The sequence below is a fragment of the Lemur catta genome, chromosome 15 (genome assembly GCF_020740605.2).
Source record: "Lemur catta isolate mLemCat1 chromosome 15, mLemCat1.pri, whole genome shotgun sequence".
NCBI classification, from domain to species: Eukaryota; Metazoa; Chordata; class Mammalia; order Primates; family Lemuridae; genus Lemur; species Lemur catta.
This window is the reverse complement of record NC_059142.1, coordinates 50276905-50776552: the sequence shown is the minus strand read 5'-3', so window position 1 is coordinate 50776552 and position 499648 is coordinate 50276905. Positions and strand designations below refer to the sequence as shown.

General features: G+C 48.3%; 7 protein-coding genes and 1 non-coding gene across 20 annotated transcripts; 5 read left to right on the top strand and 3 right to left on the bottom strand.

Moving 5' to 3' along the window:
• The first annotated feature begins 17434 nt into the window (after positions 1-17434).
• CDC42EP4 (CDC42 effector protein 4) lies at positions 17435-37613 on the top strand. 2 transcript variants are annotated; one of them, XM_045525208.1, is made up of 2 exons: positions 17435-17629; positions 34672-37613. In XM_045525208.1, exon 2 carries the CDS (start codon positions 34783-34785, stop codon positions 35836-35838), a length of 1056 nt encoding a protein of 351 aa, XP_045381164.1. In that variant the 5' UTR covers positions 17435-17629; positions 34672-34782; the 3' UTR covers positions 35839-37613. The 2 variants fall into 2 exon arrangements, with proteins under 2 accessions (XP_045381164.1, XP_045381165.1); XM_045525209.1 differs by lacking the exon at positions 17435-17629 and adding an exon at positions 18426-18650.
• Positions 37614-50538: 12925 nt separating this feature from the next.
• CPSF4L (cleavage and polyadenylation specific factor 4 like) lies at positions 50539-58758 on the top strand. 3 transcript variants are annotated; one of them, XM_045525218.1, is made up of 6 exons: positions 50539-50896; positions 51155-51205; positions 53756-53908; positions 56638-56733; positions 57598-57691; positions 58089-58758. In XM_045525218.1, the coding sequence occupies exons 1-6, from the start codon at positions 50794-50796 to the stop codon at positions 58249-58251; spliced, it is 660 nt and encodes a 219-aa protein (XP_045381174.1). In that variant the 5' UTR covers positions 50539-50793; the 3' UTR covers positions 58252-58758. The 3 variants fall into 3 exon arrangements, with proteins under 3 accessions (XP_045381174.1, XP_045381175.1, XP_045381176.1); XM_045525219.1 differs by lacking the exon at positions 58089-58758 and having other exon boundaries at positions 56638-56707; positions 57598-57672; XM_045525220.1 differs by lacking the exons at positions 56638-56733; positions 57598-57691; positions 58089-58758 and adding an exon at positions 54658-55047.
• A 2707-nt stretch (positions 58759-61465) lies between these two features.
• C15H17orf80 (chromosome 15 C17orf80 homolog) lies at positions 61466-73928 on the bottom strand. Of its 4 annotated transcripts, none has more exons than XM_045525205.1 (7): positions 73880-73928; positions 73008-73111; positions 70026-71545; positions 67390-67497; positions 66468-66575; positions 63992-64057; positions 61466-61909 (listed from the first exon to the last, which is right to left on the bottom strand). In XM_045525205.1, the coding sequence occupies exons 3-6, from the start codon at positions 71536-71538 to the stop codon at positions 64032-64034; spliced, it is 1755 nt and encodes a 584-aa protein (XP_045381161.1). In that variant the 5' UTR covers positions 71539-71545; positions 73008-73111; positions 73880-73928; the 3' UTR covers positions 61466-61909; positions 63992-64031. The 4 variants fall into 4 exon arrangements, with proteins under 4 accessions (XP_045381161.1, XP_045381162.1, XP_045381158.1 ...); XM_045525206.1 differs by lacking the exon at positions 73880-73928 and adding an exon at positions 73313-73720; XM_045525202.1 differs by lacking the exon at positions 73880-73928 and having other exon boundaries at positions 73008-73295.
• FAM104A (family with sequence similarity 104 member A) lies at positions 73354-88041 on the top strand. 3 transcript variants are annotated; one of them, XM_045525215.1, is made up of 5 exons: positions 73354-74291; positions 78484-78583; positions 78880-78927; positions 83699-83761; positions 85601-88041. In XM_045525215.1, the coding sequence occupies exons 1-5, from the start codon at positions 74071-74073 to the stop codon at positions 85832-85834; spliced, it is 666 nt and encodes a 221-aa protein (XP_045381171.1). In that variant the 5' UTR covers positions 73354-74070; the 3' UTR covers positions 85835-88041. The 3 variants fall into 3 exon arrangements, with proteins under 3 accessions (XP_045381171.1, XP_045381172.1, XP_045381173.1); XM_045525216.1 differs by lacking the exon at positions 78880-78927 and having other exon boundaries at positions 73382-74291; XM_045525217.1 differs by lacking the exons at positions 78880-78927; positions 83699-83761 and having other exon boundaries at positions 73403-74291.
• On the bottom strand, positions 86845-98391 carry COG1 (component of oligomeric golgi complex 1). 2 transcript variants are annotated; one of them, XM_045525200.1, is made up of 14 exons: positions 97998-98391; positions 96315-96559; positions 95987-96168; positions 95666-95836; positions 94213-94369; positions 93446-93656; positions 92332-93123; positions 91692-91838; positions 91025-91186; positions 89694-89821; positions 89121-89229; positions 88564-88673; positions 88138-88216; positions 86845-87036 (listed from the first exon to the last, which is right to left on the bottom strand). In XM_045525200.1, exons 1-14 carry the CDS (start codon positions 98310-98312, stop codon positions 86899-86901), a joined length of 2946 nt encoding a protein of 981 aa, XP_045381156.1. In that variant the 5' UTR covers positions 98313-98391; the 3' UTR covers positions 86845-86898. The 2 variants fall into 2 exon arrangements, with proteins under 2 accessions (XP_045381156.1, XP_045381157.1); XM_045525201.1 differs by having other exon boundaries at positions 86845-87662; positions 97998-98326.
• On the top strand, positions 97311-453470 carry SLC39A11 (solute carrier family 39 member 11). 4 transcript variants are annotated; one of them, XM_045525211.1, is made up of 10 exons: positions 97311-97365; positions 165156-165274; positions 167648-167686; positions 201119-201277; positions 251780-251903; positions 337039-337209; positions 399377-399446; positions 448597-448695; positions 450777-450962; positions 451749-453470. In XM_045525211.1, exons 2-10 carry the CDS (start codon positions 165167-165169, stop codon positions 451825-451827), a joined length of 1035 nt encoding a protein of 344 aa, XP_045381167.1. In that variant the 5' UTR covers positions 97311-97365; positions 165156-165166; the 3' UTR covers positions 451828-453470. The 4 variants fall into 4 exon arrangements, with proteins under 4 accessions (XP_045381167.1, XP_045381168.1, XP_045381166.1 ...); XM_045525212.1 differs by lacking the exon at positions 97311-97365 and adding an exon at positions 97654-97772; XM_045525210.1 differs by lacking the exon at positions 97311-97365 and adding an exon at positions 161770-161871.
• SSTR2 (somatostatin receptor 2) lies at positions 114514-120567 on the bottom strand. The gene is made up of 2 exons (XM_045525207.1): positions 120329-120567; positions 114514-116349 (listed from the first exon to the last, which is right to left on the bottom strand). The coding sequence occupies exon 2, from the start codon at positions 116255-116257 to the stop codon at positions 115148-115150; it is 1110 nt and encodes a 369-aa protein (XP_045381163.1). The 5' UTR covers positions 116258-116349; positions 120329-120567; the 3' UTR covers positions 114514-115147.
• LOC123621422 lies at positions 149482-149584 on the top strand. Its single transcript, XR_006729146.1, has one exon. It is a non-coding gene; the product is annotated as a small nucleolar RNA U13 (small nucleolar RNA).
• Positions 453471-499648: the final 46178 nt, after the last annotated feature.

The following is a 499648-nucleotide window of genomic DNA, read 5'->3' as shown; positions in this document are numbered from 1 at the left end:
CTCGGGTAGGGAGCGAGGTGGGGTGAGGAACCTCCATCTGGGCAGACGTCACTGTCCCCTGGATAGGTACCTTCCTGCCAGCGAGCGAGCGCACGCGCACACACACACACACATGCACACCCCTCCCATGCATTTGCAAGGGGAAGGGTCTGAGGATCGTCTCCAAAAGAATCCCCTCTGGGTCCTCCTAGGCACACAGCACACTCGCTTTCAGATCTGTGTCCCTCGCTCTGAACCCACAGCCTCCTAAGCACAGAGGCACAGGACCCGGGGGTGGCCCACGTCCCTGGTGCAGAGGCAGGAGCACCCAGAGTTTGCCCCGCCTGCCTAGTGCCTGGTTTACAAAGAGTCAAAAAATGCTCCAACCCCCAGGAACGTCTTCCAGGCTGTACTCAGCCTGGCCAGGGCTGCGGGCACAGAGGGGCTGGTCGGGAAGCCCAGTCCCAACTGGACACAGCATTCAAGATGCGCGGCCAGGCCGGCCAGCAGGGGAAGGTCAGATGGGACCAAGGGACAAGAATAGCTGACGGGAGGGAAAGCTTTTACACACACAATCAGCTCCAAGGAATGTTCTTTAAAAAGCCGCTTCTGGTGGCTTGGATCTTCCCATCCGCTTGGTACTTCTGGACACAGGGTTTGGGGAGGAGCCTTTCTGTCTGATCCCCTGGGCAGCCCTGGCCAGCCCTGGGAAGCTGCCCTGAGGCCCACCCCACCGCTGGGACGGGTGGGAGACGCACGGCTCCCTGGGGGGGCCCAGCACAGGCTCTCCTGGCCCCACAGAGAGGAGGTGACACCCTGTTTTGTGGGTGAGGAGAGTCAGGGGAGGCCTGAGTGGGAGATTTCAGAAGCAGACAAAGGGGAGAGCCTGTATCTACACACACACACACACACACACACACACACGCACACGCACACGCACATGCGCACGTGCACATGCACACACACACACACACACACGCGTGCACACACGCACACACACCCTGCCACCAGCCCCACATCGGTCGCTGTGCTCATGGTGATTGGGGAGGGATGTCAGGGTCTGGGCCCGAGGAAAGGGTGCACCCAGCCGTGGGCTTTTCCCAACACACTTGACCCCTGGGAAATGTGGATGGGGAGGTGTTGGAAGGCGGCTCTGCAGACAGGCTGACCCAGCCCCAGGGTCCAATCAATCGTTTCTCCACTCAGGGGGTCTTGGAAGGGACACGCTCTCCCCCAGTGGAGGACAAAGGGCCGAGGTCTTGCTCCTCCAGGAAATAGGGTGTTTAGGGCCCCCCAGACTTGTCAGCTGGACACCCCGCCCCCGCTCCTGCCAGCCCCCACCCCGCCCCTCTGCAGCATCTGGCGTCTCCACAGCAGCACATCTGCAGCTGCCCACCTGTGAGCACCCTGCTGCGCTTTCTTTTCTCTCCTCTCATCTTTTATTTTTTAACAACTTCAGCCTTTTCCCTATCTGCTGAGTGTTTAACCATTTAAGGAAGTTCGCAGTTTGCATTAGGGGATTATTTTATCCCAGCCCAGTGAGGGATTTTTTGGGGGAGGAAACAGGGGTGAGTAAAAACATTGTGTATGTGTGTATAAATTGCACATGAGGCCAATTTTCCTTTGCCTTTAATGAATCACCTGGTGCACTAAGATATTCCTTCTCCCTCTCCCCACACGCTCATTCGCACCCACGCCAGCGCACACGTGCACACACAGGGTGGTGCCTGTGCACACACAGACATGCACAGAACACACGTAGGTATGTGTGTTAGCAAAGAGGTTCTCGCAGCTCCCTCTGATGGTGCAAGCTGTGTCTCCCCGGGAGGCGCGGGTGGCCTGAGTCACTTGCACCTGGGGTGCGGCTGGGCTCTGTTGCCTGAGAGGGTGAGGACTCTGTGCGAAGTGTAACTCTTAGGCGAGCCCATGAGGTCAGGCCTGGCCCAAGGTGAAAGTCCCACCCTCAGTCAATGCCCACCCACCTGCCTCTGCCGCCCCCGCCACATCCCCACCCAGGTCTCCCGCTGTGGGACTCTAGAATTTTTAAGAAGACATCTCTTTGCCCTTGTTTACATATCTGTTGGGGCAGTGGAGGCTCCCAACCCTCCTCCCAGACACCTGGCCACATTAGAAAGGGGTGGTGGGCACTGCACATGGGTACCAGGGAGCCTTCCTGGCCTTTGGTTTCCTGAGCCAACGATGCCAGGGCCTCTGCTCGTGTGACTCCACCACAACTAGGTTCACACCAGGACACACCTGGCCGCCTTGGCATTGCCTCGCTGTGCCCTAAGGGAATCTCCCGGTGTTGCACCCAGGAGCCCAGACCGGGCACACCAGGGCTGCTCTCTCCCTCTCCTGGCTGTGCCTCCGGAGTTTGCATCAGCTGCCTACCCACACTGCCAAGACAAACCAAAAAGATGCCGTGGGCTCCAGAAGCACCTTGCTCCTAGGGCTGCAGGGAGTTCGCAGACCCAGGCTGCCTCCCCTCCTCTCCCCCACCAACTCCCACCCCAAACCTGACACTGCCGTGATTCAGAGGAAACAAGGACACAGCAGGGGCTGCCCCGCCCAGCGCATGCTGCCTTGAGGCCTTCTGTCACTGCCCACACCTCGCTGGGCAGTGCTTCTAAAGGTGCCAGAGCCTCGCCACAGTGTCACTCTGGCTGGGCAGGGGCTTCCCTCACCTTCCCAGAGTGCACGTCTGACGGTGCCTAGGCTGGGCAAGGGGCTCGTTTCATGGGCAGGAGGTGGAGGAGGAAGACTGAGAACTGCCGCCTGCTCCCAGTGCCTGTGGGGTCCCGTGTAGGGGTGCCCGCAGGCACACGCACACAGCACCCCTGGCCACCACCCTGGGCACAGGTGACACCTTGGGACCACCTCCCCTTCTCTTTGTTTCCATAAGAATAACCAAAAGCATTTAAATGTGTTACCTTTCTTCACCCACATAGACTCCAAAAACAAAAATCAACACAAATCTTTATTTTTGATTTAAAAGATGTAACAAAAAATTATGGGGAGAGTATTCATTATGGCAGGTGTCTATCTGTAAGAAAAAAATATATATCTATATGTCATATAGCTCGTTAGCAGGTTTATTTTTTAAATGGAAGGTAAGAAGGAAATTGATTTGAGATATATACCACGAGAAGTCCCATGTCCTGTCAAACTGTCAGTATTTTATAAATAAACTTTTTTTTTGGAGTTTTGAAGCAACATTCATTCTTTTTCTCCCTGGAGGGTGAAGGGGGACACCTGTCCCGCTGTCATAACCCAGCAATCCCTTCCCCACACAGCCGCTTTTAGCTGCACCGTGCGTTCGCAGACAAAGTCCAACCTGTTTGCTCTCTGAACTCACAGGTGAGTGGTCGTGCCTTCACATGAAACATACGATTCTATTTATTTTAAACTTTAGGATAAGAGTTTCTCAGATGCGTGATGCAAATGATAGTGAATAATAATGCTAATACTAATAATAGCAATAGCTAACACTTACGTGGCAGTCACTCTGTTCTAATCCCTTTACTTTTATTAACTTATGGAATCTTTGTGACGAACCCCTAGGAGGGAACCGGAGCAGAGAGAGTTTAAGTGACTTGCTCTCCGGAAGTGGTGGAGACAGGTTTTATGCTTAAGGAGTCTGGCTCTAGAGACAGTCGCTGCCTTTCTGATATTTCAAGGCCAGCTCCTTGACCACTCTTATGTTAATTTCTACAAAGCCAGCATCTTGATGCCACCAGAAACACTATGTTTTCTGGTGGCCCTAACCCCGTTAATCTACCCAATGTTAGAGTTAAGCCTTGGATTGCTGAATTTATAAATGCAGTGGTGTTGCGTTATGCCACCTTCATCTGACATAAATTAAGTCATATGGACTCAAATAACAGAGAGTGAAGGAGAAATAAGTTTAATAGTGCATGTAATGCCATTCAATAAATAAATTTATTCTACATAATCTACATTATTATATAATGCACATGAGACATTTATTCATACAAAGGGTACTCAACTGATCAAAACATAGTTAAAGCAGGGAATTTATATACTTTATATATACTTCAAATACTTTATTTTTACTTAAAACACACAAATGTAAATTGATTTGCCAATCTGACGTTGGGCCATTGCATTATTCTTTTTTTGAGAATGGGCTCAAAGTACGGAGTTCTTATTATTGTCTGTCTTGCATAAATCACACCCATAATGCAGCATCAGTGCTTTCCAGTTTCTGTTTGTTTATTTATTTATTGTATAGGGTCTCACTATATTGCCCAGGCTGGTCTCAAACTCCTGATTTCCAGCAATCCTCCTGCCTTGGCCTCCCAAAGTGCTAGGATTACAGGCGTGAGCCACCCTGGGCCTGGCCTGTCTCTTTAAAGTAAAGCAAGGACGTGTAGAAATTATGGATTGATATAACAGCAGAACCTTAGATATTATCTTTTCCTAATATTTTACAGTTCTTGTCCATGACTAATGCAACACACTCTTTCACTTTTTGCAATTTTCCTTTACCAAAGCATGCATTGTAATTTTCAGAGAAATAACTATTCTCCTTCTCCACTCTTATTTTATCCACTTACATCCTATTTCATTAAATTATATAATTACTACATATAAAAAGTACGACTGGCATAAACAAGTTTGGGAACAGTGATAACTGATTCTTCGTAAACATACAACTCAATTGAGTAGGAGCAGAAGTGTACAGGCCTGGTAGGAAGCAGCCTGCCAGCTTCAGTATTCAGGGTACCAGGGGCATTTGTGCTTTGCAGAAGGAGTACAGGGCATCCATCAGTGTGGCTGTTGTTTACATGGAGGTCCGATACGCACGCTTCTGGATACATCTCAGTGCAAACCATGTACACTATACTTTACGACCAGTTTTCAAGTCTGTAAAGGGATTTGCAGGGGTAATTCTGACTACACATAATTTTTATCTTGCACATAATTTGGAACCCCACCTTAGAAGTAACTGCACATCCACTACTCTGAGGATGTTTGGTTAAAGGATAATAACATGGAAGATATTCTGGGCCAGGAGTCAGAAGAGTGGGTTTTGATTCTAGAACAATCCCTTGCAAATGGTAAGGCTTAAATTGCCTTTTCTCCGGGGACATGAGTGATCCTGATCTACTGCCAATCTGATTGTTGTAGAGATCTGTTGTAAAAATAATGGGATTTGAAAGAAAGGGCTTTGACACCAAGAAGTGCGGCACACACAGAAAGCATTTTTATCCTAGACCTGCGAGAAGCCTCACGGTGTTCCTTCATTCCAAACTTCTTCCTCATTCAGTTCGAATCCTAGACTGGCCCCTCCCTAACCGTAGCCAGTGAGCGTGGACTTTGGCCACCTACAGCTCTAGGACCAAATACACTAGGGGGGAAAAAAAAGACAATGCCTACGCCAAAAAAAAAAAAAAAAAGGAAGGCAAATCTGCTAAAAAGAAGATGGTGGGGGAATGGTGCTTCCCAAAGCCCAGGAGACACGGTGCGATGCAACACGCTGGCTTGGATTGCACATAGCACTGCCGTCCCCTGAGGGTAGGGACCCTCACCGGGGAAAACTAAGGAAGGTCTCTCTGAGCTCAGCAGACTTCCTCTTTTTAATGCTCCTAGAGTTGCTAAATGGGAAAAAAGCACTTTTGGTTAGCTAAGCTCACAAAAAGAGCATGGGCTTGGGTTCCCACTAATTCTAGCTTCCACTTGAACTTGAGTTCAACCTCTGCTCGTCTCACTATGCCGTCGGTGGGATGGGTGCAACTTCTGCCTCCTCCAGCATCCAACTCATGGAGGAAAGCACAGGGATGTAACCTCTTAGACAACAAAGGTGACCTCCAGAGGGGCCCTCCCCCAGCCCCCCAGCCCAGTTTCCTTCCTGCACCTGGAAGCGCAAGCCCCAAACCACCAGAGCTGCTCATTTTGGTTCCCAGGCAGGTTGCTGGCCCAGCGTCAAGCCGCTCCGACAGGTAGGCTGTGGGACTGCCATGTTGAAGGTCTGGAGCACTACAGGAACAATGTCCTGGATACAAGCTGTGGGCACGGGCAGGAGAGGCACATGGAGCTGCAGCCACCTGCGGTGCTCACCTGTGATTTCTGATATCACTGTCCCCATGGGAAGTCCCCCTCTGACACCCAGGGCAGATAATATGCATTCCTCCTACACTCTTCTCTCAACATCCTTAAAGAGTGAAATTAGACCCAAAGAGGCTTTCTGGGAGCTTCCGCCACAACGGGTAGGATTTTCTGGTGTGTTGTAGAATTTAAGAGGGCTTTGATTTTCTGTCACCTGCAACCTTTTAAGCCAACTAGAGCCGCATGAACAACAGCTGACCCGGCTGAGCAGGCTCCACACTCCTAAACCGTGCCGAAGTCCTCACAGCAGCCCCATGATGTGGATTCCGTCTCCGCATTAACAGGTAAACACAGCCATGCTTCACCTGCCGTGGAGTTACCAGGGATGGGATTCGAACCCAGGCCTGCCTGGCGTCACTCTGCACCCCCCCCAACTTAACCAGTAAGCAGCCTTTGCCAGGGGTTCAGACACTGCGTGACCCAGAGGGGGAGACCTCCAACTCTGTGTGGGCCACAGACCAGGCAGGAAACTTTGTTTCGGAATAACGATGTCCTCAGGTCAGCAAATGTTTTCCCCACAGGGCGGGATAGTAAACACTTCAGCTCTGCGGGCCGCAGAGCCCCCGCCGGAGCGCAGAAGCAGCTGTAGACGGTACACAAGCGAATGTGCGTGGCTGTGTTCCAATCCAGTTTTATTTATGGACTCTGAGATTTGAATTGCATATAATTTTCACATGTAATATCATTTTGGTTTTTATTTTTTCTGAATCATTTAAAAATGTAACAACCAGCCTTGGCTCATGGGCCGTACAGAAACAGGGGTTCGCCCAACCCTAGTCTCAAGCGGCTTGCGGTGAAGTCCACACCTGCCGGAACCTCCGTGGGGTTCTGGAGTGACCCCCAGATAAGGTAGGCAAGGGTAGCACAGCAGGCTGTATAATGTCCCCCCAAAATCAACATCTACCTGGAACCTCAGAATGTGACCCTTATTTGGAAGTAGGGTCTTTGCAGATGTAATTAGTTAAGACGAGGTCGTATTAGATCGGGTGGGCCCTGCGTCCAGTGACTGGTGACCTTATAAGCAGAGGGGGGAACACATCGAGCCACACGCAGAAGAGGCCGTGTAAAGACAGGGGCAGAGGTTGGAGAGGTGCAGCGACACACTGAGAAATGCCCGGGATGGCCTGGAACCCTCTGGAGCAGGCAGCGACAAGGCAGGACCTTCCCCGGGAGCCGACAGAGGGAGAGAGGCCCTGCTCACACCCCAATTCTGGACTTGTAGCTCCCAGAACTGCCAGGGAATATGTCTTTGTTGGTTTAAGCCACTGGTTTGTGGTGATTTGTTACATCAGCCCTAGGGAAGGAGTAAGAAGCTCTCCTTGGAGCTGGAATGTGCATGTTTTATCTCTGGGAGTTTAGGTTCAATAAACTGGCAGAAGCTGGTGGGATCCCAGGACCAGGCACTGCCGGGAGCTTGGGCCTCCCTTCCGCTCCCTTCTTCTTCCTCTCCCTTCTTCTTCCTCTCCCCTCCCCCAGCAGTCTTAGATTTCGGTAGAAAAGCGACAGCCGGCCCTGAATTAAATTGGCAAGTATGGGATACTTGTTTTCCTGTTTCTTCCCAACCTCCCCCTCTTTTAAAATTGTTTCCACTCCTCACTAAGAGCCAAACAACAGTCATTCCCTGAGGTCAGGAAAACCTCTCACCGGCCTTCACCCTGCAAAATATTAATCACAGATGCTGGTGACCAGAACTCCGGGGCCCTGCCCCTTCTGCCTTGGCTCTGGGTAAAGGCAGGGGATCTTGGGAACACTGGGTGAGTTGGAGTTGGAGCACAGAGAGGGCACAGCCTTCCTGTTTGCAGATGGAGGCAGGACCCACCGCTTTCTGGGCCTGGCACGGAGCCTGGTTCAGGGGAGGCAGGGCAGGCTCCCGTGCTGGTGCCTGGGCCCACGCCACCCCGCTCCAGTCTGGGCATGCAGGGGAGAGGTTAGCTTCTACTAGAGCCCAACAGTACAACGCTGGATGGTGGAAACCCACACTTTTTCAGGGACACACGTAAATACTAACAACAGCTCACACTTAGACACTTTGCAAAGTACTTTGCATAAATTAACTCATTTAATCTTACAAAGGCAGGAGCAAGAGACACAGAGAAGCCAAGTTACGTGTGCAAGGTGACAGAGCTAGGGTCTTCAGGGACACCCCCAACGCCTGGGGTTTGTCCCAGCCAAAATGCGAGGTGTCCAAGCTTGAAGACGGCTCAGCTCCTCGGGGAGCCTCCACATTCCTGCAGGAGGCCCAGAACAGCAAGACCCATTCCCTGACCCCAGGCCCTGGGCTGCTTTCTGCTCGATGGACTCTTCTATGGAGAAAATTATTGCTCCGGTTCGATGCTCTTGGAATGACACAGAAATAGCGTTGGCAAACTTGGCATTGTTTACTTTCTCAGCATTTGTCGTAAAGGTGTTTGGCCAATAGCCGGGTAGATCTGGGAAAGTTCTAGAAGATACAAATGGATGGGCTTGGCAGGAGGTCAGGGAAGCCACCTCAGAAGTAGCCCCTGATGTCATTTCTTGGAAGGAGACCCGTGGGGGAGGGGCAGAAGGAGGCTGCTGGACCCTGCGAGGGCGGCTGTGATGACCACATCTGTTTGCAGTTTTCCAGGCGGCCTCCCTGCCCCTGCCCTGTCCTTCCCTCTGCAATCAGCCTGTGCTTGTCCAGCCTCGTCCTGCCTGGGCCAGTCCTGCAGATTCTGGGGCCCTGAATCAGAGGCAGGGCTCCTTTCCTTGCCTTCTGCCTGCTCCCAGGACAGAGGTGCGGGGCGGGGGTGGATTTGTCCAGGTCGTGACATGATTTCACCTGAGGGGAACTTCCTGGGGTTTAGCCCCAGGGAGCTTCCTCTGTGGGCACTTGTGTGGGGAGGCCACTTCAGGGCGGGTGCTTACCCAGGGACCCGCATGAGAGGAGCAGGCTGAGTGCAGGGAAAATGACAGTTCTGCACAGTGACTAGATGGCAACTGACAGTGGGCCCCGGGAGAGGGGCACGTGGGCAGTGGGGCGGCTGGAGGGCTTGCCCTCCTCCTGCGAGGGGCAGCTCTCCCTGGCTGCTGCCATGGGAAACGAGTGCCCAGCGTTGTCAGGTTCTTCTGATGTTTCAAGAACCAGAAATCAAGTTTTTTATGTAAATTCCCCGTATGCTCAAATACTAGCAACTAAAAATATATGTGTTTTAAACACTATCGTGGCAGATTGGATCCTCTAAAAATGGCTGCAACATCTCCCATCTCACACACCATGACACTCTTTCCATCAAGAGCCAGCGCGGACCCTCCCTCCCTCCCCTTCAACCTGGGGGGAGGGGCTGGTGACTACAGGCAGGAGCAAGGCTAGGTCATTGTCATGGGTTGAATTGTGTTCTCCCAAAAGATGTTGAACTCCTACCCCCAGCACCTGGGAATGTGACTTTATTTGGAAACAGGGGCTTGACACACGACCAAATTAAGATGAGGTCATGAGGGTGGGCTCTACTCCAATATAACTGGTGTCCTCATAAAAGGGGGAAATTTGGACACAGAAACAGACACGCACAGAGGCAAGACAATGTGAAGACAGGGAGAAAGCCACGTGAAGATGGAAGATTGGAATGATGCATCTATAATACAAGCCAAGGAACACCTGAGGCAACCAGGAGCTAGGTAAGAGGCATGGAACAGGTTCCTCTTCACAGTCCTCAGAGGGACCCGACATTGCCGACACCGCCGACACCTCAGTGTCAGACTTCTAGCCTCCAGAACTGTGAGACAATAAACTCTGCTGTTGAAGCCACCCAGTTTGTGGCACTTTATGATGACAGCTCTGGCAAACTAACACAGTCATAAAAGGTGATACAGTTTCCCGGTTCTCTCAGGACTCTGGAGCTTGGCACTTGGCCGCCATCTTGTGAGGAAGCCCAACTATCCCACATGGAGAGACCACACATAGGTTGGTGTGCTGGATGACAGCCCAGCTGAGATCCCCGCTGACAACCAGCATCTACCATCAGACATGCGAGTGAAGATGATCCAGACGACTGTAGCTCCTAGCCACTGACTCACCCCCATCTTCAAGTCTTCCCAGCTGAGAGCCCTTACGTCATGAGCAGAAACAAGCCATTCTTTCTGTGTGCTCTCCAAATTCCTGAGACCCATAGAGCCCAGAAGCATAATAAAAGGGTTGTTTTTGGAGGAGTTTGTTTTGCTGCAGTATAGTAATTGGAACAACTGTGTACGCCAAACAGCGTGTACCTTCAGGCTGCCTCAGACCCGCAGGCAACCTGTTTGCCTCCGGACAAGACTAGCAAGCCTGCCTGTGGGTTCCGCAGGCTAAAAAGCTGCCCCACCTGGAGCCACACCTTCTCTGCACCCTCTGGGAAAGGGGGAAGTAGTGGTGACATGAAAAAGGGGCAAAGGAGGGGGAGGAAATGAGGTAGGGTGCAGGTGGGGAGGGGTACGAACAAGGAGTCATCCTCAACGAGCAAAGATCTCCTTTCAAGAGCCCAGGTGCCAAGAGACACTCTTTGCCAGGACAGACACGCAGAGGCGGGAGCTCTGCAAAGCTTTTGGGTCCCGCAGCCCCTGCTGTGAAACTCTGAGCCGAGTGCCTGGCGTCTTACAGAAACCATACTGAGGGCTTACTCTTGTCCTGATTAGTGTTGTGATTTTTCAGTGTCCTGAAGCCTTTGGGTCTCCCAGAGGTACCCCAAGAATTTCACTGAAAGAGGCAGAGCAGGTGGGCTCTGGGACCCTCACCCCACTTCACACACAGCAGGACCACCGCAATCTGTTTTATAGCACACACAGTTTCATTTTCGGGGGATGGGGAGAGGAATGCCCTGCTTGCAAAAACAAAATATTTGAAAATCAGCCATGTAGTCGAGCAAGCACTGGCCTGGGGTTAGGAGAGCTCGTGTCTCATCCCAGATTCTGCCAGTAGTGGGCTGCGTGCCCTTGAACAAGTCACTTCACCTCTCTGGATTCTGTCTTCTGTTCTGAAAAGTGAGCGGTTTAGGTGATCTCTAACATTGTATCATTTTCCCTAAAGTAGCCAGACTATTTGCTCATCAAGAAGGAGAAACATTCTCTTCCGAAAACTTTTGTGTAATTAGTTTATCACAGACTCAATTACAAGGCCCCTAAGCCTTGTCACCCAACTTCTCTGTCCCTGTTGCCTCTTGGTGACCTCGGGTGAGCAAAATTCTGCTTAGCTGGAGGACTCCGGGGACATTACTCAGCCAGGATTGCACTTGCTACTCAGAAACACTGCCAGTCTGGCCTGGGCCTGGGGCAGTCTGCCCCCTCTCCTCATTGCTAGCTGACCTGACATGTCTTTTGCCTTGCAACACAACTATTTTCTGGAGAGCTACTGGCTTGTAGAGGTGACGGACGGCTTGGAGAGTGGAGAAAGCTAGTGTCCTGCAGCATCAAGCCACCAGACCAGGAAGTGTAAATTAGCCTTGACATCAGACTAGGATGAGTTATTGTTATGACTCAAAGGCTTCCCAAAACCAAAGGATGCATGCATACACACACACACACACACACACACACCCCAAGACTACACTCAGGAAACTAAAAACTCTGGAGAAGAGAAAACAAACTGCAGCCACAATGATGAGCGTTGACAATTATACCCAGCCCATAAATACCTTTTCCTGCGCCTTTCCCTCACTCTCCCAAGGGACACAGAGATGCCTTCTCACCCCTTCTTTGCAGCTACTGGCTCAAGTCACAATCTCATTTGCTTGAGTTCAGGAGCAGATGTGTCTAGACAGGAGGGTAACACACAGCTCACATGTCTCTTAAACCCCCTTTCCTTCCAGAGGGACCTCTCTGTCCCAGGGGGCCGGGAAAGTGCAGGGAGCCTCTAGAGTCAGACAAGAGTCCACAACCTTCAGAACTTCTTTTTTTTTTTTTTTTTTGTCTTTTTTTCTTTTTATTTTTTTCACCCCACCCCTAATGCTTCACAACTTTAATGAAAGTGTCTGAGACCTTGGGGGCTCAGTACAAAGAGACAGTAGAGGTGGGAGTACCCCAATAACTGGTGCCAGTACCAGGACCTCCTGATTCGGGGGGACTGCTCCTTTAAGCACTTGGAACATCTGGGCAGAGGTGTCACATCACATTGGGATGCAGAGGATGCTGAGTGATGCTGTCTGCTCCAGTAATCCTCACCCCTAGGCCATGTGCTGAGCTCCAGGAAGAGGTTTGACCTGGGCCTTTGGGGTGGATGTGGGCTGGGGGGTGGCACGGGGTGAGGGGAGCAGGTGGTGATTTGAGCCATTATGTGGCCTGCTAAAAAGTGCCTTGTGGCAGGGTGAGTCCGTTCTCCTCGGAACAACGTAGACCGCTCCCGGGCAGCCTGTCTGCTTGGTACAGATGAGGCACAGGCGCCCCGGCAACCTCCTCCTGCCCACCACGGCCCGGCACAGTAACAAGACTAGTCATGCGTCTGCTGGCGTCTTTCCTTCCTGCAGTTTTGTGGTTTTCTGGCAGGATCCTGACCATCTAGGTGTTTCTAATCCAGGTGTTTCTAATCCGGCCTTATTAGCCGTGTAATCTTGGGCAAGTTAGTCTTTGCTGTTTTTTATCTGGAAAAAAGGGAACAGCAATAACAACTACTTTGCAGGTTTGAGAGGCAGAAGTCCTGACACACAGTAAAGTGCTCAATGAATACAGCCCTCCTCGAGTGGCCCCGCCTTATCTCAGCGAGCCTTATTTAAGTCACATGTAGGCTGAGCTGGGCTCTCGGGAGAGCGCTACACACAAAAGCACTTTCCTTCCACCTACTCCCTTTTCTTTCCATCTCTCTGGAGGGGGTGGGGGGGGTTCTGGTTACCACAGGCTGTTCCCCAGCAGAGCCCAGTCCTCCCCCGAGACAAAGACATAAGGCCCGGCCCTCTAGGTGAGCCCCCAGAGCCTGACATGAGTGCTCTATCAGAAGTCCGGACTGCGCCTCGCAGATAATGCTGTTCATTTTCTCCGTTAGCTCAGTTCTGGGAAACGCTCACAGGGAGGGACCTGCCCCTGTGATGAGGATGGATGCTCGAGACCACGATGCTCCAGAAGGTCTACCTCGGGCCCTTGACCTTGGTGAACCCTCCATGTGGCTCTAGCTCGGTGCTGAGCTCGGACCTGCACCATCCACCAGCCTTATGCGGGCACCTGGAGGTGGGTGCCCACCTGCTTCCCATTGTACAGATGAGAAAACCGAGCCTGGGGGAGCTCAAGTGACTCCTCTCAGGTCACACAGCGGCAGTCGGGATTTGAACCCAGGACCGTCTGGGCCCTGGGGACGTGTTCCTATTCCAAACTTGCAGGCCCTGGGGCACCAAGAGGAAGCCTCTGCCTCAGAGCATGGCTGGGCTCTCCCGCCTTTCCCAGGGTCACTGGCAGTGAAGCTCTGGGCCTCAGAAATCTAGGGATCACATGCAACGTTCCTTCCTGGGGCCCTGCTTGCAGACTTACTGTCCCTGCCGTCCGTGGAAGTCTGCACTGACTTTCTCAGGAGCCCAGAGCTTTGGCTGCATCTTTCTTATCCACTCTTTATTGCCTCCTGGATAAACAAGAAATTTAATATCATCTTCTGCTTTCCTAGAAATGTCCCAGATCAGTGGCCAGAGCAGCCCGTTAATAACATGACAATGCACAGTGACAGACAGAACTGCCAAGTGGGGTGTGGGGAGGCCTGCGCTGCCTGGCCTTTCCTGGCAGAGGGATGGAAGAGCCACAGTACCCAGAAGCCTAAAGCTCAACTTAGCGGCAACAGTAACCGGGGTCTTCCGTTGGACTTGACAGCTCCTAAAGCAAGACCACAGCTGTGTCTCCTCCAGTCCCTCTGCTAACCTCCTGTGGTCTGAATTGCTACTGTGCCCTCCTTACAGACAAGACTCAAAGGGACCAAGTGACTCCCCCGACATCACACAACTAGTAAGTACAACCCAGGTATTCTGATCCCCACATCTGGACTCATGTCCAGTAAATTCCATGACATCTCTGGAATGGAATTTACTCTGCTCCCACCCCTTCACCCACCTCATCTCTCCTTTGGGCCCAGCTCAACCCTACTGTCACCTTCTACCCCCCGAGAGCCCCCAGCCTGGTGGCCAGCATCTCTCTGGGCCAGGGGTCCTCTGAGACGCAGCAGCCTCCCTCACCTCCTCAGCCCTTGGGAGGTGCCAGTCCAGGAGGATGTGTGACCCTGCAGAAGGCCAGCAACACTCCTCTCATGGAGGAAGTGGCCAGAGCTCAGCCCGAGCTGGGGTTGCAAGTGGAAGACGGGAAGGGCGTGGACTGTGCTTTCTGCTCATTCATTCTCCTAGCAAACACACGGTGTGGCAATCCACACGGGAGATTCCAGCGCGAATTGAACATCATCCTGTCCCCAAGGAGCCCACGGGGAAAACCTGTCGCCTTACTTTCCAGTGTATACCAGCTGTGCCAGAGCCCTGATGTGTGTGAGCTCCCTCAGAGGACTGGGGTTATGCACGTGAAACCTGGTGCCAAAGAGCCCCCAGACACAGGTACTTTTCCCCACGGTGGTGGGTTGGGTCTTGCCCTGAGCTCCAGGCACTCTGCTAGCACCTTGGTGGCCTCAGGGTTTTTCCAGCTGCTCAGCAGAGGTTGGCCTAGCCCCGTGAAAGGGCTCCCGGTGGTTCCCGAGAACAGGGAAGTAAGGAATGAAAGAGCCTCTGTCCAGTTTGCATGGGAGAGGACAGCCCAGGGCCAGGCCCCCAGCTGATGGCCCCTGACTTGGGTCACGAAGGCCCCCCCCCCAAACTGTGCTGACATCAAGCCCTTGTGACACCTTGAGGTGACCAGTCCAGGACTTGATGTCTCACCTCAGTAGAGGGAAGGGGAACTCAGGACAGTGATGGGAAGTCACAGAGTGTTCTCGTGGGAAGTGGTCTTGGAGCTCAGCTTATTTCAGAAAGGCAAATGACCTGCCCAGAGTCACACTGTATGGCAAAGACCAGACTAGAATAAGCAGGGCTGAGAACTTCTCTGCGAGAAAATAGGATTGACCGTCCTCTTAACCAGCCTCAAAGGGCTGGGACAAAATAATGTGAACTAAATGCCCAGAACCCAATGTTAACAAACTCAGGGAGATATGTGTGTATGTGTGGGGGGGTGCACAGTAGGGAGGGGCCAGCCCCGCAGAGCTGCAAGCATCATGCATGCCCTAGTCCCAGAGGCAGGCCCCAGCGGCCCCAGACAGGCAGAGACACACGCCTAGGCCTAAAGGCTTATGGGTCAAGTTACACCAAGGGTGCAGTTAAGACCTCAAATCCCTCCCTGAAGTCAGGGGCTTAGAGCTTGCCAGAAATTTCAAGGTAGGTATTCCAAGCCTCAAGTTTTTTATCTTGTTAATTTCTTCTCATTGCCCATAAACAGCTCTAGCCTAAAAGGTTGGAGCAAAACTTAGCTTCAGTGGGGGAAAGAAATTCACAGGTCTGGGATTCTAAACATCAAGGAAAATTAGCACTTTCTTTTAATCAAGTCTCCCCCAGAGTGCTAGGCTGCAGTCTAGAAGCATCTACTGAGCTCTTTCCCTGGGCAAGCTGTTGCTACTGTGGACGTCCTGAGGGCAGAGATAGGGCTTTACTATCTGTCCCCAAAGGCAAACCTCCAGTAACCTTAAATGTTTGTGGAAGGAGGCTACATTTGGATAAGGAGCAGAAGAATTACAAAGGGACCTAAAGACTTTGTCCTGGAGGCATCTGAACACTTGCAAAAAGGAAAACAAATTCTTAACAGCTAGCCCTAAGAAAACAAAATAATTTATTTGAAATGGAAAACGAGATGGGAAAGAGGGAGACGTCTCAGAGAAAACTGGGAAGGCTTTTCCTGGAACAGATAAGACTGAAGCTGTGATTTCAGGAGGAAAAGGTCCTGGAACGCCAGGAATGGGGAGGGCGTCCACCTGGGACCAATGGGGGGACTACGAGTGGGTAGGGACCCACTGGGGGCCACATGTGCCCAGTGAATGGCCAGGTGCCTTCTCTAGGTGATCTCATTTAACACTCACCCCAACTGGGGAAGGCGGGAACTGCTGTCGTTTTACAGGTGGGGAAGCTGGTGGATAACCTGTCAGCTCATACATGGCGCAGCTGGAATCCCAAGCCAGAGGTGCTTCCAAACCGCTTTCCAACCAGCCTTTCCCAGAGTCCTGTTGCAGCTCCTATTGCTTCTGAGGACACCTTTGCCCCCCAAATCACAACAAGCTACTCCACTGTAGCTGCTTTGTGGTCGCAGAGCCCTTTCACACCTGATATCTTTCCTCCCCACAACCTCCCCATGCAGCTGGCAGAGGGGACCCCACGCTTCTTGGACACACAAGGAGAGCCAGGCTCCCGAGGGTGGGGAGGTCGGGATGAGTGGCTTCCCCATGGCAACCCAGCCAGAGGCTGAACCCATGTGTCTGCTTCCCAAGTTACTCTGAACCCCAACTTTCTCATCCAGGTGTCTAGCTCTGGATTTGATTTCCATGGCAGGACAGAGTGGCTGCACTATTAGGTCTCAAGAGGTGGCTGCTCTCACTCGCAGAGGGAAACAGGGCCATGGAGTCCCGGGAAAGCACACTGTCCCAGGGGGCTGAGGGACCTCAGGGCCACTGGCACAAAAGAATCTGAAGCCTTCCCTCATCCACCCCCTTCAAACACGAGGGGGACGGAAAGGGAACTTTCACTTTGTGTCCACTTTCCTCTTGTTGGGTATCTCACTGCTAGCATTTACAACTGGAAACTATTCCTCTAAAAACAATAGAGCCCGAGGCCTGGGACTCAGGAGTTAATTCCCCTGGACGTTCGCTTGGAGCAAAATTTAGCCTCAGCGGATACTTTGGAGGCAAAAGCCACACAGACTTAGGGCCGCAGGGCGATCAAAGACAGGTCACCCTGCAGAGACTTTCCTCACACCCAGGCCCAGGCCCTCCCCGCCCCCTCTGTCTCCAGTAAGTGTGAGACGGAATCTGCGAATCTGGTGGCGACGGGCCTCCTGCTCCCATCTGGGTCGGCACTGGGGCCAGGAGGTGATTAGCAGGTCCGGGAAGGAACAGGAACGAGAACCGCCACCCAGGCTGGTTTCTTGTCGTTGCGCGGAATGGGGAAGAACCTTAAGAGAGCCTGAGCCAGGGCCCGGAGGGAGACGCGCCCTTGGCCCTGGGGACCCCAGAGAGGGTTCGCGGCCTGAGCGCGGGCTGGGGGAGGGGGACCCCAGAAGGCGGGCGAGCCCAGCCGCCGCACGAGGAGCTCGGAGAGTCCTTGGCTTTCAGATTTGAACGCGGGGGGCCGAGCGGCCGGGACGAGGCTCCCGCAGGCCATTGGCTGCGGCGGCGCGGTGACGCCGGCGCGGAGGGGTGCGGGGGGCGGGCGCGGGCGGAGCCTGGGAGGGGAGTGTCCCGGCGGCCGCCAGCCCCGCAAGCCCCAGCGCCAGCGCGAGACAAACGCCGGCGCTGACATGGGCCGCCAGCCCTGCCGCCGCGCGGAGCCCACCGAGGGGGTAGCGCAGCCGCGCCCGCCCAGCGCTCGGGTCTCTGGGGACAGAGGTAGGCGACGGACACCCGCTTCTGGCCGTGACAGCCGCCTGCGCCCTGCCAGGCCTGAGTGGGCTCAGCTGGGGGGCTCGAGTGCCACCACGGGGCGGAGAGGATAGAAAAAGCCGGGGATGCGGCGCCGCGGGGAGGGGAGGAGGGCGCAGGAACCCCTGCTCCTCGGCGTCCGCCCCGGGGTGGCAGGGCTGGGGCCAGGCGGCTGGGGTGGGGGCGGCTGGGGTGCCTGGGACCCGGCGCCACACACCCTGTGCCCCAGCAGAGCGGGTTTTGGGGAGGAGGGGTGGCCGAGAGCCGGGCTCAGGGTCGCCGGGACTCGATTTCCTCTCCCCAGACTGGGACTCGCGGGCCTGGCCAAGGGCGCTGCTGGGGCTGGGGCGGGTGGGGAGCGGGTGGTAGAGGGCCGCCCCCCGCCCAGGAATGGGGTGTGTGTCGGTGTGGGCAGGAGCACAACAATCGGCGGCGCGCGGCCCGCGGTCTCCCCGAGGGGGGCGTGTGTGCGCACAGAGTTCCCCGTGGATGAGAACCGAATGATTCGCCTGTAGTGGCGGAGGCGTGTACAAACCCTCTCGCTCTCGTACACACACTGCAGCGCACGCCGCCCAGTGTCACCAGGCCGGGGAGAAAGGAGGGAAGGAGCGGCCTGGACGAGAATGGGCGAAGAGACCAATTCTCCCCGCGAGAGCCCTTCCCTCCCCCGCCAGGCTCCCGCCCCGCCCGCCCCCTCGGAAGACCCGGAGGCCCAGGCGCCTCCCGGCGGGGTGGGGCCCGGCCGAGCCGGCCGCCTGTTTGGAGCCGGGAAGCCGGCCTCGCGCGGGGCCGCGCGCCCGGTGCGCCGAGAGCGGGGAGCGGTTGGTTAATGATTTAATTACCCCCCGGGGCGGTTGGACTCGGATCGGCCGTCGCTGGCTCCGCCCCCTCCCTGGAGCGTCCTCAGTCGGGGGTACAGAACTGCCCCCTGCCCCTCGTGCGTCCCCCGGGAGCTGTCCTGCCTGTCCCGGGAGCCGGGCGGCCGCCGGTGAGTGCCCCAGCCGGGAGGCTGGAGAGCCGGGAGGGAACCGGGAGCCTCAGCTGGAGGGCTGGGGCTGAGCCCGCTTCCTGGGAGAGGACAGGAGAGAGAGAGAGAGAGAGAGAGACCCAGAGAGGCGGGGGGAGGGGTGCTCGCTGCTAACTCAAACCAGGTTCCTTGTGTTTGCCCGATGACTGTGGCCTGGGCTTTGGAAGTTTTCCTTTTCTCCCTGGGAGAGTGGAGGGGAAACACAATGCTTTTTCTTTTCTTGTCTCTGGAACTTCTCCCCCTCCGCTGCCGCCACCTCTCGCAGTCTGACTGCCTGCCTAACGTCCCTTGCCGGGTCGGCAGCGCCCCGGGGAGCTGAGCAGTTGAATCAGCCCAGAGTCCTTGGGCCTCCCTTTGCTGTGAGGGTCCCTGGCCTCCCTGGAGGGGCTGGGTGCTGGAAGAAGAGTCACCCCCAGCGGCCATCTGGACCAGAGACAGCTCTGCTGGTCCAGGGGAGTGTGAACAATGAGGGCCCGTTACAGGGGCCCTGCGCTGCAACTTCTGTGCGCAGTCTGGGTTTCTAATAACTCCCCGCAGCCCCCGCCCCCTATCTGAGGCTGGGGTGGAGGAGGGACCACCAGTAGGATGGACTGAATTTTAAGAGAACAAAGAACGGGGCACAAAGGAAGGGAGCTGAGCTGCGGGTTCCTCCCAGAACTGGGGAGTTGGCTGGAACAGGGCCAGGCCCGCCAGGCTCAGCAGCCCCAGGGCTCTGGGGCAGTGATGGGGCACCCAGCAGGGCATTGTGAGGCCCCATCCCTGCTGGGCAGCTGGGACCCTGCTGTGTGGGAGTGCCGTGTGTGTGCCCTGCTCTCATCAGCTGCCTGTGTGCCCTGCTCTCATCAGCTGCCCGGTGTGAGCTATCCACGTGACTGAGTAGTGTGGCAGTTTGTCTCCTCTGAACTTGGACTTTGCCTCTCCTCTCCTTGAGGACAGCTGCTCCTTCCCACAAGGGGGGCTCAGTGAACCTTGGGAGATCCCAAGTGGGTTCTCCTTGTCTTACCAGCGGTCCTGGTGGTCCCTGCAGGGACTAGGAGGGGCCGGTGTGATAACGTGAGCCTGCCGTGGTGATCCTGGGGTGAGTCTCTGCCCCTCTGGTAGTTCACAGGGCCATGCGGACCAACTGCTCATGTTATACTCTGTAGCTCAGGCCTCCACTGTGAGCATTTCTTCCATTTTCTGGGGGTTCTGCCTTTTTCTCTCTCTTTTTAAACCCATCTTTCCCCGCTATTTATCTCTTGCATGTGCCCACCCACCAGTGCTTGTCCCCATCCTATGTGTGTCCCCAGCCTACTTCCATCCTGCTGCCTCTAGAACTGACAGCGCCTCAGGACTGGAGACCAGAGAGTCACAAGCAGAGGAGGGTCTCAGGTGTAAAGCGGGGTGGGGTGGGGTGGGCAAGTATTGAACTGGGAGCGGAAACTTAGACCCTTCCTGACAAGGCAGGAGCTCTTGAAGAAGGGCTTGAGGTTGGCTGTGGTTCAGAGATTCCAACCGCCTCCACCTTTTGAGGGGTTGATTGATTTCTGTGGCCAGGACAGGCTGTGCCCAGGTGTGGCAAGCAAGGTGTTTGATAGTGGCCTCTCCATTTCGCTCCCCACCCCCACCCCACATTTGGAGGTGTCAGAAGCCAGGATTGCTCTTGGGTAGCAACTCTAGACTTCTCTGGCTGGATGTTCTCGTTCCACAGACTCGGAAGAGCTTGTCCCTGCAAGGGTGGGGAGGGAGGGAGGAGGAGTCTGTCCCTTGGAGGAACAGGGAGCTGGGTTGATGCCAGAGATAAGGCTTGGGGGCGGAGGGAGAGGGGTTGAGCAATTCTGCCCTGGAAGCAGAGAGAGCTGACCTGTGCTTAGCTTAGGTCTTCTGACTTACACACTGGAGGCTTTTCCTTGACCTTGGAGAAAAGAACCAAATTCTGGAACCAGGGGACACTTTGAGGGGTCGTCCGGCAGAGTGTCCTAAAGGCCAAGTCCAGCCAGTACTTCTAGGGTACTCCTGGCAGGCTAAGCCCATGCCAGCCCTCTCTGGGCAGGAAACTGGACGGTAGTGCAGAGAGAGACTCACGAGGCCTGGACACAGCCCTCTTTGCTCGCATTGCGTGGGAAGGAAGTTCAGCCATTAGTTTCCCACATTCCCACTCACTGTGCCCCTGAAGCTCCAGCTTAAAACACACCTCCTTGAGGAGCTTTGGGCTTTCTTCCAGCTAACGTACATTGGAGTCTCCCCCAGGCACTGCCAGCTTGCAGCTCTGGGCTCCATGCCAAGGTGGCAATGCTGGCATCCAAAGCCTTCCTTTGCCGGGAACAGGGGAACTGGTGGTCTCCACTCAGCCTCCCAAGCTGAGGAAGGGTCTCCCTTTCTGGGGCTCCATTGAGGGCGGTTTGGGGTGTGTCCATGAATGAAGGCTTACTGTTCCTACCCATCCTGTAAGAAATGCTCTGCACACCTGGTGTTTCCCCCTCATTCCTGCATCCCAGGGCCTGAATGCATCTGAAAAGCAACAGTGCTAGGGCAAGAACGATCCCTGGGCATCTCTGTTCAGTCACAGCCCCTGTGGCCACCATCTTCTGCCTTGGCCACTAGGGTGGCAGAGGAGGTGAGCTGGGGCAGCCTCCAGCCTTCCTGGGTGAGTCTCTGGGTTCTCCTTTTGGCTGTGCCCATGAAGTTCTTGCAGTAAGTGAACTTGATCTGGAGACCTCAGCTTCAGATCTCCCCAAATGTGACAATGAGGCCAGGTTCCGTGTTCCAGCCTCTCTGCCCTGCAAGCTCCTACCTTCAAGTCCCCACTTGGGTCCCCTTCTGCTTTGCTTAGAATGTTGTCCCTGGCCCTGAAGCATCTGAAAGGGGCCTGCCCCTGCCGCTCCTGGGATGGGGTTTAAGGCTTGATCAAATGGTAGAGAGCCCAGGAGGAACCCACGTTGCCTTACAATGTGTGGACACTGCTAATGAGCATCTGCTTTGGTCCAAAGGAGCAAGTTAGATTTTACTGGGGGGTTATCATGTTCAAGTTTTTGTTTGTTTGTTTGTTTGTTTGTTTTGCATTATTTGTTGCTAGCAGCACCCAGGGTCCTGCAAATTCCAGAGTTATCTTTTCCCCTTATCCTGGGCGGGAATGGGGGAGGTTCTCTTTCCCCACCTCCCCCTCACCATCCTTATCAAACTGAAATCGGAAAGAGCTTGAGCCTTGTTGGAGAGAAACCAGGCTCCTCCATCTATGTCATTAAAGGTTAAAAGGTGAAGAAGGGAGGAGGGAAGTCAGATTGGGAAAGGAACCAAGTCTGAGGGCTGCCCAACCCCACTGCTGGTTGGGGCTGCAGAGGGAGGGCAGACTGTGCCTGGCTTCAGCAGCTCAGGGGACCCTTCCCCCTGCGACAGGTAGTCCTGGGGACCCCCAGGACTTTGAAGGGGTTCAGCCCATGCCCCACCCTGGAACCTTTTGTATTAGGTGGCCCCAGATATGTGTCATTTTTGAATTTAGGGAAGTAACAGTGGCCGGAGTGTCACTGGGTATGCTGGAACTCTCCCCCAGACCTCCCTAGACCTAGGGCACCTGCTGAGAGAGCACACGTAATAATGCTCACCCCTAGCATAGCCCTGTGCTGAGTGCTTTCCATATATTCGTTTATTTAATTCCCACAACAATGCCTGGCGGTGCATAATGTTCTCAATGGCTTTGGAAGCTAAGGAGGGAACGGAGGCACAAATGACATGCCCAGGGTGGCGAGCCAGCTAGTGACCTGGGGCCCCTGGCTCTTGGGAGACTTGCCTGCCTGCTCTGGAGTGAGTCCAGATCCACAGGTATCCCTCTAGAGACCCCCCAGAGTGTCCGTGAACTCCCCACTCCTCACTGAGCACTTGACTGTTAGGAGAAACAAAGTGAAACCAAACAAGGCCTGGCGGATCTGATTTCCAGCGCAGACACTTCCTTCCAAGATCTGCGCAGGAACTGTGGGGCCGCTCCCAGAGGAGGGAGATCTGCCCTTTATAGGGGCATCGGCCCCCCACCAGGCACCCTTCCTGCCTCCCCCAGGTCTTCCGCTGTGAGGTGGCTCCTGTCAGGTGGCAGGCGCTGGGGAGCACGCATTTCCAGGAGGGGCCTTGTAAACAAGCGAAGTTGCCGGATGTCCTTGAGTCACTGGCTCCTCATCGTCTTGACTCCGAGGTTGTCTGCTTCCGGTCACTGCCAGGCCTTGGCTCCTTTCTCCTCTTTTCCCTGAGCTGTTCTAATTCCCAGGTGGGAAGAGCCTTCTCTGTCACCCTCCTGCTGACTTCCTTCCCCTGGCCTGAAGCATCTGGTTCTGGGATGGGGAGGGAGGTGGAGCCCTGTGGTCTGTATTTCCCGGCGTTAATCTGCACTTTCCCTGGAGCGGTGGGGAATGAGGTGGCCAGACTGGGGGGACGTTAACCTGAAATTGTGTGCAAAACTGTGTGCGTCCTATGGGTGCTTGTGCATCCACGGCCTTCATCACGTCTCCCAGGCCTGAGCCGTAGCGATGCTGTGACCCTCCCCTGCCGTTCCTTATGGTGGAGAGGACAAAGCCCCGAGTTCAGAATCAGGCACATCTGGGCTCCTAGCTCTGTCCTTACCAACTGCGTGACTTGCGTGAATCACTTATCTCTGTGAGCCTCAGTTCTCTTATCTGCAAGATGGGGATGAGGATGATAACCTCCGTGGGATTGTTAGGAACAATACGTGAGATAAAGTCTTTCAAATGCCTAGGCCAGTGTATTACTGTCCATTTTCTTAAAAGCGGTTTAATCAAACTAAAGCATCTAGCACAATGCCTGGTGCTATAAATCTTAAATTCTTTCTCATACTTCCTATGTGACCTATGGCCCAGGAATAGTTACTGCACAGTCCAAGGAGGGCCTATCCCCTGAGGCTGGGCAGGGTCTGGGAGAGCATTTCCCAGAGTGGGTTCCTTAGCACACAGTCTTGCCATCTGTCTGGACCGACACTGGGAGACATTATTCCAGAATGTTCTTGATTACAAGTCACTGCTTAAACTAGACTAGATTCTCTCTTCTATGTTTTCCAGGAACTAAAGGGTAAAGTATCGAAGCCATAATGTGTTTTCCCATAACTCAGCCTGGCTGAGTTATTGGCATCATTTTCCTATAAACTGTAAGAATTATAAGTTCCTTAAGATGATGGAGAATATCTGAGTCTGTTTTTTTGAAACAGAGTCTTGCTCTGTCGCCTGGGCTAGGGTGCAATGGCGTCATCATAGCTCACTGCAACCTCAAACTTCTGGGCTCAAGCACATCTCCCACCTCGGCCTCCCAAAGTGCTAGGATTACAGGCATAAGCCACTGCTCCCGGCCCAAAATTATTATTGTAGATGATGGGCTTGTCTACTTGCAAAGCCCAAAAGATTCCATCATAAAGTTGATTAGAGTGTGCAAGGAAGTGTAAGTTTTAGTGGGGTGGCCATTAAATACATTAAGGGGAAGAAAAGGCAGCTTCCCCATATACCAGCTATAACCAGTCAGAAAATATAAGTATGTAAATGTAAATGTAAGTATGCAAAACCCCTTTGCAACAAGAGACCATAAAATAACCCAGAGTAAACATAACAAGAAATGGGTAAGACTTGTAGGAAGCAAACCCACAAAATTTAATAGAGAATGTGTAAAAGACTTGAATACATGGATATGAAGACTTTATATTGTGATAAAGTCAATTTTTGCCAGATTAATTTATTGTTTTCTTTCAATTCCAATAGAATCCATCAGGATTTCTTTTGAAACTTAATAAAATGTTTCTAAAGTCCATCTGGAAGACTAAGGAGATTAGAAAAGCCAAGAACATTTTAGAAAAAAATGTTAAAGTAGGGGTATTACCCTACCAAGTTTTCAAAACGTATCATACATAGTGGCGGCATAGAGCTGATTTAGAAATAAACAGAGACCAATGAACATACAAGGAAGTCTGGAAATAGGCCCATGGCTGGGTGGTTAATGAAAAATTTAATATATGACAAAGGTAGCATTTGACGCTTTGCTCATGTTTTAAAACAAAATTAATTTTATAAAGAATCAGTAATTAAAATTACTGTATTATTTTTTTCTATTTTAAGTGACCCACAATTTTATAAGGCACAGACATCTCTAGTTTGCTGTATTTCCTCCCCCACCACACACACAAACTTGGGGGTAGGGAAGGTCTTTGCTTCCTAATATTAAAGCCAGAAACCTTAAACAGATTAGACCATGTAAGAATGAACAACCACTCCATGGGAAAGACAGCAATAAAATCACTATAATGTAAACAAGCATCTGCTGAATTTGCAGAAATATTTGCAAAATATGACTGTCAGAGATTCAAGTAGCTTTAATATTTAAAGAAGTCACATGAATCTATTGGCAAAGGTAAAGCCCCCACCTCCCAGTAGGAAAATGGATAAAAGGGTTCAGTAAGCAACACACAAGACCCTCATTAGTAATCAAAAGGAATACAAGCGACAAGTTTACGGGGTTGGGGAAGTGGCTGTTGTTTTCAATTCAGTGAAAGAAAATATAACACCTGATATTGGACACCATCATCCAACATTGGTGAGACTAACTTGGCATAACCTCCAAAGAACAAGCTAACGATAAGAAATATAAGTAATTTTACTCATTTATAAGAATGTATCCTCCGGAAACAGCTAAGGACATGGGCGTATTTCACTGAAAGGTTAGTTATAGAGTTTCAGACAAAGACTGAAGCAATCTAGTGTTCATCAGTGGCGGACTGGATGTGAAAATTAGGTATTAGGACTAGATTTAAAGTAACGTAGCATAATTTGTCAACACGTAAGCATTTTGACCCAGATATGCACAATGGTTGGCTTTATTCATCCCTCTACAATGGAAAGTGCTTTAGTGAAATAAGGGGAGAATATTTACATCAGTGCTGAGAGTTCTCCTGCAAGTCCTATACATAATTTACATTTTTAATGGCTACATTTTAAAAAATTAAAGGAAATAGATGAATTGAGCATTTTATTTAACCCCCTATATTTAAAATATTATTTTAACATATCAATGTGAAATACGAAAATAGTAATGAGATTAATTAACCTCATTAATGTATTAAAAATACATTCTTTTTCATACTAAGTCTTTGAAATCCAGTGTGTATTTTACACTTGGGCACTTCTCCATTTGGACCGGCCACATTTCAAGTGCTCGATGGCCACGTGGGGCCAGTGGCTTCCTTACTGTACAGCGTAGGTGTCGCTTATTGAATAAGCCACAGAGAGGCATTGGGAAGTGGAAGTAGCTGGGAAGTTCTGGTGTGCACTGTCGCCGTCTTCCTCGTCCACTTGGTCCTGTGAGCCCTGCTCTGGTTGATTCACTGCCCTCCCCGACATGCTCCTGGCTCCCTGTGTCCCCACCCCTAGCAAGGATGCCTGGCGAATGTGTATCGGCTGGCAGCTGTGGGAAACAGGTAGTGGAACCTGGGGCCTTGCCTCTTTCTCTTCCTTCCGGGATGGGGCCACCAGAGCAGAGGGTGTTTCTCTCTAGGAAATGGGACCTGCCCCAGTGTGGCTGGGCATTGGCACCTTTGCGTTGACAAGGCTGGCCTGCACAGGCTGGTAGACAGCGAGGGTGGAACATGCTCAGGGCACCCAGCCCAGAGGTTTCAAGAACGGTGCTGGGTCAAGGTTCTGGTCTTCCCTGTTGGCAGCTGGAACGACCGAAGAAGGCAAGATGGAGGTTGGTGCAGAGCAGATGTGAAAACATCCGAAGCACAGCCTCGTGGGGTCCCACTCCCGACTATGGCGGAGGAGTCCTGGCTTCTGCTTTAGGGCGATGCGCCCACCTCTCACCTGCCAGGGAATCAGAACATGGGAGGATCCCGAGAGCAGGAAGTGGGAATAGGGCCCTGGGTAAGAAGAGTCTCCTTTGAGGAGGAGGGCTCAAATATAGCCATCCTGGGGGCAGATCTCTGATGTGGAGGCAATAACGTGAGTCTCAGTTCCAGGGGTCTTAGATAAACAGGCTCCCCAGCCCCTCCTAGCCTGTCTCTCCACGTGCAAGTCCTCCGCTGTGGACATTTGCACGGGCCAGGCAGCACTGTCTCATGGGGAAAACCGTGTGGTCCAGGGTCTGGCAGCAGTGGGCTCAAATCACTGTTTGGAAGCCATGAGAGTGTAAAAGAATTCACTGCTTCTGAGCCTCAGTTTCCCTTTCTTTAAAATGGGGGCTTATAGACAAGAAAGGCAGACAACAATAAAATAATAAAATGCGAGCAATCGTGGGACCTTCCTTGCCGGGTTGCTTTGAGGTTCAAAGACATGAGTTTATGTTGTCCCTAGCACAATGCCTGGCATACAGCAGACACCCAATAAATGGGAACTGTTGGCAGTAGTGGTAATTCTGTGCGCAGCTTGGGGGTTGGCCAGTGGCCGGGCGCTGGTTACCCTTGTGTGACCCCTGCCCTCCCTTGTTTTCTCTGCTCCCCTGCAGTGACCAGTCTGGCTGAGCTGGGGCTGTAGGTGGAGCAGAAGCAAAACCTCCACCTGCCCAGGATGTGTCTGAGAGACCCCACTGTTAGGTAGGGGGCTGGCGTCCAGCTCAAAGCTTCAGTGTCACTGGACATGGGCCAGCGTCCGGTTGGGTGGGGGTGACTGTGATCTCTCATCTCCTGCTCAGTGGAGGAGGCTCCGGCGTCAGGAAGCAGCTGCTGGGGAGTGAGTTCTTTTTTATTTTTATTTTTTGGAGAGGGGGTCCAAATCTCCCCATTTCCCTGACAGCAGGTTGTCATAGACGGCCCACTTCTCCCGGACAACCTAGAACAAAATGCGGCCCTAATAAACATGTCCGGCTTGGGGGCGACTGGGGAGGAGGAGGAGAACGAGAGCAGAGGTCGGGAGATTTTCAGACACGAGAGGGACGGAGCGTGGATGGAGCCCCGCTCAGCCCCCTGTGGGGGCCTTGTACTAGGCTTCAGCTGCCGAGCCGAGAACTAGACGATTTTGAAATTAATGGCTTTTTCTTAAACCTTTGATGCTTTGGGATTTTTTTTTTTAATTTTTATTAAAACTGCACTGCCACACTCAAGGAAACTTAAAGAAAAGCAGGCTGTTTTCCTCCCAAGGCTGACATCACTTTGTTTCTCTGTGTGCACTTTTCATCTTTGTTCACAAATGCATATTTGTGGAGAGTTGTGACCGCTGTGTGTGCACAAGCATGTGTTCTGCCTTTTTCTCCCCTTCCACTTACTGGTGAGCACTGTTCACGTCACCGCGTGGGCTGCTGTGCGACTGCAGAATGCTGTGCCCAGTTCATGGCTCCCGGCTTCCTTGGCCGCTCCTGTGTCATTGGACATTAGGTTGTTTCCAGGCTTTTGCTGTTATAAGTAAGGCTTCAACAAATACCCATGTGACTTTTTTCCTCCTTTGAAATAGTTCCATGGGGCTCGGTTTCTTGATGTGGAGGTTACCGAATCATACTAATTTTAAAGCCATTATTTGAAGAAACTTCACCTTAGTTGCAGGTGCCCCAAGACCACCCCATCCTGGGATCATTTTGACTCAGAGCAGCTCTTGGATCAGGGTTTTGTAACTTTCTCCCCACCTGGTGGCATCTACTGCCAGTTGTTCCCATCCTGAGCACTTTATTATTATTATTATTATTATTATTATTAATCATGGCTATTCAGGCTCAGAGTATTTTTTTTAAGCCATGAGCCTTGACCTCACACGTGTGCAAACGTCACACTTGCAGACGCGAGGGCTTCCTGGCAGGGCACGTGAAGGAGCTAAAAGAGTCCCCGTCATACCAAAGTCAGCTGGAATCTCAGCACAGGTCCTGTCCTCGTCCTCCTGGACTGAAGCAGCCACAGTTCTCTCCCATTCGCTTAGCTGCCCTCAGCCCTGCCCCACCGTTTGGGTAAAACAGTCTCCACCTTCGCTGGGCCTTCCTGTCTTTGCAGCGTAAGGCTGCTGAGTGTTCCAGAAAGCATCGATCTTTCTCTGGTGACAAAAGCCAGAGCCCCTCACCTCTGAGAGATTTGTGGCCCGTGTTCTGTTGAGTTCCCTGCACAGCCCCGTTTGGCACGCCGTCCCCGCTGACCGATGGTGTGTTCTGGCAGTCAGGTTCTGCCTGGGGGTGGAACGTAGGCCCCGCCCTGTGAGAAGGAGCCCTGGCCTGCCCGGTGAGACCCGTGGCTGGGAGCAGCCCCTGGGAGGCCTGGAGTCCCCTGTGATCCTACTTTTCTCCGTCCCTCATCTGGGCCCTCATCAGGCCCTGAGGCCTCTACCTCTGAGACGAGACGTGCCCTGAGTGTGTCCCCTGCTGTCCTCCTTGGCCACACCTGCATCCTGGCCTCCCTTCTCTTTGAGCTAAACTTCCACCACAGCCTCTTGACTGAATTCCTGCTTCCTGCCCTCGATCCTGCAACGCCGGCAGCTTCCGATGCACACGTTGGATCACTTGCCTGCTTATGAATGGCCATGGGTTTCCTTGTGCACCTGCAGTGACATCCAGACTCCTCACCTGGTCAGATGGGGCCTTGGCATGCTCTGGTCCCTGGCCTCACGGGTTTTCATTCTGTCCCTCAAACGCTCGTCCCTACCTCTGGGCCTTTGCACGTGCCACTCCCTCTGCTTGGACTGCTCTCAACACGGGTGGCTCCTTCTTGCCATTTGGTTCTCAGCTCATGCTGCCCCTTCCTCCGAGGGGCCTCTCCGAGACCCCCCCAACTCCCACCCCATTTCCTCGTTACGCTAAGGAATACCAGACACTGTTTTATTTAGCAGTTTACACCTCCCTCCCCACCCGAGCACGAGTGCACTGCATGTGCACCCTGGAAAAACAATGTGCCATTTTCACTGCTTTATCTCCAGGGCCCAGAAGAGTATGTGAATATTGGTGGGTCTGCAGGAGGTCATTGAATGAATGAATGAAACAAAGAATGATAAGCAAATGAACAAAAAGCCTCTTGTAGCCAATCCAAGTCATGACTGAAGTCACCATGTGCCAAAAGCCCTCTTCCACCCAGCCACGTTGCCTGGACCTGGTGTCACGTGGACGGTTAGAACAACTGGGCCAGTGGCGGTGGGCGTTGAGGCATGTGTGCTCCGTGTACCGGGGTGAGCCGGGGGGCAGCCGCAGAGAGGGAGGCCTGCCTGGCTGCCCCGGGAGAGCTCAGGTCTGGCTCCTGCCTCGGGCTGGACTGCCAGGGACAGGCCACTGCCTGGGCATTTGGAGCAGGAAGCGTTGGTCCAGCCTGCCCTTCCGTCTCCGGACTGCGAGGCTGGCTGGTCCGGGAGGGCTCTGCTCTCTGTGCATCCTGCCAGGGAGGCTGGGCGAGGGTCCCGGCAAGGGCTGTCTGCTATACCCAGGAGTGGGGCTGAGCTGAGGGTGTGGTTGCTATAAACCCAGCTAGAGGCCTGGCCTTCGCGGGAGGGCTTGCCACTCTGACTTAAGGGCAGGTTCTGTGGTCAGTGGGCTGAGGGCAGAGGAATCTGGTCCTCCGCAGGCTCCAGAGAGAGAGCAGTGAGCTGTTTTCCCGTGCCCTGCTAGGAAAGTGGGATGTGGCTTCCGGGGTGGGGCGTGGGTGTCCCATCCAGGGCAGGCTATGGGGAGTGGCCACCCGTTGTTGGGAATCCTGTTTTAGCCACTTCCGCAGAGCTGAGTCACGGTGCTTAGCAACACCTCTCCCGAAGCCACAGCTCCCTGTGGCACGATCCCCTCCTGGGGTGGGCACATAAGCCTCCCAAACTGCCACCACCCCGGGACCGGACCAGGCTCTGGCTGGAGCCAGGGCTGTCACCACCTGCTTGCTTTGAAATTCTGTGTTCCATCTCCTCACCCCCACGTCATTCTCTGTTAGAAGCTCAGGATGACTCGATGTCACTCGGGGCCAGTGAAACCAAGGACTTAAAGCAGCCTGTTGAGTGAGTCCTCGCTGGCCCTCACCCCTGCTGCTTGGCCTGTCTAATCTGAGTGCCAGGACCCCAGAGACTCAGACCTCCTCCAACCCTCGCTGGGGTGCTGGGACAGATGGGTGATGCCATCTGGGCCCCAGCTCTCTTGGGACCCTTCTCTGCTGGATATTGAAGATGGCTTTTCAGAAGCCACCCCCCAGGGAGCATGACCACAGGAAGCAGATGGCACTGGGCAGACCCATGCCTGCCCTTCGGGGACATGGGGCCGTGCCGGACCCTGGGGTTCCCGGGGCTGGCCTAGGATGGGTGTTCGTGAATGTGGCAGTGCCACACCTGGATTTTAACTGCTTCCCACTGTCCCCTCTGACCCACAAGGTGGGTAGGTAGCTAGTGGGATGACAGGGACCCCCCAGCATAGCCATAGTGGCCAGGATACGTGGTCCCTCTGGTGGCCACAGTGGTGTGCAGTGTCTCTGGTGAGTCCTGGGCAGCTGGGCCTGCGGTTTCCTTTCTTTTCTCTCTAATGAGCACTTAAGGTCGGGAAACCACAGAGTGCGGCGTTGCTCACTGGCCGGGCGTTCCTGCCGTTACTCTGAAACCCTTACGCAACTCTGGAGGTCCCCGTCACTGTTCCCTCCCATTCCAGCCCTCTACGCCTGCTCTCTGCCTCTCTTTTCCTACTGTTTACCTGGTGAGTGGCACCTGCTCTGTTCTCACCTGTGTGTTCTCAGTCTAGGTCAGTGGTTCTCGGCCTGGGATGGTTTTGCTCCCGGGGGGCACTGGGCAGTGTCTTGAGACAACTTTGGTTGTCACAACTGTGGGGTGGATGCTGCTGGCACCTGGTGGGTGGAGGCTAGGGACGCTGTTGACCATCCTGCGGTGCACAGGACAGCTCCCCCCCAACAAAAAAGTATCCAACTCAAAGTATCAACAGGGGCAGAGTCTGCTCTAGGATTATGCAAGAACTTTCTCCAGGGAGCAGCCAGAGCCCCCTTTTCTGGACTTCTCAGCCAGCAGGGGGTGGGAGTACCCGGTGGGGAATGGTAACTGACCAGCCATGTCACCACCAGGGAGCCGGAGAAGGGCCCGGAGTAGGATGGAAAGAACCAGACCAGGAGAGCTGGCGTCTCGCCCAGCTCTGTCCTTTGGGGTCTAAACCTGGGTAAGTCACTTTGCTTCAGGAGAACTGCTCCTCATCCATCAGACGGAGGAGCTGTGCTGGGCGGCCCCTCCGGCTCTGAGATTCCAGGATTCTGTGCATAGAGCCGGGGGCTGGACTGCAGGCAGGTTGAAGACAAGGCCCTCCTGTCCCCTCACTGCCACGCTGGTGGCAGCAGAAGCCGGAGGGATTTTCTAGGACCAGGAGTACATTTGAAACTGGTTTCATTTACTCTGATGCCCAACACGACTGAGGAGGCAGATTCTACCTCCCCTTTCCTCTGTTTAGCCCGGGAGAGCTGGCCCAGAGGGTCACAACGGTATTCAGGGGTCAGCAAACTGTGGCCCATGGGCCAAATCCAGCCTATCATTTGTTTTTGTAAATAAAGGGGGGGTTCTTTGGGGCTTATTTTGTTTTATTTACTTTGACAGGTTTATTACAAATGATGCAGCTCGGGAACAGCCAGGTGGAGGGCCGCGAGGGGCGAGGTGTAGGGTGGAGGCAGGGTGCACCCCTTCCCGGCACCTCTGTGTGCTCACCAACCCAGAAGCTCTCTATAAATAAAGTTTTATTGGCACACAGCACGCCCACTTGTTTACACACTGTCTGTGGCTACTTTCTTACTAAGAAGACTAAGTAGCTGTGACAGAGACCCTACAGCCACTCAGCTGAGAATATTTACTGTGGCCCTTGGCACAGTGTTTGTCCACCCTGGTCTAGCTGTTCGATGTCTAATTGTTTAGAGACTGAGGTAGCGGGGGGCGGGGCGGGCCAGGGCGATTCAGGTTAGGGTTAGGGGAAGGTGACTTTCCCAGGGGCTTGGTGGGGAAGAGGGAGAGCTGACTGGTGACCAACTGCACAGGGTCATCTCAAGGCCTTCCAGGAGTGTCCCCAAATGGTTCTGTGTGGCAGGTCGGCCCTGGTGCCTGGCTCCCCCGCCTGCCCCAGGGAGCTTTCTGTTTGCTGGAGTGACAAGCAGTGTGGCTGCCTGGGCATCGGGAGGGGGTCACTTGCTGGTGGGGGAGGCTGTCAGACTGGGTGGCAGCGGCTTGGCATGGAATGAGACCGTGTGGGGGACGGGTGAGAGGACACACAGCGGGCAGGCGGGGAGCCCTGGAGCTGAGCTGGGCTGTGGGCTGAAATGAAGGCAGAAGGGGAGAAGCTGGGGGGACGGGGGAGGGTGGGAGGGAGACAGGGGACCGTCACTGGGTGCTTGAAGACTGACTGTGGCACGCACTGCTGAACTGGATTCAGTGGTGAACAGACCTTTTGGAACCCTCTGGCAGCTCACTCGGCAGTGGGGACATTGCAGTGCCGCCCTCAGGGAGGGACTGATGTAACAGGTGCCTGCCGGGAAGGGGACATCCAGAGTGCTGTGGGGGGCAGGTGGCTGGGAGGACAGCCCCGGCTGAGGAAGGTTTCCTGGGAGCTGAGCCCTGAAGGACAGTGCGTGTGCCAGGTGGCGGAGTGTCACCGCAGTTCCCTGCGTGTGTCCCGCACAGAAGCTCGGGGGCTGGAGCAGAGCACGGAGGGAGGGGGCAGCAAGAGACAGTGTTGGGGAAGGAGGCAGGGGCTGGTCACTGGTCAAGGGGTCCGCACTGGGTGAGCGTCCCCTGTGGCTGGATCTTGCTCTAGCTAAGAGGTGAAGGGTGGACTGGAGAGAGACAAACGGGGAGGCAGGGAGACCCGCTGGGCTGATGGGATGGGGGCCAGGTGGGATGCGGTGGCCTCTCATGAGGCAGCAGGTTGGGGAGGAAGTGGCCCAAACCAGGCACCCACCATCCGGGCTTTGCAGCGGGAAAGGTGGGCCTGGACTGAGGGTGCCCCTGGGGACTGTGCCGGCAGGACTGGGAGGGAGGCACCTGGTGGTCTAGACCACCCTCACCCACCACACGTGGTTAAACCCCTGCACCCGTCTCCCCCGACCCTGCCCAGTGTAACATTTGGGTCAAGTCCCTCTGGGGAGACAGGCTGGTTTGGCCTCAACACCCAACGACACCCAACGTCAGCTTGGCCCTTGCCAAGAGCTGCGGGGGTGGTGCCCCCCGGCTCTCCTGGGCTCCTCCTCTGCTGTTCTTTGGATTTCTGGTTCATCACCGGGGGGTCTGCAGATTCCAGGGGGGCTAAGTCACACAGGGTCTAGCCGCTGCCTCCCTCTGCCCTAATGATTAAAGAAACTGGGATGGAGTTTCCCAGTCCTGATCAGTCTTGATCTCCCGAGAGGCCAGCAAAGAGCTTGGGGCCCTGTGGTGGAGATGTCACAGACGGGATCCTCATTTATGGGACATCAGCAAGGACGGGAAGGCCGGGGAGCTGGTTCTGTGGGTCCCAGCAGCCCCACCCCACTTCTGGTTCAGAGAGAGAACCGTGCCACCCACATACGCGGAGGAGCCAGGGAGCGTCTGTCTCCCTGGCCCCATCCTGTCCGTTCCCTTCTCTCTCTGAGGACTGTGACTCAGGCTGAGGTGTCCACTAACTCCATAGGGATGGAGGTTAGACAGCAGAAAGAACTTACTGCATGTCTCTGAGCTAGCTGCGCATAGGAGCCAACTCAGACTCAGTCTCTTCCCTAGAGCGCCACCTGGAATAGCTGTGTGTACCTCCCCGTCCTAGACGGAGTGGTGTTTGCTCGAGCAGCACCTGGTTTGCAGGGGTAGGGGAGGCACTGGCCTTTAGAAGAAAGATTAAAGCTCTTCCAGGTTTCGGGGAAAGTGTGTCTGTGCCTACGGGAACTCTAACCAGATTTGCAAAATCACTCCTCTGCTCTGAGAGCCTCCGGGTGAAGAAATGGGCAGGGTTATAGAATTGATTGCTGGCTTATTTCACGTTATTTCACTTTGGTAGGAGAGCTGGGGTTCAAGTGACAAGCCCTTGGCAGATGGGCTTTTGTGCTGGGCGTCCAGCCCGTGTTAACCCTTTGTCTCCTGTGCTCTGCCTGCAGCCCTATGATTTCCTCGCGACGCCCCCCTCAACCCGCTGGACTTGGACTTCAGATCTGAACCCCGACCCGCCTGCTTCCTGGGGAAGGGCCCGCTCCCCGCCGGCTGGCAAGATGCCGATCCTCAAGCAGCTGGTGTCCAGCTCGGTGCACTCCAAGCGCCGTTCCCGCGTGGACCTCACGGCCGAGATGATCAGCGCCCCGCTGGGCGACTTCCGCCACACCATGCACGTGGGCCGGGCCGGAGACGCCTTTGGGGACACGTCCTTCCTCAACAGCAAGGCTGGCGAGCCCGACGGCGAGTCCCTGGACGAACAGGCCTCCTCCTCGTCTTCCAAACGCAGCCTCCTGTCCCGGAAGTTCCGGGGCAGCAAGCGGTCGCAGTCGGTGACCAGAGGGGATCGGGAGCAGAGGGACATGCTGGGCTCCCTGAGGGACTCGGCCCTGTTCGTCAAGAACGCCATGTCCCTGCCCCAGCTCAACGAGAAGGAGGCCGCGGAGAAGGGCTCCAGCAAGCTGCCCAAGAGCCTGTCGTCCAGCCCCGTGAAGAAGGCCGGGGAGGGCGGCGATGAGGAGGCCAGCGTGGGGGAGGGGGTGCCCCGTCGGAACGGGGCCACGGGCCCCCACTCCCCCGACCCCCTCCTCGACGAGCAGGCCTTTGGGGACCTGACGGATCTGCCCGTCGTCCCCAAGGCCAGCTACGGGCTGAAGCACGCGGAGTCCATCATGTCCTTCCACATCGACCTGGGCCCGTCCATGCTGGGCGACGTCCTCAGCATCATGGACAGGGAGGAGTGGGACCCCTCAGAGGAGGATGGAGGTTACCACGGCGACGACGGCCCTGGCACTGTCCCCCAGGCGTCCCCTCCTGTCTTGGCGGCCCCTCCTGCAGCAAGGCAGGAAGGCAAGGCCGGCCCGGACCTGCCTCCCCATGCTCTGGAGGACGAGGGCTGGGCGGCGGCGGCCCCCAGCCCCGGCTCAGCCCGCAGCGTGGGCAGCCACACCACGCGGGACAGCAGCTCCCTCTCCAGCTGCACCTCGGGCATCCTGGAGGAGCGCAGCCCTGCCTTCCGGGGGCCGGACAGGGCCCGGGCCGCTCTCCCCAGGCAGCCAGACAAGGAGTTCTCCTTCATGGATGAGGAGGAAGAGGAGGAGGAGATCCACGTGTGAGGTGGGCAGCAGCAGGCAGCTCCAAGGCTTGGCTGCATCTTCGCCCTGCCCCCACCCCACTATGACCTTTGACCTTGCAGTGCAGGGGCAGCCAAGAGCCTTGTGTGTCAGGCCACAGACCCCGGACCTCATGGATGGGGGACATCGGCCTGGCCTGAGGGCCCTCGGGGGACCTAGGGAGCCGGCACGGTGCCAAGCTGGCTTCATTACGCCGCACCCTGCCGCCCCTGAGGCTGCATGAAGGGCTGTGTCCTCGAAGTAGGAATCAGTTTTCCTCTCTCGGCCTCCCTTCCCTGCACCCTGTCCTCAAATGGAGCCAGATGTCAACCTGAGTTCCTGCCACGTGCAGCTGCGGCAGGTCAGCCCAGAGGAGGCCTTGGCTCCGGGGCTCAGGACACCTGACTCTCCTTTTCCCTACTGGTGTTTCTGCTGTGACCAGTGGTGGTGGCTGGTGGTGTGTGTGCAGCAGAAGGAAGGGGGTGGTCACACTCCCTGGCCCTGGCTCCTGCACCAGCAGCCTGGAGCCCCTTGGAGCTGAGCTGGACCAGGGTGGGCGTGGGCGGTGGTCCCCAACGTGTACACTAAACGCAGCCCCTTCCAGGGGACAAGAACAGGACAAAAACTGAAGGCAAGCCCCAGGCTTCTTGGATTTTCAAGAAGGGACCCTTCCAGGATGACACTAGGAACAGGGGCTGGGGCACTCACTGCTCAGTCTCTAGGGGTTTGCTTGTTCTTTATTAATATGTTTAAATCCTAATAGAGCAATATCAGAACAGTGTCAGTAGGTCTGACCCCAGAGGGAGAGCTAATCCTTTTAGAAAACCTTGATGCTAAGTCTCCTCTTGGAAATTCACAGTGACTATTAGCGCACTTAAGTCTGGGGACGTCCTTTGGCAAAGAAACCAGCTCGACTTTAACTAGTGCTTCCAAACTTTATTTAGAATTATATGGGGGTGTCTGTGTGTGTTTGTTTCCCCACCCCATAGCTATTAACAGCTGAAGAAGGCCAGTGTAGAAAAGTTCTGGAGAATGGTTTTTTTAAAAGAATCTTTCATTCCTAGGGGGAAGCTGTTCTTGTTGGGGCGGTGCCTTCCCCTCCCCCTCCCGCACACCCTGGGCTCCGACTACTTCCCCTTCCTTTCCCAGGCCCCGCCCCCACTTCTGAAGCCAGGGCCCTGAGGGTAGGTTTGGCAGACAGAGCACAAAACAAAACAAAAGACCAGAATGCTGCCTTGAATTGGGATTTCAAGTAAACAAAAGATCATTTTTTTAGTATTAATATGCCCTATGCATTATTTGGAACACACTTATACAAAGAAATTATTTGTCATTTTCCTGAAATTCAGGTTTCACTCTGCGTCCTGTAACTCTACCCCAGGGGATGGAGCAGAAAGAAGCTTGGGGGTGAGCCCCAGGGCGGACTGTGCCTGCTTTTCTGTCCTGGGAACAGGCTGACCTGCCTGCCTGGTATCCACGTAGCCAGTGCAGGGAGAGGGAGGGACAGAACTGACTGCCACTGACTAGGGAGGAGCGGGGGCTCTGGCTTCCCATTTTTTTGCCAGCCCGGTGATTCTGAGACACTAACTTCACTCCTGATTCAGTGCCCTGTGGTGCTTCTGTTTGCAGTAGCTCAGCTCCCGTGGTGGGGGGTGGGCACGCTCAGCCCCTGCCAGCTGCCCTTGAAACCCAGCCAGGTCGGTTCCAGATTCTAAACCGTGTATTTTTTTCATGATATTGTTAAAACAGTGAGGAAACATTAAAAATGCCCTATAGCACGCCTGGCATCTGTGTCTGCTTGTGGGGACGGTTATTTCAGGATAGGGCTGGGTGGGGAGGTGGTTTCAGGATGGGGTCCTGGGGCTGCACGGGCTGGGGGAAAGGGGCAAGGGGGCTGAGGCAGCTTCTCTCCCTCTGTCCCTTGTGCCCCCTGCCTGGGCAGGCCCTTCGGGGCTCTGGGACTCAGGTGTAGCAACTGCCATCAGCGGGGGGGCCCTGGGCACATAGTCACCTGGCTGCCCTGGGCCGCGTTCTCTGTAAGATGGAATCCTGCCATTCTTACGGGGCGGGGTGCACACGGTGATGGGGGGGTGTTGTCCAGAGTGCAGGAGGCTGTGTCCTCCCCAGCCGCCAGGTATGGAGGTGTGTGGGAGCTGTCACCACCAGGACGCAGGACCAGGAAAGGGGCTGCCTTCCCCTCCCCTCTGCCCTAGTGCCTTCGGGCCTGGAGAATCAACTCGCAGGCGTAGGTCAGGCAGGTCATCGGTACAAACTCCGGGCTCAGGAAGGGAGGATCTCTGAATCCCTGTTTTCCAGATAAAGAAACATGCTCAGAGGGGCCAGAGGCCGCCTTCTCCACAGTCTAGTTAATCAGTGTCAGCGGGAACATCATTCATTCAAACCCCCAGCACTCCTGGGTGCCTCGGGAAACGGGGTCTGGGGCTGAGGACCCAGGGACTCCCCCCCCCAGCCCACCCCCACGGTCTCCTCTGCCTGGGCCCCTCTCAGAAGGGAGCACTGGCCCAGGCAGGGCCGAAGCCCTCGCTTGCTCTCCGGAACTCCGGGGAAATCTCGAGGATCCCAGCGTGGCTGAGTTCCTGGTGGAAACCTACCGCAGCTACAGAGAAATCTGGGCTCCCCACTCATTATCTCTCTGGGAGACAATTAGAGGCATAATTAAAATACCACCCTGGGCCTTGTGGTGGCCCCAAGGGAGGGAGAGGGAGAGGGAGCGGGGCTGGGGGTGTGGAGACAGGGTCCTTGGGGGCTACAGTCTAGCGGGGGCCGGCTGGGGAAAGAAAGGCACTGTCCAGGCGAGGCCCAGGCAGATGAGGGGGGCCGTCCCTCCCAGACATGGTGTCAGCCTCTCCAGAGGGAGACACTGCTGTCCTTGCACCACCTGCCCTCGGATTCGTGAGGGTCCAAGAGGAGCCACCCTAAGCCCCAAGGTCTGTTTCTCGACTGTGGATGGGAAAGCTCTGGCCATTCGAGAAGACCCAGGGGCCTGGCTTGATCCACAGCTTCGAGGGCTGTGCTGCTGGTTGGGGTTTCAAGGGACCCAGGAGACGAGGATGGGGTAGACAGGCGAGTGCACCTTGCCACAGAGCTCCCCTGAGACCTGCCGGTGGCCTTGGGGTTATTTTCCCACTCGTAGCGACTTCAGTTTCTCCATCTTTAACATAAGGTGCTAGCTCAGTTGTTTTCAACTGTTTCCCGGAAGCTTTGCTTGCAGGGAGGTCACACTTTGAACCTTTGGTTCAGCCTGAGCTGGGGCTTCCTTGAGTAGCGTCGGGGTTGGGGGGTCCTTCCTTGCTGTCTCCCCCTTGGTCTCTGTAGTTCGCTGAGAAACCTAGGGCCCCGACAGGGCACTTCTTGCCTTAAAGATTGTCTGTAGGGCCCCTTCTGCCTCCAAAAACTCGAAGCAGGGGCCAGGAACTAATTCTGGGTAATTATTTAGTAACTTTAATTCAGATCTGAGCCCACACTTCCCAAAACATGTTGGGACCCAGAGCCTCTGGCCCCACTGCCTGCCCCGGCCAGACCCAGCTGTCATTGAGGCATCTCCCTCCATATCCCCCACCCCTGTGACTGCCGCCTGTGGGCACCGTGCTTTGTACTGGCCTCGTTTAATTCCTGTAACAACTCTGTGAGGCTGACACCATTTATATCACCCTATTAAACGGAGGAGCTGGGGCCGGGACCCAGGCATGGGCGCCAAAGCCCTGATCCACGACCACAAGGCTCTCCGACCTGGTTATTTACACTGTGGGACCCAGAATGACCAGGTGGGGTCAGCGGCCTGGCTGGGCCAAGCCACGCAGGACAAAGGCCCAGCTGGCTGACTGGCTGGGCAGGGTGTGCCTGTCCCACATGCCCAGGGGACAGGGGTGCGCTGCTTGCTGTCGAGTGGGGCACCAGCAGCTCCAGGCCCCTTCAGTAGCAGCTGCTGACCCACTGAGTCCAAAGGGCTGGCCAGCCCCACCCAGCAGGCAATGCAAAGGCCCTGCCCTTCCCAGGGTCACTCTGGCTGGCCTCTGTCTCTGCCGGGCAGGACCAGGGCTCCAGGTTGGGCCCCTCACCCTCAAGCCCATAGCCTCAGCCTGTGCGCCTACTGGTCTCCCGACTGGGGCTGCCTGGCGTCCACCTCCAACCCCAGAGTCACACACTCAGCCGCCCCTCCCCTCCTCCACCAAGGCTGTAGCACGTTCCCAGAGGGAAGTTAGAAAAAAGGAGCAGAGCATGTGAGGACACATGAAGGCAGCAGGGGACTCTTCCCATCCTCAAAGGTTAGGGTCTGTTTCCCCCCTGACTCCTGACTCATTTTAGAGAGGGGAAGACTGAAGCTGGGAGGACAAGGGAGTGGCCGATGTCCCTTGAGTGGAGCAGAGCAGAGGTCGTGAAAGTCACTGGGCTGGCTTTGGCTCTGTGGCTGGCAGGTGAGGGACAGGTGGAGGGGTGAGCTGTGTGCAGCAGCACCTGCTTGCTGAGCTGGGAGTGTCGTGTTTGCAGAGGTGGCTGGAAGATGCCGGAATTCAGGGCCAGGTGGAGGGGGTGGCCTTTCCAGGTGTGTGCGGCACTCCCCAGCCCTCCCTGACTCAGCTCGACCCTCCCAAAGCGCCCGGCTCCCTGTACACCTGGGCAGCTGCCCTCCTGGCACGCCCCTTGCCTGTAGTGTTAACATGTACACAATTTTCCCGGGGCCCTGAAGGCCGTGATTTAAGATGCAGGAAAGGAAAATTAGGAACAAAAATGGGTGAGTTTATCTCTCTACTTCCCCTTTGCAATCTCTTGGCCCTGTGGCTTCCTGCCAACAGACAGATGGGAAACCGGGAAGAACATTTTGGGGGAGGGAGCGGTGTTTGCAGGCAGATGGATGTTGGCAGTTTTGCCTCTAAAACCTGTTGCTCTAACCTACTGAGCTGTTGTTCTCCAAGAGGGAGACTCCCAGGAGGCATGGGGGAGCCAAGGGTAGCTGCCTTCCCCGGCAGGAGTCCAATCCTAAAATGACACTTGGCATGTGAAAAAGTACTTGTCAAGGCCACAAGGCTCTGCTGAATTTTGTTTTCTCTTTACGCCCTGCTTGATTCCAAAAGGGATTGGAGGCAGCTTACAAAACTACATAAAACACAATAGGATAAAAATAGATCAGAGAGAAAACAGCACTGGAACAAATAGTGCAATGAACCAAGAGGGTAGTGCACAGAAAGGTTCTTTGGCTAGGCCTCCACAGTTCTCAAAGGTGGGCTGCAAACAGGACTCTGAGCTTCCTATCGGTCAGAGCAAAGAGGGAAACCTGCCTGTCTTGAGACTCACAGAGGCTAAAACCAGCCCAGGGCAGCTCAGCATTTTTGGACGCTGCGGTTTGAGAGGAATTCTTGCAGTACCTTTGAAGGGGTGAGGGGTGGTGTCCCACGTAACACCCTCAGTAACAGTCTTAGGACAGATTGCTGTGGTCTGAATGTTTGTGTCCCCTCAAAATTCTTATGTTGAAATCCTAACCCCCAAAGTGACAGTGTTAGTAGGTGGGGTGCTTGGGAGGTGATTAGGTCATAGGATCCCCCCAAAAGGATTACTTCCCTTATTAAAGAGACCCCAGCGAGTCGCCTTGTTCCCTGGGAGGACGCAGTGAGAAGGTGGCACCTATGAACCAGGAAGCAGCCCTCTCCAGACACCAAACCTTGACCTTGGCCTTCCCAGCCTCCAGAACTGTGGGAAATAAGTTTCTGTTGTTTATAAGCCACTCAGTTTATGATGTTTTGTTATAGTAGCCTGAACAGACTAAGACACAGACAGGGTCGCACGATCCCCTCAGGCTGCCGTCTGCAGAGACGCGCAGTATCAGCTGAGGGCTCCATGCCAAGGCCCCGCTCAGGAAACCCGAGTCCGTGGAGGGCCTGGCGCAGCCCAAGTCATTCATCCAACAGACGCGATTCAGATTCTCCTGGACGAGGGCTTCTCCACCTCAGCACTATTGACGTTTGGGGCTGGGCCGTCCTTTGTTACTGGGGACCAACGTGTGCATTGTAGGATGTTTAGCAGCGTCCCTGGCCTCTACCCGCTAGATGCCAGAGCCCTCAAGCTGTGACAGTAAAAAATGTCCCCAGACATTTCCAAAAATCCTGTCGGGGGCTGAACAACACTGCTCTTAGAGGTGGGGCGAGACAAAATTTTTTTAGATAAAGGACAATTTAAGACAAAAAATGTTTTGGGGCTTTTTATTCGAAGCAAAAAAAAAAAAGATTTATGGAGTCCCTTGGGAAAAATGTATATAGTTACCTTTTTTCATTTTTTTTAAGGGGTGGGGGTTGTGAGGAAGGGTGCTCAGTTGCCTTGTTTGTTTGTTTGTTTGCCCTAAATGTGTTCACAGGAGCCTTGTTTGTTTTTTTTGTTGAGACAGAGTCTCACTCTGTTGCCCAGGCTAGAGTGCCGTGGCGTCATTGTAGCTCACAGCAACCTCAGACTCCTGGGCTCAAGCCATCCGCCTGCCTCAGCCTCCTGGATAGTTGGGACTACAGCACACACGGCTGGGGTTTTTGTTTTTTGTTTTTTTCCTTTCTTTTTGGTAGCGACGGGGTCTCGCTCTGGCTCAGGCTGGTCTCCAACTCCTGAGCTCAAGCGATCCTCCTGCCTTGGCCTCCCAGAGTGCTAGGATTACAGGCGTGAGCCACCTCGCCCGGCCTGTACTTACCTTTTAAGTTACCTACTTGATTGAGAAAATTGACATTCTTTCTAGCCAGTAAAATGTTTCTCTGTGAGTACACTTGGGAAGTGGCCATCCAGAGGCAGCTTTCCAATATTTCATCCTGAAGTCAGAGTGGGAAATGTATTAAGAAGGTGGCCCGGGGCCAAAGGGCTGCTCTTTGAATACCTAGGGCGGCAAGAGGACCGTGTCATTTCCCGGCTGACTTGGAAGATGAAGCTGCGTCAATACCATTTCTTCCTCGCCTGACCCTAGCTAAGTCCGGGTTGACTACAGGGAGTTTGCGGTTATAGTCTCTAAAAGCAGAAGTCTATAGTGCAGATTCATTTATTCATCAGATATTTGTTGAGCACCTACTATGTGCCTAGCACCCTGGGAGGTGCTGGAAGATATAACAGTAGACAAGACAGACGTGGTCCCAGGACCCCTTCCTCCAAAAAAAATTGCTAAAATTATATTTATGACTCTGTTGCTATAAAGATGAATGTTCTCATTATATAGTAAAACCTTTTCTTTGACCTACAGATTCACCTATTTTCTCCTGATTTTAAAAGAAATTATAACACTTTTGTGGGCCCCTAAAGGCGCTGAGAGCCCGACACTGTGCCCACTGAACCTGGAGGAGAGGTCGCCTGCAGGGTCCTGGGTCGGAGGGGCGGGAAACAGACACTCCACGAGCAAGAGGCGAGTAGCAGCACCTCGGACCGTGCTAATGAGAAGGACACACACGGCTGGGTGCTGGGAGGGGGAAGGACCCAGGGGCTCACTGTAGGTGCGGTGACAGGGGCTCCCTGAGCAAGTGGCATTTAAGCCAGACCCGGTGGCTGAGGAGGAGCTGGGACGTGAAGGGCAGAGACGAGCGTGTCTGGGGAATGAAGGATTCGCCTAGCTGTCGGCTGGAGCCTCTGGGGGGCGGTGACATTCCTGAGACGGGAGCACTGAGGGGACACCAATTTGGGGAAAGGTAGAGTTTGGTCTCCGATGTGTGGAAGCCATTGCAAGTGGCAGTGGCAGGAAGACAGCTGTCGTGAAGTGAGTGCTATATGGACAGAACGTGTCCCCCAAACACTGCATGCAGCCCTGACTCCCATGTGATGGCGCCAGGAGTTGTAGGAGTCGTAGGAGTCATAGGAGGTGGGGTCTCTGGGAGGTAACTAGGTTTAGATGAGGTCCTGAGGGTGGGGACCCCATGATGGGATCAGTGTCCTTGTAAGGAAAGGAAGAGACCAGAGCACTGTGTGTGTGTCTCTCTCTCCCCTCCCTTGTGAGGACACAGCGAGGACTCCGCTGTCTGGAACCAGGAAGAAAACCCCACCAGCACCTAAATCTGCCAGCACCTTGATCTTGGACTTCCCAGAACAGAAAGAAATGTCTGTTGCTTAAACCCCTGTCTGTAGTATTTTGCTATAGCAGCCCGAGCTAAGCTAGTGGGCAACTGCCTACTGTCTGGAGAAAACACATGGAGACGTGGGCGTCGTCAGCAGAGCTGGAATTCAAAGCCTGGCCAAGGAGTGGGAGCAGGGACAGCTCTGACCTTGATGAACGCCCAACGGGAGGGCAGGTCAGGATGGGGGACTTGGTCCCCCATGATCTGCTGAGTCTCCCGTTAGCCCCGGTCTGGGGTTGGGTAGTTTATCCAGGCTGGAGGGAGGGGGCTGCCCTCTGCCTGCTGCTCCCCTGTGCCCACCCGCTGGGCTCTGTACACCAAGTGGGCACAATTGACTGCTTGTCGATAGCTGGGACCTGGGGGCTGTTTCCATCTGCACTTTGTCCGTCCGCCATGTGACCCAGGAATTATTTAGAGATAACAGACCCGAGGGCAATCTGTGGTGATGAAAATGGAGTTTTTCTTCCAGACCCAATTGACCCAAAGATGGATCAAACTTGTGACCTTGGACCAACAATCCATCAAAGTCATGGCCCCAGGCCACAGCTGGGAGAATGAATCCGTCCCTGTGTCCACAGTCAGCGTCCCTGTGTCCTTGTTCTATAGAAACCTCCCTCACCCTCGAGTGGGAGTGGTGGGCCACACGTGTGTCCTCGGGGAACACGAGACCCTCCAGGGGCTGTGGGGATAAATGTCAGAACTTTTAATAATTATGGTTTATCTTAACCTACAATTTTCTATTTTGGAAAGTACAGAATACATTAGGCTGGGGGAAGTTTGTCTCCCTTCCTGCGGCTGCTTTTCAGCAACTTCCAAATCCTGGGCTGCTGGACGCCTTCTCTGAAGAGTGGCCCGGGACGCTGCAGCCGGAGGGTTCCTTCTGAAGTGCTGCTCTGAGCCCACATGGTGAGGGGGGCTCCTTCCGTGACTCCCCAAGGCCTGAGGTTCGAGGTCCTTCCCAAGCCTGGACCTCCCAAACCCCGAGCCACTCTCAGTGAGCAGCTGCCAGGCCTGGCCCTGCAGAACATGGAGTGGTTTCCTGAATGCTCTGAGCTGCCACCACTGCTGCTGCTGGAACCACCGTCCCCCCACCGCCTCGACAGGACAGCTGTTTCACCTCCTGGAAGAGGCCTCCATACCCCAGCGAGAGCTCAGCAGTCTTGTATGGCAACAGCTCCGCCAGCGCCCTCTGTCTCCCAATCGCGGGACTTAGCTGCCCGCTTACGGGCTACGTTCCTGCCCATATTAGTTTCCTTATTGTTGCGATAGCAAATGACCACGAACGTGGTAGCTGAAACAACAGAGCGTTTCCTTACAGCTCTTGTCAGAAAGCCTGAGTGGCTTTCACCGAGCTGAACTGGAAGTGTCCGCAGGGCCGTGTTCCTTCTGCAAGTGCCAGGTGAGACCTGCTTCCTGCCTTTCCCGGCTGCTCGAGGCCTCCCGCATGCCTTGGCTCCTGGCCCCTTCCTCCGTCTTCAAAGCCAGCATGGAGCACCTTCAAATCTCTCTCCATTCCTCTCTCTCCTTCCTCTGACCCTCTCGCCCCTCTCTCACGAGGGGCCTGTGATCACCCTGGGCCCAGGGGATAATCCGGGACAATCTCCCCATCCCGAGGTCCGCAACACAATCCCGTCTGCAAAGTCCCTTTTGCTATGGGAGGGGCATATTCACACGTTCTGGAAATTAGGATGTGGGCACCTTGGGTAGCGGGTGCATTGTTCTGCCCACCACACTCTCCTGGGCAAGTGTCTTGTTCACTCTGTGTCTTCCAGAGTGGGTAGAAGTTAAGAAGTATTTTCGAGTGAGTGGGTGAATGAATAAATGCGTAGCTGCCCGGCGGCTGGGGTGGGGAGGCAGAAGCCAGACGAGGACAGTGGGTAAGCAAGAAGAGACCTGGGTGTGACCGGAGCCGGCCCCCTCTGAGCTGGCTACTTCTGCCAACTCTGCTCTGCCGACAGTCTGGGCCTCTGGCCCCCCTGAGCTGCAGGTGACGGGGCTCCTTCTCCACAGGGCACGGGGCAGTGGGTGGACCTGCAGCCTGTGCCCAAGGAGGCTCTGGGCACAGAACCAGAGGAGGGTGGAGGCTGGAGACCAGGGGAAGACCGTGGTGCCCGCAGGGCAGGGAAAGCTAAGGAACACCCCTGAGGGCCTGCGCTGATTCCCTGAAACCAAAATGACTGTGTCCTTGACTTTTGGACCAAAAGTACAATCCACATGCCCACTTATAGGAACAAACAAAGTCCCAATTGCTGTCTTGGCTTCGGAGGTCTTGGTTATCTTCCCAGCCCAGGGGGTTCCGGGGCCCTGTCCCACGCCGCAGCTTGGGAGGCTGAAGAAGCCTGCCTTTGGGGTCACGCAGACCTGAGCTGTGGTCTTTGAGAAGCTCATCTAAGACTTTGAACCTCAGGTTTTTTCGAGGGGACATAATAATAGCTCTCTTTGCAGAATTTTGTGGGAATTAGAGAGAATACAGTGTAAACAGTGAACCTAAACCAATTAAGACCTAATAACTGGTAGTGGAGGCTGGGCTTCTAGGCCCCGTTCTGACATATACCGCTGTGTGAGCTTAGACAGGCGGTTCACAGCTGGGCCTTGGGTTTTTAATCTGTAAAATGGGTAGAGCAACTAGGCAGGTTGCCATGAGGATTGAACGAGGCCTTGGATGAGAAGCGTGGGGTGGTTTATTAGTCCTGTCACTGTTCCCAAGCCCCAGGGGGAGACAGACAGCTTTCCCTGGGTGTAGGTTGTAGAACTGTCTGACTCCCAGACACCGAGCTCCCCGGCAATCACAGAGCAGGACCATCCAGGCTGCTGCACTGCCCCGCCCTGCACTTCAAGTGGCTAGTGTGAGGCTAGCAGCTGTCCCCTCCAAGTGGCATCTTTGGGGCACAGAGAGCGGTGGAAAGGATAGGACACACTGGCTCATTGTCCCTGAGGCTAAGCCCCGGGCAGCTGTGTGTGATGGGGGCCCCTCCTGACCTCCATCCACGCCCAACGCTGCAGCTTGGGAGGCTGGAAGCAGCCTGGCTTTGGGGTCCTGCAGACCTGAGCTGTGGTCTTTGGAAAGCTCACCCACGCCTTTGAGCGACTCAGCTGCCAGGCCAGCACTGCTGGGCCTCACAGCAGCACCCCAGCAGCACCTGCACAACCCTGGAGACCCTGCTCCCCACGGCACCTTTTATCGGGGGCGCTTAGGAATAAGGAACTGGAAGAAGGGGTGTCACCGTGGACCTAGGGGCAGGATGCCTGGGTCCTTGACCGTCCAGCCACACACATTCCCAGTGTTTTATCTGGAGCAGGTGTGTGTGTGTGTGCATGTGTGTGCATGCGTGTGTGTGTGTGTGTGTGTGTGTGTGTGTGTACCAGCAGACACATCCCTTATCTTGTGGAAGTCAGGCACCCACATGTACTTCTCTCCTACCCTCTGTCCCCCAGGGACGAGGTGTGCGCTGGTCCTGCTGATGCAGAATCTGGGGCTCAGAGAGGTGATTATAGGCTGGCGACTGACAAAGCCAGGATTTGTACCCCGGGCTGCCTGACACCACAGCACTCACCCTTTCCACAAACGCAGGGTGCCCGGGTCGGGGGTAAGGCGGATGCTCGAGATAAAATGGAGGCAGACATGGCCACACTCTGCCCAGCAAAGCGCTGGCTGCCATTGATCCAAGGCCAGGGGACGGATGCGATGACCTGGCCGGGCCCTGCAGCCAGAGAATTCCAACGCTCCCCCCACCCCCACCCCTGCTTTTCAGAGCAGTACATGTATACAGGGAAGGAGTGGGATGGTGATGATTCAGGAAATTTGCAGCCAGAGCTAAATGAGAGCCTCATAATGATGGTGATTAAAAATTAACGCCACTGTTTGTACAGCGATTTGGGTGTCCACTTTGCACAAATGAATTAATTAATAAATGAAAACACCAGTGCTTGGGATAATAAGCTCCAGGGCACAGAAGAGCAGACTGAGGTTCCAGAGGGGACATCCCAGGACCCGGGTGCCACCTTCTGCCTCTGGCTTTGTGCGTTGGCAGTTAGGGGGCTGGTCACCTTGAGAGCCATGAGGCTGGAGAGACGGGGCACCTCCCCCGGTCTCACAGAGACCCTGCAATCATCACTCCTCTGCTCTTCTGTTTGCTCATCTGCAGAATGGGTGAGGTCTTCTGAAACTAAATTTCCAAGCGAGAAGGTGTCCTAGTGTCCTCGGTCACCTCGGGCTGCTGAGACAAATGACCATAAACATGGTGGCTGAAGACAGCAGAAACTTATTCTGTCACATCCTGGAGGCTAGAAGCCCGAAGTCAAGGTGTCATTAGGGTTGGTTTCTTCGGGAGGCTGTGACGGGGTCTGTCCCATGTCTCTCTCCTGGTTTCTGGCGGTGGCTGGCAGTCCTTGGGGGTCCACGGTACCCGTGTGACTCGTCACCATCTCTGTCTTCACATGGCCTCTCTGTGTCCCTTCGGTGTCTGTGTGTCTCAAATACCTCTTTCCTTTCTCTTATAAGGACACCAGTTATGGGGTTTGGGACGCAGCCTAGTCCCAGGATGAGCTCATGTTGAGCTCCTTGACCGAATCACACCTGCAAAGAGCCTATTTCCAACAGTCACGTTCACAGGTGGGAGGGGTTAGGACTTGGCCTTTCTGGGGCAGCCAGGTCAATGCACTACAGAAGTCATGTCGAATAAGCACAAACCATGAACACAAGGTGCCGTCGTTCTCGTGCCAAACCGATGACGAACCACTGGGGGCAGGGACTCCACCTTCCGCTGTGCAGGCACCTAGAGGTGGGATGGGGAGCCCAGGAGGAGGGTGGGACCTTGACCAGGGGAGCAGCTGGGGGTCTCCTTCCTGCTTACCATGAGCTCTTGGAGGCCCCCAGAGTCCCAGAAAGCACCTCAGGCTGCATCCCCCGGGCTCTCATTTTTTTTTTTTTAACCAAGGCAGCGTCCTGCCCCGCCTTCCCCTCAGTCCTCTCCCAGGGGCTGTGTGCTGCTGTCCTCCTCCTCCTCCTCCTCCTCCTCCTCCTCCTCCTCCTCCCGCTCCGAGCCCTTTCCGGGGCTCGCCAGGGGTCCCCTCTCAGCTCTCCAGCCTGGCCACCCTCACTCTCCTCCTCTAGCCCTGATTCCGCCAAACCAAACCCCGACCGTCTCCCAACCTCCACGTTGCCCCCTGCCCTGTGCCTTCGCACTGCGGGCCCCTCCCCTGGGACACTCTCCCACATCAGCCCAGATGCCTCCCTTATTACTCTATTGTATCATTATGTGGTTAATGGCATCCCCCATTTGGCTGGTCCCTCCCCAAGGCAAGGACACGGTCCCCAGTACAGAGAGGCGTAGGGGATGCTCCGGGAAGGACACCGGTGGAGGCCTGGCTTTGACTTCCCCTCGTTATCACCCTCCGGCCTCACGCCCTGGGCCTCACTGGGCCTTGATTTGCTCATCAAGTCTGTCTGCCCTGCCAGGCTGGTGCAGCCTCAAACGAGCCTGTGTTGACAGACGGACTTATTCCCGGGACTACTAATCAACGCACGTGAACAAGGCCAAGGGGAGCGAGGCTCCTTCCCCAGGGACCCCTCGTCCCCACCCTCTCGCAGTCCTGGGGTTCTGCCTCCCCCACAGTGTAGTCAGAGGCCCAAGCTTCTGGAAACTCTTGGATCTCTCCCCTGCCCCTCCCAGCCCTGCCTCGGCTCCAGGTGTCTCTCTCTCCAGCTATTTTCTTTTCTGATCTGGAGTTCAAAAGAACAACAAACCCAGGAGCCACAGCCGCAGAGAGCAAAAGCCAGCAGGCTCGTTCACGCTGCCTCGGGCCTGCGGGCTGCCCACCGCTCCCTGCTGTGTCGGGCGCCCAGGAAGGAGGACGTTTGGGTTCTAGTTCCATGGACATCAAAGGCCAACGCAACTCTGAGAACAGCAGCTCCAGCTAGACGCAAGGCCAGTTTGGGGCCAGAGCAGGGGCAGTGGGGAGAGGGAGTGGGGGGAGCCCAGTCCAATTAGAGCCCTAAAAAAATGCTCCTTTGAAAGCACTTTCAGATGTCCACAGCCCTGCAGGCAGGGGTGGTGTAATCATAATAAAACAACATTTGCATAGAGATTTCGTTCACAAAGCACTTTCTCAGGGGTGGGAGGAGCTGGGGTGGCCCAGTGGAATCCTGGCGGGGAGGCCAACCCGGCCTTGGGTTGGTTCCACCCTCCAGCCAAGCTTGTGACTGTGGGAAGTAAACAAAGGGCTATTCATCCAGCCATTTCCGATTTCTCTGGACTTCATTCCTTTTCCCCTTCTCCCACGAAGAGCTCACTTGGGGCCCGTCACTCAGGCCAGAAAAGGGGTGTCAGGGGTCCCAGAGAAAGGGGTTGGCTGGGACCTTATGGGAAGAAGTGGGGAGGCTGAAGGAGCTCCCTGCCTCTGGACCCCTCCCCGCCCCCATCCCCGCCGGTCCCCAAGCTCTGGCAGAATCAGAACAGCCTTGCTGGGGTTGGCTTGTGCAAGTGTTTATTTGCTAAACCTGTGGCTGCGTACCAAGTACGAGCCCAGGTTTGGTAACGTCTGCGCACGGCTGTGCTCCCGTTTGGTAACATGCAGAGATAAGCAGTGTGTGGGCCTTTGCTAATCCCTCCCCACCCGAGTGGGACTTATGTACACAGTGCGGGGGTGAGGGGCCCGGGGCGTCTGCACCTGCATGGGGAGGGGGGTGAGGCAGCCGGGCCCACTCCTGTGCAGCCCTGGCTGGAGAGTCACCGCCAGTTACCTAGCCACTGGCATCCAGGGTGAAGGGGGACGAATCAGACCCTGGCCCCTTAAGGGCCTCCAGGGAGCTATATAGGGTCCACCTGCAGGGGCTCTAGCAGCTTCCAGCAGCCGCAGCAGGAGACGGAAGATGCAAGAGGTCATTGCAGGGCTGGAACGGTTCACCTTCGCCTTCGAGAAGGATGTCGAAATGCAAAGGGGCACTGGGTTCCTGCCTTTCCAGGGCATGGACAGTAAGTGGGGCAGGGTTGCCCCCTGTCCCCTACCCCACCCCGCCTCCAGCCTTTTCCGAAGGCCTCCCGAGTTCTTGAGCTCTTGAGCTGGCCTCGGACCCTCCCTCTCCTGTTTCAGAGCTGAGCTTTCAGTGCGGAGGTCTGGAGGCCTCCAGAGGGCCCACAGGCCCGAGCCTGGGGCAGGTTTAGGTGGGACTTGCGGTGGGGAGGTGCACAGGCTGTGGGGAAGCTGCCTTCTCCCCCTCCCTCCCCTTCCAGAGTCGGGCTCAGCTGTGTGCAACTTCTTCGCCAAAGGGCTCTGTGAGAAAGGTGAGTTAGCGGGCGGGGCGTGGGGTGCGTGGGAGCAGGGGCTCTGCCTGGCCTGGGTAGGGTGTCGAATCTGCACCTGGGGACGGGACAGAATTTTAGATTTACAGGTAGACAAAGGAGGCGTGGGTGGGTCCACCAATCAGCTCGTCTCCCTGTCTCAGCAGCATTTGTACATCGGTAACCAGGGCTGCGTGGGAGGGCACATTCCCTTCCAGCCGCCCTGCTGGGGACGGGGTGTCTAAGGGTTGGCCTGTGTGTTCCCAGGAGGCCCCAGACCTCTTTCTTCCCTCCTGTCTTCCTCCCAGCTAGGAGAGAGGCCTCTCTCTCCCCCCCAGTCTTCTCCTCTGAACCGTATGGAAACTGGGCAATTGTCCCGTCTATTCTTTGTGGCCTAAGGTAGCTCTGACCACAGTCTTTGAAATGCTACCAAAAAGCATCTTTCACTTCTCTCCTGCCCCAACTCTGGCAAGCAAGACCCTCTTCCTGAGCCCCTCTCCCCAGACACAGCCATTCTGGTGAGTCCCAACTCAAATACAGGATTGCTCAGCTTTTCTTTTGGTTCATGGGCCTCTTAAAGTCTCATCCATAGAAATACATAGTTGCTTCCAATTTTAGGGGTTCCCAGTCCCCCTGAAGCCTGCCTAGAGACGTAGGTTAAGAAATCCTGCTAGTGTGAATGAGTTTAGGACCTGTTCTTGGGATCCACATGATTCTGTCCCTGGACACCGGGAGGCTGGAGAAGCCCAGGCCGGGAGGACCTGGAGCCATGTCCGCCCGCCTTCCCGGTTTGTTTCGGGGCCAGCCCCGGATAACGGGGTGAGAAAGGCAGTGAGCTCATTGGCCGCCCAAGGCCCTGTGGAGCCAGGGCCCTCCAGGATTGACTGAACCGAGTGAGGTCTCCTCAGCTGGGCCCATCCGGTCTCTAGAGTAGTGGTTCACAGTGACACCCCCATGCAAAGAAATAAAACTGTTATTGTGGGAAGTCAGAATCAAGTCAAGGGCCAGGGGTGGAGGGCAGGGGTATTTAAGAGCACTTTTTCCACCCCTCAAATTCTTTTTTTTTTAAATTTATAAGTATTACGGGTACAAATAGTTTGGTTACATGAATCGCTTTCATAATGCTTGAGTCATGGTTGTAAGAGTACCTGTCACCCAGATATCGTCACCTAGATATCCATTGTACCAGTTAGGTAGGTTTTCACCCATCCCCTCCTTCCCCTCCCCCAGGTTGCTTTCTGCTGAGTTTTATCTCCCTCTGTGCACATGTGCGCTCACCTGTTCCAATTTAGTAGCGAGTACATGTGCTGCTTGTTTTTCCATTCTTTAGATACTTCACTTAGGATAATGGTCTCCAGTTCCATCCAAATTGCTGCAAAAGGCATTAATTAATCCTTTTTTACGGCTGAGTAGTATTCCATAGTATACATATATCACATTTTGTTAATCGACTCATGAATTGATGGGCACTTAGGTTGATTCCACGTCTTTGCAACTGTGAATTGTGCTGCAATAAACACTCAGGTGCAGGTGTCTTTTTGATAAAATGACTGCTTTTCCTTTGGGGCAAATACTCAGAGGTGGGATTGCTGGATCTGATGATAGGTCTATGTTTAGTTCTTTGAGGAATCTCAATACGATTTTCCAAGAGGTTGTACTAATTTACAGTCCCATCAGCAGTGTGTAAGTTCTTTTCTCTCTGCATCCAGGCCACCATCTGTTGTTTTGGGACTTTTTAAATAGAGGCCATTCTGACTGGAATAAGGTGATATCTCATTGTGGTGTTGATTTGCATTTTCCTGATGATTAGTGACATTGAGCATTTTTCATGTTTATTGGCCATTTGTCTATCTTCTTTCAAAAAGCTTCTGTTCATGTCTTTTGCCCACTTTTTAATGCGACCACCCTTCCAATTCTATGAGACTTGGCCATACATGAGGCTGGTCCTGCTTGGAAACTTAGGAACTGGGTGTCCTTCCTGCCGATGACAACGCAGACTTGAATAAAGATGATAAAATAGTTGAATATAACATTTCCACGGGAGATCCCTTGTAAAGCGTTACAAAGTTGGCTCTTTCGTCACTGCATTAGGTCTCTAGAGTCAGGAAGCATAACATTTTTTTTTAAAGACATGAATCCAACAGGCCTTGCTTACTACGTGCCGGGGGCTGGGCTGGGTGTGCTTTCAGGGCTGGAGAGCCCGGCCCTGCCCGCTGGTAGGAGGACAGGGGGGGTTGGCGCTGTGGGAGCACAAGAAGGCAGCTTTCCCAAGCCCGGGGCTTCCTGGAGTTTGCCCCCCGGAGAAGGGCACGGCAGGCAGAGGGGACAGTGGGCAAAGGTGTGTCCATGGGAACAGCTTCGTGTGAAGACAACAGCTTGCCCTTCAGGGTGCCCTGGATCCCAGTTCTAGCCCCCACTGGGGTCCAGGTGGAGGGACAAAGGGAGGGCCACTGAGGGCTGAGCCCCAGCACCCTTCTGGGGAGTTCCCTGGAGGGCTGCGCTGGGCCCAGCTGTGGCGAGGGCCCTCCCAGCGGAGTGCCCTGGTGTCCCCAGGGAAGCGCTGCCCATTCCGGCACGAGCAGGCGGGGAAGACGGTGGTGTGCAAGCACTGGCTCCGGGGGCTGTGCAAGAAGGGCGACCACTGCAAGTTCCTGCACCAGTACGATGTCACCAGGATGCCCCAGTGCTACTTCTACTCCAGGTTCGGTAAGGTCCCTTCCTGGCTCTGCCCCGTGCCCTGGAGGTGGCAGCGGGCCCTGAGGTGGGAGGGAGGTTTCAGGGGAGGGGGCACCCAAAGGAGGCCGGGCACGTCCCAGGAGGCCCACTAGGCCTGTCTGAGCCTCAGTGCCTGCTTCCCCAGACCGTAAGGAGGTGGACATGCACCCCAGCCTCCCTGCCCTTTCCCGCCTCCCAGGATCAAGGTCACACCTGTTACCTTCAAAAGGGAAGTGGGGGTTGTTGCCCTCCCCAGTCCTGGCTAATCACACACCCAGACTGACTGTTGGGAGATAAATCTCAAATGAGCCAGCTCTCGGGCCCGGGGGTGCCAGGTTAGCGCTTCCCAAACATCAGGTGTGGAGAGCCGCTTTCACGATGCCTGCTGTGCCCACCAAGCCCCAGTGCCGCCGTCTGCTCTTTCAATGTTCTTGCTGTCTTAACTCTTATTTTAGAAGAAAACTGCGTTGTCTCCATAAATGGAAAACTAGCATCACTTGTTAGAAAGAAAAGGTAACTGTAAACATAAAACCATGAGGTGCAGAAGTCCAGCCCCTGAAATTATCTTGTGGGGTCAGGTCTGGACCAGCATCGTCTTCCCTCCCTCTGGCCTCAAGTCCTCCTCCTGTCCTTTTAACCAGGGGGCCATGTAGGGAGAAGCTGCAGCCGCTCTCCCCTTGTTTAACATTGGAATCTGTGAATGTGCTTCAGGTCTCATCCTTCTCAATAAAATTCTACAGCTCAGCGCTTTCCGGAGCTGGAAGGAGCCTTAAGGATGATCTAATCCAGTGGTTTTCAAACTGTGTTCCAAAAAGAGTGACCTGCAAAGAGAGAGCCGGCAGGATCCCCAGGGACGCCCCTGGCTTAGGAGGCTCGGCTTCCAGATGAGGCTTGAGCCAGCTTCAGCCCCCAGCGCCCCAGGCAGCTGTCCTCACAGAGCCAGTGGGGGGGGGGGGGTCCTGGGCACGTGGGGAGGAAGCAGAGCATCCCCTAGGCCAGCAAAAGCCCCTCCCAGGCCAACATTCCATTTCCTGCCTGCTCCGGGGAGGTGACAGCATGGCAGTTCCTGAGGGCTGCCCCCTCGTCTTAAAGGGGGGACAAAAGGCATCAGGAGCCCCACTCCCCTTGGTCATTGCCCAAATAAAGCTTTCACTTAAAATGCCATTTACTTAGTTATTGCCTCGGTAACCCTTGGTTGGCTTTCCTTTGGGGATCAGATGCTGCAGGGAACAGACACAGGAACAGGGACAGGTCCCCTTCTGCCCTCAAATACCTCCGATTAGTGGGGGCAGACAGGTAAACCCATTATTACAATATGTAACCTGTGGTTCTGTTCTTACAGTAAATGAATGAATATCTTTGTAATATCATTATCCAGGTAATTATCATTCTTATTGGATGCAAACTGTTTCACGTTTTAAAGGCATTTTTGGAGAGGTGTGGGAGTGGGAAAGGGGGAAGGGGCTCCGATGTCCAGGGTCTTCAGCAGGCACCGGGCAGCTCGGAAGGGCAGGCTGAAGGCCGGGGCGCTGCTGCCACCTGCTGGCCAGGTCAGGGATGCAGCGACGTGCGCGGGGCTCGGGCAGAAAGGCAACACCAGTGTAGACGACTTCCCATGATTTGCACCGGCCCAATGGATCGAATGCTGACCAGCCCTAGGGGTGACATCACTTTGAATCCTTAGAAGGCTCAAGCCCAGAGTCAGAACTCTGCCCAGCACTGCACACTGATGATAAGCAAATAAACCCTGCACCAATGTGACGTGTGACCTTTCCCCTCTCTGAACATGGGCGTCCACGTGTGTGACATGAGAGGGCTGGGGAAGAGTGGCGGTTTTACTCCCTTGGGGATGAGGGGTGCTGTCCTTCAGGTGAAGCCTCGCTCTGCAGAAGCCCAACATATACATAGATCTCTTTGGAGCAGTTTGAAAACCAGTGGGGTAGACGCTGCGAAGGCCTTTGAGCTTGAAAAAGTACCGAGCTGCAGACTTTGAAGGAGGACGAAGCTGGAGACATCCACAGATTCTCAACTTGAACGAGGTGAAAGTGGGCTGGATCTTCCCCACGCCTCCTTCAGCCCTCCCTTCCTAAGAGAAATCTCAGAGGCTCTTAGAACGACTCTTGGGTAGCCTGTGCCCGCAGGGCTGCCTCCTTCCAGGAGACGAGCTGAACCCGAGACTTGGTCTAACCCACAGATTACAATGCTGGCTTAGTGCACTGCAGGTGTCCCTCTCTGGGGTGTTTACTTTTATCCCTGTGCCAACTTGAAGCGGGACTCTGCTTTTCTTGGCATTTCCACTCAAAGGAACTGCTCGCCGGAGCTCTGGAAGCAGTGTAGGATTTGCAGCAGAGAGGAACGGAGGACTTAGTCACAGCACACGCAGCTTCTCCATTTAATGTCATAAATGTCCTCAATCCTCCCTCCCTGGGAGCCTCCACGCGCCTGCAGTTCTGGTGCTTCCTCCTGGATCCGTGGTCCTGCCCGGCTCTTCCGGATGTGTTTGTCCACACCCACGCCCCGCTTAGCAAATGTTACTGGGATCCACCCTTCTTAGATTGCAGGAAGGATTAGACCTACCTGCTGTCTTCAAAAGCTGCTGGCGACTAGAAGAAAGGCCAGTAGCTTATATGTACATGAGGGGCAAGGTCAAACCAGTTTGGGGAGGCGGAAGTGACCATAACCAGGAGCCCACTTACGTACAAGAATGCTTGAATTTTCAGGTGACTGCAACAACAAGGAGTGTCCCTTCCTCCATGTGAAGCCAGCTTTCAAGTCCCGGGACTGTCCTTGGTATGACCAAGGTTTCTGCAAGGATGGTGAGGCCTTGACAGACAGGGAGTGTGGGGGCGTGAGGGTGATCAGGAAGGAGGCTCAGCAGGGGAGGGGGCATTTTCCTGATGAGGCTGTGCCACATTGAAGTCCCAGCAGAAGGCCTCTCTGCAGACACCACAGGCTTCCCGGGGCAGGCTTGCGCGGGTCCAGATCCTATCTTCAGTATGTATGACTACCTGACCTTGAACAGGTGACTTAACCCCGGGAAGCCCTTGGCACAGGGTTTGGCCACAGGACATGCTCAGCTCACGTGCGCTCTCTTCTCTGTTCCTTTTACCCACCTTTGGGGTCCTGAGTGTCACTTAAGCATGTCCTACCTTTTTGTCCCACCTTTAGCTGGTTTGCTGCCAGCCTGGAGGCAGGGTCCCCTGTCAGGGTCCCTGTGCCCTAAGCACCCGTGTTTGTCCTTCAGTTGTGCTGGTGTGAGTTCTTCGCACTGCTGGTTTTGGGCGCCTGGGGGGAGCGTGGCTGAAGGAGGATCATCAGTAGGATCGTGGGGTTAGCTTGCCTCAGCTGTACCTTCTATAGCTAAATAGATAAAAGGCAGCGAAGTCCAGTCCACATCCACATAAGTCCTCCAAGACACAGCATGTCAGTGACGCTTCCAACCCTCGCAATTTCAGGACTTGCCAGCTGACACCTGCCCCAACACATTCCAAGGTTCCCTTTCCGCATCTCAGTCTCATGGCTAGAAGCGGGGGCTTGGGGCACCATGGAAAGGACTGGGAGAGGGACACACCCCATTTAGTGGCACACCTGTGTGCACCCACACCCTGCCGGGAAGCTTTCTCATGTGTTCCCCTCTTGCTACAGCAGAGCCTTCTGGTCATTTTCTCTTTGCCCAGCAGGTCCCCTGTGTAAATACCGCCATGTCCCCAGAATAATGTGTCTCAACTATTTAGTTGGCTTCTGCCCTGAGGGACCCAAGTGTCAATTTGCTCAGTGAGTATGGTCCTTCAATCCCCAATGGCCGCCGAGTGCCGGCCTGGCCTTCTGGCTCTGGGTTCTCCCACGCCCTCCCTGGCCCGTGGTGGAGAACTGTCTGGCAGGCCCCTGCCCATGTCCCCTCACACTGCTGCCTGGCCCTGGCGACCTCCAACCCACCCTCCTAGTGTGTGCTCGTGCTGGGGTGGGTGTAGATCTTTTCACAAACTGTTCTAGAAATAAGATTTAACACCCGTTTGCCCCCAGTCCTCTGCGGCTCTCCCTCCCTCCCTGGCTGGGGAGGGCGCCTGCCCTGCGGGGTCTGAAATAAGAAGTCTGCGGTGGGCTGGAGCATGTTAACGAGCAGGGGGTGGGAGGCTGAGTCGGATGTAATTGTCTCTCTGCACTCACTCAGTCCCAAGATGAATCTTCCGTTCAACTCGAGTTACACCAAGGTGAGTGCGCGTGGGCAGGTGCCGATGGGCCTTGCCCTTTACTCGCCACTCCTCTCCGCTCCTAGGAGAGCTCACTCCCCAGCACTGCTCCCGTGGATGGGGGGGAGACCCTCATTCTCCTGAGAAGGCACCTGGCGTGGGGCACACGGCCACGGGGATGTGGTGGTTCCTCCCAGACTCCCTCCCGCGTCCACAATCCCTGCTCGGGTAGGACTGCTCAGCTGACCGGCCCTTAAGGCTGTCCTCCTGGGCACAGAGATATGCGTGGTGTTTGTGTTTCAACAAAACGGGGCCCAGCTCAGGACTTGCGGTCCAAAGCTGGTTTTCTGAGTCGGGGCCAGCCGGGCTTGAGAAATGTGCCCGCTCCCTGTGGAAACACGTGCTCCGTCCCTACGGAGAGGTACCGTCCCTGTGGACAGCAGGCGCTGATGACAGCCTACACCGGGAGTCAGCAGACCACAGCCTGCGGCCAAGTGTGGCCACTGCCTGTCTCTGTACAGCTGGCAAGAATGGTTTTTAATATGTTGGGGAGAACATTATGTGACATGTGAAAATGGTAATTCCAGTGTTCATAGCTTTATTTTTATTTACGTGTTGCCATGGCTATTCTGGAGATTACAATGGCACAACTGAGGGGTTGCAACAGAGACCTCATGGCTCACCTCACAGAGTTTAAATATTTACTATTTAGAATATATATATATATATATTTACTTTTTGGTCACCTATAGGGAAAGCTTGCTGACCCCTGGTCTAGATGACTGGATGTTGGGTGCCGACTTAAGTGTGACAGGCCAAGCAGGAGCATGTACGCGGGGGCAGCTACTGAGCTTGGGGCCACCCCACAGTGGAGCTGGGGGGACAGTGGCGGGGGAAGGTGGCTCCCGTGGGCTCCAAGGGGCCCCTTCTAGGGGTGGGAAGCTGTCTGATCTGCCCGACCGTGGGGAATTTACAACCCCCTTTCTAACTTTCATCGAGAGGTATGCTTTGGCAATTAAAACCATAACTAACGGCATTTCGAACATTAGTTTCATCCTGGACGCACGGCCGGGACCCGGGCCCTCAGTGTAAAGTCGCTGTCTGCAGGTGTTTCCCCACGACTTCGCTTTCTCTGCAGCTCGTCAACCAGCCCTGGGATTCGGCACCTCCTGCTTCTGCTGCGGAAGCTTGGGAGCCCCGTTCCTGGACAGAGCGCCTGCTCCTCCACCCTCGGGAAAGCGCCCAGGGGCACCTGTTCTCCTGCCGGGGGCCCAGGGCGCAAGAGCAGGTCTTGTGCTACAGGGTGAGCAAAGGAGCTGACAGGGCTGGGCCAGTGTCCACTGCGGGCTGGGAGGGGAGGGGGCTGACCAGAGAGCTAGAGAACGCGCTTCCTTTTCTGTAGCACACGAGCAAACTGCACTGGGGTTTTAAGAGAGAAGGGGCTGATTCTGGTGAACCAACGTTAGTGCGGAAAGTCTCAACAACCTAATCCTGTTTGCATCTTCAGTCAGATAAGACTGTTTCTTTACAAGAAACCGTTTTATTTCCTATTCTGTTGCCTACTGTGTTATGTATCCATAATGTCCTTAAGACTGCAGCAAGGGGACAGAGTTCTTGGTTAAGCGAAGAAATGTAGCACCTTGGATTTCTTTTTCTGCTATCTTGTTTTATCAGGAAGAAAAAAGCCAAGATGGTTTTATCGTACTTTCAAGATAGCTTCTAAATTGTTCAGAGCTTTGATTTCTCCATTCTGCAGATACCAAGGTGACAGGTTAAGAGGCAGAAACTGACTTTCTTGCACATTTGATTTTATGGGCCTTTGAAAGCCTAGAGCCTTGTTCTCCGATCACGGTGCTGGGCATGAGTACCAAGGTCTCTTTTAGGCCTGAAATAAGCTTCATTTGTGAGCAGAATCCATTCAATTCCTCAGAAAGCCAGCTATCTCCTGTGGTTCCCTCCACCACTCTGGATTTTTCTCTTGAGACTGGAATTTACAAAAGTCATGCCATTAACTTTTTCTCTTTTAGTGTCGAAAACCAGGCCATTATGCCAGTAAGTGCAGTAAGACTCAACTGGGAGGAGTTATCGAAAACTAACCCACGGTCTGGAAACTGGAAGATCTCCTGGTGAAGATGTTCAATGGCCCCACCACGGGACTCTCCGTTCCCAACGTTCCAGAGCCAGCCTGCCACACAGAAGGAGCCTGCAGTGTGTAGGTGTCTTTCCTTTTATCCTGTAAGTGAACCAGCAACTACAAATACAACGGGATTACAGGCAAATGACTGTCGCAGAATGAATTACCATAAAACGGAGGAGCACAATGTACGTAAAACCAAAAGCACGAGTATACGGGAAATCCATGATCATACTCTACCCAGCTCCTGTGCTCCTCCAGACGGTTCTGGGTGCTCGCAGCAGTTCCTGTGCATATGGCCTCAGCTGCGGCTATAAACTGGCAATTAAATCAAACGGTTTTCTTTAGCATGACAGCTGCTTCCCTGTATGGCTTATTTAAATTTAAGAATATATTCTGTGCCTTATGTGGAGTATTATGGGGCAGTAGATGGTACAACAGAGGCTTGTCCTGGGGAGGTGAGGTAGTGCCGTGGAACGTTAATGGTGCACTATCCACGCCATCATGCAGTCGGGCCCCAGTGCAACCTAACCCACTGGGAAAGGAGAGTGGTGGCCGAGCTGAGCCTTTTGTAGAAACAGAGAAGAGCATTACGAGGCAGGGGGGCGGGGATCAGCCTTCCACCTTTGGTACACGAAGAGGCAGGTGTCTGGCCTGCCTAGAGCTGGAGGGTCAGAGGTTAAAGCAATCTAAAAGAATGCAGCCCAGGAGTGAGCTCTGGGGATTTTAACACCAGTTTAAACCACTCTGGGCTGCTCACTGACGAACAGCACAGAGCTCTGTAGAAAAACTGACCTCCTCAAGCCTGTTTCAGAGTGAGTCAGACAGCATCACATCACAGGGCCGTTAGGATGAAATGAGGAAACGCATGTCAAGAACGTTGCCCAGCACTTGGCACGAAGCAAACACCCAAATGCTGGTGTGGACTGCAGTGGGACCTCTTCTTGGTTCACGTTTGGAATCCGTATGTAGTACGATGCCACAAGAGGTTTTAGAACAGCAGCTACCAATGGGTTCCTACTAGGTCAGACCCTGCTGGGACGAACAGACGTAAGTCTTCTAATCTCACCAAATCTCTGCAAAGTATATATAATTATCCCCAATTTACAGTCCAAAGGAAGCTGCAGTAAATTGGGTAACTTGCCCAGGAACACACTCACCCATTACACAGGAAAAACTGTAGAAGAGGCAAATGATCAGCTCAGAGAAATATTTGTTATTTTTTACAAATACCTTTATTATTAAGAGCGGTGGTAGCATTATGTGAGTACCCCATTAAGTGTAAAACAGCCTGCTGATAATACATGATTTTATTTTTAATAGCTAAATATTTTAATGTGTGTTAGAAAAAAATATACTTTCCCCAGTAAACTCATTATTTCAGATAATTATTATCAGGACTGAACTAAGTAGCCAGTGCCAGGGTTGATCTACCTGACAGAAACCAGGTGTGCGTTACAGCAGGGTGTTCAGGCAAGCCTGCGCTTCCAACCTTCAACAACAGGCCCTTCCACGGTGAGTCTTCCCAGGGACGGGGACAGCCTGCACGTCACCGTCGCTCTTCTGCAGGACTGGTGGGGAGGAGGATGTGGATTGCGTGTGTGGATTCTCATGCTGAATTTCTATGCGCGTTGCAGGATGACTTGTGTAGGAATTCAAGCTGCTGCCCTGGAAGCAAAATCTAAGTATTGCTGCTTACCTAGGGAGGCCCTCACCAGTGCCACAGAAGGGGGAAAGCACGATTTTAAGACACAAAATGAAGAAGGCCAATGAACATGGTAAATCATGTAATCATGTTAAAGGCATTCTTTTTGTTTTATGAAAAGATGAGTAGTTACCCCCGCCTTACACCTGAAGCATAATGGCTTCTGCAGGTAATGAAGTCTTGTCCGATATTGCAGGTTTGAAAAGAATCTATAGTCCCCCTGGATAAAGCTTTTAATCTGCTGATCATATACGTGACTGGGGCTGCCGTGCAAATGAACTTACAGGGACATTTGCACACGTGAACAAGAAATGTATCCTCACAAGGCAAGTTTACATCAGCATTGCTAGGAGGATATATTCCCTGATCATGCTGAGTTTGTGTAGATCTCAGTCTCAGGAAAGAATCATCAGCTATCAGCTTATCTCAACAACTCTCTTAAACTATTTTGATGGGATCATTAAAGGACTTGATAAAAGGTCCTCAATTATTTTCCCAACGCAGACGGCAGCAATGAGTCACTGAGGGAGGCTGGCCCCTTCGTTATCTTGCAGACACATACAAATGACTCCAGAATGTGGCAGTATTTCCAGTGGCTTCTTGGAAGTCACCCACATCACTTTAAGAATCGATTGTCAGTATCTAATTCAAAAGAGTCAGTTAAGATTTTTTTGTTCTTTCCTACTATATATGAGTTAGAATTCTTGGTACCAACCAATGTCAAACAAAAAGCCTTCTTCCTATTACTATAGGATCTCACCTCTGTCCTAAATTTGGCACTATGAGGCAGATATCCCTTTAGAACTAATGGATCATATTTTTTCTCATTAAGGAACTTACTTTCAGGGATGTAAAATGTTGTGATTAAGTTAAATGTCTTTCTGTTTTTAGTATTCTGATTGTGACAAACAATACTAGTTTATTCCAATTGTGACAAATGATACCAGTTTATTTATAGTAGTGATGTAAATGTTCTTGATAAAAAAAATCTTGGGGGTGACAAGCTACTCCTTTGTGCTCCCACTGTACTTATGGGTAGCTGGGGGGCAACACAGGGCACTGAGGTACTAGAGACATGTCAGGAAAGGCTTCCTCCACTTAAATGTGCCTCCTAATCCAAAAGTACTTTAGAGCAGCGGCCCCCAGCTGTCTGCACCACGCCCACACACAGAGGTGCCGCACTCCTCTAGGGCAAGGGTCGGTACAATGTTTCTGTAAAGGGCCAGATAGTAAATATTTTCAGCTTTTGGGGGCGTATGGTTTCTGCTGCAACTCTTCAGCTTTGCCGTAGCATGAAACAGCCACCGGCAGCACCTAACTGAGTAAGCGGGGCTGTGTCCCAATAAGACCGTATTTACAAAACAGGCAGGGACTGGATGTGGCCTGTGGGCCGTGGGCATCTGCTGACAGCTGCTCAAGGGGAACGGGAGAGAAGACACTGTTGAGAGGTCGCTCTTGTCTACCTTCTCACCCTGACAGTTCCTGATCTTGAGTAAGAACAAACGAGGAGGTGCAGAGAGAATCCCTGAGTGTCTCTCTTAAAAGGCATTACGGGGAATGGGCACAAAGCTCTTTCAAAAAGAGAGAGATTATTTTTGGGTCCCAATGAAGTTCTTAGTAATATCAAGCTAAAATAGCTAAATATAGAACTTTTCCCCTCAACCATGATTTTTTCCTTATGGAGAATTCCAGTAGACATGGGTATATTGCCAAATACCTTTCCTTAACCATGAGAATTTGTTGCAGAATTAAATCACTCCCCTGGGGATAATTAGAGAGGGGCAAGGGATTGGGAATAGGAAAGGGAGATAAAGCAGCAGATCCAGCATTCAAGTTTTGAGGGGAGAGAAGGAAACACCGTGTAAGTAAATACACACTGGCCTCCGCCTAGCACACCAGCTTTTCTGTAGTTTTGAAGGAGCTGGGACATAAGAGGGAATGACCTCATGTATCTTGGCATGAGGAGATCACAAGCAAAGCTGAGAAAGAAGCGTGTGTGATATAACCAACCCCCTGTGTTGGAAAGGGAGTTGGAGAACACTTACCCATCTACACTGCCTAGGTTACATCTCCTCAAAGCTTGTTCTATCTGGAAGTATCCATGTTACTCTCTAGGGGCCAAAAAGAATCACAGAGACACTGAATATTTTGATGGGGTGAAGAGACACAGAAAACCCACCAGCCCAAAACAATCCTAACTATTTCAGTAATTCACAGAAATTCCTGAGAAGGGACAGAGGTGGGATTCTGAAGTTTTCAGGAAGAGTTGATAAACAGAAACCATCTGTTCACTATTACACTCACTTAAGATGCATAAAAAGGTGATTTCATATTCTATTTAGTGTGCTATTTAATCGGCTTAAAAAATTCTCGTAAGGAGTATCTGCAGGGGTTTTCCATAGACTCCCCTGCAAATCGGGTGCCCACCCTTTGCTCTTGTGTTTCTCACACCTATACGATCTGCTCAAGGGCCCCAAAGAGCCTGAGCTTTCCCAAGGGGAAGGGCTGGATGCAGGCTCATTTTCTGCCAATTCAGATACTATCCTGAAGCAGTATATATGCAGTCTAGTATCTCTTACAGACGACTGGTAAAACATCAAGGTTTAGAGAACAATTTTAGGGAGAAAGATTTAAAATTGAGATACTGGTTTTTACTGAGAAATGAGAAATAGCTTCTTAACTTTAATGAACCCTGTCATCTTCACATCTCCTTGAATATCAACTTTATGATTAAACAAATCTGTTTTTTTCAATAACTCTCACTTTTGACAGCAAGCCAAAAGCATCCCGGACAGAACCAGATCTGTCCATATTAATAAAAAATTTACTTCCTATATAATTGTTTTTAGATTCCAATAATTTTATTCTTTTCACCCTCTCTCCCTATTACAATTCTAAGTTGTTAAATACGTATTGCAGTCGTCTCCACCGTACGTCTCTTGCAGTTTCTTAAGTGATGTCCAGGCCAACACTACTTGCGCCATCGTTGCAGCTCTTTGGACAAACGGAGATAAGGGTAAGGATCCAAGCAGCCACTTCTATTCACTGTTTCTACCTCTTGCCTCCACAGATCATTCCATTTTATTTTTGTTTGATCAATTCAGAAATAGTCTTAGGCACAAGCAGTTTCTGCTTCACTTTTTTCAGTCTCAATTTAGAGATGTGAAAAATATCACATCTAATAAATGTCTACCTACTAGTATCAGGTATCAACTAAATAATCCCCTTCAGACTGGTAAAGCTTTAAAGAAAGCCCTTCTTTTTCTGTGAGAATGACTCTTGGTTTTGGGCCTCTCCATCTATGCAGGATGATCGGCGAGGCATTCCCTCTCCTCAGCTCGGCAGCGAGGCCATCCCAGCCAGGATGCACGAGTGTGCTGCAGCCCCGGCCTGCTCTTCCGCCTGCCCTCCTACTGACCACACGCTGAGTATTCAAACAAATCCAGCTAGTGTCAAATCCTGATTGTTTCTTACAGAAGTCTTACTACCCAGTGTGTGAGTTATACTGGCATTTATTCATTTATTTAGAGATGGAGTCTCGCTCTGTCACCTGGGCCAGAATACTGTGGTGTCAGCCTACCTCACAGCTACCTCAAACTCCTGGGCTCAAGCGATCCTCCTGCCTCAGCCTCCCAAGTAGCTGGGACTACAGGCATGCGCCACCATGCCCGGCTAATTTTTTCTATTTTCAGTAGAGACGGGGTCTCGCTCTTGCTCAGGCTGGTCTCGAACTCCTGACCTCAAGTGACCCTCCCGCCTTGGCCTCCCAGAGTGCTAGGATTACAGGCGTAAGCCACCCCCACTCCCGGTCTATTGGCCTTTAGTGTTCAGTTTTCTTGTACTTTTACACTGAAAGTGGGCTTGTTTTTTTTGATTGTGGAAAAATACTGGACGTTTTGAATATTCTCCTATAATGTTTTTCTTTTTAACTATAAGGATATATATTTACAATACAAAACTTAAAAAAATGAACAAAGCTATCTTAAATTAAAAGAGAAATGAAATTCAGACATTTTCCTTCTGGTTAGGACTCGGTACAAGCCAGAACTCCTAACTAGAAGGGTGTGTGTTTTTACATGCTCCGAGTAGATTAACTAAGAAAGCTGTAAGTCTTAGACACATTGATGAGTGACAGCTGTGTTCTATTCTGCCTCCTCTCCTTTGCGGTATAAGGCTGTTTGGTTTCAATGCTAAAAAGGAGTTCTTAGGCACCAAGGAGAGCACCTTCCCTTCTAGCAGGAAAACAGCTTAATTAAGGGAGAGAAAAACAAGACCACCAGATCAGTGACAGCATTAAATGAAGGACAAGGGCAATTATGCAAATTCTAGTCAAATCTTATAAAGCCCATTATAATCAAAACCTCTAATAAAAAACCCCAAGAGCTCCCAGGCAATAGCTTATTCACTAGGGTATGTAAGATACTGCAAAACTATAATAGGAAAAGCAATTCAAAGAATCCCTTGGAGGTCCCTATAATGGGATGTGACTTGTAATGTGGCTAAAAATACAGAAAGGCTTACTCAGATGCCTGAAACTCCAGCTACAACACAGGATGAAGTACCCTGTGAAGAGCATGGTGATGCCGCCGACTCCACTCTTCCTTATGGTGGTGTTGCACCTAAGCCAGCCTGTGCAAAAGGAAAACAGGGCCAAACGTTACAGTGCACTGGAATTAGGGCTGGTATCCTGGTATCTGGGAGTTATTCAAGTTTTCCCAGTTAACCTGGGCCATGGGATTATAATTCAGAGAATTTACACATATACATATATTTTAAACAGATAAAAACGTTACATTCAAAGTAGTTACTCTTCTTTTGGGGAGTTTGGTTGAAGTCGTTAATGGGAGGAGACTAATGCAATTGGTTAACCTGAGGTATAACATCCTCCTGGCTACAGGAGGCACGATCAATGTGGGCAGGGGAAAGGCAGGCCACTGGGCTGGGCACAGTGGCTCAGGCTTGTAATCCCAGCACTGTGTGAGGCTGAGGTGGGAGGATCACTTGGAGCCAGGGGTTTGAGACCAGCCTGGGCAACACAGTGAGACCCTGTTTCTACAAAAATTTTAATAATTAGCTGGACATGGTGGTACGTGCCTGTAGTCCCAGCTGCTCAGGAGCCTGAGGATTGCGTGGGCCCAGGAGTTCGTGGCTGTAGTGAGCCACGACTGTGTCAATGCTCTCCAGCTGGGCAAGAGAGTAAGACACTGTCTCTTTAGGGGGGAAAAAAGCTGTTCAGTAAGTGGAAGCTGCTATTATATTAGCTTTGGTGCTTTCAATTACATCAAAATCCAAAATGAACATGGACAAATAGAAGACTATGAAGACAACAAACTTTTTTTTTTCTCTTTTCCTCAGCTTTGTTGTAATAGCCTAAAGAAAGAGAAACTTCTCCAAATGCCTGGAACCAGCAATAGAACCCAACAGTCAGTATCTCCAGCCTCACCTTTTTGTACAGCTTCCAAAAGCCTCATTAGAGAGAAGTTGGAGGTTGTAAGCCTGGTCGGGCGTTCCAAACTGCTTATATCAGTCGAACTTCTTTCCAACAAAGGAACTACGGTTCCAAACAGAAGTCACTGTGACAGTTCATCTAAACTCATCCCCTTCCCCAACACTCAGAGCCAAAGTTCCCCGGGCTAGGTCTCAGAAAGAGCATATTCTATATAGGTGCATTAGTGATCTCTGTATTGGATTGCAGCTAAGAGTTAAAAGTCAAACCTAGTCCAGGTCAAAAAAAGTTTTTTTAAAAGGCTTGAGGGGCTCCCGGCAATCAGGACCTATACTTATTTTTGGTCTGTGCCCAGATGATTCATATGCACATGCTTCACAAAATGAATCATTTACATCTTCTATCATCTGCTAAACATTTTAGAAAAAAGTACGACTTTCTACTATTATAAATAAACCACTGCAACTTGTCACTACTATCTTCAGTCAATGTGCCTGTTCTATCACTTAGTCCTATTATTGGCCAGCAAACACTTCCTATTTATGTTCAGTACACAAATAAGTAGAAACAGAAAAGAGGGCTTATGCTACTTAGTCACATTTTCCTTCCACCTGTTTTTCTCCATATTTAATGACAAGCAGGCAATCTCAACTATTGATAGTTCTGTGGTCTTGGTCTGGTCTGTCAGGATAAAGGATAAATTAAACAAAAATTGATGACAGGGTTAGCAGGTGTGGTAAAAGTTGCTGTGGATGTAAACGATCATTATAGAAAGTAACAGTGAAAGGAACTAGGTTGGCTTCCAAGAAATTACATAGATGATTATTTTCTTGCAAGGTGAGTCTCTTAAAAAACAAAGCATGACATAAAACCTGTTCATCTTGGAAAAAAAATAAGGAAAAAATGGGAAGAAACAACCTCCTGAAAACCGCAGTGTCAGGAACTACGTGGCTCCTTGACCTTGTCCGCCTTCTCCAGTCAGTTGAACCCACTGACTTCCAGCTATAGATTCAGCTAAACTTAACTGCATGACACCATTAGTGGAAAGGATTAAACTAGGCCTCAGGAAACTAGGTTCTACTTGCAACTCTACCATTTATTGGCAACATGACCTTGGACAAATCACTTATCTTCTCTATGCCTGTTTGTTTCATCATCTGCAAAATAAGAGATAAAATCACTCTGCCCACCTCTCAAGAGTTGTGTGGCCAAAATAAGAAAATACAGATGAAAGCACTTTGAAAAACACAAAGCAACAAAAATGCTAATATAATTAAGTCTGTATTTAGTATGGAGAAAGGGCTTGACCTTGAGACTTGATTTTGTACAAAAAAGGTCTAAATGATAGGACTGTTCATAGTAAAATTTGTACCTACGGAGGTAGCTGAAGAAAATGTGGCTTTGGCTAGCATTGTTCTTCATACGTGTCTATTTTGAAACTCGTAAGTAAAGGATAATTGCAATACAAAAAGAAATGTTTTTGGGACCACACAAATAGGGGTTTAGTGAATATGTGACCACTTGCAAAATATACCAGAGGGAAAAACTCTCCCTCCCTCTTTAGGAAGAGATGATGCCAGTTTTTCAGGTGCAAACTCATTCTGTTGTTAGAGGTCTGCTGTCAAAATAAACCTGGAATGACCATTACACAGGAGAGACAATATGCAACATCACACTAACTATGCCTCTAGAATATCTTAAAAAAAAAAAAAAATCCAAACCTTGCACAGAAAATATGTATTTTTAACTAGAGAGGTAGTTCAAAAACTAAAGATGAGATTCAGCAAAGAAAAGCAAGGACACCTGAAATGACTGTCAGGAACTTCCCGATTCTTATTTGGGTCCCGACCTACCCTCATTAACCTATTCTAGCAAGGAGCATCTAGGAAGCTTTTGAAGAGACTGATTCATAATATCAGTTTCACTGTCTACTCCTTTCCCTCTAGGTCCTTCTTACCTAATCTCCCATGTCTAGGGTTCAATCTCTAGTTCTATCCTTGGGTCCTAATCTCCAAGACTTACTTTTTCCAGTGCCTGGACTTCTGAACCTTTTTTGCCACATCCTCTATTCCTGGTCCTTGATCTGGTTCATCTCCTGAGCCTCCACTTCCATCTATCTGCCTTGCCTGCCCTTACCCGGCCAATTTTAACTGCATCCTACCACCAACTCCAAAAATAGCTTCTGCTTATACCTTCTTTGCTACTTTAAATTTCTAGATGTTGCATTTGACTATAAACCTGGAACCCATTTCCTGTACAACCTGGTAATGACTGAATTTTAAACACAGTATTCGTTCTATTTAGGTGAAGTCTGAAGTCTTTGTCAGCTTGAATACCCATCTAATTTCTACTGCCATGCTTCTTCCCTATGTAAAAACTCAACTGTTATCAATACTACCAGCCTGCCCTAGTGCCTTCCTGGTGGAGGGAAAGAGAGAGTGATAAACCACCACTATTGATGCCTGGAGCCAAGTAATGTTTTCAGAACAATTGTAAGTGCAGTGCAGTGCACTGGAATGCCTAGGTAAAATAAGCTAAATGAGTGAAAATATTATTATTTGAGCCCTTAAAAATTCAAAAGGTACAGAGCATTCTGGATGGGTCAGGTGGCTCTTGAAAATGAGCTTGTTTACCTTGTGAGAGTCGTCCCCCTTGGGGACTGATGAGCTCTGGTTTCTGGGCCACTTCATGCCAATACTGAGGCTTCCCTGGCAACACTCCCAGTCCAAGATAACCAGGATAGAGCTCTGGAAACCACTCCAGCCCCATGGAGCTGGGAAGGGTCTTTCTGTCAGCAGCTGCAACATGACTGATGAAGGGGCTCTTAGAAGTGTGATGCACGGCTGAATGTAGAGGTTGCTGGCATCCGGTGTGCAATGCTTGAAACTGACAGCCAGATTTGGGCTCCAGAGAAACCTGTCCATTACTTTCCAATAAGGCCTTTACGTTGGGGCCTCCATTATGACTGCAGGCTTCTGCTTTTTCTTCTTTGAGAAATTTTGTGGCCAGAGAGGTAAGACTTTGATTACTTGAGTGTGATACAGAAAAAAATTCACTGTCAGCTGTCTCCCTTGGAATGCACAAATTTAAATGTCCTTCATCTTGAGATTTCTTCTCTGTGGCTAAATCATCAGTTTTGAAGTTCTCAGAGCCATTGCTGATGGCAGTCCATTCCTGCATTCCTGTCGCAGACACACTTTTCTCTGTATTTCCTTTGCTCCCACATACCTCTACGCCAAGGCTAAGTCCTTTTTCTTGGTTCTCCATGACTTGGATTTTACCTGATGAGCTAATTTTAAGGCTTAAAATTAATGATTCTGTGTCTTTTTCCTGAGTCTCACTGTCTCTAACATCAGTAGAGGCTCCTGAGAGGTGATCCATGCCTTTGGAATTTCTCTCATCGCTCGACAATGATGTTCTTACTCTTTTAACTCCATCACTGAGGTTCTTTGGAGAACTATAACAGTCACCAGTAGGCACATCTAGTAATTTTACTAGAAGCTCCTGTCTTTGGGAATTAATTTTATCCAATTTCAGATTAGCAGAAGTGGTGTGTACATCATTAGGTATGGCTGAGGAATATTTTCTGTCTTGATTTGATAAAGAAGCTTCCATTGAGCCAACTGGTAAAGATACTTCAGTTTTTGAAGGATTACATCTACTTTCCACTGATTTAGGCAAATCTTTGGCAAGTTCTCTTTTAGGAGAGGTGTTCTCCGATGCATAAAACTGAGCCTTGGTTTCCCCTTGGAAAGCAGTCTTTGGTCCAGAATTTTTTAACGTTTTGCAGGAGAGCTGAATTTGATTCTTGATGTTTTTATCTGCCTCTGTAGTACTAGCTCTTTCCAAAGCAACAAGTGGTAGTGGAAAGGACTTAATTGTATGTTCTGGTTTGTCCATTATCAACTTAGTATTTCTTTCCTTACTCTCTGTCTGTAACTCTCTCCTTTTAGCTTTCATTAAATCTTTAATTGGTTCTTTCACTTTTTTAGCACGTGGGAGTGTACCTGGCTTGGACTGAGAAACCTTTCTATCAGCAGGTATGGTTGGTCCTATCATCTTACAGTACGGCAAGTGGGATTTTAATCGTTTAAATGGCTTCTTACAATAAGGACACAATTCCATTCCAGGTGGAATATCACTCATCTTCTTTCTGAAAAGGTAAATGTGAGATTATGAGGAGCATATAGTTTGCAGAGTAAAGACCAATATTTTATTGGTCATCTTTTAGATTAACTTGGAACAAGTTAGGTTAAAGGAAACTTTAAAAAATTTGTTTTCATCCATTCTTTTTCCTCCAGGAGTAGAAACTAAGAGATATAGTTTGGTTTTAAGATAAATATTTCTGGCTCTATTTATGCTTGGTAGTTAACATTTTTGAAAATCTTCTAGGAATCCATCAATACAGAAGACAATCAAAGAGATTTTGCAACATCCCTAACAAGGAGGTGAGCAAGGCCAAAAGACTCATGTCTAGAAAACAGTTAGCCAAAGGAAAAGATGCCCAAAATACCAGTCAGAATAAAATGTTTGCTATTTAAGGTTATAGCAAGTCAACTAGATATCACATGAGTATAAAGTAATTATTTAAAAACCCTTAAACACATCATTCAAGGAGAGCATAGCAAAGAAGAAAAAACTCAGGCCAGGATCCAAAGGTTACTCATTAGAACAGAGGTTTCCAAAATGTCATATGAAAAGATCCACTGGGGTGCAAGAAGAAAATTTTAGAACTCCCACAATCTAAGCACGAGAAATGAAGCTCTATTAACATTCAACAAGTCAGTAATATGCATATATATAAAATATACACATATAAAATGTATGTGTAATGCACAAATAAATAAAAGGAGGGGACATGGCACCAAGTTTCATGTATAGTTTGTCGTACAATGGATTATTGGCAAATTTGTTTGACATCTTTGTTAAATATATACCATATAGGAAAAACTGAAAACATTTATACCATGTTTCATTTGTATCTTTTTGTTATTCTCTAGATGAGGGAAAAGAAAATGTTTAATTCCAAAGCTCAGTTGGAAGTTGTTTCATTTTTTGCATTTCATATTCTTTCTATAAAGTTTCAGAAAACAGAGAACATATCTATCTTTGTACAGCTGTATTCTCAAAATCTAGCACTGAGCCTGGCATACAACATTTGTTGAACAAATTTTCTCCAGACATAAATGTGCAAATATTATTATTCAATATTATGACTGAGAATATCTTCTGATCACTAACAGGTCAAAAAGCAAACCACAAAACCATTTATAAAATAAGCAGATATAACCTTGGCCAATCCATTTATCAAGGCAACCAACCTACCTTGCCCTGCATGAAGTCATGCAAAACAAAACTGTTTTCTGCCAATAGACAGTATTTATTCTTACTTTGGAGTACGCATTGACAATACGATGAAAGCTACGGATCGTTTATTTACAAAAATACACAAATGAAGCCAGTGCATGGGCCTTCGGCCAATAACTTTAAAAAGGACTTGAGACCTCTGTTAGACATTTCTTCTTCTATAGTACTCGACCTCACACTTAATCCTACTGGGAAGATCTCTGTACATTTACATAGTAATGTCTCAGTGTGGGTGCCTGTTTTCTTACCCGAGCTCCTCCAGGAAAATATTAATTTTGCAGTTGTTTCTCCTGGATCTCCATGCTTCCCGATCACGGTTCCCGAGTTCGGCAGAATAAACTTCAGCGTCAGCCTGTGTAAGACACGAGCGGAGAGGTAACTCGACGGCACACTCGGGGAGTAAATGTGGCATAGTAGTGAACCAAATACAATAAGTAACTGGACTATCTGCTTGGCAGCTCCACTAGGATGTTCCGGAAAGCAGCGAGTTAAGACTTCACCAGCCTTCCCGGCACAGGCGGATCTCACGGTTTTTGTTCACCATCGCCCTCACCTCCGGCGCTCGCTCCGGCCGACTCTTGCTCCTCCCAGTGCGTTACCTGGCCTGCCCTCTCCCCTACACCCCTCCTCTTTGCCGAACGCTAGCTTGTCCGGCTGCGTCTAGCCAAGTAGGCGGGGACCGCCGGGCAGCTGCCGGGTGCGAGGCCAGCTTCCCCGCGGCCTCACGGAGGGCCAGGGGGTCGCCCCTGCGGCTCCGGGAAGCCCCTCCGCCTGGCCCCGGCACCCGGTCCGCTCCCCTCTCGCCTCACGACAGTCTCCTCCGGGCCCAGAACGGGAGCCGTGGGCAACACCCCCGCCCCCCGAGACTCGCCGCAGAGAAACCACTGCACCTCAGAAGACCCGAACGGCCGGGAAGCCCTAGTGACAAGTCCACCAGGTCGGCCCACGAGCGCCCACCCAACCCCCGGGCTCGAGACCCGCGGCAGGCCGTCTGCGCCACTGCCTGACGGCTCGCCCCTATTTTTTTAAATTATTAGCTCATAGGGCGTTAACTCAAATACTTGTATCATATTATTATGACTTAATTTAATCTATTTTAAATCCGACTTGATTTTTATACCGTGCCCGCCGGTTTGGCTGTGAACAGGCGAAATCTCGGGCCACCCTTAAGGAGGTCCTCTCTCCCAGAAGCTCCCAGTCGCTCCTCCCCCCTCCCAGCCCTCCTCTTCCCGTGGGCGGGGCTACCGGTCGGCGCGGCCGGGCTCGCGCCACTGCGCAGCCGCGAGAGGGCGGTACCACGGCGGCTGCGACATGGGGGGGCGCGGAGGGGACGCCGGAAGTAGCGGTGGTACGGGTCCGACCGAGGGGTACTCACCGCCGTCAGGGTCCACCCGAGCGGCGGCTAGAGCCAAGGCCCGAGGGGGTGGGCGTGGCGGCCGCCGGAACGCAGCCTCCTCTATTCCGTCTTCTCGCGGAGCGCCGCCGCGTCGCTCCCTTCCGCCAGCTGCCATGAGCGAGCGCCTCCGCCCCAGGTGAGAGAGAAGGGACCCCTTCGTTTCTAGCTCTTCGCCTGGGCGTCTGGGGCACGGAGCCGAGGGGGCGCGCGAAGCGGGGGTCGGAGCGAGCGTGGACCCTGCGGGGCTCCATCTGGGGTGCTTCGCGGTCCGGGGGAGGAGGGTGAGGGGTGCGCGAGTGATCGGTACCTGGTCCGTGTAGGTGGCTGGAGGGGTGACTCCAGGGTCCAGGTCTCCCGCCCCCCGCTCCTCCATGTTTTTGGGTTTTTTTTTTTTCTTTTCTCCGTTCATCTTTTTCTGTTTGGAATGAAGTGTGGTTGGTTCCGGAAGAGAGATGGTGGCCCTAAAGCTTCACTGTCCTAAATTTAGGAGGGCGGGGGGATGGGAGCAATGTCTGTTCTTGGGGAGGGAGCCCCCTAAGGCTTCTGTGAGGGCTCGGGGCGGGGAGTTGCCGCCTCCCCAAGGTCAGAAAGAAGGGTTGGGCTTAACCCCGCAGCAGGGAAGGATTAGGTTATACCGAGGAACTTGTGCCCTGGACGGTTGTGGACACAGAAGGCAGATGACCAAGGTGGGTTGTGGATCCTCTCTGGGCTGCAGCATTAAGAACAGGTAGGATTCTAAACTGTTTAGATGCGAAACCGTTTGACTCGGAAGGTGAGAGGTAGGATTATATCTCGATGCACTTGCTACCTTCCCAGTTGAACCTGGCCTCAGGACCTGGGTCCTAATTTAGGGGTTTTATGGTTGACATGTATTGAGTTGAGTCCTGACCAAGCTGGATTTCTTCCCGCCCCCCTCCCCGTAAGGAGGTGGAGAAGGGATAGTCAGGATGGGTTGCACCAGAAAGAAGAGGATGAACTTTATTTCAAATTAGAAAATACCTCATCATGGAGCTTGAAGTGAAAAATCTGTGGATCACCAGGCTTTCATTTTTCTGATGAGGAAACAGATTTACAGAGATCATTTGATTTACCTGGGTCTTAATTGGGTTCACTATTCTTTACTTTATTCCATAGTGGTCTCAGGCTTAACTGAATAAGATGTATCGTAGGATTACCTTGGTAGATTATGCTGAATCTTTCCAAGTTTTCACTGGCTCTGAATGTAACTGACAGTCTTTACCCATCTATGAAAAAGTTATTTCACGGGATTGAGGATCTCAAAAGCATTCTGTAGTTATTTGGTCCCATGGTGAAAACCTAGGACTCCCCAAACTGCTGCATTGGATTGATTTGGGTCATGTAGCAAGTGGGGCATAATGCCTCTACGTGTATAGAAAAGAAGAGTGGACTCAATTTGAACTTAGGGGCCCAATTACAGACATGCCGTTGGAATTAGGAACAAGCCTTTCCTGCCATTTTTTCCTTCCCAAACTCAGTTTATACTTCTGATATCCTCTTGGGTTGTCTCACATATCTGGAAAAGTCTAAATATTTTCTACAGAAAAAGTTCCTTTTATCTAATACTGTACACAAGTAATCTGAATGTTTTTATACTAGTATTAGATATCTTTTATCTAGTATACAGATAAGCTCAATATGTTTATACTGGTAGCTTCTTTAAAGGAAGTCATTTGATTTAGACAGTCTTTTCTTGCTTACTTTTCTCCTCAACCTGTGTTTCCTGGAGTATACTGGACCATCTCAGCCAGCTCCAGCTGTCTTACTGTCTCCAAGTCAGTTCACGTCTCTGGATCTGTTTTCTCAATTTTAAGGTGCAGGGTTGGTCTAAGATGGTGGTTTTTCAAACTGTTCCACAGTAGACCGGATGACCATACAGAGGTGGGTGTGTGGCGAGCGAGTCCCTACTTTAACAGATTATTTATCTTTTACATATTGAGGGTTTTTTCCTCTGGTAAGAAGAGTTCTGTTACCTTTTTAAAAAAGTTCGAAAACCACTACTCTCCATACTGTTAAGATTATTTCTATGCTCAGCCTCTAGGAGACAACAAGAAGTTTGGAGAGAAATGAAATGATGAAGGGTGATGGAATCAATCGTCCTTAGAAGTAACACATGCTAAACTATCATCTGTACCTAGGTGACTAGGGGAGAGTATTGTTAATTATAGAGTGCCTGCTAAAATTATAACCTGGTCTATGGCATTAACTCCAAAAGGTATAATCTGACTGATTGTACTGATAGAGATGAGCTTGAAGCAGTAATCTTGCCGGTTATTGCCAATATTGTTCAGAGAAGAATGTTTCAAGGATGGAATCTGCTAAGAGCTTAGGAAAAGGAGAATGAAGAATCCATATCATCCAAAGGCAAGAGCCAACAAAAAGCCAAAGAGATAATTGTGGTACCTTGAGACATCAACTAATTATGAAGCAAGGATATTTCACGTGACTTTCTCATCCTTGTTGTTACACTCTTTCTGCCTTGCAGCCCCGTTGACATTCATATTCATGTCACTGGAAAGATATATCCCTCATTACAAATGAGGAAACGGCAAATTTTGGTCAGGCTCCTAAGTTTGGTTAGAGTGAGTCAGCAGCCCAGAGCACGGTCAGCTGTTGGCACACTGATAAAAGGAGAGTTTGGGGACCAACACGCTGCTGATCAGAGTTTCTCTCTGGGTGTCAGCTGGCTCCCCACTTTGCCACTGCAGCACACTCCTACACAGATTATCATATTTGGTGAAAGTAGCAGTTTCTTGGTTCTCACATTTATTTTTTACTTTTATCCACCACTAAGAGTTGCACAGTCTTGGTTCGAATTTATGATAATAGCACATCCATTTAATGGTTATTAAAACCTGGTATCCATCTAGTTTTTAACCTCTAAGTTCTTCAGGTAAGATCTGATCTCCTGGGAGAAAGTTAGGTAGCAGAAATGATGACCTTACATTAAAAACAACTTAGTCTTAGAATGAGGTAAATTGTATAGCCCACTGCGGGTTGGTTAAAGTTTTATGAGAACCACATACTCACTATTTATGAGTATTTTCCAAACCCAGATGGAATTCATATTCATTAATAAAGTTTGATGTATTCAGAATGTTGCAAAGTACAGGAAATTGAGCTTGGGGTGATAATTTAAAGTTCCTTCAATATCCAGACTTCAACTCAAGAAGCCTTTAGGATTAAAGACCTGCTACAATAAGCCACCCTACTCACAAAGAAAAGTAATTGTAAAGAAGATACTATATTCTCCAGAGTGAAATACTTCCCCAAAACTGTTTGTTCCTCTCACTAGCCTTTTGTTTCTTAACTACAGAAATTTGAACCTTCAAGAATATTTGTTAAAATAGATGCTGCTGCCTGTACGTATGGACCTCTAGCCAGCGCTGTCCAAGAGAGCTTTCTGCAGTGATGGGAATGTCCTATATCTGTGCTGGTCAGTGCAGCAGCCACTAGCTACAGGTGGCCACTGAGCTCTGGAAATGGGGCTAGTATGACCTAGGAACTGGATTGTGAATTTTAGTTAATTTTAAAGTAACCACATGTGGTTAGTGGTTTCCATATTGGACAGTACAGTTCCAGGCAATTTGACTTAAAATTATACCTCTTTTAATTTATTTCTGTATTCTAACTGGGGTTTAGAAATCCCTTTGACAGCACATAATTCTTACATAGAGTGCATATGCATTTTGTCTGTCTTGCATATCTGAGAACACTTGCCTAAGAAAGATGTGCAATTTTTCTTTAAACTTGAAGTTTTAAGCAACTTGTGCTATACTCTCACAGTAACAACCTAGTGAAGTAACTGTTATATCATAATGCTAGCTAGTATAGCCAGAATAATCAGGTTAACATGACCAGGAGACACTTTTATAAGGATTTTCAGGGCAAATAGTGAAAGGCAGCCACTCTTATCTTAAATGTCATATGGAAGAGAGTAAAATTAGGTAGCTTGGAATTGTAATTTCAGGGAATGTAGAAAGAAGAAAACCTTAATTAGGTAGAGTTTGAAAACTCAGTCATTAACCTATTCCTGTTCTTATTTTATTCCCAACAGATTTTTAAAATTGTGAAACTTCTTTATGGAAATAAGTTTTACTAATTTAAGCTTGATCTTACTGCTGCTCTCTTATATTTTTGCTCTTGCCCAGTGATGCTGTACTTCCAGTTTTTAATCTATTGGGATATTATATGGTAAATTATGTTTTCTCAGGAAAAAGGGTAAATTTATATATTGTCACGGTTTGCAGTTTAAATGTCCGAAAGATCACTTGTTGGATTTTTTTTTCTTCCTTGTGATTTAATTTCAGGAAAAGGAGAAGGAATGGCAATGAAGAAGACAACCATCTTCCCCCGCAGACCAAAAGGAGTAGTAGAAACCCTGTCTTTCAGGATTCCTGGGACACAGAGGTAGGAAGTGTGGTCACATAGTCTCTGTTGTTTTCACTGCTTGAGCTAAATAACCCAGTTTTTGCCATGTAATTAAAAGAAATTTATTCAAGGAGTAAATGAAAGTGTTCTTACTTGATTGCAGTGGTTTCAACCTTTGTTTTTTTGAGTCATTGCCACTTTGAGAACGCTGTGTACCCTTCCCCCAGCAAAACAGTACCTGTCTGTACATACTTATATACACATACACACAATTTATATGTGTTAGAAGTTTCACGGACCAAGCCCATCTTTGAACTCCCGGTTTTATATTTCAGAAACCAACTTACTTTCTGATAATGTACAAACTATGGATTGTCCTTAAGGTAAACATGTTTTGGTTTTTCAATTTGAATGTCTTTTAAGAGAAATTTTAAGAATGCAGAATATATAATGCATGTGTATGCAAATTCTGACCCCCCCCCCCCGCCTTTTTTTTTTTTTTTTTTTTTTTTTTTTAAGAGACAGAGTCTCTCTGTGTCACCCAGGCTAGAGTGCCATGGTGTCAGTCTAGCTCACAGCAACCTCAAACTCATGGGCTCAACCGATCCAGCTGCCTCAGCCTACCAAGTGGCTGAGACTACAGGTGTGTGTCACCACAACCAGCTAATTTTTTCTACTTCTAGTTGCCCTTCTAATTTTTTTTCTGTTTTTTAGTAGAGATGGGAGTCTTACTCTTGCTCAGGCTGGTCTCAAACTCCTGAACTCAAAGGATCCTCCCGCCTTGGCATCCCAGAGTGCTAGGATAATAGGCGTGAGCCACCACGCCTGGCCTGGAAATCCCATTTTTAAGTGTTTTTACTTTTCATTATGTTCTAAAAAGAGTTCCTTCAATGGGTAGGGGGAGGGGAGTTGAGGAGAGGGAGCATTCTCGAAGTTTTTTATAATTTTTGGTTCCCTGAAAGTGCTTCAGTATGCACACTGAGGAGAAGCTTTCTGTGCAGTTGGAAGGCTGCTCTATGGTGGGAGAGAGAGCCAGCATTAAAGCAATGCTGCTGTTAAATTACGCACCTAAAGATGTTGACCCTTAACAGTTGCCACACTAACAGAAACACCTCGATGACAAAGATTCTTAAACCCCCTAGTGTATAAGTCACAGAAAAATTCTTACATACTAAAATAATTTGTACTTCAATTAGTTCCTGGTAATAGGATTTGACCTATATCCAGCCTTTCTTTACCAGCAATCCAAAGTACCACCCCACCCCAGGAAAAGTCAGGAACTCTCATGTAAGTAACAGGAATTCAGGAACAATTAAAGAACAAGTACAGATGTGAATCCTTCTGTGTGGAGACTTTAGTTTCTGTAACATTTTTTTCTCCCTTTAAAAATCTTCCTATTTGCTTCTTTACTTTTCTTTTTCTAATGATTAACAGAAAAGTAGTTGAGCTTTTGTTTAATGTGATAATTGGAGAATCTCAAGGATGAAAAAAATATCTAGTATTAGAGGCTATCGTGAATATCTAATCATAAAACTGTGTAACAGTAATTGGGTTTCCATTATTCTTGTGAATTATAAGACTGTTCATTGAGTTTGCAGAGATTACTTTCATGATACCGACATCAACACTTCTTTACTTGTGTCTGTTTAAATCCTGCTATAGAATGTTCACATTATTTCAAAGGTACAGTAGGTCTACCTCTTTGTATTAACCTTTTTTTGCTATTTCTACAGTTTTGATGCATGAGAACAGAAATAGAAATTGTCATCTTTATTTAAAAATTAGACATTTCTGATCTCTCATTTTAAGTATTAGTATTCTATTAGTTTTTTGTTTTGTTTTAGTTGTTGTTTGTAGAAAATGACCTTCACTCTTTTTCTAAAATCTACGCATCGGTATCAGGGAGGAAAACAATGTCTTGTTAGTTAGCCTCTGGGTCATGTATCTTGTTCTTACTTATCTAAAGAAGTTCAGTTGTTGAACCACTCTGTAATCATTAGTGTGAAGGATGGATTAGATTGTCTTTGTTATAATTTAAGGTCATTACAGGTAATTTCTTTCTGAACTGATTGGTCCAATATCACTTCATGGGGTATCTTAACCACTAGTTTCAGCCTTGCTTATTAGCGAACATTTCCAGAGTCTCTTCTTGTGCTGTGCTGTGTTTCCACAGTGGTGGTGTTAACAAGTAAGGAGGATGCCCGCAAGAGGGGGACAGCTGGAGAAGCAAAAGGCAGGGGGAAGCCTCTTAAAATGGAAAGTTCAGTTCTGAATAGTTAAATTTTCACTACTGAAATAGATCATTATGTTTGTAGCACAAAATATCAAGTTTAGGGGCATTTGGCTGCTTTTTGACAATTGTATATGAAAGGGAAAATAAAACAATTCATTATTAATGAGTTATGTTACTAATGATTTATACAATAAAATATTAATAACATTATTAATAAAAATGTTATCTTTTAATTCTAAGATAGGGCCAGTGAGGTCAGTTTCCTTGAAACTAATGCAGTTATGTAAGAGAAACCATTTCCTGTATCTTTCCTGAAGCACCTAAATAATCTTAGAATTCTTTTTCTTGTACTCTCATTTGTAAGGAGTTTGTTTAAATTCTAAGAGAGATTTTAAATTGTTGGTTGGGCATAGTGGCTCACGCCTGTAATCCTAGCACTTTAGGAGGCTGAGGTGGAAGGATTGCATGAGGCCAGGAGCTTGAAACCAGCTTGAGAAACAGTGAGACCCCATCTCTACAAAAATAGAAAAATTAGCTGGGCATGGTGGTATGCACCTGTCGTCCCAGCTACTCCGGAGGCTGAGGCAGGCGGATTGTTCGAACCCAAGAGTTTGAGGTTGCAGTGAGCTATGATGAGGCCACTACACTCTAGCCTAGGCAACAGAGTGAGACCCTGTCTCCAAAACAAAAAACAAACAAAAAGAAATTACTGAGTGATTAAGCAGCTCTATAGAAATGCCTCCTTGTACATAGTAGGCACACAACCATTGGTTTGCACAGTAGTTGGATTTGAGAACAACCTGTGCCCTACTGTTTGCTAAGGGCGGTCCTGAGGTGGGGCTCTGGCATGTACTCTTTTTTAAAAAGTCCATGGGTAATCCAGAATAGACATATCATGACAGTTCCACATGTCTGCAGTTACAAGGATATAATGGTAAATTTTACAATTGTGTAACCTAGAATCTTCTCTTTTCATACAGATCTTTAAAACAGGACTCTTACGAGTTGCCTTTTTATGTTGTTTAGAGAGATTCTTGGCCAGAATCTTCATAAATTTAATTTTATCTTGTGTTTGTGGATTTGCAAGGGGTTTTTATTTCACAGATCATGGCCTCATTCTCTTTTGGTTGGTAACACAACTTTGTCGTGAAAATAGCCTGGTCAGATGTCAACACTAAGCCTAAATGGGAAATTCAGAAAAAAGAAAATAAGCTTTGTAACTGTTGATTTAGATAAATTGTTTGACGATGAGTCTTTGTAAGGAATCAGGATTATGGGAATAGCATTCTTATTTGGTGGTCCTTCTCAGTCCCAAAGTCTTTTGACTCTTGTTTCTCTTTTGGTAAAAGAATCCGCTGTCTTTTCAAGAACAAATATAACAAGGTAAACATGTCTATACTAAGATAGCAGTTTCAGTTCTCAAACCCACACACCATGAAGTAGTGGTCCCCTCCACCCCAAGCTATCAGACATTAAAAAGCTTCACTAAGTGGGGGAAATTAAGATTTTTTTTTCCTATTTCACTTTTTTATTTTAGGAAACAAAAATTATTTTTCTTCTGTATACATTTTAAGGCACTGATAGAGACTTACACTTCAGTTTTCTGCCTTTATGGTTAAAAGTGAATACTGGTCTTTCCTTTATCCCATAAAACAGATCACTTTGATGGCCAACAGTGTTAAGATCGATTTTAGTAGCTTTCAAACTTTTTTGACCCTTTCCCATAGAAATGTTTTGTCTTTGTGACCTAGTATATACCAGATATATTTGTGAATAATTGACAAGAAGCTTCATAGAACAATTCTCCTTAACCATGTTGCACCGTTTTCGTATGCCCATTGCTACCCACCAATGGGTTTCACCATCAATTTGAAAAATCCTGGTCCATGTCACAGATTGTGACATACTCCCTAAGCCACCCTGATAAAAGACTGGTCTGAACTGGCAGAAAATATAGGAACCAGAGCATCTTTGAAACAGATATATTGGTCCTACCTTTGATGACAATAATAGTTATGGAACATTGTATTAAAATAACACATAAGGTGCATTCATCTAGATTCTATATGGCCCGTCTTTTGTTAGTTTAAAAGTATCATTGGCCTGCTTAGTGCAAGTGAGTATAACTGAAGCAGCTTTAGAAGTTCTTATGTAGTTAAGGGAGATGAAACTAAAATCTTCCAAAAATCTTATTGGCAATATCAATACTTTTTTTTTTTCAATTTCTGTCTTGAAGTTAGAAGTGAAGACTTTACTTTGTTTTGTAGTAGCATTCTTTAGTTTATTTATTTGTGATCCTTTTTTTTTCCTCAAAGATATTTTTTGTAGAAGCTTTAGAAAATAGTTATTAAAAATAAAATAGAAGATCTAAATTCTAAATGTTTTGCCATATATATCATTCTGGACTATTTTGGGTGTATGTATGCGTATACGTTAAAGAAAAACATTTTAAAAATTAGATGATACACTATGCATACTGTTCAGTGTGAACTGGAAAACGATGTAAAAAAGATTTTAAAGACTTTTCAGTATATGTACTTCTCTATCATTGTTAATAGCTTAATAGAATTTTATCATATGTATGTATACAACAGATATATTAAAATTTAACCAATTCCCTATTGTTAGATGTTTAGGTTGTTTCCAATTTTAGCTATTATAAACAAGGTTACACTAAATGTTTTTATACGTGTCTCTGTAAGATTTATTATAACATTTTAAAAATAAACTAGTAATTGTAAGTATATTTATCCTTTTTTAAAAAGTTACTGTACAGAAATCTTTCCTAACTTGTTTATTTTAAAGAACTTATACTTTTTATCAGAACAGTCACGCTTGCTATTATAGTGTAAAATAGATATCATTTGAGATGAAACCTTGACTTACTAGAAACTGATTCTAGTTCTTGCCTTAATTTTCAGACAGTACCTGTAATGAAAAACAATAAAGAAAACAGACTAAGAGGAAACAAAGCGTTCTGTGCGGTGGGTTTCTTATCTAGTGTAGTGACCTACTTGTTAAATATTCATGACCTCATGAGGTGTACACGGCTGTTCTAGGTTTTTATACTAGGTTAGGAGAGGCCTTTGTAGAAGACAACTTTTGTCTTTGAATTGGCTTTAACTTCTTAAGCCTTTGAGTAAATTTAATTGCTGCTGTAGCAAAACTTGCCATCTGACTTCATTCAGCCCATTATTATCCATTCATGAGATTTTTTTGTTTGTTTGTTTGTTTTTTTTAAAGCTGTAGAAAGATATGTTGTCTCTTACTCCATATGGGCAATGGGGTATGTGACCATAGCTCCAAATGACCTCTGGACCATGACAAGTTTTGGTTTCAGATTAATGATGGCTGCTTCATGAACATTGCTTTTTTCACTGCTTCAGACAAGTTATCTATCATGTATATTGTTAGATATAACTTTTGGTCAAAAAAAGGACAGAACTAGGATTTTAAAAATCACTTTAAAAGTATATATCTGGAAACAACATTTTATTTATACAATTATTTTTACAGTGAAAATACATAATAACCACTTTGCTAAAAAGTTATAGTAGAGCCAGGTGGTGTGGCATGTGCCTGTAATCCCAGCTACTGGGCAGGCTGAGGCGGGAGGAATCACTTGAGCCCAGGAGTGTTGGACCAGCCTTGGCAACAGAGCAAGACCCCACCTCTTAAAAAAAAAATATATAGTAAAGGGCAGAAAAAAATAAGCAACTATAATCCTTCCATTCTAATATAACTACTGTGGTCTGTTTCTTTCCAGTCTTTTTTTATTATGTGCAGACTTTACATAGTTGTATGCAGACATTTCAAAACCAGTGTTTTTGTGTAAGGGAACATAAATTTGGATGTATCAAAGAACTAAGTTAAAAAAAAATTACACACCAGATCATTTATTACTAGGATTTTAACTTTCTCATGTATTGATTTCTTCCAGTACAGTACTGTGTTGAGTTGTAAATAGAGAAAGGTACTGCTCATTGAGTAATCACGGTTGTCATTTATTAGAAATGCAGTATTAAGACTGCAAAATACCATAATTCTGAAATGAATCCTTAACATAGTCTTCCCTTTTGAGAATCCTAGTGTTGGAAGGCAGGAATTTCTGAAAGTGACTCTTATCAGGGATCTCTGAATAGCTTCTACAAGGTGACTTAAACTCCAAGTCATTGTAGTTACATTAGAGAAAAAATTGGGCATGCTCAGTGATACACATATGCACATTGAAATGCAAAAATGCCAACATAAGATAACTTATAAGAGGTATATTAAAGTCCTTTTAGGGTACATGTCCTGTCCTGCAGTTATAGAATGCCTTTTTGTGTCCATGATGAGATGATCACAAAATTGGGATAGGTTTTTAGTTTTTATCTTCACTTGTCCCTAGAGCCAACTTATTTGTTATGGGGACACCTTTATTATGCCCTGTACCAATGACTGATACTTTCCCTTGGAGGCTGAAAACTTCCTCCTTTGATTAGAAATTATTGACATGAATGGTAAAAGTAGGTACAGAAGATGTGTGAAGGAATTAAGATGTAGTTGAAAGGATTGAAGCTCTGTGCTTGAATCCGGGCCTGTCCACCTAGGGATATATAGTACGGATAGTAAATCCCACCCGACCTGACAGGGTAGCTGTGAGGATAGAATGAAGTGTCTTAGGTGAATATACTTTGTAAACTATAAAGCCCAGTAAATGTCTTCATCTTCAAGCTGAATTGGAAAAATTCACTTAAGGATATTGTATATTAAACCACAGTGAAGCTCTTAAGAAACAAAACAGCCTGATCATGACCTTGTTTTTTTCTTTTTCCTTCCAGTCTTCAGGCAGTGATAGTGGTGGCAGCAGCAGCAGCAGCAGCATCAACAGCCCAGACAGGGCTAGTGGGCCAGAAGGCAGCTTAAGCCAGACCATTGCCGGATCCAGTCCTAACACCCCTCAGCCCGTGCCCGAGCAGTCTGCACTGTGCCAAGGCCCTTACTTCCACATCAACCAGACCCTGAAGGAGGCCCACTTCCACAGCCTGCAGCACCGAGGACGGCCTCCGACATGATGTGCCGGCAGTTTCTTGCCTTCTGTGAAGGGACAGCGTTGTGCAGATTGGATATTTCAACTTGCGATTTGTTTTAAAAAAAATTGCACACACATACAAAAATGCCTGTTGGCTTTTTGGGTTATATTTGAAATAACCGGTTAACAGGCAATTGTTTACTTGTGGTTTTGCTGCACTATTGAAATTTCCAAGGGGCTTTGAAGCAATTTTTTATAGGATTCTTCTGAGGGAGGGTGTCAAATCCATGTCAAGGTAGTGGTATGAGGAAATCTCATCTGTGTGTTGAATCCATAGTATGTCCAATTCAGACTGATTTCCAAATCTGTCAATTAGAAATTCTACTTTATGTAAAAGGGCCTTTTAAAAATGCAGGATCTTCAATTTTTTTAACTCAATAAACCAGTAAAGAGTATCTAGTTTCCATGAAAAAACAAAAGTTTTTTTTTTTTCCCAAAATACAGAAATCTTGATTCAGCCTTGCACTGAAATGAACTGCCATACTACCTCTTAGTATGTAGATGTTCTGTTGAACAATCAGATCCAGTTTAGACTGTGTGAGAGAAGCACCCTCCCTAGTAACAGGCTCCACTCTTTGTTATATATTTGTATTTCCAGGGAGAATGTCTTTTAGACTCTTATAACTCAGATAACTTCTGTATTGATATTCCTCCAGAGTCTGGACCTAAGACTTTAGTAGGAAACACTGCACAGCTCTGAAAGTGAAGAAATATGGAATGACTTTTTGTCTTGCTCACAAACTTGTTAAATCAGCAGCTTACCTGATGTCTGATAATTCCATCTTGTAGTGTCAACAATTAAGGCATTGATGAATGCTGATAAAGTATAAGCTACCTGAACTGATGTCTAAAGCAACAAGTATTGTGAAACCATTGGACAAGGATTAACTTCATGCTTAAAGTAACCTCTAACAGTAAGTAACTAGGAGGCCACATTCCATCATTGGAATTGGGTAGATGGGTGTGGCTTTGAAACAAATGAGCAGAGGCACCTTTAGAAGAAAGAATGCAGTAGTATTTATTTAGAGAGAGGGATATGTTGCCATGTTACTTAGTCATACTAGAGAGCCAGCCAAGTTTGAATAATGAAGGTGCAGACGTGTCATCTTCCTCACTGACGAGCTGTCTGAACAAGGAGCCAGGAAGCATCGGGTCACCTGCTCTGGAGAGTGCCGGGGGGACAACCTGCCATTGGATGTAAAGGAAAGTGCCTTAGCGTCTCCCTGAGCCCTCCTGCCTGCTCACCCTCCACGCCACGCCACGCCACTCGGAGTCCACACGGCACACAAGCAGGTCTGAGAAGCATGGATAGCTCTAGTCAGATGACTTTGTTGTTTCTCAAGATTTGAAGAGGACATGAGGAACAGCATGAGATTTTATTATGTGACAGAACTAGAATTTGAAAATGACTGCCCTAGGAAAAGGGTAAACATGTACCTCCTTTCCATGTTCTGTCCCTCTGATCTGGGTAGTACTGGAAGGCCAGTCACTTGAAGTGGAAACAGTGTTCTCGGGGAAGTTACAGCGCAGGCCCATGCTTAGGGAGTGAGTGGTTTTTGCAAGAGCTTTTTCTTTGTTTTACTACCATCTCCCAAATTTTAAAAGAAGATATTTAATGAGGACTGTGGATCTTCATGAGTTTGGTATCAGGGAATATGGAAAGGATACACTGCTCATGTTTTGTCTAACAATAAGCAAACAGCAACTAAATGCTGTAAGAAGACAAGCTGTTTGAGCTCTCAAACACGTGTACACAGCACAATTCAGAAATACCCAGAAGGACTCCTGCAGGCTTAATGGATGGCATCCTACTGAAACGAAACATGTATTAACAAGAAAACATTAAACTTAGGGAAGCAAATTTTCTTTTATCTACCATCCACCCAACTAAAAGACATGGAAGGTGAAATTATCACCAGAACAAAATAAATTTTTTCCAAATAAGTACAATCATAGTGCCAGGTTGGCAGTTAACTTTTGCCCTACTAAATACCAGAGAGAATCTCCACCCTGTCCTGTATATTTTTACAGCCTGGGCAGCCTGAGCAGCCTGAGAAATGTTTCTATTACGAAGCTATTTGGTAGTGTCAGTGGACTACTTTTAACACTTCTATTAGCTTGAGCTAGTAAGACCTTGTACTTCTCCATTGCGCCGCCATTAAAAGCAGCATTAGTGCTTTTTGTCACTCAGTTCTTTACCAGTCATTTAAAAGGGAGCTGATCGGGTGGCTGGGTGGGAGATGGGGACAGGATCAAGAGGGTGGACCTTTTACTGTTGGCACTAACCTGCGCTTTTGTTTCGACACTTCTGCTGGTTGATTTCACCCTTCGAGTGCTTGTCATGCTCAGTGGGAGAAGTCCAAACCTCAAGACAAGGAGAAAGAATTTCAGTAGCACAAATAGGCAGCTTCAGGGCCCAGTGAAGGGCTCTTAGAATCATGTACCTCTGTGGTCCCCAAGCCCCAGTCCATGGCCTGTTAGGAACTGGGCCATGCATGTCCCCTCCTGCCCCTCTGTGGGAAAACCGTCTTCCATGAAGCTTAGGAACCTGGCTGCACAGTAGCAGGTGGTCGCACAGCAGGAGGTAAGCAGCCAGCTGCAGCCTTGTTCCCCATTGCTCACTGTCCCCCAACCCCCACCTTGATCGATGGAAAAACTGTCTTCCATGAAACCAGTCCCAGGTGCCAGAAAGGTTGGGGACCGCTGATTTACCTGATCTGACTCGATGCCAGTGGCAGTATGTTATGGGGTTCCTGGGAGTTGAATGTGCTGCTCCGGGGGCTGAACTGATTCTCCGTACCGGTAACCAATCCAAATAGAACCTGACAGACAAGAAATGGAGCACAATAAAATGCTGGGTTTCATTGTCCAGGTCAGGGAAAGTCACTTCTCTGTTAGTCATCAATCTCTATTTCTAACCATCATTTTGGGGAATGTTCTTTTGAGCGTATTAATGCTTCAAAATTACTTTTTATCATTGCCCCGCAGGTCAGAATCTCATAGTCACACAGTTCTTTTCTTTTTCTTTCTGAGGCCTGGATAAAACCTTAATAATCCTTATCTACAACTTAAGGGGTCAGATCGTGTTTGCCTCAGCATGTGAGATTTTATCTAATCCTCTTTCAGCCCCTATAACCACACATAGCTATTTGTGTCTTACCCCCCTCCCAAGGCTGCATCCTGGAGTGTTAAGTGCCAGAACAGGTTAATTTTGTAATTTGAGCCTGTGGCACTTGAGTCACACTGAGCATGTTTTAGACTCGACTCACAGAAGTTCGCTGCACCAGGCGATTGAGGTTGCTGTTGAGGTGTGGCGTGAAAACATCCAGGTCAAACGGATCAATGAGTGCTTCCAGGTGGTCAGTCACTTTCTCAATTCTGAGAAAAGGATTAGGATCATTATTCCCCACATTTTTTAAGGATCAAAAACAACCTTAAAGTATTATAATGCCACAGAAATCCTGGAATTGGATTTTATTCTACTTAGCTGCTGGCTTAGGACATTTGTCACTGATGATCGTGCGTAAGTAATCCTCAAAGAGTTTCAACCTGACGTGACATCTAAGTGAAGCCCATTTCTTTCCCATGTTCTGTTTTTAGGGAGAGCACTAAGGGCTCAAATGATCGTCAACAGCTGCTCGGCTGACTCAGAAGAGAGGAATGAGGGTCCACCTATTGCACTTGACCATGGAGTTTATCCAGCAGGTGGCCATTATTTAACTTGCTGGTAACATGAGCACTTACTATTTAAAACAAATACAAGGAATGTGCCGGTGGCTTCCCAGCAAAGGGGCTCTCTGCATTTGGAAGAGACTGACAGCACAGCGGAGAGGATACTACACCTGGAGTCCGCTTTGCTTCGGCTGCTCTTCCCCTCTTCAGCCTTGGTTGTCAGAACGATGCTGAGGTAACGCAGATCATAAAGCAGCTGCAGTGCCCGGTTCTGGGTTACTGGAAATGCACCTTCCTTCTGCAGGCGAATCCCGGTCCCCACCATGAAGAGAGATGACTTGTTACATGAGCAAAATAAAATGGCTTCATGTTTTGGTTGAGTTACAGCTTGCTATTTCAGAAGCAGATGCTTTTTATACTCACATGGCCAGCTTAAAGCTCACAACCACCACCAACAGGTTATGTTAGATACTTGGTCTTTATTTTTTTGTTTTTCTTTAGATAGGGTCTCGCTCTATCACCCAGGCTGGCATGCAGTGAGTGGTGTGATCATAGCTCACTGCAACCTCAAACTCCTGGGCTCCTGAGTACCTGGGACTAGAGGTGCATGCCACCACACCCAGCTAATTTTTTTATTTTTTTGTAGAGACAGGGTCTCACTATGTTGCCCAGGCTGGTTTCAAAGTCCTGGCCTTAAGTGATCCTCCCTTCTTGGCCTCCCAAAGTGCTGGGATTATAGGTGTGAGCCACTGCACCCAGCCTGACACTTAGTTTTAAATAAAACTAAACCTAACAGCAGGGAAGAGACCTAGCCCTTAAAAAAAAGGCCTCAGTTGCTATAAATATAAATGGTCATTTTAAAGGAAAAAAAAAAAGCTACCTGCATGAACCATAGGTATCTGGAGGAAGCTCATGAGAGAAGACTTAACTGAATTCTTTCTAAAGTCAGGATTGTTCCCTTCTTAAAAGTGTCATTAATGAAATGGGAATATACACCAAGGGCATATGCTTCACAGAAGGAGAGAGGAAGTGGAGGTGCCCTGAAATGAGCATCTCTGTGCACCACAGGCTGTGCTTTGCAACTGTTCTAACCCCTTACAAGCAGCCCTGAGCTGGGGGTGGGGGCTCTATTTTACAAGTGAGGAAACTGGCTGAGCAGTTCATGTGATCACATTTGATCCTGAGGAAACTGAGACGTTAATGACTTGCCCAAAGCCCACAGTGCGCAAGTGGCAGCAATGGCCTTTTGTTACTTTGAAGCTCTTATCCTTTCCACTTGTACTGAACGGCCTTCTTAGTGAAGACCTGCTTGAGCCCTGAGAATGGGAGTTATTAAATGTGCAGAGCTGGGAGCCACTCCTAATAGGAGAGCATTTTGATAGGACCTGATGCCTGGGCTGGGTGATCCTTAACAGTTTGAATCCTTGATTTGAACTGCCCAAACACAAGAAAAAGCTAAGGTTTTTATTTGTTTTTAATGGGAAAACATTCAAGCACCTACCTTAATCTGCTTTTCTTCTGAAAGTCTCTCATAGGCAGCTACTACTTGACCCATACAGCTTTTCAGCATCTCCTGCAGCGTCACCTTTGGCAAGGCCTGACCTCCAACCCGATTGATTTCCTGGCATAAGCTAAACAGGAAGGACTGCACATACCAGGACGGCTAAAAGAACAAGTGAAAGTTTTGTTGCCAACTTGGACCAATTAAATGCCATGCAGTAAAAGTGGATCCATTTACCGTCACAAGGGCAAGGCCTATAGGCCAGGACCTTGACCTCTCCAATTAAGCCTTCTTCCTGGCAGACCATTTAACAGATACAAAGCCCTTGTTAAATGCAATTTGCTATCAACCCCTCTGTGGTCTGACACTGACCTGGCAGATGGCACTGTGTTTTATGCTGCTGTTTTCACTTTAGAGTATGTGGTTCTAATTAACAGAGCCCATGCTACAAAAGGAAAGAACCACTGACTGACTTTTTCCTCAAATAGTCTGCTATTTACTCGGTCCTACATCCACTGTGCTCCCATAGTAGGAAGTTATAAGTATGATTTTCAGCTATTACTCAGAAGTTGTATGTTAAATGATTTTCTAAAATCTTTTACTTTTCCATAGAACAATTTTTTCCCTTTTTCAGCCCATGGTCCCTGCAACAGTGGGACTTACTCACCTGCATAGGGAGTCGGATCGTAGATGTGACACTGCTGCCAGACTCTGTTTCCTCCTGAATTTCTAGTTCATCCCAGCTGGTGGCTGTGGCCAGGACTGAGCCAGCATCATCTAAAAGTAATGACTGGGTGAATCCATGAGTCAAAACCTGGTAAGAAAAGGCAAATATTTTCCATATAAGCCATTTAGATCCTTTGTAGAGTATGTTTAAAACTATTAGCACAATACTGAGAACAGTTCGAGCTGCTCAGGTCACGTGTGCAGTGGCGTGGCAAACGTCACTTTTCTTGTGGCTAATTATCGATGCCAGCAATGGGGATTTTGTTGCTAACTACTCTTCCAACGCCAAGTGCCATCTTACGACATTTAGGCTGCAGAATGGGAAATGTAGACCCTTGTCACAGCAGAAAATCTTCCATTCCCATCTGACGGAAGGAAAAAATGCAGGTTTTCTGTTTCCAAAATCTAGGCTAAAAATGAATGTTAAAGTTTTTACATTTCAACTCTCTAGCAGAAACAAAGTAAAAGTGTATGAAATAAGAATTATTATTCCCTTATTATTGAAGGGCCTCATGGAGGTTGGTAAGACCGGAATATGCTAAAAATGAGATAAAACGGGTGTAAGAAGTTGTGTCACTCACTTTCACAACCGCTGAGCTCCAGACCCGGTAGCCCATGACACTCTGCTGGAGGAGTACTTCTTTAACTTCTTGCCACTTGGCCTGCGTCGGAATGATTTCCTGAGTTTTCCCTTTTCCCTGTTTCCTCAGAGCCCTAGACTCCTTTGCTGGTTTCTCAGAGCTGCCTGATTTTCCCAAGATACACTGCTTCAGGTGGGGGCACAGCTCTCCCAGGGACTGGCAGAGTCTGGCCATGAAAAGGACTGCGTGCAGCTTGACACTGTCAAGGATGTCCTGCTGCCCTTGCACAACTTCTTCAATGCTCCGCAGCTCCTCCCGGATGCAGTCTGTGATGTGCTGGATGCATGCCACCGAGTGAGTCCGCAGCATTTCCTGCACGGTCCCCGCATCTGCGTATCTGTCAAAGGCAGAACTCTTGGCCTGTGGGGGGGAAATGTCCTTGGGCAGTGACAAGTCATCAGAGGGAAGGTAAGCCAGGAGGTCATCCAGCTGAACCTTCAGTTTTGAATCCAGGGCAGAACAGAAGTTCTGGACACAAGGGCTGACAGCTTGAGCTTTCATGGAGAGGCCACTGCAGGCCAGCTGATGCCGGTTTGCCACGCTGACCCAGGCGGCATCGGAAGGCAGGTCATTAGGACTCTCGGACCAGAGGAAGAGAGACAAGTTATGCTCAAAGTGGATGTGCTTATTCGAGGTGGAGCTGCTGGTGCTGCTTTCAAGTTCCTGCAAAGCTGAAACCAGGAGTTCTTTGGAGCTATGGGAGATGGACTCAAAGCCTTCTTTTGTCAGGGTCTAAAAGAGAATGAGAGAGAGTTTTAATCACAGTTCCTTTAAGGAAATCTAAAAATTACCAAATGGCAATTTATCCGAGCATTCAGAATGTTCTCCACCACACTCAGAAAGATGACATGCTTTTGGCAAAGCACAAAGAAGCCATTACTAATGGACACGGGCATGTTCCCGACCAACTGACAGAGCCTGGCGTCTTTCAGCTCTAGATAGTGGATGTCTGTTAGTAAGCAGGGGAAGAAGTGACAGGAGTCTCTCAAGACAGTCAAAATACTACACTAGGATTGGCTGTGAAATAGGTGGACCATGTGACTTTCTACCTCACCTGTAACCGGTCAAGGAAGAGTTGCTGCATCATATCCTCCCAGAATAGAAGTGGCTTCTCCAGAAGGAGCCGACATATCACATCCCAGCTGTGATTGGTGGACTCGTTGGTAAGTAACTCCCACATGGCATCCCGGATCGCTGCGAGACCTTTCATGCTCTTCACATACATCAGCAGGTTGGTGATCCCATTTTTAATGTCTTCATTACACCTGCAACAAAATCATTTCCCTTGGGCTCCATTAGATGCATGACTTTCATATCTTTATTAAGAAAACAGCAGGATTCCATTTGAAAACCTTTGACCTGAGTCCCAATATATACGTGAGTGAGTGTGCGTGTGTGTGCGTGTGTGTGTATGTCTCAGAGTGTTTACAGAGCTCTATCAACACAGAGAGTTTCTGGCTGGGCTGGGGTCTGCAGTCTGTTGCCCTCTTACCAGGCCCACCCTTGCTTCCCTGAGGCTATGAAGAAATCTAGAGCCCCAGGGAATGGCTTCAAAAACTAATGCATTAAATAAAACCTTAGGAGTTGCAGAACTTTTATATAAAGAGAACTAAAAACCTTCCACATAATCTTTTGAAAAACAAATCCCTTCTTGGCTCTCCCACAGTGGGTGCTGAATGGCCACGAAGGTGACAATGAGCCTCAGAGAGAGTGGCGGACAGGCAGCACGTCATCTGGGAGATCAGCCTTCCCATTCATGCCTCACCGACCCTCATCCGGTGGTTACTGCCAGCCTTAGGGAAGCATTTTCTGGCTACTTACATGTGGATCCACTTCTGCAGCGTGTCTCGCAGGTACTCCTGGCTGATGGGGTGTGCGAGGGTGCGCAGCACTGGCTGGAACCCGACGACGGATGCCGGCAGGTGTTTGAACCAGCTGCAGAGTTTCATCTCCCCCTGCAGGACGCCAGTGCCCTTTCCTAAAGACAAGGCCAGTGAGAAGCAATCGAGGCCACACTTTCAACAGCACATTAAAACATGAACCTAGATGGAATTTACAAAAATCATCTAGTTTTTCTTTAGAAAGGTCAAACTGGACTCCTAGAATGGGGGGACAAGAAAGTACAGAATATATCCAGGGCCCCCCAATCAGGGAGTGGGGCAGCTTCACCATGACTGTGGTCATCCTACTGGTTGAGAAGAATGGCAATCAAAAGTCAAAAGGAAAAATGGGGGTCAGAGAGTAGAAAGAAGAAATGAGTGCTGTGTAGTCCCTGGGACTTTGAAAGTAGAACTTAGGTTGTCAAAAAAAGTACAAGTTAATGGTTTCCCTTTCCTCACCATCCTCCTACCTCCCCTGAAGATCTAAGGAAAGAATCAATGACCACTCATCCTGATTAGTGAGTCATTTGTAGCTCTTCAGAGGTGACCTGTCAAGAAGGGCACAGGCCTGTGCTCTGCAGCCCTGGGAGGCACCATCACGGCACCACAAAGCACCCTCTGGAGTGTGAAACACAGGGCCCCTCCAAGGTACTGTTGCAGTTTTACAATGCCATGACAAACTACCCAATGCCCAGCCTTCATGAGAGGGTAAAGTGTTAAATGTAAGCACCTGGAGAGAAACCAAAGCATAAGGAGGCGGTGCCTTAGTTGGAAGATAAAGTGAGCCAAGCGGCAGCTATGTAATGCCCGTCTCTTTCTGTAAATGACCACTTGGCTATCACCATACTCGACTTGTTTCCTTTCCATCTTCGGCTGCATTCTCCATAGTCGATTTTGCTGACACCCCCATTTGACCCTGGATTTCTGGAATTCCATAAGGCACAGTCTCTGGCATTTTCTTTTCTTACTGATGTCATCCATTCCCATGGCTTCAAATAACAGCCCCATGCAGATGAGCCACAGGTTATGTCCCCAACCAGACGTCCTGCTGCTCTGTTGTGGGTCACAGCCCCACTTCAAGGTCCCAGGAATCTCCCATGCAACAAGTTCAAAGTGAGCCCATCATCGGCACCTTCAAACCAGCTCCTTTTCTAGTTAATCTGGACACCTCCCTTCGCTCACCTTCTACAGCCAATACATCACCAGTCCTTCCCTCCTACACAGATGTCCAGGCTGTCCACTGACCTCCATCTCGACTGCTCCTGTCTAACCCAAGTCCCCAGCATCTGACACCTGGATCATGGTGGCAGCCTCCTAAGTGAGCTCTCAGCATCCATTCTAGCCCCACAAGGACCCATTGCCACGTAAAAAAAATAGGTTGTCTAAAAGCTCACCAGTAGGATGCTGGCCTGTGACGGTCTCCAGAGTAGAGAAGAGCAAGCCACACGGCAGAGATGGATCAGGCAGCACACCTTCTGGTAAAGTGTAGAAAAGGGCATGAGCTTGGTTCAGCGTGGCAGCCAGCAACTCCACCAATGAGCAAATCTGATCCTTGACACCAGCACCTATGAGAAGAAACCATCCTCTGTTTCTCCTTTACAATTTCCGTTCGTGCAGTTCAAGACAGAGGACGCTCTGCAGGCTGCAGTCTCCCTCAGCTCACCCTTCTCTATCCCATGCTTAAGGACCAAATGTTGGAGAGAAGCCACACCCACCATGGTGTGGCTGGTTGAGAAGTTTCTGAATAGTTGCCTTTCTGGCCAGCAGGAAGTCTGTGAGGGCTTGGCGAGGAGAACTCTCTTCTAAGAGTATTATAGAGCACAGGGCCTCGGCGACAGCTTGGTCAGACACGGCCTGGCATTTGAGCAACATCTTGCTCTCATGTAGAATAGCTGACCTAGAAAAATGATAACAGAGGACAACAGGGAATTTTTAACATCTGGGGTGAAGAGCCTTGGTATATCAGGAAAGAAGACAGACTCCATAAAACTGTAGTGGTGAAGCTTGACCATCACCAGAGAGCGTTATGCCGGATCCACTTACCGGAAGTGGCTGGCTGCTGCCACCTGCCGGATGAGTATAGGAAACCGGGAGAGGACAGGGCTATATCGGGAACTAGAAGAATCCAGCTGGAGCAGGCTGTGAAGGTGGCAGCAGAGCAGGTAGAGCTGTGTGGCGTGCAGATACTGAGAGGCTTCCATAGAGCTCCAGATCTTCTCGGGAATTTCTAATAGTAGCTTGATCTGGGCAGCCATGCTATAGAAATTCTGCTGGGATGGCTGCTGTGGCTGCAGGGAAGGGCACAGAACTAAGTCAGAAGAGCACACAAAAGCAAGGGCAGTTTTCTGCAGGCTTGGGGAAAAAATTGGGGGGTACTTTAGGATACGAAGCTTTCAGTAAGCTGGACTCAATGCCACTCATCAAGGCATCAAAGTCTCGTGTAGCATAGTTGCTGGAGTGCTGTAAGAGCCCGCGGCTTTTCCTACTTGTATTTCTTTGGGACTTGAACACAGAAGGCACTCAAGTTTTTGTGGGTTTGACTGAGAATAAATCAGATATAACTATTATGAAAATCAATAATTTCTAAAATCAGGTATAATACAAGTTGCCTTTTTAATAAACCTGGAAGTATGACTCAGTTACAGTTAAGGCTGGCCACCTAAGGTGGGGCATTTACTAAATGCTCAGCTTTGAAAGGGATGGGGTCACTCATTTCAAACATTTGTGACATATTTCCAACTTTCTATAGTTCTATTGTGTCAGCCCAGTCTGCTGACCTAGATTTTTCTAAAACCCAGGTAGCATGAAAAAGTTCCAAACTGGAGCTAGATTGTACTTGTGCAATTTCTTCTTCCATGTCCCAGTAAATTCTTCTCCCAGGTTGTAAAGAACAACTTCCCTGTTTACCTTTTCACCCTCATGCCACTTTATTTTGTTCCTCCCTGGGTCAACATTCTTTGGGAACACAAGATGCTGCTCCAATATTAGGATGCGTTTACTGCCCCACCCTTTCACTTCGGGTCTAATCAATAGCATTCGGGGGAAGAACCCAGGAGAACCTGAATTAGAAGAGCCGTAGTTCAACTACTAAAAGGTAAGGGCTTGAGGGCCGGTACTACCCTCCAACGACTCCCAAAGGGTGGAACAGCTGTTTGGGATTGTGGAAGTTATTCTTGGGGCGGGATGAGGCGGAAGGCTGGGATGAGGAATAAATGACTTGGGGGAAGGTGTTAATGTAAAGGAAAAATCTGTTCTAAGACAAACAATGTCGGGAAATTTTACATAGGGAAGAGTTGAACTGCCTAGACAGAGACCCCTGGCGTTTTCCGCTATAACTGAAAGGAGCCCAGGGAACCCAGAGTGAGGTGAGGGAACGGGACGCGGAAGTCGGGGAAGTCTCCTGAAGAAGCAGCTGAAAGACTTCTCCAGAACGGCTCAGCAGCCGGCACCGTCCCTGAGGAGGGCAGTCGGAAGGGAGAGGCACCGGCTCCTCCCGGGAAGGTGAGGATTCGCGGGTCGGAGACCGACTGCCTGGGACGGGCCCGTAGGGGTCGTAAAGTTGGCAGGCGGGGACCGCCAGCGGGTCCGCGCGGCCTGCGAGGACCTGGGGGGACAGGGACAGACCTGGCGGTCCCGCGGGGCCGGGGCGCGCACTGACCTGCGCGGTCGCAGGGACGCCCTAGGGGGGCCATATGGCCCTGCGAGGGATGGACCTGGGGGACTGACCTGCGGGTCCTGCGCCGGCTGGGGCGCGGCCGAGCCGGCGTGGCGCAGGCGGGCGCAGTACTGGTCGGTGGCCTTGACGGCGTCCACCAGCCCCTCCGCGCAGCGGCGCATCTGGCCGATGGTGTCGGCCGCCTCGATCAGGTCGCGGTACCGCTCGCCCACCATCTGCCGCAGCTCCTCCTTCTTGTGCTCGATCTCGGCCCGAACCTGGCGCTCCAGCCCGCGGATCTCCTCCGCTCCGTGGGTTTCGAAAAGCGCCGCGGGGTCGCGCAGGTCCAGCCGCTTCAGCGCGGAGGAGGCGGCCACGGCCGCCATGGTGCACCCGTCAGCCGTCCAGCGGCTACTTCCGCTCTGTCAGCCCCGCCTCTCCGCCATCTTGTTTGGGGGCGGAAGCGCTTCCGCCCCGCCCGGGCCATGTTTGTTTCCGGCTTCCTCTGCGCCGCCCGGGGGGCCGGGCAGGTGGCGGGCGGTGCGGGCCCTGCGCGGGGAGGGAACCCGGGCCGTTAGGTGAGGTCGCTAGGCCGACCGTGCCTCTGCCGAGCTGCCTGGATCACCGGGTGACCTGAAACCCCCCAGCGCCAGCGGAGCCTTCGCTGTTGGACGAGCTCCGCCGTGGAGTTCGCGGTGGGCATTAAGCCCTGCGGGCCGCAGGCGTGGCCCGAACCGCCGCCCTTCCCGCCCCGGCTGCGGCGGCGGGGGCGCGTTCGCGGCTGGCTGGCTGCGGCGATTGACCCAATGCGGTTTTAGAAAAAGAGAGTTTGAGTCCGTCTTCGTTCGTTGTAAAGGGTTGCTTCGCTGCCCCTGAAGGGGTACGTGAGCGCTTGTTTTGCTTGTTTCTCTTCAGTTGTTGATTTGTTCTTTGGGGTTTTCCATTTTGCTTCAGACCTGCATTTGGCCGCTACGGACGCTTCCCTGCCGTGGCCTTGCCTGGCGGCCCGCGGGGACCGTGCCCAAGGGGTGGGGGCTCCTGGGGTTGACCCAGCAATAATGCAATTTGGAGATTGTGGACTGTTTCTTCTAAGTAAGTCCAAGACCCTTCATTTAAGAAAAAAAAAATGTTTATGATGGAAGCTTTTACACCCAACACTAATATAGAAAAATGGCATGATGTGCCCACCGGCAGGTTCCACCCTTACTAACTCGTGCCCCACCTGCCACCTCCAGTATTTTGAGGCAAATCCCAGACATAAATAAGTTGAATCTGTAAATAAACGATTAATTTATGATATTCCAGTTGACCTCTCCATAGCCCCACGGTGTAGGGAGTATCATTCCCACTTTACAGATGGGTAAGTGGGGACCCGGAGAGGCAGATGGTTTTATTCAGTACAAATGTCCACGCGTGTCCTCAAAATTATCTCATTTGATATAAACATCAGCCCTGCAATTCCTAGTCTATGGATGACAAAAACCCAAAGTTTATTTGCGTGCCCAAATCACACAGCTAATAAGTAACCCCGTCAGATTTTTGAATTCCTGGCTCTCGCCCTTTTCTACTTTTTCACGTAATTTCCCGCAAATTCAGAGCGCCCCCTGATGGCAGGCCTACAATTTGCCGTCTCTGCAATCCCATTCTGCAGAGGACAAATATTGTTCAGCTGCTCAGCGTGTGCAGACTGTGTTTTCTATATTTGGAGAATTCATGTCAGCCTGGCAGGATCTTTTCCCCGGCACCCTTTGCAGCTACGATGCAAGCCTGTGGCCTGAGACTTTGAGTGTAGAGCTAGTGAAGAAGCAGGTGACAGTGAGATTTCATTTTGGTGCTGCAGCTCCTTGCTGGCAGTGGTGCTGGTGGCAGCTGTGGGCATCCACAGTGATGTCCTCACCAGAATCATCCTGTGGTGTGCTTTGACTGGGTTCTGAATGTTACGTTCCCTTCATTCCTTCCTGTCCCGTGAGCCTAGTTCCCCAGGTTTCCCAAAGAGTCTATGAGCTGTCCAATATCCTATTGATAAATTTTCTTTCTTGAAAAATCAATATCAGTTCTGTTGCTTGCCCTAGCTCTAACGGACACACACTCTGCTGAGCTTGCAGCTCCATGAGAATTTGGTTGAAGTCTTTCTAACAGGAAGGGGAGAAATGTCAACATGTTGGGTAGGGTCCAGGGGCCTGGAGCTTTGTATAAGATGATTTGCACTTGTGCACAGTACATGTAAGCTCCGGTGGAGAAAAGGCAAGCTGGCCAGCTGTCTCCACTGCGTCGAGTTTTGAAATCAGGGCATCCCCTGCATTTCCTCTGTATTTCCCTGGCTAAGTTCATCTTACTGGCCTGAAGATGCCACTGTTGCTCCTCTGCCTGCAGAACTGAGCACTGACAGAGGCTGTTACTAAACTTTCCTAGCCTAGAAACTGGAAAAGTTCCCAGGGCCCACAAGAAATGTGGCTTTGACACTTTACTCTCCACATTTCCTATCCTTGCCCCCTGCATCCTGGGAGCAGCGCTGTCCCTTTCTCCTTCTGCATATGAAAACCAGGGGAAAACTTCAGCAGCTGGACCAGGCAGAACAGGCACCATGCTGGGGACAGAGGGGACGGAGATGAGAACCTAGAGTCTTTTTTCTCAAGGTATTAGGAGGTACATGAATGAAAGAGACACCTTTTTGCTTTATTGACATAGTTTAGTTTTGGTTTAGGGATGATTATGTGTGTGTATTGTGTGATGACTCAATGTCAAGCTTTCTTCCTTTCACCTTAAATCCTGAGTTGTAGAATTTTAAACGTCAAATGTTTAAGCTCAAGAGATTATGTTCAGATCATCCTGGGGCCCTGAAAGCAAACCTAGGCATTCTGTCCGTAGTCATAGCACTGTATGCGAACTCCGAATGTATTACCTCTAGTTTTCACAGTAATTCTACGGCATAGATGGTATGGCACCCATTTTATAGACAAACCCAAGGCTCAGCAAGACCAAGCAACCTGCCTGAGATCACACAGCGAGTCAATGGCAGAGCCTGTCTTCAGATCCCCGTCAGTCCGATTCTAGCAGTCCTTGATCCTTCTACTTTGTCGCATTATTAGCTTCAAAGAACATTTCAATATGAAGAGACAGATGGTCCAAATGACTCTGAGAACCACTCAGACAGTACCCACACTGCTTCCTGCCCTCTGCCTAAGTGTGGGTCTCTGCAATTGTACAGTTTGGGGACCGAAGCTGGAGTGACATATGGGGTGGCCATGCCTGATAGCCAAGTGTTTGCATGCTGGAGGGCCATCTTTCAAAACCGGGGACATATTTTGACACTTTTATTTTCTCTAGCCGCATCAGTACTCTCTTATCTCATTGAGAACATCAAGGAGGCAGATTTCTCCTCACTTTTTAATAGAAATATAGAAAGCAAGCCAGAAAAATGCCTAAAATAGAAGGATTTTTGACAGATTTTTGCATATTTTTACAGATACCACAGGTTCTTCCTGTATGCAGTATGTGGTCTAGCATCTGAGAGCCCGGATCCGTTAGACCATGGCTCCCAGACCAAATGAGTCGATGAATATTTGGAAAATATGTCATGCATATATGTTACATAATCACAAAGTATCTTCAGAAAAGATGCATTGGAAAAGGCATAAGGGTCTTTTACCATCGATTGCCTAATAGCTGAAATAATAAAAGCAGTAAGACGGTTCTCACCCACATCACACCCACTCCCACCCTTGTTCCAATACCTCCTCTTTGATGTAAGTTGGGTGCATTTTTCGCGCATCAATATAGGAAAGGAAGAGTGAACCTGCTGAACCTTGTACCTGTACCCTGATGATGTGGGGAGGTGGGACATTCTCTGATAGAGTTAGGATGGATTGGGGGCTGGGCACAACCGGAGAAGAGATAATAAGTGGTTCCAAGACAAAATTACATAGGAAAATGAAAATAAGAAATTTATCTCTGGCTAAGCTAGGAGAGAAAGCAAGAAGGAAGAAAAAAGGAAAGGAGAGGAATCTGATCACAAATTAACAGAGGAGAAAAGAAAGGGAAATTTCATATAGTAAAGGACAGGCTGTGTCCATTAAAGTAATGTCAGGGCCGGGCAGGAGGTTGAATTCCACACTATCGCCTGGTGGGATCCGTGGGATCCAGACGTTTGGTGTTTACTCTTGGCTGGGATGCCAGCGGGGTCAAGAGAGCCCTGATGCAGTTGCCTTGACATCTTATCTTTATGGCAGTGTTTATCAGCTTGTGTCTACTGGAGGTGACATTTGTGGCAGAAGGGGTGGTTATTTGACTTAACTGTTTGCAGATACCTGAGACTCTGCCTTCAACAAACAGCCAGGCAGGCCTCACACCTGAGAGGGAGCCTGCCTGTCTGGGCTCCCACGCCCCCCACACCCTGACTCACAAGGGCAGTAGCCAAGTTCACACTCCAGACTTTACGTCCTTCACTGGTGTGTCTTTCGTACCTCCCGTTCCGTGCGGGATGCTATGGGGAATGCGAAAGGTATCTGATTGAAGGTGAGTGTTCTGTAACAAGCTCATACTTCTTTTCAGACTTCCCCACCGTTCCACCCCAGCAGATGAGTTTTTCTCATATGTGTTGGGAAAACAGATATCAGGCAGGAGCGTTTTCATATTCTCTCCATGAAATCTACCAACCTGCCTGACGATGCACTCACACCTCCTACCCTCTCTCCTGCTGCATGGGACAAGGGCTGCTCCTCCACGCTCTCCATTTGATCTCTGGTTCCTGCCTTTCCCGCCTCTCAAGGACCTGGCTTCCTTCCCTCCTGGATCTTTGTCATTATCTTAAAAATATTCTCTAGTGTGTCTCAGCTTATAAAAACACTCCGTCGTCTCTTGTCTACTCTGCTCACAGCACTGAAGCATCTTGGCCTTTGGTAATAGCTGCCTCCGCAAGTCACCTCCTGTTCTCTTCCCTACCTGCCACTAGTAGGCCCCCTGGCATCACCCTCCATCTGCTGAAAGGCCTCCTCTCAACCTTGCTGATCTCAGTTCTGGGCCTTTCTGCAAAGTTGGGCATAGCTGTTCTGCCCCTGTTGACTTTTTTTCTCTCTCTCTCCCTTTTGTGTGTTGTTTTTTGTTTGTTTGTTTGTTTTTTGAGACAGAGTCTCACTCTGTTGCCCGGGCTAGAGTGCCATGGCGGCAGCCCAGCTCACAGCAACCTCCAACTCCTGGGCTCAAGCAATCCTCCTGCCTCAGCCTCCCAAGTAACTGGGACTACAGGCACACACCACCACGCCCAGCTAATTTTTCTACCATTTAGCAGAGACGGGGTCTCACTCTTGCTCAGGCTGGTCGCGAACTCCTGAGCTCAAGCAATCCTCCCACCTTGGCCTCCCAGAGCGCTAGGATTACAGGCACATGGCCAATGCTCTTTTTCCTGTGGACATTTGTGATGTGCTTCAGTGGCTTTCTGCCACCTCCCTAGGCAGTTTTGTCACCCATTCTTGGTGACTTTTCTTCCCTCACGTGACCACTGGTGTTGGACAGCCCAGGCTCCAGCCCTAGCACCAGTCCCTTCTCGGTCCGCATCCCCTATCTAGGGGAGCTCATCCTCCTCGTGGCCATAAGGGTTAGAGGGTCACTACAGGGGCTCAGGTAGACATTGTGATGGCAGCAGAAATGAAGAGAAGGAACTGCTGTTTGCAGATGACTCCTACGTTGGTTCCTCCAGCCCTGAGCTCCTGCTGTGTACATCTAGCCACCTCCGGAGAATGTCCGCTTGGACATCTAAGAGACATCTCAAAATGGCAACTCTCTTCTCGGTACCCACTCCCAGGCTCCCCCTACTCCAAGTCATCCCTATCCCAGGAAATGGTGCCACCCAGTTATTGATGGCTAAAACTCAGGAATAATCCTCTGTCTCTTTCTCTCACCCCTCACACCCAATCCTTTTACGAGCCCTGGAGGCTCTTCCTCCAAAACAGAGATCGATGAACTTTTGCTGTCAAGAGCCAGATAGTAAAGGGACCACCCCTGTGTTCTTTGTCACAACTGTGCAGCAAGGCCATTCTAGCACAAGAGCAGCAATAGATAATACGTGAGCAGAGGGGTGTGGCCATGTACCGTGCGTGAGGCTTTACAGTCGTCCCTCGGTACCCATGGGGGATTGGTTCCTGGACCCCTGCATATACCCAAATCTGAAAATACCCAAGTCCCCCAGTCTGCCCTGCAGAACTGTGCGTTTGAAAAGTGGGCCCTTTGTATAGGTGAGTTTCACATCCCAAGAATACCGTAGTGTTGATCCACATTTGGTTGAAAAATATCTTTGTATAAGTGGACCCTTGCAGTTCAAACCCATGGTGCTCGAGGGGCAACTGTATTTGCAAAAACGGGCAAAGGGCCAGTGTGAGCTCAGGGGCCACGTTTGCTAATCACTGCTCTTTTTCCATCTTCACCATCCAAGCCACCAGTTTCTCCTCTGAGCCACTTGAGTTACCTTCTAATTCCCCCGTTTCTACTCCACTGCCTCTAGTTCACACTCCTCACCGCAAAAGCCGGCTGAATCTTTTCAAAGTGGAAACCAGGTCTTGTGTATCCTGTGCTTATAGCCTCCAATGGCTGCCCATCCCTCTGGGCCAGACACAAACTCCTATCAAAGACCTCCAGTCCCTGCATGGCCTGACCCGTCTCACCCCACCCTGCTCCTCCCTCGCTCTCCTCCCGCCCCCCTGGTCTCTCTGCTCCATAATCAAGGCTCTGCTCCCTCCTTTCTGAGTCTGTTGCTCTTGCTCTTTCTTCTGCCTGATCTTCGCGTGGTGGTCACCTCCTCTGAGGAGCCTGCCTGGACCACCCCAGTCTAAAGTAGCAAAAGCCAATATTAACAACAGCTTGCTACATGTCAGCCACTGGTATAAGCCTTGAATATGAACTACCTTATTCAATTCTCACAAAACCCCCCTCCTAGCTAGATCCTGTTCTTATCTCCACTTTACCAAGGAGGAAATTGGAGCCCAGGGAGGTTATGTAATTTCCAAATCATTAAGGAAGTAGCAGAGCTGAGACACACACCAGATGTCTGGCTCTCAGACCCATGCCTTTAGCCACTACTCTTTACTGTTTATGTATTTTCATCACAGCACTTGTCACTGCACTGAAATCACATCTTTGTCTATTTGTGTATTTGTTTACTGGGGGTCTCTCCCACAACAAGGAGCAGAGACCTGCTCTCTCTTTTGTCTCATTGACTTTCCAGCTTCCAGAAGAATCTCTAGCATGCAGCAGACACTCAATATTTGTCAAGGAATAATAGTTTAGCTTCGTAATAAAGTAATGTATTGATATGCTAACAAATCTATAACTATTCAAACTACACCTTACACTGTAATTTATAAATGAGAAAAAGAAAATGACCAGATTCATTTACGCTAATTTCAGAAATGTTGAATTCATTCATGTTCCTATATGACATCAGCCCTCCCCTCACCCCCAGCTTTCAAATGTTCCTTATGGATTAGAAAAGCCTCCTGTCAATTTTAACCCTCCTACTCTGTTATTCCTTTACTTAGTCTCTGGGCACCTCATCCATCTCTTGCTGGTTCTCTTGTACCTGCCCACACCTCTGTCTGTAGCTCCTTCATTGCATTCATTTCAGTTGAGGGCATACCCTTTTGAGTGTGCCCTCTGCTTCCAGCTGGACCCGTGATCGATGCAGATGGTGACAGGCCCAGGATGAAGGGCACACTCCTCTCTCTGGTGAGCAGCCTGGAGGAAGAAGGAAAAGAACTCAATGATTTGTAACATACCATGAACCGCTAATTTGCAGAATGTTTTGGCAAGATGAAGCTCTGTTCAGGGAGGTCAGAGATTATCCCTGATCCATGCTGATGGAGACCAAAGTATAGTCAGGCTCAGGAGAGGAGCAAAGTCCTTTAGCCAGAAAGGAGCACTCCTTGTGCAGACAGAAAGCGTGTGCCACCATATCCGGCAGTCACATACTTGCATTCTCTTTCCTGCACCCCAACTTGCTTTCATCTGCATCACATGACCTGCTTTGTTAGTGCCTGCCAAGCTTCCCACTAATGGCAGAATCAGAAGCTGTGGTTTAATATTAGCAATTGCGGAAGATGGTCAGCTATCTAACAACCAAAAAATTTATGGTCTTCTTTTGCTCTGATTAAAGGTAAGGGAAACCTAATATTTACTGGGCATCTCTATATGTCTGATAATGTGACAAATCCTTTGAAATATTTTCTTTCATCCAACGTTTACAAAATACAGTGAGGTGTGTGGTGTTATTCCTGTTTTGCAAATGAGGAAGTGTGGTCTCTGGAAGACCGGGCACTTGCTCAAGGTCACACCTTGCATGGGTGGCTGTGCTAGTTGGAGAAGTGGTTAGGAGCATGGGTTCTGGGCAAGTGATGCAAGTATGCCATGCCTCAGTTTGCTCATCTGAAGAACGGGTGTAGTTATAGCACCTACTTCAGGGGGCTCTTTTGGAAATTGAATGAGATGATACGTACAGTGCTTAAAACAGGGCTTGGTACCTAGTGGTGAACAGCTCATTTCTTTTCTGATTTTAGCAGTCTAACTCACTGTCTTTTAAGCAACTGGAAATTTGTTATGTTTTGGATTTAAGTGAAAGGAAACTGAGAAGATGATAAGTTGTTTTCTTTGATCTAATTTCTAAACTCTTGGCATTTCTCCGTAGGCAGTTTTGCTATCACCGAGACCTGGTGTGTTTTCTTGGCATTTTTAGAGTAGTCCTTTCATCACCTGCTTCACGCTGACTTCAATTGCCATTCTATTGCACCTTGGCTGTAAAATCTGGAAGAAATCGTATAGGCCGTTAAAAATCAGTCTGTGGACAAAATGGGACTCACCAGTAGTAGCCTATTGTCAAGCTTTTTCCTTTTTCTTTTTTCCTCTTTTGCTCCCAGATAAATTATTGCCAAGACCTTGGTAATATCTAGACAACTTTTATAGGCTTTTTGTTGGGCTTAAAGTTTTAAATCAAACTGTAAAAATTTTAAGTCCGTTTCTAGTACAGGATTTTAGGGAACTTGAAAAGCGTGGCTGTGTCACTTAGGACTCTGGCCCATTTTTCTGAGAATTTGGGCCCTTTTCAGAGGTAAGTGGGGACACAGGTGAGGTCACATAGCTGGTCTAATGAACAAATTCCAGTCTGAGTCACTTTTGATTGAGAATGATTTCATGGGAAGGTAGTTCATAAAACAGTACACTTGTACATTTCTAAAAAAGCAAGTCACTAAAAAGAAATGTTTGCCTCTTGTTTTCTAGTATTAGGATTATATAATCACTTTTCTCAGCAAATCTGGAGGTAAATGTATCTGACAGAGAAACACACACAATCACAAAGGTTCATTAAAATTAGCAAATGCAGTTTTAACTATTTCATCAGAATACTGGACATGCAGAGAAGACACATTAGCAAGAATAATCATCTTCAAAATACCATAAAAATAATAAAAATTCTAGCTGTGCACTGGCTGCACACTTGGTCTTAACATATTAAAGACATCAATTACTACCCATAATTGAAACTGTGTTTGCAGTCAGGGCTGCTGACAGCTTTTCCTGCATGTCTTAGGCTTCCTCGTATCCATAGAACGTGGAAGGAAGAAAATTCCATTTGGCCTTCAAAGACAAGGGTGGAAAGGAGCCCAAAGGCTTGGTTTCTTTGTCTCTACCTCCTTCATGAAAAGAAGGCAACAATGTCAGCGTCACTCAAAAGGACAGAGAGGGGAGGTACCGTGTGGGAGCCGTGTAGAAGGAGTATTCAGTCTCCTTGGATCATGACTGATCTACTGTTTATAAAAATCTGCTGTTGCTTGTTGGCGAGTGACAGCCAAAGAGTGATGGATACATTAACTAGGAAAGAAAGAGTAGGGAGACTTCAGGAAAAATGTGCTGTACATGTTGCTTTAGCTTGTGATGAGTTCTAAAAGTCATCCCCATGTACTCCACACACTGTTCTGTACTGATGAGGCGGCTCTCAGGATGTTGGAACCTTGAATGGAGACTTGTCCTGGGGAAAAGGATTTCTAGAGTATCCTGGGCAGTTGAATTGTCTGCTGTTACTTTCATTGGAATCACATAGAGTGAGCCTGGCAGCCGCTCCTGGGACCTCATGGGCTGGCTCCGTGCCCCTCCAAGTTGGAACAGATGGGAGACCAGTCATCCCTAGCTGTCCTTCTAACTGGGAACCTTTTTCTCCTGCTCAGCCCCGTGTTAAACCGCGTCCGTCGGAGGGCAGGCAGTGACCAAAAGGAGAGCGAGACGGAGAAAAAGAATGAGACCTGGCTCTGGGCCATCGACCCCCAGGATTAAATGCCTCTGCCGACTCTTTCCCTAGAAATGGGTTCCCAACTACATTTTCTGAAAAGGAAGTGTCCCTTTCTGGTTATTTAAAAAGGGCACTGTGGAATTCTCAAAAAGAGAAGGCATTTAAAAAATTTAAATATAAAATATTAAAGAACACTGTTTCGAAAGACAGGCAGCGGGTATAGTTAAAGGAAACAGACTCTGATGTGCTCAATTTTAAACACGTGAGACTCCCCGCTCAGCCGGTCTCCTGTTTGGACTTCACCTAGAGTGCCTGGGCCTCCACTGACCTTGACACTCAAAAGAGGAAGCTGACCCCTGAAAACAGACTTGCCTCATCAGTGCCTCGCTTTGGTCCTTCTCCAGCAATTAGGATTTACTTTATTTCTCCTGGAGGCAGTAAGGAAGCCCTCAAAAATCCCAAACCCTCTAAATGCCCATTTTCATGTCTGTGCGATAGCCCAGAGCCACACTGCTGGTAGCAAACCAGGTTTTGTGTCTGCTCAGCTGGACTAGAAATGTTCCGTTTAAAGCCAAGAACGGATGAGTCTCCCTGGCTGCAAAGACAGCCCCTCACAGAGGCCACATGGTGTGGCTGAGGATGCTTTTCTGCCACCTTTGAGCTGATAAGCCCTTGGATGTAGGAGAAAGCAAAATGTGGCCGCATGAAGGTGCCGAGGAGAAAAGTGGAGCAGCTCTGGTCTATTGCCTCCGGAGCCCGAACACCTGGGATTTGGGGAGAGAGAGCGTTAGGAGACTAATTTCATCTGCCAAAAAGCATTTAAGCTGAAGCCAAATAAAGTAAGTCTTCTTTCAGTCCAAGCCTTTGCTCCACGAGCATCTAGCACGCCAGGCTGGCAGTGCGGCTGAAGCGAGGCTAGCTTTAATTAATCTCCAGAATGAACCCCGGAGATCAGACTTCTGTTCATCAAAGAAGGATATGACAGTGCTCTCTCCCCATCACGTACTGGCAGGGCCTTAGAAAGCAAACAAGATGAGCTGATACCGATACCCCGCGCCATGGAAATGGATCACTGCAGGGCAGCGGACAAGGGGAGATGTCTTTCTGTTTACGAGACTCTTTTGTGGGGGTGTCCTCACAGGTAAGGACGAGAGCTGCAGTTCGTTTTCTCAGTGACTGAGTGTCACAGCTTCCCCAAAGTGTTCAGCCTTAGATTTGTATTAAGAAGTATGGAGGGGGCAGGCACGGTGGTGCGCACCTGTAGTCCAGAGGCCGAGGCAGGATGATCGCTTGAAGCCCAGGAGTTGGATTCCAGCCTGGGCAACATAGTAAGACCCCATCTCAAAAAACAAAACAAAACAAACAAGAAGCGTGGGGGTGAGGAGAAGAAGAAATGTCTGTTAAGATGCTGTCCTTGATGAGAATCAATTTAAAAATTATTTTCAGTGATTTTTTTCTTCAAAGAAATTGTGTTTCTTATGCAAAATTATTGCTGTTAGCAGTACATGTGCTTTAAGTTGGTTGACTGTGGGGATGATTTGTAGGAAGCCATTCACATCCTTTTGCCAACTGTATTTTTTTTTTAAATTGCGGCAGCCTGTTAGAGCAGGGACAGCTGGCTGGAGCCAGGCACGCAGTCTGTGATCTCACACAGAAGCCTCTGGGCAAAAAATTAGCTCATGCACAATGTCCCTCTCCCTGTTGTGACATTAGCCAAGAAAAAAATGACCGAATAGCCATGGACTTGAAATGAGTTCGTCAAATTGCAGTTATCTCCCTCCATTTAAAGCTGTTGGAGAATCTCTACGTTGGAAGTCCCGCCTAAGTTATATAGAATGTGTATTGTGTACACACGTGTCACACACATGCCTCTCACATGTGCGTGTGCATTACATGTGTGCCTCACGTGTGCACATACACACCACACACATGTGAGTGTCCTTCACATGCATGACACGTGTGCTCCATTGCGGCACCCATATGCATGTGCGCCACGTGTAGTGTGTGTGTGCATGTGTTTGGGAGCACAGACTGAAGTGCAAGTGCAAGTTGAGGACAGCCTGAGAGCCTCAGAGCATGGTCCACGTCTCCTGAGAAGTGCGATGCTGGTTAGTGTGAAGAAAACAGCTGAGCCTTGGCTGTGTTGTAGGAGAACCATTTGGGTTCCTTGTTAAAAAAGTCATCCGCATGAGAAAAACATCAGCTGTGAACACCTTCCTTTACCTGGGGACAGGAACCCTCCCAGAACTGGTACCCCAGCCACCTGGGGGCGCAGAGGAAGTGCTGCCCCTTTGCTGTACCTGGGGGGTTGACAGGTAGTCCCACAGGGGTGACTGTGGGCCTTCCTCTCTTGAGACTGGTAATTTTCCTTCAAGGTCCCTGTACTGGACTTTGTAATCTATTCTTTGTAAGGACGCAGGATAACTGTGTCTCCCTCTGTGCCCAGGGCTAAAACAGTCTTATCTGGTGGACTCCAGCAGCCCCTAGGGCTGGGTTCGCCCCTGGGCCCCCTTTCTCTCTTCAGTGACTCTCACTGCAAAGGGGCCTTCTCTATGCCTTAAGCACCTGGAGGCCCCTGTGGCTGAGTAATTGGAGTGGACGAGGCCGTGGGAGCCGCTTCTGACTCCTTTGTAGGCGGGCCTTGCATCACAATCCTTAGCAGGCTTCTCTGGAGGACAGGGCGATTTTATCTGCAGCTGGCACATTCCTTTCCTGCTTCCCACCCTAACAGGCTCAGAAACGGAAATGAGCCACCTCTCCCCACCGGACACTGGTATCCACACCAAGAGGTGTCCTTTCCTCCCGCTGGCCTGTCCCTTTGATAACGCCAGGAGAGACAGAGATGAAAAGTGAAACTCCCTCCCCACCCACCTGAAGCCCAGTCTGTGTCTTCAGCTCTGTGGTGCCTGAAAGCTTTGTCCAGCAGGAGGCGGGTGCTCCCTGAGCTGGGCGATCAAACCACAGCATTTCATTTTAATGATATCATGCTCACTTTTAATCTTAGGAGAATCAATACGGCTTTATAGTCTGCTTGGTTAAGTCTTGGTTAATATTTAGCTCTGTTTTTAAGCATAGTCCAAATACACACAACCTGGACAGCTAAAGGGGAAAACTAGATCATCCACCCGTGTTCAGTCACTGCTGAGTTGAGGGAAGGGGTGGGTCATCCTTGAGAGCGAGTTGGGGGGTGTGAGAGGTGTGAAATCTTGTCCCTGAGATGTCATTCTCAACCCTAACGTCCCCCCAAATAGGGTAGCAACGGCTATAAAAGCTTTGGAGCTATAAGTAGAATACAGTCCCCAGAGCCTGCTTTCTAGATGAGCTGCTGGAAAAAAATTAGAGAATCTGCCTATGGGAGTGTTGCCAGAAATTCAGATATTAGAAGCAAAACAAGCACTTAGGTAAAGATTTGCTCTGATAGAGCATTTGATGGGGAAATTCGGTGTTTTTGAATCTGGCAAAAAATGTAGATGAGACAAGTGATTGATTATAAGTCATTACTTACAAGCGCACCTGCTTGGCCTGGCAGCTCTTGTGATTCTTAGGATGGCACGTTCGGAAACACTAATCAGACCTTCCTGACCACCTAGGGAAACTTTCGATGATTCTCTTGCCACCTTTCTTTAGCCAGGCCAAAGTTCATGCCTGCCTTCGCCTGTACTCACTGTCTTCCTTGAATAGTCACATTTGGAGCTGATTAGGAACATGTATCTTGACAGCCCTTTACTCCCTCCTATCCTCGTGATCAGACTATACACTTTTCCAGCGTGATGCTCCTGATCTCGGGCAGCTGGGCCTGCAAGCTTCAGCAGGCAACACTTGCATCCTGTCACGGAGAGGTTACATTTGTGTAAGCAAATAGACTCCAGTTCACTACCAGCTCTGGAAGCCTTGTCCAGCAGCTCACGTTTTCCTTTCCACATGCCCTGTCACCGTCCAGTGTCCTTCTGTCTTCCAGACTGCTCCAAGGTATGACATGAACACCACCGAAATTTCATCTCCATGTCCCATGTTACCCGACCGTCTGTATTACTGAAACACAAGCCAACATCATTCAACACCGGCTACAACGTCATATCATTTTTCCCAAGACCATTCTCACGAAGTGCACTTAGGCTTAATCAGTTCTGAGCTACCCCTGCTAACTAAGGTCGGCAGTAGCTTGCATAACCCAAATGATCAGATGTCCTCAAATCAATGGGTGCCTTACTGTTTATTCCCTTCCAGCAGATTTATCTTCATCATGAAATGTTGAGTAGAGGCTAAGATTAAATTTTTGAATTAAAATTGCATTAACCTTTAAATTCAAATGTTCATTCCCTTTTTTTTAGATCAAAGAAAACAACCAGAGCGCATCATCCTTGAAATAGATATTTCAAAAAGTGGAGAATACCTTTCCATATGGTAGAAAGCTAACTGCTTATTTGGATGGAATTATAACATCAGTTTTAAAGGCCTGGTCTTTTAGGCTTAGAATGATTTTCCAGCCAATGAGTACCCACCCCCTGGGTATGCATTTTCTTCTGTGGTTGTAGATGGCTGCTTTGGAACCCAGCCCCTTTGGAGGCAGTTTCTCTGGTCACAGGGGCATGGGTACTATGGAATTAGTCTTACCTGCCTTGAAATTATTCCTACCAGTTCTTAGTCCCTTAGAATCATTTCCCTAAGTAAATATCAGCATTTACTCAAAGACTCTGGAATATCTCATATCAGAGTAATCGTAGTGTCTAAAGTATTTCCTTCTGAACCTTTCCTTGTTTTTATTTTATTTTATTTTTTTAAAAAGAGGCCATACTCCAATAGATGTGGCTGCGGGGAAGCCCCGAGCTGACCTCGTAGCTGACCTTGCCTTTAGTAGTGCTGTGGGGGTTTACTGCATGCATTTTTTTTGCAACAACTTTTCCTACAGTCTTGTTTTATAATTTGTACCTCTTTTTATTTTTGCATGGATTTGTTTATCCTATTCTAAATCTTTTTTTTAAGATATAAAAGTTAAAAAAGTTTATTTTAACCTTTAAAAGGACAGAGAGAATGTGTGAGTGTGTGAGGGAGGGAGAGAAAAAGAAGGGCTGGGAGTTAGCAGGGAGACCACCTGGCATCCCGAAGAAAGACAGGGGAGTATCTTACATCTTACTGAACATATTTTTCTAAGCCACAGTAAATACTTCTGAGAATGACGTGGTGTGAATTCTGTAGAATAAAGGCACCGCATTTACAATGATAGCCACAGGTGGAGCACTTAGTCATTCCGACTGTCACACGGCCCCTGCTTAGGGAGCCAGAAGAGGAAGCTTATTTTTAAATATGGTAAAATCTATATGTGAGACGCTAACAGTGATGCTTTCATATACAACCCAGAGACGATGGCATCCTTGCAAACACCCGAGTATATATGTCTTCATAATTCTGGAAACTGTGATCAATCAATGAAATGAACATTGTCTCTTTTCTTATTGCTTGTACATGACAGTTTTGAGGACAAAAAATGCTACTTTATGATGTAAGGTGCCTATCTACAGCAGTCCTTGAGGGATAGCCCTGAGTCTGTGGCGTTAAAGATATGACACTCAGTCTGTATACAGTCGGCGAGGATGGTGACACAGCAATCCCTGTGAAGGATGGCGCTCCCTCCAACACTCACACTGCACCCCTGCATGCCACACATTCACTGTCTCGTGCACGGGCTTATGTTTGTGAACACTGTGCTCGGGTCTTCAGGACACATGCTGATCTTCTTAATGTCCAGCTTTGTATAAAATCCTCAAAAAGCCCCTTTGAGGAATTGTTGAATTACATTTCCTCTTTCTTTCATTAGGAAGCTATGTCTGGCATTAAAAAAAAAACAAAACAGTAACAATTTCATGGTTTCTCATAAAGGTGTAATTTTGCTTCACACTTATTCATTTATTTTCATAGTGGGGAGAATAGCATTGTTTCCCCACAAGAATCATAATCCATTTTGGCCTTTCATGTTAGTGATTTCTCCCCTGTGAACCCCTAAGAAAAACTAAAGCAATTTGAGAAGGAAACAATGCAATTTTATAACAAAGCTGGCTTTCTCTTGATAAATACAGTGATCAATGACCAAAACCACTTAAGTCCTTTTGGGCAAATTGAATAATTCTTTGATTCTATCTGAGAAGTGGAAACACATGAATTTATGTTCTGGTTTTTCAAATAGCTTCTCCCTTTCCCTTCTTACTTTGACCTAAATTGCCTGAAATTAATGATGCAAATACCCAGGGGCAGACGCAAGTTTTGTGAGGCTAGAAGCTTCTACAGTTTTGGGGGCCCTCTTTAAGAAAAAGAATACAAACATGTCTTACTTTTACAATTTTTTACAAAAACATATGACCATGTGAACATACTGCCCAGGTTCCTCCTGGGCCTTGGAAAGGCTCATGCAAGAGAAATCCCTGGAGCTTAAACTTCATTGACTTCGTGGCCAGTCCATTTCTGTGGGTCCTATATTATGGTACACATCCACCTATACTATGCACATTTGAATTTGCTATGTGTGTACGTGAACACAGGAACGTAGGCAATGGCTATACAGAGACTAAATAGGAATATACAGGTATAAATATAAGAACACAAGATTACACATTGGGTTTTAAACACACAAACACACAGAAATATTTTTCCTATTTCTGTTGAGCATCAGCGTTTTTAAAGATCACACCCAGGCATGGCCTCCTCTTCTCCAGACTTGGAATTGTCTTCCTGCATTTAAATGTTCACTTTAAGGGGGTGGTAAACAGTTTAACACATTGTCACTCAATCAGGCAAGCCGCCTCAAACACAGTTCTCTGCATGGGACTCATGCTGAGCAATCCCTATTCTAGAAGCCAGGTGTGACAGGCGGGAGGAAGGAAGGGGGTGCCGTGGGGTCTGGAGGGGGAGCCGCGGCCAGTGCGCAGAACTTGGCTGGGCTCTTGTTTCTCCCCAGGCAGTTCAGATGCTGGTCTGGAGGTCTCCATTGAGGAGGGTCCTCTGGGTCTCCGTGGTCTCATTCAGCCGGGATTTGTCCTGCTTGCTGTCACTCCGTTCCCCATCCTCTGTGCCGCTCACCTTGACCAAGCAGAGGACATTCTGGAAGCTCTTCTTGAAGTTGTCAGACAAGAAGGCGTACAGGATAGGGTTGGCACAGCTGTTAGCATAGGTGAGGACCACCACAAAGTCAAACATGCCTTTGAGGGCTGGGGTGGGACTGATGGCCACGGAGACGGAGGACACGTTGAATATGTAGAAGGGGAGCCAGCAGAAAATGAAGACAGCCACCACGATGGACACCATTCGGGTGACCTTCTTCTCAGACTTTTTCCTCTTGGAGGAACCCACTCGGATTCCAGAGGACTTCACCTTGATGATGATGAACAGGTAGCAAAGACAGATGATGGTGAGGGGTACCAGGAACCCCAAGATGAAAGCATAGATAATGAACCCTGTGTACCATGCCCCAGATTCACCTGGCCAGTTGATGGTGCAGCTGCTTCTCCCCCACTGGTTGCTCCGAAGCCCGGCATATATCATGATGGGCAAGATGACTAGCAGAGAGACCCCCCACACAGCCACGTTGACCATCTTGGCTGTCCGGGGTCTCCTCCACTTGGCTGACTTGATGGGGTGAACCACTGCCAGGTACCGGTCGATGCTCATGACCGTCAAGCAGAAGATGCTGGTGAACTGATTGATGCCATCCACAGTCATGACCACCCGGCAGATGGCCTTGCCAAAGGGCCAGTGGACCAGAGCCACCTGCATAGCCAAGAAGGGCAGACCCAGCATAAAGAGCTCATCTGCAATGGCCAGGTTGAGGATGTAAATGTTGGTGATGGTCTTCATCTTGGCATAGCGGAGGATGACGTAAATGACAAGCGTGTTGCCACACAACCCAATGATGCAGACCACAAAATATATGAAGGTGAGGACCGCGTTGCTTGTCAGGTCATAGTACGGCTCTGTCTGGTTTGAACTGTTGGCTGCCACCACCGAGCCATTGAAGTCCAGTGGAGGGGACAGCCATGCGTGGCTCCCATTGAGTAGCTCATCGGCCATATCCATGGCTGCTTTTCAGTCTTAGGCTAGTTCCAGCCAGCCCAGAGATCTTACTCTCATTTTAATGGGCCCTGGAGGCCAAGGATCCACTGTGACATCTGGAAGGAAAAAAGGAAGATTGGCCCATCAGTCACAGGCTACCAAGGCTCTCACCACCTTTCCACATTTCTGTTTTACCCTCTCAGACATGCTCTTAAATTGAAAAATGGGTTACGTTTTCCACATCGACATTAAGCTCTAAAGATCCTTACCAGTGTGCAGACTTTTTGAGTTACTTTTCCAATAGTGAGGAAGGGTTTGGGGTTAAGACATCATCTTTGGTGATGCACATGAAGGGGATGACTGTGGCATCAAAGGAAAAAAAAAAAACATACTTTGACTTCTAAGAAGTGACTGATCCCAACTGTAAAAAAGGTAGAGCTTGGGGAAGTTCTGCCCTTGACCTGAGAGGGGTCTGACACTGGTATTCCTGGTCTCTTCCCTGTGAGAAAATCCGTGCTGACTTGCTGACCGCCTTGGAATCTTTCCATTCTGGAAACCCCATAGTGGAAAACCCCCAGACTTCAGAAGTAGAACAAACGCAGCCTCCACTGCTGAGCCCATGTGACCATGTGCCAGTCCTTAATGGCTCTGACCGTCATTTGTTAAAATGGAGGTGTCACTATGGTCTAATGATGGAAGGTATGCAGAAACACCTAGCATTGTGTTGGGCTCATAAGTGGAACCTCATAAGTATTATTTTGCCCCCATTTTTCCTCTATCATCTCATTATCTCCAATTTATTGAAATCTACCTACGTAGTGAACCGGTGTATAGTCTTCAATATTAAAAATAAAAGAATGGCTTGCTTTCATTTTCAAAATGTATGCTTTAGTGTGTTTTTGTTTCTTCCATTTTTGTTTTCCAATATCCAATGCTCAACCTTGTCACACCAAGGAGACCCCTTTCCCAGAGTCGCTGAATGGGATGCTGCTCCCTTGTGCTTCTAACACCTCAGAGAATATGCCTGCCATTCCCTAATTAAGGATAAAACCAGGAACCAGGTGTGAGAAACAAGTTCATTCATAGACGTGAACAGAGGGTTCCCAGCGCTGATAGAGTTCATTCACATCCACTCTTCCCTCCGGTCTTCTCAACCATCCTATGAGGTGGGGATGATGATCCCCATTTTAAAGATGTAGAAACTGAGGCTTGGAGAGTTCAAGGAACTCACTCCCGTTCCCTTGTGCACAACTGGTGTGGCGGGGATGTGAACGCAGGCTGCCTGGCCCTAAGTCTTCTGCCGCTAAGTGGCCTGGAAACCCAGCAGGTGATAACTGGGCTTTGGTTTGAAGCAACCAACTCCTGTGTTACCTCCACGCTGAGAAAATAATTTTAACACTATTGGCTTGGCTTAAGATCTGAAACAATAGCTCACTACATAATTAAGTGATTTCTCTACAGCCATTCAAAAAAAACATCACGGGGCAGGGAGGTTTCTTTGTGCTGGGCAGCAGGGATCCAGGAATGGACTGAGACAGGGCTGTGCCCTGTAGGAGGTAAGAATTTAGGAGGGAGACAGGCATGGAAGCCAACTCGTTTGTGGTGCAAACTGCACAGAGACATGAACAAAGGACTTAAGAATGGCCACCTTTCCTGGGGGGTTCAGGGGAGACTTCAAGGGAACAATTTTTAAGCTGGGTCTTGGGTATATGAAGAGTGAGGCAGGAGGACAGGAAAAGATGTCAGTCCAGAAAGAGGGGGGATGGCCAAGGGGTTGTGTGTTCAGCAGAGTGGGAATAATTCACTTGGCTGACACATTTCCCCTGAGCAGCGTCCTTTTCCTGGTTCCTGGGATGAAAGGTTACTCCTTAGTGCTTAGAGAGACTGCAGGTAAGTTACAGGAGACTTAGCCAGCAGCAAGCACTGGAGGATCCGTGCCCACGTTCCTCGCCCACGTTTGCCGCTCATGCACTCTGCCCTGCCGGGCACTTGGCTTTTCCTTTCTGCGCTAATGTCCCCACCACACAACTGCCTGTAAAGTGAGGTCCAGGCTGTGTGGCTGACCATTTCTTGAAGTATTTGGGGGGCCCGGAATTTCATGTCCACAAAGGATAAAAAAAGCGTAAACTGGCAGCTTATTAAAAACAGAAGCTGTAAAGAAACCATTTTTAGTCTATTCCTGGATTAACTTGGATTGTTTCCACTGTCATCTCTAACCATCTTGTCAGTTACTTTAATCCTACACATCCAGGATCCTATTCAAGCTGCCTGAATTGGAGTGGCCAGTAATCATTTCTGGGGATTGATTGATAGGGAAATCCCATGGATGGGATTTCTAGGCCCCATTCATGTAACGCGAATAGTCACACTCCCGTATCTGGGGAAGACTGAGGCGCCCTGGGCTGCAGAAGCCCTGTCTAGAGCTCTAGAGATGAGAATGGTGCAGGGGGCTGGGAAGGGTGACTGTTCTCTCCAGCCCTAACTCTGCCATTTCCGCTGGAGTCTCACTGGCCAGGATGGAACTGCTTGGGAGTCCACGGCAGGAGGCAGAGTCAGAGCCTTGGTAGGGCCGGGGAGGGAGGAGGTGGAGGGCTGGGAGCCAGTCCAGAGGGCGAAGGCTCCTCCAAGGAAGAAATGACCTTAAATCGTGGGGAGTTTTATTTAACCAAGAAGTCAGCTGCTTAAGGTCTCTAAGTGACTTCTGCTTCATTTTTGTCCCAGAGATAGCGGATTCCAATGCCAGGCAGTCAATACTTGTTCAATTGTGGTTAAATTAAATGTACAAGGAAGTTCTGATTTTCTGCATTCTTTATCTTTCCAGCCCAAGAATTGTTAGAGACTGGAAATGGCTGGTGGTTGATTTCCTCCCGGAGGAGTGCAGGCTCTGTTGGAGAGGAGGGCGAGAAGGGTCTCAGCACCCTCTCCCCTTCCCGGAGGGACTGTGGATTGCCGAGTTGGGATGGGGACGGGGCATCAGGGTTGGTCCTACAGCCTGCTCGGCTCCGGTTTCTCCCGTCTCCCCAGCATCTTTCCCCCATTCAGTTCCCACCCCTGCCTCCCTCGAGGCCTGCGGAACCGGGAACCCTGCTTAGTCTCCGGGCGGCTGGAGGTGAGCCCCCTCTGGCAGGGTGACAAAGGGCTCCTGTGGGCCACCCCAGCGCCGCCGGAGCGTCTGGGAGAAGCCCCGGTGGCGCCGGCCGAAGGGGATGGGGGGAGAGCGGGGACGAGTCTCAGGACCGCGGAGTCGATGCTCCCCGCTGGCGCAGAAAGAAAGTCTCCGCCAGCCAACTTGCCGGTCCTCAGAGCGAGGGTTTCCCAAAGGATTCCATGCCACGTCCAAGAGGAAGAGGGGAGAGTGAAGACGCAGCGCCAGCACGCTCAGTCTCTAAACGCAGAGCGGGGCTGAGGCGCCAGGGACAGCCAGGAACGGACGACAGTCACTTAGGGACTTGGCTGGCGGCTCCTGGGCACGGGCTATTCAGCGTTTGGGTCTCTCCAAACCTAGACAAACTGTCCTCTCTGCCCCGGGGCGGCGGGTTAGGGAGGAGGGCCCTCCAGCGCTCGAGGTCCGTCTGCCCGGCCCGGCGAGGAAGAACGCGAGAGAAGCCCCTCTTTCCTCCGCGCCTCCCCAGCCGCCTGCCCCTGGCAGGCTCGCGTCTCCGGGTGCGCTCCCGAAGGCGCCCGGAGGCACCTACCACATCCCCCCGCCGGCCTCGCTGTCCTCGCGCCGGGTCTCTTTTGCAGGCAGCTGGGAGAGAAGTTGTCCCCGTCGCAGCTACCACCTGGACACTCGGTTTAAAGGCACACGCCACGCACACGGCATGAGGCTGTGCGGACACGTCCGTTCCAGCACACGCTATCCACAGCCCCCCACTCATGCTGGGACATCAGCTGTCATCCATTCCTACTACCGTCACCCGCTAAAAGGCACAAGAGCTGGGCAGCGTGCGCCGGGAACGACACTGGGCACACCGGTGGGCGCACCACCATCGGCGCAGATGCACACAGGTGCCCAAGTGCGCTTCTCGCTCCCTCCATCTATCATCTCTGTCACTCTCGGTGACACACACACACACACACACACACACCCCTCACCTTAGCTTTTCCACTGCAATCTGCGAGCTCGGCTCCCCGGCACCCAGCGGCTGTCCCTGACCCAGCTGGGCACTCGGGCGCGCAGCAGCTTGGCCGTCGCCTGGCGCTCGGGGCTCCCGGCTTCTCAGCCCCCTTTTGCCGGCTCCTGCCAGCCCCTCGCCCGCAGAGCCCCGGCGCCGGCGCCGAGCGGCCAAACGGGGCTCTGGGCGCGGGTGGCCTTGCGAACGCGTGCGCGCGCAGGTGGCTGCGCCGCTTGGACTGGCCCAGCCGGCCCGGGCCCCTCGGCACATTTCCCCACGCCCCGCTCCCGTTACGTCACCTCAGCTTCGCTCCGCCCTCCGGGTCCTGTAGGAGGACCGGGGTGAGACCGGTAGAGAATCCTGCGGGTGGCTACCGGCGGAGCTCGCAGGCCCCCGTGGGAGGACAGTGGGGACCCGCATGCGGGGGCGTGAAAGTTTCAGCGATTTCGGTGGCCCCAATTCGCATGGCGAGGACACGCGCTGCTTTCCCTCGGATTTCACAGGACCGATTTCGTTTCACCCAGCATATTCCAGGCAGCTGGAGGGGCGGCTGGGGTGACCCAGACTTTCTCTGGGACCTCCGCGATTTTCTTAGCCTGAGAAGTTTGCAAAGCTGTGTTTACCCTGGGCCAGCCCCAGGCTCAGGGCCAGGGAAGGAAAGGGTCGGGGAGGAAAAGGGTTCGTGGGGACAGCACTTCTCCATGCAGTTGCCGACGCCTGCGTGGTGTGTGAGCCCGCACCTGGATTCCAAGATTCAGTTCAAAGAGCCATCAGAGGCTCAGCGGGGATCGACTGTTCCCGGTTGTCCCCAACTGTCCCAGCGTGCCACAGCTTGAAGGCGCAGCAGCCATACAGCCAGTCCCCTTGCTGTAAGCACATCAGTCAGCACCTGCCGGGCTGACCCGCACCGCCCTCCTCCTCCGTGCTGCGAGGGAGCAGGGAAGAAGTGGGAGTTATGTTGCATCCATTTGCAGCTATTTATTTTTTGACTGTGATGATTCAGCCTCTGTTCCAATAGTTTAATAAGTCATAATCAACCCTGCAGCCTCCCTTTCCTACCTGCCTCCAAGTATACACACAAACACACACACACAAACACGCACACTCCACCCTACAGTTTTAGAGGATGGGAAAGCAGAGAGCAAACCCCCAACTAGCTTTCCCTGTGGGCTGAGCTGCCTTGGTCTGTCCACCCTATTATCTGTTTCCAATTCACCAGTGAAAAGTCCAAGTGCAGAAGCTGTTTAGCAGGTGGGGTGGGCCCTAGAGATGGGTGGGTGACTTGGGAAAGGAACCGCCAGGTGCAGTAGCAGCGAGTTGCTGTCTTCTATCCGGGCCAAACTGCGTCGTGTGGTACCCACTGTTGGGATGGAAGTTAGGAGTTTCCATCTGTTTGGGAGAGCTTGGTCATGACAGAGCATGAATCCCACGTCCTGCAACTGAGGGGCGAGATGGAAATCGAGCTGCTGATTGATGGCATCAAGTCCCAGCAACCAGAGAGCTGACTTCCCTTTAGACTCATGCACGAAGAGTAGGGGTCGGGGGTGGGTAGCTCCCTAGAAGAGAGGGATGTCCCTGCTCACCATTGTTGGGCAGAGGGAGATGCAGAGAGATAGTAGTAGTACCAGGAGGGTGTCTGTCGTGGAATTGTGCTCAGGGGAACTCTGTGTCCTCTGGCCACCTACAGTTGCTACAATACCTGTTGCCACCTCTAGTTTAAAACCAATGACTCTACCAGTTTCCAGGAAAGGAGGGGGAAAGGTAAGAGTCAGGAGATGCCTACTCTGCCCTCAAATTCCTTTCCCTGGTACCATGTTATCCTTTAAAATTTCTCCAACTGTTGATGCCAAATTCGTGTATCATTTTAAAAAATAACCCATACAGAAAATGAGCCACTGGCTCTCAATGCCTCCGCTTCCCCATAGGTGACCCCACTGGAGTAGTGCACGGGTTTTTGGTTTGGGTTTTGGTTTCAGCATGAGTACTAGCGAAAACAGACTGTTCCTAGAGGACCAGCTGAATAACCGTCTCCCTTCCAGGCAACTTCAGTGATTAGTTGGTGCCTCTTTGGATGCTCTTCAACTTAGATGACCAAATACAGTGAACTCCCCGCCAGATGCATTTCCTTGTGAAGTCGTTCCCTCCCCATCGGATTGGGCAGGCCCAGCCTGGAAAAAGCACTGGCCCCATCCATGTTAGGCACACCTGTCTCTACTGCAGCTGGCTGAACGGGATCTGAACAACATTGACCTTGACAGCAGAAATGTGTAATCTAGAACAATTGTTGATTTTGCCCAGATAATGTATGCCTCCCCTCCTGCATCTTTGAAAGCCTCCAAAGAGCTGTCTGACTTTGCTGCCCCCTGCACGTGGTGGCCACCCTGAAGTTCCTATTCCCTGTTTTTGACTCTTTATGGCTACTCTTTTGACTTTCCCCTCCATGGGCTGAATGAAGGCTGAGCTGTGATCTCCTTCCTCTGAAGCTTGGTTAGTAACTAAGTAACAAAACCTTGAGCCAGAAAAATAGAGGGGTTGGGGAGGAGATAACCTCCCCACTGGCTTGTTTGGTATCTTTAAAGCAATTAAATAACACCCTTCCCTCTTTCAGCACTTATCAGACAGACAATAGATGGCAGGAAATTAAGAACAGGAGCAGGACAAAGGCCAGTGCTCAGCCCCTAACATGGAGGTGCTGCTCATTCACTCTGTGAGAAGTTCATGTGTAGGAGCTCTGCTGGGAAGACATTGAACTCCCAAGTAGGTTATTATGTCTCTTAGCAGCTTAATAAATTAAATGGGGAAAATTGTTACTCTGCAATCAATTTAGTGGAAGTAAGTATTGCAATTAAGCCTCAAGGAAAGCGAGAGAGCCCTGAGAGGAAGGTTGGACCTAGTTGGGAGTATTAGACGCCAATCCGAGCATCCAGTGTGGTTTTTACTGTCTCCGTGGGAATGCCAAGGATGAGGTTTGCCATTGCTACTGATGGGAAGGCGGCAGCACTCCTGTCGCGGAGAATGTCAGATGTACAGAGGGAGAGAAGGCACTCAGCGTGGTGATCATGCTACCCAGGACTTCCTGGGACACTCCTGTTACCAGCTGTTCCGTCCCTCGTCCCCTACAAACCATCTGCGTTTTTCCGGCATCGAAACATCAGCCTCCACATTCCATCTCCGAGACCGCATCTTGTACCTGATGGCACAAAAAAAGCCTTTCTGATGTCGTGAGTCCTGATGTTTAGTTTGGAAAATATGGAATATAGCCACCATATCTCTGTTTTTAAATTTGTCTATTTGGCATAGTGGGTTCAAATAGTCTCTTCAAATACACGAGGAATTAAAGTGAGGATCTTTCTTCCCTTCCCTCTCTCCTACCCCTAGATAGCTGCCAGTCTGGCTTGGCACATCACACTGTTCTCTGTTGGCATCCTTGGTCCACAGGGAGTACATTGCCTAAGTGGGTGGGCAGACATTAGCACCTCTTTGGAAACCACCCCCAAATAAGTCTAGGATCTAGAAGATACCATGTTCTAGATGATATTCCTTTTTCTCTTCCTTTCCCCTTTTTGGCAGAAATATACATAGATATAGAATCCTGAAACAAGAAGGGACCTTAGAAATTTTTGAATTTATAGCTCACATCCCATCATTATCCAAGTAAAGGGACTAGGCTCAGAGAGGCTGTGGCCACCCAGTCAGGGAGTGGCAAAGTCAAGAGTCAAATCAGCTCTTCTGAATCGCAGGCTCATGTCCCTTCCACAGGGACCCCGCCCACATGGAGTGTGACAGCTGGAGGAGAGGAGCTCCTGGCTCCCCATCTGTCCCAGCTCTTCTCTGGCACCAGTATGTTCTTCCTAATAGCACCAAATCCCTGCTGATCTCACCTGGCCCGACTGCCTCCACAACAGAGTTGGGAAACACAAGACCATCGCCTTCTGTGGCTCTTTGCAGAGTGTGCTTCCTGGAGCACTGTTTCCGCAAGGTGCTCTCTAGGGAAAGAGCACAGACAGCTCTGGGAAGTGCTGCACATCCACCCACCCACCGCCTTGCAGAGCCATGATGCTTATTAATAACACCTGGAGATAATGTTTATTGGGCATCTGTTGCGCACAGGGGGCACAGAGTGTTTCACTCAGCTATTATCTCATTTAATCCTCTCAACCTGTGTGGTCCATGGCCATTGTCGTTATTGATACTGTTATTGGAGAAGTCATGCAGTAGAGACACCTGTTGATCTTTAACACAGTGTTTTCCAATTTATTTAGCCATGGAAACCTTCCCCAGGAATCATTTTCAACACTTACCGTGTGTTTGCTGTGTGCCAGGCACTGTGCTAGATACTTTGTATTAACTCATTGAATCCTCACTGTACCCTGTGAAGCACTGACACCGTTGTTAGCCTCCTGTTTGTGAATGAAGCAACCAAGGCACAGAGAGGGTAAGTACCCTGCCCAAGCCTGCGCAGCTACCCTGTGACAAAGCTTAACTGCTCTGCCCTCCCAGGTATGAACGCCTGATGAGTTTCCTTCCTTCCTCAAACCACTCTTAGAAGCTGACTGCAGTGGGGGAGGGACTATTCCTTCCCTCTGTGAAGAGCCTCAGTTGCTTTGAGCTCTTTCTCTGCAGTTATTCTCCCAACCTTAGGATGTCTGTGTTGGTAAGTTCTGATCATTTCCAAGTTCTCGGAGGCCCTGACAACCATCTAGTCCTGCAAAGACCCTTTTTTCTCCCCCTTCCAGACTGACCTAGGTGACAAAAAGTGCCTGAAGCCCCCCAGCGGTGTGAGCCCCTGCTCTGCAGGCTGGCCTCCTCCGGGGGAAGGGGAGCTGCCCTAGGGATTTGTAGACCCACAGCGGCAGAACGGACTCTGCCCTTCGAGAGCACCTACCTCAGGGCTTTGCATCACCTGGGGGATTTTAAAAACTGGGGATGCCCTGGCTCCATCCTTGGTAATTCTGATTTAATTTAAGACCTGGGTTGAAGCCCAGATAATGTTTTGAGCTCCCCGGTTGACTTTAATGTGAGCTACAGCTGAGAACCACTGAGAGATAAACTTTCTCATTTTGGAGGTCATGGAATTTTGGATCAGGAAGGTGACAAGACTGTCCTGGGTCAGTCCACAAGTGGCTCAGGTTCTTTTCTCCTCCAGGGGTACTATGGACTCACACTGAGCTCCATCAGCCTGGGAATCCTGTCACCTGGGCAGCGGGAGCATTGAGCAGAGTTTGTGCAGCCGGTGTGGGCGGGGGCGGTGTTGGGAGCTCCTGCTGCATTAGCAGGTGGGACCATTTTCTGTCTCTCGTGAGGAAAAGCCCCTCAGAGTAGCAAACTCCCCTCGTCTCCTAGTGGGATCTCAGGGTGGGCAAATGCTGAGTGCACGTGCACTGTCTCTTACAGAATGGGTATTTCATAACTTGTGAGAGGGGCAGCAACTTTGCAGATGGACCAGGACCAGTAAGTGGGTCTCGGTGGTTTTGTCTGTCTTTAGAGCAATGAAGGTCGGAGCCAGATTTAATCGTGGTCAAAGTTATCAAACGACTGTATTGGCATATTCCCTCCTGGAGTCCGTGTTCCTGGGTGTCACCAGCAGCTGGGGACCTTGGCGAGAAGCCCCACCCTGTCCTCTCTCCGAAGATAGCTCCTCCTTGCTCTGAACAGTCCCCTTGTCCTTTCCTCCCTGTGCTGGTGGCCAAAATGATAGCTCTCTAATGGGACATAGGATATTTACATTTTCACAAGGTTTTGGGGAGGCACAGACCCACGGGAGAGGATCTCCAAGTGGAGATGTCAGCCGGAAGTTGGCAGGGGTGGGGCGACAGTCTGAGCAGCGTCTCATCTCTGATCACAGAGCCTGTAGCTCTCTCTCTCAGAGTCAGGAATTGCTGCTGCTGAAGGGCTTTTGTCCCCCAAGAAGCGGACACCAGGAGTTAATCCAGTAATTGCACTTGATGTATTTAAATCCTATTTCCAAAGAGGCTGCAGTTCCTTTGCCGGCCCCAGGGTGGGGTGAGCGCACAGAACTCACCACCCAGGTGGCTTGGAGAGCTCCGCACCAGGCCTTGCAGGTGGGGCCCCAAAGCCCATCCCACGGTCTTTCTTTTCTCGTCTTTCCTCCCCTCCCTAACCTCCCGCCAACCTGGGGATGCCATGCAGCCCTGATAGAATCAGAATGACGGCAGTGCCTTGGAACTCAGATTCTGATGTTTTTCTATTTCCCCTTCCCATAGTGGCTTTTCCTCCTCTGGCATCACTGACAAAGATAATCTCCCCGTCTGAGATCGAGCGGCCTTCTTGGCAGTGGGGCAGCTGCAGCTTCCTGCAACCGTGGGCGGGATGAGATTGCTGCAGGCCTAGGTGAGGAGGCATTGGGGGCAGATGCAAATTCTGCCAAGGGAGTTAGAGCCCATTGTTATCGCCAAGTAAATTTGGAAAGGGGTCTTGAAAAGCCGTCCCAGGGAGTTTAGTGCCTGTTCTTGGGCTACATGCTAAAGCTCAAATGAGGCTTTTACTGAGTGCTACAAAAGTTTCTGCAAGGCAGAAATGATGGACTGTCCTTCCTTGACGTAGGAGGTGACTCCACGGGGACCCGTGGGTATTGGCTCAGGTTTCAGTCTCAGGGCCAGGAGGGCTTTGTTGAGCCAGGTGAGGCCTTTGTGATGGGACCTGGCCACGTTCCAAAAGCAAGAGGACGTTCAGTGGTGGCTTCTTCCTTCTCCCTTGTTGCGGAGCCGGCCTGTTGGCTTTGTTTGCTGGTCCGGCTGCCGCCTGAGGCCCCAGAGCAGATGGCGGGACTGCGGAGGGGAGTGGGAGGCTCCTCCCCCCCCAAAGTCATTCATGTGTCTCCTCTTGCTCCCGCGGGCCCCAAAGGGCAGCTCCTCCTCCTCCCTCTCCTCCTCCTCCCTCTCCTCCTCCTCCCTCTCCTCCTTCTCCTCCTCCTCCCTGTCTCTCTCCCACCTCACTCTCCAGCAGCCAGATCTGACAGATTGTCCTTGTGGCTGCTGCCAAAAACTAATTTCTCTGTGCCATTTCAGACACTCAATCTTTCTCCCTGGCAAGACCCTTTTATTTGAGGTTATGAAGCATGACAATTCCTAGGCATTGTTTCTAGCCTGCTAGAACATTGAACTCTTCTGAATAATTGGATTCAAGGAGATGTCTTTGCTTTTAGTAGAGGTGGGTAAGAACATTGTAGGATCCTAACATGACCCGACAGAGCAGGTGACGGGGGAGATGAGGCTTGGCCTCACGGCGTGGCACCGCAGGAGGACTCACTTTAGTGCTCCTTCAATAATAAGTCCATTTAAACAGAACTGAAACAATTTTTTGTACCGCTGTTCTATGTATACACAGCATATAAAAATTTTAAACAACTCGCCAGAATATGACTTATTCTAAAAATCTTTCCCCTCCCCATTTGCCCAAAAATGAAGATTTGGCACCATTGAGTCTATTCTAAATGTTATGGTTTCAGCTCCAAAGTGAATGTTCAAAGATGAGGTCCAGAAATGATTTGGCAACGGCAATATTGAATGCATATTTAGTTTTCCAAGATGAGCACTTGTTAGAGCTGTTAGGCTGTTAGGTTATTTAGAAATAGCCAGTACTCACTTTGATGTGCATTTCTGATTGATATGAATAAATCAAAAGCATAAAACAGGCAGCTGACGATATGATCATGACTCTGAAGAGTGTATCTGTACATGATTCTCCTACAGAGGTGCGTACACCTTTGTCCATCCATCAATCCAATAAACAAAAAGAATGTATAGGAGAAAAAGGGAGAAAGATTGTTTTCTAAGCCCTGCAATCAAACTTCTGACTGTGTCCTCTCAGGGCAAGGGAACTCAGATGCCCCCGCCTCAGTGTTCCAAAAGCATGTAAGGACAAAACCGTATTGGATGTGCCCCTGCCCCTGTAGACCTTTCAGAAATCCGATGTGTTTTCATGGTCTCTTATATCCCATTCAGGAGAGAGGCTGTAAAGAGGGTTGTCATGTCTCAAACTGCTTTTATCCCTGTTTCTGGTATCTTGCCACAAAACTGGCAGTTCATCAAAAACCAATTAGTGGTGCATGACTTAATGAACATTTCATGCATTTCTTTAGTGGCGCGGGAAGGAGGGCAGCTCTGTAGTCCTGAGTAGATAGCCTCTGCCTCATGGGCTTGAATTACTCATCCTGGTTAATTTCTTCTAGAATTACATCATTCTCTATAATTTGAGGGCCAGTTAGTAAAATACACGCTGATCGCCAGTACAAGCTGGTAGAAGGATATGTTTGACCAATAAAATCTTTTTATTTTAAATCTAATTTTATTTTTATGAAGTTATGTATGTACATGGCTAAAAAATCAAATAGCAGGATTCGGGGTCTAATGAAAAACAGCAGAATCCTGCCCCATCCTTCTCCATCTCTGGCACACTCCCTAGGGACAAACACTTGCAATTCTTTTTGCTGTTTCTTCCGTTACTTAATTGACTGCTATGTTTCAAAAATGGCACACTCGCACTTCTACTTTTTGACTTTTCTGGTTTGGATTCCATTGACTTCCTACTAGGAAAGATTCCCAACTCACAACTCACGGGACGAGCTTCCCTGCTCCCTTGCCTGCCCATCCAGTTACCATCCTTCTTGTCAAATCTGTGGTCAGTGTTTGCATTATTATAACTGTGTAAATAGCATTTCAGGCTGAGCCAAGCACTGTTCTCTGCTGGCCTCTTTTTTCTTGCAGAGCCTTTTGTTTTCCCTAGAGTTAATGATTACCTCTTTTTAAAAAAATCCCCTTTTTGTTTGACTTGCTTTTCTATGTACTTATAAATGATTTGTCCCCAAATTCTGACAGAGTCAAAAATCTTCTCTAAATTTATTCAAGATGTTGGTTTCATTTGGCTTGAAGGCATCTTTCCTGGATCCCGTTATCCCTCTACTCAATCTGGGACCAGTTGTCCTTGAGCTCTGCTGCACAGCTCTTAGGACTTCTCTTTGTCACTGTCCCGAGGGTTTTCTCTCCTGCTTTCCAATGTTAGTCTCTTCCCCCCATCTCGCTCTGCGTCTGGCTCGGAGCAGGACACAGATGTGATGTTTTGGTGGAGCGTCACCTCTAGGAGCTTCGGGGAAAGGGTATGCGGTAGCCAGCCTCCAGGTGTATCTCCTGGCGTCCACACCCTGCATGGCCCCTCCCGTACTGCCAGGATTGGTCTGTGTGAGACATAGAATAGCAGGGGAGTGATGGCATGTCACTGCAGAGATGAGGGTATAAAAGACTCTGTGCCTTTTATCTTAGAGGCTCTCTCTGGCTTGCTCTCTCTTGTCTGTCTTCTCCTCTCCTCTCTTCAATCGCGCCTTCTGCGGGAAGCCAGTTGCCATGCTGTGAGCTGTCCTATGTGGTGAGAAGCTGGAGCCTCCAGCCATCTGCCCCACGAACGAGCTTGGAGGTGGATCCTCCAGCCTCAGTCAAGCCTGCAGCTTTGGCTGACCCCTTCGTTGCTCCCTCCTGAGAAATCCCCGGCCAGAACCCCCAGCTAAGCCACTGCCAGAGAAGCTACTCCCAAATTCCTCACTCATGGAAAATATGAGATAATAAATGTCCATTTTTTTAAGCCACCAAAATGTGGGGTGACTTGATTTGCAGGACTAGATATGACAGAGATAAACTTTTTTGACACTGTGCTTATATAAAAATGGCTTTATTATATCCTCACCTTTTCTTTTTTCTTTCTTTTTTTTTTTTTTTTTTAGAGACAGGGTCTCCCTCTGTCACCTAGGCTGGTGTGCAGTGGCATGATCATATAGCTCACTGCAGCCTCGAACTCCCAGCTTCAAGCTATCCTCATGCCCACCTTGACCTCCCAAAGTGCTGGAATTAGAGGTGTGAGCGACCACACCCAGCCTACCCTCACTTTTGACTGGTAATTTGTGTATAGAATTCTATTCTGCAGTTGGAAATCCTCTTCCCTCAGAATTCTGAAGGCATGTATCCGTTGTATCCCAGTTTCCGGTGTGGATGTGGGTGTGTCCGATGCCCTCCCTTTCCCCACAAACTTTGTGGATCTTCTCTCCATTGCAGGTGTTATGAAATTTCATGAGGCTTTGCATTCTTCCAGGTGGGTTTTAGAATCTCCAGCTTACAGTCCAGGAAACCAGGGCTCAGATGGGTGGTTATTGCTTTGCACAAAGTCACCTGGTTAGTAAATGGCAGAACCTGGTCTGTCTGTCCACAAAGCATTTGAGCTCAGCATCGACTCAGTTCTCAGCAAGCTGTTCCTGCCCCCCAAGACAAAAATTACCCTCTCTTTTGTATGATGAGCTCAGTTTGCTCATGGGTCCTGCACCATCACTGGTTTCTTTGTCTGTTGTTACCTCTCTGCTGGTCTTTAAACATTAGTGTGCATAAGAATGGCCTGGAAAATTGGCCCAGACGCCATACTTTCCAGTTCAGTGAGTGGGGAGGACCCAGGAATCTCCATTTAGACAAGACCCCCAGGCAGTTTTGCCAAGGTCAGTCCAATTTCTGGTATGCAGTAGGCAACAAGCACATTGAATGGATGAGCTGTGATTGTGTGAGCTCCTATTGGTAGGTGGGGTGCAGTCATCCTGTTCCATTCCTTTCTTCCACACTTTTGCCACCAGTCTTAGCTCAGGCTGCTGTGACAGAATACCATAAACTGGCTGCCTTAAACAACAAACATTTATTTCTCACAGTTCTCGAGGCTGGGAAGTCCTAGATCTGGTATCTGGTGAGATCTCACTTCCTGGTTTGCAGACAGATGCCTTTTTTGCTATATCCTCACGTGGTGGGAAGAGAGATCATCTCTCTTGTGTCTCTTCTTATAAGGGCACAGATCCCATCATAATGGCCCCACCCTCATGACCTAATCACCTCCCAAAGTCCCCACCTCCAAATACCATAACACTGGGCATCAGAGCTCCAACATATGGATTTGGGAAACAAGTTCAGTCCGTAGCATTGCCCCAGGAGGAGATTGAGGTTTGGGGCCATTTTTTCTGGGGGCATTGGCTGGAGTGCTGGGTCTTGCAGCTCATAGACATTTTCCAAAGAGATCTTGCTTGTCCTTCTCCTTCCCAGGCTCCACACCCACCCTTACCACTTCCCTGGTGACCATGCATTTAGGAACACATCTCTTTTTAAAAAAACAAAACAGAACGAATGAAATGTTTTTCTCATTACCAAAGAATTGCATGCTCAACAAAGATCACTGAAAAAACACAGAAAAAGCTCAGAGTGAAAAATGCACACTAAAACAAACACTGGGTGATCCTCTCACCCAAACTTAGCCTCTATAAAAATGCCACATATGGCCCTCCAGTCTTTCTTATGCATGCTTGTAGCTTCCTGCAAACACACCCTCTTCCTCCCCGTGCACCCAGCAATGTGGTTTCCCAGCCTCCCCCACTCTCCCTGTAGTGCCCTACTTGCTTCGAGGGATGGCAGAGCCATCTGTGTGGTCCTCCAGCTGGCCTGCTCCTTCCACAGGAGTCACCCTGTTTGGGGGACGCATTGCAAGCTGACAATGCCAGGTGCTTTGCTGACATCAGTTAATACTCCATCTTTCTCTTTCCTGTCTTCCTCCCTGCCTAGGACTAGGGCGTGGCAACTTCTGTATTAATATTTTAAAGTATTGGCACAGCAAGTGAAAAAGGTCAAAGGCCTAGATTCCCACTGCTAATTGAAAATTAAACAGCTGTCTGTGGGGTTATTCCCCTTTTCCCCTCCCCTCCTCCAGCAGAGATGTCCTCCAAAGCCAAAGGCAGGCAGTATCCAATCTCTCCCTCAAACCCAGAGCCTGACGCTCCTCCCTCCCCTCCCCCGTGCTGCCAATGTCACCCGATCTAATGACTGGGGAGAGTTATGGATTTATCTGAGGATAATAAACGCGAGCTGCTTCGGAAGCAAGAACAAATCCTGTTTCCATGCAAATGCAGTTTGCAATAAAAACCTGCCAGGACGGAAGTACAGGGGCTGCTCTTCCCAGCAAATTGCTCCCTTTGACAGAGCATTCTTCAAAGTTATCCCAGGAGTGATCAGAGCAACAGCAGCTGTTGAAAAGGTTCGCCTCCAAAGGATTTGGTTGTGTGGCTACTTCTGTTTAATTGGGAAGTGACAGGGCAGCAGGAAGCTGGGGCAGGGTGATTTAAATTATAAAATGTAAGGCAAAATAACAGACCTTTTTTGCTTCCTCAACATTGCAGGCAAAGCCATATATATATATATATATATATATATATATATATATATATATATACACACACATATATATACACACATATACATACTTTTTAGATACAGGGTCTCACTCTGTCACCGAGGCTGGACTGCTGAGGAGTGATCATAGCTCACTGTAGCCTGGAACTCCTGGGCTCAAGTGATCCTCCTGCCACAGCCTCCCGAGGAGCTGGGATTACAGGCGCAAGCTATGATGCCTGGCCCATATTTTAAAGTCACATTTAAAGTCACACCTTTAATACTCCTACCAGAGCTGGCAGAATGAGCTCTTAACAGATTCTCAACTCTGACGTGCGCAGAGATTGGGTGAAGCAGGGGGGGTCCATCGATTTGCTGTGTGCCTCCTCCGTGGCGAGCCTGACGACACTCTTGTCGCTGCAGAGACCCAGTTAGTCCCCACATGTGGCAGGGAGCTGTCTTTCCCGGAGAAATGATCTCCCCACCTCTAATCTGGAGAGGTCAGTAACTTCCTTAAGTTCTCACAGCAAATTAATGCATAATTAGAGTCACTTTGATGCCGAAACCCAAGTTCTTTATTTTTTTCTCCCAGTTTTGTTGAGGTATAATTAACAAATAGAACTTGTATGTATTGGAGGTGTGTAGTGTGCTGATTTGATAAACCTATACGTTGTGAGATGACCACCACAGTCAAGTTAATTAGCACAGCCATCACCTCACAGTTACCTCGTGTGTGTGTGTATGTGTGTGTGTGCGTGCGTGTCTGTCCGCGTGTTGTGTAGTGAGAACACTTAAGTCTGCTTTCTTTGAAACCCAAGCTCTTTCCCTCTTGCTCGCTTCCCCCAGTCACTGAAGGAGCCCAGGGAGAGAGAGCCACGGTTATGCCAGGAGAGGGAATGTTACTATCTCCAGGCTAGTGGAAGGGCCCCAGCACTCCCTGGAAACAGAACTGGGGTTCCAGGAAGCAGAGCTGAAACAGGGCGAGACCCCTCAGGGCTCCTCGTGGAGAAGAGCGTGGCCCAGGAAGAGGAGAACAGTGCTTTGTGGGGAGGCGGCAACCAGATGGTCCAGGCGTCATGTGACTTCACCCTCCTGACCAGCTGTCACTGGGAAAATGTGCCCTCGGCTGGAAAGGGAGCCAAAGAGAGGAGGGGAGAGAAATTCACACATCCAGAACTTCTTTATTTGTCCTTCTCCTCCTACCTCCATCCCCAGGTGACAGTGGTCTTCATGGGGCATGGCCAGCAAGTGAGAGCTTTCCAAGCCGGCCACGTGTGGGCCTGCTGGCTCTGGGGTCTGTGTCTCCCATTGGTCATTCCTTTGCTGCGCCCTGGCTCGAACCCACTGTCGGGTCATACCTTGTGGTTGGTCCATCTGTGCAGGTGCTGTTTGTTCCCAAATGCTAGCCCTGGGCTGTTATCTGGCCAGCAGGTGACTGCAGGACCCAAAGAGACTGCCCACCTGACAGCGGCATTGCTGGGCAACAGTGGATGAGCTTCCCACGGGTCCCACTTCCCTGGGTAAGGTCGTTGCAAAGCCCTGACTCTGTCCGGCGAGCCTTGGGTGCATTTCCTGTGCCAGATCAGAGATAGCAGGACTCTGCTCTTGGAGTGATCCCAGGAGAGATGGCCAAGAGCACTTTGGTTGAGACAACAATCATTTTCTCTAAGCACTGTGCGCCTGTGAGATACATGTGATGCACATTGGAATCGACGATTTTGGTGCGCCATGGACGGCGGGGGGAGGGGGGCGGCAAATTCACAATATTTTACAAAATTTTTCAAAAAGGATTTTTGTCTTTTAGAGATTTTTTTTAAAAAATTCCTCCCTATCTTAAAATTTCTGATAATTTTTTTTTCTTTTTTTTGCAAATTATTCCTGCTCTGCGCTGTTGGTAATCATTATATTTGGAGACCACCTTGATGTCCAATAATAGAAATCTGATGAAATGTACCATTTTTGTAAAGATAACTAGACCAACGCAAGGACAGGATCTGAAATAACAGCCAGTGTTCTGGAAGCTCACTGTGCACCAAGGGTAGGCCAAGGGCTCACAGGCCTGATTTCATTTAATCCGCACCTTACGCAGGAGGGACGTTGCCATCCCCTTTCTATAAATGGGCAAACTGAGGGTAGGGAGATCAAGGGAGTTGCCCAAGGTTTAACTCAGGCAGTTTAACCCCAGAGTCTGTGCTCAAAGCCACCATCCTAGAGTTAAGGCTGCTTGTTGCTGGGTGGTGAGATTATGGGCATTTTTATGTTCATCTTATTCTCTGTATTTTCTTACTTGTAACGTGCACACATTGCTTTTGCAATAGGAAGAAAACCCCACAAACTATATAAAAAGGGGGAGAAAATAAGATAAAAGAATCTAAATTTTGCAGGGGTAGGGAGAGTTTAAAAAATTTCCAACCCATTTTCATGCAATTATTCCTGCTTTATTGTTTTGCCAGTGCTTTATGAATTTTTAAAATTTGCAAACTCGTTACAATAACCAAGTATGTATCTATATCCTATGCTTGGTATACAAATTACTTTACAATCTACCCTAATTTTTTTTAATGAATTGGTAGACATTAAGGTTGTTTCTAACTTTTCCCTCTTCTGTATACAGAGCTGGAAATCATTTATTGGAAATAAATTAGAAGTGAAAACCACAAATTAGAAAAAAATTGACTTGTAGAAAAAATAAAGTGTTGTAAAGCCACTTCAGGGTGTTTGGGAATTATTAATACTTGAAGAAAAGACCTGGACAGTAGTTTGGATTACATTGTCATCCTGACAAAATTACAGTCAACCAATTGCATTGTAGTGGATGTTTGTCTTTTTTGGTTGCCCACCGTGATAATTTCTTATGGGGAAGTTTCCCGTTTATGAGCTAGAGCTCACTTCTGGAATCACCAAATATCGGATTTCCCTGCTTCCTTTGCAACTGGGCTGTGGCTGCCATGCGCTGGGAAATGCTAATCACATGCACCTGCACGTGGCCTTGGATGAGAAACTGGTGAGAGAAAGAAGCAGGGACCTTGCAGAATCCATCCTTGTGAGGGTGGCAGCAGAAGCAGTCATTGTGTCCAGACTCCAGAAGACACATGGCTCATGGTTCTGGAAACAGTGTCAGAGGTCCAGGTGCTGGTGATGCAGCACTGACCTCCTTGGGTTGCAGCCCTGCTGTCCTCACTGTTAGTTCTGTGGTGCAATTATCCGATTGCACCTGGTTATTTACCGCGATGCCTGGTCGTTCTCTCCCTCCCGAGGATTCTGCAAGCTACTCAGTCACCACTTAATAAACTTCATTTGCATTTCAATAAGTCAGAGTTGGTTTCTATTACATAGAAGTAAAAATTCTGAGGGATGCACTCATGCTACCATTTATTTCCACATATTTACCACGTATGCCTTTAATCTAATAGTATCTTTATATAAAATATAAAATGATAGTAGGATTAGGAAATGTGTTTAGGATTAAGAGGATTTTCAGAAGTTCAGGGCTTTAAAAATAATACAAGATATTTGCATAATATATTTGCATGAGTGATTTGAGCTTAAACTTTTATAAAAGTCATTGAAAAGTATTGTAGAGGGATCTTGTTTCTTTTAGCTAATAAATTGGGTCATATCTTGAAGTCTCCAAAGGCCACGAAGGTTGGAATGAAAACATTACATATAATGAATCTCATACCTCGTCATTTTCCCAAGTGGAGGCCATTTACATAATAGTAAGAGTTTCATGAGGAAGGATTTGGATTTTCCATGTTGCTGCGATGCTAGCCCATTTAGTCCAACAGTTATCATTAATAACTCTCCGGTCAGCCTTGCACCACTATCGAAAGCTCAGTGTCTCGTGGATACCCAAGAGAAAGAAATACTCTTTTTCCAGCTATCTTCCCCTTCCCCACAGAAACCTCAAACCACATAGATATTTTTAGGTCAAGAATTTTGTGAGTTTTCTGACCATGTATTTTTATGGAGGTTTTGCATGAGGTTAGTGAGAGGTGGGAGTTCTCAGGCCAGAATGTAGAATGCAGGACGTTGGTTATGCATGCAGTAAGTATCCTTTCAGCAAACTTTCCCTGAGTCTCTCTCAGGTAGCTCAGCACCCCCCTACTCTCGGTGCTGAGGCCATGCATAATGCACAGTCAGGTTCAATTCCAAGTCATAGAAAGCCCCAAATAACAGTGGCTTACATTAGTTAGGAAAAAAGTCTACGAGTGGTCCAGGACTGATATTGTGTCCTATAGTATCAATAACGCAGGCTCCTCCTGTTTTATTGCTCTGCTAGGGGTTGCTTTCACACCCCCAAGGTCCCTTGTGGTCCAAGAGGGCTGCTATAGCAACAGCCATCGCATCGTCTTCCAGCCGGCAGGAAAGAGGAAGCAGACAAGGAGGGCATGCTTTCTCCTTTTAGGACACTTCCTGGTTAGAGCTTAATCACATGACCTTGCTTAGCTGCAAGGGATACTGGGAAATATAGTCGCTTTATTCCAGGTAACCACCTGCTCAGCTAAGAACTAGAGTTTCTTTAATGGGATACAAAGAATAGAGTGGATTCCTAAAGACAACTAGCTGCCTCTCCCTTGAGCAGTTATATAGAATTGGATGAGTTTATTTTCTAAGAGAGGAAATCTACATGTACACTGTCAGCTCGCATGCAATGTATTCAATGTGTAATAGTGACGTATTCAAAGGGCTGCAGGAGTGGTAAGAAGAGAGAGGCAGCGCGGTGTAGAGATGAGACCCATCAAACCTGCTCTGAGTGTGACTACCCAGGCTTGGGTTTGCTTCTGGCATTTCCTCGCTGTGAGAGCTTAGGCAAGTTCAGAGCCTCTTTGAGCTGCAGTTCCTCACCCTGTCCCCTGCATCCTAGGCTTGGGATAAAATATAGGCCACCCAGTGTCCCAATATGCAAGACATGCTTATACTAAAATATTATTTTATATTAAATTTGAATTTAACAAAGTGTCTTATATTTTTATTTGCTAAATCTAGCAACTCTGCCCCTTTCTAAAACGGGGAGTTATTCAACCTAATGAAAGAGAGGCACCAAATAAAGAAATATTTATTTGCTGAAAGCTCGTTCTATGCTGGGCACTGTTCTAGGAATAGGGATAAAACTTACACTGTGGGGTTATTTGAGGATTAAACAAAAAAGCCCATGTAAATCATGGGGCCTGGTGGATGACCAGAGCTTCTCCCACCCTGTGGCCTGGGAAGCTCTGGTGGAGAAGAGGCTGAGGGATCCACGCAGAGCAACAGCTGACAGGGGACGCTTGGACCCTGTGACAGGGTGGATGGACACTGACCATCCTGAGTGGCCATGGGAGGTGTCCAGCTCACCCTGGGGTCCAGTCCACCTCTCTAGAAAGCTTTCTGGAGCCACTGACTGAGAGCCATTTCCCCTCCTCTGAATTCACAGTACGTGGTGATTTCTCTCTTTTGGCCATTAAGAAAAACAAATACTTATACCTTCTTTTGTTCCATAAAAGGTTTGCAGTTACTTAGTTGGCAATTTCTTGTTGACTGCTTTGGCACAGACCTTCTATTTACCCTCTTCCCCTCTCTCTCTCTTGATTAGCTCTTATAATATTCTTTGGTGTTCTGTGGTCTCCCCACCGTGTCTGCAAACTTCAAGAATCCCCAGGCCATGGCCCACAGTGCACAGGAAGCAGTCCTTCCAAGGTTCAGTCGCTGCAGGGAGCCTCGGTGTCTCCTGAGAGGTAGATCTATCCCACCCATCTTTGGAGTCTTTGGATGGAGAGTAACTTTGAACCCCTCCAACAGCCCTCTCTGGCACCACTGGGGGAGCCCGCAGGGTCCTGCCCTGGTCTGACCACTGACCACGGACCACTGTGCCATCAGCAGACTGCACAGCTCCGCCTGCAACAAGCCTGGGAGCTGCCGCGGTGGACAGGGGCAGGTGCAAGCATGAGAGGGCAGTCCTGCTTTAAGAGCCTTTAAATATTGGGCCTCTCTGTGAGATTGTCTTTGAAGAAAGGGTTTCTTGGCTGTATAAAAAGAAAAATGGGAACTTTTGTTCTTGATGAAGAATTAACAACCTGGTGAGCTTCGATGTGTTTGAAGTCACCGTGAACCCTCCTGAACTTATGTGCAAAATTGGGGTGTATATATACATTTGCATTTTTCTGGAAAGAACATCTGTAACTTTTGTCAGCTTTTCAAAGCTCCTTTGTAAACTGAAGAAGTTGAAGAGTGATCATTCTAGACACAGCTCCTGTTTCTTATTTGTATTTCAACCCTGGCTGGGCCCTGAGCCTCCTCGCAGGGTGACGCAGCCCCTTCCTTGGCGAGCAGCCCCCGTTGGGTCACTTCTGCGTTCACTGCATTCACCACTTTGCAGTCAGTGGGGGTGGGCTGCTCTGGGATGGCGGATGCATCTCGGCATCAGCCCAAGTCACGCATGATTAGGAAGGTAAATCTGCTGGGAGAAGTAGAGGGAGATGACGACTCTTATTAGCATCTAAAGCCAATTATAAATGTTTTGGCATTATCTGCAGCCGGGGATTTTCTGTGCCATTTCATACACAATTGGGAGTTGACTGCACTAGGATGTAGAAGAGCAGGAAAAACAAAAGGGAACGGGGGACTTATCAGCCATTGCATAAGGAGTGAAGCATGATGCCCTCCCCTGGAATAGGACACTGTTTTCTTTCTCTAGAGCAGGGGTTGGCAAACTTTTTCTGTAAATGGTCAGAGAGTAAATATTTTCAGCATTGAGGGCCATATAGTCTCTATTGCAACTACTCAACTCTTCTGTTGCAGCAAAAGTGTCCATAGACAATACGTCAGTGAATGACCGTGGCTGTGTTTTAATAAAACTTTATTTATAAAAAAAAAAATAGTGAGCAGACTTGGCCTGTGAGCTGTAGTAGGCCAATCCCTGCACTAAAGTTTACGAGGGCCCAGTTCACTCCTGCTTTCTTCCTTCCTTTGAAAGTTCCAAACAGGGCAGATGAGCATGTCCCCACCCCCCCACTTTGCCCCTATGGCTCCTGCTTAGTCCCTGGGGAGGCGGGGCAGGGGAGAGGCATTGCCTTCCAGGGGAGATCCACTTTGTAACTGACCTTGACGTTTTCTGTGCTGAGTTTTGTACAGCCTCATTCCTGGCAAAGAGCACTTTAGCTGACTTTTCTTGTTAATGACTCGTTTCATAAGCCTATTCGCATGGTCCCCTGCAACTCCATCTAGCAAATAACGCTTTTCCAATCTGTGCTGACGAGTGCCTGGAGACAGGAGATGGAGCCCAGCACTCCTCAAGGGCATTGCTGTCCAAAATGCAACCTGCTGGGACAGTCCCCACTCAAAACCAGGCATCAGAGCCCTCATGGGTTCAGCCGTTTGTGAAACACGCCTCTCACAGGCCTGTTAGTGAAAAAAAAATTAAAGATGTATAATTATACATTCATCTACACATGTGTCTATAGCGTAATAAAATTGTGGCAATATATAACATACCAGTTACCATCTTACCCATTTTTAAGTGTATGGTACAGTAGTGCTAACTATGTGCACAGTGTGTGCAGCAGATCTCAAGAACTTTTCATCTTGCAAAACTGAAACTCTACATCCATGGAACAGCCCCCCACCCCGCCCCCTTGGGCAACCACCATTCTCCTTTCTGTTTCTATGAATTTGACTACTGTGGATACCTCACATAGGTGGAATCACGCAGCGTTTGTTCTTCTGTGACTGGCTTATTTCATTTCATATAATGTCCTCAACGTTTATCCGTGTTGTAGCATATGACAAGATTTCCTTCCTTTTGAAGGCAAATACTCCACTGTATGCATGCACCAAATTGTCTTTCTCCATTCATCCATGGATGGACATTTAGGTTGCTTCTACCTCTTGGCTATTGTGAATAATACGGCATGAACAAGGGTGTGCAAATACCGCTTTAAGATCCTGTTTTCAGTTCTTTTGGAAAATATAACCGGAAGTGGATTTGCTGAGTCATACGGTAGTGCTCGTTTTAGTTTTTTGTGAAACCTCCATCCTGTTTTCCATAGCAGCTATATCATTTTATATTTCTACCAACATATTTATAGCTTTTTTTTAAAAAAAAGGAAAAAACATAAACAGGATAATCTAAATAGTTTTATTCACTTACTCATTAAAAAGTATTTATTGAGTGCCCACCCATGGCTAGGCAGTGGGGTGCTACATTGTACCAGACTCATCTTTGCCTTCTTAGAGTTACAGTGTGTTGGGGTAGACAGTCCACACACAAATAGACATATAATTCCACCAGAGAAATAAGAGAAGGGCTAACCTTAGCTATGTTAGTGGGGAGAAAGTGGAGTCAGGGATTCCAGGATGGGAATGGAGGGAGTAGCACCCCATAGAGCCTTTCCCAGGTCAGAAACCCACATTTGGAGCTTAACTCTTATAAGGCTACTCATTGGACTTTTTAAAAAATTGAGGTGAAATTTGCATAACACAAAATTAACCATTTTAAGTGAACAATTCAGTGACATTTAGTACATTCACAAGGTTGTGCGACCACTACCTCTAGTTCCAAAATGTTTTCATTACTCCAAAATAAAACCCCATACCCATTAAGGGTTGCTACCCATTCCCCCTCCTACAGCCCCTCGCAACCACCCTTCTGTTTTCCCTTTCTATGGAGCTACATACTCTGGCTGTTTCTTATAAATGGAGCCATGCAACATGTGGCCTTTTTCGTCTGGCTTCTTTCACTGAGCATAGTGTTCTTAAGTTTCCTCCACGTTGTAGCACGTATCAGTACTTCATTCCTTTTCTTGGGTGAGTAATATTCTGTTGTGTAGATCCACCCCATTGTGTTTATCCATTTATCAGTTGATGGACATTTGGGTTGCTTCTACCATTTGCCTGATGTGAATAGTGCTGCTATGAACATTTATGTGTAAGGATTAGTTCGAGCCTCTGTTTTCTATTTTCTTGGGTACTATGATCATAGATTTTTGCAGCTTAGAGATCGCTCAGGTTCCATCCCACTATAACAGACTTGCCACAGGGAGTTGGTGGCGCTTCAAACCTGAACCGGGGCTGGGACTTCCAGGCAGTGTTCCCACCACCACGTGTCCAGCCCTGCCAGGCCTGGATTCAGCAAGGACTGAGCCAGGTCCTATCTCACGTTCTGAATCGTAAACACTCCCCATCCTCCTCTCACAGCCCGTGGCTCCCAGAACCACCTTCACCTAAAGAGCACAACCACCCGCCAAGTCAGCCATGCTGTGTCCAGGAGCCCCTGCCTTCTTGGGGCTGCCTGGCTCCCCGCTGTGGCCTTCACGGGGCCTCTGGTGCTTGTCCCCTGAGGCTCTCCTCTCCTGTGCTGCTCCTGAGGGAGCTGGAGGTAGAGTCGGGCTGTCCCTGGGGGTGGGGGCTGGGCTCTGACATCACGGCTGCCCCACACAAAGCCTTTTGTGAGGTGGCCTTTGCTTTGGGAGCAGTGACAGATGTTACGGGCCAGGAGAGGTGACCAGGGCAGAAACTCCTTTTGCAGGAGGAAAGCACTCTCTGTCCCGCAGTGGGTCTCCCCTAGTGAATTCCCCCAGCAGGTCCCCTGGGGCCGGGAAGAGGTACTTGCCCTGGGACTGGGATCCGAGAGATTCCAGAACTCACTCACCAGGTGGTGGAAGAAGCCAAAGTCCTCGCTTCTGAGGTTCTGTTTTCAGATGCTTTTTACGTCAGGGTGAGTGATTTGCTAAACTCCAAGGATCACCGTTTGGTACCCAGGAGTGCCATCGTTGGTAGAATTAAATACCAATATAAGTGAGAAAGAGGAAAATGGGACAATACAAGGGAAAGAAGAATGGAGCCTACAGAGCAGAAGACACAGAAAGAAAAGAAACATTGCCCCAGGGGAGGGGGTCATGCCTCCCAAGGGCCCCCAGCTCAGTTATCTCCCTCTATCTTTGACCTTGAGGAGCTGGATTTTCTCCAGCATTTAAGCCTCTCTGGCACTTAGCAAAGAGCCCAGTGTGTGGTAGATGTACAGTAATGGGTCAATTAATGTAGATGAACGATGTCCTCCCTTGGAACGAGGCTAGAATGGGGCATGCAGGGCTCACCAAGCCCAGGCCTTGGGGACCTTCCCTCGCTGAGATGGTAAATCACTTGTTGAGCATCCAAGTAACGCAGTTACTGCTGGTCCAAACAGACTCAAAATGAAACACCAGCTGGTAGTTTGGATTCCACTCTAGAAATAATCATGTTTTCTGCCTGGGTCACCCTGGCTTCAAGTCCTCAATTGTCTGATTGACAGAGGTAGCGAGAACTCTGTATTCACTTATTAGTCTAATGGACAGACTAGCCCGTGGCGGCTTAGGCCGGAGCTGTTTTTATTTTCTGCTGTGTTCCTCCGGCATAACTTACCGCTGGGGAACATCTGCATTATCTAATTTATTCCTTTGAAGCATTTCATTTTGGCTGATTGCTGCTTAAAGGTCATTTCCAAATAAACATGGAATGAAAGGTCACTGTACCCAGCTGAAAAATTATCATAAAGTAGCTTCAGCCGTGCTCAATGCCAACGCTGACCTCCTCTGCTGGCCGGCAGAGCCTGTTCTTTTGGTGGCATGTGGCTAATTGTGTTGCCTTGTGCTTCTCAGCTCTGAACTTGGGGATGGGGGTTAGCAGGTGGATGGCAGCAGGTACAAACCTCATTGCAAATCTTTATTTATTGAGGTGCAGGCTAAGCTGTGGGGCCCAGGAGATGGGGATTAAGTCATTTTCAGAAATCACCGAGGAGTAATACATGTTCTGGCTGGTACTGCCGAACGAGGCTCTCCTGTCCCACATGAGTCAGAGGCTAGTAGAAGAAATCGTGGATGTGCTGAGCTGGATTTTGGAAGAACACACGAGGAGGGGAAATTATCGCAAAAGATCAGGGAAGTTTGCCTTTGTGTTTTCCAAATAGTAAAGAAGGAAAACAAACAAGGCTTGCTAATTTACCGCCAGACCTGAGGCGTGTTCCTGGAATAGAGTACACAGTGGATGGTTGTGTGCGCTGAGAGGAAAGACCAGGCTGCAGGGAGAACGCTGCGTTGGAGCTATCTGGTTTATTTTCTTCCTTGGCTTAGTCGGCAGGTAGACGTGGTGAGGGCTGTGGATGTGTCACGGTGGAGTTTAACAAGGCATTGGCCGTGATGCTTGGGCAAGCTGGGTGGGCTCGGGAGCTGCCCACAGGTGCAACACCCCAGTTATGTTGGCTCACGGCCCAAGGAGAGGAATCTGCACAGGAAGACAGGTTGCCATGGTGAGGAAAAAGAGTGTGGTCAGGAGGATCAAAGGATGAAGGAGGAAAATAAAAAGGCACTGCAGATAGGACAGGGAAGGGAAGAACAGGGGGGGAAGCAGAAGTGAAATTACTGGTTGGGAGAGTTGAGAGAGAGCGAGCACCAGGTGGCTTGCACAGAGGATGCAGAATTCCGAGGGCTGGCGTACATTCAGAGCGGGGCAGAGGTTCTGTGCTAAGTGCTTTAGGTATACCCTCCCGACATCACACAAGCTCTATGAGTTTGCCCATTTTACAGCTGGTGATGTGGAGACACCAGTTAATGAGAGGCAGAAGCACATTAGAATCCTGGCCGTCGGACACCAGGGCTCACATACTCACCTGCTGTCCCACCTGCCTCTCCAAGGATACAGCTGGTGTGTTAGCGTGTAGGAGCGCCTCAAATGCTGGGGGAAGGACCTCACACATAGCCTAACTCAGTTCACTTTCTGAGGTGGAAGCCATCCTCTTCCCAGCAGTGCACAGCTGTGGTCCAGATGTTCTTAGCCCTGCTGGGTCTCCCATACTTTATTTTAGACGTGCCATAACTGGAGAGGAGAGACTTCGGTTGGGGGCGAGGGGGTGCACAGTGGTGCTGGGAGCATCAGGAGATGGGCCTGATGCAGGGTTCAGAGTGAGAGCCTCGCAGAGGAAAATAAAGCTGAGAAAAGGCCAATTAATGATCTTTGAGCACGGAACACATTATTGCGTAGAAGGTCGTGACTAGCTGTGGTCTGGCCTTGCTGAAGAAAAGGTTTAAAGTGTATCACAGGAGATTCAGGTGAGGCCAAGCAAAGTTAGACAGCAGAATTCTGCATTTTATTGAACCTAAGACTCTGCCAACCTAAGAATGCTCTACTATTTTGTGAACCACCAAGAAAGAAAAAGAAAAACATAATAGTGCAAAACTATTACTTGCTTACACTTAGAAAATTTAATTTTCACTTAATAAAAGAATTCCTTTAGACTTAGTTTTATTATATACTATGCATACACATAAATAAACTATATATATGCATAAGTACAAATATATATACATGCACATAAAGGGTATATAATGAAATTAATTAGAAGAGGGAATCGCTTCCTGAAACTTCTTTATATTTGAGTCTGAAGCTTCTTAATCACTAATCACTTCTGAAGTCAGAGTACTCGAGGTAGTACGTTTTTTCATACAATATAGTTCTTTTCTAGAATATTGGTGATGTATCATTTCTTAAAAGATTCCCCAAAGAACTAAAAGCCATTGGTGCTAATCTCAACTTAAGCCATGTTTGTAGGTTTAAACCCAATATATGGAAAAGCACTTCTGAGCTAGAGCACACATCAGAATATTCTGGAGGGCTTGAATCACAGTCTTTGAACCCCACTCCCAGAGATTCTGTTCAATGGGTCTGAGGTGGGGCTTGAGCATTTGCACTCCGTGCAAGCTCCGGGGCAGGGTGGGGCGGGGAGCTGACACTGCTGGTCCAGGGACCACACTTTGAAAAGCCCTGATATGGGCTGGTCCACTCAGAGCATCAGGAATGTTACTGAAGACGGCCAATTCCCTATTTCACCTCAGTCTCCTACGGGCCAATCTCCTACTCCTCTGCTTCCCCTGGATTTTCTTCCAAATCTTAAAGACTGCACTGAGAGATTTTTGCTGGTGCTTTTGATACTGGAGCATGATCGGGCCACGATGGCTCATTCCCCCCTGCCACCTGGCTGATGGCCATCGCAATATTATTGCAAGATGAATCCAGATTTCCAAGATGCTAAACTAGGGGTGGGGGAGGGAGGAAAAAGTGCACCTTAAAATCGGCAGCATTCAGTAGTCAGCCTGCTCTACACGCCTGGAGGGAGGGTAAGGCCCAGGCCAGCCTGGAGGCAGAGGTGGGGGCTTCTTGGGGTCCGTGTGCCTTCTGGGGGCTCCTCAGACAGTAAACAACACCTGCTCGCAGCAGGGAACAGCACTGCAAGTGCCCTGTGTGGTGTGGCCTTGTGCCTTATGCTACGATGGCTGAGGATTGAGCCAGATGGTTTACTCTGGTGAGTCTAACATAACTACCCAGTCTTTTTTTTTTTTTTTTTAAACAATGCTATTAGAAAGCCTCCGATGTCATTAAGCATGGCACACTAATAAAAAGGCAAAAGGCCTTCCTTGCGCTCTGTGGGTTAAATAATAAAGAACAGCTGTAACTGGAGGGGCAGATGGCATGAGCTCCCGGCAGCTGGGGACTGCTTGTCTTCATTAGTGTCATTGACAGAGGAGGCATGGGGTGGGCCCTTGGGTCACCCAGCAGGTTCTCTGCAGGAGCCTTCAGGGATCAACTTGGCCTAGTTTTCAAGACTTTAACAAACTGCCTGGCAAGCAGAAGCTCCCCCGTGTCTCCTTTTCATCCCTGTTTCCCTCAGTGTGTCTTCTCTGTCTAAGCCAGTGGTTCCTGACTGGGGGGGCTGTTGTGCCCCTCGAGAGACACTGGGCAGCGTCTGGAGACATTCTCGGTTCTTGCCCCGGGGAGGAGGGTTTCTGCTGGTATCTGGTGGGTAGAGGCCAGGGATGCTGCTAAACATCCTACTGTGCACAGGACGACCCCCCACAAAGAATGTCAGCAGTGCTGTGGTTGAGAAATCCCGGTCACATAAGCAAAGCGACTCCTACATTCACAATGCTGTTCTGGTCTGTTGCCTTCTCTCTCTTGAAATCTGGAAAAGAGAAGGAAGAGAGGAAATGAAATGACTCTTTAGGCAGCATTCACCGCCGCTTTCTTGCAGTGTGATGTTACAAATGGTCATAAAAGCTGTAATTTACTTGGCACCGCTTTTGGATGGTTTCCCCTGACACTGAAACGATAAAAGAAATAGCACATGCACAGACTCACCCACTGCGTAAGGAACAGACTTCATCTAATAACCCTGTGCTCCCCACACTTGGCTGTGCACACGGATTTCCCGGGAATCTGGTTGGAATTTGGGTTCCGATTCATCAGGTCGGGGTGGGGGTCCCCGAGATTCTGCATCTTCGACAGGTTCCCAGGTGGTGCCGACGCACTAACCTGACCTTTGGCCTTCCTAAGCCCACGGAGGGACTGTGCTTGTGACACCCACTGTTCCTTTAAGTGTAGGTGATGGGGAAACCCTTTGCAAAGCTCTGTGCATTAGTGGCCAGCTTTCCTTCGCACGTGGGATGTGGTGTAGAGTGAACAGCTCATCCTGCTGTGCCCAGAACTGCTCCAATTAAAACCAAAAATCCCACATCTCAGGAAACCCCTCAGTCCTGCGTAAACCAGGACAGTGGTCACCCTATCAAGCCCGACAGTGTCCCCAGGGGCAAGGTAAGGTTGGACCTTTCCAGCTTCCTTTCATGAGGAAGGCTCTGAGCTCCAGAGCAGTGGGGACTCAAGACAGGTGCTTGATTTACTTAGTTATTTTGTTTCTTGCCTTCTCTATTCTGGGAACAGAATAAGGGATGATGTTAGGTTATTAGGTATGAAATGTCCGATTTCCTTAAGTGCTAAGTTTGACAGTTGATATCTCTGACATTTTACTTTGATACTTCTTGTTTTATTTTTATTGTGAAGGTACGTTCTCAGTCTTTCAAACACACATTTTGGCTTATGATTATCTTTCACATTTTTTAAGAGCAATTTTTGTGAAACCATGGATAAGTGAAAAATTCATGTTATTTTCAAATAAGTTCCATCATCCGACAATATTGGACCATTTGAAACACATGGGCAAGGTAAGGAAGCTGGATCGATGGGTCCCGCGTGAATTAAACGAGCATCAGGAGAGAAATCTTCTCGAAGCTTGCCTTTCTTTGCTGTCACCACATAAAGGTGAACCATTTCTACACTGTATTGTCATATGTGATGAAAAATGGATTATTTTTGACAATTGCAAGCATTTGGCACAATGGTTGGATAAAGACGAAGCGCTGAAACACAGTCTAAAACTGAATATTCATCCAAAAAGGCTAATAGCATCTGTTTGGTGGTCCAGAACTGGTATTATCCACTACAGCTTCATGAAACCTGATCAGTTGATTACAGCGGATATCTGCTACAACCAATTGGATGAAATCATGAGGAAGTTTGTGATTAAGCAGCCGAGATTGATCAATAGAAACAGGCCAATCCTCTTGCAAGACCACATGTTGTACAAACAACGCTGCTCAAACTATAAAAGCTGTACTTGGAAACTCTCTGACATCCACCGGATTCACCAGACCTTGCACCAACTGACCACCACTTCTTCCAGGCTTTGGACCACTTCTTTCTTGCAAGGAAAAATATTCCATTCTCAACAAGCTGTGGAAAACACCTTTCGAGATTTCATCACCATTCACTCTCCAGGCTTCTTCGCTGCTGGCATCAACAAGCTACCATTAAGATGGCAAAACTGTGTCGATAGCTTAGGCACATACTTTGATTAATTGTACTGCTTCTTGTTTGAGATATAATAGACTAAACTTTTGGTTCAAAATTGGACATTTCATATTTAATGACCTAAATACACACTCCACTTCCTAACATTGGAGCACATTTTGTGTCCCCAAAAGGATTGTATTTCTCTTGTTCCAACTGTAATTTGTGTTCTCCAACAACAGGTCCCTCGGCTCCTGTCTTTTCTCTTCCACATCCCCATTCCCCATGGCTTCCAGATTCTTCTCTAGCTCTTCCTTTGAGCAGGCCATGCCCCTGCTCCAAACCTTCCAGTATTTCCTGACCGATACAGTTCCCAAGGCTTTTGCCCTCAAGGGAGTAAGTTTTGTGGTGGGTAGAAAAAGTTTTGAGTAAGTTTTGTGGTGGGAGATGTTTCCAACTCTTAAATAGCTTATATTCTCAGTGGGTGAGAAATATACATAAATCATCTTTTAAAAAACAGTCCAAGGCCGGGCATGGTGGCGTGCGCCTGTAGTCCCAGCTACTCGGGAGGCTGAGGCAGGAGGATCGCTTGAGCCCAGGAGTTCAAGGCTGCAGTGAGCTATGATCATGCCACTGCTCTCCAGCCTGTCTCTAAATATAACAAAAACCAAAACCAAAAAGTTCCAAGATTTTATAAAATTAAGGGCTACAAGGCTAGATGGACTATAGGGTCTGTGTGGATGTGGATTTGCAGATGAGTTGGAGCAGAATCAGTAGCCCTGCTGTCTAAAACTCCTCTCTGCACTGGCTCGGCCAATTTCCATGCAGTTGGACAAATACTCCTGGTTAATTTCTGCCTCTGTGCCTTTGTTTAAACTGGTCTCCCCAAGAAGAATGCCCCGTCCTTTGCTCTCTGCCTACCTCCATCCTTCATGTCCTATAATTATCCTGTCCTCATCCTCCCACCGGCTTCACTCTTCTAGCCCTTAACGATCTCTGCTCTAGGACTTCTGGCATGTAATTGGCGTGGCCCTGGTTTCCAACTGAGTAGTAACCACAGTCTGGCCCGGCGAGGGCTCCAAGAAGGGGACCCCTTCCAGAGAGGAGAATGAATAGGCATGAAGGGGAGGGGATCACCTTGGGGTGCTCCCCCCAGGTCTCCTGCCTGCCTAATCACCTAAAGTCTCCCCAGCCTCCTGGAATAGCAGCTGCACTTGCTTCTTTGATTAATCTTGGGCATAGGTGTTGTTGAGATCACGTACTGTAAATCTTGCTTATGAGTGTACACTGTAAAAATTGATTGTCTTAGATCCTTTTGTAGTTCATCAGCATGATGATTGGGTTTGCACATGCATGTGTGAGAGGTGCCTCCCTCAATCTCGTTACTACATTGGCACATTACCTGTCTGATGTGAAAAAAAAATTTTTTTCTTAAAAATGTGGGTCACCAATCACTTATTTGACAAATGCTTAAGTGACTTCTCTATTCACCAGAGGGATAACATACCTTCATTGTAATTCCCTTTACAGCTGAAAAACCTAATTGGTGTATACATTAGAACAGCAGTGGACAAGGGTTGGGAGCTGCTTACATAGTTTACTGTTTTGAGAGGATATATTTACATTATTGTTTTCCTTGTTTCTCAAAGCTACAGACTGTATGTTTCATTTATTCTTTACCCCCTGCAGCAGCAATTTCCAATCTTGGGTTCCTGAGCTTGAAGGGGCTGCCTGGTGTCACATTTATCAGTTATGAATATTTCCAAAAGCCAAATGAGGCAAAGGCAAATTAAAATCTAATTTCTTTGCTTTTGGCTGGAGTGACAGCCTCTCAGTTCTGTAGCCCTGGTGTTTCATGCTGATCTGACGCTCTGATTGGTAGCTATATTGCTGTGTTTTTGATGAATAAAAAATGGAGAAAAGAATTGATTCTTAGCCAACACAGTTTGCTTGACAAAACTCTTTCAAACCATTTGGGGTGGTACTAACTGAATCTCTGTTGCTTGTAACAGAATCCCTGAAACTGGGAAAATTAGAAAGAAAAGGAACTTATTTCTTGCAGTTGTGGAGGCTGAGAAGTCCAAGGTCAAGGGGCTACATCTAGTGAGAGCCTTCTTGCTGGTGGGGACACTGCAGAGTCCTGAGGTGGTGCAGGGTGTCACGTGGAGAGGGGCTGAGCGTGCTCATGTGCTAGCTGAGGTCTCCCTTCCTTTTCTTATTAAGTCACCAGTTTCCCTCCTGTGATAAAAATGGATTAACCCATTAACCTATTAATTCACAAATCTATGAGTGGATCAATTCATTCGTGAGGGCAAAGCTCTCAAGATCTAAGCGCCTCTTAAAGGCTCCCCCTCCCTCAATGCTCACACTGGGAACCAAGTGTCAACATGAGTTTCAGAGGGGACATTAAACCATAGCAGTGGGGCTACAGAGATAATAACAAATGGCTTATAGTGAGCACAGAGCTGCTTACACGGTAGACAATCAATGCTTGTTACAATTAATACAAAGTGGATTTTGGTATTAACATGGACTACAGGTGCTTCCCCATTATGGCTGTAGAAGGTTCTGGAAGAACTCAGCATAGCCTTCTCAAGCTCAGAGCAGGCATCTTGGGAGACAACATTGTAAAGTCCAGCTTCTAGGTGGCTCCCCCATGGCTGCTTCCGATATGTGTCAGGGCCCTGTGTAAATCTCCACTTTGTGTATTTTTTTCTGGGGCTGGAGGGAGGAAAAAAGGAGCCTTAGGCTTAGACACTTTGTCCTGAACTTGTGGTTCCCTGGCAGCATCTGGGCAGCATGTGGGATGGCCAGAGAAACAGGGCCTCTGGTGGGCGGTGAGGGTCCCTGGGTCTGTAGGTGTCTGAGGGCTCAGATGTTCTGTCTGCACCAGGGCCCCACCAACCATCTGTCGGTGACACTGGTAGGAAAGAGACATGAACCTGCCATGGTGACAGGCAGGCCCCAGGGGCTCCAAGGAGGACTCAGTGCGTGTAGGCGAGAGGGAGGCCTGGAGGAAGAGACCTTCCTCGGGCCTTTGGTCCCTATCACATGTGACGACCTCATTCTGCAGCTGGCCTGCTAAAGGGCTAATGAGGTGAAGAAAATTCTTGGGAAATGATTGATTAAAACAAATTGTGGAAAATTTCAAGGGAAACCGGCTTTCCAGAGAGCTGGGTGTTCTAAACATCCAGGTGGCTTTGGATATGAGCCTGGAGAATCTATGTTATGGATCAAGAGTCTTGTGCTGAGAATCAGGAGTCTCAGTTTCTTGATTGGGTTTTGCTGCTGACTTTAGGACTTATTGTTCAAGCTCAATGAGCCTTATTTTCTGTATTCAACCTTTTATTATACCTTATTAAAATATATTTAAATGATAAAAGGAACATATTATAGCAAGGGCGGGGGAAACCTGTACTCTCATCATCCAAAGAAAGCCCCAACTACTTTAATTGGTATGAATTTCCTTCCAGTTTTCTGTTACTTGCATATTTTTTTTACCACTGCAGTAACAAATGGCATCTATTTTTGTATATTGCTTTTTTCACAAAACCCTACATCATAAAGATTTCCTATAGTGCTATGGTGTTTATCATTTTACTAACCACACAAAAGTCCATTGCATTTATGCTTTGTAATGTATTTAATTTCTTTTTGTTGAGCATTAAGGTGATCAATATCTTTTTCCCCTTATATTTTGACCAGTTTTGTTAAGCAAGTTCCTGGGAAACAAATGGTTGGGTCAACTCCATTAGGAAGAACAGCGGGCACAGGGCAATTTACAGGGCTCCGTCATTCCATTTAATTAGACAAATGATTTTTTCAGTGCCTTTTATACATAAGGCTTTCTGTCTATATTATTATCTGTTGCAAGCCACCACTGAGGTTTCCTGGATATGTAGCAAGACTGTAAAACCTTGATTTTAGGTAAAAGGCCAATGTGAATCTGTGTAAAGTCTCAATGACATATTATTTAAAAATAGTTGTAGGCTGGGCGTGGTGGCTCACGCCTGTTATCCTAGCACTTGGGGAGGCCGAGGTGAGAGGACTGCTTGAGGCCAAGAGTTTGAGACCAGCCAGAGCAAGAGCAAGACCCTGTCTCTGCAAAAAATAGAAAAATTACCCAGGTGTGGTGATTTTGCGCCTGTAGTCCCAGCTACTCGAGTGGGAGGCTGAAGCAGGAGGATCTCTTGAGCCCAGGAATTTGAGGTTGCAATGAGTTATGATGGCACCACTGTACTCTAGTGTGGGCAACAGACTCTGTCTCCAAGAAAAGAAAAAACAAAACAATACTCCAAGACCAAGGAGCCAACAGAAATGAAATAAAAATAAAAATAGTTATAGAAGTCTTAGCATGAAAATAATATAGTATCCACACCTCTCACTTTTAGGATGTGTTAAGACCTGGGCCGGGAATGTCAGCTGTTTGTTGGAGGGTGCGCCTGGGCAGTCCTTGGAACATTTTTATTAGCTTTGGTGTTCTGACCCATTTCCCTGTAGTCTTGCTTACAATAATCATTTTCATGGTTGAGCTGCAAAGCCGTGACTCTCATCCGACAGCCTGGGGCGATTAGGAGCTCACAGACATGTGGGACGTGGGAGAAATGGGGCCGATGACAGGTGTGGCGCCTGCCCGGGCCCTGGGACCTCATAACCAGCTCCACGGCCGGGGCTCATCGTCCCTCCGTCTGTGACTTGAGAGGCTCGGACCAGATGCCTTCCTCGCTTCTCCCCAGGACTAAATCCTACGGTGGAAGCTACGGGGACCTTCGGCATTGTGTTAGTTTGCTAGGGCTGCCTTAGCAAAGCGCCGTGGACTGGGTAACTTAACAGAAATTTATTGTCTCACAATTCTGAAGGCCAGAAGTCCAAACCCAAGGTGTGGTCAGGCTGGGTTCCTTCCGCGGGCCGTAAGGGAAAGATCTGTCCAGGCCTCTCTCCTTGCTGGTTGTAGACGGCTGTTTTCTTTCTAGGTCTCTTCATAGTGTCTTCCCTGTACGCACATCTGTGTCCAACTTTCCTCTTTTTATGAGGACACCAGTCATACTGGGTTAGGGCCCTAATGACCTCACCTTAAGTTGATTACCTCTGTAAAGACCCTCTCTCCAAGTAAGGTCACGGTCAGAAGTCCTGGGGGTTAGGATTTCACTATACGAATTTTGTGGGAGAGACACAGCTCAACCCAGAACAAGCCCAGTGTGAACTGGGCCACAGTCACCAGAATTAGGAGCCCTGCTGCCCCCCTGCTAGGTTGAGATAGTCCCGCATTAACCCAGAGAGGTGGTGTGTGTTTGTTTTTAAAATTAAGGACACAAAAGCCCTTAAATAGGATAAAGCCTTTGTTCCAGGTTCCCAGCCCAACTCTTTCGGTCTGTAACCCGGCACTGTTTTGCTGTAGCAATAAGTCAGAGAATCAGAGCATCCAGCCTAGAAAGGGACCTCAGCGCTCACCTGGCCTAACTCTGACATTCTGCAGGTCCACAGAGCAAAGGGGACTGACCCAAGGCCACCCAGGGAGTTATTGGCAAAACCAGGGCTCACGCTGCCGTGTCCTGGTTCCTTGTCCCATGCCCGTGTGCTTCTTCCTTTATTGCTTTCTGTCGCTGCCGCCACCCTGGGGAAGAAGATGGCAGGTCCTCAAGTCGGAGGGCATCCACGGCTTAAATGACAAATACCTCCCTTAATGCTCATGCGAGCCCTGTCATGCACAAACCCACAGACCCAAAGGAAGGTTGTCCTGAACAAGAACTCGGGATTCCAAGAGGGCTCTTTGGCCTAGGACATATTCTATTACTATTTTTTTAATTCACCCTCCACAGCAGTTTTTTGGGAGAAATTTAAAATGATACGTTTCTGGATGAGGTTTCCCTACAGTGATTTGCCAGGGCAGGGGGTGGAGGTGGGAGACGGAGGGGTGGGTGTGAAGGTGGCAGGCAGGAAGGCTGGCAGGGAAACAGCCAGTGACTCTTTCAGGGAGGTGGATGGAACACTCAGGAAAACGGAGCGCCCAGTCGGACACCAGATTTGAGCACCTGTCTACCTGCGCGGCCTTTCTGCTGTTGGGGGAGGGAGGGGGAGCTGTTGTTGAGTATTTTGCTCAGGGTAATTTCTGGTGCTTGGGGACTTCCCTGCCTTGCTTGTTTGTGGTAGACATGCAAGGCGTTAGGGTGTGTTCATTTCCTAGGGCTGCTGTAACAAAATACTACAAAACACCAGAAACGAGGGGGCTTAATGCTACAGAAATTTATTCTCTCTCAGTTCTGGTAGCCAGAACTCAATCAAGGTGTCATAGGGCCATGCTATCTCTGAAGGCTTCAGGGACAGATCCTTCCTGGCCTCTTCCTAATTCTGGTGGCTCCAAGTGTCCCTTGACTTGTGGCCACATGACACCAGTCTCTGCTTCTGTCTTCCCATGGCCTTCTCCCCTTCTCCTCTGTGTCCCTGTCTTCTCCTCTTCCATCTCTTATGAGTAAACATGTCATTGGATTTAGATTCACCTGGTTAACCCAGGATGATCTCATCTCGAGATCTTATTTAATTACATCTGCAAAGGTGACATTCACAGGCACCAGGGGTTGGGATTTGAGCATCTCTTTTTGCAGCCACTATTCAACCCACTGCACAGGGCCTCTCCGATGACCTCACACGACGGCCACACACATCCAGCCCCGGCCTTGTTTCTGCCCAGGTCTGTCTGACAGTGTCTGCAGGACCTTGGGGTCTGCTCCCCTCCCGACCGTGGACAGTTGGGGGGCCAGCTCCCCTTGTGATGTGAACCTCACTCCCTCCCCACCATCCCATCTTCCGCAGGCTCCTGGCTTGCTGGTCTCATCCCCTAGGAGTGATGGTGACACCAAGAGACCCCCCCCCTCCTCCCTGGGAAATTCGGGTACCCTTTCACCGTCCCTACCGTCAGCTCTTGAGCAGCCTCAGCTAATTCCCACGGGATGAGTTTTGTTTTTGCTCTCAGTCTGAGAGAGGAATAGAGTTTCTTGGAATTCTGGCTCCTTCCTCGTTCCGTGGAGTCTCTTAGGGTCTTTGCAGGCCCCTGAAGAACTCCTGCTTTTTCAGGACTCCCCCTACATTGCACCAAACACATAAAAGTGCTCCCACATTCCACACTAAGTACTTTTGTTCCCCATAAAGTAATCAGGAAGATTTTTATAATTTTGCTTTTGAAATTATTTGGCACTAAGCATATTTAATATATGATTGGCAGTGGTTTTTTGGCCACCATTGTGCATACTTAGGAATTCTCTTGAAGTGAGAAAAGCTAAGCCTCTGATTGTTTTTCGAATGTAATTAAATTTCCATGAATACCAAAGTCAACAATTAACAAGGTTTTATAGACATTTAGTTAAACATTTATTAATTTAGATTTCTGCAGGGTTTTTTTCCCCTTTTGAGCCAATATCTATTTTTTTTTTTTCTTTTCTTAATCATTCCCTACGCTCCTGCAGAGCTTGGAGACTGCAGAGACTAGCCCACTAGTTCCCAATTGCAGAGATGGTCTTGCCTTTTTCCTCATTGCCGCTAGGAATTGGAATTTCTCCTTCCGGAATCCCAGGGTTCCTGTGGCGGGGTGTCCAATCCCATTTCCAGGGCCCTGGGGTTTTCTGCTGCTGCCCTCCCTGGGCTCCTTAGATTAGGACTTTTGGCTCTGGCTGGTGGTCTTGCGTGTGCGTCCCCTGCATCCAGAGCCTTCTACTTCCAAAACTCTCTGTGGGCTTTTTTGCCGAATAACCAACCCTGGCTTAATTTTCCCATTTTGATATTGTGACCTTCTTTAGTCTGGTCCTGCCACCTCGGCCTAGGGACACGACCCAGCCCTGAGGCAACTGAGTTTGTTTAGTGTTCTGTTGTCACGCCTTGAGAGTCCTAATAACCTTCTCTTTGAACTTGTGTTTCGTAAGCAGAGTCTGGCAGGACAAGGGAGTCTGCACATTGGCAGAAGAAAGGAAAAGGCTTGGTATTCTAGTCGCTTTAACAGCACTTTTTTTTCCTGCCTTTTGAACAAGGGACTTCCTATTTGCAGCAGGCCCCACAAATTATGCAGTCAGTCCGTCCTGCCTAGTGATAACTGCAGACGAGGACCCTGCGTGGATCGTGGTGGCTCACCAGGCCACTGGAGAAGAGTGGCCATGAGGTTAGATACTTGCAGGCAAAAGGAAGTGTGTTAGTTTTCTATGGCTGCTGTGACAATTGACCCCAAACATTATGGCTTAACAAAATACAAATTTATTATCTTATAGTTCTGGAGGTCAGAAGTCCTAAAAATCAAGGTGTCTGCAAGGGTGTATTCCTTCTGGGGGCTCCAGGAAGTGTCCACGTCCTTGCCTTTTCCAGCTTCTAGAGGCCACCTGCATTCCTTAGCTGGCAGCTGCGTCACGGCAACCTCTGCTTTCGATGCAGTCATACCTCCTCCTCTTGGTCTGACCCTGCTGCCTGCTCTTTTTCCTTATAAAGACCCTTATGATTATATTGGCCCCACCCAGGTAATCCAGTATAATCTCCCCAGCTTGAGATCCTCAGTTTAATCACACCAGCAAAGACCTTTTTGCTATGTAAGGTGACGTTTTCACAGGTTTCAGGGATTAGGACGGGACGTCTTTGTGGCGGAGGGAGGATGCGTGACTGTGTCTAGCAGGGGAAGTTATTTGTTTTCCTGCTTAAATCTCTACATATTCACCCAGGGCACATCCAGGCTTTGTGGGTTCCTAAGCTGATATGATTTTGAGGGTTTTCTTTAAGAAAAAGAAATAAATTTAGGTATAAACATGAATATTACTTTAGAATGAGAAGGAAATCACAAGTTCCCAGACCTTAGATCCAGGTCCGTTTCTTCTAAAGTCTTTCCGACAATTTATCAGCAGCAGCGTTTACACTGATACGCAACCTGGCCCCTCCCCACCTAGAACACTCTCCACTCCAGCAACGCCCTTGCAGGTGAGGCCCTGGGCTTGGCTACACTGGCACTCACGGTCAAGTGCTCTCTCCCCACCAAAGGAAGGAGGTCGTCGCCTGTTGATATGTCCTTGCTAGCTCGAGTGACTCACTAGCTTCCGGCAGTGGAAGGCATGGATGTTTTATGAGGAATAACAAAAAGAGGCAGCTGAATAATGCAATAGCTTTAATAATAAACCTTAGTTTATAATGCACAATCAGTGCAATCCCAAAGCTTCTAGGCTGGAAGCATTGTGAGGCTGCAGGTTGTATTTGTCTCATTTACTGGTGTGTACCCGATGCCTCTCACCTGGAAGGTGGGCCAGTAAATGTTTGCTGAGTGACCGAATGAATGAACAGGTCATTCAAGTGATCCACACACCTGTGAAGGAATAGGCTCGGAGTAGAGCTTAATTTTTCAGCAGTTCCTCTTAGTAAGCCTGTGAAAATGGCATCCATGGAATGACTTATTATGGGATGTCAGATGAGTTGTTTGAAGCAACAAATGTAGAAAATGGGGAACACTGATTTATGCCAATCACCGTCTTGGAGACGGGGTTATTTCGAATTCTGTTGGTGGTGGTTTTTGTCTAATAACTGGATATCTTATTAAGCTGGCAATTGAGCAAGCTTGGGTTTGCATTTTAAATGCCTCTCACAGTATCGTAAACTTCTCTGCCAACAATAGATTTGTATGAAGTCAGCCTTCACTGTTATGCCCTCCCTTGAGCATACGTGGTGCAGATTCAGAATCAAACTTTTGAGGAAGGTGAGGAGGGACCTGAATCTTGACTCGGTTTCCCCCCCAAGCCCTCGAGGGCAGCGCTTCCCTGTGCTAGGCTTAGGAAAGTGGCATCCCGTGGCCGTCGGCTCCCCGGGGTGCTGCGTACTGTGCATCAGTCTCTCAGTCCCGGTGGGAAGCCAAGGGAGAGCCAGAGCGATTCCAGCTGTCAGGGAGTCACTGCCGAAGCCCTTCCGGGCACTTCCATTTAGGACGCTCTGTAATGTAATTGTGTCCTGATGACATCATCAGAACCTTAATTATCAGGAGCCAAAGAGTTAGAGGGAATTGGGCACATGGGATATTTTATTGTAGGTATATTTTTGCAGTGACTGTGGACAATGATTCTCTTCTTGGGTTTTATGGTGAATCAGATGCTAACTAGTGCCATGAGGCCAGATGCTCACGGTATAATAAAACATTTATTTTATGGGATTACACCAGGGTTTCTCAGCGTCACACATTTTGTTTCTCACCCTCTGACATTTTTGGCCAGATAGTTCTTTGTTGTGGGGCTGTCCTGGGTACTGCAGGATGTTTAGCAGCATCCCTGGCCTCTACTCACTAGATGCCAGGAGCACCCTCCCACTTGTTGAATGCCCCCTGAGGAGCAAAATTGCCCTTGTTTGAGAACCACTGGATGGTATCGTCAAGTGGAATATGATAATATCCATATATAATGAAAGTAGCTGGGACAATCTGATCAGTATACAAATATTATTTTTCTCATAACTCTCAGGAAGGTCTTTAATATGTAAAGTGTAGCCAACAGATAACACTTTTGTATCTGATTGACTTATTGATTCAATAAATATTGAACATCAACTACATACCATGCACTGGGGATACAGCAATGCAAAAGGCAGAGGCCAGGCTGTTTTCTCTTCCTGACACAGTGCAAAGCCACTTGCATTTGTGGGGACCAAAAAATAAGAATGCCAGACATCAAGAAGTGCCATGAAGAAAATAAAGAATGGCATGGAAGGCCTACACGAGACTGGATATTTAAGGAAGGCCTCTTTGAAGAGGTGACATTTGAGCTGAGATACAAATGACAAGAAGTATTCAGATGAGTGAAAATCTGGGAGACAGGTGCTTCAGGCAGAGGGCGCAGCAAGTGCAAAGGCCCTGAGGCAGGAGTAAGGGTGGTGTTCCAGGAGAGTGCAGACCAGCATGGGTGCCGCAGAGTGAGGAGGGGGTGGGGAGTGATTCCAGGTGCTCCTGAGGCTGAGGGAGAGGGCTTGGGTTTTATTCCAGGGCGGAGAGGAGCCCTTGGAGGGTTTGCAGTAGTAAGTTGACATGATTGGGGTTTTATCTTTAGAAGGTTACTTTGGCTGCTGTGCACAGCAGGGACTCTTGGGAAGGGGAATTAAGAAGCTCCATCAGGCAGTCAGGGCAGGATGATGGAGCAGGGTTGATTGGGAACAGGTGGCAGCAGTGGAGGTCGGGGTGAGGGGGAAGTGGATGAATTCTGGATAGATGGGTGGGGATAGTTTTAAAAATCCCCTAAACAAACAGCAACAAGAAACCCCTTACAGTTCTGTAGCACATCTGTAAACTGCCTATGACTTTCACTGGTACGATCCCATCAGCAAATCGGAGAGCCAGTTCCCACTGGGTTTATTATCCACACTCAGGCTCACAGGCATATCTCAGTCCTCGTGCTGTGTCCATGGTCAGACTTCAGTGAAAGAGATGACATGGCAGGCAGGAAAGTGTGGGCAAGGCAAAGCCACTTCTGTTTAGTTGGCCTCCCTATGTCAGGGTCCAGCAGAGTGCCTGACACAGAATAGATGCCGAAGGAATATGCCGGGTCAATGAAATGAATGAATAAATGAAGGACAGAGAGGGTTGATGGGGAATGACCATTCAGGGTGCCAGGATGGGTGCTGGGCAGAGTGTTGGGGGCATCACTCCAGGTCACAGTAACCTGGAGAGAGCGCTGTATTATTTCCAGAATCAGGGTGAGGAAACAGGCTGAGAGGCATTGGGGAACTGGTCCAAGGGAACTCACATGCCAATCTGGGATTTCTCCTGTGTGGTCAGATTCTGAAGCTGGCACTCAATTGCTATATTACCTCTGAAGAGAAACAAGATCTCAGAGAGAAAGAGAGAAGAGGGAGAGAGGGAAGGGAAGGGAAGGGAGGGAAGGGGAGGGGAGGGAAGGGAAGGGAAAAGGGCAAAGATTTGGGACTCATTGGACTGGACCACTTTGTACTGGTCTCCACCCTTTCCGTGAAGCTGCTGGCCACTATCTTCTTGCCCACACCACCCCAATCTTCCAGGGCCATCCAGATCAAGCAACAGTGATTCCTCTGGAAAGGGCCACCCACCATTCTGCTGCCCTATGGGTCCTTTGCTTTTGGCACAAGGAGGAGGACACTGGGAGACAAACCCAAGAAAGTGTTGTTGGAGCCATATCACAGGAAACCTTGAATTCCAGGCTGAGGAGTTTGAACTTTATGCCAAAGACACTGGGGAGCCATTGAAGGTTTTTGAGCAGGATAGTAACATGCTTTGCTTCAGGCAGGTTGATCTTGGCGGTGGTGCACAGAACAGGCTAGACAGGCTAGAGTGGAAGGAGGTGCTTGCCATGACCTAGGTGAGGGTTCAGGAGGGCGAATCCTCACAGCAGCGGTGAGAAGGGAGAGAAAGGATTGGGCCGGAGAGGCACTTTGTTGATTGTTTTAAAAACTTCTGTTCACTCTTCATTATGAAAAATTTAAACATGCACAAAAGCAGAAAAATTTATGAACCCCTGTGTGCCTATTCCCCGGTTCCAACAATGGTTAATTCATGGCCAATTTTGTTTAATCTCTACTCCACCCACTTACCTGTTCCATAGTATTTTGAAGCAAATCCAAGATTACCATTTCATCACTATCAGAGCGAGCAGGGAGAGCTGTGACATTTTGGAGGTCAAATTGACATGCTTGCCACTTGGGCCTTGCTTCTCTATGTGCCTGTCGTGGGCTGTTCGGTGGAAGGCCTTCTCCTGTTCCCAGCACAGTGCAAGGTGCATGGTGTGACCGTCCTTGTGGAGGACTGACTGCTGTGGGACAACAGAAGCCTGTTCTTATTGGACCCTTTGGTCTATGGCTACTGTGACCCCGGGCAGTTTTTCTGCCCAGGTTGCCCTCTGGTCTGGTAAAATGCAAGATACCCAGCTAAAGCTGAATTTCAAATCAACAGTGAATATGCTTTTAGCATGAGTATGTCCCCAAAGATTGTCTGGGATATACTTATACTAGAAAATAATTTGTTGTTTATCTGAAATTCAAATTTAACCAGGTATCCTGGTTTTTGCTTGGTTTTGGTTTTGGCTAAATCTAGCCATCCTACTCTCTGGTCTTCTCACGGAAGCCCTGGGGGGCACAGCCCTTGACCTAGGGCTTCTCAGAGGGTGGCCCCAGGACCTGCCAATCAGCAACTCCTAGTTCAAAACACAAAATCTCATCCCCACTCGGAACTGAATTCCAGAACCAGAACCCCTGGGGGTCCCCGCGCTCCTGTCTGACGTCCCTCCATGTGATTCTGATGGGAGCTGTGGCTCAAGGGCCATTGACCTAGACAATGAGGCTAATGGTGGTGTCACTGCCCCGCACCCCATAACATCCTGCTCTGCTGTTCACCCATGTCATGGCACTCGGCTGGTAAAGGTGTAGAAACGTAAGCAACATCAGAGACACGACAAAGCGCTCTTTCCTTGGGTGTCTGCGGCTTCCCCAGGACTGCCGAGGCGTGCGCTTGCAGACCGTTCCGCCCGCCCCGACCTGCTCCCGTGCCTGCAGGAGGCTGTGAACCAGGGAATTTATTCTGGGGGCGGGATTTGCCAGTTGGGGCCGGGCGGGCGGGGCCGGAGGCCGGAGGGACACGTGTGCGGGAGGGAAGCAGGAAGTGACTGCGGGAGCGGAGCCGGCGCGCGCGGGGCCGCGGGCTGATGGAAGTGCAGTGGGGGCTGGAGAGGGCACCCTAGTGAGTCGGCTTTTCTCTCCTTCAGCGCCTTTGGTTGGGCCCGAGGCCAGGGGTCGGGGGTCACCAGGACAGCTTGGAAGGGGGTGCCCCTGGAGAGAGGACGGGGTCGGAGGAGAAGTTGGAGGCTTTGGCAGGTGGCAGGGCGCGAGGAAGGTGCCGAGCCCCGCTCTGCCCCTCTCCAGGGTGGGCAGGAGGACAATGACATGCCTTCCTTTTGCAGTCCTGCCAAGATCTCTTCATTCATCGCTTCGTGGGGGGCGTGTGGGGGACCCAGGGCTCCTGGGAGCAGAGGTGGCTGCAATTCCTGCGATCAGAGGCCCCGCCCACTCACTGTGGGTGTTGGAAGCGCCTCTGGAACTTGGTGGGAGTCTGGGTAACCCGCAGCAGGTCTGGGCGGCCGAGATCCTGCGTTTCTAACCAGTTCCCAGATCAGCTGGTCTGGGACCACACTTGAGTACGGAGGGATCAGAGAACTTTCTCACTGTCGTATCTGCCCAGACCTGAATCCTCCTGCCGGATTCCCCCTCGTGGAGTCAGGGTGTGTGTGTGCAGTTCCACCAAGGCCCAGGCAGCCCTGGTGCTGCTGTTTCTACTTCTGCAACTTCACTGACACCATGAAGCTGACTCTTGGAAGCAGTGCAACAGGTTTAAAAGGGGGAGAAGAAAACAAATAAAACAATTCTCTATCAGTCAGCTGGGAACCCCATGGGCTGCTGTAGTGGAGTATGTACAAGTGGAGGGGTGTGGGCATCTTTAAAGTTGGAGTGAGCAGAGAATGAACCTCTCTCCTGCTAACTAATCAGGGTTGATGGTATTAACACCCGGCTCAGGGGGAAGTCTGCGTCCCCCTGTGTGAGCTACTTTGGAGATGTGCGTTCCTAAGGTGTTTCTGGTCTACCAGTTAGAGAAAACTTTCTGTCCTCTTGGAATCCTTTGTCAGCTTTGCCAATCCCCCGCAGGGCAGGAGAACTCACTTTCTAAGCTCTTGGTCTTGCAGAAGTTGTGCTAGTTTTAGACCAGTGCTTTCCACACATCAATGTGCATAAGAATCTCCCATGGAATTCCATAAAATGCAGATTCTGATTCAGCAGGTCTGGGGTGGGACCGAAGATTCTGCCTTTCTAACTAGCTCCCAGGGTAGGGGGAGGGGTGCAGGGCTGCTGGTTCTTGGACCAGCCTTTGAGCAGCGAGGAGGATTTAAGGCAGCAAATGAAGGAAACGTCCCTAAGGGGTGCTGGGTTTGCACGGCCCACGATCAATGATTGTGCTGCTCCTGTTGCGATGGAAAGGATGGTGGCCTGGGGAGAGGGGGTCTTCCCTCTGGGTCCCTTTTTGTTTTTTTCTCAGGGTGCTCAGGTATAAATGGGGACAGGCTTAGAAGAGTTTTCATGTCCCACTAGCAACCAGGAACGCCCATGAGCTCTTTTCTGTTCCCCAGCCCACAAAACCCACTTTAATTTTGGCCTGTTGGCGAATGTAAATTGTTTGCTTACTTCTGTAGTTGTCAAATGCATATTCAAATACAGGGAAAAAAAGATGTTTTTGTTATGACCCGTCTTGGATGATACGCACTAAGAGGATGATAGCTATGTGTCTTTCTTTGTAAATGCGGTTTGAAATTTTATCCACAAGCAGCTAGAAATAGATGATTGGTGCAATGATCCAGATGGCTTGGTTAAAAAAACAAACAAAAACCACTCTTGTTAGGTTACTTAACACGATAACGTATGTAAAGTGTGGATTTTAAAAAATGACTTTTTTTCTCTTTAATTGGTGCAGTCACCATCCTGAGCTCTGTTTAGACTATGGGGACCACAGTGTGAACCCAAAGGTGCTGTTTATCTTAGAGGTGTCCTAGCACAGGGGCTGAGCCTGGGCTCACCTGGCTTTGTCTGGGCCCGTAGCCTTTCCTAGGTTTGAACTGGGCTGTGTTGCTGAGCCCCTTGGCATACGGGCCCTGTCCACCCTGCCGTGGTTTCCTTCCAGGAACAATAGAGGCGGCGTGTTCAGCTCTTGCTCCGCAGGCCCAGGGCTGCCGGCTTCTCACAGAGCACCGGGGCCGGCAGGGCTGAGCCCAGCGGGGTCGTGTCCAGCCCTGTGGGTGCTGGAAGGCCGGTGGGGAGCTGAATGAGGCCTTTGAGATGAGGCCCTGGTGTTTGTGTACCGGCTTTTCAACAAATGGGTTTCCCTGCCCTGTAACTTTCCACAGGGAGAGGTCTGACTCTGTCATTTCAGATCTAGGATTTGAAACGTGTCAAGGTCTAGAGCAGGTTCTTTGGGCTGAAGCAGGGGGAATGGGTCTTCTCTTTCTTTTCTTAGCGGGCAGGGGTGTAAATTCGGCATCAGTAGCGGGGTGCTGAGCTGGCCAGGGACATTCCATTCATAGGTCTGTGTCCTTGTCCTTGCTGACTGGCCCATCCAGGTAAGATGGCCCTTTTCAACCCAGAGAATATTTTTCAGGGGCCACAAAGTCCTATGTTACAGGGGTGCCAAATGTGACAAAGCATCGAGCAGCTAAGGATATAAAAGATGGAGGAGGCAAAGCCACATAGAGAAAGATGTGCGCTAGGGAAGGGCTGGGGGGACCCGGAAAGCCTTTGTCCTGAAGCTGGCATCAGGCGGGCTACAGGGGATGCTCGGGTTCTCCTGGCTGGAGATGTGGAAGGCGGGTATTCCAGGAGGGAACTGTATGAACAGGACCATCTGGAGCTTGTCAAAGGTGCCACAAATAACTGGGTTGAGCTGGAGTGTGGGGCTCCCTGATGCAGGGCATGCAGAGTCGGTGAGGGATCGAAGGTCAGTTGGTGACATTTACCCTTCAGCAGGCAGGGGGGCTGTTGCAGGTGTGTGGGGAGTTAGCTGGAAGAGCTTTAAGAGCTGCTGAGCTTGTCACCTGTATATGAGGTGTCTGGGAACAGACAATGGACGGGAAGTGGATGAAGCAGCAGATTGTGGGGAAGGCTGCATCAGACCCTCCTGGGCCCCCTTCCTCCAGGCTAAATCACCCACACTCTCTGTGTTCTTCGTTTTGAAACCACTTCTCAATGTTGTAACCTCTTGTGGGCTCCCCTTGCACTTCTTGAGGTCCCCTTTCAGAGTTAGATGATTTCTGATAGCTGGGGGGCTGGGATGGAGACGCCTGACCCGCATGTGGGTGGCTGAGGAGTGCTGGGACGGTGTGACAGAAGGGTGCACCCCACCAACCCAGAGGGAAGCCAGCTCAGGCGCGGGATGTTAGGACACATTGGAACGTGCAGCTGACCCTGTCGCTCCTCTGCACACAGCCGTATCCAGCATGCTCCAAGGCCACAGCTCTGTGTCCCAGGCCTTGCTGGGAACCTTCTTCACCTGGGGGATGACGGCAGCTGGGGCGGCCCTCGTGTTCGTATTCTCTAGTAGACAGGTGAGTTGCCCTGCTTCGGTCCTGGAAGTTCGTGGGGACTCTCGTGGCAAGCTCTGAAACCATCCCTCTCTGTAGAGCAGGTTTGCAGACCCTTGGATTCCCCTGGCCACACCTCCAGGTGGGGGGTGGGGGGGTTTGTTCGCTGTCTTCTTATTTTCTCCGCCTCTCCCTGCCGGGCCTGGAGAACCGGTGTCTGCTCTGCAGACACGCTCATGCGTCTTCCTTTCCCCTCCTGACTCTTGACAGCCTGACTCGAGGGGAATGGGAAGTGAGAAGTCCAGCTCTGGAGTCTCCTTTAGCCCGCTGCCTGATTTCCGCCTTCCATCTAATTTCTTTCAGTCCTGGAGCAGGTGGTATATCCATGACTGAAGAACATTAGGTTTCAGATGTGACTGTCCTCCCCCGTGGCCTCGAGTTAGCTGGGAGGACGGGAGAGACCCTCGGGGGAGGAAGGCTTTCTGTGCCCTTTCTCCTTTCCTCGTCTCCGGACGTTTCATCCCCCTTGGGTTGAGTACAGACAGACCCGCCTCCCCGGCCCCCTGCAGATGCCATGTCCCCCCATCCTCCACGTGTCCTGCCCACACCCCCAGTGCCCTCACTCACTCTCATGCCCGCCATGGCCTAGACCTCCCACATCTCTCCCTCCACCATACTCCAAACCCCATCCCTACACCCCTCCTCTACACTGCACACACACTCCCACACCCGCACACACCCTCTCCCCACACCCCTGCACAGCCCACACCCACCTCCTATGCCTGAAATACACTTCTTCCCTCTGACCCTGACCCCCTCAGTCATGGCCCAGAGCTGTCCATGGCTGTCTTGATGAAAGCACAGTCTCTGCATTGTGCAGCTTGGCAGCCGTAGGAATTGCAGGAGAGCTGGAAAGGAAAACATGTCTAGGAAGTTGGCGAGTCGGGCGCTCTTGTGCTGGAGACCAGTACGGCAAGTCTTAGTCTCTGCAATAGGATCCCCCCTCCTGCACTGCCCTGCCCCTCCCCACCCCGGGGGAAGCTGGAGCCATGGATCAGAGACCTGGGACTCAGAACAATCTGGAATTACAGGTTACCTGGAATCTAGCTATACAGCCTAGAGAAGTCAGATACACAGAGACAGAATGTAGAATGGGGGTGGCCAGGGGCTGGGGGAGGGAGGATGAGTTGTGCGTGTGCAGTGGGTTTCGGTTTTGCAAGGGGAAAGGGTTCTGTGGACCGTGGCTTCTTTCACGTCACACGGCATCCTCGAGGCCCATCCGTGTTGTAGCATGTGCTGGGATTTCCTTCCTTTTTAAGACTGCAGACTATGCCATTGTGTGTATGTGCCACCTTTTTTTATCCATTCATCTGTCGATGGATACCAGAAAATCTTTGTATTGAAATGTAAAATGTATGTATTTAGAAAAGTATGCATTTTGTAAGTGGACAGCTTGATAATTTTTCACAAATGCCCATGAAACTAGTGCCTGGATCAAGACACAGGACGGTGCCAGCCCCCCACAGCCCCTCAGGCTGTCCCCAGTCACTACCCCCACCCTGACCCTCCACCCCTGTGGTAGTCCCCTCCCAATCTCTCACTGCGGGAGAGTGTGCCCTGTTTTTGTGCTTGATTTAGACAGAGTAATCACATAGCATGTACTGTTCTGCGTCTGGCTGATTTCACCCTATTAATTTTCCAGTATGTTTAATGCCCCTGCCTGTTCGTGAGATAATGTATGTACTTTGTGTGTGCCTGCGTGCGTGTGTTCTCATTGCCATGCAGTATTCTGTTGTGTGAATACGTCTTAGCTGACACATCCATTCTACTGTGGGGAGAATTTGGGTGCTTTCTAGCTTTCGGCACTCACACATTGTGCTGCTGAACATTTTTGCACGTTTGGTGACTCCGAGTATGTGTTTCTGTTCCGGAATCCCGCAGAAGTGGCACGCACAGCATCACAGCTCGCTGGTGCTGCCAGATCGTTTCCCAAAGTGGTGGTGCCAGCTTGCACCCCACTCCTGTGATGGTTTGGATTTTTCCACCTGCTCCTCACCTATGCTTGGTAATTTCCATCTTTTGGGCCATCTACTTACTAAAGATTTATTGTTGTAGTAATAATTCACAGGGAGAGCTGAGTATGAGATAGCACATGGGCTAATGCAAGCTGAGCACTACTCGAAAGAACACTTCTGATTGGCTGTAGGGTGGATGGAAAGTTTTAAAATGTCCCCCCCCGCCCCCCTGCCTCGCCCCCTATTCTTGGCCCATTGTATAAATTCAGGAGTTCACAAGCTCAGGAGTGGGCCAGTCTACATTTGAGTGGCTGTCTTGGGTCTGATGGTTTCTTCTTGTCCCGGGAAATGTCATCTTATTGTTCCTTGTTTTCATTTTCAGAGGCGGATCTTAGATGGAAGTCTTGGCTTTGCTGCAGGGGTAAGTAGCATGTAGAAGGAGAAATATAAATGGTGACACGTTTATTCTGACATTTCTCTGCCAAGGGCAATCTCCAGTCTGTCCCCTTGTGACCTAGACGCATCTCTGTGTTTCCCAGGTGCTAAAGGCTCTCTCTTATCACCTACCATATTTAATTCCCCGCTTATCAAATGCCTCTGCTTCTCCTTAGACAGGGAAGGAGGCTCGTTGGGCAGCTGCCTCAGGACTTGTAAAATAAGATAATATTTAGTAAGCATCTAGCATGGGCCTAGCCTAATACGTGGTTGGCACTAACTAAATACTCTCTTTCTCCTCCCATTCCCCGTTAAAAGACCTTTTATTATAGACATTTTTAAACATGTGAAAAAGTGGAGTGAATCCTCTGAGATGCATCCCAGGCACCTGTCACTCAACTTCAGTCATTGACATTTTGCTAATCTCATTTTATCTGTCTTCCCCCAGCTTTCTTGGGAGGTTAGAATATTTTGTAAAAGCAAATGCCAGACATCATGTAATTTCCCCTGTAAATTCAATGCATATCTCTAACTGAGTGACTTTTTTAAAAAAAACATGATCACCGTGCCGTTATCATACCTACCAAAATTAACAATAATTCCTTATTATAATCTAACACCCAATCCATATTCAGATTCCCTCCATCTTTTCAAAGATATCTTCTAAGATTGTTTTGATAGAATTAGGATCCAAACAAGATTTTTACATTGAATTTGTTTTTCATATCTTTTAAGTCTCTTTAACAAGTACATTTTTTTCCCACACTAGTAATTTGTTGGAGAAACTGGGTCATTTGTCTCTAGACTGTTCTATATTCTGAACTTGGCTGATTGTTTCCTTGCGTTGTATAACGTGTTCCTCAGTCTCCTGTATCTCCTGTAAGCTGGGAGTTAGACCTAGAGTCTTCATTCATTCAGATTCCATTTGTTTAGGCATGACTACATCCTAGTGCTGTGTATTCCAATTGCATCAGCCATATCAAAAGGCATATAATATGTCATTTTCCCTTTTAGTTGATCAGAGTTTCATTCCTTTCCCTTGTTTTTATAGTGCTGTGATCTGGAAAAACAGCCTCCCAGAGGCCGTGTAAGTCAGGAGCCGTCACTGGGGCCCATGTTCCTCAAAGAGCACATGGAGACTTTCATTTCCACAGGTGCACGGAGAGTGTTAACAAAGTCAGTTTCCAGCTTCTGTATCCTCCCCCCTAAAACTGCTCTGCCCGAGAATGCCCTGGTAGCCAGTTCTCTCCTTGCACAGTTTTCCTCTCCCACTTGACTCAAGAAAGACACACTCTTGCCTCATGACCTTGTCCCTGGGTAGCAGACTCTGCAGCCATTCACAGAGGGACTCTTGGAATGTTGGTGCTGATGTGGAGGAAGTGAAGGGTTCTCATCACTCATCACTGGGCAGAAATCCTTTAGCGGTTCAGACACTGTCCTGTTCTTTGAAGGTGGATCTGATTGAATTGCCAGCAGAGAGGGCCTTAAAAGTAATTTTCTGTGATGGACCACTCTGGGATTTTGGGCCTATAACTTGAAAAGAGTTCACAGAACAGAATGACAGTATTATAACCCATCTTCCCACGCATCTTCTCATTTACACGAACACATTTTCTCTTTGCTTATGTTAAAAAAAAAAAAGAAACCAAAGAAAAATAGAAATAAAATTGATGCTTAACTCTGTCTTATTCTAGCAATGACTGCTTAATAATTACCTACAGATGCATGAATGAATTGAAACAACAAGAATAAAGCCCCCATCCACTAATATATGCATTTCCAGGAATATTTTACTTTTTAATGTTTAATAAACATAAAACAGTGTGTTATATTTTGTTGTTACGAATTTCTTCCCTATCACTAATAGTTATCATTGCTGCATCCAGGAAATTGTTATTTAAGCACTTAGAGCCCTAGGGTCACAGGAAATTTTTAAAAATTACACTGAAATGCATATAGATATTTATATGGCAGGGGAGTATGATAAAGAAATCAATAATAGATTTTCTAGCATAAAATATAAGTTGCTTCAGGATGAAATTCTGTGGGGAAATGGAATTGAAATACAAATCAAAGAGAAAAAAGCAATGATGTAATTTTTTAGCTTTTGAAGAAGAGTTTGCTCATGGCGCATTTTTGTATGTGTAGAATATAACACGAGCAGAAAAGTGCATAAAACAAAGATACACAGGTTAGTTTTGCTCCTTAGATCCTACTGGATTTGCTTAAAATACTGATGAAACTGCTTTATTTTAATCTTTCTTTCTCTCTCTCTATATATATATCTCTTTATGTGCCAGAAATGACAGCTTCTGCAACTATTTATTTATTTTTAAAAAATAACTAAACTCTATTAATTAAAACATTGATATAGTCTACGTAAACTGGTATCAGTGCAATAACTTAAACATGAATCCTACACATTCTGCAACTATTTGGACTGAAGATGAACATTTTAAATGCCAACTTACAAATGAATGAGGGAGTACCTAGTTTTTTAAAATACATTTTTTTAATTTAAAAAATTTTTTTTTCTTTTTTTGGGTAAGTTTTTCAAAATTCTTACAGAGGTATACCAATACAAACTTTGAAGAACTATGTTCTATACTTTCTTACACCTTTTGACCGGGCATTTGGCTGTCTTGCTCTAGTTTCATCTTTCAGGACAAGAGTTGTTGCAAGATTCATGCAGCAAAAGACACAAATAAAAATAAAGCAAGAAAGGACAGAAATAAAATGAGATAGAGTGTAATAAGTCTTCAGGACATGTAACAATGAATTTTGGAACGTTAAAACATGAAGATTTAAGATGTAATTTCCTGAAGAAAACAAATCATAAGACCAGTGCATTATGTATGAAGACCTAAAATAAAATAGTTTCACTTCTGATTTTTAAAGTAGTCCATAGACAAAAAGAGATTCTAAAAGTTATGTATGTGTATTTATCAGAAAAGAATTATTTAGTCTTCTAGGGTTTCCCTTGAGTATCAGTTGCACAAAGGAACTTCTGCGGGTCCCCAGGTACAGGGAGAAAAGTAAGAACATGATGTGGGACACAGTGGGGACTCAAACTCAGGGAATTTCAATGGCACTGATGACTAGAAGTAGATTCTCATACACACTTCCCCAAACCAGGGAAAGGCAGTATAGTCCAGAAGCCTGAGGAGTAATAATTATTTGTACTTATCATGGAATAAATTGTACTTAATGTAGCCACCTTATTGGCTGGGGCAGTGGTTCTCAACCCAGAGCAGTTTTGCCCCACAGGAGATATGTGGCACGCTAGGTTGTCATAACGGGTCTCTAGTGGGCAGAGGCGGGGTGCTGTGACACATCTCTGATGCACAGGATGGAATGCATCACAACCACGAGGACTTCTCCAGCCACAGTGTCAGCAGTGCCAAGACTGTGAAACCCTGGTCTAGAGCATTTGGTCTGTCATCTCTACTTAGTAGAAAGTGAAAAAATTCAGATGTAAAGTTACCAAAAAGATAAAGAGAGACCTCTCCCCTTTGCCTCTCATAGGTCACTACTGTCAGCCTTGAGTGCATATCCTTGGAGAAATTTTATTATGCACATGCAGAGTGTCAGGTACACAGCACTTGTAACATGTTTTTGACAGTTGTGCATACATTTCTGTGCATGTTGTATGTCTCTATTATAATGCTGCATTGACATATTTATACTATATATACTTGCTCACCAAAACGGGTGTTTCTGTAAGACAGATTCCTGGGACCAAGGACTTGTGTATTTTAAATATGCTTAGCAATATATTTCACAGGTTGTTTTTTCTCATTAGCGGGGCCTTGGAAGGGTTAATCATTTATGCTTAAATGACTCCTCTTGGAATTTATTTGTCTGTTTTTCTCCTGACTCCTTAAATCACTCTCTAGTCATCATTGTCTTTCTCTCCTCTGTACCTGCTGGCCTTGATTTTTTTGCCTGAGGCATGAACTTAATAGGGAGAAGAACTGTTGCCATTAAAAATACAAAGGGTAGTCATTACTCTTATTTAGAATCCTAGAGTAATAACTTTAAAGCTAGGATAGATTTTAGGTGATTATAATACCTAATATTTATTGAGTTCTTACTACATTATATAAGGTGCTCTACCAAGCACTTTACCTAGATCGTCTAATTTAATTTTCATAATAACAACTCTATGAGGTATGTACCAGGTACTAATATTTACCCCCAGGTTATAGGCACAGTGAGTTTAAATAAATTGTTTGGCATCACATCGTGAGCAGAGCCGGGATTTAAACCCACAGTTTGACGGTGGAACTCCCACTCTTAAGCCATAATGCCTCCTAGCGGATGTCTGGTCAGTTGCCTACAGACAAGAAACAAGTCCAGGGACAACAAATGACTTATTCAGAATCGAAAATTGCCAGATAATGGTAGAGCTAGGACCAAACCCAGACGAGAAGTCAGGGGCTCCCAGTGTTTAGCTGTGTGACCTTGGGCAAGCTCCTAGGTCTTCCTGGACTTCAGCTGATTCTGCTGAGAAATGAGGCATGGTTAGTTCACTGAGAGCTGCCTGGCTCTGTGTATTTGAAGGGTTGAGTTGCAGCACAGTTAGCGTGTATCTTTTCGTCGTCTGACAGATGTGAAGTGTTTCAGTTAGATTTTGGCACACCTACTCAGGGATGTGGTTCAAGGGCAAAATTAAATATGTAATTGAATATCTTTTCATGGAGTGAGAAAGTATTCATGGTCCCAAAAGATGTCTGGATGAATTTGGAGTGACTGAAACATTGAGGATCACCATTTTCGTTTTCTTTGCATGGATCTGATGTGTCCCTTTGGTGAGGCTCGAACCACCTAGGAACCTCTACATCAGTGCACAGTCTCTGTCGAAGCAGAAGCACTATTGGCATAAATATGACCGTGAAACAGCAGAAGAGAAAGACAGCCTGCCAACTGGGAAGCTTACTCCTAGGCATGAAAAGGCAATTTAATATCTATTATTTTATCCCACAGAGGGTTGTTTTCTTACAAAAGACATGATTTTTTTTTTTTCAAGGCGATTTTGGCCAAGGCTGCTTTTGTGCAGCAAGTGGTGAATAATGTTTTTTTTTTCCAAATAACCAGCTCCCTGTTGGAAGTTAACGGTGCTCTCCAGTGATGGCCTCTGAGTCTGGAGGCATGTTGATGACCAGCTGTTCTCCATCTCCGTAGAGAACTGGATGGAAAGAAATGGACTTAAATTGTAGCGTGAAGCCAGGGAGGAGATTTCAGCCAGGGCCCCTGGAAAGGTTTATTCCAGAGTAAATATGAGAGAGGGAAAGTGCAAGGCAGGGCGCAGCCATTGAATTGGGTCTTTAGAAATCCCAGCTTCTACACTATTGGCTTGGCAGATCCTTGATTGAGAAATAATGATTGCTGCTACCTTTTTTCCTCTTACCGCCTGAGAGGTAGGGAGGCCTGATATGTCTCCATGGAGATTTTTCATACAATTGGAGTGTGAGGTCCACGGGCAGGGCCACAGCCGGAGTCCCGCACAGCCAGGTGGGAGGAGTGGGCTCCTGGGCTCTGCCGAGGCCCCCGCAAAGATCACTGTTGTCTGTCACTCTGAGCCGCGCTTTTCCTCTTTCTGAGGCTAAGAGAAACTGCCCTGGGATGACCTCCCAGGGGTGAGGGAGAGAGCTAGAGAATGCTCGGACCAGAGCAGATCACATCCCTGGCATCGCTCAGACTGGACAGATCGCCTCGAAGTTTTGGGACAGTTGTCCACTGTGGAGCATGTTAAGGATTTGGGGAGCTGGGGAGCCCCAAAGCCTCCTAGGTTCTACTCTTTGCAGGTTTTCTTGTTCTGCACTGGGATGCAATGACCAGGGAAGTGGCCTGTGGCTATCTTAGGGCTATGGCTGCCCTTTAGGGCACTCAGCAAAGAGGTGAGGTAGTGTGTCAGGGTTGGCCTGCTAGGGCTTTGAGCTGCCTACCCCAGGGGTCCCATGTGATAAGCCAGCGGTGGCACAGTATGTGCAGAAGGGCAGGGCGGGCAGGGCAGGGTGTCCTTCGCTAACCGTTATTCATAGCCTGGTTCCAGGGTCTGTGGCAGAGTTGTAATAGGGCACCTGTCCCTTCTGTCATGTTGCTTCCTGCGTAGCGATGCTGCAAGACACTGACACTTACTTCAAACTCTCATAATTGTGTGATGAGGCATTTGGCATTTTATTTTTAGAGATCCCTAATGGTCAGTTTCCAGTGGGAATACCACTGTGCTTCAGCTAAGGGGGAAGTTCTCAAACCATGCCTGGCTTGGACAGGAGACCCTGAACGTATTTTGGGAGACAAGCCTGACTTTTGGTCTGAGGCTCCCTGCCCCCAAACACGAGTTCTGGGCTTGTGGGCGCTGTGATGACAGTTCTGTCCCCTTATCCTTTGCAACATGTGCCAGCAAGGTGAGGACCTTCCTTCCCGGTGCTGCATGGCTCCTGATCCCATGCTGGGAGGAAGTAAGGTCTTGCTGCAAGAAGAGGGTGGCAAGGTGAGGAAGGAAGAAAGAAGAAAGGGAAGAAAACAGGAAGGAGACCGATTATTATTACTGTTAGTATTGTATTCTTTTCAATTTCATGCTTCAGACCTCCAATGTCATTATGAACTGTGGGGGAGGAAATGATACATATTACCTACCTTCTCTGTACAGTGGTGGGAAGTCGCAGCGTTTGTCTTGGGGGAAGAACCCACATGCAGGCCGCTGCCCTGTTGAGCATCCAGGGTGGTGTGACCCTGAGGCCTGCCCAGAGCCCCCGAACAGTCACCTGTCTTCCCTTCCTCTTCCTGTCTTCTCCCCGTTCCCTCCCCACGTTCATACTCAGGCTGCGTGAGTGCTTGGCCGCACCCCTGCCTCCTGTGCCTACCCTCTGCCTTTCCTTGCAGGCCCGGGCCACTGTGTAGATAGGACCAGAGCATTCTTTTTGGAGGCAGCTGCCTCTTTGTTTGGGGGCATCCTTCCCTGTTGCTGTGAAGGAGAAGATGGGAGTGTGTGGTGCGTGGTGAGCAGAAGGTTAAAAAGGGCCTAGAGATCCAGTTTAAATAGTCAGATGTGAGTGCTCCGAAGTCACAGTGACTCTTACACGTTTCCCTGCAGGAACAGGTGGATTTTTTTAATAAAGAAAAAATTGTTTTTTTAGAGACAGCGTCTCACTCTGTTGCCCAGGCTGGAGTACAGTGGCAAAATCACAGCTCACTGTGGCCTTGAACTCCTGGCTTCAAGTGATCCTCCCACCTCGGCCTCCCAAAGTGCTGGGATTATAGGTGTGAGCCACCAGGACTGGCCTGGGTAGATTTTTATTCCTTTAGGGCAGTTGGCTCATTTTTCATTCATTCATTCATTCATTCATTCATTATTTATTGAGAACCTGCTCTGTTCCAACCACTGTGCCAATTACTGAGGGTTTGGAGAAGTGATAGGAGATGGTCTGTGTCTGTAAGGAACTTGGGACCCAGTGGAGAGGTGGGCGAACTACACTGGGTCTAAATCCAGCCTGTTGCCTGTTTTTGTAAATAAAGATTTATTGCAACACAACCTTGCCGATTTGCTGACATATCGTGCACGGCCGCTTTTGCACTACAATGGCATAGCTGAGTAGCTGCAGTAGGATTACATGGCCTGCAAAGCCTAAAATACTTACTATCTGGCGCTTTATAGAAGAAGTCCGCCAGTCCGCCAGCCCCTGATGCAGCGTTTATGGCAAGGTTTTCTGAGGCCTAGTGGCATCGAACAGCCTGAGCAAGAACCATCGGGACCACAGCTCTATGCTGGAGGAATGCACTCTGAAATGTCTGGCGTTCCCAAGTAGGTGATTTCCTGGGGGACACCTGGCTTTGTGGAGGACTCTCCCAAAAAAGGGCCTGGCCTTTGCTCATGAAGCGATGCTACAGCTCCTGTTTTGCTGGACTGGGCCTTTGAAGAATCTTCAGGAGACGGCTTTGCAGCGAAGCAGGATGAATTATGTGGACGCTTTTGCTCCGTTTTCCTTGTCACATAAGACTCAGTGTTTCAAGACAGATGGCCAAGGGCAGAAGTGTGCAACTTGAGATTGTGAAAGAAAACTCAGTTTCCCAGCTCCAACCACACTCAAATTTGTAACTGCCATTAGCATCTGTGGTCTCGCAGAGTGAGCTAACTCGGGCCTAACGTCCTTAGCAGTTCAGTCCAGGCTCTCTGTGGCTTTGGGGAAGTTTTCTTCATTCTGTTGCTGTGGTTCTCCACCCTGCCTGCATGTTAGAATCACCTGGAGAGCTTAAAAAGAAAAACTCAGTGCCCTGGATACACCTGTGCTAACTACATCAGAATCTCTGGAAGAGTTGGCTAGAGGGGCGGGATGAGGCACCTGTAGTTTTTAGAGAGCCCTAGGTCAGAGGTCCCCAACCTTTTTGCCACCAGGGACCATTTTCATGGAAGACAATTTTTCCATAGACCAGGGATTGGGGGGATGGTTTCGGGATGATTCAAGCACATTACATTTATTGTGCATTTTATTTCTATCATTATTACATTGTAGTATACAGTGAAACAATTATGCAAGTCACCATAGGTTGGGGACCCCTGCCCTAGGTAATTGCAATGTGTAGCTGAAGCTGATCACCCCCATTCTAACGGGGGTCATGGTTTAATGAAGGATGAGCTGGTGTTTGGAAAAAGCAGACTCCCTTCACATGCATGTAGCTGTGAGGCTAAGAATCCGTCTGAGCCAATACTGAGGGTTGGGTGATGGTCAGAGGAGCACCGATTGCGGAGGATGGGGCCTTGGAACGTGGGTGGGGAAGCCCAGGAGGAGGCTGCTGCCTTTGGTCTCCGCCTGCAGCCCCGTGTGCAGCAGGCTCCCGTGCCAGTCCTCCACCGAGTCCTTGACAGTCATCCTGGCTCCCAAGACTGGTTGATCTTGATACCACCCTGGGGTGGGGGAAGTTGTCATACTTTCAGGGTCATTTTCCAGTTAGTTCCCAGCCATCAGCTGGGAACTCAGGCTTTTCCTTGGGGCTCCTTGGCTCTTGCAAAAGAAAGATGAAGGGCAGGGTTTTTATTGCCTGGAAAGCTTGAGTTTGAGTTTGAATTTTCACTGGATCCCGAGTCCTTGTTGGATCACATACTGTGTCTGGAAAAAAAATCTCAGGTCTGGCGGGGACTTGGGGGAGGCATCCCTAGCAGCCCTCTGCCACCAGACAGGACAGTGCTTCGCTGAATCCAGACAGATGGTAGGAGTATAGATTGTTCCCAGGGACTTTTTTGAAGCAAGACTTTATGCTTTTTTCTTGTCACCTAATTGAGTGTTTAGCTAGCTTGTTAGAAACTTATCTGATCTAAATGTCTTCTGCTGCAATTTAAATAATAGAGAGCAGCTGACATCATTTTTCTTCTGCCTCTTAGTATCCATCTCTGAAAAAGCATTTATGGAGTGTTAGTGCTTTTGAAAGATACTATTACTGAGTGCAAGGGATCAAGGTTAATACTGGTTAAGTTTTGTCCTTTAGCCTTCGCATGTCAAAACCAAATCTATACACGTTATTAATACAAGTGCTTTGTAGAAGGGCTGCTGTAGGATCGCATATTGCTTTTTAGCAGTGGCTTGCTCACAAGAGGGGAGAAGAACCAGTAATCAAAGCTTTATCAAGGGCCTGTGTAATTTTAGAGATGGCCCAAACGTGTTCTGTTTGCTGAGTAACCATTTGTTTTCTTCCTTGGAGAACAGCTGCTCAGAACTTGGGAGCAGGGAGAGAGAGAACTGTCCTCAGGCCAATTCACCCACCATTTACTGAGGGAAGACTTTGTGGGAAAGGATGCAGAGATGCAAGATATAATCCGTCTCTGCAAGGGGCTCAAAGTCTGCTGGGGAGAGAAGTCATGTTCACCTGTAATCATGAGCCAGGTCAGCGTGGGTGTTAAGAAGGTAATGAGCAAAAGGTGCCAGGAACCCAGAGACAGGGAGGTTACTTCTAGTTGGGGAATTAGGATGTGTTTGTGGATGAGCTCAGGTGGGACGGATAGGTTGAACTTCGAACAGGTGGGGATGGGGAGGGCGTAGGGGAAGGCGATGAGCTAAAAGGCAGAGGAAACAGCAAATTGGAAGCACGGGAGTGGAAACCACGAGGCTGTTGGAGGTGGGGCGATTGGTTTGCTTGGGCAGTGGTACCGGAGGGGTAAGTTGGGGCCTGGATGTGATCAACCTGGGGTCCTGTAGAAAGAATTCATGCTTTGTTCTCTAGATTGTTGGGGAGTCCCTGGAGGGTTTTGAGCAGGGGACAGAGGCAGAGCTACGCTTTCAGGAAATCCACTCTGTTGATAGCAGATAGCTCTGCCACAGCGAACAGGCAGGGGGAGGCTGGCAGTTGAGAGGTAGATTGGAGGCTCTTGCATTTAGGGGAAAGGTAATAATGAGGCTTTGACCTTGGGCAGAGGAGATAGGAAGCGAGAGAGCAAAGGACAGTCCTGCTGGAGACCCCAGAGGACTTGGGAGTCCTTTGTGAAAGTAGCTAAAGAGCTTCAAGCCTATGACGGGACCGTTGCACCTGGGCCCCTTTCCCCGGGCTGTTAGAGTTTGGCATCACTGCCTTGCCTTATGGACTGAGGGGGACTTTAGCAGAAGTTGGGGGAGGGGGAGGAGGGAGGGTCTCAGGCTTATATCAGGTCTTTCTCATTTGAGTGACTTTGTACTTTGGAATCTGCGTGTGCTGGGGTGGTCTCCATGGCAACCAGACACCTACAGCTAGTTGTCCTGATGGTAATGTTTCCTGCTGCTTTGCTTTTGGTGATCTGTATCCATTAGAGACCTGAAAAATAGTGGCTTTAACAAGAAAGATCCCTCTTCTATAGAAGAAATCCAGAGACCATGGCTAGGCAAGTAAGTCTATGGAGTCAGCAGGGATCTAGACTCCTCTTTTGCTGACTGCTTTGCCCAAGAGGGCAGCCTTTGATCTTTCTGTCCCAAGGTAGCTGCTAGAGCTCAAGTCATCACGTCTACCTTCCAGGCAGCAACATGGCAGAAGAGAGGTAGAGTCCCTGAAAGTCCTGCACAATAGGTCCACTTAAATTTCATGGGTTAGAACTTACTCATATGACCCCATCTATCTGCAAGGAATGCTAGGATACGTGGTCTTTTAGCTATGTAGCAATTTTCCCAGCTACAGGTTGGGATTCTGTTACCGAAAGAGAGGACAGAAGAGAAACTGCACTAGGCAGTTAGCACTCTTGGTCAGCCAGCTTAGTGCTGAGAAAACTTTGAGCCCTAGTGCTATTATTGATTTACTTTCTCAGTGTCTGTTTCATGTGTTGCTTTTTAAATGAATTGTGTTCTTTTTTAAACTAGTTTTTTTTTTTTTAAAGGAAGGAATAATGTATGAACTTGGTAAGACATTCAGTTAGTACAAAAGGTATGCTGTACAATAAAAATACTTCCTTAGTCTCTGTATCGGCCAGGGCTTTTGGGGTCATGAATGACAGAGAACCTAACTCAACCTGGCATAATAAAGAAAGGAAATGTATCGGTCCATGCAGTTAAAACATCCAGGGGCAGGACTGGCGTCAGGGTACTGCTAGACTCTGGATTAAAGGGCGTCACCAGTGCCTGGTTTTTCTCCGTCTCCCGGCCTTGCCTTTCCCTGGATGGCTCCATTTCCAGGAAGTCTATCCACATTCTCATGGCTCAAGTCCAGAGGATGGAGAAGTCTCCTGCACAGCTCAGTCTTGTAGTTCAGTTTCATGGGCCAGGGAGTAACCGGCCTGATGTGGGCTATGTGCTTATCTCCAAACACCAATCCCTATTGCCAGGGGGATTTAGTGTGTTAATTGGCCAGGCCTAGGCCAGGTGTCCTGTCCTCCCTCCTACCTCCATTAGAATAAAAAACAAGGACTAATTAATAATGGGAGAAAGGTGGTTCTTACAAAGCAAATTGAGGTGTTTTTGCCAAAGTAGGTGTAACAGATTCTGAGTAGCCAACATACAGCAAACATAGAGTATAGTTAGGAACCACCTCAAAACTTAGTGGCCTAAGTCAACAACAGTTGATTACTTTTTATGGTTCTGGGTTGGCTGGCTGAGCTCAGCTGGGTGGTTCTTATGCTGGTCTTTCCTGGGGTTGCTCATGAGGCTGCTGTCATCTGGTAGTTCCATCAGATTAGAGGGTATAAGAGGGCCACACTCCCAGGTGTGCGACCTTGATGCAGCCGGTTGACTGGGCCTCTCCACATGGTTGCTCACGGTTCAGTAGGGTAGCCCAGGCTTCCTTGCATGGCAGTGGAAGAGTTCCAAGAAGGTGAAGGTGGAAATTGCAAGGCGTCTGTAGACCCAGATTCTGCAACTTACACAAAGCCATTTCTTCCACATCTTATTGGCCAGAGCAAGTTGCAAAGCCCACTCAGGTTCAAGGGCAGGGAGGAAATAGGTGCTCTAGTTCTCAGTGGGTGGAGCCTGCAAAATATTGTGGCCATGCTTTTTGCCATCTGCCACCTTATAGAGGTGATGCCTGTTCACAGTCAATCCTGCCTGGATCAGTATTGCTTTTTTGGTGCCAGGAGCCTTCCCCGTGGCCATTCTCAGCAGCCACTTGACCCCTCACTGGGCCTCCACTCTGTCTTGTTTTATCTTGCCTCTCAGCCTGCCTCTGGGCAGCAGCTCCCACCCGGTGAGAGGAAATGCTGGCTGTGTAAGTCTCCACTCAGTTTACTAAGTTAAACACTCAAAGAAGTCTGAAGCCCCAGCTAAGTTAAATTTGTTTTCTGTTTGTAGCAGAGAAGCAAAACCTTATGGGCCCAGATCAGTCATAGGTTTTTCTGGATCTACTGAGAAGAAAAGGTTTGTGCTAAATGCTCAGTCCAAGGGCTGTGGTGATCTGCGAGCAAGAATTAGCTACTGGGTAAGGTGGGTTCTGTGGCCAACAGTAATTCAGTCTCCCCAGAATCCTCTTGCTTGTGGGGAGGATCCTGAGAACAAGTGTGTGCAGTCCGTGGAATTGGAAGAGGAAGGGGAGAGATACCATTTTTTACATTCTAAACCTTCGCATGACTTGATTTTGTTAACCTGTATTGAATTTTTTTTTTTTTTTTTTAAGGATCAAAAAATTTCCTTTCAGAATCAGGAATCAATCTTCTTCCCTGGCTGCAGGGGAGTCTCCCTCGTTTTATAAATCTAACTTATGGATATAAGGAGACCTTTGCTGAGGGCAGGAGGGATGGAGAGGAAGCCCGTCCTGTGGTTTCTCGGGCAGGGGTGTGGGCAGATCAGGGGGACAGTGCCAAAATATGTTTTTTATCCCTCTCATTACTGCCCATGAGCATGGGACAAACATGGAGACCAGAGGAGCTGAAGTTACGGGCTGAGAGTCCTTGCTCCCTGCCTTTTCCAGGCCTGGAGAGGCTTGTTGGCTTCAGGGTTGGATGCTGAATGGAGTGAGGGGTTTTCTTGGCTTCACTCCACTCTCCCTCCCTCCCTTGCGGCTCCCACCCAAGGAATGGGACCTCCAGAGTCCCCGTGAGTACCTTTGTAATACTGCCACTCTCCTTAGGAGGAGAGGAACTCCTCTCTGGGCAGCTGTGGCCAGGAGGCAGAACTCTGATCCTACACAGTAATGAAGAGAGTGTTTGGCCCAGAGGGGGAGTCGGAGCCCTGGGTGGTTCTTTCTAGCTGAGCTGCTCACAATCCCCATAATTGGCCCCAAGTCCTTTAACCTCCAGGCATCTCAAGGCTCCATCGAGACCAAAATCCTTCCCCTCCTGTCCTGTGTGAATGGTGGGAGGATAATAGCTGTGACTATTTAATGCTTCTGTGCCCTCTGGAGAAAAGAGAGAACAAAATACCAGGGAGACAAACGTTCTAATAGCTCCTTGGTGGAAGCTGGTCTTTGCTGTCAGGGTGCCCTGGCTTTTAATCCCACAGCTGACTTTGTCTTGGGGCCGTGAGTCACAGTGCTTGATTCTGCAGACCACCGAATAGTGAGCCAAATGGAACCATCGGCCTATGGTGGGAATTGTGCATCCGACATGCAGGTGAAGGGGGGCTACACGCCTACCTGTGCATAGGGTTTTTCTTTTTCTTTTCTGTTGTAGCATTTCTTTAGGAACGTTTCTGTTTTTGAAGCTCCGGTCTTGTGAAGAAATCAACCACAACAGCCTTGGAGCTAAGTGAGTTAGTTTTCCAGGAGAGTGGAAAAAATATATATATCTGTTAAATGCATAAACAAGGGGAAAACGGATTAGTATCTTATTTAGGATGGAGGAAGGGACACACAGTCATTGCCTGTGTGTAAACGTTAACCAGATTACAGATTTGAGTTTGTCAAACACTTTGTAATTATGCGTGAAGAGTTCTATGGGATGGGGGTCTCCATGGGCCGACAGCAGGGAACACTTGCATCTTATGGGCTCGTGAGCCCCAAATATTATTATGTGACATTGGTCTATTGCTTCATATTTTTCAAAGTAGTTTTCCGTTCATTATCTCATCTGACCATCACAATAATCTTGTAGCTGTAGGTCTTATTTGCATATAATAGATGTTGAGTGTGTTGCATCCCAGGCTAGACTTTCGTCTGATCTGTCTATGGGATGCTCAGGGCAGTGGGGATAAGAAGGGAGCCTCCAGCAGTCCTCTTGGGACCTGAGTATATGAGCATCTTAAGTGACTGTGGGCTTGGTAGTCCTCATCCAACAAACTTCTGAATCACTCATTCATTGCACAACTGTTTGTTGACAGCACCCATCCCCTGTTTTGTGCCAGGCAGTTTTAGGTACTAGGAATAAAGCTCTGAACAAACCACATAAAAATTCCTGCCCCTCCCAGGACTGAAGGATGCCTTTCCCCATAAAGAAAACACATTTTATAAAAACTTCTTAACCACTGTCACAGCACCAGCGTCCCTACACGGGCAAGCTTCTGTCCAACCAGCAAATGTGCAAACTCTCAAGAACAAACTGATAACCCACGGAGGGTGGCGATTGAACGAAATCCCCTGGTAAATGTTCACATGGCCCATCGTGTAGCAGAAATGTGCCACCTGAAGTTTTGATTACCTTCCCTGGATTAGGGTTTGACAAATGAAACACTGGTTACAAACCATCCTAGCAATTCTAGGACAGTCACCACAACAATATTTTTCATACTTTGTATCATTTTGTCTACTTTATGATGAGTTGTGGGGTGCAGAACTTTCAGTAATGGAAGCAGTAAGGACTCAGGAGAGACTCGGCAGTTGTCCAGGCCCTCCGTGAGTCCTGCTTACCATTGAGTTGACATCCCTTTAGGAACCAGTCTTGTTTCTCCAATTCAGGTACATACATCGTCCACTAAATAGGTCATCATAGGTGATTTGACTTGGCTAAAGCTTAGGGAGTTCATTCAATTTATATATCTCAACAATTTCACTACTGACTGACGTAGCATGGAAATCTGCCAATGCGTTTTCTTGGTATTTAATTCTTGTTCTGTTTGATGTTGGGTTTGCAGTTTTATGAACGAGTCAGTTTCTTCATAAGTGTTCTGAGGATCCTTACCCAGTCTAATGATACGATCTGAAAGTTATTAGAAACCTGTACTTGTCGGAGTCCTTTCCATGAGCCTCCTTGAATACAAAAGTTGGGTATAGTTACTCAGGAAATCACTAGAGTTCACAGTTAACCATATGTGACTGACAAGACTTAAAATGGACATAGTTAAAGGTCTGAGGGTTTAGTACAATAATGAACCACAATTGATGAGAAAATTTGGTTGTTTCTGTGGCATACAACAACTTAATAACCAAAATTGTGGTTGATAACATCAGATTTCTAAGAATTTTATACAGTTTCTGGAACACATACTAATATAACTGAAGGTTAAGCATTATTATTTGATAATGCTTCCTATACAGTTTAATATATAAAATATGCTTAGTTTAATAGCTCCCTTTATAAGGTGAGGGGCACAGCAGGAGGATCACTTGAGCCCAAGAGTTTGAGGTTGCTGTGAGCTAGGCTGACACCACTGCACTCCAGCCTGGGCAACAGAGCAAGTCTCTGTCTCAAAAAAGGGAAAAAAAGCCCTTCCTCTTTGAGGCTGTCTGGTCACAGCACTCTTGTTTTAGTCAGAGCAGACTAGCTACTCCTCTGCCTCGGCCTCCCCAGGAGCTGGGACTACAAGTATGCACCACCACACCTGGCTAATTTTTCGTAGAGATGGGGTCTTGCTCAGGCTGGTCTCAAACTTCTGGCCTCAAGTGATCCTCCCATTTGCCAAAGTGCTAGGATGACAGGCATGCGCCACTGTGCTCAGCCAGGACTTCCACTCTTGCCAGTGACTCATCAGCCACCGCAGATCCTAAAAGGTGGCATGCTATATCCCAGCACAAACCAACCCTGGATTCAAAAGCCTGAAAAGATCAGGGGCTCAGTACAAAAAAATCAGAGTCTGAGCCAAGGAGAACTTACAACACTTGGGGCTCCATGAGGAAGACAGGACATCACAAAGGGTCAGTGGTATCTTTTCTGTGTTCCTCAGGTTAATTGAAGAAATGAGGTTCATAATTTGGAAAGGAGAGCTTTGTTTCTCACAAAATAAATTCCATTCTGGCAGGCTGGAAAGCAGGGCCCTGGCCACAAGCCAGGAACTGGTGCTTTGAGGCAGGGACAATGGGAACAGGAATTTATGCTGAGCGGGGTGGCCAGATATACATAGTTAACAAACAAGAGGAGGAGGCATGAATATTTATGAAAGAAACATGCACCTGTGCAATGGGGCCTTTTGCCCTTTTATGGGGTCCATGTGCAGAAATGGCTGCACATGTCAAAGCTGGAACAAGGACACGAAAACCCTGTGTGCACATGCTCCGTAGACAGTTTAAAACACCTTCATGGTCGGTGGTCTCTTATCAGGAAAAAATGCTGGTCTGGCCCTTAGGGACAAAAGCCTGACAGCCGTTAGCAAGGGAGGGGATGAAATGATGTCTGCCTGAGCTCTTAGCCGTATTGGCTGGGAACTCAGTTTAAAGGTTTCTGGGGTCTCCTTGGCTGAGAATGGGGTCCATTCAGTCATTGGGGGGGGGGTGTTAGGATTTTATTTTTGTTCATACTCGAAGGGTCTTGGGAGTTGCCACCAATGTCCTTCAGGCCCCATGTTACTTGCCAAAACTGTCAAAAGGCAAAGTTACAGCAAATTTTGTTTAAAGATCTTAACTGGCTTTTATTTGCAATTCAAGAACCAGGCAGTCCTCAGAATCAGAATGGGCTCAAAGAACTGTGAGGCTACAATGTGGTCAGACACTTATGGACAGAAAACAGAGGTGACATACACACAGCTTAACTGGTCACCACCTGGTGTTTTGCCTTGTTGGGTTGAAGCTCAGCTACTGTGATTGCCTAAGACTCAGCCACTTGTTACAAGAGTATACTCCTAAGTTGGGCTTTCAGTTAGTCTATGTGCCAAGCCAGGTTGTGTTTTGCTACATAAGGACTCAAGTACAGGGGCATCCTCGGGCTTAAACTTAACAGGCCCTGCCTCCCCATGGACCTGGGCTTCCTTGAGAGCCTCGGTGTGCCTGAATATCTACATGAGCTCTCCGTCTCCCCAACCCCAGTGTCACGCTTGTATCAACCTGGAGCACCCCAAATGGCACCCCGCAAGAGAGGGAGCCCCTCCCTGCTGGAGAGAGCGGCATCCAGCTGGTTTGGGATGGGGATGTCCCTTGCATTGTGCAGGTTGGGTTGGGAGGTAAATTACTGATAGCTGGTGGAGACAGTTGCCTATTTTCTACTCCAGTTTGACCTTCTCATTATGGGCCTGCCTCCCAACGCCCTGGAGGTTCTCTTATTTTGTCCCCCTTCTGGTCCCTTCCAGATCCTTGTCCTTGAGTATTTGTATGTTAATCTCTCACCCCACTCCAGTGTGGGATTGATACGCAGCCAGCCACAGTGCTGTTCCCGAGATTCTGATTGCTTGTTTATGTCGTCTTCTATTCCCAAGCTAGAAGTACCTGGAGGGCAGAGGCTGTCTTTTTTGCTGGCGAGCCCTGGTCCCTAGTATGGGGACTGGTATATAGTCGGCACTCAAAAATACTTTCAACGTAAGTGTTGAACGAGCATGGTGTTTGCGTTAGAGGTTTCTTTGGGTTGGCTGCCTTTAGGCTCAGCTCGATGTCTCCACGTCCCCCACCCGCCGTGTGCCGATTTACATCACTGGCACATCAGAATGAAGTCTCAAAATAGGCAACGAGAAACCCTCCCGTTGAGTCTATAAGGAAATCGGTCTTTCTGATTCTCCCAATGAAGGAAGAAACTAATTGAATGTAAACTCATTACCTCTCTGAAGCTCTTTGAAAATTGCCCCACGATTTAATTATGATGAACATCTCAGGATGTAGTCATGCCAGGAAATGTCTCAAACCTTCGGCTGGGCTCCGTGGGGTGAGCTGAGGGTGAGGGGCAGTGGGCACCGTGGGGTGGGAGCCCCTCCCCCCCGCCTTTTTAAGCAGACATATACTCTGGTATTAGAATGAACTTGGGAGTTCCTTGCCTGGGTTTGATCCTTGTTTCTCTGATCATTAGTTGTGTGAGCTTGGGCTAGTGACCTAGACTTCGTAAGCCTCAGGTTCCTCATCTGTGAAACGGAGATGATGTGGGAGTGTTGTGCAGATGAAACGAGTAAACGCATCTGAAGCATCTAGCCCAGTGGCTGGCACGTAGCAAAAGCCCTCGCAGGTGCGTGTTGATTACTGTGATCTCATCAAGGGGTGGAAGATGCATAAGAAACTTGTGATGGAGGTTGGTGAACTTGGGTATCAGTTTTCCTCCAGCATGTGACCCTCAGTGTTACCAAACACCCTTTTATTCATCCCCAGTTGATTCACTTCTGATAAAGATCCTGCCAAACCTTTCTTTTCAGTAGCATGGGTCATCTATCCTTTTTCTGTTTATATACAATTTAAAAAAAATGGGATCATACCATATGGAATGTTTAAAAACATGTTCTTTCACTGAATTTATTCTGAACTTTTTCTTGTTATTTTGATGGTTGCACAAGACTCCATAACATGATATGAATTCACCATAATACTTGTTTTCACCTTTATTGAGGTGTAATTGAAGTACACTAAACTGCACACGTAACAGTGATATTTTTAACTAAGGGCTTGTTGGATGTTCACGGTGGTTCCTAGTTTTTGAATCATTGTTTATTTTTTGTCGAGGTAATAGATGCACACGTCTAAAAGGGCAAATGTTAATAAAAGGCTTATAAAGGAAAAACCAGCAGATCTCCCCCGCGTCCCGTGGTCTTGCCCTCCTTTCCACAAGTAACCACTTTTGTCTGTTTTTTGAGAAATTTTCTCCCACATTTGTAAATAAGTTTATTCTGTAATTTCTTGACTTGGAACCCCGTGTCCTCCAGTCCTGGTAAATGTTATTTTATATCCTTTAATAGTTCCCTCTGCTGGGCCTCTGCTCTCATTATTAGTCATTACTTGGCTGTTGGACTTCCTGGACTTCATCTTTTTCCTCTCTTTTCTCTTGTTATTTTATCATCTCTTTGCTGTTTTGTTCTGCATGGTGGGAAATTTCATTGACTGTATACAGAGAGCAAATGTTTCTTTTTTGATTGATATCGTAGTTTTAGTTTTTGGAAAATTTTTTTTTTTTTTTTGGAGACAGAGTCTTGCTCTGTCACCCAAGCTGGAGTGCCATGGCTTCAGCCTAGCTCACAGCAACCTCAGACTCCTGGGCTCAAGTGATCCTCCCACCTCGGCCTCCCAGAGTGCTAGGATTACAGGTGTGAGCCACTGTGCCCCGCCTGGAAATTCTCTTGTTCTCCCTGGTTTTTCCCCCTTGTCTGACATCCTGTCCTTTTTCATGGATTTATTCTGTGCATTCTTATCTTCTAATATTAATAGTAGATGTTTCTTTTGGTAAATATTTTCTCCCTGAATACTCTGGGTTCCCTCTGAGAGTTGCCTTTTTTCCTGTTTGGTTGTTGTGGTCTCCCTTGGCAACGTTGGGGGCTTGCATTTAAAACCATAAAAAATGGTGCCTTGTGTTATGAATAGCTGACATTTTGAGTGCCAGGTGCACAGATTGGTTCATTTAGTCCTCACACCAATTTGGAGCTGGGGGCTGTGATTCCAGTTTTATAGGTGACAAAACTAAGGCTCACGGAGGTGAAGTGATTTGCCGGGAGGTGTACTCACTGATCTGAAGTCTGTGCCCTAAGCTGAGTGCTACAGTTTTCCTTGACTCTTCTTTGATTACAGGTGAGGTTAAACATTTCATTGGTTCCTTGGTGCCCTCTGGCATTTCTTTTGTGATGAGTTGCCTGTTGACATCCCTTTCCCAGTTTATGGCTTTAAATGATTTTCAGCTGAGGCTTTTGAAGTCTGTTAAAGTCCTGATCTTCTCCTTCTCCCTTATCCCACCTCCAATCTGTTCCGATAGGTGACCGTCCTCTGTGGTCTTGAGTAGCTGTGCCCTCGTCCATGGCAGCAGCTTCCACCCTAGCTCAAGTCACTGGTTGCCACCGTAGCCCCTCGCTGGTGTCCCTGCCTACATCACCAGCCATCCCCTCCACTCCGGCTCTCCAGCTGGCTGTGTGATGGACAGCTCACCCCGGACAGGTTCGACACAGCTCTCGACGGCTCCACCTGCTGCCTCCCCCACCTGCCCTCCAGGCCTGCTCTTTCTCACGGGTTCTCCCCTCCGTCAGGGGTTCCACCTTCTACCAAGTGCTGCAGGCCCCAATCCTGCAAGTCGTCCTGATTCCTGTCTGTCCTGGGTTGGATAGAATCCGCACTCCCCCAAATTCTGAGAATTGTGCAGTGGCTCCTTCTCATCATTTGGTCTCAGCTCGAATGTCACCTCCTCAGAGAAGCCTTCCCTGACTACCCAGGTAAAATGGCCTGTCTGTCACTCTCCATCCCAGGATGTCGTTTTATTTTCTTCATATCATTCATCCTTCTGAGTTTCCTATCTACGTGCTTTCTTGTGTATCACCTGTCTGTTCTCACCAGGTGTGAGCTCCCCCTGGGTGGAGGATGTGCCGGTCGGGATAGTCCCAGTGCCTGGCAGAGAGTAGGCACTTGATAAATACTGCCCGAATTCATTAACGCTGCCCTCAGAATTACCTTCCTAAATCATATCTGAGACTCTTTAACACTCCCCCTCCCGAAGTTCTCCAAGTCTAAACATCTCGGCACAGCGTTCCTGGCTCTGCTTGGCATATTCCAGTCTCGTCTGTTACACGCGCATACGTACCTGTGCTTTGCCTTGAACCTGCCCTGCTGCTCCCGGGATGCCCCTCCTCCCATCTGCTCCCCTCCCAGCCGCACCCTGCTTCTTAACCTTTCATGCGTCCTTCCATACGCCCCCGTGCAAAGTCTTATCCTGCTCCCATTCCCCGTCGGGACACTCCCGGAGTGCTGTGGGGCATCTGCCCTCATGGTGTGTCTGCTGCCAGGTCCGACCCTCCCTGAGCCTCTGAGCTCCCGACAGGCTGGGATCCCAGCTCCTTGCTGACTGTCTGCCACAGTTGGGTGGCACAGTTCCTGTGTATGAATAGTAGCCCACTTATCCGTGTTACAGAATTGGGTTGAAATTTAGAGGGTCAGTAATCTGTTGGGAAGCTCAAGGGGACCCTTTAGGTGCTGGGATTGACTGCCCTATACGGACCCATCTGGTCACACCGCACATACGCTCTTACCTATTTACAGTCACATGTATGTGCCATGGGTAAATTGGGCTTATGTTCCGTAGGAACTTTAGCATTTAGATCATGAGGCTTTGCTTCAACCCCCTTTTTCAAGTCGTCGGCTATAATAATAAAAACAGATGTAATAAGTATGTGTAGTATCTAGTACTTATGGGCCAGTTTTTGTGCTGGGAGGTAGGATGGTGTTATGGTCATGATAGGAGGGACACAGGAGCCATACTGGCTGGGTTTGGATCTTGGCTCTGTCACTTATTAGCTGTGTGACCTCGTTCAATTAAGTAACCTCTCTGTGCCTCATGTGAGAAATAGGATATAACAATAGTATCTAACTCCTAATGTTAGCAGGATTAAGAAAGTTCTTTATGTAAATGTTAATATTATTAATTTCATTTTATTTATGGATGCTGCTATTATTTCTAATTTCCATTTTACATATGAAGAAAGAGTAGCCCCAGAGAGGTTAATCTCTTACCCAGTGTCCCCCAGCAGTTAAATGGTGGAGCTTGGATTCGAACCCAGGTGATCCGACTCCAGAATTATTCCTCTATCCACCATGTTGCATTACCTTTCATAGAGAGGGAGCAAGAAGTTGATGGGCATGCCCAGAATTACTGGTGGGGTAGGGTTGCCAAGTAAATCATAGGATACCCAGTGAAATTTAAATTTCAGATAAACAATTTTTTAGTGTAAGTACGTCTCATGCAATATTTAGGGCCATAATTATAATAAAATATTTATCTGAAATTCAGATTCAACTGGGTGTCCTTACTTTTATTTGCTACATCAGGTGACCCTTGGGGTGGGGGGCTTTTTCACGCTACATCCAGTCCCGTCTTGAGGATCTGCACTGTCACTCCTACCTCTTGCCCTTCCTGTCCCAGGACTCGCTGCCACCGCACCGTGGGAGTTTCTTGCATCCCTCAGGTCAGTTGGGACAGAGAACACCTTGAGAAACCTGTGTTTTCATGAGTGGTGCAATGAAATGTGATTTTGTTTGGAATAAGGGTGGAATCTTCCCTTGTCCTTGACCTTGAAGCTCTTGCCCCCGAGCCTCCTGGCTAGTTTGAGCCAGGGAGAGACATGCGGCCAACAGTTTGGTGGCATGTCACCTGTCTTGAGGGAAGTGAGTGAAGTGGGAGAGGCTCCTGATCCCTGTGTCTTTGGGTTTTTACTCAATAAAGCCGACTCTTTTCTCCTCCTTCAAATGTTGGCGGGGGCCCTTCCTCGGCAGCCAGATCTGGGACAGATTGGATCCGCGTGATGAGTGGTGTTGGGGTGGGGGGGCTTGACCAGCTGGTGCAGTTGTCCGTCGGCAGGCCCAAGTTGAGAGGGTGCTGATGGGTTGGTGGCTGGGTGCCACAGGGAGGCAGCTTGGGGCGACATGTTCACACTCTCTTGGTGACCAGCTGGTGAAAAGGTTTAATAAAGATGCACCCACACCCCCTGATTTTTTTTAGTCTGCATGGAGTTAGTAATTTTGGCAAGCCGAAGGATTCATCTAGCTAGCCTGGCTCTGCCTTGAAAGGATGGAAGTAATTAGTATACTTGCTCCTCTATTCAAAGGAATGGGTTTGTAGAAGAGGAACGTCAAACTCAAACAAGTCCAAGTATTATTAGACCTTGGAGCACAGCAGTCTTACTTTGGGTGTAGCTAAGATCATTGCCAGTGGGGGCTGCAGTCCAGGTGGGCAGCTCACTCGTGGTAGTTGCTTAGTAAATGCTTGTTGAGCTGAGTTGCACTTGGAAATGGGAGCTTAGATTTGGAGCAGGACTGGGCTTGGTGGCTAACTTTCTTCAGCTCTGTTTTCGTGGCATAGGAGTTAGAATTAGGTCGATGGTCAGTAAATTTGAAGCCCAGATATGTCTTGGCTAGTTGTCCTTGCTTGAAGGAACTTACTACAGTCTTAGGACTTCACCAGTAAGGACCTGTGACCATGGAGAATGGATGCTGGGAGATGCCTTTGGGTCTGATTGCCATGCTCGTCTAGCACTGCCGGTACCTAGTGTTGAAGGATGGCCTGTCTCTCAGCTCTGGGCCTGGGCCTTAGTGACTGTGTTAGATGGCCCAAGCCTGTCCCCAGAGGGACCATTTTAGGGTGGACCCTAGAACCTGGATAACCCAACATGCTATCCATAGAGCAAATGTGACTTATCAGCCTTTTTAAGACTTAAAAACTGGATATAATTCATATACAACAATATGCCCAGATCTTAAATGAGTTTTGACAACTGTCTACCCCTGTATAACCACCACTCAAAATGAGAATAGAGAACATTTCTGTCACCCCAGAAAGAGCTGCTGTTCCGTAAGTCAGTTCTGCTCCTCCTCCCAAGCAACCACTTTAGGATTTCTGTCACCAGGGACTAGTTTTGCATAGTCCTGTGCTTAAATGGAATCAAACAGTGTGTGTGTGTGTGTGTGTGTGTGTGTGTGTGTGTGTGTATGTATGTATATTTATATAGTGTTGTCTGCCTTCTTTCACTCAGTGTAATGATTTTGAGATCCATCCAATGTTGCCGGGGTAGTAGTTTGCTGCTTTTTATTGCTCAGGAGTATTCATTTTGTAAATGTGCTACAGTGTTTGTGTCGTCCTGTTGATGGACGTCTGGGTTGTTTCCAGTTCGGGGCTACCACGAATAAAGCAGCTGTGAACATTCTCGTGTGAGTCTGCGTGTAGATGTATGTTTTCATTTCTCTTGGGCAGCTATCTGGGAGAGGAATTACTGGGTCATATGGTAGATTTTCTTTCTTTTTAAAGCAAAAATGCTCTTCCCTGGTTTGGAGAGTGTAAGCCAAGCTCCTGCCCATCGCTGTCACTGGGTAGGTGTAGCTAAGAAGCGTCAGGTCATCCAAGCAGATCTACATCAGTTTAATAACTGTAGTTGAAGCTGAATGTAACTGATTATAATTTTGAGCTGTGAGGTTAGTTCTGTAAAATTACATGAAGCTGGTATGTTGTGAAGGCTTGTTGATGAGAGCAAATTAGGTATAGATAGAGCCCCGGTACGAATTGATTCATGCTTGAGTCATGATTCATAAATGACTTGCCAAATTTAAAAGGTGACTCAGTGCAGAATTCATGTGGCCATCCATCGTGGATTTCTGATCGAGCGAGTCCATGTTGAACAGGTGTGGGCGACGGCATTCTGCATGCAGGGTCACACGCAGATTCCTTCCTCCTTCTCTGTCCCTCTGTCTCCTCTCTGGTCCAGATTATATCCCTAGTTGCTTCCAGTCTGCCCCTTCAAATCCATTCTGCCTTCTGATGCCAGCTCTCCCTTCCGAAATGCCTCCTGTGTGCGGTGGCCGAAGACCCCTCAGTGGCTGCCTGGCCCTGACCTGCTCCGTGCTGGCTGAGCGGCTTTGGCATCGCAGGTGGGACTTCACAACACAGTGCTGTGCCCCCGCCCGGCCAGCCTGTCTCAGTAGGCTGTGGAGGGGCGCTGGCATCTGTATATGAAAACTCCAGTTGATTCTAGGGTGCAACCAGTCGGAAACAACCCACCCATTGTCTGAAGTCTAAACCATTCTGCCCCTTCCTTCTTTAGCCAGGCAGGTCACCTTGCAGACCCTATGACATGAGTGTGGCATACTTGCCCCTAGACCCCATCCACTCTGCTCTTCTCAGCTAGAAAGGTCCCACCCTAATTTTCCTTTCCAAACCATGTCCAACCTTCATGAGCCCCTCCCTGTTCTCCGATGTTCTGCCTTTTTTTTTTTTTTTAAACAATGTTGGTACCCCCTTTCTTGGCATGATTGCAGACTGTCTTCATTTATCCTTTCAGATGTCTTCTGTGGTCTCTCTCATTATGGTACGTGGCCAGCTCCTGGAAAGCAAGACCCAGATCTGCTTTGGATTTTCCTTTCCTTTGGCCCCCGGGGTCTAGCATAATGTTGGCCATGTTAACTGTCACCAACTAGGTCCTTGCTGATTGACTTCTAAAGATTAATTTTATCTCAGACTTGGAGACGGAATAGAGACAATCCTTGGCTTCTGTACTTTCAGAGTAATGACTGCCTGGACTTATGTGGATGCAAGTTTGTGCCTATTCCATAATTGTACAGTAACCTTCTTGAGATTCGAGTCCATGTTTTTCTGCTCCACAGACATTCAAAGAGGACTTGCTCTGCAGCAGGAGCTGACTCTGGGTGCTCCTCTCTCAAACTCTGTGTTCCTGCCTTCCGAGACTTCTGTGCACTTTCTTTAGGGAGGCAAATAATTGATACTGATAATTCAGTGCATTGTAAATGAGCTGTGTGCAATAATTTCCTTTTTCCTTTTTATTAAGAAGGAGATTTGTTTTGTGGCTTGGGTTATCTTTCAGGATTTAAACTGTCATTACTGTAATAAAAGAAATGCTCAACTGTACCCAGGATGCCAGAATATTCTGATGTATCCCTTCAGGGACTCTTTACAAATTTAGTTATATTTGCAGAGCTGACATTGTCCCAAAATGAGCCCTTCAGCGGGAGTGAAAAGGTTTGCCTGCTATGGGCTATGTGTTCAGCTGGCTGATACTGCTTATTCTGTGGTGCTACCTCTGATACCAAAGGGAAATTAGTAGTATTATAAAGCGTGGATCCCTGTAGCATTTTGCATGATATTTTGAGGAAAAGGGTCATATCATGCGCTTTTCTGGGTTTTGAGAACTACCGAACGGAACGTGGGAAGAGCTTGCCAGTATCTGCTGACTTTAAGTGTTCCCTGCAGTCCCGTTCAGCCTTCTGATGTCAAGGCTGTGATTTAAGAGCCTTCGACAGAAACACACAGTCCAGGTGGGGCTTATGTTATCATGCAGGGATGTTTCTGAAAATTGAGTTTTTGTACATAGGATCCTTTACCCCCATTGGATTTTCACTGTGAAATCAGGGCGGAGATTGGGGATGACCCTGGGTGCCCCTGTTCCAGCACATAGACTGTCACTTTTTCCTCCCGTTTCCAGCATGGTGCCCTAACCCTTAGCTGCACCGGGGGTCCTGGAGTGTCTGGTGGGATAGTTGCCTGGCCGCGTGGGGTGCGGGAGGAACCTGGGGTCTGCTTGCTTCCTGCCCAGGCTCCCGCCAGTCTTTGTAGGCCCGTCTGCACCCTGCTTTTGGAAGGCTCTGGGGCTGTTCTGGGGGTCTGAGGGGTGAGGTGCTTCTAGTCACTTTCCCCAGGCCAAGTGTCAGCTTTTCCGGGGCATCTGTCAGTGGTTTCCTGCACCCCTCTTGTAGCTTCCACAATACTGCAGCTGCCGCATCTCCTTCCTTTCCTTCTGTTTCTGGCCTTTGGATCGTCTTGTCCCTGTATATTTACTCCAGTGGGAATTTGGGAGCCAGCAGCTTGCATTCGACTGGCCATGTTTAACTAGAAGTCCTGCAGTTTACATTTGGTGACATTCCAAAATGGACTAGGAATTTCACGTTAGCATAGAAAACATTTGAAAATCATGTTTAGCGGGAAATTCTCTGATTAGATGCTGAGTAGGTGGCAGTGTGAATACTGTGTTTTTATTTTTAGAGAATTTCATACATCCGGGAGATGGAGCGCAGCTGCAGGGCTAGAGCGTGGCTCTGGAGTCAGGCCTGGGTTTCCCATCCCAGCCCCGTCACCTCTAGCTGGTGGTACTTGGGCGAGTTACTGGACCGCTCTGAGCCACAGAGAGGAGGCTGTTGGTCTCAACGAGGAAAAGCACGTCGTCCCCTCTGACTTAGCACATAGTGAAGCTCTGGACCTAGCATGCTGCTGACCCCCAAGACAAACTGTGGGTGCTCTTGGCTTCAGGTCTTTGCTCACGGTTGATGCTGCTTAGCTTGAAGGAGCTGCCTTGGTCTTCTCTCAGGCCTTGGTTATTATCATTAGCTTCTAATTAGCCCTTTATTTCGGGAGTATTTTAGATTTTTAGAAAAGCTACAAAAGTAGTACAGGGAGTTTCCCTATGCCGTTCACCCAGCTTCCCCTAACGTGGATGCTTACATAGACAACCATGGTACACTTGTCAGAACTGAGACATGAACACTGGTGTATTACTGTTCCCTAAACTGCAGACTTTGGATGTCACTGGTTTCCCCACCAGTGTCCTTTTTGTGTTCCAGGATCCCAGTGAGGGTACATATTGCATTTAGACGGTTCTTATTTTAAAGTGGAGTTTGCAGTAGAGAAAGGCGTGCCTTTTATTCAGATACCTAGACCGAAAGTAAAATATTTATATGTTTTGTTTTGAAATCCTCAGGTTTGGTTGTGCTGCTAGGAAGAGATTATGTTGTGAGTTACAACATTGCTTGTTTTTCTACCTACTTCTAAGGCAGTCAGGGGCTATTAATGGGTTTAAATTTGTAAGGTCTGATTTATCTTCCAGAGGCAGGTGTTTAACAGGATCATTAAAACTGTTTATTAATTGCCCACAATTTTCTTGAAGTAGTTTATATCACAGTATTAGGGAATGCCATGGGATCGATTATATTTGGTTATTGCTGAAGCTGATTGATCCCAGACTTTCATTTCAGGATTCTTTGCCTGATATTAGGGGAGTTGGTAACTTAAGCCTGGTCTTTAGTGTGTAGCTCTTGGAATTTTTTCAAAGACCCTGGGTCGTTATAGGGGTAAGTGATGGGACTAGTTGGATCTGGGGGTGGCGCTGTCAACTCTGGATGGCATTAGCTTGCTCCCAGGCTTTGGGAAAGCCACTGCATCTCTCTGGGTCTCAGTTTTTCCTCCTGTTAAATGACATTTTTGGACTCAGTAGTCTCCTACAGTCCCTTTCAACTCTGAATGAGTCTGATTCTATCAGTAGACTGTTCAGTAGATTATCCATGATGCTTTGAAAATTCTATGTTGACTTCCTTATACATCCATGAAAAACTCCATTATTTTAAACAATTACTCAGCCAGTGTTTGTCAAAGGATTGAAGGCATTTGAGTATGAGCCTGTATAGTACTTAATTTGGAAGGTGAAAATTACTGTAAAATTTACGTAATATACCAAAAAATGAGTGTTGAATCACCTCCTGATCATGAGTTCTGGTTTCTCCACCCCCGTTGCTCCCCTCAGTTAGCGGGGATGACAACTGCTCTGTCCAGGACTACTCTGATGGGGGTCCCAGGATGCAAAGATGTTCACGGCACAGCCCCAGTCCCGGGCATGTACGAGTCCTGGGGGAGTATGGACACAAATAATGAATCCAGGGTGGTGCCAAAGGGCCACCCTGGAAGTGGGGCACAGAGCAAGGTGGGAGAAGGGAGAGCACGTGTTTAGGAAAGGCAGGCTCAGGGAGAGGGAAGAATCCAAAACAGCACTGACTCACCACCTATTTCCTGCCAGGACTGGGTGACGTGGTACATGCGTTGCTTCGTAGGATTCTTATGACAACCCTGTAAACAGTGTCATTTTCAGGTGGCAAAACTGAGCTGCAGAGAGCTCAGGTTATTTGCCGAGGGGCTACCTAACCTGTAAGTGGCAGAGCCAAGGTTCAGACTCGGACCCAATTCTAAATCCTGCATTTTCCCATGGTAAACGTGGACTTGGGCCAGGGGTTGAGGATGCTTGCAGAAAGGGCGCATGAGGTGGGCCTTGGCGTTTGGCATTGTCACAGATGGAGGTGCTTGGGCCAACGCAAGGGCGCTGGAGAGTTCAGCACACCGTGGGGGGGCCACAGTACAGGCGGGATCCCTGGTGGTTGGTTAGGCCAACCTAAACTTTTTTTTTTTTTTTCCTGAATTGAGGTAAAATTCATGTAACGTAAAATAAACCATCTTAAAGTATACAGCTCGGTGGCATTCAGCATGTTGTGCAGCCATTACCTTGTCTCCTTCCAAATATTTTCATCACACCCGAAGGAGACCCATGCCCATTAGGCACTATTCCTTTTCACCTCTTCCGTCAGCCCTGCCAGCCACCCTTCCGCAATCTGTCTCTAGGACTCACCTGGTCTAGATATTTCATGTATATGGAACCAGACGATATGCGACCTTCGTGACTGGCTTCTTTCACTTAGTGTCATGTTTTTAAGGTTCATCTGTGTTGTAGCACGCATCGGTACCTCACTCCCTTTCATGGTTTCTTCATGGAATGTTTCTCCATCCACCTGTTGGTAGATATGTGGACTGTTTCATCTTTTGGCAATTGTGAACAAGATCAAGATCAACTTTTTAATCAACTGAAGTCATTCATTCATTCACTTGCCCGTGTAGAGATGGAAGTTGAAATCATGGTAGTGGCTGAGACTCAAGGAAGCATGTGGAGAAGAGAGCTAAGGCGAGATTCAACCTTGGCCGTGGGAAGAAGTGAAGAAATGATACCTTGATTCTCAAACATTGGCTTGCCTGAGAATCACTATGTTCAACATTCGGATTAGCCCCGTGGTAGGCCTACTAAACTAGCCAAAGGTTGAAGTTAGACATTCAATCCACTTTTCTGCTGTAGTTGTTGTTCCTTTCTTCCTTAGCTCTTTTGCGGGAGTTTTCTGTTGTTACTAAAATACTCCCTTGAGCTTCTTCTGTTATTTAGCAAAAACACAGGGGGCTGCTTAGGTCCCAGCAACATTTAGCTTGGAGGATGGTCCCTACAACAGGCTTTCCCCTGGACTCATGTGATAAATTGGGCCTTTCATTTTCATTTTGGGAATAAAGAGGCATAAAGGACTTTGGGGGTGCAGAGCGGCCCCTGCCATGTGTGTTGAAACCTGGTTATATGTTCCTTTCCTGGACAAAGGCAGGGAGAGGAAGGTACCGACCGTCAGCTCCTCATGCTTCCAGCTCCTCATGGTGTCTTCAGGGACGGCCCTGCAAGCCCAGGTGTCGGCCTTTACAAGCAGGGTTGCAGGTGCAGGAGGACCTTTGCTATCTACTGTCTGGGGTTACAAAGGGACTGGCTGGCAAGACCTGCCCTGGGAGCCCATTCCCTAAAGTCTGGGTCCCAGTGTTCTCTCTCCACCCAGACCCAGCTTCTTAGTGGTAGTTGAGGATTTATCAGATACTCTGCTTCCTGCTTCTCTATCAGCTGGTTAATGTGTCATAACACCCAGGTTTAAAATGCCTGACACTTATGGGAGCTTTGCTGGTGTTGAGAGTTTCATCTATGTTAGGATGTCTGTTACATGCTGCATTAGTTTCCATTTGCTGCTATAACAAACCACCACAAACGTCATGGCTTGAAACGACATGGACTTGCTATCTTACAGTGGTGGGGGTCAGACGCCCACAGTGGTTTTAACTGAGATCAGATCAAGGTGGCAGCAGGGCTGTGTTCTTTCTGCAGGTTTGCAGGAGAATCTGTTTCCTTGTCTTCTCAGCATCTAGGGCCACCTGCATTCCTTGGCTCCTGACATTTTCTCCATCTGCAAGCCAGCAGTGTGGCAACCTTCCAGTCTGTCTTTCTGACTACGATGTCTGTTTTTGTCATCACACCTTCTGTCCAACTCTGACCCTTCTCATTCGCTCGTAAGGACACTTGTGATTGCTTTGGCCCCACTCAGCTGATCCAGGATCACCCCCATCTCAAGGTCCTTAATTTAATCACATCTGCAGAGTCCCTTTGGCTATGGAAGGTGGAATATTCACAGGTTGTGAGCATTAGGACAGGGTCATCTTTCCTCCCACACATGCTCTGTAAATAACTTTCCTTTGGACTCTACCATCATTTTAGACAGGCAACCCAATTCCGTTTCCAGATTGTTCTTGGTCATTTTCTAGTTTAGGAGGCTGGGAGGCTGTCAAGGAGAGGAAATGAAAGAAATCCAACTGGGTCCTGGATTTGAGGGGAAGATTCAAGAACAGTGATTCTCAAGGAAGGGCCGACCTAAATCATCTGAGATGCTTTTGCCTTGCAAACACCCCGGATTCCAACGTGCCCTCCCTTGAGAGACACATCTCTTCTGCCCTGCCTTGAATATCTTGTCCATGCGAACACTGTGTGTTTCTCATGTGTACGGAATGGATCCCTGAGTGAAGCAGAGGGATGGAAGGGAATTTTGCCAGAAGAGGTTGGACATTGTGTTGGGAAGGAGATGAGAGCAGAGGTTGGGGAAGAACCTCAAGTCACGCTGACAATGGTGTGTGTTTCCCCATCACAGGATGGAGGGCAGGGAATGTTTAGATGGTGAGATGAGTGGGTTTACCTGGATCATGTGGTTTTTGAGTCACTGAAAGTGGGACTTCGTGGGAGACCCTGAAACATGCGAGGAGAGAGGTTGCTAGAGAAAGAGGAACAGGGACTTCTCCATCTCCGTGCCTCTGTGCAGGCCCTCCTCGGTGGGGAGTGCTCCGTGCATGACAGCTGCGTAGGCTGTTGAATTCTAAAGCTACTGAGACTAAGTCTGGGAAAGGGATGGGTGAGGCTGGGGCAGGGAGGACAAGCCCTCAGACTTGCTTTGATCTTTTTCGACAGCTGGGCTCATGGAGTTGAACTGGTCAACTTCAGCTCCCATCCTATTTAGTTAAGACATTTTTATTTTTACTGGGAGTTTCTGAAGCGGGTGCGATTTCACTGGGAGAATTTGGCCCAGAGCAAGTGACTGTATGTGGATGATGGAAGGCAATTCATGGATTTGGTCTTTATCGTTGCTGTTGTAATACCTGGTTCTGTCACTCTGAATGTTATTTTGGAGATGGGTGATGCAGATGATGTTTTTAAAGCAAGGCATAATTAAGTAATTTTTAGAAACCCATTCACCATTTCCCACGTTGGTGATGACTGTCATGTAGTTATGATGGTGGTGGGTGTACTCTAGCCAAAAGATGTCACGGCATCCATAAGAGTAAACAAGCCATGGATGAGTGTTTCATTTGGCCTGTGCTGGAGAATTTTTTATCAAATTGGCCTTGCTGAGATTTAAGACCGGCCTCATTTTTTCTCTTCTCCTTCATGTTTCTCCCCTCATCAAGTTAGTTGTGGCCTTGCTTGGTCAGTTCCCTGGATCTGCCACTTACTGCCTATGTGACCTTGAGATTCAAATTCTTTTTTTTTCCCCAGCTTATGAGGGTACAAAAGTTCAGGTTATATATATTGCCCATGTCCTGCCCATCCCCCCGGGTCAGAGCTTCAAGCATCTACAGATAACAATAGAAAAACAACCTCTGTCTCTTGGAGTTGTTGTGATGATAAAATGAGATATCAAATGTAAAGCTTAGTCCCTGGAAAATAGTAGATGATCAATAAATTTTCAAGATAAGAAATAGGTACAAATGGAAGGGAGACAGATTTCAGCTCAACATAAGGAAGGACTTTGTAATAATTAGAGCTTTGTTATGATGCAGTGGAGCTCATGAAATAGCAGTTTGTCTTAGAAGTAATCAATTAGAACAGGATTTTTCCATGTTAGTATTGACATTTAAGGCCAGATAATTCTTTGTTGTCAGGGCTGTGCTCTGCATTGCAGGATGTTTACTGACACCCTTGGCCTCTACTCACTAGATGCCAGTAGCAACCTCTCCCTACCCTGCTCCCGGTGTGACAACTAAAAACGTCTCCAGACGTTGCCAGATGTTCTGTGGGGGCAAAATCATCCCTGGTTGAGAACCACTGAATTACAGGCTAGATGACAGCATTCTACCAAAGTCGGCTCTATCCTACTCCAAACTGAGTTCTTACAACAGTACCAGGAATTCTGGGGGTAGCTTTTTGGTTTGGGATAACACTTACCACTGGAGATTAAAGGCCTAACTCCCATGAAATTGTAGGTTCTGTTTGAGCCATAGAGAGCAACTGAGGTCCAGCTTGGAAGGCCTTCTGTGGTTGGTTTAATGGTTTCTTGCTCATTGTGGTTTTTCTAGGTCATGTTAGCAGCTTCCTATTGGTCTCTCCTGGCCCCAGCGGTTGAGATGGCCACGTCCTCCGGGGGCTTTGGTGCCTTTGCCTTCTTCCCAGTGGCTGTTGGCTTCACCCTCGGAGCTGCTTTCGTCTACCTGGCTGACCTCCTGATGCCGCACTTGGTGAGTACCACTCTGCTTTGGGCTGTTGTGTTGGGATATGTCCAGCTCTGTGCCATAGACTCACTTCTGTTCAAACTTGATATACCCGTTAATATCTCTAAGTAGTCAATGGTATCTAAACAGATCACAAGGCATTAGAGGAATCGAATGGTGATTTCTTCCTTGAAGAAAATAACCTCTTGGGGATATGACTCATCACCCCCTTATTTACATTTTGGTAAGTTCAGATTGCAAATGTCAGATTTCATTAAAAATACAGAGTGCAGGTAATGCGCTGTGGTGACGCTGTGTGTAAGAGAGGACCTAGACACTCGGAGAAGCGAGTGAGCATGACCGTGGTCTTGTCTCTTACTGAGCTTTCGACGTCATCAGGGAGATGACAGCCCACCCAGCTGTAGCATCAGGCCTTGGCCAGGCATGGTGTCGGTGAGGGCTGGCAGGCAGGTGAGTCTGGGCAGCAGGCGTCGGGGTTCAAGTTCATGTCCGCTGTTCACTGGTTGTGTCCCTGAGCTCGTTTTCCTTCTGATAATTTGAGGATAACTCCCCCGAGGGACTGTTAAGTAAAAATTTAAAAATCTAAAAAAGCACCAGAATTTTAGGGGTCAACCAGAGATTTCAGGGTTTTTAGCTGACACAGGGCCGGTGAGTTGGGTGTGGGAATGAGCAGGGACTTGCTGTATGGCTGTGATCGCTGAGCAGAGAGCGCCAAGGCCAGGCCACGCGATGGGAACCACAAGCCGTTGGCTAAAGCCTGTTGTCCACATGCACTGTGTTCAGTAGAGGAAGGGGGTCCGTGCCAGTAACAACGTGGGGCAGACACAGCGGCCTTGCCAGACACCATGCCCCAGCAAGTCCTAGAGGTGGGCAGAAGCACCCCCAAGCTGGAGCTTGAATTCCATGCTCACCCAGAAAGGGAAGTGTGCAGGAAAAACTATTAATAGATGGGGAGAGGGGGTCAAAGTCCATTTCTTCTGTTGGCTCCTGGTGAGTTAGGATGAAGTCAGGCTCACTGTAGTTAACACACATGTACCCCGGGAGGTGGGTTGAAGTTCTCCCTGCCTTTCTGCCTTCTGTCTCGCCTTAAATTTCCCAGCTGGAGAAAGGGAAGGAAGAATTCCTAGGAACTTGGCCTCTGAGCCCTGGGGCTAGTGAGAAACTGATTCCCTGTGTTGCAGAAGGACTATCCTCAGACCAGATAACTGGATGTGATGTTGGATGGACAGTTGTGATATCGTTGTAAAGGAAAGACTGTTACTTTTTGTCATCAAAAGACTGAACGGCAGTATCTGTTTCTGACCCTGAGCATCTGGCTTCCTTGCTGTTGAATACACCTGTGCAACAGCAGCTTCGGAGGCCCTCGATGGGGGCTGCCATATTCTGTTCTCCTGTCCTCCGGTTACGTGTGAACTTGCTGTCGGAGTGTATTTTGCTCGCCTTGATGGGAAGATTTGGTAGCCAGCGGCCTTAACTCCTGAGCAGTAGGCAGAGGTCTGGCTGGGCGGCTCTGCCCAGTCCCTGCCAGGGCCCATTCTGTCCTTCCCACCTGGGCCCAGCTGGGCTTCTAAGACAGTCCCTTGTGGAGGGCTCTGTGCCATCATGTGGGTCATTACTACTGGTGCTGGGGGCAGGGTGGTGTCGGGTGTATTTGATCAGCTGTCTGAGTGCAGGGGCTTTCTCTGGGCAGTGTAAATAGTCACTGGCCAGTTTGTACTATGCAGCTCATGTTCTAATCATGTGCTTTGACTATGGAAAAGGTCCCAGAGGAAAGCTCTGGATATTCTCCACAGAAAATCAGCAATGGTTTGGGAGTGGGGAGTGGGTGGGTGAATGTCTGGGGAGGGGGACGGAAGGTGTCAGAAAGGGGCAGAATCACCAGTAATGCCCAGAACCTCATTAGCCGGCAGAAAGATCAGCCTGACAGTAAACGTTTGCTTCTAGGGCATTTTGAAAGAAATTAATTCTTGCTATTGATGTGAGAAGGGGAATTTGTCTTAGAAGGTCTTATTAATGAGAATTATTTATAATCACTACAGTCATTGCATACAAATGTTGAAAGAATTGTGCTTGGAAACGGTCTGTGGATCTTCACTCCAAGGCTGGCTAAAGGTTTCCTTTGGTTTCACTATTCGTTTACTTCCCAAACCCAAAAAGGGGGTGGCAGCTCAGACCCATGCAAGATGCTCTGTGGAGTCTGAGTTAACGGGTTTTGATCCTGAGCCCTCACAGTTATCCAGCTTGGACTGAGCACCCATGGGGAGTATAGTCTTCTAGTGGGGGGTGGTTTGAAGTTGTTTTCAGGGTGCTTGCTGCTCTTGGAATTGACAAACCAGTGGCTTTTGAGGCTGTGGGTAAATTCGGTTCCAGATTTTTATAGTTCCCAGGTCATTCCACTTTCTGGCAAAGCCCCACTGTTCAGCAGGAGGCCCAGGAGTAGGAAGAAGTAGGTGGAGCAAAAGGCTTTGGCCGCAGTTCTGACCGAGGGGCTCTGACCCTTGGGAACAGGCCCCAGGATGTACGGCAGGAAACTCCAGCATCTCCTCTCTGTCCCCTGGGGACTTCTCTGCTGGGAGTTCGTTAGGGCAAAAGGAAGTGCGTCAGCCTCTGTTATTTCACCTGGAAGTCCAGGGCGGCAGAAATGTGGTTTGAGGGATTCTGCAGCAATGCCCACGACCATTCAGGCGCAGGTCCCAATGCCCGGGAACATCAGAGCCACCGACCCTGGTTATTCAAGACATGAAGGACAGCAAAACTCCTGGGTTAGTGGGAAGGAAACGGTTAACAACCGACTATGTTCTTGAACTCCATTTCTGTTCGTTCAGCCTTTGAGATTTATTTGTCTCCCTGTTGGAGCCAAAGAAAAATATTGTTCATGGAAAGGGCTTTACTCATAACAGCCTGTCGGGTTGAAACCACTGTGGCTTCGTTAACTTCAGATGCATCAAGTTCCTCCCCGAACTGGGAATTTATTTTCTGTATTTATCTGGGAACAGAGGAGAGAAGGCTTGTGCAGTAACTGTTAATGGCAAATGTAACTGACAGGGATTCACAGAGGCTTTGCCAGGTGGTATCTTAATGAAAGGGGAGAGAGGATCAAGGGGTTAGGAAAGAAAGGTTCGCTCTGCTAGGCCTGGGAAGAGCCTGGGGAAGGGGTGGGATAATGGGAAATGCTCTTAGGGCCAGCCCGAGCCAACACCCCCCTTAGGATGGCCCTAGGGGGAAACAGGAAGGCCCTTGAACAGCTGTTTGGAGACACTGACATTGTACGATCTTTGCGGTTGTGTTTCTGTATGGAGTTAACAGGTGCGGTAGGTAGGACGCCTTTACCTTCAGTTTAAAGCAGTGATTTTTCTGGGGCAGGGTAGGGTGGGCGAGGAGGGTCCTGTGTGTGCCCCAAGGTCCTTTGTCTGTCTTATTGGTCAGAATAGTACCACATTAATACAAAAGTCTCGTTATGAAAAATTTTTGTAATAATTTTATGTGAAAATCCTTCCCTGTTCTCTTCTCCCCAGACCGACCAGTGAAGCATTGTCATGGGACTTGGGACTAGGCAGTGTCCACACGATGCAGTTTAGTGGGTATCATTCTAGTCTTCTCTCTTGTTTTTTTTTTTTTTAAGAAAACCAATTATGCCATGTGTTTTAAATATTGAAGTATAAACCCTTTCCCCTATTTGCTTGTGTTGTTTGAGCGGACTTCGCATCATCTTTATGGCAGTAGCAGCTCTGACTCCATGTGGGTCTTCCTTCTCTTGTGTATGTGCGTGTGCAGTTTTACCCGGTTGGATTCGATTTGCATTCTCTTTTGTGTTATTTTTAAATTTAAAATGATTTTATGATCATTTTAATACCCATATAGCATCTTACCATCTTAGCATAGTTTGCTCAAAGATCTCCCCATCTATGAGCAGTTAGCTTGCTCTGTGCTTTAACGTATGCTTATATGTGCCTCTGGAAATGTAATTTTGTTTTGTTTTCTGAAAAGCAAATGGCAACATATTGACTGTGTTGTCGCTACTTGCCTTTCTCGGCTTGTTTTGCATCTTGGCAGTCTTTTCCCGGGTAGATCTGTGGTACCCATTCGTCCTCCCTCCCCCCTTGGTGTTTGACGTCCTGAGGAGGCTGCCCGCGTAGGTACAGGTGCCTGGGACTCTGAGGCTCTCGTGTCTGAGAGGACATGGCCGGTAGTCCTGCCTGGACAGGCTCCTGGGGGGAGGAGGGGTTAGCAAGTAGGTACCACCTTCTTCTCAGCTCCTCCTTAATTTTTTTTTTCTTAATAGAGACAGGGTCTTGTCCTGCTTAGCCCAGGCTGGAGTGCAGTGGTACGATCATAGCTCACTATAGCCTTGAAATCCTGGGCTCAAGCAACCCTCCTGCCTCAGCCCCCCAAGTAGCTGGGACTACAGGCGTGCACCACCGTACCTGGCTACTTTTTTCTATTTTTTTTTTTTTTTTAGAGACAGGGTCTTGCTATGTTTCCCAGGCTGGTCTCGAACTCCTGTTCTCAAGCAATCTTTCCACCTTGGCCTCCCAAAGTGCTGGGATTATAGACGTTGAGCCACTGTGCCCGGCCTCCTTAATTTATCTGAGTCCACAACCATGTTCAGTTTCTGTTCTCATTGTGACGGCAAAGAAAGATGCCCTGGTGAACATTCAAACGAACAATATATGCACGTGCTTTTCATATGCACCCAGCTTTCGCTGGTGTCAGTATTTGGCCAGAGCTGCCATGAGAGAGCACATGTGACAACTGTCTGTAAGTGGCAGGTGATTCCCCATCCCCCACAGAGGGGTGTTCGTGTTTCTCTCCTTCATAGATTCTCTCCATCTTTAACTTTCTGATTCTAGTTCAGGAAAGAACATCTTAGGGAACAGAAGAGAAGAAATCGCAAAAAGAGTATCTTACAGAAAACGCAAAGGAGAAACTGCGGCAGCCCCCGCTTGAGAGTCCCTGGATAAGCCTGATATTGTCAGATGAGCCCGACTAGTTTTACAGTGACAGGGAAAATGGGTCCCCGGCCTCAGTTTTAGCACTGTGCACTTCCTTGTGCTTGGTTGAGGCTCGAGATAGGCAATTCTGCTTCCCGGTGTGAGGTGCTCCTGGGGCCGTTCTGGTGTTGAAATGTCGGCTGGGCAGAAGAGAGTGGCTGCAGCAACAGTGGGCTCTTACAACGTGGGGACGTGATTGCGCCATCTGAAGAGGCTGGTGTGTAGGGGTGGACTGGGCAGCTCCAAGCCGAAGCAGGTTACGGTTTTGCAACTTCTTGCAATGTTTACTTCATTCTCTCTGTGTCTGTATGTCTCGTTGGGGCTGCGGTAACAAAATCCCACAGATTGGGCAGTTTAAGTAACAGAAATGTATTTCCTCACAGTTCTGGAGGCTGGAAGGCCAGGATCGAGGTGGTGTTTTCTTCGGGGGCCTCTCTTCTTGTCTTGCAAACAGCTGCCTTCTCTCTCTGTCCTCACACTGTCTTGCTTCTGGGCATGTGTCCCTGGTATCTCCATGCGTCCCTATTTCCTCTTAGGAGGACACCAGTCAGATTGGACCAGGGCACCCAAACGGTACCATTTTAGTTTAACCACCTCTTCAAAGGCCGTATATCCAAGTACGGTCACATTCTGAGGTGGCGGGAGGAGGGTTAGAGCTTCAACCTATGGATTTTGGGGGACACAGTTCAGTCCATGACAACAACATCTTAGTTTTTTTGATACTTATTACACTAAGCTTGAGAGATGGCTGGGTGGAGAGAGCTCATGCTGTGGCTGTCACTTCGGCACTGGGCGTTCGGAACAAGAGGCGATTCCCCTGACACCTGAGCAGTGGGCTGACTGGCGTGCCCTGACAGGGCAGGGCATGCAGAGGAATATGCAATGCTAGTTAATACTTGGGTCTCTAAGGCAGGAAACTCGTGAGCTTGCAGTAATGGAAGCGATGGCTGATGAGTCTGGGCTGGGGAGCATTGAGAAAGTTTATTGTTGGGAAGGATTCGTTGGCAAGAGAGTTGTGAATATTTGGTGAAACAGGATATTTTATTGCATGGGGGAGGGGAGGGTTCTTGACACATCGAAGCCACAGGCCCTTCACAGCGTGATGTTTGGAGAGACCTGGCGTTCATGCCCTCCTGGGTACCAAGCACCTAGTCCCAGGTGCAAGTGGAAGCCATGTGCCTTTGGGGGAATTCCACAGCCTCCCGTGACTTTTAGGAAGATGCTCAGCTGTTTTGGGTCCTGTTGGCATGCAGAGGGGTCAAAGGAGGGGGTGGAGGCCATTCCCTGGTGTGGTGTGCTGGTTGATTCTTAGGGAAAACAGTGGGTTTGACGGTTCTGTGGATGCCTGCAAGTGCACATTTAGGCGATGGGAATGCATGCCACGGACTCCTTCTCCTCTCCATATGCTGTTTTTGTTTTCTAGGGCAGCCAGTGAACACTGCTCTGTGCATGTGTGTGCCTGCTTGCATTAGCTGTGCACACAGTCCTTGCTCATAGAGGCTGCAGGAAAAAATATCTGTAGCTTTGCAGTCAGTGGCCCAGAGCATTTTGAGAGTGCCTGCTCTCTGGCTTTGACCAGGGCTCAGAAACCCACCTGTGTGGGTGATGTTGATGTTTATTTCCAGAGGCCCTCAGTGGGTCTGGCATGAACGCACATGCACGCACACACACACACATTCTCTCTCTCTCTCTCTCTCTCTCTCTCTGCAGCACAGGCTGCCATGCTGAGGGGAACTCCTCAAACACTGAATGGTTCTTGTTGCTGTGATAAGAGTGATAGGTATTCTTAAATGCAAACAGGCATGGTTGGAACTCTCTAGGGCTTAGATTTCCTTCTTCATGCTTGGAACACCTTTTCGTATGTTAGCCATAAACTTGGGACTAGGCGGTGTCCACATGATGCAGAGGGGAGTCTGGGGACAGGTTTACAGAAGCTGCCTCTGTCAGAAGCTGGCTTTCAGCCTGGGATCAGTACATCCCTAAGGGCAGCTGGGATCTGGCCAGTGAATGGTTCCGGGCATGACACACGCAGCAATACTTTTGGGTTGAGGGATTGCGGCACACTTCAGACTAGCCTGATGGCCAGTGTTCCTAGAGAACAGTTTAGGCTTTCAGTGCCAGCAACAGTGTGAGCTGAAGCAGAAGTTCTCCCAGGTTCTTTTCAGATTTCACTTGATCTGCTTTAGAAATACTGCTCGCTGTAAAAGTCCAGGCAGATGCCCCCTAAGTGGGTTCCTGCTGTGCTAGTCGGCTTGGGCTGCCATAACAAAAATACCACGGTCTGGGTGGCTTAGAGAACAGAAAATATCAAGGTGTTAGCCAGTTTGGTTCCTGGTGAGGGTTCTCTTCCTGGCTTGTAGATGGCCACCTTCTCATTGTGTCCTCACATGGTGAAGACAAAGAGAGGGGGAGAGGGTGAGCTCTCTGGTGTCTCTTCTTATAAGGATACTAATCCTATCATGAGGGTCCCACCCTCATGACCTCATGTAACCCTAATTACCTCTGAAAGGTTCCCATCACACTGGGGGTTAGTGCTTCAACATATGAAATTTGGAGGGGGGCAACACAAATATTCATACACCTGCTATAAATAATTTGAGGACATTCTCTTCCACCATCTTCAGGACATAAAGGGCTCTGGATATGGTGAAAATTTCCCAAGCACAACTCTGGATGGACACCTCTCTAGGTAGCAAGAAAAGGAGTGTGTTTCCTCACTTTTGTTCTCAATAAAATTGAACTGCTGATGATATTCTTCGTCCTGAAGTCTGCTTTGTTCTGATGTTAATATAGCCAACTTCCTTTTGTTAGTGCTGGCATGGTACATTTTTTTTCCATTTCCATACTCTTAACATATCTGAGTCATAATATTTCATAAACAACACAGAATTGGGATTTACTGATGATCTCAGTCTCTTAATGTTTAGTCAGTTTACATTTAGTGTAATTATTTATGTGATTGGTTACATGCCTACCATCTTACAATTTATTTTCTACTTACCCATTTGGGTTTTGTTGTTGTTCTTGCTGTACCTCCTTGTATGCCTTCTTTTGGGATAATCAAATAGTTTTTAGTGTTCCATTTTATTTTCTCTACTGGACTTAAAAATATATCAGTGTTATTATGCTTTCAGTGGTTGCTATAGGGATTTACAATATCCTTAACTTATTGTAGTCTACCTTGAATTAACATTGTACCACTTCATTTGTAACATAAGAGCCATATACTAATAGGAGTATACTTCCATTTAACCCTCTTTGGTTCATTGTACCATTTTGGTCATATATTTCATTTTATCATATGTCATAAAATCTTTAAAACAGTGCTATTATTTTTGCTTTAAACAGTCAATTGTCTTTAAAAGAAATTTTAAAATGAGAAAAAGTCCTGATATTTACAATTTTTAGTGCTTTTCAGTGGCAGTCCTCAGTAGACTCAAATTTTCATCTGATGTCATTTTTTTTTTCTCACCTGGAGAACTTCTTTTAACATTTATTATAGCTTCGGTCTGCTGGTGACACATTCTCTTATCTTTTATTTATCTGAATATATCTTTATTTTGTCTTCATTATTTGAAGGATATTTTCACTGGATATGGAATTGTAGGCTAACAGTTTTTGCTTTTAGGCATTTAAAGATGGCATTCCAAGGACTTCTGGCTTATGTTGTTTCTGATGAGAAGTTTGCATTGTTGTGCTGTATGTAATGTTGACTTTTTCCCTGGTTGCTCTTAAGACTTTAATTTTCAGCATTTTTTACTATGATGTGCCTTTGTGTAGTTTTCTCTGTTTATCTTCCTTGACTGTTTTTTCTCCCACTTATGGATCACATTTGCCTGTTTCTTTTTCTTGTCTACTGATTTTTTATTGTATGCTGGACGTGGTGTTTTTTGTGTTGAGAATATGAATTTTGTTATCTTAAAGAGTTTGAGCATTATTATGGCAGGTAGGTAGCATGCTAGCGGTGCAGCTTTGAGGCTCTCCAGGGTTGGTCCTTGGCTTTGTTGGGATGGCTAGCCTTTACCCTAAGGCTCCAGTAGCCCTGTTCTTGTGAATAATCGTGCTTCTGTAGATTGATATTTTTAAATAAAATTTAGAAAAAATATTAGCCCAAATATAAGAAAAATTGTTTTCTACCTCATTCTCCCCCTTCTCTCTTTCTGGAACTCCAATTATGCATGCACTTTAGACTGGTTAATAATGTTCCTTAGGTCATTGAGACTTTACTTGAATTTTTAATCTTTTTCTTTCTGTGCTTTTATTTGAATATATTTATTGATTGGTCTTCAGGTTCACCGATAGGTTTGTTTGTAGTATCTAGTCTGTTATTAAGCCCATCCAAGGATTTTCTCTTTTTAGATAATAAATTTTTCAGTTCTAAAATTTCCATTTGGTTTCTTTTTATTTTTCAAAATAGTTTCATTTTTCTGCTGAGATCTTGTTATCTGCCCACTCATTGTGTTCCTATTTTCCTTTAAATGTTTGAACATATTTATGATAGCTGTTGTAAATTCCTTGTCTGCTAGTTCCATGACGTCTATGATCTCTGTGTCTACTCCTATAGACTTTCTATTTTTTAAATCCTCGTCATGGATCACGTTTTGGGGCTTCCTTCCATGTTTAGTTATTCTTGATTGTATGTTGGGCATTGTCAGTGTTGTATTATTGAGAGAATGTTTGTCATTTTCAAGAGTTCTGGATTTTATTCTGATAGTTAATTTATTGGTGACTCCACTTGATCCTGTAAAGGCTTGGTTTTAGGCTTTGTAGATGGGTATAGAGTAGTTTTTACTCTAGGACTAGAATAGCTCTACCCTTAAGGAGGATTTATAGGGTCTGAACTGAATGACCAGGGTATACAGTAAGATCTCTCTACTGAACAGTTGCAGCTCCAACATTTTCCAGTACCATATGACACTTCTGGAATCTCCATTCAGGTTGTAATCTCCTAGAAATGATTCTCTTCTAGGCCTCATTGCATTTCACTTTGCAGATGCATAGTTTAGTATTTAGCCAGCAAGTCAGGGATACCCTTTTGCCGATTTCTGAGATTCCTTCTTTGTGCAGCTTCCTTCTCTGTGGTATCCTGCCCTGCAAGTTCCAGTCTTTTTCTGTATATTGCTCCATTTCTTTACGTTACAGTTTGGAAAGTGTCCCCACAAAGTATATTTGGGTGCATGTGGAGCACCCTGGTATGTTTTCCTTCTAGCAAGGAACACAGCCCTACACAGTCTATTTGTCCAAGCCCTGAAAATAGTTGCTTTATATATTTTACCCAGTTTTATAGTAGTTCACTTATTATTCCAGCAAGACTAAAACAAGAAGTCACGTGGAATTGATGTGAAACATTTGCTGCAGATTCTTTGCAGGTGATCTTGCCCTCAACTTTTTTCCCTCTTTTCTCTCTCTCCTGCAATCTGTTTTGTGTTTTAAATGACGATTGTTTAACTGGTAAGGTCATTTTCAGAAGAAGCTACATGTGTTTTTGAGCAAAAGTTTCTGTTTTTCTCCTTGCAGTATTGATATCTGCTTTTGGAATTTTTGCTGCTTTCTGACCATAGACATTTCTTTTAATTAGCAGGCACTCAAGTGGGGAGCTGGCATCTCTTGATTCTTACAGTTAATGGAGTGTTGCCTCAGATGGTAGGAATCAGGATAATTGGATGACAACCCTACACACAGAGCCAGGATGCTGGATGGTTCAGAGAACCAGCTGAAGGCTGACACTCCTGGGAGGGGGACTGGATGTAGCTTTGGTTCATTGGTTCTGAAGTATTGCCACAGCTGCCTTGACTCTTCGCAACTTCAGGGAGACTGCTTACTTTAGGGAGATTTTAGAAAATCACATCTTTGCAACAATTCAATTAAGTGCTTCTTGAGAGATGTATTCTGAAGCTTTTGTGTGCATTGGAGTGCTTTTTAAAATGTAGCTTTCTGAAGCTCCACCACCCTCAGAGTCTCATTTGGGAGAACTGGAGTGGAACCCAGGAAACCTATTTTTATCAAATGTCTAGGAAGTTCTGATGTAGGTAATCCATAGACCTCACTTTGGAAAATGCTATACAGTGGCTTTTTACAACAGCTTTTATATTAACAGCTAGAGGCATTATTGTATCTAGTGCTGCATTCTTCCTTCAGGAAAGCCTATAGGTAGAATAGTGATTATTAACCCATGATGCAGATAGTAAAACTGAGACTCAGAGAAGGCATGTCCCTCCCAGGGGCTTGTGGTAGAGGTTGGACAAGGCCTAGTTGTCCAAGGTGGCTGTAGTCTTCTCTTTGAACTCTGACCTTAGTTGATGATGTCATGTTCTAAGATAGGAAAGTGCTGCCTTTTCTCACTCTTCTTAGGTCTCTGTAACCTTCCTGATGTGGAAGTGCTGCTCCATGTAGCATTTTGTTAAGGGCAGGTCATGGGAGAGAATAGGATGTCATGCATTTACTGTATACTAAAACACTTTATAAACTACATATGCCCATGTGAGGTGTTATTCCTTGAGCTTGGGATCAGAGAGAAGTTGAGGAGTTTCGCATAGATCGTGACATCATCCAGTAGTGTTTTTGTAGGTTAATGGGGCACCAGATAATAGAATAATTTGGGAGAGTGAGAAACAAAAGGCCCAGGGGACTAATTAGAAGATAAATGCAGTGTTCCACCCAGAGGCAGTGAGGGCCTGAGATTATGAGAGTAGAAACAAAGGCACATTTGAGAGACATTGAGGAGGAGGCGGCATGCCAGGGACCAGATGATTGGGTATATGGAGGAGATAAAACAATGGTACAGGCAATTCCAAGGTTTCAAACTTCATTGGCTTTGAGGCTATGCCAGAACAGGATGAAAGCTTAGCATTTGGAAGGGGGCGGGGAATGGATTTGGAGGGGAATACAGTGAATTTGAGAAACATGAATTCAGCAAGTGCTGCTTGCTAGATGGCACATGCGTTGTTTGTGTCGACGACAAGGTATGTGCGTTGAGACACCTCTCGGTGATTGGGAATGTGAGCCGGTGGCTTTGAGACAGGAGGAGGCTGGAGTTGTGTCTGTAGACTGGGGAGAGCCCTGAGAGGAAGGGGGGTTGACACACGAATATGTGAGACAGGAAATGGGTGCAGCTGGCCAAGGGCTGGTGTCCAGTCCAGAGGGTCAGGCGAAGCAGGGAATGAAGAGAACGAGGGCCTCCCAAGCTGGCTGGAGCCTCTGGGCCTGGCCCTGAGGCTGCTTGTATCTGCCCACCCACATGGCTGCCAGGGCATCTGGTTTTTGACAGTTACTCAGCTGACTTATGGCAGGACAGATCTGGTGGGCTCCCTGTGCTGGGAGAGGGAGAGAGGACTGAATGTTCCCGGCATCACGTTTCTCCTCAGATAGGGCCAGGTTGAGGTTAACTTGTCATCTCATGATAGGCTGAAAGGACGCTGGGTGAGGTGGCTCATGCCTGTAATCCCAGCACTTTGGGAGGCCGAGGAGGGAGGATCTCTTGAGGCCATGAATTTGAGACCAGCCTGGGCAACATAGCAAGACCCCATCTCTACAGAAAATAAGAAAAATTAGCTGGGTGTGGTGGCACCTGTAGTCCTACCTAGTGCGGAGGCTGAGGTGGGAGGATTGCTGGAGCCCAGGAGTTGGAGGCTGCAGTGAGCTGTGATCACACCACTGCACTCTTGCCTGGGCTGAACAGTACGAGACCCTGTCTCTTAAAAACAAAACAAAACAAAACAAAAAGAAAACCTGAAGGGGGTTCAGGAGGGGGTGGCCTGAGAATCTGTCTGTAGGCTGAGGCTCCTGGAGGCATGAGGGTGATTTAGATGCATTCTGTGGAGGGGTGGACTCTGTAGAGAAGGGATCCAGGCTGGTGTGGGCAAAGTAAGCAAACCGAAAAGTAGGCAGGCCTGAGGTGCACGCACGTATGACTGACTTACGATTTCCGAGGAACAGCAAGGGCGCTGCTAAGAGGATATGCCTTGCGGTGTGGGTGTGGCCATCCTAGGTCCGATCCCTGGCGCTCTCTGCATCTCAGGCTCACGATTTATGAGTCACGATGACAATACCTGCTCTTCCCATTTCCCGTGCCCTGCTGTCGCCTTTCATTATCCTCTAATCAGCTGCCAGCCCTGTTGATGTGATCCTTTACGAGGGTTGGCAAACGACAGCCTGAGGGCCAAATCGGCTGCACCGGTTCACTTACGAATCGTCCAGCTGTTTTCCACAGCTGCTTTTGCACCGCAGCAGCAGAATTGAGTAGTTGTGATAGAGACTAAAGTGGAAAATACCGTCTGGCTCTTTACAGAAGCAGTTTGCCGACCTCTGATTTAAACAGTTCTCCAGTTCCTCCTTTCTCGTCGTGCCCCTTCTCCTCTCTCCATTTGGGGAACCATTGTCTCCCTGCTACAGATCACTTTGCACCAGCCCAGAGCGCCCACAGCTCGCGAGTCTGATTGTGCTTCCGGTTTAAACCCTTCAAGGGCCCCTGTAGCCTCCGTTTGCAGTTCCGTTTCCATGGCGTGCTTGGCCAAGGCCTTCCGATCTGGCCCTCACTGCCCTCCACAGCCCGTCCCTCCCTGCTCCTCAGTCCTGCTCATCTCTCGCGGAAGCTTGGGGTTTCTTTCCTCCCTCCCCCAGTTCCTTCTGCGTGGAGCACTGTCTCTGCTCCTCCCTACCCTTCGGGATGGGGCATGTGCCTTCTTTTCCCCAAGGCTTCCCAGACCTGCCCCATGTTTTGGTTCTACCACATTCTTTCCCCGCCCTGGCCCTTCCCTTCCCTGGGCTGTCATCACCCGTGTGGCTGTGGACTGGATCACTTGTGACCTGAAGGTGGTGGGGCCAGGGGCACGGACAGGCCCACCCTGATCTCTGCAGTGTCCCACACACCAGCTCAGAGCCTGGCACACAGTAGGTCTTCAGGAGATACTGACATGTGAATAAATGAATGAATGGGGATGTTGAGAAGCTGAAAGGAGATGACCATTATGAAAATTCCTCCTTGTGGCATATAAACGGAAAGTGCTTTACACAGGTGAGTTGTTTTCTGGAAGCAGATCCATGCTCTTTGCACATGATCACATTTTTGGCACTTACAGACACGAGACGCAGGTAATTAAACATGCAGGAGGAAAAGAAAGAAAAGCTTAATTTGAAATTTGAATGTGTTATATGATTTTTCATGCTTTATTTGCTTTCATAATTGTGTTTGCCCAAGAAGCTAGAGACTCGTACTGCCATTTACAATAAGATTTTTGAGTGATGTTTGGGTAGAAGCATGAGGGGGGGAGCAGGGCAGTTGCCTGTTGCTTTAGAAAAATATTAGCAGCTCGACCTCCCTCTGGAAATTCTGATTCATTCTGTCCAGGGTGAGGCCTGGGCACTTAAAAAAAAAAAAAATCTCCATAAGGACTCTGACATTCAGCCACGGTTAGGGACCTCTCATTGGAGCCTCATTACAACTTGCTTTTGTCCAGGTACTGGAGTTTAGATGATGTCCCATGATTTAAGTCTCTTCCTCTTCCCCTTTAAAGGCAAAGTCTTCCTATTTCACAATAAAAGATTCAGAAGAGAGGGAAAGAAGAATTTTCCTGCAGGCGATGAAGGGATAGTCTCAAGATGAAAAGAGAAGGTTCTGGTTCTGTTGACTGCAAACTTTGGACCACACCAGAATCACCTAACACCACGCAGGTGCTTGGGCCCCACCCACGACTCAGTGACTTAAAAGCTCTGCGGGTGAGGCCCAGGCGTCTGCATTTTAAACCAGATCTCTAGGGGATTTAGATGCTCACTGAAGTGAGAGAATCACAGTCAGTCCAGAAGGGTGAATAGTGGTGCAGCAGGAGCGTGGAAAGCTGTAGTATCCAGGAGAAAACTACCAAAAACTTGGAGTCGGGAGGGCTCCTTTAAAAAAAATTTTTTTTATTGAGGTGAAATTCACATAACATAAAATTAACCATTTTAAACTGAATGCTTCATTGACGTTTAGTACGTGCATAATTTTCTGCAACCAACACTGCTATCCAATTGCCACACGTCCAGTCGGACCTGCCCCAGACCACTGTCAGACCTGTCCTCTGTAGCATGAGCAAACTGAACCCCAACTTCTATTTTAATGATTCCAGGCCCATGTAGCTGGGGCAATATTTAAATTTTCAGATATTTTGGGTAAAGTTCATCTTCCATCACAAGTTTGGAAAAATTGAAATATGCCTTAACATTTCAAATTTCAACAACTTGTACATGTTTGCTTAGGTGTCTGGGCTTGGGAGGCCCCAGCAACATGCTCCACGCTTGGTTTGTGTGGTCACCTGAATAATGGCCCTTCAAGGTATCCAGGTCCTAATCCCTGGAACCTGTGAGTGTTACCTTCTATGGAAGTAGAGTCTTTACAGATATGATTAAGGATCTTGACATGGGAGATGATCCTGGATAATCTCCAGGGAGAGCTCTAAATGCAATCTCAAGAGTTTTATAAGAGCAGGCAGGAGGGGGATGTGAGCAGAAGAGGATGAGGCAGTGTGACCAGAGTGATAAAACAATGAGCCCAAGAGGCAAGGAAGGATTCTTCCCCAGAGCCTCCGGAGGGTGCATGGCCCTGCCAGCACCTTGATTTCACACATGACTTTGTTTGCTTAGACGGGTGTAGCTTGAACTCATTCCCTTGGACTTTGAGTCTGAGACCTTAAATCCTGACTTGGCTGTAAATTTTTCCTCCTCCTTCTTTCTCAGTTTCCATTCTCTCTGGTACAATGCGATACTCATACTAGCTTTTATTAAGGCTGGTATCTGTTGGTTAGGGTCTAGTCCGAGGCAGAGAACCACACCAGTTATTGGAGCAGAGAGAATTTAGCACAAAGCATTGCTGACTAGGAATAAAGTTTTTATCTAGGGTAAAAAGGGAACTCTAAGGTATCACAGAGGTAGCAGCTGCTGAAAGCAGCTATACCACTCCTAGAGTTGAGGAAATAGAGAACGAAGTTGGAAGTATTGGAGGAGCGGCCCTTCAGAGCTGAAACTCAGATGTCCAAGAGGAGGTGCCAGCAGACTGGTTGGTGATGGTGTCTTAGACCCGGGCACCATGAAGATAGTTCTGCAAATATTGGAAAAAGTCCAAATTGGATTCAGCCACCGCTGCTGCCACAGTGGAGAAGCATTTCTGGGGCAGGGCTCACAACGGTAGCAGCAGATAGGAAGAGTCATGTCCCTTTTCTAGCCCTGTGGTTTTCTTCTAACATCCCTGATTGACAGAGCCTAACAAAGAACAAGTGGCAAAGCAAAAATGTACGTTGTGAAGCCTCAGCCCTAGTATGAAAGAGATACAGGGAAGGTACGTTCGGGCTGAGAGTCAGCGAAGGATTTTAAACAACTTTAGTTGGCCTGAGATCGGCGTGATGTCATGTATGAGAATGAATGTGTTCATCAGCCAGGGTTCTGGGTCACAGGCAGCAGATCCTGTCTGTGGCTGATTAAACAGAAGTGGAGCTTATAAAAGGACACCAGGTGTAGCTCCCAGAATGCTGGTGAGGGAGGAGGGAGCTGGAGATGTATGCTCAAGGCTCAGCTTCCAAGAATAACACCCCAAACCAAGTCACTGAACTGTTCTGTTGAGCAGCGCTGGCTGCCTGCGGCCCTGTGCCCACATCCTTGTCAGACACGTGACTTGGGTGCAATTGCTGCCACGTTGGTGTCAGCCAACACCAGAAGGACAGAGAGGGAGGAGAGGGAGGACAGAGAGTTCTCCAGCTGATTTCACCACCTTCGGAGACAGTCTGACTTGGGTGTCTGTAGGCAGAGCCTCTGGTCATGTGGCTGTGCCCTGCCTGTGACCATGCCAGGAAAGAGTGTCGAGCATTTTCAGATCCGGGTGTAGGAAGAGATCTTCATCCTCTACCAAGTCTCACAAAGTGGGCAATGCCCTAGACACAGAAAGGGTTTGGATATAGGATAACATAAAAGAAAACCATCTGCTGCACCGGGTGGTGTTCGCCACAGCAGGAAGGGGGCCCACGACCTCAGTCTCAGAGCAGTCTGCGACCTCAGCACGCTACAAACTGCACAGGATTACTCCTTGGTGTGCACTCGAAACACGTGTGTAAAATTATTTCCAAATATATGGGCTCGATAAGCCCTTGGTAATGAGAACCCTTTGATGCCTTAGGCTTCAAGGTGTCCAGCAGGTTCACTAGTGATTAGCAGCGCTGAGGGGCTCTTGCCCCCCAGACCGCTAAGCCCCGTGAGATTTCTGGGCTGAAAGGGCCCTTTGAGCTCAGTCTGGCTTTTAATTAATTTTCCAGTAGGCTCGCAGAGTAGGAGGGTCAAGTGTTATTGCATTCCCGACACAGACACCGCTGGGAGAAGTGAGTGAGTGAGGGTGGCAGTAAGAGAATGAGGGACGTCAAAAAGTGAACAATGCAGCTTGGATGATCCATAGCTCCGGAAAGAGATATTGGCATTTTTAGAAGAACCTGTGAATTCTCTCTTCTAACAGGATGTGCTGTGAGGTGCTAGGGCTTGAGAAGTTAGCCACCACCCTCCTTTTGGAAGGTAGGGCCATGCTTACGTCATATCAGACCGGTTCCCCTCCCAGGGTCACCGTGGTCTTTGTTGTCCTTGGCGTTCATTGTCCTGCCCAGTGAGACTCTACAACCACTTTTGATATGAGCTGCACTGTCGCCCCAGTAAAGTCAGACAGTTCCTTAAAGAAAGCTGCTTTGGAGTTGCTGCTTTGCGTACTTAATCCCCTCTCTGTGGCTACAGAAAATGGCACCAGCTCCCTCCCACCTTCCAGAATCGGGAATCCCACGTGGTCTGGCTTTCTTTGCACCTTCACTGAGTTGTTTCAGCAGGGACCCCACTCACCCAAGAGTTTTGTTCTCTGGTTTGGTGACTGGATGAGTTTTATACCTTGGAGTGTACCCCAAAGCCGTGGCATGTGTCAAAACCATGTTGTGCTATGAGTCTGCCCTTGAGAGACTTTCTCAGGCGGTTGGGGTCCTCCATTTTAGGCTGTAAGTCATCTTCTCCTTTGCCCATCGCCTCTTACCGCCCTGTTCCCTTTGGGTCTTGTTTTCTGTGATTCATTTAGTGCCAATTTGTGGGGCCAGACATGTTGCTGGTGCCAGGAATCAAAAGCCTTGTAATCATATAAACAAGCAATTACAGAACAGTAATTGCTGTCCACAGTGGTGAGTGAAGGATGGGCGTACTGGGTAACAGGGACTCAGTTTACCTGGGGCGGGGAGGTCATGAAAAGCTTCCTGGAGTTGGTGCATGAGTTTAGACTTTAAGGATTAAATTGGAATTTGCCAGACAGATGGGAAACTTGATGGTCAGAGTCTGGCAGAGTTGTCATTATAAATCAGTGGGAAAAGGATTGATTAGTCAATAAATGTTGACACAATTGAATCGCCTTCAAGATTAGGTTCTTTATATCCTTTGCAAAGATAATCTGAGTCATATATGGGAAAAGGTTAACCTTTATAAAATCTAGGTGGTAGGTACATGGACGTTCATGTTATACTTTTTTAGAGATGTAGAAGAGTATAAAGAAGGAGTCTTAAAAACTGTAGACTAAGTGACATCAAAGTGAAGGAAAAAAAAAGCGTATTTGACAGCGGATGAGTACACTTCATGTTTTCATGTAACAGTTACCAAAATAGCCCTTTCACAAGTTGTAGTAATAGTCCCTGGCCTTGGACAGTCATGTAACTTAACTACCCTAATTTTTTATCTAGGTTGTAAAAAAAAAAAAATCTTAAGATTTTGGTGTGTCTGTGTGTGTTAGTATGTGTGTGTTGGTGGGGCAGTGTGTATTATTAGAAAATGCTGATATGGAAAGGAAATGCCTACCTTGAATATATTTACACCATTATACTTGAACCCCTCATGTTTTTTCTTCCTAGTCATTGTTACATGTCCAAGTTGGATGACTACCAAGGATCAAGTTGCCGAATTTGGCAGTCTTTGTGTTTGTGACTGGTTGGAGGAATTTCTTTGGTACTGCATTGGTTTGCATTTCAGCGTTCTAACTGACTGTAAGACTTAGCAGGATGTAAGGGTAATGCATGTCACCAATTGTTGGTTAAGTTTGCAGCCTAATGCTTGCTTTTGAGATAGAATATTTGTGATGTTATGCCTTTCATGTAATGAGCTAGATCAGCTATTTATAGCATCATCTGCAAATAGTCTGATAATGTGTGCAGATTGATCCATTTTTAGGCTGCGTAATTTAGGATGACTTCTCATTGAAAGAGTAAATTACTTGACTGAAGACAGAAGAAATTACTGAAGAGCCTTTTACAGAGGATTCATTTTATCCTAGGTGACCGTTTATCCCTAAATAATTGTTTTGTAATATCCACATGTGAAGGCCGTCATTGGAAGAGCAGTATCCCAGGGGCTCAGATCCCTGTGGACACACCATGCAGTGGCCTGTTTAATTTTCGAGGTAGGAATTTAGCACTTTCTCTTAACAAATGCAAAATTCTACATCTTGAAACAGTAGAATGAGAAAAAACAGTCTTTACCCAAAGCCGGGTTGGTGAACTCCAGGAGGTGAGGATGCATGACAAAATTGTCATCATAAATTAACATGCTTCCTAAGTACAATGGTAATTTCTTAGAACACTAGCTGCCCTTTAAAAATTCTGTTAGAAGGCAAAAACAAAGAAACAAGACTAGATTATTTAAAGGTAATCTACGTCCTTAAGACAAATCTTAGGATAGTATGAACAAAATGATTTGACATAAACGGCATATTTATACTCTTGCTATTATCAAGTTATGAGGCATGGTAGTTGCTCTAAGCAATATAGGAGAAACTCGTACTGTTATCATGGTAAAATCATTTCATTGCAAATGAAAGGACTAAGCAATTAGCGGAAGGGAGATTCTAGATCAGGAGAACACTGTAAAATGCAGCCGTTATCTGGCTGTGGTGTGGACCTCCAACCTCTTCCATAACATTGAGCGAGGATGGGCGGTTGTTGTTTTCTGTTTTTGTTTTTATTGTGGTAAAAAACATGAACAACATAAGTTACCATCTTAACCATTTTTAAGGGTACAGTTCAGTAGTGTTAAGTATATTCATATTGTTGTGAAATGGACTTCCAGAATTTTTTCCTCTTGCAAATCTGAAACTCTATACCCATTTAAAAACAAAACAAAACAAAAAAAACAACTGTATTTTTCCCTCCTGCCCCCAGCCTCTGGCACCCACCATTCTACTTTCTGTTTCTATGAATTTGACTATTTTAGATACCTCATATAAGTGAAATCATACAACATTTGACTTTTTGTGACTGGCTTACTTCACTGGCATAATGTTTTCAGAGTTCATCCACATGATAGAATATCACAGGATTTCCTTTCTTTTTAAGGCTGAATATCCTACTGTATGTATATATCACATTTTTTTAATCCATTCACCCATCAATGGACATTGTTCCTTGGCTACTGGGAACAGTACTGCTGTGAGCGTGGGTGTGCAAATACCTCTTTGAGACCCTGCTTTTCATTCTTCCAGATACACACTCAGAAGTGAGATTGCCGGAGCATACGGTAATTCTATTTTTAATATTTTGAAGAAACTTCATGCTGTTTCCATAGTGCTTGCACCATTTTATAATCCCACCAACAGGGGGCAAGGGTTCCAGTTTCTCCACATTCTCTCCAACACTTGTTATTTTCTGTGTTTTTTTTTTTGTTTGTTTTTAATGGTAGTCCTCCTAATTGGTGTGAGGTGGTTTCTCATTGTGGTTTTGATGTGCATTTTCTAATTAGTGATGTTGAGCATCTTTTCATGTGCATTTTGGCCATCTGAATATCATCTTTGGAGAAATGTCTGTTCAAATCCTTTGCCGATTTTTTGATAGTTATTTGATTTTGTTGTTTGTTGACTGTTTTCTTAACCAAGTTTTTCAATTTAATTTACTAGAGGAGAAAATTTTTTTCAAACATGTATCTCCATTTTAAAAAATAAGTCAGTGGCAAAGTAGAATTTTCTTTTTAAAAAAATTGCCTGTTTGTAGTTAAACATTTTTTTTTTAAAAAAGGCTTTGAGTTGCAGAACGCGCACTTGACTGTTTAAAACAAAACACGGGCCTGGGGATTTTCTCATTTGTTTTAGATCTCGGCTAACAAACAAAGAAATAAAACCAAAAAATTGGCTGCTGTCTTTTTTGTGGAGCTCTTTTCTCATTTATGGACACTTTTTTTTACACCATTCAAGTGTAACAATGGGTAGGAGGCTTTGCTTCTCTACCATACAGGACAAGAGCATGGGAAGAAACAGTCCCCACCTGCTGCTTGTTTTTAAGAGGTGTCATTTTTTTTCTTTTTTAGATGGGCTTAGTGCACGAAGGAGGTAGAATCTGCTTAACTTTAGAACTTCACCTTTCTCTGTAAATGTCATAAATTTTCGGGGTGGGGAGGAACTTGGTGTGGAGAGGTAAGGACGTTCTGACTCAGGACTTAGCCTGGTTTCTGCCCTGCCCCCACGTGGGTCTCCCTCCCGGAGTGTCTCAGCACAAGCACATCATCACTTTGTGCCTGGTGGACAGGCCACAGCCACACTGAGTGGGCACTCCCCTGGCTAGGTGCAGTCCCAGACACGTTGATGTGCCGCCTCTGGCCTGGGCCCCCAAGTGCGGGGCTCCGATGAACTGATTGATGCAGACTGGATTGTTAGAAGGTAGACTGCTTTGTTCCTAACCAGAGAAAATCGATTCCATAAGAGGGTTATTGCTGCTGCAAGCAATTTTCTAGAGTTATTGGTTAGCAGAATCATTAGCTTTAGAAGTAAATGAAATAGACTTGAGATATTGTTATGTTTCTGATAAACAAATGGCCTTCCTCCTGATTCGTTTAGCATTCTGTTTCTAGAGGGAAACGTCAGCTGATTCAGTGGCTGGCAGAATGCTCTGTGGCACACAAGAACGGCAGCTGGATGTGTGTGATTTTTGCCTTTCTCAGCCCCCACAAAAGGCATTGCTTTCCCGCAGAGGTTCTCACACTTGAGGGTGTGTCAGCATCCCGTGGAGGGCTTGCCAACTCAGAGAATGCTGGCCCACCCCTAGTGCCTCTGGCTCGGGAGGTCTGGAATGGGGCCTGAGAATTTGCATTTCTGACAAGTTGATGCTGTGGCCTGGGGACCCGGTTTTGAGAACTGCTACCTACCTGAGTAAAACCTGGGCTCCTGGGAATTCAGCATGCCTGAATCCTTTGGATTCAGCATGCCTCAGGCTTACTTGTACTTCCTGACACCCAGGGAAGAGGAATCTTGCTCATTGAGTTTTCAGCAAGTGCCATCCCGGATGACTCTGTAATTAGCAAGTAATGTTGCACATGATACCCATTGTGCTCATTTAATGGTGATGGGCCTGGATGTTTTCTAGCCTATACTCAGTTTGTACCCACTTCCTTCTTCAAGGCTCTACTTCATGTTGGCCCAATACCACAACAGACTACTTTTTGGGGGGATCGTGATTACATGTTAACTACAGCCCTGTAAGGGTCGTGGGTGTGTATCTCAATTTATAAACGCACATAAGCCTAACATCCTTTTTGAGCTTCCATTCTCTTGGGATGGCCCAAGCTCAGTCCTAGTGAATTTGGAGTTTTCCCCAGCCTGGCACATAATTTCAGGGGTGGGGGCTGCAGGCCTCTGCTTTCGGTCCTCTGTGACCTCCGTAGCTCACTGCTGAGCTGTCCTTTGCTCCCTAGATCAGCAGTTGGCAAAGTTTTTTCTATAAAGGGCCAGAGGATAAATATTTTTGGCCTTGTGGACCCTAGTAGCCCTAGACAATGTGTAAAGGAATGGGCGTGTCTGGCTTCCAATAAAACTTTATTTATAAATACAGGCTGTGGGCGGGGTTCGGCCAAACCCCTTCAGGTCTCGTGGCTACTTCTGTGCCCACACAGGGCTGGCTGGCTTTGCTCTCCTGCCCTGTGCTATGTGCAGTGGAGGTGCTACAAGGAGCTCTTTAAGGTCCTTCTCCCTCATGGGGGAAGAGTAGGGCTGGTTTTTTGCTGTCAGAGGGTAGAAATTTGATAGGCTTGCCCCCAGTTTCTCACTTCATGTGGCTTTGAGGCTCCCGGGATCACTCCACTGTCCTAGCACCGCCCTGCACTGTCAGAAACCCTGCGGCTGCCCAGGGTTCTCTCTGCCCAGTTGCCCTCTGCTGCCACTTCTCTGGGGCTTGCTGCCCACCCTGAGCCTCCACTTAGGAGAAGGGGTGTGGGGGGCCCCTGGTCTTAGATTCCCAAATCCATCTGGGGATTTCACGGTTTCCCTGCTACCCTCGGGGCCCAGCCTGGGTGGGGAAGGCGGGTCCCAGGGCTCCTGTTTGCTCAGCCACTCGCCAGCTCTCAGACTGCTCCACTTCCCTCTGGCTTCACACTCACTGCTAGGAGTCTCCATGGAGTCTGGGTGGGAGAACCTGGCTCTCATCTGAAAAAATAGGATTGTTTCCCCACAGCTCACCGTTCACAGGGTGCTAAAGGGTCTGCAGTGAAATGCCTGTCTCACCTCCCAGTCACGTGTTTCATTCCCTCAGAGGCTACTTGTTCTAACCAGGCTTTTTCTCCATCCTTCCAGAGGTGCTGTATGTCTACCTGAGCATGTCAGTGTAAATGTGTCAGTGTGCTCTCAACCCTGATTTCAACCAGCCTTGGATAAGGATATTTCACATCAGCACATCTGTATGTGTTGCCTCAATTTTTTTTTTAAACAACTGCACAGGATTCCAGCAAATAGAGGTATCGTGACTGATTTGACCAGTTCCCTTTGGAGGGACATTGCAGTTGTTTCACGTGCTCTACTTTTACCGTGCAGTGACCGTCCTGGCCCGTTACCTAGACGTTCTCTCGGCTGACCTTGACCTGACGGAGCTGCTTGGCTCATAGAGGTTCTGTGTTTCTGCTGCCTGTGACGCTCTGAACACTCACTGCCCCGTCGTCACGTCACTTAGAGTCCGTTGTTTGTCATCCGAACTTTTTATTTCAGGTGTACTTGTTGCAATCATTTGATGTCATCGAAGGTTACACAGGTTTTGGTGAAAGTTCAGTGAATTGATTTGAATAGATTTGCTAACGTTGAACCACCAACCAAATTTCTGTTGAGGAAGGTGTAGCAGAAACGCTGTCAAAAAAGACTTGGCAACGAATCAGAAAAACTGAGGCTGACTCTGTCTTCAGATTGCTTCCCAGGTGTTTTTAAGTCCTTCCACCGCTTTAAAGAAACCAAATCTGAAGATTGCAAAAGTCTTGCTCTTAATACTTTATTTAGAAAACAGATGAAGCAGAACTTTATCTGTTGACTTTTAGGCACCAAAAAGGCAACGGCTTTATATCATAAGAGAGGTACTGAAATTAATGCACATTTATTTGCTTGAAATCAAAACAACTTTTGGGGGGAGGCTCTTACTTTTATCCATTTTTTAAATTAACCTAGTAATTGGGCCATTCAGATGAGAAAATAGCTATTGTGTGCATTTGAGTCCACGTGAAATCATCTGTAGTGTCTAAAAATGGGATTATATTATACAATGATTTGTGAATTTTCTGTTTTGTAGAAACTCTCAAGTTGCCCTCTGCGGAGCTTGTACCAATTTACACTTTGACCAGCAGTGTTGCGAATGCCTTTCTCCATATCTCATCACTGTATAGGGTTTTAGCATGTTTTTCTTATTTATTTACTTTTTTTATTAATAAGGGATGGTTGAAAAGTGGTATTTCTTGGAATCTTCTAAGTGGGGGTGAGCTGCTTTCCGTGTGTTTCAAAGATGTTTCTATTTCCCTTGCTGTGAGCTGTGTCTTTCTCTTTCTTGCTGCATTGTTGGTCTTTCCTTACTGATTACATTTTGGAGTTCCCTGTATATCGAGGAAATTATCTGTCATATCACTACAACTGTTTTCTCCACTGGTCACTTAAGACTTTGTTTATGGTGCTGTGGATTTTTACTCAGTTTGTACCTATTAAACTTAGTAGTCATTTTTGACTCATTAAAGTCTTCCTCATTCTAAGAGGATTGAAAATATTATCTATTTTTTTCTATGAGGTTTCATTTTCTTGCATTTAAGTATTTGATTCATCCAAAATCTATTTTGGTCTAAGAAGTGAGACAGGGATTACAATGTATGTATTTCCAGATGGCTCCCAGAGTCCTGCTGTTTGTCGACTTAACCCATCTTTTCTCCATGGATGTGAAATGCCAGCTCTAGAGCTTACTGAATCACAGGGTGTGTCTGCATATTTGTTTCTGGATTTTCTTAGTCCTAAGGTGAATAATGTGCTTGCGGTAGCCATATGTGTGTACTGAGCACTTGAGATGTGGCTGGTCCCAACGGAGATGTGCCGCAAGCATAAAACACACACCAGATTTTGAAGAGTTATTAAAACATATATAAAATATCTTATTGCCAATTTTTATATTGCTTACATATTAGTGATAATATTTTGGGTATGTTGAGTAAGATAAATATATGATTAAAACTAATTTCATCTACTTCCTTTCATTTTGTTTAGCGTGGCTACTAGAATATTTAAAATTATATTTGTGGCTCACATTGTATTTCTGTTGTGTGTGTTTCCATTGTGCTGCTCTAATCGTTTCTGTTCTATTAGATATTACATTGTTTCAGTTACTGGCACTTTGTTCATTATCCGTTAGTCCCCTTATTCCTTTGCAAACATTTCTTGGTTATTCTTACAAGCGTATTTTTCCATGTGAACTTTAGAATCGGCTTTTGAGTTTCAGAAACGTCTAAGTATTTTAACAAGCTTTGTTTCAAATTTATAGATTAATTTAGGCAGAAATGACAGGTTTATGGTGATGAGAGTTTTTATCTAAGAACAAATTTTACCACTGCATCTATTCAAGTCGTTAATTACGTCCCCAGCAGCATTTTAAGTTCTTTTCATAAGGACTTTTCATATTTCTGGTTGAGTGTGTTCCTACGTATTGTGTTTCCTTTTATTACTTTTGAAAATGGGATCTTTTCTCTCATAATATGCTCCATCTGGCTGTGGTTTTGCATGGGAAACACTAATTTTGTCTTGAGCCAACAAACTGCATGCTTTTATCATTAGTGGTTGTTCCTTAGATGATCCTCTGAGATGTGTGTGTATATACAATGGTATCTTCATAAGTAAGCAGCCTGGTCCAGCTTTTGTCGGAGTGGGTTACAGATGCACGTAGGATGCCGTGGTCCTAACAGCAGGCTAGCTGGGGGTGGGGAGGGCTGCTGACCCCGCTGGAGCGCTGGTGTATGAATCAGTGGATCTAGCAGTAGATCATAGGAGGTGGCATGTCACTTTGCCTTCACATACCTTGGGCCGTAGCGTTGGTTTGAGAACCTGCCAGCTGCTTGGTCCGAGGGCTTAGTTTCTCAGCATGCCACCTGCTGCAGGCAGGATTTGTTTTGGGGTCCTGCGTGGGACAGGGTGGGTTAGAGGGTGAGCCCTGTTGAGCAGCCTCCTTGCAGCTCAGCTGGGTAGGAGGAATAGAGGCCTGCACAGTCTCGGTTTTCCATGGTGCTTCACACTTTGGGAATGTTCTGGTGCTTCCTCGGCTCCCTTTCCCAGAAGGTTCCCCTGTCTCTGCTCTGCTTCTCAAGGCCAGGTGAGGATGGATGATGTTTCCCTGGATCAGATGAGCTCTCGGCGTCCAGGCTCCTCTATCTCAACGTTCCTGTAGTGAGAATCATCTGCATTACTTATTTGGTCCCGGGGAAAGTGCCTCCTTTTTTATCATTTTAAATTATATTTCTGGCTAGTTCACCTTACTAAAGGCAAGACCCAGGCCTCTCACACCTCTTCACATCCCAGGTCTGCAGACGGTGAATTACCTAGAGTTGGTGTGCGGTGAGTGCTTGATGATAACAAAGACGATCTGTCATTTTCTTTGCTTTTCACAAACAAGTGCTGTTGGCTCTCTTCCCAAAAGGTCCCATGGATCCATCCTCTCCTCTCCACCTCCGCTGCTGACATCCTACTGCTTCCTCGATCGATCGTTCCCAGAGCTCCCTCTGCAGGAGCCTCCCAACATACCCCTCCGCACGCCCCACGCCGTTCTGTACACAGCAACATGGAAATCACATCACGCCACTTCCCTGCCTAAAACCCCTGACATCTTGCTTTTGTGCTCAGAATTAAGCCACCTCCCCTCTGCTTCTCGAGCTCCCCAAGCCCAGTCCCACCTCCTGGCCTTCGCACCCGCTGGTCCTTCTCTCTGAAACACTCCTCCCGCGTCTCCACGTGGCTTCCTCTACCCAGACCCCCTGCAACACGCACGGCCTCCCTGTTTATTTCCTTCCTGCAGCTTGTCATCATCTTTCATTACCCAGTTAGTTAGTTTGTTTGTTTTTAACTTCTTTATCATCTGTTTCCCCACCAGAGTGTAGGCTCTCTGAGGACAGGGACTTGCCAGGCTTGTTTTTGGCTGTATCGCCAACACCTAGCACAGTGACTGATGCGGATAAACGCTCAGTAACTATCTGGAGGGAGGGCGGAAGGGAACCCCTGAAGGCAGGGAAGACGGGACTATTGTCCGGGGTTTACAGATGGGGCCCGACCCCAGGAAGTTGGGGGCAGCCCAGAGTGTCCGTCCCTGTGGTTCTCCCAGTGTCTGCAGGCCGGAGTGTGGCCTGGGAGGCTCCCGATGGCTGTCCCAGCTAGGAAGCCAGTGATGATAGGGAAGCTTGGGGATGACATCTTGTTAGTTTTTCTCTGGTGACCCGATGACTCACGGCGGGTTGCTGTTCCCAGGGCTTCGTGGGTGGGAGAGGCTCCTGGGAACAGATGCTGGTGAAGCGAGTCTCCCGGCACCTGCGCTCTCCGGGGCGGCTGGTGGCTGGTGGTCTCCAGGAGGCCTCAGCGCCGTGTTGCTTTGTGGGATGAAGCAGCCGTTCACTTTGGGAGCTGTTACCCTTTGGATATTGTCACTAATGCCACTGTCATTTTCCCAAGCTCACTGTTGCTGTGTGGGGGTGTATCTGCTCCAGCTGTTTGTTTCGTGTATGTTACGGAAGGTTCTAGCACCTCTCGGCTCTTTTCTGCATACCTTCCTGGGTTGTCCTCTCTGCTTCTTCACTTTCTCTGATGCTTTTGCAGGGGGTTCGTCTAAATCTCGCCCCTGGCTTATCTCCCGGGGGCAGCAGGGGCTTCTCCTCTCACCTCCGTGATGTCCAAGACTGGCTTCTTCCACGTGAACTTTGCCCTGGTATTTTAGTTTTTTAGTTTTCCCTTTCTGCATGTAAACGGCCACAAACATAGCGGCTTTCAACAGCACCCATTTATGTGCTCAAAGTTCTGTAGGTCAGAATCTGGGAGGACTTGGGCCACTGTTGTACGTGTGGTCCTTCGACTGCAAAACGTCACCATGCATGCATGACTGTACTGTCACCTTGGGTTAGGATTTTGTCATACAAAACATTCAGACCATGGTACCCACCAAATATCCACTTACTCCTTTTTTTTTTTTTCTAACAGAACCCTGATTTTGTTTCTAACAGAACCCTGATTTTGTTTGACCTAGCAACATGCTTAGCTATGGATCTAGATCCTAGATCTAGCAGCCTCGCATATAAGAGGGTAGGCAGCGGTCTTCAGGGAGGACTCGTCCTCCCCCACCCCGTCTCCCTTCCTGCAGCAGCAGGGCTGCACCTGCGGTGACAGAGAAGGACGCCAGAGGAGGCTGGTTCTCCTGGCGGTGCTGGGGCTGCAGTACCAGCTGGGCTGTTGACCCCTGGCCTTCTGGCTGTACCAGACAAACACGCCCTTCCTATGTTAAAGGCAAAGTGATAGAGCTGTCTGTTTCTTCTAATCAGACCTAATCTTAACTAGTTACTCGAATTGACTTCTATGCCAAGAGAAGAGGGCTTCTGTGATTTGATTATGTTACTGTTAGTTCAAGTTCCCTAAGAGGAGGAGAAGGAGAAGCAGAAGGTGGCTCCCCTGGGGTGTTCATGGTGGGCTTCATGGTGTCCGTGGTGAGCACCAGGGGCTCAGCTGGAAGACTGTGTGGTCTTGGTCAGGGAGTTAGGCCGAAGGAGCTGGTCAGGGGGTCCAGCAACCCACAGCATCCTTGTCCTTCCTGCCCGACCTACCACAGAGTTTGGTATGTATTTTTGAGCTCTGGACAAATTAAAGAGAATATTCAGCAGGAGGTCTAGCCAAAACTCGACCCTGGCAGAGAAGGCTGGGGGGCAGGGCAGGAGGCCAGACAACTGAATGTGATGACTCCAGCACTTTCCACGGGCAGGGCAATATCCCGTGTCTAGAGCCAGCCCCACGAGGCCTGGCGAGGGCTGTCCCTGGTAGCTGCAGTCTGGGGAGGGAGGCTCATGGAGCCCAGGAGATAATCTGTGTTTGGCAAATAAAGGAGAACAAACTTAGAGAAGCTTAAAAAGAGAAGGTCGCCGTTTCTGAGGGTTGTAAATGATGGAAAATAATGATTAAGTTGCAGTTGGCCCAGGGCCCCTGAATGGAAATGGGAGAAGGTATCGATTAGCTCGATGGCTCTTTAAAGAGCTCGCTGTGTTTGCGCTCATGGCTCATGAGCAGACAGCCTCTCTCCTGTCTCCGTGCTTATTGGATTTTAGATGGCAACGCACACAAATACTGCGTTCGCTGGGTAAATATTAGGCTTACGATTGGATGGGGAGACCGCACGGTGCATTTGTCAGTTGGAAGGGTGAGGGGAGTGATCTATATCATGGTGCCCAGACACAGCCGGGCCACGTCCTGCCCACGGATCCGCACCCTCAGCCCTCCCGATGTGCCAGGCCACGAGGACCGTCGTCCATGGCGAAGGGAGAAAGCAGTGGCACTGGTGACCGTGAGCCTCTCTGTTCTCCTGTAGGACATGCTTTTAGACGCCCACTTAGAGTTGAGCGACTACAATTTTGTCACAACTACACCGAGCCCGTTTTTTTCCTCCTTTCCTGTTCCTTCCACTGCTAAGATAGTCCCAGGAATAGTGATATTTCACTTAATGATGTTGACGATGATAATCACAGCTCACATTAATTGAGGGCTTATTCTGTGCCAGATGTCCTGCTAAATTTTACAGACTGTCTTTATTCTCATTTTAGAGAGAAGCTCAGGTCCCAACAGGTTGGAAGCAGAACTTGGGTCTGCAAACTGTAGGTGCTTTGTTGATAAAATCTCGTCTCCCCATATGGCTAAATTGGAGGCCTACAGCCTCCCTATCTGCCAGGCTCCTCTGCAAACCAGTTTTGGTGTTGTGTGTGCAGTTGTGCAGGTAGAGTGTGGGGCAGCGTCCAGGTGTCCATGAACTTGTAACCAGGGACGTAGCTCAGGGGTCCTACTGGGGGCGGGTCCCATTTCTGGGGAAGAGAGGGTCCGCAGGCCCCGCCCCAGCCGGGATGGCCGGGACCTGCCTGACCACATCCTTCCCGTCTATTCTGTGCTCGTGTGGGAGCCAAACTTCCTTGAAGTGCTATTGATCACAAGTGCTGATGGCGGTTTCACTCGCGTGGTTTTTATGTTTGTTCTCCATCTGGATGGGAAATGGGAGAAAACACATTCTCAGTCCGGAGGGGTTTGGAGATAAAGGGCTGAGATTTTCATTAAAATTGGGGGCACTGTACCGTTTCCTGTGGGAGTTGGAGCTGAGCGATCGGCCCAGAGCTGCTTTCTTCCCACCTGAGAAATAAGCTGATGTTTCAGAGAGAGAGAAAATGAGTGTGTGTGTGTGTGTGTGTGTGTGTGTGTGTGTGTGTTAGGCAAGCGATGGTGAATACAAACCTTGATTAATTTCTCTAAGTAGATTCTAGAGGTTACCGGTTACTGGAAGTCTCATTTGAACTTGAGTTCTCAATCACTCCCAAGTCTGTCATCAGCGATGATCATGGTGAGTGAGCGATTACTCAGCGTGTTGTCGTCTTCCTCCTGGGCCATTCCTGTGGTCAGCAGAGATCGTTCGAATAGTGTGGAATATGAGAAAGAAGAGGTCTGTGTAATTCAGAGCCAGGACAGTCAGCCTCATGGATATGACATCTGGTGGCACCAGGCAGGTGCTGCTGCTGGTCAGCCTGTGTTGTGGGCACTGCAGGGGCGGCAGGGACACCCTAGTCCCCCATGACCAGCAGAGGTGCGGTCAGGAGAGGGCAGGGCAGTGAGCCTGATGGGCCGGGCTCTGAGGACATGGCCTGCGAGGGGAGCTCGAAGGAGCCCTATAAGGAGAAACAAATTTCCACTGTTTCTCTGCATTGCTTCTGACCCCTGGGGAGGTTAGAAGCCCGGGGTGACCCCAGGACTCCCTGGTCCTTTGACCCAGGCCCCCTGGGGATTGCTGTTCTCATAGCTAATTCTCCAGTCCCCTTTTTAATAGGCATAAAACGAGAGTCTTCCAGGCAAATCCTGGTGTATTACAGCTGACTTCATTCTCATCGGCAGTTTGCCGCCAGCAAGATGTCAACAGCTTGATTTTTTCATATAGCTTTAAGCGGATGGGGCTTAATCTGTGTTTTCTCTTGTCAGCAGGTCTTCTCTGCCTCTCTGGCAATTCAACACACACTCGCTCGGGGTTCTTGGTTTCAGATTAAAGGGCGATGCTGTGCCGGTGTGATGCTGGTGCCACTGAGTGGGGCCACCGCTGCGGGGCACGTCACCTGCAATGAGCTCACATTTGTGGCCCAAATAAATAGCGCTGCAGATGTGAAGGTGTGAAAACTGTGACCATGAGAAGCAGAAAGTTGTAAGATAGGAATCTGGTTCCTGGTTCAGAGCAAAAATTTAGTTTTCTTTTTGTGTGGGGGTGAGGGGGAGAGAGTATAAACTCTCTTGGTATCTTTTGTCTGACTCCGCCAGTGACCCTGGTGTGCTTATTATTTTTCCTGACTTATTTTGGAAAAGCCGACCTTTTAACAGTTGAAAGATTAAAGGCTAAACAGTTTGAGGACTGTTGAAAATTATTTGAGCAAAAGGTAAGTGCTCTGTGGATACCGGGAAGCCCCTCGCTCAAGGGGCTGCTGCAGCCTTTCCCTGGGGACCGGTCCCCGACTCACCGTTGCACGAGGGACCCCACTTTAGGGGGTGGAATCTCTGTACCAGAGGCTGGTCTGCCAGGCTGGGGCAGAATATTCCAGAGGCCATTGTATTATGGGATGAACCCACCTCACGTGGCCTCTTTGTATCATGCATGCCCTCTGGGCTCTATGATTTTTAAAACTATTAAAGATAAGACCAACATCCTCTGACGACCATCTATTCTTAGTGTTTAATCTGTTTCCCTGGTAACCAGGGAGCTACGTTTGGCGTGTCTCCTTCTGGATTGCTTTCTGTGTGGTTATATACGTGTCCTGGAAATTTATATACACATGTATAGGAAATAGAGGTGTGTTAGAGTGAGATGATGGGGGAGGGGAGAGAGGAAGAGGAGGAGGGGGAAGAGAGGAAGAAACAGGGAAAACATAAATAGCATGTTGTTTACATCTCGGGTCCTGTTTGGTGCTCATAAGGCATGACAAAGAGGTGGCTCTGTCCTCTGGAGAGGCCTTAATTTTTGTCCCCAGTGACTTGTTTTTGTGGATCATTGAAATGGGTCGTATCTTCTTCTTTTTTTTTTTTTTTTTTTGAGATAGTCTCACTCTGTTGCCCAGGCTAGAGTGCTGTGGCCTCAGCCTAGCTCACAGCAACCTCAAACTCCTGGGCTCAAGCGATCCTTCTGCCTCAGCCTCCCAAGTAACTGCGACTACAAGCACGAGCCACCATGCCCAGTTAATTTTTTGTATATATTTTAGTTGTCCAGCTAATTTCTTTCTTTCTATTTTTAGTAGAGACGGGATCTCGCTCTTGGTCAGGCTGGTTTCGAACTCCTGAGCTCAAACGATCCACCCGCCTCAGCCTCCCAGAGTGCTAGGATTACAGGCGTGAGCCACCGCGCCCAGCTGGGTCATATCTTCTGTTGGTCCCACCCCTGCCTCCCTTTCTTGCATCTCTCCTGGATCTGGCTGTCTTCCTAAAGACCCTTGCCCTCCCTTCGGGTTTTGCAGTCCTGCCTGGTGAGTCCTTTGGGGGGTGGCTCAGTTTCTGGTCCCTGCAACTGAAGCCAGTTTAGATTTGTTCCTCTGGAAGCGGCTTATTTCCCCATCCTTCTCCCAGGCCAGGGCCGGGTGTTTGGGCTCCAGTTACAAAATGTCTAACTCTGTGAATTTTCTGCAGTCCTGTTCCCTAGGATGGCGTGGCTCCCTAAGTCGGGGGAATGTGTCCTAGAGTGCGAAAAGCTGCCCAGGGCCCTGTGCCCCCAGAATATGGGACACCGGGGCCTGTCTTCTGGTGGCACTGGCTTCTTACGGTGACACACAAATGTGTGCATTATAGATGGGGAGTCAGAGGCCTCTGGACTCCGATCTCCCATTTGGGCAGGGGATGGCATGGGGGCAAAGTGGAATGGCACTGGCTTGCACAGTCAGCCAGATTGAAAAAAAAAAATAAAAAAAAAGTCCTTTCCTTTCAGTTAACTCCTTGGGAGGCCCAGGGATTGCATCCTCAGCATGTGTGTAGAATATTCCGTGGCTGACACTGGTCATGTCTTGCTCTGTGTGAACCTCTGGGATGCAGGCGTTTTTCTTGCACAGTAGGGGATAACACCATGCCTTCTTTCTTTATCCTTTGTGCAGAGTTTTGTCACCTGTGGGTGCTCGTGGGTGGATGGGGAGGACTCAGTGACTAAATACACAGGTGTATGTCGAGGGCAAGGCCTCAGTGAATGCCACGTGGCTGCCTGCTCAGTGTACCGCCTGGACAACAGGCCAGTTCCCACCCTGGGCTTGAGGCAGATGGGCAGCAGGCTTGACTGGGTTGAGGAAACTGACAGACCATTAGTCACTTCCTTCCTCATGACCTTAAGCATGACCCATAGCCCTTCAGACTCCCAGTTGGTTCCCTCCACACAATTGTGCTCGTCTTAGAAATGGGAAAAAAGAGTGCAAGAGAGAGAGACAGATAGACAGACAAAGATCCTCAGGCAGCCAGTTTGCAATGAGGTGGTCCTGGCGCTGGTGGAGCCTGGACAGCTACTCCCTGCACTGACTCACGGGCTCTCTGGCTTTATCTTCACAGGGCCTTCCCTCTAAATTCTAGAACTGACATCTTCCCTTCTTGCTTTCCTCCCCAGCTCATGGGGTTTCTTGGGCAACAACTGATTTTCAGGACGTGCTCCGACTAGCACACCAGGCCCCCAGGGGAACACATTAATCTTTTCTCTTTGCTTCCAGGCCGGGATGTAGGATGCCGTTACAGGTTGGATGAGGGATGCTGCTGCTGCGGGGAGGGGAGGGGAGGGAGAAGCAGGCAGCGCGGGCAGCAAATGGTATCAGTTGCCTGTGTGTGGGCAACAGGAGCAACCGAGGGTGGGAAAGAACCAGCTGCAGAGAGGACAGTACTCTCGTCGGATCTGCGGTCGAGGGGCCGGGACACGGTTATGACCCTCCTGAGTGAGCTCCCGTGTCCTGGCAGTGATGAGCTTTCTGGTGTCTCTCGCATTAATCTGAGGCTGATTTACCGCCGGGCTGAGACCCCTCCGTGGGTGCACAGTGCAGATGCTGCACTGATTGCTGCACTGAGGATACATTTTGGAGAAACGCAGTCAGTTCCTTTTGCCTCTGATGGGTTTGTGTTTTTTGCCAAGGGCTTTTTCCTCTGGTGGTTGGAGCTTTCTGTGATGGATCCTTTTTCTTGCTTGGGAAGGGACACTTGTGATTTTTCTAGCCTAAGTTAGCCCAACCCTCCCAGGTAACTGTGGACACCCCCCCCTCTCTCGTCTGCTGCCTGGGAGGGTGCTCTGATGCACAGGCCAGTTTTAGGGTGTCTACCCAGGATATATTAGTTATCTGGGTCTTCTAGATAAAAGAAACAAACATGCACACACACACACACACACTGCACACGCTTGTACATGTGTTTATCTTAGCAGGGCTCTTTTTTATAATAGCTGTCATATCTCACTCTAGCAGATCCGTGAATTCTGAAAACACCATCACCTCCAAAAAATATCCCCATCTTCCACCTGACTATATTTCCTAGCCTTCCTCTGTGGTAGGCAGGTAGTCGTTCTCGACAGATAACTGTCAAGGGAGAAATGCCCATGCCCAAAAGAGTCGGGCTAGCTTGTGTTGGTGTCACGGATTTCTCGGTTCAAGCCCCGCCTTGAAGTTTGGGAAACCCATCCCCTAAGGAGCTGGAAGTTCCTCCTCTCTTGAGCCTATTGGGTGTGATGTTCGCACAAGGAACCTCTGCCTGAAAAAACATGATTCCACCCCCAAGCTGGCAGAGGTGCCAGCCCGCGCCCTCCCTGGGGTGGCCTCCTGGGTCTTGGGTGGCTGCGTTGCTCTCTGCTGGGCTTGTCACCCTGGTCCAGCTACACCAAGACCCACCTTATGGCCAAAGGGCTCTGCTCCCCAGATGCACTATGTCTCATATAAGTGGCTTAGCAAGTTATGGGGAGGAGTGTTTGGAGGAATTCACCCTTCTGTGGAGTGGGAGTTGTTATCTTTCTTCTGGAAATTTTTAGATTTATGGACCGTTGGGTGTAGAGCAGGCCAGAGGGACTATTCAGTCTGAATCGCCTGGTTTTACAGATAAGAGTTGAAGTGACAAGATCAGGTAGGTTCTTAACAGAACTACTTCTCTGTTCAGGTTTCCCAGCTCTTGGGTGGCGTGGCACCCCGTCTTTCTCTGGTCATCCCCCCTGGTATGTTTTCCCACTCACTAAGCCTCCCCGTCTTGCTTATACAGATGCTCCCTGACTTCCAGTGGGGTTACATCTCCGTACACCCATCCTAAGTTGAAAATGTCATAAATCAAAAATGCGCTTAATACACATAACCTACCAAACATCATAGCTTAGCCTACCTTAGACATGCCCCGAACACGGATGTTAGCCTGCAGTTGGGCAAAATCATCTATCACAAAGCCCATTTCATAATAAGGTGTTACATACCTCATGTAATTTACAGTGGAATGCTGTACTGACAGTGAGAAACAGAATGGTTGTATGGGTGCTCAAAGTACAGCTTCTGTTGTGTGTATATCGCCTTTGTACGATCGTAAAGTAAAAAAATCATAAGTTGAACCACCGCAAGTTGGGGACCATCTGTATTTTATGCATCTCGGCATCTTTGTCTCTCTCTCCCAGCTCTCGCTGGTGTTTCTCTCCCTGCTTTCGTACGAGCAGCCAAACATCACACACTGACACGTACCTCTGAACGCCAGGGTCACGCTCAGGCCCAGCTTACAGTCTTTCACTTCAATTTCTTCTTTTCTTTCTAGCAAGATAGGATGATCCTGTTGATATTGTTGATAATAGTTTTCTGCCCGTTTTCTGGTATTTGAGAAGGATCGATTGCTTCATTTGTCTCCTGGCCTCCCCTGGAGGCCGTTGGCTCCCTGCTGTCAGGTGGCTGACGGGAAAGAGGAGTCCCACATCACCTTGGAGCCCAACAAAACTGAGTGGCTCATTCAGGCACCACTTGGCTTCATTAGCCCTGTGTTTGTGGCTTTAGGCTAATTTGCTCCCATCAAACTGCTTGGCATGTTAGTACCGTCCTGCAGTAGTCCGGGAATTATCTTGATCTGTCACTTAGTACCCTCAGTTCAGTTAGTCCGAAGGTCAGCATTGCAGGAGCAGAGCCTTGCTGGACTTCTCTCTTCGAGGCGGGCTCAGCTGCCCTCGGGGATTGCCACGCGGCTGGCGTCGTAGGAAGAAAACTCATGTACCTTGAGGGCGTACCACTACCAGGGCCACCTTTGTACTTTTGGGGACCCCGGGAGCTTTTGCCTTCCTGGGTGCCTTCCTCCACAAAAAAAAACCTAAAAATTATATTTTACAGCTGTGTTGGTAGATGACTATGATCCTGGCTGGATTCATTATTATATATTCATTATTCCTTCTTCTGATTTGAAAAGAAATTAAAACATTTTTGTGGGTCCCTAAAACATTACTGGGCATCGCACCTCCTGTGCCTGATGGGTCACTTGGCCCTGAGGCCACCGCAGGTCTCTTCCCCAGATGGATGAGCCAAAGCCTCTACCTGGCCAAGCCTCTGGGACACACCACCTCGTCCTTTATTGGTGAGTCAGAAGAGACCGACTTTATTCTGTGAGGTTGGAACTTTGATGGTAAGTTTGTGCCACTAGAAATTGGTAGAGCGCTACATCTTGCCCACCACATGACTCCAGAGCTAAGTTTCCTAAGGGACCATTTAGGCCATAGAAGTCTCAGGGTGATAGAGGTGCCCGAGGGGAGAGAGTTTTACATTACAGGCATTGTGGTAGGTGGGGGTCTGATATGGCCCCTAAGAATTGCACCCCCCTGGTGTGCCCTAGAACCCCTTTCTGTGATGAGATTTCACTCCCATTAAGTTATTGATTAGGTTATCAATCAGTTGAAATTGAAGTCATCAGAAGGGAGATTATCCTGGGTAGGTCTGACAGAGTCAGGCGAGCCCTTCAAAGAGGGACTGGGCCTTAGTGGGGCCAGAGAGACCTGGAGTGAGAGAGGCATCTCCTGCTGCCTTCCGGAAGCAAACAGAATTGCCCACCGAGGGGGCCACGTGGCAAGAGCCTAAGGGTGGCCTCTGAGAGGTGAGAGTGGCCGCCAGCAAGAAGCCAGCAAGCAAATGGGGATCTCCGTCCTTCAGCTGCAAGAAGCTAAATTCTTCCCACAACCTGTGTGCTTGGAAGAGGACTGTGAGCCTCAGAGGAGACCGTGACCCCGGGCACAGTCTTGATTTCGGCCTGTGAGCCTCTGAGCAGAGGACCCAGCTCGAACTTGGACTCTGGATCCATGGAAACAGGAGAAAGAGCTTCCTTTGAAGCCCCTGCGTTTGTGGTAATTTGTCACGCAGCAGCGGAAACCTTATGGAGGCATGCCGCATGTCTCAATTTGGTTATTTGCTTTGGAATTTGGGCTTTCAGAGAAGAGAGAAAAGGGAGGAATGTCAGTCCCCATGTACCCGTGGCAGGAAGCAGAAAAACATTCCTGTAGAAGCAGGCTGCTTCCAAACCACCTCAGCTGCCAAGTCCTCATCAAGCCCAGAGAAGTTTAATAATTAATTCTGCTCTGACAGAGTGATGCTGTGGATGAAGCCCCATAAAAAAAAATCAAATTGGTTCAAAGCCACCACGTTTCTTTTGAAGTGGTCCACGTGCCGTTTGCATGCTGTTTCTGTAGCATAACAATGCACAGGGATTTCCACTCCCACCAGAGCTCGTCCCCCTTCCTTGTCCACCCTCTTTGGAGTCCCTGACTGTTAAACTGATGCCACCTTTTCTAGCAGGCTTGGTTTGGGCTGAGTACCTTGGCAAGCAGCTCCTCTTAGGAAGCTGTCTCAGCCTGGGAGGTGGCAATTATCGGGAGGCAGAAAAACTATTTTCAGAAATTGTTTGCAGTTTTAAGTTTCAGGCCCTGGCGGTCAGGGTCCCTGGGGGAATGGGCTGCTGAGAAGGCTGTGGGCTGGGAGGAGGGGCGGGAGGCTGAGGGGTTGAGGGTGACATTGGCCGTGAGCGTGGGAGGGAGTCTGGGGGGGCCTGCTCACCCGCCGGGGCTCCACCAGTGTCCGGCTCCCGGCTGCCCACCCGTCAGGCCGGCAACGTCGTGCTTTGCTGAAATGGTTTAGGAGACAAACATGGAAGGCCTCTTGACTTTTTTTTTGTCTTTTTTTAAAGGCTGATCTTTTTCTCCTGGTCTCTTGTGGTTAATGCTCCTCTTTGAGTCCCTCGATGCTGATTGGGGTCTGATGGTTTAGTGCCTCCAGGGGGTATCTCTGTCCCTTCAGAGGACCAAACTGCCTCCTTCACATTTTTCCTGCTAGGCCATCTTCCGCAGCAGTCGTTGTATTGCCGGCTTTTCTCTTGTAGCCCAGAGATCTGGTTTTCAGGCTGGGCCCTTGCCCCGCAGAATCTCGTGTTGGTTTTCGCCTGTCTGCGCCCGTGAAGTGAGGTCTCTGTGGGCGGTCACGTGCGGGCTGAGAAGAGGCTGAGGTCTGTGGTTCCACCCTCTGGGCTTCCGCTGGGCCCAGAGAGATGGGCCAGACCGAGAGGAGCATGATTGCCCTGCAGGCTGGACGCCAGGCCCGTAGGCGCCCACCCTTGGGTCTGTACTCACGGCGTTGCTTCCTGAAGCTTACGTTATCACGGTGTGTTGCTGGTTGACCACCAGGAACAGCGTGGAGCCAGAGGAGTGGAGGGATTTGAAACCAGAAGTTCTGGGTTCAAATTCTGCTTGTGCCTCTGACTTAATAGTGTGATATTAAGGGAGTCATTAGCTTCTGTGACTTAGTTTCAGCACACGGAAAATGGAAGCTATGTTGGTTTGTTATGGCTGTCAAGAGTACCATAGATTGGGTGGCTTAGACAGCAGAGATTTTATTCTTTCAGAGTTCTGGAGGCTGGAAAGCTGGAATCAAGCTGTCAGCAGGGTCCCCAGGCCATTCTGTTTGGCTTGTAGAGGGCGTCTTCTCCCTGTGCCTTCACATCTTGTCTCTGTGCGTGTCTCTGTGTCCACATCTCCTCTTCTTACAAGGACACCAGTCATATTGGATTAGGGCCCCCTAATGATTTCATTTTAATTTAAATGCCTCTTTAAAGACCCTTCTCCAGGTAAAAAAGTGGCTACGCTCTGAGGTTCTGGGAGTTAGGCCTTCAACATATGAATTTCGGTGGGGAGGGACACAGCTCAGCCCATATGATGCTGCCTGTCTGTTTAACCTCAATAGAAGATATTGATGATCAAATACAATAATATAAGAGAAGCCACGTTAGAAACTGAACACATTAGAGACCGGAGAATCTGTGCAGACAGAGTTGTTTTTTTTATAATGTTGGGGTCATTACCAAGCATATTCTCTTTGCAATCCGATCCGTCTTCTCTGCTTTTTCTCACCCTGGCTCTGCCACGCTGTTCTCAGACTGGGCTGCCTCACCAGGAGTTTACGGCAACAGGCCTTTTGAGGAATCAATCCACTTTGTGGCTTGTGGCTTTCTTAGGGCTGGCTCTTCGGGGTGTGCTGTCTTCCTCGTTTTCCTAGAGTCGAGAAAAATCATTTTATGATTGTCAGAGCTGTTGTAAAGATTGTTGAAGGTCTCTTTCCCAGCATTGGTAATAGAAACGCTGGTTTGTTTATTTTTATTTTCATAAATTGTGGTGAAGAGAAGGGAAGGGCTGGGTTTTATGGAATAATTTTGCCTTCTCGGTTTTTCATAATCTCTAGTTGGTGTGACAGGGGATGATATCTCTATATGTGATAAATTCTACTGAATCATTTTTAAGGATGATAAACACAGACATTTATTTGTGAAAGTGATAGATGCTTTGAAGCCAAGGGCTCCAAGGGCACTACTGCTTTTTCCCCCCCTGAATAAAATATGATCATGCTCCACTGTAAGGAGAAACGCTTTGGTGAATATTCTGAGCATTGGATGCAGAATAGGATTGCTTTGAACACTGTTCCCTAAAAATTCATCTGCTGAATATTAATAGGTTTTATATATAGCTGAATACGTATGGGAAATGCAGGATTAGACAAAACCATGTTCTTTGCTGTGGAATTTCTCAGCACCTTTATCTGCTCATGAATAGACTTTACTGAACATTTTTGTCCGTGGAATCTTTTCCCTGGGAGTATCTCGTGAATCAGGGAGCTCTGGGCAACTGCGGTTTAGGACACAACAAGGTGTTAAGGAGATTTTTGTCCACACGTGGAGTCACAGCCTGTTACTTAAGAACAGTTTACATCATCATTGCGCACAGAAGAACAATTATTAGGTTACTATGGACTGTTACGTTCTCAGTATCAGTACATAACTCAAAGGCAGACGTTTCTATCTTTCGAGCGTCAGTTAGTGGGGAAGGAAGCAGAGGGGAAAAGAATTGCATTGTTTCAAGCTAGAGGCTGGTGCTTTTCCTGTTTTACTTATATGTGTGTTCCTTTTTTTTTTTTTTTTGAGGCAGAGTCTCTGTTTCCTGGGCTAGAGTGCCGTGGCGTCAGCCTAGCTCACAGCAACCTCAAACTCCTGGGCTCAAGCGATCCTCCTGCCTCAGCCTCCCAAGTAGCTGGGACTACAAGCATGTGCCACCATGCCCGACTAATTTTTCCTATATATATTTTTAGTTGTCCAGCTAATTTCTATTTTTTTAGTAAAGACAGGGTTTCGCTCTTGCTCAGGCTGGTCTCAAACTCCTGGCCTCGAGCAATCCTCCCACCTTAGCCTCCCAGAGTGCTAGGATAACAGGCATCAGCCACCGCGCCCAGCCATGTGTGTTCATTTTAAAGGAAGTAAAGGTTGGTTCTCCCTGTTTTTGACTACACTGTTACATATGCATTCATGTGCGTAAACATGCACAAGTGTAAAGTCAGGTCTAAATCAGGTTTTATGCTTTTGGCTCTTTGACAGTCATAAAACCCAAAACTTGTCTGTACAAATCAAAGCATCAGAATCAATAAAATTGAAACCAACAATGTTTTGTAACATGGCAGGTGCTATTTTGCTAAAAAAATAACCACCAATTGCAGCATGCCAGGGGTACCGGCTCCCTTTGGTTCTGACAGTTCTATCCCATGGAAGCTGCTGGATGGAGTCAGCTCTCCTGGTGCTGTTCTAGAACTATTTGGAAACCTCCGTCATTTATATGAGGCTCCCTGCAGTATTCTGGCCTGTGCTTGGCTCACACACATCCTGTGTCTGTTGAGCCTGCTCCCTTGCGTCTCCCGTTAGCCCTGAACGATTAAAGCAGCCCTGCTGGGACCTGCTCCATCGCAGACGCAAGTGCAAATGTAGACACTGGAGTCCAGCACTAGGATTTGGTTATAAAGGGGTCACCCTAGTGATTCAGATGGTGGTTATTATTTTCTCTTTAGATTATCATATAAGTGAAAATACAAAATTTAAAATTTGTATGAAACCTTGAGACCTCTGAGAATGTGTCCTGGTGTCTCCCACTGGAGAAGCCCTGTTTTAGGGGAATGAGGGATTGTGTTGGTGGCATTAAGCTAGAGCAGTTGTTTGTAATCTGGCTCTGTGGGGAGCCGCTGGGAATTCATGGGAATGTCTCACGTTGCACACAGCACACGTCCGTGTCTATGTGCTGCGATAGATTGCACATGGCCACAGAGTCTCCCCCTGTCTGCATCCATATCCGACAACATAACGCTGCGGATCCTACAAACAAGAAGTGCCGTTGATTTGTCCCCTCTTTCCATAGGGATGGCTGTTGACTTGCGTTGCTCGGTGGGATAGGAGCACATGTGACACAAGCAGAGACTTGAAAAGTACTTGTCACTGGACACCGAGTTTACCATGTAAGTGAGCTCAGTCTGGCCAGCCGGAGGACGAGAAACCCCGAGGAGAAGAATCGCTGTTCCCGATCAATAGTCGGCCAGCTCCAGGCCGACAGCCTGCCAGCTGCCAGCTGCACGCGCCGTCTCAGACCGTCCCAGCCCTGGGCGAGCCACCAGCTGACCGCAGATGCACGAGTGAGCCCGGGCAGACCCGCAGCAGTGCCCAGTTGACTGTAGAACAGTAACTGTTTTTAAGCCACTAAATTTTGGGGTGTTTTGTTATGTAGCAATAGGTGCTTTGATACATGTGCATTTTTGTGGGAACAGAAATCTTGGCTTTTGGTGGATTTCTGAAGGGATCTGTTGCCCTCCAAAGGGATAACACAGGTCGGAAGAGGTGGCCTGAGAAAGCCCCGCGGGCGGTTCTCAGCCCGTTGAAGAGCCAGAAAGGGCTCAGAGTGGATTCCATGGGTGTATTTTAATGAAGTCTAGGACTGGACCTGGGATTAGATGAAAAGCAGATTGAGGATTAGCAAGCAAATAACTTCCCTATAGTTAGGTGCTTGCATTCCTGTAGATTTCTAGTGTTTTAAGGAAAATCATTAATGTGATGAACTCAAAAAAAAAAAAAAAAAGCAAAATGGTTTGGAAAACTCTGCTAAGCCCTGTATCTCTGCCAGCCTGTTGGCTGGGGGGAGACCTGCCTCTGGAATACAAGCACAGAGCTGCGTACCTGGAGCGACGGCTACTGGAGGGCTGTCTGCGGATTCTCAGAGCCTTATCTTTGCAGAGCAGTGCGGGGCTTTAAAATCTGCTTTATGGGATTAAATAGGCTTGATTACGAATAGTAATTTGGCATCAGAAATAGGAGAGGGTTTTATCCCTCAAAAGATACTTGAGCACTAGTGTACTTACAGAGCTTAAATATAGCTAGAAGTCCATGATGGGCTTCACTGTCGTGACCCTTTAGGTTAAGGCCAGGAAGGGGATGGGAGGAAGCTGGGTGGCCTTGGGGGGACCGTGAGCTTCAGGGTGGAAAGATCTCGCCCTAAAGGGGAGTGGGCTAGGCTGCCCCGTTCTGAGTATCTCTGCCAGAAAGAGGACTGGAGATGGGATGTTTGGGCAGAGTCACAGGATAGGTATCTCCCCATCCTCATGTGGTCTCGGGCTGGTACCGACGATCTTGTGCAATCGAGAGGATAGAAGCCAAGGTTGGGTAGAAAGTCATGCATTCTGGCCTTAGCTAGGACGTCTTTAAGCCTTTCATCCCTTCTCTGCACTGATCCTTCTCTCCTTTCCCCGGGCCTTAACCACTTTGTGGTTACCTGCATCTGTGTTTTCTGTGTTATGCATCATTTTCCTCTTGTTGCGGAGCCTCTTGTAGTAGTTCAGGTAAATTAATCGAATTATTGAACACTGGCCACGTCCTGGGCCCTGACTGTAGAGCTGCAAGACACAGCTCCTGCTTTAAGGGGTTCATGGTTTTTAGATTGAACTGAAGAGTCACTCTGCAGTTTGGTAAATCTATGAGAGAAGAATGTTCGGCATGTCAGGGGAGGACCGAGGGGGGAAACATTTGATCCAGTCTGGGCTGAGTGTATCCAGGAAGGCTTCCTGGAGGAGAGAGCCCAGGCTTTTTCAGCTAGGATTTTAAAAGCCTCAAGTATGGAATAACTTACAGCTTTAAAATCTGCCTTGCTGACCACTGATCGGATGCAGTGTTGTTGCTGGAAGGGGAAGGGACAGAAGCTGAGTTAGAGATGCAGTCCCTGTGCCTCGGACAAGGCAAGGACTGTACTTCAGAAACCAGCAGGGACCACGTACTTTGAATCATCCTTCTCCTTGTCGCTAGGGACCCCGACTATGACCCCTGATCCCTGAACATATAGGTAAACTGAGGTGAGGAAGATGGCAGTGACCTGCCTGACAGGGCCCAAGGCAGGACCGCACCCCCTGCCTCAGTGTCTGTGCCACTCCATGTCCCCGTTTGCTCTGAGGCTGGCCGCCCGTCACCCAGAGCCAGCCTGGCCCTGGGCAGCAGCCCGCTGCCGGGCTCCCCGCGAGAGAAGGTCATCTATTATGTAAGCATCATCCATATTCTGGCTGTTGATCAGGGGCGACATTTAATTTTTTTTCCATTATGTGGAATAATTTAAGATTGTGTTACGAGTGTCATGATTATGGCAACTTCTCAGTAATAAAAACAGCATCAATTATTGAACATCGCCTTGTGTGTCTGGGTTAAGTGGGGATGGCGGGAGGCAGAGGCCGGGCGGGGGAGGAGGCAGAGCCCGCCCAGGGCTCCAGGCAGGCGAGGGAGGCGCCCGCCACAGCCCCCCGGGCATCCACGTGTCTCGGGGACAGAGCGGGGCTCCTCCTGGGATCCCTGTTCCCTTCTCAACTGGGGTGTAACGCTTGGCCTCGCCTTTGTTGTGGCTGTCAGGGCCACCAGTTAATGCCCTGACCTTTCTCTTGGCCCGTCCCCAGGGAGTTCTGAGCTGTTGACAAGCCTCAATTAAAGAGACTGCGCTCCATGGGGCCGGGGAACCTTGGTCATCACAGCCCTAGTTGAACAAAACCTCGAGAAAGGTTGCCAGAGCTCCCCGCGCCTGCATTAATGTGGCAGAAGGTGTGCGTGGCTTTGGCGAGGGGCAGGCTTGCCCCCTGCATGCTGGCCAGCACCTAAGGTTGGTCTGCCGTGCTTTCCCCCCCACAGCTGTCAGTAGCAATGACACACCCCAGTGCGGACGAACCAGAGAGCAGGTGACTGCACAGAAAACACATCGAAGGTTGCTGTGGGGACTTGAAGCAAATGCGTCGCACCAAGCTGCCTGCAGTGCTTGGGCACCTAGTGACATTTCCCCAGTTGTGCTTTGCGGCGGCGGGGAGGGGCCTTAGTTTGCAGCTGTAGACTCCATCTGGAGACAGCTGTGCCTCGGGTGGTGCTCTAGCCCAGCGGTCGCCAACATTTTTGGCACCAGGGACCGGTTTCATGGAAGACAATTTGTCCACGGATGGGGGGGGTGGAGCTTGGCAGCGATGCCAGCCGTGGGGAGCTGCCGTAAATACGGATGAAGCTTCACTCGCTCACCCACTGCTCACCTCCTGCTACGTGCGCCTCCCACTCCCGTTCCTGTTTCGTGGAAGACAATTTTTCCACGGGGGTGGGGTGTGGAGCTCTGCGGGAGGTTGGGGACCGCAGCTCTAGCCTATTTCTCCTGTGACTTGTTTCTTTTGGGGTTCTGGAAACATCAGCCACCAGCAGTTGTCTTCCTCCTGCCTGGGACAGCAAACCATGCTGAACAATGCCTGGATTCTGTGTCTTGAAGGAGATGCTCACACTGTTTTCTGAAGCCTTTGAGTCTAACGGAGGGCATGTGGCAGGGCTGCTTTCCTGCCTCCTGCCCCCCTCCCCCCCTTCATTTCATTTCATTTCATCTCATCTCATCATCCTTCTCTTCCTTTCTCTTCACTTCTCTCTCCCTTCTGGAAAGCGCTATTCTTTTCCAGCTCCTGCCTCATTGCACGGCTTGTCCAGAGTGGGCGGCAGTTGCTCTGTTTGTTCTGAGCCAGAGACTGGCTCCGAACCATGAAAGAGAAGATTGATAATGATTCCATGATAAGAGGACAGTGACCTCAAGTTCCGTGGCCCTGGAGGGTGGCACCTCCTGCCTCCGGTGGCCCAGGTTCCACTTTCTGTACTGAGCTGGATTTGGAGGAGTGGGTAGGGAAAGGGGCTTGGGGAGGGAGCCCTGGAGAAGGAAAAGGGGGTGTTCTCACAGCTCGGGAAGGAGCCCGTGTATTCAGCACCTTGACATTTGGGAGCTACAGGGTGACACAGCTCACCTGAACCGACCAGAGCCCCAGGGGCCCACCTGCAGTGGTGTGGGAGGACGGGGAGGGAGTGACTCACTGGCCCTCTGAGGGGCAACAGAGCAGACTGCCAGGGCTGTGGTGGGAGGTCAAGAACAGCCTGTGTTAGTCACGTCTGTCCTGGAAGGGATCACGCTGTCAGCATACCCACTTTGTGGGGCTACAAGGATTGAGTGAGGTAGTGTGGATAGAAAAACTGCAGAGATTTAAAAGAAAGAAAAGCCCCAGAAACGTAAGGAATAATGTCAAGTAGGGAAGAGGGCAATGCAGAGAAGGAATCTCTCCCGGGTCTTGGTGCCCCTGCACAGGCCAGGGCTGTGTTTGTTCAGGGCTCCCAGCAAAGAACGCCAGTGTGTCCCCGTGCGGTCCCTGTGCCAGTGACAGGGGCTCCGTGGAGGGAGGGCTGTCAGCCCAGCAGGTGCTTCCTGACTTTGTACCCCACCACCAGGGACACTATGATAAAGTCACCAAGGCAGGGTGAGTGTCTCCCTCTGGGGCTGTTCCTTGAAATTCCAAGGGACGTGTTTCTCTGTTTTCCTCATCAACAGTTGAGCCTGGGGGGCGGGGAATGCTGAGAATCCCAGAAGGGAGTTTGACAGGCGCCCCGGGAGGCCGGTGCCTGGGATCAGAGACAGGGGCAACTGCTGCCGGGTGCGGAGATCTGGAAGGAGCTGCCCTGGGCATCACTCCAGAGACGCCTTGGGCAGCCCCTGTGCTGCACGGCCGACCTCGGCCCTTCTGAAGGCTGAATATGAAACTGAACGTGTGTGCGGGGCGCAGGCGGAAGGGGGTGCAGGTGGATTTGCCGGGTCTCTGTCTAGCTTTTAAAAGGGCAGCTTTTAAGTGAAGTTAGGGTGGGGTTTTCTTCGTGCCCCTCTGCTCCCCAAAACACAGAAATAAAGTGATGGAAACAAAGGAATATATTAATAGACTGATAAAGTGGGAAAAGGATATGGAGGGGGGAGTCAATGTTTGTTCCCCTGTTTTCAGGTCTTTGCTCAAATGCCACTTTCTCAGAGAGGACTCTTCTAGCATCGTACCTAAAGGAACACTCCCGCTTTACCTTTAAGAATGGGCCAGCTCACCTGAAACACTTAGACATTCCCTAGCACAAAGCTAGAACCCAGCACACGTTCCTACTCTGCTAGGATGGCTGTGAGCTATGGATATGACTTATTTTTCTTCTTAACATCACTAGTTGGCACTCTTATTTTTTAATTTATTATCGATGGGTTTATTATTGTCTGTCTTGAAGGAGAATGCAAGATTCATGAGGCTAGGGGACTTGGCTCTTTTGTATTGTGAGCACCCAGAACAGCTCTGGTATATGGTTGATGCTTAATAAAAATGTCCTGAATCCATGAAGGCAGACAGGCAGTCTTCATGGGGAAAGTAGCAAAATTCTTCTCTTCACAGTAAAAAGAGCGTCTGTGAGTTCCCAGCATTGCCTATAATACAGAGAGCTTTGGGGTCCTGATCACCCTAAATCTTTCTAAAGCAGGGCATCTCAACATCAGCACTGGTGACATTTAGCTGGGTCATCGTTTGTTGTGGGGGCTGTGCATCATAGGTGTTCAGCAGCTTCTTTGGTCTCTCTGCACTAGAGATGCCATTAGCAACCCCGGCCGCCAGTTGTGACGTTCCAAAATGCCCATTGCCAAATAAATGTGTAGTCCTTGGGAGTAGGGGGGAGGGCAAAATCGCCTGGGTGAAAACCCTGTTCCAAATGAAAACGAGTCTCTGCACACTGCACCTTAGCAAACCGGCTCCCATCAAAGAAGCAGTTATAGCTTACAGCGTATTAATGCTGCGGCATTTCTGCTGTGATGAAGTGGTTCTCGTTCCATTCCTTCCCCCAGTTATGCATCAATCACATTATAAAAAGACGGAAGACGAAGGAAAATCAGCTGACATGCTTTCATAGTGAAGCACGTCTTTTATTACTGCAACGATGCCGCGGATGTCAGCAGGAGATGTAGAATTAGAAATAATTAAAGCACATAAACAAACACAGAGCTGCGACTGTGTGGCCCCCAGCATATCACACAGACACCAGCTGTCAGCTGGGGGTGGCGAGAGGGGGTTTCTGCAGAGGCAGAAACTGGCCTCCCCTAAGCCTCTGTCCCCAGGAACCCATCCGTCTGCAACGTCAACTTCGACGGTGACACGGCTGCCTCTCTGTGGGACAGAAGAGGCAGATGCCCGGGATTCTACAGAGCAACCCAGAAACTTCAAGGGTGGCTCAAACAGGGCTAGGAGGCTTTCTTTTTTTTTTTTTTAAACAAAGTTAAATGGGGTATTGGCACCCTTATTAAAGTGCATTAAAGAGGACATTGCAAATGATAAGGACAATATTGATGTATTAGACAAGTAACACATGAAAGGAAGGGCTTATGTACTCATTTTTAACAGTTGGAAAGAAACAGTGAAATAAAATACCTGAATCATTATGTTCTCTCATCTCTGATCATCATGACAATGAAAAAACAAGGAGTGTTTATGTGTGCATGTTTGTGTGTGCAAGACACAGCCTGGCATACCTTTTGTGTGATTCCTTCATAAAAGAAGAAATCTTGGGCAACTATTTCATAAGAGAAGGAATCTTGGGTAATGTTGGGTAACTACCCAAGATGATAGTTTTAGAATTTTCTTCTAAAATGGATGCATTTCTGTGATAGGATTATAAGACTTCTCCTCTCCCATATTAGAGTTACATATTTCAAATGGAAACCTGTCTTTGTTTGGAACTATATTTGCCTGGTCCTGTGGCCTGAATGATGGTGTCCCCTCCACCAAAATGCATATGTTGAAATTCTAACCTGCAAGGTGATGGTATTAGGAGGTAGCACATTGGGAGTCGATTAGGTTGTGAGGGTACTGTCCTCATGAGTGAGACTAATACTCTAATAAAAGATGCCTGCTTGGTATGGAGGCACAGGCCTGTATTCCCAGAAACTCCAGAGGCTGAGGAGGGAGTGTCACTTGAGGCCAGGAGTTCGAGACCAGCCTGAGCAAGAGTGAGACCCCATCTCTACAAAAAATGGAAAAATTAGCCACTCATGGTGGCGTGTGCCTGTAGTCCCAGCTACTTGGGAGGCTGAGGTGAGAGGATCGCTTGAGCCCAGGAGTTTGGGGCTGCAGTGAGCTATGATTACATCACCTCTCTCCAGCCTGGGTGACAGAGCAAGATCCTAGCTCTTATAAAACAGAAAAAAAGATGCCTTGAGTGAGACCCCTTGGAGACTCCTTGCCCCTTTCCACCACGTGCAGACACAACTAGAGGTACTGTCTTTGAATTAGGAAGTAGGTCACCGGACACAGACTCTGCCAGCCTTGATCTTGGACTGCCCAGCCTCCAGAACTGTGATAAGTTTCTGTTGTTTAGAAGCCGCCCAGTTTATGGTGTTCTGGCAGACCAAGCTGAATAGATGGTTGTTCTTGCCCACTGAGATGATTCTGCCTGGCTTCCCCTAGCTTTGAGGTTTGGGGCTGAAAGTGAAGGTGCTTCGTATAGTTGGCCGAGGTGCTTGTCTGCCTCTTTCCCGGGGAAGTTCTGTGAATTTTAAGTGGTCACAGGGTTGGGGCTTCCGAATGATACCTTTGGAAGAGCAGCTTACTTGCCCCATTACGGATTCGTTTGTTTCTTCCTTAGTGGAACACGAGGTCTGTAAGAGCTGAGACTTTGTCTTGTCCACTGAATACAAAGTTGGCAGTCGATAAATATTTTTTTAAATAAACATGTGGATCAAGTGCATGACTTTGCTTGGTTGATGGGAAATAGTCCAATTGACTAGTTAAGACAAAGCAGAAGGGTGGCATGTCTGTTTTAAGGCCATCTGGACTTAACTCCAAATATGTGTGCATTCTCTGTGACTCTCACTGTTTCTTTCCTTCGAGATGCTTTCGTTTGGACCTTCTCCTGTGTTGATCTCATGGGAAACACGGAGGTGGTGAATTCCTAAACATGTTGACCGTGATTCCCATACTGAGGCTGCTATCCAAGCGAACCTGCCATATGGGCTTCTTTTGATAGATCAGGAACTAAGTATGTTGTGTGGTTTGCCTGGTGGTGATGAGTATAGTGGAATTTTGGTGTGTGGGCCTCGATCTTTTTTGGTATATATTTTTCCCAATTCCAGGATCAGCACTGACTCCTCAGATCTTGTTTTTTGTGACCCCCAAAGTCCTGCACCCAGAAAGCTTATCATCCTAATTACTCAGCTGGGTCAGCCCAGGGACCGGCTCAGGCCCCGTGCTGTTGGTAGAGATGGGTGAGTTGCTTCAGCACCTGTGAGCCAGACGCGTCTGGGGGGCGACCACAGTAGAGGTGCTACAGTGATGCTACTGCTTCTTGTTTCAGGGTGCAGCAGAAGACCCCCAGACGGCCCTGGCGCTGAACCTTGACTCTGCGTTGGTGAAGAAGAAGTCTGATCCCGAGGGACCCACACTGCTCTTCCCCGAGAGTGAACTTTCCATCCGGATAGGTAGAGCTGGGCTTTTGTCAGGCAAGCTCTTTGCTGCAGACGCTGAGCTGGGCTAGGTGGTGTGGACTTGGTACTGGTGCTAGGATGAGTAGGAATGAGGGAAATGCCAGGCTCTCTGTCCCGTGCCTCCAAACTGCTCACCCTACCATTGCCTAGAACTAAACTGGCATCTGGCCCGGCATCTTCTTTTCTCATTTGTCCTCCAAACCACCTGCTTAGTCTACAGGAGGTAATGGTACCTTTTGATCCTCTTTCAACTTGAAGTGGACAGGGGTCACTCTGATGGGGCTGGAACTGATTTGAGTTAGTGTCAGCATTTGTCCCTTAATGTCCCCTTTCCTAATGAACCCTGAGTGCTCCTTTTCATTTATGTGACTTTCACCTTTTTGATTCACCTGGGAGGAAGGGCAGATGTTTCTCTAACTGATGCACTGATTTTGGAGCCGGAAAACCTAAAGACGCTGAGAGCAAGGTTATGCCTTTTCTCTTGAGTTAGAGGGAACGCTCCTCGAGAGGAGTCGGACAGCACTTCCCACGTCTCCATGGGGAGGGGCCTTGTTTTCCAGCCTCAGGGTCAGACTCTCCTCTCCTTGCCCTGACATTGCTCACAGAGGGCACTTGGCTAACTTAAGGGCCAGCTAGCGTGGGGAGAGTTGCATGCTTTCTTTTCCTTTGAATTTATGTATGAAGTTCCCTCGTTTAATCCTGCAAGCCCCCGGTACCCTGGATTTAGGAACCAGTGCTGCTGAGAACCGCGGGGCCTCTTAGCACTCTCCGGAGTGAATGGAGGAAAAACCACTTGGCCACTGGTCACTGCCTTCCCAGGAGGGGCCTAAGGGGAAAAAGTCCTTCCACATTTCCATGCTGACATTTTAATCTAATCTTCTTGCCATCTCTAGGCCAAGATGATTTCTAGCCCTCGGGGAGAGCAAATGTAAAAACGTTACAGCTCTGGTTCTCTGGTGTCTGCGTTCAGATTATGTCCCGTGTGAATTATTCATGGAGAACTCGAATGTCTTCTCCACGTGGGTTAGTCCTCGCTGCCTCCCACAGCGTCACGTGGGACAGAACCAGGAAATAAAAATTTCCTTTACTGGGAGCTTAAGTCCTAGAGGGTTAGAAAGACAAACCAGCCCCCTGCCTGCCATCACACACATCATTTGTACTCGGATCCCAACGACTTTGCTGCTGACTTCTGTTCTCCTTTTATTGGAGTACAGTCAAGGACTGTCCTAGTGGCAAGGGTGCGGTGCTGTGTTCAAGTAAACTTGTCATTTTTTACGGGGACACAGAGACATGGGCCTTTCTGCCGATTCTCACGAGCATGATGGTGCCGGGCCCCCTGTGTGCCCCTTTGAAGACTTTCCAAAGCCGATTCTGAGCCTTCACTAGATTTAAAAACTTGGCCAGACTTTATTCTATCCCATTTTTGTCTTCGAGGCTGTAGGGTGGGGAGAGAGTTGGTGCCTGTTGATCAGAAAGTGGCAAGTTTTTCATTGGACCTTTTTTCAACAGGGCCACAGCAAGGACAGGACTGGGGGAGTGGGGACTGCCCGATCTTCCTGGCTGGTCCGGAGCCAGGTGGTGGCGGGGCCGTGTGCGGGAGGGAGATGCAGTCCTGTCCCCCTGCTCGAGAACACCAGGCACAGCCTGTTACCAGGTTACCAGGCAACCCTTGTAACCGCTGCTGGCTGTTCCGATCCAAAGGCAAATGCAGCCCTGGGGGGAGCACTAGGGTGGTCTCCCAGCCATCTCTTGAAAGGTCGCTGTTCTTCTCACCTGCACACACCTGTGGGTGTCAGGCAGCTGAGGACTCTAAAACAGATAATCTGATAATGGCTATTTGGTGACCGGCCTCATGCAGATGGAGCCTGAATATGCACTGTTTGTACCATCTGGATTTGCCCTCAAGCCTGCTGTAAATGGAGCAAGGAGATTGGTTTAATGGGCATTTAGTGACTAACATCAGCCTTTAAAAAATATTGGTGCTGCTGCTGTCATGTCCCGTAATTGGCTCAGCACGAGGAGGAGCCAGGAGAGCCGCCCCACGGGGGAGACGTTCAGCTGTTCTCGGCAGCAGCGGCAGCCTGAGCCGGGAAGAACGTTTAGGAGATTCTTTCCTATTTATGTCCTGGTGCCAAATGTTTTACGTTATCAACTATTTTCAAAGCTGGGGATCTTTGGGGACTTAGCTTGGCCAGAAATTCTTCTAAAACTGCCCGTTTTTCCTCCTGCTTTTCCCTCTCCTCATCTATCCATCTCCAACTAGCTTTCTTTTCATTAAAAATATAATGATACGGGTTAAAAATAAAAAGTAATTTTTCCTCCAGCTTCAAATCCCTTCTGGTCTGGTCCTCCATCTCAGACACGGGCGTTGTCTCTAGTTTCTTGTGTACTCCTTCAGAAATACTATATTTATACAGTCACACTTGACCCCTTGTTCTGAACCTTGTGTTTCTGCACTTGAGACACTTTGGTATTTGTTTCCTGGGTACTCATAGATCCTGTGCTTGTTTTTGGCCATGACATTCTCTAATTGGTCCCTTCTTCATGCCCTGTAGATTAATCCTGGTGTTTTGCTATTATGAAGAATGCGGCAGGGAGCGTTTTAACATGCACATCTCTGTGGGCAATTATGCCATTGAGTCAGTTCTAGACATTGGGCCGGGGGGTTCTTTACATCTGGGGTCCATCCCTGGGTGCCAAAGGGCTCATGAACCGCGTGAAATTTGATGCAAAATTTGTGCATGTGTGTGTTTTGTGAAGGTGAGGGACTATAACTTTCACCACACCCCAGGTGGCTCTATGACCCAGTGTGTCGTTCTGGACTTGGACTTGTCTGCCTCAGCTTCCCCTATTCAGCTGTCAGGTTGGACTGTTCTGTTTTTTTCCCTTACTAGCGGCTTCTTTAGGCTAAAGAGAGGCTTGTGAAAAGCAAATCAATCTTTTCTTTTACTGCAATGATTGTTAACTACCCCATGTAAGTGTGTGGTTTGTTCTGGGGGAGGAAGCTGAAACAGTATTCACAAGTGGACTTTAGTATTATTGCTCTGTTGTACTATGCTCTGTTAGCACAGTGAGTGGAGAATTGTCCATTTCGTGTATCTGTGGAAGGCACAGGAGTAGGCATTATTTTCTGGTAGAGAAAGAGGTGGGTTTACCTTAGGAGATTATTTAGTTGTGAGGTGGCACCTGTGCATTTTCTGTAAATCTTATGACACTCCAGTTAGAAACAGATTTTCCCTCAATGCCCTATTTTTTTGTTAAAGGAGAATTCACTTGGCAATAATAATCCTACCTAGATAGTCTTGCAGATCGGATGCAATTATTTAAGCCATGTTTTGCAAAATGAAACTGAGGCAGCCCTGGTGTCAAATGTGTTATAGAAGTGCAGTCTCTGGCCCACTAGCAATGTGTGTTTCTTTGTTTTCTACTCTAAAATCTGGAATTCCTTATGACACTGCCACTGATTGGCTGGGTAGCACTTTCCTATGGAAATGGTTTTGAGGGAGATTATCTTCTTTCCTTCCTCCCCTACCCCCTGTTTTTTCTTTCTTGAGACAGAGTCTCACTCTATTGCTCAGGCTGGAGTGCAGTGGTACAATCATAGCTCACTGCAGCTTTCAACTCCTGAACTCGAGCTGTCCTCGCTTCAGCTCCCAAGTAGTTGGGACTACAGGCATGTACCACCATGCCTAGCTAATTTTCTTCTTCTTCTTCTATTTTTTTTTTTGTGAGAGGTGGGAGGAGATCTGGCTGTGTTGCCCAGGCTAGTCTCAAACTCCTGGCCTTAAGCAGTCCTCCCACCTTGTCCTCCCAAAGTGCTGGGATTACAGGCACAAGCCACTGCACTCGGCCCAGTTTCCTTTCTAACTCAAGGTTCCCAAGGGCTGACCCTGATCAGCACCTACCAGGATTGTCCCATTGAGAACCACGATGGAGTTCTGGTGATCCTTGGACCCCTTCTCCTGCCTCAAGGCGCGCTCTCTTCTCTAGGTATAACACCATCCTCTTTTGATCTTGTGCTTGGAGTCATCCCTTTCCCCCATTTTCCCTGTTAAACATCCTCTGGGAAAAGATCTGGTGAACAGGGAGGTATTGACAATTAACGTCACATCTTAATACTACTCAGGTGTTTGTGTTTTAACTGGGAACAATTTCTCTAGTTGAACGAGGGGCCCAGTGGATTTTCCCACTGGTTGGACTTTGGAGGATTATATTTTTAGGCATACGTGTGGAGCTTAGGGAGGGCAGCCAGGCTGTGTGGGATGAAATCTCTTCTTGAAGCAGCTGGTTCTCTCTGCAAGATGAGCCACATACATTCAACCCAACTCCTAGACTTCATTGGCACTGAAATTCCCTAGCCTAAGCCTCTGGAAGGAAAGAAGATGTTATTTAAACAGCTACAAGGTTCTTATGACAAGCACTTTTTTCTTCTTCTGTATCTTCTAACTTTCCGTGTCTTCCAGAAGGAGATGTTCCTTTTGTCACTGATATTTCCAGTCAAATTCGGTAAACTAAAATTTGATCGAGTCAGATGTAGCTCCTCGGAGAAATTCTGAGTTTCTTTATAACTAGGTCTTCGAAATAGTGCATTTAGGGAAATCTCTGAGATGTTATTAATTTTGACTTTTTATTGATAAGATCTCTAAAAATGAAAGAATAATTTCATAGTAATTCACGTAGGTTTAATGTCTTGGAAAGTGGTTTTTGCAATTAGACTATTTTTTTTTTTTTGATACTGTTTTTTTTTGGGGGAGACTTTAAAGTCGTCTCCTGGGCTGACTGGGAGGAGCTGCCTAGGACCTGGAAGATAGGCTGGCCCTGGCTTTGCTACCTCCTTTCTGGGCTTGGACCTGTAACCTGGGATTCTTCATTAAAAGGGTGGGAATGAAGCCAACTGGCTTTTAAAATGGGCCACATGAAAAATGTTTTGCAGGAGGACAAAGAGCAAAGGGCTTAATAATAATAATTTCCAGGAGCCCTTCAGCATCACGGATATTAAATAAAATAAGGATCTGATACAGAAATACTCTCTTGGGACAGGGCTTTGTGCAGGCAGCATGAGAGGGTTCATGTCCTAGCTCATAAGACCACTGTCAGGTGGGTACACTTTATAGACTGAAGAATGTTATATTTGGCCCGACCAATGTTTTAGTACCCAAATAGCATTTTTCCCTGTTTATTTTCCTTTTTGTAAAAAAAAAAAAAAAAAAAAAAAGTCCTGATTTTTAAGCTAGGCAGTCATTTCAGAGTGAATTTTCACGTGGCATGGCCTGGGGCAATTTTCCACTTAGATTAGTTTGCTAGGCCATAACAAAGTACCATAAACTGGTGGCTTAAGCAGTGGAAATTTATTTTTTCAGTTCTGGAGGCTGGAAGTCTGAGGGTAAGGCATTGGCAGGGTTGGTTGCCTTCTCCTTGGCTCGTGGACAGCTGTCGTCTCCCTGTGGCCTCACGTGGTCTTCCCTCTGTGCCTGTCACTGTCCCAATCTCCTTTTCTTATAAGGACACCTGTCATATTGGATTAGGGCCCACTCTAAGGACCTCATTTTGACCTAATTCCCACTTTAAAGATCCCATCTCCAAATACAACTACATTCTTAGGTGCTGGGCACTAGGACGTCAACATATGAATTTGGAGGTAGGGGACACATAATGGCCCGTAACAGCACTGAACGGTTTTTTGAGAAGTTGTCTTCCCGCGCACGGAATACCAGGTAGCAAGAGAACCTGGTTCTCTTTGTTTCTCTTTTAGGTTCTCACTGTACTTCTTTCTCCTTGTGATAGTCTCACACCTGCATGGGCTGGGAATGCTGAGCACACGAGGCAGAAGGAGTTGAGTGAAGCTGGAAGGTTACTTGGAGAAAGCAACGAGAAAGAAAGATTTTGAGTCTGTTCCTGTGACACTGTGGGCAGGTGTACGTCTGTGCTAAGGGATCAATGGGCTGGCACAATGCTCTCCAGCGTCACCTGAAATGATTGGCTGGGGTAACTTCTGGGGAGATGAAGAGTGACACACACTCAAACACGTAGAAATACTCCCCTGACCGCAGTAGGTTCCCATTGCTGTCATAACAAAGGACAAGTTGAGCATCCCAAATCTGAAATCTGCAAAGCTCCAAAATCCAAAACTTTTTGAGTTACCAACATGACACTCAAAGGAAATGTCCATTGGAGCATTTTGGATTTTTGGATTTGGAATGCTCAACTGCTAAGTACAATGCAAACGTCTAAAATCAGAAACACTTCTGGTCCTTAGCATTTCAGATAAGTGATACTGAACCTGTACTCCAAACTGAGGGGTTTCAAACAATAGAAATTTATTCTCTCACAGTTCTGGAAGCCAAAAGTCTGAAATCCTGGTGTTGGCAGGGGCCCTGCTCTCTCTGAAACTCTAGGAGAGCATCCTTCCTTGCCTCTGCTAGCTTCTCACGGCTCCCAGCATTTCTTGGCGTGTAGCTGCGTCACTCCAGTCTCTACCCCCACGGGAACATGGCCTTCTTCCCAGTGTGTATCTGTGTCTTTGTATGTCTATGTCCACACTCCCTCCTCTGTGTCTTACAAAGGCAGCGGTCATTGGATTTAAGGCCTTCCTGATCCGGTATGACTGCTTCTTAACTAAGTACATCTGCAAAGACCCAATTTCCGAGTAAGGTCCCCTTCTGAGGTTCTGGTAGACGTGAATTTTGGGGAGGACGGTCTTCAACACAGCACGCTGACCAACCCCACACTCTGACCCCTCCCTGACCGGGCTAGGGGCTTAGTTGGTCCAGAGGAGTGAGCTTATCTTGTGCAAGTGAGGGGGGAGGCGGAGACAGGGGGGGAGCAAGAGGACACTAATCTTCACAGTAATAACAGCCCATTTAATTCATCTGGAGCCTTCAGAGCAGCTGCCGGGTGCTTTGTTTGAAATATTCATTAAGTGTCTACTGAGGAGTTAGGGATACTGTCTCCTTATGCAAAATTTAACATTTGCTTGGTTAGCACGTTCTATCATATTTATAAGAGTTCTGACACATTCATTTTGGCTCATAAGTCTGTTAAACTAGGAAATGTGTTTTTAATGTGCTTTGGGGAAACAGAACAGATGAGGAGCTTGGGTAGCGCCGGCATCCGTTAGGATGTTCCCGCCAGGCTTTTATCACCCGAAGATTTAGGAGGCTGTGCCCAAAGCCAGCCAGCCTTTCATATGGTTTTGCTTTGTTTTTCAGATGTTACTTTTTGCAGAAGCTCCTTATGCTGGGGAAGCACAGGGTGGCACTTTGGTTTCGAGCATTTGGGATCTTTAGAAGTCCTTTCTATTTATTTGATCCCATCTCATTTTTCCCCCCTTTTGCCTGTTATTGAAAGCACCTAATCTGCACACGGTGGCTCACACCTATAATCCTGGCTCTTGGGGAGGCCAAGGCCGGAGGATCGCTTGAGGCCAGGAGTTGGAGACCAGCCTGGGCAGCACAGCAAGACCCTGTCTGAACAAAAACAATTTTAAAAAATTTGTCAGGCATGGTGGTGTGTGCCTGTAGTCCCAGCTACAGGGGAGGCTGAGCCCAGGATTTTGAGGGTGCAGTGAGCTATGGTGCACCACTGCACTCTGGTCTGGGCAACAGAGCAAGACCCTGTCTCAAAAAAAAAAAAAAGTACCTAGTAAGGAATGGAAGCTGGTTTTGAGTCTGTGAAACCAGCAGGAAATCGATGCCACTTGGTGGGATAGGCAGCCTCCGCGAAGGAAAGGGCTGGGGGGTTTGAACTTGTGTAAAGAACAGCAAGCACCCTGGCCTCTGGGAGGGGCCCACGCCACACTGCCTTACAGAAAAGGAGTCAGTGAGATGCTCCACATGACCTGTCTGCTTAGTCAGCAGGCGCCGCCTGTTTGACCCTCTGGCTCCTCTTCGGGATGTGTGTGTTCTAGTATTCTGTTCTGCTGTCTGGCGTATTTCCCCTCCTGGGATCAGAGAAAGAAAATAGCTCGGTGTATCTGAAAACTAAGTCAGTTGTTTCAAGGAAACATGATGTCGAGGTTCATAGCATTTTGGAGCTGGATGTTCAGGGACTTAACAGCAACTCCCTGTAGGTTTTCTGAGCTAGAGCTCACTCTGGATCACCACGAACTCATCATGAGCTGGTCGGGAGACAGAGGCATTTCTTGAGGCTGGCAGCGGAGGGAAGCCCAGGGGATGGTCTCGTAACCCTTAGATACGGTGAACCAGAAACCTCCGCTGTCCTCCCCAGGAGACCGGGCGCACCTGGGGGCTTCCCAGCAAGCATGCTCAGCAGCCGCGGGGAGGTTTGCTCAGGCGCAGTGAAGACTGACTGTGTTCTTTCCAGTAGAGAAGCCCCTGTCGTACACACACAAACAGGAGGTACGTGCCCTGAAGGAGATCCACATCTCGGGAAACAAATACGGGCCATTTTACACGGTTCAACGTACTCTACGTAAACCACTAACAATCACCTAAGTGGGTGCTGAGTATCTCCTTGGTGCCCACCACGCAGAGTCCGACTCAGTGTCCAGCACAGTCCGTCATACCAGCTGTCCCCGTTGTCCGTAGGGTCCCCCACCCACTGCCACCACTCTGGCCTTAGTGGGCCTCGCTCCTAACTCCCCTCCAGCCCAGATGCAGACAGAGACCTTCCTGTCTTAAAGCCCTTCCAAGAGCCACTGGCCAGTGAGATTTTATTCAAGGCTTGGGGACAAGCAAAGGAATAACAAAGGGAAAAGAATTTCAGCTGGCCAAAGCCAGCACAGCTGGTGGAGCCCACTACTTCTTGCTAACGTCTTTTCCATGGGGAGAGCCCCTGTCTGGCTGCAGGGCTGGGGCCTTACTTAGTTCTGCGTCTTTGGTCCTGCCCAGATCCTGCCCAGAGGTGTAGAACTCAAGGTTTAGTGTTTTCCAGATTTTCAGACCTGCCTCCACAGAGAGAGGCCATCTCTACCCGCAGGGAAGGCCTGCCTGCCTTCCCGATCCCCAGAGCCCGTCCCGGGATCTCCCTTCTGTTTTCCAGGGTAACTGCCAGGGATTTTCCACTTTTTTCAGATGAGATCCCACCCGGACCCATGACCTATAGCCACACCCTGTGGTCTCACCAGACAAGAACGTCAGTATTCATTAGTTCAGCATTAGTTACAAGACAGTGGCCACATCGGGGTCATCTCTGAAAATGTGCAACTTGGTCTCAAAAACCCTACAGAATCACACAAATTTTAGGATTCCGAGCTCCGTGGCCATTTCAAAAACATTTGTCTAATTGCCCAGGTGATGAAGAGCATGAATGTTCTTTAAAGTTTACTTTTAAATTTATATAAGAAGCTCACTTGCTTGGTGTATTTCTATGAGTTTTAAAAAAATGCCCAGACGGGTGTCCTCACCACCACAATCAGGATATGGGACAGTGTCGTCACTTGGCACCATGCGTTTGAGAGTCCTTGGTGACGTTGCAGGTATGAATAGTGTGTTCCCTTTCTTGGCTGAGTAGTATTCCATTGGGTGGCTGCCCTGCAATTTGTCTACTCGTTCATCAGTTGAAGGATATTTGTGGTGTTCCCTAATTTTTTGGCAGTTAGGAATAAAACTGCTATGAACACTTGATGCAGATATTATGTAAACATGAGTTTACATTTCCCCTGAGTAAATACCTAGGTGTGCGATTGCTGGGTCATGTGACAGGTACGTATGTAACATTATAGGAAACCTCCAGACTGTCTCCAGCATGGCTGTGCCATTCTTCAGTCCCAGGAGAGCGGAGGTTGCTCTGCATCCTCACCAGCCCTTGGCACTGTCAGTTTTTGGTCTGGTTTTGTTTTTAAAATTTTAGCCATTCTAATGAGTATAGTGGTCTCTTGTGGTTTTAATTTGTATTTCTCTAATGACTAATGATATCGAGCATCTTTTCATGTGCTCACTTGCCATCTGTACATCTTCTTTGGTGTCAAAATCTTTTGCTCATTTTTTAATGAGTTTGTTTTTTATTTCTTTTCTCTTTGAGACAGAGTCAGGCTGGAGCACAGTGGCATCACCATAGCTCACTGAACCTCAAACTTCCGGGCTCAAGCAATCTTCCTGCCTCAGCCTCCTGAGTAGCTGGGACTACAGGTGCACACCACCATGCCTGGCTAATTTTTCTATTTTTTTTTTTTTTTTGAGATGGGGTCTCGCTATGTTGCCCAGGCTGGTCTCGAACTCCTGGGCTCAAATGATCCTTGCACCCCTGCCTCACAAAATGCTAGGATTACAGGTGTGAGCCATTGTGCCTGGCCTGTTTAACTATTGTAGAGTTTTGAGAATTCTTTATATATGTGTGTGTGTGTGTGTGTGTGTGTGTGTGTGTCTATTTTTTTCCTGGATACAGATCCTTTGTCCAGATACATGATTTGCATTAATTTTCTCCCAGGGTGTGGCTTGCCTTTTTGTTCTTTTTTATCTTTATTTTTTCATTCTAATTTGCCACATGGTATCAATTATTAACAGTGCCTTTGCAGAACAAAAGTTTTTAATTTTGATGAAGCCCAATTTATCAGGTTTTTTTTTTTTTTTTAAGGGATTGTGCTTTTGGTGTCATATCTAAGAATCCTTTGCCTAATTCAAGCTCACAAAGATTTTCTCCTGTGTTTTTTTTCCTAAAAGTTTTACATTTAGGTCTATGATCCATTTTGAGGCTTTTCTTTTTTTTAAATTGGATGTCAGAGTTAAACGTTCAGTTTTTTTCATTTGGAAGTTCATTGGTCCCATCCCCATTTATCAAAAAGACTATCTTTTCTCCATTGGGTTGCTTTTGCATTTTGTAAATAATTCCCCATATTGTTTGGGTCTATTTGGGGGCTCTTATGGTTCATTGGTTCATGTGTCTACCTTTTTACCAATGTCACTCTCTTGATTACTGTAGCTTTATAGTATAGTAAGTTTTGAAATCAGGTATGTCTTCCCATTTTGTTCTTGTTTTTCAGAATTGTATTAGCTATTCTATTTCCTTTGCCTTTAGAATCACCTTGCCAATATCTAAAAAAAAAAATCTTAATGGGATTTTGATTGAGATTGCATTGAATCTATAAGTCAATTTGGAGAAAATTGACCCTGGCTCTACAAAAAAGAAAAATTAGTGTGGTGGTGCGCACCTGTAGGTCCCACCCACTCAGGAGGCTGAGGCAGGAGGATCACTTGAGCCTGGGAGTTTGAGGTTGCTGTGAGCTATCCTGTGAGCTATCATGATGCCACTGCACTCCAGGGGCGATAGAGTGAGACCGTTGTTCCTCCCCTCCAAAAAAGAAAAGAAATTAAGCACAATGTGTGGTTAAGGACGTATATACCATAAAATAGATGTGACATGTTATAGAGCATTGGGGTTGTGGAGGATGTGTGTTGTGAGAGCAAGGGATACAGTCACAGTGTGTGATGGGGACAAGGGCTCGTGGTCTGCTAGCATCAGAGTGGACGTTGTTTATCTTTCCCTTTCCTCTGCTGAGGAGATGGAACAAGGTCTGAGATCAGAGGATGAAAGTTGAAGTTATAAGCATTTGAATCACACGGTGGACTGAGCTCCCCAGCACTGGAAGGATTCAAGCAGAAGTGCGGTGACCAATGGTCAGGGAGGTTATAGCGGGGCTTCCTGCGTGGTGTGGAAGTTTGGGTTGAGTAACTTGCTGAGACTCTCGTCACGCTCCAGCGTTCCTCACCCATGAGCCTGCCAAGGACACCTGGTAAGGGGAAAGTGCACCTGAGCCCAAGGATCCCACCTCTTCTCTCTACCGAGTTGGAGAAGGGCTCGTGTGACATTGAAATCTGGGGCAGCGGATGAAAGGAGGGCAGGTTCTGGTCTGAGATCTTGGGATCAGGGAGTGGGAGCTTGGGCACAGGGTTCAAGGAAGGTGCAGTCCCATAGGTGAGCAGATGCAGTGGCCCGTGCGGCCATCTAGCGGCTGCACGTGCCTTCTCTGGGCTCCTTAGCTACACAGCCTACACTTTCTGCGAGGGGTTGCCATGGCAACCTTTTCCTAGGTCCACCAGTCCTTCTCGACTTGATTAACAAGGTATCTCCTCCTGTTTGGTTTCATCTCATCTTCTCTCTCGTTCTCTCCGTCTCTCTTGGTGTCTCTCACTTCTTTGCATCTCTCTCTCCGTACCCCTCTTTTTGCACCTGCACCCCACTGTGTCTCCTCTCCCAGGTGACCTGCCTCTCTTCTTTTCCGTCAGAGGCTGGAGCGAAGAGTCCTCTCGTGCTGTGTCGGGCCCGCTGGTGCCGTTTGCCGCCCCAGTGCAGCAGTTCTTGGGCGGCACCAGTAATTGGAAAAGCTCTTCAGGGGCACTTTCTCCCCTCTCTGTATAGAGATGTACGCGCGTAGATTCCACCCTGGGGCCCTCCCCTCTTTCTGGAAAATTAGATCTGGGTAAAGTTCTCCTCCAGGCCTTTGCTTTGGATTGGCTTTGCAGAGTGGAAGCGCGTTAGCCTGCAGTGCTAATTAAACTCATCCACGTGATCTGTTGTTAGCGCCCCGCCATATGTTTGGCGTAGAAGTGATGAGTCTGGACACCCATGAGATTTAGTGTGGAGCACGAGCTTCTCCTGGAAGTCATCCTCCTCAGTGTCTCTGCGCTCCACCCGGCCCCTCGTGCAGGCCTGCTTGATTAGAGTTCTTCACCGCTTAGTGTCAAGCTGGAGTCACTTCTTCTGTCTCTTTCTCAGCCAGGGAACAGAGATTTGCCATCTTAATTTTCGTCTTTGCAGGGCCTTATATTCCAGCACTACTCAACTTGAGGATTCTGAATTGTGCAGCTCTTCCCTTTGCCGACAGACACCTGCCTGGGATTGGACAAGAACAGTAGGGATGAGGATAAAAGACCCTGCTGGCATCTGACCAAGATCCTACTACCTGGCCAAGACTTCAGAGCCCGTCTTTGCTAGCGATTGCATTAAGCAGCCCTGTGGCTCGGCCAGTTTTCAGGGCTGGGCCGGTGGAGTGAAGCCTGTGCGGGTGGAATGTCTAACGACAAAGAGGGAACAGGAAAGGCTACAACTGGAATGTAATTGAAACGGTTCTCCCAGAGCTAATGAGCTGCCGCTGGCTTCCCTGCTGGCCTGCTGTTGGGAAGTGGTGGGCTCCCAAAGCTTGTCTAAAATGCTGAATGCAGAGGGCCACACCGAGGCCACTTCTGATCATACGTCTTGACCGGCAGAACAGAGCATTTTGACTCAGAACCTATATTTTAAAAGTCTGGTCAGGAGAGTTCTAGCAAAGGGCTGCAGAGGCTCTGTTTTCCCTGCCTCTCTCGTTATTTCTTCCCGCCCTTGATCCCCATCCAATGTCCTTGCCAAGTCAGGGACATTGCAGTGTCATTTTTCCCTGGGTAAGTTGAGACAGACAAACACATCATTTTTACCCAGTGGGAACTCTGCAGTACCGTGCATTAGACACAAGGATGCATCTTATTTTCTGGGCCTAATATCCTCTTTGAACCAATTGGCAATTATTTTCTTTATAGTATACTTAACAAATTAAATCCACAGTCTCCAAGGGCTGTAAGACCCCCAGGGCACCGCTGGAGGGGAAGGGACTCATCGGCTGTGGCTATCAAAGGGTCTGGATTGCTGTTTTTTTCCCCTTAAGAAAAAAAAAGATACAGCCTTAAGCTTAAAATATGAGATTTCAATACCTGAGAATTTAAACTACATGGGAATGTTGGCTAACAGTTGGCAGCAGGTCTCCCAAGGTTGCTGTGACGTCTGTCTAGACTCTGAAGTGGCTGCTTGCTTTTTTGCCATTTGGGCTCTCACTATGTTGACCCCTGACCCGTCACCCTTAGAGCATCTACCGTGGCTGTTTTGTGGGAAGTGTACACCACCTGAGCACCTGATTAAAAACTACGGACTGCTGGATTCTTGCATTTGGGGTGGAACATCCTTTGTGGGGTAGCCATACCCTGTACATTGCAGGCTGCTTGGCACTCCTGGTTCAGCCACTGCATGCCTGTAGCACTCCCTAGTCACCATGCCAGTGGGGCACAAGTGCCCCAGACATTTTCAGAGGCCCCTAGAGCACTGTCCACAAGGGATCGGATAAGGGCAGGTTGGGTCTTGGGCAAGAAATGCTGGACCCAAGGGGTTTGAATTCCAGCTGAGATTCTGCTTGTGGAGCGGTTGGCCTGGGTCTAGGCTGGATCTGCTGAGGTGGGGAGGGGGGCGCCGTTGGAATGAGCTGAGCTGCTCTGTGGGCTGACTGCCACCCTGTCATTGCCCCTGGCTGGGAACCACTCCTGGAGATCCTCTCCCCAGAAAAGTGCACCTGTGTGGGTTCACATGCATTTTCCAGCCAATTCCTGAGTGTTTCCAAACTGGCCCGGTGCAGGGCCAGCAGTGCCCAGGGCATGTCTGAGCGAAATGCATAAAGCCCACCTGTGGCTCTCTCTGGGCGTCCAGAGATCCTTGGTGATGAGCTCCTGCCAGGTTCCCAGAGTCATGCACGTCCCTTTTTGTCACCCCTGTCTCAAAGCCTTCTCTCTCTTCTGCTGATACTTGAGATTTGGACAGTGGGGAGCCCGCGGTGCAGGCAGGCAGGTGCAGGCCTTGAAGACATATTGACGCAGACTGGAAGGAAACAGGAGAACGAGGTAGGAAATCAATGGTCAGGGCGCTGGGAACCTGCAAAGTCAATTTTTTCCTTCGAAGCCACAGCCCACACTTCTGGTCCATTCTCAGTCCCTGCTTTCCCCCACCCACTGCCCCGTCTAGCTTTGCTTTTCTTCATTCCCCTTCTCACGCCTTACCCGGCGTCACCCCCTGAATGTGACCCTTTGGAGTTGTGCTCTATTCTGAGATCTGGGACCGAGGGAAGAACTCTGATGGCCCCTTCATTTCACCCTTTGCCGGCGGGTTCCTGGTGGGATGGGATCAGGCTCACCATTGCCGGGATTCACAGTTTTCTTTTCTTTTCCTTTTGTGTAGAACTTTCATGTTGTTTTCTTTTGATTAGTTCATTCGGTCACTCATCCTTCCTCGAGCTAGCCACTGCTCCGCCGAGTCAGACCAGGGAACTTGGTCCTGACCCTCACACCTAAAACAGATAATTACACAGTAATTACGAGTAGGTGTGCTGCAGTTCTGATGCTTGATTTCTTTGATAGTCTCCAGAGGGTGCTTATATAGTTGTCTAGAAAAGAACCCAATCATTAGGCCTGGGATCCTCTTCTTCGCAGGAATTTTATCATTTTTCTGGACCAATGAGTGTTATTTGAGCACATCAAATTCAACCCTATGGAGAATCAGTTGGTTTCTTCCTTTACCAACCCATGGCCTTTGGACTGTGGTGTATGGCTCAGGGTGATAGTAGGAATGCTTCCTTCCGTGGATTCTCCCTGTGTGTGTGAAGGGGGAATGTGGGCTTTGCAGTGTGTGTGTGTGTGTGTGCACGCATGTTGACATATTTCCTTCCCAACAGACCTGATTACTGTTGCGTGTAAGAGATGAAATCGCCTATCGATCTCACAGACTGAGCACCATGCTCTTTTTTCCCCTGACGTCTGATGGGAAAGTGAAGGGTAATTATGCATTGGAAGCACACATTAGTCACAGGCGTGTGGGCGGGGAAGTGTGACTGCAACACGGAATCGGCATTCCTGCTGGTCCTTGTCTATGAACACTCACTTATGAAATGTCGGGGACACTCCAGGCAAGGCTTGTGATTACGAAACAGTCAGTTTTTCCCACCCTCATGGGATTGCCTTCCGTTCTATTTAATACCAGCGAGGGCATTTTTAGAACACGTGTTGAAACGTGTATACTTAAAAGCATGGCGGCAGGCTTGGAAATGCTGCTGGATACACTGGTTCAAATCCAGAGCTGGAAAATGAGGTATCAACATCCGTAAGAGGCATCGTCATTCGCAGGTCTGTGTTTGGTACCGTTCAAATCGGGGTAATGGTCTCTTTTATCCAGGAATTCATACGCAGGCTCACAAGGGGCGTTTGTTACCAGAAGACTTTTAGTCTGCTCTTCACCTCAACCCTGTCCCCGAGTGTCCCCTGGGGTCACAAGAAAAAAGGGCTACTAAGTCCCCCCAGTGCTCCAGAGCTCCATTCTGAGGTGCTCAGGAATCCCTTTTGGTTCAAAAATAACAACTTGATTAAAAAGTAATAAAGCCGATATGTGAACAAACGTGACAGAGCCCATCTGACCCAATGAGTAGGGCTCCCTGGAAGTGGTCAACTTGGGACGACGGCATTATTCAGAAGACTTACGGAAGTCTCGTAGAAGGCGGCTTCTCAGGGTTGACTTACAATCCAAGTTTAAAAGCAAAAGAAATTTCATATTTTTGTGGTTGAGCATGACTTTAACAACAACATTCCCCAAACAACTTTGCTCCCCAAAAATATTCAAAATAATTCTTCTGAAGCCAGAAGGGCCACCACTCATTTGTCCCCAAGGAGGGAGGTGGACTTCACGAACGAACCCTGTCTCTGGTGCTGTGTCTCCGGGACATTTTCTCATGTCTGCTTGGCCTTTGTGGCTTTAGGTGGCCTTCTGATGACCTCTAGAGCCAACAAGGTTAGGTTAGAGGTTACAGTAAGAATGCAGTGAGAAGAGAGGAGAGGACACTTTCTCTATATATTTGTTGTCCAAAGCATAGCTGGTTAAAAAAAAATTACGGTTTGAATTTTTTTCTTTTTTGGTGTTAAGTTTCACTGTCAGATGATTCACAAGGATAATGGAATTTACTCAAAATTTGAAGAAGCATTTATATACAGCCAATGGTGCTCAAAGTCTAAGTCTTTCCCAGGAAAGATGATGATTTGAAGGCCTGAAGGCTCACGTTGGGACTCCAGGCTTTTGTTTCTCACATTAGATTGTGCACTAAGAGTTGACTTGAGTTGACTTTGTTTATCGGAGTGGATCAGGCCATACAAGTTGCAGCAAGCAGTTCTCAAATCTCAGTGCTTTACAAATCATGAAGGTTTATTTTGCTTTCAAATAACGTGCAAGCTGCAGGTTGGCTGTGTCTCTCTTCCATGTGTTTTCTCCTCCTGGGTCCCAGGCTGAAACAAGCCCCCGTGAAGGACACGCCCCGGGTCCCAGTGGAGGGAGAAGAATAAGAGCCGGTGGAAACTCGTGCTGCCCTGTAAGGATTCTGCCTGGATGTGGAGTGTTCACATACACATTCTGTTTCCCAAAAAATCACGTGGCAAAGTCTGACATCGTGCAGGGAAGTATGTATGGCCTTTATGGAGTCTCTGCAGTCCAGGTGGGAATGTCAAAATCCCCTACAGGGAAGGGGGAGGCCTGAGTAACTGTGAATACAGTTGCTTCTCTCTGTCTGTGACCAGGGACCTTGTGGCTACAGAGAGCTGAGTTAAGGGACATGAGCATCCTTGGATCGTGGTATCTGTGGGGGTTTCTGGGACCAATCTCCCATGGATACTGAGGGACGACTTCATAATACAGTCTGCTGCATATTTCCCTCCTGGTCACAAGTAATCACTTTTATTTACTGCATGTATAAAATAAATGCACTTCTGACTCATTGGAAGATACCTCAAAATTCTCATCTAATCATGGAATCAAGTGTGAATGTCAGGACGTCAAGAGACTCTTTATCAGATCTGGATTTAGTTCTTATCTGTTAGTTACCTGGCCTGCATGTCACATGTGGTGGGACAGGAATAGGCTAACCCCAGCGAGCACTTCTGCTTGGACAGAGAAAGAGTGGTAGCCACACAGCCATCCCTGGTACGGGTCATTTCTGAAATCGCACTGGACAGACGTAAGAGGGCCGCCCACCCTGGGGGAGGGGTGCTCCTTGAGCGAGCCCTGTTTCTGCATCCTGGAGGAAGCTTTCAAGTCTGTTCACAGAGCTCTTGGCTTCTGCCTCTGGGAGATCCTCCCTTTTTGATGATCCTCTTTGGATACATCTGAAAAAGTATTAGCAAACATATACTCCTTGGAGGCTTAGCCCCTTCCTCAGGCTGCTTCCTGTCTGTAGAAATTTGGGGTGGGGTACGGTGGCTCATGCCTGTAATCCCAGCACTTTGGAAGGCCAGGAATTCAAGACCAGCCTGGACAGCATATCAAGACCCTGTTTCTACAAAAAGTTTTAGAAGTTAGCCAGGCCTGCTGGTACGTATCTGTAGTCCTAGCTATTCAGTAGGCTGAGGCAGGAGGATCGCTTGAGCACAGGAATTCAAGGTTGCAGTGAGCTGTGATCACACCACTGCACTCCAGCCTGGGCAATAGAGTGAGACCCTGTCTTTAAAAAAAAAAAAAAAAAGAAAAAGAAAGAAAGAAAAAGAAATTTCGGACCTCAGAAGTTATTTTACATCTCCAGTGGTCACAGTCCTTTTTAGACCAGGCTGGTGTCTTTTTCATGATGTCACTCACTCTAAACCATTATCAGTTTTTATTTCCATTTGATTTCAGTTACTTTCTGGGCCAATAACCATACCCACAATTCTTTTTTTTTTTTTTTTTTTTTTTTTTTCGAGACAGAGTCTTGCTCTGTCACCCCAGCTAGAGTGCAGTGGTGTCATAACTCACAGGAACCTCAGACTCCTGGGCTCAAGGGATCCTCCTGACTCAGCCTCCCAAGTAGCTGGGACTACAGGCACACATCACCGCAGCCGGCTAATTTTTCTGTGTGTGTGTGTGTGTGTGTGTGTGTGTGTGTGTGTGTGTGTGTGTGTTTTGTGGAGATGGATCTCGCTCTTAGGCTGGCCTCAAACTCCTGAGCTCAAACAATCCTCTTGCCTCAGCCCTGCAGAATGCTAGGATCACAGGCATGAGCCACTGCACCCAGCCAGACTTCTTTTTGAGATAATTTTTTCCAGACATACCTCCCTCTCTAGAATCAATTAGAGCTACTTTGGGCTTCTCAGGTTTCTGCGAGACCATGCCACTAATCATTTTTCCCACAGCCATTTTGCCCAATGAAAACGGTTTACTAGGGGTGGAGTGGGGTAGGATATGGTTAGGGGAGTCTCAGTCCACTTAGAGATGCTCTTGGTTTTGTCTTTCTGAGGCTAGGTCTTAATCATCTTTCCTTCAGGGAGCATTTTTCGCTTTTTTTTTTCCTTTTTTGATAGAAGATAAGAAATAGTTGCATCCTGCAACCTTTTAAGTACCACATTGTCTGGCTTTTTTCCCCCCTCAATCCTATTGGAAAATGAGCTGCTACTTTTCTGAGCTCATCTTTCTTGTAGTCCTTTGGCAAACGCACCTAACAGTAACCAAATCACACTAGTAATGTTCTGTTGTGCAGCCTTTTAGCCGAAAGCCACACATTCGTTACTTGTGACATCTTCCTTTGAAGTTATTACAGGGGACAGTTTTATCAAATGTGTGGCCACTCTATAACAAGGGTCAGTACTTTCCTGTCCTCTAGTAACAATGGCCTCGCTGCTCACTGCCCAGCTCTAAAGCTTATGCCTCGTATTTTAGGTTTATCTGTTGTGTACATCCCACTTCTGGTACTAATTTTGGTATTCGCTTTCCTGCAGCAACATACAGCCCCACAGCTTGGTGGCTCTTAGTAGATGTAGGCTGCAGTTGCCTATGGTTCTGCTTCACCTAATTGTCGTTCTGAGACTCGGGTGGAAGCAGCAAGCTTATGGTGGTCGTACCTGTTCTCGATACCCCTTAAAACTCCTGCTCATGTGTGTACTTCACATCCATTCACGTTCCATGGGCCCAAGCCACTCGTGGCCCAACCCTGATGATGGGGCAGGGGAGTGCAGGTGGCCCGTAGTGCTACACCTTGCATGCCACTGTGCGGGGCTATATGGTTCCTACAGCAGAGAGGAGGACTGAGTAATTGCGAGCGGTTGTTACAGGCTACACCAGGCCTGTCCGGTGTTAGCCAGACAATGACAGGAAGAGCTGAATGATGACCTAAAGTCACACCCAAATCGCTGAACAAAGCAGCATTGGGAAGAGGAGGCTTTAGTATCTCCTCGGAGAGATTTCTTTCAGGTTCTCTCCTGGTGGTGGTTTTACTCCTTGACTTCCTTAGAAGCTCCTTAGGGAAGTGGCAGCATGGCCTGTTTGTGAAGATACCCAGTGAAGTGGGTGTCTGTTTCCCCTCAAAACCTCTCTGCCCTCACCCTCTACACGGCGCGTACACACACGTGTGCTTATGCACACACCCCACCCAACCTTCCAGCACCTTCCTTTGTTGATTGTTTGATGACAAGGATGTGTTTTAAGATTGATGAGAAATCGTGCACCTTTTGTTTCTAAATTCCCCTTTCAACACAGAGCACTGTCTGTTCTGGATCATTAAATTCCCCTTAAGTGGTTGTTTATTGAAGTGAGAGAGGGGCTATAAAGTTGATGGAAGAGCAGATGCTCCTTAGAATAATAAACGGGAAACTCTCCCCTGGGCCTTCGGGAGTTCGTTTGAAGGGTTGCTCCAGATTCGAGCCGGGTGCTTTTGCTGATTTTTTATTTTTACATTTCATTTATTTATTAAAAATTACCCAGTTGCAGGTATTGTGACTATTTCATACCTGATTCTTGTTCCTTGTCTGTGTCTTGATTATATTTGAAGGTTCCTATCTTGCCTGGGTTAATAAGATCTGCAGAGGTGGGAGCCGTATCTCTGTTAGGAGGTGACGTGCTAGCGTGGGAATTTCAGACAGACCTAGGCTTGGGCTCCCCTTGGAATTCTGGCTTTGTCCTCACTTATCGTTATTATATAATTGAATAGTAATATTTATCACACTGGGACTCAGGTAAGATACATAAAGGGACCCGCACAGTGCTTGACATATACTGTCGTCTATAGCTTCTGAGACTCATACTGTTTGCATTTTTTGCCTCTCTAAAATCAGTATTTACCTTACAACCAATGGCATGTCCAGGCGGAATTGACACACTGTGTATAATAATCGTGTGTCTTAAAATTGCTGGTGTCTTAAGGTTTGGGGAAATACGGTAATAGGCACTTAATAAATGGGATTTCAGTGGAACAAATATGAATGGCAGGGATTATTCTTGTATAAGTTTGTGACACATACAATTTACCATCTTTACCATTTCAGAGCGCACAGTTCATTTCATTAGTGTTATGTGTATTCATATTGTGGGGCAATCATATGGGTTTGGGGGACAGTAATGTTGAATTTTTGAAATAGCACATTAATATATTGTCTTGTTGCTGAGGTTTTTGGTGCCTCTTTGAATGTTGCATTTCTGGTGTGCGCCTGACTCACCTCACCTTGGGCCAGGCCCTGGTCGCCCCCTCCCCCTGTCCCCCCCTATCCCAGTAGAGACACAGGGTGATTTTCACGGAGCTCGCACCAGCACAGCTGTCGTGGGTCCAGACGTGGCTGAAAACCCCATAACTTAAAAACACAGGTTTGTAAGACCCGGTAACTGACAAACAGATTTAGCTGGAAAAGTCACCCACCGTATGTGAATTCTTCCCACAGCCGTGACCCAATCACAGCTCAGTTCTCTACCCTGGTCCCCACATTTTCCAAAAGGTTCTTCACAAAGGACAAAGACAGAATTTTCTGGGCGTGACAAGTGTGCAGGGAAAAGCTAAGTGTGACCACAGTGCAGATGGGGGACCATTTGTTTTAATTTAAAAAGGCTTATTGGCTACCGAATCCGGGACGTTTGGGGTTTGAGTGGACCTTTGACATCGCCACCTGGTTCAATGCTCTTCTGCTATACAGAAGGATGACGTGTCCTGCAGGGGAGACAGGACATGCCCCAGGTGGCCTGGTGCATCCTACAAGCTCAGCCCGTTGATTGCACCCTGATCTTTTTGTTCTGCCCCTGACAGGTGATGGTGCTGAGGAGGCCAGGTTAGTTTTATTCTGATCCTTGGCCACCTATAGTGCCCAGCCCCTCATCTGAGCCAGAGACCTTCCTGGTGCAGGGAGGTGTGGTCACATGGGAGCTGGGACTGGCCAGATGGATTGGCTCGAGGACGTCCGCCAGAACACCCAGTGCAGCTCTCTGTCACCTTAATCCTGGCCTGCCAATGATAACTCAGTCGGACCCTTAATGTTACGGCTTCACGTCACGGCGGTTCCTGCATGCTTCTGCTTTGTACCAAGCCCAAGAAAGAGCAGCTGGTGGATTTCAGTGTGGCCCACATGCTGCCAGGCCCTGGCCAAATTGTAAGGCAAATGGAATTTTGTTTTGGAATGTCCTTTCCCTCTTTCTCTCTACATTTCCCTATTTATTTCCAGTGTCCTGCATGCTGCCCAGGTCTCTCCCGCGTGAGCTGCTCCGTGGAGAAGGGGTGATGCTCACTGCCCCTCAGGTGCTCCCCAAGCCCCCCTCACTCCTTCCTTCCGCTCATCCTCCCGAGCTCGCAGTTTCCTCCCAACTCAGTTTAGGTGAGCAGGATGCAGCCTTCCTTGCCGGTGCATCCACAGCCCAGACGCAGCGTTGGTACCTGACAGGGGCTCAGCAACTGCTGGGAAAGCCGAATTATTTGGAGACCCGCCCCAGGAAGTGGGGAAAGAGAGCGTGTTAACCCTTGTGCGTCTTTAGTTGGCAGATTGTAGAAAACATAACCGTTCACCTGCCCCCCCCCCAGCAGCTCTTTGTCATGAACTGGCTGTGGCCTCACAGTGGGAACATGGAGCTGCTCTCCCCTTTGGGTGTCCTTTTACCGAGGGGCGCACGCTTCCTATCTGGTCGCTGAGGATAGAGTCCTTAGAAAATACGACATTTAAACTGGTCCCTTCCTTTCTCTGCCCGGTCCAGTTCCTCATACCCCTCTTTGATGTGCAGATGTTCTAAGGAGTGTATCAATTCTGCCACACTATTAATTAAATGTAAAGTCTCCCTGTATGTGGGAGGGGCATGTGGGTATTCCCAGCTTGAGCTTAGGTAGTGTCTGCTGGTGGGATTCAGCCCTGCCTGGGCACGTTTGAGCAGCCAGTTGGGTGGGCTTGCCACGAGTCGAGGTGCAGAAGGGATGCGGGAGCCTCCTGGGAGCGTCCCTGCCTGGCAAAGAGGAACTAAGTCCCCCTGGAACCTGGAACACAACTTTGGTGTCCAGGGAAAGGCCAGGGTCTACCCCTTGAACTTGGCCACTGGTCCAATTCTGGTTTCTGGGTTCCTGCTCCAGTACTAAGGAGGGAGAAGGGGAAGAGAGGAGGGTTTCTGAAATAGAAGCAAGATGTAGGTAGGACCCCGGGATGGTGACATGGTGGGGAAGTGGCAGCAGTGGACAGCTGGATGTGGCTGCCTCCCATTCAGAAAAGCACCGTAAAAGAAATGTAAGGGGCCACGTGTGGTGGACTATGGTGAGCTCCTGGCACTGGCCCTGAGGACTCCCAGACACGCCTGTCAGAGAGACCTTGTCACAGCCTGCCTGAGCCAGCGTGGCAAGAGCTAGTGACACACGGTCATATTTATGTTTAAGGTGATCAAATAGTGGTTTAAGGTCTCTCCCTGTGATAAGGTTTCAGGTTTGTGTATGTGCATGTGTAACGTGCCTATCTGTGTACACGTATGTTTCCCTACTGTGAGAGCAGCTCATGCCGTGTCGCATCTTGGAGGTCAGATGTGGTCTTGAGGTTACCAGAGCGCTCAGATGTGACAAACTCCAGCACTTGCTCATTGACTGCGCAGAAGCTCCCCTTGTTCCACAAGGCGGAGAGGCTCCCACTCGAGCCCCTCTCGAAACACAAGAGACCAGATCTCGTTCGTGGTGCGGGTATTCCTGGGTGAGGCCAGGCGTGCGACGTGTTTCCGTAGATGGCACCAGACTTTGGCATATGGTTGTGTGGGTGTAAGTGGCTGGTTCTTATTTACACAAAGAGAAAGTGAAGGTTTCTGAAAAATGTCTACTTAGCAGACTTTTTTTTTTTTAATGGATTCAGGGACATTTCAGTGACAACAGTCGCAAAGGTGTGAATACGGGAGCTGCCGGGCGTGAGCTGCTTGGGGCTGACGATGGTGGGGACCATCTGGACCCTCGGTGCGTGGTATGGCCAGGCCGGCTCAGCTCTCGCCCACCGCCAGGAAGCCCAAGGTGCTGGCGTGTGAGCTAAATGGCTGATGACAGGTAGCGGGGGGTGGCTGGAGACAGGCCAGTGTGGGGTGGGGTGGGGAGTGGGATGTCTCATTTGGACTCACATTTTAATTTATGGCGGTGACGGAGTGACAGCATAGAAAGTCCAGTGACACTGAAAGAAGAATTGATTACTTAAAAGAGGGCACAGCACACCGTGCCACGCCACGCCACGCCACGCCACGCCACCCAGGGCCACAGGAAAGCACCAGGGAACAGAAGACAGGAGTGAAGGGAAATGCAAGGCCAGGGAGGGCAAACAGGACTGGCTAGTTGTTCTGGTGGGCTTTGGGCTAAAGGGGTTGTCCCTGTTTGACTGGCACATGGCCCTGGGGTGACTGAGAGCAAAGGAAGCAGTGTCCTGGTGTGTAGCGTTAGATGAGGAGGTGCTTGGTCACATAGGACAGGCATCTCCCAAGTAAGTGGTCTGTTCTGTTTAGAAATTAGCTAAGCCCCGGGACAGACGGTCTCTCCCTGGGTCTGTAAGCCTCCCTACCCCCAAAACCCCAACATGATTGATACACGGGGTTGGGGGACAACAGATTCTTAAGGTTGGGTGCAACTGAGACAACCTGGAAGCTCAGGTTAGGACAACAAAACATCCATGAAAAAACTAAAACCCTGTTTTTCCCAATGAAAAAGAAGTGAGGCCATCTCTGCCACTAGAAAAACCAGGGGAAGGACTTGAATGGTGAAAACCCAAACCCAAACCTACCTGAGCGAAGGCTTAGATGTTCAAACTGTTAACAGTTGTCCCTCGGTCCCCGTGGGGGATGGGGTCCAGGACCCTGAGGATACCAGAATCTGCAGATGCTGAAGTCCGTGGTATAACATGGCACAGCATTTGCATATGACCTTGCACCTCCTCCCGTGCACTTTACATCAGCTCTGGATTACTTCTAATACCTAATACAATGTAACTGCTATGTAAATAGTTGTTATACATTTTTTTTAATTTGTATTATTTTTTATTGTTTTTGTTTTGTTTGTTTTTACTGTGTTTTCCCCCCAGATATTTTCCATCCACAGTTGGTTGACTCCGTGGGTTTTGACACGGAGGGCCAACTTCTTTAGTAGCTGCATATTTTAACTTTCCAGTGCTGATATTTAGACTTTTTGACATTTAAAAATTGCCCTTGTCAATGAGAACTGGAGACATTTGAAGAATATGGAGCAGAAGATTATTCCGTTGTACGCAGACCGAGGTTTTTCTACCAGGTCTCCTGGTTCTCTGATGAAAGTAGTGTCCTGATTGCTGGGGAACTGGCCGGTAACTGCGCCATGCTGCAGATGGCCTGCATGTCAGGTTCATGGTCCCCCAACCTTGGAGCAGCCTGGGGCGAGTCCCCAGACCTTTACCGCACCCAGATGTACTCCCATTTGTTTCCCCCGGTGATTAGTCCAAATCTTTACCCCTCTCCCCACACCCCTGCCTCCTCCCCACCCTTTAGGCCTTGTTTTCTCAACAGGTGATGTCCCCTCCTATTTCACCAGCAAGTGGAGCCTCCCAGGAGGGGAACTCCACCCGCTTCCTGCCCCCCTGCCAGAAATGTATCTTGACTTTTCCCTCCTCTTTACCTCCTGCCTGCCTCGACACCTGGGCCCCTCCCCTCCTGCAGGATTAATTCTCTAGCTGCATTCTTGATCTCTGTCCCCAGCTCGTCAGGGAGCTTGCCTCAACAGTTAGCTTCGTCCTTTGATCCATTCGAGACAGTATCCTCTGTGACAACGTCTTTTGTTCAGCTTATAAAAATGCTCAAGGCTTCCCATTAAAAAGGGGGGGGGTGACCAATACCCTACAATGCCTTTCCTGCTGCTGCCACTCTCTTAGCCTCCTAGGTGACTCTCTCTAGTCTAGTCCTGCATATGGGCTAAGGACATTTGGGCATTCAGTGCATAAATCAGGACTTTTTAGAAATAGCTGGAAATATCAGAATGGTTTTATTCCTACTTTGATACCTAAGAAGAAAAACAAAAGCCGACATGATATGCATCTTGCTCCCATCCTGACACTACATCTGGGGAAGCTCTGGGTGGGCAGGTGTCTCTCGGATCCCCTTGAGCTTCTGCCAGTCCACAAACAGGCAGAGAGCACAGCACGTGCAAAGGCCCTGGGGTGGAAATGAGTGTGTTTGTTGAACAGAAAGAAGGCCGCTGTGGCTGGAGCAAAATGAGTGGAGGGGAAAGGCGTGAGCTGAGGCTGGAACAGTAGCACAGGTCCGGAATGTGCAGGGCCTATACCCCATGGAAAGGAGCTTGGCTCTGGGAAGAGCAAGACCTGCACAGGCCACAGAGCCAAGCTCCTTTTCCTGGCCTGCGAGGACGTGTGTGCTCTGCCCCGAGCTACCTTTCCAACCCGAGCCCACATCCTTTCACCTCCAGTCACTTTGCCGCAGCCTCAGTTGGTCTTTTTATTCAACAAACACACCAAGCTCATTCCCACCACAGGGGCTTTGCAGGGGCTGTTCCCTCTGCCTAGAACGCCTGTCCCGCTGCCTGGCCCCCTGGCCAGCTCCTCTTCCTCCTTCACACATCAGTGGGCTCGTGCATCAGGCTCTGTCTCCCTGGACGACGTTAACCTGTTCGTTTCTCTGTGCTTGTTCTCTCTGCAACGGTCTTGTTTATTTACTTGCTGACTTTGCATCTGCCCCTGCTTTAGAAGTTCCCTCAGAGCAAGGGCCTTCTCTGTCTGCCTTTTATGTTTTATGCCATGTTCCTAGTGCCTAGAATGGCACTTGACACCTAGTAGGTGCTTGGGAAGTATTAGTTCAATGACCGAGCCTTGGACGCCGTGACCTCTTTGTGGGCTATTCAGTGTCTATTCTGTGCAGGATCAAAGATGATGAGAACAGCCCTTCCGTAGAGCTATCAAACAAATCCTGGGGGAACACACAACGGGGAGGGGTGTTTGTTCTGTTTGTGGTCAGCGTGGTCACGTCACAGAAGAGTCAGCATCAGACTGCCTCTCGTAGGAAGGGCAGAAGGTTTTTAGGTCCCCTGGGTAAGTAGGAGAGGAACCTAGAGCATGAGAGGGGAGAAGGGAGCTGAGGAGGGAAAGGGTAATCCCGGAAAGGACCCGGCAAGCCACGGGGGTGCAGAGTGAGGGAGAGCATGAGATGTTTAAAATGAGAACGTTTCTGCGTGAACTTTTAAAAAAAACTAGTTAATTCCAAGTCTGTATGGTGGAGGCGGCAATATTATATTATTTTGTGTGTGGGGAAAGTCTATTTATAAAGGTGTGATTACTCTGTAACTCGTTTTATAAATGGGGTTTAATATGCATTAAGCAAGAAAAAAGACTCTTCGTTGCACTAGAGTAAAAGTCCCTGGGAGATGCTGAGCAAAGCGCAGGGCCGCGGCTGGTGTTGCTGCAGCGCAGAGAGCGCTGCGTGAGAAACGAGGGTCTGGATTCCAGCCCGGCCTCCCGTGATTTCCGGAGACTCCTGAGCAAACCGTGAGCCCCTGTTTCCCAATTGGCGAGTGAGGACTTAGGCGTTGATCAGCGATTCTTCGCCTTGGCCAAGACGGCCCTGTTGGGGGTCTGTGGAAGCTGAGGGTCTGCTTCCCTAACAAAGATACAGGAACATACAGGTTTGTTTTTTCTTAGGAGTTGGGGCAGTTCCTGAACGTCTGAAGCCCAGCTTAAGAGCCCCTGCGCTAGCTCTTCCTCTGTGATTTTCCCGGCCACTCACTCCAGAGCGTGTTGCTCAGATGCCCATCTGTCGGGCGCTGATAGATACTGAGTAGAAAAAGTATTCTCTGGTCACAGGAGCTTGGAAAATGTGATTCAAGTTGAACGTGTTTTGAAGCACCAGACCTCTCTAAGGTTAATTTGCCAATGAGCACCATGACTCTTCCCAGGATAGCATGTTTCGTACCTACTGGACTGGTTAGAATTTTCCAGAATGCACTTGGAGGAAACCTGCTCTTAGGAAATGGTTCTCTGAGATGAGTTTCCATTGTTGTCTGAGAAGTATAGTTTTGAGACAACTCTGTTTGGCTCTGGGGTTCCATGCATTAAGGATGTTTTTTGGTTAATCTTTGTAGGCTGTGAGATGACCGGGCTGGTCTCCTATGCCTTGGAGGATGTGAAAACATCCCTAGTCGTAGGAGATCTGGAACCTTCTCTGGTCAGCATCCTTTTTTGCCTGGGAAGATAGGGGCATGGGCCAGAGTGGGGCAGCCAGGGTCTCCTCATCAGCTCGGAGTTTGCTGCCCTGACAACACGGGGTACATATCTCACCCTGTGCTCAGGACCAGCATGCTGGGGTCCCTTTACCCTGTGGTGTGTGGCACGCACCTGGCACCATCCCCACAGCATCCCCACCTCCTCTCTTGCTGGCTGTGGTGGTCCTGCCCGTGGACTGTGGACCCTCCCTCAGGATCTTCCTTAAGAGACCCATCCACCTTGATGACGGTGTGATTGATGTTCATTGACAACCGGCCTGGCAAGCCAAGCATCTCTGGATAAGTCTCCGTGTGCCCTTGGCAGAGACTGCTCGGTAGTGTCCCCTGGCTGTCACATGCTGTCCTGGTCGGACAGATACAGTGGGGTTGTTCCAGCCCCGGAGCGGTGAGCCTGGCCCCGTGCGTGTGGGGAGCGGGCCGCAGCAGTGGCTTGAAGGGGGCTCTGAGACTTGACCTGCCCCTGAAGTCTCTCCTACAACTGCCCCTGCCTTCCGCCTCCAGAACACGGTTAATATGTTCTCTGAGAAAGGGCAGAGGCTCCCAGGCTCGTCCCATTCAGGCCTGTGGATTCATTAGGCTGGATGGTTAATATCCCGGGAGGCAGAGAGCACCTGTCCTGGACACCGGCCACAGAAGCCTGGGGTTTTGGTGAGAACAGCCACCAAAGGGACAAGCCATGGATGCCAGAGGGTGGCCTGATGTCCAGGAAAAGAACATCCTGGGAGCGAGAGAAATGACTGAAAGAAAGTCCCTACACTGCCGGGTTACCAAGGGCTATGCCGGCCCTGAAGCCTCACCAAGGACAACCTCACAGAAGGCTTTCGGTGCTGTGGCTGGAACGCGGGAGCCAAGCTATAGACGACCGATCTCTCTCCTGTTCTCCGTGTCCCCGTGCCTGGGTGCCACCCCCACCCCAACACACCTTCCCATGCCCAGGGCCCGCCGTCGCCTCCTCCCGCCCCCATCTTCCTCTTCCTTTCACAATTGCCCCGTGCTGGCACGCCACGTTCTGTGGCAGGGGACGTGCATGTGGCGTGTTCTGCTGGAGAGCATGTTGGGTCACACATATCGTGTGGTTGTCACCTTTATCCACAGTAGGGCCGTTTAAGGGGAACGGAACTGGAGCACCTGAGTGGCATGGGAGGGAGGTGGGATCGGAAGGGAGCAGTTGGCTCTGTCGGCTGCTCTCAGGGAGGCGGGGAGAAAGGACAGCCATTTCAGAGTGTTCGTGAGGCAGGGAGATCTTTGCAGGTTCCCACTTGAGATCTGCAGGGTCCGCGTGGACGGAGGTCGCAAGCTGTCTTCCCGCCGCGTTCATTTCTGACAGTGTTTTCCTCGCACGCCCCTACCGGGATGAGGACAGATGTGAGTAGGAAAACAGGGAAATATCACTGCTGCCCAAATGCCAGCTCTGCCCTCCCACTTCTCTCCTCTGCGCCCGTTTCATTTCTTCTGGACGGCTGGTCTCTCGTGCATTAGTGGAATTGGCCGTTGGAGCCTTTCGGGCAGGAGCAGGTGTTTTGATTAGGCAGCCCTGATCTCCGGTGATGAGTTGGCCCAGGGCATTGCTGGTGGGATTTGTCACTTGAAGGGTGGTCTCCATGTCCTCGTACGGATTAAGGAGGCAGGCTCCGACCAAACATAAGCAGGTGACAGACAGGAAATACCGTGGTGATCCATAAAGTGTGCTGTCGAGGGGAGAGAGCGTCTGCGACCTACGTGGACTTTGATTTTAGGTCTTTAATGAAATTTGTTTAGGGAAATGCTGCCCGTGGGTGTTATTCTTAGCTGTCCATCAAAGCCACGTTTCGTGAGACGAGGACTGTTTCAGGTGAATTGCTGTCTGCCATCATTTGGAGTCGGGAGGATTCAGTGTGGGTCTCCTGCAGCACACGGGCAAGCGAAATGCCCTTGGCTCGGGCGTCCTTCTAGGCACTGCGTCGGGAGTAGCCTGCGCTCGCCTCCCCGCCTCTCTGCACCAGCGTTTGTCCACTGTTTCCTCCCGTGTGCTCAGACCCAGCCAAGCACTGAGCCCAGGTCTGGTTTGGGGTAGGAAGGAAGCCTGGAAGGAGACGCTGCCTGCAGAGGTGCAGGTGCCATGCCCACCTGTGGTACCTACAGCTTGATCCTGACTGACTAACACTCCTTGGCCTGGCTTCTGGCCACTTGGGGCTCGGACCTCTGGCTGATTTCCGCACCTTCTCCTGTGGACTCTGGACACCTGGTCCTAGCCAGTTTCCCATCTGCTTGCCTTTGGCATCATGGACCTCTTAGGATCTGATATTTGTCTTGTGCGTCTCGTAGGAAATTTTTAGGTGTTCTCTAGCCAGACTCCTCATTCTGGCCCTCTGCTCTACTCTACCTAGTTGTGAGCTTAAAACAAGCACTAAGTATTGGTACATTCTCACTCTTCATGCCACGTGTGGTAGTTGCAGGGGGCGGGGTTGACACTAGATGTTGGGTAAAGCAACACGGAAGTGATGGCTCTTGTTCCCCAAGACAGGTGACCGGAGAAGACATGAAAGCAGCTTTCCTTGGAATGTGACGTTTAAGAGCAGGTCAGAACAGCATCTGCTGGGGTCAGGTTAGAAGCTCATCCAAAAGGAAGACCCGAGATGACTTGGAATTGAGGGCTGGCCCAAGATGTGTCCACAGAGATGCACATTTGCGTTTGTGTCGTTGACTTTGGAAGCATTTCCCGAGTATGTGCTCTGTTCTAGGTATGTGCTGTGCTCCCAGAGTAGAGGGGGCACCCGGAATATTTGCAGTGACTTTTATAAAGAGCCTTAAGTGGCCCAGAACCTGCTGATGAAATGATCTTTCTGAAGATAAATAAGAGATCAGCCTGCCCTTTCATTTAACAAGCGCACGTTGTCTGGATTTGCAGGCACCTGGGTGGAAAGTGGAAGGGACAATGCTGGCAGGGCTGGGACTGGAACCTGGGGCTCTCTCAACCTCAGCACACCTGAAGGCCAGCTGGGCACTGCCTCCATCTCTGTGTTCATCCTTTCTCTCAGCAGCCTTCCTTCCAGGCAATCCACTTCGAGTCTTGTTCACAAGTGAAAGGTGGGGCCGGTGGCCGGAAGGTTTTGTCCCGCCCTGGGCAGCCCAGTGTGGGGCATGTGCAGGGGCAGGTCCCATGCCTGGTATTCCCAACAGGCACACACGGGAGTGGGGAGTAGAGGTCTGGGGGAATCCTCCCATGCTAGCCCCACTCCAGGTTTCCGGGAGATCTCCGTAACATGCTGTGTGTGGCTTTCTGCACACGGGTGTAACACAGAGAGCAAACTCGACAACGATGGGGTGAGTGGTCAGAGGCTTGTGGCCAGCAGCAGCCTCCAGCTTTCTTGCTGACCCATGAGCAGCTGTGACAGGAGTGACATCGGCCACAGCTGCCTTTCTCTGTAGTTAGTGACCGTTCTTCCCAGGTTTCAGCCCAAATCATCCTGAGTATGAATGGCTGAAGACCAATGACAAAGATCCCTCCTTGGCCAGACTTCGGTCAGGTTCCTCTGAGCCCTCTTCTTGACTTGGCCTCGACCTTGGCCTGCTGAGCCCGATGTTAGCATAGAATTTTGGTCAATGTATTGAGAACCCCCACCCTTGATATCTGGTCACCTCACTGAGTCCTGTTCCTGTTAAGCCAGTCTGGCAAGAACACCCTTCCCTGGCCAGCTGACCAGGTTCTTCCATGCACGGCTCATTGACTGCACATCCCTGCTCGTCCTTGCTGTGGAGGTCAGTGTCCCTCCTCTGTTGCAGTAGCCTTGAAGAAAGCCTCCCTAGCCTTTTTAAGCAAACATGATTTTTTTTTTTCTTTAACTTCGGTCAGGGTAACTCTACCAATTACTGATCATTAAAGAGGCTTCTACTCTGTCACAGGCTTTTTTTTGTTTGTTTTTTGGAGACACAGTCTTGCTCTGTTGTCTGGGCTAGAGTGCCGTGGTGTCAGCCTAGCTCACAGCAACCTCACACTCCTCCCGGGCTCAAGCGATCCTCCCACCTCGGCCTCCCAGAATGCTTAGATTATAGGCATGAGCCACCGCGCCTGGCCTGTCACAGGTTTTATTTTCCAAACATTATTTGTGTTAGTTTCCTATTGCCATGGTAACAAATTACTATAAATTTGGTGGTTAAAAAAACCCCCACAAATGTATTCTCCTTTAATTTTGGAGGTCAGAAGTACAAAATCAATTGAGTGGGCTAAATTCAAGATGTCGGCAGGGCTGGATGGGGGCTTTAGGGGCGAATCTGTTCACTGCCTCTCCCAGCCGTTATCTTCCCTCTCCATCCCCACCCCCAGTTGTAATGGAAGAAAAACATGAAGATGAAGGACTTGGTGCCCTCGGCTCTGGGAGACCGTGTGTTTGCTAATTACTTGGAGGCTTGGCCGCCCCATTGTGCTGCGGGGCTGGCATGGGCCTCCCACAGCAAACAGACCTTGGAGGGTTGTCACAGGTGCTGGAGCTATTAGGGTGGCTATTACAGAGCACAAGCAAACTTTGGTTATTTTTCTCATGTCTGACAAGGTGTGTCTTAGAAACCAGGAAATATTACAGGTGGGGCTGTGGCTCCAAGGCCCGCCATCAGGGATGCAGTGGGCTTTTGTTGGACATCCATCCAAGAAGCTGAACTTGCCCTTGCAATCGTGTTTAACCTTTGGCCTTTTCCTGGATATTAATATTTTGATGCAGGTCCTTAATGACTTTTTCCTAACTACAATTTATCATTTTGACTAAGAAGAAAAAAACCCAAAATAATTCTTGGGTTCCAGTACCTATTTGTAAGGCAAGGCACCCTCTGTCATGGCCTGGAGGAGAGGAGATCGGTGCCGGGAAAAGGCCTTTGTCTCACTTAGGGTCCTTCCTGGGCAAAGGGTGCCCGCCGGGATAAGGTGGTGGTTAAGCTACTGCTACATCTGGTTTACCTCTGCCAGCCCCGTGGGGAGCCTGTTCCTTCGTTTGCTGGTGTTCAGGGTATGTCCAGGTGCTCCATTTGTAGACACTTGCTCTTGCCGTGCTGGTCCGAACCAGCCTTGCCTTTGTTCGTTTGATCATTCATTCATCCTTCCCTTAACAGCTGCGTTTGTTTCCGATGGGTGCTGTGAGAAATTACCACAAATTTCTTGTGGATGACTTAATTAGAAACAACTTCTCAGTTCTGGAGGCCAGCAGTCTGAAATCGAAGGTGTCAACAGAGCCATCTGTGCTCCCTCTGAAAGCTCCAGGGGAAGGTCTTACCTGGCCTCTTCCAGCGTCTGGTGGCTTCCAGCTGTCCTTGGCCTTCTTGCCTTCTAGCTGCATCACTCTAGTCTCTGCTTCTGCTGTCACATGGCCTGCTCCGTGTGTCCTCTCCTCTCCTTTTAAGGACACACTCACTGGCTTTGAGGCTCACCCTAAAACAACGTGACCTCATCCTTATGACGTCTGCAAAGACCCTGTCTCCCAACAACGTCATGTTCTGAGGTTCTGGGTCACATGACCTTTGAAGGGGACACTATTCAACCTGCTAGGGGCAGTGTTTGCAGAAAAGCTTAACGGGCGCCAGGCGCAGCACCATCTGCTGGGAATATGGCCATGTGCAATGGCAGACATGGCCCCGCACTGCTAGAACTCGCGGTCTGGTGGGGATACAACGGCTAAGTCATCGTGCAAACGTCCAGTCACTAACTGGAACCTCTCCCCTATGGTCTCCTGTCCTGGCCCTCCCACCCAGGTAGTTGTTGTTCTCTGTGCCACATCCAGGTCTCCACTTGTATACGGGGTCAGTACACACCTGGTCCTGTGTTTTTGCTCAAAGCCCCACAGGGCAGGGCTCTTGTTGCCCAGACCTGCCTTCCACGCAGAACCCACGCCTCCTAATCGTCTCAGGATGTGGCATTGAGCCACGCACGCCCATCTCCAGGGTGCGAGGGGACCTCGCCCCAGCAGGGCACGGTGGGGCAGTGAGCAAAGCCCTGACCTGATGGGGAGATAGCTCTTGCCTTTAATGAGCTCTGCTCCCACCGTCCCGGCCCCTGCATTGGAATTGCAGCCGCGGAGGCCGCCTCATTAGTTTCCAGCCATCATTCTCACCAACATGCAAGGACAAATTTTTCTCTCCAACTTTACCTGGACCCAATTTTTCAAATTTTATCCGCATTGCTGATATTCTGATGGATTTCTTTGGCGTTATGACTTTCTGTAACTTAATCCTTCCGGAGAGTGATGTATTATACTTTCTTTCTGTAACAGGCGCAGGCATGCGGGTGACATTTTGCAGCTTGGGTTGTGCTTAGGAAAAGGAAGAGACTACAAACAAGGGCCCTCAAGACACTGCTGGCCTGTGAGATGCTGGGCTCTCTAATTGCCCCGTTTCATCATTAGTGTCGCTGTCCCAGCACAGTGGCTCAGACACCTGCCACACAGATGCTGCTGTTTATTGTTGCATTAATAACTAAAGACACCAATGAGGCTTTCACCAAATAATCATTCCCAGTTACTCAGCAGCATCTTCTGTGCCCTTGAGGGGTGCACCTGCCCCTCACTAAGCCCCTTGTCCCCTCTTCCCTCTTACAGTCTGGTCTCCACCCAGCAGCCAGAGTAGACTGGAAAAGTGGAATTGGATTGTGTCTGAGCCAAGTCCAAGGACCTAACTGTGGGCTGCAGGCCCAGTGTGATCAGGCTCCTGGCTGTCCCTCTGGCCACATTTGCTGTCATTTCTTCCCTTCTTCCTCAAGGGCCTCCTGGCAGGTCCTCATACTACCCTGGCACCGTCCTTCTCGGAGGGAGTCCTCGGGCTTCTCTTCCCTCCAGATGTCCCCACCGCTTGTTCCTCCTTTACTAGCATCTCTGCTCGAGTGATGCTGCTCGGAGAGGTGAGCACCTTCTCCCAGAGCATCGCCGGTCACACCCCGTCTCCTTGCCCTGCTGCCTTTGTCCTTCAGCGTTCCGTTACACATGCTTTTCCTTGTCACCGTCTCCTTTCCCGACTTCAGCCGTTTTGCCCATCGCTGTCATCCTGACAACGAGATGCTACTTTACACACGGTGGATGTCACGGAAGAGGAAAGGTAACGCAGGTCAGCTCCGCTCAAACCCATCGCTTCTCCAGCATTTCTTCTAAATCAGTAGCACCAGCAGCCACTGACTTGTCTCAGCCTGAAACACTTGGTTCCTCTGGGCCAGTGCTGCCCAGTAGAACGTTCTGTGATGACGGGAAAGCTCCGTGTCTGCACTGTCTAGTACAGAAGCTGCCGGGCCCCTGTGGCTGTGAAGCTCTGGAAACCGGTTGCACTGACCAGCCATATTTCATTTTAATTTTATCTAGTTTGAATGTGTTTTTATTTGAATGGCTGCATGTGGGTTGGGCTCCCATATTGGACAGCAAAGAGTAGGTGGCTTCCTTCCCCGCCTCCAGTGTCCAGTGGGTCACCATCTGTCCCTACTGGCATTTCCTCTGCTCAGTCCTCTGTCATCTCTCCCATGAATTATCACGGTAACTTCTACGTTGCTCTCGATGCTTCCTGGGCCTTTCTGAATTTGTGTTCTTGGAGCGCTCCCACTCGCCTTTGAGGATGTTTTCTAAGCATCATCTCCCAAGTCAACCTTTCCCCTCCCCCACTCCTTGAACAGGCAGAACTCAGTACTTTCTCCTCTGTGTCTCTCTTCCTACTTCGGTTATTCCAATTAACAAGTGAGTTATAACTATTATTAAAAATAGATCTGCATCCCCCTCTGTGAACTCTAGAACAGGCTTGGTCTTGATTCATATTTCAGAGCCCTGTTTGGGGTGCAGTACTAATAAATGTTTACTGAGCAAATGAAGGAGTAATGTTCAACCTTCAAATTTTGTCCGTTTGGCTTTAGATTACATTCTATGCTTCTGATAATTTGTTGTAAAAATCCCATCTTTTAAAAAATTGTATAAACTGAATGCTGAGTTCTGATAGTATCATAAAATAAGTTAAATTCCCTGTAGACTGTTGATTTTTAAGATACTGAATCACCTATATGCACAACGAGAAAAAAGATGAAAAAAAATCTTTAATAGGGCTTTGGGATTATGTGCACTTTATTAAGCACTAATTCTTTCAAAATTGGCAATTTGTGTATGATCTATATTAGCAATTTTCGTTTAACTACAGTATCTGGTTAAATAAAATACCTCTTGCCAACCATTCTTCACAGAGAGTTTATTGAATATTCTCAGCTGGGTTTTGCTGAAGGTAACGTTAAAATGGAATTTTCTTTTTTTGAAGTCAAAGCAAAGGCGGTGAGGAGCCAGCAACTCAGAAGAACAAGAAAAGAAAAGGAAAGAGGAAAATAGAAATGGAGAACTCACTACGGAGGCCGGGGCATCGGCAGCTCAGGCGTTTGCTTCTCCTTAGGGGAAGGATGGAAATGGCTCTTCTTGGTAAAAACAGCGTGCTCAGAAGGGGGTTTAGTCCAGGTAGGCAGTTTTCAAAGCAGGACAGGGACATTTTCTTCTCTCTGTGCACTGCTGACATCTCTAGAACATGTTTCCAAGCTGCTGTCTCCCACCCCACCGCCCTTGCTGTCCCTGCCCCCGGCCCCTGCCTACTCTTCACATCCCAACTCATCCCCAGCAACGCGGCCAGCAGTAGTTACCTTGAAATAGCCAAGGAAATGTTCTTCTTTTGGCTAACAAACTAACGAAGATGCAGATAGGTGTTCAGTCGCTGTGCTGGGTTCAGGGAAACAGTGGAGAGGAGGGTGAACGTGGTCCCACGGTCCAGCCCCACCCAGATTGGTTCCTGCTGCTTAAGGGATCAGTTCAAACTTGAGCTTCATGTGGGAGCCTTTCCAAATCCACCTCCAACCCCCAGCCCGTGCGCCTCTCCTGCGGGACCACCCCTCCAGGCCCACGCTGGGACTGGCCTCTCCACTGCGATGCTTTCCCCACTGCCCGGCAATTTCCCAGTCATTATTCAAGACTTACCTTCAGCCCTTCCCCCCGCTGTGAAACTTTTCTGACTCATTCAGGCAGAGCTATCAGCCTGGATTTCCTCTGCAATTCTTTCCATCTGTTTTTCATTATAATAGCATTGGTTATTTTGCATTGTGCTTTTGTACTTTATCAGCTTACCTGTTGGTCGCACTCGGTGCTTGGTTCTTCAAGTTCAGATACCATATCGTACCTGTCTCTTGTATCCCTGGCACCTGATGCTAACAGTGCCTGGCATATGGCAGGTGTTCAGGAGATATCTAAAAAGAAAGCAGGATTGCGGTTGGGGTTGTAAGTGCGTTGGTAGTCCAGAGCACTCACTAACTTTCTCTCCAACAATGACACTTATCCAGCCTCACTGGCGTCCTTTGGCCCATTCTGTCTCGTACCCCATTAAAAGAATGGCATCGTCAAGGTGTAGGACCAGACCTTGTTTTTGTCTCTTTCTAACCATGGTTTTTCTCATGTTGTGTGTTTGGGGTTTTGATAGCAAATTAAAGCCCCCCTTACCCCCATTTTTACCCATTGGTCTTCCAGCATAGGATTCTAAGACTATATATATATATATATATATGTGTGTGTGTGTGTGGAATGATATTTAGGGAACAAATTGTATAGCATAGGTAGCCAAGGAACTTATTGCCTTATTGAGCTTCTGTGGTCTATGTTTTCATTTAATAGTATCAGCCTTCTTTTTCCTTTTTTCCTTTTCTTTCTTTGGGGGAAGTGGGTGGGGGGGTATTGTTTACTTAGAACTTGGTATAAATGATCATTTTGACAGGGGAACAAAAGCCCTTATTCTGATTAGCTCAGTATTTGAAATCAAAGTCACAGCTATCATTACGAAGACCTCATTTCCTGATGATTGATTTAATATAATTGCCTCTTGGAGAACCTACCCTGGAAGAGACGTCAGTGCTGATAATGAGCGACTAGCTACATTCGTTCCCTTCCCTCCCTCCAGCTTGTCTTTTGGATCCAACAAGGCGGTTCGTTGGAAGGAGGAGTTTGGTGGGCAGTGGCCAAGAAATCTTCTGAACAGCGTCTTGCTAAGCTCTTTCTAAAAACTTTAGAAATTGTGTGTGATCCAGCCTAGTGGATGGTTCGTGGACCAGTTGTGTCTGCGTCATGTCATGTCACCCAGAATCCACGGAAATTTATAGCTGCTTTTAGCCCTGGAACCAAGAGATTCAATTTGGTGTGCTGCTCTCTTAGAAAAGACAGGGAAAAAATAACCCCAACTCAGTGGGGAAATAGACTCCTCAATCTGGAAAAAAACATACAATATTATTTAATCTTTGTCCTTTTGCTACCCCAGAAAGGCAATCATCTCATTTTTTTTCCTTCCTAAGACTCTCAAGAGGAGGTTCTGTTTTTTTTTTTTTTTTTTTTGACATTTATTCTGGCCTCCAATAACTTTTTAAAATTAGAAAAGAAAATTATAAATGCTTTCCCTTATATTGCTATGGAAGTTCATTTTATCCTGTGCAATCCTTGGGGAAAAAAACAAGACTGTTACCTCTACATTGGTTCTTTATGGCATTCATTCAGCAGGTCTTCACTGAGCACCTACTGTGTGCCGGACACCGTGCTGGGCCCTAGGGACACAGGCAGGTACTTCACAGCACGGTCACGTTTCAGGCTCATGGGTTAGTGGAGGAGACAGATTTTAAAAAATAATAAAATTTAAATTTAAAAATAGTAATAAGACAATTATATTTTGGTTATATATTATACATATGTTTATCTGTATCTATGTTTATGTATGTGTATATATCTATAGCTATATGCTTAATAATTTCAAGTAGAGCTAAAACCAAAGAGGGAAATAAAACCGGTTAATGGCCAGAGAGGGAGTGACTAGAGAGTATTTTCGATGGGATGTTCAAAAAAGGCAGTGAGCAGAGACTTGAATCACGGAGTGAGAGAAGGACATGGGGGTAGAACCTTCCAGACTGAGGAGCAGTAGGGAGGGAGGTTGGGAAGGTAGGTAGGGGGCATTGTCTTCAGGTCCTTCCAAGTCTGTTTTTGTTTGTTTGTTTGTTTGTTTGTTTGTAGGGTGGGGAGTGGGGAGGGAGAGTTCAAATCATTTAGCCACTGGTCAGTTCCAAGATTTCGGTTCTCCAAAGCATTCGGGTCTCTAAGCACACCTGTCACAGTGGTAGACATTCAAGAAGTGGTCATCTCTTCCCTTCCCTCTGCTGTTGTAGCGTTTGAACCCGATACCAGCACACCCGCTGTCGACGGACCCCTCTCCCCCTGCCCTGCCTTAGCCTTCTCATTCTTGGTCATCTTCCTTGGCTCACCCACTCACTGCTGCCTTCCCTGCTAGATCTTTCTGGAAAACAGTTCCTCAACTGCCTTGTCATATCTGCTGGAAAAACCTCTCACCTCCATGTCCTGTTCCCTGTGCCCCTTCCCTGCCCAGGACACCACTTTCTGGTTCAACTGTGCCTACTCCTCCCAGCCCCTCCTGCCATGGAGCCAGTGGGCAAAGTGCTCTTATTTTCACCCTCAATTAAAAGCCCTTCTTGGCCGGGCGCGGTGGCTCACGCCTGTGATCCTAGCACTCTGGGAGGCCGAGGCGGGAGGATCACTTTAGCTCAGGAGTTTGAGACCAGCCTAAGCAAGAGTGAGACCCTGTCTCTACTAAAACCGGAAAAATTTGTGGGGCGTGGTGTCACATGCCTGTAGTCTCAGCTACTTGGGAGGCTGAGGCAGGAGGATTGCTTGAGCCCAGGAGTTTGAGGCTGCAGTGAGCTATGATGATGCCACGGCACTCTAGCCTGGGCGACAGAGTGAGACTCTGTCTCAAAAAAATAAAAAAAGTCCTCTACCCTTCCTCTTTGAGCCTGTCTGGTCTCAGCACTGTTGTTTTAGACAGAGCAGACTAGCTGCTGTGACAAACAGCCCCTACAGTTTCAATGAAGGATTATTTCTTGCTCAAGCCCTGGTCCCACTGGGCAGGCTGAGGGTGGGACAGTATGTGTGCGGTTCTTCTCCATGGCCACCCCCCACAATGCCCCTTGCTCCTTCAGGGCCCCGGACTCCGTCCATCTGGCTCCTCTGGGGTCTGGAGTTCTCTGCCAGATCCTCTGCATTTAGGCTGCAGGCTTGAGAAGAACATAGTGAGGTGGATTTTGTGAGATATTTTTAGGTGCCAAGTCCAGACAAGCTATCTGACTGGTCTGCCCACGTTCTGCTGGCCAGAGCTGAATCACGCGGCTCACCTCGCCACCTGGAATGCTGGCACACGCTGCCCACCCGAGTGCCCGGGAGGAAGAGGAAACAGAACGTGGCTGGACAGCCGTCCCCATCACTGCTGGCAGCTTGCACCTGGGCAGGTCTTGGTGTCCTCTCCTGTGGTCACTCCCTGAGCCTTATTCTCAGTTCAGACTTAAACTTCTTGGACCCTCTGGCCTCAGCCTCCTGTTTTTCCAAGCCCCTTGTGTGTTTCCTTCCTCCAGGGGCCTCTGCTTTGGACACTTTCTCACGGTCATCACCCCTCCCTTCCCTGGCTCCTGCCCTGCCTTTGCCTTGATCCTCTGAACGGCTGTCTTCCAGAATATTCACTTCCCTCATGCCTTTTCCTTTGACCCCCGCCTTGGACGGATCCTAAGATCCATCTCATCTGCTTGGGCTGCCAGTTACAGGGACTGGTGCCCTTCCAGATCCCAGGGCTCACACCCAGCCGGGCCCTCGCAGCTCAGTCAGCTCTCTCTCTGGGGCACTTGGTGATTATTCAAAGATCTGCCAGGCTCCTCAAGCCCCCATCCCCACCTTCATGTTCGGAGCTCTTAGCAAATAACTTCCTTCTGGTTTCATTGAAAAAAGCACACAATAAGGAGGACACTTTCCACATCCTGGTCCCCTCGCTCCAAACTTGCCTGTTTATTACCCAGCCTCCTTTTCTCTAGCCCCAGGTGAGCAGGCTCGCGTCAGTTCTGTTCTTCTCACCTGGTCTCCTCCTTCCTCCATCAGTTATCGGTCTTCCTGCGTCTCCCCCGCTCCTGGCTGCTTCCATCATCCCGTACACGCTCCTATGTCTTTTATCTGAAAAAGCAACATCTTCCCTCAACCCTGCCACCTCCCTCTAGCTAGTGCCCGCTTTCTTTTCTTACTTTCTTGAACAAAACTTCTGAAAATAGAGGCCCACATGAGCTGTTTTCATTTCTTCACCTCCCATCACCTCCTGACCAGTGACCTAATCATCAAATCCGGGGGGAACTTGTGAGTCATTTCATTGAGATCCCCAGCATGTATTGGTTATTCATTCCCATCCTTCCTTTCTGGCAACGTCTTACTAATCTCTCTTTGGGCTTCTCTCTCTTTATCTGTTAAATTAGCTCCCCCTGCCACCCCCACCCCCCAGCATTTCATCAGCAGCCTCCTTGCCTTCTACTCACATTCTGTCCCTGGAGTCTCACCCAGAGTCACAGTTCTACTGAGAACTTAGAGGCTGAGGCTCCCAGATCGATTCTCCAGCCAAGCTTTCTTTTGTGAATGTTAGAACCAAATAGCCCTGCCCTTGCTAGATGTCTTTACTTGTTTGTCCAGTAGTCACTTGTATTCAGTGGTTCTAAAGCGGAATACATTACCCGATACCTTCTTTTCCCCAAGCTCAGCTTTCTCTGTCTTCTTTATTCCTCGTACCAGGAAGAATTTAATAGAACCGAATCTACTCAGCCTCCCAAGCCATCATTTATCTCTCCTCCTTTTCTCTAATCCCCCAAATCCACTTCGTTACCAAGCCCTGCTGGTTTTGCTTCATAAATATTTCTTGAATCCCTTCCTACAGTGGCTGTTCGAGTCAAATCCTTCATTTTGACTTCCCTGGACCATTTAAATGGCTTCCGTATGTGTTTCCCTGCTTCTGGTCTTGCTCTGTCACCCACCTAACTCCTTGCATTTAATTGCTTTTATCCCTTCATCGGGTCACAGTCCCTTAGTCCTTCCATGGCACTCAAGCTATGCTATGCTAATCAATACAGCATGTAATTACTTAGTGCACATCAAATGTACTCCTGTGGGGTGAATAAAAACACAATGAAGAACTATCCAAGTGCCATGAAAGTGAGTCTTTGTTGCTTGGGATAAAATTACTAGTGACAGTATCACATGTGGATTATGCAAGACTCACATCTTAAATGATTTGGAGGGAAGTAAAAAATCATGTGCTGTCGATATTTGCTTGATAACTCAAGAAGTCTCTCTTGTGAGCACAGCAACACTAGCATCAAAGATGCAGAGATTGAATCAAATTGTTCTGTGAAATGTGAGAATGAGCAAAAGCAGTATTTCTTATTTAATATATTTTATGTAATATTAGAAATATGCATATGTAACTAAATTAAGTATGGCAAATAGGTATCCATGTCTGCATCTGCAAAAGCTTGCATATTCAAGTTGGCCAACTCTGTCCCTTTTTTGCTGGGAAAATGGAGATTTGCCCTCTATTCAGAGTCAGCAGATATTTGGACATTAGAAGGTTTATTAGAATTTTGTTTGACTGTTAGGCCTCCTTATGAATATGTTTGAGCTTCATAGCACCATGTCTTTGTGACTGTACCTGGTTACTCCTACCCAACACTTATCTTGAATGAAATAAGCTTAGAGCTTTCAAGTGGCAAAGTGATACATTGTTGCATAGGACTCTGAAAAGATTATGCCTTATAAAAAATACTTAGAAGCATCTCTGTTTAGGGAAGGGAAAGGTTCCAGAAGGCCTTCTGAAAGATGGCTTGATGCTAAATCTAGGCAACCACTAACCCCGTCTGTCGCTAATGGGTATAGCCATGTATTTAAGGTCTGCTGCGTGGCTTTGTTCAGATCTGTCAAGGTTTCTGTACTGAAGATGAGTCTGTTGAAAGTTCTGTACAGTCCTTTTCTTAGCCTGTGAAAGATACCAAAGAAGAGAAAGTATATTTTGTACCTTTTGAGCTCCTTGTAATTTAATAGAGTATAAAATGTAGAAACAAAAGTTTCGACTCAGGGTTTTAATCTGGGTCTAGAGGTCCTCCATCTCATGCACGATACCTTCATCCTAATTTCCATGGAATAATTATTCAGTCCTGACTCATGCAACTGTGGGAAGAATTTTCCAGCTCTCAAGACATCTCAGATAATGCACACAAAGAAAAATCCATTTTTTCCCCCTAAAAACAGTGACTTGAGTGTGAAAGAAATGGAGTTTCCAAGGCAAGATTAGAGCAATTGGGGAAAATTTCATTTCTAAACTCCCACTTAAAACAATTGAGAGATGGGGGAAAAATATTTTTTTTCCCAAGCACATTCACACTTAGGGTTTAGGTTTGGATTTAGTTAGGGCTGGGAGAACAAACAGAAGCAGAGATCTGCTGAGGAGAGCTGGTATTTTTAATAAGCGATTTTTTTCCTTTCTATATTTGCTGTAGTCCGGGCAAACATGTACACAAATAGCCACGATTTGTAAATTGTTCCTGACATATTTTCTGCTCTTTGAATTCCCCGAGAGCCTGCGATATAATTAGAAATAAGCAACCTTTTACATCATAACAGGAAAAGAACATGGTTTCAGCATGCAAATAAGACGCTACCTAAACGGAAAATTACAGATGGAGCAGCGACCATTCTCGTCATGAAGGAAGAGAATTGTGCCTGGCTTTGTGCACTGACATTTTCCTTTGCCTCTCAGAGTCACCTGCTGCTTATCCAGGCACAGGGAAGGTGCTGCAGATGAAAGGGGAGGGATGCTCCCTAGTCTTGGTGGATGTCTCCTTTGTGGGGCTGAGTCTGTGGACTCCGAGCTTTTGATGCACTTCTTCCAGCCCATTGCACAACCTCCCTTCTGATTCAGACAGGGAGATGGACTTCTCCGGGAGTCCAACTGTCAACTTCAGTCAGTGACCAGTTGATTAATTGGTTCATTCATTCATTCATCTACTCGATGGGTGTCTATTTTGCGCTGTCCTAAACGCTGGGACTACAGCGGTGTACCAAAGAGCACCTGCCCTCACAGGACTTACCGTCCAGTGAGTGAGGAAGACAGGTAATAGACAAAGATACATAGTGTAACAGTCTCTGGTTCTATTCCCCCATCTGCGGGGGAAAAATAGAGTCATAGGATGAAAGTGTGCCTGGGCTGTTATTTTAGTAAGGCAGTCAGGGAAGACCCCTCTAAGAAGATGGCTTTTGAGAAGAGATCTGAGTGGTGTGAGGGAGCAGACCACCAGTGTCCGTGAGACAGTATCCCGGTAGGAGGGAGCACCCCAGCCAGAGGGAGCACCCTAGCCAGGAGGAGCCACCCCCACCAGAGGGAGCATCATGAGAAGGCTTCGGATGCTTGGTGTATTTGAGGGATGTCAAGAGGCCAATGTGTGCATGTGAGGGTGGGGGGCATGCAGAATAGGCAGTTAGCAAGGTGGACAGGGCTGCGCCCAGGGCCTTCGGATTTCATCCTGAGGACATCAGGAAGCCATCAGGAAGTTTCATTCAGGGGAGTTGTGTGAGCCGACCCAAGTTACAAAGTGTAGTATTCTGGTGGCTCTGTGGAGAGGAGTTTCTGGGAGCTGGGGGCAGCAGTGGAATCCAGACAGATCATCAGTTGGGAAGATACGTTTGTGGTTGTGGGGGAGAATGGCTGGAGCTAAAGGAAGGAGTGTTGGAATTCAGTGTTGAGCTGATGGGTTGTGCAGGGAGGCAAGAGCCAGGAGACATGGAGGAAGAAGAAGGAAGATTCCTAGGATTTTGGGTTTAGCGACTGAGTGAATGGCTGTGGAGAACAAGTTTGGGGTGGAAGAACATCAACAGTTCTGTATCTGAGATGCTTTTTATGTACCCAAGTGGCAATATCAAGTAGGCAACGGGGCCCGTGGCTTTGGAGTTCATAGACGGTGTCTGCGCTGGAGATATAAATTTGGGGATGATGAAAGCTGTGGGTTGGCTGAGATCACCTAGGGAGTGAGCGCGGGCCGGAGAGGAAGAGGGCTGAGGACTGAGCACCAGGGCCCTCCAGTTAGAAATCAGGAAGTGGAGAAGAACCCCGCAGAGGCGGCTGAGCAGAGGAGTGGCCAGTGAGGATGCAGCAGTCCCAGGAGACGATCGTTTCCTGGGAGCCAAATGATGAATGTTCAAATGGGGGAACAGATTTGACGTGTAAAAGGCTGAGAGGATGAGAAACACTGGCCAATTTGGTCGTCGCAGGCTCAGAAAGTTTTCTTCCAATTTCTCAGTGAAATAAGAAATATAGAACGTCAACCGGAACGAAGGAGGGAGGTTTGAGGAGAAAGAAAGCATGACGTAGATCTCTTTGGAAGTTAAGCTCTTTGAAGACAGGTGCAGAGTAGATGGAGCTTTGGTGTTAAGTAGGCACATGTGCAGGTGTATGCCAGAGGGTGGCTGTAACAAGGAGGGAATGATGCACTGGATGAGGAGGGAAGTGAGGACACAGGTGAACGATGAAAATACAAAGGTAGTTGGGCCAATGGCATAGAGGTGCCAGTGGCACCAAAGAAGAATTGGACTGAGGGTTCACAAGAAGGGAGCTGGAAGTATAGGGCAGGTGTCAGCCATCAGGGATGCCCGGAGTTGAGAGTTTGAAGGCAGTTCTGTTAGTGAAAATGCGAGCTGGTTGAGATGTAGTGTATAGGACAAGTTCATTGAAGGGGAGGCAGGTAAGGAACCAAAATGAAGGTATTAGATGGCTTGTCCACATGAATACTGGAGTCTGAATAATAGGGCTTAAGTCTTCAATGAGTGGGGGAATGGTTTAGGTGAGAACTACCTGATAGAGGTGACCCCTTAGCCTACAGGATGAGGGTGCAAAAAAGTACTTAATTGAATCATTCCCAGCTTTGGAATAGACTCTATAGCTGCATAGACCCAACGTTTGATCTGCCTACACATGGAACTGGATGGAGTATGCAGGAAGCATTGACACTCCAAGCTCCGTAGCAAGCTGTAATATTTAATCCAAAGGTAGAGAGCAGGCAGAAGCTGAGGAATAGCTGTCTGAAAAATGCAGGAAAAACCTAGCAGCTGATTTTAGAATCCAGATCTCATCCACAGGAAATCTCTTCCCTTTAGATAACCTACAAGTATCATCAGAAGTCCTTGAGACAACTGGGTAAGAACTGCTGTTTTGATGGCACTCTGGAAACACACACACAATCATTCAAGCGCTCCAGCCCCTTTGTCTAAACAGGATGTTTATTAAGATAATGATACATCTGAAGAAAGTTAAGTATCCCTCTACAGCAAGAAAGATCTGTTTTAATTATGGCTACTTTATAATCTGCTTAGTAACGAGTCCCTCTCATTATGCATTTTTCTTTGTCCCAATGAACTGTAGAGTCCCTTTGTCCAGTTGGAAAAATTCTGTTGTGATTTTGTGTGGAATTAGGTTAAAGCTATTAATTTGACCAGAGTAGCTTTACGGTTTGCAGCCTTTCTATTCGAGAACACAGGATGCTGCCTCACCTATTTCTTCTTTTGTATTTTCAGTTAGTCTCATGCTTTCCTTTTTATTTAAACTCTAACATCCCAGAACTTTCCTGCTTATGTATCTCAACATAGCAGTATAGTCTGGTCATTAAGATACTGAACATGATAGTTTAGAACCTAAGGCCACCTGACACATCCAAAGCAAGATACGGCACAGGTAAACTAATAGGGCGACTGTTTCCTTGCACAGAACAATGAAGCTTAGAGCAGATTATCTGCCTCTGGGTAGTCGTGCTTGCTGCAGTTTTATTCACAGGCCTAGATATCTTCCAGACTAAAGACTCTCTTGAGCCACAGCCTTGTACACTGCAACAGATGAAGAGCAGGGTGGTTGGAAATGATGCTCTGAGGATTTATTGTCTGAAATGCAATTTAAGAGAATGCAGTGTGCCTACAAATGGCTGGGCAACAGCCCAACAGTGCATAGACCGATACGGCATGTGGCCACCAGCAGTGACATGCTGCTTTTGTGAGCCACATTGTGGGACAGCTTAGCAGGCCCAGGGGCACTGTGATCCTTTGTAATAGATTCTCCTTTCTGTAGGCAAAGTCAGACTGATCAGTCTCTACTTGGGCCCGCAGGAGATCATACTTCAGTCTTCAAACTATGTACATAAAGATATAGCCTTCCCTTCCCTCCATGGTAAGGAAGGCTGAGGGCTTATATAATAGCTGTCCTCATGGTTTTCCACTGGACCAAGTCTTTTTATTGACGCCATAACATATTTTTATTGGCTGTTTCTCCCTTACAACTTGTTGGAATTCCTCAGCCATTGCTCAGTCAAGCCTCTGAAAGTGTGGTCACCCTCACCCGGAGTCAGTTACGACCCACCAGGAGAACACACTCGAACCTGGACTCCTTCCCCAGATCCCCTCAATTAACTGGCTAGCTCCAGCCTCCATGCAACTTTGAAAAGCTTCGGTATTAATGATGCCTGAGCATCCGTTTTTATGCCATGTGAATATGACTCAGGAGGGTGCCTCAACTGGTTCAGTCCCAAAGACAGCGCCACTCTGGGTCATCTCTGTGATTGTCATCCACATTTTTGGCTGCAGCCCTCTACGGTGTCACAGAGGCTGTGAAGAGGAAGCAGTATGGAGAAAGAGCTGGCACTGACAGCTCTAATGACATCCAGGCCTGCGAGGGCAGGCAGACCCGAGTGTGCATGTGTGACAGGTCGAGGCGCGCTCTGCATGGAATACACACCTTGGCCACGGTTAATGCAGTTTCCACGAGCACGTACTCATGCTTATCTTGAGCTGGTCTACCCAAGAGATGCTGGGCTGCGTCATCCACTTATGATAATTCCACTTAAAAGCATCCTCTGCCTCAAGCAGGTTGTGAGAGCTTTCATCATGAAAAGCAGTTAGACGTTATTCCTTGCCAATGATTAGAGCTCCAGACGAAACTCGGGCTACTGGATCAAACAATTGCATGGAGTGACTTGAATGAATATACCAGTGGAGCAGGCCAGCTGAGTCATACGGTTTAAGGACAACTGTGTAGGGGCTGCAACTCTTGGAGTCAGTCCTTGCACAGTCAGAGAAAATACGCATGGAGCAGTGAAATTAACAGCTTGCTATGACAGTCTGAGTTCAGAAAACTCTTTGTAATCATCGTACTTGGAGTTTTTGAGCATTTCTCTTTCGCTGTCTCTTAAATTGTCCATGTATGTAGTGTGTCTGCCAAAGAAGGAGTTGAAAGAGCAGCTGTTTTGATTTTTTTTCTCAAAATGTCCCACTCAGGAGTGGTCAAATAATTTAGTATCATCATTATTAACAATAGCATCCATCTCTAGCAGATGTCATGGGATGGAGGAATAAAACAGACCACTAAATCCTAGCTGATAGCTTCGTATTTAGTAGAAACTGGGGAAAAAAGTACATCTGTACCTGCAGAAGAGAAGCTAAAGTAATTCTGCAGCCTGTGAAGCAAAGCACACGCATTTATTTAGGCAACTGGGATGTTTTCACATTTAATAGAGCAGAATTTTATGAAATCGGGGACCTCTCCTGTTTTGAAGACAATTTAGAAGGTGTCTTCTTGTCATTTGCCACTTAGAAATTTCTAAATCAAGAATAGACTTTGGCATATTTTCCAAAGTGTTCCATGGAATGCCAGTTCCATGAGATACTCAGTAAAAAAAAATAAAATTTAAAAAAGGCTCTGTAGAAGAATAAGTTTGGGAAATGACATATATCATATTCTCTTTTGGCAGAGTAATAATACCCACTTAACATTTAGAGGCTCTGGAAATCCTACAGAGAAGAAACTTACTTAATATTATTTAACCCAGAATTCTTCAAACATCTTCTAATAGCTTTGCTGAGGTGTGATTGACATGTAAAAAAACTACACATATTTAAAGGATACAATTTTGATAAATTTTGACATATGTATGTATCTATGAAAACATCATTACAAACAAGATAACTTTTTTTTATTGCTAAGCTGTATTTTGTTGTATGGATATACCAAATTTGTTTATCCATTCACCTGCTGACAGACATTTAGGTTGTTTCCAGTTTGAGGCTATTACAAATAAAGCTGCAATAAATATTGGTGTACAGGTCTTTGCATGAACATATGCTTTTGTTTCTTTTGAATAAAGACCAAAGAGTGGAATGGTGGATCATATGGAAAGATGTATGTTTTAACTTTTTAAATAACTACTGAACTGTTTCCCAAAGTACTTTTGTCACCGTATATTGCCACTAGCAGTGTCCAAGAGATCTAGTTCCTCCACAGCTTCACCAACGCTTTGTATGGTTGGTCTTTACACATTTATCTTAATAGGCATATAATGATATTTCATTTTAATTAAAATGGTTTTAATTTGCCTTTCCCCATTGACTAATGATGTCGAACATCTTTTCATGTGCTGTTAGCCTTATTTCTATTCCTCTGTATATAACGTGTATTTTCTCCCTGGCTGCTTTTAATCTTTTCTTTTTATTAAATTTCAAAATATTAAGTGGGTACAAATGTTTTTGTTTACATGGATACTTTGTATCATGCTTAAGTCAGGACTTCTGGTGTGCCCGTCACCATAATAGTGTTCACTGTACCTGATAGGAAAGTTCTACCCCTCATCCGCCTCCCACCCTCCCGTCTTCTTGGATTCCAATGTCCTGTACATCCCTTTGTTGCCCATGTGTCTGTCATTTAGCTCCTGATGATTATTGAGAACATGTGGTGTTTGTTTTTCCATTCCTGAGATACTTCATTTAGAATACTGGTGCCGAGTTCTATCCAGGTTGCTGCAAAAGACATAATTTCATTCCTTTTTATGGCAGAGGAATACTCCACGGTATATATATACTGCATTTTCTTTATCCACATGTGAATTGATGGGCACTTAGGTTGATTCCACATATTTACAATTGTGAATTGTGTTGCAATAAACATTCTGGTATAGGTGCCTTTTTTTGATAAAATGAGTTCTTTTCCTTTAGATAGATACCCAGTAGTGGCATTGCTGTATTGAATGTTAAGTCTACATTTATCTCTTTGAGGAAAATCCATATTGTTTTCCATAGAGGGTGTGCTAATTTGCAGTCCCACCAATAATGTATAAGCATTCCTTTTTCTCTGCATTCATGTCAGCATCTATTTTTTTTTCACTTTTTAATAATGACCAATCTGACAAGGGTAAGGTGGTTTCTCATTGTGATTTTAATTTTCATTCCCCTGATGATTAGTGATGTTGAACATATTTTCATATGTTGGTTGGCATTCATCTATCTTCTTTTGAAAAACTTCTGGCCATGTCTTTTGCCCACTTTTTAATGGGGTGGTTTGGTTTTTTTCTTGACAATTTGTTTAAGTTCTTTGTAGATTCTGGATATCAGCCCTGTATCAGATGTATAGTTTGTGAATGTTTTCTCCCATTCTATATGTTGTCTCTTTACTCTGTTGATTATTTCCTTTGCTGTGCAGAAGGCTTTTAATTAAGTCCCATTTATTTATTTTTATTATTGCTGTATTTGCCTTTGGGGTCTTAGTCATAAATTCTTTGCCTAGGCTAATGTCTAGAAGAGTTTTTCCTACTTTTTCTTCTAGAATTTTAATGGTTTCATGTTTTACATTTAAATTGTTTATCCATATTGAATTAATTTTTGTGTATGGTGAGGAGTAGGGGTCCTGTTTCATTCTTCTGCATAGGAATGTCCAGTTTTTCCAGCACCATTTATTAAATAGGGCTTCTGCCCCCAGTGTATGTTGTTGTCTATTTTGTCAAAGATCAGTTGGTTGTAGGTAGATGGTTTTATTTCTGGGTTCTGTATTCTGTTCCATTGGTCTATGTCTCTAATTTTATGTCAGTACCATGCTGTTTTGGTTACTATAGTCTTGTAGTATAATTTGGAATCTGGTAATGTGATGCCTCCAGGTTTGTTCTTTTTGCTTAAGATTGTTTTGGCTATTGGGGTTCTTTTTTGGTTCCAAGGAAAGCTTAGAATTATTTTTTCTAGATCTGTGAAATATGAGGTTGGTATTTTGATGGGGATTGCATTGAATCTGTAAATCACTTTGGGCAGTATGGACATCTTAACAGTGTTGATTCTACTAATCCATAAGCAAGGGATGTTTTTCAATTTGGTTGTGTCATCTATGATTTTTTTCATCAGTGTTTTGTACTTCTTCTAGAGAGTTTTCATCTCCTTGGTTAGATATATTCGTAGGGTTTTTTGTTTTTTTCTTTTTTTCCAGTAGCTATTGTAAATGGTATTGAGTCTTTGATTTGACTCTTAGCTTGACTGTTACTAGTATATAGAAATGCTACTGATTTGTGTACATTGATTTTGTAACCTGAGACTTTGCTGAATTTATCAATTCTAGGAGTCTTTTAGTGGAGTCTTTAGGGTTTTCTAAATACAAGATCATATCATCAGCAAACAGGGATAGTTTGACTTCCTCTTTCCCAATTTGGATACCCTTTATTTCTTTCTCTTGTTTAATTGCTCTGGCTAGGACTTCCAGTACTATGTTGAATAGAAGTGGTGACAGTGGGCACCCTTGTCTTGTTAAAGTTCTTGGGGGGAATGCTTTCAACTTTTCCCCATTCAGTATGATGTTGGCTGTGGGTTTGTCATATATGGCTTTTACAATTTTGAGGTATGTTTCTTCAGAAATGAAAAAGAAGAGATTACAACTGATACTGCAGAAGTACAAAATATCCGTGAACACTATGAAAACTTCAAGGCATGCAAACTAGAAAATGTGGAGGAAATGGATAAATTCTTGGAAACATACAACCTCCCAAGCCTGAATCTGGAAGAAATAGAAGTCTTGAACAGACTAGTAATAAGCAGTGAGATTGAAGCATCAATAAAAAAATCTCCCAACAAAATAAACAACTAGATAGATTCACAGCCAAATTCTACCAGACCTATAAAGAACTGGTACCTATCCTATAGAAACTATTCCATAACATCAAGTAGAGGGAATCTTCCCTAACTCATTCTGCAAAGCCAGTATCACCTTGATACCAAAGCCAGGAAAGGACACAAGAAAAGAAAACTACAGATCTATCCCTTATGAGCATAGATGCAAAAATCCTCAACAAAATACTAGCAAACTGAATTCAACAGCACATCAAAAAGACAATTCACCATGATCAAGTGGGTTTCATCCCAAGGATGCAAGGATGGTTCAACATACGTAAATCAATAAACATGATTCACCACATAAACAGAAGCAAAAATAATAGATGCAGAAAAAGCATTTGATAAAACCCAGCACCCTTTCATGATATTTTCTCTTAATCATTGGTTTTGAGCAATTTCATTGTGATGCACTTTGGTGTAGTTTCCTGTTTCTTATTCCTGGGGTTCATTAGGCTTTGTAGATCTCTGAGTTCAGTAGTTTTATCAAATTTGAAATCCTTTGGCTGCTATTCCTTCAAATATGTTTTTTGTGGCTCTCATCTCAGGGACTCCAAATACATGCCCATTAAACTGCTTGAAGTTGTCCCATAGTTTACTGATGCTCTGTTCATATTTTAAAATTATTTTTTCTCTGTGTTTCATTTGAGATAGCTTCTATTGCTGTGTTTTCAAGTCTACTAATCATTGCTTCTGCAATTTATAACTTTCCACTAATACTTTCTAGTGTATTTTTTAAAAATCTCAGACATTGTAGCTTTTAACTCTAGGACATCAATGTAAGTCATTTTTATAATGTCCATATCTCTAATATTTTGAACATGTGGAATACAATAGTTAATAAATGCTTTAATCTTATCTTCCAGTTCTAACATCTCTGTCCATTCTGAATTTGTTTTGATGGATTGATTTTTCTCCTCATGGTGGTTTTTATTTTCCTGCTTCTTTGAATGTCTAGTAATTTTTGATTGGATGCCAGACATTATGAGTCCTATCTTATATATTTTTGTATTTCTATAAACATTCTTGGGCTTTGTTCTACAACATAGTTAAGTCACTTAGAACCAATTTGATCCCTTTGGATTGCTTTTACGATTTGTCAGGCAGGAATTGAGCTATGTTTAGTATAGGGCTAATTAATCCCCTCTACTTAGGGATGACCTTTCAGGTACTCTAATGTTTGACTGGTGGGAATACACACTGTTGTTGGACCTGTTCTCTATAATCCTTTAAAATTGTTCTTTCCCCATCCATCCTTAGGGAGTTTTCTCATATGCACGAATGTTTAAGTATGCTGCAGGATACTTGAGGTGGGTCCTCTGCATACCTCTGGTGTTCTCTCTTTGTGCAATACTTTCCTCTCTGGTACTTTGTCTTGTGTGCTCTTATTGCCTTGGTCTCTCTGGACCTTCAGCTCTTCCTCAACTCGGGGAATCTGCTGGGCTTTACCTGAGGGCCTTCTCCTTGCTCTGCGTGCTAGACACTGTCTCAAGACAGTAAGCTGGAACAATCATAGGGCTCACCTCATATGTTTCCTGTCTTTTATTGCCTGTCACCCACTGTGTTGAAATAGTTATTTTTATATGTATATTTCATCTGCTTTGTTTTGTTTTGGTTATTTCAGGTGGGAGGGTAAATCTAGTCTCTGTTGCTACATCTTTGCTGTAAATAGAAGCTTCTAAACATGTTTGTTTATGCTTATTTGACTATGAAAATTAGTTTTTTAAGTCTGTTTTTATTTCACAGAACTTTTGTTCTGTGGAACACAGATTGGCAAAGATGAAATTATATAGTTGGTCAGAGGGCCCTATGATTTTAATTAACATATATCAAACTTATTTAAATTATAGTCGCAATAATACTCCCTTGCATTTTCATCACATGAAAAGTATGTGATAGGTATGTTTCATCTTCACACAGCAGGTTTGGAATTGAGGTAGATGTCATTTTTTCATTTTGGAAATGAGAAAAAAATGTCAAACATGTCTTAGCGAATCTCTGTCAGTAATACTGATCCTCCGTGGTGAATATAGGTCTAGAAATATCCAATTTGCCTTTATTCTGGTTGCATTGACGACTCCAAGGAACATACCATTGGATTTCAGGACTAATGTGATTTTTAGCTCTAATGTATCATCATACTGTTCTGAATGTGAACTTTCTAAAAATGCATAATCAATGCAGTGATTTTTCTCTTCAGAGGTTCAAATTCCCAGCAGTTGTAGGATAAAGTCTAAAGTCCTTAACGTGACCTAAAAAACTTATATTATCTGTCCATTGCCTGTCTTTGTGGCTTCATCTTTTAATTTCCCCTATATACCCTATATTCCAGCCATGTAGGGCTACTCGTGGTTCCAAAACGGATGGCTCATTTTTTTTTTTTTTTAAACCCAGACCGTTTACCTATAACACATAATGTTCCCTCTGTCTAGAGAACCCCGGTCCTTCAAGATGGTTTGTGCAGCCTGTCTTATCTTAGGCCTTCTTTTACCTCCCACGCAAAAGTCAAGCATTACTTGCTACTTTAGTGCCTCATTAAAACCTAACGCCAGTATTTTCATCTTGTATTAAAACTGTCCATACTCCACTCCTTTTCCTCTCTCCTGGCTGGTGAGTTTTTTGAAGCCAGGGACTTGGTGTCTGTTTATCCGTCTGTCTCTAGTGTGCCATGGACAGCGGGCATTCCAGGAACAAGCACAGCAAGGCCCTATTTTCTTCCTAGTGCAGACCTCGCTTATTGGAGAATCAGATGTGGGCAAAGCTTCCTAAGTGTGCTGACACCATTACGCAACTGGGTAAATGGTAAAACTTCATCAGGATGGGTCTATGTGCCTACCAAGAAGACAGTCACAGACCAACACCCTGCTCTGACACTAATGCCCTTCTGCCATCTAGGGCAGCATCGGTCTGGGATCCTCAGTCAGGTACTGTCATATTCCGTACGGAACCTGAGCTTTTGCTGTGCAGGGTCCCGCGTGTCTCTCTCTGGCCTCTTTGAGACAACCAGGCTGTGCAAACAAGGCTTCTGGGAATTGTCTCAGAGTTGCTCATTTTTTCGGCCTGCTTGTCTCTCCTTTTTCAGTCTCTCCCAGAAGAGGGAGCCAGCTTGGATTTTATGTCAAAGCCCCTCATTGCCCTTTTGCATGAAGTGGTGTTTTGTGTACAGATTTTCTTGTTCTTTTTTTTTTTTTTCCCCCTTTGAGACAGGGTCTCACTCTATCACCCAGGCTGGAGTGCAGTGGCGTCATCAGAGCTCACCACAGCCTCGAACTCCTGGGCTCAAGCAATCTTTCTATCTCAGCCTCCTGAGTAGCTGGGACTACAGGTGCGAGGCACCATGCCCGGCTAATTTTTAAATGTTTCGTAGAGACAAAGTCTGGCAGTGTTGCTCAGGCTGGTCTCGAACTCCTGGCCTCAAGTGATCCTCCTGTCTCGGCCTCCCAAAGTGCTGGGATTACAGGCGTGAGCCACCACGGCTGGCCTGTTCATTGTTTTTAAAGAGGTGATGCATTATGGTATGGAAGTTGATCACTGATTGTTCAGCAGAGAATGTTTGCTCTATATTTACCTAATTGTTTAAAGAAGACCCTCATGTGATGTCTTCCCAAATAGAGAAAGTCATCTTTCTCCGACAGATTTCTAGGAGCAGTGAAGTTACAATGGAGTATGATGGGTTTTTTTTGTTTTTTTCTTAAAGTAGTAGCTGATATTGAAAAGCATAAGTATCAATAGCAAAAACCATAAACTTTATAAAATGTGGGTTAATTTCTCATTGGATTTAAAATTTGAGTCTAAAGAATAATTGCAAAGACAGTATGAAGTGAACTTTCCTTTGCTCAAAATTTGATGTTGGTTTTCTAGGAACGGGGTCAGAGTCAACTGGGCACTAGTTGCCAAGATACGGGGTAGGGTGAGGGTCTCACTGTAGCAGAAGCTCCCTGAGTTAATAACCCAGGATTAATTAATAACCATGGAGTTTCATAAATTTTTTTAATGTATATGTGCATTTTTCTAAGGAAGGTGGTTAGTACTTTTCATCAAATTCTTAAGGATATCTGTAATAATGGCAAAAAGTTAATCACTTTTTGGGGAGAAGATATGGGAGCCATGTGGAGAACGGTGAACACTCATTTATTTAGCACCCTGTTGGTGTGCAGGCACTTGCATTGAAGGGCAATCGTGTTCTACGTTATCTGCCTTTGCTCTTGGAGACAGTCACTTCTAAGAGCCCGGAGTCCAGGTAATGCCGCATGAGCAGAGCCAAGGGCATAAACACAGAAGTGATGAGGACACTACTGGATGGTTTCATTAGAGTTTCTGTCTTCCAGGCGTTCTCCTCCAATGTCAAATCTTTTACGCTGTTGGCCTGAGAAGCTAGTCCCAATCTTTTCCAGCATCCACTTTGGAGATAGGAACAGCTCCAGGGCTTCAAATAGTCAGATTAACAGACCAAAAAAGCAAAGCAGAAACTCTTGATGAATGTAATGACATTTCTTTAAAAAAAAAAAAAAATCCCAGGATCACCATGCTCTCTGTGATAGATGGGAGAAGCACTTAGATGCTGACATTTAGCATTCTCCATTTATCTTCCAAATAGAAACCTAAGGAGCAACAGTGCAGACCACTTGAGATGCTAAGAATGTTTAGAACAAATTCATTATTAAAGAAGAGTAGAGATGATTGGAACCCTGTTCCCAGAGGAGGAATGCAGCAGTAACTATTGCAGAAAGGTTTTAGAAGTAAGAAGGGAATTAGAATCACTAAAATCAGGGAGAACGGAGACTCCCCACCAACCTTGACCCTCCTCTTACCTTGAAATGCCCCTGCTGCTGTGTCTGGGTTTGCTCGAGTGGGCACCACTGGCTTTGAAGGAATATTCCCATGGAACCAGCGTGACAGCTCCACGAGCCGTTTAGGACCCAGTTTTCAGAAAGAATTGAGATGTGTGAGTCATTCTCTCATTTATCTACATAAAATGGTTGGAAGAAGCGGCTTATGAAGCTGAAATTTGTCCCATTTGACCAGGCATATGGAGGCATTATTAGGTGACAGCTCTGCTCCCCTCAGATTCTCCTGGTGAAGACTACAGATGAAACCCTGTGGGTTTCTATGAGTTTAGTTTCTGAATTCAGAGAATGTTCTATCATTTTAGGTCTATCTTAAAAAAGAGATACTGGGTCAATCTTGGTGATTCTTTTTAAAATATATCAGCAGAGAAGCCAATACCTTATATGAACTTGCTTTCCTTTATGCTGTTTATTCTGAGGATATGTATCATGTGTCCACCACTAAGTTCTCAACCTCACCCAGGGCTTGCAGCCTGGTGGTAGAAACATGTAGTAAATAAACACATGGAACTACACGTATGGCCATAGCTTGTGAGGAGTATCATGAGAGAAACAAACTAGGTGCTAGGATTAGAACCAGGAGAAGACCTACTTTATTCTTTTGAAATTAAAACTTGGTTGTTTTTTTACAAAAACATCGCTTTCTTTTACAAACATTTAAACAATATATAGGGTTCATAGAAGAAGGCAAAAAAATCTCCCCAAGTCCCACCCTCCAGAAATAATCAATATAAACATGCTCAAGGCATGAATTCTAGACAGCTGCCTCTGCATATTTACATGCAATCTAAAAAATAAATATTAAATTTTATTTGAATTTAACGGAAGCAAAAGAAATGAAAGTATAACTAAAGGAATTGCTGAACTTTAGATAACTCTTACTAAAAAAAAATAATCATTTGTTAAAAAAAAAAAGCCTTTAAAGATAAGAAAAACAGTAAGAAGCCTTAAGAGTTCTTGTGTTTAAGCTATCTAGAGAAATTTTATATACAACTGACCCTGAGTGTTAGGAGGACCAATCTCCCCACTGAGTTGAAAATTCATGTATTAATACAACTTAACTCATAATAGCCTACTGTTAACCAGAAGGCTTACTGATAACATAAATAATTAATTAACACATACTTTTATGGTACATGTATTACATACTGTATTCCCACAATAAAGTACGCTAGGGAAGAGAAAATGTTATTAAGAAAATCATAAGGCAAAGAAAATACATTTACTATTTATTAACTGGAAGTGGATCATAAAGGTCGTCATCCTTGTTATCGTCACACTGAGCAGGCTGGGGGTGGACGTGCTGTCTCGGGGGTGGCAGAAGAGGAAGCAAATCTGAGTGTAAGTGGATCCGTGCGGTTCAAACTGTGTTGTTCAGGGTCAACTGTATTACAGAATGAGTCCTCGCTACAAAAATACACTTCCTCCTCCCCCTGTCCTCCACCTCCAGATTGTGTGTTTGTATTAACATCAGTTTTATTTGCTCAGGGATCAGAGCATCTGCATTCTTCTCTGGCTTTTTGTGACTCCAGCTTCTGCTCTGATGGTTTCTCTAATCCTCAGCGTCTTGCATCATTCCCTGGATGAGTGGGTTTATCGCATAAGCCTCCTGAGTTCTCGCACGTTTAGTTTGGGACTATTTAAGAATAAAACTGCTATGAACATTTGTACATAAGGTTTTTGGGAGAGACACATGTTTTCCCTTGTTTTTAGAAAATACCCAGAAATGGATTTGCCGATCCCTAGAATACATGCATATGTACCTTATAAGAAACTGCCAATCCTTTTTCCAAAGTGGTTGTGCCATTCACTACCTCTACCGGTAGCATATGTGTTCCAGTTTACATCCTTGCCAATATTTGGTTTTGCAAGTGTTGTTTAAGGTTAAGTTTAGCCATTCTATATTCTAACATGTATGATATGGTATGGTATCTTGTAGTTTGAGTTTATAATTCCTCGATGACTGAAATTTTGAGCACGTTTTAATATTCTTACTGGCCATTTGTATATCTACTCCTTTTAAGTGTCTAAGTCCTTTCCCATTTTTCATTGAGCGCTTCGTCTTTTTATTATTGATGTGTAGATGTTCTTGATGTATTCTGGGTACAAGTCCTTTGTCAAATTACGTGCATTCAGCCCAGAGGTGCTGAAGGAGACACGACCACTAAATGTAAGGGGGGATCCTGGGTCAGAGAAAGGACCTTAGAGAAAAGCTGGTAACATCCAGATAAAGTCTGGCGTTTCTATAATGGTCAGGTACCGATGCTGGTTCTTTGGTTGTGACAGGTGTACCATAGTGATGTATAGTGTTAACAACAGGGGCATCGGGTGAAGGGGTATCTGGAGAAAGAAAGTACCGGGCCAGGAGGGAGAAGCAGGGACAGAGTCCCAGAGGTCAGAGCAAGCGTGGTGGGTTCATCAGCGAGGAGGCTCCTGGGGCTGGGAACCTTGTTTATTTTCCTGAGATACCTAACGAAGATGTCCTGATGGGCTGTCTTTTTTCTCCTGAAATCCCCAAGAGAAGTGACACGTCAAGACACCCTTTTCACTGTCCTGGGTGTCTGTCCAAGTTGGTCATGGGACCATGGATTGTGTCCAACAGGCTCCCAACAGGGGCATTGGACTCAGGTTGCTAGAAAAATCCCTTTCATCAGGAAAATTACCCGCAATTTGTCTGTCTTGCCCAGCTGCAGATTTCTCTTCCACCTTGATTACCTTTCATGAATAATTGAGAAGAAAAGGAATAGGTGGGTTTTAATTGAGCATCACAAGCTGATTGCAAAGAAAAGGTTTGGGCCTCTTTTATCCCCTGTTGCCCATTGTAATGTGACACAGGCCAGAGTGAAAATAATTGTATTTGATGTTCTAATTGCCCACTCTTCAAAGGAGTCAGGGAAATAGGCTGTATTATAAAGCCACCAATAATTTTGTCTTGTGAATTACTCTCAAAGACGCAGCATGATGGGTGTTCATGAAGCAAAGAGAGGGCCAGAGAGAGAAAGGCAATTAGATGAGAAAGGCATGAACGGTTGATCACAAAGCCTTTTCCAGCATTTTCCCTCCAAAGCACACCCCTAAAACACAGTTTTCAGTATAACTTGAGGCTAACAATGATCTAAAAAAAAGTGTGTTGCTGCCTTTCTTTATAGAGATGACGATTCTTTTGACTCTGTTGGTGCTTAAGTAGGTTTTATCTAACCCAGGTGGGACACTGACTCACATTATGGATTTTTCTCTTGGCCCACCTTGTAACCAAGGACCTGCATCTGCTGGGCACCTGACTAGCGCCTGGGGGCTTATTTCATGGCTGTGGGCACAGGAAGTTGGAAAGCTTTCTGTAGGCTCCAGGTTCCCGCGATTGTGGCCTCACTAGCACTATGTTCTGACAAGCAGGGTCAGACTTTTAGAACTTAACGACATGCTTCCTTGGCACTTGTGTGCTTGACTTTGTCTTTAGGGCCAGAGGAAGTCAGCTCCAGATATGAAGCATTTGACCACTGCTCGTTTCTCCCCATAAGTATTCTATAGTAGCTTTCTATTTATTCTTTATTCAACCACTATAATCCAACTTTTATTTCCACCCAGTGATCTGGAGGCTTTTGGGGATGGCAGAGAATGGTGATGTCTCAAGACAATGAAATTCTGTGTGTAACTCTGAGCCCCACAGAAGGGAGAGCCTAACAAAATAAGCATTGAAAGTACTTTAAGGGAAAGAAGGAAGTGGGTTAAAAGAGAAACAGTGACTCCAGGTTAGATCATCATTATTAAAGAAACACATGAAAACTAGGTAATCACAGCCTCACGAATGTAGAATGACACACACATAAAAACACGCACAGTCGTGTGTGTGCATTTGTGGGAGATGAGGAAGGGAAGGGTGGACAGATTGTAGGAGCATTTGGTAAGACTGGATTTGAAGAGCTTTTTCCATAAAACTGTCTCACTTTGCAAGTTTGCTGGACAACCTCAGGGGGTTCCAGGATCCTGCTGGCCTTCTAGGAAGACCTCAGGAGGGTGACAGCTGTGTTCAGAAAGGTGCCTGTCACCCTGGCCGTTATGAAAGCTTCATCTTTCTCCCTTGGCAGCTCTCGGGGACATGAAAAATGCTCCACTCTGCCTGGGTGTAATTAAACTTTGAACTGGAGTTCCACCCTACAGCCTTGCTGGCAAATTCAATAATGATATATTAAGTGGAATGTTTACAGCATTAATGCGAACAGGATTTAAAATAATGTACACAGTTCACTTAATTACATTCCATGTGACTTACCCCCCCTTCAAAAATGTTATTTCAGCATCTAACTGCACCAGGCTTTTCCTTCCCAAAATAGCCCCGTTTCTTTTTCTCTCCTTGAGGCGATTTACTCTCTGTTTCTCTCGCACCACATTCGAGATATATTTGCCCATCTGGGTTTTTTGGTCATTGTCCCTCCCTCCCTCTCCAGCTTATTCAATCTGCAGCCACTGTAATATTCTTTGGCTTCATTTGGGGAATAAAACTTACTCGCCCCTGTTTTCAGGAGGAAAGGACGAGCAATCAGTGGTTCCTGGACTCCACAGTCTTTGTCCTGCTTGCTTGGTCCACAGGTGGGTTGGAGACCCTGGCCGTGCAGGACTAGGGGAGAGGGATCCAGCTCTTGCTGGGAACGGCCAACATAGACAATGCCCCAAATGGCTACCACCTCCCCCTCCTCCTTCCATCAAGGCACTTCTGCTCATTTTCCAGGGCTCACTCTTTCGACCTGGTGGTTTGTTTGTAAGCAAGATATTGAACGTGACAGGAGACAGGAATCTAAATTTTCTTTCTAGACTGGTAACTCCAGGGTCCAATCCTGGCCCTTCATCTGCCAAGTGGGAGACATTGATAGCACCTTGAATGACCAAGCAGCAGGTGAGGATTCCCCTGGCCCTCAGATGCTTCAGCTTTGCTCAGCATCCCTGCGACAGCCTTGCCAATGGAAACCCTCCACCCTTTGTCCTTGGAGCGTCCGTCCTTGCTGAGGATGGAGATTTCCCTACTTCAGTCACAAAACTGCTGGTTTGGGCTGGGAGAGGAAGAGGATGGATGGCCCTGCATCTGGTGGGGAGCACAGGGTGGACTCTGGATTCTTCTCTTTGCTTTGGAGCAGAAACGATTCACACTCGCAGGTCCCAGATGAGTGCTTTCCCTGGGCAAATGGTTCGGTGATCACTTCCCACCTCCGAGTCTCCTGTTACGCTGTCAGCCATCAGGACTTTATAAAAACTGAGCTTTTGTCTTGATCAAGGAGGGCGCTTGTGGTTGGGTGGGGGGAACCCACTTCAGCCCAGCTGAAGGAAGAAGGCAGAATGTGTTCTAAGGAAGCAACGCAAGGACAGTGCACTGAGTTGGGCCTCGTGGAGTGCGGGAATTCGGAGGCTGAGGGCGCAGGGCACCTGTTCACTCACTCTCCACTGCTGCCCACCAGGGGCTCTTGTTGCTTTTCATCTGCGTTCTGCAAAGCTGCCTTCTCAGCTTCCTAGGCCATAGCCAGTTAGGAGCTGCCCCACAGCCCCCACGTGCTGTGTCCTCAGTTGAAGGGAAGAGTTGAGTCTGAGAATCTGGCCGAGTTGGGCAAGTGAGTTGCACCTGCCTGGCCCAGCTGACCCCCCCCTGGGGAGCAGAGTGGAGCACACCCGTATCCCAGGCTTTCCTGTGTGCGAGGATGCAGGTAGGGTGTGCGTGGCAAGCTGGAGACACACCCCAAATGTAAATCTAGGGATTTGGGTCTTGGCTTCCAACTCCCTTCACCCCTAGGACTTTGTGTGCTGTGTTGGAATCCCCTGCCTTCCCCAGACACCAGGACAGGACAAAACACCACCGTGGCCATTAATCTCTCTCTCTTGTACAGGAAACCCCAACTCCTCTCTGCACGCCTCCCTCAACACAGAACACTTCTGTGACCCAATGTGTGCCTTCTTCCTGCACTAAGCAATTCTCCAGTTCTCATGGACACCAGCTGGGTGTCCCACGGTTCAATTCAGTTCAACTCTGACACATCTACCTGGAGGTAGCCTCAGGTCCCACAGGGGAAGGGCTCAGCCCCACAAAACTCTCCCCACTTCAGACGGCAGTCACAAATCCAGCTTGTCACCTGTGCTTCTGACCAACCAACTATAAATTGGAGGTTCCCATGACCCCTTCTTGGGGTAGATCATTTGCTAGAATGGATCCCAGAACTCAGGAAAACAACAAGTTTATTATAAAAGGATCCAACTCAGGAACAGCCAGGTGGAGGGGACACGGAGGGCGAGATATGAGGGAAGGGGTGCATTCTACCTCTCCAGCACCTCCATGTGTCCGGCAACTGGGAAGCTCTCTGGACCCCAACTTCTGGGTTTTCATGGAGGGCTCATGATGCAGGCAAGATGGATTGAATCATTGGCCATTGGTGATCGTCAGCCTGCAGGCCTCTCCCCTCCTTGGAGGTCAGGTCTGAGTGTGGGGCTGAAAGTTCAAACCCTCTCATCACAACAGTTGTTTCCCCAGACAACCAGCCCCCCATCCTTAAGGGCTTTCCAAGAGCTGCTTCATTAACATACACTCAGGTGTGGTTGAAGGAGAGTGTTAAGAATAACAAAGACTCTCCTCTGTCATTTTTATCACTTAGCAATTGTGGGAAGATTTTAGGAACTCTGCGTCGGGAATCAGGACAAAGCCCCAACTATATATTTCTTATTCCATCACAATATCATGCCTCTCCACCTGCAGATGGGTATCCTCACTGCAGCCAGGGAAGAGGGGATTGCCAAGGATTTTCAGAGATAATTAGATGAAGGATAACATAGGCTCATTAGCAGGCAAACCTTTTCCAATTAAAAGATAAGTGAGACTGCAAAAGGCTGCTTCAGGCAAATCAGTAGCAACATTATCTTTGGAGCCACTTAGCAGCAGTCAGCCAAAAATCTGCAGGAGCATGTGGCCAAAAGAGGAGGAGGGAGAGGGGTCCCTCTGCATCTGGAGAGCATCTGGGGCCAGGCAGGACCAGCACCAGGTCTTGGCTGCTGCCTTTGCTTTGGCACTGAGCCAAGATTGACCGTGGATGAGTGGCGATCTGGGAGTCTACCCAAGATGTTTTGCAAATGAGCGCATTGCCGCCAGGAATAATTTCCTGCCTCATGCTACCTGACCCTGGCAGTTATCATAAGACCCTTGCAGGTGGATAAACACTCTGGATCAGAGTATTTATCCATTTGTATTGCGACAGCAGTGCCCAAATCCAGGATGTTCAGAGGTAATCCGGGGCTCTGCTTGTTAGGGAGAAGTGGAGGGCATTTGCAAGGTCTTAGCATAATTGACTTGGAAACCAGAGAGGGGTCCATGTGCATACACCTGTCTCAGGCCAGGGTTTCTCTCAGTGGGCTCTGCTCATCCTCTGGCATTAGACTCACCTAAAGCACTGATTAAAAATGGGATTTCTTCCCTACCTCAAGCCTATTTAAATGAAGGAGGTAGTTTTTTGAAATGCAAATGCAGAAAAATCTACAGGTTATATCAAGCAAAAAAAAAAGCTGCAAAACTGGATACGATATCATTTCTCTGGAGAAGAAATGTCAAAAAGGACATGCATCCAGTATTAATGTAATTTTTTTTCTGGAAAAATACATTAGAATCTGTAATCAGTTGTTACCTGTGGGAAGAAAGACTTGGGGATGGGGGAGGGAGACTCCTGGCCTGCATTTCAGCCCTTCCTGTTACATTTGCATTTCTAACCACATACATGTGTTACTTTCCTGCTTTCAGATGTCAGCAGGGATAATCCCGGCATTGGGATTACATACCATTTTTTGTATGTTCTTTTTGTATCAAGAAAATCAATTTTAAAAGCATTTGCCACTCACTCATCGAATGAGATTCTCTGGGGAAGGAGGCCAAGTTTTGGTATTTAACTTGCGCAATAGTACCAGAACCTGACTCCATCCCAGATGCTTCCAAATGGACATCTTGACAAATGCCAGGACCTCCTCAGTCAGCAAGTGTTCTTCGGTGCCAGCTTGTTACCTTCACTGCTACTACTCAGGATGATAGTGCTGGGGTTTGGGGGTGCCCCTTTCAAATGCATGTGCTTGAGCCTTAACCCCAGAGGAATCTCAGACTTCCTCTTGGAGACCAGCTGGAGAAGGTGCTAGCTTTTAAAGAGCTCATGTGATTAGGTCAGGTGCACCTGGCTAAACTCCTTATCTTAAAGCGTACTGTGCCTGATCACGGGGTTTGGGAGTGACATCTGTTGTGTTCACAGTCTGTCATTTACAGGGATTATGTAAGGTGTGTCCCCTAGGGAGTAGGGGGAAATCTTTTTACAATTAATGTGGTATTTATTGAAGAATTTTAATAGATTCCTTTTGATGGATACTAAAGATATTTTCCCTTTTATTCCTAGTAGTTTGCATCTGTGCTCTTGAGTATAGCCTAAAATTTTTCTTAGATTTCTCCTGTTTGATTATTAAGGTGATAACCAACCTCATCCAGAGTTGGGGAGTTTGACTTCTCTTTCCATCTATCTTTCTTTTCTATCTAGTCTCTGGAATAGTTAGCAGGGGATGGGGATCATTTGTTCCTTGATAATTTAATGGTCTTTACCAATGTTAAAAGTTAAACTTAGGCACATAAAAATTTTAAAGAGTTTATTTGAGCAGACAGTGACTCATGAATCAGTCAGTGCCAAACCACAAGTTGTTCAGGGTTTTCAAAGGATGCATGAGTGGGAAAACTTTTACAAGGTGTTGCAGGAAGCAGGACAAAATATTTGATTGGTTAAAGTGGAAAAGTTAGAGGTTAGTTGGTTGCTTCTGACTGGCAGTGTTTCTATTAATAGAGGTTAGTTGGTGGTTTCTTATCGGTAGAGTCTTTAGTTAAAGGTTATTTGGTGGTTTTTGATTAAGCTTAAATTTTGTTTTACTGTTTACACTGGGTTGAGTTTTGGGTTTGCTTATGTAGGAACCCAAGGTGCTGGGGTTGTTCTCAGCCTGATGGTCTCCCAGTTAATTCTTTTAATGCCATTAATACTGTTTAGTGTGTATGTCTATAGGGTGCGTTAACTTCTTTCAAGACACCAGAGCCTGTTCTTGGGGACATACTGTGCATGTGGGTGTGGCCTGGCCCAAGCTTTAAACTTTTCCCCCCATATTTTGTTTTGTATGCATTTTCTTTTTCCTTATTTGGTACTGTGTTGGATTGATTGATTTTTCTTTATTTCCCTGGGTTTTTTTTCTTTTTCCTTACCCTTTATCAATTTGGAAGTTTTTAATTCAACCTCCTGTTTGTGGCTACCTTTACTTTTTTTTTTTTAGCATGCACAGTGACATAATGCTCTTCAGAATTAATCTGTAGCTCTACCCTCCTCCCTACCAGTTGGAGGACCTTAGAGTGCCTTACCTCGGTTTACTCTTATTCTCTTCCACAGTATTCCTTTTCTAATATTTTATTTCCACTTTTTTTTTTTTTGGTATTTCCCAAATTAGTCACTAGTATTGTTACTGGTTTTTTGTTTCTGTTTTTACAATCAATGGTTGCTTTTTGCCCATTTCTTTGCTTACCATTGCTTCTCCTGCCACACTCCTTTGGATTCACACTCCTTTGGAAAGGCGGGTTCATTCGCCTTGACTCTTTCCTTGCTATGTCTTCACTGAGGATCTGTAGGGGGTGGGGGTTAGGATCCCTGAGAGTTTTTATTTAGTCTCATCTAAAAATAGCTTTATTTTGCTCTGACTTTTGAAAGAAAAATTGAGTTGCATTTAAATTTGTAGGTTGACAGAAATTTTCATTTCCTTTAGCACTTACTACTCCATTTAGACTACTTCCCTCCACCTAAAGAATTGTGTGTTACGTTGTATTTATTCTCTGTGACCATTGTTAGCATGTATACGGCGGCAGCCTCACTGCAGGTTTTTGTCTTTCTCTATGGTTGTGTATACGTTTTTTTCATTTCTTTGGTGTTTTCAGTTTCAGTATGATGTAATTGTGTGTGTGTGTGTGGTGTTTGAGATTTGGCATTCTCTTTTAAAGGGAACACTTATTATTTCTGACAATTTTTTAGCAACTATCTTTTCAAATATGCCTCTCCCTCATATTCTTCTGCAACATTTATTACACGTATAGTCTGTTCTTATTTATCTCCCTTGTGTCTTGAACTCTTCTTGATATCATATCATCCATCACTTTATCTGTGTTTCAGATCTGTGTCTAGTTCATTGGTTAGTCGCTGAGCCAATAACCCTACTATCTAACTTGTCTTCTGAGTTTTTAATTGAAATGGCTATAGTTTTCCTCTTGTAGTTCTACTGGGTTCTTTTTAATATGTCTGTTTTTTCTTATATGTGGTTCTTTTCTTATGGTTTTAATTTCTTTTAGGTCTTGAATAAGGTTAGGCATGTTTTAATATTATTTTTTAAATGGTAAATCTATTACATAAAGGTCATGTTCCTCCCTGCGCGTGTTGCCTGCTGACTCACACACACAGTGTTGTTTTCTCCTAGACTGTGCAACTTTTTAAAGCATCAAGCCTTCTCCAGTGGGTGTGTTTTTCCTTGAGGATTTTCAGGGTCCTGGATCATGGGAGCATCCTTTCAGAGTAGTTTTACATTTGTTTCTGTAAGGTCCTTTTAGAATCATGTCACCTTGGAACCGGTTTTTATAATGATGTTCATGCTGGGGTTTTTCTAGCCAATGAAGAAAGTGGAAACTTAGACCTCAGACCTATGCGAGATGTAGGCCCGAAGATTTTTATTTTTCAAGCAATTTTTTTTTTTCCTTGAGAGACTAGGCAGAAATATGTGAGCAGCCTTTTTGTGTCTCTGTGCTGCTAGATGGATTTTTTTTATTCCCTAATCCACCTGTCTGCATTAGGGGCAAAATTTCATGAATCTTGCATTTCACTTCCTGCCTCATGTGTCCCAGAGACCCACCCTCGCCCCCACGTAGACAGTAATATTCAGTCTCCCATTCTGGGGACCCTTACTCCCCGCCAGGTAGCCTCGGAACCAGTTTTGGTGTTTAAGATTCTGCTTGATGGTTACTCATCATTAATGATTTCCTTCCTTTGTTGCAAGCTTATATTTGCATTTAAAACACTTTTTGTTGCAGATTATTTCATCTATCATTTTTAAGTGTTTGTAGAGGGAGATTTTGGTTTGTCTTTATCCTTAATCTTGCTGGAAACAGAGGCATCTCCAGTAGAAATTTAAATTAGCAAAACAGCGATGCTTCTAGTCTTATCTTCAGTTATGAGCTGGGTTCTGTGTGTCCTCTGCCCTGCCAGGGAACAGCCTTTTTTTTTTTTTTTTCTGCATACTATGGGGGTACAAATGTTTAGGTTGCGTATATTGCCCTTTCCCCCCACCCAGAGTCAGAGTGTCAAGTGTGTCCGTGTCCATCCCCCAGACGGTGCGCATCACACTTGTTACCTGTGTACACACCCATCCCCTCCGCCCCTCTCCCATCTGCCCAACACCCGATGAACGTTATTCCTATATGTGCACTTAGGTGTTGATCAGTTAAAACCAATTTGATGGTGAGTACATGTGGTGCTTATTTTTCCATTCCTGGGTTATTTTTCTATATCACGTCCTGGAGCTTCTTGTATCTTTCTCAAGACTTGGGACTTGACATTTCATAAATTTGACAATAAAAATGAATAGAGACAAATGTTCACAACCACCGAGGCTGACGGGAAGCAGCGGGTTAGGACTTCTGTCAAGCTGTTAGACGGGGAAGGAATTTTTGAGTGGGGACTAATTTTATAAGTGGTGAGTTCATTGGTCAATATTTTTGAGTTATGAGGTTATTTGTCTTCCTGTTCCACCTTGCCCTAAGGAAAGCTTTTGTAGGGAGGATCCTGGGCTGTGTTTTCCAGGTGTGTCTGTCGTGTTCAGAATCATGCGTTAGGGGCCTCCTGTTAACCCTTTCACGGTCCATGGTTATGTGGTGAGGCCATTAGAGGTCCACCTTTACCTGGGCTCAGCCTGCCCTATAAAGGACAGATCTACTGGGAGAGCCTGAATCTGTTCTTCCGCAATTCTCACAGGGGGACTTTTATCCAAGATTAGAATTCTCTGGGGTGCTAGGAAAAAATGCTTATGTTTTGTCCCTGATTTGCCAAAACCGACTCTCTGGGAGAGGGGCCAGGGAATCTGAATTTTAACCCCCCCAGGTGATTCTCAGTCATGTTAAAGGTGAGACATGTGCCCCGTGAGGTGGTGATGGCAAAGCCAGTGCATTTTTAAGAGTCTTTTGGGCAAACAGAATTTCTTTTAGGTGGGTAGGTGACTGACACAGGGAACCTTAGGGTCTTAGGTCACTTTGTGCATGAGTGTGGTGTCGGGGAGGGTGTTTAGGCTCAGTGGTTTATGGAATGCCTCAACTTTGGAGATCTTTTGTGGGTTTTGGGTTTTTTTTTGTTTGTTTTGTTTTTTTGGTAGGGAGAGGGTTGGTGTCAAGCCACTTAGTGACATGAATGGAAAGGGGGAAAAGAGGGCAGGAAAAAATCAAATTGAGCATTAACTTCCTTGATGTTTGTGCTAAAACATTGCCTGGATTTCAATTAAGCAAAGCACCTTCTTCCCCAGCCCGGTTAATCATGGGTTGCCATGGCAGCAGGCACACTGCAAGCTGCAGCCCACCCCCGCTGGCTGCCTCTGGCACCGGCGATTCTGTGAGCTCGGCTGAGCCAGAACCTGGCTTCCCTGCAACTGGGGGCTGCAGTGGCATAATATGGGACCGATGTTGGTGGGGAGGTCAGAACTTGCCCCTTTTAGGTGGTTTATGGAGAGTAGACTCCAATAACTATACTCCAATAACTGTGGGAAAATGGCCAGGCAGCCATGTCAGGGTAGGGTGCTGTGTTCCTCCTCATGTGCTTTAGGCTGGATTTGGGACCCTCATGAGTGGAACATCACAGGTTATCCCCAGCCCGCTCACCCAGTGTCTCAGGGGCGAGTCTCTCTGTGGGTTTCCCTTGGGTCCACTGAGAACAGGATTCGTCAGAGTGGGTTCCACACACAGACACTTGCTCTTGTGTTGCTCCTTGTTCGGTAAATGGGGAAGATTGTGAGATCTTGGAATCTCATCCTAAAAGAGATTACAAGAGGAGTAGCACGTTCTTGGCAAAAGGCAGTATGTTCCATTTGGGGCAAGGTGAGTAAAATGAGGGTACAACCCCCCAGTGAAGAGTCCCTGTAAACAGCAAGACATCTCGGCTCTTGGGGGCCCAGCTTGGGAGTCCATTCCTAGTGGTTTCCTTTGTGTTCTCCTGGATCCATCTTCCTCCTCTGAATTAAGGTACCTGGATGCCAGTCAGAGCTGCAGGCTCCCGAGCTCTGCCCAGGTCTACCATGGAGTGCAAGAATCTGCACTTTGCTCAAGCTTCCCAAATATATTTTGTGGGCTTTTTGTTTTGGTTTTTGCATGCTCAAGTTTGAGAACCACTGGGAAAGATCTTTTACTGGAGCTGAGCTCAGTTTGAGTCTTCTACCATCCCACTACACACAGACTACTCCCAACGTACACACACGGCCTCAGCCTCTGCCTCACTTTGTATAATAGGAGCTGCCAGGTGGGTTGAGGATGACTGCCCATCCGTCTTCCAGCCCTGTGCCCCTTTCTTACCCTAGAAGATGGTACTTATCTGAACACTGGGAGAATCTCTACTTCCAAAGCCTTCATTTTCAGCGAGAGGTTTCTGCCTTTAGCTGAAGCTAAGGAATACAAAGCTCCCAGCAGCCGCGTTGCTCCCCCTTCTCGAAACCTTTGCTGGGTGGCATTTGTTTGCCATGAGGAACCGAGCCATTCTTGGTGTGTCCTTTGTGGTCCCGAAGTGGGACCAGTATGAGAGAGGACGCTCCCAGCCTGGCAAATGTTTCTGCTCTGCCCCGTCAGATCTTAGGATCCCACCAAGCCAGAGCCCTTCTCTGTCCCCACACTGGTTTTATGAAGTCGCACTCCATTTGATTTCTAATTTCTTTTATTCCCGCTGTCTCAGAACCAATTTTTTCTTTGCTCTGTTAGCTCCAGGCAACCTGAGGTGGGCACAGACACCTTCACCTGTCAGCCTCCCTTCTGACCCAACGCTTCTGTGCCAGAAAGCAGAGGGCTCGAGAATTCAGCCTCCCTGCACTGGGAATCCACGTGGAGCCCTCGCGAAGTCAGCTGGGCATCTTGGCATATGCTTATTGGATTCCTTAGAGCAGCAGTCCCCAACCGTTTTGGCACCAGGGACTGGTTACATCGAAGAATTTTTCCACGGACCAGGGTGGTGGGAGTAGGGGGCAGGGGAGAGAGGCGGAGCTCAGATGGCTATGGCTGGCTTGGTTCCTAACGTGTCACAGACTGATACTGGGCCACGGCCCAGGGGGTGGGGACCACAGCCTTAGAGAAAGGAAGCTATCTTTTGAAAATGCAGTGGCCCCCAATTCAATAAAAAATGGCAGAGAGAGATGTGTTTCCCTTGCTGGGAGCTGCAGTCTAACGAGTTGATTCATTGTGGTTTTTTTTTTCCTCCCAGAAACCAATTTTGCTCCTGATCATTTTCCTTCTTACCTGTGTTTATGGACAAATCCAGGCCCCACAGAGTGATGCCTGTTCATCCCAGCAGGTAGCTGCCTCATGCTATTTCATGAAGCCACTGGATTTCATTTTCCCAGGTGAATTTCTAAAAGTCATATATGTATAATTTTTGAAAAAATTCAACCCAAAAATGGAGACATAATGGCTTCATGAAATAGCATTGGTTATATAGTACATATTGATCATGTATGTACTCATGCATGTATGTGTGTATATATGATATATCATCTGTCTGTGTATCATCTATCAATCGATCAGTCTTCTCTGGATAAAACAAGCAGCCAGCATGCTGCAGGGGTGCTGGTAGCCTACTGTATTACCATCTCCCTGGTAGTAACATTTTTTAGGAGGGGCAAACTGGTATCAGTGTTAGATTAAACTACATTAGAAGAGTAAATCTACTTTTAAAAAAGAAATGAAAGAAAAAAGAAAGTGCCTTTGTATTCCAAAGCAATATAGACTATCTCAAAGGGCACCTGCCCCCTCCTTTTATTGACAGAAAGTCTCTATTATCTTTAACAGCAGGTGATCCTTTCTGAAAGTTGAAAATGTCAGTATGATTGTGGAATTTTAAAAAGTGTTTGCATTATAGCCAAGACACGGTTCTGCTCCGCTGACACGGAGAATTGGGATTTGATGGTATGTGAGAATTCTGCACCAAATCTTACGATCTAATTTTTTCTCCCCCACCATGGGCCTCCTGCCCTTTTGGATCTAAGACTGGATTAGGTGTGCTAGGTACATCATTAGTCTTTCTTTTACATTTTTATAAATGCCATCGAAGTTCATCATGGAAACTACAGAAACGTGGTTGTGGTTTGTATGTTATGTGCCACACAGGTCCTGTACATGTGCTCAGCTGCTCTCCACAATAATCCTGTCATCCCCATTTGTAAAATGTGGAAACTGAGGCACAGGGGGTATCAAGGGACATCCCCAAAGACAGATGACCAGGAAATGGTCGGGCCAGGACATTAGCATGTGGGCAAAGAAATGGCTGCTTCACAGCGAGTGATCGCAGCCAACTCGGGTTCTCAGTCCCCTAGAACCACTCGTTCCTGCTGTCTGTGGAGTGACACGCAGAGTCCTCCGTGTCATTTCCTTGGAGAAAAAGGAAAAGAGAGAAGCCTGAAGAGGTCAGAAAAGAGGAAAGTGCCAAGAGCCTGTCGAGGGCTTTTCGCTTGTCTCCCTGATGTGTGCCTGCTGGAGGACAGGGTGCCCTGGGGCAGCGTGCCAGCAACTTAGACTTCCTCTCCTGGGCCCCTGCCTGCCTGCACCCCTGCCTGCCTGCACCCACTGTCCTTCGCTTAGCTTTACAGTCCCCAGGAAAGGAGCCAGAGAAAATGCCAGACTAATTAACTGTGCCCAGGTCATGATCTGCATGTGGGCACATAGGTTGATGTGCATTTTCTCACTCGCTTTCACACACACACACGTACACACAGAACACAGAATGCATGGTCTAAAAAGGTTAGGGTAAGGGGAAGCTTCTGGGACTCACAGCTTTCATCCCTGTTAAGCCTGGCAAGGGAAGCCAGGTGGATCCTGTGTCTGAATCTCGTTTGCTGATGTGGTGGATGGGGAGGTGGCAGCTGGACCAGCAAACTGGCCAGAAACTAGCAGGATCTGCCAGGAGTTCCCGCTGCCTCTCTCACCTTAAACCTTGGCAGAAGTCTGCCACGACACCATTCGACTTGTGTTCCTTTTCATGGAGAACACCCAGGTTGGGAGAATGGTCATTCTTTATTCACTGGGACCCATTTATTGTAGAATTTTTTTTTCCCTGAGCTGTGTGGGTGGCTTTGGTGAAGTTTACCTTCGCACTGTCTGAGCTGTTTCTTGAGTGGATTAGTAACATGAAAATATTGCTGGGGAAATATTTAGCTAATTAAGAAAACAAACTTTTAGAGACAATTTAGTTGCATTTACATAATGTGTAAATTATTTGCATCTCAGTGATATGCTAATTGCTCCTTATTTATAAGCCCAAGCTGATTGGAAATGAGCCCACCCAACCCTTGAATGTTCATCAGAGCCTTGATGTTTCTTCACCTTCTTAGCCTTGCAGGTTGCACTAACACAGGGCTTCTTTTCTAGTTTAAAGAATACAGGTGCATCTGCTCATTGCAGATTCTTTGTGGCAGAATATACTTTGTGATGACCTTTGCTCTCTCCCCCAGAAAAGGGCTGTCTCCTGTGATCTTTGTAGAATGATCACCCTTAGGGGGACCTAGACAATTCTTCGGTGAGCAGAAAGGCTTTGGAACAATTCTGAGGGCCACTGATAACAAAAAGATACCGAATTTTAGAGGGATCTTAAAAGTCTTGCTTTTAATAGTCTATATCAGGGGTCAAGAAGTACAACCTGCAGGCCAAATGTGGCTTGCTGCCTGTTTTTGTAAATAAAGTTTTATTGGAACACAGATGTGCCAGCTCATCTACATAATTGTCTGTGGGTGCCTCTGTGTTACAGTGGCAGAGCTGAGTGGTTGCAGCAAAGGTGGGATGATCCACAAAGTCTGACATATTTTGTATCTGGATTTTTATCAGAAATGCTTGCTGACCTTTGATCTATATGTCCATAAAATCGGCCTTTGGATAAATACATGTTGGTCTATCAATAAGGTAGGATATCTTAGAATGAGGCTCTTAATCTTCTTAGGATCATGAACTCCCTGAAAGTTTGTGTAAAATGTTCTGTGTGGACGTGTGTGGACGTCGTCTGTTGGCTTTCATGATTCATGTGTAAAAGATCCAGTCCCTACTATGTGCCAGCCACTGTGCTGGGCACTGTAGCAGGTACAGCTTTCAGCAGGACAGACTCAGGCCCTTCCTCATGGTGTTTGGGGCAGGAGAGGTGGCAGGCCTGGGGACAGGTGACAGATAAGTGATGCACTTGAGAACTGTTAAATATTATGGAACATCAGGCTGCATGCAAAAAGCCTGCCCTCTCCTCCCCTACACACACACACACACACACACACACACACACACACACACACACACACACACACACACACACACACACACGTGTTCTAATACATCATTTAAGCTGAGCCTGAAGAAGCCAGGCCTCAGAAAGTCACATTTACACCACAGACATCTCACAGTAAGATGGATTGGCCCTTTTCAATTCAACCAACATTTGGCCACTTTTTAAGTAGTGATTTGTGATTCCTGTCCGGCTCACTTTTGTTGTCCTAAGCACCAAAGCTCACAAGAGGTTTGGAAGCTAACTGGTTGTACCTGACTTTGAAATAATTTGAACAATGAACATGTCTTTTTTTTTTTCTAGCAACAAAAAAAATTCTTGAGTATGTGTTTTTAGTTCTGTTTGCCTGCTGGAAACCCTGCACTTTACCCATTTGGTCTCTAGTAGCTAAAGGAAATGTGGTTGGGAACCACCGATACAGGAGAATGTTTAATGATGTGGACCACGTGCACACTTTATTGCTATGGAAAATCAGGTTTCAAATCCAATTGAAGAAACGTGTATATATTAATAGATGTATGCGTGTTCATCTGTACTTGCATCTATCCAGTATAAATAAAAAAGTTGTTAGGATTTTTTTAAGGGTGGTCACCTCTAGGTGATGAATGATTTCCGGTGTTTCATTGTACTTGTATTTTCTGAATTTTCTCTAGTGTATAAGAATTTATGTATTATCAGAAAATATTTTAATACAATTTAATGGAATTTTTATTTTAAGGGATAAAGAGATACCAACATTTCTAGGCTGATGAATTTGGTCTTTCTTTAGTGAAGATTCTTACTTTATGGGCAGTTGGAACGTGCTGTCCCTGAAGCTCATCTTGGGGACTTTCTTGGGCTAGAGCAGAATTCGTAAGCTCTGGCACTGGAAATAGCCGCTCTCTCTGATGCACAGAGGTTGAGTGATCATTTCTGCCAGCTGAGTCAGAGGCTCTTGCTGCCCTGGAGTGGGAGAATGTTAGCCCTGAAAGGGGCCCTGGAGTCTGTCTGATGTGTCTCATTTACGGCTGGAAGAAGCTAAGGCCTTTAGAGGTCGCAGCCTTTCCTAGGGTTGCACACGGAAAACCGGAAACAGAATCAGCCCGAGATCCTACACCATGGATTCCACTCCTTTAACTGTGTCTTTCTAAAGGGAGAGGAAGAGCTGGTGTAAATTGAACGTGGTCTAGTATGTTGAAGACACAGATGTCTGAGAACATGAATGAGGCTTTTCCCCTGCTCTCCCCTCCTTCTCTCCCTCCTTCTCCCCCGCTGGTTGTTTAGCTCCCGTGTCCCCTGACTATGTTGGGGAGTCCCCCCTTCTCTCCGGCTTGTGAGTCTTGCTGGAAGGCAGACCTGCCTACAGGAAGTTGGACTTCCCGACGTTTCCTTCTTGGGCCCTCTCACAGCTACAGGTGACCTTGGGGACTGCAGACTTAAACCATTTTGGTACCGCATGTCCTTTGATTTATATGGCCTTGGACAAAAGAAAGCTTCTTGTTTTTATTGCAGTTTACAGAATATAATACTATTTGCAAATACTGGCAATATCTGTACTCTCTTGACTGTAGCAACTAATAGTTTTCACAGTTGTTGTCATGTTTTGATCCCTGGCGACCAGCTCTAGGACAAGAGAGGAAGTGGAAGATGTAAATAGAGGGATGGATTTGAGGTAGAGACTTAGGGAAGATGAGAGAATGCCTAGGTTTAGGGGAATTTACTTTTCTCTCAGTTCGTCTGCTGGAGGTTACATTTCCTTGTCTATTTCACTTGTAATAGCCCATATCCTCTTACTTTTTATTTTTAAAAAGAGGATTTTTATTTGATTAAAGGAAATGATGGTTTCTCCCAAGGCAGTTCGATTACTTCTCACCTTCTAGGCTTAAATTCCTTTGCCCTCCCCACTGTGTCTTTGGAAAAGAAGCTTGTGTATCCTCAGGTGCCCAGATATAACCAAAGGTCAGGAATATCCCTGTCCATTGCCACGAGACACCTAATTGGACAGCAGTAGCTGGACTGAAGTATATTTAGGTTTAGAGGAAGTACCTGGACTAACTTGTGGTTGGCAGCCTGAAACATTAATTTTCAAAATTCAGTCTGTATCAGAATTATCTTGGGGTGAATGCCTGTGTGGTATAGCGTGTACAAGGCAGATTCCTGAACCTCGGTCCCAAATATTCCAGTTTAGTAGCTCCAGAGCGGGTCCGGGAGTCAGCATTCTGGGAGCTCCCACCATGACTCTGCAATGGGTGGTCTTCACATTTTGAGATACAGCAGTCTAGGCTGTTAGTCCTCGTTCTCAGAATTGGAGAAGATGGCAGAGCAGCAACACCTCACGGGGAATGTGAGCCTGGTGATTCAGTTAACAGTATCAGCTGGACCTGAGCCCTGGGGTAGCTGCTATTCTCTTGTCCACCTCCTCCTTGACCTGGTCATTTACAACCACATAAAGTTAAGCGAAGGAGGTTGGCAGTCCTTTGCAAAGCTTTTGTAAGCACTGGTATTCTCCAAAGTGCCCTTTCTCTGATGAGTGTGCAGGGACTTTTTTTTTTTTTTTTTTTTTTTTTTTGAGGCAAATATCTTTCGCTGGTGGACTTCCCAAAAGCTACAATGGTCTCCCCTCCCCTGGGGTGTTTGCGCCCAACAAGCATGTTCAGGGTGGGCTAAGAGGAAGTGTAGAGGTGGCTCTGAATCTCCGTCTAGGATTTATTTTTAGACCACATCTAATTAACCAGGAATGAACTCGTGTTCAGGAAATGGATTTCTGTGGCCTAAAAGTAGAAGAGCTGACCTGGTAGGTGGATTTTTAATATTACTGGACATTTTGGCTCTGTTGTCTGAGAGCAGAAATTATCTATCTTACATAGACACTTGGAACAAGGAACATTTTAGTGGGTGGTCTGCTTAATGGATGAGAAATCTGTAGCAGAGAGAGGACCCATCTCTGCTTCTGATGTACGTTTAATTTTCACCAATTATGCAGATCTGTTTGTATCTGCGTTGTCACTAAGCAATAGCTTATTCAGAAGCATCAAAAGGAAGGCATAGATGACTTTCAGTGCCTGGAAAAACATGTACTGACTACAGAGAGTGAAGCAATTTCATCGGCCTCCTTGCACAGGCACCATCTGCCCCTCGATGATCACGTGCCTGTGATTATTAGAATGATTAATGGAAATATCCAGAAGTTACAGTGACAAAGATCAGAAATCAGTTTAGGATCACGCCTCTTAAACTCCAAATGCTTCTCTGCCCAAAGGTTTTAGTAACTAAACCTAATAAATACTTCAGTTATCTTTCCTTGAAGCTTCCTTGGTCTCCAGTGCAATCTCTTCCTGCCCTGGGTTAGGCGTGGCCCCTGCTGTACATCCTTGATAGGTTTGACATACAGACGAGCAGGTGCTGTTTTCAAAGTAAAGGACAGTCAGTTTGCCCAACTTCCCCAACCCACAGAACTTGGGCACAACAAGGAGAGTTGTCAGATAAAATACAGGTTACCTAGTTAAATCTGAATTTCAAATAAACAATGAATACTTTTTAGCATAAGTATATCCCATGTAGTATTTGGGACATACTTAAACTTTAAAAAAATTTTTTTTGGTCTTATCTGAAATTCAAACATAACTGAGTATGCTGTCTTTTTATTTGCCGGCAACCCCAGCAAGGATCCTGTTTCCAATAAATTCTTTTTATGTGCATTGATTACAAAACTTCCGGGCTGTTTACAAGGACTGTTGTGCCTTGGGGAAAAAGACTAGGGAAGCAGGAGAGGCCCTCTATCCTCTGCTTTAGAAAAGAGTGATGTCTCAACGTTGAGAGAGAAAATGACCTCAGAAAATTAGCCTTTAGGACCATTACCATATGTAGTGGCATAAGGAAAGCAGAAAACACTTTTCTTTACGGTCCTACGATGTCTTGAGGAATCTCTAAAAGGAATAAAAAAAAAAGAGGCTAAAACTCCAGCTGGGTCAGGTGGATACATCTGTCTGATATGTAGTAACCCTTGATGTTCCCAGCTGGGTCTCACTGACAAACATAAGTCGATGACAGGAAAATTACCCATGCCTATAAGGAATTAGCTAATCATATTATCATTACTTAAAGAGGCCTCATTTGGGCAGAGGGCGTCTCACGAAAGAGGAAAGAAATATGCCTGAAACTCTGAAAAATGTTCAACTTCTCTTGCAGTCAAAGAAATACACATTAAGGGAAATGTCATTTCCCCCATAAATGAATAGATTTATTTTTACATGACAAATACCCAGGGCTGACTAAGAAATGGCATAATGAGAACTTGCAAACTCTGTCCTTCCTGGAAATTTATTAGACCAAGTGCCTCAAGGCCCCTCGATCAACAGTTCAACTTCTGGGAACTCTGGATTTTACCGGGGTATTTATAAGAAAAAAATTCAGAAATCAAATGCCCAATAGTATGAGAAATTAAATAATAATTTGTATTGCTTGAAGTGCTTGTAAGCATTTTTAATCATATGGGGAAGTGGTTATGTTGTGTTTTAGCGGGAAGGAAAAACAGTCTACTGTTGGATAATGTGATATCTGACCTGTGTGAAACCACAGGAAAAAGCGTGGAAGGAAACACACCAACCTCTAACTATCATGATTTGTTAGGTGGTGTGATTATGGGTGATTTCAGTTTTCTTCTGTATACCTTTAGGCTTTCCAAGGTTGCTCTAATATGCATGTATGCGTTTGTAATCAGAAACAAGGCTATTGACAGGAATATTTTACCTGAGTCACTTGCCCAGTGGCAAGGTGGATGGGATAGCTGACCAGCCCTACCCTGGGCGCTTGAACCCACTAAACTTACTGAACTGATGAAATTTAAATGAATGCTCTGCTGTTGGTTTTATGCTGAGACTTTACCTTCCCAGCCTGTATGTCGGCAGTTTGGGAGGATGTGAGACATTCCTAGGTGAACAGCCTGGTAGGACTCAGAGCAGCCAAGGGAATTTTCTAGGGGAGGAGGCATCAGCATCATTTTCCTTCCCTCTTTCTGCTGTCTCTTGCCAAATGGGCGACTCCATCATGTTGGCCATCTCTGGCCAGTGAGCCTTCCTGGTTCCTGTAAGTCGGGTCACATCTCGAGTGCCCAGTGGGTTCTACAGACAGCACTTACGGCAAAAAAACGGCCTCTGCCTGAAGCCTGACAGTTCCTTATGGACAGAGCCATGGTCCCACGGCAGACAGTGTGGCCCTCGCATCTGTCCTCTTCGCCTTGATGTTGCGCTGACTTCAAAAATGCAAATTCTCAATGTTCACGGACTGGGCAAGGGGCAGGGACGAAAGAAAACAATTTTGTTAGGGATATGGGAGCTTTTTTCCTCTTTTGGAAATGGTCTTTAATGTAGTTGTATTTTTACAGCTTTACACAAAAGGAAACAGTATGAGAGTTTTGCATAGGTTTTGGACACAGCCATGGGCTTGGATGTCTCTAAGCTGAGGGGTCTTCTGCCAGGACTAGGAGAACTGTCCTGGCTCTGTCTGGAGGGTCCATGTGACTGTTAAGGTCTCTGTGGGCCTTGGTTTCTCTGTGTGCCAAGGTGGATGCTAACCAAAGTGGAGTAATTATTTCATGTTCAAATTCAGCATTCATCGTATAAGGGAAATCATTCTAATCTCATATACGATTAAAGAACCAGGACCAAATTCTTAGCAAGCGTTGTCACACTCGTGTTGATGATTGAGTTCCCTCCCCTAAATCATGCTGATTCTCTGGGAAACAAGAAGGAAGGAAAAATATGAGTAAATAGATTCTCTTCTTTCCTGATTTTGATTAGCCTTTTGATTTTGTGTACATATGCTGCATAGTGAATATATATTACTGGCTACTTTTCATTTTATCTTTTGTAACAGGGGTTTAGAAAGACTTTTTCCAGGGATTTGCCGTTTTCTGTGCTGAGCAGATGAGGATTTGCCTATTTGTGCTAATCCGACCAAATCATCTCCAATGATAACCTTGGGTATATCGTTAGAGCTCTCTGGCGGCTGGTGATCTGTTAATTAGCGTTGCCATGTTCCTCGGCGGCCTGAGGTTCCATCATCGGGCCCATCAAATTTAACCAGTTACATCATCTCAGGGACCGCAGACCTTCTGTTTCTCGTGTGATCTGGCCCGTGGGCTTTGAAAATGAAGGTTAACATGGCGTTTAGCAAGATGTTCTTAATCTGAGGCTCCTGACTCCATAAAGACTCAAAAATTATTTCAAAATTGTCTTTTCTTTTTTTCTGGATTGTAACTTTTGCTGTGTTTTCAAAAGCAGTTGCTGATCCAAAATGGTTTAGAGCCATTGACTAGAGGACTTTGGGGCCTTTCGCGGAACAGGGGAGGAGACCAGACCCTGGGGGGCAGGGGGCACCCAGGCAGCCGGGTTTGCTGATGGTTTTGGGGCTTGCGCCTGCGGGACCTGCGTGTACTTCTCTCCATCGTATGATGTATTATGACAAGAATCACGTCCCCTGTTTCGGGAACAGGTAACCAAGGAAGCAGATGCATCAGATAAGGTCACCTGGTGAAAGGTGAGCCTGGGACTTCTCTCCCTGTCCCATGTGGGCCTCACTCTCCAATGCAGCAATGCAGCGCCTTTGCTACGCCACAAAGCAAGGAAGATGACAGGCGGGCCCCTGCAGCCGGCTCCTTCTGTGTGGATTCTTAGATGCTTGATTCTATTTTAATAAATTTAATTTTTTTTTTTTTGATGGCCAGCTTTTTTCCTAACGGCTTTTTTCCTTTCTACCTTCCCGAAAGAATTATAACCCTGTGTTCTGGGCTTGATGTTGGTAAATATTTTCTCCTCTCAGCTGCTTCACACTTAGAAATAGGAGGTCAGATGGGCTAAGAAATGCTGCTTTCATGAAGTGCTCTCAGGTTTGTCTACAGGCGAGGATGCTGATAGATACCAGGTTTCCCAGGGGCCTTCCTGCCCTCTGGTGTCATGCAACGGGAGCTCACCAAACCCTCTCTGCAACCTCCTCACTGCAGTGACTGCTTCTGCTACCTTTCTGGCAAGCACATGAGCAGGCCAACCCCTTCTCCCACCCCAGACTCTATCCCCAGTCAACCGTGGAGCCTGGTTAAGAGCATGGCTTCTGGAGACAAAGGACCTGAGTCGACTCCTGAATCCCGCCATAGGCTGGCTGTGTGACCTGGGATGAGTTACTCCACCTCTCTGTTCTTCATTTTCCTCATGTGTTAAAGGGCATTAATCTCTACTTCATGGCGTTTGTAAGGATTGAGGATTAATTGGTGATAAGTTCCCAATGTTGCCTATTAGCCAGTGTCACTGTTGTTTTTGATTCCTGAGTTTGACATTAACTGCTTCCGCCCTTCCTCTTCTTCTTTGCCAAACCCTACTTCAAAAGTGCCCAAACTCTTCCTATTTCAAGAAATGTCACAGCGTTCTTGTCACTCTGGCATACCCACACACCCCACGACGTGCTTGGCAGTTGCCTCCACTAACTGGTCACCCTTCACCCACGCACTGGCATTTTGCTTGTTGGATGTGATGGTTTGACTAGCCTCACCAGGAGAAGCAAAGCAGATTCATTGCTCACGATACATCAATACGTCGTACCCTGTGATGATTTATTTGGACTAATCTTCCTTGTTGCAGACTCATTAGTGGTTGTCACCAAATGGTGGCTTATTTAATTTTCACAAGTACGTAAGGCATTCACACCCCCATTTCCCACTAGGGAAGCACTGACGTCAGTTTCCCTCGCTGGGACCTGAGGTCAGGCGTGCACTTTTACTTTGGTTAATAACTCTTTATCCTTCTTGATGTTCCTGTAAAACACAAGCCTGGTGCTAGAATTTGCTCGTGGTGCCTCCCAGCTCTGTCATTCTGTGCGTTATCTGCAGGAGATTCAGAGTAGGATCTTTTTGTGACGCTGGGAAAATAAGCACAACCCTCAGTGATTGTTAGTGTGTGCATTTCCGCCCCTTAGGTTTAAAGGAATTTGTGTCTTCTGTCTGGCCTCTCTTAAATCATAAAATCCTCAAGGGAAAAAGATTTTTCTTTTGGCCCTTATCAGCTCCCACTGGAGAGCGTATAGGCCAGGCCTGTGTACTCAGGCAGGGCACGAGGACATCAGTTATGTTTGCAGACTGATCCGGGGAAAGGTGAGTGCCCTCCGCCACGACCCAGCCTAGTTTGTGGACAGCATTCGGGACTGCTTTGCTCATGTCTTTAGAGTTTGTGGGCTTGAAATCTCAGATGTTTAAATTCAGTTTCCCAACTAGCCTCTGCAGCCTGAGTTGTCCAGGTATTGTCAAATTAAAAGATACAAAAACACCTCTTCCATGTGTGTTCAGAAACATACATATGTGCATACATACACGAAGGCTAATAGCTCAGCCAGGAAAGATGGTACAACGTAGCAGTCCTGGGTACCCACATGTGTACACACACACACACACACACACACACACACACACACACACACACACAGACACACACACGGCATGGAAAACACAGTGAGTATTGAGCTTCACCTCATGTAGATATTGTCTGGTAGGAGTTGCTATCTAATGGAGACAGTTGCATTCTGCAGAGGCTGATTTTGTGCATCAGGGCTACTGACCATTAGAGGGCTGGCATCCTTGTGTTGTGGAGGATCAGCTGAAGGCCCCCTTTTTCCTAATGGAACTGAGATTCAATTGGGAGCTGGGGTGGAGTGAGTCTACTGTCCTTTGGCACTTTCTTGCCCTTGAAGCCATACTTACATGATTTGAGTAAACAAATACAAAATGATTTTCAAAAGAATGGTTTTTTTTTTTCTTGTCCTGTTTTTGAAATCTAAAACAATATTCCACTTAGGCAGTTCACCTGAAAGGGAATCAAAGATGCATTGAAGTTTCTATAGTGAGATTCTGGTCTTTTAAGTGGAGCATCCACAAAGGTAAGATAAGCTCCCCTTGCCTTGTTTCACAGCAAGGAGTGAGGGGCGGCTGGACCACAGGTGTGTGGTCAGGGAAGCAAAGGGAGACCTCCACGTTGCCCCTTGTTTCTTAATCGGGCTTCAGGAAAAATTTCCTCCAACTTTTCAGCTTAGAGATGAGTTGTTTTTTTTTTTTTACATGTAGAAATTTTGTAAATGGAGAAGGGAAGTAGAAATAACATGAAGAGTTTCCCTCGTTCTTCTCACCGTTAACTTTGGTGATGTCCCCCTGGAGACCAGAGTATCTAGCATCTCCTGTTGCCCACAGATGGGGAGCCACATAATTTATCAGCCAAACCAGGACACTTTTGAGAGTAAAAGGAGACACTAACGATTCCCCTGGGATGGCAAGCCAAAACTGGGGTGTATGGTTGCCTGCCTCGTAGTGGAGATCCTAAAGACATGTTCTGGTCACCTGTCTGTGCCATGTTAAAAGAACAACTTTAGAGAAAATAAATTCAACAGAGTTTACTTGAGTGGGAAGGGCTTCATGAATCGGGCAGCACTCACAACCAGAAGTTCAGAGAGCTCTTACCCAAAACGTGGTTAGTGAGCTTTTGTATACTAAACAGGAAATAAAGCACAGAAATAGCTTGATTGGTTAGAGCCAGGCCTGTGCCTTATTTACGCATGGCCCGATCAGTTGGCTAGCGATGATTGGCTGAAGCTTGGCTGCTTGTAATTGGCTGAGACTTGGCTATCTGGTCCCCAAAAAATATACGCCTAAGTTAGGTTGCAGGTTGATACATAGGAACTCAAAGTCCAGGTAGCCTCAGGCCAGTAGCCTCCTGCCTATTTAATTTAACCGACATCTGAGTTCTGCTTAGCAGGTTCTTATTCTCTCTCCTGATAGAGAGACCCTTCTTTCTATTTGTGCCGTCATGTGTATGAGTTTTACTCAAGACCCACCTCCTCCAGGAAGCCTCCCCAGATCTGTCTCATGCTGTGAACTGAAGTCTGGATTCTGTACCTCACTGTTGTGCCTCCTGTATTTCAGATCCTTGCAGTTTGCCTTCATTAGGAATAAATAAATAACTAAGGGACCATAGGTATTTAGGACAACGTGGCCCTAAGAGAAAACATCCTTCAAATATAAACTAAAAAGATGAGATTCTGTACCTATAGTGGAGTCCCCAGGTCTCCCAGGGGAGGGAATGTGATGGGCTGAGCCTGGCATCTGAATTGGCTCCTGGGAACCAGTGTGACCAGTAGAATAGGGTCACATGGTATGTCATTCTGCAGGGCAGTGGCAGCCAGGGAACATGACACTCTTAACAGTAACAGTCAGTACATTCAGCACTTAGCATCTTCTAAGTACTTTCCTGCATTCTCTCATTTAATCCTCATAAAATCCCTGTAAAATAGGTTCGTTATTATCCCTTTTTGTGAATCAGGGAACTGTAGCACAGAGAGGGGAAGCAAGTTGTTGAGCACCACACAGCCAACCGGCGGCTGAGTCGGGAAGCACACCGGGCGTTGTGGGTCCGGAATCTGCTCTCCTACTCACTGCTCAACACGGCTTATCTTAGACAGGCATTGCTAGGATACTATATTTTCATCTTTTTATCCGCTATAGTAGATGTCTATTCAGTGAATGTGTGCTGAATGAGTGGACACGTGAGTGAATGAATGAATGAATGAACACAGAGCAGAATACACAGTCTACAAGAAGTTCGGGGGTAGAAGCTTCTTCCTGCTGCTGCTTGCCCGAGTGCCAGCGCACGTGTTCAAATCGCTCTCTCTTTCCACCCCGGTCTTTTTGCTCAGACAAGAGTGAGAACGGAGAGGCGTATCAGAGGAAGAAGGTGGCGGCCGCCGGCCTTCCGGAGAGCCCTGCTCCGCCCCTGCCTTCTCGAGGGAACCCTGCGCAGCCCGGGGGCAGCAGCTGGAGGAGGATTGTGCTGCTCATCTTGGCCATCACCATACACAACGTTCCAGGTGAGGTCTTGCCCTCGATCGCGCCAGCCACTGCCTGCAGGTGAAGTCACTTGTCAGCGCGCTTGTCTGCCTGCGGGGTGGGCAGTAGTGATTGGGGTCCTTTCTGTAGAGGCATGAAGGTAGGAGTCCGAATCTTTTTGACTTTACTTTTGGGGTTACTCATTGTAGGTTGATCATCCTGTGTTAAAACTTACCGTTCCGGTTCAGCAACTTCTCCTGTTTCTACGTATGAGTTCCTTTCTTTACCTATTTGACACCAAGTTGTTTGTATAAATCCGTAACTGTTGCGTGATTGTTGTGGAGGGTGCCTTTTATAAATACAGGATGTCTCTAGTTCTGCTTAATGCTGTTTGAAAATACAGTTGATCCTTGAGCAAGACGAGTGTGAGCTGTGCTGATCCCTTTACCCTCGGATTTTCTTCCACTTCTGCCACCCCTGAGAGAGCAAGACCAACCCTTCCTCTCCCTCCTCCTCCTCCTCAGCCCATTCAATGTGAAGACAACGAGGATGAAGACCTTTATGATGATCCACTCCCATCATGAATAGTAAATACATTTTCTCTTCCTTATGATTTTCTTAGTAACATTTTCCTTTCTCTCGCTTGCTTCATTGTAAGAATGCAGCATGTCGTACATATAACACAAAATATTATGTTACTGGTAAGACTTCTGGTCGATAGTAGGCTATTAGTAAAGTTTTGGGAAGTCAAAACATATGCACAGATCTTTGACAGCTCGGGAGGTCGGCGTTCCTACCCCCATCGTTGTTCAAGGGTCAGCTATATTGAATTCAGCGTATTTTGGCACTGATGTTGGCCTTACCTGCTTGCTTCATGTGAGTATCTTTCCAAAATGTACTTACTTACCCTTTCCTCGTTGGCATTTTGGAGTAATTTGTCTAACGTCTTTGGATTTATTTCAACTGGAAAAAAAGACTTACTGATGTTTTATTTCAAACACAATGCTTTTCTTTTAGAGAAATTAGAAGACATGGATAAGCATAAAACATAATAAAGATATTATAAAAATAAATAAACTGAGGGAACCTGAGCTCTTTGGGATACGTTTTGAAATTCCCACTCTGCTACTTACTAATGAGTTTATCTCAACACGTTGCTTGGACTCCCTGAACCCTGGTTTTCTCATCTGTGAAATGGGGATAATGCTACCACTGGCTTATTTTGAGAATTAAATGAGGTGCCACATGTGCACAGAGCTTTTGGTGCCACGCTAGGGCCTCATGAGCATTTGAAAATGGGGGCTGTTGTTAGCGTGGATGGCAACCTGCCTGCCTTCCCAGCTGCGGCTTCTTCAGTCCTGAGTTCCTAAACATTCCGATCCATCATTTGTTGTTTCCGGTCTCACGTTCGAGCAATAATCTTCCCCAGGGAGGGTCCTGGGTGATGCGTTTTCTGAGTCCTTGCGAAGTTCGTCACGCCAACCTGTTACCCTATCACAGGAGCAACGGCTTGGCTGGGCAAAGCTTTCCAGTCACTTCGCTTTTCTCTTCAAAGCTCTGACAGGTGTTACCCCGTTGTCTTGTGGCTTTAGTGTTGTGGAAGCAAGTAGCATGGCCAAGCTGAGTTTATTCCTCCAGGTAACTTGGTATTCTTTTGCTTGCACAATGAAGACTTTTTCAGCCATCTTTAAAGAGTGAAAATGTTATATATTCTAGCATATATGAAATCTGCCTGAAACACTGTGTCCAATCACTTTTTAGGCTCAGATATTTCTCTAGATAAGAAGCATGTTCGTCATTATTTCTGTCCTAACCCTAGGAATTTCTATCATGTGATCATATATAAGCTGGTTCTCCCCAGATTGTCATCAGTATCTGTTTGTCTCTCTTGGCCTTCTCTCTTTGAGTTATCAGTAAATTTATTTTTGGTTGGTTTTCTAGAGCTTGCTATTCAGTATGTTTTTTTTTTTTTTTTTTTTGAGACATGGTCTTGCTCTGTCGCCCAGGCTGGTGGAGTACAGTATTGTGATCATAGCTCACTGCAGCCTCAAACTCCTGGGCTCAAGCCATCCTCCCACCTTGGCCCCCCAAAGTGCTGTGATTACAGGTGTGACCCACTGCACCTGGCCCTTTAGTATGTCTTGAGGTGAAGTCTTATGTGGGACCCTGATGCACAAAGATGACCAAAGTGAATTTGCCCTCGTGGAAAGGTCTGGTCATGCCTGCCCAGCTCATTGGAAGACCCCTCGGGCCTCTGCAGAGGACAGCTGCAGAGCCTCAAGGGCCACTTGTAGCCTGTTGAATTCTAATTGTTAGAGAAGAGAGGTTGCTTATGTTGTTTTTGCTGTCATAATAGTAGCTGTCCTTTTGCCATTTAAGATCCCTCCTTTAACCAATTGAACAAAACTAAAGATATGTTCAGTGGGTTTAGTTTCCTCTAAGAACAAAGTGGTCTAAGATCCAGACTTTACAGTGATAGACTCTGAGTATCCAACTTTCTTCTAATGGACCTTGTCCTATATCACACCTGCCACCTGTGTCCCGGTCCGCTCAACTGCAATCATGTCCTGGCTCATCAGAAGGCCAGGGAGCTTCAAAGTCCACTTTCTCAAATGTTCATTGACTCCGGTGAGAACCTGGAATAAAGCCAGAAACAAAGGTGTGTTAGTAGGAAGATGTGTGGAGTGACAGCAGCATTTGAGACCCTAAATCAGCGTGGATTCAAATCTTACTTCTTCCCCGACCGGAGAACCCTCTTCTGGGTCTTTGGGGTTTCTACATTATGTTCAGCCTTTGTCCCTTTTATAGTGAGTGCAGAGTCTCTTTTGAAATGAGGTTGGAGTGGCTCACAGGAATCTCGACCGAGTAAAAGGCGTCATCAGAGTGTGGTGCCAATAGTCACTGGTTAGTAAACTGGAACCACTTGGCTTGCCTGGGTGGAGAGGTTGGAAGGGAAATTTCTTTCCCAGTCTTGCCTCTTAGTGATTATATTTTAATATTGTTTTCTATGTACTTGGGTTGTATTAGTACCAAAACAGACCAAGATCTATAGCCTTCTTATAACTAATATTATGACAGGGTGTGATAGTTAATGAACATAATAAGTGAATTATAGTTTGTGTTAGAAGTTGGTTAGCGCCTTAAAAAATAGAAAGTGCAATAGGGCAGAGGAGATGGTAGAGTGTTAGAGAAAGGAGTTTCTATGTTAAATAGAGGAGGCAGGGAGGGCCTCACTGAGATGTCCTTGCATCTGAGTCAAGGACTCAGATCTCTACGAGAGAATGAGTGTTGCAGACAGAGGGAACAGCCAGTGCAAAGGCCCTGAGGCAGGGCTAGCTGGGAGCCCAGTGCAGCTGTAGCAGGGTGAGCAGGAGGGAGAGGAGAGCAAGGTGAGGGCAGGAGGTCAGCCCTGCCATTAGCTGGAACGGGTGTGGAGGGGTTGTAAGGATTTTCATTTTTGCTCTGTGGGCGATGAGCTGCTGTGGACTATTGAACAGGGAGCACATGACTTGAGCTTTGAAAGCGTCTCTCTAGGTGCCGCATTGAGAAGGGACTTAGAGGGGTGAGGAAGGAAGCAGGGAGGCCAGGTGTGGAGGCCACTGCAGAATCCAGGACAAAGATGATGGTGGCGAGAAGAGATCCCATCCTGGGATTTGCTGATGGGCTGCGTGTGGGGCTTGAAAGAGAGGAGCAGTTAAGGACCCAGAGGTTTCAGGGCTTCCCAGCTGCAGCTGGGACAGTATCCAGGATTCAGCGTTGGACTGGGAGGTTTGGTTGCCGTGAGACATTAAGTGGAGACTGACTGGACAGCTGGATCCCTGAGTTTGGAGTTGGGGAGTGAAGTCTGGCAAGGGGTACAAATTTGTGAATCATTGGTGCACGGATGTTACTTAAACCCATGACTGTACGAAGCCATCAGGAATCTAAATACAAAATAGATGCATCTCTGCTGTGGCTCATTCCTCAAGTCTCCAGCTTCCACTGCAGTCTGGAGAGAAGTTCACTCACTCACAGGTACTGCCGGGCTGCTTGGGGCGCTTTGATGAGAACCACTTCAAGAGCCTGTTTGGGGCCAGCTTCCCTTTGAGAAGGGCTTTTCTTCAGCACTATCCTTTGTGGCTTATTAAAAATTTAGCTAGAGCTTTGACATTCCCTGAGACTCTGGGTTTTCAGATAGACTTTTCACAATGGCTAAATGGATAATTGATTTTTGTGAAGTTTTTCGTCTTCGCTGGTTCAGTTTTGTATGTCCCGGGGATGACATTTTGTTAGAACTCTTCTTAACGTGGAAGGAAAAAGCCAGGCTTGTTAATGAGTATCCTGTCTCCTAGCAGTTCCTGGAGTGAGAGGACAAACCCGTAGGCATGTGCACACGCCCGGGGCCCTCGGGTTAATATTTAATACTCGTGTGCGGGGACAGATGGGCTCTTAAGTGGCTGTGGTTTGCAGTCCTCCGTGACTCTGATAGAGGTGTGGACCCTCTCACACGGGAATGTCGTACACATGTCCTAGTCTGTTCAGCGTGCTGTGACAAAATGCCATAGACTGAGTGGCTTATAAACAACAGAAGTTTATTTCTTACAGTTCTGGAAGCTAGAAGTCTGACACCGGGGCAGCACGGTCAGATCTGGCCAGGGCCCTTTTCTGGGTTTCAGGTGTCTGTCATCTTGTTGTATCCTCATCTGGTGGAAAGAGGGCACAAGAACTCTCTGGAAGTTCTTTTTATAAGGGTGCTAGTCCCACTCATGAAGCCTCCGCCCTCATGACTGAATCACCTCCCCAAGGCCCCACCTCCTAGTACCATCACGTTGGGGATTAGGTTTCAACATAAGAATTTTTTTGGGGGGGACGGGTACAAATATTCAGACTGCAGCAACATACAACATTTTGCAGACAGTTTTGGGTGTTTGGACCTCATGGAGACTGTCCATGACCCTAGAGCAGGAAAGAAACCCCCCGTTTTAGAGAAAAAGAGTACAGTTGTGCAAGCAGTTTAAACGTTTTAGGGAGAAACGGTGATGCCTGGTGGTGGCCGGCAGCTGTGAGCCCCACTGGCAGGTGAGGCAAAGGCAGACGCCATCACGGAAGAGCATGGAGACGCTGCCCCTCCTCATTCCAGGCTGTTCCCCCGGCCCGGCCTGGATGCACCTGTGAGGGTGGGGTAGGGGTCTGAGTCTGTTTCAGAAGGAGATACCGAGGAAACGTGTTTTCTATGAAAGCAACCCCAGACTGTAGCCTTCTGAGCATAGACTGTCTCTTAAAGTGCTTTTGGTGCAATGTCGTACAGACTGAAGGGCACTGAGCTTCCTAGGATGCCTGGGCCTTAGGAAAGCAAGCTCCCTTTCTGTGTGTGAGTGGAGTTCACAGTCAGCTAGCAACAGACTTCCTGTTAGGCTCTTTTCATGAGCAGTTTCTGGTCTCAGCAGTGAACTATCCCATTGCTGTGTGTGTGTGAAGGTTAAATTTCAAGCTTAAAGGGACTCGAGGGGTTGTCTCATTCAAACCCTCCTGCATTTGAAAATTTAAGGGGTTGTGTTATCACTGCAGCTCCTTCTAGCCCTGGCATCGGATGATTCTGTGAAGAATCGTAAAAATAGCACATTGATTTATTGAACAAAATTAATCTCTCCTTCTTTTGTGACACTTTGCTGTTCCTAAATCTTCTGTTGTAATAGTTACCACTCTGATCTGCGAATATCTGTATTTAAACATGTTTGTTTCCCCCGATAGACGGAGCTTCTCGCAAGGTCTGTGCCAGACTCTTCTGTGGATCCAGTATTATAACGCGTATTGAAGTTCCGGTATATTTAATATGTATCATGTACCTGAGCACCTAGAATGACAGGTGCCTCTGGGGCCTGACCCCCGTTCCAGGAGAGGAGAGTCCATCTGAGAGTGAGGTGCCCCTAGCTCTCTATGTTGCTGCCAGGTGAGCTGAGGGATCTTGATGTATTAGAGACTCTTGTCCCCTTTGTGCTTGAAATTATTTATAAAGGGCCACAGAAGAAGAGGCTGGATGAATCATGTGCTTGTTATTTTCCTCTCTTTGGAGTCAAGAGCCAAGTTCGTTTTGCTGGTTGTTGCTGTGACAGAGAGACCCGGGGGCCACTGTTTGTGTGTCCAGAACAGCACGACAGTTGATTTTAATTATTTAGCTTGTCTTCCCTGACGGTCCCTAATTATGCTTTAAAAGGCATGCTTGAGTTTTTAATCAGAGTTGATTTTTGTTTCAGGGAACAAGAACACAAATGTAGACGCCGAAATGTTAACAATAGTTGGTTATTCTTGGGTGATAGGATTAGGGCTGATTTCTATTTTCTTCATGTTTTTATGAGATTTATAACTAAACTTTCCTGTAATAAATATTTATGACTTGTGATCAGATAAAAATGTCTTTTGGAAGGGAGACCATCATCCCCTAACCACCTCAACACTCCTACCCGCAACATACAAAAGTATAAAAGTAAGTTAATCATTCCTTATAATCTTACTGGGGTTGTTTAATATGTAGTGAGTTTAGGAACAGAATGAAGGATTTTATTGGTTTTCTGTGGCATTTTGACAAATCATCACAAATTTAGCGGCTTAAAACAACCCAAATTTATTCTCCTGCAGTTCTGGAAGCCAGAAATCTGACATCAGTTCCACTGAGCTCAAGTCAAAGGGTTGGCAGGTTCTTGCTGGAAGCTCGAGGGGAGAATCCCTGCCTGGCCCCTCCCCACTTCTGGAGGTGGCCAGCATTCCTTGGCATGTGGCCACATCGCTCCAGTCTGTGCCTCCACTGTCACATTGCTTCCTCTTCTGTGTCCCATCTCCCTTTCCTCCTCCTCATAAATATTCACATGATTGCATGTAAGGCCCACCCAGATAACCCAGGATAATCAGATGTGAGAAGTGTCTTTTGTCATGAAAGGGACCATTCACAGGTTCCAGGGATTAGGGGCTGATATATTTGGAGCCTTCTTTTGCCTGACCACGGAGACCAAGGGTATCTTTCAGATGCAGGCCAGCGATGTTAGGGTCCTGACATGTCTTGGGCAGCACAGGGTTCCTTCTCAGTCTAAGCCTGCCTCTCCTGGGGGCTTGGTCTCTCCTGGGGACTCCCATGCTGTTGGCTTTGTCGTCATTTCCTTTCTGCTTGAGCTTCTAAAGAATTCTTCAGACTTACGGAACTCATTCAGCAAATTGCTCCCCTGTCCTTCATCCGGCCAGAGTGGTTGGATGGTGGTAAATGGAGACGTGGTGTTTACTTTGTGTGTGTGTGCAGAGGGGGAGGCGGGACATGGGGGGAGTGCTGTCATTCACATCTCATGGACCTCCTCCCCCCGCCACTCTTTTCTTTTTTTCTCTCCTTCCCTCCCCTTCTTCTCTTTTCCTTAGAGACAGGATCTTGCTCTGTCACCCAGGCTGGAGTGCAGTGGCACAATCATAGCTCACTATAACCTTGAACTCCTGGGGTCGAGAGATCCTCCTGCCTCAGCCTCCTGAGTAGCTGGGACTACAGGTGCGTACTTACCACCATGCCTGGCTAAGTTTTCTATTTTTTGTAGAGGCAGGGTCTCACTATATCATCCAGGCTGGTCTCAAACTCCTGGCCTCAAGTAATCCTCCCGCCTCAGCCTCCCTAGACACTGGGATTACAGGTGTGAGCCACCACACCTGGCCCCCAATTCTTTTCTTAACTCCATATAACCCCTGCTCATGTTGTCCCTTGGTTCTTTGTGACCGGCCAGTTCACAGTGACAGAAAAGAAATTCACAGCCTGTGATTATTGCTGACATTCTTTTCCCAAGGTCAGTGGTGTGTTTAAATGATTTCTGAACCTGCTTTTTCATCTTACAGGTATTCTCTCTCTTTCTTAAATACTTTTATTTTGTGGCGTGTTCTCCCATGATTCTTTATTTTTAAAGAAAAGGAAAGTCCCAAGTTCTGGCCATTTGAAGTTTCATTCAATTATACTTCCACACTGAGGGAAGAGCCCCTATTAACTTTTTTTAGAAATTGAGATACAACTCGCATACCATAAAATACACCCTTGTGAAGTTGACAATTCAGTGTTTTTTAATGTCCTCAACAGGTTGTGCAGCCATCATCACTGTAGATTCTAGAACACTTCCATCTCCCCGTAGAGAAACCCTGCACCCTTTACCAGCCGGTCCCCTTCGCCCCTCCCTCCAGCTCCTAGCACCGATCTACCTTCTGTCTCTCTAGATGTCCCCAATCTGGACTTTCATGTAAATGGTATCATATCATATATGACCTTTCGTAGCTGACTTTTTTCACTTCGCACAGTTTGCAAGTTTCATTGTTGTTGTAGCAAGGATCAGTGCTTCTTCCTTTTTATGGCCGGATAATGTTCCATCCTATGGATACAGCACATTGTTTTTGTCTATCCATCAACTGGGGGACTCTGGGGTTTTTTCTGCTTTTCAGCTGTTGTGGATAACGCCGCCATTGGTGTTTAAGTATTTGTACAGAGATATGTTCTCTCAGGTACGTACTTTGGAGTAGCATTGCAGGGAAACTTTGTAACTCCTTGAAGACAATTCTTTCTGTTCATTAGGCTCCTTCAGATTTTTTCTGTGCCGCCTTCAGTGGTGCTGGCTTTCGGGTATTTGTGAACTCTGCTTTCCAAGGGGTGCCGGTTATTTTTGGATTTTGGTTTTGTATGGATGTGAATAATCTACTGAACACTGAAAAGTCAGGGGACGGTTGCAGATGGCAGGGGAGGCCACTGCTGCTGGCATTGGTGGTGTGAGCCTGGACATCTGGCGTGGTCTCCGTGTGCCACGAGGGGCGGCTTTGGAGAGGCAGCACTCAGCAAGCCGAGGGCCCCGGCTTGCAAGGAGGAGCCAACAGCCACGAGAAAGAACTCATTGACTCTTCATTTTCCTGCGACAAAGATGGGGTAGAAAATTTTATTATTAGATGTGGATCTTTCCAGGAAAAACACTGACACAACAGCTTCTACTTCACGTCGCTTTGCTTCCAGAAACTGGAGGGGCCTTCTCGGTAGCCGCCGACCAGGTTCTGTGAATGAGTGGGCAGAGCACCGAGCAAAGCCCACGTTACTGGCCGTGATAAAATACACTAATAACACGACAGGCTGCCTCTCCCTGGGACCTTAGGAAGTTCCAGACGTCATATAAAGTGCACCGTGTATATTATTTAGATATTTGTGTCCCTGTTTTACATTCTGGAAACTGAGGCCCAGGAAGTTTAACGATCAAGCCCGGGGTCACGCGACCAGTTGTGGGGCGAGCTTGACCCACGCTGGGCCTCAGTGTGCAGCCTCCATCTGCCGCTCGCTGCGGCGAGCTCTGTGTTTCTTTTCCGCTGGTGGATCACATGGTTTTTCAGAGAGAAGTTCAGGAAATGCTTCCTGCTTTTTTTAAGCTTGCCACATTAAATGTTAACGTCTGCAGCGCCACGTTGGCGCGTTGGCACAGTTCTCGGTCCAGATGCCTCGGGCTCAGTTCAGCAGGGAGACTTGGGCAGGGACCCCTGGACAGGGAACCTCGGCCCTACGCAGGGCCCACCACCGTGGGCGCTCTGCAGAGACGTGTGACGTGAGTGCCCGTGAGGCCTGACCCCCCCCCCCACTACCAGCACCACCACCAAAGGATGGTCCAGGACCCAAGCCAATGGTCAGCTGGTGGCATGGGGCAAACACAGGCTTTAGAGTCAGAAAGGCCGGGACTTGGATCCGGGGGCCACCAGATGCCTTCCTAGCTAGGTAACCGTAGGCAAGGTTGTGGGAGTCTTAGGTTTCCTCACGATAAAGTGGAGCTGGTGTCGACCTTGCAGCTCAGTTATCATTGCGGTGGCAGCAGGAGGGACAGGCAGGCCCACCTGCTGTGTCTTCCGCTGTGAAGTGTGTATTGTGGTTCTCAGAACACAGCAGGACCCAAAAACCATTAATTCCCCTCCACCTCCACCCCCAGCCCCCACCTCCCTCCCACTTTAGCCTTCACTGCTCTTTCGTCCTCCAAGATCGTCTGGTTCTGGTCATGGGGGTCTTAAATGGGGACGCCTCAGATGGCTTTAATTGTCATCTCCAGTAGGTTACATCTGAAGATGCTTCTCAGTTGCTCCCGGAGTTTGAAAACACTGTAATATTCTCCCTTAATTATCTGTATCTCAGTGGGAAGCCTGACATTATAATTAGCACAGGCTCCTGTATGGGATGACATTTTGTTCAACATAGCCTGTTCCTGGGTGTGCACCGTCGCAGGAGCTGGGGGTGCACTTCCAAATGACGCTGTTGCGTTTCAGCTTGAGCACTGGCACGAATGCCCAGAGGGCAAAGTCGCAACTGTGGGAATCCTGCGTGATCCCAAATAAAAGTGGCAGGGAAACTTTGCGATTCCCTGTCATCTCCTGCCACAGGCTACCAACCCACAGGTGCCTGGACCCTGCTTTCTGGCCTTCAGATCGAGGATGACACAGCCAAAGTCACAGTCTGAGGCTGCACCCAGATTAGGGTTAAAATCAAAACTCATTTCCACATCTACTATATTATGCTACCCTCCTACCTACTATGTAAATTAAAGAAAAAATTAAAGCAAGAGAATTTGAACACATTTTTATGTTAGGGCTCAAAGTTTCCAGTAACTTCCAATTGTCTTTCTACCATGGCTAAGTAGGTGTTGGCTAGAACATGATTTCAGTAAGACCTTTTAGACTTGTACTGCCCAATAACACAGCCACTAGCCACCTGTAGCTCTCTAAATTTAAATTAATCAAAATTGAAATTTAGCTCCTCAGCTGTACTTAGCCATGTGTCAGGTGCTCTATAGCCATATACACTATAGTGACTTCTGTGTTAGCACAGATATAGTACATTTCCTATCACAGAAAGTTCTATTGGACAGCACTGTGCTATAAACTCTTAGCAAAAAACCAAAAAGTAGCTTCTTAAGCTGTTTGCTATCTAGGCCCTACCCAAGCTTGCCTTGGGAGGAGTTCTATTTTGGGAAGACAGTCTAAGACAGCTGTTCTCGTACAGTGTGTCACAAAGATATAATGAATAAAATAATTTAAATATCAAAATTTGCAAATCAGTTAGGGATGGTACAGAGTCATCCTTGTGTTGGCAGTCTCTTGATCGTGTGGCCCTGGTTTGCTTTTCTTATTTCTTGAGTTGGGGGGACAGAACAGGGTGGGGATTGAATTGTGTTTCTGAGCATCAGGGTGTCAGACGTCCTGGGGGGGAGGAATGGAAAGGGTTGTGCCAAGGGCTAAAAGAACCAGCTCATCCTCCTCTCCTCTGGGTGTTAGATGTCATCTGCCAATAGCGACCCTCTCTTCCCCCACCACCGCCCCTCTCACGACAGCCTCCCCTGACTGAAGGGTTCAGGGTGTTAACTCTTGTATGAAAATCACTGGAGCATTTATCGTCACATTTTTGCTAGAGCCATTGCCCCATTCATCACCCAATGCCCCTAAATGAGATGTTTATTTTAGAGCACAGTGCCTGGAAAAGCTTTGCTTCCCTGTGGGAACAGTAGGTGTCATTTACCGTGTATACCTTGTGTGATTCCCTGGCAGCCAGGGGGCGCAGAGCCCCAGGAGTGGTCAGAGGGAGATGCATCCTTACGTCTGCATGTCTGCATGCTTCCATTTTATAATCCATCGTTGCTCTGCGCTTTAATCCGTTTCAAAAGGAGGGGGCTTATTAATTGGCACAAGTGATTTTATTCTTATGTTGCCAGTTTTCTTCATTTTGTTTCCTGGGCACAGGTTAGTGTTCTAATCCAGATACAGTGCCTGTAAAATATTTTTGTTTGGTCATAATGGAGCCTGGAGACCAGGTGAGAGGGAATACAGTAATCTGTTCGTAGTGTTCAACCAGTCAACCGGCCAATACTTCCTGGACACGTGCTGTGTGTGGTGCCTCTAGATCACCCCATCCCATAGAGACACAGCGCCAAATGCATAGAGAATTTTACACTCTCTGGTAGCCATGTCCAAAAATAAAAGCAGGTGAAATTAATGATAAAAAATATATTTTATCTTACCTAGTATAGCCAAAATATTGTCATTTGCACATGAAATCAATATTTAAAAATTGATATACTTCACATTCTTCAAAATCCTGTGTGTATTTATACTTCTGGCACATCTCCGTTTGGATGCTAAATTTTTAACAGTTAAGGTGAAATGTAGTCGTACCAAAACAAGGTTGTGTTTAACAGAAAAAATATTTTATATATCTTCAGTTTTCAAATTTAACCTAAAATTATTTTTGTCAGCGATACAGGATGTATTTCAAGTGCTCAGTAGCTGTCCGTGGCTAGCGGCTTCCATAGTGGATGGCACAGATCCAGGTGCTCTGAGAAATACAACAAAAGAATAAAATACAGTCCCTGCTTGCAGGAGCTTGTAGTCTAACAGAGGAGATAAAATTTACACACACACACACTACAATGCAATGCAGAATGAATTGATAGTCACAGGAAGTCAGTGGAGTAAGTGAAAACCTTTAGAGCAGTGGTCCCCAACCTTTTTTGGTTCCAGGGACCAGTTTCATGGAAGACAATTGTTCCATGGATGGGGGCAGGAGAGGGGCAGAGCTCAGGTGGTGATGCACAGCTCAGTCCCTAACAGGCCACAGAGTGGTACCAGGCCACGGCCCGGGGACTGGGGACCACAGCTTTAGAGCATGGCATGGTGAACACGGCAGATTTTGAAGATGCTGTCATTTAAAAACTCATGTCTACTGCTTTAAGAGTTGCAATTTAACCCTAGCCTTGTAGAACTGGTTCCCAGAATTTTTATCCAGGGTACAGGGGGCAGGAGGGGGCAGCAGGAACATTCTGTGGGAGGCAAGTCCAAAGGGTCAAAGCCGCAGGCTGGATACGAGACTGCTGTCTGTCTTCCCACTAGTTAATGAGGTTACTAGGGGTGGGTGTGGCCACAGCCGTGAGTGCAGGGCAGAGAGTCCGTGTGAGGCATGGTCTTTTCTGCTAGATTTCATCACTGCTGTTGTGTGTAGCTGGTCGGCTCTACCACAGGCAAGGCTGCAAGGAGAGAGACGTTTGGACCCTTTCCTGCCCCTGCTGCAGACATGCCGGCGACTGCAGTCCTCACGAATCAAAGGCATTATTGTGTCACTAAGTAGGAATTCCAGAGTCCCCGCAGATCCATGCTGGCTAGATGCTGATTTTTGACAAGAGCTTGATTTGCTTTTGTTTCACTGTAGAGAGATTTATAGTGTTGCTAAAATTTGGGGTTGTGTAGAAATACCTGGCACCTTTGCAGGCAGGATGGTCTACCAAGAAATTGTCTCATCTGCTGATGAATCTCTGTCTCCCCCGCTGAGGAGGCCTGATTTGTTCCAAAGCCCCAGCGGATAACAAGTTTAATCAATTGATAACATTTGAATTGCACACTTTATAATAGTCCCAGCTCCTTTGTATTCATGTATGCTAATTTTAGTGCACATTAATTATGTATTTAATAAGTCCCTGTTTATTCTATTTTGTCTCCATTCCCTTGATAGCTGTTATGGTGTGGAGTTGAAAATAATTAAAATGTTACTTGTTCTGCAAATAACCATTAACCAAGGATGGATTCTGAAATCAAAATTCCATTTTCTTTCCCTTTCCCTGATTAAATACAATGCATGAAATGACATCTAAATGTACTTCTAGGTCCATTTCTCACACTGTTGTTTGCCCCACTTTTCAGGGTGGTAATTGCCAGCTGAGATCCCCATTTAGCATAGATGTGTCATGACTTGACTTAAACAACTTTCATCCCTTTCGGCTCTGGGCTCCTTGTTGACAGATTCGGAAGTGATGAGCTCAGCCTGAGGGTTTGGGAGAGAGGACAGAAAAACATAGGCTGCTCCCAAAGACCATGCGGGGCGGGGTGCAAGTCTGCAAAATCAGTCTCTGTGAAGCCCCTAGGGGGCTTGTGATGAAACCAGGCACCGGTTCTTCAATGCGTGGTTCAGCTCTTTGAAGAACAGACAAGCCTGTGACATGTGTGTTTTGGATGTCACCTGCCCAAAGGGGCCACACAACATCCACGTTCAGGGTGTCATCCTAGTAAGTGGTTGTTTTGTCTGCTCCTGCGCTGGTTAGCAGTAGACCAGAGTGTACATCTGATCCCATTTTCTGTCGTCTCGGATCTTGTGCCAACGCTTGTCGTGCCTGACATCCTGCAGATTACTAGAGTGACCTACTACTGTAGTCGCTCCCCTGCTCCCTGGCCACAACCTCCAGCACGGCACTACTGCTTCTTAGTTTGCATGGTTCCACAGGTGTTCCAAGCAGTAGACTTTTGCAGCCCATCCACATGGTTTAAGCTCCACCCTCAGCCTTGTAGACTGTTGTTTCTTCCTCTTCGGCAACAAAGATACTGTAAATGGAACTCGAAGGAATTCAGACTCTTCTCCTTCATAACTCTACTCAAGAGAGAATGAACAAGGAGGGAACCTCCCATGGGTCAGTGTGGTTGATGGGCTGCTGGAAAATGTAATTGGAAATGATCTCAAAGCTCGTGGATAAAACAAAGTCTGGAAATTGCCCTAGAATTATAGCAACTTAGACTACCCACATACCCGTTATCAATGACAAGTAAGCGATGGGAGTCAGAATCTATAGTTTCTGACTTATTTGGAAGATAACTATGGGGTTGCACGTGAGAACAGCTTCTCCTAGGTGAGATTTCACTAATTCTCTGAAAGGTGCATAATTTCCAGCCCTTCTCCCTGCTTCACAGGTGATGCGAGGATACAATAGAGTCATAGCCAGGAGACTGTTTGAGAAATAAAGGTACCTGATAAATAGCAGTTATGCTGATTATTGGATGTGGCAGTTAAAAGCACCGTTTGTCAGCCCCTTACACTTCCAAATTCCATTTCCTTTCAGCTGCAGAGCTTCACGCTCATCAGCTCTCTTCTCTAGCTCTGATTAAAGTTCAGAGCTGTCATTTTCAGATAGTTCATTCATTTATTTCTCTTCTCTGTATTCTCAGAAATACTTCCTGGCTCGGAGACATTAGGGAAGAGGTAGGGGCATGCTGGTGGGGGGAGAAAAAAAGTCTCTAAATCCTGTTTTCAGTTGCAAACGACGTCGTCTTAAATGTCAATACAGCAATACAGGCATTTTCTCTCATTCTCTTTTAATCAAACATGCTAGACGTTTGTTTGCAAAATCAGGACGTCAAAGTGACGCCCTGGCTTCCCTTTCTGTACCTACACACTGGAGCCACATAGGGCTTTTCTGTTGGGATTGGGGGATGTGGGAGAAGTCAGCTGATGGACTGAATCGTCCCACTGGAGAGCGCAGGGGAGTAAGTCAACATGTTGAGAGCGCAGAGGTGGAACTCCAGGCACTGAGGATGCTGGGGCAGTTCCAGGGTGTGTGTGGGGTTTGGTGAGGGTGTTTGGGGTCATACCCGTTTCCGTGGCTCCTTGGACTCTGCCTTGTGAGGGACCGATTGCTCTGCCCTGATTTGCTTAGTCCAAAAGGACTCAGGATCAGTGCTGGGTTTTACCTCCTAGTAATTCTGAAGTGTGCCCTGTTGCTTAGAGACAGGGGATGGTGTCTGGAGCAAAGATAAGGTTGTCAAGGAAACCAAGCCACAAATTCCCTTGTTTTTCTTCGGGTTGCTGGACAGAAGAAGAGTAAAGGATTTTTGCTCTGGCAACTGGAAGAAAGTATCCATCTTTTCTGTGTGTATTTTTACCAAATTGATGTGTTGTCCAAGACACAGCTGGGTTCGTACCTGCCTTGACAAAAACAGGGCTTTGAGTTGTGCATTGTTCTTTGTATCCGTGCGCGCTTTCTGCTATGGACAGAAGTAAGCAGCCATTTCAGTCCTGATTTCCTTTTTTCATCTGTGTAACCCCCGTACCCAGCCTCTTTCTGTGACACAACTTATTCCAACTTTATTGAATTCTAAGTTTTCATTTATTGTCCTAACTTTTCTCTTTTCGTGCTGTTGGGATTTTCTTTTTGGATATTCATAGCAGCTTGCCCTCTTTTTCCCCTTCTGCTTTTATTTTCACATTTCAGCTGGTGGTAATTAATAGACCCAGACACCTTCTTCTTAACTCTGCTGTTCAAGATTCAGAAAAAATCCTTTACACAGTCATCCTCAAGGGATTCCTTGTTGAAGCCACAAATGATCACGTCTGCTCCATGCTGTTGTGTCAGGGGACTGAAGAATTGGAAGGGGCGAGTGACATCCAGGAGTGGTACCACAAATGCTCCCCCTCGCCGCCCCCCAGTGGGAGTTTAAGTTCTTCATTTATCAGTGGTAGCAGTTTTAGCTCCTGATGCTGGAAGCCTGCTGGGAGCTTGAAGAATCGCACGTGCATGTGAGTGTGTGTGTGTGCATGTGTATGTGCATGTGTGTGCATGTATGCATTGTGTGTGCATCTCCTCTTGCCTTCTGCAGCCTTATATCTTCTGTGGCCCTGTCTCCTCTTCTCCCTGCCTCCCACCTGCACGTTCCTCGTGAGTAGCATCACATGTGTTCTGAGACCCTCTGACTGGCTTCCCTTCCCCATCCCCGGGCCCTGCACAGATCCCTGCTCCCCCAGGTGACCTTCCTGAACACATTCAGTTCTGTCCCTTTACTGGGGTATCTCAGAACTTGGAGGGTTGCTCTGCCAAGGAAGGGGGCTGGAAACACAAGCTGCAAGGGGACGAGACTGCTGCACTAATGACGTGGAGAAAATTGCACCGGGAGCAGAGAAGAGGGGAGCGTTCACTCTGTGTGGGGTGTGAGTCCTGGGGGGCCGGAGTCCGGGGACGCTGGGGGGAGCTTAGACAGCAAAAAGATGCAAAGGATTTTGACAATGGAGAAGGGGAGAGAGAGATCAGGGGCCCGGGTCTCTCTGCTGGTCAGCCTGCGAGCACATCTGCTCCGATGTCCCTGAGATGTCCCCAACTCAGCACATTTGCTTCCTTCCTGGCGTCCTCCCTCCCTGTGTCCCCATGTAGGTTAAAGACCTGATCCCTGCCAAGCTTCCCTGGAGCTGGAGCCTCACGGGTGTCCTGGCCCCTTCCCTGTCCCTCATGCCCCACAGCCAGTTGTAGCCCTGACAACCCACGAACTGCTCAGGGAGACCCTCAGGGAGCTGTACCCTCCCCTGCATCTTCCCCCTTTCCTCCCCTGCCCCCCAGTTTCTAGGAGAGAGGGGAGGCAGGAGGAAAACTACCGGAGGGTCTGGGAAGGCCCTAGAGATTCTCTTGTTTCACTTTGCTTAAGATGGCTACAAATGTATACAGGAGGGTGGGTCATCCCGGTAACTTACACCAGGGTTCCGGGTGACCCTTCGGACACAACGCAATTCTGTCATTTGGAAGTCAGTTTCAGAGTCCAGAGGGGAAAACAGTCAAAGATCATTCTACAGTGGGCAATTTCTCCTACAGCTCCTTTTTCTAATAGGAAGTGGGACTGCTTTTATTACGATGGTCTGTACATCACATCACCCAAGTCAGCTGCCAGCGATCTTCTCGCTTAATGTCAACTGAAGGGAGCCTCAGAAGGTTTTATTTTCCGGCTTCAGAATACCTGTTGTCGGTGGACAGCAAGCGTGTGCGTCTGTGCTGTTGTCTCACCTGCCTTCCCCTGAGTCCTCCTCCCTTAAGCACGTGTTTTGTTCAGCCCCCTCTGGAGGCTCAGAGCACAGGACCTTGCACAGGTTTGGGGGACTGAGTTTTGGGGCAGCACAGCACGGAGGAGCACAGGGTGGTGTGAGCCTCTTAAAACCGGGAGGGGGGATTTGTCTCTGGCATCTCATTTAGAGCTGACCGCTGTCTAATGTCATTCCCTTGAGCTGGTATTTGACTTAACTGTAATTTCCGTTCTGCAAAATGGAAATAATAACTTCCGTGCCGCTTATTTCCCAAGATGGTTTGGGACCCACCAAATGGTTGCGGAAGCAATTGGAAAAGCCTGAAATGCAATCAGTACACCGTTAAGTGGTTTGTACTGTTGTCATTGTCATAGGCTGGCCTTTGGTTTCTGAATGCTCCACATCTGGAGGGACTGGGCAGGTAGAGGCTCCCCTGCACTCATTCTCAAGGTTGGTTTTGTTCCTCCCTGAAATGGGGACGGTCCCTGCATAGCTCCCTGCTGAGCAGAGAGGTAGAGTGAGCCACCTGGTCCCTCTCTTCTGTATGAGTTCGTTAGGGCAGCCAGAGCAAATCGCCACAGACTGAAGAACTTGAAGAACAGAAGCCGACTGTCTTACAGTTCCAGAGGCCAGAAGTTTGAAACCAAGGTCAGCAGGGTTGGTTCCCACGGAGGACCGGGGGAGGGGTCTGTTCCGGGACTCTCTCCACGGCTTGCAGGTGGCGTCTTCTCCCTGTGTCTTTTCACATCGTCTTCCCTCTGTGTTCAAATGTCCCCCTTTTATAAGAACATTAGTAATAGTGGATTAGGGCCCACCCTATTCCAGCATGACCTCATTCTAACGTAACTGATTATTTCTGCAAACCACCGTATTTCCAAATAAGCTCACAGAGTGAGGTATTGGGAGGTAGGACTTCAACATAAGAATTCTGGGGAGACGTAATTCAACCCGCAACATCTTCCATCCAGGGAAGACTGGACAGAAGGTATTTAACCTGCTCCTTAAAAACTTGTAATGTGATTATAAGCCAAATATAATCTAATCACTCAGATGAGTATGCTGATGACATAACAATTAATTCGTGGTTGACATGAAGCTGGGAGGGATAGGTAATTTGTGGGATGATTGAGTCACTAAACCAAAGGCTCTCAACAGGCTGGAATCCTGATGAGCTCAAATAAGGAATGAACGTATGCAGCCCTAAGTAGAGTCCTGAAATTAGATCCCTCAAAGAAGGGATAAAAGTATATTCAGGATCAGGAAAAAGAATCTGGGCTTTAATTTAATAGGCTTAATCATTCATTCTGCCACTCATTGATCCAAGAAGTGTTCACCGCTTACCTCCTCCCTGCGAGGCGTTAGGTAGCCTGGGGGTCTAAGGCCACCTTGTGAAGTCGCTCCTGTCAGCGCAGCGGCTCTGCCAGCAGTTGCTTGTCCACACCTGGAGGGGTGCGTCCTCCTCCAGGCGTCCAAGGAGCTAGGAGACTGAAGAGAGAGCCACGCCCTTGGGCTTGCAGATGAGAGCCCCGGCAGGCTGGGCTGGCAACACCACGGGATCAGTGGCTAAGATGACTGCACCTCTCAGGATGGACAAAAGAAGACACGGGTGGTGTAAACTACTTTATGTCTTGGAAGGACCACCATGGGGAAGAGAACGTGGATTTGTCCCACGTTCACTCCCAGGCCGGAAGTAGAACCCAGGAGTGAAAGGTACAGGGCAATAGATGCTAACACAGTATAAGGAATAACTTTTTCACAGTTAGAACTGTGTAAAAATGAAATACTCTGGTTTATCTTGGGAGGTAGTGACCTTGTCATGGCCAACATCCATTGAGCACTTTATACGTGCCGACCTGCTATGGTTTGGATGTGGTTCTTTTGGCGCCACCAAGTCTCATGTTGAAATTTGATTCCCAGTGTTGGAGGTGGGGCCTGGTAGGAGGAGTTTGGGGCCTGGGGGTGGGTCCCTCATAAATGGCTTGGTGCCATCCCAGTGGTAAGTTCTCTCTCTTAGTTCCCAGGAGAACTGGTTGTTGGAAAGAGCCTATACCCCCTCCCTCCCCCTCCCCTCCTTCCCTCCCCCTCTCCCCTTCCTTCCCTTCCCCTGTCCCCTTTCTTCCCTTCCCCTCCCCCTCCTTCCCTCCCCTCTCCCCTTCCTTCCCTCTCTTGCTTCTGCTCTCTTGTCACATGACCTCTTTGCACGTGGCTCCCTTCACCTTCTGCCATGAGTGGAAACTTCCTGAGCCCCTTGTCAGAAGCAGATGTTAGTGCCAGGCTTCTTGAACGGCCTGCAGAACCATGAGCCAAATAAACCTCTTTTCTTTGTAAATTATCCAGCCTCAGGTATTCCTTTATAGCAACACAGACAGACTAAGGCACAGCCTGTTCTTACTCAACACTTTCTAAGGCCAGAGACCCCAGGATTTTCCATAGCCAACGGTTTGTCGTCTAACATCAGGAACCCCAGAAGTCAGAAAATGATCGGGATCCAGAATAACTACTTTCTTGCCCAGACCACAGAGTTTGGAAAGAGCTATTTTCATGCTTATTAGTGGATTAGAAGTAAATTTTACTTTTGGAACAAGAACTCTGTTCTTCATCTCTCTCCCCTTAAGCTTGGGGCTGGCCTCTGGTGTGTTAAATCTAATCTGCAGTTCCAGGAAATGATTATTTATTTAAACGCTTCCGTAAAACCCATTAGGCCTCTGGAGCTTTAGTTTGGGATGATAGATTTCGTAGCTGTGCTGGTGACACCTGGGAGAGCTGGGGCCTGTTCTGTGTCACGTGAGCCCGTCTCCGTGTACGAGCAGCCCTGTGTGCGGGGATGAGGAGCCCCCAGCCGTGACTGACGGGCACCTCTGCAAATCTGGCCCAGCCTCTCCATTAGCCTGGAACGTGTTCTGCGACCCCCGTTGCTTTCCTTAATATGCTGGCTTTGTGCTCGGAGATAATTTGCAAATGTTCTTCAAGCAATTGTGCCACAGCTTCCAAATGTTTTGCTTCTAATTAAGAAAGAGAATGGGATGTACTCTTGCCTGGCTGATTTTTTTTCTCCTTAGCAGGGGAATGGGGGTGGGAAGATAGAGCAAAAGAAACAGCAAAGAGATGTTTGAAAAAATAACTCTCTGATTCACCAGTGATCAAAGCTACGTCTGGAAGTTCATTCCTGTTGAGAACATCCTGTACTTCCCAAGACACAGGGATCCCCAAGTTCGAGTCCAATCTGAGAAGTATATCATGGAGGCAAAAAAATATACTCTACACCTGGGCAACCACCTTCAGGAACTTTTCTCAGCCCACAGAAATGTGGACAGATAATTTTGAATGAAACACATGGGACTTTGAAGACCCAGGTAAACTCCCCCTAATGGGATTTCTGACTTCTGAGTTAGGGTAAGGGGTTGGCCACACATACAGAAAAATGAAACAATGGTTTAAGAAGAAGTGCAGAGACAGCCAGTCCACAGATACAGCACCTGCAAAACACTTTTAGGGACAAAAGCCCCTTTTAGTTTTTTATTTTGCATATGGCCTTGATCTTTAAGGTTACCTCATAGTTCAAGATTGTCCCTGGAGCTCCAGCCATCATGTCTTCCTTCAGATAGCAGTACCAAGGAGGACGACTCCAAATGCTATTGCTTGGCTTTCTGGAAAGTTCTCATACACAGTGTTCTCCTACTAAGGAAGGGGGCAGAATGGATATTGGAAGGCAAGAGCAGCCTCTGCCCCACATGGTGGCCTGTCACAGTGTCTCAGAACCAGTGACATGCCCGAACAAACCTCTTGGAAAGGAGCCCCATGCAAGACCACTCCCTGCAGAGGGGGCAGGATGGTGGTCAAGCCCACCTGGGGTTGAGTCCTGGCCCAGCTGCTCATGCGTGTTCTTGGGCCAGTTATTGAGCGTCTCAAGCCTGAGTTTCCTCTGTGCGAAGTGGGACTTCGTCCCAGCCTCACAGCATCCCTGTGGCTGATGACCCGTGTCACAGGAGCAGCAGGTCACCCATGTCAGTGCTCACGCCATTTCCCTTCATGCGTTTTTGCACCCCACCATCCTACCTGGGCTGCACCTTTCTCCTGCATTCCTTCTGGAACCTTCTGGGTTTGCACGGTGAAACCCTAGAACAGCTTTATTTTCTCACTTCAGTGTCATCCTAACCTGCTGTGTTGGCTCTCCCTTCCCCACCCCTGGTTGACTGCGTGGGCAGAGATACTACATTTTCTGTAAGTTTTAGGAATAATGAGCAGTTTCACCATCACGTGCACTGCCCAGGGACCAGTCTCAGTACAGCGTCAGTGACTCGTTGGGGACAGCACGCCTTCCTTCCCCCAGCAGCGCCTGGACTGACTTAGCCTCGGAAGCCTGCAGTGGGGAGGACGGGGATGGTCTGTCCTCGCCTTGGTTTTCCACCCCTCCCCCACTGCTTGCCTAGCTCATTCCTTGGGGTGGAAGGAGGAGAGAAGAGGGAGGTGATGTGTTCCGGTGGTGGATTCCACCCCTTGAATGTGGTTGTCCTCAGGTTCAGCGTGGTAAACAACCAGGCATCTTTACCACATTAATCAAGTACAGTCCACGGTAGCAGGAGATTAAGAATGCACAATAACTCTACTTATTCTAATTAGAGAAGAGGGATGTCTTAATTAGACAAAAAAAAAATCCAAGTTTTTAAAGTACTTTCAAATGAATTCAATTTTATTACTTCAAAGTACAAATTAAAGTCCTACAATGTGGACCAGAAAAGAGCTCTGCATCAATTAGGATTTGTTGGTTGCAAGCAACAGAGTTCAGTTCTGGCGAGCTAAATCATATGAAGTTTATCAGAGGTGTATAAAGAGCAACTCAAAGAATCTAAGAAAAAATGGAATAGCCAGGCTTTGGAAGACCAGTTGCAAGGTATCCCAAAATCTGCACCAATAGATGTGAGCTAATCGGCAGTCTCTTCAAAGGGATGACATCAGAATGACTTAACAACCATTTTCTGCCCCTGGATCATGCAGCTCAAAGGTCAATTCTGGAGGAGAAAATCAGATTGGCTTCACCTGGATCAGGTTTTAGAGAGGCTAACACGAGGGGGTTGGGAGCAGCTTGTTCAATCCTGCTATGACTGCATAGGATGGAGGTAGTAGGGGCTTTCTCAGAGAAAAGTGGGATGCTGTCACCAAAAGAAGGGGGCAGGGATGCTGAGCCCACCAATCACAGTGCCTCTTTAAGTGGTATCAAGATATTTGCACACACCAAAGAGGGAATTACAAAGCAAACCCGATACTTATCATTGTAATTTTCATCCACGTATCATAGAATATTAAACTTCATCATAGAAAGGGACTTGGAAAATTATTTATTTTACCCTAATACTCCCACTTTTCAAATCAAGAAACTGGATGACTTGTCCGAGGCTAGGTCATGGCAGATGGGGGACCAAAAACAGGTGTTTTGACTGCAGCATGCAGCCCCTGTCACTGTACACTCTGCCTCACTCATCAGCAAATGCTTTTAAGTTGCTTAAAAGCACATTTTCTTCTTGTGTGTCTAACCATGTCTTTTGCGATCTTACAGACGCAATTAAACTTCTGAGATATCTTTGTTATAGATTGTATCCACCTAGACTGTAGATTCTAAGTCAGATTGTATCCACCTAGACTGTAGATTCTAAATCATTCAATTTTACATTAATTTCTATTGTTGCTCTGATTTCAAATTGCAACCAAAATGCCTAGGATTACCATGGTGATGATTCTTAAACGTGACCCTACTGAAGGAAAAAGTCTGCCAACCGATCACACTGACTGCCCAGGTACTTTCTTCCCTCAGGAATGATCTCTAGTTAAACTAAGATGACCTTAGGGAATAGTTTTCGCTCCAAGCATAATAATATGTTTAGTTTTTCTTATTTTTATGGACAAAGGGATATGCGATATCATTTTATACTAAGACCAAGTTGAGGGGGAGGAAAAAAAGGCAGTTTATGCAGCGGTCCACTAAGTTGGTTGGTAGAAATAATAACTCTCTGCAAAGCCTTGTATTGTTAGACGGCTTTGTTGATCGAATTTTTATTGTGGATGCAATTTCTTCACTTTATAGATATAAGGCTTTGCTTTAAATTCGATATATTTTATGGCAAAATTACAGTTTCATCTGACAGCCTCTGCTATATTCATCGCACCAAGCTATTATAGTTGAGTACAAAAGACTTTCGTGATGTGATCTCTGACCCCTGAGAGCTTATCATCTGGTCAGTAGTGGAAGGATAAGAGCAAAAAAAAAAAGTGTGTGTCTGGTTGAAAAGGAGGATGAGATAGAATACCTTTTTGTTAAGGAGGAAAAAAAACTTTTCCCCACTGGACAAAGAATTTTAGAATTGGAATGCACCTCAAAGATAATATAGGTCACCCCTTTGTTTTAAGCTTTTGAAATTGAAGCTCAGAGAAAGTGTCGCTGGGCAAAGATTACACCACTGCTGGAACAGGGAAGGGAAGGAGGCTCAGCTGTGTTTTAGGTGTAGCATCTCCGTGACTGCACCTCTGATTTGCAGAGATGCCCCGTGCCTCCTTTCTGAGATCCAGGTGGGTTGCTGGTTTAGGTAACCTTTTTTTTCCCCTGGAAAAATCTTTTTCTACAAAACTTTAAAATTATACTCAGTGATTGCTGTGGTCCGAATGTTTGTGTCCCTCCCAGCCCACATCCATATGTTCAAGCTTAAATACCAAAGGTGATGGTACTGGAGGTAGTGGGGGAGGCCTTTCGGGGATGATTAGCTCATGAGGGTAGAGCCCTCATGACTGGGATTAGTGTCCTTATAAAAGAGCCCAGCAGCCTCCCTTCTGCTTGGCCTTCACGTAGGGTCCTGGGATGCCCACCAGGCTCGAGGCAGTTGTTGAGGGTAGACAACTTGAGCTGCGATCTCACATGCAGCCTGGATGTGGGGGGCGGGGGGCTTGTTCAGCAGTTCCATCAAGACCACACGGCTGGAGGTGGTGGGGGGTTTCTCAAAGAACAGCAGAATGCCGTCACCAAAAGAAGAGGGTAGGGTTGTGGAGCATGTGAAAACTGAGCCCCCTACCATGCCAACCCACATGCCTCTTTAAATAGTATCAAAATATTTACACGCACGGGAGGGAATTATAAGAACAGACCTGGTATTTGTTGGTTGTCACAGTTACTCATCCATGTGTCATAGGATGAAAAGTTCTGCGATGAAGGGGACTTTGGAGATTATTTCATTTACCCTAATGTGCCCACGTTGCAGATCAGGAAAGGAGAAGACTCACCCAAGTCCCCACAGCTAGGGCATGGCTGAGATGTCCTATACACAGAGGTCCCTTGACTGCAGCATGCGGTTCCTGCTGCTGGACCACTCTGCCTCAGTCATCAACACCTGCTTTTAAGTTGTTTGAAAGCACATGATCTTCGTGCTTGGTTAACCACTCCTTTTACGATCTTATGGGTGCAGTTAAATGGTGCAGGTGTCTTTGTCATAGATAGTTTCCAGCCCTAGACTCCAGATTCTAAGTCATGGCCACACACTCTTTGCTTAGGCTGGGTGAAAAGGGGTGTGTGCTCCCCAACAAGGGATCGTGTCCTCTTCTGGCCTCACGTTACCTGGCTGGCATGGCCAGAGCTCTCCGTGACATTGGCCACTGGGCAGAGCTCTGTGCAGGACCCCAGGGTGGTGACAGACCGTGAGTGGTTCCAGATACCTGGCACCTTGCATTCAAATGGGGACTCAATAAAAATATATCAAGATGGTGTTTACAAAGAAACAGAGAAATCAGTGCAACTGCTCTGGCGCAAACCGCAGACATTCATCTATAAGAATTCATTTTGCGGAAGGAGATGGTGAGAGAGGGGTGTGATCGATGAGGGCTGATATCAGAGAAGCCTGAGCTGGAGGCAAGAACCCCTGAATCCTGCCATCATCCAGATGTCCCCCTTCCCTCCAGGGCCACCAAGGGAGAGCCCAGCCTAGAGGGTGGAGCAAGACTAGTCCTTCATTCTACCAAATGCAGATCAAGGGGGTCTGCTCCGTGCCAGGCGTGGAGACAAAGCAGAGCAAACAGGTGCAATCTTCCCCCCAGAAGCTGAGAACCTGGCTGCAGAGGGTCAGCTCCCAGTGGGGCTATTTCTAAGCAATTGAACGGAGAAACCTGGGAGGAACCTCACTTTGGGGCTACTCTACACCTTTTAAACCCTCCACCCCACGAGGGAGGAGGCATGCCGTCACTGCCTAGAGCTCAGCAGTCCACACAGCCTCCCGCACCCTCCGCAGAAGAGCCTCTTGGGCCACAGGCCTCAGGTGGCTCCTTTATACCTCCAGGATGTGTCATTTCAGGCCTAAGCAGGTGGTGCTGATTCCGGGAAAGGTTCGTGCTTGCGAGTTGTTTGTGTAGAGACAGGGATACAGCCGGCAAAGTCTACCTTTGGGGTCACGTCCCAAGCCATCAGCTGGCCAGAAGGCTGGATGAAGCCTGGGGCCCTGTAGCAGCAACACCACGGGCCCAGGGGCAGGGGGACAGGGCTGCACTGGACGTTCTTAACAAGGGGCCATGGGCAGGGAGGGCCCAGATGCTTCGGGGGGGGGTACCCTTGTGGTTCAAAGCAGCACTCTGGGGACTGAGATTTAATCTTCTGTTTGGAAAACCAAATCCTGTTTTTCTATTCAACAAACAAAGCAGAACATCCCATTTTTGTTTGATAAAAGGGACCAGGGGTTTAAGAGGGCCGAGCATCACAGGGTTGCACGCGTGCCCTCCGAGGTCCCTGCAGGACAGACTAGGTGGCTTGTCCCCAGCAGGCAGAGAAGCTCCTCAGATTCTGTACTTTCAGCAGCTGACAGATAGGGACATCCTTTTCTGTCTCCTTGCCGCTTCCTCCAGGACACCCAAAAAGCCTCGCTGGTTACAGTGAGTGGTTCTCTCCGATCCATTGGCTAAAAATGGCTTTTCCTGCCCCTACCCCCACCCAACACACGCCTCCCTTGGTGTTGAATCTCCTCCCTTCTCTTCCCTGCTCAAACTGGCCAGTGTGATTTTTCAGGGCCAGGTTCATCCCTGGGGCCTGCAGACGACGACCTCTCGGCCCCAGGAAGCGGATCACTGCACCCCCCACCTCCCTCCCTGGGCTGCAGAACTTTTCACTGTCAAGAAACGTATCTGAGTCTAATTTCTTTGTGTGCATCCCACTCGGGCATTTGCCGTACCTTGCAGGCATCAGGCAGGGGAGCCAGGTTCGGAGGTGATGGGATTCCTTCCCTACTCGGAGCCGCATCCTCTCGAGAGCTTTCTGCAGGTCGGGGGGTATCACAGCTTGTGCCGCCCTCGCGCTGGTTCCACGGAGCTGCTCTTCTCCTTTGACAGATGTCTTGGTATATTTTTGAGACGTCTTAATCTGGATATACTGCAGTTCTATTGCAGAGTATGTTGTCTACGCTGTGAAGGTTTTACATTTTTTTATGGTTTTAAAGAACTTTATTGACATACTATAAAATCCCCCAGTTTTAATGTACAATCTGATGATTTTTAGTAACTTTACAGAGTTGTGCAGATATCCTCATAATCCAATTATAGAACGTTTATTACCCACAAAGATCCCTTGTTACCCATATGGGTACACATGGTCAATTTTTTAGTAGCTCTGTGGATGTAATTCACATACCATACACCCCATACCATTTAAAGTGTGCGATTCAGTGGCTTTTGGGTATATTCAGAATTGTACAACCATCATGATGGTCAGTTTAAGAACATTTCATTGCCTCCAGAAGAAATCCTGCATCCTTAGCCATCACCCCTCAAACCCCCTTCCCTCTTGTGCGCTAGGCAACCACTGATCTACTGTCTGTCTCTATAGATCTGCCTCTTCTGGACGTTTCATATAAATAGAGTCATGTAACATGTGGCCTTTTGTGTCTGACATCTTTGAGTTAGCCTACTGGCACCAAGGTTCACCCACGTTGTATCCTGTATCAGTACTTCTTCCCTTTTTATTGCCAAATAGTATTTCATTGCATGGTGCAGTAGTTCTAAGTATCTTGGAGTCACTTCAAGGTGACTTCACTTTTCTGCGCACGTTATTAACGGCACTGACTTGAAGCATCCTCCTTTCCCTGGATTCGATTTTCTCCCTCTCGATTCTCAGTTTGCAAACAAGCAAATGTCTTGGAAGTCCTCATTTGGCCGCCTTTGGAGCCATCATGCCCTGCCTCTCTTCTTCCTCAGTTTACCCACAAAATTGGGGGTAAACTGCCATTTAAGGGAAATGGTTGTATCGAAGGAATCCAGTGACCCCCTCATTGTCAAATCTCTTTGCTGCTTTTAAGTTCTTCTAAATCCCCTGGTGCCTCTGGAGTGTTATTTGGGCCCTTCGCTCATTTCTGGCACTCTTTCCACCCTTGGTTTCGCTTTGCATTTCCCTGGTATTCCTCCTGCCGTAAGGATAGAGGTACGCTAGCTCCTGCTCCCTTGCGTGCATGCTCTCTCTCACGTGCACGGACCCATGTGTGCACACACTCACATCCCAGTGCACAAGTCAACCTCGCCAGCTCCTCTCCCCTCTTCCCCCAACCCACGGTCCTCTGGCTTTCTCACACCCTTGCAGGGAGTCAGCTCTCTTCTCCATACAGATGCTTCTCATTGCTTACATCTGGGCCTTCCTCCTGTTTTAGGACCCCACCTATCACTTCCTTCTTGCCAGCACCCCATCTCATAAAGCCCCTATCTAATGCTACCTTCTTCTGGCCTGATCACCTTGGTGGAAGGTGGGAGGAGGAGGAAGGAGAGACATTCAGGTGCCCTCTACTTGCCAGCAGTTGCTTTATTCCTGACCTTGTTCAGCGCTCTCAAAGCCCCATTCTACAGATGTGGATACTGAGCCCCCTGGGACAGAGGCTCCCTCTTGCCTCCAGAAGTCGAGTAGACTGCATTACCCAGACACAATGTTACTATTATGGATTATTGTTCACAGTAACATAGTGTCTGGAGCTGCTTTGGATTGCAAGTGTTCACCCACGAGTTGTACATCCTCGGCTCGACGGGAAGCTCCTCGTGGGCAGATCCTTGTTTTATATCGGGCACATAGAAAGCCGATCAGTGTGTGAGACTCACACCCTGCATACGCAGGCACTTGTGAGCTAAAATGCTGCTCTCCCCTTGGCACTCATCGGGAGTTCAAGCCTGATTCCCTCAGGAATGTCCAGGGACTGCCCCATCCCTGGAGGCAGCTCCCTTCTGACAAATGTTGTCTGAATCGCTTCTTCAGCATCTGCCACCTTGTATTACATTGTCGTTTATCCTTTTTGTATGTGTCGGGTCCCTGAGTAACTTGGAAAATCAGGGCCGAGGCAGCCTGTCTTTTTGCATACTGAGCACTTCGCAGCATCGAGCGTTCAGTCGGTGCTAAGTCGGCGTCGAGTGTGAGACGATGATGCTGTTGGATACGTGTGTGTTGTCTGCTCTGGGCACTGCGTGTCCCTTCCAGGGCCTGGGTCCTGTTTTCTCGCCTTCCTATTGTTGAAACTTGCCCCCGCCCACTCTTCTCTCTCCTTCCCTTGCCTCCTGCCCTCCCTCTCACCTGCTCACCTGGCACGTCCCCAGGGGGGAGGTGGAGGTGCTGCCTACAGAGCCTAGTCTCAGACTGCTACAGGCTGTGGTGGGTCCTGCAGCCCAAATGCATTTCCAGGGATCTGGAGCGGAGGTGCCTGTGCCGTGACCCCAAGAAACAAAGGCAGGGCAGACCTGGCTTCCCCGGGTGCCATTGACGGGAGTGGATTTGAATCCCGTCACTACCAGGGGGATGAAGAGGGAAGCCTCACTTAATAAACGAGATGTGACTTCCAGGCTCGTCTGTCTCATACGCTGGAAGATAGGTCTTCTGTGTTAACAGCGACCTGCTGAGCCAATCTAAGGAGTTTCCTGCTGCCTGAGGCTGAGCCCAGGGCTTTACCCTCCTAGCTCAGAGAGTGTGAGCTGCCTTGGAGAGCAGTGGGGGCTGATGGCCGTGCTGCTCCCGACGGGAGTCACCTTTCATGGATATCAGCATTGCATCATATGAAGGTCATCGCAAATTTCAACTCTTTCCTGTGGCCATTTTCCATAGCCTGTTTCTTCTCCCCCGCTGTTCTTCCCCCTTTCATTTGTTATTTGTTTATTCATTCTTGTATTCATCTAACTCAGGTTGTAGGATTATTTCATTAGATACTGCAATGTAATAATAATAGAAATAAAGTGCACAATAAATGTAATGTGCTTGAATCATCCCCAACCATCCCCTGCATCCCCCAGTCCGTGGAAAAATTGTCTTCCATGAAACTGGTCCCCGGTGCCAAAAAGGTTGGGGACCACTGGTGTAAACAATACCCTGCCCGGGGAAAACAGCACCGCCCGGCATCTCTGTTCCAGCAGGTTGCAGTCTTGTTTTGAAGCAGCTCTCTCTATTTCCTCCCCTGTTCTGTTTGTCCAGGTCACTTGGTTTATATCTCAGGTGTGTGTTTCTGAGAGCTTGATCGTGGTCGTAGAGTATAACAGTCAGAAACCCCCTGTTTCGGTACGTTAGTGCAGCTTGGAGACTTGGATGTGCCTCCTGCTCTCGTGGGGACATAGGAAACTTTGATACTATATAGTGCCCCAGACCCTAGTCTGTGGGAAAGAAAAATAAATGGATATTCTGTCCAGGTTGTTATCCCTGACTCCCGGCTGCATGTAGCTGCCCATGGGTTACTGCTTCACGTCTCTGACCCCTGGGTGTGAATGGGTTTGATTGTTCCCAGCATTCTGCCAGTCCTGGTTTCCCTCCGCTCAGTCTTCGTACGCTAGCGGAAGTCAGAAAACAAAAGTGAAGTTGAATTCTCTGTGCAAACATCTCCAGGTTTGCAAGCCCAGACGTGGAATATGAGATTTGGTCACGTTCATGGATTATTCATTGAGTGTGACGCGAGGCCCACACGCACCCACTGAGCCTTCTCCCACCCCCAGTAAGGCCGGACCTCTCCGCCTGGGTGTCGATGCCTTTCGCCTGCCCCAGGGAATGAGGTTCTGTAAGTTTCCTCATAACGAAAAGGTTCTTTCTTATAACTGATTCAGATGCTTCAGAGGAAGCATGGCCTTTTAATCAGATTGCCGTGTGATGCCTCCACACAGCCAGTCTCCCCTGCACAGCAGGAAACCCGTAAGCGTCTGCTGAAGTGACGAAGGGTGGAGTGAGATCTGCGGCTATTGTCTCCCAGGTCATAGGCCTGTTCCCAGGGTGGTTCTCACCATGGTGACAGTTTACCTGCTTTCACATCCAATCACAAAACCATTCTCCATCTCACCTGCCCTTTGCCCCAACAAGTTCTTCTTTGACTTGAGTTTCGAGGTGGATGATCCTCCACTATTCTCCCCGATGGTCACAAGCCGTGGTGCGTGTGCAGAGTTAACAACAAATGCATCAGATCTTTGACATGAGGTGGAGCAAATGTTACTCTGCATCTAAAGCCGGTCCCTCCTCCAGTAACTGGGAGGAAAATGGAATCCTGACCTCTGAGAAGTGGATGCTCGGTCACAACATCTGTGCAGACAAAATATACTAGGATGAAAGAGCTGGCCTTGTCACTGTATGTGTCCCCTCTGGTCACATTTTAGTTGCGTGGTTTCTGGTGGTTATCTTTAACTCCAGCCACCCCTGACACTCTCCTGCTGGCCAGTCTTAATAGACAGCATCCAGTCCCAGCACGTGGGATGGGGGCCCCTGCCTCTGGTCTTGTCTAGAACTTGTGTTTAGTGGAAGGACTGTTAGTTCTTCAATACACACCATCGGCTAATGTTACCCCCATCGGTTTTAGGATGGGGCTATTATTTGGCCATTGTGACGAAGGGCCCTCCTGCCCCTCAAAATTACGTGTATAATATTCGTATACTCTCTTTTCTGGAGACAGGTTATTGATCATGCCTAACAAAAAGGTGGGTTTTGAAAAAGCAATGTAGCCGAAAAGAGCTGAAAAATTGAAAGATGGAAAAATATAACCCTGGACTGCTGACTGGTTGTGTGATGTCAGTCAACATCCTTGACTTTTTTTTCCTCCTCTTCTGTAACTAAGAAAATGGGTAAACACTGACTCATCTCCAGGGACGTTCTAGATGCTAATGTAACATCTTTCTCCAATGAGGGAAATCATTGGAGAAAACTGTTAATGCACAGAAACAAGGGGAAAGAATGTGCTCAGGCAGGAAAGGCCGTGGCAGAAAGCTGCTAGGAGAGCTTGGTGGAGAATGGATGCCTAGCAAAGGGGCCAGATGAAGAAGTCTCTGTTCGAGGGATCCAGGAAGTGTAGAGTAAACATCTGGGCCTAACCAGTGGGGAAAGGACCAGTTTAGGGCCCAGGGGATGAAATTAGAGGCTGCTTGACTTACCAAATTCTGGGAAACGATGATTATTAATAAGTTAAAGGCCACTTGAACGGTACCTGCTTGAACCGTTGGGGATTTGTTGGTTAATAACACAAGTTGTCCCTGCCCTCCTGGAGATTTAGAGCCCAGTGGGAAAAAGGACATTAATGAAAAAAATTATACGAGTAAATGTGAATCTTCAGCCCTGCTAAGTATATCTACAACAGAGAGAGATGCGGTGCTACAAAAACGCACAGAACCTGGACGGGCCAGTGAGGGAGTGCGGGGAAGGAGGAAGGGAGTCAGCTGGGGCGCGTGTTGCATCCCGGGAGGGGAACAGAATGTGCGAGGGTGGCCGAGGGGCGTGCTGACTTGGGGGTTAGCAGAAATGTGGCTGCAAAGATGCGTTGCACTGGACAGAGTTAGATTCCATGTGTACTTGATTTTTGCTACCTTAAAAATCATCTTTACCTCCGAGATTCTATGAACATTTGTTGGCTGAGTATGTGATGGTCTGAGTAGTTTAGGAGGAAAATGTCTAAGAGAAGGAGAAGCAATAGTAGAACCCCAATATTTCAACTTCAAAGAGGAGAATTCCCTTGAAAACTTTGGGTTGTTACAGCAAAAGTAACGAATGGTAAATGCCGGTAGCACGCTGTCTTGGAACTTCTTAAAGTGAGTTCGTTCCAATAAGCTGATGCCAGGTCTGCTGTACCGTATCTTAAAGATAAGAGATGGTGTTTCCACTTAGAGGCTGCCTCCGGGGCCCGGTCTGTAGCATCCTGCGTGTCACTGCTCCCAGGTTGCTCCCAGCATCCCTTAATCTCATTGTCCATCGAGATGTGCATCCCACTTCCTACCCATACGGAAGGAAGGGGCCTGAGACAGATCTAGAAGCATGAACTCCCTGGTCATCGAGGAATATCCTGGGTGTCGTCCAGTCATGAAAAACATCCCAGAATTCATCCTGAAATCTTCTACTTTTGTAACAAGCTGAACATTTCTGGGCATGGCAAGGGGAGGCTGATTTTGGTATCAAGGACTGCTTTCCTATCTTGACAGAAAGGCAAGATGGGATGTGTAAAATAAGACACTTATGTGGGAGGGTGCACAGCACATTTGCCTTTGAAATTGGGTTATTTACAGTAAGACAGGAAGATAAATGTAAAATTTTATTGGCATAGGCTGTGGGTTAATTGTCTGGAAGAGCCAGGATCAAAGACATCTGTAGTTACAGTATTAACTAAGAATAGAAATTTCTGTTGACTGTTCTAACTACCCAAAGCCTTAACTGAAGCCTTCTGTATGTTTGTGGATGCAGTAGAGTGATATTTCCATCAGATTCTAGCTGGTTTCCAGGCCCTGACTCTTGGTTTCCCATGCAGTAAGTCACTAAAACCCAAGGTTGTACCACAGGGCCTTAGCATGTGCCCACTGCCCCCTGAGGGGGTTTCCAGCTTTCCTGTAGGTTTCTGATAACTTGACCCATTGTGATCCATAGACATGGCGGAGTGGAAGAGGGAATCTAATCTCATGAGGTGAAGAAAATGAATTTTCAGCAGCCTGAAGAATGGGCTTTGACCAATCCAATTAAACATTTTTTTTTGATCATGAAAGATCATTTCCAGCCAAGGTAATTTATTTTCCTAGCCCAGGGTATTTTTGCATACCTGTATGTGAGATGCATTTAGCATCTCTGAGCAACTAGGCAGACCGGGAGGAGTCAGGTGCATACTTACTCTCAAAACTCTTCAATTCCACCTGGCAGGATGAGGGAAACGCGTGGAGTAAAGAAAGTGATTTGCCTGGCATTCCTGTAATGGTGAACCCTCAGCTCTTGTCCTCCCTCCCGGTGGCAGCAGGCTTTTGAGGCCACCACTAAAATCCTCCCATCTCCCCTTACACCGTCAGCTCTGATAATTGTGCCTCCCACTTCTCTGAAAGCTTTGGGAAGCTTCCATCTGGTGGACGCCCCCCCACCCCCCATGAGGTCAGATCCCTCCTTCCGCCTCCTCCGCCCTCCAGACAGGAAGTGCTAACAGTGCAGGGCTGGCGCCTCCATGCTCACCGGCTCTCGCCATTTGTTCCCAATCTCCCTCTCTCTCCCTCCCCCAAGGGTAGAAGAGATGTTTGTAGGGTGAAGGGAAGAACTCAGAGAAAGAGGAAGAAGGAGGCAAGATAATAACTGACAACACTGGAGAGAGAGGAGGGAGGAGGAAAGAAAGGGAGAGAAAAGCTCTTTGATGCTAATTTCCCTTCAAGCCCTCACTCGATTTCCTTGCTTCTTTTTATCTCCAGCTTTCCCAAAGTAGACTGAGGTCCTAGAAAATGCTGCTTCCAACTGTGTTCCACTGTGCTGACGTTCTGGGGACAGTCCCTCCATCTCGGACATCTGTGCTGTTTATCTTCCGAGCACTTTTGAGTGCTTCATTCGTACTTTCTTTGCTTTTATCTCTACCCACGGTTACTCCCAGGTCCTCCTGTCCCCACCCCGACCTGCTTCCACTCTTCCTCCCACTCTGCGACCGTGGGCAGCCCTGCCCTGGCTCCGGAAACACCCAGAGTCTCACACAGCCTTTCCCCCTAGCTGAGGGTGGGGCCGGTGGGTGGAGACCCCCTGGCTTCCTGGACGTGTCAGCTACACTCATGGCAGCTTTCTTGCTTCCTCTGAAGTCTTCAGTCCCTGTCATTCTGACGTGGCACCTGTTCTCTCTAACCACTCCCTCTCCCTTCCCTCTGCAGGCTGTTCTCCTCCCTGCCACTTAGAAATTGGTGCTCCATTGGATCCGATCTGTAGTTTTCCTCTGGGCCTGTTTTCTCATCCTGGGCATTCTTAGCTGCTCCCATGGCTTCTGACGATCTCTGCATCAATAAATTCCAAATCGATAGTTACAATTCAAACGTTGCTCCTCTGCTTACTGCCTTCTAGCCTCCTGGCTGGGGTAGCTTCATCTGAATGTCTACAAGCTTCAAACCTGGCATGTGACCCCTTCACATTCCAAAGGTGGGCAAGTATCTGCAAGTGAACGAGTAGAAATCTCGCCAACAACTTCAGTGTCGCTTGGTGGAGTGGTGTGTGGGCTCTTTTGCCATGTTTCTTAGCCCTGTTGTCTGCTTCAGACTCTACCCCTAAAAAGTGTGTGTCAAGGGACTTGGCCGAGTCTGTCAGTTCCTTTTGTAACACAGGGCCACAGCGGGTGGCTTAAAACAACAGACATGTGTTGTCTCCCAGCACAGGAGGTAAAAGGCCCCAAATCAAGGTGTCTACAGGATTGATTCCTTCTGGAGGCTGTGAGAGGGGATTCCTTCCACGCCTCTCTCCTGGCTTCTAGTGGCTGTTGGCAGCCCTCAGCGTTCCTCACTCCCATCTCTGCCTCCGTCTTCATGTGTTCTTTCCCTCTGTAAATCCTTGTCTGTTTCCCCTTCATCCTTCTTAGAAGGACTTAACGTTGGATTTAAGGTCCAGAATAATCTCATCTCAAGATCCTTAATTATATCTGCCCAGAGCCCTTTTTCGGCAATGCCCTTTTCATGGGTACAGGGGTTAGGACTTGGAGATTTTATGCAGGAAGTGGGGCTATACAAGTCAACCCACTGCAGTACAGGGGAATCTTTTGATAAATGGGATTTTTGCTCTTTTTAAAAAAAATTTTTGATGGCGATGGGTTGAAAGTGTAGTACTTTCTGGGGATCAAATGTGCTAAAAATATGTTCTTTAAAAACGATGGGGTCTTGTATCTGCTGTTTTTCAGGAATGTTGATAATAGCAGTTCCACTGCCCTTCCTTCCCCCAACATAAGCTTGGATAAAAAATGAAATAAAACAAAATGGTGGGAACTTGAAAGCATTTCCAAAGAGACGGAAGTAAGAGATGGGTTCTAGTAAAAAAAAAAAAAAAAAAACTTATCTGCCCCCCAAAAGTTTCTGGGAGAAGGGGTTCTCTGAAGCAGGCTTTCTTGGCATGGAAGGAGTGGAGGAGAAAGAGGTTCAAGAGAACGGCAGGTTCGGGAGCACGTGGCCGTGGGACGTGGGCGTGGAGTTTCCCCAGGTTTTCCCGTGGAACTTGTAAACCCAACTTTGTGTCACAGTGTTCACTTTGGGGACGGTGAGAGAAGTGAAGCGGAAGACGGGAGAGACAGAAGATGCCAGATGGGTTTTAGGATAAGAGGTTGAGCTGAGAATGGTGAGTGTAGGCTATAAGGAAAGACATTAATTTGGGAAATATTTTAAAGAGAAATATTTTCTTTAAAAAAAAATGCTGACCCAATAGAGGAGATCAAAGTGAAAGAGCATTTGCGGTCTATTTTGAAGAATGAACTTGTAAAGTCTCAGAGTCACTCTGGTATTTCTGGCCCCCTGTGGCCTCTGGCACCAGGCAGGGCATGTGGTAGGCACGGAATAAACACCCACACTGTGACTGTTGCCTCTCTCCTCCCAACTGTCAGCTCTTAAGTCAACGCTGACGTTGAGCAGTGCTGTTAGGCCTCTCGGAGAGCTGTGTTTCCTCGGCATGCAGTTATGATCCATGCAGAGATGCTAAAATCAGCCCCGAAACCAAGAAGAGAAGCCGAGGTGCTCACCCAGCTCTCCCTGGGGAGGTGTTTTCAGGGAAGGCCTTGATGACTCAACATAGACTGTTCTGAGTTGAAACAGAAAAGGCAGGCGTAGCCCTTCTAGGCCTTGGCCACCTGGTGGGGCTGGGGGCACAGGCCTAGGGGGCGGCCAACATCTGGCCAACACAAGTGAGATCCACGCAGGCCTTATAAGTGGGCCTTGACCATTGGGAAGAGAACCCCTGGGTGCTGGGTACTTGGGAGAAGAAGGGGGCATCCCTCGTGGGCCCCATGGACTATTGGAAGGGGGGGCATGGGGAGAGACCAAGAAAGGAGCCCTTGTGAGTGCAGAGCTGAGAGCAAGCCTGGTGGCCCCAGTGTGAAGGCAGTTCTGGGCTTGGACGTTCCTCACCGTAGATTGTATGTGCAGCTGAGACACCATCTGGGGATCAGACGTTGTAGCCAAGTGAGAGCAGAGACCGGAAGGTGTGAATTTGCCCTTGACTCTGAGATGCTGCCCTGAAAACATTGCATGGGTGAAGGTGGAGGTTGTAGGTCCCCCTTTCTCCCCAGCTCTGTCCCAACAGCTGCAACAAAGGAGCCGTGGGTCAGCACAGTCAGATAGACTCTCTTGCTAGCACTTGTGCTGGGGCAGCAGAAGCCGGTAGTGACTTTATGAAACACCTCTTATATCTTAGGGTGTTCGGGAGGTCCCCTGGAGCCAGCCCCCCACATGCATTTTTACGGCCATCCTGCCAACTGGAGACAAAGTAGATGAACACTAAGCAAAAATCTGTTTTTCATTCTGGGAGCCTGATCCATGTCACTTTCTACCCCAGAAAGTGGGTGTCTACGTGGTTCAGCAAGGTCAGGATCGGATGGCGAAAGCTCTCTTGTGCAAATGCAGCCAGGTGACAGGAATGTAGGGGCAGGAGGCCTCCGCGTTCTCAGACAAAACCCAGAAAACTCAGTGCCCCCAAAGCACATGGACTCGATTCACAAAAGAACTCTTTAGTCCAGAATGCAATTTATTCTGAGCCTCTGCCCGATTCTAAGAAATTTGGTTATCTGCTTCCCCACCCTCCATTAGATTAGGGGAGAAAAACCAGATGAAACGTGAAAGGGAAAAGGTCCAGCTCGACGCAGGCCTCCTGACAACTGGGAGATAGGAGAGCAGACGCCCTGGTGACAGTGAAGCAGACATAAAATCGATGGTCACATGTCATCCACAGAGACGCCACCTCCACGAAGGGACCAGCTGGTGGTGGCTCTGATGAGAGACTTGACATCCCCCTCCTACCTCAAGATGTCTGAGGGCATCACTGTTTCGTGCTGTCCCCCAGCAATTAACATTTCCAAGATGGTTCTGAGTCATCATTGCAGAAATTAAATTAAGGATGCAGGAAAATGAGTACTGCCTTTGAGAACAGCTTCTGTCAAAATAAAGGAAAATATCGGTGCTTGAGGGTAGACCCTGCACTGTAGGAAAAACCCATGTGAGTTAGGCTGGCTCCGTGTGGGTTCTGGGTGACCGAGGCTCGTGTCCGTCGGGGTGTGCATGCTGACCATGGTGGCCCTGCACGGCGGTGTGGCCCCATGGCCACAACTGGGGCCGGCTCATCAGACCCAAGTCCGGCTGCTGCTAGCAGAGCTGAGCCTGCGGAGTCGTCTTTGGAAATGATGGCTCTGATGCCCTCGCCCCGCAGGATGAGGGAGAGTGCACATGAAGCATAGCGCCTGTCTCGGGATCCGCCACTGCTATTTGTATTTGTTTCCTGGGGCAGCCTCACAGAGTAGCACAGACTGGGGGGCTTAAAAACAACAGAAATTGATTCTCTCACAGCTCTGGAACCTGAAAGCCTCAAACAGAGCTGTCGGCAGGGCCGTGCTCCCTCTGAAGGCTAAAGGGAGGGTCTGTTCCTCGCCTTTTCTCGTCTCCGGTAGTTGCCAATAATCCTTGGCTTGTAGATACGTCCCTCCAGTCTCTGCCTCTGTCTTCACACGGCCTCCTCCTCTCTGGACTCGTGTGTCTCTGTGTCTTTTCTCTCCTTATAGGGACCCTGTCACTGGGTTTAGGACCCACCCTAATCCAGTGTGACCTCGACTTCTTACATCCGCAAAGACCATATTTCCAAATAAGGTCACACTCTGAGGTTCTCGGTAGACATGATTTTAAGAGGACACTATTCAATGCAGTATATTATTCCCTGGTGTGATTTACAATTTTCTGAGAAGGGTTCCTGCCAAATACGTAACTCCCTCCCTGCCTGAGTCCCCTCTTACCTGGCAAGCTAATGGGACCTGAAACCTATGACCAGAATGTCCCTCTTTTGGTTTAGAGCTTTGCCCCCTGTTAAAATGCACATAGTTGGATGGTGCAGTGACTCAGGCTGTGGCTCACGCCTGTAATCCCAGCACTCTGGGAGGCTGAGGCAGGAGGATTGCTTGAGGTCAGGAGTTCAAGACCAGCCTGAGCAAAAGCAAGACCCATCTCTACAAAAAATAGAAAAACTAGCCAGGTGTGGTGGCGCATGCCTATAGTCCCAGCTACTCAGGAGCCTGAGGCAGGAGGATCACTGGACCCCAAGAGTTTGAGGTTGTAATGAGCTATGGTGACACTACTGCACTCTAGCTGGGGTGACAGAGTGACTCTGTCTCACAAAAAGAAAGCATATAGTCCAATGAGAATATTGTTATTAAGTCTTATTAAACACTGAAGCCCGAGCATGAATATGTTGATTCAGGTCTCATCCCAAATCCTAATAATAACAACAACGCAGTTTACAAAGCAGGGCTACACTTGACCTCAGCTGATCCTCACAGCCCCCCAGAAGTATCTTTTGCGATGGCATCATCTTTTGAGATGAGAAAAGTGAAATTGAGAGAGGTCACGTAGCAATGAACTGCCATGGCCCACTCCCGAGCTGGGGCCACGGACAACTCCTCATATTAAGGCAGGTGGTAACCAGGTGAGGGCAGAGTCTTTGCTTTACCACGGACAAGCTCCGCCTTGGGCAGGGGACTTCAGCTCCCCACTCTGCGATCTTTCCACTGGTAAAGTGGAGTGGATCAGAGCATCTCTGCAATGCTGCTGAGAGAAGGAAATTAGACCTCAGGTGTGAAATGCTGTTGGAAATTGCCCAGTAAGCTCCAGTCTCTCTCCTCCTCTGTCTAGCAGTCATGTTACCAATACCCCATCTCCGGGTTCTGCTTAGCTTGTGCTCCCTGCGTGATCCCAGGTGATTTACATTTGGGAAGCATCAAATCGTGGTGGGGGTGCACGGGAGGGGCAGAGAACGGAGGCAGCGATCTGTGGGTCCCTGCAGAATCTAAGCATCTGTCGGGGGAGGGGACACCGAGCCTACTATCTGGTGTGGTGCCGCCACTCTGCCATCTGGCACTTGGAAGCACGAGTCCTGGGCCTGCTGTTTGTAATTGCATCTCCCCCAAACGGGGAGTCTGCCTATCTGTATTTCCCGATTCTTCCTGGACCAGCCCGATCTAGGGAGAAAGGAACATGTGGCAGCTCTGTGGGATCTGCCTGGAAAAGAGATTTTCATAAATAACTCAGAGCCACAGGGGGCCCCGGGGAAGGGCCAGGGGAGGAGTTCTGTGTGAATATCCACGGTAGTTCAGAAATACACACAGATACAAAGCAAGCCAGGGCCAAGCTCTCAGCAGTGGAAGAGGTAGCACTAAAATCTCATCCCTAATTTCCAGCTCGGCTCTGTGCTGTGTTCTTCAATCACTGGACTCCAGAGAAGGGAGTTGCTTGGTCCTTCCAGGTAGACCAGAAAATGTGCCCTAGGGCAGAACTGGCCTTAAGCTTGGGGCTGGGGGATTCCTGTGTGTTGGGACATGAGTGGCACCCATTGAAATTAGCTGGTTCCTTGTAGCCTGGCTTTCTGCAGCTATCCCCAAGTAATTAATTATTCGATCTGATTGCTACAGTGCCTCCAAGATTGTCTTGCAGGATACAACCCCTTAGGAAAGGGCATGGCTCTTCCCACTGGGCAGGGGCCCTTCGCTACCTCAGAGCTCTCTGCTTTCCACCTCGTCTAGTTGTGCCCTGCACCTCGACCCCCAGTGCCTCCAGCCGGCAGCATTTGAACCACCCTGCCATGCTCTTTACAAACAACACAGCATCCCTGCCCCTCCTGCATTTCACTGACTCCAGCTGTGCATTTGAGGGAGGAGCACAGGTGGTGCAGATGCAGCCAGCAGCCTGCATGTCTGCTCCCAGGATGGCGGCCAGCAGGGCACCTCACCAGCCTGGGCACGGGGCTGCCCATGACTGGGGTCCTCAGTGGTGCTCCAGGCTTTAGGACCACAGATGCTGCTCGGGGTGAGCTCCACGTGGGAGGTCTTGGGGCTGGAAGGGGGGCCCCTGAAAGCACGAGAGCAGAGAAAAGGGCGTGGCGGTGGGAGAAACAGGTGCTCACATGAGCCAGCCTTTCAAATCAGAGGTTCCAGTTGGTGAAACAAGTGCCATGATTTTTTTTTTCTTTTGCCATATAGCCAGGCACCATTACTCCCTGGACAGTGAGTGCCTGAAAGTTAGACAGGCATGAATCAGAAGCTGGTGACAGCCAGGGGGAAGAGAATAAGGAGCTAGCATCCTCTGAACTTCCAGTCACCTGGGCTGCCTGGGATGTTTCCCTGACTTTACCTTAGAAAGACGAATAAAGCCATCTAGCCTAAGTGGCAAGCGCGCGAGCTAGATCCAGACAGATTGAAGACATTCGAATCAGAGGCCATTGTTTCCTTCTCAAATAATGTTTTTAATTTTTTAAGCAAAAAATGGGGTGGACAAAACAGCCCATTTGTCAGCAGTAGATCGAGTCACTGTCTCACTGATTCAATTCTTAAGGCCGACTGACAACACCCAGTTAATGCAAGATCCGGAGTCCCCTCTAGGCATGATTTCAGACTAGTCTGTTTACCTTAATTTGGTTAAAAAGGGGTCTTAGCAGGGTCTTACTGGGCTCCAGTTATTCCAGGGAGCTGAAGCCCCGGCCAATTTAATTAGATGCTGCTCTGGAGCTACTGTTTTGTAAAATGAGGAATTGTAACTGAAGATCCGTTATTTGGTTGCTTGGAAACTAGTGCTTTTACTCCCTAAAGTTGTCACCAAGCCCTTCTCAGGAAGCAAGGCGAGCTGCCACAAACCCTCCCAAGTCATGAATTTCTCAGGAGCCAAGCGTAGATCAGTGGAGCCAGAAGATGGAGATTTGGGTAGTAATTGTCCCATTAGAGACAACTTGAGTCCCTGCAAGGGGCACAGGTCTGTCTGGTCCCTGCTCCTGGCTCCAGCTGTCTGTTACACCAGTGCACCACCTCATCGTTCATCTGCATTTCCAAGGGCCACGTTACCGTGCAGTATAAGGATGGTGACTTCCGTAGAAAAATCGGGGAAGATTCAGTGCCATTTTGCAAACAGACATGGAGGCCCAGAGTGGTTAGTTGAAAGCCCAATCACCTTTGGCTTTAATGTTGCACTTCTGGGGCTGAGTGTGGTGGCTCAGACCTGTAACCGTAGCACTCTGGGAGGCCTAGGCAGGAGGATAGCTTGAGGTCAGGAGTTCAAGATCAGCTTCAGCAAGAGCGAGAGCCTATCTCTACTAAAAAAAAAAAAAAATAGAAATTAGCTGGGCAACTAAAAATAGAAAAAATTAGCTGGACATGGTGGTGCAGGCCTGTAGTCCCAGCTACTAAGGAGGCTGAGGCAGGAAGATCGCTGGAGCCCAGGAGTTTGAGGTTGCTGTGAGCTAGGCTGATGCCATGGCACTCTAGCCGGGCAGCAGGGAGAGACTCTGTCTCAAAAAAAAAAAAAATTGCACTTCTGGCTTTGTTACACTGTCCCTTGCTCTTTGGTGTGGGAGGAAATGCAGATGCCTCCTGGTCCAGGCTCCATCTGTAGGTCAAGATGCTCCTACCAGGTCAGCAGCTCTGTGGGAAGGTCGGTCGGTGTTCTGTTTTCCAGGTCCTCCTTGTCCCTGGTTAAGCCTGAACGTCTATTTCTAGGTCTACAGGTTAGTAAAGGGCAAATTATTCAGGTCTTATCTCAGTGGTTAGTAAAGTTGTCAAGAGCTGTGGTCAGCCTGGTGCCAGGTCACAACCTGTGCTTTCGGCCACGTGGCAGTGGGCAGGCACCACACCATGATATCTCATGTATGTGTGGGATATGTGCATGTGTGTGTGTGAGAGAGAGAGAGAGAGAGAGAGAGAGAGAGAGAGAGAGGAAGGTAGTCTGCCCTGTTTGTAGAAGATACATTTCAGAGTGGTAAACCAGTCTATGGCAAAAGCATTCCTCTCTGGAAGTGAATTTCAGGCCAGTTCCATCGTGCCAAGGCATAGCCTTTCTGACCAGCTCTTTCAGATCCAAGGATCTCTGTGTATTTCTCTCTCTCTCGTAGTCCCTTCTCTATCCTGTGGGTCATTCCTTCTGTTCTTTTCCCTCGTTCATTTCTTCCTTTGGTCGACCCTTACACATACCCACTGGGAGCCGTGCCCGGAGCCGGGGGCAGAAGGTTTGCAGCGATGCCGCATGAACTGGCCGCAGGCAGCTGCCGCTCCTCCACACTCACTCCTCTGTCTGTCTCCCCCCCCCCCCACCGAGCCCTGCCCGGTGGGAGATGGTTTCCCTTATCCTCTTCCTCACTGCACCAGAACGACAGACAGCATTTTCTTGGGCAGGGTCAGTCATCCTACGTGTGGGTTTCGAGCGCTCACTCTGTGGCTTCCAGAGCGAGGGACATAGAGAAGATGCCCCAGGCAGAGCCCTGGTTCCCAACCCCAGGCAGCGTGGAGAGTGGCCGGGGAAGTGGCTAACACCTCTGAAAAACGGAGACAACGAAAGTGTGCAGGTGGACGCCAGGGCGCTAAACCTGGGGTGCAGGCGGGCTGGGGAGTCCCGAAGGCCTTGAACAGGCTGGACGTGCACGTGATACAGTAGAGCGCCCAGGTGTGAAGAGGAAGGAACGAGTGTGGCATGAAGATGGGGACCCCAAAGACTGTCATTACTGGGTGGAGGGCACTGCTCATCCCCCCGAGATCAGCCCTGCAGCAGGGGATCATGGGCACACCCCGTCCCATCGTCCAGGGTTGCGGGAAGGGACTCAGGAGGAGGGAGGGACCCCCAGGCGAAGCTTTTCCTCTCAAGTGTTACGGCCTGGTCAGAAGCAAGGGCGTCTGCGTCTCTTATTTCCATGAGAGAAGGGTGGCAGGTGGAGGTAGAAGAAAGCCCCGCTCCCTACTGGAAGGTGAGTGTGGGGTGGTGGGGAGGCTTCCCGCCTCTGTGCCTTGCCACTCCGTGCCTTGCCACTCCTTCCCTCCAAGCCTCTGACACCATCTCCATTGCTTTCTCTGATGACTAGTTTATTGCATTTTTCAAATTATCACGATGTGAGACATTACATTTTCCTTGATTGTTTTACATCTAAAAGATAAAAATCGTTCTCTCTGTAAATCACACATCCATGTTTCTCATTTCTATATTGCGGTTGGCCCCAGCCGTGGCTGATGGGCACATTACAGTGCAGTCAGATTTTATTAGGAATCTGAGCCGGCGTGCATTATGACCCACGGTGCTGTCTCCGCATTCACAGCGCCTGATGTGAAACCAGAGACACTGTTTAACGATAACCCACCAGACCGTGGAGATCCTCAGCTTGGGGGCTCTCCTCCTGCAAGTGAGCCTGCAGGGCCAGGTGTGCTGTCAGCCCCATTCCCTCCTCTGGGTCAACCCCTATAACACGATGCACCAAGCGACTCTCGGCAACATCTGTGCTCCAGGTTCCTTATTGTTCCCTAAAATGTAGATCTATTTAAGGATTTTTAAAATGAGCAACACATAGAAAAAAATGATAAAATAGTACCTGGAATGTAGTAAATGCTAAGTGGTGCTACCTATTATTTATAACATGAAGATTAATTATAACCAAATTACATACTTATAATAACCTCTTAGGGTTTGCTCATGTGCAAAATGTGGATGACAACGCCTGCCTCCTAAGTGCAGGGCGTGCACGTGTTTGCTGTCAGCAGGAGCTTAATACACGTGTGTTGACTGATGCAGTCTGAAAAATTTAAGGTGCGTATTGCTATTCTTCCAAATGCGTAGTGCTAGTTCCAAATGCGTACATTACCCTGCAGGGCATTTGCTGGGCGTGTTGCTACCTTGGCTGGTGTGATGGTGTATCAGCTCAGGTCCTCTGAGACGCAGGTCCCAAGAAGGGATTAGGCCTGCACGAGGTTTACTGCGGGGAGAAGCTGTGCAGGACAAAGGGGTGGGAGCAGGAGTTGGCAGGCCTGGCACCCACGGAAGGTGGGGGACAGGGAAGGAGGCCTTGGAGCAAGAGCCTCGGACCATGGTACAGTTCTGAGAATGTCTCAGTCAGGCTGATGGGAGGTCCTTCACCCAAAAGGGTCCTCTGAGAGAAACCCTGCATGCCACCAGAATGGGCCCGCACGGGTCCCCCCCATGCCTAGTCACTGGCTGGGGGCAGTTGAGGGCAGGGGCATGTGGTGGGACTCTCAGAACTGTGCTTCCCACGGCAGGAGATCAATCGGAAGGATGTCTTTTCATGGCCACTGCAGATGGTCAGTGGGACTCGCCCAGGGACAGGCCACAACCTCTGAAGATTTAGAATCAATTATCTCAGCTTTTGTTTTTCCCTCATTTTGGTTTCTACTGTTTATCTGTCATCGGTGGGCAGGGCTCTGGGTGTGTTTGCTGAAGCCTCCTCGGGAGGAGGCAGGAAAGGGAGCAAGCCCTGGGGGTGGCGAGGGGTGAGCAGCAGGCCAGGGTTTGTCAGGGATCCGTGGCAGGGCACCGCCCCAGTGGCCTGGCACCGACAAGCTGATGGAAAGACAGCTCGTTATGCGAGGAAATCAGCTGTTTTCCTAGGGGAACTGGCATCCAGGAAAACACTGAACTTACTTGCTGCAACCCTTTGGCAAATAAGGAAATGGAGCCTAAGAGGAAGAATAACACAGCTAATGTCCCTGGCGCCACTGCCACCGCGGCCACAGTTGCTGCCATTTTGTCAGTGGCCAGATCTGAGAATTCACCTTTGGTTTTCTGGCTCCTGGCCCACAATCTCAGGCACTTGGAGGGTCATTATGGTTTAGTGGAAAGATAATGAGCCTAGAAATGTATCTAGATGGGCATCCTAACATCCTGACAAACCCACTGAGTGGTATATTCAACAGGGAATCGATGCTGAGAGCCATGCTTGGGGCTGTTGGGGATGCGGGGTCATTGAGAGTGGACCCTGGTCCCCAACATGCCTGACGTTTCCCCAGCGGCCTGTCTATAAAATGATTCTCCATGGGGTGAGAGTGGCACATCCCACACAGATCGAGGTTTGGGGACAATAGTTGGAAATAAAGCAGGTCTGTTGTTTAATCAATAACTGATTTATTTCAAATGTTCCAATAATATTAGATTATGGTATAAGTTTTACCTCTAAAGGGGGCACACAGGATTTTTTTCCCCCCACACCATGTATCTTTTTTCTTGTGGTTAAAAAAATACATGACATGAAATTTACCATTTTAACGATTTTTAGGTCACCATCTCATGGAAAACAGCTGCCCATGGAGCATTCTCCAGCCCTGCATTAATTGTCTTCATGGCATGTAGCACTACCGGACATTACATTCTTTCCCTGTTGATTCGGTTTTCTCTGTCCCCCCTATGGGACAGAATGCTCCCAAGGAGCAGGGACTGTGTTACTCACCGCTATCTCTCGAGCACCTAGAATGGTCTCTGGTTTCTCTGAGCAAGTTGCATGAAAACTGAGATCTGAGAGAGAGAAGTGTTGACTACCAGGCAGAGGGAAGAGAGGAAGAGCCGGAGGAGAGAGATGCTGAGGTCTGTGCATTCGAAAGGTCCTGTTGGCCCAGCAGTTCCACTGCTAAGTGCATACCCCTCTGGGCTATGGTTCCTTCTAGACTCATTGTTCCTTCCAGCTCAACAAGGGACAGCAGTGCCAGCCAGCATCGCATGGTGCTGTGTGGTTGGGAGAACATTTCCCACACACCCTCGCGCTCCATCCTCACCTCCACCTTGTGTGGTAGGTGTTGTTCTCACCCTCCCTGGTCTAGAGCTGAGTCACTGGGCCCCTGTGGCAGTGAGTGACTCACAGAGACATCTAGCTGATGAATGAGCCACAGGCACTAGGCATGGTCCTTATTCTGAAATGCACATTCCACCATAAGCTCCATGGCCTCTGTTGCTAACGGGCACTCCCGGTAGCATGGTCATCCCCATCCCTGCTCTGAGATGACCCCTGACGATCGTGGACCCATCACCAAGCTGGCCCCTGGGGGAAGCGGGACAGGCAGGCAGCTCGAGTGCTGTCTGGGCTCTTGAGGCTGATGAGAAATTTCCCACTTTCTTGCTACCAGGGCTGGGTCAAGTTGTGAGTCAGTTCTTTACTGAATGGGGAAAAAAAAATCTCTTTTCGGGGGCACCTTAGAACACAAAGATAAAACTGACAAACGTGTTATTACCAGCTTAAAAAATAGTCACCTTGTGGTTGACCCTGCTTTTAAAAGTTTGTGGCTGCCGAGGAATATCGCTGGTGATCTCATTTGAAAGGAAAGTGCCCCGAGCACTGGCCGGCCCGGCTCCCTTGACCTCCTGGGTACAGTTCTCCGAGTGCCGGTGGCGGGTTCCCCTACGCAGGCCGATCCCCCTGCACCGTCACTGCCAGATGACGCTGTGGTTGGTTCTCAGGAACATTGGACCTAAACTCCTCACTCCCACTCGTACTATTACCCAGTTTTCTCCTGTTGCTGGGCTGCAGATTGCGGAGGTATAATACAGGGCATAGGGTCAGGCCCAAGCTCCTGAGCTTCTAACGCAAGTCGCTCTGACGCGGCTTCCAGGAGCCCTGGAGTTTCTGTCTGCTGCACCCCTCGCTCTGCCCGGCCCCAGCTGTCCGTGGGCTGTGTCATTGACTATGGCAGGGGGTGGGGGGGCTCCTGTGGCTACCTTGGGGGGAAGAGGGTCATTGGAGGGGGGTACACTGTCATCCCCCTAAGGGCCCAGTTCCCTGACCAATCCTATAATTACCCACCAAAGGTATCCACTTCAGTGATTGCTCTGGGTGAACACAGGAAGTGGGGGTGGGGAAACACTCAACTATAAACACCCCTTTGCCCTTGGCGAGCCTAGAGGAGCTTTGCTTTTCTGCTCACCACAGCCTCACCGCTAGGAAGGCCCAGGATTTAAACACCGAAGGGGATGGAGCAGCACACTGCTCACTCTGAACACACTCCTTCCTGTGAGTCACAGACTTTCTGAGCCCCCAGGCTGCCTCCCACCTCCCCAAAAGGTTAGCTCCTCACCCAGCCGCAGGGAACTTCCTGAGCCAGTGACCTGAGGGGGCTCGGAGAGAGATGAGGAGGAGGGGAGGGGGTTTGTATGAAAGAGGCCTGTGGTTAGTGACCCTGGGCCTTCCCGAGGGACTCTAACTTCAGAACATCATATGGCAAAATTGCACCAGCTTGAAAGGAATCAGGCACCGGATCCAAAAGAAATTGAATAAACCAAATAAAGCTTTGTTTGGCTACACGGGAGAGGACAAGACGAGCAGAGGTAACGGAAGCGTTAGACGATGCTCACGTTGGCCAGGGGAACCGAGAGGTCCTGAGAGGCAGGCGTTGAGAATGGAACTGGGTGCGGTCAGGTGAGCTGGGGGTGCCTGGAGGGATGGGGCCTCTGTCCTAGAAAATTCCATTAAGCCCCAGGTCAAAACTCACTTCTCCCATGAAGCCCTTGTTGACTCCTTCAAACCAAGCTGGCCACTCCCTCTTAGACAGCCTTGTCTCCTTTGTCACAACACTTGTGTTTCAGTATGTCCCCAATTCTAAGCAAATGTCTGGTGCAGTCGAGGTGCTCAGTAACTGTTTGTGGATTGAATAAATGGATAGCCTCCATAGATGAATGAATTTTATGTTATTCAAATGTAATCATGAGATGGGAGAGGATAAATTTGTGAACAGCTCAGAAAGCTCTTAATTATTTTGAATTCTCCCAGGCAGTATTTCCCGAAACACAAAATACAGGTTCAAAGAGATGTTAACAGGTGTTATCTAATAAAAGGGTTCTGTTGTCAAATACATTTGGAAAACAAAGTGATACAGGTTTCTTTACTGCAGGGAATTCTTCTAGCCCATAAAACGTGAATGTGGATTCTGCATCTTCAAGAGAAGACTTCAAGATTTCTGAAACTCATTAGGTTGGACGATATAAAATTGTCATTTTATAAATTAAAAAAAAGGGTTAAATAGCAGCAATTTCACATACTGGTGTTCCATGGAGCTTGATTTGGAAGATAGCAACCTCTAGGACATTGGTTTTCATTTTGCAGGTGATGACAGAGGGGGGGAAGAAGGGGAAGAGCTCGTGGATGGGAGTCAAATCCCGATGGGAGGCTCCTTCTGTCCCAGAAGAGTTTGATGTGCCTTGAGGTTGTAGGTGGGTGGTCTTCAGGAGATTATCTCCCTGAAGATGCAGGTATGGTTCTCTCTGCCTGCACCCCGTGGCAGCCGCCATGGCAGCCTTTGAAAGCCATAGTTGGGGAGACAACCCCAAGACAGACAAATGCTTATCTGCTGAATGGACATCAAGGCCTATTGACTCGTCCCAAATGGACAGCAGTCTAGGGGGCCCTAATAGAAGTCACAGCAAGCACTAAGGAACACGAATGAGCACAGGCCAGATGTGGGTGACACTGGAACTGCCTGGGCGTAGAGTAGAAGGAGGGTTATGTTTGAGTTAGGGATATGGTGGGAAGGTCTGCCATGGGTCTGAGGACACAAGGCCAAGCAGTGCACATTCCTCCCACGGGGACCCTGACAACAGCATGTCCACTGACTCCTGGGTCCTTACGGGAAGGTCAGGCCTGGCCAACTCATTATGTCTTGTGCATCCTAGACTCTCCTAAAGCTGTGTCTATACTTCCTGTCCATGTCTGCCTGTAATTATGGAAGTAGCATGACCCTGTGTGATTTCTCTTTTTTCTTCCTTGCTTTTTGATGCCTGTTGATGTGATCATTGCATGTTAGGACATTGCAATCAGCCAACAAGTAAAATTCCTTTCCCCTGGGGAGGAATGGTGACGGTTAGAACTCCTGGACCAAACCCACACTTGGCCTTAGACAAGTGGAAAAAGCAGAAAATTAGGGCTTGACAGACATGGTTCAAAACATTATATGACCCAGAGCATGTTGCTGAACCTCTCTGACATCTAGCTTTCTTATCTTTAAAATGCAGACATTGATTGATTGTATCTCCACCTCGTGGTATTGGAAGGCTTATGTTTGAAAATGTGAAATAAAGTGGCTAAAAAATAGCAAGTGCTCAAAAGACATCATGCTCCCATTTCATTACTGCTGACGTTTGGCATTTCGTTTCAGCTCCTGCATTGAGATATTTTAGCAGGGCTTGAAAGTTGGAAGGCCGGGGTTCAATTAACATGTTTTATTTTGCTTAATTTAGCTGGGGCATGCACTCTACAGTTTGCCTTGTTCCGTGGATAAGGTCGGGACGGGGTACGGGAAACAGGTGAGGAAGTGGCTGTTGGTGGAACCATTACGTGACTAAGGAGCAGTGAGGCCCATGAAGGGGGTTCCTGCAGAAGGAACAGGCAGGTAGGAAGTTGAGCCTTTGCCAGAGGACCGTGTTCCAGGATTTTGCCAGTGGAAAGGTCGGAAGGCAGATCAGACAATGACCCAGTAACATGGGAGGTGGTGTTGGGTGCACAGCCTCCTGGGACAGCAGCGATGCCATTGCCTGTGAGCTGGTTCTGAGATGGCTGTGAGGATGGCTGACTGCTTGAATCACGAATATATGTTCCTAGTAAAAATGATAAGGACGTTCTGTGTTGGTCATGTCAACCCCTCTGATATCTCAAGGTGTCTTTTTAAATGGTTTCCCAGTGGTGGGAGAGGTTTATGCTGAATCACCCACATTTCTCAGCACTCCCGGGGATGGGATGTGGGACGCGTAGGTGGTGTGGGTTAGAGACTGGCTTGGCTCAGTGGCTGTGGGATTACTCAGCGTCCCACATGGAAACCAAAGCCACCTCTGCCTTGGAGCCCAGAGTCATAAACAGGAGAGAGCAACAGGCTTAGACAGATCAGACGGTCTCCTTAGAGAAAGATTCTTTTCCTTGATGTCTTTTCTAAACAGCATGTGCTGAAATTTGCTCCACAAATCGCATATATTATGAGACCTGTCAAGAAAAAAAAAACAAAACAGGATTCCATGACCAAGATGTTTGGACATTTGCATTCTCTATAATTCCCTGGCAGTCAGAAAACACGTGCTGAAGATATATTTGTACACGCACACATGTATGGACTCATGCATGCATATTAAGTATGTGTGCTATACGTATACATATTAATATCTATGTACATACACATGTGCACACATATGCACATATAAATGTAGGAACATGTGCATGCATATAAATATATGTATATAAACATACATATGTATTTAGTGTCAAATATATTTGACAGAACAGTTTCATGAAATGCCTGTTAACATGTAGCAGAAGTGGTGCCCCCCCCACCTAAGAATTTACTTTAGGAAATATTATTTTAGAACTTTCTCTGTTTAGTTGTTTTAAAGTGGGTTCTTGGTAAACCAGACTTCTGACTGCATTTATAGGCAGGGCCAGCCTTGTTTGAAAATATTTCACCTCCTGGACGCAATTCTTCCAGGCACATCCAAAGCAGCATTTCCAGTGGAAAGGCCTGTGCAGGAATTAGGCAGGTACATAGACGTGTGAGACTTGGCCAGGGAGGAATGTTTAAGGAGTGATGGAGCCTTCAGCAACTGGAGAAGGCACGAGCTGCTTAAAGACATTCACATTGTAAAGCTGTGACCCTGTTAGCAGACCCAGCTAAACTCTGCCCTGAATCCAACACAGCCTGCAAGGCCGGGACTGGGGGCAGGGTGGCTCGTGACCTCTCCTCTGCTCAGGAATGGAAAGTTTTGAAATAATACAAACTTAGGGTCAGGAGACAAGTCACATATTTGACCTTACTATGGTGATATCAGCTGAGACATCCCTGAGCTCTGTTGTGTGCCGCTGCCGACTGTTGCCATTGTGGCAAGCCCTGATTCACGAGGCGAGTGACTCTCTGCACAGAGCGCTTCCGTGTAGGAAGCCCAGAGCTGCCCACCTGTCTTCTCTTGGTCGATTCTTTATACCTAAATTCAGAATGTTACACTTACTTTTCTTAGATGCCATATCTGAGCTGAATGTTGTAGCTCATTGTCTGCCCTTTGTGAGTTCACTATCTTGTGTGTGTCGAGCATAGGACTTCTGTTCTCAGCTTTGTGCTCTCATCGTTTTCCCTCTTATGTCCCCTCTGGAGTTGTTGATGTTAGCATTGAGTGAACAACAGCAACGGCCTGGCTTATCTCCTCCCAGGTTTGCATAAATTCATTAATTGACACCCACTGGTGTAAATTAATTCATAACTGGTTGAGTAGTCCTCCAACCAGTTATGAATTCATTTAACTAGACCATGATGTCTCTGCTCCTTAAAAATCTTTTTCCTGCACTATCATGGGGATCAAAAGCCTTAAGGAATCCAGGTACATGATGTTTTTAAATCTCTTGCATTCTCCTGCTCTACTAGTTAAAGTTCATTCAATCAAAAGAATTTTGTAGTTAGTTTGAAATGAGTTGTTGTTAATGAATCCATGCTAGTCTCTCTTGGTCACCACTTCTGTGTCTTTGCTTGTTTGTTTTGGAGATTCATGAACCAGACTTTGAATAACCTCTTCTTGATTTTTTTTTTTTTCCGTGGAGGTTTACTAAAAATGTCTTTGGTTTGTATAGTCTATCATCTTTTCCCCATCCTGAAAATATAACCATTTTCTACTTTCTCCTATCTGTGTTATTTTCTATAATTCCCTCAAGATTGTTTTGTTATTGGCATCGTCCATGGGTTATTTCAGTTCTGAGTGGAATGTTCCAGTTGGGGGTACAAGTTAGGAAGCTCTGGTGACAGGTAGCATCAAATGTGGCCAACGGTGGCTTGGACAGGTGGGGGTTTATGTGTCTCACACGATGTGAAATCTGGGTGGTTGTCAGTCCCAGGCTGCTTAGGTGCCCAAATGAAACCCTTCTCATCATTTGTCCCCGTCCTTCCCTGTAGGGTTCATGGTTGTTTGTCTTTGGTCACAAGTTTCCTGCCGTGTTTCCAAGCATCGCACCCAATGTTCCAGGCGAGAAAAAGAAAAGAGATCTCCCTTCCCTTCCCTTTCTTGAGAATTGGCTGGAGTCTCTGTCAGGGAGACAAAGACTTTCCAAGAACCCTTCAACTTTGGTGCCCCTGGCCAGAGCTGTGACATGGGCTACCTCTAGCCACGAGGACGATGGGGGCACTGAGTATTTTTAACTGGACACATGAACCACTGAACAAAACAAGAAGAAGGCTGTCTTCCCAATCCATTTCCGTCTGTGTAGTGTGTGAATTTGTGTGTGTGCGTGCTCACTCACACCTGCACACTCCTTTTCACTCCCACCACTTCTGCATCCCTGTGTGTGTGTGTGTGCACAGCCCTGCACACGCTCGCTTTTGCTCACATGTTGCTGCACCCCCACGTGTGTGCATGTCAGTCTGTCCCGAGGACAGCTCTGTGCCTCCTGCCTCTCATTCCTGGCATGTGTCACATTGGCTGCTGCCCATCACTCCTTGTGTTTCTCCCTAGGAAGTAGCCGCGTGAAGAATAAATACGCTGTCAAATCATTTCAGCACTGCAGTAGTATAATCTAAAAATCGATGACACCTAACTTTATTATTCTCACACTCTTCTCGTCTTTGATCTTCTCTGATCCTTTGTAACCCGACTGCCAAGTTGAAGCTGTAATCCTTTGAAATGAAACTTCAGAGTCATCAGACAGGCCCATTAGGGAAACAGACTGGTACAGCTCCAGGACGTCCTTTGGAGCTACCTTGTAAACCTCTCCCTAAACCCATGACCATGCACCAAAGGTGGTGGGTCACCAGGCACCCGAGGAAAACCCAGAGAATGAAAAAGAAGGGCCAGAGTAAATGGGACAACCCACCCCATAAAAAATAGATAAACAGGGAGATGAAAGAGAAGCTTATAAATATTTTAATTGGTATGTTCAGCTAGATATTCAAGAGGGTATTTATTATGCTCCTAAAGCAAGAACTAACCATGATGAAGAAGGAATAATCAGAAAATAAGAAACAGTTCTTGAAAATTAATCCTATAATTGCCAAAATTGTTTAAAAAGTTAAATGGATGGGTTGATTAGAATGTTCTAGATGACAGACCAAGCTGGTTATCTGGGAGGTTAAATGGAAAATAATCCTCCAATTCGTAGACTCCAAGTCAAAGATGTGGAATGTGAACGCAGGCAGGCAGGGAAATTTTGCCTAAGCTGAAGAAAAACGCAACCTTGTAGATTTAAAGGGTCCGCCTAACGCCAAATAGTAGGAAGGGAGAGGAGACCCCACGTGGAAGTATCTTGGTGAATTTCAGAACTCCAGAAACAAATATGGAAAATTTTAAGAGCTTCCAGAAAGAAAGAATCAGCTTAGCTACAGGGAAATGAGAATGGAGTTAGCGTCGGACTTCTCGGCAGCAACACTGGATGCTGAGAGGATGGAACAATCCCCTCAGGATACACAGGAGAGGTCATTTGGGGTGTAGAATTTTATATCAACTCAAACTATCAAGTCACAGAGCAGAATCAGATTTTTTCTTACCTATAGAAGGATTCCGAAGTTTATCAGCCATGTTTCCCGTATGAGGTTAAGGAGGCCCCTGACATAATGAAGAAGGAGCACAAGCAAGGGGGTAACACGATGTCAGAAAGAAGGCGTTCCAGACACTGTGCAGTTCCTCTTACGCGAGGCACCTGGAGGAGTCAGTGACAGAGACCGAAAGTGGGATGGTGGTTGCCTGGGGCAGGGGGAGGAAGCATGGGGAGTTAGTCTTCAGTGGGTGCCGAGACTGAGTTTTGCAAGACGGAGAGTTCTGCAGAGGGATGGTGGTGACGATTGCACAACAATGTGAATATGCTTCATGCCATTGAACCGTGCACTTCAAAATGGTGGAGATGCTCTCATTTGTATATCTATTAAAAAATAGTAAGGAAAGAAGGAAGGAGGGAGGGAGGAAATTGGGACCTGGAAGATGGGAAGAATGCCAACAAGCATCAAGGAAGAATCCACGGGGCTGTAATTCCTGGGACCGTCTTCTTCAAATGAGAAGAGTTTAAAGCCTTAGGACTGTTTTCGCTTCCCTTCGTATAGCAACCTGGTTATATAAAGAATAATATATTGGCACCCCAATATTGTAAATTCACTTTTTGTTTGAATTTTGTTTTTCTGAATTGGTGTGAGAAGAGAGCACAGACGCACTGTATCTGCAGAACAGGATCAAATGCTGTGGGAAGAAGCAGAGGCAGGAGGAGGTGCCCTGGGACCTGGACACTCGTGAGGACGCAACAGACTGAGGCTGACAAATAGGAAACATCAGTGTAGCCAACAGACAATCTACATCGAAACTGTGATGAGTGAAGAAACAGATGTGTAAATACGTTATTTAAAGTTACATTGGTATCCGTCAGAGAACTAAAAGTCAGAAAATCCTAAAAATTTTAGCTCTTAGGACTAGAACTGGGGATGGGAAGTAGAGATAGCAAATTGTATTACTTTCAACTGTTTGAGCATTTTTAATTCTTTTTTTTTTTTTTGCCATGTATAGTTATGTTGCTGTGGTTAAAAAGTAGTAAGTAGTATAATTTGAAATAACCCTTTTTTAGTTTCAAAGGGACATTGTAAAATGAAGCGTTTTTATGTGCCGAAAGTCGTAGGGAAGGTGTGTTCCGGCCTGTGGAGACAGGGGCAGCACAGGTGCTAACCGCGCTAATGAGGACGTGAACAGAGGACATGCCAGGAGGTAGCGGAAGGCGAGAGACAGCAGAGCACAGGACTGTTGAGACCAGTTTCCCGTGGCCACCAGGGCTAATGGTGGCCTTCACCTCCTTAGGGTTGTTGAAAGGCTGGATTAAATGATCCGCATAAAGAACCCAGAATGGTGCCTAGCACTTAATAAAACGTTAGGCAGGACGCAGGTGGCTCCCTGAATTCAGGTCTCTCTTCCCTGTCTAATTGTGCTTTTGGACCTGCCAAAGACAGTCCCCATAAAATGTCATCACTTTTAAATACATCAGAAACCGTCTTCATTCTTTTTTGCTTCGTCACTTCCTCTTTTCAAACCTTCTCGGTGAGTGAATGCCATTATGCCAGCATCTCAGACTTCATCCTGGTGTGGCCACAAGACACAGCCATGTGGGGTCCACACTCAGGAGCTGGCCAGCTGCCACCTGGCACCTGGCACCTAGCATCTGGCAGTTGCTGTGCTGAGTTGCGGAAGGCAGGCAATTACTTTTTTCCTTCGATAAACTTCTTGTGAAATCCTGCTGCTCGTAGGAAAAATGTTCCCCCACGTAGATACATACATGGTGTTGTAGCGCCTGCCCTCGGCATAGCCACGCAGGATAGCGATCAGAATCTTTCTCTTGCCTGGTTTTTAGAAATACTTTGGTGGGGGTGATAAATGAAACTGTATCTTAGGTTATTTATCATCCTGAAAGAACTGCCAGAGCCTCATTTTGTTCAAAAGTCTTCCAAGAGGATTCAAAACAATTCTTTCTTCCCAGTTGCTTTAGGCCCTCCAGAACACACGAATTACAAAAACATACATAAGTCCCTGCCCTCCGCCGCCAAAGCTATCCTGCATTCAAGCATGTCCAAGAGTTAGTTATGCCCGTGTGCAGCCCGTGCGGTAGCGTGAGGCCAGGCTGCAGAGGGAACTGCGAGTTTTCTGTGACTTCCAAGATGGTGTCTGTCCCTTCTGGCAGCAGGTCCCCTCCTGGGTCAGAGCTCACCTACTTACCTCTGATCAGTCCGTGGGCCGTAAAACTAACAATTGCCTGGGCTCGACTTGGCACCCAGAGGCTCGGAGAGCCACCCCCGGCGCCCTGTCTGGCCTCTGCCACACCTGGTCTGTCCCTGGGCCTGCAAGGTTCATTCTTCCAATTCAGGGCAAACCCAGGTGTGGGCAACAGTGGCACACGGTGAGGGGGAGTCGGCTAGAGGCGTGAATCTGACCAGGAGGACGAGTTTGTTTTAGGAACAGCTCGGCATTTTCTATACTGGCAAAGACATTCGCTCCCATTTTCTCTCTGGGAACACAAAGATCTGATCTTTGTCTGGTTGTTGAGAACTAAAGCAAATTGAAATTGACTCTGGGATGCTGGTGCTTCCCAAGGCACCTTCGCCTGTTGTTTGGAGACATGCCTTTGTCCTGTCCTCATTCACACAAACGAGGCCACGCCTCCCTCTCTGCAGTCTGCTGGGGTTGGGCTCGTTTCCAAGTAGCCGGCAGAGACTGGAGAATAGCTTTTTCTGGGGCTGTCGCTGTGTAAGGGGATCCTAACTTGAGACAACAGAATATGCCAAGCAAGCACACTTGGAAACATTAACTGGGAAGTGGTTATTTTAATGACAGGGGGATTCATGTTAGAGTATCTTCCATTATCAACATCTCTTAATAAACTCTAAGACAGGACTTTATTGATAAGAATTTGGGTTAGATTCAACTCTTCTGGAACCCTTCTCTCTCTCATCTTTCCCAACACTTATCGTTCCCCAATATGAATAGCGGGGTTAGTAATTTACACCAGAACAATGCATTGAACTACTTTTTCAAGAAAATAACTCTAAGTTGATAAGTTTCTATCCATCTTTTACGTGGCCTTTGCCAGACTCTATAGGGATTCCTTGGCAATACCTGGCTGGTTCTACCAACATTTTCTTTAATAAATGCGTAATATGATCAGAGTTCCTGCCTTCCTGCTTTCGTTTCCTGCTAGACATCTGGGGCTGAAGACAGGCCGAGCAGGGTTACCAGCACATCTCTGGCCCCACAGTCTCCCAGAAGGCTCAGCTGAGCTGCAGGGACAGAGTGAGAGTGAAGATGGCAGCCCTGCCCTGTGGGGTGTCTAAGCCTGATACATCGACTCTCCTGATAGACTAACACAGGCCGTCATGGCCAGGAAACCAGGCTGTGGTGTTATGTGGCATTGCCCCCTTGCCCAGGTTGGTGACAGTTCCCAGAAAGGCTAGGACAGAGGAGGAATCAAAGCTGATCTCTCCAGCACACTTGGAGGCTCCTGGTGCAGCCGGGGCTGGATGTGGCCCCCGTCCCTGTGGCCCCTCTAAGTCCCCTTCGGCAACATATGTGCCCACACGGTTGCTTTTCTGTCTTTTAATGAGCGCCTGTCAGGACCCGTGCAAGTGGGTGTTCAGACTTGCTCCTAGAACTGAGCCTGTATTTAATATCGAAGCATCCTCTGGACCTCCATGCTTCTCACCCCACCTTCTCTCCCCATCCTGGTCATCCCTGACCGGGGAGCAGCTCCCCAGCTGCGAAGACCACTCCTCACCCAGGGAAGGGTACCTTGGCCTGCCTTCAGCAATTTAATCATATGCTTCAAAGCCCTTCTCTCTCAAAATAAATTTTTTTCCCTTGCCTAAATCAGAAGGATGACAGGCTTGTTTGCAAACCATCACGGAATGCTCGTTTGTGAACAGGTCCCCAGCTACAGACCTGGCCGAGGTGCAGGTTGGGCGGGAGGCACGATGCGTTCACTTTGCTCCATATGTGTTTAGGGCACAGAGACTCAGATGCCCATGATTGCTACCCACGGGGCCCTTGTGGCTAGGGGGAAAGCCACAAGCCCAGGTCAGCAAACCAGGCAGCAGAGGACACTTTGGAGGAAGGAACAGAACAGGGGATCGAGGTTCATGGCCCAGCTCTGCCCCTCCCCAGCTGGGTCCCTTCTAGCAGGCCCTTCTCCTTATCCATCATTGTGGCACCCCCGTCCCCGCGTCCCAGAGCTTCTGTGAGCATGTACAGGTTGGTGCACTACGGCTGGATGCCGAACAACTCGAAGGGTTAGTTTGCTGGTTAACATAGGTCCTTTTGCTCTGGGCTACACTATCATATACATTAAAATGACTAATTAGAGGAAATTTTTTAACAGAAGAGCCAAACAGCTGTTGTTTATGGCTTAAAAAAGTGAATTTTTTCAAAGGGAAGGATATGCCGTTCTGGTGTCACAAAATGCCCTAAGTCCTTCCCCAGCCTTTGACAGCCCTCCCTAGTGGGCCAGGGGTCCCTGGTGAAGATCTGTGTCCCAGAGACCCAGTGCTACTGCTGGCAGTGGATTGTGGTCCCGGCCATGTTCGTGCAAAACAAGGTTGAGAACAACAGGTTTGTAAACACTGGATTCCTCAAAGGCAGGAGACTGGCCAGGTAGCAGCGGCTTGGACATCCTCTGACTTTATATTCTCATGACTATGGGCAGCTCCTGAGATTCAGGGGCTGCACAAAAAGAGGCTGTCTCCTCCCTGATGGAAAAGCCTAAAACCCTTAGACATCCATCGCAGCCTGTCTTGCAATTCAGCTCTCTATAAGGCATCTCACATAGATATTCTTTCTCACCTAACCGTTTTTGATGGTGTTGGATGCATTGGACTAAAGCTTAAAATATGGGACATATTTACAAACCCTCCCTGGAGTTGTGGCTTCCATAGTATCCACTCTTGGAGGAAATTTATCAAAGAGAAGGAGAAAAACAAGCAACTGTAGAGATACAAAGACCCTGGACCACAGAATCAGAACCCACCTGGGTCTCTCAGGCTAGTTCCCTGTCACCTTCCCTCCCCGATCTATAGACTGGAGGTGACAGTTCCCACCTATGGTTCATGTAGCACTAGGTCTTATACCCTAGAGAAAGGGCCACCAGTCCCTCATTTCCCAAGGGAAAGAACCACAGAGAGCCTAGGATCTCGAATACAAGGCCCAATCTGGAACCTAGAGTCATTTTAGAGGAAAGACTTGATTAATGAAGACTCAGTTGATGTACGGCCTTTATGACAAATTAACATCAAATGCCTTAAAAATGCAGCTGCCCCTTGAACAACACTGGTGTGAACTGCACGGGTCCACTTATGTGCAGATTTTTTTCCAATAAATATATTGGAAAATTTTTTGGAGATTTAGAACAATCTGAACAAAACTTACAAATCATGGAGCCTAGAAATATGGAAAAATTACAAAAAGTGTCATGAATACATAAAATATGTTTAGAATACTATTTTATTTTATCACTTGCTACTACAACATGTATACAAATCTATTATTAAAAGTTAAAATTTATCTAAACTTGTGTATACACAGACTGTACAAGGCGCCATTCGCCATTCGAAGTTGAGAGCAATGTAAACAAACGTGAAGATACAGTATTAAATCATAACTGCAAAGTTAACTGTGGTCCATGCTGTACTACTGTAATAATTCCATAGCCACCTCCTGTTGCTATTGCAGTGAGCTCAAGGGTTGGAGTAGCTGCTTAAAATGTCATGTGACACTCAGTGTGAGCAGCTCATCTCTCCAGATAGCGTATAGTAGTAAAAAGCGATCTCGCATATTTTTCATCATCATGTTTAGTGCGGCACCATTCACCTTGAATAACATAGCATCCATAGGATGCACCCCTAGTGACGCTGGAAGTACTTCCCAAGAAACAGAGAGAGTTCATGACATTACGAGAAAAACTTGAATTGCTTGATGTATACCATAGGTTGAGGTCTGCAGCTGAAATCGTTTCAGATAGGTGATTCATCTTGTAAACAGGTGATGTAAGCTGATAGTTTTTTTGAAATGCATTGAATAAATATTCAATAAATACAGTACTGTAAATATATTTTCTCTTCCTTATTTTCTTAATAACATATTCTTCTCTCCAGTGTACTTTATTGTAAGAATACAGACTATAATAATATAGTACGTATAACACATACAGTGTGTATTCATTGACTTTGTTATCTGTAAGGCTTCTGGTTAACATAGGCTATTAGTAAAGTTTTAGGAGGAATCAAAAGTTATACACGGATTTTCAACTGCACAGGGGGTTGGTACCCCTAACCCTGCATTGTTCAAGGGTCACTGTCTCATGTCCTGTGTAGTTGGAGAGGGCCAAGGACATTGGGGTTGTATGAATAATACTGAGTCCAGGAGACAGTAACAGTGTCTTCTTTCTTCCTGAAAGAAGACAAGCCCCTCTCGGTAGATTTTGACCTCTTCTCTGTTCATAAAAAAAGTTCTCCTTTGGCCTCAAAAGCCCTTGGCTTTGCTTCTGACCAGTATTGGTTATTTAGCAAATCTCCTTCCTAGATGGTGAGAGGGGAATCGTAGGACTCCCCTATAGATGTCAGGAAGTGTCGTAATGCTGTGCGTCCCGGCTTTTGGTCTGTGGCCACTGGGTCAGTGGCATCAAGCTCTGGAAAGAGCCAGACAGTAAATATTTTAGGTTTTCAGGCCACTCAGTCCCTGTCATAACTCTTTGGTGGCCCTTACTGCCCCCTCAGATACTGACAGACCAGCCTCACCCTTCCACATCTGAGCCCAGGCAGGGTGTTGCCGTTGGCGAACTCGGCGAGTCTGTGAGCGCCCCTGGGAAGGACTTGAGAATCGTCCTGTCCTTCCCCACGCTGCAGGCTGGACTCTGGCCACGCCTTCGGAGCAGACTGTCCCAGTCTCCACCATTGGACCGAGGGTGGTTCCTCTGAGAGCCAGGATGATCTTCAAAGAGCAGGCATCCAAATATGTGTGACGGTGGTGATTCTGCCACGCCGCCTCCTTTCCTCCTGACCCCAATTTATTCTGGTGGCATATAGAGACCCCTTGGTCTAAGGGAAGAGCAGGCAGGGTGGGCTCTTCCCAGCCCAGGGGAGAGTTTGAGACCGGCCTGAACTTGTCTTGGAGTCTCAGAGTTCTGGGCCTGGGGCCAGGATCAGTCCAGGGTTGGGCACTTCCTCCCGTCCTGGCCGAGGAGGTATGAGGAAGTCTGCCAGGAGAGGTGTCCCTTCCGGAGGAATGAGACAGAGGCTCGATAAAGAAAGGCTTGCTTTTGCCTTTCTGCTCTCTTCTTACATGGGACATAGGTGAAATGCCTGGAGGTGGCACCGTCACTTTGCAACTATAAGGACCTAGTTGGTGAGGATGACAAGGTGAAAAACCTGAAGCCTGGGTCTGCAGTGACGTCACTGAGCTTCTGTACCAAGGTAATAAATATAAACCCGGTGTGTTTAGGCCAGGGCTCATCAAACTCTGGAAAGAGCCAGACAGTAAATATTTTAGGTTTTCAGGCCATTCAGTCTCTGTCATAACTACTCAGCTCTGCTAATGTAGCATGAAACCAGCAATAAACAACTTGTCAGCCAATGACTGTGGCTATGTGCCAGTAAAACTTTATTTACAGACACTAAAATTTGAATTTTATATGCTTTTCATGTGTCATGAAATATTCCTTCTTTGATGATTATGTATTTAAAAAATGCAAAAGTCATTCCTAGCTTGCAGGCCTTATAAACACAGGCAGCGGCTCGGTCTGGCCCTGTGGGGTTAATGTGACGTGTTTAAGCTCCTGTCAAGTTGAATTTTCTGTGACAAGGAGCCTGATGTAGTTTTACCTGATGCAGTGACAGTGACGGCGACGTTCCTTATTGAGAGGTTATTCCTAACCCCTTGTGCTTTTTTTATGTCTGTTTCAGAGGGTCTTGCTGTTGGAGTCGGATTCGGGGCTATAGAAAAGACGGCATCTGCTACCTTTGAGAGTGCCAGGTAAGCCGGCACCGGGTGGCTCTGCCCCCAGTGGCTCCGCGGGCGGGACTGCTGCCGGCCGCACGGGCAGGTGAAGCTCATGCCGAGAGAGGTGCTCGGTCAGAGACGCAGGGGTGCGCCGGGTCTTCCAGACCAGCTGTCGAGTGGGTGGCCATTCTGAAAACAAAACACGGATATAATGGCATGCTGTGCCCTGAGCACTTTAAATGTATAAAGACTAAAGACAAAAAAGTATAGTAAGGGCAGCAGTTGACGCTCTTTCTTGACACTGGGCTCTCCTGGTTTCCCCCCTCTTTCTGTCTGCTCTGGAAGGCTCTTTGGTGGTGGCCTTCCTGCCCACAGCCGTTTCTCAAATGTTCGTGTTCCCGGGATCTGTCTCTAGAGCGTCCTTTCTTCCCACTCGCTGCGCTCTCCCTGCGCCACTTTCCCCGTGCCCGTGACTTTATCTTCCACCGATTTGCTGGTGTCGCCCACGTCGAGCTCCGGCCTGGATGTTCCTCCTGGGCAGGTCTGGCTGCCTTCCGGGAGGCTCCCCTCCCCCCGCGTTTCCAGAGTCAAGCCTGTGTCTCATCTGCTGTCCTGTACAACCTGCCCCTCTTCGGGGTTCCCTGCCACCCCCACACCCAGTCGACCAAGCCAAACCCACTGTCACCCTCAACGCCTCATTGTCCCTCACCTTCCATAGACAGTCACCGGGCCTTGCAAGTTCTTCTTCCCTTCCCCTTCCCTTGAATTAAAGAGGGGCTAGACAAGGTGACAGGCTGGGCTCACCTGGTGTCCTGTGGACATCACAGAGGCAAGGTCTACGTGGTCCGCCACGAACACTGCAGCCTCAGCGTGGGGCCTTGCGTCCAAGGGCGGCAGACGCAAGTGCCCTCGGGGGACTAAGAGGTAAGAAAGACGAGTGGGGACAATCGGGTGAGGACAGCTAGAAATGGTGAGGACTGAGGTGAACTTCAAATGGCAGGTGTGCTGTCTGCAGGTGCTTGAATGTACAATTACTTAAAAACATAACTCAGATCAGATGTCTCCAAGACCACTGGTTTCTCACCCCTGCACCCAGCTCATTCCACGGCCTCCAGTCTGTGCAATCCCCAAATATTCTCTCGCAAGGAAATGGCCCCATGTCCTTTGGCGATCAGCTCTGTGCCCACTAGCCATGGCTGTCAGAAACTAATTTCTCATGTAACCCCTTTTTCATCTTTCCCGGTTACTCAGCTGTCATGGGGCTTCCTTGTGCCCCATGAGGACTGCGTTCAGGTCACCTCCTTGCATCTCTTTCCCCCCCTGACGTGGAGCCCCTGCATGTTAAACGTGGTCATTGCTGTCAGTGAATTCTAAGGCTACATGTTAAGAGATGTGTCCGTTTCGTGAGGCCCAGAACATGTGTGTGGGCTTAGCACATTCTAGGTTGAAATTTTTCCTGCTCTCGACTTCTTCTGCCTCTCAGACTCCCAAGTCATTTCCTCACTCTGTCTCTCGTGTCATTCATTAAAACGATGCCTGTGGAAGGGCCTTTAGAATGTAAGAAATGTCACCAAAAACAAGGGCTAATTATGACTCACAGCGCCCTGCAGCCCAGGGCCTGGGGTGGGGACATGTGGCTCTCTGTCCCCTGGCACAGCCGTTTAAATCTTGACTTCATTAGACCGTGAGAAACTTCAGAGTCGCACGGTATCCATGGGGCCGAGGAGCCCCGCGGGGCTGACCTTATAAACAGTCAAAGCCAGGTCTTCCCGGGGCACAGGGGACCGCGCATGCTGCAGAAGGCCTGTGCCTGGCAAGTGACAGCCGTGCCCCAGGCGTTGTACTCACAGGCCAGGCTCTTCGTCTGGTGGCACTACATCCCTGTGACATCACGATGTCAACTCCAATGTCCCTCTATTCTGTCACCTGCACTTTCTGCCAATCTTTATAAATATTTCTGAAGCAAGTGGAGCAACAATATTTCCAACCCAGCTCCTCCTTTCCCCGAACAGATTCTGAGTTATATAAGCCCTCGATGGGATCCTCTAATTGGGGTTGGATTGAGGCAGCAGGTATCAGTGTTTGCAGCCTCACAAGACCCTCTGCTGCACAAGCGTCCCTGGGGGCTTCTCATGCCCCTGCAGCCCATCCACCAATGTCACAGCCTGTGGGACAGAGTCAATGGAGCTCTGCTACCGTGGCTACTGCATCCGCAGAGTGTTGTGGGGTGAGGGGTTTCTGCAGTGCACGCCACAGACCCCTTCCGCCCATTCTCCCCACTTAGAAATCCACATAGAGTTCGAGGTTTGTGTCATCTTTTCCAAATGCCTGGGGTCTTCCTCTTGGGTGATAAAATGCAGAATATCCCCCGGGCAGGGCTCGTTGGCTTTCTCTACCTTAGCTCCTGCTACAGAATGGGTTTCATGGGAGCATAGGGACTGGAGGGTAGTGGAAAGTGAGAACTGCCCACCCAGGTGCCTGCGAGGGAAAGGCGCTTAATGAATTGTAGGCAGGACAGGCAGAGCCTACAACGCTACAAGCTGTAGATGCCCAGCCTGCAACAGGCTGGGGCCAGCGTGGTGCCAGTTTACACAAGGAGACCAAGGGATGTGCCTTCTGGTTGTCCCATCATGCTGGGGCTTCTGAACCAGTGTCTGTGCTTGCGCGTCGGGTCCGGAGAGGCAGCCCTGCGGACACAGGAAGGGGGCCTGCGGTGGCGTCCTCGGGCCGAGGCTGCACCCCGCCTTGGATTCCCATCTGCAACTCCAGGATGAAACGCGCTCGATGAATTGGTGTTAAATCCACCCACACTCATTCTCAGGCTCCTCTTTCGGGAGGGGAGAGAAGGCAGTCACGCTGTACGATGACTAAAGTAGAATCAGAAAGTGAACAGGCAGCGCTGTGAGGTGAGCCGCCGGTGAAACCGTGTTGTCCCCAGGACTGACTAAGGCAGCGTGCAGCTGGGACCCCCGTGGCTGGGAGCACCAGGCAGAGGGCTCTCGCGCCTGCTCCCTGCCTGCTCGGAATGTCCCAGACTCGGTCCTCTGTGAAGATGTCTCTGCCGCGGCTGCAGGTGCTCAGCTCTCTCCTGAGCCGTCCTGAGCTCCGTCACGCATTCACGCGCTCACTCTTCAGTGACTGTTGCTAGGCGCCCCACACTGCGCTAGTCCCTGCAGAAAACACAATTTGTGTGACACTACTCTTGTAAGAAGCTAAACAGTTGTCACAATACTTCCAGTAACATGGTGCACTCAGCTGACGTGATGTCCCACCACAAACAAAGGAGTAGAAATGGCTCTTAGCACACGGCCAAGGACTAAGCAGGAGAAAGAAACGTCAGGTGCTAGAAGTAAAGGGAGGGGCCAAAGACAGTGTGGTGAGCGCTTTCAGGTCCTGACAGAGGTCCAAAGGACTGAGAGAGGGGCTTCATGCCCATGACCTTGCCCACTGATGTCAGGGAACTAGGACAGCCCCTGCCTCAATGCCAGGGCTTGTGGGTGTTGCCTGTCTATAAAAGAGGCTATAAAACTCCACCCACTGGTCCAGGAACTTGCACATGGAACTTCTCCTCTCTCCAGGATCTTGGATGGAGAGATGAAATATAGGGTAAATTATCTGCAAGATACCAAAATCCTAGACCTGCATCACACAGGGTGTAGGGTACTAATTTATACACTCTACTTGTATGAGAAACCCCAAATAAATAAATTAACCCTAAATAAAAACTGATTTAGGGTAATAGAAATCATTTGCAAACATAAAGGTCTTGCCTACATAAGCCCTAATTCTTCCACTAACCAGGCACCAGATGCCCGGGGGCAAAGCGGGGGACTCGTCAGTACAGATAAGCTTGCAGTAAAATAGAAAATAAAATAAAGACAAACCACATAGGGAAAAACCCCCACCACTTAGGAAAGATAGCACCTACAAAACTAGGGATAATAAAATTGTATGAGAAATACATCAGACAAGCCCAAATTGAGGGACAGAATATCCGACCAGCTCTCCTCAAAACTATCAAGGTCGTCAAAAACAAGTAAAGTCTAAAACTCAGCCCAGAGGAGACTAAGTATAAGGTGCTGTCCTAAATGGGATCCTGGCCTAGAAAAGGGACATCAGGGAAAAACTGGTGAAATCTGAATACATTGTAGAGTGTAGATAAAAGTAAGGCACCAATATCGATTCCTTAGTTGTGGCAAATACACTGTCATATGTAAGATGTTGACAGTAGGGAAACTGGGTGCAAGGGTATACAGGAACTTTCTGAATGATCTTTGAACTTTTCTGTATGCCTAAAGCTCATCTTAAATAAAAAGTTTATTTTTTAAAAAACCACATGAGGCTGTAAAAATGAGAATACTTTGTAATGAGGGATAAATTTGTAATAATAAAACATAGTAGTTTTGCAAAAGAACAGGCAGATTTGAAAAAAGAACCAAGTAGAACTTTAAAAATGAAAAATATAGGCATTAAAATGAAAACTCAGGGGAATATTTAAGTGGCTGGATACAAATGAAGGTAGAATTAATGAAGTGGATGATTGATCTGAGGAAATCACCCAGAATGCATCATAGAGCAGTAACGAGATTGAAACTATGAAAGATAAATTAAGAGACATGATAAAAATAGAATGAAATTTTTAATGTTGTCTACTGGAAATCACCAAAGGAGAGAACAGGAAAGATGAAGGTGATTTTAAAGGGTAATGGATGAGAATTTTGCAGAAACGGGAAGAGCCATGAGTCTTCAGATCCGATTGGCGCGTGATCAAGCCCATTAATACAGTCAGGTCACCACGCAGCTGTGGCTTCCTGCAGAGCACCCAACTGAGGGAATCTGCAAAGACACCAGAGGAAGAGAGGGTCTCCACCCAGAAATGACAAAACAACAGAAGACTTCGCGGCTCTAATAGAAGATAAGGGAATGCTACCGTCAAAGTGCCGAGAAAACAGTACCTGTCATTCTTGAGTAGAAGCTGGCAGACTTTCTCTTAAAGTTCCAGATGGCCTGTGGGCCATGTGATCTCTGGCACAACTACTCGACTGTCGTGGAAGTGCCAAGGTGGCTGCAGACAGTACATAAAACAAGTGGGTGTGGCTGTGCTCCAGTAAAAGTTCATTTCCAGAAACAGGCAGTGGGCCCTTGGGCTGTAGCTTGAATGAATGAATGAAAAACACTGGGGAGAGAGATGCAGAAACCAGGTGGAATAATTCAGCCATCAGATGATTGAATTCATCTTTTAAAAGAGAGATGTTTTGGTTTTTAAGATTGCAGTCCTAAGAGATTAACAAGTGGTGCACCTAAAAGATGACATGGAAAAGTTGAAAACCAAGGAATGAAAAGAGATGCAAGGCAAATGCTAATCAAACACAAACAGGTATTATAACTTTAGTATCAGACAAAACAGGCTTTAAGGCCGGAAGCCGTATAAGGGGTAAAGGTTACTGCTTAAGGAACAGGGCAGCAGTGCGCCAGCATGACATCATGACCCTGCATTTGCACCTGGTGACAGGAGCCTCAGACTCTTCTAAGGAAAAATTGTCAGAGTTGCGGAGAAGCAGGCAAAACCACACTCATGCTGGGGGAGTATAATGTCCCTGATGCTTAAAGATGACACAGATAAAAAGTGAACAAAATGCAGACAGTGGACATCTAGAGAACCCCCCAGCCCAGGAATTGGAAAATTTACACTGTAAAAGGCCATGTGTACATGTTTCCCAAAATTGATTAGAGTGTTGTGCCACAGAGAAAGAGTCAATACCCCAGGATCAATACCATTCAGACCACATTGTCTGACCTCAACATGACATAATTGAAAATCAATAGCAGAAAAGATAGCCACGATAATTTGTTAGTGGGAAATTAAGCCTGTAGGCGGCGTAAGATTAACACAGAGAAAGAAAGCTCCAAGCCCCGGATCCAAACCAGACCACCTAAGAAACCAGCAGAAGATGGGCATGCTTTTTGCTCGTGTTGGAGGCACTTCGTAGAGGGGGCTGTGTTTCATCAGGTGCGTGGGACAGATAGGGCAGGTCACGCTGTGAGCAAATGCCTCGGTAGGGCCCCAGGTGGTTTCAGGGCCAGCAGATAGACAGACGTGGCTGAGATAGAACTCGCAGGTGCGTCAGGGAAGGTAAGTGTGAAGGGTTCGTTTGGGGCAGGCTGAAGAGCAAATGCATTACTCAGCAAGAGGCTGGCAGCTATGCTGGGTTCCGATGCGGGAGTGACACCCCGAGAGGCGATTTAAACGTGAGTCAGGCTAAGGTGAAATGATTTGGTGGAGGAGAGAGCGAGGGTGGACAGACCAGTGTGAAGAGTTCATCAGTGGAGCAAACCGTGGCCTGACACCCCCCGCTGTGTGTTTTGGCAGCTGTGAAGAAGATGCAGGATGTCGTTGTGCTATGGATGGGAGTGAGGAGGGGCTGATCCAGGGAAGAGCTTCAGGTGTGGCACACTGAGTTTTGTGTGTGGAGGGGAGGAGGGAGAATTGGAGCTCTGGTGACAAGGAGACAGGTTGATTCTGTGGTGCCGTGGAGGGGGCTGAACAGGGACAAGGGATGGCTTTACACGGACGAGGAGAGGTGTAACACGGCACATGCCTGGGGTCTGTGTGGACCCAGCTAACGGAGCCAGATAGTTTCCTGCTCATTCAGGATAGGGGCTGGCAAATGACTGTGGGCCACGGGCGAGACTCGGCCCAACACCTGTTTTCTCTAAGTGAAATTTTATTGGAACACAGGTGCTAGGATGGCTGAAATGAGTAATTGCCACAGAAATCTTAAGGCTGAAAAGCTGGAAATGTTTACTATCGGTTAAGCTGAACGCATTTACTATCTGCAGTTCGTTTGTAGACCCCTCGTTGAGTGGGCACAGTCCTGGTTCCCCCCAGATGCATCATTAAACAGTGAGGCCAGCTGTCTTTTTTGCCACCTCTTGCTCGCGCCTGTTTATGATGCATCTTGAAGCAGGAGGTTCTTTTCTCTCACCTCCGGCAGCATAGCCACCCACGAGAAAAGAGAAAAAAAAAAAAGGTAGCCGTAAATATTCCAAGAAGGCTCTGTCTTCAGTTCCCACTTCAGGAGCTTCTGACCTGGCATCCCCACCATGATGTGTGTGTGGCTGCTGCCACCTGGTGTCCCGATGCCCGCACTTCCTCACCCTCAGCAGCCCCAGCCACGTCTGTGCCGGCTACCTCCCTGCCTCACTGGGTCAGCCTGCATCAAGGTGTTCACTCAGAGGTCCGTGTCCCCTGGAGTAGGGAGACTCTCAGCCCCCCAGGGGCAGCCTGTAGTTCAAGATAAACAGCTTTATTTCTGACCTGGTCCCGCAGCAATTTCTTTTTGTTTCGACCACAAAGAAATTCTTCATACTGTATGTGGCCTTGAAGAGTTTGATGTTTAAGCAGTTTTCCTTTCCGAAGTATCATTACCTCCAAAGAACGTGTTCTTTGGAGAGGAGGAGACATGCCTTAAGCTCTTACTTAACTCAGTGGCAGCCATCACTCAAGCCAGCAGGGAGAGCAGTGTCATTTTATTTATGCTTAAACATTCTGCTTCACCTGCCACGTCCTGTTTTAAGCTTTGAGGAAGCACACATCGAGAGACATTCGTGGTCCACAAGTGCACCTTGACCGACAGGTGCAGGCCGTGCACAGCGGAAGGGACTGGCTGCAGACTTCACGGGGTTGTGTGGGTAACCCCCAAGGCACATCCCCAAGATACCACCGGACTCCTCAACTGAGTGCCTCAACCAGCCGATGCTAACCCCAACCCAGACACTTGGTAAAGGATGCCTGGTCAATCAGCCTACAGTTGGACGTAGTATAGCTCATTACATTACACATGGAGGATCAAAACCAACTTTAAGGTGTATGTTTTCCTGAGTAAAAGATCATAAATCATATAAATCATAAATCCTTTCCCCTGGCTTACAAAAACAATATATATGTTGCTATATTAACAGAGATTTAAGTCAGCAGCCGTTAATTAACTAAGCAACCATTTATTTAGAGGCAAACATGGCAATTGATATATTTTCCTGGTCATTAATCAGCATTAGCCAGGTGACGAGTCTGTCTGTATGTATAAGATGTGTGTGTGTGTGTGTCCAAGTAGTCCCTCTGCTTTTGTTCCAGTAAATTCTTGGAAACATACTTACAAGGGATCTAACGCAGACTTTTTAATTGTATTTCACTTGAGCATCTTTTAACAAGCAAGCTGCCACAGCTGTCTCCCAGCAAGCATCCGCACAGCTGCTCTCGCAGTGCCTAGATCTGCCTTGGGCGAAGGCTCCCAGACTTCTGGAACATTCCAGGGAGACCCTCCCTTCCTCAAGCTCGCTGGTCTCCATCTCCTCCCTGCCTACCGAATCGAGTCTCACCATTTCCCAGCCTGGTCTCCCAGGAGAGAAGCCTTTAGCCTGAGAAGTGGTGACCCGGCATGAGGACAGGAAGGTGCCCGGGAGGAAACGCTTTTTCACCCCTTGACTCCAGCGCTCCCACCCCTTCTCAGCAGAGTCACGCCCCCTCTGCACCCTCCCGTCACTTCAGCAGAATTGGATGTAAATTCTTGTGCTTTGCTTTGTCTGCAGTCACACATTGTGCTCTCTATTTTATCTGAGCAAGCCCTTCTCTTGAACCCATCACACTACCTTGTCTGGAATTCTAGAGTAATCTGTTGGCAGCTCCTCCTCTTAAATTTTCCTTTCTCGTCCTCCCACACACCGATGGCCCTACCTTGAGTTCCAGACACTGCGGTGGAATTGGAAAGTGCTGGCAGGCAGGCGGTGGTGGGCAGACGGCGCCACCATGCGGCGGCACGACATCATAGATCGCTAGGCAGGGTACGAAAGGAAAAGGTAGCGCTGGGCAAAGGCAGTCTGTGCTGCTGTCCCCATCCATGTTAGGCTCACACAGAAGTCGCCCCTACAAAAGTTGAGGGACATATGTGTGTGTATATAAGTCTATAAACAGGCTCTGTGCAATTTCCTAATAGCAGCATCTTTATGTTCCAGCTATTTGACCCTGATGTTTCACCCGCCCCATTCAATTTAGCACTTAAAAGATGCATCATCACTGTATTCCGCCTGTGTCAGGAATAAAAATGCAGCTTTTATGTGAATCTACACGGTGGGGGGGAATGTGAGATGGGCCCATTGAGGAGCAGGAAGCCACTCTAAGCCTTTGGTGTTTGCCCTGCTAGAGGATCAGCGAGGTGAGAAGAGTCCTGACTTCACAACAGCCAAAAATCAATTCACTTTTTCTTTTTGTCACTTGGGGGAGTGACATGTTTACTTCTCTAATGACTTTGTGTTAAAATAACTGTAATTATTCGATCAGTCCTGGGAAGTGAAGAAGGGGGCCAGAAAAGCCTGGCAGGTGCATGGGCGAAGCCACACCAAGATTAAACAGGGTCACACGGAGGATCTCAGGTAGCTGGTCAGCAAGTCAGTTGATAGTCTGTCCATCCGTCCTTCCATTCAACTCACAAAGATTTACTCAGCACAGGATCCATCTTTTTGGAGAAAGATAACTTAGGACAGCTATTGTATACACTGCAACTGGGAAAATACACTTGAAATGATAGGATCAATGGGCTGTTAGTGGTCTTAAGTATTAAGCAGTTGAAGCTTTTGTAACACAATCCTAAGTGCATACTCTGGATGGAATAGATACCGCCCTTCCCCCTACCATACTCCACCCCACCCCCACACTTGGCAGAAAGTCCCTGATCTAGCTTACTGTGTTTGCATCCTGGCCCACCCGTCTCAGGTACTGCAGGTAGTCGGCCAGGCCCCTTCTGTTCCTGCCCAGGTTGCAGGACAGGAGCTCCCCCCCCCCCACCGCCGCCCACCCAGAATTGTCTGCAGGGAGCCCAGGTCCAGGCACAGGGGTCTGGGCGTGTAAGGCTGCTCCGCTCGCACGTTGCTTCTGCTGTCGTGTTTCTCGGGCTCCGTGCCGGATACTGGCTGGTTCATCCTTTCCTCTCTTTCCCCTGCGACCCTCCCGGGCTGGTGTTGCTGTCGAGTCTTGGCAGTCAGTGTCCTTAGCCTTCGTTGTTTGGGGTGTGCTCCTCTCTATCCTGCGTGTCCTCACAGAGAGCGGAGCCTGGGCCACCTCTGTTCTCTTCGTGGGACCCAGGACCAGGCTGTGCAAGGCCGGCTCTGCACTGGGGCGTGAGTGGCCTGCTTGGAATCCTGCAGGAGACTTCATGACAAGGCAGCCCCTGCAGACAACATGAGCTGCTTCCCTTCTGCTCCCGCAACTCCCTGGAGTCACTCGAGAGCCCCTCCGATCCACCCACACAAGTCACCCTCTCAGAGCGCGGAGGGAGGTGGCCGTGCCGTGCTCCCCCGTCTGCTGAGCAGCAGCGTCCCCCCCAGGAGCCGCACAAGGCGCCCTTTATGCAGCAGCCCCTTCCTCCCCCACCCCCGCCACCCCCAGCCACCCCCAGCCACCCCCACCCAAGTCCCTGGCGACAGGGGTTGGACATCTTGGCACTGGGAGCCGAGTCGGCACAACGTCCGCTCTGTTAGCCTGGAGCAGGCTGGAGGGGAGGGACCGGCCCGCAAAGCTCTTTGAGAACGGCAGTGTGGTCTCGTTGTGGCTTCCCTGGGCACTGGAGGTGACACATGCTGCTCCTCTCTCCTCTGTTCCCGTTACCGCCCTGTCCGTTCTCCCCAGCAGCTTGTGACAAGCAGCTCAGGGAAGAAAGCAGTTCTGTCTCCCAGGGCAGCCCGTTAAGGGCGCTCTGGGTACCTCCAAGGGAGCTGCAGGTGTGGCTTAGTTCCGGGGAGGGAGGGGCTCTGCACTTGAAAACGTTTTGCTTGGTGGAAAGGCAGCTCCCAGGGACGTGTGCCACCGAGGGGCTGTTCACATGCATCATGCAGTCCTCACTGCGGTCCCAGTGTGGACAGGTAGCTGCAGGGCCTCCACAGGCTGGGAAACTTCTCAGAGGCCATTCTTCCTGCAAGGCGCAGATTTAGGATTTAACCTGCGTCCATCTGATTCAGAAGCCTGGGAATTTACCCCCTCTGCTGGCAGTCACGGAACAGTCAGAAAGCTGACGTGTGCTGTGTGCCCGCCACGCGGAGACCCCTGCTCGTTGGCATTCACGTGCATTATCAAAGCCTTAAAGCCCCCCAGGACGGAGACATTACAATCCCCGTTTCACAGATGCAGGGTGTGCCGAGGGCACATAGCGGGTAAGGGACAGAGGTGGGACCTGAGCCCGTGCAGCTGGCTCCAGAGCCTGTGCCTCTTCTACTGTACTCTTCTGCCTCCCAAGTGACGTGCCTGCCGTGACCAGGAAGGTAAAAACTGTCCCCCAGAGTGTGAGGGAGATGAGGTCAGCTTAGTTGTAAAAAAAAAAAAAAAATAAGCCACAGAAGTTCTGATTCAATCAACTAAAGCTGCGAGCAATGTCTGCTCTCCCATTGTGAGTACTTGGAACACGGGCAGTAGAAGCTCTGATTCGATTGTTAGATGCGCCTTTAAAATCACATCTCCTTTGGTGTTTGGAAAACGGAAGCATGTATAAAAATCCCTTGGCAAGAGACAAAGATTTTCTAGCCAGCCTTACTGGAGGCAAATATTTATGTTAAAGAGGCTTTTCAGCATCGATCCAGATGTTTGTTGCAGAGGGAAGAACAGACACCCTTGCCGGACACCTCCGTGCGGTGAGATGCCCGGGGAAGGGAGGACTCCAGAGAGGTGGCACTGAGACAATCTGGTGGCCTTCATGTCCTGACTCGGCCTCAGTCAGTGCTGGAGAGCAATGCACAGTGTCCTCGGGGAGGACGGAGGTATCGAGCAAGGGTTTCCTGTCCCGTAAGTTCCAGAGTAAGGAGTTCTAGAGGAATCCTGCACCCCAGAAAGGTACATGGAGGTTCTAACTCCTGGCACCTGTGAATGTAACCTTATTTGGCAGTAGGGTCTTTGCAGATACTATTTGTTAAGATCAGCTTATACTGGATTAGGTGGGCCCCAAATCCAACATGCTTGTGCCCTTATAAGACAAGGAGGGGAGACACACACACACACACACACACACACACACACACACACACGGGATAATGCCCCGTGGTGACAGAGAATGGAAGGAAGACAGCCACGTGACAGGAGAGGCAGAGACCAGAGTGATGCATCTACAAACCACGGAATGCCACATATTGCCAGGAGCTGCCAGAAGCCAGGAGAGCCAAGGACACAAACTCCCCTGGGGGTTTGGGGGGAGTATCGCCCCTTCCACACCTTGGTTTTGACATCTGTCCTCCAGGACTGTGAGAGTAACAGTCCCTCCTTAGCTCTCTCCACTCCCTCTCACAGTTGACACAAACCCCGAGGCCACGCCTAGTCCATGTTCTTCTCTGTGCATATGCAGTTTGTGTTCCACACCCCTTTGGTAGCTTTTTTTCAGCAGGAGGGGGTTAAAATTTGGGGTTTTGCTCCCCGCCCCCAAGTCTCTCTCAGTTGGGTCTGGACCACGCTGGGGAAAGGCCCGGCCTTTCTCTCCCTTCCTCTGAGGCCGCCTGCAGACGCCCATGGGAGAGTCAGGGCCGTCCCCCGCATGGGAGCTATTAAACTGTCGTAAGAAAGAGGCCTTTGTCACGGGGAACACGGCACTCGGCTGGGTCACAGAGACAGATTGTGCCAGAAAACAAACAACAACAAAAAAAGGTTCAACCACAAGCATTCTTTGGGACTTCAGTCATCCACCTCCTGCTTGTTCTTAAAAGATGAATTTCCTTTCTTCGGTGTGATTCCATCAGATAGCTCGTCAAGTTTAATTCTCTCCAGAACTGGGCGCCGGGGCCCTACCCAGGCCACCCGCTGGGGCCTCCGCCCAGCTCCCGTGGCATTACCTCACGCCGGCAGGTCGGAAGGCGGAGGTGCCCTGCACGGACGAGCGGAGCTCGGGGGAGAACGAGGGCTGGAGTTGGGTATTTTCTCATACTTACCTGCCTGTACCCTTAAGGCTGACGAAGATGGCACATTTTATATCATGCCTACGTTAATCATTACACACTGACTCCCCAGCCCCAGCAACCACCGTTCTACTTTCTCTCTCTATGCATTTGACTCCTCTAGGGACTTCATACAAGAGGAATCACATGATATTTGTCCTTTTGTGATTGGCTTATTTTCCTTAGTATAATTCTTTAAGGTCCATCCATGTTGTAGCATGTGTCAGAATTCCCTTTTTCTTAAGGCTGGATAACATTCCGTTGCATGGAGACACACCACATGTTGTCTGTCCATTCATCCGTCCATGGACACTTGGGTGGTTTTACCTTTTAGCTATTGCAAACGATGCTGCCTATGAACTTGAGCGCACAAATACCTCTTCAAGACCCTGCTTTCAATTCTTTTGGGGTATATACCCAGAAGAAGAATTGCTGAATCCTATGGTAATTTGATTTTTTATGGAACTTGGTCACGGTGTGTTTTAGTTGCCATTTAATATCATGCCCTTGAGCAAAGTGGTCCTTCCTGGAGGGATGAGACCCTCACGGGCTCCAGGGCCTCACTCCGTGGCTGGTGCGTGGGGTGCGTGCACCTGACCCTGACCTCCTGACTGCCGGCCCCGTGACTTGCACTGCCTACAAACCCACGAAGCTGGCCCTGCATGAGAAAGAGTAGAAAGAAATCAGGGAAGAAAAAGTGAGCATAACAAGGCTACATGGATGCAAAGTGAAGTGGCTTTGAATATATACACACAAAGATCCGCAATTCTGGACTTTTCCATCCATTGTTTAACCAAATGAACCTCTCACTATTGGCCTCACAAATGCAGCCACCTTCCTCCTTCAGCCAGGCAGGTGAACAGCTCCGTGCACCCAGACCTCAAACTGGGGCAGCCACGGAAGGTGAACACCTGCAGACTCTGTCACCTGTCCTCCCTCCAGCCGCATAATCACAGTGGGCTGTTGTTCTCTGGTCTTTACTGAGGAAGCTAAGCACAGTGTTCAGACTCAAGCTCTTCCTCTTCATTAAGCCCCAGTTTTCTCATCTGTTAAATGGGGTTTCCTTGAGTAAATAAAAGTGAAAGCAGAGCCCTTGGGTGGCACCTGGTGCATAGCAGACACACAACATGAGGTGGAGGCTGAGGCTCAGCAGCAGAGGTGTGGACATTTGCGGTTGTTTCTTCATCTGCCTTCTTCCTTCTTGACCCTTATTGAATATTGTCTATGCACAGACTTTCTGGTGGACTCGCGGTCTACATTCGAGGTCCCTGAATCCACTATTTACCAGCGGGGTAAGCTCTGAAATGTTAGTTAATTTCTCTGTGCCTCAGTTTGCTTTTTTTAAATCTGTGTAATGAGGATACTCAGTGTTCCCCGTTCACAGTGTTGGAGGAATAAGTGAGAGGGCACCTGGGAAATGTCTAGCACAGGCCTGGAATGAGGGAAGTCACAGCTGTTATTGTCACCATCAGATGATGGCAGTGATACACAAACTATGAGGGGAAGGATTTGATTTTACTATTAAGTAAAATCAGTAAGACTTGGGGTCCAATTAGATAGGGAGATGAGAACAGCTGGAAACCCTCCTCCTAATCTCTTAGATTTGCACAGCTAGATGAATATAAAGGACCTTTCACGGAGAGTGAGGATCCAATCGAGGAGAAGGAGGAGGAGGAGGAAGGGGAGTTTGATGATTGAGTTAAGGGCAAAGCATGAGAATGCTTTGGGCTCTACCCCTGTGGACTTGGCCATTCTTATCTTATTCAGAGAAGTGTGGTTCATGGTCCCCACTTTCTCCAGGACAACGGGATGGGCCTACTGCCTACCCTGGGAAACTCTCCCATCTCTACTCCGGCCAGGGAGTACAGCCTCTGTCCAGGTGAGCCCCCCGCCCCACCCCGCCCCGCGTGCCATCTTGGACCATGGAGCTGGAGACACCAGTAAATTGACCACTGTGTCTGACACAAAACTATTACTTTGTAGTTATTTTGCAGAGATTATAATTGATTATGTGTTTATCTTTAAATTTTATTGACTTGCCTCTTACTGTTGAAACCTTTTAAACTGGTTGAACTTTAAGAATATTTTTTGTTATGCTTGAGAAGAATAACTAAAAAGAGGCTTCAAGGTTGAACTTGGACTTTTGTTTGGAAATTATTCTTCTATGCCATAAGCTTTGCCTTCCTAACCATTTTCTCTTTGGAGGAAAGGAGATGAATCATGACTTAATGATAACAGGCTGGATGGGGTGGCTCATGCCTATATTCCTACTACTTTGGGGGGCTGAGGTTGGAGGATTGCTTGAGGGCAGGAGTTTGAAACCATCCTGAGCAAGAGCAAGATCCTGCCTCTACAAAAAATAGAAAAATTAGGCAGGTGTAGTGGCTCACACCTGTAGTTCCAGCTACTCGGGAGGCTGAGGCAGGAGTATCGCATGACCCCAAGAATCTGAGATTGCAGCGAGCTATGATGATGCCACAGCACTCAAGCCCAGGTGACAGACCAAGACTCTGTCTCAAAAAAAAAAAGAATAGAGAGTTGCTTGAAGACACATGAGTTCTTCAGGCCTTCTCCTGCTTGGGTGATCGGGCTTTGCTTCCCATCAGCCCCACAGCACCACCCGCATTTCCCTGCTCATGCACATGTATGTATTCTCACTTAGGACGGGTCCATGTTGTTTCATTTGTAATCAACATAACAAAACTGTTAATGAGATAGTTTACCTTCTCTTTCTCATACTGTTAATAACTCTTAGAAATCCAGTGTGTAGTTTCTATTCACAGCACATCTCAGTTTGGATTCACCATATTTCAGGTGCTCAACAGCCACACATGGCCCATGGCTACCATATTGGGCAGAGCGTGGCTCTAGAGCAGTGGTTCTAAACCTTGGTTGCACGTTGGAATCGGATGCCCAGGCCCTTTCCCTCAGCACTTCTGGTTTAGTTGGGTTGGGCTGGGGCAGCCAGTAACTGCTGGGCAGATAGGGCGAGAACCACTGTTCCACGGTGAGCTCCCCCTGGGAAGCTGAGTCCTTTGCCTCACTCTGGCCAGACCTCTCCCTCTCCTTCCCCACGAGACTCACATTGTAAACAGAAATTAAGCAAGCTCTAACTTGGGTCACGGAGGGAGGAAAAACAGAAACAGGATGGTATTAAATTCTGTCTGACAGGCAAGAGTGAACAAGCTGGATTCACTTGCCGTTCTCGGGTCTGTTTACCAATAGGCTCAGTAATTATTTGTGTTGCCACTACCCTTTGAGCTTGCAGTGTGTTTCTCGTGCTCTCTTTGCCAGAGTGTTCTCTGAGAATTGAGAATCCTTTAGGAACACGACACATTTGGCAAGGTTTGCCTATGTGCTCCTTCAGGAGCTTCCGGGGGGAACAAAGTCCTCCCGGGAGGAATCCTGAGGGAACTGAAGAAATTCATGGGACAGAAACCCAAGGATGCTGTGACGTCTGCACAACCCACTTTTCTTTGCCCTCGACAAGTGAACTCTCCTTCTCTGCAAATAGAAACCAGTCCAGACAGACCACAGAGACTCAGATTTCTGAATGCATCCAAAAAACATTGTTTCAGGGAAGTGGACAAATGAGACATGAGGAATTCAATCAGTAGGAAAACAAACACAATGACACCCCGCATGTGAAAGCCAGGGTGTTGCAGGCAGCTGTTTGCCAGTGCTAGCAGCTCACCAACACCTGAGGCTCTATGTGGCCAGTCGGCCCCTGGCACTTCCCAGGGAAGGCAGAGAGCTGGAAACCATGTGCTTAGGGACCAGAAAATTGCTGAGAATTTTCTGAGGGCTGTGAAATCAGAGAAAAAATATACAGAGAATAGAATCACTAGGAGAAAGGGACAGTTGCTTGATCTTTACTCTCTGTTTGGATGGTTTTATTTTATTTTATTTTTTTGAGACAGAGTCTCGATCTGTTGCCCTGGGTAGAATGCAATGGTGTCATCCTCATGTTAGCTCACTGTAGCCTCAAGCTCCTGGGCTCAAGTGATCCTCCTGCCTCAGCCTCCTGAGTAGCTGGGACTACAGGCATGCACCACTGCACCTGGCTATTTTTTCTATTTTTTGTAGAGATGGGGTCTTGCTCTTGTTCAGGCTGCTCTCAAACTCCTGACCTCAAGTGATCTTCCTGCCTTGGCCTCCCAGAGTGCTAGGATTATAGGCGTGAGCCACTGTGTCTGGCCTGTTTTGGAGGGTCTTAATCCAGGACTTAGAAAGTAAGTAACTGGCCTAAGCAAAAGATTTTTGCTATAGTGCTTGTTCTTGGAAGATGCACATAGTCGAGCCTCTGCCGTTGAGTTAGGTAGCCCTGTGCCTGCTGGGGTGCCAGACCTTTCATACTGACCTTTTATGTTGACCTTCAGGTAGAGGAGGTGGGCCAGCCCGTCCACCCTTATCCATCCAGGCTGTCACCCAGATCCCATAATTGCAAATGGCCAGCTGGTGTCAAGAGTACAATGTGTCTGTGGATGAGAGCGTTGATACAGTTGGATGAATAACTCACATGGAAACCAGTTCTCTGAGTTGACCCGTGACATTCACAGACAACCAGCTGTGCTTATCAATACAGAACATTCAACATATTCAACCACGTTTCCTGTGCTCTCCAAAAGTTTACATTCTCCTTTAAGATAAAGGTGAGGGCCGTGTAACCAAAAACCACTTGTACCTCTAAATCTATTGAAATTTTTTAAAAAAGATAAAGGTGGGAGAAGAGGGAGCAGGACCTCGATGACCAGCCTCTTACTCTGATCCCAACCAGTATGGTGTACTTCCGCAACTCTTTTAATGACATGTTTTTAGTTTTCATTTATATCATTTGCATGACAGAGAAATACCATTCATATTGTTCTGAGCTGAAAGGAGAATTTATTGGTTCAGAGCTGAAGAGTCCAGGGATGCTGGCTTCAGGCGCAGTTTGGTCCAGGGTCTCAAACTGTATCATCAAGTCTCTGCTTATTTTTCTGTCTCTCGGCTCTGCTGTCTTTGGTGTAGGCTTGGTTTATTCCCAGGTCCCATATGGTGGCAGGATAACTTCCTGCTCACAGCTCTAACCCTATTGCCTCCCAGGTTCAAGTCCAACAGAAATAGACCATCTCCTCGCAATAGCTCCCTTGGGGTCTGATTAGACGAATGTGGGCCATGTATTCCCCCCTTGGACCCGTCACTGTGACCAGAGAGAAGGAACTGTGCCCATCGCCCAGGGTAGGGTCACAGCCTGATCCCTGGAGCTCAGAATGGAGCCCCACGTGGCCTGAGAGGGGAGGAGGGTCTCCCAGGGAACTGCTCCCAGGTCATGCTAAGGTATGAGATGTGACTTTCATGCTCTTGGTCTTTCATGGCTGATTCATTGGTTCTTCTTGGACACAAGGCACAGAGATGGTACTTCAGCTTCTTTTGTGACCGTGTCACTTCACGCATAGAGTCTATCATCAAGTTCAGGGCCCTGTGGGACCCACCAGAAAGCACAGTGAAGAAAAGTGCTTTGCCGACCGCCCGGGGCTTTGCCAGCGTATGCCTTCATCTTCCCTGTTACTCCTTGGGACCTGCGAAGGTATCTGCTTCCTTGTCTTCTTTGGTCTAATAACAGAAGAATTGGGGAATTACCCTTCAGGGAGGAGCCCAGCACCTGTTACAGGCAGGGACCCTGAAGCCAGACCTGGCTCCAAGGCGAGGCTCTGCCTTGTCCCAGCTGTGTGGCCTTGAACAAGTCACTTAAGATCTCCGTGTCTCGGTTTCCTCATCTGGCCATTGGGAATGATAATTGTAGGGCGACTGAATGAACTAGCGAGTTAATATGTGTAAAACGCTCAGTACAGTGTTTGGCAAATAGCAGGAACTCTACAGTAAAAATCAGAGCTTTTACTCTGACGAGGCGGGTTCCTCTATTTTAGGGCTCACCACACAGACATTAATTTCTAAGCCTCTCTCAAAGAGACACTGAGGTCAAAGGCAGCTAAACCTTTCCTATGCTCACTCAGGCGGCTTGGTTTCTGAAAACTCTGAGTCGATCTTGGTTGGCAAAGGATGGCACAGTTTTCCGAAAAGGATTTAAGGAGTAAGTCTGCCTGGATGTCAGTTTGACCTTAGAAAAGCTGCTTAAGTTCATCAGAAAAGTTGGGATGGGAAACCTTCCTCTGTGTGTTTCACGGGGCGGTTGTCAAGACAGAGAATGTAGGTGACACGCTTGGAACCCTGCAGGGTGTCGTCCCTGCTGTTGTTACCGTCACCCAGGCAGGAAGGGGCCCCTCCTAAGGCGCTGCTTTTGCTTGCTGTGTGTCCTCGTTACAATCGTCCTCCCATCTCTTCCCCTGCTGTAATTAAAATCCATCAGCTTTGTGTATCATGACTTGGCTGTAAAAGTTCCTGCAAGTTGGAACCTGCATCTAGAGGGATTTGACTTTGATACCCAGGGTTTAGGTCGTTGTCTTTCTCCCTCCTGAGGCATATACACAGCAGAACCTCAGTCCCACGGGAGGGACTTTTCACTGCCTTACGGTTTGGAAGGGAGCCACTCCTGATGGAAACCCCCTAATATTTCAGGACAAGCCTGTGAAATCAATCCAAGTGGGAGGAAGAGGCAGTCATGGCACAGACACGGTGACCCACAGCTCCGGCGTCTGGGGACGGGGCGTAGGGGAGCTCAAGGGATCAAGCGGCCCATTAAAGTCTCCTTTGTTCATCCCAGACTCCTGAGCCCACAAGGACAGATGGAATCCATTCTTAAAATTCCCTGGGAAAGAGGAATTCACATGCTCTCCCATGGGTCCTTCCTGCTTGTGTGCAAAAGTGATTTCTAGAACTTGGCACTGTTGATCTTTTGGACAGACGATTCTTTGTTGTGGGCCTGCCCTGTGCATTGGAGGATGTTTAGCAGCGTCCTTAGCCTCTACCCACGAGATGCCAGAAGGACCTGTCCCCACAGTTGTGACAACCAAAAATGTCTCCAGACATTGCCTAATGTCCCCTGGGGGGCCAGATGGCACAGGTGGAGAACCACTGCCCTAGGTGGCACATGCTTCAAACATCTGAAGGCCTACTAGGTGCCAGGCACTATAAAGAAAAAACAGTAGGTTCCTTCTCTCCGACTCAGTGGAACACAACGAGACAGAGTTAAAATAGCTTGCAAATTAGTGAAAACTTGTACAGCATGAATCGGTGCCTCCAGGGTTAGTTAGTGATCTGTTCATCCTGGGAAGTATCTGTGTTCTTTAAACCATGTTCCTTGCTGTCTCCTGAAAGAGCCCTCCCTGGCCCCATGGCGTCCTCTCCAGCTGTCCCCCCATGCCGTTTCCTCGTGTGTCCTCCTCAGCTGGAAGACAGCAGCTGCTCTCAATCCCCCGTAGCACCCCACTTCCGAGGCTTGGCTGGCGTCCTCCGTGCCTCCCTTTCTTTGGGCGAAATTCCAGGTCTTTAGCCTCCTGGAAGGCACTGTGGGTAATGTAATGCCCAAACCGTGCCAAACATCTGGATGAGAACCACAAAATAAGGGCAGTTCTTCCAGAGTTTCCAAACTCTGCTACTGAGATGGAATGTGAGTGTCCCACCCCGAGTCGTAGCATCAGAGCTCGGTTGGAACTTCAGGCTGTGGGTTCTGCTGCGGTCTCTTGGGCATCAGCTCCACCCACCTCTCGCCCATCTCACCCTCAGTCATTTGCCCACTCTGTACCGTTTGTCCCTGTCTCCTCCACTCGAGTCTGAGGACCGTGAGGGCAGGGGCTGTGCGTTTCTGACTCCCATGTCACTTCCTTGGCATCCCCAGCCCACCTTTTGTGTTACTGTACCCAGGAGACGTTCAGAAACCACTAAACACATCTAGATGTTTGTTGTCGTATATGTGAATAGTCAAATGTCCCCCTGGCATTTTAAGTGTCACTCAAACTGTATGATTCTGAGGCATTTGTCCTCACTGCTCAAAGATTAGATAGAAACGACTTTATGATTCTGAGATTTAAAATCACCTCTCTACCCCAGCTGTTGACAGAAAACTATGTACAAACTCAGAATTAAGTTCCTTGTCCTGATAGAATGTACTAGAACAAGCACAGGACGTGAAATATGAACTTAAAATTTTTTAAAAGATGTTGACCCAAACCTTGCCCATCTCCTGCCAAAGAAATCGGCAACATCGTGTTCCTTCACCCCTGGGGGGACACGATGGCATGTTGACGTGAGATCGAGTCTTACACATTCTTAACCTTCCTCTCCCGAGAGTTTCAAACCCATCGTCTGTCTGGCCATGGGTAAGGCATTGGAGCTGCCCCTCCTGAGCAGGCCAACTCTGCTGTGGGGTTCCCTGGACTGAGTTTTAGGTGTGGGGACTCCACCTAACCCCAGATTTGGAAAACAGCTGCCAAAAGGGTGAGCATAGGTGGCAGACCTGAAAGCTGGTGATTCCAGGATTTCACTTGCCCGTCCCCTGCCAATTAAGAGGAATCACGTGCACAGAGAACACAGAGGGCTTTGTCCCTGGTCCCTACGGGACAACATCCACAGCCCCGGCCGCTCTTGCCAGCCCGTATCTCGGGGTTGCTCTGTCCTCGGGAATCTTTAAAAATGGGATAGACAGCCACCTGTCCTGAGTTTACAGCACGGCCCCAAGGCAAGGAGTGGATGGGACACTTTCTAGAAATATCTTTCAGCCATAGTGGAAGGACACAGGGCAGCTGTTTATTATGAGTGAAGGGGTGGCCCAGCACGTGTTGCAGGGGCCTCCCCAAGCCCTCTCCCCACAAGAGAGCCCCTCCGGGGTTCTTGGGAGTAACAGACTGGAGAGATTCCCAGGAGGCCAGGCTGGAGCTGCGCTTCCTCTTCTCCCCCCACAATCCCAGCAAAGTCAGGAGAGATTTCAGTCTCCTCCCAAAGAACCGCCCCCAGCGGTGCCCTCTCACTGTGGAGGGAGCCCCCCAGCTGTGCACACTGGGCTGTTGTCCTCGGGGTAATGTCAGCGCCACCGGGACTGAGACATCTGTTTTCCCAGCACCTCGCACTATCTATGGCACAAATACTTGTTGAATGAATAAATGAGAGGAAAGTGGTTTCCAGCCACTGCCCTTCGACCAGAGTACTTGTTGTCTTTATCTTGTCCTTTTTTTCTTTTTTACCGTGGATCATTTTAAACAAATATACAAAAAGGAGACCACCATAATAATAAGACCCCACATGATCATCACAAAACCACGGCAATTATTCAGCCCAACTGCTTTCCTTTTTTCCTTTTTATTATGGAGATCTGTAAAAATCCAGCAAGACGGGCAAATACTGCAATAAACCCCGTATGTGCATCTTCCAGCTTCAATACTCGTCAGCAATAGCACCCCGGGTTTACCGCGCTGAAAACGCTGGAAACGGTTCTAGGGCCACCATTTTGGGAGCGGCCAGATCAGTTTATTTCTGAGCTGTTTAGAGAGAGACAAACCTAACATCTTATAATTATACCCAGCTTCCTTTCTGGAAAGAGATCCAAAAAAGGGCTTTTTCTTCTCCCTTTAATCTGAAAAGCAGCCCCCCAATTTCAGCCTGCGTGTAAGTAAACGCAGACGTGGAGACGGACATCGAAAAGTGCCCAACCTCCAGCAAGCTATTATCAGTGTTTATCTTATCAGGATAATACTAAACCAGGCCCACGTAGAACAAGGCGTTTAGTCTTTGCAGCCGGGACTTCTGTTCCTAGCCACGGGTTCAGTTTATAAATCCACTGTCCAAGGCGGAAAACAATTTGAAAGGCAACATTGTTTCTGGACAAGGCTGTTACTGTGATAACCGGGCTTGTGTGGCTCCTGCCTGCTAATAAATTGCCGGGCCCCAGGGTTATGGCCAGGGGGCCTTGGCAGGAGAGCTGTGCAGGGTCGGGTCCTCCCAGAGCCCGTCCGAAAGGCCAGCAAAGAAATCAAATCAAACACAACAGCATTTATTCCGCAGCCCCTGGGATCCCAGGGGTGGTGGGCTCTGCCCGGCAGGGGATACAGAGGAGTAGAGGGCGTGGTCCCTGCCCTGGGACATGCCCCCCATGACTCAGCATTTCGAGAGGGCGGCCTTAGCTGCCACCCATCTGACCCCTGGTGTGGTGGGAGATTTTCCCTGTAGTATAGCAAGCTCATCATCGTGGGCACTCGGATCGCTGGCTTCTTTGCGACGGTGTGGTGGTGCACGGGTGGAGGTCGTGGGAGACTGGGTGGGCCAGAGCCTCCGCTGCCCACCTGCTTCATTATTCAGAGTTCCTTTTTACGTTTTTACTAAAATGTAGGTGAAAGGGTCTAGAATACGCCCCTGCAGCATAAAAATAGCTTTGAGCAGAAGCCACTTAAGAGGCTTTTTCCCTGAACTCCCTTATTGACCTAAAAGCAGAGCCTCGCAAAAGAACTCGGTTGTCATAAAGGCTCTCCCCAGAAGTTTTGCAACCAGGGAAGAAGGTCGGCTGTTACCACCCATGACCTAGAAAGACGTTGTCACAAAACTGTCGTAGCTCCCATCTATTAATTTTAAAGATAAAAGGGCCCATTTATCTTTCCTAAGAGCCATTTGTTTTCCCAGCTGCCTTCCCCTCCCCTTCCCCATTAAAATGGTACATAAGCCCCAAATTCTACCGACCTCCTTGAGTTACATTTTTCTGTGAACTCCTCTATGTACTGTGATTAGATTCTGTCTCTTCTCTTGCTAACCTGTCTTTTGTCAGTTTAATTCACAGACCCCCAAACACAAAACTTAAGAGGGTAGAGGAAAAGTTTCCCGTCTCCAACACGAGGCCCTCAGTGTGAGCTTTGGGGTGACCGTAGGTGGTGTGTCTGCCACCAGCCCAGCCACCCCCTGTCCCTGACCTTACTGGGAGAAAGTCGAAGACAGGTACCTTCTTCTGGGGGTGTTCGGGAAAGTTTCTGCAATAAAATGAAATTACAAAAGTACTTTACAAAATGATCAAACTGAAACATCAGGCATTATAGTTAGTTGCAGAAAGAAACAAGAACGCTGTGAGCAAAGGGAGGTAGAACGCACTGGGCTCAGACAGATGGCACCAGCCTTGGGCCAGGGTCCTAAGCTCCATGTATAAAACACAGATGCTGAAACGTATCTCAGGAGGCTGTTGTATAATAGTCATACGCTGATTGTGTAGGCAAAGCATCTAGCACGTCTAGTCCAGTGCAGGACACATGGCATAGTGGAGCTCAAAAGAGGTAGGCAGTAGCAGTGTAACAATAGTACTTACAATAGTATTTTATAACATACTTTGTAACATACTTATTAAAAGCAGGTTCATAGATGTGCCAAAAAAGGGTGAGTAGGTCTGCGTGGGTACATTGCAAGTCTCCTAATGGGGTGTGGCTGTAGATTCGAAGAAAATTTATGTGGAAATCAGAGAGTTAGGGGCCCTGGATGCTTCACTAAGGAGTGTGGGTCTTATGTGTCAGACAGCGACAACAGCCAGGGGCTTTTGAGCAAGATGGGGACGGTGAGGAGAGCCCATGGAGGCCGGCAGAACAAGAACACACTCCAGAATCGGATCTTGGTTTAAACGTGGAAGGGTCATTTGGCTTCCCCGAGACTGGGTTCTTTGATCTGTTAAATGGGGATTACTATTAGCCACCCCCCGTCCCTCGGCTGTCCTAGTAGGCACCTTGTGAACAGTGACTGCTATCGTTTGTGCTTTAGAAAGATCCTCCGGCCAGAGGGTGGAGCAGCTGGACACAGAGGCCAGGCTGAGGATCCAGGTGTGGACTTGGGCTGTGCTGCGCCTTCCGATTCCCCCACCCCCCAGCTGGAATGCCAGCTCCTCTGAAAGCCCCTGCCTGCCCCTCCCCGCCCCTGCCTCCATCCCGCCGGCCGACCTGTTTCCTCCCGAGATCTTCGCAAGCTGTAATTATACACACTTTTCCCTTTCCCTAATTACCGTCTGTCTCTCCTCCCAGACTCTGCCCCACGCCAGGGTCTGTCCGGCCACGCCCGGCGTGCAGGTGTTGCGGATGCCTGCTCCCCTGCCTTAGTCTCCTGTGGCCGCCGGAACAAATTGCCGCAAACTGAGTGGCTTAGAACGACAGAAATGGATTCTCTCGGCTCTGGAGGCCAGAGGCTGGAAACGGGTGTGTGTGCAGGGCTGTGCTCGCTCTAAACTCACGAGAAGGAGGAGAATCCTTCCTTGCTCGGTCCAGCTCGGGTGGCTCCAGGCATCCCTTGGCCCATGGCTGTGTCACTCCAGCCTGCACCTCTGCCTTCCTGCGGCCTCCCTTCTCCTCTTCCGCGTGTCTCTCCTCTGTTTGTCACTTCTAAGGACACTCGTCGTTGAATTTAGAGCCCACCCAGATAATCCAGATTGATATCATCTTTAGATCCTGAACTTAATTTTATCTGCAAAGACCCTCGTTCCGAATAAGGTCACGTTCAGATGTTCCAGGGCATGGCCATTCAACGCCCCCCACACACCCTCCCTTGTGGGAGGTTTCTCCCGGAATAAAGACGTGCTCAGCAGTGACAACTTGCCAAGAAGCACCCACCAGGTGCAGGGCTCTTCCCAGGCCCAGAACACAGCTGGGCGCAGCCCGGACAGCATCCTACCCCCACGGGGCTCATCTCCTAGTGGGGAGGGACTGCTGTGCACAGGTGGAACAGACGCGTGTGAATGTGTCAGGTGGCGCGAAGCACATGCTGCGAAGAAAACACGGATCCAGGAATGAGGCAGGGCGGGTCAGGCAGGAGGGGACACTGAGGCAGAGAGCTGAATCAAAAAGGGACCCAGGCCTCTGGCAGACAGGAGCGGAGTGACCGGAGATGGATTGCTCATTTCTACCCTTCTTGGCATTCCCGACCTCAGACCTCTGCGTAGGCCATTGCCTTGATTTCCAGAGAGAACCGAGGAATTTGCACAAGACCAAGAACAGGGGCAGCTTGCACTTACAGGGCGGAGATGACGAAGGAAAGACCGAGGGGGGATCTGTGGTCCCCAGAGGGAGGGCAGCCGTGCACACGCACACACACAGCAAGAGACAGACTCTGTGGAGGAGACACCAGAATGGACGTCCACAGAGGCCCCCGCCGCCTCCAGGCCACAGAGCAGGGATGGGAGTGTGTCTGCAAGGCAGCCCAGGACGACCGTCAGCGGACCCCAGCGCCGGGTCTCCTCATAGGTGGCCTGGGGCTTGTTAAAGGGAAAACACCGTTTCTGACTGTGGCAGGCAGACCTTGAAGAGACCCCAAGTTTCCTCCACCTGACTGTTCATGCTTTGTCCGTCATCGTCGTGCCACCAGTCCTTAACCATATGTGGAACCACTAGAGGTGACAAAAAGGAGCTTTGAAGCCAGCCCCACTGTAAACTCAGAGTGCCCAGGGCCGGGCAGGGAAGCCCCGCAGAGCCACCGCCCTGCAGACGGCAGCCTGGCAGCGAGCAGCTGAGGTCACGAGCAGATACTGCGATATGTGAGACCCAGGGGACAGCTCTTCTGGAGCCCGGCAAACAGGAGCCCATGCAGGAAGCCACCAAGACACCAGGGCTCAGAAACCTGTCCTAAAGGAGCTGATTCCCACTTTTCCTTGCTGTGGTTTAAACAAATAAGACTCCACTAGCTCAGGATGAAGCACCATCCTCAGTTTCCATTTACGTGTTCCACAGCCCGGTGGTGACCTCACAGTGGATTTTGTGAGGCCCCCGTCTTAGGAGCCCACCACACCCCTGTGCTCAGCAGAGCCAGCCTGGGGGCTCTGGCCGCTCCGCCTCACCCCTGCGTGGCTGCACTTCCCCTAGGCTGTACGGCTACAGGCTGGGAAGTCCAGCTCCTGCTCTTCCTCCCCCTCCTCCCCCCTCCTCCCCCTCCTCCCCCCTCCTCCCCCTCCTCCCCCTCCTCTCCCTTCCCTGAGTTCACTGAGCATGGGCACACAGTCAGTCTAGTTCCCAGACTGACCAGGGACAGTGCTCTGTCCCCTCTAGAGGGTCAGGGTAGGGAGGGTGCAGCAAGTCTACCATCTTTTTCTGTAACGAGCCAGATAGCAAACATTTCAGGGTTTGCCAGCCACGTGGTCTCTCTGGCAACTGCTCAGCTCTGCCCTTGTAGCCCGAGAGCAGCCATGAACGATACACAAGTGGGCGAGTGTGGCTGTAAAACTCTATTTACAAAACAGGACAGGTGAGATCTGGCCCTCGGGCGGAGTTTGCCAACCCCTGATGCAGACAGCGGGGAGCTATGGAATGTTTTTGAGCAGAGGAATAGCACGACCATTTTTGTCTTCTGGAAAGATGATGGTGGCAGCTGCGGGTGGCGCAGGCAGATGGCCGCTGCATTCGCCTCGGGTCTCAGGTGGCTGCTGGACTCCGTGCTGCTTAGCGGGCAGCGGCTTCCCCAAGACAATTCAGGATCCGCCACTCTTCTGGAAAGCAAGGTGCTTGCTACCCTGGGACCACCCAAGCAAGCGGTAGTTTATTGATCTAATTTTTAAATAAAATAGTTTAATAACGTTTAAAGGCTTTTAACCTCTCTCTAGGCCCTGAGCCACCCGGCCTCAAGGCAGCCTCCTGGCTAAAGTGCTCTAAGGAGCAGGCAGCCCTGCCAGTCTTAACATCTGTTTCTATTAAAGATGGGAAGGAGAGGGGGAAGGAAGCTCCCCAGGCCATGAGCTTTCTGGCCAGTGTTCTGTGCGGCTTTGGAGAAGTGGGGCCCCTGGGGAGCGTGTTCTCACACAACTGCTTGGGGCAAGAGGAGACTTGGAGAGTGGGGGGTGGGTGGGCCCGGGGGAGGGGCGGCCACCGTGCACGTCTACACGGGGGCTCAGCCCTTCCACCTGGGTGGGAGGGCGCCTTGGAATTCCAGCACTAGTACTTCCGTTTTTGCCTTCTATTTTCCTCTTGGGACTCTAATTTCAAATTGATCCAGATGTTTGGTTCATTTGAAGACACTTGGCATCCGATAAAACCCCCATAATGCTGACAGTACTTAATATTCCTTCAGTGCTGGGTGAATCCAAGTGGTGTGTCTCATTAGCCCTTCTTGGCAGCAGGTCTTGTCTGAGAAAGCAGACTCTGGCGAGGTCAGAGCCCGGTTCAGATGAGAGCGAGGGCGCTGACGAGATGCTCAGATGTGGCCCCGAGGGTTCCTCGGTGTACTCTCCGCCTCTCCTCCCTTCCAGCCCCCGGCTGGCCTGCGTGCACAAGGTGTCTCTCGGACATTGATGTGAATATGTGAAAATCGTTCTTTTCCTCTCTGTTCTCATCCTCACCTTAACTCATCGCTGTAGGATTTGAGCAGTTTAGCAAAAATGCACGCAGCACAGGTGGATAGACAGGGAGGGGTCAGAGGAGGGATCACAACCCCCCGGGGAGGCGCAGTCTCCTGGGTTTGGCAGGAGAGGCCTGTCTCCTCCACCTGGTTTCTCTAGGCCCACGGTCACACCTCCTATTTAGAGCACTTGACCAAACTTTGACAGTGTCACAGCTGGAAGACACATATCTGGTCCAGAGATCAAGGTCCCGTACATGTTTTAGAGATAATCGTCACGAGTAAAAGGAGTCGACACATGGGCAGGATGCCGGCGTGAGTCACATGCATGCACAGGCTTTATTCATCTGTAGTTTACACTCATGAATAATTCTCCAAAATGCCACAGGTTTGATACTTCCACGTTAGTGGAATTAATCTCAAACAGCTGAAATTATTTAACGTACTGTTTTCCGTTACAAATACCTTCTGATCCAGCCACTGTAACGTTAGCCGAAGCACTGGGATGAGGACAGAAACTTCAGCGCTTGCATTTCTGGCACAAAGCAGGTGTTTCATTGAATGAACAAAAGAATCCGAGTCTGCGGTGAGGGACACCCAGCCATCAGTTTTAGAGTGATTACATTGGCTAACGAATTTTTTACAAATAAAAAATCTCAGAGGGGCTAGACCCAGGGTGAGGCGGGCTGGGGATGTCTGGAGGATATCTAGGACCCAGTACAACACTGTAATTTGACACAGAAAGAAACGGGTAGAATTTGGGGATGAGAATTACTTGCCCAGAGTCACCACTAGGCAATGCCTGAGCTCAAGGGTGGACTGGAAGGCTCTTCTCCCTGCACTTGGCCGTCTGTCATGAGGACCATGCTGCTTCTGAATCACTCCTAGAACTTGTTCAGGAGGCTTCTTGCCCAGAGAGTCAGCATCTGTGTTTTGAGAAAGTTCCCCAACACTCTACTACCCCAGTCTGCCCTTGCCTTTAAAATCTCCGTTTATAGAATCACTCCTTTGAGCTGAGGCTTCGAGAGCCCTCCCATGAAATGGTGAGGCCCTTTTGATATTGGGTCATAAAATATAAAATGTCTGATTTCGAACCAAAGTTTAGTCTATTATATCTCAAGAAGCAGTGCAATTAATCAAAGTATGCGCCTAAACCATCGCCCCAGTTTTGCCACCTTAATGGTAGCTGGTTTATGTCAGCAGTGAAGAAGCCTGGAGAGCGAGTAGCAATGAAATCGCGAAAGGCATTTTCCACAGCTTGTTGAGAATTGAATATTTTTTTCTTGTAAGAAGTGGTCTAAAGCCTGGAAGAAGTGGTAGTCAGTTGGTGCAAGGTCTGGTGAATACAGTGGATGACAGAGAGTTTGTAAGTCTAGTCTCTGTAGTTGGAGCGGCATTGTTTGTGTGACATGTGGTCAAGCGTTGTCTTGTAAGAGGATTGGCCTGCCTCTATTAACCAATCTCAGCTGCTTAATCATAAACATCCTCATCATTTCATCCAATTGGTTGCAGCAGACATCCTCCGTAATCGATGGGCCAGGTTTCATGAAGCTGTAGTGGATAATACTGGCGCTAGACCACCAAACAGACAGCATTAGCTTTTTTGATGAATATTTGCTTTTGGACTATATTTTAGCACTTTATCATTATCCAGTCATTGTGCCGAATGCTTGTGATTGTCAAAAAGAATCCAATTTGTATCACATGTAACAATATGGTGTAGAAATAGTTCGCCTTTATGTCGTGACAGCAAAGAAAGGCAAGCTTTAGGACGATTTTTCTTTTGACGTTTAATTTATGTAGTACCCATCTATCCAGCTTCTTTACCTTGTCAATTTGTTTTAAATGGTCCAATATTGTTGGAATAGTAACATCAAACCTTGTTGTTAATTTATGCATAGGTTAAGATGCATTCCCTTCCACTATAGTTTTTAGTTTATCATTATCCAACTTGCTCTCAGGTCATCCATGTGGCTCATTTTTAAAATTAAAATGATGAGGGCTGGGCACGGTGGCTCATGCCTGTAATCCTAGCACTCTGGGAGGCCGAGGCTGGTGGATCACTCAAGGTCAGGAGTTCGAGACCAGCCTGAGCAAGAGTGAGACCCCGTCTCTACTAAAAATAGAAATAAATTATCTGGCCAACTAAAAATATATTTACAAAAAAATTAGCTGGGCATGGTGGCGCATGCCTGTAGTCCCAGCTACTCGGGAGGCTGAGGCAGGAGGATGGCTTAAGTCCAGGAGTTTGAGGTTGCTGTGAGCTAGGCTGACACCACGGCACTCACTCTAGCCTGGGCAACACAGCGAGACTCTGTCTCAAAAAAAAAAAAAAAATTAAAATGATGAGGATGGAACTTTTTAAACCATCAACATACTGTGTGTTCATTAGCCAAATCCTTCCCAAACACTTTGTTGAGTAGTTGTATCATTTGCCTGGAAAATAGTGACATCTTCCCTCCTGCAATGATGCTTGGCCACTGAGCCCTCTCCTAGCCTGGCACCGGCTTCCGTCTCCAACAGTGACAACACTGTACTTCCCCTGGGCCCCTCGCTCCGGCACCTTAGGGCCTATTCTTGTTCTGGGGGCACCTGCAAAGCACTTCCTCGTTTGGAGTGCGGAAACGGGCCCAAGCAGGCCCAGGACAGATCCGCAGCGTCAGAGCACACTTGTGTTGCCTTAAGTTCATAGTTTATCAGCCCAGAGCATTTGACAGTCAGCTCAAGTGGCCTCCAGAGCTGCCGGGTTCTTCCCTGTTTGTCTGTAGCTTGAGTCACTCAACGGGAGTCATGCAGTTCCTACTGGTGCCACTGGCTGTCAGTGGGACACACCGAGGTTCACGTTGTGGCTCTCCAGGAGGTGTTTGGCCTTGGAGATGTCACTTAACCTCACGGAGCCTCAGTTTCTGCTTGTGTAGAATTGGAATAATTACGGCTGCTCGGCAGAGATTTTGGAGGTTCAACAGTGGAACCTAGAGCACCGAGCTCAGCCTTGGCATACACTTGCTTGGCAAAAGGCGCCACTGGTGCTTTGTTGGCCTCATCACTGTGAGCACTGCAGCCCTCTGACATTCCACACCTCATCCTCAGGGGTCTATTTGCCCCGCTACTTAGGATCTCTGAATTTCCAGCAATGGTGTTCAGACTGCCTCCCACAGAGCTCTACAGTTTTCACGTGGGGGTGGGAGCAACGCTTTGCTCTCATCTGTTTCCAATATTGTGTTCCTACCCAAGGCTGCATTGGAGGAAAAGGATTCCCCTGCAGGATTAATTCAGAGAGCAGCTATGCCAAAGCCTCTTGAGAGTCTGTTTATTCCTTTAGCAAGGCAGGCTTGTCTGGCCATGGGCAATGCGATGGCACTTGGCCAGGTGACACAAGCAGGCTCTTCCTTTAACAGCAAGTGGCAAAGGGATGCGCCAGATAACCTGGAGTGGTCCCGTGAAGCCCCTGATTTGATGACACAGTAGTTTAAATCTCCTTGACTGCAAATTAAGCCCATTTAATAGGGGGATCTGCTGGTAGTCTGTCCCCTATAAACTTGAACAAGTGCCCTGCTTGCTACCTGTGGGGCACACATCGCATTAGCATCTCACTGGGCCACAAGTGGGCATTCGCAGCAGCAGGTTGGGGAAAAGATGGGCAGAGGCCTGGCCCTGGGACTCCACCTCCTCGCTGGACAGAAGCATCCAGATGTAGACACTAAGAGGAAGCTCTGCCTGCCGGGCACATCTGGGGCCTGAAGGGAAGGACCCCGGGCAGGGCGTGGTATAGCGTCTTTACTGTCAGGAACCAGACAAGAATAATGTGGGGTCCAGAGGCAGGTGGCGCAGGACAGCAGCGGGATCCAGGATGAGACCACAGTCAGCTTCCAGAAGGTCTGCACACAGCAGGACTATGATACTGGCCGATGGCTCAGGAACAGAGGCAGGAGACACGAGCGAGCAAGACGAGGCTGCCGTCCTAGGAGAGCTCAGGGTCGGCCTGGAAGCACCAGCAGCAGCAGAGCTGGTCGCAGGGACTCGTTCAACCTTAGCAAAAAGGCAGATGTCCTGTGTGCAGAACAGCAAAGAGGAGAGTTGAGTCTCACTTTATAGGACGAGAAACCTGTTAGTGTATCTTGTGTTAAGTCAAGATTGGTCCCAGGGACACGGCTGAGCCTGCAGGTGGGGTCAAGAGGTCCAGCTGTGGGTAGATCTGATGCAGAGGTTGAAAATCTATTTTGAAATCAGAAAATGTCCCTGTGTTCCTAAATCCTTCCCTAATCCTCGCTGACCATCTTGTACCTGTGTATTGCATGGGAAACTGAGCAAAATGTATGAGGGGCCTGGTGCAACCAGGGGGGGAAGACTGAGCTCTGCGGTGTTCCTGAGACGAATCCTCTTGGGCTCGTTGCACTGGAAGTAAAGCCCAAGTCACCCTCGCCCTCGCTCACTAGACTCTACCGCGCAGGACTTCCTTAGGTTTCTTGAGCACACGAGGACCTCGCCCATCCGTGGGCCTTCGTTCTTCCTCCTCCCTCTGCATGGAAAGTACTTTTTCGCTCGTGCTCACTCTCTAAACCGCTCTTCCCCCTTTAATGCTCCAGAGCTCAGTTTCAGTGTCGCTTCTTCAAAGAGTCCGTCTCCAACCACTCTTCCTAACCTAGGTCCTCCCCTGGAATTCCCCGTCAGCGCCCCGAGGCTGCATCTCTCGTAGCATCGGGGCACAGTTCAAGGTGCAGAGCCGTCTGCCCGCTCAGTTTTCCACTGGCTCATCTGTCGTCTGTCTGCTCCCAAACATCATGAGAGCCTGGGCCCTGTCTGTCTCACTCACTGCTGTGCCCTCGGCACCCAGCGTGGGCCGTGGCATGTAGGAAGTGCTCAGTAAGTTTTTGTCAACTCAGTAAAGGAATATGTATTCAGTGGAGTTTAATCAATGATCGTTCTCCTGCTCAGTGCCATTTCTGTCCCATGCTTGGCCCATTCTGAATTGGTGCAGCTAGAATCAGAGGCCGCCGAGAGTTCTGCAGGACGTTAGCCACGTGGTCGCTGGGGGTCCTGAGACAAGCTCGCGTCCCTGGGCAAATTCGGGCCATTGGAGACCCAGACTGAGCTCCAACAAACTGGAGAGCGGAATGCTTCCCTCCTGTCTGCTCTCTCTGACGGAGTGGCCCTTCCCCCAAGCTCTCCGATGCCACCCCGTCCCCTTCTGCAGACAGTGCAGAAAGACCCCCTGTCAAGGACTCCATCTGTGCTTTGATGCAGCGGGAGACTCACCAAAGTGGCAGTCATGGAGCTGGATGGCAGTGTTTTCTGTGAAAGGCCATCTGCCAAGGCAACCTGCTCCATGTCTAGGTAAAGAGTTTGGGGACAGCATTAGTGTTTCAGTCCCTTGATCTGGGGAGTCTCTTGACATTCCCCCAGGGTTTCCATAGCTCTCTAGGGTCTGGAAGACAGCACTAAGCGCTCTCCTTGGTCACTGTGGGTGCCAGCTGGGCAGGCCTGCCCAAACCCGGGACGGTGGCTGCGTCAGCTTCCCTGGTCCAGAGAAAAGTCCTCTGTCCTGGCTGGTTGGATCATTAGCATTTGCTGCTCTCTTTTATGATGTGTTACTTAGCTTGTAAATTGTCTGCCTGTCTCACTAGCCTGGGCCAAGCCCCCAGGCCACAGCTGGACACTTGTGCCATTGACTTTACCAGGATACGGTGCCGTAAATGTCCTGCTGACCTCTGGCACAGTGAGCAGCCCAGACGCTTCTGGGGAAGGGGAGGGGGAGGGTGGTTATTGGGACCCAGCCTCTGACTCATGAGCTGTCGAGGGAGCCTGACAAACCCACTTTTGGAAGGAGCCTACGGACAGTCATAAGCTTTTAACAGGCCTGCGGAAATGACTCTGTGGCTCCCTGGGGCCCGAAACGAGCATAGAAAACCTCTCTTGTGAGTCACTGCAAATATTTACACTCAAAAGTTTGATTGCAAATTCTTCTAAGCGCTTGGATGGCACTGCCCCTGGGACTTAAAGGGCCCTCTGCCAGCAGCAGTCAGAGGGGTAGTGTTGAAAAGGATCAGGTGGGGGGACTCCCCACTTTCAAAAGCAGCCTGGGAAGAGCCCGGAGCTGCCAGGCCTCCCAGAGGAGTCCTGGGTTTGGGCTTCTCTAGGAAAATGCAGGTGACAGAGTCCCGGGGACTCTGGGCTCTCTCTGGGGACCTGTCCTCTATGAGCACATCTGACTCTAAGCTGCACTTTGGGTGCCTGGTTCGGCCTTTAGCTAAAGGGTTTTCTACCCGATCAAACCTTTGTGACTCAGTAGGAGCTTTTATGGGTCAAGTGCTGGGTGTTGATCCCCTGCTGACCTTGACACTGTCAAAATCAGCCTCAGGGGGAGGGGACAGAGCAGCAAAACCAAGGCAGATCATGACATTGGATTACAGTCCTTCTTTCTTCCATATGCCAGCAGGTATATACTTCATCCATCCATCTGTCCATCCTTCCTCCTTTCCTTCCATAGAGGATCTACTGAGAACTAGCCATGAGGGAGCAGTTGCTTGTGGCAAATTAGAATGTAGGGGCACCAGAAGCTTCTACATGAAGGAGCACCTTCCTCAGAAGCCACTGATCACTTGGCCGCGTGACAGAGTCTTACTTGGAGGGTCCCAGTACCCACACTTTCCTAGACTGCCCTTTTTAATAGGACAAGAATGGAATTGCTAGATTGTCAAGACTCTGTGGGCAACAGTTCTTCTCACAGGTGCTGGTTTGTGACAGAGGACGAGAAAGAAGCACAAGTGGACAGTTTTCTTCTGTTTTGGTTTGTTGACATTTTGGGGTTTTGTTTGTTTTTTAATGAAATAGGTGCCTCAAGATAATGCTATAGGTCTTAGATTATTCGGATCAGAGAAGATTTGAACTTTTACCCCGCAGTTGAGGTTGACTCATAAGTCAAGCAGTTATGTAAATAACAGGGCTGATGGGAAGATAATAGAGGCTCCAGGTGAAAGTGCAGCTTCCTTCAGGGTGGAATCACCTGATGATTACAGGTGAAGAGGTGAGTGAGCCACAACCACAGTCACCTGGAAATGAAGCTTCCCTCAGAGGTAGTGGGGCTCTCAGCTAAAAGACACCATGAAGTGTGTCAGGGGTCAGTGAGTTGCTCCTAGTCCAGCCGGGAAGTTCAGAACCACGTTGATAAGCCTGTCCTGCTGCAATGGTCTCTGCCACTGAATTACTGCAGTTGATCCTCGGGCAACACGGGGCTAGGGGCGTCAGCCTCCTACATGGCTGCAAATTTGTGTATAACTCTGGACTCCTCAGAAGCTTCCCTGGTAGCCTACTGTTGACTGGAAGCCTTACCAATAACATAGACAGTCAGTTAACACATATTTCGTATGTGTTATATACTGTATTCTTAGAATAAAGTAAACCAGAGAAAAGGAAATGTTATTAAGAAAATCATAAAGAAGAGAAAATATATTTATTATTAAATGGAAGTGGATCATCATAAAGGTCTTCATCCTTGTCATCTTTATGTTGAGTGGACTGAGGAGGAGGAGGAGGAGGGGTTGGTCTTGCTGTCTCAGGGTTGGCAGAGGCAGAAGAAAATCCATATATAAGCATCCATATATAACCCATGTTGTTCAGGAATCAACTGTAGTAGTTTCGGTATGTGGAAATGTCAGCAGGAAAAAATGGTCCTTTCTCCTGTGTGGCTAGCTGTCCCCAGCTGTGATGGGGAGAATAGGAGGAGCAAAGAGATGAGGCGTGATAGAATCCGTGACTTCTCTCTGTCCCCCGACACCCTCATCTGGTCTCTCTCACCTGGACTGACGCCATCATGGCCACTCCTGCCTCTCTGCGACCCTCTGTCCACACCAGCCACAGGGAATGCTTCGAAAGCTGGTTCCAGTCACGTGGCTGTGCACTCCCGGCCTCCAGCTGCTCCTAAGGCTCCAAATCCTTAACTCAGGACTCAGCAATTCCACTCCTCAGTGTAGACCCAACGTCACTGAAAACAGGTGTTCCCACAACAACTTGTACACAAATGTTCACAACAGCACCGTTCATGGTAGCCAGAAGGTAGAAACTACCCAAATGTCCATTGGGGATGAATGGATAAACAAAATGTGGAATGCCCACGTAAGGGAATATTGTTCAGCCATAAAAAGGAACAAATTGCTGATACACAATGCAATGTGGATGAACCTTGAAACCACGCTGTGGGGAAGAAGCCAGACACAAAAGGCCACATGCTGTGCGGTTTCGTTTATGTGCTGTCCAGAGTGGGCCAGTCCAGAGAGACGGAAGCAGATTCACGGTTGCCATGTGACACTTCACGACCCTTCACTCCCGTGATACTTCGGCCATATCCATTAAGAATAAGAACATTTTGATAGAAAACGAGGTGGGGGGGACATGAAGATATAATTCACAAAAAAAAGATATAAAAATGGTCCTCGAGCATATGAGGAAAATGTTACAACTCCCCCTTCATTATAAAAATGCTAATTAAAAACAACCTATCAGATGGGCAAAATATAAAAATATGACAATATACTCTGTAATGAAGCTGTGGAGAAACCGGCTCTCTCAAGCGTTGCTGGTGGGAATGCAAATTGGCACAAGCTTTCTGGAAGGAAATTTGGCAACATCTAATAAAAGTATATAAGCATTTCCCTTTTAATCTAGCAATCTCACTCTTAAGAATCTACCCTAAAGATACAACTCCAAGAATATGGAAAGACATATAGGCACAAGATTATTCATTGCAACATTGTCTGTAATCACAACTTACATGCTTATATATGGGAGAGTGGTTGAATAAACCGTGGTATATCCACACAGTGGGGTGGTAGATAGCTGTAAAAAATACTAGGACGATAACTGTGAACTTATTACAAGTGATTACCAGGAGATGGTGTTAAATGAAAAAAAGTACTAAAGAGTATCTATAGTGTGCTACTATTCATGTAAAAAAGGAGGAGACATAAGAAAATACACATATGCCTGCTCACTCGCACAAAAGATATAGGAAGAATAAACCAGAAACCGAGAAGATGCATTACCTATGGAGGGTACGTGGGAAGGGACAGGATGGAGTGGGAATGCGGTGGAGGTGACACTTGCCCCCCCTTCTTGTATAATCCTAACTCTTGCTTGTAAAAATGTTTCACATACCCCCCAAAATCAATAAATAACCAAGATAAACCAAAATGTGGAGGAGCCCAAAATGGAATCCAAACAGTAACAAAGGAAACTAACCATGTTACAAATGAATCACACAACCACACCGATCACTTTGGAAAAACAGTCTTTTGACTGGATCCCACAGGGCTCAAGGCAAAGAGGAACAGAGTGCAAACGCTGTACCGCAGCTGGAACGTTTCTCACAGGAGTTCTGTTACACGTGTTGTGTAAACTGCGGCTGAGCAAATAGGTAGATGTATCGTAGATAAGGAGAATCGGGTTTCTCAGCGTCGGTGAAAGAAGATACAGATAGAGAAACAGGGAAGCCTAGAGCAGAGGGGCATAAACTTTCTGTTAAGGGCCAGATAGTAAATGTTTTCAGCTTTGCAGGCCATAAAGTCTTTGTGGCAGCTGCTCAACTCTGCTGTTGAACGAAAGTAGCCGTAGATACTGTGAATGGGTATAACTGTGTTCAATAAAACTTACCTGCAGAAGCAGGCAGCAGGCCACAGCTTCCTGACTTTTAGCTTAGAATGAATCTTGTGATGCTGGATTGGAATCAGAGGTGTCCATGTGAAATTACGGTTTTGTTTTTGGGTTTTGTTTTGAGTTGATATATGTATATATTGTGAAATGATTACCACAATTTAATTAGTTAACACATCCACCACTTCACATAGTTACTGTGTGTGTGTGTGTGTAGTGAGAACATGTAAGATCTACTCTCTTAGCAAATTTCGAGTATATAACACAGTATTGTGTTCTGTAGTCCCCATGCTGTATGTTAGATTCCCAGAGCTTACTCATCTTGTAAAAGTGTGTACACTTTGACCAGTATCTTCCCATTTCCCCCACCTCCCAGGCCCTGGCAGCCACCATTCTGCTCTCTGTTTCTATGCATCCAGCTCTTTTAGATTCTACATATAAGTGAGATCATGTGGTATTTGTCTTATGATTTTTGACCTACATATACAATAAATACAGAAATAAATATAGCCGTTTGCATCTGTGTGGTTTAGCACTGTCAACCTGAAAAAGAAATCAGAGAGAAATATCTGCTAATATAATGAATTTATTCAGGAGTAAGCAAAAAGGATGCTAATCTGGGATACACAGGAATGGCGAGCCACAGATGCACCTAAACAGGGGAGGAGAGGGGGAAGAGGAAGCTTTTATTGGCAGAAAAAAGCATTAATGCTATAGCAAACAGAGATCTTTTACATTGTCTGTGGCAGTAGAGAGTTGGTGATACATGGCTTCAGAGTATGAACTATCGCTAAGAATCGCAGGCTGCCCCTCCTGAACCAAGATCACAGCAAGATCCACTCTCACTGTGCACCCTTTCTGCAGGGGTGTGTTGGGCAGTTTGGACACACGCGTGAAGCCCTTGAGCTCTGGAGTCAACAGGCCTGAGCTGGAATTTCAGCTGTGCTACTTGCCGGCTGATGAGCTTGGGAAAGATACCTCTACCTCCGTAAGCCCCAGTTTCTTCATCTGTAACATGGGGTCACACTTCCTGCTTAGGGTAATTGCCAGAGAAAAAGGAGAAGATGCTCGTCTGGTGCTTAGCACTGGGCCTGGCACAGGGCAGGGGCTTAGTCAGTGGCTCTGGTGCTCCTGCTGTGATTGCCGCCAGCCAGGTGCCTCTGCAGTCCACTCCTGGCATTTCTGGAAGAAGTGGCTCCGATGAGGGGAGTTGCTTTGCCACCATCCTCATGGCATTGGTAGCATGTGCAAAGCAGCAGGCACTGAACCTCCCAGCTGACGATCATCCCCACTCACCCCACTGGCATTGGCTTCTCGGCCACGTACCCTGAGCTGTCCATATTGGGACTCGCAGAAAACAGTCGTTTCCCACCAGCAAAACTCTGAGTCCCCGGCTAGCTAGACAGCAAATCCAAAAACACACAGCACAAGCAAGGAAACGATTTCTTTTGTCAGCTTTCTTCCCAGCATCTCTCCTGGTTTTCTCAGGTCCTGCCTGCTGCCCGCACGGTCAGTGGTCCGTGTGCTGTAGGCTTCAGGGTGGGCAGCAGCAGCCTCACCTCGGAGAGTTTTCTCAGGCTCGTAGAGGTGCTATTGTCTGACCGTGGGGATTCAGGGCTGGGCTTTGGGGCCTTTAACTTCCTGCGTCTTGCTCCTACCTTGTCACCTGTACCCTTCAGGGAAGTCTGCAGAATGACAGCCCGACCCCAAGGTACCCATCCACCTTCATCCTCCCCTTGTGTTCACGCCCTGCTGTTGCCGTCTTAACGTGCTCCACACTGTCCTCGCCTGCGAGCCCGCAGCGTCACTGGCTGTGAAGGTGGTTCCGTTGCTGCCGCTCCCCCCTCTGCACTGTGGAGCTTAGGTTCAATGCCCCTGAAACTCTTCTCATTTGCAAAGGAATAATCATTCCCGTTTGTTTTGGGAGCACAGGCTGGGTGTCAAACAAGGAGACTACATACTGGCCAGGCAGCTCCCTCTTCCCTGCCACGGAGGGGAGGGAACACATTGTAACCACATGCAAATGGCCGGGGGGTTCTCAGGAGCACTGTAGCTCCGAGAGCAGCTCAAGCACTCTCCCTGGAGGAGGAGGAGGAGCAGGTGGTGTTCAGCTTTGAACTCGGGCCACATGCCCCAAGGATAAGTGAAGGTATAGTATAGATGGGTCTAAACAATGGAATAGGGAGGAAAAATCGCTTTCTGTAAGTTTTGCGTTGGCCAGGAGCCAGGCAGAGAGAGCAAAGGGACAGAGACCGCAGTCAAAGGCTATTGAGAGCGCGTGTTATTCAGCGGCAAAGCATTCAGCTTCTAAGATCGTGCCCAGAAGATTGTTTTGCGGCTGGAAAAGAAAGGAGCCTTTCAACCTCTCTCCTGCAGCCTGCGCTGCAGTTTTGCTGAGCAGCCGTTTTGGAGTTTCCTCTTGGAGCGATTGGTTTATGCTGTCCAGATGTGCACAATGTGATGGTTTTGTTTTTTGGGTTTCCAGATGTGCACAGACAGGAAAATGAGCTTTGGCAAAGGCGGAGGCCTGTCTCGGCAGCCCCTGGAATCCGGAGAACCCACAATGCCGTCGTTGTGCCGGGATCACAAAGCTCGGGATCTGGAAAAGAGCTTACGGGTCGCCCAACTTAACCTCCTTGTTTCACAGCTGAAGACAGCGCGGCCCAGAGAGTTGTGACCCGCTCGCCGCTGACTGACGATCTGCAGCTGGGAGCAGACAGCAGCCCTGCGTCTGTACACGTGTCTGTCCCAGCGCTTCGTGCACCTGGCACTTGTCCGTGTGCTTGGGACGGGTTGATGCACAGAGGTTCTTCGCTTGTTCTGGTGCCAGGGCAGGCGTGGGAGAAGGAATGAATAATAAGCATAAAAAATGAACACATTCTGCAGTAGGTTAGAAGGTAGTAAATGCTATCAAAAAGGAAGGAAGGAAGGAAAGAGAGAAAGGAAAATACACTAGGTTTGGATAAGGATAGGGATAGAGTTCATTGAAAAGGTGACTGTATTAATTCTAAATTGCTACGTAACAAAATACTTCAAAACTTGGTGGCTTTAACCAGCAAACATTATCATATATTTTGGGGGGTTAGGAATTTGAGAGTGGCTTTGCTGAGTGCTCCTGGCTCAAGGTCTCCCGTGAGGTTGCAGTCAAGAGGTCAGCTGGGGCTGCAGTCACACGAACGCTTGGCTGGGGCTGAGGGATCCGCTTTGAAGATGGCGCATTCCCGTGGCTGTTGGCAGGAGGCCTGAGCTCCTCCCCACGTGGGCACCTCCATGTGGCTGCTTGAGTGCTCTCACAGCATGGCGACTGGCTTCCCCCAGAGCTAGTGGTCGAAAGAGAGAGAGAGAGAGAGGCCACAATACCTGTTATGATCTGGCCTTGGAAGAGGTGAACAAGTGAGCCACAGATATCTGAGAAGGAATATTTCTGTGAAAATCCCCTAAGGTAGGAGCAACCAGGCATTTTGGGGCAAGAGCAAGGAGACCAAATGACTGGAGGAGAAGGAGCTAGAGGAAGAGCAATAGAAGAAGAGGTGAGAGGGAGAATGGAGGGCAGGAACACATAGGCCGTTGCAGGCCAGGAGAAGAAGCGGGCCCTGCCTCTGAGTGACATGGGGAGCCACAGCAGTGTCTTGAGCAGAGGAGCAGCATAATCAGACAAGGCAAAGGGGCAGAGAACAGATTTCACGGGCCAAGGGCAGGCACAAGGAGACAGGTTAGGAGGCTGCTTACCGTAGCCCAGGAAGGACGTGTTGGAGGCTCCCACCCGGGAATAGCAATGGAAGAGGGGAGAAGTGGCTGGATTCTGGACAGATCTTGAAGATAGATCTCTCGGGATTCCCTGGCAGATTGCCTGTGAGGTGTGATAGAGTAGCCAAGGACGATCGATACCAGGGTTTATGGTCTTCTTGTCCCCAAAGCTGCCACTGGCCACTTGCCCCGTCAGCCTTCTGTGCTTCAGGGCGAAGCCGTGAGGTGCGGAAGAGGCTTGGAACACAGCGTGATTCCCTCACTGCGTGCCCCACGCTCTGTTCTTAGTTTATCCCTCGCCCCCTGTGGACCCTGGTTACTACGTCTACAAGATGGAAAATGGCCTGTACCTCGTATGGGAAAGAAATAGCAAATGTTTATAAAGGCAGTTAAAGCTCCATAGAAGAAAGTGCCAAAATGCTGGAAACATTTTTAGTGGTGTGCACTTGTATTTTGAGAGCTGGAGGATTAAGTGTTTCTGTTGCACCCCCTTAAAACGTGGGTGCTGCAGATGCAGAGGCTGAAGCTCTCGGAGAAACTGCAGTGAGCGGCGATGCTCCGCTCAGGGTGGGGTGGGGACGGACTTGGGCATCTGAGGAAATGCCCCCTACAGAGGTCCAAGCCCATGATCTGCGGATACTGTCCACACACCACGTTCGCAGGAAATGAGAACACAGGGCCCTCATCATCCAAGCCCTCAGACGGTCCTCTTCTGGGCCTTGCACTGCTGCCTAAACTATTTATATTCCAAAACACACACAACTAAGCTATGCTTTAAAAGTGAATATAGTGTCCTCCTTGGAGGAGGACAGTGGGAAGGAGTCCAGCTTTGGGGGGTCCTGGGGTGCTGGCCACGTTTCATTTCTAGATCTGGGTGTGGGTTTTGTGGGTTTGTCCAGCTGCTGAAAATTCGTCATGCAGGACACTTACGGGCTCTGTTCCGCACGTGTATTTAACTTTTTAAAAAGGCCATGGGACGTTACTCTTTTCCCAAAGGTATTCCTCCCACCCAGGAACTGAAATCTTGTCTTTACAGAGTCCCGTATTTCTGCTCAAAGGCATTGTTTTTAACATTCCAAACACCTTAAGGAGAATTAACTGCTCATGGTCATTGGCCTGTCACGTCAATTAGTAGATAAGAAAGTATGGCTTATTTTTGCCTGTTTGGGGACTTTATGTAAATAGAACCATACAGCATTTAGTACCCTATGTCTAATTTCTTTCACTCACAGTTTTGTCCCTGAGACACCTGCAGACTGTTGCACGTGGGTGTAGACCTTTCGTTCTCATTGCCGTACAGTATCCCAGTGTGTGAAGGGAACACGATTTATTTATTCACTCTTTTGTGGGTGGGCTTTGCATGGTTTCTACCTTGGAGCTATTATCAATAGCCCTGCCTTGAATGACAGCACTCCTAGGATGTGTCTTTCCATGGCTGCATAGGCACGTTGCTCTTAGGTGTGTCCCCTCACCACACCGCATGAGGCGGCCTCATACCCAGCCAATGAACAGGGTGGCTGCGCTTTGCCTGAGGGGAAGGTCCCCAGGGCGTCCCTCCAGGAGTCAGAGATCCCACAGGTCTCTGGGAGGCTTCCCTGTACTTCTGCTAGGTGCTCTGGTGACCTGAATCACCCGCAGCCATCACCCTGCCTTCTGGCCTGATTTCCCGGGGCTTTTCCCCACCCCCTGGGAGGAGGGCAGCAGGCTTTAGGGGAATGGATGGGTCATCTCATCTTTCCAGCCTGCACCAGTAAGGCTCCCAGGCTGCACGGAGGGGTGGGGGAAGATCCCTTGCGTGCTAAGCCAGCTCTGCCGAGCAGGTAGGGCCGGGCAGCCCTGCAGGGAGCGCCCAGCCCCTTCCCACCTGCAGGCTCATCAAACACCACGACAGGCTGCCCGAATGGGAAGCCGGTGATGTCATCTGCAGGCCTGAACAATCGGGCCTTTCACCGTAGGACGATAACAATCAAAACAGTATGTAAGGGCCTGCCACGCAAGAACACACATGCTCATCGCACATGGGAGGATCTGAAAGCCGGGGTGAAGCGGGGCTTGTCAGGAATATGCCACTCTCCTTTCATACTCAGCCGCCCAGAGAATGTAGCCTGGAGAGCAGGGCTGCAGGTTGCCGTCTGCTCACTTGCCAATTCTCAGAGAAATCCGCGACTCTCTCCACCACCTCTCCTGAGGGCGCCTCACCTCCAACCCCAGGACTAAACCCCAGTCCGCCGTTGGGGCTCAGGCAGGCGTGTCCCACCGCACAGCTCCAGGTGGCGCCATGCACAGAGCACGCAAGATGAAAGGTGCCCTTGGAATTGGGCAACACCAGCATTGTAGCGCGACTACAGCTTTGCCTTAAGGGAGCCGAGGCCTGGTGGTTCGCAAGCGTGTTGACATTCAGCCCCAGGAAGCTGTCCTGCCCCGGCTAAGCTCCCTGGAAGACTCAAGTCCCCTGAGCCTAGAAATTCTCAGACGAGATGCGTGAGATTAGATGTTTTCTGTGCTCTGTCTGAGCAGTGTCTGCTGTTTCGATGTTTGCTGAGGAAGCAAGCTCACCTGAACCGTTGCTTACCCTTGGTCAGTGGGTCTCAACCAGGGGCAGTTATGTCCCCTAGGGGGACATTTGGCCATGTCTAGAGACAGTTTGGTTGTCACAGTTGTTGAGAGGTTGCTACTGGTAACATCCTATAATGCACTGAGCAGGCCCCTGCAACAAAGAGCTGGTGGCTTGAAATGTCTGTAGTGGTGAGATTGAGAAACGCCACTGTGGATGAGCTGTTCCAACTCCATCAAGCCCTGGAGGTCTCTGGTTCACATCTCTCCCCATCTTGCCTGCTGTCCTACTCGGCCAGAACCTCAGCTCACTAGCTGAGCGGGCCTAAGGCAGTGCCTGCTCCCTCCTGGGCATTTGGGCCTGGGAAACCATCCCTCTATGAGTATATGCTGACGGGTCTGCATGAGGCCCAGAAAACCCGAAGCATAAACAGTAGCGGTTAAAAAGTCCCGCTCTGTCAGTTCCCAGCTGGGCAGCCCTGGGGACCAGTTACTTAACTCCTTGTGCATCAGTTTCCCCGTCTGTAAAATGGGAATAGTAATGATGGAAAACGCTTGTGAGGTGGTTGAGGGAGCAAAGCGTGTTGCTACGTGTCAGATGCTCACAGCCACGCCTGGCACTGAGTGACACGCAGTCTGTGGCAGCCACGGTTATCGTCATTTTTCTTCTAGCCTGAGGACCTCAGGCTGCCTGTGACGGACGTGGCAGCGCAAGACGTGGGCTGGTTTTGGCCGCAGGTTGCTGCAGTGGGGTCTGCAATGCTGTGCGCGGCTCTTGGCACGTGCTCTGTGCTGCTGCCAACAACCTGGAAGCTTCTCCCAAGCTCAAGGCCTGAGACGTTCTCAAGTCAAAAGTGTGAGTGGAGACGGCTACTAAATGAATTCCAAGGGAACCCGCCCCCCACCCCGCCGGCGCTCGCTCGGCACAGGGGTCTGCCTCCCGAAGATGAGGTGGGGGCCCCTGGGTGGAACCTCATACTTTGGCCTTGGGGAGACACTTGGGGTGGGGCTGGGTTGTTTAACACTCAGAGTTTCCCTAAAAAAGCCCACAGACTCAGATGGGAAAGATTCACAGAGGACAGATGACTAAGAGAGAGAGGCTTGGGCTCCAACGCATTCTTTGGTTTTGTTTGTATGTTGGCTTTGACGTGGGGAAGGGGAGAGAAAGGAAGACCCAGCTCATTCTGCCAGATCGTCTATCTTTGCCTCCTCTGTTCCTTCTTCCTGTAGGAAATGCATTTCCCTATCGAAAATTGTCCCCATCCTCCTACGTCTGTCGTGAAAGTCACTTTTTTAATGAAGGTTTCCTGGGGCGTCTTTCTCTGCCAGAATCACCCTCCCTCTACGCTCTGGGCTTCTCTTATGGCCTTTGGCAAGTTCCGTGCTGGGCGGTAGTGATTTGCAGGCAGGGCCTTTTGCCCTCTGTGATATTGCAAGTTCCTTGAAGGCAGGGCTCCCCCTGACATCTTCTTCATATGTGGCGTGAGCTTGCTCCTACACGCGCCAAGGGCTTGGTGGATGATTCTGGAGTGACTCCTGGGGAGAGGCTCCCAGCTGGCCAAGTTCTATTGCAGGGCATGGCTCTGCCCGGGAGGGCACAAAATTGAGAAAGCTGAGAAGCACCCATTGGACAAGAGATCGGGGTGAGGCTGGGAGGTCACCAGGCAGAGGGGAATAGGAGCCTGAGTGCCAGTCTCAGCGCTGCCTCGTTCAGGAGCCTCGGGCAACTTTAACAGCAGCTGCTGGGACCAGCACTTCACAGCGATCATTTCCCGTCTGCACAAGAGCCCTGCAAGTGGGGCAGTTGTACGCCCACTTTACAGATAAAGCAGAGGCTGAGTGTCTTGTAGCTCGCCCTGGGTCACCCTGGTGCACCTGGGGTCCCACTGAGATCTGTTCGGTATTGCATGTCACATGGCCTCCAGCGGTACTAAGCCAGGCCACCTCCAACGGCCCTGACTTTTAACTGGGGCAGGGGTGGGGGGGTACCGAGCAGAGGGAGGATGCAGGAGGTGAGCAATTAATCAGAATCTCCGGGCCGGGGCCCAGGCCTTGGCATTTGGCAAAGCTCCTGGAGGCGGGAACGTGCAGTCAGGTTTGGGAGCTGTGGATTCAAGTCTCGTTCGGAGAGTTGCCAGTGGTGGAGAGTAGAGAGCATGGGGGGACTGGGCCCTTCCATTGGGTCACCCCTACATGGCCGACACCTAACGGATGCACAACATGCAGCAGGGTGAGGGAACATGGATGGCCTGTGCCAGGGCTGCACATACAGTGTGTGTGTGCATGTATATGTGTGTGTATGCATGTGTGTGTACCTGTGTGCATGCATGTATGTGCGTGTGTGTGTTGGGGAGAGCCAAATTAAGAAGGCTCGTGTATGAAGGTGGGAAAGGCAGAGTTGTGGTCCCAGCCCTTGCTGTCGGACAAGGAGCACGGGAGGGACCCTGTGATCACCCAGCGAGGCGATGCCCTGCTCAGAGGGCCTGGCCAGACCAGAGGGTGCGGCACCTGGTTGGGCTGGAAGCCCCGTGCCGGAGCCGGGCAGGGCAGAGGCAACGAGGCTTGCCAGGGGTGGAAGAATGGGGTTTCTGTGCTGCTTATCAGGACGTGGCTCCTGGGCAGGATGTGGAGGAGGCTCCCACCGCCCGCCCGGCAGATGGCTGTAGTGGGCGCTGCGTCATGGCAAGGACTTTGGACAGGGAGCTCCACCCTGACTTGCTGTGACACTGGGTTGGAGATTGCATGGTTGCACGTGGAGTAAGTCATGCACCTGCCTGTGAATGTGGGGTCAGAGGATGGCAGCCAGCCCACCCCAGACAAGACCTTGGCCTTCCTCATGAGAATACACCTTTGTCTCGAGGCTTTGCAAAGAGTCAAGAAAGCTGGTTATATTCACTCGACCATTTTGAGGGCTGCAAGGGGAGACTGAAAGAGCTTCCAGGGAATGGGCCCAACCACGAGGGTGTGTCTGAGAAGTCAGGGCAGGGGCTCAGGAAACGTCGGCAAGAAGTTGTCCTTAAGGTTAGCTTCTTCAACAGAGATATATTTCAGCTGCCTTCTGTTCCTGGGTTGGACACCCAGGCTCAGCTTGGACATGAAACTGGTAGAGAAGCTGCTGGAACAAGTTGTATTTCTTCCCACGGCCGGTTGGAACATGCTTGTCAGGGTCCTACGACTTGAGCAGGGCTCGGCAGTATCTTCCAAAGCTACATTTGGATTCCTAGACCCGGGGCCCAAGAGGCAAGAAGAAGTGAGTTTATTAACTCTGATCCCACAGCTAATCACCCTCCCTGGCAGAGCGACAGAGGAGGGGAGCCCCAGGGCTTTCAAGGTGACAAAGGGGAGACTGGCTGGGGAATGATGGGGAGGAAGAGTGAGATGGCCAAGCAGGCCCCACCACCACGCACACACACGCATTTAAAACACAAAGGACCAGAACAGTACTTTTTTTCCTAAAAATCTCTAGCCAGATTTCTTTTTTGATCCTGTCTGATTTCTCCCCATCCTCCTTCCCCGCTGTTGGATGAGAAAGATTGGGACTACTGGAAGCCCCGGGGTGGGGTCACCCTCGGCCTGAGGAGTCAGGAGCTCTGAGACTCAATGAAGCTTGTGTGCGTGAGTTGGGGGGATAAAGGCAAACACAGGGTGCGGTGCAAGCTCTCAATCAAAATGGAGATTAGACATTAAACGCTGGGATTATCCTTGGTGTTTTCTGCTGGAGGCTGAAGCTCAGGGCCCTGGCTAGGGCCCGACGGTACCATCAAGGCCGTGAGTGTGCCCAGTCCTGGGAGCCATGGGCGGGTGGGCAGGGGGCACAGGGTGGGCCCCGCTGCTGTCTCCAGCTCTCCCTTGCCTCTGTCCGAGCTGATGAGCAGATTCCTACTGGCAGCAAGGTGCCCGGACACGAGCCAGTTGACCTGAAAGCCAGGTGCTCACGGAGTCTCCCTTTTCTTTCTGTTCTACCCACAGCTCCCTCAGGCCACATCCCAGTGCCACTTACCAAGTGACACCCTCTTCTCGTGCCCTTGAGATCTCCATTGATCAGACAGGCCTTCGTGGAGGCCTGCTCCTTGGACCTGTCCGGCCCAGGCAGAGTCTCGCCTGGGACACACTCTAAGATGGTCTTGCTGTGGTGCCTAGATGGCCCTGGCTTCCCTCTGATCACGCGTCTGCCTCCTCTGCGAGCCGACATTCGCCCGGCTTGCAGGAGTTAGTGGCATGTGCAATGAAGGTTCTTCACGTTTGTGCATGCACATCTCCTTTGCTAAATCATAAGCCCCCCGAGTCCAGGCACCAGCCATGGATTGCATTTGTGCCCCTCTCATTCTGCTCGCCTTCCCTTTGCACCTGGCCTGTGTGCAGAGCAGGATCTCAGGGACAGCACCGACCGGCACAGTCCCTCGGGATCCTGCAGAGGCTGGAGGCGAGGGGACCACAGTGAGCACCACTGGGGCCCAAAGCAGTGCAGTGACAGTGCCAGACGTGCCCAGAGAGTCCACATGAAGCCGAGCCCAGAGCCAGATCTGGGTCGCCATTGGCTTCTGCAGCTGCTCTGCCTTCTCTCGTTTCTGAAGTTACTTCTGGATACAATATGATAAGAGAATAGAAACCAAAATGCACTGAGCACCTCGCATGTGCTAGGAATGTCATAGGCACGACTGGGTCACTGGGTCACTCCGCAGTCGACGGAGTGGTGGTTGATGGTGCTATTCCCGAGTTGTATAGAAGAAGCAGAGGTGTAGAAAGGGCGATGTAGAAACTGCAAAGTTACGCAGCCAAGTGGCAGAACTCAGCCACCCTGACAGCCAGACAGCATGTCCTCTGCTGTGCCCAAGCACCGTGAGGATAGAGTGACAGGATGACGGGTGGAGGACCTGTGTCCCTCCCTCCTGCAACCCACGCTCTCCACGACACGTGTGCCCCTACCTTCCTCCTCCTTCCTGCTGTCTCAGGCCACTCCTGGCTCCCTGGCACCAAAGCAGAGCTTGGGGCCTCGGCCAGGGGCTCCCGTTGCGTGGGACACGGTTCCAGGCAGCAGCCTTCATGCTCCTTCTTGGTCTTTCAGGAACTTGGCCATTGGAATTGGAATCCAGAATTTCCCCGAGGGCCTGGCGGTCAGTCTCCCCTTGAGAGGGGCGGGCTTCTCCACCTGGAGAGCCTTCTGGTGAGTGCCGCGGCTCTGCGCCAGCTGCCCGGGCCGGGCCGTGTCCGCCAAAGTGCTCAGAGCGTCCGCTGTGCAGGCTTCTTTCTCCGAGAACGACCTCTTCTGACCGGGAAGCGAATCTGGAGCTTCTGGTAAAACACCAACAACCCGGGCAAACCTGTATATCTCCAAGGCTCGGGGGTCTCATCTCCTGACCTGCAGCCTGCAGCGGAACTGGTCTGAACGGCTGGTTTCCTATTTCAGAACCCCGCTGTGGACAGCCACGGCCACCAGTGCCAGGTTACCACGCCCCGGTAGGGAGAACCGAGGCAGACCTTGTGTCCACTCCAGATGTCAGATGCCTTAACTTACACTGACGTTCCCCTGCCTGTCCCCAGGAGACATCACAGTCACTCCTCTCCTAACTCCGTCGGAGTGAAGACAGCTTCTGGGGTGATGATGATCTTTGCACTCATACCCAGTATTTCCTCTTCCCCAAAGGGCTTTCTAGTGTGTCCCGTAATTGTATCCTTTCAACGTCAACCCTGAGCCTCGGAACACTTCTTTGTTAAAACAATCGCTGCTCTAGAATGCGTGGTAAGAGCATTTAAAAGAAGTGCTAATAACAATTTTAAAATGCTTTCCATTTTATAGGGCCTTATAATTTACAAGTTCCTGCACATGAATTATTTCATTTCCACCCTCTGTTATCTCTTTCTCCGTTGTTGGAGTCTATGGAATAGGGCATTTGGGCGTGGCCGGAGCAAGGTGGCCTTAGAGATTTTTTTGAAAGTGTGAAAACAACGACTGTCATTTCATGCAGTTGAGGCACCAGGGGAGATGAGGGGAAGGGGTGGCGTATCCGTGGTCTGCATCCAGACCCTGAGATGGAACTGTTTTTTCTCCCCACTCCAGTCCGGGCTTGATATCAAACTCACTTTGTCCTGAGGCTACAAAGCCTAGTCCAGGAGTTGTATAAACCAAAGAGCTGCTCGTTGTGCTGGCCGGAGCATAAAAGCCTGGGGCCAGGAAGCAGTGGCCCCCTTAGGGGATTCTGCAGCACAGTGTCTCCTCCATGCCCCCTGTCTGCTCCCAGCCAGGGAAAAGCAGCAGGAGGTGAAATCCACAGTCCCCACAAGTTGCCCTCGTTACCTTCCTGCCGTGTGTGGGAGCCGGGCAGGCAGGCATCTCCTACCCCATTTTACAGATGGAGAGACCGAGGCTCAGAGGTGGTCTAGCTTGCCAAACACCCACTGCAAGGGATAGCGAGAGAGGTGCCCCACCTCCAGGTGGGCCCAACTCTTCAGTGGAGGTAAATGAGTGCAGCCCCTTCAAAAGGGGTACATACAGTTGTGCCCTGAACCCCCAAACGTGCCAGCTACAACTGGCCTTGGGAAATGCCCATACTGTTCCTAATCAGTGCCCTGTCACTCAAAATATGATGCAGGCACCCACCTGCAGCTGGGTAACGTGTGCTGTAGCCTCGAGATGGAACTTTACCATCCGTGGAAAGGAATGAGGTGGTGATCCAGGCTGCGACACGCCACACCTTGAAAACATGATGCTAGTGATTAAGCCAGTCAAAAAGGCCCACACGCTACATGACTCCATTTATATGAAACACCCAGAAGAGGCAAATCCATAAAGAAACAAAAGTAGATTAGTGGTTGCCAGCAGCTGGGGGGAGGGAGAAACGGGAGTGGCTGCTAGTGTGCATGGGGTTTCTTTGTGGGGTGTTGAAAACGTTCTGGAATTAGATCGTGGTGATGGTTGCACAACCTTGTGAATATACTAAAAACCACCGACCGGTATACACTGAATGGGCGTGTCATGTGGTATGTGACTATGTCTCAATAATGCTGTTATTTCTTAAAGACCATGTAGAAAACTTAAAGCTCTAAAGATAATCGGGGATTGGGGGCGGGGGGGCTCTTCTGTAACTGTTTCCTAGGGAGTTGGAGAAGGAGAAGGAGGTGGTTAGAACACAATGACGTGCTTTTGCCCCGTCGTGCTCAGATATGATGTGGAGTGGCATGCAGCCGTGTTCTGGGGTTGAATCAACAGTCTGGGCACGTGGAGTGAATGCCTGACTCCCCGTGCAGTGGGACGTGTCTCTCTTCTCTCCTTAGGTATGGGCAGCTGAGTGGCATGGTGGAGCCCCTAGCGGGGGTCTTTGGTGCCTTTGCCGTGGTGCTGGCCGAGCCCATCCTGCCCTACGCACTGGCCTTTGCTGCTGGCGCCATGATCTACGTGGTCATGGACGACATCATCCCCGAAGCCCAGATCAGGTGGGAGAGCTCCCCTCCCCGCCTGTCCCTGTCCTGGCCCTGGCCCAGGCCCCAGCCTTGGGACCTGCTTTTTCCTCATTTGCTCTTACTTCCTTATTCCCACCCCTTCCTGCCCCTTCCCAAGACCACGGCCACCCCCTCCTCAACTGTGCTCTCTGAGACTAACCAAGGGGCCAAGGGCAAGAGACAGGGATATTAGCCGGTGGCATACTCACCTGCCCCTTGTCCCTCTGGTGAAGCAGACTATCATTTTTGTACATTGTCTCTTGCTTTAGATTTTTCTGGGCCTGGAATAAGAGGAGAGATGAGCTCTAAAATGTGAGCCTAAGCGATACACACACGTTCTCGTTGTCTACCTGTAGGCCAGGTGTTGGGGCGTGGGGGCTTGCTCCGTTTCATTTTGGTTTTTATAGCAGAATCATTTTGAGGCTCAGATAAAATAATAAAGTCAGATTAGATAATATCTTCAGGAAATAGTCACCACTCTTTATTATCGAAGCATGGGCTCCAGAGCCATGATAGGTGACCTTGGGCAGGTTACGTCTCTATGCCTCAGTTTCCCCACCAGTAAAATTAGGGTAATAATGATACTGACCTCATGAGGTTGTTGTTTGGGATTACATGGGTTATTCAGTTTGCCTGACATATAGTGAGTCCCAATGCATGTTACCATCATTAATAGTAGTACATTTTCTGTTGGAACTGGACGTTGCAGAGGATGCTTTCAGCCTAGACCATGTCAGGCGGCATTAAGGTCTTTCTCTCCTTCCTCCCCTTCCCTCCCAGTGGTAACGGGAAACTGGCGTCCTGGGCCTCCATCCTGGGATTCGTGGTGATGATGTCACTGGACGTCGGCCTGGGCTAGGGCTGAGATGCTTCGGCCCCCGGAATGACAGCACGAGGAGGCGGCCATGGTTGGCTTCTCTGGGATCACAAGCCTCTTCCTTCACATTAAAACATTTTTCCTTTCTCTCCTCATCTCATTATCCTGATTAACTCTGATTATACTATGACAGTTTTTACTTTGCTTTCAAGGGAGATACTGCTTTTCTTTGAATTTCAAGGTGTCGTGGAATTACACATTTTTGTTTTGGCCACTGAATGGAATCTTTTTTCAGTGGGATTATCAAGAACCTAAAGATCAGGGAAATCTCTGCTTTGGAACCTTCAGTCTCCCTCACTGGACTCGTTGGCAACTCCTCACCTGCAGAAGCAAGCTACCAAGAGAAGTCTCCCAAGCACTTTGGCCAAGGGGACTCCGAGCAGAATGGCTAGCACGTCCCTCATCTGCCCATCCTGTTCCTTCCCTGCTGATCCTCTACCCACCCAGAACACCAGAACCGAACATCATGAACATGGCAACCCACTTTCCAAGGCCAAGCCAGCCCAAAGAGGAATACACCTTCCTCTCCCTCCCCCAAAGGGAGGTACTGCCTGGGAGGGGGACACGGACAAGGGAGAGGAAATCGGCTAGTCTTCTTTTTTTTTTTTTCTGAAGGCAAAGATTAACATTATTGAAGTTAAGGGAATTCAGCCAACTGAACACACAGGGAGCCCTGTGAAAAGCCAGCAGAGTGTGGCTTTGATAGGAGGCATCCTCTGCTCTCAGTGGATTCCAAGAGCAAAGTGTTTGTCATGGTTTCCAAATCCCCTAGGCATTTATTTTGATAAGCTTACAGCCTTCATTTTTCTAAGAGATGTGGGAACACCAGCAAACTGCTAGAGCTCAAACTCTTCATGTACTCATGGAGGGAGCCACTTAAGTTAACTTAAGCGAATGAAGGACATTTGGAATCTGCAATGGATCTCCTTCCCTGTTGACCATTTGGTGCCGTGTAACCTGGCCAAGAACCTTGAGCTGCAACAGGCTTTGCTGGAGTCTAGGCTTAGGGTGGAAAAGGAAGAAAGGTAGGAAAAAAAAACCCAATATTTTTACATTCCCTTTTAAGGTAAATTTTAGCCAACTTGCCATTCTGAAATGACCCTAAAAAATGACTTGATGACTTGAACCAGACTAGAAGCCACCCTCCTCTTTTATACACATAGCTTTTCTTCCAGTTGGGGAAATAAGACCTGTCTCCTTCAGACACAGCTAAGGCCAGCCGTCCTCATGGGTCAAAGGAGCGCATGGGACTTTGCTGAGCTCTGCTGAGAAGCCAGGCAGCCCCAGAGCCAGGTATTCGGGCGTTGTGTAGTCAGTGCCTGCTGTCCGAGTTTACATGTTCAGTTGCTTCCAAGGGTGAACCTCCTGCTCTGTGAATGCTCCAGGACCCCAAAGGCCAGCCCTGGGCGGGGTCTGTGTATGTTCTTCCGAAAGCACTGATGATCAAAATCGAAGACACATTCAAAGGTTTGATTGGTCGAGATTGACTGGTTTGGTGGTTGGTGTATGTGTATGTTTTAATTTTTATGTCTTTGTATGTAGTTCCACATAATGCAGATTGTGCTTTCTGATGGACAAGACCTCATAACTGTGATGAATATCAATAAAGGGGATATTGTTGTGGATGACTAGTATTACGTTCAGTCCTTCTCAAAGCCACTTCCTTCCAGGGATGATAACATAAGAGCTAACTGAAGCTGGAACTAACATCTCCCCCACCCAACACCAGGGGAGGCAAAGGACAGACCTTGGATGAGAAGGGCTAGTCAGATTCGTGGTTGCAAGCAACAGCGTCGAACTCCAGCTTACTTAAACAGGAAAGGAGACAAATGGAAGGCGAGTAGGGAATGCACAGGATCTTTAGGAGAATCAAGCTTGAAAATGGGTTGGATCCAAGAAATCCAGGGGTCTGGGACCATGGCCCAGTCATACCTGGAAAGCTGCCTGGTTTAGGTGCCACGGCCCCCAGTGCTGGCCCCTCCATACTGGACACCTCTCCTGAAAGCCCTCGGTGCTACCACCACCACCACGAGCACAGACTTTGAGCTGATCCTGTTCTTTGTGTCCTGGCCCCACATGCAAATTCTAGACAGGAACAGCCAGCTGCTGGAGCTCAGATCCTGTGTCCCTGAACTGACTGGTCCTACCCCTTACCAAGACTCACCTAATAGCAGATTTTCCAGATTTGGGAATGAGTTCAGATGGTGGAGAGCCAAAAGAAGAAAAAAAAAAAATCTATCAAATTGATTACAGCCTTCCTCTTTTGCGGTTCAATATCCACAATACTCTAATTCCCCTACTTTCCCTTAAAAAAAAAAAAAAAACTTTCTGCATAAAATACGTAGCTATTCCTGTACAATCAAAACTTCACTCATCCCCTTTCCAAAGGGAGTGAGCCCAGTGTTTTTGAATTCCTGTACTCGGCTTCTCTGAGTCACGTCCACTCCTCCTCCGGTTGAGTCATAATCCCATCTCGTTTCTCTGTAATCTTGGGGCTGAGGGGTAAGGTTAACCATAATCATGCACCCCACGCACAGCAGAATGGATAAAGGGAGAGGAGAGAGAGGCAGTGAGTTCGAATATGTAAATATACACATGGCACGGGAGGTGTAAGTAGAGGCTACAGCTCTCATTTGCTCCCCTACAGAAGAGACCCTAGGTGGTCTGTGGGCTTCCCACTTCCAGTTTCCATTCCAGGTTCATTCTTCAGCCAGGACCTTGGATGGATGAGGCATGATGTACAAGCTGTGACCCTGTCCCTCCTTCCTGAGGGCACAGAGACCAAGGTGGTCCTGCCTGTATGCACGATTGCAGCCGTCTCCCTTTAACTTCCACCCCTGGAGGGGGAAGGGAGGAAGAGGAAGAGGCTCAGGCTTCTGAGCAGACCCCTTGAGTTTCATTTATAGCCCCTGCCCTGGCCTGTCCCCGTGGTGTGGCAGCATTGGTATTTCCCCAGGACTAGTCACTGCAGCCAGCGTCACAACCCGATTCTTTGGCCTGTGAAACTGCAGGTGGCCTTCTGACATGTCCAGGCTGTTGTATCACCCTTTTTCTTGTCAACATGTACATGCACTCTAATTCCCCGTTTTCCGTTTTGAAGAAAAGTTTCTGCTTTAGTGGAGCTATCCCTCATACGATCAATACTTCATATATCCCCCTTCCGAAGGAGTTACCCAGTAACGGCCAGCTGCCCCACGGTGGAACATTGCTTCCCTGGGTACTGAAAACCCTAACTGGTATGGTACAAAGTTGAAGAGAACGAGAGTCATTAAGTAAAGTGGAAGTTGCACCACGCTGTTGCCCCTTCTCAGACCCGTTCAGTCTGGCTGTAGGAGAAACAGCACCACACACTGTTCACTGGCTTGGAACAAACAACCGTCTTAAATGACAGTATCTCAACCTCATTACACATTGTCTCTGCGTTATTCTGAAACTAAATCTTCAGTAAGTCATGTCACAGTTCAATACAGATGACTGCTTTGCGGGTGACAGGGTCCAATTGCACGGGTATCACCCGCTGCCTCCCCTCTGTCACTGTAAAGTGCATCGTGGTCAGAAGCATCATTGTACAGCATACGACAAGCAAAGGATTCAGTTCCCAACCCAGACATAGGAGCTCATTTCAGTGAGGAGAAATCCCTGCCCTTTCTGTCATGGGAGGGATCCAAAGTAACGAGTCTGCAATGAGTAGTCCCCAGTGTCCCTGGAGTAGGGCCAGTGACAGGTCAGGCGTCAACCCTGATGCTGTGTGCACTCGGGCCGGGTCTGCACTGATGATGGGAAGCCTAAGAGGGGGGGATTTGTCACAGTCCATCTTTGCCATCACGGCCACCTTTGTGCATGAACCAGCTGAGAAAGCAATGATGCCCCTGGGGAAAGAAATTGCCACACATGAGTAGAGGGTCTTTGTCCATTTAATTATTCAGAGGCTTCCCTTATAGTAGGGATTTGGGGCGACCTTTTACTCAAGGAACAATTGTTTTCAAATTTGGCACATTCTGAGAAGTGAAGCCATACATGTCTCCCCAAATCTCTCTGTCACTAAACCTCCAATCTTGCTGTTGTCAAGCTCTCGACCGATTGAGCAGACCATTTGTCATTGCTCAGAAGTTGGTGTGGCTTCTTGCATCAAACTTCCCTTCCTTCCAAGCAAAGCGGACATAGAGTTATGTGCTTAGAGTTCTCCCTTCTGGGAGGTTTTCCTTCTCACCTGCTGTTCTCATTGAACTATAGCATCACAGCCGTCCATTTACAGAGCAGGCCAGCCTACCCTGCACACAAGGTGGGCTCAGTGGTTTTTCATCTCTCAGTTACTAATTCTTGGGAAACCCCCCTTGAGGCCATAGGTAGCCTGGTGGGGACAGGAACAGGCACACGTGCACATGCAAGTGACTTGTGCCTTCAGCCCTGGTCAGGCCCGGGTTCACATACTCCATTTCCAATTGGTGACGGGATTTCATGGCTGCAATAGAATACCCACCACCTGATGGGCGCCGTGGGGCACAGATGACACCCAAGGCGTTAGGGATAATCACCTGGTGTCCAGTGGCCAGTGCACTGAGGCTCAGCAGTCACTCCCAGCTTCTCACGCCGGCCCCATAAATCCCTTATCTCTGCAACAAGTATCTGTGTCAGTAACTTCAGACCAATTTAAAATGTTCTTCACCCGTTTATTAAGCACCTTAAAAATCCATTCCAACATATGTTTTCCCCAAATTAGTGAATAAAAATTAGAAAAACCCTGAAATTAATGTTGTCTTCTAACCCCTATCCTCCCTGGTTTGAGTTTGCCGCTGCCCCTCCTTCCGAAGTGCGCTGGGATCTGTCAGTTCTGGAGACAACAGGTGCACGAGGACACCAGCTTGCTGTCGCAGGGCGGCTCCCGCAAAGGAGGCCAAGGAACTGTGGTGTCTTCAAGACGCGCTTCAGAGGCTGAAGAGGGAGTTTCAGCTGTCCCAGGAGGCTCTTTGAGGATGGGTGGTGCAGAGAACTCCAGATTTTCCAAATTCTCCTATTTATCTCCACTTAGATTCTCTGGGTCTCACTCCTTCCTGATTGAGGCTCTGATTTTCTTTGGAAAAGCTATAATTTTACCAGTGTAGAAATTCAGCCAATGCTCAAGATAGAACTTTACTCTTGGTTTTCTAGTTTGTCAGTTGTATGGACTTGAGAGGTAAGAGAATATTCCAGAACTGTCAAAGAAAGCCCTTGAGCTGATAACTTTGGGACTTCAGCTTGCCAGTGTCCTACGTGAAGCTGCTTGGTGTCACCTATGGAGACTGCCTGTCGGGCCTCATACCCTCAACTGTGTGATGGCAGAAACGGCTCATTCCCTGCAGCCCTGGCCTTTGACGGACCCCTTGTTCCAGGTGACTGGTGTGGAAAGCAGAGAGGTGGGGTAGGTATTAGCGCCTGAATCTCCTCTGGGGCCAGAACAGAAGCCATCTCGTCTTGCTGTGCTGAGGACAGGGCACCGGCAGGTGCTGTGCGCTCTCACCACTTCTTTACTCCCCCAGTGAGTTTGCTATTCTTATCCCCACTTTACCTACAGGCAGGTGCAGTCCAGAAGTCTCCCTGCCAAGGTGCTGCTAGGCGGGGCAGGGTCGGTGCTCAGGGTGCCTGGAGGCCGCATGCTGCAGAATTGGACTCGGCGCCCCGCCTCGCCCGCACTCCACGGTTCCAGGGCGCAGGGTCCTGCGCACGTCCCGCGCCCTCGGGTAACTGCTGGGTGAATCTATGCAAGTTGGAAGCGATGGGAGCCCAGCAGCTGTTCTGTGCCCCTCCCGTTTAGATGGAGGCAGGACTTACAAGCAGCAAAGGGGCAGATCTGAAGTGTGTATTAATTACACAGCTCCACGAATTTTTACCTACGCGCCCCTGCGCCTGGCCCTGCCTGAGGGGCTTCCTAAGCCACGGGCGTCCGTTCCCAAAATCTCGGTCAGGGCCCCCTGGCCGGTGCTCAGCGGCCCGCAGATGTGATCCTACGCGGCCCTGCTGCCCGGGCCAGGTGAGCCAGGGCTGCCTGTCCCAGCGCACGTTCCCGGGGCGCGGCGCCCCGACGGCGGAGCCTCGGGGCCTGGGCGTCCCCAGGCGCCGGGCGGCTGTTTACCTGAGCTGGGTGGGGCCGCGGGCAGGGGCGGGGGCGCCCGGGCTTTGCACGCAACTGGCGGTGAGCCCCGGGGGAAGAGGCTGAGCCGGAAGGCGGAGCAACAGGGACGCCCTCAGACCTCAGCCACTGTCACCTCGCTTGGCTACAGGCACCGCCGAAGGGAACCCTGGCTTCCTGGGGCTCTGGGCCATCTGCGGGCTGGCTGCTGCCGTTTGTTCTTTCCAAAGGTGTATCCCGATTTAGGGGTCCTGAAATGTCTCCAATTTGGAGAGGTTCTCTGGGAAAAATAATACAGAAGTACAAATACACAGTAAAGCCCAGGGCTTTGCAAGGGTGCCTGTCAGGCTTCACTGGCTTTAAGGTGACCTCACCTCCGGCTCGGGCAGGATGGCCTGAGGTGCTCTGGGTTTGGAGGCTTCTCCAACGCTGCAGGGGCCCCCTTGTGAATTCACAGCCCTGCCCAGCAACGGTGAGAAGGGGTGGTGGTGTGTGCACAGGCAGGAGGAACGCGGCCCCAAGTTGGACCTCTGCTGCCCTGGGAAGAACTGAACCTGTCTCCCTGCTCCTTCCAGAAGGTGCATCTAGGGCCATGGGAGGTGGCAACCCTGACCCTACCGCTGCATTATCTTCAGCCCCCTGCCCTTCTAGTTCTCCTGGCGACAGTGCCTCTGCTCCGCCGGGGAGGGGGCCCTGCATGGCCACTGTCTGTCCCCAGGGGCTGCCACTGGGACCCCAGAGGTCCCTGATGGACCCCCAGGCATCCTCAGGGCACTGGGTTATGCCCTCTGCTCCACCACGAGGAGGACGTGAGTGGATGAGCTGAGAGGCCAGCTGGCTCGTGTTGGCCCAAGGAAAGGCATGTGATTCTTCGCACAGGGTGAACCTCTGGACCCGTATGCCAGCATCCCTGCACCCTGTGTCATCCTCCCCCAAATTAAAAAAAAATCAGATTGGAAATTATGTGGGATCTTTTCTGATACCGTCTCCACTCTGCACTGAGCCTCAATGTTAGTAAATCTCTCACCGGCCTCTCTCCACCTAGCAGGGAGGGGGTGGATCCAGGCTGCTTGGAACTGGTGAGGACCCACCCTGGGGTTTGAGGCCAGGCTAGTGTCTCCCTTCACTGATTATAAGAGCCAAGACCTCCAAGAAGCCCAGGATGCAGCAGGGAAAAGCAGAAGGGCAGGGCAAGCCTGGGGAGCGTGCAGAGCAGAGCCCCTGAGACAACGCTTGGGTTCCACTTTGTCGTTGTGCAGTAAGGGTGTCAGAGGTACACTTCTTCCTCTGACCTTTGCCTTTTAGGGTTAGAGTTCAATATGCAGTATAAGCTGGTTTTGCAGCTTACCCAAGTCACCACCGTGCCCTGGAGGGTGTTCCATGGAAAAGAAGAGTGAACCGATATAAGATTAGTACTAAACTTTTCCAGTTTTTTTCTTCAATGGGAATCTATTCCCTTTCTGCTTTTTCAGTGAAAATCCCCACTTAATGTGTGAAGTTATGGGAAATGTAAATTTTTTCATTTCCTAACAAGCCTGTAACACAGGTTAAAAAAACAAGACTGCTCTTAAATAAACGTTTATGAATCTGTAGATGTCTTCCTTGTGGACGTTGGTCATATGTGGTAACTCAGTGAGAGATGGTCATTGTATTAATATTAGTTTTCTATTGCTGTGGAACAAACCACCCCACACTTAGCAGATTGAAACAACACATGTGATTATTTCAGTTTCTCCGGGTCAGGAATCTGGACACGTTTAACTGTCTCTGTCAGGGTCTCCCAAGCTGCAATTGAGGTCAGCCAGTGTTCTCAGAACGCTGGAGGCGTGACTTGCAGGCTAACTCATATTGCTGACGTGTTCGGTTCCTCACAGTTATGGGACCGGGGGTGCTGCAGGCTGTTAGCTGGAGGCGTCGCTTAGCTCCTGGGGACATGGGCTTTCCCAGCGTGGCTGCCTGTTGCATCAAACCAGCAAAGAGAGCCTCTAGAGTGAGTCAGTGAGCAAGAAAGAGTCTTATATAATGTCACATAATCATGGGAGAGTGACATCCCATCACCTTTGCCATGGTCTGTTGGCTCATAAACCCAGGTCGTATACAAGTTGATTTCATAGGTTCATGGTCATCTTTGTCATCCATCAGGTTAAGTATGACACAACAAACTACATGTAGTTATGACATGATTTTATTCTCTCTCTTTTGCATAGTACGTCCTTCAACATGGTACAAGGAACGGATGAGAGGGATGAGTGAGTAGGGAAGGGAACAGAGTCACAGACACCCACCCGGACCAAAGGACTCCACTGTGTGAGCCCTGGGGACTGTGGTCTTTCTGCCTCTTCTCCTCTGAGGGGTTTCCATGGATTGATCCCCCAGAACTATGGGTTAGGGCTGTGGCCCACTCTTGGCTTCTTTGCATGACCCAGTGACAAGAACTGGAGATGCTGAGGGTGTGGGAGCAGTGTCTGGGTGTCCCTTTCCTTCCCACCCTGTCTTCTTTCCTTAGCGAGGGGGGGCTGAGCACAGAAGCACTTTGGGTTCCAGTTACCATTTCTGTGTAGATCCCCACTGGGATGCAGCAGGGACACCTGGATCCTGGTTATTACCTCTATTTTGGCCCAGGAACTTGCACAAGTCAACTCCCAAGAGGACCCATTCTGTGACAATGGCTGTGACACCCTCAGCCACTGGTTGTTCTTTGCAGGGAATAGTTGAAGGAAAGAAAGTAGGAGACTAGGGGAAAACAGTTGCCCAAAATCAGGGTCCCGCTACTGTATCTGCAAGAGGATATGAACCTAGACATCTCCCAAGACTTTTTTAAAAAAAATACACATATTATATTAATATTTATACTACATATTCAAAACTTATATAATAAAAACAACAAAAATCCTCTAGGTTAAAATTAAGCCTTAACTTTCTTCCTGTGGAACCCAAACTTTAATACTCAGGGAGGTATTTGCAGAATTAACTCTCAAGTCCTCTGGCAGAGATTAAAATGGATCATGTTCTGTAAACCAGCGAGGTTCACGAACCCGTATCATCCTCCTTCCCAAGAGCTATTTCCTTACCCAGTAGGTTGTGCCTGTTTGAGAGGAGGGGTGACGTAGGTGTGTGTATTTGTTCAGTGTAGAATTCTTGGCAAGCTTACTGGGTTGGCAGGCACTGAAAAGTGAAATCCTCTTTTTCCAAACCAAAAGAATTCCAATGCCAATTTCCCATCATCATCCTCACAGCTCCGCCAGGCAAAGAGCCGCCTGCCTCAGTCCACGGTAGACCCAGGCACCACAAACACAAGGTTAAAGGGAAGGTCGGGCTTGGGTGTTTTCCTTGCTGGGCTCTGTCACCTGAATATTCCTTTCCCAGCTGGGAGAGAGGAGGATGAAAGCAGGTGGGTGCTTCGGCCCCATATTAAGGCTGAGGATTGGGGCAGGAGAGGCGGACTAAGGAGGAAGGAGGGAGAGAAGCTAATGGGCGTGCAGACTGGCACCACTGGCATCGCTGCAGAAATGTGCTGCCACGAGCCTGGATGCGCAAGTCACAGACATGGCTTTGGGAACAGGCAGGATTCCTCAAGGGAGCATCCTCAGAATTCACAGCACTAGATGCGTGTCTGTATGAGCGATGACAACGCCGATAGCATGGCAGATTGTGATCAGCCTTGGCAGGGAGCGCCAAGCAGGGCTTTGTGGTTTGGAAAGATGCAGCAAACAGGTAGGTCACACAGCTCCCTCGGAAACACACCCTTCTCTGCCCAGAGCTGCCACCGCCAGCGACACCCCCCCGTGAGCTCAGCTTCCATTTTCTACCCCCGTTTACTGGTCAGGGAGGCTGGTGCCACCTGTTTGGGCCCTGAGGATATTATCCGTAGCACCTGGTGCCCTGCTTTTTGCAAGAGCATCGACTTCCCGTGTTGCCCATGGCCCGTGGATTGGTCAGCACCATCATTCAGTTAGATCTTCTTGGCAGGTATCAGGAGGACTTGAGCCAGCCCAGGGTGTTCAATGCTGAAATATTAATAAGTTACGAAGTAGGTTAAGATCTTGCCAGTCAGAAGGAAAGAGCAGCTATGCAGGTGGATATGTCTGTTACCATTCAAGTATCGAACTGGTTGTTTTCCACGTTACCTCTCTAATCTTAACCTCGACACACACAAGCTGCTAAGAATAAAAATAGCAAGAGGAAAAGATTAAATGGATGGCATTAGCCTGAGCAATGTACCGGCCAAAAATGGAATTGCAGCTCTGTCAAACAGCATGCAAAAATAATAGCAGCGTCCTCCAGATTATTACCTCCAAGTTACCTAGGGAACCAGATGGTTGAAAGTGATCCTTGCCAGTCATTACACCTGGCCGGTTCACCCTTCCTCCTGCTCAGGTAAGTCTTCACAGCCTTCTTTCAAACCACGCTTACTGCCTTGATCAAGGTGTACCCTGTCTTTCAGAGCTGTCTGGAAGTCAGAGAACCTTCTACCCGAACTCTAATTCTGTGATGTAAATCTGGTGCTACGGTAGAAATATTTTGAGAGTAAATGTTACCAGGTTCTCCTCTGGAATCTTACGAGAAATGGTGAGTAGTTTATTGTCTGACGCTGGCAGGAGATTCCTTCTTACTGTCTGGTAAAAAAAAAACAAAACTAATCTATTTTAGCCACCGTAATTTAAAAGCAAGGCCAGGTCTGATCATTCGTTTACAGTGCATACATAAGTTCATACACTTGCAGCTTCAGTCTTTACTCTCTCCGACTTGATCTTTAAAATGCGTTTTTGTTCAGCTTGTTGTTGTGGAGAATTTCAAACCTAGGCTCAAGTAAGCAGAGTGGTGTCACCAACCCTCATGGTCCCAACAACCATGAACCCTTGGCCAGCCCTGCCCCTCACCTCCCGCCTCCTCCTTGTTATTTACTGAAAAACCAGACGTCTTGTCATTTGATTGATAAACAAGTCAGTATGTAGGTAGAGAAGGAAAGGATTTCTTTTTGACGTGACTCCAATATCATTATCACACCAAAAAAGTGACACTATGTAATTTACTCTATAACTGTAATTTCCTATATAAATTTACTGTAATTTCCTATATAACTATAATTTATAGAATTTATATATTGCATATGTTTTATTGCTTTCCTTTAAGTTACGCAGTGGCCTTTGGCCAAAAACAATAAAATCTTACTTGATATTATTCGGCTCAAATATCCTGTATTTCTAAGGCAATTTGTGCTTTTCTCGAAGCTCATTCATTAGCTCATTTCATGCCCATAAACAGGCCTGCGGGGTGAGACCCAGGGATCAGGGCTGAATCAGCACTAATCACAGCTCTGAACTTGCCTTGCCCCCACAGCCCAGGCGACCGTGCCAACGACCCCACCCCAGGGGGACTGCAGACTTTGAACACACCCTCCAGTTCAGTCCCCTCCCTCTGTGTGGAGTGCCAGGGTCAGTCTAGGTGTCTGCTAGGGTTGTTTGCCCAAGGAAAACGCTCGTAATGTTCCTGGCCTGCTGGCTGGCAGTCATGGAGCCGGAGGAAGGAAACGGAGGGGGGTGACCAACAGGATGGGACGGCCAGGAGTGGTTTGCAGGATGTGTCGAGAAATACACAAAAAACTGCAGGCAGCATCAATGAAGGCTTCTTCCAGGTTCTCTTTGGCCACAAAATCCCCAGAATTCTGCAAAACCTGCCGCCCCATTGGCTCCGAAAGAAGAGGTGACCCCTTTCTAGATGGTGCAGCATCTGCAGGGATCTTATTTGGAAATTTGTACTTCTAGGCTCCCTCTTCCCTGCTCTGTCCTTTAAGCTGTCAGCCACGTGAGCCAAGGGTGTGCCCCCCACAGGTTTGGCTTCCTCGTTATGTTTGCTGAAGTTGCCTCCCTAACAGCCCTCTGCCAACATGGGGAAATGATTTTTCTTAATGCGGCGCTCTCTCGGGGCTGCTTTGGAGAAAGGCCGTGTCAGGGTTTCAGTGGCCCCTTCTCTGGCTCTGGCTGGCTTCTGGGAAGGAGAGCCCAGAGCCCCCCTTCCGTGGGACCCCACCCCTCGCTTCTAGAAGGCTAACTGACACATTGCGTGTCAGTTAATGCTGCCTGCTGGAGGCCCAGGGCTCTGCTGGGGAGTGCACAGCGTAACTTGCATTGTGTGCATCAAGGGCCCTGACAAGTGCTGATGGATTTGGCTTCCTTGCGGCTCCAAGCTCTGGGCGGGGACAAAGGGGAGCATTGTTTGGCAGGGCAGGCCTCTGCCTGCGAACCCACTCATTTGCCTGACGGTGGAGACAGGTGTATCACACGCTCAGCGTGCCAGAGCTATCCTGCATGATAAAGATCTAGGCTGTGTTCCCCAGGGCCAGGCTTAGAGAAGCATATGTGGCCTAAGGAATGGCTCATGGTCACTTTCCTTTCCTGGAACTGGCCCCTGGCTTTTCTTCTCTTGGTTTTCTCTTCTGAGCTCCTAAAAAAGAAAAAAAAAAAAAACACCCAGAGGTCTTGTAGGAATGGGAAGGCCAGCAGGACACTGGGCACCTAGCTGGGGAAGGCAAATTAGGACCATGGTGGAGCCAAGGCTGCAAGGTGGCCTCCCGGCTATGCTCCATGGTGACTCCTGCAGAAACCACCTCACGTCTCCCCAGAGACTCCTCCACCCTGACCTACCCCCGCCAGGGGCATGGCGTGGGTAGATATTCTCCTTGCACCTCCCGGGTGTTCCTGTAGGTGCCTCAAACCATTTTCATTCCATTTTTTAAATTAAAATTTTGTTTTTATTAAGTGACAGATAAATAAAGCTTAGCAAGTCAAAGAACTTGATTTTGAAGGAAATCGGCTGTGCTCTGCCCGCCTCTTCCGCAATTCCGAATTTCCTCCCTGGATGCACCTCTTTACATTCCAGTCTGGATATTTCTTTTGCTATTTCCCTCCTGTTTCCAAGACTGAGTTGTCCTGGCATTTCTTCCTGTTTGGGTTTTAGACATTATCTATTGACTTCTTACCTTAACACATGAAGTGCCACGTGAGTTGTATTTAAGTCATGCTAGTTTGGAGCCCGGGGCCTCGTGAAGCATGTGTAACTCACGTATCTCTTTGCCTTTACCATTGTGAACAGTTTTTCCAGTTGCATATAACTCACGCACAAAAAACAATAAAAAATAACAAATTTTTATTAAATTAGGATCATTTTGTTTTTGAAGTTTTTATTCTATTTTTGCATTAATAATAAAACACCGTGGCCCCAGGGAAAAAAAATTTTTTATAGTGTGGCAGCCAATATATTAAAAGGTGAAAATGTCCTCAGGCTTTGGCTTTGGCTTCATGGAACAAAAGTCCCCTGGGGTGTGTGCACACAGTCACACAGACACCTGCTGGAACAAGTGGGCAGGAGGCTTCTGCAAGGGCACCTGGACCACCTGCTTTCCAAACATGTGGCTCTAAGGAAGTGGGGGGATGAGGCCAGTTAGAAATGGAGTTGGGACCCCTCCCCTTTCAACACTCACACGGGGTTAGCCGTTCTGCCTCCTCTGTCAAGACCTGAAAAATGTTCCCCAGTGTTGAGCGAATGTCTCCGTCTCTCCCTCCATGCTTCTGTTTCATTCAGTCTCTCTGTCTGTCTCATACCCCACGTCTTTGCAGACACATCTTCCTCCAACTTTCTTTTATATAAACAAGGCGCTGTAGGTGAAGCAGGTGGGAAGTGCTGGGTGAGTGCTGGCTATTACCTGTCATCCACGCAGCGGGACACACATCTGGGCGACCTCGCTCTCGTGAGTCCTCCCAGGCCCCTCCGTCCTGCCCCCTTTGCCCTGTCTGTCCCCCTGCCTTTCCCAGCCCAGCGGGGGCTGGCCCTGTTTTGCTGCCAGCCTGTGTCCCAGCTACACAAAGGGGGCCTTTGTAACAGCTCCTTCCAGATGTGGTGTATATGGAAAACATTCCGATCAGAAGGTGCTTGTCCTCTGGACGCCCTGGGAAGAGGAAAGAACCCAGGACAGGGATTCAGGAGTGGTGGTCCCCGGTCTCAGAGTGGAGATTCCCTGAGGGAAATGGAGAAAGTCTCGGGGGCTTTATAGCGTCGTCACCACCATCCTCATCAATTTCATCCGATCAGTTCACTCACCCCTTCACTGACGTCCAGGCAGAGGTCGCATACCCTGCCCCTCTCCTCTGCACGCGCAAATGTGCCTGCCGGTGGACTGGGCTTGGTCACATTCCTGGCTGACCTGACCCTCCCGACAACCAGTGAGAGGTACAACCCAACATCTGTGGTTCACACTCCAGTGAAACCGTGGCTTCAGGAAGGTGGGTGATGTTTAGGCAACAGATCGGGACCAGAGCCTGGTGTTCTGAGTCCAAATCCAATACTCTTCCGTTACAACACACCTCCTCTTTATGGAATTTCTTTAAGAAAAAAATAACAAACCACCCTTTTGGGGTTCGCCTGCAGAATGGTGACCAGGGAATCTGTCACGACACCTCCTATCTCTAGGGATCTCTCTGGCTCCCGTTGCCAGTGATTCTTAGAAAGTCACAGAAATGATTCATAAAACAGAGAAATTGAGGCCCAGGGACATTGGACAGCTTGCCCTGGGCCACACAGCGAGTGAGTCAGAGGCCAGAGCAGGATTGGAATCCAGTTATAGTGGGTAGACCTCGTGGGCCATTTTCCCAAGGCCCAAAGTCGAGAGAGGTGAGAGAGGCTCAGGGCTGAGTTTCAGTCATTCTTAGCCAAGCCCAGCCAATGGCCGGGCCCCATGGTGGCCTTGTTGGGCACCCTCCTCCCTGCCTCCCAGGGGCTCTTCCTGGTTATAGGTTGGCCCCCGTGTTTCCGTAGGCTACCACCCAAGTTTCCATAGGCCAGCCCTCTGTTTCCTGTGTGTTCCCTCCACTCCCACCCAACCTGGGTACTCCCTGTTCCTCGTAGGCAGATGTCCCCTTTAACATCTCTGGGTCTCAGTTCCTCTCTTTACAGAGCACTCTCTTCTGTCTATAACAACCCGGAAGGCTCTCTCTCTAAAACAAGGACCATAAAATGGAACCCAAATTGGACAAAGGGTTTCTGGGCACTTCTGGGCAGCCTGGGAATGTGGCTGGGCACTGAGATCTGCATTTCTTGGATGTGTTGTGGCCTGGGGGACAGCAGCACAGTATTGCAATGGGGCTGAGAATGGGCTTTGGGGTCGGGCTTCCCTGGATTTGAATGAATCCTCCCGTGTGAACCAGCTATTGGTACAATAGTATTACACGAAACACCTGGAGACTCAGTGGCTCACAACAAGAGGCATTTATTCCTACACCTACAGGCCTGCAGCGGACTGTGGTTCTGAGATTGAGGATGGACTCATCTTGGCAGCTTGGCTTGGGGTTGCCTGTTGGCTGAACTTACATTCCAGGCTACTCATATCTATCTATTGCTGCATAATAAAACTACCCTAAAATTTAGTAGCTTAAAACAACAATGATGATTAATTTCTCATGATTCTTTTGGGGTGACAGGGCTAATCTGCTGGTCTTGCCTGGGCTCACTCACGTGGCTAGGGTCCAAGACCGCACCCACTGTCTGGCAGTTCTGCTGGTTCCCCACTGGGGCTCCTCGTTCTCTCCCCTGTGCCTCTTATTGTATAGTAAACTCACTTCTTCACACTATGTTGGGTTCAGAGTCCCAAAAGAGCAAGAGTCCAACACACAAGGTCTCTTGAGGGCCCTGGAACCCACGCACTTCACTTCGGCCACGTTTTATTGGTTAAAGCAAGTCACGAGGCCGCCAGCTCAGGCTCAGGTGTGCAGAAATAGACTCCCCTTCTGGATGACACAAGTGACAATTCGATATTACAAATGGACGTGAATTCAGGGTGCTGGGATTCACTGGGGGGCTGGGCAGGGAGGTGGTTATTAACAAAGCCTGCCACAGTTGGGCTCAGGTCCACTTACACTTTTTCTGGAGCCACGACTGAAGGGCCCATAGTAACCTGGGACAGGCAACCACAGGAGCCCAGACCACGCCAAGCTGCATGAGCACCTTGAAGCCACACTGCTCCTGGGGAGCTCGCTGCATTTCATCAGCCGAAGCAAGGCGCACGGCCAAGGCCAACATCATGGCTCAGGGATAGTGGGAAGGGGCGTGTGTGTGAAGCTAAATGATTATCCAAGCTACAACAGCTATGACGTTTGAAAATAAAGCCAAGCTACATGTTGTTTAGGGACACACACTTGTATATGAAAACCACAAGGAAAATAAAACAGAATAATAAACAAAATCCAGCATGTTTGTCCTTCTGGGGAGCAGAGACAAGGCCCACCGACAGCTCTGCATGAGCAGAGCCAGAGGCGGTTCCGTGGAGTCCCGGGAGCACTCCACACTCTGCGTCCAAACAGCCAGAGGCGCAGGGCATCCTCGGGATCTTGCGTTGGGCGGTGGATCCCAGGTATTCATTTTGCTACTTCCCAGAAGGACAGCGGCCTCGGGAGAGAGCGTGCCGTGCTGCTTAGGCCGGGGGGCTCCGTCTGGGTTTGAGTCCTGGTTTGCCATTCCCTGGGGTCTTGGGAAAGTGACTTAACCTCTCTGTGCCTTAGTTGCCGCACCTGTAAGGCACACATCCGCGGCAACTGCATCTACTTCCCAGAGTCATTAGGAGGAAGTGCTTACAACAGTGCCCCAGACGTGAATGCAATCAGCAGTTAGAACAAACGAGTTGCATGTGTTATTTTGTGTATATCAACCATTACACAATAAAATAGATTGAATTGGGAGAGGAGACCAGCCTGTGCTCAGGCATTAAGTCAACGCTGATCACATGTCCGCTCTGCCCGGGCACAGGTACTTGCACGCGTAGGGGAGACGCCGGTGAGCCGTAGGCGCAGCACCGTTGATGGATCTATTATAGGAGGAAGGAGTTTTAATACCGCCGTGTGGCTAGAAAGATGCTCCCTGGCTGAGGTGGGAACAGAGGGTTCGAGAGGCTCCCTGGAGGGAGAGTTTCACGCAGCTGCTTCCAGTCCCGCTCTGGGTGTGGGACTGACCGTGGTCCCCTCGTGAGTCACCTCCTTCACCTTCGGAGGAGCTGACAGTGAGTTCTGCCTCAGTGCCGCGGTGGGAGGGATTGCTGAGTGCATGGGGAGGAGCTGGCTATGGGGATCAATAATTAATTTGCCACTATCAAACTGAGACTTCTGTCTCCAGTGGCAGATAAGCAAGCGGAGAGCTAACAGCCAGGAAGGGCAGGGCGGCGTTGACAAACCGGTTGTGAAGGGCAGGCCAGGCGGACTGCAGCCCACAGGAGCCTGTCATTGCTTCATTGTGGCAATGACTTGGGCAGGCATGGGGGGTCTAGGAGGGAAAGCATCACAGGCTTCGGCTGCAGGTGTGAGGGGGGAGCCCCAGCCAGACTTTCTTCAGTCTGCTGGGCCACCAGGGAAAGCTCTGGGGTCCCCAAGGCACGTGGGAGGCCACGTGTTGGTGATTAGCTCACCCTGTTCCTTCCTGTCTGAGCCAGACGGACAGGGGACAGCTGGAAGGTGGAGGTCTCACGTCCCCACTGAGAGGCAACTAAAGTCCAGAGAACTCTGTGATCAGTCCACGGAGAATGGAGTCTGGTGGGAGGCAGGGGAAAGTGCAGGCAGCCTCAGGTTAGACTCAAGGAAGAACTGTCTCCTTGAGCAGTGATAATCAGAACAGCCAACATCGACTGAGTGCTCGCTCTGTGCCCAGCACTGGGTGCTTTACCTGGAGTCACTAATTCCCGTGACCCACAGGGGTGCCCTTTTATTACCCCTTTACAGAGATGAGAAAACTGGGTCTTGCAGAAGTGAATCACCTTGCCCACGGTCAGGTAGCTCCTCAGTCGCAGAAACAAGAATCGAACTCAGCCTCCTCCTGGGTCCTCCAGATGGTGTCCTGCGTCCTCAAAGGTGGGAGGACTTGAAATTCCTGAAAAAGCTTATTGAACTGTGCAGTGGTCCTGAGGTGGTGACTGGGGACTGTCCCTGCCCTCATTGACTTTATCAAATTGAGGTCCAGAGAGGGCGAGACTCTAGTGTAAAATCACTCAGCTAGCAAATCTAGTTGGGAGAAAAGAAAACCCAAAACACAACCAAAACCGAAACACAACCTCCGAGGTTGGCAGAAACTCTAAGGCCGAGTGAAATGCCCCCTCCCCAGTGTGAGGAGTGCTGGGGCGGCCGCTGACCCAACCAATGTCCACCCTCCTTCCCTGCTGGTGGCCGTGCCTGCTCTGCGCTCGTGGCCACAGAGTTAGTCAAAAGGAGACGGTCCACGCACCACTGCCTGTGCAGTTCTGTGAGTCCCTCCATTACCCGCCTGGCAGAGCGGGTGGATTTATGGAACTGTGACGGACCGACTGACGCCACCTGCAAAATTAGGGGTGGCGGGGCTGGGTTCTCAATCTCAGCACTGTGACGTTTGGGGCCGGATCATTCTTTATTATGGGATGCTGCCCTGACATGGTAGGGTGTTAAGTATCATCCCGGCTTCTTCCAACTAAATGCCAGCACTGCTCTGGCCCCCAGTTGTGACAACCCAAAACATCTCCAGACATGGCCCGTTGTCTCTTGGTGGGGAGGTGCAAAAGTGCCCCGGCTGAGAACCACTCACATGGATTAGTTCAAAGTGGGGGTGTGACTGGCTTCCTTCCAACAGTCCCCCCGCCTCTTAGTCCTTGCCTTCTCTGTCCATTCCTGTCCTCCCATCTCTTCCGCGGGAGCTGTGACGACTGGGGACTCAACCATCCGCTCTGTGAGCCAGGAGGAAGGCAAAACCCATGCCCCATCTCATAGCAGAGCAATAGACTTTCCCTCCTTTACCCTCAACGTCCCTGTTCTCCACAAGGTCCCCCAGTGGCCAACGGAGCCTCTAGTCCACGCTGCGGGCGGGGACAGGCAAGCAGCACAAACACCCCTCTGTCCTTTCTCCAAAGGGAGTTTTCCTCCCTCCCTCCATCCTTCCCCTTCCCTTTTACAACTCCGGATTTTTCCCCATGAGTCCACTTGCACTGCCACCCCCTGCCCGCCCCTCCCCTTCACCTCCCTCTCCTTCCCCTGCTACACCTGACTTATTTATTTATCTACGGCTGGAGTGTTTGAGCCGAGGGTTAGTTCGGGTCTATTAAGTTTGCTCCTTTTCCTGCCTGGGAACCGGGTAATGAGTAACCATAGCGTGCTGCAGGCAGCTGTCCCCAGCAAACCGGGAGGGACGCCGCCGTGGGCGCCACATAAGGGAGCGTTTGTTCAGTCCCTTCTCAATGGTTCCTTGTGCAGGAGGCTGGGTGATGGGAGGGAGGGAGGGACGGAGGAAGAAAGAGACAGACACTAAATCACTGCACTTTTGACAATTCCTCTCTTCTCTCCCGCCCCCATCCTCCCTGACCCACGTGGGTCATCTCGGACTGAAGACTTTCGGACTCTCTTGCTGACTCCGTGAAGCCAGGGGAGGCTCACTCATGCCTCGTGGGGTACTTTCTTGTGAGTTGTGGATTACATGGGGCCCGAGGGCTGATTTTTCACACGGAGATGGTCTAGGTGCCCTGGATCCCTCTCCCCGTGTGATTAACACAATGCCTATTGTCCTCTAGTTCATTTAATGATCCAATAAATCTCTAGATATCTATTGCCAACCGTGTGGGCCTGGATGTGCTATAAAGCTGTTTGAAAAGTGCTTTCATAAAGCAGTTCCAGTATGTTGTGGGATTAGTCATATGCCCCACAATCAACATGGGGCTCCGTGGGGCCTTCCTTGATTCGTATCATTACGTAGACAAGAGAGACAGACCGAGAAGTATATTGTACGTACGGCCTTTGGGAAACCTCCCAAGCGATAGTCACCTCCATGCATTCGGCACACAGGGACTAAGTGCCTACTATGAACCAGCTGCTGGGCCTGGTACTGGGCTGACTGCAGAAATGAACAGGGCATGGCTCTGGCCCTCAAGTTTACAACGTGGTAAGGAAAATAACAAAGAAACCCCTGCCCCTGCATTGCAGCTATAGAAAGTAGGATGAGATATGTACATCTAGCAAAATATCTAGGGAGAGGGGAGGAAAGACAGATCAAAATTTGGAGAGTGTGAAAGAAGGCCAGGCTTCAGGAGAAAAAGAGGAAGGGCAGCCCCTTCTCCAGGCAAAGGAAAAGTTTTAGCCAAGAAACAGAGGAGGGCAAGCGTGGGGTGTGTTTGGGGAACAATGAGAGGCTGGGTTGGCTCAGACCTGGGCAGGTGATTCACGAGGGATGCACGGTAGGTTTCAGACAGATTAATCAGGCTGTGCTGTGGAAGGAACATCTAAAGGGGAAGAGATTAGCAATGCCAATTAGACGAGACGCCAACAGTCCAGGTAGAAGAAAATGAGAAAAGACAGGATGGGCGAGAGAGGGAAATGCAGGATCATGGTGTGAGAGTGTAGACAGCAAAGTGGAAGCGGCCCTGAGGCTTGGAGCCTGGGTGACCGAGATGAGAGATCTAGAGAAACAGTACGACACAGCAAGAGGATGCGTCCAGTGAAGGATCAGAACCGAACGCTCTGGTTTGGATGTACCAGACGTGAGGGGTAGATGTCCCAAAGCCATCTGGCAACAGACATTTAGAGCTGGGTGGGAAGTCACGGCTAGCATCCCTCCTCTAACACTTCCTCCAGGGTGGAAACATCCTTAAAGTGTGGGCTGGGTCTCCTCCCTTTGCCGTCTGGGCCCCATCCCTGCCCAGCCCCACGCTGGTCTGTGCCCCAGGATCTGCCCTGGACAACAGCAGCCTCTGGCCCTCTTGCCGCCTGGGTTCCAGCTGAGCTCAGCCCGTGGAGGGCAGAGGAAAGCAGCCTCAGTACCGGGCAGGCGGGTCTACCTCTGGGGCTGCTGTCCCTGGATTCTGGACACATCCTGCCCCCGCCCCTTCTGACTTTGTGGGGGACAAGCCTGCCCACCATTGCTGGTCCCAAAGTCCTGCATGTTCCCTCGTTGGTTTCCCTGAACTTTGCCCATCCTGTAATGCGTAATTCCGGCCTTAAGCTCTCGTTGGTCTCCCAGTGTGGTTGTGCACCTGTTACGACCCCAACTCACACACACACTAAAAAGCCAGCAGACACACAGAACAAACCCTGTCTCTCTTCTTTCACTCCTGATACGTTTGATCAGACAGGGGCTTTATAAAATTTGGACAAATAATCATGACAATTAAGAAAAGCTTTCTAAGCTGAAATGATTCATGAATTTTCTAGATTTCTTCCATCATTCTGAACATCAGTAAACTGGTTCTTGATCTTTTGCTTGTTAACATTTCAGAGTTCTTCTTTGTCATCCTTCATCTGCTGCTGACTTTTCCAGAAGATTTCAAGACTTAACATCAACACAAGCTGCTGTGTCCAGGTGAAGCTACTCCCTTCGAGCAGCTTCCACTGTCTCCCCTCTGGTGCTGGCAGAAATGGAACCGTCACCACCCAAGCAGAAGGGAATTTTATGCAGAAGAACTAGACCTTTTGTCCAAGTTTATTGAGACATCCTCAAGAACGTCAGAAAATTTTTAGCTGGAAGATAGTCAATAGGCATCAACCTGTTTTACACCTGTGCATGTATGTACCCATGCTCTGAGCACTGTCCTGTCTCAGTAGTGTCTGTGACTCTTTATCACGACCTCTTAGCACCTGGATTGGGAGTTAAACCTTTAGTTGCAAGGAGCAGCTCTCCAACTGTAACCAGTGTGGATCCAGAGGAATTTATTGGAAGGATCCCGGGGCAAAAACAAACCAAGAAACAAACAAAAACAAACATTGTCAAGAGGCACAATGGAAAGAACATGGTCCATCTTCAGAGCACACGTGGAACTGTTGTCCTCTCGCACTGCGGATCTGCTTTCTTCATTTGGCAGGAAACATGAGCACTCCTTGGCCTTTGAATTTTACATCTTGCAGCTTTCACTGAGGGACTGTTTCCCTCATTCAGTGCAAGTTGGCAGAATCCCAAGGTAGGACTCCAATTGGATTGGCTCAAGTCAGATGTCCATCCTCAGACCTAAGTACTATGGCCGAGGGGAGGGAGGAGGCCGTAAGAACAGGGCTGCTCCTGCCAGGCCCATGGGAGGAGGTGGGAATTGTTGTTCTCAAAAGAAGAGAGGGTACTAGGCAGAAGAATGTGCATTATAGGCATTTTTAAACAGCAAATATTTTTAGAAACAAACAACATAAAGAGACTTTTAGCTCAACAAACACAATTGGACATATTCACATTTATTAACAGAAGCTATCAGTGCAATAAGCAAATTAATAAATTGAGTCATTGCAGTGTCAATGTAGGAACAAATTTTCTGGTTGCTGATGGATGTGCTTTAGTTACTTGGCAGGGTGATGACTAAGGGACCCAAAATGAGCTGATCCAGGTTCAAGCCCCAGCTCTGTCGCTCTATTGGGCACATCATTCAACACTCCTGACCTTGTTTCCTTATCTACAAAAATGGGAATTACCACACCTGTCACCTCAAAGTGCTGACATGAAGCTCAAATGACACAATGTTCATGAAAGTATGTTGTGAAGCCTCTTAGAATTTAAGATCCAAGAGGGCAGAGCCCGTGATGCACAAATCCCAACACTGCCTCAGGTTTCCATAGGCTCTTTGCATCTCATTGGCATCTCTTCAAAGGCATCTTGCAAAATAAGAAGGGATAGGAAAAATTCTCCCCACATTCAAGATGGAGTAAACAGGTCCAGAAAGGTTGAGTGACTTCTCTAAGATCACACAGCAGAAACAGTACCAGAGTGGGCTAGGGCCTCCAGATTTTAGCCCAGTGCAGCCAAGCTGCACTGGTTATTAGTCAACGACACTTTCCATGCAAGTGACACAAACCCCAACATAACCTGGTTTAAACAGTGAGGACGTGCATTATTTCATATAGCGACAAGTTGAGAGGTAGGACAGGCCCTAGGACTAGTTGATCCAATAGATCAGTGATGTCATAAGGGGCCCAGGTGCTTTCAGTTTCGCTCTCCCAGCCCCAGAGTCGCCGGCATCCTAAGGCTAGCCGCCTCACGAGGTTGCTAGATCTCTGTTGGTGATCGCTGAGGCTACACGCTTGCTTCCTTGTTCACAGAGGGAAAAAAGAGAGAGAAAAACCTCTCACCCGAGCACGGAATGCTTTTGCATATTTCGTATACAGTGGTTATACAGTGCTGTATAAAGAACCACTCCAACACTTAGTGGCTCAAAACCACAAACATTGTACTGTATCTCACAGATCTGTAGGTCAGCAATTTTGGCAAAGTTCAGCTGAACAATTCTCTTATTTCATGTAGCGTCCGTGGCAGCCCCTCAGTGGTAATTCAGCTGGCAGTTGGCAGGTCCCAAGGGTCCAAGACGACCTCACTCACATCTCTGACACCTCACTGGAGGTGGCTCTGCTGGGGCAGTTGTCTGGGGCACCCACAGGTGACCACTCCAGAGCGGTGCTCTCAGGTGACTTGGGCTCATCCCTCGAACTGGCTCAAGGACCCGGAGAGGCTGTTCCAAGACCCTGCACAGCTTCCTAGGATTCCACTTCAGAAGTCTAGGAATGTCACTTCTAGCACATTCCCTTGGTCTAGCAAGTCACAAAAGCCAACCCAGATTCAAGGAGAGAGGGATTACATTCCAACTCTCTCTCAGTGGGAGGAGGAGCAAAGACTCTGTGGCCATCTCTAACCTGCCACAGACTCTAAGTCTGTCCTTTCATTCTCATTGGGCCAGTCTATGTCATGTTCACCAGTCCCTTTCCCTAGAGCAGTGATAGTGGCCAGGGAAGCCCAATGCTGATTGTCTGGGACTAATTGGGATGCCCCTTTGGAATCACACAGGACGTGAGTCCTGGACAAAATCAGAGCTCCCCTGGGAAGAGGAAGGTAGACGACCAGGAATACCCACAGACAGTGGACAGTCTCCCCATCTCTGCTATCTTGCCTAAACTCTGATAGCAAGAACTCTACCTACACACATTCACTTTCAGAACAATCCAACCATCTTATGAGATAATGAGAGGGTACGAGAAACGGGACATCGGAAGTGAGCGAAATAAGTTCTTGTCTGAGCACATGCTTCTGTATTCCTAGGAAGCTTACGAAGAGAAACATGGAGCAAGCCATGCTGTGTAAGCCACCTCCATCAATCCCCTGAAGCATTCCCGGCCTTAGAGGAGGATGTCCTGACAGTCTGTGGGTGATACGGCGGCTTCCGCGCTCTGAGCACACACAGTTCTGGGACTAACGCTGGGCTTCTTATTTCCTTTGCTTCCTTCCTTCTTTTTTTCCTCTTTTTTCATTAATACTAATGGCTAATATTCATTGAGTACATACTCTATTCCAGACACAATGCTAATGATTTTAAATGTGTTGTCTTATTTAATTCTTACACATATACACACACCCCAAAAATATATGCCCACTTTTGCAGGGAAGGAAACTGAGGCTTACGAGTGACAGAGCTGGGATTCAGGCTCCGGTGAGGCGGACTCATTGTACAGAGCCCACGCTCTTACCGCTGTGTTATAATATCTATGTTGTCGAATTAAACACATGTGAACACACACACCCCAGTCTGGTATGGGTGTCAATAAAAACACGGGTTGTTGAACAGCAAGAGGAGAAGTGGACCCATATCATATTAACTCAATTATTTCAACAAATCTATAGCTAGTGTCTACTTTGGGCCAGGCATAGTGCTGGGTGCATGGCATCTATGGGAGAAATCCACTCCCTTAGGCAATGAATAATAAGTGTGATATATTAGCAAATTATATCATCTACTGGAAGTCAGTAAGTGCCACAGAAAAAGAAAAGGAGAGTTGAGACAACCTCCAGTGCAGGATGGGGGATGGCCACTGGGTTGCAATTTTAAATGGGGCTCAGAGCTCTTTAGAAACGGGACATGTGAATAAGCATCAAAGGACATGACATTTGCTTCTTTCCTTTCTGCATATTTCTACTGCCTAGTTTATCACCCTGTTAAATTGCATTTGGGTTTGAAACAAATGTCATTTAATGATGACATGACCTGTTATTTCTGACTTATAATTTGTGGCCATCAGAAGAAGTATAAACCCTTCAGGGACAGAGAGAAAGAGAGAGAGACTGACTTTTGTGCTTCAGGTGATCCAGGGTTGAACTAAGTCGAGTCATAGATCTTAGAACAGGAAGAACGCCCCACCCTTTCCTTTTACAGGTGAGTTTTGAATGCCTGGCCAGAAGCCACGAGGTGAGCCAGAAATGCGACATGTGATTAACATGAAATCAAATGCACATACGGAAGTGCACTTCAACAGAGTGACTCAGACGGCCAAGAGCGGAGGGCAGATGGTCAGTTCTTGGTTCCCAGGCTCGTGTTAGAAATTACTAGATCTCACCATCTGCCATTAAGTATTATATTCAAACTATTTTAAATATTTTCAGTGATATTGGTATGATTGCATGGTCACTTTAGGTAACATTAAAATTACAGTGTTTTCCAAATGTGCCTTCATTTTCCCAAGTTCAGGAGGAACGCCAGAATGTAGGCCAGGCCCTCACTACTTAGGAGGGGCTTGCTCTTTCCTGCTGCCTTTAATTCTTTGTCTCTACTTGTGTCCTGTGTTACTGATCTTGATCATAATTTATAGATGTGTTTTGCTAAGGGCATCTCAAATCATTTTTTTAAATAACAGCTTTACTGAGATACTGTATTCCATAAAGTTCACCCTTTTAAAATGTACAATTCAGTGATTTTTTAGTATTAATATATTCACAAAGTCATGCCTTGATCACCACTGTCTAATTTTAGAATATCTTCATTGTCCTCAAAATACACCCCAGACCCATTAGCAGTCACTTCCCATTCCTCCCATCCGGCAGCCCCTGCAACCACTAATCTACTTTCTTTCTCTATGGATTCACCTACTCTGGACATTTCGTATAAATGGAATCATACAATTAGTGGCTTTTGTGTCTGGCTTCTTTGTTTAGCATGATGTTTTCAATGTGCATCTGTGTTGTAGCATGTATCAGAACTTCCTTCCTTTTTATGGGTGGATAATATTCTATTGTATGGATAGGCCACATTTTATTCATTCATCTGTTGATGGACCTTGGGGTCGTTTGTACTTTTTGACTAGTATGATTAATGCCGCTGTGAAGATTTGTGTGCAAGTTTTGTGTGGACATATGTTTCGCGTTCTCTTGGTTATGCACCTAGGAGTGAAATTGCTGAGTCACTTGATACCTCTGTTTAATCATCTTCAACTCATGAGACTCTTTTCCAAAGTGGCTGCACCAGCAGAATATGAGGGTGCCGGTTTCTCCACATCCTCACCAACACTGGTTATTCTTATGTCTTCTTCACATAGAGATAGTTTTGCTTCTCTTTTCCAAGCTGGAAATGCCTTTATTTACTTTTCTTGTCTGATTGCTCTGGCTAGAACCTCCAGTACCATGTTGAATAGAAGTGGTGGCAGTGGACATCCTTGTCTTATTCCTGACAAGAAGCCATGCAGTCTTTCATCATTAAGTGTTACATTAGTTGTGGGTTTTTATGGATACCCTGTGCCAGGTGGAGGAAGTCCCCTCCCATTCCTAGTTCATTGAGTCTTTTTATTATGAAAAGGCATTGGATTTTGCCACATGTGTTTTCTGTGTCAATTGAGATGATCAGTGGCTCTTGTCCTTTATTCAATTAATATGGTGTATCACATTGATTTTTATGTGTTAAACCAACTTTGCATTGTTGGGATAAATTTCACTTGGTCATGGTGTATGATCTTTTTGTATGTTGATGGATTGAGTTTTCTAGTATTTTGTTGAGAATTTTTTGCATCTAGTTATAAGAGGTGTTGCTCTGTAATTTTCTTTTCTTATGATGTGTCTGTCTTGTTTTTGTTTCAGGCTAATACTGGCCTCATAGAATAAATTGGGAAGTGATCCTCCTCTTCTGTTTTTTGGAAGAGCTTGTAAAGGATTAGTGTTAATTCCTCCTTTAGTGTTTAGTAGCACTCACCCATGAAGTGCTACTCATCTGGTCCCGGGCTCCTCTTCATGTGAAGGGTTTTTTCTTTTTAAACTAATTCAATTTCTTTTTACTTGTTATAGGTCCATTTGGATATTCTATTTCTTCTTGACTTGGATACTTTTTGCAAATAGGTAGGCTAAAAGTCAATTTGTCAAATAAAATAATTAAACAGTTATTCTTTCCATTTGAAATGATAGGTGCTGATAGTGTTGAACTTGCAGTGCAGTTTCAAGTGATGAAACCTCAGAATGTGAGTTCCCTCCTCTTCGGAGCCTGGCTTTGTGCTCACCAACTATGTGACTGTGGGAAGTTCACTCTGTGTCTCTGAATCCCACTTTCTCCATCTGCAAAATGGGTTTAATCACATCGTCCACAAGGGTGCTGAGGGGATAGGGTGAGGCATCTGTCCCATGCTTAGCATATAGCAGATCCTTAATAGTGATTATCTGTTCGCTCTCTCAATATCTGATAAACACCTATAAGGTGCTGGAGACCCTTCTAGGGATACAGAGGTGAGCAAGACCAAACATTCTGGTGGTTACATTCTAATGGGGAGAGGTCAAAATAAACAAATATGTGGAAAGGGTTTCCTGCCCGATTCTGCGCCAACTGGGAGATGGGCACAGCAGCCAGATAGGTGCAGCTCCAGTGTTAGGTTGAGCATGATCAGAGCCAGGTTGGGGGACCTGACTGGCTGGGGACCAGGTGGGCTCACCTGAGTCTTCCCTTCCTCCTCCCAGTCCAGCTCTTGGGACAATCTTTTGAGGGAAGTTTGGGTCTGCAGAGCAGGACTACTTCTGAGACTCAGTGTCTGATCTCGATAAACTTTACGTGAATTAGCGGCTCCCACTCAAGAAATCTAGACTCGTGGCTCTCCCCCACCAATCCGTTCACTTGCTCTGAGGACACCAGATGCGGCTTAACCTTAGCTTTCAAAGACAGACGGCAACTCTTCCAGCACCTGCCACAGCCCTGATATTTCTTCCTTTAACCTTCTGCAGCTTCCTACTTGGGGGCGGCTCAGCCAGGTGGGGAGGTCAGGCGGTGATCCATAGGGTGGGAGGGTCGGTCCTGGGTAATCAGACTAAAGTCTCATTTTCTTTGGATAGAAAATCTCACCTGTGATATGACAGATTGGCTTGCAGATCTATGGAGTCTTGGCATCAGAACTTCAGATGCTGGGTGAATACTGGTGGAGACTTGGTCTGGGGGAGGGGATGTCTTTGGTGTTGGGCTCAGGACCTAGCCTCACCAAAGTGCAGCATCAAATCAAGGCTTGTTGTCCCCTTGGGGCATCTGCAGGGTGGCTGATTTCTGCCAAAGGACCAGCGGCTGATTCCTCTTCCTGGGGAGACCTACAGTGAGGCCTTGCAAGCCGGTTTCAGTTTCTGGGCTTAGTGGATATAGAACAGGACTGTGAGGTTGAACCAAGTGACATTTCCTACCTTCTTCAGATAGCCTGGACCACTGATAGGCCCCACTGTTGGGTGAGATACACCAGGACCTTGTGTTTACTGCTGCTGTGCTGTGTGACCTTGGGTGGGTTGCTTGCCCTCTCTGGGCCTCACTTTCTACCTCTGTAAAATGAAAGTATTAAATGGATTCCCCAAGAACGTGCCTTTTTCTTCTAGGCTGAAGGATCATATTCTTGTCATTTCTCCCTGTCCTGGGCTCAACACCTAGAAGCCTCTTCAATATTTAATTGAATGAATGAGTGGATAATTGAATGACAATGTGATGATTTGTTATTCTATCTTGTCAGCTGTGCCTTTTCTACAGAGCCCATGGAAAAAGACTTCTGGCTTACAGCCTCATCGGAGACTTGTACATGAGGACAACCCCTCATTTCCCCAGAGGAAACCCACACTTTGAGAATTGAAGAATGACCCAGAACTTGAATCTGAAACTCCTCTTTCCTTCCACCAGGGATTCCTTCAACAGGGAACCGTCTCTGCAGTGGCACCAGCAGAGAGGCAGGTGTATATGTGGAATAACTGGGGTCCAAAGCCCATTCAAGCATCTACCCACCACGTGACCTGGGTCAAGTTTTTCCATCTCTCTAAGCCAATTTCCTCATCTGTAAGGGGGGTAGGGTAATAACGATCCCACCTCACTGGGGTGGAGGGCAGGCATGGATATGCAGGCAGGCCATTATTAGCCACCCCTCCTTTCTGCCACTCTCTTCTCCTAACCCCCCCAAGCTCCTGGTGAAGAAGGAGGAGATAGAACTTTCGGCGCAGGGTGTGGTCAGTGAAGAGGCTGAGCTCAGAACCTCCAGCAAACAAAGCTTTAGTGTTCCTCGAGGAGCGCCCGTGTGCGCCTCCTCCTTACAGGGGGTAGTAGGAGTGGGGTGGGGCGAGGCGTCTTCCCAGCACTGCTCCATCACATCTCCCACCCGTCTGACCTGCTCCCTGGGAAGGAAGAAATGACCAAAGGAGGGAGAAGGGAGGGCACTGGAGGTGAATGCCTGAACTGATGTCTTTGGGCATATTTGCATTACAAATTTCTTGCAAAATCTGGGCAGGGCTTCCAGCTATCCTCCTCCCTCCCCGCAAGGAGCCTTGTGGAAGTCCCCAGCTCTGATCCCACACACACCAGCCCCCTTTATGTGTTGCCGTATTTGGTTTCGCCAGTTCTGTGAAAGGGAGAAGGTGTATTCTAGACGGGTCCCATTTCTCTGTCCCTGGTGCTGGGACTCCTGGGTGTCTGGGGCTTTCTGAAGCCCCTCCACTCCCAGGGGAAAATGTGGGCTCTCAGTTGAGCAGCTTCAGAGCTGGCTGCCACATTTTCCCTGGACATGAGACCGTTCCACTTGTTCTGACTGTCCTCTAGCACTGTGTTTCCCAGCCCCCCAGGCCACAGACTGGCATTGGCCCTTGGTCCACCAGGAACCGAGCTGTGCAGCAGGAGGCCAGCTGGCGAAGCCCCACCTGCACCCACAGCTGCTCCCCAGGGCTCACATCGCCGCCAGAACGCCCTCCCCCCGCCTCCGCTTTCAGAACAGTGGGGACATCACACCCTCATAGGCGGGCAAACCCCGCTGCAAACTGCGCATGTGAGGGATCCACGTTGCGTACTCCCCACAGGAATCCAGCGCCTGATGATCGAGGTAGAACCCAGGCGGCAATGCCCCACCCCCACCCCGTCCGTGGAAAAACTATCTTCCACCAAATGACTCCCTGGTATCAAAAAGGTTGGGGGCTGCTGCTCTCGCAGAAGAGCGTAGCTTTGCTTTTCTTGATTTTCTACCCACCATTTCCCTGGCATGCACCTCTTTTCCGCTCCCCAGCCTTCAACTCAGTCACCTCCACATCACGCTGTCTCCAAACTTCTGTGTCTGCTTTTAAGCCCAAAGTCAAGCCTGCCTCCCCCAGGAAGCTTTTGACCAGACGAGTTGCTCACACACCATGTCGGATGTATGGGTGTGTGTGCAGCAGCGACGGCTGACTTAGTTTTGATCAGGTTTGTGGCTAGTGCCTTCCTCAGGAAGCCTTCCCAAGTCAGAGCCTTTTTTCCTTCACTTATAGCTCAGGTTTATGTCATTCCTTGTTCTTATCATGCTCTGCAATTACTTAACTTAGTCATTCACTTATTTATTCCAGCTCCTCCACCAAGAAAAAGACCTGACTCTCATCTTTGTCCTCATATCCCCAGGGCCTAGCATGGTGTCTGGTGCTTACCAGGTGCCAAATAGATGCTTATTGAATGAATAAATGAATGAATATCACCATTGTTCAATCTAGAGACAAAAACTAGTGACGTACATTCCTCATAGCACCTGTAGGACAGACACTATCCTTTTCATATGTGATAACACCACCAACTCTATCCTCTCCACCATGACGCCACAAACTGTCAAGTGTATTGATTAGTAGAATGATGTTGCCATGGAGATGCAGGCTGATTAATTCTACCAGCTTGAGCAACCTGCTGTAATATCAAGCTTTTGGGTGGAGTTTTGTGAGTGAGACGTCTGTAGCTTAGTTCAGTACAGTTTGGGGAATGAGTAAGTTTGTGAAAGCACCAATTACCTGCATTTATTTTGTTAGCAGTGTAACCTTCCAGTCAAATTAAACCAGCCAAAGTCGATGGAGCCCTTAATGAGAGAAAGAAAGAAAGAAACCAACAAACAAAGAAATAAAGAGAGAAAGCATATGATTTACTCCTTGATCCTTTAAAATTTATTAGAGGAGCCAGAAATGTACACATCTAAATAACCAATGGTGCGTGTTCATAATGTCAAATGAATGAGTGGACTGCAGTACAAAGGAGATTCTGAAAAGAGAGCCATCACTGGGACAGTGTGGTAGGGAAGACCACCCCAGAGGAGCCTGAAGGACATCCTGGCACAAGGTAGGACACAGAGGAGGCACTCAATAAGGACGAGCCCAGCAAAGTCTGAAGAGCATTCCTGACAGACAGAATGGTGTGAGCAATGGTGGTGGGGGTGGGGTGGGGGGTTATCATGGTGGGAGGCTATAAGGACTAGGCTGGGAAGAATGGAATAATGGAAATAGAAGACATTTCAAAGCATGAGTCAGAAAGACCCAGCAGGGTGGAAGGGATAGAGCAAAGAATAAAACAAGTTTCTAAGCTTCCCACCCTGATGTCTGGAAGACTTAGAAAATCGTAGGCATGAGCAAAGACTCTAGAAAGAAAAATTGATTTGTGGGTGGTGTGGTGGTGTCTTATTTTGGACTCTTCTTGAGGCAGAGAAGCATTTGTGTGAAATTGATTTGTGAGTTTATCTTTGGAAGCACAAAGAGAGTGAACTGGGAGGGAGGAAAGTCAGTAAATGCTGGGTTAATGAGAGTTATGCTGTGGGCATACGGGGCTGAATCTCACTGGAGACCCTCCAAGGAACTGGATAAAATAAACTTCAGAATTGCTAAATGAAAGGATGGAGGAGATGGACCACTTATCCAATGACTCCCTTCCTTAACTGCTTGAGAGTTATTCTTAGAGGGATTAAACCCCCAGAACTTCTGAGATGCTCTTGCAAAGGACTGAACAAGCCCCAGGAGCAGCAAGAAAAAGAAAGAAAACACAAAAACAAGAGTCCCAGATGGCTGAGGCAGGAAGCAGTCTCTTGCTGGAACTGTCCACTGTGGAATTCAGAGGCAAAGGGAATTGAGTGGGGTGTCACTCGTGGGTGGTTATAGATGCCTGTTCTTAGATGGCCTGGGGTTGAGATGATGTAGAAACATCCAACAGGCAGGCAGAGAGGCAGACCTGGAGTCGAGCCAGCCACAGAGTTGGCAGGAATGGGTGTGCGAGCAGACAGGTACCAAAGGAGGGAGACCAGTGGACAGCTTTGGACTGGAGCCTGGGATATGTCCCACAATTGGGGGGCAGGAAGGGAGTACAGTCAGTAAACAGGGCAGAGACCCAGTGCCTGGAACACTATTGCAAAAGCCAAGGGAAGGGGAGATTTCAGGAAAAGGAACTGCAGAGAAGGCAAAACTAAGAAAGCCAGAACCAGCTTCCTGAATTAGGTGATTAGCAGGCCCCTAGGACCCTGGAGAGGACAGTTTTAGTGGTGTGGGAGAGGCAAGCTTCAGAATGTGAGGTTCCAAGAGATGAGATGGTCCCTTGGAGGCAGAGGAGGGGTGAGGCCACTTGCCAAAGGCAGGAGGGTAGAGTAGGAAGGTGGCAGAAGGGGCTGTGTGGCTCCGTACAAGTTACTCGGTCTCAGTTGTCTCATCTGTAACACAGTGTGAATTGCAGATGAGTATTTCCTATCTCTTCAGGCTACTGTGAGCATTAAACGTTTGTAAATGCTCAGCACAGAGCAGGACATTTAGTAAGTGCTCAATGAATACATTTTATTATTTATTACCGAGAATTGCGTTTGGCCGAAAGCAAAGGGGAGAAGCAGATGATGGAGAAAAGTTGGATCGTCTTGTGACATGGAACAAAAAGTCTGAGCTCTGACAATCCCCTCATATGATTATATACCACGTGTGCTGACTCACTCTTGCAATTGTTTGAAAATCAAACGGACTGGCTCGCCCCTTCCGAAACCTTTTGGTAGCTGTGGAGCACTCATTCCACTACATGGTAGCACTTTTTGCTGAAATGTCTGGGACTGCTTGTTTCTTAGTTATTTTAATCTCTGTGTCAGTGTGAAAAGCCCAGCAACCTGGGGTTTGTAATTAGATGCCAGTGACAGGCCCTCTCACCTCTCAAACATGCCGCGGTGCTGTTGGCTCTTTTCTTGTGCCATCTGCCTTTTGATGTTTTTGATATCAGTACCGAGTTTATCTGTACATTTTAACCAGCCAATATGCATATCCTGTGATCTGAGAGATTCACACACGGCATGGGGCACCAAGCCAGCCTTGAACTTTGTTGAATTTCCTCCAGGTCAAATGTTTCCTAATGATATGAAAGTTCTCCAAAACATATTGCTAACAGAAAAAAGAATGTTGCAGAACAAGATGGAGGATATTGTTCCACTTGTTTAAAACAAACACTCTGTCCAAGAGGTTTTGACTTGATAATTTAGAAAGAATCCTAAAATTACATACAGTCATTTCTCAGTATCTGTGGGGGATTGGCTCCAGGCCCCACCAAAGACTCCAAAATCTGCCAATGTTCAGGTCCCTGATATAAAATGGCTTAGTGTTTGCATATAACTTACTCACATCCTCCTGTATATGTTAATCATCTCTAGATTACTTATAATACTGATGCAATGCCTACACATCACTTCATTCATGTGGATTCAGTGTAATAATATGGCAGGAGGCAAACTCAGGTTTTGCTTTTTGAAACTTTGTGGAATTTTTTTTTCCAAATATTTTCAATGTATAGTTGGTTGAATCCATGGATGCAGAACCCCTGGATACGGAGGGCTGACTGTATAGGTTTATGTCCATTTGCAAAATTAAAAATTAAAAAAAATGTGCATCAGAAGGTGCAGATTCTGATGCTTGGTGTACAGTGTGGGATCCTGCATTTTTCATAAGGTCTCAGGTGATGCTTATGCTGCGGCATGTCCAAGAGAACTTGGGAAGGATTCCGTATTTGCTCTGTTCGATACATTAGCTGCTCCTTTCAACAAAGGGCATGGGGTGGAGGATGAAATAACCCAGGAAGGGCAGGGAGGGTGCAGAAGGAAGGACAGAATAGGTGGGCTCACTGGATCGCTAGCATTTATTGGGTACCCAGCGTTGGGAAGGCACGGTGCTGGTGCCTTACACCTGTCCAACCACATTCGTACACCAGCTTGTGCAGAGCACCTGCTCTTCCTGGAATGAACCTCGGTGCAGCAGATACAACAGCGTGAAAAGATCTAGCCCTTGCTGCTGTGAAATTTATAGACGTGGTATCTGAAGATATGTTATCTGGAGTAGGGTGCAGGTATTTCTGAGAGAGGGCTCTGGGTTTGAGCCCTGGCTCTGCTATTTGCTCCACAATGTTAAGCAAGGTGCTTAACAGATTTCAGCTTTGATTTCTTTGTCTCTATTATGAGGTTAATAATAGTACCTGCTATTGGGATCTTGGGAGATTATATGACTTGAAACATTATAAATGTTCAGAACAGTGCCTGGCACATAGCAAGCTCTCAGCAAGTGTCAGCAGTGCCTATCATGGTGGCATTGGTCCTACCTATAAAGACAAGTGTATGCTGGCACCAAGAACCCAGTTCCAAGCACATTTAACTTCCAGATATCTAATAAGCCTCAGCTGTATGCAGTACAATCAACAGTGGGGACAGGAGGATCATGACAAAGAGGAATAAAAGGCAGAACCTCAAGAAACTTATTAATAGTCTAGAAAGGAACTCGAGGTGCTTGGAGGTTTAGTGGAGTCCTCTCATCAGTGGGCATCTGAGAAGACTTCATGGAAGAGGTGGCACGTGAGCTGGCCTCGAAAGACAGGTAGAAGCTGAGCACAAAACTGCTTAAACAGAGGCTAAGGGTGTTCTGGGGAGAGGGGGCTCGAGGAGCCACAGTTGGGACTAGAGAAACTGAGGTCTTTTTGGAAGCATCAAATATTCCAGTTTCCCTGGAGCACAGGGGGTTTGTCGGGGAGCACAGGAGATAAGAATGAAAAAGAAGGTTAAGATCAGACTGTAGAATGCTTTGATGGCAGGCTGTTGAGCTTACATGTCATTTTGAGGCTAAGCAAGGATTTCTTAATGTATTTTTTCTCCACAATTTTTATTTAATTTTAACCTGAAATTTAATATGCTAATTCAAAATTTAACGTGGAAATGCAGAGGTCTAAGAATAGCCCAAAAACTCTCTCTCTCTCTCTCTTTTTTTTTTTTGAGACAGAGTCTTGCTCTGTGGCCGCGGCTAGAGTGCTCACTGCAACCTCCAACTCCTGGGCTCAAGTGATCCTCTTGCCTTGGGCTCCCGAGTCGCTGGGACTATAGGCGCGCACCAACACACCTCACTAATTTTTCTATTTTTTGTAGAGACGGGGTCTCACTCTTGCTCAGGCTAGTCTTGAACTCCTGAATTCAAGTGATCCTCCTGCCTCAGCCTCCCAGAGTGCTAGGATTACAGATGTGAGCTACTGTGCCTGGCCCCAAAAACTCTTAAAGAAGGCAAAGTGGGTGAAAGATCTCACTGAAAATTAAGGTACAAGAAATGTGTTAGCATTAAGATAGCATGCTAACAGTACAGAGTGAGAAAAATTGACTAATGGAACAAAGTAGAGGGCCGTGAATCTACCCACAAAAGAGGAAAACTTCACACATGAGAGTTGATATTCCAAGGGTTTAATCACCATATATATGTGTTTATATTAAATATATACATTGAACTTTAAAAGTAACACTTCAATTTTAGAAGATTTACAGAATACTTGCAAATATAGTGCAGTTTCCAGCTTCCTTACACCCACATCTAGTTTCCCTGTTGTTACATCTTATATTAATGTAGTTCATTCGTAACAATTATGAATCAATATTGATATATTATTCAGTTTTCATTGGGTCCGGGATTCCTCCAGAATACTACATTAAGTCATCACTTCTCTTTAGCTTCTTCTGGGCTGTGAGTTTCTCAGACACTCCTTGTTTTTGATGACCTTGACAGTTTTGAGGGGTACTGATCAGGCATTTTGTAGAATGCTCCTCAATTGGAATTTGCCTGCTGCTTTTCTCATGACCAGATGGTGAGGGGTCGCTCTTGCTCCCTTCTTTCCGTGCTTTACCCATCAGAGGGACGTCACTGTACGCAGCCCACACTTAAGTGGAGAGTTACGCCCCATCTCTTGGAGGGCAGCGTATCTACATAAAATTTTAAAATTCTTCTGCACAGATTTGTTCATTTTCCCCTGCATATTTGTTTAATCACCTAATTATATGAACATGAGCTCATGGATATTTATTTTATACTTTGGTCATAATCCCATACTACTTTACTTATTTTGTTTTGTTCAGATTGTTTCCCAACTCTGCCATGAGGAGCTCTTTCAGTTGGTTTCTGTATCCTTTTATTGCCCCTCCATCACTGTGGTGTGTGTGCATGTGCGTAAGTGTGCTTTAGCACTTGCTTACTTTCTGGCACTGTGAGATGCTCCATGCTCATCTTGTATATTTCCTGCCCCAGTCTTTGGATCAGGTGTTTCTCCAATGAGCTCTGGTTCCTTCTAATGGACAATGGTATTAGAAATAAACCAAAGGTCTTGTGTGCACAGCTACTGGGCTGCCATTGCTTCTGGGCCCTGGAGAGAGGAAGGGAATATATGTGTGTGTGTACCAGTGTGTGCATATACACATATCTATAATTATTTCTCTATTATCTATTTTTCTGTCTTTATATTGAGCTAACCATGGGTTCATACTGATACCTGGAGGCTTTTTGAACAAAGAAGAGATGTGATTCCAGCTTTACTCGGGGAAAATCAATCTCATGGCAACAAGGAGAAATAAATAATTAAAATTAATTGCATCCTGTATTTCTCTAATCATTCAGTAGCTAATGTTTGCTGTACAGAAATTTAACAAAACTGAGGGGGAGAATGAAGTAGAATGCAGGAGAAAACAATAAGCCACACATAAGCCACGACAGGCGCCGATGCCATTTCGACACGCTCTCGTGCCCTTGTGTGAGCTACAGACACGCAGCCCTGTGCTCTGGAAAGCCAAGAAGTCAGGCAGCTCTAGCTGCAACGCTGAGGACTTTATCCCAAGCATTCTGTGAGGGAAGGTGCAGGGAGATCAGATGTCCCTGCCTTTGGCATTGACCTTGATCTCAGTGTTTCTCTCACTCACCTGGAAACAAGAGATAATTGTGACTTCAAAATGGAAACAGTGGCCAAACCAGACCCTGCCCGGCCACTGGCTCTCAGGGAATGTCAGACAGCACCAGGTGGGAGCCAGGCTTCCAAGGCCAAATCTGAGCTTGCCTGTAGCCTGCTACTTGAATGGGGGAAAGTCTGGTCCAGTGGCAGGTGGAAAGTCAAAGACTGTGCTTCACAAATAGCTAGGAACCCCCTCACTACCTTCTCTCCTCCCTGACCCCACTACTCTCACCCAGGGGAATACACCCAGGTGCCTCCTGTTTGAATATTGACCAGGCCATTTTCTCTCCAGCAGCTCCATTGGCCACACGGAAACCAGGCCCAGGAGATTCCAATATCTGTGGCCTCTTCTCTTTGGGCCTCCCCACCTGTCGCAGCCTCAGTGATTTAGTGATTTCATCTTGCTCATCAATGCTTGCCCTTATCAAAAGGACTCGTTAGTCACAATGGGTGTTAGCAGGGGCAGCAAGGCATAGGAGACCTGTTAGGGGTTGAATTGTGCCCCACCCCCTAATCTCCAGGAACTCAGAATGTAACCTTACTTGGAAATAGGGTTGTTGCAGGTGTAGTTGGTTAAGATGAGATCATACTGGAGCAGAGTGGCCCCTTATCCAATACGACTGGTGTCCTTATGAAAATGACACAATGGAAGAGACACAGAGAGGAGATTATGTGAAAAGACCCAGGGAGAAGGCCATGTACGAGGTGGAGGACTGGGGTGATGCATCTGCAAGCCAAGCAATGCCCAAGATAGCCAGCGACAGCCATAATCTTGGAGACGCATGGGAAAGATTCTCCCTGGCAACCCTCAGCAGGAACTAACCCCAGTGACACCTCGGTTTCAGACTTCTACCTCCAGAACTGTGAGACAATCAATTTCTGTTTTCATCCTCCTAGTCTGTGGCACCTTGTTGCAGCAGCCAGAGGGAACTAATCCAAAGTCCCTGTTCTTTTCCTCAGCCTGCCCCCTTCCTTTGGACCCACACAGGCGGAGGAATCCTTGCCCGCCTTTGTTGTCGTTCCTGTTTGTGTGTCTTATTTCTGGCCTCCCTCCTACTCGTCCCTTCCAGCTCAGCTCAGACATCAGCCCTCCGGAAGGCTTGGCAATGCCCCAGGCAGGGTTAGGGACTCGGGTCCTTAGGGGCCCTCGCACACCCGCGTGGGTTTCACGGTGCTGATTCTTCCTCTCTCTCAGCTGTGAGCCCCTCGTGCGAGGACTCCTGCCCTCATGCTCTCAGCGCCTGCAGGTCCATGAGATGACGCTACAGAAACCAAAGCCTGCATCAGGGCAGGGGCAGCTCCACAATGTTAATCTAGGAGGGGCTCAGGGTGGCAATCGGTTTGTGGAAGGGGGGCCTTGAAGCCAAGTTCACTTAGCACTTCACAACGGTAAAGAAATGTCAGCTGTTCATATTAGAGATGGGGAGATCAGGCCACCCCGTGTGGGCCGACGGTGACTGTGGTCCAGGCGGTACACAGCCCTACGGAAGCAGACACTAACATCCTCGTGTCGGGTGGAGAATCGGAGGCACACGCCGTAGCTGGCTACTTCTCCAGGGTCACAAAGCTGTTGGTGGCAGGCAGGGACTGCAACCCAGCTGGGCTGATGTGACTCGAGGGCTGCCGATGTTTAGGGGGCTGGCGTGACCCACCTTATGCACAAAGGTCAGACGCGTCCTAAGGGAACTGACAAGGGGACTGGAATCCCAGTTTACCTAGGAAGGAGGGGCGCAACAGAGGGCAGCGTTGTGGGCAACCCCCAACCATTCCTATTAATATTGCCCTTCGGCTTCTGCCGTGACGGGAAAACAGAACTATGATTCCCAGGAAGCCGTTCGGCCTCCTCCCGCCCCGCCCCGCCCCGCCGCGGTCCCGCTGCTATATAAGCGCCGAATGGCCCGGCGGGCGGCAGAGCGCAGAGGCGGCGCGGGCGCGCGGGGCGCGGTGGCAGCCGGAGGACGCGGCCGCAGCAGCCGGGGATCGCAGTTCCGCGCTTCTCCCCGGGGACTTTCTGCTCCCCCCGCGGGCGCCCACCCTAGGCCTCCCGGGCCTTGTGGACCTGCTAAGCCGAGGCCGAGAGAGGGCTTGCATTGGAGAAGAAGTTCTCCCCCCCGAGGATCTTTGGGTTCGGGCCGAAGATGCGCAGCGAAGAGAGGCGAGGAGCTGCGTCCCGGCTGGATCCTCTCCAAGCGCGGGGAGGCAGGATGCGCTCGCCGGGCTCCGCAGGGCGCCCGGCCCCGGCCCGCGTCGCGCGCTCACCCCTGGGGACCGGAATGCGGCCACTCGGGATCCCGATCCCCTCCGCCCGCGACCTCCGCGGGTCGGCAGCGCAGAGGCCAGGGGCTGGCTGCGCTTTGGCCTTGGACGGAAAGTGGGGAATGGGGCGGGGGGCTCCGGACCCCTTAACGTGGATTACTTGGTGTGTATCAGCGGGCTTAGAAGACGCACGACCTCGTCGCCTGCCTTGGATCGATTCATGCTACCTAACAGTCGGGTCGCCAACCTGGAGGTAAGCGTCCATGCGGTTCGGGGGAGGGGACTTGATTTGACTCCCCCCTCCCCGCCCCCCGCTCCGTTTTCCGAAGGTCTCGAGATGCCGGATTGGATTTTTGTTCTTGTAATTGAAATCTTCTTGGAGGTCACTTCAGTAATCTCTTTGCCTCCAGGCGGAGCTGACTCGCCTGGGTCACGGTCAGCGACCACCCCCAACCGAGGCGTTCTCGGTCATCGTCCTTCAACCTCCAGCGCTGCCAAATCTAGGAACTGAGCCTCAGCTGGGCGGAGACGCCCCCGCGTCCTCCCCGCGCCAGCTCTGCTCCTTGCACTTGCCCTTTAGCCGGGTCGCCCTCCGGGGCCCGTTACGTCGGCAGCAGTGCCTCCGGCTTCTGCCCACCGGCGACCTGAGATGCGCTGGGGCGCGGCGCTCCGAGAGTGCGACGCGGCGGAGCCTCTCTCTCCGGTGGGGCTGGGGGCGGGGGCGTTTGGTGAGCGGCTTTACTGCAAGGACTGGGCCGGGATGCGTTTGGCCAGGGTGTGGACTGGCTTTCTGAATAGGTGGGAGGTGGCAGGAATTCAGTCCAGTGCGTCCACCCAGCACCCTCCTCCCCTTTCCGGGCGCAACTTGTTAATGGAAGAGGCTTCTTGGGTCATGTGGGCAGGAGGCTTGAGTCTTAACTCCTGAACCGAAGGCAATCTGCGCCTGTATCCATGGCTTCCTCCTCTCCTTGTTCTTTTGTGTCTGCTTTGTTTGGGACAGCGTGGTGCCTGTCAGTGAGTAAGCACTGAATACATGTTTGTTGAATGAATGATTGACTCTGCCCTTGATGTATAGATAAACCAGGATCCTCCTTGTCCTACTCCCTTCTTGGCACTTGTCCTCAACTCCAGGACCTCCCCCCTGAAGGAGGTTTCCTGGGGATGCCTTCCCAGCGGTCAGATTCCCTTCTGCACCCCCACCCCTATCCTGCAGCTTGTAGGTTCTCATTTAGAACCAGTCTTTGAGGATCCACTTCCCTCCCAGAAGTCCCTTCTGCACAGAAAACTCCTGGAGGCTGTTAGGGAGTCTCCCTTGGTCACTGCTTGGGGTTCCAGGGCCTCTGAGGAACACTTGCTCTGGAAGAAGAAGAAAAGGTTATGTTTGTTGGCACTACCCTGTCCCCCCGGAGCTGGGGCCCTCCGCAGCCTCCAGCCCCATCCAGGTCCCTGGAACTACCCAGGTTGGTGGAGCACCTTCTCTGCGTCCCTGTCACACACGCTTCCCCTATGCCCCAGTTCTGGGCTCAGCAGGACCCTGGGAGAGGAGCTGCTGAAACTGTCCTGTTGACCGACAACCACCTCTCTACCCCCTCTGATTTTAAAAAGTAATCTATGCTCTTTCTTTTCTAGAAAACTGCAACAAAGTGCAAAAAGCAGGAAGTAACATCCAGTTCCCACAGTAATCCTGGAAATTTGACATAGTTCCTCATTGGTGAAATCCAGCAGTATGTGCAACTTTGTTTCCTGCTTTTTTTCCCCCTGAATTTTATGTGAATGCTTCTCCCATGTGGTGACTTCGTGGGACTGTATTTCAGTGCAGGCACTGAATCATAATTTGCTTGACAATTCCCCTATTGTTGGGCACTAAAGTATTTCCAAACTTTTACCCTTAGAAGTAGTGCACTGGGAGCATCTTTTGGACACAAGGATTTGTCCACATTTTTGGTTTATTTCCTTTGGAAAATTCCCAGAAATTTCTATCTTTGCTTTAAGTCCGACTCACGTCTAAAGCCAAAGGAATATACCCCTAGTGGTGAACATTTTTGAGGTGGGGCTTGGAGGAAAAGGACACCCCTTGTCCATCAGATACTACTACGTCTTGGAGCGTGGACACAGAATGGACACAGTGTGAATGGCTGCTGAGTGAATGGAGTGTTTTGTCTTTTCTTGCATCAAATAGTTGATCAGCACTGGTATGAGAATAACTTAAAATTTGCCTTCAGGGTTATGATGTAATTTTTTTTTTTTTTTTAGCAATACCATAGGTTAAGATATATTAGGCAGCAAGATTAAAAATGCTGTCCTTTTTTTAAAAAAGTAACTTTTTGATTTTGGTATAAATCTAGATTTACAGGAAAGTTGCAAAAACAGTACTAGAGTTCCACTATATCTTTTACCCTGCTTCCCCAAATGTTAACGTCTGACTGCATTAACCATGGTGCAGCAGCCAAGGACACTAACTTTGATATAATATTTTTAACTAATCTACAGAACTTATTCAGATTTCTCTAATTTTCCACTAATGTCCTTTTTCTGGTCCAGGATCCAATTCTAGATCCTACAATGCTGTCTCGTAAAAAGTAGGGGCTGAGAAGGGTACAGCTGATGATCTTTGTTTTAGAGAAGGTTTGAAATTGGGAGTCACTTCCATCTTCCTCCCCAGGTTGACCACCCCCACCCACCTGTTGATAGCAGAGCCAGCTCAGACCCCCAGCCCTGCCCATAAGTAGGGACAGCATCTCTGTGGGCCTCCCTCTTCTCCTGTCCCCAAACCTCCACTGGGAATGTGTAGTTGAGTAAAAATTGGGTTAATACCCAATCTGTCCTGACATGTCTTCTGGGGGTAGACGGTTGACATCCGGTGTGCGTGAGAGCAAGCTGCTGAACCACTGAATCCACTGTTGACAAGTACGCTGTGCAATGCCTATGCGGGTGAGTCACGCCGGCCAGAGTAGCAGGTGTGTCAGGGGTGCTCAGCGTGCAAACCCAGCAGGTATAGCATTTCCTGGTTATCTGGGCAGAGTGACAGGAACATGGATTTCTTCTCTGACCTAAGAATGGATTTGGGGTATTGTCAAGCAATCTGGGGCTAGGAAGTGATCCTCCTTTCCTTTAGAGGCTTTCTCCTCGGAGGGGTGGAGGGTTTGGGGTTTGGGGAAGCGGCTGATGTGGGTGGAGGCTCCCCATGTTCTTTGCAGGAGAGTGCACTCGTGTGAAGTTGGGGAGACCCAAGAAAGAGGCCCTTCTGCCCTCTGCAGCAAAGAGACCACATGAGTCTGAGCGGTCGGCCAGGAAGACACACGTGAATTGGGGCTGCCTGCTTGGGGCTCGCCCCGTCTTCCAGCTTGCAGTGGTTGCCTGCTCTGAATGCGGGTGATGTGTGTTTGGGACAAGGAAGTTTTGAGGTTACTTAAATCTCCACAAAACAGACTTCTGTTGTCCAGATAGAGTTTCTCTGTTCCTGGTGGGGTATGGTTGCCTAGACTTGATTTTTCTTTTCCTCTTTGAAATACTCCCAACCTTCCTACCGTAGCTTTATAGCGTGTAAAGTGAAAAATATTCATTTCTCTCTCTCTCTCTCTCTCTCTCTCTCTCTCTCTCTCTCTCTCTCTCTCTCTCTCTCTCTCTCTTCCTGAACTGGCACAGCTGTTTTCTGTAACCAGCCAACTCCAGCGAGGAGCATAACAGGAAGTCTCGGGGGAGAGGGGCCAGGTGTTGTGACTACACAGTACTGGTGCGGCGCTTCTGTCTACACCTGCCCGTCCCTCTCGTTGGTGACCCCGCGTGGGTTCTGCCTTCTCTTCCCAGACCCTTGAGGGTCCAGTTCACACTGTTCCCATGGGGACTGTTCCACTTGTCCCCTAGTCTTCAGATTGTGTATTGCTTGAAGAACTTGTTAAAAATAAATACTCTTAGCAGTCTTTTTGGCTCCCCAGGCCATTCCTGCACAGGCAGACACTTTAAGAGGGAGCTGACTGACTTCTTGGCCATCTAAAGCCTAAAGTGAGCCTTTCCCCGCCGAAGCTCATGCAACCACAGAACTTTTCTCTTTCTCCTTCTCCAGGAAGACTTCCTGGCTTACCTCTCCCTGGTCTTGGCCCCCACATGTACTCATTTGGTTTGTTGGTACAGGTTTTTACACAGAAGTCTTGAAATCAGGTGCCCTTTGTACGTGGTTGGGACAGAAGTGGCTGCCTTTGGGTGAATGATGGAGGAAATGCAGTTCTGGGCCTTAGGAATAAATTAGATTTGCAGTCTCTGTGTTTGGGTTTGTGAGGTCCCTGGGAGGTTGGACGATGTCTCTGACGAGGCAGCTTCCTGGTGCGTTGGTTTGTGTGTCTGCACAGACCACTGCTACGTCTGTTTCTGGCACCCGTTGTTCTAGGCGATGTCACTATCACCATGGAGCTGAGTGGAGCCCTCTGCACCAAGTTAGCACCCCCTGTTCACGTGGTAGATGCACCCTGTTCCCTTCACAAGAGGACAGTGATAGTCCTGGATAAATCTCTTCCCTTTCAACCATGCCATTGGCGAAGGACACCCCGTTCAGAGTCATTTGGGCGTCCCTGCTTTACAGACGAGGTCTATGCCTGGAAAAACTGTCTATACAAAACCAATCTTGGTTGATCACATGATATCCGAAAGGCCCCGAGGAATCGTGCAACCTAGAAGAATGCTGAAGCGGCAAGTTTCTGTGCAAGAATTCTTCTTGTAACGTGAATCATCACCTCCTCCCGTATTTGGTTTGTTGGTACAGGTTTTTGCATGGATGTCTTGAAACCAGGTGCCTTTGTGTGTCATTAAAAAGAAGTGGCTTCTTTTGGGGGGGGGGTGGTGATCAAGGGGGCTGCGGTGCCGGAGCCCTAGAAATCAATGCGACCTTCCTTCTGTCTCCCAGGTGTGCGAGGGCCCTGTAGTTTGGAAGTTGCCGATTGTTAGGGTCTGATTTTAATGGTTTACAGACCCATTTCCGTAGCCTCAAAAGCGGGCCCTTGATCCCATTTCACTTTAGCAATTTATTTTCCTTTCCTCTCACTGGGCGGAGAAGCCCCACTAGAGCAGACAGGGAAAGACCATACTTGCCTGCTGCCCGCAGTCCCTGGGGACGGCTGAGAAGGGATTTCAGGGCACGTGTTTTGAGGCATCCATGGAGTATTCCCTTTCCCTAATGACAGATGTGTCTTCAGTCATTTGCCTGTAGACGTCCTCTCTCCTTAATTCTACAAATATTGAGTGCCTGCTGGATGCTTCCTTAGACTTTGGTGCAACCCCTTTGGTTCTTTGGCACGAGGGCTCTAGTCTTTGGGGCCAACTGAAAGATTTAGCTGTCTCTGTGGGAGGAGGGGTTCTTTTGTGCTTTAGCCATGGAAGGGAAGGTGTCTGAGACGCTGGCAGTTTGGGGACAAGTACGGGAGTGAAACCCTCATTAAGTTTTAAGTGACAATGATGGTTTCTACAGTTGGGCCTTCCTCACTTAACTAAGTTTTAAAAATTTTAACCATTTTTTTAGTGTGATTAAATACACACAACATAAAATTTATGATTTTAGCCATTTTTAACTGTATAGTTCGGTGGCAATAAGTATGACACATGCACATAATTGTGCAGCCGTCACTACCATCCATCTCCAGAACTTTCTCATTTTCCCCAGCTGAAATCCTGCACCGATTAAACAGTAACTCCCTACTCCCCGACCCCACCCTGGCTGCCACCATTCTCCTTTCTGTCTCTGAATTTGACTACTCTGGGTGCCTCGTATAAGTGGATCATACACTGTTTGCCCTTCTGTGCCTGGTTATCTCACTTGGCCTAATGTCTTCAGGGTTGATCCATGTTGTGGCCTGTGTCAGAATTTCCTTTCTTTCAGAGCTGAATAATATCCAATATCCAGTTGACTACATTTTGTTTATCCATTCATTTGCCCTTGGACATTTGGGTTGCTTCCACCTTTTGGCTAACGTTGCTATTGACATGGGTGTACAAATATCTGTTTAAGTTCCTGCTTTCATTGCCTTTGGGTGTATACCCGTAAGTGGAATTGCTGGATCATATGGTGATTCCATGTTTAATGGTTTTGAAGACCCACCACACTGTCTTGTACGGCAGCTGCACCATTGTATATCCATCCCCACCAACAGTGCACAAGGGTTCAATTTCTTGCCAACCCTTGTTATTTTGTTTGTTTCTTTTTTTGTGTGTGTGTGATAATAGCCATTCTAAAGTGTGTGAAGTGCTTCTGGTTTTTGAGGAAGCCGTCTTCATGGAGAGTTAATTGTGCAGGGAAATGAGGAGCAGCAGAGTTTATGTAAATGGTGCTCTGAGTCTACTGTAGGCATCCTTTCTAAATTAAAGGATTTGGTGATCTAACACGCTCTTTATTTTTTTTTAACAATTAATTAATTTTTATTTCAGAATATTATGGGGGCATAATAGCATGTTCTTTAGGTCCTGGTTATTTGGAGTTTTGCAAGTGCATTTTGTGCCCATATCCCAGAGTCATGGTCATCCCTGTTTTACAGAAGGGACGTTAAGGCACAGGTGAGTGCAGCGACTCAGACAGATACTGACGCAGCAGCACGAGCCGTGGACTCAACCTCCTGACCTGGCTTGCACTGTGAAAGTGGGTATTTGGGGAGTGTTGGGGGGGCGGGGGAGGGCTGAAGGATGGAGATCGCACTCACTGTTTAGCAGGACTCGAGAGTGAATTGTTTCTGCCCGCTTGCCCTGCCTGCAGGGTCGTATTCTCATATATATATAATGTTTGCTAGAAATGGGCAATTTTTTTTCCTTAATAGAGAACACTTTTCTGCACAGCTGAGTGGCTTAAGAAATGCCTTTTTGAGCACAACGGTGAGATGTCAGATTTCTGTGGCGGCTCCTGTGGAGAGCGGGGTCAGTCGCTGGGTTAAGGGTGGTCACCTCCCTTCTAGGGTGTCCTTCCCAAGGCTGAGTCTGAGCCCCCAGGCTCCGTCTGTTTGGTTTGTGATGGGGTGTCCCAAGATCGGGCGTCCAGCTTCCAGGGGGATTAGGCGTTAGTGGTAAGCAGTTTTACGGGCCCTGGGGGACAGATAGTGTTTGCTCCCAGCCTTTGGAGGGTTCTGTCTTCTTGCAGCCTCTGCACCTTCCCCACACGTGGTCAGAGGAAAGTGGCCTTGTGACCTTGGAGCCACCATAAATGTGGCTATCTTCCATTTTTATTTTTTAATCATATTTCTTTTTATTTTTAAAATTAAGTAGCAGTAAACAGACTTTTGCTCCTTTGGTTGGGATGACAGAATAAAGCTGCCCCATGCCTGGAAGATTGCCTCTCTCTGGGACTGGAGGGGTTGCCTCCCTGTGACCCCCTCCCTGTGACCCCTGTCCCTGACCCCTGCCCGTGACCCCTACCCGTAACCCCTCCTCCCTTGGCTGCAACAAGCTGAGGGAAGTGTTTCTGAATCTCAGGGCATCGTGGCCGCTGGCAAGCCAGTGGGGAAATTCAGGTGTTTGGGTTTTTAATTAAATTTCTAAGTGGAAACCAGGAATGTGGTTAACCAAAAAGCTGAGATGGGCCTGGCTTTTCATTCCACCCTGACCAATGGGCTATTTGGCCTTTCCTGGAATTGCTTTCATCGTCACCTTTGACACTTTCACTGTCCTCTTTTTATCCCAAGTCCCCTTCCTCTGCTCCCCCCCTGGCCCCGCCCAGGTTGTGGTTGAACCTGGCTCATTTCTGCAAACCCTTTCTCTCCGCCCTTGTCACTCTGGGCATCTGTTTGAAGGCACCGACTTGGGGAAGATGCCTGTGTGGCCGCAGTCGTGGGTTACTGCTCAAACTGGCCATTGAGCGATGTTGCTTGTCCCCGAGATCATGACCCAGCCTGGTTCGTTGTACTGTCCCTGTGTGTGGGTTCAGCAAATACCACCCCCAGCCAGCACCTGCCGCCAGTCAGCAGGGTTATGTCAGGAAAGAGAGAGGGACGGTCTTTATGCAGGCTTGGAGAAGGTGCTTCCAGAATCTTTATTTCCCTTAATCCTCATAGCCCTAGGATGTTATTATCTCTGATGTTTGGGGCTTGGAGACATTAGGGAATACCCCTAAGGTTTCAAAGCTTTAAAGGATGGAGCCCTGGTTCAAAGTCAAGTCTTGGCACATGCCCATCACTGGGGGCCTGTCCTGCCCGAGTCCCCAACGTTTGGTATGATTTTGCTCATATACCTGGGCC

Coding starts and splice junctions, on each gene's coding strand:
- CDC42EP4 (XM_045525208.1), top strand. CDS start 34,783: ATGCCGATCCTCAAGCAGCTGGTGTCCAGCTCGGTGCACTCCAAGCGC.
- CPSF4L (XM_045525218.1), top strand. CDS start 50,794: ATGCAAGAGGTCATTGCAGGGCTGGAACGGTTCACCTTCGCCTTCGAG. Junction 50,897..51,154: donor GCCTTTCCAGGGCATGGACA/GTAAGTGGGGCA, acceptor CTCCCCTTCCAG/AGTCGGGCTCAGCTGTGTGC. Junction 57,692..58,088: donor CCCAAGTGTCAATTTGCTCA/GTGAGTATGGTC, acceptor GCACTCACTCAG/TCCCAAGATGAATCTTCCGT.
- C15H17orf80 (XM_045525202.1), bottom strand. CDS start 73,171: ATGCCACATTTACTCCCCGAGTGTGCCGTCGAGTTACCTCTCCGCTCG. Junction 71,546..73,007: donor ATTTTCCTGGAGGAGCTCGG/GTAAGAAAACAG, acceptor TTACCTTTTCAG/AAAGAAGATGAGTGATATTC. Junction 66,576..67,389: donor TTTGGAAGCTGTACAAAAAG/GTGAGGCTGGAG, acceptor CCTTTTGCACAG/GCTGGCTTAGGTGCAACACC.
- FAM104A (XM_045525215.1), top strand. CDS start 74,071: ATGGGGGGGCGCGGAGGGGACGCCGGAAGTAGCGGTGGTACGGGTCCG. Junction 74,292..78,483: donor AGCGAGCGCCTCCGCCCCAG/GTGAGAGAGAAG, acceptor ATTTAATTTCAG/GAAAAGGAGAAGGAATGGCA. Junction 78,928..83,698: donor AACTATGGATTGTCCTTAAG/GTAAACATGTTT, acceptor CTTAATTTTCAG/ACAGTACCTGTAATGAAAAA.
- COG1 (XM_045525200.1), bottom strand. CDS start 98,312: ATGGCGGCCGTGGCCGCCTCCTCCGCGCTGAAGCGGCTGGACCTGCGC. Junction 96,560..97,997: donor AGCCGGCGCAGGACCCGCAG/GTCAGTCCCCCA, acceptor CCTTCCCTGCAG/CCACAGCAGCCATCCCAGCA. Junction 93,657..94,212: donor CTGCAGAAGTGGATCCACAT/GTAAGTAGCCAG, acceptor ATTTTGTTGCAG/GTGTAATGAAGACATTAAAA.
- SSTR2 (XM_045525207.1), bottom strand. CDS start 116,257: ATGGATATGGCCGATGAGCTACTCAATGGGAGCCACGCATGGCTGTCC.
- SLC39A11 (XM_045525211.1), top strand. CDS start 165,167: ATGCTCCAAGGCCACAGCTCTGTGTCCCAGGCCTTGCTGGGAACCTTC. Junction 167,687..201,118: donor GTCTTGGCTTTGCTGCAGGG/GTAAGTAGCATG, acceptor TGGTTTTTCTAG/GTCATGTTAGCAGCTTCCTA. Junction 251,904..337,038: donor TGAACTTTCCATCCGGATAG/GTAGAGCTGGGC, acceptor CTTTTTGCTCAG/ACAAGAGTGAGAACGGAGAG.